The sequence below is a fragment of the Mus caroli genome, unplaced genomic scaffold (assembly GCF_978045245.1).
Source record: "Mus caroli unplaced genomic scaffold, Mus_caroli_1 scaffold_10, whole genome shotgun sequence".
NCBI lineage: Eukaryota > Metazoa > Chordata > Mammalia > Rodentia > Muridae > Mus > Mus caroli.
In genome coordinates, this window is record NW_028227265.1 from 83,910,373 (window position 1) to 84,451,129 (window position 540,757).

Here is a 540,757-nt window from a genome sequence, read left to right on the forward strand (position 1 = left end):
AACCAAGTGGAAACAAGAAGAATTATTCAAAGAATCAACCAATCGAGGAGCTGGTTCTTTGAGAAAATCAACAAGATAGATAAACCCTTAGCCAGACTCACTAAAGGGCACATGGAAAGCATTCTAATTAACAAAATCAGAAATGAAAAGGGAGACATAACGACAGATCCTGAAGAAATCCAAAACACCATCAGATCCTTCTACAAAAGGCTATACTCAACAAAACTGGAGAACCTGGATGGAATGGACAAGTTTCTAGACAGATACCAGGTACCAAAGTTAAATCAAGATCAGGTTAATGATCTAAACAGTCCAATATCCCCTAAAGAAATAGAAGCAGTCATTAATAGTCTCCCAACCAAAAAAAGCCCAGGACCAGATGGGTTTAGTGCAGAGCTCTATCAGACCCTCAAAAAAGATCTAATCCCAGTTCTTCACAAACTATTCCACAAAATAGAAACAGAAGGTACCCTACCCAATTCATTCTATGAAGCCACAATTACTCTGATACCTAAACCACAAAAAGACCCAACAAAGATAGAGAACTTCAGACCAATTTCCCTTATGAATATCGATGTAAAAATCCTCAATAAAGTTCTTGCTAACCGAATCCAAGAACACATCAAAACAATCATCCATCCTGACCAAGTAGGTTTCATCCCAGGGATGCAGGGATGGTCCAATATATGGAAATCCATCAATGTAATCCAGTATATAAACAAACTCAAAGACAAAAACCACATGATCATCTTGTTAGATGCTGAGAAAGCATTTGACAAAAATCCAACACCCATTCATGATAAAAGTCTTGGAAAGATCAGAAATTCAAGGCCCGTACCTAACCATGATAAAAGCAATCTACAGCAAACAAGTAGCCAACATCAAAGTAAATGGTGAGAAGCTGGAAGCAATCCCACTAAAATCAGGGACTAGACAAGGCTGTCCACTCTCTCCCTACCTATTCAACATTGTACTTGCAGTCCTAGCCAGAGCAATTCGACAACAAAAGGAGATCAAGGAGATACAAATTGGAAAAGAAGAAGTCAAAATATCACTTTTTGCAGACGATATGATAGTATATATAAGTGATCCTAAAAATTCCACCAGAGAACTCCTAAACCTGACAAATAGCTTCGGTGAAGTAGCTGGATATAAAATTAACTCAAATAAGTCAATGGCCTTTCTCTACACAAAGAATAAACAGGCTGAGAAAGAAATTAGGGAAACAACATCCTTCTCAATAGTCACAAATAATATAAAATACCTTGGCATGACTCTAAGGAAGTGAAATATCTGTATGAAAAGAACTTCAAGTCTCTGAAGAAAGAAATTAAAGAAGATCTCAGAAGATGGAAAAATCTCCCATGCTCATGGATTGGCAGGATCAACATTGTAAAAATGGCTATCTTGCCAAAAGCAATCTACAGATTCAATGCAATCCCCATCAAAATTCCAACTCAATTCTTCAACGAATTAGAAAGAGCAATCTGCAAATTCATCTGGAATAACAAAAAACCTAGGATAGCAAAAACTCTTCTCAAGGATAAAAACCTCTGGTGGAATCACCATGCCTGACCTAAAGCTGTACTACAGAGCAATTGTGATAAAAACTACATGGTACTGGTATAGCGACAGACAAGTAGACCAATGGAACAGAATTGAAGACCCAGAAATTAACCCACACACCTATGGTCATTTGATCTTTGACAAGGGAGCTAAAACCATCCAGTGGAAAAAAGACAGCATTTTCAACAAATGGTGCTGGCACAACTGGCGGTTATCATGTAGAAGAATGCAAATTGATCCATTTCTATCTCCTTGTACTAAGGTCAAATCTAAGTGGATTAAGGAACTCCACATAAAACCAGAGACACTGAAATTTATAGAGGAGAAAATAGGGAAAAGCCTCGAAGATATGGGGACAGGGTAAAAGTTCCTGAATAGAACAGCAATGGCTTGTGCAGTAAGATCGAGAATCGATAAATGGGACATCATAAAGTTTCAAAGCTTCTGTAAGGCAAAAGACACGGTCAACAAGATAAAAAGACCACCAACAGATTGGGAAAGGATCTTTACCTATCCTAAATCAGATAGGGGACTAATATCCAATATATATAAAGAACTCAAGAAGGTGGGCTCCAGAAAATCAAATAACCCCGTTAAAAATGGGGCTCAGAGCTGAACAAAGAATTCTCACCTGAGGAATACCGAATGGCAGAAAAAGCACCTGAAAAAAATGTTCAACATCCTTAATCATCAGGGAAATGCAAATCAAAACAACCCTGAGATTCCACCTCACACCAGTCAGAATGGCTAAGATCAAAAATTCAGGTGACAGCAGATGTTGGCGAAGATGTGGAGAAAGAGGAACACTCCTCCATTGTTGGTGGGATTGCAAGCTTGTACAACCACTCTGGAAATCAGTCTGGCGGTTCCTCAGAAAATTGGACATAGTACTACCAGAGGATCCTGCAATACCTCTCCTGGGCATATATCCAGAAGATATCCCAACCGGTAAGAAGGACACATGCTCCACTATGTTCATAGCAGCCTTATTTATAATTCCAGCCAGAAGCTGGAAAGAACCCAGATGCCTCTCAACAGAGGAATGGATACAGAAAATGTGGTACATCTACTCAATGGAGTACTACTCAGCTATTAAAAAGAATGAATTTATGAAATTCCTAGGCAAATGGATGGACCTGGAGGGCATCATCCTGAGTGAGGTAACCCACCCAATCACAACGGAACTCACACACTATGTACTCACTGATAAGTGGATATTAGCCCAGAAACTTAGGATACCCAAGATATAAGATACAATTTGCTAAACGCATGAAACTCAAGAAGAACGAAGACCAAGGTGTGGACACCTTGCCCCTCTTTAGAATTGGGAACAAAACACCCATGGAAGGAGTTACAGAGACAAAGTTTGGAGCTGTGACGAAAGGATGGACCATCTAGAGACTGCCATATCCGGATATCCATCCCATAATCAGCTTCCAAATGCTGACACCATTGCATACACTAGCAAGATTTTGCTGAAAGGACCCAGATATAGCTCTCTCTTGTGAGACTATGCCGGGGCCTAGCAAACACAGAAGTGGATACTCACAGTCAGATATTGGATTGATCACAGGGCCCCCAATGCAGGAGCTAGAGAAAGTACCCAAGAAGCTAAAGGGATCTGCAACCCTATAGGTGGAACAACATTATGAACTAACCAGTACCCCTGAGCTCTTGACTCTAGCTGCATATGTATCAAAAGATGGCCTAGTCGGCCATCACTGGAAAGAGAGGCCCATTGGACTTGCAAACTTTATATGCCCCAGTACAGGGGAACTCCAGGGCCAAAAAGTGGGAATGGGTGGGTAGGGGAGTCGGGGGGAGGGTATGGGGGACTTGTGGGATAGCATTGGAAATGTAAATGAGGAAAATACCTAATAAATATATAAAAAAATTCCAAATCAAAAAAAAAAAAAAGAAAGAAAGAAAGAAAGAAATACATGCTTTGGGCTGGAGAGATGACTCAGGAGTTAAGAACAACGACTGCTCTTCTAGAGGTAATGAGTTCAGTTCCCAGCAACCACATGGTGGCTCACAACCATCTGTAATGGGGTCCGATGACCTCTTCTGGTGTGTCTGAAGAGAGCAATGGTAGTATACTCGAAAGTATAAAATTAATTAATTAATTTTAAAAAGAACTCTTATAAAAAAGAAGTAAATGCTTAAAGTTTAAAAATAAAAACAAAAATCAAGATGAACTGCTCTAGAGCCTAAGTCGCTAGGGCAAGGAACCTGTAAGTGGTGTGGGTCGGGGTTGCTGCACAAGCTGAGAACACCCCAAAGAAGTGATAGAGGGACCCAGGAATTGACAGGCACCTCAAGGCCCTTGGTGGGTGGGTGGATCCTGTGAGCCGTGACTCATGGGACTTTGAGATCCTCCAGGGATTCAGGGCCTCCGGATGGCTGCCAGCTTGGCAAAGGCCCAGCCAGGCTGCTTTCTCCACCATCCCCCGCCTCTGCTTCAGAGATGCTGGCCCATAATGACCCCTGCTAAGGTCCCTACTGACACAGAATGTCCTTCATGCACCTGCTCCCTTTGCCCATGCAAACAAACTAAACCAAACACCCAAACCAAGTGTTAGCTGCCGGAAGATACAGGAAGGATCGAATCCTGTCATAAGGAAAGGAAGATCTCTCGATCTCTCTCTCTCTCTCTCTCTCTCTCTCTCTCTCTCTCCCCTACCCCCCCCCCGAATTGCTGGTCAAGTGTTGCTTTCATTAACTTAACCAAAGACACTGTGTGTGTGTGTGTGTGTGTGTGTGTGTGTATGTATGTATGTTTATTAAGCCATTTCTTTGGGAATGTGAAAACGTGTCCTTCTCTTAGGCAGGTTTGAACACACACAAGGGTAAAGACAGTTTTGAGACAGGGTCTCCTTTATAATGTAGTACAAATTGACTTTGAACTCATGGCTAGCCTCCTGTCTCCTTGTCTTCATTTGCCTTTCTACTGCTCTGATATAGTGCTGACGGTTTGGGAGAGCAAAGAGTTTATTTGGCTTTCACGTTCCAGGCTATCATCCAAAGCAGTCAAGGCAGGAGGAACAGCAGCAGAAGCCATGGGGACTGATTACTGGCTTGTCCGTGGTGGCTTGTTCTCCCCTGACTTGCTCAGCTACCTCCCCAGCGCAATGCACTGCCCACGTGACTTGGGCCCATCCACATCACAGCGGATCAAGAAAATGCCCTCAGGCAGACATCCCTGCAGGCCAATCTCATGGAGGCAACTTCTCCCTTGGGTTTAATCTCCAGTTACTCACTTCTTGCCCATGCCCACAACCACCACCCCCCTCAAAAAAATAGAAAGACAAGAAATGATCTACTCCTTACCTTAACCTAAGAACCTAGAGGGCAGACTGGCTTCCGGGAACATTCTATAAAATTCCCAATAAGCTGTCAGGCCCCGAGGAGATGTCAAGGAGACAGAAACTTAAAATTTGGCGGGTGTGCTCAGCTCCTTTGGAGCCTCACACCACTGCGAGTTAGGTAGGGCTCAGGCAGTCGTTCTCAAACCACACAGGAGCAGGCTGAGTATAGGGAAGGCATCCAATGGTGCCCAGAATTTGCAAGTGAAGGATGAACACAGAGAGAGGCCTGTTTTCTTCCCAGAACTGCATCTTTCACTATCCAGGCCGGCCCTTCCTCACTGTGTACCTGTCATAACAATCGCAGGAAGGGTAAGTGGTAGCAGGCAGCTTCTAGGAACTCCAGAATAAAGTTATTGTATTGTCAGGTCCCACAGCCAACACCAACCTGTGGCCTGAAGCCACGTGGACACATGCTCTCTGGCCTGCCAAACTGGACTGACGGCCAGTGAACCTATGGACAAGTCACAGGAACAAGCTACCAATGCAATTGATGCCAGCACGCAAACATTTAGTTCATGTGACAAGGACATCAGGGTCCACCTGTCCCCAGCCCTAAAGACTGCCCCACCCCACCCCAACCCCCAACCCCAAGATGTAGCATTTAAGCTTGATCCTCAAGGATGGTTAGAACTTTCTGGAAAGAAATAAGAGATGGGTGGGTAAATAGGTAAGCCCAGAAGAAATGAGGTGATTATGTTTTCACAGGTCTGAGAGAAAGGGGACAGGGGAAGCAAGCATCACAGAAATCGCTTAAGCAGCTAAGTTTATCCACTGTGAAGGCTTTGGAAATGGGGTGAGGTGCTTTATGCTTTGGGAATATTACTGTTTTCTCTTTCTCTGTGGAGTCAAGGTCAGAATACATGGTAGACCATTCATAGTATGTCATACTTTGCCCAATAAAGTGTACACTTCCCACATTAGTATTCATTTTTAGTTACCTGTGTATTATTTATGGAGGCATGTGGAGGTCAGAGGACAGCTCTTAGGAGCAAGTTCTCTTCTTCTGCCATGACTGGAGGAAGAACTGTGCCCCAAGGACTGACCTCGGGCCACAGGCTGGGCAGTAAGTGCCTCTCCTTCCTGCTAAGCCAGCTCGCCAGCTCTCTCTCTCTCACTCTCTCTCTCTCTCTCTCTCTCTCTCTCTCTCTCTCTCTCTCTCTCTGAGTGTTGATCTTTGATGCTCAAAGGTCTGAGACTCCTGAGGCCTATGTTCCAGGTAGAAGGAAAGTACAAAGTCTGCCTTGCTGAACAGGCTGTTTGCACAGATAAGAGGAACTCGGTGTCCTCTGAGGCAGGAGATAGAGGCCAGAGCAGGATTCAGAAGTTGGTGGGCGAAGGTCCTTTCTGAGCAGCTCTGAGCCCAGTCTTTAGGATGCCCCAGCCATTGGGAAGCATATAGGTGAGAGACAGAAAGTTAACATGGACCCCAACAAAACAGATTGGTTAGAAAGGAAACAGCTAAAAGACTAGTGAGGTAAGCCATCAGAGATAAGGATGGGTAAGATAAGGACTCAGGTGGTGGTCACGGGAAAGGAATGAAGAAATTACATTGCGGCTTGCAGGCTGTTCTGGGCCTGCTGAGGATAGCAGCAGGAGACCCACAATCAGCATGTTCAGGTACACCTGGGGACACAGCAAGCCAAGTCTCAGACATGGCAAGTCCCCTGGGTCCACAGCTCCTAGAGGCTGAACAATCTAGGGCGATTAGGAGGTGAGCCCAGTGCCACACGTTCATGCTTCTCAGCGACAAGACTGCAATAAGAATCATGCCTTAGTCCTTTGGACTTGCCTAAAAGAACCCACTCTTTTGCCTCACCCAACTGATGCAAGGTAGCAATGAGGTGGGATCTTTGGGAATTTTTTTCTTTTCCGTTTGCTTTTTTAGAATTGTTTTATTTATTTACATTCCAAATGCTGTCCCCCTTCCTGTCCCCCTTCCAAGAGTTCTTTACACAATCCCCCTCCCCTTTGCCACAGAATGGGTGCCCCCCCCCACCAGACATACACACACACCTAACCCTCTCCCACCTTGCATCCCCCTTCCCTGGGGCATCAAGTCTCTATAGGCACATCCTCGCCCACCGAGGCCAGTAAGGAAGTCCTCTGCTATATATGTGCCAGAGGCCGCAGACCTGCCCACGTCTGCTCCTTGGTAGGTGGCTCAGTCTCTGGAAGCTCCAGGTAGGTTGATACTGTTGGTCTTCCGATGAGGTTGCCACTCCCTTCAGCTCCTTCAATCCTTCCCCTAACTATTCCCTGACCTCAGCCCAATGCTTGACTGTACGTATCTGCATCTGTGTCAGTCAGCTGCTGGTAGAGCCTCTCAGAGGACAGCCATGCCAGGTTCCTGTCTGCAAACACAACGTGGCATCAGTAACAGTGTTAGGGTTTGGAGCCCTCCCATGGGATGGATTCCAAGCCGGGTCAGGTCACTGGATGGCCTTTCCCTCAATAATCTGAAAGTTCACTGTGAGCGAACTCAAGTTTAAAGCACAACACTAATCGAGCTAAAATCTGTTTTGTTGCAAGCTGGATTTTGTTCTACTGACCTCGTCTGAGACCTTTCACCTAGAGATTAGAGAATCATTAAGCCCAGAACCTGCATCTGGGGCCCTTTGCTCTCTACTTGACAAAACAAAACAGCAAAGCAAAACAGAAGGGAACAGGGACACAGAAGTGTGGGTTTGAAAAATAGGTTTACTTACGGTTTGGGCAAAATAAAGAGAAGAAAAAAATATGTATTAGTTTGTCACCACCCTTCCTATAGCAGTGTTACATTTATAATAAGGATGGAACAACCCCATTTAAGGCCTGGGGGCCATACAAGATGCAGAGAGAATGTGAGACAGGGAGACTAACGCTTGGAAATGCCATCCTCTGTGTACCACATAGCCTTTGCAACCATGATCTCTGCAGCTGAAGATGCCTGCACAAGAGTGGCTCCTTCAATTGTCAGTCATGAAGCCCCTCCCACTCCCTGCCGATCAGGAGATGCAAAGTCATCGCCTTCTGTTGTGTGTCCACTGCTGAGCCCACCCAGCTCCCATGAACAGATCCATAACTCAAGCTGGGAAATCAGGCCTTGTGGAATGAGCCATGATGCAAGTGTGAGGAGGCCCTGCTGCAAGGGGGATCGCTTTTTGCACAGGACTTCTGCTGCTGTTACCCTCACCCTTAGCAGGGATTTCACGGAGAAAGTTTTAGCCATTGCAGCCTACATTACACTGTCACATGCCGGTATATGTCAGCAAGGGGAAGCAGACAGACGTTAATGATACAGGCGAGATTTCAATATCGGTCAGGAGAACGGCAAGATTATGAAACACTTCAAATTCAATAAATAAACATTATTAAAAACTATAATGAAACAAGCCAACAATCTCAACTCTGTGTGTCTCTTTCTGGGAGATGTGAGCAGGTGCTTTGTTAATGTACCTGTGATCTCCAGGTAACGTTTGTCACAGTTGTTTTGAAGGAAAGAACAAATCCTCATGAGAAAAACAAGCCAGGGTGGCTCTGCAGTTTTCCTAGAACCATTGGGTGGTGTTAGCTGAACTGGGTCTAGAAACTTCTCTGTCGTCACGGTGCCAGGCACTGGTCTTCCCAGCCACCTAACTGGAACTAGACCGACACCTCCTTGAAACAGGAGAAAGATGCTTTGCCTCTGCCTTAGTTGGAACCAGGAGTGCTATGATGAAACCCCATGACCCAAAAGCAAGTTGGTGAGGAAAGAGTTTATTTGGCTCACACCTCCACATTGCTGTTCATCATCTAAGGAAGTCAGGACAGGAACTCACACAGGGCAGGAGCCTGGAGGCAGAAGTGGATACAGAAGCCATGGAGGGGGTACTGCTAACTGGCTTGCTCTCCATGGCTTGCTCAGCGTGGTGGTTTTGTTTTTTGTTTTTTGTTCTTTTGACCCAGGACCATCAGCCCAGGGATGGTGCAATGGGCTGGGCCCTCCCCCATTGATTGCTAATTAAGAAAATGACCTACAGGCTTGTCTCTAGGCAGATCTTAGGGAGGCATTTTCTCAGTTGAGGCTCTCTCCTCTCTTGTGTCAAAATGACATAAAGCTTTTCAGAACACTTCCCTCCCTTCCTTTTTTCTTTCCTGTACCCTCCTTCCTTCTTTAACTCATCCTACCCTTGGCATTCTCTCTCTCTCTCTCTCTCTCTCTCTCTCTCTCTCTCTCTCTCTCTCTCTCACACACACACACACACACACACACACACACACAGGACTGAACCCAGAGCCTCCAGCAAGTCAGACAGGATTACTACCACTAAGCTACATCCTCAGCCCTGTTTGGACTTCTTGTTTTAGAGGGAAGGGAGTCTCACGTTTCCCAGCCTTGTCTTGAACTGTTGCAGCTTCTCAAGGAGCTGAGATTACACACCCGTCCCACCAGTTCCAGCACAGTCCAGAAATCTTTTTTTTTTCTACAGCTGCTGGCCTGAGTGCACTTCTGCACAAACATGCAGGTAGGAGAAGGTTCATGGGAGGTACCAGGGCACACCTGGGCATATTTGTGGTCTCACGATTAGTCATTACTCCTACCAAACCCGGAACTGCTAATCATGATGTTAAGCATGTGAAGAGCAGCTGCTCTTATCTATGTGACTCTCTGGGACTGCACTGAACATTCTCTGCCACCGGCTCTTCTCACCTGCAGCTTGTCAGGGAGCCTTCCTTGTGTGTCCTCATTGCTATCTCCACAAGCATTTGGAAGGCGATGCACTTAGGATAGCTAAGTTGTTTCCTAGGTTGCAAATGTCACTGACTTATTTTGAAAGTCATTTTATTGGGTCTACACTTGCATTCACATTTATAGGTATGAATGGAGACATGCAAAATATTCAGAATATACATATATATATATCATACAAGCATGTGTGTATATATATATATGTGTATGTGTATATATATATACATATATATATATATACATACAGACTTGTATGATTATTCTTAAATGATACAAAAATCAAAGAAATCAAGTTGTAGACTAGCTTGGAACAGGGATCCAGAACTAGAATACCTGGACTTAAAACTTGGTTCTATTGTTTTCTGCATGGATGATCACAGAAACATCCCTCTCTAAAGCTTCCTAATACTTGATCTGCTCCATTATGCCGTTGGCAGAGCTAATGAGTGAATCAAGTTACGTTGCCTAGGAAACAGAATCAAAACCTAAGCGAACATGCAGGCTTTCCTTGCAGGATGCCCTTAGGACCAACACCTCCTTTGGGAGGAAGCAGAGAAGCCAAACGAAGTGGAGGGAGAAATGAGGCTGTAATTCAGTCTCACCAAAGACCCTGTGCCCTGAGGATCTCCTCTGTTATTTTCCGATGTGTATCAAACTAACCTGTGTGCATTGTCTCACCACAGTGGAAGCTGCACTGTGCGGTCCGACCTCAGTGTCAGAAGGAACGAATTCTCCAGCTGACAGACAGACACGGTGCTTGCACACAGCCCATAAATCGGAAGCTAGGGACCTTTTAGAGTTGTTGTGAGGCAGAGTGAAGGGGATCAGATCTTTCGGTTCTCCTGTGGATCTGCCTTTGAGTGCAGTGCGCTCTCGCTAACCCTCTCCACCCCCCACCCCAGGTCCTATTGCCCAGGCAAAGCCGTTTCCTGAAGAGTAGTTCCCAGAGAGGGACCGACACCTACGGACTGTTTGCAAACTTGTCCAGAAGCTGCGGGGATGGCAGGGGAGGGAGGAGTGGAAATAGACTAGAATGACACAGCTTCAACTCCAATGAGACAAGTCTGTGCTAAAACTTTATATATATATATATATATATATATATATATATATATAAAATGTTATATAATGTTATATATTGTCTTTACAAACCTTATTTTCTACTTGTTTGGTACTTTTGCTTTATTATTCAAGACAAGAAATTTCTAAGCTATCCCCAGCCGTCTTTGTATTTTTATTTCAAGAGGGTCTTGTTAAATTGCCCAGACTGGTCTTGAACTTGCGACCCTCTTGTCTCTGCTTCCTGAGTAGGTGGGATCATAGGCCTGCCACAGCAGATTCAAGCCCTAGCGCATGGCTTTTGTATTACCACTGGTGAGGCTTTTGGTATTTTGTGTCCTTTTGTGTCTGGCATCTAGTTATGAGAGACATCACCCGTCAAGGAATCTGTGAGCTTCATGGGTCAATCACGAGCTGAATGCAAAAAAGTATTATCTCCACACAATGTTTACACAGCATTATTCACAGAAGACAGAGTAGGCTCATAGAGAGAAAACAGATGTGGTCTATATGCCACAATCTTCAGTACTATGGCTACTTCCTTATTCCTAAATGAACAAAAAGAATATACAGTCCGAGAGTAGCTGACTCATAGACCCAGGGAAGACACTTTAGAGTTTATCTCCCCCAATTGCCTTATCTAGATGAAGCAAATAAAGAACAGAGATAAATTTGATGACTTGATGGGGCTCATGGCAGGGTCTTGAATCAAGTCCAGGCCATTGGGTTTTATATTCAGTAAACCTCTACTGGTCGGGTCACATCAAAACACATTGCAACTGGACTGCCTTCATAGTTCATGCCACTTCCAATAAGCTAATAGTGGCTGCCATTTTCTGCTTCTAGAAATTCCTTGTTCCCCAGATGAACACAAAAGTGACGAATTTAAATTAAGATTTATAGAGGCAAGCTGACTGCCACCTGTAAGAAGAAACACCGGGCTGGGTCTCAATGAGCCTTAAAGACTAGCCAGATTGCTTCCCCCTTGCCCCAACCCCTCATAGAATATGGTCTTTTGAGCTTTGGAGATTTTTTTCCCCAAAGTGAAGATGTTAAGAATCAAATCATCACAGAAGCCCCTCAGTTCTTTCCCAGTGCATCTGGAAATACCCACAGTTGAGATGAACAGGCTGGGTTGCGTTGGGGGACCAATCATGAAACAGAATCTATTTCCAGAGCCCCCTGGGTGATGGCAGGATGGGAGTAGGGCGTCTGTCCTTCTTTCTGGTGAGGGGAGGTCAGGCTCCAGAGAAGGAGCTTCATGATATAACACTAAGTTCTTATCATGGCAAAACATCCATGACCAACTTTACATTTAACATTTAAACCATCTTACATAATCTAAATGCACGACATTAGCACTTTTGCAGAGGTGCGTGTTCAGAACGTTTGTCATCTCGAACAGAACTCTGAACCCATTAAGCAATAGCTCTACAGTCCTCTCAGGTAACCTCTACTCTAGTTTCTGAGGTTTCCTACTTAGGTGACCTAAGGGCGTACATTTATAAAACATCTGTCCCTTTGGGCCTGTCTGTCTTCTCTTGGTAAGGGGGAAGAGTTCGAGCCAGGCACTAGTACTTAACGCCTTCTTCATGCTGAACAGCATCCTTTGTCGGAGTTCACCACATTTTGTATTTCCACAGGTCTGTGAAGGTACGTGGGCTGTCTCTGTGTTCTAGCTATTATAAGTAATGCCACTATAAACTCTGGTGTGGGATAACAGGTTTGTTTGTTTGCTTGTTTGTTTGTTTTGTTTGTTTGTTTGTTTTCCATTCAGCTCCTGTCTGATACATTCCAGCACAAATTCTGTGAAGGTCATCTAGTGCAGGCTCTCACAACTAAATGAAGAAGCCATACAACACCAAGCCTCTCACCCACCTAGCGGTAGTACTGATGGATGCTATTACCTAGCGGTAGTACTTATAGATGCTATTAAAGCCGTGTGCTGTGGTTTGAATCTGAGATGTGCCTCTTAGGATGACGTTTTGTATGCTCAGTCTCTACCCTGTGGCACTATTAGTTTAGTCCTTTTTTTTTTTTTTTACTTATTCTTTGAGAATTTCAAAGATATATTCGATGTGTTTGGATAGTATCCACCTACCCCCAATTCTCCCTGGACCTCTCCTGACATGGCCTCTTCTAAAATTCATGTCCTTATTATAACCCAGTGAGTCTAGTTAGTGTTGCCCATATGTGCATAGATGTGTGGCCATCTACTGGAACACAGGCAACCTACCCATGGAAGCATCTACCTTCTTTTCCCTGATGCTATCTGAACTTTATGATGGGGAAGGTTGCTATGGGTGGTCCATTTAGGACAGAGCATTCATTTCAACAAGTTATGAGTCTCTGTACTAACTGTCGCCCACAACCAGTTGTGACGATGTTTAGAGTGTTAGACCTGAGTTCCATTCTGAGGAACAGGCCTCGAAGCCAATCGGGATGTGGTTGGTTCGTCCTAAAACATTCATGCCGCTAATGCAGTAACGGGCACATCTTACCTGCCAGGCAGTGTAGCAGCATACAGAGTCCAGCTCTGAGTAAGAATATTGATGTCTTTTTCTTCCCCATTTGCCAGTGTAGTGTCATCCCACATGATGAAGAGTAGTCTGGCACCGACTGTAGGCTGAGGAGCCTTTAGGACATGGGTCCTGGCTGGCAGAAGTTAGTCACAAGTGTGAGCCTGTGAACGGTATAGCCAGCCACATTTCCATCTTGGTCTCTCTCTGCTTCCTGTCCACTGTCCTGTGAACAGCCGCCAGTGCAAACTTCCGCTGCCACGGACTATTTCCACCATTGAATCTTCCCATCTATGAGATACTAAAATACTTCTGGAACAGTGAGCCAAAATAAATCTTTCTTCCCTTAAGTTGTTTCTGTCAAGGATTTTTTTTTTTTTTTTTTTTTTTTAGTCTCAGTAATTCAAAAGTAAACAATACAGTATGGGGTCCGACGCTTGGATTCACTGTCTGGGTTGTGATAAAGTAAGTCATTCCTTTCCCCCCACCACAACAGTTAAACCTACTGTGTCATACACAGGAAAGTGCTTGACCACTTGAGCTATAGCCCCAGCCCTGTGCATCATTCTTGACAATGTAGGTTTACCCTATATCTAGCTAATGGACCACTTTGGAGGGCAAAAAAGGCCCTGTGCACACTGGAGAATCCAGGAAAGAGAAACACACAGCTTAGATCTTCAGTGGAGTGAGGTGTGTAGCCGCTCTTCCTGGAATGCCAGAAACGATGGATGTGGTTTTGCAGCCTCGTGATCCTTTGCCATCTGATGAGACAGGCTCTGCCCAAGTCTCCCACAGTTCATGTCTTCTCTTATCTCAGACTGTTTCCCTGACATCTTGAGCATTGTTTTTGGATCGTTAAACCCATCCATGAGCAGTGTCGCTTGTGCTTTACGACAGACTAAGTGACTTCTGTGTATCTTAGGACAAGGCAATCCAGACACCCATAGGTGTTGTGTTCACCTCAGCCAAGATCTCTGGACCCTAAATCCTGGGCACTATCTCTGAGTCATTGGTATCTCTTCTTGGGAAAGAAGCCAGACGCACTCTGTGACGAATCTCGCTGTAAGTATGTCTTAAATTGTTGTGTCATTGTTATCTGAACACTTTTTTTTCTAAAATTCTGCTGTGCTTAAGTAGGGCTAAAGAAAAGTGATCTGAGCCAGACTCTTGAGGTCCTGTCCCAGCGGCAGTTACAATAAAACTGTGCTGAGCTGAGTTTCAGTCTTATCTCTTTGTGGATTTTTTTTTTCCTGCCTGCAGAGAAGCCTGCAGGGAATCACCACAGACCACATGATGATTTTAAAAACAATACGATTAGAATGATCTGAAACCCAGCACCTATCAAACCAAGAGGCCCGGCTACCCATTGTTTTGTGTTAAAGGAACCTGAATTTAACACCATGAAATAAGAACTATTTTGTCAAGCACCAAGAACTCAGATTAGTTTTTAAGAGATGGCCCAGCAGTTAAGGGTGTGCTAGTCTTCCAGAGGATCAGCTGTGGCACTAGGATCAGCTGTGGCACCAGGCTCAGCTGTGGCACCAGGATCAGCTGTGGCACTAGGATCAGCTGTGGCACCAGGCTCAGCTGTGGCACTAGGATCAGCTGTAGCTCAGATCAGACAGCTTCCTGTTTTCACTCAGGTCTTATTCCTGTGCTAGGGTACCAGCTCGGTCTGCTGAATGGCGTGTGTACTGGACATTCTCATAGTGTGATAGAATGAGGAGTCATACTTCTTACTCGGCCGCTCAGTCTCAGAGACATGTATTCTAGTCATCAGACAGAACTGGTATTGATCTCCCAGGACCCACTGTCACATAACACGGTCACTCTTCTGTAGGACAAAGAGACACAAGTGTCCCTTGCAAGAGAGGGAGTGCAAGCCCCATTTCTCATTAGACGCATGACTACTTGTGAATATTGTCCCTTTCTGGGAGGCCTCTCTGGAATGTCACATTACTTTCCCAACATTGGCATCCTCCTTTACGGCTTGCTAGAATTATGTTTTAGGAATCCATCTAGAGCAGTGGTCCTCAGCCTTCCTAATGCTGTGACCCTTTAATACAGTTCCTCATGCTGTGGTGACTCACACACCCAACCCTAAAATTATTCTCATTTCTTCTCTTTTTTTTAAAGATTTATTTATTTATTTCATGTATGTGAGTAGACCGTCACTGTCTTTAGACACACCAGAAGAGGGCATCAGATCCCATTACAGATGGTTGTGAGTCACCATGTGGTTGCTGAGAATTGAACTCAGGACCTCTGGAAGAGCAGCCAGTGCTCTTAACCTCTGAGCCATCTCTCCAGCCCCTCCCTGATTCCTTATAACCATAATTTTGCTATTATGACTCCTAACGTAAACATCTGATATGCAGGACATCTGCTATGTGACCCCTGTGAAAGGGTCCTTCGCACCCCCTCCGAGGGGCCAGGATTTGCAGGTTGAGAAGCGCTGCTCTAGACTCGGCTGAGCATCATTTTGACTTAGTAGTGGCGATGAGTTTTTATTTTCTTCTGAAGGCAGACTTAACTTGGGGAACTCCAGTGATGGAGAAAGATGGACCAGTGTGTGTTCAAACATTTGGTGAGCTGCTAACATGTATAGGGAAGCGCGAGCACATATAAGTAACAGAAGTCACACCAAGGAAACAAGGCCTTCTAAACACAGCATGACTGACACACGTATGAACACACAGAGACTGAGGCAGCATGCACATGGCCTGCACCAGATGGGGTCCTAGAGTTGAGAGGAGAAGTGGACACATGGACCCACCCCTAACCCAGACGCTATCTCCAGCTGATAACCACTCACAAAAGAAAACTTAGTTTTCTCCATGGAGTCTCACTGAAAAAAACAAACCACTCTTAAGGGCAGGCCCCATGACCAGCATTAGATGGACAACACAAAGCAAACTCAATGACATCTTTGGAGGTCTCATAATGTTTTGCCAGGGCATATTTAAAATTTTTTAATATTATATATATAAAATATATATTATATGTAACACATTAGTTATACATTATATAACATATATTATATATACATTTTATATGTGTGTATATATCTCTATATCTCTATGTATGTATGTATATATATATATATATATATATATATATATATAAAACCTTACAGGTCCTTTGCATCTATCATGGCTCCTAGTCATGGCATTTGTGGCATTGTGTGTATGTGTGTGTGAACTCTAACTATACTTCTTTTTTCTTGTGTGTTTTCTTTGGCTCAGTTTCTTCTGTTTGTTTAGTTCTTATCTGATTTGTTTGGTTTTTAATTTTTCTTACTTTATTACTATTCCCTAGGTGCCAGTTTGTTTTCTAACAAGAGACAGAACTGGTGTGGATCCAGAGGAGTTTGGAGGTGGGGAGGAAATAGGAGGAGTTGAGGGAAGGGAAACAATAATGAGAATATATTGTTTGAAAAAAATCTATTTTCAATGAAAGGAAAACATACTAAGAAAGAAAAAGAACAACAGTGTGGTGGTTTGAATGGCCCCAATATAAAATGGCTCATATATGTAACTCAGGGAGTGGTACTATTTGAGAAGGATTAGGATTGGGAGGTGTGGCCTTGTTGGAGTAGGTGTGGCTTTGTTGAAGAAAATGTTACAAGGGGAGGGGGGTTGGTGGGCCTTGACATTTCAAATGTCGACACCAAGCCCAGTGTCTGTCTCTCAGCAATGGATCAGGTAGCTCCCAGCTACTGTTCCAGTGCCATGTTCTCCACCATAATGATATTAGGCTACACCCCTGAAAGGGTAAGCCAGCCCTGATTTAACACTTTCTTTTAAGGGTTGCTTTGGTCATGATGCCTCTTCATAGCAGTAAAAAAGTGACTAAGTTAAGCATTTGCTTCAGAGCGAACCTGAGAGAACCTGCAAAAAACAAATCAGACCTATAATCTTGTATGTCTGAGGATTGCTGGACGTAGAAATAGAAACTCCTGTACAAGAATGAGGTGAGTCTGTGGCTTTCTCCTGGGCTCATCTAAGTGGTAGATTTGTGCAATGAAGAACAAGGACTTTGTTGTTTTTTTTCGCTTTGATCACTCCCTGGTGTGGTCTCCTAAACAAAATTCCAGAGCACGGCCCCAGGTGTTTTCTATCTGAGGTCTGGATGCTGTCAGGGAAAGCCTCTGAGTGTCCTACAGATCTTGGCCTTCATGTTCTCACCTCCTCTCTCTTTTCCTCCTTATCCTGTATGGTTGTTAGGTTACCCAGGCAACGAGCAATCTTCTGTGCAGTGTTCTGGCCTTTCCTATGTTCCTTTCTGGGAACACAGTTTATGTTTGTGCTCTATGATCTGTCTTGATGCTATCATCAATAGCAGCATTTTTACCCTATAACTTAACAGGTTCCCCAATGGCCAAAAAGCAGAACACGCAGAATGTTTAGATACACACTTTTTATACCACCCAAAACCCTTCTCATAAATGGTTCCTACCCAATACTTAATAACAATGGCAGTGCAATATTTAATGCAAAATGAGTAACACTTATGCCTATGCTTGTCTTAAAGGATATAGGGTGGCACAACTGATATTCTGTGTATTAGACACCAAGGAGTCTCAGAAATGAAAGACATGGAACCATAAAGGTCTGTCCTTCCTTAATAGGACTGCAAGTTAGCCTGAGGGTATATTGTTGGAAGACGGTTTTGTGTGCTGTGTAAAAGTTGTCTTTGGGTTATTCAATGCTGATTTCTATATGGGCAGAGAGTTGAGAACAGGGCAGACTTTGGTGTTGTTATTTTTATGAAGCATCACCTCCCTCTGCCTCTTGTAAACATTTTTCTCTGTCATTTTCTGATTGGTAAATAAAGAAGCTGATCAGCCAATTAGCTAGGCAGAAGAGAATAAGGTGGGACTTCGGATTCTAGTGGGTGATGGAGAGAAAAGGGAAAAGAGAGGACTATAGGGAGAGGAAAGGGTGGAGAGACCATGAGGAACCGGCTATGAGCAGGTTACCAAGGAGTCTCCATGAGGACACACACAGATCAGAGAGAGGCAGAGCAAGACTCAGATTGAAGGTAAAGGACCACATGGCTGGGAAACAAGCAGCCTTAGAGGGTTAGAATAGCCCATAACCTGCCAGCTTAGGCTTGCAGCTCATTCATTAAAAAGGTGAGGTCTCTGTGTGTCTTTATCTCGGAGCTAAAACAGGCTGGAACGGGTGGGGTAACTCCCAGCAGTTATTTGAGAACAAAAGGGGCTTAGAAAACCCCCCAAAGAATTACCTTTACAGTATATCATTGAGATACCAATACTGGGCTAAGAAGTGGAGTCCTGACCTAAATGGCTGTGGCTTTAGGAAAGTTGAGAACCAATGGTTTAGAATGTATCTTGTTGCTTTTGTTAGCTGTTCAGGGACAAGCTCCCTCAGGCGGGGATACACTCATCCCACATGCAGAGACTGCCAAACTCACAGAGCCTCTCTCAAAGGATAACTTCCACCCACCAGGAGCACCAGGCACTACTCATGCCTGGACCCAGGAACAGCCCCAGGAAGAAGCAGGGTAGCCAGAAGCCAAGGCCAAGTCAAGGACCAGACATCTGGGAGATCAGATAGGACAGAGCAGAGAGAGACCTTACCTCAGTGCCAGGCAAGCATCTGAGGCAAGGAAGCCAACCCCCGAATAGCTTTTGTTAATAAGGCTCAGCCAATAAAATGTTAATTAGGGCTCTCAATCACAAGGATTTTGTAAAGGTGACAGGAAATAATCTAAATGATGTTGAAGCCTCCACAGCAAATTGTGAACTACTCAGGACTAGAACAATTCACCTGATCTGGACAGCATGTATCCTTTTGCTAAGGCGGTGGCAGAGAAAATTCACGGTGGGAGAATATAAAAATATCTTTTATTTGTCTGATGTAATTATCATCTCAGAGGCTTTCTGTCTCCATCTGCTAACCTAGGCCTAGTCCTGGAAACTTGTAGCCTCCATACAATCTTACCTAGGCCTAGAATGTTCTCAGCCTTTGAGACTGACAGCTGAATGAGCCCATCCTTTCAAGCTCTTTCTAAACTCTGGCTGGCTGGTTCCACTCAGTGGCTCTGGCTCAAACTCCTCTCCAAACTGACTGATGAAATCTCACTTCTCTCTCAGTCTCTGACTGAACTGCTTTGCTTGGCCTAATACTGCCTTAAGCATCTGTTCTAATCTTCCGGCTCATTCTCATTCTCTGGCTCTTTCTGTCTTCACTTGTGTCTACATTGTCTCTCTCTTTATCCTGTCTCTCTATAAATGTCTTGGTAAAACACTCTCTCTCTCTCTCTCTCTCTCTCTCTGCATTGCTCCCTCAAGTAGCTTCCCTTTCCTCTCATGAGAGTTGGGCATCTCCTATTCTGTCCAAATCATTCTCTGATGTGTCACTTTGCCACTCAATTAGACATCACTTTCAAACATGGGTGCTTCCTTCTACAAACTTACTTTACCTTCATTGTTTGGGACTAAGGGTGTGTACTAAGGGCATATCTGTATTCCAACCAGAAGGATTAAAGGTGTGTGCTAAGGGCCGAGCCACACCACACCTAGAAACAGGGTTTTTCAGTAAATAATACAAAACTGGGGGTTTACAGTGCGATCAAATATCCTACAACAGGAGAAAATGTTGCTAAAATGGTGCTAGAAAGCCTCCCTCAGTATAAGATGAGAAATACTTATTTTCATTGGTCCCTCTGTTACCATGGTTACGAGGTGAGACAAAAAGAGGATGCAGCCACTGTAGCCTGTGTAGTATCACAAAGTCTCACAGAGATCCATCTGCCTCTGCCTTATTCGTGCTGGAATTAAAGGCACACACTACACCCAGTCTCTCAATTGATTATCAGTGATCTTTTTTTATTGTTAATCTGGAGACTCTTACTGGCAGCTGAGGATGACTTTGAACTTGCTACTCTCTCTCCTTCACTTCCCAAATTATAGGATTACAGGTAAGCATCATGCCCGGTTGATGCAGTGATAGGCTTTGAACCAGGGTGTTTTGTACATTCTAGGCAGGCACTCTATAGCTGAGCTACAGCCTTACATCATCAGTAACTTTATTGTCAACACTTCATTACCAGTAAAGATGCTGACATCTGGGTACGCTCTTTCTAGTGTTCGTTAAAAGCAATTCCAAAACCAAGACATAAATTAAGAGTGAAAACATCCGACCCTCTTCACTTTAGAACATCACTCTGTATTCGATGGTAATGTACAACTTTGTGCCAATTTAAAAATAAATGATTTTGAAAACAAAACCGGTTTGCTTTGTCAACAGTGTCATGCGTGTAAGGATTTGCTTCCCATTGCAATGTTTTAGGGCTATGGTTGAATATCAAGGTCAAGGGGATTATTTATGTCTTGCTCAGTTTTGTTCCATTAAAGTTACTACCAACAACCTTGAGATGGTTAAGTAAACTCAAGGAAACTTTGAGTTATTGTCTCATTCCCTAGGGACCTGGGGTGCGGGGAGAGGCCAGGGACTCTGAATGTCTCTTCACAGGTCACTGCCTCCTTGACAACTATAGAACTGAGTGTGTTCAGAGGGACAGATAGAGAACACCATCTGCAATTGTGAGATCATCTCTATGATGTCTCTACAATGTGGTAGGAGAATCATGTTAAGGGGAAGGAACCGGTTCATAAGCACCTTTCCCTCTGGGACCAGCCTGAACGTTAAATGTCATGAAAATATAACGAGCCAGGGAGAAGCTGTGGTACTCGAGCTCTTCCTATGGCCTGTGGTCGTCGAGACTTCTTTCATAACTTTTGTAGGAGTACAAGAGATTCCCCGGGGTTCTTCAAAATGTCTTTCTGTGAGAGATGGGGGAGCTGAGGCTTTGATTATGCGAGCCTGGACAAGAGCTGAAGTGCCCCCAAGTGAGGGAGGAGGGCTGATGCTAGTCCCAGCCATGAACTTCTCCTCCTCTAGGCAGTGTGCAGGACTCTGAACCATGAAGAATAAATACTTCAGGAAATTGAAAGGACACCCGAGTTATGAATCTGCTCATAAATAAACAAAATGTGTTTTTGCATGGGAAAGGGGGGTAGAGGATCTTGGCATTTAACTAGATTAGTTCAAGTGACACTTCTCATTAATTATTGGCAGAGCCAGACCTTGGCCAGGCCTGTTGGATTTCCATGCCAGCACTTCAGACACAGTTACAGTCCGCCATCCTCACCTTGGGCGAGACTCTGGATTCTTTAAGCTTTGGAGTCTTCATCCAGAAGATACGTGATTATCGGGTAACACAGTGGCATCTTGATGAAGTATAAAAGCGGTTTTGTCTGCAAACACACATAAAAGAATGAAATGGAGTTAAACAGAAAGGAACAGGGAAACGAGGCCATGGTCTGAATGCTTGCATATGGATATTGAATAAAGCTGAGATTCTGTGCAATGGAAGTGTGCAGATATTATCATTAAGATGTGATTACACCACGAGGGCATATGCTTCATGAACGATGCTCCTGCACTTACGAAAGAGCACTAAAGAGCCCTTAGGATCCTTCTGTGCTGGCTAGTCTTGTATCAGCTTGACACAAGATAGAGTCATCTGAGAGAAAAGAACCTCAGTTGAGAAAATGCCGCCATAAAATTGGGCTGTAGGCAAGCCTGTGGGGGATTTTCTTAATCAGTGACTAATGTGGGAGAACCCAGTCCATTGTGTGTAGGGCCAGCCCTGGGTTAGTAGTCATGGGCTCTATAAGAAACCAGGTTGCACAAGTCACAAGGAATAAGCCAATAAGCAGCACTCCTCCATGCCTTCTGCATCAGCTCCTGCCTCCAGGCTCCTGCCCTTTTTAAACTCCTTTCAGATTTCCTTTAATGATGGACAGTGATGTAAAAACCTAAGTGTCTTAGCTATGGTTTTACTGCTCTTAACAGACACCATGACCAAGGCAACTTTATAAGGACAACATTTAATTGGGGCTGCTTACAGGTTCAGAGGTTCAGCCCATTATCATCAAGGCAGGAGCATGGCAGCATCCAGGCAGGCATGGTGCAGGAGGAGCTGAGAGTTCTACATCTTCATCTGAAGGCCAATAGTGGAAGTCAGTCTTCCAGGCAGCTAGGATGAAGGTCTTAAAGCCCACAGTGTCACGCTCTAACAGGGCCACACCTTCTAATAATGCCACTCCCTGGGCCAAGCATAAACTGTCATAATAAGCCAAATAAACCCCTTCCTCCCAAACTTGCTTTTGGTCATGGTGTTCCATCACACCTGTAGCAACGATAAGACACTTTCTACCATGAGGACATGGCTAAAAGATACCATCTACAGAACAGAAAGCAAGTTCCCACCATAGCTCCAAAGCTCCTGGATACCTGATTATGAACTTCCCAGCCTCTATAACTGTGCAAAAATAAATTTCTATTGGTTATAAGTCATCTAGTTTAGGTTTTGTTTGTTTGTTTGTTTGTTTGTTTTACAGCAGCCTAAATAGATTGAGATACTGTAATGGTTTGAATGAAAATGGCCCACAAGGCTCATTTATTTAAATCATTGATCCCCAGCTGGTGGAACTGCTTAAGAAAAATTTGGATAGGGGTGAACTTTGAGGTTTCAAAAGCCCATACCTCTCCCAGTTAGCTCTCTCTGCCCCATGATTGTTATTTTAAGATGTGAGCTCTCAGATACTGTTCCAGGGCCACACCCTCTTTTCTACTACTTCAGTCTCTCCAGGATGGCCATGGACTCCCCCTCTAAAACTACAAGCCCCAATAAACTCTTTCTTCTGTAAGTTACCTTGGTTATGGTGTCTTGACAGCAAAAGAAAAACAGCTAAGACAGGTGCATAGCAAAATTTAACTAGAAAACCAGCCATCCTTCAATCAATAGTGGTAGCATAGTGGTTAAAGTCATGACTAGAGATACTTCACTCTTTAGACTTGGAAGTCAGCATAAGTCTGTCACCACCCTGCTACTCGAATTAAAAAATGGCGAATGCTTCAAACAAAGCAGTAGATAAGTAGGCTAATGGAATGGTCAGTCTTCAAAAGATGAAATACAAACGGCCCATAAACACATGGAAAGAAATTCAACTTCACCAGCAGTCGGAGAAGCACAAATCAAGAGACTATGTTGAGATCCATCTAACCCAATCAGACAGCTGTCATTGAGAAACATAAATAACAAATGCTGGCAAGGATGTGGACAGAAGGGGATCCTCACACACTGCTGGTGGCTGTGTAAAGCTGACCCACCGTGCAAGTCTGGATGGAGATTTCCAACAATACCAAGCATGAGTCTTTCATATGAACAGGCTGGTTTCCCCAGCATCTCCTCCAAACGACTTCCAGTCAGCATGCCACAGGGCTACTCCTCGCAGCTCCACTCACAAGAGCTAAGTTACAGAACCACCTGGGTGTCCAACAACAAAGAAATGACGAAAGAAAATGTGGTGCATATGGAGTGGAATATATTTTTTTCAGCCATAAAAATGAAAGAAGTCACACTGTAAGAGAATGGACACCACTAAAGGTGACGGCATTAATCAAGAAAATCAAGCCAATCCCAGGAAGACAAACATGTTTTCTGTCATTTGTGGTCCTGAGACATACTTAAAATCATGTATGTACACATGACATGAAAATAGAAATAAGACTGTCTAAGAGCAAGAGATTCACAGGAACAGAGAGAAGGGTGTGCAGAGTATGAGGGTAGAACATGCTCAACATACAACGTATATTATGAAAATATTAAATAACTCATTTAAAAATAGTGATTTCCTTCCTATTGTATTTCCAACAACTTTGTGTATATGCATGCATAGATGTGTATATTAAAAATACTTGGTTGGTTTTTTTTTTTTAATTCTGAGAACAACAAGATAAGGAATAGAAGCTGAAGTTTCATGTATTACAAGTGAATCTTGTTCATGTGCTTAAGACAATGTCTGGCTATGTGAGTCAGTTAGCCTGACATTTATTATTCTTCCAACTCTGCCTCCTGAGTGCAGGGATTAGATGTGTGTCACTGTACCTAATCATTTCTGGTTAATTTTTACAGACCTTCCTTTCCCGAATTCCCCAGTATCCTGCATGCTGAAGGAAGAACAGTGCCCAGTGAAGAGCTCACCTTGTCTCAGGTGAACCTGTAGTCAAGTGGCCTTAGCAAGTCCATCAGAGATAATTTTCATTCATCTTCATCTCATCTTACATTATCTTATCACCTATGTTTTAGGGGATTTTCTTGCTTGTTTGGACTCACATAGGTCAAGCTGCTCTCCAACTTGCTATAGAATCAAGGCTGATCTTGAACTTCTGATCATCCTTTGTCCACCACTGAGAACTGGGATACAGGTATGTGCCACTGCGCCAGAATTACAGCATTGGATCATAGACCTCCAAATGGCTTGTTCCCTCTCCCCTACTCTCCCTCTCTCCTCTCCCACCCCCAACCCCCCATCTTTCTTTTACCATGTGTTATCCCAGAAAGGTCTTTCTTCAATATCCTGCTCAGGCTATTACTCACCTCTCCAATGCCCTTTCGATGTAATTTTGTTATGTCAGAACAGACACAGTGTAAACTTAGCCAACACAGTCTCTTGGAGCATACAAGCCAGTAGCCTGACATATTTGCAGTGTTGTGCAAGCCTTATCTCCACCTACCATTTACAGAACTTTTCATCAGTATAAACAGAGACTTTGTACTGCATCACTGCTCCAATGGTCTTCTATTTATCTTGTTGTTGGTGGTGGATCCCTGCTCTGAGAGTTTGGGGAAGGCCAAATGCATGCCATGTGACCCTGGAAGGCCGAGACTGTCATGTATGATGACTTATCAGCGCAGCCTAGAGGGAGAATACTGCATATACCACACAGGGCTATCCTCAGAACAGAGACAAATGGGAACACTATAGGAGTCCTGGCTCCCAAAATGGCTGTTCACTAACTTCCAGTGGCTGCCAGGAAACTAAAACCCATCAGGTATGCATCAGCAGGAATTGTTCTAAGCCCCATGATAGAAAGGCTGTTTGTCTGGGAGATCTTATCCATGTGAACATGTAAGGAGGATAACATGAAGTTAAGTCATTCAAGGTCCTTTATAATGTCCTCAGATATCAGAAACTACATAATGTTAAGCCTTAGATTTCAGGCTCCCTCCAAAGGCATTTCCCATGTCTTTTCTGTTTGTCTTTTGAACACTTGTCAGTGTGCTTCATTTATCCACTTATAATCTGCCCATTCACATGAAAAGACCAACAGGACAATGGCTTTCTCAGTCCTAACTATATCTACAAGTATACTGAGCACACAAGGTGACCTCAATAAATATTTGTTAAATTAATCAATAGTGTTTGTTCCACATTTTGCCATATTTGTAACTAATTTTCTTAGAAGGTATCTACTTTTCCAAATCACCATGAGTTAGGTTTCTTTGATGATGAAATATCACTTCTAAACAAATGGGTTTAATACTTTTGTGCTTTTAGTCACTTTAGTCCTTTAGGGAAGGATGCTGGTTGCTAGACATCTGACCTCATCAGAGATGAGGTCCTTGTGTGGACAATGCTGCAGAAACTCACGAATGGCTTAAAGCACAAAGAATACATGGAGTGGTCATCTATATCACACCTCCTCTGAAAGGCTCAAGGACCAATGTGGAAAAGGGGAGGGCAGAAAGATGTAAGAGTCAGAAGTTGGGGAGAACCAGAGTAAAACTGTTTCCTGGACAGGGCAGGAATACTGTACTCATGCTCACACAGCATTATCAATGGTTGTCTGTACAGAACTTGCACAGGACCAAGCCCGTCACATTGCAGAGGACTTAGAGAGGTCGGGGTCTTAGATGAGATATGGAGTCTGTCTCAACCTATGATTTACTTTGCAGGAATAACTATGAAAACCAACCATAGGCTTAGCCTACAGCCTGGATCCCAGGCCTCAGTTTCCCACCAGCAAATGTAATAGCCTTGAGGCAGCCATCTGGCTTTTGAACAGTCTCTTAAACTGTAAAACAGGGTAATAGCCCACCTAACCATGTTTTACAAGGATGATATTAAATGTAATTAAATAGTAGGCGTAAGGCTTATTAAACATTGGCGGAAGCTTAGTGCTGTCATCATTGCCCAACACAAGGCCATGGCTTGTCTATAACCCTAGAGGCCCAGTTCATATCTGCTTTACTTCACGGTCCCTAACCCACCTCCCCTATCTCACCAACCTGCTGACCCTGCACTTGGAATATTAAGTTAGAAGGCAGTGTCCAGAACTTCATCCTATCACTGAGCCTTCTAACATTAGAATCCATGAACTAACTCCCTTACCATTGATACTCTTATCCAGAACCAGGGTTTTGCTTTGGTAGTTTTTCTTCTCTTTCCTTTCCTTTCCTTTCCTTTCCTTTCCTTTCCTTTCCTTTCCTTTCCTTTCCTTTCCTTTCCTTTCCTTTCCTTTCCTTTCCTTTTCTTTTCACCTCTAAGATAGGCATAGTGACACACAACTTTTTGAAAAAAAGATTTATTTATTTATTTATTTATTTATTTATTTATTTATTTAATGTATAGGAGTACACTGTAGCTGTCTTCAGACACACCAGAAGAGGCCATCATATCCCATTACAAATGGTTGTGAGCCACCATGTGGTTGCTAGGAATTGAACTCAGCACCTCTGGAAGAGCAGTCGTTGCTCTTAACTGCTGAGCCATCTCTCCAGCCCTCTTTTTTCATTCTTATTTCTGCCTGAATTTGTAAGTTGGGTTCACTTTCTTCTCTTTATCTAGCTTCTTAAGATAGAACCTTAGATGATATACACATATTTTTTATTCTCTATTACAAGTGTTAATCCTATAAATTTTCCTCCTAGGTACTACATTAGCTGTGTCTCATACATTTTAATAAACAGTAATTTTATCACAATTTAACTCAAAATATTTAGAAATTTATTTGATCATTGTATCATTTAGGAGTGCATTTATTTCCAAACATTTAGGAATCTCTCACATGTCTCAAGCTGATTTTTTTCTATTGCCAAATGAATGTTATTTCTTTTGCCAAATGAAATTTATAAAATAGTATTTAGTCAGAATCAAATGAGACACAAAGGAAGGAAAAAAAGACACTCACAGATTTCCCAGTAAACATGTGAAGGCAACCTTCTCCAGCCATCTGCCTGAACACTTAGAAGCCTGAGACTGGGGTATTAGCATGAGCTGGAGGACACCGCACATTCTAGACAGCTAGGACTATCCAGTGACACCCTATCTTAGATGGGGAAGGACACTTCATGCTTGTCAAAGGAAAAGTCTACCAGGGTGGCATCTAAGTTCTAAACATCTATGCCCCAAATGCAAGGGCACAACATTTGTAAAAGGAATGTTACTAAAGCTTAGATCACACACATTAATAGTGGGAGACCTCAACACTCCATTCTCACCAATCAACATGTCATCCAGTCAAAAACTAAACAGAGAAATAATGAAACTAACTGATGTTATGACTCAAAAAGGACTGAACATCTACAGAACATTTCACCCAACCACAAAAGAATATTCATTATTCTCAGCACCTCACATAACCTTCTCCAAAATTGACAGTATAGTCAGTAGCAATACAAGCCTCAACAGACAAGAAAATTGAAATAATCTTACTAGACCACCATGGATTAAAAGCTAGACTTCCCCATCTCTTTTGATTAATTTGGTTGAAAGTCTTTTTATTGGATATTAGAATGGCTACTCCAGCTGGCTTCTTGGGTATGTTTGGGTGAAAAACTTCCTTCCAGACCTCTACTCTGAGGTAATATGTATCTTTGTTGCTGAGGTGTGTTTATTTTATGCAACAGAATAATGGATCTTGTTTTCACATCCATTCTGCTAGTCTGTGTCTTTTTATTGGGGAATTGAGTCCATTGATGTTGAGAGATATTAATGACCAGTGTGTGTGTGTGTGCGTGTGCATGTGTGTGTGTGTTTGGTTTGGAATTACTTATTTCCTGTGTTTTCTTGGGTGTAGTTATCCTCCTTGTGTTGGAGTTTTTCTTCTAGTATTTTGTGTAGGGCTGGGTTTCTAGATAGATGTTTAAGTTTGGTTTTGTCTTGAAATATCTGGTTTTCTCTGTCTGTGATGACTGAGAGTTTTGCTAATTCTAGTAGTCTAGGTTGGTGTCTATAGTTTTTTAGAGGCTGCAAGATATCTGTTCAGGCCCTTCTAGCTTCTAGAGTCTCTTTTGAGAAGTCAGGTGTAGTTTTGATAGGTCTGCCTTTGTATGTTATTTGGCCTTTTCCCATTGCAGCTTTTAATATTCTTTCTTTGTTCTGCACATTTAGTGGTTTGATTATTATGTGGCAGGAGGATTTTCTTTTCTGATCCAATCTCTTTGGTGTTCTGTAAGCTTCTTGTATGTTTATAGTCATCTCTTTCTTTAGGCTGGAAAAGTTTTCTTCTATGATTTTGTTGAAAATAGTTTCTGGGCCTTGGAGCTGTGTCTCTTCATCTTCTATCCCTATTATTCTTAAGTTGGGTCTTTTCATGATATCCCAAACTTCCTAGATGTTTTGTGTCAGGAATTTTTTGGTTTTAACATTTTCTTTGACTGATGAGTGGATTTCTTCTGTCGTATTTTCGATGCCTGAGATTCATCTCTTGTATTGTGTTAGTGATGCTTGCATCTGTTGTTCCTGGTATCTTCCCTAGGATTTCCATCTCCAGGCTTCCCTGTGTTTGTGTTTCTTTATTGCTTCTATTTTCACTTTCGAGTCTTGACCAGTTTTATTCATTTCCTTCACCTGGTTAGTTGTATCTCCCTGTATTTCTTTAACGGAATGATTTGCTTCCCCTTTAAAGGTATGTGCCTGGTTGATTGTATTTTACTGTATTTCTTTAAGTGAGTTATTCATTTCCTCTTTAAAGCCCCTTTCTTGTGCTTTGGTTGTGTTAGGATATCTAGGGCTTGCTGTAGTAGAACAGCTGTGCTCTGAAGGTGTCATATTCCCCTGGCTTTTCTTGATTGTGTTCCTGAGCTGGCCTTTAGCCATCTGGTTGTCCCTGGATGCCTGTTGTAGCAGATATTAGAAAGGGGCCTAACCTCGTTGATCCTAGTGTGACAGGCTTCTAGTGGATATCCTTGGGCTAGACAATGGAATTCAGGGGGCAGTGTGATTCTCTTGGAAGTTGGGTATGCCCCAGGACATGGCAAATAGGGGGATGGGGAGTGGGGTAGAAGGCAGGCAGAGAGGTGTCAGTACAATGTAGTTCCAGGGGACAGCAGGCTGCTCAGGGCAGCTGAAGTGCCCCAGAGGACTTGGGACAGAGGAAATGAGTGTAGCGAGGGCATCTAACCTGTATGCTTCCAGATCAACAGGCCCGATAAAGGGTATGTGTAGCCCTGGCTGTCCTGGAAATCATTTTGTAAACCAGGCTGGCCACAACTCAAGAGATCTGCCTGCCTCTGCCTCCACTGTGTGGGATTAAATTACACTACCCATTTACATAAACATCAGTGTTTGGTGATTAGCATCTGCTTTTTCAATTCTTTTTTGACCTTTTACATTTAAACTACATCTTTTATTTGAGACGAACTTCTTAGCAGCAGACTTGATGTGGGCAGAGCCTTGCATTTTGGTCTGTCATTTTATAGAGTGTTACAGCTGTTTGCATTTAATGTCTCTATGAGCAATGTTGATTTCTATTTATCTCTTGGTATTTGTGGGTTTTGTTTGCTTTTCATTGCTTAGTTAATTCCATGAGTTTAGTATTTTTTTTCTCTTGTATCGGCTAGTTGTTGGTTGTTTCTTAGAGTTTGCAGTGATGTGCCATGTCTTGTACAGGAAACCATCATTAGTGCTTGATATCCATTCCCCTAGTGTTGCCATATACTTTATTTCTATATATGTTATAACAATAGGTTGTTGCTTTTGTTCAGCCATTCTGTTCTTATGTAAAATTTAAAAATAGAATTAATTGCCTGCTTGGTTGTTTTTTCATTTTTTATTAGATATTTTCTTTATTTACATTTCAAATGTTATCCTCTTTCCTAATTTCGCCTCTGAAAACCCCCTATCCCTCTCCCCCTCCCCCTGCTCACCAACCCACCCACTACTTCCTGGGGCATAGAGCCTTCACAGGACCAAGGGCCCCTCCTCCTATTAGTGACCAACTAAATTGCCTGTTTGTTTATCATATCTGGAACCCTCTCCGTATATGTTATTCTTTTCTTTTGTCCCAAAGAGCATCATTTAATAGTTATTTCAATCCATGTCTTCTGCTAATAGAGTCTCAGCTTTTGCTTATCTGAAAAAATGTTTTCAAGTCATCCCTTTCTATAAGCTTTCCATGTAGCCCAGGCTGGCCTCAAACTTGAAATCCTTCTCTCTTAGCCTTCCAAGTAGCTGGGCTTACAGTCATACGATGAGATGTCAAAGCTTTTAAGTTTAGACTCTATTTTAGAGAATCTGACCTAAGTTTGAACTCAGGTAAACTAACAGGCTGGTACCTAGCATTAATTTCCAAGTTGCCCCCCCCCAACAAAACCTGAGCCTAGCTCTAGTTTCTAGGCTAATCCCCACAGGTCCAGTGTTTCCAGGTTACACTCTTAACAAGACCAATGTCTCTAAGTTATTCCCCCCCCCAAAAAAAAAACCTGTACCCCTGGGTTACAAGCCTAATGACCACCAATGCAGAGATGAGCAGAAGTTAAGTTTATTTTATTTTTTTTTAATTAGGTAATTTCCTCAATTACATTTCCAATGCTATGTAATTGAGAAGTTAAGTTTATAATATGACTCCCAGCATCAGCTAATTATGTTAAAGACCACAGTAATTTTTCTTTTCTTTTTTTCAAGACATGGTTTCTCTGTATAGCTCTGGCTGTCCTGGAACTGACTTTGTAGACCAGGCTGGCCTCGAACTCAGAAATCCGCCTGCCTCTGCCTCCTGAGTGCTGGGATTAAAGGCGTGTGCCACCACGCCCAGCGTAATTTTTCAATTAGATGCTTGCACACATACTCACTGCTTGCTGCTTATTATAAAGCCTTGCTCCAATAGACATTCGGGGCTCCACCATCACCAAAACCATCCTGCATAATGGTGGTGCATTGGGGATGTTGGGGGTTGCTCTAGCTCGAATAGAATAAAGACCCTGCTGTGAGTTGCATCAGATCTGCTCCTGTTTGTGTTTTGGGGAACACTAACATTTCTCTGTTACAATAATACCACCACTCTCAGCATGACTCATTTGTAAATATTTGGATACAAAAATTTAAATTCACAGGGCTTTTGTTCTATTCTGTTCTGTTCTGTTCTGTTTTACAACCAACGAATACCATCTTAGTTAGGGTTTTATTGCTGTGAAGAGACATCATAACTATGTAAACTCTTATAAAGAAAAACATTTAATTAGGGATGGTTTTATCTATGCCTTCATGGCAAAAAACATGGCAGTGCACAGGCAGACACGGTGCTAGAGAAGGAGCTGTGACTTCTGGAACCTCGGATAGCAGGAAGAGAGTGAGACACTAGGCGTAGCTTGAGCAGCTGAAACCTCAAAGCCTGCCTGGAATGACATGCTTCCTCCAGCAATGCCACATCTACTCTGACAAGGCCATACCTCTCATTAGTGCCAGTCTCTATGAGCCTATGGGATCATTTTCACTCAAACTACCACATGTAACCCGCAGATGCCATTCCACTGTGATTCCCTTGCATTGTTTCCAATGACATTTTTTGAGTCCTTATAAATATTCTGCATGCAATGTCCTTTCCTCTAGCTACTTTTATACTTTTATCAATATGCTTTCAGCACTTTAAAACTTGTGTGTGTGTGTGTGTGTGTGTGTGTGTGTATGTGTACTTACCCTTGTGTGCGTGTGTGAAGATAGAAGTTAATATTAGGATACCCTCCTCTAGCTCCCTGTACCTTGTTTTGAGTCAAGATCTTGTGCTGAAAGGAGAGCTTACTGTTTTGTTTAGCTTCTGGGGACACACCTGTCTCTGCTCCCATTCCATGCTTGGGTTTAGAGGCATCCACTGTTATACATGGGCCATCCTAATTCAGGTCCCCATGTTTGCAGAGCTAACACTTTTCCCCACTGAGACATTTTCCCAAACTTGCTTTTAGCATTTGATTATAACACACCCCATTCTGATTTCCTTGGATGCTTGGATGCTTGGATGCTTGGATGAGTCCAGCTCCTTGGATTTGCGGGTTGATAGTGTTATTAAATTTGGAAACATTTCAGCCACTATTTCTTAAAACATTTACTTCCCCTGCCCTCTTGGACTTTAATTAGAAATGGATTAGGTTGCTTAATCCTGGCACAAAGCCTGCTAAGTTTCTGTTAGGGCTCCATTGACACATCTTCTGCTTAACTGACCTATAAGTGCGTGCACAGGTACTCACAAATGCATTACAGTCTAATTTGCCATGAAGCTCATGTACTGAAGTTTTTATTCCAAACAGTGCATTTTTTTCATTCAAGGAAAATGAGAAAATAATCTGTTGTGACCCAAGTATGGGTGGCCACGGTGCAGAGATATAGATTCAGGTCACCCCGAATGACATATTTCTGCCATGGAAATCAGTTGATAACTGCGTTGGTGAATGCAATAATGCAGGTGGTGGTTAAGGTGAAATTGTTGAGTAAGACTGTCAAGTCAGGTGACCTTTTACATAGCTGTCATGAGAGTGTTAGGTCAGATAAAAATATCTGAAGTGATGACTTATGCTCTAAAGGTCCGAGAATGACCTTTATCCCAAGGCCTTACCCACGGCTTTATCCCAGTGCCTTACCAGACACGCAGGAGCACCTGCCTTTAGACTCCATTGGGAATGGAGTGAACTGCCTGTGGCTGCTACTTCACTTTTAATATAGTTCCTTTAGAAGTGTTTAACTTCATAGTGGTAAGAACCTCTCACTCTGGAGGAAGCATTGGCCTTAAAATATTCCTACCTGCTCAAAGACGGGACTCCACTCTACAGAGAGGGTGATGCCTGTCCATGCATACAGCCAGTGGGAGAGGCGGGAGAGATTGATCTATTATTTTATTTTTATATGTATTAATTTCTCAGGCCTTAAAGTTTTTTCCTGCTTGTCCTCAGCCAAGCTGCTGCTGAAGGGTCATCTGTATCACATGCTTTTGACAAAGTGACACATCCCAGTTTATTGGAATGCCGTCCCTCCCGTCCCTCTTGAAAATGGCTCTTTGGAACACTGGCTTGCCTGCTCTGAGCTGAAGGCACAGCAGTCACTTTCCTGTGATCCAGGTGGGGTGGGTTTGGCCTAAGGGTCCCTTTCTGGTTAACTCATGGTATTAAAGGTGACTCTGGGCCCTGGGATTCCTCAAGAAACCTCTTGGGAAGACCCAGCGTTGGAGGCTGCTCTCAGCCTGTTCTGGTGTTAGCAGAACAGAGTCCATCTGCTCAGCATTCAAAAGCTAGGATTTGAAGATCATAAATGGCAGGGTGGAAATTAGGTTTATTCAAAAGTTGGAACATTGAGGAGATGGTGAGGATCTACCATTTCCTGGCCCAGAAAAAGACTCTCTTGGGGGCATCAAGGTACATGATTGGGCTTCTATGGAGGGAGAGGAGAGTAGTGGGGTAATGTTGAGAAGGCTGGACGCTGAGCAGGGTAACAAGGTCAGGGAGGCTATACTCTGAGCAGGATGTTTATCATCTGGGGGGTGTGCCTCCTTTCTCCTGGCAGGAAAACTGCAACAGATTTTGGTCTCCTCTGGGTAGTTCCTAGGGTCTCAAGAGGAAACAGGCTACTTTGTCTCTGTGAGGTCAAATGTCACAGAGGTTAATACACACTCTGTTGGTTGACACCATGAACTCGTATATGAAAGGTGGCACGCATCCTCATGGTATCTGTAGGTTACCCACTAATCTGGGCTAATTTTTAAATGTAAAGAGAGAGTACATATTAGCTAGCCTCTTAGTTGGTTACGTGTGGCCCTGCTGTGGAAACGGAAGGAAAGGGGAAATTCACGAGAGGGGAGAATTGCCACCCACCAGTCTCTCTCAGAACTATTTAGGCTGGAAAGACTCTGTTTGGGTGGTTTCCTGTGTGTGAGCCACGCAAACCTTAGGATCATTCTAAATCCATGGCGATTCTGGTGCATTGTCTCAGCGTCAGGAGGGTGAGGAAGAAATCAACCATCTTAGAGAGCAGGAAGCCAGCCATCTCGGAAGCTTACCATCTTTATAACCTTGCCCTCCCACTTGGTTCTCTCCTTTCACCATGTGGCCAAATGTTAATCTCACCAGGTAGGGGTAAGACCACTGCCACAAATTTTGCGCCATATTTGAAGCAAGATTTATGAAATACTGGCCAGGATGATGGACATAGGCCAGGTCCATACCCGGGATTCCCAGAGAATGGCAGTGAATTACGTCAATCAGGGGCTTATAAAGGCAAATCCCACAAGAATCCTTATTGCCCACCTTCATCCAATTAGGGACAAGCATCCATCCTGACATACCTCCCACCTATACACTCCCACCGATGTGTGAGCAAGCACATGCTGTGTACTTGGGGCAACCAACTCTGTTTACAGAAGGGAAAATAGTGGCTTGCTTTCTTACAAGAACAACAGCCCCCAGCATTCCAGACTGTTTTCTGTGCTTGGGCAAATGGACTTATAGGTTAGAGGTGCTTTTTTTGGAAAATAAATAAATAAATCTCTTAAGTACAGTAATTTAAACTTAGAACAAGACCTTAGTCCTCACACAAACTCAGTCATCAGGCACCTTCCCCCAACTGAACCATCTCACAAGGCCCAGGAAAATGTAATATTTATTTATTTATGTAATTTTTTTAATTAGAGAAGAAAATGAATTCTGAGTGGGACCCATGGAATGGGTGACTTTGTAACATAAAAACTAAACCATGTAAACGCAGTGTGAGGCAATGACTTCCATGTGTCCTTTGTCAGATTACAAGTGTGATTAATCACCAAAAAGAAGTTTAGAAGTGTGGGGTGTCCAGGCACCTAGCAGGTTGTCTTGGATACACCAGAGGCAGGGCTTCCCTGTGTGTACTGCCATCCATCACTACGCACAGTAGCAGTTGTCTTCTGAGGAAGATTGGGGAATGATGGAGAATCTGCAGGATATCTGAAAGGTGCCTTAGACTAGCCCTTTATGGGATTTCACACACACAAAGTCGCTAGTACATGAAACCGGGGTTCACCATGATTATTGGGAGTGAACCTCTTCAACTACTTCACTTAGAGGGACAGTTACTACAGGCTCTCCTACCTGGAGAGGCTACTTCTTTCTTCTTGGATGGTCATGTGTTCCAGAGAAAAAAACACCACAGTGCCCAGTATCAGCCTTGATGTTTATAAAGACCGGGTCTCAGGCTGGCCCATGCTCTCTTTGTAGCCCAGGCTGTTCTTGAGTTCCAGTTCTCCTGCTTCAGTCTCCCACATCGACCACCAATGGTAGTACCTAGTCTGGTACCATCATTTTAAAGCAAGTGTAGCCCAGCCTAAAGACATTGTTGCGAGAAGCACATCTGCCTGCCCTGTGCCCTGACAAGGTGCACGCCATTGAGTGTAAACTGCTAGAGGCCTTTCTTGAAAAAATCCAGATCAGAAATCTTTAAGCCAAAGCTTTCCCCATCTTCAGGGCCTATGAGGTTTGACTCACTGTAGTGTGGGGCTTTACCTCCCCCCAGCTCCCACCCCGTGGGTGTGATACTGCTGGCTTCCTCAGCCGAGATGTTATCTGGGAACAACAGTTGCTCCAGGTTCCTAAGAAGACAGTGGGAGGGTTGGGGGAACCTAAGGAGAACAGCTCTCAAGCCAGATTTCCGCCTCAACCAGCATTGAAATTCATTCAGGAATGAACACACTTCATTACCCTAAGTTCATCATCGAAAGCCAGCCTTCTGAAAATGACATCTGTAGACTCACCTGAGGAATATACGTTCCTCTCATTAGAGTGTTTACTTTTTAATTGGCAGGGCTCCCCCCCCCGCCCCCAATTATACATAACACCTCTATCTGGACCCTCTGGTAAGACGTCCCCCACCCACCTGCTCAAATCCTTTGTTTTGAGGCGGGGGCTGTTATCAAACTAGCCATGCCTGATGATGGATGCTTCCTAGCACTGACTCTATACTTGGGAACCGCAGCTTATCTTTACAGCTAAACACACTTAAAGATGAGTTAAGGACTGTTTGTAAAGACAAGCTGAGCCTGGACGGATCGCAACAGCCAAGCGAGCTCTAACCAATCACAGACTGACGACTGATCAGACCATTTTCCCAAAGCCGCAACCGCCCAGCGGGCACCAGGCCAGCTTTTCCTACGCAAGTCCCTCTCCGGCCTCTGGGTGCTGTCTGCCCATGATGCCCTGAGGAGATGTGTGAACTCTTCTCATTCTGACAAGCCACCTGACACAAATCGCTCTTCATTGGCACCCAAACTTGTTAAGTTTAATTTGTCAGCAGGTTTTCTCTTAACGGGGTCAGAGCAGATTGTCTGTGCCTGCCACAGCTCAAAGAGCTTTTCATTGTGTCTAGAGTCTCCGTGGCTCTCAGGTCCTTGCTTGAGATCCTGGGTTTGCCTCTCATTAGTCCTTCCAATGGAATTCCGGCTTCCTAGCTTCAGGTTGCTCTCGGTTCTAAGGGCTCAAATGTGCGCCAGGGAGGACCGACTGTGTGGTCCGTTCCACAGAAGGCAATGTGGATGCAGTCTCCAGATAGGGGGTAAGGGCAGACGAAAACCTTGAACTAGGAAAACCAAGAGGTCTCCTCTGGGGTGGGATGCAGTTACCCCATCCCACATTCAAAGGAAGTTATTAGAATCTTGGTCCACTGAGCTGGAAGAAACCTCCGACTAAAGAATAATGGAGTCCTGCACCTATTCACGGGACGCCGCCTCGGCAAAGGTTTAAGAGTTTCAGTCCCTGGCAGATATTTATGCAGTGACAGAACTTTTACCATTCCAGGATCACAGTTAAGGGATTTTAAAAAGTAGTTTAAATACAAATAAAGGGAGCAGAATCCAAAGAAAAGATTACTGAGTTAGACTGGTTTAATCATCCGTATTGTATATGTGTTGAAATATCATACTGTACTCTGCAAATATGCAAACTTCTCTGTCAAGTAATAAAAACTTTAAGAGATTAAAATATTTTCCTACATTAATTTACTCATCATGTGCATGAATATGTGTGGCTGTACTTGTGAAACGGCTTTTGTGTTGAGGTCAAAGAAGAGCTTTTGGGAATTGGTTCTTCCCTTTCTACCTTGTACATACTGGAGATCAAACTGGAGTCATTAGGCTTAGCGACAAGTGCCTGTGCCTGCTGAGCCATCTCACTCTAAAACAGTCTAAAACAACAATAGTAAACATGTAAAAGAACCAAGAAGCCACAGCCCACAGCTGAGCTAGAAGAGCTGTACTTAACCTTGAGCTTGAATTTAATGCAGACACGCCACAGCTGACATTTCTATTCAGCTTCTTTTTTTTTTTTTTTTTTTTTTTTTTCATTTTAAGTGCAAGGGCCACAGGAGAGAGAAAAGCCTTCCACCTGATGCTCTGGGAAGACAGGAGCTGGAGCTGTGCTTACCCACAACTCCCAAGGTACCACACACAGCTACTGGCCCAACCTGCAGACCTGGGAGCCTCACCCAGGGCTGGGTGCCTTCCCAGAAAGAAGGAAAAGTCACGAGGTTGCGACAGATTACTTCAGTATTAAGGGCTCCATCTCATGGCTGTCTCAGGTGGGGGGGGGGGGGGAGTGACTGGTGTGCTTGTGGTTTCTATAAGTTTTTTAGTTCCTTGTTCCTTCTCTGTCAGGTGATCGATGACCTTGGGTTAATTCTGTTGTGTGTTTCCTGGATTCCTGACCACCCAGTGGAATGATGCTTTGACCTTCTGACCTTTCCGGTCTTCTGAGTGTCTCTACCCTCAGTCTGAGTACTCATGGGTGAAGCGCAGCTTCTAGGTCCTCCCCTGGGCGTGTCCCTCACCTGGTTTCTCCATCGCTTTCCTTGCCCTGCAAAGCGTCTCCGCCTGAGCTCCTCCCTACCCAAATTTGTAGCAGCCTGACTTTAAATACACAGCCCTGAGGAACCAGACTGGCAAGTGTGACACCTTATTGGGACGCATTGGCAATGGTCGGTCCGTTGAAGCAGTGGACAAGCAGGTGGCTTCCAGTTTTCAGGTTCCCGTGGCAAGGGTTTGGGGCTGGTAGCTCTACCTGCGCTCTTTCTCACATCAGCTAAGAAATGCAAAGACAAATAAGGAGACCTGAGGACTTTTTCTTCAAGCTGAGGCTGTTTTTGTCAAATGTGCCTTGATAAATTCAAATTGAAGCAGCGAAATGTCCCAAAACAAAACAAAACAACCTGAGATCACCAAGAGCTGACAAGGATAAAGAGGATCTTGCTCTGAAGCAAATGAATAGTGTGGCCACTCACAAACAACTGGGAGGTTTCATTCCTTTGTTTATTTATTTTATAATTATTTGGTATGTGAAGAGAGAGGGGGCAGGGAGAGGGATATGGAGAAGAGGTAAAGGTAAAGAGATAGAAGGAGAGAGGAGAAGAGATGGGGTGAGGGAAAGAGAGAGAGAGAAGGCAGGGTCTTTTGTGTTCTCTGATCTATATGGCAGGCTAGCTGGCCTGTGAACTTTTAAGTAATCCTCCTGTCTCTGCCTTCCATCTCTCACAACAGGAACAACCAGCTCAGAGAAGAGCGGCACCCTGCCAGGCTCATGTGGGTTGTGGGGATTTGAACTCAGGGCCTCAACATTCTCACGGTGAGCTCTCACTGAGCTGTCTCCCAAGCCAGAGAAGTTTCTATTAAGGATAAGAATTCAAGTTTCAGGATTGGAGATGGCTCAGTGGGGAAAAGGCACCTGCAGCCAAGCCTGATGACTTGAGTTCCACCCCAAGACCCACAGGGTGGAAGGAGAGAACTGGTTCCCAAAGATTTTTTTTCTTCTGCCCTTCACTTGTGCGCTGTGACACATGCACTTCACACAGACACATATCCACACGCTAAATAAATAAGTAAACCAAATACAATTTTAAGAACTTTGAAACTCCGCATTTCACAAAACTTGGCCATTCCTCTTAGGTGTTACTCAAGAGAAATGACAATTTATAGCCACATGAAGCCCACTGTGTAACTATTATATAAAAGCTAATTGTTTCTCGTTGACAAACATTGGAAACAATCCAAGTGGCCCTGTGTGCGCAAATGTGCAAACAAGCTGGAGAATGCATGCATTGGAACACACACCTCAGTGACAAAGAGGAAGAAACAACGCGGACACATAGCTGCTTCACAAAGGCTTTTTGCTAAAGAGAAAAGTAAACACCTAGCTTTACAGCGCTCCTACTACCTGGCGCCATTTATATAACAGCCTTGAAATAACAAAATCATCGAGGCAGATAATAGATTAGTGGTTGCCAAGAGTCGGGAGAAATGGAGAGGGGAAGAGTAGGGTGTAGCGAAAGTTCTGGAATTTTGGTTTCTTTAAAAAGAAAAACCAAGAAAACCAAAAACCACAGAAATTTTATAAGAATGTGGTTTTGTTTTAATCCCAAGTGTCTGGGTTGTGGGGCTGCATTGCCGCGGCCGACTGTGAATGGCCTCATTCTCAAAAATATGCAGTGGCATCATTTTGCTGGCTGCAGAGAGTTTCTGTGATTGTGTGACTTTGGAATTCTGGGAACTTTTCAAAGGATATATAAATTCAAGGGCCCTAAGAAGTGGGACTGGTGGTGGTTCGGGGGAGTTGGTTGTGGTAGTGTTCTCTCTGTCTCTCTTTCTCTCTGTCTCTCTCTTTGTCTCTCTCTCTCTCTCTCCTCTTCTCTCCCTCTCCGCCCTTTCCTACTTTCTCTCCTATCTAGTTATAGTGGGTGAAACCAGAAGCATAAAGCGTGGGAAAACCTCATGAAGCATCAAAGACCAGCTACAGTAGGGGTGGCTAAAAGAGGCTGCACTAACTAGGTCCTTGTGGTGATGAAATGGCTTTGTACTGAACCATGGACAAGGTAGTTACCTGTGATAAAATGACAAACTGGATAGTAATGGCAGTTCCCTGTTTCAAACATTGCTCAATGGCCATATGGGACCTTCAACCATTGCACCTGGTTCAAGGGTCCAGGGACACTTGGTACTGTCTTTTTTTTTTTTTTTTCAGATTTCCTCATTTTGTATGTATAAATGTTTGGCCTTCCTGCATCTATGTTTGTGTACCAAGGAAGCAAGAAGAGTTTCTTGGATCCCCTAGACTTGGAGGTATAGAGGTTTGTAAGCAGTGATGCATGTGCTGGGAACCGAACGCAGGTCCTCTGCCAGAGCAGCAAATACACTTTACATCGGAGCCATCTCTTCAGCCCTCACTTAGTGCTGTCTTACCGACAGTCTGCCGCTCTAGTTATTTGAAAGTGTGTATATACACAATATATAATTCCATGTACGTATTGCACACACACGTGTAAACAGTATACACACATATAGTCCTATGGGAAAAACTCTCCGAGATTGTCTGACTAAGAAAACGGGAGCCGAATCCAAGAACACATCAAAAGAATCATCCATCCTGACCAAGTAGGTTTCATCCCAGGGATGCAGGGATGGTTCAATATACGGAAATCCATCAACGTAATCCAGTATATAAACAAACTCAAAGACAAAAACCACATGGTCATCTCGTTAGATGCAGAAAAAGCATTAGACAAGATCCAACACCCATTCATGATAAAAGTCTTGGAAAGATCAGGAATTCAAGGCCCATACCTAAACATGATAAAAGCAATCTACAGCAAACCAGTAGCCAACATCAAAGTAAATGGTCAGAAGCTTGAAGCAATCCCTCTAAAATCAGGGACTAGACAAGGCTGTCCACTTTCTCCATACCTATTCAACATTGTACTTGAAGTCCTAGCCAGAGCAATTCGACAACAAAAGGAGATCAAAGGGATACAAATTGGAAAAGATGAAGTCAAAATATCACTTTTTGCAGATGATATGATAGTATATATAAGTGACCCTAAAAATTCCACCAGAGAACTCCTAAGCCTGATAAACAGCTTCGGTGAAGTAGCTGGATATAAAATTAACTCAAACAAATCAATGGCCTTTCTCTACACAAAGAATAAACAGGCTGAGAAAGAAATTAGGGAAACAACACCCTTCTCAATAGTCACAAATAATATAAAATATCTTGGCGTGACTCTAACTAAGGAAGTGAAAGATCTGTATAATAAAAACTTCAAGTCTCTGAAGAAAGAAATTATAGAAGATCTCAGAAGATGGAAAGATCTCCCATGCTCATGGATTGGCAGGATCAACATTGTAAAAATGTCTATCTTGCCAAAAGCAATCTACAGATTCAATGCAATCCCCATCAAAATTCCAAATCAATTCTTCAACGAATTAGAAAGTGCAATCTGCAAATTCATCTGGAATAACAAAAAACCTAGGATAGCAAAAACTCTTCTCAAGGATAAAAGAACCTCTGGTGGAATCACCATGCCGGACCTAAAGCTCTACTACAGAGCAATTGTGATAAAAACTGCATGGTACTGGTATAGTGACAGACAAATAGACCAATGGAATAGAATTGAAGACCCAGAAATGAACCCACACACCTACGGTCACTTGATCTTCGACAAGGGAGCTAAAAACATCCAGTGGAAGAAAGACAGCATTTTCAACAAATGGTGCTGGCACAACTGGTTGTTAACATGTAGAAGAATGCGAATCGATCCATTCCTATCTCCTTGTACTAAGGTCAAGTCTAAGTGGATCAAGGAACTTCACATAAAACCAGAGACACTGAAACTTATAGAGGAGAAAGTGGGGAAAAGCCTTGAAGATATGGGGACAGGGTAAAAGTTCCTGAATAGAAAAGCAGTGGCTTGTGCAGTAAGATCGAGAATCGATAAATGGGACATCATAAAGTTTCAAAGCTTCTGCAAGGCAAAAGACACCGTCAACAAGATAAAAAGACCACCAACAGATTGGGAAAGGATCTTTACCTATCCTAAATCAGATAGGGGACTAATATCCAATATATATAAAGAACTCAAGAAGGTGGGCTCCAGAAAATCAAATAACCCCGTTAAAAATGGGGCTCAGAGCTGAACAAAGAATTCTCACCTGAGGAATACCGAATGGCAGAAAAGCACCTGAAAAAAATGTTCAACATCCTTAATCATCAGGGAAATGCAAATCAAAACAACCCTGAGATTCCACCTCACACCAGTCAGAATGGCTAAGATCAAAAATTCAGGTGACAGCAGATGCTGGCGAAGATGTGGAGAAAGAGGAACACTCCTCCATTGTTGGTGGGATTGCAAGCTTTTACAACCACTCTGGAAATCAGTCTGGCGGTTCCTCAGAAAATTGGACATAGTACTACCGGAGGATCCAGCAATACCTCTCCTGGGCATATATCCAGAAGATGTCCCAACCGGTAAAAAGGACACATGCTCCACTATGTTCATAGCAGCCCTATTTATAATAGCCAGAAGCTGGAAAGAACCCAGATGTCCCTCAACAGAGGAATGGATACAGAAATTATGGTACATTTACACAATGGAGTACTACTCAGCTATTAAAAAGAATGAATTTATGAAATTCCTAGCCAAATGGATGGACCTGGAGGGCATCATCTTGAGTGAAATAACACAATCACAAAAGAACTCACACAATATGTATTCACTGATAAGTGGATATTAGCCCAAAACTTAGGATACCCAAGATATAAGATACAATTTGATAAACGCATGAAACTCAAGAAGAATGAAGACCAAAGTGTGGACACTGTGCACCTTCTTAGAATTGGGAACAAAACACCCAGGGAAGGAGTTACAGAGACAAAGTTCGTAGCTGTGATGAAAGGATGGACCATTTAGAGACTGCCGTATCCAGGGATCCATCCCATAATCAGCTTCTAAACGCTGACACCATTGCATACACTAGCAAGATTTTGCTGAAAGGACCCAAATATAGCTGTCTCTTGTGAGACGATGCCGGGGCCTAGCAAACACAGGAGTGGATGTTCACAGTCAGCTATTGGATGTATCACAGGGCTCCCAATGGAGAAGCTAGAGAAAGTACCCAAGGAGCTAAAGGGATCTGCAACCCTATTGTTGGAACAACATGATGTACTAACCAGAACCCCGGAGCTCTTGTCTCTAGCTGCATATGTATCGAAAGATGGCCTAGTCGGCCATCAATGGAAAGAGGGGCCCATTGGACTTGCAAACTTTATATGCCCCAATATAGGGGAATGCCAGGGCCAAAAGAATGGGAATGGGTGGGTAGGGAAGTGGGGGGGCGCTATGGGGGACTTTTGGGATAGCATTGGAAATGTAATTGAGGAAAATATGTAATAAAAATATTAAAAATCAAAAAAAAAAAAGAAAGAAAACGGGAGAAAAGCTTGTGGTGTTGCTGAGGTATGACTGGGTAAGACAAACCCTCTCCCAACTGAGCTCTGTCCTCAGCCATGGTGAGTAACGTGGATGGTTTATTGACCTGCTCTTCTAATTACAGCTGGGTGGTTACCAAAGATGGAATGTGGATACCACACAATTGAAATCTAAATCGAGGATGGGAAAGATAGCTTGAAATGCCAGAGATGTTTGTTTGGACGGGAGGCGGACAGCCTTGGGAATGGCTTGTGTGTTCTTAACCCTGGCTGTTTCCTGGGGAATGTGCCCAGGGGTTCTTACAGTAGCTCAGACAGCTGACTTTCAGGACTAGTGGAGTTTGGGGGTGTGGGGTGTCCCACCCCACTGCTCAGGGGCTCTTTAGAGGATTTCTTTATTCAGTCTTTCTATCCACACATTTCTAAATATTTCCTCACTCGAGTGCACTGACGACAGCATAAGACTGGATGGAGCCTGTGCTGTCGAATGCTGAGAGCAGTGACCGACTTGGAACCTACCAGGCCCCCAGTCTCATATTTCCACGTCTGAAAGTGTACACTAGGAAGCTGGAGTGTCATAAATATTGTCTTTAAGAGAAATGACCTCGTTTTGGATGTCTGTTTAATTGTTGTTTTGTTTGTGTTGTAGCTGTTTTGTCTTTTCCAGGCAGGGTTTCTCTGTGTAGCCCTGGTTGTCCTGGGATTCTCTTTGTAGACCAGGCTGTTCCCAAGAACTTTGTAGACCAGGCTGTTCCCAAGAACTAGTCTCTAGCACACATAGTGGAATCTCCTAACATCTCTTTTTTAAAAAGATTTATTTTCAACTGTTTTATGCAGGAGGCTTTTTGTGTAAGTTTTTATAATTGGTGTTTTTTGTTTGTTTGTTTTGAGGTTTGTTTTGTTTTGTTTTGTTTTGTTGAGACAGGGTTTCTCTGTAGCTGTGGCTGTCCTAGAACTCACTCTACAGACAAGGCTGGTCTCGAACCCACAGAGGTCCTTTGCCTCTATCTTCTAAGTGCTGGGATTAAAGGCAAACTCCATCACTGCCCTGTTAGTTGGTATCTTTCTTAAGATATGTCTGTCTCAGCTGGGCATGGTGGCACATACCTTTAATCCCAGCACCTAAGAGACAGAAGGTAGTTTGGTTTATATAGTGAGTTCCTGAGCAGCCAGATCTACATAGTGAGACCTGGCCTCAAAACACAGACAAACCAACCAACCAACCAACCAACCAAATAAACAAACAAACAAACAAAAACCCCACTTAATTTTAAAAAAACTGTCAGTTTCAACTACACTTTTTATTTAGTGTTTTAAAGTTACTGTTCTTTTGATGCAGTTTTTAATAGGGGTTGTGGACATTTGTTCTTGACAGTCCTTGTTACGCGGGCATGTCTTATACATTGAGGGATTTTTCAGCAATGTCCCTCTTTTCATGTGCTATGTGGGCATTGCAGCCACATCTACAGGCCCCAGTCCCTAGATATTGCAATACCTGCTGTGAGAGATCGGCTCCCCTCAGAAACCCTGCCTCCCTCCGTGGAGGAAGTCCCCAGCAGATCTCCTCTCCTTGCTGGTAGTTCATAACTCCTCTCTCTTTTGCTTTTGATTCATACATTTTATTAACCTCAGCATCAATTCTGGTTTCATCTTTTTCCATTTCAATGACATTTCCCCCTTGTCTTAGCCAGGGTTTCTATTCCTGCACAAACATCAGGACCAAGAAGCAAGTTGGGGAGGAAAGGGTTTATTCGGCTTACACTTCCATGCTGCTGTTCATCACCAAAGGAAGTCAGGACTGGAACTCAGACAGGTCAGGGAGCAGGAGCTGATACAGAGGCCATGGAGGGATGTTCTTTACTGGCTTGTCTCTCCTGGCTTGCTCAACCTGCTCTCTTATAGAACTCTCTTATACCAGCCCAGGGATGGCACCACCCACAAGGGACCTTTCCCCCTTGATCACTAATCGAGAGAAAATGCCTTACAATTGGATCTCATGGAGGCAGTTCCTCAACTGAAGGTCCTTTCTCTGTGATAACTCCAGCTGTGTCAAGTTGACACAAAACTAACCAGCACAATTGACCCCTTGTCAACTTGACACACAAACACATCACTAGTAAGCCTCAACCCTTACTTTCTTATTCATCCCCAAGATCTAAATAACTTTAAAAGTCCCACAGTCTTTACATATTCTTAAAATTTCAATCTCTTTAAAATATCCATCTCTTTTAAAAATCCAAAGTCTTTTTACAATTAAAAGTCTCTTAACTGTGGGCTCCACTAAAACAGTTTCTTCCTTCAAGAGGGAAAATATCAGGGCACAGTCACAATCAAAAGCAAAAATCAATCTCCAACCGTCCAATGTCTGGAATCCAACTCACGATCTTCTGGGCTCCTCCAAGGGCTTGGGTCACTTCTCCAGCCATGCCCTTTGTAGCACACGCAACATCCTCTAGGCTCCAGATGCCTGTACTCCACTGCTGCTGCTGCTCTTGGTGGTCATCTCATGGTACTGGCATCTCCAAAACATTGCATGACCCCTTCAGTCCTGGGCCTTCAATTGCAACTGAGGCTGCACCTTCACCAATGGCCTTCCATGGCCTCTCACAGTACCGAGCCTCAGCTGCTCTGCATGACCCCTTCATACCTTCAAAACCAGTACCACCTGGGTGACCCTTACATATTACCAAGTCCCGCTGCAGCAGGAGTACAACCTTGGCCATCTCTGGAACACAGCCTCTTTGTGCTTTCAGAAAACACTTCCCAGAAGATGTCACCTCAATGATGCTGGTCTCTTCTTAATCACCGCTAATTTCTTAGCTCCAGCTAACCAGCATCAATAGTCCCAGTAATGCAAAGTTTTTGCTTTGGTAGTTCTGGTATCTTATTAATCACAGCTGATTCTTCAGCCCCAGCTAACCAGAACTACAGAATCTTCACAATCAAAACAGCAATGGTCCTGAAAAGAGTCTTTAATTTTCCCTCTGAAATTTCACAAACCAGACCTCCATCTTCTGCAGTGTTCTCAATATTATCTCCCAAGCTCCTACACAACATCTGACAGAGCTCTTAACAATGGATGGGTCTTCAAGCCCAAAGTTTCAAAGTCCTTCCACAGTCCTCCCCAAAACATGGTCAGGTTGTCACAGGAATACCCCACTCTGCTGGTACCAATTTGTCTTAGTCAGGATTTCTATTCCTGCACAAACATCAGGACCAAGAAGCAAGTTGGGGAGGAAAGGGTTTATTCAGTTTACACTTCCATGCTGCTGTTCATCACCAAAGGAAGTCAGGACTGGAACTCAGACAGGTCAGGGAGCAGGAGCTGATACAGAGGCCATGGAGGGATGTTCTTTACTGGCTTGTCTCTCCTGGCTTGCTCAACCTGCTCTCTTATAGAACTCTCTTATACCAGCCCAGGGATGGCACCACCCACAAGGGACCTTTCCCCCTTGATCACTAATCGAGAGAAAATGCCTTACAATTGGATCTCATGGAGGCAGTTCCTCAACTGAAGGTCCTTTCTCTGTGATAACTCCAGCTGTGTCAAGTTGACACAAAACTAACCAGCACAATTGACCCCTTGTCAACTTGACACACAAACACATCACTAGTAAGCCTCAACCCTTACTTTCTTATTCATCCCCAAGATCTAAATAACTTTAAAAGTCCCACAGTCTTTACATATTCTTAAAATTTCAATCTCTTTAAAATATCCATCTCTTTTAAAAATCCAAAGTCTTTTTACAATTAAAAGTCTCTTAACTGTGGGCTCCACTAAAACAGTTTCTTCCTTCAAGAGGGAAAATATCAGGGCACAGTCACAATCAAAAGCAAAAATCAATCTCCAACCGTCCAATGTCTGGAATCCAACTCACGATCTTCTGGGCTCCTCCAAGGGCTTGGGTCACTTCTCCAGCCATGCCCTTTGTAGCACACGCAACATCCTCTAGGCTCCAGATGCCTGTACTCCACTGCTGCTGCTGCTCTTGGTGGTCATCTCATGGTACTGGCATCTCCAAAACATTGCATGACCCCTTCAGTCCTGGGCCTTCAATTGCAACTGAGGCTGCACCTTCACCAATGGCCTTCCATGGCCTCTCACAGTACCGAGCCTCAGCTGCTCTGCATGACCCCTTCATACCTTCAAAACCAGTACCACCTGGGTGACCCTTACATATTACCAAGTCCCGCTGCAGCAGGAGTACAACCTTGGCCATCTCTGGAACACAGCCTCTTTGTGCTTTCAGAAAACACTTCCCAGAAGATGTCACCTCAATGATGCTGGTCTCTTCTTAATCACCGCTAATTTCTTAGCTCCAGCTAACCAGCATCAATAGTCCCAGTAATGCAAAGTTTTTGCTTTGGTAGTTCTGGTATCTTATTAATCACAGCTGATTCTTCAGCCCCAGCTAACCAGAACTACAGAATCTTCACAATCAAAACAGCAATGGTCCTGAAAAGAGTCTTTAATTTTCCCTCTGAAATTTCACAAACCAGACCTCCATCTTCTGCAGTGTTCTCAATATTATCTCCCAAGCTCCTACACAACATCTGACAGAGCTCTTAACAATGGATGGGTCTTCAAGCCCAAAGTTTCAAAGTCCTTCCACAGTCCTCCCCAAAACATGGTCAGGTTGTCACAGGAATACCCCACTCTGCTGGTACCAATTTGTCTTAGTCAGGATTTCTATTCCTGCACAAACATCAGGACCAAGAAGCAAGTTGGGGAGGAAAGGGTTTATTCAGTTTACACTTCCATGCTGCTGTTCATCACCAAAGGAAGTCAGGACTGGAACTCAGACAGGTCAGGGAGCAGGAGCTGATACAGAGGCCATGGAGGGATGTTCTTTACTGGCTTGTCTCTCCTGGCTTGCTCAACCTGCTCTCTTATAGAACTCTCTTATACCAGCCCAGGGATGGCACCACCCACAAGGGACCTTTCCCCCTTGATCACTAATTGAGAAAATGCCTTACAGTTGGATCTCATGGAGGCAGTTCCTCAACTGAAGGTCCTTTCTCTGTGATAACTCCAGCTGTGTCAAGTTGACACAAAACTAACCAGCACACCCCTCTACGCACTCGTGGTCCTTACCCAGTGGACTTCCCTTCACCCTCTCATACTCAGTGTGTTCTCTCGCTCGCGCTATTGTCTGGCCAGCAAGAACACACACGCGCGAACAACAGGATCCTTCTGCAGCAATTCTTTATTACGCTAGCTTCAGCATGAAGAGGAAGACCCCAAGCCCCAAAAGGCGCTGCTTATATACACCTCAGTGCGGCATGTCCACACCTGATTGGCTGCTCTCTCAGCACACCCCAGGATGGGCAGTGACTTGGTGCAAACACACTCTTGCACATGCACACACTGCTTGTCTACCAATTCCGCTGTGTACCACGCAGGCACAGCGGAAACCGCTTCCCACAGTGTTCTACTCCATCTAATGCCTGGTAAAAAGTAAGACATGACTGGTTTCAAACACGTCTTCTTTCCTACATTGTTAGCCCATAGCTTTGCTATCATGCCCCATAGATTCTGATGTGTTATATTTCCAGTCTTCTTCAATTCAAACCACTTTCTGATTTATCTGGTTTCCTTGAGTCAAGGGATATTCAGAAGCATGCTATTTAGTTTTTAAGTGTTTGAAAGGTCTCAAGTAGTTTTAAGACGTTTTTCAAATTGTTCTGAGAAGCCTTTCTGTAATTGAGTTATTGTTTAGTTTTATTGTGACCAGAGCACACACTTTGTCTAAAGTCTTTTAAAGTTGACTGAGACATGAGACGTGTGTTGCAGATAGAATGTGGTCTACATTGGTAAATATTCTTTCTGTACACGTGGTTCTCTTGTGTGTACTCTATTGCTGTTGGGTTGAAGTCTTACAAATACCCTGATGTCACTGATTGATGAGCTCGTGTGTCACCACTTACTGCCTACTTTCACCTGCTGTAGTGAGAGTTATTGAAACATCCGCCTGAGACTGTGAATTATGGCAGCGGCTTAGCTACTTTTCTCTTGCTGCGAAGAGACACCAGGACCAAGTTATAAAAAGAAGCATTTAAACTTGAAGAGGAAATGTCTGGTTTCTTGGGAGACTCAGTTGCTTCATGTGGTGTTCTTCAGGAAACTGTCTTATGAGAGGATGTTTTTGCTGAAGTAGACACACGAGAGGATGTTTTGCTGAGAAAAGATACATGGTATTTGTCTGGAAGCAGCCCCACCAAAAGGGCATGTAATGTTTGGTTAGAGCAGACACTTGAGAGAGCATATGGTGTTTAGAAAGGGTGTAAATATAACCCAACAGACAGCAGGTGATGCTGTGTGTTACTAGTATGACTTGCCACTCTGCTGGCCATAGTTAGGCTTTGTTGATGCTGGTCTTCACTGATGACACTTGGTGGTATTGGTTTGCCTTGCCACTCTTTGCTGGTCATTGTTTGTTGTGACTTTGGAGAGAGAAACACACCAAAGAACTTCTGCTGGTGTTCCCTTGGCTTCTTTCTTCTTCCATGGACTCAAACTGATTAGCAGAGCCTTGTGGTTTCTTCTGGCCTGCACTGCCACTGCTGGTTTGTGAATGGTGAGTGTGAGTGGATCGAGCTGCGGCTGCTGATTCGTGTGAACTGAGCTGCTGATATCCTGACAACACAGATTGGATTTGCTCCAAAGAACTATTTCTAAACAGGTCCACATCCTCCTTTGTTCTACTAGCCTTTCTTTTCCACTACCTCTGGTGGATGGTGGGCTAGAAGGGAGGTTAAAGCATTTAAAAGCCCTTATTGAAAGTAGGTTTTGAAAAATATAAGCCTACAGGGACTTCCTTAAAGCTTCAGAAGGTTGGTCTATATTTCTCACAAGGAGTGTAATGGCAGCAGGCAGACATGGTGCTGCCGGAGCAGTAGCTGAGAGCTTACATCCTGATCAAAGTTGGATGTGTGTGGAGAGAGAGAGAGAGAGAGAGAGAGAGAGAGAGAGAGAGAGAGAGAGAGAGGAGATATTGGTCCTGGCATGGGCTTTTGAAAAGTCAAAGCCCACCCCCAGCACTAAGGCCAAACCTCCTAATCCTTCTAGGGACCAAGCATTCAAACACATGAGCCTATGAGGGCCATTCTCATTCAAGCCATTGAAAGTAGGAGTATTCCAAAGCTTTCAGAGATAACACAGAAGCAGTTAGGCATTCTCACATGGGCAGGAAGCTAGGAAAGAAAATACTTGGTTTTTGTTGTTGTTGTTTTTGTTTGTTTGTTTGTTTACTTATTTTTCTAGAAAAAGAAAACTTAGATTTTGAAAGAAAGGAAAAGCCTTGGGTTTTTTCCTTCCATGGTAACCTGTATTCCTAGACAATCCGTGAGGGATGAAAGGAACAAGGGACACACAAAGGCCTCCGAATGTGAAGCTCTGTAGCACTTGGGCAAACAAACAAAATTGAATCTAGTCATGAAGAGGCTCAGACAAACCTAAATTGGAGAGCATTATTGTATTACCAGGATGTAATAAGGTTAGGGAGTGTTTCAAATTAAAGGAGATTGCAAAGATGAGAAAACTAAATGCAATATGGATCCTGAATTGAATCTTCTGCCAGAAAAACAGATTGCTGTAAGGTTAACTATTGGACTAATGCATGAAGCTGGAACACGAACTTAAAATAAATGTGCCATGTTAAAGTTCCTAAATGTGATAACTTCCTAAATGTTAAGGGAGAAAATGTCCATGTCCTTAGAAAATACACAGAAGAATTAGGTGTTAATGCGTGTGCCGCCTACCAGTCTTCAGTATCTAAGCAATGAAGTAAATGCCCACAGGATGTCAACATGACAGAGGCAATTCCTCAGAGAGATCGGAGGGCAAACGAGAAAAATATTAAAATATGCAATGGATAGAAAGCCTACAGGAATTCCTTCTACAGCTTTTCTCAGGGTTTAAAATTGCCTCAAAATGAAAATTGAAGGGAATAGAGGGAGAGAGAAAGAGAGGGAGGGAAAGAGAGAGAGAAAAATAGTGACAGACACAGAGATACAAAGACAGAGTGAGCTTGCCTTACTAACTCATTAACATTACAACAGAACACATAATACAGGATAATAGCAATTAATTGTTTTTTTACTTTATTATTTTGAGGGAGTGGGTATTTTGCCTGCAAGTTTGTCCACCATATGTATGCACTGTCACCAGGAGCAAAAAGAGGGTGTCCAATCCCCTGAGACTGGACTTACAGACAGTTGTGAGCCACCGCATGTGGCTGCTGGGATTGAATGCTGGTCCTGTGGAAGAGTAACCAGTGCTCTTGCCTGATGATCCACTGTTCCAACCCCCATGGTAAGTTTACAAATAATCCCAAAAACGATACAACAAATTCAGCTCAGAGTTTTGGGAAGGAAGGAAGAGGATGGAGAAAGAGGAGGGTGTACAGAGGGGAACTAGAAATGGTTTCTGTCTACAGCTGAATCAAATGGGCCACATGAGATGTGCCGATTAAGTGGCTAATTGTGAGAGCATGTTCTTCATAGTACTCTGATATGTTCTTGGCTTTGAGGTCTTTGATAAGGAAAGGGAAAGAATTTTGATGGCATACAAATTTCTGTCCACCAATACGCAGAGACCAACAGCCCAAAAAAATATTAGAGACTTCAACTGACGTCAGCCAGCCTTTTCTAAAACCCCTTTCGAGAATGTCAACTGTTAACAGCTCAACGTGAAGGCTAAGTAGGTTCCAGCAAACATTGACAAAAGTGTGTGGGTTGGGTTTTTCTTTCCCTTCCTTAATGACAGAATTGGCCCAGAGCAAAGCATTATGGACCCACCCAGTTGGCTTTTCTAACCACCAGCCAGAGGAGGTGCCTCCTGATGAGTGACAGCTGGCAGTGTCCCTGGGGCAGGGCAGGTCCTGGGAACAAGGGAAAAGGTTATTACAGGTCAGGAAAGAGCAGGTGTGGAAACAGGGCCTGGTGTGAGCTTGGTCCCAGCAGGTACCAAGTATCAGAACTAAGAAAAAGATCGCTGGAGCAAAAAGAACCATGTGTTTGCCCAGGGGGAAAAAGTGACATGGATTCTCTATTCCAGTTTTGCTGCAAGGGCCTGAATCCAGGGCAGAAACACCACTGAGCTGCACCTTGCCAAAACAGGGGCTTTGCCATCCGTGTCAGCGTCTTGAGATGGGATGGCTCCAAATCCACCATCCCAGCTCAAGACCTTTGAGGATACATGAATCCAGTTACAGGACACCATTTAGAAGATACAGGGAGATGTCCCCAGTGACCCTAAATACTCTCAGTCCTGCCCATTGACAATAGTAGCCTGATGATGAGGTAAATGGTGGGACCTGGTTCTAGTCACTGTCCACTATTCTACCAGAAGAGTGGTCTGAGATGGGGTTCCCTTACCCCCTCCCCTTGAGTCTAAAACGAGCTCACTTCCTAGGCCTTCCCCTTGCAGCTTTACACTGAAAACCCATATGCCTGGGGTATCTTTCTTTAACTTGTCAACTCTCTAGGAGAGTCTCTGGTGGGAATTCCATCCCCAGACCAATCTACCTCATCTCAAAATCAAGTTCAGATCATCATCTCTTCTCCCCTTTAGCAATGTTCCTGTCTTGGATACAGATATTTCCTCAGGTACCAGGCTCAGTGCCACCTGCCTCTCGGTGCCTCTGCATCCAGCTAGTGATGGAGCCCTGCCAATATTCCCCAGGAATATTCTTCATGACTGCTCGTCCCAGATAAAGCTGCAGGCCACCACTCAGGGATGTAATGGTTACAAGGTTCACCTAACATCCTTTGTTCTTGGTCCTCATGGGCACATGGCCTGGGAGCATACTAAAATAGAAAAACCAGGGCCGGAGAGAGGGCTCAGGAGTGAAGAACACCTCTAGCTCTTGCAGAGGACCAGGGTTCAGTTCCCAGCACCAACATGGTGGCCGACAACCATCCATAACTCTAGTCACAGGAAGTCCACGGTCTTCTTCTGATCTCTATGGACACCAGGCATGCAGGTGATGCCCAACATATATGCAGGCCAAACACTCACACTTAAATAAATCCATCCGAAACAGAGAAACTTAGGTCTTGCCATCACACCACTGGGACAGAATCTCTGGAGGTGGGACTGGAGAATCTGACTCCAAATTTGAACCCTGGTACCTAAGCACATTCTAACAGGGCACCCCACCCCCACCCCCACCCCCGTGATAGTGGGTGATACCCAAATGGCACAGTGATAAAGTAGACCTTTGGAGGCACTCTCTCTCTCTCTTTTTTTTTTTTTTACTTCAGAGACAAGTTTGACCACTTCTTGGTTGTGTAATAGATAATATGTCCCCTAAAAGCTCCAGTTCCCTTGTCAGTCAAACAGGAGTCAATGAGAGGATTAAATAGACACACTCCACTGCTTAGACACTAGACACCTGCTTTCTGACTTCACAGTGGTGGAAGCAAGATGCACATCCAGTCGGAAATACACATTGATTTTAAAATCAGAGCTTCCCATGAGGTAGCAAGATGTGGTCCAATCCTCCAAGATGCTGGGCAGCGACAGCAAGCCACGTGGTTACAGAGGGACAACCAACACTACCGAGTACTGTGCTGTCCAGCTCTGATGTTCAGCAGACTCGCCCTACTCGATGCACTTCTGATAGACAGTGTTTTTCTAGCTTCTGCTGGGCTTATTGGTGTGCAAGAAGGAAGCATCCATGAGGAAAGTCCCATGAATCATCTAGACCAGTGTAGGCACAACGTAAGGTCATGGTGCTCCAACCCAGTGCATAAGCCATGAGTGGACTATTCAATTCAGAATACCATTTTCTGTACACACACACATGTGTGCAAGTGTATGCAATTAGAGCTCACTAATTTGAAAAATGGACTGGCCAGTAAGTCCCAGGGGTTCCCCTGCCCCATTTTCCCAGAGTTGTTGCTGCAGCTGGCTTTTCGCATGAATGGTGTGGCTCCATTCAAGCTCTCATGTTTGTGTAGTAAGCACTTTCTTAAAATACAGTTTTCACCCAGTCACATTCCTTACTCAAAACTGCAATACTCAATTCCAGAGAGTGGTACCGAGTCCCTTAGTCCAGTGGTTATGGGTAACATCAGTGGTAATAAGGCAAAGTGGAAGCAGACACTCATGATATGGTGAGAGAGCAGGCATCTCACTGCTGGGGGCTTCCTCCAATAACAGGAAGCTAAGGCTAACTTTGAGAAGAACACCAGACAAGCCGAAGGCAAGAATGCCTGGCACGCGTGATCCTGGATTCGATTCCCATCACTGAAAACAAAACCAATAAAAGCATCATTGATTCTTACAGTACACATCGCGATGTACCGCTATAGTACAGGAGACTGGGGCAGGAGGAATTTGAGGTGTGCTTGAGGTGATAGTGAGGGGTGAGGGAATTGGGGGAAGAAGACAAGAAGAAGGGGGAAGAAAGGGGAAAGGAGAGGAAAGATGCTCTCCCAGATATCTGACCCATACTCATCAAAATTATCTAAGTCATTAAATCAAGACTTTAATACACTGTGAAACTGTCACACTGAAAGGAACCTAATGTCACTTAATAGCAAATGTGAGGCAGGATCATGAGGCCAGTGACATGGCTCAGCAGGGAAAGGCACTTGGGCGGAGCTTGATAGCTTGGTTTAATCCCTGGGATCCAACATACAAACACAAAGATGGCGCACGCGCTAGTGCACAAACACACACACACAGTCAGTCAATAGAGTAATTAATCAGTCAGATTTAAAGTCTTAAAATGTAATGTGGGATTCCAGTTGAAATTATGAAATGGAAATGAGAAAAGCTGAACACGGTATGACTTCAGCTTATGACAGTGTATCAGTACTGGCTCATTTACTGCAACAATGTATCAATACGATCAATGTAACAACCGTATCAACCCCAGCTGTTAATGAGGATAGGCAGGTAGGGTACATGGGAACTCGACACTCCCTCTGAAATACTGGATGTATGCAAGCTCGGATGAAATCCTGAAAGAAGTGAAACGATATTCAAGGAAAACGGGTGAAATCTGGATAATTACAGCCCAGTTAATTGCCATCTGTCAGGGCTGACTCATCAGTTGCCAAGAACTGGGACTAGGTAGGGGCTATCTGTGTATTCTGTGTCACCTTTGCAATGTCTAGGGGATCTGAAGCTATTTTAAAATTCAAATGTTACTTAAGCAATGGAGAAATTATTTAGTCTCTCTATTTATCTGACCCAACCTTACCTCCTTCTGCTCTGTAGTCTTCTCCTCTGCCGTCATTGGTCTTTCAACTCTCCCCACTCAAGGCCCAGCAAGCCATGTCCTTTGAATCCCCACCATGCAGAACACTACCTCCCTCCCCACCTGTTCCCTTCCCTTCGCTCCTCTTCTCTTTCTCTTTCCTTTTCTTTCTTTCACTTCTTTATTTGGAGCAGAATCTATGCCCCTCCCTATGACCTTTGAACTATCTATGTTATCAAGGATGAGCTTGAATTTTTTTTTTCATATCTGGAGGTTAGGGATGTTGTCTCTGTGTGCATGTTTATTCACATGTGTGTGGGCACTCATGTGACTATGTGTGCATATGTGTGCACATGTGTGCACACGTGTGTGGAGGCCCAAACTTGTTGAAGGATGTCTTCTTAATCTCTCTCTATTTTAAGGTCTCCCGCTGAACCCAGACTTACTAATTCCAGCTAACTGAGCTAGCTTGATAGCCCTGGCGATCTCTTGTCTGGGCCTCAAGATGACAGGCAGCAACCATAGCTGCTTAGCTTTTTAAGTGGGTTCTGGAGGTTCAAACTCCAGCTGTCAGGCTCGCATCAAATGTGCATTAGCCACTGCATCATCCATCTCCCAAGCTTCAGATTCTCCCGCCCGCCCCCCAAGTGCTAGGTTTACAAAAGCACCACATACCCAGTTATGTGACGCTGTAGCTGAAACCAGGGGCTCCATGCACACTAAGCAAGTGCTCTATCAACTAAACTGCATCCCCAGCCTCTCTCCACCTACTTTCTAAGCTGAAGTCACCACCCATCTATTAAGATCTAGATGGACTGGCTTTTCTCCCGAGATCCCTGTTGTGAGCTCTCAGACTCCGACAACGCCCTTCTTTGAGTTCTCCCCCACAATGCCTCACTTTTGCATTTTACTCATTATTGCCATTGAGATCAGGGGGCAGTGGCCAGAGCTGAGAGCATCGTTCCTGCTGCCGAAGTTATTCCTTTTTATCTGTGTTGATTAGCTTTCTATTGCTAGGATAAAAATGTCTGAAGCAATCAACTTCCAAGGAAGAAAGGCTGAACGTGGCTTAGAGATGCAGCGGCTTCAGGCCAGCAGCAGTGGGCTTTGTGTGCCTGGGCCTGTAGGGAGGAATAAGATCATACTAGGAAGTATGATAGAGCCAGCTGGCTTACCTCAAGGCAGGAAGTGACTACAGAGAGGAAAAAGAAGAGGCAAGGACCTGCGTTCTTTCAGGGAACACCTTAGACCCCAGAATTCCTTTTTCTATGTCCTTCTTCCAAACTGCCTCATTAATCTCTCAGTGCTGCCTTTGCCCAAGGGCAAAGCCTCCAACCATGGCCTTTGCAGGACATTAACAATACACACAGCAGCATCAAGAAATTGTAAACCCCCCCAGGGTGTCATTCTTCTACCTCAGTGTCCCTAAAACGCGTCAAATATTTCCTCTAACTTTCCATATCACTTTCCTCCATTTAAGAAAAACTGAGAAAAAAAAATTTTTTTTAAAAATTAGGGAGTCTGATAAAAGGAGTACAATTTATCATTTTAACCATCTCAAGTTTATAGTTGAGAGGCATGAAGCACAGGCGCATTGTATGGCAGCCTCTGCTCTCCGTCTCCAGAGCACTTTTGTCCCCCTAAGTAAACCCTGTTGTGCAGGGGCATCCCCCTCCCCGGTCCCCCTCCAACCTCCGTTCGGCCTTCTATCTTAGTGAATGGGTTTGTCTAGGAACCTCAAGGAAGTGATGTGCCCAGCTGTCCTTTTGTGCCTGCCTCTGTTGTTTGGCACATGGTCTCCAACGTATATCCATGTTCAGGATAGAAAAGGTTTATTTTGGCTTCCCATTTCTGAATGTTTTCTTTTAAAGGCTGAAGAATATTCCTACCATGTGCCTACGTCACCAGATGTTTGTTCGTGTATTTGACAGACTTGTTAGCGTCACCACGGAATAGCTGCCAAGAAGGCCGCAAGGGCAACTCTATCAGGCCTGGTTCCCGGGTTCATCAACCTCTTCCTGCTTTGTGAGCAAAGTAAGTTTTGAGACCTTGCTCTCTCAGTGTGGCGTCAACCACATGCATGCCCCAATGCATTATTCCAAGATCAATTTTTTGACAGATATATGCAATACCAGTATCTGAGTCAGAAGAAATCCCTCTTAGCTAGGCCTTCGAAGGGATTAACGCAAAAAGGTGCCTTCAGAATCCACTTCCTGTGTGTTCTGCGGGTGATTTTTAAGCTCACTCTTGGCTCTGAGCATGAGAGAATTAAGAAACTCAAACATCTTCCTCATGACAATACAAACAGAATGGAACCGGTCCTTTTTTTTTCTCATTTGATCCCACATTGGATCAATTTCAAGATAGCTAACTGAATTCTGGCCATCACACACTTGGAACATTGTGCCCACTGTGCTAAGGATGCTTCCTCTGTCATGTGTGAACAGAGAAGGTTTTATCCTATTAGTCAGGGTCATCAGGGGTGCTTGCACGGAGGTTGAATCCAGAACACTCAGTGACTTCGTTGAACAGAGGATTATTCTCACCTTTGTAAGGGAAGTTGCTCTCTTGCATAACACTCTTCAAAAGGTGACGCAGGGCTAACTTCTTTCCTCTTGTTTGCTAAAGTTCTCTACTTCCAGTCATGTGGGAAAAGAAAACCAACCACAAAGTCCTGAATCTAAACAGCTGGAAATGACATCACTGGTAAGAATTAGGCATAAGAACCAAGATGCAAGGGGAGAGGGGAGTGCAAAGTGTGTCAGAGAGAGACAGAGAGAGAGACAGAGAGAGAGAGAGACAGAGAGAACTTGGGCCGGGTGTGGGCTTTTGAAATCACACAGCTCCCCCCCTACCTCCCACCCCCAGTGACACACTTCCTCCAATAAGGCTGCACCTACTCCATTAAGGTCACACCTCCTAATCCTTCTAATCCTTTCAAATAGTGCCACTCCCTGGTGACAAGGCATTCAAATATGTGAGCCTACGGGGGCCATTCTCACTCACACCAGCACACTGAGGAAGACGTCAAGGCTGGTGACATATAGCTAGCAGATTGACTGGTGGTTTACACACAAATGTTTCATGGTTTCTGGAAGAAGACTGGGATCTTCCCTAAATAGCAATACTGAAAAATACTCAGAAGAATCGAGCCCTTTACCCACTATTGTGAACCTTTCCTAATAACCCTGAGAAAGACATGCGTCACAGTGAGCAGCCATCCTACATCCTCAGGGGGAAAAAACGAGTTACACCTGTAACTGGGAGGTAAGTAGGTGTGACCAAGGGCGATGTGGAGAGCATGCCCTTTCCCCATTGAGGGAACTTTCTCTGATGGGGTAGAATGTTAGTTTTACCAGGACACAGTCTCCAAAAATGACCAGGTATTGCCAGCAACCCCAGAGATGGCACATCTTAGGTGAATGTCAGAGGAAGCAACAGGAAGAGGTAAAATCCAGAAACAGGGGAAGGTCACCACAAAAGGTACTTTTTGTTCCTTTGTCTGGGAAGAACATGGGGTCCTTGCATGCAGGACGGCAGCCCAAGGCCCCTTCTGTGTCTCACTGGGTCAGAGAAAAGTGAGAGATGAAAGAGACCATGGCTTAGAGCCCGTGATGATCTCTTTGTGTGAAGTTTCTGATTCTTGTCCCTCAGACAGTTATTTTGCGAGTCTAGTGTCTGCTCATCCCATTTCTGTAGTGGCCCAGTATACCTCTGAAGCAAACAAGGATTAGCCCCAAAAGTCACCTCTTAAGATGTCAAGTGCACACACTTTTGATGATTCTTGTTGTACTCTTAAAATCATTTTGCATTCAATTTTTATTTCTGCCAATAAAATAAATCACCTTCAGCTTAGTTACACAATAGGTGATTAGAGAATAGAAGGTTTTGGCAGTGTTTACCTGCCACTTATAGGGGAGCAGTGGTGAGTGTTAGCTTCAAGTATCGGTAAAGAGAAGGAAAGCTACCTCTACCTGCTGAGCCATGGGATTGCAGGTAGTCTCCACCATGTCTGTCTTATGTGGTGCCTAGGGATTCATGTCTGCTAGGCAAGAACCCAACTGAGCTACATTTCCAGCCGAAGCGTGGAGGAGTTCGTGAATATTTGTTTGCGCTTCTTCTTTAACCAAGAGGGTTTGTAGGGCTCACGCATTAGTTGTACCTGAGGGAGGGTCCCTAGTCCTCAGGGCTTTGGAAGGTGCCAGCAATCATGCTGCACAGAGGGACGCTAGAAATTATTCACATTTTGTCCTGTGCCACAGAAGTGGAAAATACATGGTTCCTTAAAGATAAACCATTTGTGCTTTAGTTGAGTGGAAACCTGAGGCCGAGAGGGACATCTGGTCAACCACATGCAGCTTTTGGGTCAAGTCACTCAGAACACTCGCTGGGTCTCATTCCATCTTTCACAGAGGCAGAAAGATGTGATGGGCAGGTGAGACTTTAAGTAATTCCTGGAGCTGGAGTGATCTGGCTGTGTCCAACTATCAGGAGATCTTCAACGACTTCCCAGCCTCCCATCAGGCCCAGTCTCCAGCTGAGCACATCTCCACATTTCTACCACAATCTGGATGCACTGCCTGGATTCCACTTCGCCTGCTTCCACATGGGCCTGGAAGCTCTCTCAGGGGTACCAGTGCTGGGAAACTTGGAGCCACCCTTTCTCCTTGCTTGATTTCATTTCCAGCCACTGTCCCTGAAAAGCTGCAAATGCTGGACCAGAAACACCACTCAGATATGGACACCTGTTGCTATGCGAAATTTCCATCCACTCATCAAACTTAACTGCTGACATCTACTAACACACTTCCACACCTCCAATCTCCATCACTCCCAACCTCCCACCTTGCTCCCCGGTCACCTTAAGACCAGTGTGTTTAAAGGTTTTACAAGATGGGACTCAAGAGTTTCCAGCTGCACAAACAAAGCTAGCAATATCACCTTCCTTTTCCCACCTGCTGGCCAGCTCCCAACGGTAGCTACACAGAGCTAAGTCAGGCTTTGATCCCGGGTACACTCATACTTCCTACCTTGCACACCGTTAACACAATTTCTCTGGGACTCTAGAACGTGTCTTTTGGGGGTGAAGGGCTCTGTTTCTGCTCATGCGTCCCTGGAAGTTTTGGTATAATTCTAAGGTGGCTGGGATGGGGGTGGGGTGAGGGAGATTCAGGAAAGAAACATCAAGCACTTGTTGGCATTTGCCAGCAGCACTCTGACTGATCCGCTGCAGTGCCTTCCCATCTTGGACTTGTTCTTCTGATGCCAATCACATTCTAAATACCCCTGAAGGCCATCTACAGAGATAATACTCCGGGGCCCGGTGATTGAGCCATAGGATAGAGAATAATGTGGGCCAGTAGTAGGTTGTCTGAATCCTGGCACTCGGTCATAAAATCGACTTTGGTTTGTTAAGATAAGAACTCACCTGAAACAGGCAGTCCAGTTTCTCAGATGGGCCTGCAAAGGACCGGTAGGCCCAGAGAGAGGCTTAGACTGCTCCTTGCTGGACCTGAGCCAGCCCAGCCTCCCTCCAGAGGCCCATTCTGCAGTTTAATCACGTTCGGGATCTATTCTGGGCCATATTCATCTCTTGGAGTCGAAATTGGATTTTGACAATGTGCCTTTCGCATGTAATCTCTTCATTCTAAATTACAGCCAGTCCCCAGCTAGAAAGTCTGGGTTAAAAGGCAATGTCTGCCAGAATGTGGGGTACCTCCTCCAGCACCCTCCCCCCACCAACACACATAGACACGCTCATACACAGGCATACACTCACACACACATATACAAACAGTCACAGCTACACACATATACACAGACACACACACTCTCTCACACACAGGTACACACACACATACACACAGAGACACACATACACACTCACACATACACACACACAGGTACATATATTCACACACACACAAAGTCACACAGGTACACACACACTCACACACACAGAGACGTACACCTTCACACAGAGACACACACATTCACACACAGGTACACAAACACACACATACACAAACACACAGGCACACAGGTACACAAACACACACATACACAAACACACAGGCACACAGGTACACAAACACACACATACACAAACACACAGGCACACAGGTACACACAAGACACATACACACACATACACACAGACACACACACACACTCTCACACACACAGGTACACACACACATACACACAGAGACACACATACACACTCACACATACACACACACAGGTACATATATTCACACACACACAAAGTCACACAGGTACACACACACTCACACACACAGAGACGTACACCTTCACACAGACACACACACTCACACACAGGTACACAAACACACACATACACAAACACACAGGCACACAGGTACACAAACACACCATTACACAAACACACAGGCACACAGGTACACACAAGACACATACACATACATACACACATATACACAAACACACACAGGTACACACACACAGGCACTCACACACCCATACACACACACTCACACCCATACACATGCACACTCACACACCCATACACGCAGGTACACACACGCACACACACACACGTTCTCTCTCTTTCTCTTACACACACACACACACACACACACACACATACACACACACACACACACACCTGGCAGAAAGGCATCGTGTTAGCTGCTGACTACTTCCAGGCACTTGGCTGGGCTGCCTCTGATTTACAAACCAAGGGGACACCTAGTGACAAAAATTGATAAGTGACCAGAGTAAATGACCTAAGATCTTTTCAGGATCTTTTAAAAAAATTTTTGCGGCTATAAGATGAAATGCCTCTTATTTTTATCCTGCTGCCATTTTTAGAGAATCAATCTTCTATTGCCATTTCTAATGCCCTGGATCTAGAAGTATTTATACTAAAAGCAAAAGGGATGACTATGGTGGCTATGCAGGCAAATGTACTGCTGCCAAGCCTAAAGACACAGGTTCAATTCTCCAGTCTGCACAAAGGAAGGCACCGACTCCTGTGAGCTGTCCTCTGTCTTGCACAAGCTTGCTGTAGCCAGAGTAACTCCCACCCCACCCTCACGCCAACAAAGAGATTCAATAGTAAGACAAGGATGGCAGTGCACACTTGTAACACTCAGGAAACTGAAGCAAGAGGATGGAGAGTCTGAGGAACATAGGGCGCCGCGGTCTCGGTCTCATAATGATCATCCAGACTCTTACGAAATGCAGGCCGTGGTGGCGCCTGCCTTTAATTTCCACACTCCAGAGGCAGAGGCAGGCAGGTCTCTGTGAGTTCAAGGCCAGCCTGGTCTACATTTATGAGTTCCAGGACAGTGGGCAGCCAGCCAGGGCTAATAGAGAGAGAGACTTCTGCCTCAAACAAACAAAGCCTCATACTTTCAAAGTTCTCTGCCGTCCCACAAATGATTCTCAGGCTTCTCGCTCATTGGCTCTGCGATTTTTGTTCGGTTATGGCTATTGGAGGGAACACTGGGTAAACTATGGAGACACAGACTTTTATGTATTTTTTATAATTTTAGGTACATAGATCACGTCTCTGTATGACATTTCAGACATCCTTACTGTTAGTTTAGTCAGTGTTCTACTACGGTGAAGAGACACCATGACCACGGCAACTCTTATAAAAGAAAGCATTTAATTAGAGCTGGCTTACAGTGCAGAGGTTTAGTCCATTGACATGATGATGGGAAGCATGGCAGCATGCAGGCAGACATGGTGCTAGAGAAGTGACAAGTTCCGCATCTGGATCCACAGGCACCAGGAAGGGAGAGATGCTGGGCTTGTAATGAATGGCCTTTTTGAAACCTCAAAGTGACACACCTCCTCCAACAAGGCCACACCTCCTAATCCTTTCAAAGAGTGCCACTCCCTGGTGACCAGTCACTCAAATCTGTGAGGCCACGAGCCATTCTCAGCCAAACCACCACGCCAAGTTCATGATTCTGTTTTTCTTCTCACCACAGCTGACCGAGTTCATTCTGACAGACTTTCTAGAACAACCTGATAGAGACCTTGGTCGTGTTGATTTCTTTTCATCTTGTTTTTGTTTTTCAAGACAGGGTTTCTTTGGGTTATTTGTGTAGCGTTGGCTACAGAGCCAGGCTAGCTCTGTAGACCAGGCTGGCCTGGCACCCACAGAGAGAGAGAGCCACCTGCCTCTGCCTCTCATGTGCTGGGATTGAAAGCATGCACCAGCACTGCCTGGCCATCTCGGTGATTCCTGATCTTACAATATTGTTCAAACATCTATACACACGTATTAATTACATTGCTTGTCCAGGGTACTGAAACTTTTTCAACTTTTAGATATTACTAGGCTGCAAATAGTAAGATATTCATCTATTGAGTCTCACAGTGTGTATGTATGCTACATTTCGTTGTTCATTTGCCAGTTATTGGGCTTCTAGCTTGTTTCTGTTTCCTAGCTATTTTGAATTCAGAATCAGAGAACATGGCTGAGCAAGGCTCAGAGGAGTGCCATGTTGAGGCTTTTGGACAGATGCCAAGGACTGGTAAAGCTGGGTCATATAGTAGATTTGTACTTAAGTTTTTTGGAAACCACCCTGCTTTCTCTAGTTGCCAGACCCACAGTGTTGCGGAGTCTCCTTTCCCCATATCCTCTCCAGCATCTGTTGTTGGCTATTTTGTTGATCTTTGCATTTCTCTAATTGTGAGGACCGATGGTCATTTTTGGAGACATTTATTAACTATTGTTATTTCTTCTCTCAAAAACACTCTGTTGAAGTCCCAAGCCCACTTTTGAAAGGGTCATTTTTATATTATTCTTCCCGTTTTTAATTCTTTACGTATTTGGACCTTCATCCATTCAGAAAGATTCTCTCCCATTCTGTTACTTTCCTCTTCACTTGAGTGACTTTTTTTTTTAACTATGCAGAAGCCTTTTAGTTTTGTGAAGTCTCACTTGTCAATCATTGACCACAATTCCCAGGAAAATGGAGTCCTATCCAGAAAGTCCTTTCCTACGCCTATATTACATAGGTATTGCCTATGTTTTCCTCTAGCGGTTTCGGTGGCATAGATGTCACATTTAGGTCTCCCATCTCTGAGGAGGTACTGAGTTGTGCAAGGTAATAAGTGTGGGTCTAATTTTATTCTCCTACATATGTATATCCAGTTGTCCCAACATCATTTGTTGAAAACGCTGTCTTTTCTCAAGTATATGGTTCTGGCATTTTTGTTGGGTATTAGGTGGCTATAATTATATGTTGTGGTGGTTTGAGCATGCCTAGTCCAGGGAGTGGCGCTCTTTGGAGGTGTGGCCTTGTTAGAGTAGGTGTGTCACTGTGGGCTTGGGCTTTAAGACCCTCATCCTAGCTGCCTGGAAGTCAGTCTTCTCCTAGCAGCCTTCAGATGAAGATGTAGAACTCTCAGCTCCTCCTGCACCATGCCTGCCTGGATGCTGCCATGTTCCTGCCTTGATGAGAATGGACTGAACCTCTGAAATTGTAAGCCAGCCCAAATTAAATGTTGGCCCTTAGAAGAGCTGCTTTGGTCATGGTGTCTGTTCACAGCAGTAAAACTCTAACTAAGACACATGTACTCATGTTTGGGTCTTTGATTTTGTTCCATTACTCTACATATATGTTTTTATGCCAGTACCATGTTGTTTTTATTACTATAACGTACCTTGAAGTCTGGAGTGGTAATCCCTTCAGCAGTGTTCTTTTTGCCCAGGATTATTTTGGCTATCTGGAGTCCTTTATGATTCCATATGAATTTTGAGATAGTTGGGTTTTTTTTTCTGAAAAGAAAGAGATGGGGATTTTGATTGTGATAGCATCAAATCTGTAAATAGTTTGGAGTAAAATACTTATTTTTACAACATTAATTCTACCAATCCACACGCATGGGATATCTCTATTTTCTAGTGTTTTTCTCTATTGCCTTCTGTAGAGATTGGAATTCTTCATTATGAAGTCTTTCATATCCTTTAGGTTATTACAAGATATTTTCTTTTCTTCGAGGCTATTGCAGATGGGAGTGTGGTCGTAAACTCTTTGTATGTTTGTTGCTGAGCTATGGAAAAGCTATACAGAGAAACCCTTTCTTGAAAAACAAACAAACAAAAATGCTGGGTGTGGTGGCACACGCCTTTAATCCCAGCACTCAGGAAGCAGGTGGATTTCTGAGTTCGAGGCCAGCCTGGTCTACAAAGTGAGTTCCAGAACATCCAGGGCTAAACAGAGAAAACCTGTCTCAAAAAAACAAAAAACAAAAATCAAAAAAGGAAAAGCTATGAATTTGTGAATATTAATTGTGCATTCTGTCCCACTGTTGAAAGTGTTGACCATTTCTGTGTTTTGGTAGAATTTGGGGGATCTCTAATGTATAGCATCATATCACTTGCATACAGGGATAGTTCCAGTTCTCCTTTTACTGTCTATATCCCTTTAATTTTTATTCTGGTCTTACTGTCCCAGCTACTGCTTCAAGCACAACATTGAAAACTAATTGGGATAATGGACTGCTCTATCTCTTTACTGATTTTAGTAAGATTGCTTCAAGTTTTTCTCCATTTAGGATGGTATTGGCTGTGGACTAGTCATGGATAGCTTTATTTTGCTGACATATGTTCTAGCGACCTCTACTCTCTCTAGAACCTTTATCATAAAGCGATATTAGATTTTGTCAAAGATTATTTCTGCATCTTTTGAGATGAGCCTGTGAATTTTTTTTTCATAGACCGTTGGTGTGGTTTATCCCACGAGTTGGTTTTTGTATGTTGAGTCAGCTTTGCATCCTGAAGATAAATCCTCCTTTTGAGTTGTTGGTCAGGATTGTCTAAAAGATTCCCCAAACATTATAGGTCACTGCTGCTGCCCTTGGTTGTCTCCTAGAAGTGAAAGGTTAAGTCTCTATTGTTGAAGACACCATATGCTTCCGACCTAGGGCCCAGAGGCCCTGAGCTAGCCCTGATCCTAAAGCCTCCTTCCTGAGTTCTAGCTTTCATGATACCAGAAGGCTCCATGCCAGCTTCCAAGAGAGCGAAGCAACCAATGTCTTACATGGCTATGATGCCTACAAAGCCGAGCAGTGGCCAGCATGGCATGTATGCCTTGGCAATCACCAAGACCTCTAACTGACCAACCCATGGGAGGGGATTGATGCCTGGTCCTGGAAACCTTGTCAGCTTCCAAGGGCTAATGAAGTCATGAATATTAGAGCACTTACAGTCTCCCCTTTTCTAAACTATCCCAGTCCCTAACTACATTCTGAATATTTATCCTTATGGACATGGAGGGATTCGATAGTTCTCACCCCTCACTAAAGCAAGTTCTCTTTGCAACAGATGGAGACCATTACAGAAAACCATGACTGATCAAAATGCAGAGAACAAGAGATCTTGTGGTACCCAGCCCCAGATGATGCAGCAACAGTACCGTCCCTGCACCTGAGACTCAAGGATCATTTGGATGAAGGGGAAGAAACATTTTTAAGAGTCAGAGGACCAGACAGTTTGTCGTAAGATGGTGTCTCCTAGGAATGTCAGAGAGACTAGAATGTCACGCCCGTGCTTAAATAAGACATGAACCGTGATGACATCGCTGGTTAGCAATCTCTGAGCCTTAACCCTAGACAGAGCCATAGTAGCTGGGAAAACTGAGAGTGGGAGAAATGTCATCCTCAGGGAAGAAACCCCAGCTGGTTACCTCATACCAAGCCGTCTTACCTGGGGTCATCTACAGAGCGGTAACATCGTATGGACTGAGCAGGTTGTATCTATGTATTTGGAAATATATACATATTTATGTAACAACAATAAAAGAGAAAGAGGTTATGAACCCCAGAGAAAACAGGATGGGTGTGTAGGAGTGATAGGAGGGAAGAGAGGGGAGTGGGAAAGTATTATAATTATAATTTCAAAAATGATTATGTGAAAAGCAACAAACCTTTTACTTTATGAGTTCTCTGTCACCCCCTACCAAATATTTTCGGCCATCTCTTTCCTTATGAGGCAGAATATTTACCAAAATAAAAGCGAGGAGAAGGAGAAGGGGAACCTCGCCCAGAATTTAGAGAATGGTCTGCTATCGCTGTCTTACATCACTTTGGGAAAGTCATTGACCCATCTGAATCTCCACGGCCTTAGACTCTAATATGGGTAAACACACAGTATACTATATGCTTCAATGCTAGACAGAGTTCCTGGAGGCTGGTAGAAGGGAGAGGGCAGAAAACTAGAATCTGTCCTTGGAAACCTTTCTGTTTGCATACTAGTCACCTGGAGTTCATGGGACTCAGCCAAAGGACATACTGTTCCCATTTTGCTAGATCTCCTATGAATTATTCATGCCTTACACGAAGGCAGAAAGCATGGATAATTGCTCATTTGACCCCTGCTCAGATAACATTAGGAAGCTGGACGTTATTCCTTGGAGAGAGAAGATAAGATTTATAAACGGAAAGTGTCTTTATAGGTTACCAAGTCCACACTCACCCATATTCCAGAACAAGAGACCAACATTCACTGGCTCTGGAGCTCATGGTTAGATTGGCAAAGTCGTAAGAGTCTACTGAGAGAAGTTATGCGGATGAGTAAAACTCTCATGACCTCATAACCCAGCACATTCAATGGTGGGCTGGTTTTCACTTGTTTACAAGTCAAAGGAGGCAACCTAAAAGTGTTACAACTGGAATAGTGTGTGTTGCTCATAAACAGACCTTCAGTAATCCTTAGAGAACAGAAGAGAGTTGGGACCTAGGTCCCCAGGGAGAGGTGGAGACACTGCTCAGCACCAGCCCTTCAACAGTTTGGACCAACTTTTTTTTTTCATTGAAAATGTTCCAATATTTTTAATTTAATATATAAAATGAGTACACCATTGAATTTTTTTTACAAGATTCTACATACTAACACCTCATTTCTCTAACTCCCTTCCTCTTCCTTCTTCCCATCGTGCTGTTAGAAAACTTGTTCTTCTCCAGTCGTTGTGGACGTTGTCTTACTTGGTATCTCTGCCAGGCTGCTACTCTGTTTTGAATTCCCTGCTACCAGAATCAACCTGCCTCATTTCCTCTTTCTTAGAGGCCCACCTTACCATCCTATCCAGGATACAACCCCACTCCTTGTTCCATTTGCTTGGATATTTTGACCTTAACACTCATCACCCACCAACATTTTAAGTTATCCATCTTCTCTCTAATACTCAGCTGGGTGAGGCCAGTGGGTTTTTGTCTGTCTCATTCACTAAAGTGGCTCTAGGCTTAGAACAGTATATGGCACATGTTTGAGTGCATACTAGTTATGAAGCACTTAAAAAGTCTTTGCCTTCAACTCCACTCTTGGCTAGGCCTCTTCAAGATCAACTCCCATGGAGAAATAGATACTGTCAACAGTCTCTAGTGCATTCACGTGAGTTAACCAGAAAGGTTCCAGGCCCACAAATTGGACCTCAATCTTATGTTGAACCCTGCCTGTGACTCTTCCCAAAGTCCCACGGTGTCACCAGGGGACACACCTCTCTGCCTCACCTGGGATCTGGCAGGCCTTTGGATGGCTCATTTGAACATACTGCTTTCTCATTATGCCAGGCTGAGAGGTGGAGTCTTGGTTCAAATCTCTGCCTCCCTCTTTCTCATTGTGATACACACCTTCATAGCCGTTCGCACACATGGAGATGGGTGGAGGAGTCCAGCCCTGTCTCAGTGACCCCAGTGCCTGAGAGATGCTCTTCTTTTCTCCAGCTTGTGAAAAGATGGGCTTCTTCTCAACCAAATCATGACCTTTCTCAAGCAGGTCTGCCATCCTCATTCTCCCCAAGGCCCACCCTCCCAGAAGAGCTGCTTATGGAGGTAATGTGAATTTTAAAGGGGAGATGCAGGGAGCGAGCCTACCATGTGAGGGATCCATCTACCAGGCTTAACTCGGAGATTTTGGAACCTGGAATCCTAGGTAAACTTGACCAGGATGAACGAAGACTGGAAGAGGCAGAGGACAGAGGTGGAGGGGAGACATAATGTGTTCTTCTCACAGGCTGCTTTGGTAGTAAACGATCCTAAAGATAATGGAGCGGAACACCATTCCTGAGTGAGCACTGAAATGAACATTTCCTGGTTTGATCATCAATATTCCTTTAATCTTTAAGTGAGACTGTTCTGTGACTTTTTAAAGATTTATTTTATTTTTATAATCCTGTGCGTGCGTGTGTGCGTGTGTGTGTGTGTGTGTGTGTGTGTGTGTGTGTGTGTGTGAACATGAGAGCAGATGCCCTCAAAAGCCAGAGACAGCAGATTTCCTCTGGAAACTGGAAGTACAGGCAGTTGAGAGGCACGTGCTTTAGGTTCTGGGAGCCAAATTCTAGAAGAGCAATTCATGCTCTGAAGCACTGAGCCATCCCTTCAGCCCTTCTGTGATTTTAAAACAGCTCCTGAAGTGCTATGAGAATTATCCAAGTGTGTGTGTTCAGAACCTTTCTCACGCTCTCCTGCACCATGGCTGTCCAGAAAGAATGGAAGTGTGCATACTATAATGTGGTTTTGGTTTATAATTATGCCTGCTACAGAGTTGCTCTTATATCATTGGGCAATGAAAAGCTCAGACGAGCACACCAATGTTAGAACCATGGAGCTGAGCCCAGAAGGACCGAGTGGAATAGGAGCCAGCATTCTGACGTTTTCCCCCTATACATGGCATTGGGGCCAGTAATGGCTTTCAAGTCAGATCAGCCCTTTTGGGAAATCTTACTACAAACAAGTAACACACTGGGAAGAACTATAGTTGATGAATATATAGACATCAAAAGTGTGTATATTGCAGGGTGTCCCGGAGTAATACCTCTGTAAGATAAATTCTCACCTAGCACAGGTGAGTGGTCCCTACAAGCCCCCAGACAAAACATTGCTCTCCTCACCAGGTCTTTTCAGGTTTTCTGTGTTCCTGGGAACAGTGACATCATGCCCATGTGGCAGGCTTACTGTCCCCCAAAGGTCTGTATGGCACTAGTCTCCAGAACTTTAGACTTTACTTTCTATGTCACATGGACTTTGTAGCTGGGATTAAGGGGTTTGCAATGGGTAGGAGGGTATTCTCAATTATTTAAGTGGGTCTAGTAGGATCACAACTAGTGATGATTGTGGTGGTGATGGTGGCAGTCGTGGTGATGGGGGTGATCATGGTGGTGGTGATGATGACAGAGATGTGCTTTGGAGAAAACGGTACAAGGGTAACTCCAAGAATATAAATGTCTAAAAACAACAACAACAACAACAACAACAAAACAACCTCCTATGAAGCCTCCGCAGAACGGCAATTCTGCAGACACCTTGGCATCACTGAAAATGATTTAAAATTCTAAATCTGTGTCATTTGAAGCTATTACTGGCTTTAAATTCACAGCAATCTTTTACAGAAACGATGGAGAATGAATATTTATATGATGAGACCATCCTTGTTGACTAGGAAAAGGCTGGGCCACCGAGATAGGTGAGTGCACTGCAGGGCATGACCGACTCCCTTGCAGTCTGATCATTCAGTACTGTTGGGAATTGCCCAGAGCTTTCTTTGGAGCACTGTCTTCCGGTACCACTTGATTTGGAAGGAGCTGGGGAAGCTAAGTCCTGTTCTCAGCGATAAGGACATCTGCTGCTCCTGCGGAGTCCATAGAAAATGTGTATACATTGTGGGAAGCAGAGAGTGCCCGTGAGGCCACACCTACCTGTATGTCTCCCAGTGACTTCTTTCTTTGGCAATAGCACAACTTAGCCAATGATGAGTCAAGTCAAGCAAGCAAGGGCTGCCTGGAAACCTGATCCACTTGTTGTTAGGAAACATTGCAAAATCTCAAGGGTGTGTTTTCTCATATATTCTGGAACCCCTTGATCAAATTTCATTAATATGGTTGACATAGGGAGTACTTGGGCAACGTAACCTGTGCCTCAGGTTGGACCACCAAGGCTACTGTGGATGCCAGACCCTGCTCTCTAACATACACTTTGGACCACCACAGAACAGAGTTGCATACAGCAATGGTATCACAGAACTTGAACTTTTGTCCAAGCATCTTAGTTAAATATTAACCAATATTCTAACTACAAATAATGAGCAGCTAAGCCAGAGACAATGTCATCAGATACCGTGTAAGAAGTCCATGAGGATGCAAGATGTACTGTTGAGATTGCAGGTTAAAATAACTTCCTGGTCCTCTGGTCCTCTAGTCTTCCTGGTGTTGAAAGTGAGGTGCTGTCACCCATTTGCTGTGTGTTAGATGACAGTGTAGTAAGACAGGCTATGTGGATTTGATCACGAAGTCACAGACCCTGCATCTTTCTTCCATTTGTCTTCACCTTAACCCATGCCTTGTTGATTTCCACAATTCACCAGTTTGTTAAGTAGTTCATCCAGTGAGTGCTCTGCTTATGTTTTATGCAAAAGAGCAAGACCCTCAGAACCTCACATGTGGACTGAAGACGCTGACATTTGATGAGCAGGTTACAAAACGGGTGATACACAAAATGACCGCTTTCAAATTATGACTCTATTACTGAATTATAACTACAGGACCATGCAAGAGATCAGAGTAGCTAACTCGATAAGCTACTCCAGTCAGTGAGCAATCTGTACAAACACATCTGGATTCTAACAAACAAACAGCCATAGCAATATGTAGGTGCGCTGGTGGTTGGCAGAAATATTCATTGTGGACAGGTGAGTGTTTTCAAGGGTCTAAGACCTCATGATGTTATTATAGAAGACAATATGAATATTGCCTAAAATTCAATGTACCATATCATAATAACAAAGTAATTGTGACTATAGAGTCAAAATAATTAAAATGTAAACAGACAGTCGTGCAGGGGGTTAGAGAAATAGTTTAAAAGGTAAGGGCACATGCCACTTTCACGGGGCTCTAGTTCATCATGCCTGGGGACTGACAACCACCGGTAACTCCAGCTCTAGGGGACCTGACACCCCCCACGCACCTCTTATGGACTCTCTGGGCTCCTCTCCTGCACATAGCTTCCCCCCACCATACACAGAAACATAATTTACAATCAAAGAAATATTTCTAAAAGGTTAAAATGCAGAATAAGAACAAAATAAGAATTAAACTAGAGATGATGGGGAAACTTGGTATTATGCAAAACTTTAGATTTTAGTATGGCTGTTAGAAATGACCAGTGGGGACTGAGAAGATAGTTCCACAAAAAGTTATCCAAACTAAAGTGGTATTCTAACAGAATTTTTTTTTTCATTTGAAATTCTAAGGTAGAGTTCCTGATGATAAATGTGACTTACTGGTTTTTAAGTATATTCATTCATAAGGGAACTATATTACTTCCATTCTGATAGCTTTTAAACAAAACTGAAGCTAAGCCGGGAGTAGTGGCACACACTTTTAATCCCAATAGTTAGAAAGGAGAGGCAGATCTCTGTGAGTGTCAGTACCGCCAGGGCTGTTATACAGAGAAACCTGGGTTTGGAAATACTAATAAATGAAATAAAATAAAATAAAACAAAATAAAGTAAAAATAAATTGAAGCTAACATAATAAATATTATGAGACAAAACTGAATCTCAGTTAATGAAAGCTTGCCAGAAGACTCTGCTTACAGCGAAAGACATCCTATTCAGTATGAGTAGCAAATTTAGCCAACTACAAAACATGATAAACTCAATGAATCAATCATTAGGCAAGTTGCCCTCCTACAAATGAAACACTGACCAAATGGTTTTCATTAAATTGCCTGAAAACCTTCCATATCCTTGTAAACACAAGAGATCTGATTATAAAGGGGTGCTGCCGGCAAAGAACAATAAACTTCGTATGAACCAGCCATGACTTCCCAACAATTGCTGTACTAACGATTCCTAGCATTTCCTTTATATGGAAAGAGCCCAAAAACGGGGTTAACAGACACAGGCCCATGACAGCTAACAGAAAAAAAGCGAAACGAGCCTGTGTTCCACATGCAGCCTTGGGCAGGCCATCTGTGTCCGTGGTTCTCAACCTGTAGATTGCGCCCCCATCGGAGGTCGAGCAACCTCTTCACAGGGGTCGCCTAAGACCATCAGAAAACACAGATATTTCCATTCATTATGGTTCATTACAGTAGCAAAATTACAGTTAGGAAGTAGCAACAAAAATAATGCTATGGTTGGGGGTCACCACGACATGAGGAACACTTCCCAGACAGGTTGATCAGTGAAAGTTACTTCAGTCAGTTCTCTTCTACCTTGTTAGTCTTTCTTTTTGAATGTACTTTAAAACTGTACTTAGAGGCCAGGAGGTAGTTCCGTGGGTAAAAAGTACTTAGGGCACAAATATGGAGGAGAGAGCTCCTCGGAACTCCTGTGTAGCTGGAGGCAGCTGCCCATGTCTGTGTTCTTAGCGCCCCCTACCGGGAGATGGGAGGCAAAGACATGCGACTCTAGGGGTTCATGAGCCTTTTGGCCTCGCCTACGAAGCAGTGAGCATGAAGACTTCAAAGGGAGGCGAGAAGCAAGAACTGACACCCAAGGTTGCCCTCTGACCACATCCATGTGTCTAAACTGCTCGTACAACGGCAGGCACACCCATGTGAGCACACAAACAAAACAATTAAGATTTTAAAATCTATGCTTTTGAACGATAGATACTAACACAATTTACTAATACAGAGAAGCAGTTTCATCTGATTACCAGGTGTGTCATCAGAGCCCCATCCCCTTTACTAATCTGCTTGTGGTCTAATCCTATAGTCACCTTATTTTCTAAGGGGAAGGGGGGAGGTACTAATCTAGTTTTATTGTTTTTCAATGAAATTCTGTGGCATCCTGGAAATGCACACAATTACTACAATGTTCTTCGAGGCTCATTGTGCAAATAAACTCATGGGTGAGAAGACCTTCTTTTCCTCGAATGTGTCAATTTGGGGGTGGGAAATTTTTCACTGACTGGCAGAGCTAAAAAGGAGAAGACTGTCATGAGCTTGGGTGGAAAGGTCTGTAGAGGGCTCTGATTTCTCGTGCAAAGCCAGGGTTGAGGATGGGGATAAATACAGAACGCAGTAGAAAGAAGACCCAGCCCATTTTCCTGGCACTGCCAGAACAGAGGTAGGAAGGATATGAAGATTTCATAGGAAACCATTTTCGTAGAAAGCTGGCAATTGAAGCCATATCTTCACAGAAAATGGTCCTTCCTTCTTTTCTTCCGTGTAACTCAATGTCACAAGAAGAAACCTGAAACCAAGACCAGAAACAAAGGAGCTAGCCCAGAGTTGGCACTGGCTGGCTAACATCCCCAAAGCAGAGGAGAAAGAGACAAGCCAGGAAATGTGGATTCCTGGTACCAGCTTTTCTCCTGCCTTGTCTCCAGAACAGGGCACAGCGCCCAGAGCTTTAGAGTCCATTTTTGAAGAACAAACCAGTTGTCAAGAGCATATAGAATTAAGAAATATTCAAGGCATGAGGAGACTTCTCTCCTACGAGGAAGATGTGTCTGAGATGTGTAGGAAGAGGTGAGAGACTGAGGGAGGGGAGGGGGATGTGGACAGCCCTGCAGGGAACCCTGAACAGGAAGCTGTGTTCACAACAGCAAAAGAGGAGAAACTACCAATGAGTGTGGGACAGCAAGAGAATCTTAGTAACCATGACATAAGGATAGTCCTGATGGGGGAGCTGGAGGGGACCCCGTAGAAAACCATCAGAGTCAACTAACCTGTACCCTTGGGGGTTCCCAGAGACTGCACCACCATCCAAAGAGCATACAAGGGCTGGACCTAGCCGCCCCCAGACGAAGCTTGTTCTTCATGCAGGTCCCAATAACTGGAGCAGGGGCTGTCCCCGACTCTGTTGCCTGCCTGTGAATTCCATTCCCCTAACTGGGCTGCCTTGTCTGGCCTCACTGGGAGAGGATGTGCCTAGAGCTGCAGTGACTTGAGGTCACAGGGTGGGTTGGTACCCAGGGGGGACCTCCCCCTTCTCAGAGGTGAAGGTTGGGGGAAGTGTGGTCTGAGGGGGACTGGGAAGAGAAGGGCACTGTGATTGGGATATAAAGTGAATGAGTGAATGAATGAATGAATCGAAAAAATAAAATAAAAATGAGTTGAAGAAGAGGAGGAAGAGGAAGGAGAGGAGAAGGAAAAGGGGGAGGAGGAAGAGGAAGAGGAGGAATTGATGTACCCAGAGCTGTTAGAAACTTGGGCTATACATGTGAAATGATGCTGACTGATAGCTTCATAAGAACTGACAGGGATACGCCATGGATACTTTGAGTTATGACTGAAGGGCAGGGGCCCTATCCACACATAAGAGCAGAACCTTGATGGGAAAGGAAGACATAACTGGAGAGACAGACAGGAGGACTGTCCTCACACATCCAGGCTGCCCAACCAGGATCTCCAGAAAGGACCTTAGGCCCATTCCGTTTTGTTTGGATACCAGTAGGGACCATCAATAAACTCTAGGGAGGAAAGGAATAGGACCTGAGGTGTGGGACACTCGGTTCTATTTGGACCCTTTTTGGACACGAAGGGAAAGAAAATGGATGTCAGAGGTTTGAGACAAGCCCGCTGCTCCATTGCACCTGAATGGAGATTGAGCAACGGGACCAAGGCAGGGAGTTCATTGATGGGAAGGGTGAAGATGTGTGTGAACTAGACAGGGGTGGTGGCAGACACCTATAATCCTAATATTTAGGAAGTAGAACCAAGGCAATTTTGACCTCAAGGCCAGAATTAGTTATATATCAAGGCTGTTTCTCAAAAAGAAACAAAACAAAAAAAAAACTGAGAAAAAAAAAACTGGAAACTGAGAAAAGGGAGTCCCTCATTTCTGCCTGCACTCCCGGTGGACATCTGCATGTAGAACCTCAATTCACTGAGACGTGAATGGAAGGATGTCAGCACTGAATTATCACCAGGTATAGGGAGGAAGGGGCTAGACCCAGCCCTAAATGGCTTGGTGTGTGTGGCTGATCTCCTTCAAGTATACCCAAGTGGAGAGATGTTTCCATCTTTTTTCACGCTGTCTGCTAGTCAAGAGAAACACAGCCAGGGAGCAGAAGCAGAATTGCTGAAGTATGAGGAAGGGTGTGACAGGTGAAAATCTGTCATGCACAAAATCTCTTAAACTGGGACCTGCAGAGATGGCTCAGCAGTTAAGAGCACTGACTGCTCTTCCAGAGGAGCTGAGTTCAATTCCCAGCAACCACATGGTGGCTCACAACCCTCGGTAATGTGGTCCAATTAAACAGAGTGACAGTGTACTCCCATACATAAAATAAATAAATCCTTTTTTTTTTACTTAAAACCTCTTAAACTGAATGCAAAAGTAAAAGAGGACCCAGATAGCTTGAGACAGAACTCTGGAGGCACACAGAAAACCAACAGAAAAAAGAAGAAAAATCCTCAACAGAGATTGACAAGAGGCGAGAGAGCTCTTCTCTAAGATGTCATGGAAACCAAGCAAGCAAGGACCTTCACGTGACAAATGCTAAAAGATGACAAGTGTCCACTGACCACAAGGATGCTTAGGACATACCTTCTCTGCTCTAGCTAATCTGGGGTTAACTGGATATCCAGACACCACAGCCTAGTCATGGGAACTTGCAAGCTTAACCATCACGCTAACTCAGAACAAGTGCTTGGAGATGTCTGTGGAGCGCCCTAGTGAAACCTGAAGACCCTACACCTCTCATTCCTCTTCTTCCTCACACCCCTTGGCCTGCCTCCTTCAATGCCTTCCTACTTCCCCCTTCTCAGTTCTCCTTCCTTGATGACGTGTGTGTCTTTCTTCCTGTGGTTTCTTCCAGCATGTAAGGGTTCTTACCCTGGGAGACAACCAAGGAGAGACTATGAGCACATTGACCCCTGGAAAATTCTCACGGGGGAGGCCATCAGGAGGAAGGATTTGTCAGGGTCCCTAAGCAACATCAGTTAGAAGCCTGAGCCAGTACCCAAGCCTCTTTGGCAATCAGTACTGTTTCTTCTATCCACTGTGCAGAAATACTCAAGAAGTTCCCCCAAAAGGGCCTGGTGCGGAAACCGATCCTGATCACCTGCAGGGCCCAGATCTCTGCACTCCTCCTGTAGGCAAAGACTCCAGGTCGGGATTTCAGTACTTCATCTTGGCTGTCGACTTGATTGGATCTAGAACCAACAAGGAGACACACGTTTGGGCTGGTGTGTGAGGCTGTTTTCCTGGAAAGGATAACTTAAGAGGAACGATTCTCCCCCACAGCAGGCTGCACTTCCACCAGGGACCCGGATGTAAGAAAGGTCGGCCCTGCCCTCACCGGCCTGCATTTGCTCTTTGCTGCGGAGTCTCGCCCCTGCTACCACTTGCTGACACCAGAGCTCACCTTCTTCATCCTTCCAATGTAGACCGGAGATGCAGGCTTTCTCCAGGAAATCTCCAGGCTTTCGGGACCATATAGGGACAGTCTACATCCTCGTGGAATGGGAGAGTCACTGAGTTCCCAGTTTCTCCATTGTTGGACCACACACTCTGAGATATGTGGGACAACGTAATAAATCCCCATGGGATGTGTATTCATCCTACTGTTTTGCTCGTCTCAGGAAGCCTAATACAGGGACCAAATGCCTAACATCAGAATCCAGGGAGAGGGTGGGGCCAGCATGACACCATGTCCAGTTATATTCAAAGAGTTGCAATGCTAAGTTCTCAGTCGGAAGGCTTTATCCTGGCCTGTACCCTCCTGAGCCACTAGAGTCAAAAGCTGCCCACTCCACCACCCTTTGCCTCTCTTATTTCAATAAACATTTATGAACATTTTCTGATGCCAGACACTAACAAAGATGACTAACTAAAGCCTCAGGCTCCAGGCACTCCCATACCAGGGGAAGGCACAGTCTGTGTGGCCTGTGGCATGGCCAGGCTTTGACAGGAGGCAAGCAGGATGAATATCCTGCTCCTGGGAATGTGATGGCTTCCCATTCACTAACACCTTCATCTAACGCTTCCAATATTACGCATCCAGCGGAGACAAGGTGTCCCGTCAAGACGAAGCCATTCTTAGACAGTGAGACCCAGGCTAGAGTCAATCTCTTGCACAGTTTATGGAATGATTTCTTTTCTTAGAAGTTTTTAGTTTCAACCACTAGAGGGCGCCAACCAACCCTCAATGGGTTCAAATCAGCCACATCTTGAAGTGGCCTCAACACTCAGAAGGCTAGGCAATCCGTGACTGTATTGATAACTTTCATCTTATCTCAAAGAGAGTCTTGCAGCTCAGGCAAACTTTAAATTGGCCGCACAGATTTTACTCTTGACTCAGGAAGAATTGAAGAAGGGTCATAAGGAGTCAGTCAGGCTAATGTAAAGAAACGACAGCAACAATGGCTGTAGTAATAGACATTAGAACCAAATGACATAAAAGACTCAAAAACAGAACCTTTTGCCAATTATCCTGTCAATTCATAACTGCAACATAACCTTTAATTAGTTACAAATCACTGTATAGTAATGGTATCAAATAAATAGAGTCACAGACCGATATACCAGAATTGCCTGAGGGCTTTGCTTTAAAGCTATAGACTCCAGTGCACCACAGTTTTCTGTTTTCTTTTGTTTTGTTTTGATACAAGGTCTCAGTCTGAATTTCAGGATGGCCTTGAACTTGAGATCCTGCTCCTTCCATACCCTAAGTGCTGTGGATACAGGTATGGGCCACCATACCCGGCAAAGGTTCTTTTTTAACCATGCGTTTGTGGAAGAATGCAGGATTAATACTTCCAGAAGTTTTATGATAGCCAAGAGTTCAGATGCCATGGCCTGATCATCAAAGCATGAGAAATATGCTTCATTTTTCTTTCCTGTATGAGCTGGGGTGTGTGTGTGTGTGTGTGTGTGTGTGTAAGCCACACACAGCACATGCTGGAGGTCAGAGGACAACTTGTAGGAGTTGTTTCTCTCATCCCATCATGCTGGTCTCTGGGATTGAACTCCATTCCTCAGCCTTGAGAGCAGGTGCTTTTCCGGCTGAGTCATCTGGCCAATCTCAGTGGTAGGTACGGAGATTTTCACACTCACAGAGAAGCACTGGAACAGTGGCTCTCAACCTATGGGTCGAGGGGGGGGGCGTGTCAAATGATCCTTTCACAGGGGTTACCTAAGGCTGTCAGAAAACATAGATACTTACATCATGATTCATAACAGTAGTAAAATTACAGCTTCAAAGCAGCAATAATTTTATAGTTGGGGGAAGTCACCACAATATAAGAACTATATTTATATTAAAGGGCCACATCATTATGAAGGTTGAGAACCACAGCACTAAGGGGACCTGGAATATTAAACACATAGGGTTGTCCCTTCAGAGGGAGGTGCATATAACCTATCTTCTGGCTAGAATTCTGCTAATGGACATGGCTAATAGCCTGGTGACCTTTGGTACACTCTGGGTAGCCAAGAGAGACCATACTGGATCCTCCCCCAGACCCTTACGAGCTTCTCAATCTATAGAACCTGCCTCTATGGGAGGTGTCACATGTCGCCAATCTTTAGCCTCATCTTTACGGAAGAGATCACTTGACCTTTACAGAGTTTTAATGTAGTCACATCTTAAGCTTTATTCTGCACATGAGCTTGAGTTTAATTATCACCAGGAAAAATTTCACCAGATTTTTCTGGGCCTGAATATGCTTAAAATAAACGACTTGGGGTCAGATTCCCCATGTTTGTACAAACACCACCAATCGAGTCTTGTTGAACCAAATGACCTTCTTGCCTCCCTTCCCCATGGGTCATCATTCTGCTGGCTGTGGTGGTCAGACACTCCCCCAAATCTCCTGGTTACTTCCTTACTGCTACAATCAAATGCCTGACAAGAAGGAATTTAAGGGAGGGAGGTTTGGTTGTGGGTTACAGTGTGAGGAGATCCAGCGCTTCATGGCAGAGAGGACATGGCAGCAGGAGTGGAGGTGACTGGTCACATTGTATCTGTGTCGCCAGACAGAGAAACAGAGATAAACAGGGATGCTTCCCTCATTTTGTCCTTTTTATTTAGTCCAGGAACTCAGCTAATAAAGTGATACCAAATATATATAGCATAGGTATTTCTACCTCATTAACTCAATCTAGAAACTCCCTCCTAGATGTGCCCAGAGGCGTGAGATTGAGGTGCCTCAAGTCAACAGTATTTACCATCATAGTACAGAGAGGGGGAAAATGCTGTGTAGCAGTAGTTAGTTAAACCACTTTGTGCTCCTGGTGGGCCTTGCTTCCAGCCACCCTCCAGAGTCCTCTGAATTTGCAGATGAAACACACACACACACACACCAGTTAATTTTAATAAGCCTTGACTAGCTCAAAGCCTGGGCAGTTCTAATCCTTCTCACTGCTAGCAAACACTCCCACCAGTACTCTCGAGTTAGCATCTTTTATTTCATCTATATTTCATCTCTGCTTCCCCAAACACAACTGGAGAAGTGGCCTGTGTGCCCACTTTCCCTGATTCTCACATGTCAGCTGGCCTTTAGGACTGGTCTTCCTTCTTCCCTTTCATGGCTTTCTCTCCTCCCTTCCCCTCTTCTAGTTCCTAACCTGTGCAAATCCAAAGGTCCTGCCTCAGTCTACCTGCCCAGCCATTGTCCGTTGACTCTTTATTGATCGATCAAAAGCCAATTAGAGATAAGGACCTTCAGCATTTAGACACGCAGATTCCCATTTTGGAGGGTTGGATTAATTCAGAGCATTAGAACCAGTCCCCAATGATGCCTTATCAATGTGTAATCATCCATGCTTCCAGGCATCCCCTGGGGAAATACTTGATCTAACTCAGACTTCGAGATGGATGAGCAGAGAGATGCTCTCTTCCAGCCTGCAGAGGAACAGCATCTACATATGTGAAGCCAACCTTGAAGAAGGAGAGGGGAGGTGTGGAGTCTTTCTGAGAGCCTTGAAGGAGAGAGCAGTTCTGCTGATATCTTGATTTTAGATTTGGTAGCACCTGTACTGTAAGAATAAATTCCCATTGTCTTAAATTCCCAAGCTGATGATCACCCATTATGAAGCCCGGAAGAGGAAAACAGTCTCTCCTGAGGACTTAGGTCACATCTCCTTCTGGAAGTCTCCCTTCATCCTTCCTGTAAGCCACATATCAGCTTATTGTCATTCCGTGTCTAAGTCACTCTCTATATTTCTTAAAGATAGCAACCTGTTCTGTCTCCACTGTGACACCAGTGTCATTCTGAGAATTTATTAAATGCATCCCCTGTGGTCCAGATACTGCGTAGCATCACACATGGCTATGTAGAGCAGTAGAGCAGTGGTTCTCAACCTGTGGGTCATGATGCCTTTGGAGTCAAAGGGCCCATTCACAGAGGTCGCATCAGATATTTACATTACAACTCAGAGCAGTAGCAAAATTACAGTTATGAAGTAGCAACAAAATGATTTCATGATTGGGAGTCACCAGGACATGAGGAACTGTAGTAAAGGGTCCCAGCATAAGAACGATTGACATGGAGTCATGGCAACATGGAGTCATGGCAACAAGCCCTGGAGGTAGGCACATCCATTGCTGCTTTATAGAGCCAGAAACCAAGGCCCAGAGGCTTGCCAAAGGCTGTTCAGTGAACAGAGAGAACGTGTATTCAAATCCCTCTGAATCGCAGGTCCAATGGGGATGTGCATAGGCCATTCAAAAAGCTAGTAGTTGGGGCTGGAGAGATGGCTCGGTGGTTAAGAGCACTGTCTGCTCTTCCAGGGGTCCTGAGTTCAATTCCCAGCAATCACATGGTGGCTCACAACCATCCTTAATGAGATCTGATGCCCTCTTCTGGTGTGTCTGAGGGCAGCTACAGTGTACTCATATAAATAAATTAATAAAAAGAAAAAAGATTAAAAAAAAAAAGCTAGTGGTCCACCAGGCTGATGGAGACAAATGAGGGAAAGATCAGGTCTTAATTAGCAGTATTGAAACAGAGTGTGTGTGTGTGTGTGTGTGTGTGTGTGTGTGTGTGTGTGTTCAAGATTTCTTGACAAGGGTAGAGAAACAGACAGTATTTGTACAGAGTTGGTAATACTGGTGCACCCACCACCTTGGCTTCATTGCTGCAACCCGCCCTTGACAGCTAAACATGAGTTTTCAGTTTAGTGTCAGTAAAGCAAATTGTGGAACTGCTCGGGATGCAAAAATGATGGGGATGAAAATGGCGTTTCTATGAAAGTCCAGGTTTCCTGCATTCCTTGCAGGCCTGGCATAGGATACAGATGGTTTCACCGTGTGTCCTCATGGTGTACTGGCTAGGTTTAAGTCAACTTGGCACAGGCTATCATCATCAGAGGGGAGGGAGTCTCAATTGAGAAAATGCCTCCATGAGACTGGGCTGTGGGCAAACTTATAGGACATTTTCTAAATTAGTGACTGATGGGGAGTGTGTATTCCACTGTGGGTAGGGCCACCTCTGGGCTGGTGGTCCTGGGTTCCATAAGAAAGCAGGCTGAGCAAGCCATGAGGAGCAAGCCAGTAAGCAGCACCCTTCCATGGCCTCTGGATCAGCTCCTGCCTCCAGGTTCCTGCCCTGCTTGAGTTCCTGTCCTGACTTCCTTTGATGATGAACTGTAATGTGGAAGTGTAAGCACACGGGTCCCTCCCTCCCACTGTTGAGGCTCTCAGAAGACATTTTCTGTCTTCCTTGGTAAGTCTAAAACAGTGGTTCTCAACCTGGGGGTCGAGGGTCACCTAAGGCCGTCAGAAAGCATGACAATCATCACAGTAGCAAAATCACAGTTATGAAGTAGCGACGGAAATAATTTTATGGTGGGGGGGGGTCAACCCAACATGGGGCAGTGTATTAATGGGTTGAAGCATTAGGAAGGTTGAAAGTCAGTAGGGTAGAATGACTACTATGTATACTGGTAAAGACTGGAAGGACTTGTGATCACCCGGATACCCACGGCCTTAGAGAAATGGTAGAACTTAGCCTACACACACATCACATTCTTTTTGTTACATTCATTTCCACTTCATTCCCAAGCTGTTTCTAAGTTGGACAGAAAGAAGAAAGAATCCATCATCCGGCATGTGGAAACAATGTAACTAGAGGAGTATATAGTAAAATAACAATGATGAATATTGTCTGTGTTTGCTGAGTATCTTTCAACTGAGGTCTTTAGATGTTAGGAAGCTAAGCGCATAACAATATTTAATTATCATTGCCTAATTTCTAAATAGCCTTGTTTCCAGTTTTGCTGTTTTTCATTTTTTTAAATGACAGTAAATTGTAAATATTTTTAAAATGACATTAGACAGTTTATATTTAAATCGCACACCATTACATTAATCATCGTTTCCATAATAAACTACCTGGCGGGGTTATCCTAATAAAGAAAAAAATGCCTTTTTTTTTTTGGCTCTAAACAATTTTATCTTTTAAAAAAAAGGAAAGAAATAAAAAAGACCCATCCCTGGAACAGGGAAGGCTCTCAGTGAACCCACCCCTGCCTACAGTTCTCCCTGGCTCCAGAGCCTTCTGTAGAGGCCTCAGTGGCTCACTGGCCCCCCTACTACTCCTGGGATAGCAGTCAGCTAGCATCCTTTCCCACCTCTTGAGTAAGCCTGCTCCCCAGAGTATTCAGGTATGCATCCTAACTTCTGCTCCAGAGAAAGGAAGAGCCAGTGGAAGCACTAGGCTCGCAGACCCTCTCTCAGGCACTCCAAGCGAGCACATGGGCAAGCCCAGATTCAGTGTGTCCAGTATCCACCAAGGAGACAGCACATGCAGTGTGCCAAGGTGCACCAGGCCCGGGGACTGCACGCCTGGGGACTGCATGGAGGAAGCAGGCCAGGCTGTCGGTCCACACTGTTTGTTTCACACCACTCACTGCAGACTGCCACACCACAGGGCCTCAGTTCAAAAACACACTTGCTAAACTCCCCGAGTCCATGCCAGAAGGAGGCAGTGAAGGAGAGGGGCATGGGGTTAGCCTGATTTTACTCACAGTTTTGGAAGTTCAAGGCCTGGTGCCTGCATCCCCTCAGACTTCGTGGGGGGGGGCTCTCAGAACTGTGACATCGTGGCAGATGACAAGGTGGGAACCTGGACTGGAGCAACAGATTGCAATTGGAGGCAGGAAGCAGCCCTGAGTGAAGATAGGCTCAGCTCTCCTAGCAAACTCCCTCCTCAGCCTCAGAATCACCAAGGGACTTCATGAGAGCTACTGCGCATGCCTCCAAGGACCAAAGGGCCTCCCACTGAGCTCCACCTCTGAAAGGTCCCACCCTCTCCTTCATCATTACCTTGAGGCACAACACTCTGATCCTACTAACTCTTGGAAACAAGCCACAAAAAAACCCTGACAAGTAAGCCTTTCAATATTCCCGGGTCACTCTAGAAGCCCAAATCCACAAACGCTCAAGTCCTCTTGCATAAAATCGCATAGTATTTGGATACCTGGTGCGTGTACTATTATTTCGGGGAGTAGGATCTTAAATACCCTTAGGTTGGCCTCAAGCTCCTAATGCAGCTGAGGTTGACCTTGAACCCCCAGTCTTCACTGGGATGCTAGGTTTGTGCACCATGCACCATTTGTGTGGGATCAAACCCAGGGCTTCCTGAATTGTAGTGGAGCACTATCAGCTGTGCTATATTCTCCTCCATCTAAGTTTTAGGGTGGTTGTTGTTTGTTTGCTGTTAAAAGTTGTTATGTAAAGTGCTGGATTTCATTATGACATTTTCATACATAGGTGTCATATTTTATTTATTCTTATTGTCCCCTCCACTCCCTACCTTCCCTCATACCCCACCCCCATCCCCATTCCCTCATCCCCCTACCACCACACAGCCCCCCCCCCCCGTCTTGCTCTTACTGACCTCTTTGCTCACCTCCTGTATACTTTAAATCATCTCTAGATTACTTATACTACCCAATGCAGTGTCGCTCTGTATACATGGATGTTAGATTGCTTCTGAAATTACCACCCAACAAAATAAGTCTCCAGAATGCTCAGTGTGGGCACATCCCATGCCCACTGTCTTTAACCCACCCCACAGTTGAATGTAGAATCCTCAGATACAGTGAGCGACAGTATACAGTATCGGTCCATGTAATTAACAATGTATTGCATCCATAGCTACAATAATCCTGTGATATGAACATTTAATATGCACTCCCCTAGTACAATGGTTCTCAGCCTTCCTCATGCCGTGACCTTTTAACCCAGTCCCTCATGTCATGGTGACGCCCAACCATAAGATTATTTTCATTGCTATTTGATAACTGTAATTTTGCTACTGTTATGGATTGCAATGCAAATATCTGTGTTTTCTACTGTTCTTCACATCCCCTGACTGTGAAAGGGGTTAGTAGTTTGGGAACTACTGCCCTAATTTTTTCAAATATACAAGGCATCAACACTAACCACAGTCGCTACAATGTATATTAACAGACCTCATGCGCCTTCCTTCTTGCTCTCTCACAGCGAGCATGTATCCTCTAACTAACTCTTTTGCTCTCTTGTGTTCTGCAGGTGTCCACGTTTCTCAGCTAGATACCTGGTACCTGGCTCCTTTGGAGTGAGGACTATGTTGAAAGGTTTCTAGTTTTAAAGCTCTCCCCCTAACCCAGGCTCACTGTCTAACCCTAACCACACTGAAAGAGCGGGCCAGAGAACACTGGGTGATGCCCTCAGTAAGAGGGGAGCCCAAAGTCCCCTCCCCCACATTCATTTACCTAATTTGGGTTAAATTTAACAGACTTCAGGAGGCGTCTAACTTTTTTCTGGAGCCAGCAATGCTTTTGAAGAGGGATGAGGAGGAGGAGAAGGAGGAGAAGGAAGAAGAGGAGTCCACTATGGAGTGGAAGCTCCTAACAGTTCCACAGTTTCCCTAAAACAAAATAGTCACCGCAGAGAACCCTGATGGCAAAAAATAAAAGATGAATGCTGTAGTTAGGCCTCCTTGAGTGCCTTGACTCTAGTCCCTTATTTCACCCCAGTGACAGCCTTGTAGCATATAATGGACACAATGTTATCTCCATTTTACAGAAGAGGAAAACTGAGGCGCACAGTCGAGGATCTTTCCCCTGCTTTGTGTCTGGCTCTCAGGGCAGGAGTGCAGTTGGTGCATCTTCACTCCTTGGCTCTCAAGTTGAGTGTAAATCACCCCGAGATCCAGGGAGCATTGATCAGCACCCTAAAAATAGAGAGTAAAAGCAATATCTAGTAAGGCGTCCATTTCCTTGGGAGTGTGGTTGAGACATGCTGCAAGGAAGAGCAAAACTGGAGGCATCCCTTCCCCAGTCCTAAGAAGAGACCTTCAGCTCTCTCGGTCCTCTCCATCCCATCTCTGCATCCTGGAAGGGCTGGGCAAACCTGCGCCCTGTGCTCCCGGTCTGCATCCATCCACTGCCGCACCACCCCAAGAAGGAACTTTTAGTTCTGGGCAAACGGTCCCTGGCTCCCATAAACGCAGGAAAATTAAACAGTTTGTGTGAGATGAAATTTGGCTTGAGGAACGTGCCTGCAGCTGCAGTTAACACCAACAGTAAGAGGATCAACTTCAAGTCCGCTGGCAGGGAAGGGGGGGGAAAAAGGGAGGAGGAGGAGTGGGGGGGGCGCGAACTCCGGGCTCCCTTTTACTCATTCAAGTTAGCTGATTTGGACGATCAGGCTTTCTGTTTAATCCCCTTGTGTGCGAGTGAATATACCGAGGCCGATGACCCCTAAGAGAGCACGCGGCTGGCAGAGCAACCTGTAAAAAGGTGCGGATCCTGCCCAATCTGGCGTGAAGTACGTCGAAAACAAAACAAAACAAAACAAACAAACAAAACAAAAACCCGTAAGCAAGACTGGGGCACCCTAGTGTGCTCCGAGCAAACCGATTCCACACCCTCCAGGCACCGGAAGGTTGGCGGCTGCTTTCCAGAAGTCCTGCGTCTCAGGGCTGGCTTTGCGCCCCGGAGCTCCCTAGGTGCTGCCAGCAAGCAGGGACCCACCCGGTCTACCTACCTACCTACCTACCTCTGGCAAGGGACTGGCACCCCCCAAAGGGATAAGCCTTGGGCCTGCTGTTGTCTAGCAGAATAGAGAGAATTTACTCCGCGGTGGGGGGCAAAGGGACTAAGGCGACACTTGAAGGGTGGTTTTCCTTGGTCCCAGATGAGAAAGATTGGGAACAGATGAGAAATTGCTGACTCTGGAATAATGTCATAAAGCAAAGGTCATTTTTATTGTTTTTATATGAAGGAAAGCTCGCCCCCTCCACCACCACCCACATGCCCAGAGGCAGCAAATGAGAGGTTGGTGGGTAGAGGTCTGGGGCTGTAGAGCAGGCTCAAGGCAAAGACGCAGCGAGCAAAGAGAGAGAGTTCCCAGGAACTGCCACCCCCTCCTTCCCTCTGGGCCTGTCCAGTAAGTTTCCTTCTGGGTTTCTGTCCGTCTCTTCCCTCCCTTCCCCCCACCCCCCATATTTCGCTTTCTAAAACCATAAAAAAGAGATCAAGTTCCCTAACTTCACGGGACCCTTTTCAGTGACAAATATTGATGCCCAAAGTGTCTGCGCTCTCCCGCCCCCAAACGTTAAGAAAAGGCGCCCGCGAGAGGGGGACATAAAAAGTTAACAATGCTGTGAAAATATGTTTGCAAAAAATAGACAATCGTTGGATTAAACGTATTCAAGTATGAAATAATGCCTTTTTGTGTCAAAACTTGGGCGATGGGCGGGTACAAAAGTTCCCTGTGGCAGCTACTTGCTCCCTTTGTAAGCTGTGCGCTTTGGCGTCTCCACTTGGGCGCATTACCCAGAGCCCTCTAAGCGCGATTGTTTCTCCCTTTCTAATGACATTTACCGGATCAAAACATGCTGTTAATTCGATCAGAAGGCTTCACCCTCCCTGACAAAGCCACAATAATTTCTCCTGAAGTTTGTTAAATTGACCAAAATTAGGCAAATGAATAGGGGTCTGTAGGCGCCCCCTCATGCAGGTGACGGCGCATAATGCTCGCCTGGGCCAGCTGCATTCTCCCTTTTCTTCTCGGCCCACTCTCCTCTGTGTTGCCCCTCAATCCTCCCACCCCCCTCACACACACACACACACACACACACACACACACACACACACACGCCTGTCTGTCCTCCACCCCACCCTTGGCATTATTAAAATTTAGCCCAATGAAACTATTCATACTTTTCAATGGACATTTTCCTATAGGATAATAGGCTACAAATTGAGCCTCTTCCCCCCGCGAAGAGAGAGCCGGAGGGGGGAGAAAAGAAAGCAGACGATTTGGTCAGAGACTGGGGCGGGAGGGAGGAGAGAGTCGCGTGCCAAAGGCCCGCGGGAGGGGCGAAGCGAGGCGGGAGCCTCGTGTGCCAGCCGCAGCCCCACACCTGCCGGGATGTCCGGACAAATAAAGCGGTGTAAACAAAAAGGGGGGAGACGGACGTGTCACCAAGTCGTGTGAGAAAAGCCTGGGAACAAACGGGGCGCCTCCGTCTCCAGAAGCTCTCCCTTGAACCCGGCGGAACAGCCTATTAAAGGCTTACTTAATTACTTTAATGACTCTGGACAGGCTTTAAAACGCACTCGGCGCTGGGACCGCGGGCTTGCTGGGATTTGTAAACAGGCGATCGTGTGAGACTCAGCGGTGGGACTAAAGGAAGCGACACTGTTTTGTGAAGGTCCTCGCCCCCCGGTGCCCGCAGCCACTGCGCCCCTGCGCTCTGCGCCGGCTAAGAGTGCAGGCGCTCGCTGGTCCGCCGGCTCCAGTTTCTCGCCTCCTCTTCCCGAGGTGCCTGTTGCCATGCAAATGTTATTCCTGGACGAATCACGTGTCCTTTGAAGAGCCACGTGGATTAACAAAGCTGATCTGCCCCCACCTCGCCCCGCTCGGCTGCTAAAAATTTTTTTTGTCAACTTCTTTAAAACTGACCTTGAATGCATACATGCTCCAAACGCAGAGCTCCTAATCCTATGGAATAATTCAGCGCGTGAGAATGCACTTGCAGTCCTAGATGGCTGCTTTATAAAGGGAGCCCCCTCGGACCTGGGAGGCTGCAGTCTACCTAGAACACTTGAAGAGGCACACGAGGTGGAACGTGGACGAGTGCCTCGCGCCACCGCCTCTGCCGAGGGCGCGCACGCACACCAGAATGTCTGACAGGCTCAAGGAACGCAAAGTGAGTTCCTTGCGCTCTGGTTGTGGAAGAGTGTGACTCGCCAACTAACCTGACATCTGGCTGGATAGATGACTAAGATGTGCCACCCAGAACTTTAAGTGTGGAGAACTCCAGAGTGGTTTGGGAAGGGAACGGAGACTGGAAGGAGAGTCCTTGATTGGAGAGAGCTCACTCTGGGAAGCTGGTGGCCACGTCCCAGAGCCCTGGCACTTAGCTTGGCCTTGGCAGGGGTGTGTAGGGAAGTTGAACGGCAAGGGAGCCAGCCAGCATGGATACAGAGCTCTGAGTCCGGGGACACAGAGCTCTCTTGGTCTAGTATGGCGGGGCAGGGGTCTCTTCGGGTTGGCGAATTAGTGAACCTTTGTGACACAGAGACTTTGCCTTGGATGACTCCTTGGGCAAAGCCATCTTAAATGTAAAACTTTCTGTTTACAGAGAACCCCGGTTTCTCATAAAGTGATAGAAAAGCGAAGGAGGGACCGAATTAACCGCTGCTTGAACGAGCTGGGCAAGACAGTCCCTATGGCCCTGGCGAAACAGGTAAGGTTTGTGGTGCTGGGTACTCCCCCTCTGTCACTCTCTGCAGAGCCCCCAAAGTCTCTGCAGACGCTGCTGGCCTAAGAGAATTCGCCCCACTCTGAGCGGTAGTAGCCTCTCTGACGCCAGCATCTTCCTGGCTGCTCCCCTACAGAAGACAGAGAGCATGTGCGTGGGTCTGCTGTGGATGGGCCGCCGCTAGGTTCCTGTTTGGTTTTTGCAGAGTTCCGGGAAACTGGAGAAGGCGGAGATCCTGGAGATGACAGTACAGTACCTCAGAGCTCTGCATTCCGCGGATTTTCCCCTGGGAAGGGAAAAAGGTGGGTATTGATTCAGGCAAAGGAAACCTGACTGGGGAGAGTGTGCCTCGCGGGAACCTGGGGTCTGAGAGTCGGGGACAGTCCGGGAGCAGGAAGCCCCCGAAGCATCCTGGCACTTGGTTCCTGAACATGCACCTGCTGGATGCTATGGACCAGCACCTAAAGATACAGGTCTATTACTCCTCACAGGCGTGGGGTGGCGGGGTCAGGCTCTTGAGGAGACAAGATTACTGCTTTTCCAATGTCTAGACTGCAGAGTAGAGACTGCCAATCTCAAATGAGAATCCAGCCCAAACCCTGTTAAGATACCCCGGCACCGTTCTAGGAAGGGGTGTGCCTTCTCCCTACCATTTATGTTGTTGTTGTTATTATTATTATTTTGCTACCCCAGCAGAGCTTTTAGCAGAATTTGCCAACTACTTCCACTACGGTTACCACGAGTGCATGAAGAACCTGGTGCACTACCTCACCACCGTGGAGCGGATGGAGACCAAAGACACCAAGTATGCGCGCATCCTAGCCTTCTTGCAATCCAAGGCCCGCCTGGGCGCCGAGCCCACCTTTCCTCCGCTCTCGCTCCCAGAGCCGGATTTCTCCTATCAGCTGCATGCAGCAGGCCCAGAGTTCCCGGGCCACAGTCCGGGTGAAGCCACAATGTTCCCGCAGGGGGCTACCCCAGGGTCATTCCCATGGCCTCCTGGAGCGGCCCGCAGCCCAGCACTGCCTTACTTATCCAGCGCGACAGTACCTCTCCCCAGCCCAGCACAGCAGCACAGCCCCTTCTTGGCTCCTATGCAGGGCCTGGACCGGCATTATCTCAATCTGATCAGCCATGGTCACCCCAACGGCCTCAACCTGCACACGCCCCAGCACCCTCCGGTGCTCTGACACCCACTCACTGCCTAGATTATTTTGCGATTCGGTGGCGGCTTGAGACGATGTATATGTTGTATGTGTGTAAATAGTGTGCTAACAAGATCTGGATGGGAAAGCGTCAGAAGCGAATTCGCCTTCTGAAGGTCCTCTCCAACCAATAAATATTTTTGTGCTAAAGATCAATAAATATTTTGTGCTAAAGAAATGGAGTTCTTTGCTATCTTTTGCTCAGCCACAAACCATCCACTCTAAGAGTCTTACAAGGAATCCTAAGGGGGCTAGGAGCCCAGGTGAGGGCATTCAGTAATTTAGCCGAGGAGAGAGGACCTTTGCGCAGTCCGAGGCAGACAGAATGGAAGCTTAAGCAAATATTAGAGGTGTCTCTTAGGGGGTAAGAGACTAGACTCCTGGGGTGCTCAAGACCTTCCTCCTTTTATCCTGGCCCTGTGCGACATGTGCAGAAATCTGGAACCCGACCTTAGGTTCTCAGAAAATGCAAATCACAAAACAACCCCGAGAATGGAGAATGGCGTGAGTCCTCTTTTACTAGCTGGGACCTGGAGGCCCTTCCTACTCTCATTGGTCTGGCAAAGCGCAAAGCTCAGGCAAGGCTAATGGATAGCTGAGGTCACAGCCTCAATATGTCTCTATTTAAAAATAAATAAATAAAATAAAGGCGCGGAGCAAGAAACATTCTAAGTTGTCTTCGAAGCATAGTTTGTTCTCTTTCTCCCGGTGACAATCACTGGACATCAGAGGGGTCCCGGACTTTCCCTTTTACGCACAATTCAACCCCTCTGCAGGGCTCTAGACGACCCTGGCAGATGCAGGAAGATATGTGACCCTCTCCCCCAGGGACTCCCCGCTGATTCTGACACTAGATCCAAAAACTGAGTCCTCTGTTGGGGTTCTCAGGTCCGCAGAGAAAGGTTCAGCCCAGCTCTAAAATGGAATGTTGCTTTTAATCTCCCTCCGTGCAGAGTGTGGTGAGAAATGTAGTGTCTAGAGAGGGCGTGGCTGGTGTTTTTCATGCATTTACAGTTTTTCAGGAGACTGCGATTTTTCAAGGGATTATGATTTTCTCTTCCAGAGGACGTGGGCAGACCACACTCCCATTTTTTGCTAAGATCCAAACAGCAAAATGGACTTCTATGCTCTGTTATTATCAACAGGTAAAATAGAGCAGCTAACCAGGTGAAATAGTGGAAATTGATTTTTTTCCACCATTAATTTTCCACCTTTTGAATGTTGGTCCTGTTAAAATTGGTGCCCTTTAGTTTCTAAACGTCATTTAACTGAAAAAGGGCAAGGTTTCTCCCTGATTAGCTGGGGAACAGTAAATTGACTTATTCCCTCTGGAAGACAGGGTTTAAGAGAGCCCTGACCTACTCTATTTACCAAGGTCAAGGAATGGGATGACCTGCAATTTGTAAACCATCAAACTTCTTTACACAAACAAACAAAGCCTTTGATTACATGGCCCATGCCTCGGAACTTGTGACCTAAAAATAACGGGGGTGGAGGGAATCTGTAGATTTTAGTAATGCTCTTGCCTTACTAAATGTTTAAAGTGATTCATCTATGACATATGAACCATTTTCTCCCTTTTGAGCTGGTAAGAGCTAGAGTGTGCACACTTGTAGGGAAGGAACAGGCCTCCCTGGGCAGCAAATGCACACAGGGCGATATATGGGATAAAAACAAATTATGCAGAAATACAAGAATGGATGGTGCCCATTATTGCAGCGCATGTCTTACACCCATTTTCAACAGTGCTGAATACGGAATATGAAGAAGGCCTTTCAAATGCCCCCCGCACCCCCTCCAGCATTAAGCCGCTCTGAGTTTCCCTTGGCAGTGAAGCATTAAAGATATAGTGTTACCCTGGAAATATAAATTATTAATATATTCAACATTTTTGTCACTTCTCAACTGTTAACCAAATTAGACAAAACTTTCTTTTGCTAAGTAGATTTTCTCTTTAGGATTAGCTTTGGGAGTGTCATAGGGCCACCGCAGTTTTTTAAAAAGAGAGAGAGTCATTTACATATAATTTTGCAAACTTCCACTGGTCCATGACAGTCTTTGTACCTCAAATGTTGGTATTCGAGATTTCTTTTTTTTTTTCTTTCCTTCTTATTTAACTGTGGAGGATAAAAGCCTGCTTTGGATTTACAATGACTTTAGGATAAAAGTCTCTCTCTCTCTCTCTCTCTCTCTCTCTCTCTCTCTCTCTCTCTCTCTCTCCTCTGTGTGTGTTGTCTTTTTTTTTTCCTGAAAATTTCATGCAAAAATCCCAATTCTTTAGGCTTCTCCAAAAGTCAACTGTGGACTATTGCATCTTTGCAATAAGCCGAAAACATCACTTCAAAGTGGAATGAATTCCCATTGCATAGTGACTTTAGGGCGCTCTATCACACTTCTTTTTCTGGTCACATACTCCCCCACCCCAGCTTCTGCACTGCAGACCCACCCCTTCCAACTCTACCCCCCTCTGTCTGAGTTTCTTAGGCCCAATCCTACTCTTTCTTTAAGTAAGTTGTATAGTAATCGTTTCCAAGAGAGGCCCAACCAAACCCAGAAATAACAGAACACAAAACCCCCGTGGGTTTGGCTGGAGGTAAGCCATTGTGACGGCTCTGAAAGGGGGACCCTCTTGTTCCTTGGGCTTCATCCTTGAGTGGGCAAGAATAAATATAATCATCCCCATGAAATCAAAGGTTTTTCTCCAGAGGCTCGAGGAACAAAGCTCGTGGCTGGTGCTTTGGGCGGTCCCGTGGCTGCGAAGGCGCCCCAGCCACCCTGCAGAAAGGGTGGTAAATACAGAGCTCACTTGTGCTTCCAAGCATTGTTGAACAAAGACGGCCCCATGTATAGTGGGGGAGCCCTTCAAGTCTGGGCTGCTGGATGCCAGGAAAGAAAGGTAAGAGAAATGTCCCCAAAGATAGGGACTTCTCTTGTTTGGGTTTTGAATGAGTGAGATGATGACATAGATAGCAAGCCAAAATAAAAGAATAAATAGTAAGTAAGCCAGTTGATAGGTGATAGAACACAGATAGAGATAGGTAGATAGATAGATAGATAGATAGATAGATAGATAGATAGATAATAGCATCATTAACTCAGGTACTCACAGCAACTAGGGAAACGGATTGAAAAACTCTTAGAAACTGGTAATGGATGTCTATACAGAGTCACACACTGAGAAGACTGTGTGTGTGGATCATCCATATACCAGGCACCTGATCAGTATTTGTGGAATGGCCGAAGGAATGAACAGCCCAGTCGAGCCAAATCTGTTAAAATTCTGAATCAAAACCTCTCAGATGTCTCCCTTAGATGTATCCATTGAGGCATCTGTGGCGTAGTCTACACGCACACTGAAGGTTATCAGAGAAGGGTAATTCATTGCTCTGGGTCGTTTTTCTTTTGCTACCTGTATTCTGACACTGGGAGACAATGTCTGCCTTGCTTGGTTAAGGTAATTAGTAGGCGTAGGTAACGGCACAGATGGCAACTCAGGGACTCAGGCTCAGAACTCCTGGGTTCCTGTCCTTTTGTGTGGAACAGCTACATGGCTGAACCGACCCAGACAGACTGGGCTCTGACTTCTGCTCCATTAGGTACTCAGAGGCTACTGTCTGGAGCCAGTGTCTCAATTTACATAGCACTATGGCTTCAGTAGGATGTACGTCTGCTGCATAGTCTGGGGCATGGAATACCCAGCATGCATCTCTCATCATGTGGCTGCAATAGCTTGAATCTGAAATGCAGTCCAGGGCTCATATTTTGTTCACACACCCAGTTCTCAGCCGGGGTTACTGTTTTTGTTGTGGGAGGCTGTGGAAACTTTCGGAGATGGGCTCAGCTGAAGGAGGTGGGCTACAGGGGGCAGGTCTTTGGGATATGGTAACCTCCCCTACTTGTTATCTTGCACTGTTTCCTGGTCTGCCCTGAGGTGAGCAGCTGCAGCCACACCCAAGGTCATGGCTTAGGCACCTCTGTCCTGCCCCACCCTCCTGTCGTCATGTGAGGAGCCCTCTGCAACAGTGAGCTGAACTTAATCTTACTTCCCCTCTGAAGTTGCTTCTGCCCTCTATTGTGGTCACAGAGACACAAAGGTAACTAACACGATTGCTATCAAGATTGAGAGGGTTAGTATATTCAAAATGCTCTAGACAGCACTAAAGATATAGTAGACATTCAATAAATGTTAGCTGTTGCCTCTGGCTTTTCTACCTGTGCCCTTGTACCCTTGAATAAAATCTCAGAGGCTTAATATTATTTATGAATGCCTAGGTTATAAGCTAGGCTGGTTTCCCAATTAATTCTTTTTTTTAAATATGTATTTGTTTTATGTATATGAAAATTACAGATGCTGCAGAAGTCTGGGGAGATCCGAAGTCACTGCAGAAGTCTTAGGAGGATTAAGAAATCCAGTGTTTATAGTGGTGGCTCCCTGCTGTAGCTGTCATCAGACACACCAGAAGAGGGCATCAGATCCCATTACAGATGCTTGTGAGTCACCATGTGGAAGATAGGAATTGAACTCAGGACCTCTGGAAGGGCTGAGCCTTCTCTCCAGACCACCCCCACCGCCCCCGCCCCCGCCCCCCCATCCGTTATTATCCCTTTGATTCTAACCTGAGTTCAGCTATGTGGCTGGTTTCCTCTCCTTGTCTTCTTGCTTTCCACTCTGCCTAGTGGTTGAAAATTCCCATCCTGATTCTCTCAACCAGAAGTCCCAACTGGAAGTCTCACCTTCTAGCCCTGCCTCAGTTTGTTGGCCATTATTAGATTTTTATTGGCAATACACAGAAGATTGTCCCTACAGCAGGCCACCTACTCCTGTCTTTTCTCTTTCTCCCTCCCAAAGAATCAGAACCCTAGGGTGACCTCAAACTAAGTAACAAAATGTTCAGACAAATAGTGAAGTAAGTCTTTACACCCCCCACCCCCGCTGTTTCTTTAACAAACCTTTTCTTTGTTTAGGGAAACTTGGGTTGGAATTTGTAAATCTACCTCTGAAACAATCTTTGGGCTATGGTTGTGCACAATTTCTAAAGGACTAAAGTTCTCCTTTAGGCAAGAATTGGTAAAAGCCGCTAGCAAATTTTGAGTGCCATTTCTCATCCCTTACAAATATTTCTTTCTGCTGGATGTGGTGGCGCACACCTTTAATGCACTCAGAGGCAGAGGCGGGTCAATTTCTGAGCTCAAGGCCAGCCTGGTTGTACTGGCTATTTTTGTGTCAACTTGACACAGCTGGAGTTATCACAGAGAAAGGAGCTTCAGTTGAGGAAATGCCTCCATGAGATCCAACTGTAAGGCATTTTCTCAATTAGTGATCAAGGGGGAAAGGCCCCTTGTGGGTGGGACCATCGCTGGGCTGGCAGTCTTGGGTTCTATAAGAGAGTAGGCTGAGCAAGCCAGAGGAGGCAAGCCAGTGAAGAACATCCCTCCATGGCTTCTGCATCAGCTCCTGCTTTCTGACCTGCTTGAGTTCCAGTCCTGACTTCCTTTGGTGATGAACAGCAGTATGGAAGTGTAAGGCGAATAAACCCTTTCCTCCCCAACTTGCTTCTTGGTCATGATGTTTGTGCAGGAATAGAAACCCTGACTAAGACACTGGTCTACAGAACAAGTTCCAGGACATCCAGGGTTCACAGAGAAACCCTATCTCAAAAATGTTTTTCTCCATGTTTCTTACATATTTTATACATAAAATTCTCAATGAAGTTGCAGATATGGTTCAATGGTTAAGAGCATTGACTGCTCTTCCAGAGGTCCTGAGTTCGGTTCCCAGCAACCATATGGTGGCTCACAACTATCTCTAATGGGATCTAATGCCCTCTTCTGGTGGGTCTAAAGGGAGCAACAGTGTACTGACATACATAAAATAAATAAATAAATCTTTTTTAAAATTCTACATGAATACAGAATATTGCGTGGCATCTAATAAAAAATACATTGTATAGTAAGTAGTCATGGTAGTTGATATGGCCATCATTTTAAGCATTTATATTTTAAAATATTTTTGATTGATGCATGGTGATTTACATATTTATGTTCATCAAGGTGACATTTTGAATACGCCTATACAGTGCATAACTGTGAAGAGCGAATGAAGTCCTGAGCAACTGTGTATTATTTGTTGGAGTACAGTCATGTCAAGGACCACAGAGTCTCAGACCCACGGAATGGCAGGGCCTTCCCCTGGTCTGTGTACAGACCCTGAGGCACCATTGACCTTCAGCTAAAACCAAGGGTTGCGGTAACTCTCAGCTACAGCTTCCTCTGCCAAGACAACTGCTCCCCCAACAGAGGCCTCCTACTGAGCCTAGCTAACTGGACTCAGCTATAAATAGCCAACCTACCTTGGAGGGTTTTAGCCAACAGTAGATAGAAAACATACTGAGTTTTCCAGGCTGCTGGTGTGAGCCCATCAGAGCACAGAGCCCACCTAATCGTGGTAGGAGCAGCCTCTGTAGGGGAGGAATCTTTAGGCAGTAAACACCCAGGAGGAAAAAGCTATGGTGGACATTTTGCTCGCATGGTCGCCATCCACACACAGATCCAGAGGAGGGCTTTGCTAGCCCCCAGAGCCTTAGCTGAGGAAGGCTTTGCCACCTTTGTGTGTTTGAGGCATTGTGGTCCTTGGCAAGGTCATGCCCATATGAAGCAATGGACATCTCCACAGGACTTCACGTACTTTGTATACCTGCTAATATTAGGTATCAATCTGCCTACATCCAAGCAAATATTCTTTACAAGGCAGGGTATAATACTGTAGCTTCTATTGTGCTTTTAATGAATATATAAGTTTGATTCAGAAGTGAATCGCTTCAAGCCCACTGTCCCCATTTGTTGAATTCCATCCCATCCCAAATCACAAAATGAACATTTTGTTTTTGGTTTCTTCTTAACACTTTTATCTAGATCCAAAATGGTTCCGAGCACAGAGGAGCAAATGAGTTTTATGTTTTGGGTCAGTGTAAACCAGAACCTGTAGTTTTCACAACTAAGATTGGAGATCAACCTCCAGGCCTGTGTGTACTGAGCAGTATAGCCTTTGGAGAGCCGTGTGTGTATGTGTGTGTGTGTGTGTGTGTGTTTGTGTGTGTGTCCATGTCCACATGCAGGTTTTCAGTCAGTGTATACATGGATGGAAACACTGAAGACAGAGGAAGCAATCATCCACCGAAAACAGTAGCTGAGTTGGGTCTAAGAGTCATAGAAGAGACCAGAAGAACCAACTAAGAGCAAAGGGCCTTATTGTCGAGATGCATCTGCATGGCACAAATGATTTTTGAAGAGACCTCGGTAGAGCTGAGAGTAAGGAGGAGCCAACACCCTCTGAGATGGTCTCCATGCCTCCCCAACCCAGCATATTGTTTGGGGCTGTCAGACATCAACAGTTCATTTATCTCACAAGAGCCCCTGAAGTGGATCTTACTGCCTGCGCTTTGCTGTGAGGGCTGACTCGGAGAGCTGATCTGAAGACAGTGAGTATTTCATGGGAGAGTTTTAATTTGAACTTGGGTCTGTTGCTTGCCAGTTCACTGCGCTTCCTTCTACATAGTATTCACACATTTTCTTAGTTGTTTTTTAATACAGAATCTTCTTTGTGTTGTGTAAAACTGTGGCTCACCATGACTTCAACACAGGACAGCTGAATCTCAGTGTACATACAATAGAAAACGCAATCTCTTGGGTTTTTTTTTTTTATTTAAATATACTATGTGAAACTAAAACTAAAAACAACAACAACAATAACAACAAACACACACACACATTTCTAAACTTGAAAACAAATGGCAGGTACCATCTACAGGAATGAGCATAACCCAGACCTAGCCACAGGTGAAAGGCCTTTAGGCAGCCACTGCAATCAAGCTGATGTTTGACATGGGAATGACTAACGAGGATTTTAGGAATGTAAATTATGCATACCTGACAATAAAGTCCAGACATAAAGAAAATTGCAGCACTGAATTGTAGGGCAAGATTGCATGGTAGGCAAGCTAATCAAGATAATAAACGCCCAAGAAGTCAACACTTGAGGGCAGGGCATGTAGATCGGTTTATCAGAGTTCTTGGGCAGAGCTCTGGATTTGGTCCCCATCACTGCATAAAACCCAGGCCTGGTGTGCACACTGCCTCCATCCCAGCACTCAGGAGACAGTGACGGTGACGGGAAGCTTAGAATTCAGGGTCATCCTGGGCTATTGAGACCATGTTTCAAAAAAGATTTCAACGCTTACCCATGGAATCTTTTATTGCTCAAGCAAGAGGAAGAACCTAAAAAAAAACCTCACAGAGCAAATAAAACAGAAGGTTGCTACTTCTATATAGCCTCATCCTAACCACATACCCTCTCCCAAATAAGTAACATAGTAATCTTTTTCCTGTGCTGAAAAATAATTTTAACATCCAAATGAATCTTTGATATATAGTTTAGTTTTTGTCTCACTCATTCAAAAGCATGTGCTGAGTTTTTGGTCACCCAATTCAGCTGTCCGGTGCCTCCTTTGTGATATTACTTTGTTACAGCCACTGTGTTCCTGCCTTCTTATTCTTATTATTTAGAGAACTTATTCAAAGTTCTCTGAAGTGTAACTTTGTATCCATTAAACACTTACATGCATTAAAACAAAACCGGTCATCATGCCTTCTATTGTTAGTGTTTATAGTGTAGGTCAATGACAACTTTATGTATATTATGAGTTAAAACAAATGAGGAAATTTGTTAAAGTAGTAGGGATGAAGAATTAGATGTGAGAAAATAGATTCAGAAGAGTTAAGGAACCGTGTAACATTCAATGTCAAACATCATATAGACACCGAAGAAGGAGATGCCCACTCTGAAGCAGTTTCTGTATACCTGATGTGTGATCTTTCTCCCACTAGATATCAAGAAGCCTGATTCCACTTTCCAGCTCTATAAACTTGACTCTCCTGGGGACTTCATTTAAGTGGATCCTTCAATACTTACTTTTTAACAACTGATGTGGTATCTTCAAACTTCCTCCAGGTGTTAATGTGTCAGAATTTACCTCCTTTTAAGGCTGAACAATATTCCGTGGTATGTATATTATACATTGTGTAATTAGTCCTTTACTGAAAGAGGAATTGATTGAACATCATTTTGGCTAATAGTGTTAATTCTGTCGTGAACATGGCTGTATGTGCAACTGCTCAGATCTCTGCTCTCAGTGATTTTGAGTGTGTGCCCAGAGTGGAGTTGCCGGATCAGATGAGTAATTCTGTGTTTAAGTTTTGACGATCCATCATTCCAGTTTCCACAGGGGCTCCACCACATTATATTCACACCAGCATCCAAGAGAATTCCATTTTCTCATCATTCTTGCCAACCGTTTCTGTGGTTTTTAAAAGATTGACTCTAATGTGTGTGGGATCATACCTCATGCGGTGGCTTGCATTTCCCTCATGCACATCAATACTCGGTGGACATTTCCGTGGATGTAGTCATCATTTGTGTATCATTGGAGCTATGGCTATTAATATTCCAAATATCAGTGCTCAGCCAGATACGTGACTTGTAAATGTTTTCTCTATTCTATCAAATGTTTTCACTCTGTTGCTTGTGCCCTTGATACACGAAAGTTTTAATTTTGATAAAATTCCTTTTGCTTATCTTTTTCTTTCATTAACTGGATTTTTGGTATCATATTCAAGAACTACTTTCATTTCTAACTAACTAACTATATATATTTGTATACATAATTACATATATATGTAATTTTAAGATGTTTGAGAAAATAAAGCAAGCACAACATAAATGATACAATGCAAATATCTATACCTATACCTACACCTACACCTATACCTATACCATCATTTTCTACCTTTTTACAGAAAAAACTTAACTGCTTCAACATTGCTGTCATTCCACTTCAGGCTCGGTGAACTTGTTTGGCTTCATTCTTTATCAGCAATTTATTTAAGCAATAGTTCAGATAAAACGCTGAGACTCCTCCGCTCGCGTCTGAGTCTATAAAGCTCCAGCAATGAAGGAATCTGCAGCTTAGACCAAGCAAACCCACAAGGGTTTCTGTAGCACCCTTTGGAACTAGGGTGCTTCTGCCAATTCGAATCGCAAGGACTTGTATAGTCAGCCGAGAAGCAGCAGGGGGCGCTCGTGAGGCTTAGCGTTGCTCTTATTAACCATTCTCCCTCCCACTTCAGAACACTGCATCAGGTATAAAGTTAAAGGCGGAAGGGAGAGTTAAAACGACTGCATCTACATTCTCTAAACATGTTTAAAAATAAGAAGTGAAAGTCTTTCGGGAAAACTAAGCTGCACATCACAGAATAAAGGATATAGAAAATGCAATCCCTGGTCACTGGTGGGACTGACGGGAGGCAGGGGCCACACTCCTGAGTTTCAGAAGTAGTGTGAGAAGTCGTGGGTGCAGTGATGAAAGAAAATTTCCTGTCTGGAAAAAGTCACAAGCGATGGTGCCCTGCTACCCCTCTTCTACTTGGAACCTCACTCAGGGACTGAGGAATCAACACCTTTCTTCAGAGGGCTAAAGACAAGGCTCTGGAGCCTGGATCACTCCGGCAGCTAACTGAGCCATTCACCTATCTACTCTGGGCATGGCAGGTCTTGTGCTCCGGTTCCGATCCACAAGAATTCAAGAACTACAGCTGAGAGTCGAAAAGCCTATCTCTTGAAGCAACTGTCACCTCTCCCCGGGAAGCTGATATTAGCTTCTGGAAAGTGGGTATGTTTGGGAAGGTCACCCAAGTGTTTTACAGATCCAATGAAATTCAGGGTCTTGTCTTTGTTTGTGGTCAGTGTTTCCTCTAGACCACAAATATCTCCACTTGATAGTTCAGGATGAACATCAAACCTGTGGCTAGATAATTGTGCTGTGTCATGGGAAGTTGGAATAGGCTAGACATATAAGCACACAGAAATACATTCACAACGTGGATTTATGCCTCTGGGTTCTTTGTCATGACCGTTTCTAGGGCATTAGCGGCATTGTTGTGAAGCAAAGTCCAGGTTTTCAATAAATGCCACCAAATGAACATATGTATCAATCATGTATGAATTTGAATTGTGGTGTTTGTTTGTTTCTCAGAATTCACGTTTAGTAGATACTTTTAAAACATTAAAAAAAAAAAAGAATTAACAGGCTGGTTTGTGTGACTAATATAAGATGGTCTGCCCAAAACACAGCTCAGGCCATTACCAATAGCGGAAGAAAGGCTAACCATCCCCAGCCCTGTAGGAAAGGCTTATCTGGGATCACACCACATCATGTGTTTAAGCATGAATAGAATACAAGAGATTTTCTTCTGGCTGCTCAACACTTCCTGGCAGGAAAGTGGCCCAGTGCTCACTTCTGCTTGGAGAAACACCCTTTGCTCTTATTGACATCAGGCTTGGTGGTACCACTGCCAGGTTTCCAGCCAGCTGTGTACACTTCACCATGTTCGCCAGTGAACTGGAAGGTCTGGACTGGTCTCAGAATCGCATCCACAGAGCGGCCAGAGGGAAGATCGTTTATCGTTATCTGTTGAAGGATACTTTTATCACCAATAACAAAGAGGCCCCTGAGAGAGATACCTTCATCAGCCTTGAAGACTCCACAGTCCTGAGCAATGGTGCACTTGGGGTCTGATATCAAGAGAATGCTCATGGGTCCCAATGCTCCTTGTTTGTTGGGTGTGTTAATCCATGGCAGAAGTGAGAATCCACAGAAGCTCCAATCACTTGGCAGTTGAGTTTCTTAAATTCTTCTGCTCATTCACTGAAAGCAATGATCTCCATTGGACACACCAAAGTAAAATCAAGAGGGTAAAAGAAGACCCCAACTTATTTCCCTTTGTGTTCACGTAGGCTGATATCTTTGAGTTGCCCATCTGGCACAACAGCTGTTGCTTTGAAGTTGGGAGCAGGATGCCCAGTGTTTGTATTTCCTGAAGACATCTTGCTATCAGCAGGGCTGAGCCACAGGCCTCACAAACAGAAACAACCGTGAGAACGCAGGAAGAGATCGTGTCCCCCTCACTCCCCCCGATTATTTTTTAAAATGATTTTATTTGTTCTCTCAAACAATGTCATGTTTTAGTCATTATAAAGAGTACATCTAGCCAGGAAGTGAAATGTTAAGGCAGGCCAGTCAGCATGCTCTTACAAATAGACTTTAAACAAAGCGAGGTTCTTCACCTCTTTATAAGGACACAGATGTTCTCCTGCGTGAGGTATCAAGTTCATCTTGCCTAAATCTTCAAATTATTTTGCTACTACCTGATCGCTTTTGATAGTCAAAATTTGAAACTTATATTAAGTTATATTAGGAATGAATAAAGAAAGCTTTGACTTATTTTCTAAGTAACCCAGTTTTAATATAAGGTGTCTCAGAAATAGTCACAAATGTTTGTTTAGGTTTTATAAAATACTAGTCTTGACTAGGAACCCAAAATGATTGTTGCAACCGATGATATTGTTCTCGAGGGATCATGGGACAACAGTAAACTCAACATGGGAGCTTTGGGCGGGGAGGAGAGAGATTATCCAACTAAGTGTCAAAACAAGGAAGGCTAGAGCCAAGTGTCACCGGCTCTCTAGGTCTCTAGGTCCTCTTTAGTAAAATAAGGAGTTTCGCAGGTGTATAGCTTGGTCTTCATGTGGATTCGGAGCAGGGGTTATCCCAAAAGCTGTTGCCTGAATGAGGGGTGGGATATGGTCTTCTAGCTGCTGCCTTGTCTAGCCTCAGTGAGAGAAGATGCACCTAGCCTCAGATTTGATGTGTCGGGGGGGGTTGGAGGGGATACTGTGGGCTCCCACCCACACAGAGGAGAATGGGAGGGGGAATAGGGGAAGGATTTTGAGAGGGGATGACTGGGAGGGGGATAGTGAGTGGGATGTAAAGTGAACAAGTAAAAAAATTAATAAATTCATTTTTTAAAAATAAGGGGTTTAAGTTCCATGACTCTAAATTTAATATCTCTGCTAGGGCAAGCGGTCACCTTAGAAACTCTGTTAGACCACATGAAACATAGAGAAAACTGTTTTAAGCATCTACAACGATACCTTTTCTATCTATCCATTACCTATTCATCTTGGAGACATGATCTCACTCCATGAGAGAAGGGCCCCAGATGTGTGGTCCTCAGCTCTGCCTTCCAAGTGTTAGGACTGTGAGCACACACCACTGTGTTTGTCCCTGTGACTTGAACTTAGAATTGAGTATATTTATTCTAGTTGGGCTAAGTCTTTTTTTTTAATTAGGTATTTTCCTCATTTACATTTCCAATGCTATCCCAAAAGTCCCCCATACCCCCCCCCACTCCCCTACCCCCCCACCACTCCTACTTTTTGGCCCTGGGGTTCCCCTGTACTGGGGCATATAAAGTTTGCAAGTCCAATGGGCCTCTCTTTCCAGTGATGGCCGACTAGGCCATCTTTTGATACATATGCAGCTAGAGTCAAGAGCTCCGGGGTACTGGTTAGTTCATAATGTTGTTCCACCTATAGGGTTGCAGATCTCTTTAGCTCCTTGGGTACTTTCTCTAGCTCCTCCATTGGGGGCCCTGTGATCCATCCAATAGCTGACTGTGAGCATCCACTTATGTGTTTGCTAGGCCCTGGCATAGCCTCACAAGAGACAGCTATATCAGGATCCTTTTAGCAAAATCTTGCTAGTGTATGCAATGGTGTCAGCATTTGGAGGCTGATTATGGGTGGATCACTTAGTTGGGCTAAATCTTAAAGAAGCTGTGGTGGTGGTGGGAGAGCTGATGGAATTTGAAATATTCCTTGGTGACAAATAAGCAAGACATTAATAAAAGTGGGTCATCAGTGTACATGCCGGATAAACAGCTCTTAACCATAAAAGTGTAATAGCTATGGATCAATAGCAGTGTCCTGATGGCATATAGAAATACTTACATGCTTAATAAAAATAGCCTCTGTCAGAGTCCTTTCATGTCGCAAGATTTTCCCTGTCCAATTATATTAGTGCAGAGGAGGACTGTGATTGGACAGGGGAAAGGGAGGAGGAGCTAAAGGGAGGAGGAGCTAAAGGGAGGAGGAGCTAAGAGTTGCAGAGACAGAGAGCATCTCGGTAGGAGGGAGAAGGAAGATGGCTGCAGACACGAACCCGGGTGGCGTTTACCAGCCACAAGTAGTTGTGGTATCGTAAGGTTAGTTACTGGCGGCAGCAGGAGCCTGGGAACACTTGCATGTGTGAACTCTTTACTATTGGCTACACCAACCACCAAGCGAGCTGCTGCCCGCAAACTAACAAGGCATAGCGGCTACCCGGCTCTTTCCTTTCTCATCACTGACCATGCCTATGGCAAGGAAGAAGCCTACGTGTGCCATGTGACCCTCCCCTGGGCAGGCAGGATTCCAGCCCGTGCTCTTCAGCTTCCTATGACTGTGACAAATAACCGAGGCAATCATCTTAGGACAAGAAAGGTTTGTCGTAACTTATGTGGAGTTTTCATCCTGGGGTTGTCGTCTCACTGTTCCGGGGCCCATGGGAAGTAGTGCATCATGCTGGAATCACAGGATAGAGTAAGGTGCTCATGGCTTAGGGACCAGGGTAAACAGAGATGGAAAGAGGAAGGGGCTAGAGTCCCATGCTCTCCACTAGGGGCATATGCCTTCAGTCACCTAATTTCTTCTCGCTAGATCTCACCTCTTAAAAGGTTCTAAACACACCCCAATAGTGCTGTCTTAGTCAGGGTTTCTATTCCTGCACAAACATCATGACCAAGAAGCAAGTTGGGGAGGAAAGGGTTTATTCAGCTTACAGTTCCACATTGCTGTTCATCACCAAGGAATTCAGGACTGGAACTCAAGCAGGTCAGGGAGCAGGAGCTGATGCAGAGGCCATGGAGGGATGTTCTTTATTGGCTTGCCTCCCCTGGCTTGCTCAGCCTGCTCTCTTATAGAACCCAAGACTACCAGCCCAGCAATGGCACCACCCACAAGGGGCCTTTCCCCCTTGATCACTAATTGAGAAAATGCCTTACAGTTGGATCTCATGGAGGCATCTCCTCAACTGAAGCTCCTTTCTCTGTGATAACTCCAGCTATGTCAAGTTGACACAAAACTAGCCAGTACAATTGACCCCTTGTCAACTTGACACACAAACACACCACTAGTAAGCCTCAACCCTTACATTCTTACTCATCCCCAAGATCTAAATAACTTTAAAAGTCCCACAGTCTTTACATATTCTTAAAATTTCAATCTTTAAAATATCCATCTCTTTTAAAATTTAAAGTGTTTTTACAATTAAAAGTCTCTTTAATTGTGGGCTCCACTAAAACAGTTTCTTCCTTCAAGAGGGAAAATATCAGGGCACAGTCACAATCAAAAGCAAAAATCAATCTCCAACTGTCCATTGTCTGGGATCCAACTCACAATCTTCTGGGCTCCTCTAAGGGCTTGGGTCACTTCTCCATCCATGCCCTTTGTAGCACATGCGCCATCCTCTAGGCTCCAGATGCCTGTACTCCACTGCTGCTGCTGCTCTTGGTGGTCATCTCATGGTACTGGCATCTCCAAAACACTGCTTGACCCCTTCAGTTCTGGGCCTTCAATTGCAACTGAGGCTGCACCTTCACCAATGGCCTTCCATGGCCGCTCACAGTGCCGAGCCTCAGCTGCTCTGCGTGACCCCTTCATGCCTTCAAAACCAGTACCACCTGGGTGACCCTTACATATTACCAAGTCCCACTGCAGCAGGAGTACAACCTTGGATATCTCTGGAACACAGCCTCTTTGTGCTTTCAGAAAACACTTCCCAGAAGATGTCACCTCAATGATGCTGGTCTCTTCTTAATCACCGCTAATTTCTTAGCTCCAGCTAACCAGCATCAATAGTCCCAGTAATGCAAAGTTTTTGCTTTAGTAGTTCTAAATCTACAGTTAATCACAGCTGATTCTTCAGCCCCAGCTAACCAGAACTACAGAATCTTCACAATCAAAACAGCAATGACCCTGAAAAGAGTCTTTAATTTTCCCTCTGAAATTTCACAAGCCAGGCCTCCATCTTCTGCACTGTTCCCAACATTATCTTCCAAGCTCCTACAAAACATCTGACAGAACTCTTAACAATGAATGGATATTCAAGCCCAACGTTCCAAAGTCCTTCCACAGTCCTCCCCAAAACATGGTCAGGTTGTCACAGGAATACCCCACTTCTGGTACCAATTTGTCTTAGTCAGCGTTTCTATTCCTGCACAAACATCATGACCAAGAAGCAAGTTGGGGAGGAAAGGGTTTATTTGGCTTACATTTTCATGCTGCTGTTCATCACCAAAGAAGTCAGGACTGGAACTCAAGCAGGTCAGGAAGCAGGAGCTGATGCAGAGGCCATGGAGGGATGTTCTTTACTGGCTTGCCTCCCCTGGCTTGCTCAGCCTGCTCTCTTATAGAACCCAAGACTACCAGCCCAGCAATGGCACCACCCACAAGGGGCCTTTCCCCCTTGATCACTAATTGAGAAAATGCCTTACAGTTGGATCTCATGGAGGCATCTCCTCAACTGAAGCTCCTTTCTCTGTGATAACTCCAGCTATGTCAAGTTGACACAAAACTAGCCAGTACAAGTGCCATCAGCTAATGACCAGGGCTCAGAGTAAAGACCATTCAAGTAAAGACTTGAAGGCCATTCAATTCCAAACTACATCACCACGGCCTCCAAATTACAGATTACAGGCTGTTTCTGTGACAAAGCTCAGGTCTTTCCTCACCCACCTTCTTCCTCCTTGGAAACTTTAGTTTCTTTAGAAAGTCAGTTATGTCAAAGGATGTTTTGCTGGAGCAGACACAGGAAGGGACCTGTGATGAAGGAGTGTAGCTATGACCCCACAGAGCATGGGAGACTAGCACTGATCATTGGTTTAGTTTGCTTCTCCTTGCTAATCTTTGCTAGCAACTTGCATGCACTGGTTCACCTTACATAGCATTGCTGAGCTCAACCTGTGGTAACAACACCATTGAGAGAAACTTGGCCAAGAACTGCTAGTGAGGTTCCTGAGACAGTTTGCTGCTTCTGCGGCCAGATGCAGGCTGGTTGTGAACTTTTCTGTTTCTTCAGAATTGAACTACAGCTGCTGGTTCGTGCCTGGTGTCTTTCTGCCTAGAGGACTGCCCTGCAGCCCCTGAGTCATATTTGATGTTTGCTATGGGTCAGAACTGCTGAGAAAGAAGATCAGGCTCGCCCCCAAAGAATTCTTGCTAAGCAGGTCCACTTCCCCCATATCCTAATATCTTCCACGACCTCTGCTGAGCGGTGGGCTATAGGAGAGGTTGAGCCCTTATTAAAAGTAGGTAGAAATCAAAAACTGGATGCGAGCCAGGGAGGAGGCTTAGCATACAGATAGCAACCTAAATAAAATCAAGTGGTTTTTTTCCCAAAAAGTAAAAAAAAAAATTGGCTGCAAAAAATGTATGCCTACAAAGGTATGTTAGTGGGCTTCTCTAGAGTAACAGAACTTATAGAATAAATCTCTCTCTCTCTCTCTCTCTCTCTCTCTCTCTCTCTCTCTCTCTCTTTCTCTCTCTCTCTGCTGCCGTCCAGCTAATTCGACAATGGCCAGCTGTGAACTGAAAGTCCACGAATCTATAGTTGCTCAGCCCACAAGCTGGACGTCCCATCTGTTTTTCTGCAGATGCTGGAATCTCAAAGAAGCAGACTCCATGCCAGTGAAGGAATGGATGTGCCAGCAAGGCGAGGGCAAGCAGGCAAAGACTGAAGCCTTCCTTTTTCCATTGTCCTCCACTGTGCCTCCCAAGGACGGGGACCATTATTACTTACTTTGAGAGCAGATGAGGTGTTCCTGCTGTTGAATTAAAAATAAGTTAATACACTAAAGGCCTTTTGAAAAGCTGTATAGAAATCTACTACTGTAGAAACTTCTTAAAATATATCCATATACAAGATGAATTTAAGTACAGTCACCAATATAATGAGGGGGACGCTGCTCCAACTAAATGCCTTTTGCCAACAAGTAAACCTCCAATGCCAGAAATTAGTTATATCATTTTCAATCATTGGCCCAAGGGACCCGAGGAACCCCCCCAGTCATCATCATTGCCAAGGTTACTAGTTACCCCCTGTGATGGTTTCTATATCCTTGGACCAGGGAGTGGCACCATCTGAAGGTGTGGCCTTGTTGGAATGGGTGTGTCACTGTGGGTGTGGGTATAAGATCCTCACCCTAGTTGCCTGGAAGTCAGTTTTCCACTAGCAGCCTTTGGATGAAGACATAGAACTCTCAGCTCCTCCTGCACCATGCCTGCCTGGTTACTGCCATGCTCCCATCTTGATGATAATGGACTGAATCTCTGAACCTGTAAGCCAGCCCCAATTAAATGTTGTTTTTTATAAGACTTGCCTTGGTCATGGTGTCTGTTCACAGCAGTAAAACCCTAACTAAGACACCTCCATTACCTGACTATAAGGCCCTGGGCTGAAGACACCACTTATGTCACTGAATGTGGACAAATGGAGCCGGTGCACAGCTGGAAGCTTCACACATACACACACACACACACACACACACCCCACTGACTAGTGTTTGTGGTGTTGAGAGGCACTTTGCATGCTACCAGGGGAGAAAGTTAATGATCAATATCACCTAGAGACAGACACATGACAGCCATCTGCCTATAAGATAGGCCAGTGCACTGGTGGCACAAAAGTTATGGCAATAACCAACCATTTTTTAAAAATTGAATTTAAGGCCCACTCCATGAGATGGAATGCATACCTGATACAACGTAAACAGCCAAGAATCTGAGGCTAAATAGGTCATAGGCCTAGGGGAAAAATCTATTACTTATGAAACTAGACATACAATGGTCATGCAGCCTTCATCAGAGTTTCTCCTTGCAGTAGATGGGAATTAACGCAAAGCCTCATAAGGAGGCAACGTGCAGAAAGTGAGAGACTTTGGTAACTATGCCCTAAATGTGATTAAACCCTTCTCCCGAAGACTCAGGGGGTCTATGTGTAGAGGAGGTGGGAAGAGTCTAAGAGCCAGAGGTGGTGAGTGATTTCAGGAAACATCTTCCTGACACGCCAGGGCTGATGCACCTATGAACTCACAGAGACTGTGACAGCATGCACAGGGCCTGCATGGGTTCAAACCAAAAAATAAAGAAAAAAAAGAAAAAAAGAAAAAAAGAAAAGAAAAAACCCTAGCACAAAGAAGAGGAAAATTGTCATCCCTAGCCAAAAAGCTCTTTGCAATTGATACCTTCTGGGAAGGTCAGTTTCCCCCGACAGAGGGTGATGCTGTATACAGCCACCCCACTCCAGAGCAGACCCCGTGCCCAAGAGGAGATGCCCAACACAAAACACATCCCATGGTTTTGTGTGTGCTTTTGTGTTTGTTTGTTTGTTTGTTTGTGGTATTTTTGTATTATTGTGGTTTTATTTGTTTGTTTTTATTTATATTTTTTTTTGTTGTCGTTTTCTGAGAGAGGAAGAGAAAAAACACAAAGTTGGGGTTGTAGGGAGGTAGGGAAAGATTTTGGAGGAGCTGTGGGAGGGGAAAGAATGTGATGAAAAGATATTATGTGAAAAAGATTTTAATAAAAAAAAAGAGTAAGTTAAGGCTCCAGGTAGATGCAGAGCGGGAAGGTGTGGTCAGGATAGATGTATGCATGTGTGAAATGGTAAAAGAACAAGTATTATTCTTTTTAATTATGTGTCTATTGTGCAGATGAGTGCAGGTGCCCACCGAGCCCAGGAGTGACCAGTTTCCCTGGAGCTGGAGTTACAGGCGGTGTGATCCATGCAACATGGGTGCTGGGGACAGAAGTCTCAGGACTTCTGTAAGAGTAGCACATGCTCCTAACAGCTGGGTTTCTCTCCAGCCTCGAAAAACTACTCTTAAAGAATAATTAAAATAAAAGTAAACTAAATCCAACCGGACATGGATAGATTGACAAATTTTCAAGTGTTCGGGGGATGGCTAAGAAGCAATTCGAGAAGTACAAATGCCCGACTCCTTCAGATTATACTTTTCCCCAAGATTCTGAAGGACAAAGACACACAGCAAATAAAGAACCCAACTAAAGATGAGCTCCTGGAAGCTACAGAGGCCCCGCGGAAACTCCTGCTGAGTTTGTGAGACTGAACAAGTGAAGCAGGAAAGATGAGAGTATCCTATATGTGTGCACATGTGTGAGCATGAGTGTGTACAGGCACATGTGTGTATGAGTGTGTACAGGTATGTGTATGTAGATGAGTATGTACAGGCATGTGTGTGTGTAGATGAGTGTGTATAGGCATGTGTGTAGAGATGAGTGAGGATAGGTATTGTATGTAGATGAGTGTGTACATGTATGTGTATATAGATGAGTCTGTACAGGCATGTGTGTAGATGAGTGTGTAAGGCATGTGTGTATAGATGAGTGTGTACAGGCATGTGTGTATAGATGAGTGTGTACAGGCATGTGTGTATAGATGAGTGTGTACAGGTATTGTATGTAGATGAGTGTGTACATGTATGTGTATATAGATGAGTGTGTACAGGCATGTGTGTAGATGAGTGTGTACAGGCATGTGTGTATAGATGAGTGTGTACAGGCATGTGTATAGATGAGTGTGTACAGGCATGTGTGTAGATGAGTGTGTACAGGCATGTGTGTATAGATGAGTGTGTACAGGCATGTGTGTATAGATGAGTGTGTATGGGTATGTGTATACAGATAAGTGTGTACAGGCATGTGTGTGTAAATGTGTGTATACATATTGTGTAGATGAGTGTGTACAGGCATGTGTGTGTATAGGTGAGTGTGTATAGTTATGTGTGTGTAGGTGTTGGGGGATGCACATGTGTGAATGTGGAGGTCAGAGGTTACCCTCAGGTGGTGTTCTTCAGGAACCACCATCTTGTTTTTGGAGATAAGGTCTCTTGGCTTGCCTAGGGCTCGCTGGTTTGTTTTTTTCAGGCCAGCCAGCAAGCCTCAGGAATTCGAGTCTTCCCAACAGTAGGATTCCAAGCTCAGGCTTCCAGCTTCTGCTCTGTATGTGGGTGATGGAAATCTAACTCAGGCCCCAGCCATCTCTCTAGTCACTATAGAATTTGCTGTTGTACACCGTTGATGGAATCTTTAGGCTAATGATGCTCATTTCCCAGGAACTGGTGTTCCTTAGTCAGCTTATATTTATTCCTAACTGTTTCCCTGACAACTCCCACTTTTTGTCCGAAGAAGTTATCACAAAGATGCCCTTAGGACACAAGAAAATTAGAGGACAGAACTTATAACAAAGTAGAAGAAAGCTTATTTACCCTTTTGTCCACAACCAAGGAGAAAATTATTCTTAGTTTCTCTCCTCCCCTCCTATACCAGTGTTAGAATCTGTGGGAAAGTTCAAGAGTCAGGAGTTACGCATATATGGATGTAGCTGGCAGGCAGGTTGTCCATCCTTTCTTAGTGAATGTCGGGTGACTTTCCTGGTACCCAGGCCAATTGAATTGTTTCCATTCTCAGTACTGAGCCCCAGGAGAATTTTAATTCTTTAGAGACCATGGTTACACTAGTTTTAGGATATGGGTGGGAAAGTATTTTAAAGTGCAATGTTGTATTCATAACCTATAATCTATTTTTTTTTAAATATGGAACGCTTCACGAATTTGCATGTCACCCTTGCTCAGGGGCCATGCTAATCTTCTCCAATTTTAGTATATGTGCTGATGAAGCGAGCACTATAATCTATTTTCTAATGATTCAGCCAGCAATAGTCTAGTCATTATCTGCCAATCTATCTATCTATCTATCTATCTATCTATCTATCTATCTATCTATCTATCTATCTATCTATCAATCTATCAATCTATCTATCTATCTATCTATCTATCAATCTATCTATCTATCTATCTATCTATCTATCTATCTATCTGTCAATCTATCTATCTATCTATCATCTAATCTATCATCTATTATGTATAATTTATCTACCACATAACTATTATTTATTAACTTTTAGTTTTGCTTTCTGTTACTGAGATAAAACACAACAATTAAAGACAGTTAGGGAGAAAGTGTTTCTTGTTGTTTTAAGCCATAGTCCTGGGTTACTGTCCATCATTGTGAGAACAATGTGTAAGCCCAGTCACATCATAACCAAGAACTTGGTGGTCAGAGCCGTGGGAAGCGCTACCAGAATTGTTGGAGGCTCAGGAGTGGGGGACGTTGGGGGTGGCTGGAGAGACAGCTCAGCAAGTAAAGGAACCTCAACTCCTAAGGGGGATCCCCAGAACCCACGTGGCGGGAGGAGACAACTGCCTCTCACAAGCTGTCTTCTGACCTCTGTCTGTGCTATGACGTACCATGCACCCACACGCAAAATAAATAAAAATTTAAAAAATATGGGATGAGGAACTGTGGGAGGGCGGACCAGGATGGGGTAACAACTGGACCTTAAAAAAAAGTAATTTAAAAAATAAAAAATAAATAAGTAAAAGGGGGGAAAATTAAAAATAACTGGTGGGGGATGCTGAAGAGCTACTTTAAATAATCATGAGTTTTGTAATAAAAGCAGAAGTGAAGACTTTAGCTCCCATTAATTCAGGCTGTTTTATTCAACCAAGGTCTTACACATTTTTGTTTTTTCCATTTACAGACCTGACATTTTGGCTAGGGATAGAGTAACCAGGGTGAGGCAGGCTGACTGTAAAAGAAGGACCCAATGTAGACCTAGGGGATCCCAGATACTGGAGAATTAGGTAGGATTCCGGCTACCTAATTAAGCAAGTTAAAGAAGAAATGAGCCTTCCTCCCCACAGAGACCAGCACCCTTTGCTGAAGAGCACAGAACAGCAGCCAACCTGTGGGTGGCCAGGTGCCAGGAGCCTGGTGCTGTTATTGGCAAGGCTGCCCAGCAGGGTTAAAGGAAAGATGGCTCAGGAGACCTGCTGCAGGCACACCCAAGCACACTGGATCAAGAGGCTACAAAAAACAGGACATCCCTTAATGAGTTATTTTTGCGCTTGGTTAAGCCAAAAGCCTCCTCAGGAGGCTGGTGACTAAAAATAACCTTACCATTGTATGGGGCAATGGCAAGGGCTCTCTCTCCGTTCCTGGGGATGCATAAAGAAAAAAGAGAAAAAGAAAAAGAAGGCCTTCCCAAATCTTCATGAGAGATGTAGATTTTAGGGTGACCCTAGGTCATACAGAACTAATCAAGTGAAATCAATAAGAAAATGACCCTGGCAGTCAGCAAGTATTTGAAGACTTTATCAAAAAGAATTAGCAATGGGCAAACTCACTGGGTGCTTCGAAGGATCAAATCTGCAAGGTGGCATTGTGTGGCTGGGATTAAATTATTTATTCATTGTTAATTTATTTATTTATGTATGTGCAAATGACTTTGCTGCTGCAGGTGCTCCGGGCACTGCTGAAAAGCCTGGGTTTTTATGTCCAGGCCTAGAATATTGGTCCATTTAACTCATTCATCCCTTAAGGCGATCAGGACTGACTTTTATCTATGGGGAGAGGAGGGAAACCATATGTGTGCAGGGAATGATGCAGGACCTGGGCAACAGTAAGGACCCACACATTTCAGATTCATGCAAGTCTCTGGGGAAAGTGCCACACAGTGTAATGTCCAGTGAATTAGCAAATGAATGCTTGTGTCAATATGAGAAAAGAAAAAAACCCTGATTACTTTAAACAGATAAAAAACCCTCCAGGGAACTCTAGAAAATGCAAGCTTTTTTTTTTTTTTTTTTTTGCCTTTTGGCTAATTTAATTTAATTTTTAAAAGAGGGTCCAGTGTATCTGAACTTCCATGAAACTTACACATACAAAGAAAAATGAGGGGGCCTAATGGATCCTTGATCTTGTACATGGGATGAAATTGTCTCAGTGGTTACTGGGTGAAACAAGATCGTTTCAGGCATTCTCTGGTGGCGTTCACTATTCAGTCATGGCCTGCCCAAACTGAAAAGCAAAGAATCTATCGTTACCTTCTAGACACTCCCAAGGAGTTAAACAGATAAAGACTCTATACGAATAATAACAAGGTTGCATGTAGGGGAAACCTAGAGGTGAAATCAAATAATGCTTTTTATTTTCTCTAGGTTTAGGCAAATAATGGTCACCCCGTGTTCTTGCTGACCCAGCACCATGGGATGCTGGGCAGGACATGACCTCTGGGAGAAGAGAACACAAGAACTCAGCATGATGGTTTCAGAGAAGAAATCGCCAGGACCATCAGCCCAGTGAAGGCTCCCTACAGGAGTAAGACCCCCTGACTCTTCAAAGAGAGGTGTGACAGCAAGGTCCCTGGAGGGACACTCGTGTGAATCGGTAAGGGTGCTTTGTAAGTGTTTGACTTAGGACACACAGCCTTTGGCAATACAGGGCTGCACAAGTGTCAAGGTGCTGCTTCTCTTGAGATACAGAGAGGCAAACTTCCCTGGGAGTCGAAGGTGGGGATGAGAAAAGGCAAAAGAACCGTCGAACTCAATAGCAGGATTTTCTTCCAAGTATTTGGTTGTTTATGATCCTAAAATAGGATATATTAGCATGGAGATGCAAAAACTAACAAATTCTAACCGAGACAACTTTTCCAGGTTTCAGTATTAATTCAGTGTTCCCTGCTTGGATAGTGGTAAGTATTATGACATTAAGCACCTATTGCTGGAAGAACAGAAAGCTAGGGACAGTGTGGGGGAGGAGCATGAATAAGGACAATGACATATGTGTATGAAAATGCTGTAACAAAATCCGCTGCTTCCCATGTTGATTAAAAACAAAATAAAATTAATAAACTCTTCAAAATAACGTATCTTCATAATCCTTCCTGGGCTTTCCTAGACAGATCTAGTCAGTCTGAGGTTGGTAACTGCCACCCCAACATCTGATCTGAAGTCTTGAGGTGTGTTTTCAACTTCTGAATTTCTGTAGTCAGTGTTTGTATCTGAAAACCCTGTTTTGTTTGAGACACACTGTCATTCAATACAGACCTAGGGCTTCCCTGGCTATGCTCTCATTTGCAGTACAGTTAGCGCTTGATGTAATGAAGTTGCCTCTTCAATTTTTACCAATAATGAATAGACAAGCCCTTCTCCCCATTATTCCAAATTAATAAGCATATTATTTTAAGAACAGAGAGAACAGAAGAATAAAATCAAGATCTATGTTATGCCCAGAAACACATTAATTTACTACTCTTGATACCTTTATCAAAAAAACTTATATATATATATATACATATATATGTATATATATGTATATATATATGTATATATATGTATATATATATGTTAATGTGTTCTCTATGACTACTTTTTAAGTGAGACTTTTAAAAAGGTTTTAAAATTATTAATTATCTATATATAATACATAATTAATATATAATTAATAGGTGCCAGGAACTGACCTCAGGTCCTCTAACAAAACAGTACATGATTTTAACTGCCGGACCATCTCTCCAGTCCTTAGGATAATCTTATTTTTAAAATCAGCACAGGGCTGGAGAGATGGCTCAGTGGTTAAGAGCTCCGACTGCTCTTCCAAAGGTCCTGAGTTCAAATCCTGGCAACCACATGGTGGCTCACAACCATCTGTAATGAGATCTGATGCCCTTTTCTGGGGTGTCTGAAGACGGCTACAGTGTACTTATGTATAATAATAAATAAATCTTTAAAAAGAAAAAAAAGCAAACCGAATCCACGGTTTAAAAAAAAAATCAACACAGTAATGCCCTTTAGAATGGACTGGTGAGATGGCTCAGCGGGTAAGAGCACTGACTGCTCTTCTGAAGGTCCTGAGTTCGAATCTCAGCAACCACATGGTGGCTCACAACCACCCGCAATGAGATCTGACGCCCTCTTCTGGTGTGTCAAAAGGTAGCTACAGTGTACTTATGTATAATAATAAATAAATCTTTGGGCTGGAGCGAGCAGAGTTGACCAGAGTGAGTGAGGCCCATCTGAGTGAGCAGGGTTGACTGGAGGGAGCAGAGGTCCTAAAAATTCAATTCCCAACAACTACATGAAGGCTCACAACCATCTGTACAGCTACAGTGTCCTCACATACATAAAATAAATAAATACATCTTTAAAAAAAAAAAGACCCTTCAGAGAATAGTTTATTCTCAGAAAGGAGTTAGCTGAGATGAAGTTACAAAGTCTCAAGTGCCAACTTGACCAATGACAAGCCATGTCACTGGTGCTGTTTGTAATGTGTTAGTATAAACTTTCAAACGATACTCACAGCCTCAGCCCTGAATGTTATCATTAAAATATTTTGCTTTTGAATGGAACATTAGAGGCCCTTCTCCATTAACCGCTCATGCAGAACACCCAACGGTGCTCTGACTTTGTGATGCCTTATCAGGTGATTCAAGGACAGCAAAGAAACTCAAAAGTTGCCCTTTGTGGATCCTGACATGACACAGAGCATCTAGGACAGGAAATCTATCAGGTTAAGTGTGCCCACTTGGTTCAAACACACACAGTGTTCACCTTCTTTATAATAACGGCAGGAAGCCACAAGAGAAATTGAAACCTTAGAGTTGTGCTAAGCAATCTCTATAGAGACATGTTTCTCATCCTGGGTCGTGACCCCTTTGGAGTTCAAACAACCCTTTCACAGAGGTCACCTAAGACCATCAGAAAACACAGATATTTACATTATGATTCATAACAGTAGCAACATTACAGTTATGAAGTAGCAAAAGCATATTTATGGTCAGGGGTGGGGGTCACCAGTATATAAGGAACTGTATTAAAGGGTCGCAGTGTTAGGAAGGCCGAAAACTGCTGCTCTAGAGTGTCTCGTTTCACATCTGTCTCTCCCAGAATACTTCATATCTGTGAGGTGGGTGTGATTATTTCCATTTCTCAATGCATCAATGTCATCAACAAGGCAAAGTGACTGGTTCCCCAGCCAGTAACAGCAAACAGCGGGATGAGGCTGCTCTTGTCTTCAAGGGAAGGGAAGAATTCCCTAGAGAGACACAAAGACAGTTTAAGCAAACCTTCCCCTCCCCCTCCCTGCCCCCAGCAAAACAAAGCATAAACTTCAAAAAACAGGTTTGGAATGAGCTGCCCACGGCAGGGGCACTCCAGTGGTTCTGTGTTGTAGATGCTACTGTCCTCTCCCCTCCCCTGCCCCCAGACAGGTCTTCATGCCTGGCAAAAGCTGTCCTATGTATTTATTATTTATTATTTATTTATTATGTATTTATTGAGATGCTGTTACTCAGATGGAGGGTGACTCAGAGTTAGAGTCCTTGCCTAGCTTATGTAAATCCTGGACTTAATCCCCAGCACCACAAAAGTTAATAATAGCTATTATAGCAGCAATAATAAATAATAATAGTAACCCGCTATTCCTCTTTCAGAGGCAAGATCCTGTCCCTTCATGGGAAGCATATGTATGTAGTAAGCCTGCTCCCTCCTGTCCCTGACAGCCCTGTAAACACCTCAGCCCAGCATCACCATCTCCCCCTCACCTTCTGCCTCTCTAGGTCAATGCGGTCCATTGGTTTCCATGGGAACGCCTTCCAGTGCTGCCAAACCAGCACCTGAAAGTAGGGGAGCATGGGGGAGCAAAGACAGAGAAGAAATTTGGTATGTGTGAAGCAAAGGATGAAGGAACCAGGAAGAAACTCGGCTATGACTCTTTCTAGCCTTGTCCCTGGGGCCTTTTTGTTGATTCTGCCGGTGTGTGTGTGTGTGTGTGTGTGTGTGTGTGTGTGATCTCACTGGTGTTCTGCACACTCAACAATATCATAACTCAACACCATCACTGTCCAATTCAGGATTGTTGTATAAGCTCCAATAGGTATTTCGTATTTTAAACATTAAACATTCTCTTCTCCCAAGCCCTATAATCTCTATTTGATCTTGTGTCTCTATGGTTTACCTCTTCTTATGCCCTCCCATGAACGGAATCAAACAGCTGTCCCTTTGTGTCTGGCTTATTCCCTTCAGTATAACGAGCCCAAGGCTCTTTCACGTAGCACCACATTTCAGAAGCCTGCAGCATTTGAAGCACAAATAATACTGCACTGGGTGGATATACCGCACCGTGCTTACCAGCTCACATGTTAATGGACACTCGGGTGGTTTCCGGCTGTTGGTGTTGTGATGAATGATGCTATGAGCATTGATCTGGGTGAGTTGATTAAAGTCTCTCCTTCCAATTCTTCTGGGTATGTACCAGGAAGGATAATCGCTAGGCATACGGCACGTCTCTGTTAAATTTTTGACAAACACCTGGGTGGTACCATCTACCTATCATCTTACATCCCCACCAACAATGCTCAAGGGCTTCGCTCTCTCTGCATCCTCACCAACATTTGTGGGCTTCCTTGCTTTCTGTTTCTTTTTATTTTCACGATGGCCACATTAACCAGTACAGCTTCCCCCTCCCTGCCAAGATAGAGTCTCCAGATGTAGCCCATGTTGCACTGGAAACTCACAGGCCGACTTTAAACTCACAGAGATCTGCCTGAGTCTGCTTCCCAGGTGCTGGGACTAAATGAATATCCATCATGTCTGACTAAGTGTTTTTATGGAAAAAAAAACCAAAAAACAAACCACTTCTATCCAGGTAGTTGACAATAACAATAACAGCGATATCTAAAGGGTGTAGCTTCATCAGGTTGACATGTGCATAATAATAATAATAATCAGGATTATTAATCTATTTCCTCAAATGCTCCTCAAGCCCCATCGTGGTTCGCCCTACCTACCATCACTAAGCTTTTCCCTAGTCAACTGTGTCCATTCTTTGACCCTCTCTGCATTTTTGGTTTTCACTATCTAACTTGTTCTTTCCCTTCCATCCACAGGGCTGGTTTCTTACAGCAGAAGACTAGAGCAAACCTGACTAGCAAGTGCCTTCATCTGCTTTTATATTCATGAAGTCGTCTGCCCCAGCAAGCTGGCTATGCATGTTAAAAAGCGTGACACTTACATGTGAGCTGTAAATGGAATCTGATTATCATGTTACTGGTTCCAAACCAGAGGATACAGCGGACTTAGAGTTAAAATTTCTGAGTTAAGAATTTAGAGGGCCAGGAAATTAAACAGAGGTGTGTAGCAATGGGATGGGGAACTGGGGGTGGCAACCAGAAAGTCCCAGATGCCAGGAACAAAAGAGCCTCCCAAGATCCCACAGGGATGACATTAGCTGAAATACCTCACAAAGGGAGGGGGAGAACCTGTTGAGACCATATTCAGAGGTTAGGGCATCCCCCCCCCCCAGTTGAGGGATGGGGCTACCCACCCACCTCCAAAATTTTAACCCAGAATTGCTCCTATCTAAAGGAAGTACAGGGACAAAGAGTGGAGTACAGACTGAAGGAAAGGCCACCCAGAGACTATCCCACCTGGGGATCCATCCCACATGCAGACGCCAAACCCAGACACTATTGCAGATGCCAAGAAATGCTTGCTGACAGAAGACTGATACAGCTGTCTCCTGAGAGGCTCTGCTAGATCCTGACCTACACAGATGCGGATGCTTACAGCCAACCATTGGACTGAGCACAGGGACCCCAATGGAGGAGTTAGGGGGAAGGACTGAAGGAGCTGAAGGGGCCTTATGTGGCATCAATGGGAGGGGAGGCCCTTGGTTCTGTGAAGGCTTGATGCCCCAGTCCAATGCTAGGACAATGAGGCAGGTGTGGATGGGTGGGTGGGGGAGCACACTCATAGAAGCAGAGGGAGGGGGAATGGGATAGGGGGTTTGCAGGGGGGAACCCGGGAAAGGGGATAACATTTGAAATGTAAATAAATAAATAAAATAAATAAATAAATTTTAAAAATAATTCTATTTTAATACTGTCATAGATAAAGGAACTGAGTGGTAGAGGATACAACTTGCTTAAAACCACGCAATTGGGGGGTTGTTGCAGAGGAGCCTCAGAGGTTAAAAGCAACACACATACACACTGGCCTTCATATATACTTACATCAAACCTCTAACTGAATATGAAAGGCACAGCTTGACAAAAACTACTAATAAAAGCTCATCGATATTTAAGGCTCTTGCTATAGGGTAGAGAGCTCACTTATCCTGTAATTACTTCTGGAAGACGCTGGACCAATGATCACATTAGAAAAATATGTGAATGGACATTAATTTCAAGAGAAATATGAATGTCTGATAATTATATGAAAGATGTTTTAAATAATTAATCATCAGGAAATTGCAAAGTAAAGCTAAATGAGATACTAGATACACTAAAATTCTAATTAAAGAGTTATACAAGTATAGTGCTTTTAAGGAAATGAAAAATCTTAAACCCCCATTCATTGATCATGGGAATACTGATGTTCACATGGTATCCCAGCAAACTTGCTTTTCAAAGTCATGCAACTTAAAAAAAAATAGTAGTGCAAAATGTAGAGAAAATTTATTTTTAAAGACCTGTAATTAGATGCAAGCATTTGTCTCTTTCTGCTCTTGACTGTGGATCTGAGTAACTGCTTCCTGACAGTGATGGACTGTAACCTGGAACTGATACACACCATACAGTAGCTGATACAGTGTATCCCAGTGGAGCCACACTCTGTCTGGAGCTGACAGCAAAGCTTGGCAGTAGTATAAGTGGTGTCCAGGTAGTATGGTACTGCTTTGAAGGCAAAGGTGCAAGATTGAGGCCAGGCACTATGTGACAGGGCTGGAGTCTAAAACTCAGAGAACGTCTAAAAGACCATTGTGTGTCATTGTGAAGACAAAGTCTTGGTGGAGACTTCAGGAGAGAAATGCCAGGATTGTGGGATATATACCAAGGAGTGCTATAGGCATAATGTGGAGCTGACTGAGGCCTAATAGACCAAGCCATGTTTGATGAGGTGGCAAAGCTGGAGCAGGTAAAGAAAGATTCCCAAGCCTTTTGGAGCCCAGTTGATTACATACAAGCTCCAGATGCTGGACGAGGAGTGGCAGAACTTGGCATTTCTCCACGGGTTTTAGGTTTACTTTGGTGCAGATGTTTTATGCTCGATTCTTCCCTGTTGAAATAAGGCTTACTCTGTGACTGCTGGAAGAGTCTAATTGCTTTTTCTTTTCCTCATTTTAAAGGAACTCCCAGTTAAAAGATTTCGGACTTTTTAAAGAAAGACCATAGAGATGTTTAAAGTTGAACTGCATTTTATGTTATAAGATAAATGAGACAATGGGAACAAATGGTAAAAAGTTATGACTTAAAGTGATGTATCTGTGTGTCACCTTGACAATGGCTGACTAATGCCATGATAGTTTTAATTATCAAGTTGACACAATGTAGAGTCACCTGGGAAGAGAGTCTCAATGAGGGATTATCTAAATCAAGTTGGCCTGTAGGGAAGTCTGGTGGGAGGAATGTCTCGGTCACGTTAACTGTGTGGGCAGACCTATCCCAGTGTGGGTGACATCGGTCCCTGAGTTTGGGTACTGAGCTTTATTAAAGTGGAGAAATCAAGCTGTCTTAGGGTTTCATCTCTTTGAAGAGACACCATGACCAAGGCAACTCTAATAAAGAAAACCATTTCATTGGGGCTGGCTTACAAGTTCAGAGGCTCAGTCCATTATCATCATGGCAGGAAGCATGGCAGTGTTCAGGCAGGCATGGTGCTGGAGGAGCCAAGGGTTCTAGACCTTGATGCAAAGGCAGTAGAAGGGGAGTGTGTAGAGCTTGAGCATAGGAGACCCTCAAGCCCACCGCTACAGTGACACACTCCCTCCAACAAGGCCACACCTACCCCAAGTCCAAACTTCCTAATAGTTCCGTTCCCCATGAGCCAAGCATTCAAACACATGAGTCTATGGGGGTCATAGCTATTCAAACCGCCACACGAGGTGTGTACAGTCATGCACGCACTCATTCTCTGTGAGCATATGACTGTGGATGTGACTAGCTTCTTCAAGTTCCTGATGTCTTGACTTCCCCTGCAATGATAGGCTGAAATCTGGAACTGTGAGCTAAAGTAAGCACTGTTCCCTTAAAGAAATAAAAGTCTGTGATTGTGTACTTTTGCAAAGAAATGAGAAATAAAACTTGGCACTAAGGTTCTTCAATCTTCCTAAAAACTGACAAGTTTATTTGGGAGCTGAACCAAGTAACCATATATAATTCTTTCATTCAAAATATTCATCATTTTAAGAACTTTTATATTGTTCTTTGGATTTTATAGATTTACTTTTGTCTATTATGTCCCTCAAGTTTTGTTAAATGTATAAGGTGGATATCTTTTTTGTGAGTTTTTGTTTAATTTTAAGTTTTAAATATTCTAGTAGTATCATGCCAGAAAGTGGTCTATGACTGTGTTCAAATGACACAGGAACAGTCTCCGAGTTTCCCTGACTAAATCTCCACGGACACTTCCTGAGCTAATTGTGTTTGTCACTTGTCCACGGCTATTGTTTCTGCTGAGGAGTGGTGACTCCAGAAGAGTGAAAACTTTGTAAATGTGAATGTTGCAAATTACAAATTAAATCCGTTACAAATTGGTAACTACTTAATAACCCATCCCTATGGTCATCATAATAGCTGAGGAACTTCTTAATGGGTTTAGCTTATCCCGTCTATAACAGTTAATGTTCATTGTCAACTTGACCGTATTTAGATTCGCCTCACAGACAAGCCCCTGGGCACACCCATAGGGATTATCTAGATTAGACTGAGACAGAAAGGCTCACCTTTACTAGAAGTGGTATCATTCCATCTAGGATCCTGAAGACAGACAGACAGACAGACAGACACACACACACACACAAAGAGAGACAGACAGACAGACAGAGACAGAGAGAGCATGAGTTGGGCATAAGTATTTATTCCCCTCTGCTTTCCAGCTGCAGATGTGACCATTTGGCCTCCTGCTCCTGATATCACGCCTTGATGGAATGATCCCCCCAAATTATAAAACACAATAAACCTTTGCTTCTTTTCTGAGTTAGGGTTTCGATTTTTGTGAAGGGACACCACAACCCCAGCAACTCTTATGAAAGAAAACATTTCATTTAGGGCTGGCTTATAGTCCAGAGATTCAGTCCGTTATCATCATGATGGCAGACATAGTGGTGGAGAGGTAGCCGAGAGTTCTGGATCTGCAGGCAGCAGAGAGAGACAAACTGAGTCCCTAGGCCTGGCTACAGCTTCTGAGACCTCAAGCCCCCCCTCCCCCAGTGATACACTTCCTCCTACAAGGCCACACCTTCTCCTAATGCCACTCCCTATGGGCCTATGGGGACCATCTTTAGTCAAACCACCACACTTCCTTAAGTCGCTTCGTGCCAGGTCCTTGGTCGCACTAACATAAGTAACTAGCACATGTTGTAATGATTCTTGTCTTTAATTTGGGGATCCTTAAATGTGACCCCATTCAGAACTATTTGCAGTTTTCTGGATCTCTTCCAGAGCCCTTTAAGGCTGATGCACAGCCTAGTGTATTCTGTGTCTTTTTTTTTTTTTTTTTTGGTCTGTTCTATACATACATGAGTAACTGTGCCAGATCTGTACCAGTCGGATTTTCCGATGTCTCATTTGATATGTACAGTTTGCTGATATTTTACTGCTGTGTGGAAATGAATGTTAAAAGTTTTGGTTTGTTTGTTTGTTTGTTTGTTTGTTGTTTGTTTGTTGGTGAGATAAATTCTCATATCTATGTTAATTTTCGGTGGTGATAAAAATACAGATAAAATGTATGCCATTGTTTCGGAGGGGTACTGTTCTACATGCAGATGTCTCACAAATGTAAGCTTAGAAAAATTCAATAAGAAAAGAAAAAAAGAAAGAAAGAAAAATTCAATAAGAAAAGTGTCTGGAGTAGTAAAATTAATTCTATATTAGAATTTTTCAGAAATCTTGCCTGCTGAAGTCCCTGGCTCCTTTCTTCTGCTAGCATGATCACTAGGCGTTATTATTGCAATCCTTGTACCAAAAAGAACTCCAGCTAACGCCAAAGCACACAGCCAGGATCCTAAAACCCTTTCCCAAGATACCCTGATTGGACCAACAGTGTTAGTTTGAGAAAAAAAGAAAGAAAGTAGAATCCCACGTTTAGATAATAAGCTAGTTATCAATAATTCTGTCCCCTGTTAAGTTCTTCCTGAGGGTTGTGTTCAAATGTGAAGGATTAAAAACACGACTCTTAATCCAGGCGTGGTGGCTCACACCTTTAATCCCAGCACTCAGGGAGGCAGAGTCAGGCGATTTCTGAGTTCAAGGCCAGTTTGGTCTACAAAGTGAGTTCCAGGACAGCTAGGGCTACACAGAGAATCCCTGTCTCGAAAAAGCAAACAAAACAAAACAAAACAATGACTCTTGGATAGTGAGTTGAAAAAACTCAACGATATTGGCCCATGAGAACAAAGAGAACAATATCACATGATCTACCAACAAATTTTTGATGCTGAGAGAGTTGATGAATGCTCACAATAGAAAAGACATAGGGGGGCTGGTGAGATGGCTCAGTGGGTAAGAGCACCCGACTGCTCTTCCCGAAGTTCAAATCCCAGCAACCACATGGTGGCTCACAGCCACCTATAATGAGATCTGATGCCCTCTTTTGGTGCATCTGAAGACAGCTACAGTGTACTTACATATAATAAATAAATAAATAAATAAATAAATAAATAAATAAATCTTTTAAAAAAGTTAAATTAAAAAAAAAAGAAAAGACATAGGGAAATTGATGGGGGGGGGTCACTCGGTAAAATGGCAACACCCTAAACAAATGCGTGGTCTCTATGTTGAGAATAATGGGACATTTTAAATGTAACCTTCAGGTGAAGAAGTTTCTACCCTTGTAACTTTCATAATTATCAAGAAATCCATGGCACTGCCACGGTGCTTTGATTCCAAACTTATATCTCATACTCATGGGCTGAAGGAATATTGTTATATATAATGCTGATAATGCTATCTTACCTTGAGTGTAATACTTGACTGGGGAAAAAAGACCAGGGAGACGTACAACGTAAAACCATCCCGTTCACATCTTCATCAAACTGTTTCCCTATTGTTGCAGATAAATTAGAGACTTGGCAAGGGGTACAGGATTGCTTCAAACCTTGGCTTGTCTATTGCTGTAATAAAGACCATGACTAAAGGCAACTTGGGCAGGGAAGTCTATTTCTTCTTACAGCTTAAGTCCTTCATTGAGGGAAGTTGGGACAGGAACTCAAGCAGAACAGGAACCTGGAGGCAGGAGCTGATGCAGAGGCCATGGAGGGGTGCTGCTTACTGGCTGGCTTTCCACAGCTTGCTCAGCCTGCTGTGGGTTGTAGTTTATGGCCAGTGCGATTGAGAAACGTGGGGGACTGGGAAGGATCTTATCACTGAAAAGGTACAAAGAAAAAGGCTGTCCCAGCTCTGTCAGAAGCTAGAATGGATTTCAGACATCGGATACAGAAAAGGTAGTGATGTATTTTTGTTTTATTTTGTTTAAAAAAAAAAAAGCATCTCTCATAATCCAAATCCGCGATGGCCTCAAGCATACTACGGAGCAGCTGATGCCGTGAACTTTGGCTCCTACCTCCAAATTCTGAGTTCCGAGATCAGAGTTTATAGCATCGTGCCTGCATTTATGTGGCGCGGAAGGTTGAACTGTGTGCTAGTCCCAGCCTTCTCCCAACTGAGCTGCGTATCCAGCCCATGCAATTAAAAAAAAAAAAAAAAAAAAAAAAACTCTAAGAAACAACAGGACACATCAGTGTGGTCAGAATCCAGAATTAGTTTATAAAAATAAAGTTACCGTGATTTTTAAATGCAACAATGAAATAAATTCTTCTTAAAAGACTAGCTCTCTAAATGATTTACCCATAAGCTTATGGGTAAATCAAAGCGAGACTTCATTTCAATAAGAGTGTGATTAATAAAATGTAGAGGCAGAAATTGAACTGCTATAGTTTTTTGTTTGTTTGTTTGTTTTAGCGCTTTTCTCCCTGCCTCTTTTTTTTTTTTTTAAAGAAGTGATTCGTATGGAATAAAATATGTTTAAGGCACGCCAATCCTTTCTTGTCGTTTTCAAAATTCAATTTACTTGGTCATTTTCTCCAGCCAAACCCCCACGATATGGGTGAGTTCACTGGGGTCTCACATCTACTTCTAAACCTTTCAGTTTTCCCCTTAGTGTTCAGAGCCCCTAGAAATAGAAGTTTGTCACCACCAATGATATCAAGGAAGCCAACCCCTAGTGGTAATTAAATATGGATATCATTTGCTACCCAAGTCCAGATTTCAAAGTTAAGGGTCTTCAGCAAATAAACAGAGAAACTCTAGACAGTTGGAAGATACAAGCATGCCCCGTGTTGCCAAAGGAAATAAGACAGACCTGACAATTGACAGGCTGGGCGTTAGACAGACACATAGATAGAATTAGTGTGCTTTTTCTCATGCAAAGGAAAAAAAATTAGATGCAAACTTTACATTTAAAAGTGCATTGTTCGCCTTTAATCTGGCCACCATCCTAGTGGTGATCTGATCTGTGTGTTAGAGAAGAGATGAATGGTCGACATTGGCAGGGATTGAGGTTGGGGGATGAATGTGGAAATGTAGAAGGGATGTTTCTTTTTTTCCCCTGCTCTGGCTTTGAGTTGACTGTTGTTTCTGTCTGTTTTTCAGAACTGATCCGCGGGGACAGGGAAGTCAGTGTGGGCGGCTCTGCGGAGCCTCCCTCTCTACAGCTGCGCTCCAGAGGATTACTGCGCGGCATCCACAACGCAACATTGCACCAGTAGCCTTTGAACAAAAGTCATGGATACTATTAATGATATGATAATCCTTAATCGACCTGCCTCCCAGTAGTGATTATACTGACATGGGAAGAATATCTAAGTCGTGGAGGCGGCCCACAACAACACTGGGCCATTGTTCACCTCCGGCTTGACCACAACTAACTTTTACCAGTATCTTCTAACGTCACCTTTTCCTCCTGGAGCATCCCCCGCCCCTGCAATTCTCCCGGGGGAGCCTAACTCATTCTCCCAACCTATCACGACTGGGGAAAAAAAAAAAAAAAAAAAAACATTGGCAAAGAAAACCCTACCCTTAAATCTTTTTTAAAAAAGATTTGGTTTTTTTTTTTTTTTTGCAAGTTCCCACACACATTTGGTGTCGTCTCAGAATCCACCCTGTCAACTGCCTCCAGGAGCCTTTTCCATCGGAGAAGGGACCACACAAAGGTTAGCTCGGTGGGTCCCAGGGAAGATGTTTTAATTGTCTCACAATAGCTTCTTCTGTCATTGTACTGGCCAACACTGCCCTCCTGCTCTCGGATAACACATTCAGAATTAGACAATTTGTCAATAAATCTCCCCCGAACTCCTTATGAAACTGAGAGAATATGGTTTTCCATTTGATATGATTCAGATGCCAACGGGGAATTTTGACTTACTTAGTGATTGGACTCCCCTAGGAGGCAAATCTACTTTGCTCAAAGATGATTCCCCTTTGCAAGTGACTCCCATAGGAAAAAACTGGTTTTATGATTTATGTAATTATGTCTGTGGAATAAACACATCCACATTAAAATTTCAAATGACTTGCTATGAATATAACACACACACACACACACACACACAGATCCACCACTCTGAGTTAATTATTCTTTTTTCCTATGACTTAGATATTTTAATAAAAATGTCATTTCCTTCTTGTCGCAGACAAACCTAAATGAAAAACAACAGATAATATAATTTTATAGGTACTCTTCTAGAGTGTTCGTCTAGAGTACAGTTAGATAATTGTCTTAGAACCTTTAATAAGTCATGCTTAACACACAATGAAACTGTTGGGTGAAATAAACATTTTTTTTCTGTATAAGAGTCTCTGAAAGGGGTAGAGATGGTGAACCAAGAAGGCATAGTAAGTCACCTTCTCTTTAGCCTTTGCAAATATTTTTAGTGTTGTTGTGGGCCACCTCCACGGAAAAAATATTTTAAAATATTATATATATGTATATATATATATATATATATATATATATATATATATATATATATATACCCCATCTTTAATGACTATGAGAAAATCACAGGTTGGCCAGCATATAACTATAAAGGACAAACAGCCACACATTGTGAACCTACACTTTTTGTAGGGTGTATTCTGTCCCAGACTTGGGGCGAATGGCTGAAAGCATGAGTTTTTCTCTCCCCCTTCATTTCCACATCCCTGATTCTCAGAGTTGTCAACAGCAGTGTGCCAATTTAAAAACAAACTGGCAGAAAAACATATGACTTGTTCCCAATATCTGAACCACTTCTCTTGCAGGGGTTAAATCTTGTTAAGGCAGTTGTACAAAAGTTCCGCTGTGGCTACTTCTCAACCCCAGTCAAGCCGAGTAGAGGTTTCTGGTTTCTGTCAAATGATTGCATAATTAATACATCATGAGATGAATTAATTAATTAAAGCCCAGGAACCTTAACTTTATGTATGTGTATATCTTCCAGTGAGAATAAACACCTGATCACCATCACACTTCAACGCTATTAGCCATAATTTTAATTACCCTTTAAAATACAATCTATAGCTGGGTGTGGTGGCACATGCCTTTAATCCCAGCACTCGGGAGGCAGAGGCAAGTGGATTTCTGAGTTCGAGGCCAGCCTGGTCTACAAAGTGAGTTCCAAGACAGCCAGGGCTATACAGAGAAACCCTGTCTTGAAAAACTAAACCAAACCAAACCAAAACAAAAAAAAACCAATGTATTATAAAATATTAGCTTTACAGCCATGTTCCCACCATGTTTTCTATCTCGCCAGGCATTAGGTATATGTTTGTAAATCCTCCACAAAGTGTAGATAACAATGCCTGCCTCTGCCACCCCAAAGATCAGTATTAGACTGTTATTGCTAAAATAAATAAAGTAAAATAAAATAAAATAACATAAAAATAAAATAAAATAAAATACAAGCACCTGTGAGTCGTGACTACTTTAGGAGTCAATGACCTTTTCACAGGGGTCACCTGAGACCATCAGAAAACAGGTATTTTACATTACTATTCATAACAGTAGCAAAATTATAGTTATGAAGTAGCAATAAAAATAATTTTACGGTGGGGCTCCACAACATGAACTGTGTTAGTGGGTCACAGCATTAGGAAGGTTGAGAACCATTGATCTAAAGCCAGAAATGACAATGAACTCTTCTTATGGTTTGAATTTGAAATGCCCCCAACTTCACCCCACAGCTTTGAGTGCTTGTTCTCAGCTGGAAGAGCTATGGATGGGATGGAGCCTTCAGGAGGCCTTGCTGTGGAAGTGGATCACTAGAAAGCAAGCCATGGCTCTCTGCTCCTCCCTGTTCCAGAGACAGCTGCATCTTCTTGTGCAGTGCCAGTCTCATCCGGTAGACAAAATGGTGAAGGTCGGTGTGAACGGATTTGGCCGTATTGGGCGCCTGGTCACCAGGACTGCCATCTGCTCTCCACATGGCAAAGTGGAGGTTGTTGCCATCATTGACCTCAACTACATGGTCTACATGTTCCAGTATGACTCCACCGATGGCAAATTCAACGGCACAGTCAAGGCTGAGAATGGGAAGCTTGTCATCAATGGGAAGCCCATCACCATCTTCCAGGAGCAAGACCCCGCTAACATCAAATGGGGTAAGGCCGGTGCTGAGTATGTTGTGGAGTCTACTGGTGTCTTCACCACCATGGAGAAGGCCGGGTCCACTTGAAGGGTGGATCCAAAAGGGTCATCATCTCCGCCCCTTCTGCCGATGCCCCCATGTTTGTGATGGGTGTGAACCACGAGAGAAATATGACAACTCACTCAAGATTGTCAGCAATGCATCCTGCACCACCAACTGCTTAGCCCCCCTGGCCAAGGTCATCCATGACAACTTTGGCATCATGGAAGGGCTCATGACCACGGTCCATGCCATCACTGCCACCCAGAAGACTGTGGATGGCCCCTCTGGAAAGCTGTGGTGTGATGGCCATGGGGCTGCCCAGAACATCATCCTTGCTTCCAAAGTGCTGCCAAAGCTGTGGGTAAGGTCACTGAATGGGAAGCTCACTGGCATGGCCTTCCGTGTTCCTACCCACAATGTGTCCGTCGTGAATCTGATGTGCCGCCTGGAGAAACCTGTCAAGTATGATGACATCAAGAAGGTGGTGAAGCAGGCACCCGAGGGCCCACTGAAGGGCATCTTGGGCTACACTGAGGACCAGGTTGTCTCCTGAGACTTCAACAGCAACTCCCACTCTTCCACCTTCGATGCCGGGGCTGGCATTGCTCTCAATGACAACCTTGTCAAGCTCATTTCCTGGTATGACAATGAATACAGCTACAGCAACAGGGTGGTGGACCTCATAGCCTACATGGCCTCCAAGGAGTAAGAAACCCTGGACCACCCACCCCAGCAAGGACACTGAGAGCAAGAGAGAGGCCCTGAGGAGTCCCTATCCCAACTTGACCCCCAACACTGAGCATCTCCCTCACAATTTCCATCCCAGACCCCCATAATAACAGGAGGGGTCTAGGGAGCCCTCCCTACTCTCTTGAATACCATCAATAAAGTTCGCTGCACACACACCCCCCCCCAAAGAAAGCAAGCCATGAGGGTTACGGTCAGGCCATCAGCCCTCGAACTCTGTGTTCGCTGGTCTCCTGTGGTGTAAGGAGGCTCCACCATAACCTTTTCCCCAACCATGGACTCAGCCGTATGTTCTCCACCACGTTGGACCAAGACCCTTGGAACTCACGAGCCAAAATAACTCTTTTCTCCCATATGCCATTTCTATGAGATACTGATAATGCAAAAGTGATTTTCACCGCAAACATGTTCTGTTCTGGGTTCAGTGGTTGGAGCTCAAAGATACACATCTATTTGATAAAAGAGAGTAACTTGAAATTCCTGTGTAATCTGGATTTACTGGCCACTAACGGGGGTTCTGCTTTGGTGGATAACTGGGTTCCCACCATTCAGAAAACACTGGGTTAAAGGGATTCAGAACTGCTTTTACCCAGTTTGTTATTCAAACTAAATCGGGGGACTGGAGGGGCACAGCTGCCAGGGAAGGCCCACCAAGGCTTACCGGTCTCCACAGTGCTCAGAAAGGACAAGGAGAGTGTCTATACAGTCTCAGAGGGAGCACCACCCTGACGGATCCTTGATTCCACGCTTCTGTGTTCCAGAGCCTCGGGGGAATAGTTTTCACGTATGTATCTCCTTGTGTTTTTATGATACTCTTACCTTACTTGCCTTTCCTACACTGCAAGTCCTGCTTCTTTTTTCATGTCATGCATATGTGTGTGCATGTATACAGATTTCATATATGAAGGGAGAAGCCCAACACTGTCTTCTCTTTAGATCTTTCCCTTCCTTGCCTCATGGTCTCCACTCTACTCCTCTCTTGTCGTGAATCTAGATTCTGCATATGAGAGGATACACACACACACACACATATACACGTATATCATCACATTTACTATCCATCTATTGATGGACATCTAGGCTGGTTCAGCTTCTTAGCTATTGTGCATTGTGCAGCAACAACCCCATATGGGCAAGGGGCTCTGTAGTATATTGATTTAAAAGTCTTAGGTTATATGCCCAGGAGTGATATTGCTGGTTCGGTTGGTAGATTTTACTTTTGTTTTCATGTATGTATTTATTTGTTCATTTGTTCATGGTTGAGGAGCCCCTATGTATACACTGATTGCCAGGATCGCACAGGTCACAGTCCCACCATCAGCAAGTGAGGCTTTCTCTTTCCACCACGCTCACCAGAATTTGTGATCATGTGTTCTCTTGATCACCATTCTGAGTGGAATGAGATGGAGCCTAGACCTAGTTTTAATTTGTGTTTCTCTGCCGGCTTGGAGGATGCTGAGTCTTTGTCCTTACAGCATCACCAGGAGACACATGCAACTTCTTCACACAAAAGGCCACAGGACACATTGAAAAAGAAGCCAAGCCTTTAGCTGCCTGGCAAGCTGCCAATTTCCTCTCAAAGAATTTGAGGACAGTCTGATATAGGTTGGGCAGGTCCTCCATCTTCCAAAGGGTCCCTCAGCTGCTCCTCAACTCCACACTTGGACATCAGGAGGGGAAGCTGCTGCCCTCACCGGGACATTCTTGTGGGGGCAATTTCTATAAAAATAAGTTAACTAAGTCATGAAATCTGAGAAACCACTCATATTGCTGCTTGGAGGTTTTAGTGTCATGAGATGTCACAAACCAAACCATGAACTTTGAAGTTTTTATATTATTATTGTTGTTGTTGTTGTTACTAAGGCAGGCATGTGCATTGCTCAGCAGTGCATGTGTGGAGTGTAGGAGAGAATTCCATAGCATCAGCTCCCTCCTCCTTTCACACGGGTTCTGGGGATTGAACTCACCTTGCTAGGCTTACATGGCAATCACTTTATGCTCTGAGCCACCTTGCTGCCCCTACCATGCAGTTTTTAGAACACAGAGAACACTTGGTTAAAATATTGATCTCAATCTGATGATTCTAAAATCTATTTATTATTTCATTTTATGGGGTGGTGACTTTTTATTTACCAGGAAAATAGTTGTTTTTATGAGAACATTATAAATGTACATGATTGACCTCTTTAGATTTCCCATACTCTTTCTAAGAATCTGAATGGCTTCCGGGAAGCTAAACTTAGAAGGAACCATGAGGATCTTCTGGCATACACTTTCATTTTGTCGGGGAGAAACCCCGGGCAAGAACACATTAGGGAAGGGATCAAGGCCCCGCAGTTAGTAAGTGAAGGTCTGAGTTGTAACTTATCATCCTGGCTGCCTGAAACATGGCTCAGGAAGGAGACGTTGCCACATCACTTGGCAAGAGAATCATTCAGTCTGGCAGAGGAAGGGGACAATTAGTAACGTCAGAGAACGGAGCCTAGAGATCGCTCGATTGCTGAACTGCACAGTGTACACAGAGCTCCTAGCACGACGTGTGTGGGGCTCACAGTAAACGCCCGGTAAAGGAAGTGCATCACTTCTGCTGCTGCTGAACTCAGGGGTGCGTGCGATGTGGACCAATGCTAGCCTGGCGAGCTTCCAAGTCAGGTGTGCCTGCCTTGTATTCTCCATACAAGACAGGAAATAACAGACTGCAGACTTGGTACATTTGGGGAGAACGCACCTACACTCTCAGTGGATTTCTTCCCAACGTGCCAGATACCTTATGCTTTTCGTTGCATCCATTAATCCCTTCCAAGTCTCTGTTTCAGCAGTTGAGATATGAAATATCTTAAAATGCTCTTCTTTGGCTTAACCTGAAAAGACGCTACTTAAAGATAAATAAATAAATAAATAAATCTGCTATTCTGAAAAATCTTTTGTCACATAAATTATTAAAACGTGAGCTATAGGATCAGGGAAGGGATGTTGTGAGTGGTTTTCAGGGGGCACATTCTCTGCAGCAAAAGCAAGAACAAAAATTTACAAAGGAAGGAGAAAATGCGGACTCAAACGTGGGCATGAGCTGGGGTGTCTCTGACATTTCCATCTTCATCAGGGGGGATCTGTCAAGTGGCAAGTGAAACTCTTCATCAGTAATCTCTCACCGAACCTGAAAGAAACAGCAGCTAGTCTCCCACCCCCCACAAGTTCACATCTGGGTCACCCATACCCACAATGCCCTAAGCATATGGCTGCCATTAACGCTTTGTTACTGCTGCTGGTCCTCACGATCAAGAGCCCCCACGTGAATATCAGAGGTTAATCGGGGTTTTGATCGTCCCAGCTTTCTCAGAGAAAGAGATCCTACCACAGAATCCCTGCATTGGTGGAGCACAGAGATAGAAATACCGGCATGTTGAATTGTGTGTGATTGTGCTCTCTAAAAAGTTATTCATTACGCTAAAACACTGGTATTGCTTAAACAAGTTCAATCTGAAAAGCCTTTCAATGGGACTGCTTGGCAGGAAAGAAAAGCAGAGGTGGGGGAAGGAGCCTTTTTTTTTTTTTTTTTTTTTTTGAAAACCAGCTTCCTAAAGCTCTGGCATCTCAAATGGCTTGAAGGGTATTCCTCATATAAATATTTTAAAAAGTGGCCGTGTTTATTCACCAGCAAGAAAGTGTTTTCATCTCTCAAGAACAATCAAAACATAATCCTCGAATCACAGGCGTGAGTAAGAGTGACCAGCAATAATAACGAACAAGGCGTTCATTCATGGTCTAGCAGGGCTGGAGAGACACAGCTGACTTTGGGGAAAGAGAACGTGTTTTCTTTGGCAAGGCAATGAAAGAACGAACTCAAAACCTTTTCATCTTCAGGATTATTTCCTTGAGAATTGTAAGGCAAATTATATATACACCATCATCAACAAGGTAAGAAATAAAAAAAAATGGCTTTTCCCAGTGGTCTGTGAAGAAATAAATTATCACATATTTGTGTCTGGGCAGTACTTGAAGAACATCTTTGGGAGTCTGGGTTGGATGTTCTCTTTTGCACTTGTGTAAGCTTAGAGTAAAAATAATACAATCAATATTTGGTGTCACACTAAAAGCTGTCTTTACCATAGTCCCTTTCCTTCTCATTTCTTAACAGTGAAGTTACCGATACTAATTAATAAATGCTTGTCATTTTGCCTGAGAAATGAAGATCAATTCTCCGGTTTTATTTAGATTTAAACATCACGATATTTAGTAAGAAACAGGGTTTTTTTTTTTAAATGAAGATATTGGCAAAATTAATGTCTTAAATGTCAAGAGATCCCAATGTTGTTCATGCTTAGATTTTAGTATTTCCATTGTCTGGACTCTCAAATGGTCTGGATAGCCTCGGGCTTCTTTATTTTACTAGATAGCCAGTAGATAGTGGGATAACAAAAATAAACACCCACTGGACGTGGTGGCACACGCCTTTAACCCCAGCACTCAGGAGGTAGAGGCAGGCAGAACTGAGAAATGGCCTATACCAGACCTCTGTCTCACCCAGTCCTATAGTTCACATGGAGAGCAGGGGGGACAAACATGCAGGCTCTAGCCCACAAAGGCTTGACCTGCAGCTATTTTAAAATACAGATTTTATTTGAAAGGCCTAGAAACTATGTGATTTTTTTTCCCTATACATCTACTTGGTTTAGCTGACAATCCCCAGTTTAACAATCCCGTCTGTCAGTCCAGCCCTAATCTAGATGTTGCTCTGGATGGATTCTGTACAATCGATTAAAGTTCACAATCACTTGACTTTGAGGTAATGGCTGACCTGATGCACTGAAGAATGGCCTTAAAACAGAGGAGAGGCTACCATGAAGAGGTCCTACAGTGGATGGAAGCTTCCACTGTTGGGAATTTTTCCCACATTTAGACACCTGGGCCAGTTCCAGCAAGAAGGGCAGCCATGCAGAGAGGTCTGTGGACTCCACAGAACAGGTAGGAGATGCCAGTGAGGAAGAAATGTGTCTTACTCAGGGTCTGTGAGTGCACCAAACATCATAACCAAGAAGCAAGTTAGGGAGGAAAGGGTTTATTCAGCTTACACTTCCACATTGCTGTTCATCACCAAAATCAGGACAGGCACTCACACAGGACAGGAACTTGGAGGCAGGAGCTGATGCAGAGGCCATGGAGGGGTGCTGCTTACTGGCTTGCTTCCCTGGTTTGCTCAGCCTGCTCTCTTCTAGAACCCAGGACTACCAGCCCAGGGATGGCACCACTCACAGTGTACTGGGCCCTCCCCCACTTGATCACTAATTGAGAAAATGCCTTACAGCTGGATCTCATGGAGGCATTTCCTCAAGGGGGGCTCCTTTCTCTGGGATAACTCCAATTTGTGTCAAGTTGACACACAGAACCAGCCAAGACAAAATGGGACATTTGGTTCCCAGCTGTAGGGATTTGGGTGGCATCACAGTTGGCCTCAGGCTTTATCAAAGAGGACTCATTTTCATAAGTACCTCCCAAGTCCCTTTACCTGGAAGGCAGATAAGAACAGCTAACATCGCTGGGAGTTTGTATGAGTTTACTCATGGGAGTTTACTGTATTCTTAGCATAGGTCTGAACATTTTCCAGGCATTAATCATATATCAAATACAGCCTCTAATCCTATCCTTACAGTATCTGTGTGCTCACTGAGAGGACTGAAGAAGATTCCAGAAAAGGAGTCTGGAGCAAAGAGTAAGGAGATGGCCACTTCCAAGAGGTCATCAACAAAGAGCCACTGTGTCACTGAATTAGACAGTAATTTGGAGGAAGCTGAGACCTGAACAGGAGTCTTAGAGCTTCTATTGTTGTGATTTTAAAATACTATGACCGAAAGCAACTTGGGGAGGAAAGGGTTTATTTCATCTTGCAGCTTAGAGCTCAGCATCCAAGAAAGCCAGGACAGGAACTCAAGGCAGGAATCTGAAGTAGGGATCTGATACAGAGACCATGAAGGAGCACGGCTCACTGGCCTGGTTCTCACGGATTGCTCAGCCTACTGCCTTATCCAATCCTGGATCGCCTGCCCAGAGATGGCACCACCCACAGTGGGTGGGGCCTTCTTCCACCAATCATTACTCAAGAAAATGCTCTATAGAGCTGCCTACAGGCCAATCTTATGGAGGCATTCTCTCATCTAAGTAAGACTCAAGCTTGTGTCAAGTTGACAAAAATGTAGCCAGCACAGTCAGGTTTGCGCTTCTCAGGTGGGATTCTGAGAGGGCACAATGAGAAGATTTTGGAAGGGAAAGTATAATAGTTAGAAGATAGAATAAGAAATCCAGATTAACATTAAGGTAGAGGGGTCTTGGACCACAGATATTCACGCTCTACACTTGTAGAAGTGTATATCACAGGTAAAGTCAAAATAAATGTGTGTGAGGCCAGATGGATTTAGAGTCTTAAAGGAACTTCAAGCATAGCTAGCCCCTGTTTGGGGTTTATTATTTACTCCGTAGGTCATAGCAAGCAGCTGAAGGTCTCAGCTATAAGAACAACCAACAGTTATGGATTGTTTACCGCACTTTAGACCATTTTATGTATGATGCATTTGGTCCTCATAAGACAAAGTATATGATAAGGTCCTTCATAGCATTTGGGAGAGGTTGACTTTGAACCCTGCCCGTTGACCCTTGTGCTATTCTTGCTGTTTGTTCTCTCTCTTTCCTGTGATACACACTTCCCAAATGAGATCTTCAGGATAAAAGTGGGTGGTGATTCCAACAGTAACATTCTTTTTCCTCAGACTTCCATCCCACCTGAGTTACGGGGAAAGGAAATATTTAGCTATGAGTAACAGCTGGAAAGTTCATGCAAAGGACTGAAGAGGGGAGACCTCAATCCTGAGCAGGTGTTTTCCCTAGTCGATTTTAGAAACTTGGCTTGCTCCCAGCAGGTTTGCCTTTGGGGCCACTGTTTTTTCAGGATGTTGAAATTCACTCGGGATGCCTTAAAGGATTAGGTAGTTTCCCCCAAGCATTAAGGGACCTGGTGGAAATCCTTCCTGACCCAGAGGCCTGCATCTCCCAAGTGTACATTTGAGTAGCCTGGGCTCTACTGCTCAGAGAGAGTAGAGCTCTCTCTCACAGGCTGCCTCTGTGAATGCCAAGCTGTGAGATCAGCTCTGAGCATGCTGGTTAGGCAGTAGGCTGGCTAAAAGAAGTGCTAGAAACTTAGTGGGTGCACTCTGGGAAGGTTATGGCAGCAGAGAGGAGGATGTAGAAGGAAATCTGGGACCTCCTGAGCACATGACTAAAAAGCAGGGAGTACACTCTGATACCTAAAATTTCCCCATGGTGTCCATCTTGTAGCCTCTTGTTAAGAATAAGTTGCCTTGCATTCTTTCTAGACAATATACCCTATCACCTGAGCTGTATCCCCGGCCCCACCTACCACCTGAGCTAAATCCCCAGTTGCTCCCATTCTTTCAATGGTTGAAATGTTTACATTGGGATCCTCAGCTCGGAGGCCAAGGTTATGACACACCTGTGCACAGATTACTTCACGCTCAAGTTTTATTTCCAATTATGGTTTGCTTGCTTATTTGCTTTATTGTTTATGATGTTTATTCTTTGCAATGCAACTTATTTCCAAAGTTGGGGTTGACTAATGTGTCAACACCACTTGGTTTTCCCTAATGTGTAACAGAAACCATATGAATCTTGTAGCTGCACAAAATTCTGCAGTATGGATGCAGCCCCTTTATCCTCTGTACACTCTAATCTTTTTTCTCTCTTACCCCCAGGATGCCTCGTGCTTCACTTTCTAGATATTTTCCATATACTTACTAAAATATAATTTAAAAAACTAAAATTATAGTCTTAAAGTATCCTATCGATTTATTTGGCTCTAAGTGAATCATAGATATGTATGCCAGTATTTATATAATTCATCCCTTTAATGATATTCTATTGTGTGAATATGCCATAATCTGTGTGACTAACCTCCTAATGAGTAATATATAGCTGGGTTGCATCCAATTTCTAGTTATGACTTACTTAGCTTCTCAAAGTGTGTCTTTTTGCTTTTCCATCAGCCTTCACATTGCCTTGATCAAAATGAACTGAGTTCCCTGCTGACCCAAAGGCTACTTTCTCTCCTATTCCTTTTGTTTGTGGAATGTTTTCTGAAGTGTTTTCCCCTCTGCCTTTTGAGTTTGTGCTTTCTTTTTGAGCCTTCTCTCTCCACTCTCTCCTCTCTGCCTCATCACAGACAAAAGTGTTTCACCACACATTGATAACAATGTATCCTCCTCGCTTCTGCAGTCCCAAGACTGAAGAGAGTAACTGTAGCCAGCACTAGGTTTCCGATAAGAAACAAGAGTCCCGCTGCTGGCAGGGAGCCTTGTCAAGGTCCCCTCAGTCTGAGCACTCCATTCCCACATGAACGATGAATGGCGATTTCACCCGCCCACCCCACATTGTTCCAGTTGTCCTTTGCCCTTTCTGTCAAATCTCGGCACCCAGGAGACAGCGGAACATGTTCTGAATTCAACCCTGGGGAGCCACGGATCAATATCGCTTGACTCTTCTTACCCGTGAGTTGTTCTCTTTCTACGTCTGACGTGAGTGATGCCTGGGCTATTCTTTGCCATGACCCCTCCTCACTTGGCCTTGCTAACCTCTCTAGGGTGGGATGGCTATCTCCAGCCGCTGGGCAGAGATCCCAGGGCAGAGGAGCAGAATGCAGACAAGTGTAAGGCTGAGACAGGGGACAGGATTCCGACTGCTTCAGTGATAGGCTCAGAGGACACGGGGAAAATGAAGCTTACCACTAGGATTTGAGATGTCAAATGCTAAGACTATTAGCTTCCTATGAATACATGCAATACTGTTAGAACGGAATTGTGGGACATATAGTTTGAAAAGAAGATTACAAGAAAACAGAATAGATTATGCTTCACTTTTGGAACATATACTTTAAATGACTTTTCTTTATATCCACAACCCAATTCATTCTCCTGCCAAACCCACATATTCTTCCCCATAAATTCATTGCCATCAGAGGCAGACAAGATTCTCTTAATTATCCTTAGTACAAATTTCTTTTGGGCCAGGCTAGATAGTGGTGACACATACCTGTAGTTCCAGTGCTCAGGAGGCAGAAGCAGGCAGATCTCTAAGCTCCAGGCCAATCTGGTCTAAAGAATGAGTTCCAGGACAACCAGGGCTACACAGAGAAACCCTGTCTTTAAAAAAAAAAAAAAAGGCATTCTTTTAAAAAAATTTATTTATTTATTTATTTATTTATTTATTTATTTATTTATTTATTATATGTAAGTACACTGTAGCTGTCTTCAGACACCCCAGAAGAGGGCATCAGAACTCATTACAGATGGTTGCTACCACGTGGTTGCTGGGATTTGAATTCAGGACCTTCGGAAGAACAGTCAGTGCTCTTAACTCTCCAGCCCCCTTAAAAGATATTCTTTCAGACCAGTGAAATGGCTCAGTGGGTGGTTGCTGCATAACTGGGAAGCCTGATTTCAACCCTCAAAACCCATAAAAGGTGAACAGACAAGATGAACTCCACAATGTTGTTTTCTCAGCCTCACACATGTAGCTTGTGTGTCCACACACAAAAATAATAAATTTTAATATTTTAAAACTTCTTGGGCCGGGCGGTGGTGGTTCACGCCTTTAATCCCAGCACTCAGGAGGCAGAGACAGGTGGATTTCTGAGTTTGAGGCCAGCCTGGTCTACAGAGTGAGTTCCAGGACAGCGAGGGCTACACAGAGAAACCCTGTCTCGAAAACAAACAAACAAACAAACAACCAAAAACAAAAAACAAAAAAACCACCAAAACTTCTTTTAGCAGAGTTATTTGGGGGAGAGAGGGACAGTGTTAGGGAAAGGAAAAATGGTTGTCACTTTAAGAGGAACTTTTGTTTATTTCTTTATTTGAGGGGTGTAATATGTCTAAGTGTGGGTGGTATATGCAGTATGGACATGTGTGTACACAGGGTCTTCTCTATCACTCTCCATTTTGTTCCCATGAGACAGGGTCTCTTACTGAACCAGGATCTAGACTGGTGGCACATTCTTACCACCCAATCCAACAATTCTAGTTCTAGATATTCATCCAAAGTAAAGGAAAGCATGTGTCTCTACAAAGACCTCTGCATGAATGCATATCAAAGCTTGGCCCAGACTACCCCAGTGCTAGAAACAGCCTCAGAGTCTAATGGTTTGGACAAGCCAGTTGTGGCACAGAGTCAAATACTGCAGGACACTGGTTGCAGACACCAGGACAAGACCTCAGGACCAGGTGACACCATGTAACACCAGTTGTCTGGTTCCCTACAGGGTCTCAGTTCTGAAAGAGGGAAAACAGAGTAGGCAGGAGAGAACTGACTTCCAGCCAATGGTGTCAGCACTTGTAATTCGTCTTCTGCACGAATTACAAGTGCTTCTTCAGGGGTTCCCTTTAACTTGGCAGTTGTCACAACTCTCTAAAAGTTGGTTCTGAAGTCAATGAAGATCTTTTATGACTGAGAGTGTATATGTAATGTGTCTACTATATACGCATACTAGAAAACTAGGGTTTTATGTGGAGGGAGTGTTTTGTTTTATTTTTTCTTTCTCTCTCTCTTCCTCCCTCCCTTCCTCCTCCTCCTCTTCCTCCTCCTCCTCCTCTTCCTCCTCCTCCTCCTCCTCCTTCTTCTTCTTCTTCTTCTTCTTCTTCTTCTTCTTCTTCTTCTTCTTCTTCTCTCTCTCTCTCTCTCTCTCTCTCTCTCTCTCTCTCTCTCTCTCTCTCTCTCTCTCCTTCTCTCTTTCTCTCTTTCTCTCTTTCCTCTTCAGTGCTGGAGGTTAAACCCCAAGGCCTTATTTGTGTTTGGCAAGTGCTCTACCACTGTGCTATATCTCCAGGACATGTTTTTGTATATAAGATTCTATGTAGCCCAGGTTGGTCTCAGACTTCTGATCCTTCTGCCTCAGCCTCCAGAATGCTAAGTTTATCGGTTTTAAATACTAAGAAGGATTCTCTTAGCTGAGTAGGGTGGTTCACACCTTCATCCCAGGAATGTACAAGTTTGAGTCCAGCCAGAGCTACATGGTGAGTTCCAGGCCACCCAGGGCTGCACAGTAATGCCTGACCTCAAAACACACAAACAAAACAACACCCCTACAACTGTCAAGTAGGCACTTTTGGAGCCTGTAGTAATGTTTTATGTTTCTATTATTAGTGTTATATAATGAGGTCAACATATAGTATTTGAAAAGATCAAGTAATGCTATTTAGTTAACATTATCTAGGCAAAGTGGGGTTATATAAAACAGGTTCTGTTTATTACTCTCTATGCATATCATTTAAGTGGTAAGACATTTTTTCTTTATTTTTTTCAAGCTAATAAAAATGAGTATATTACAAAAATTTATAAAATTTTAGTTTTAGTCCTAGCGTTTCTTTCTCTCTCACTCTTTCTTTCTTTCTTTCTTTCTTTCTTTCTTTCTTTCTTTCTTTCTTTCTTTCTTTCGTTGTTGAGAAAATGGAATGAACTAAAAAAATAGGAAGAACCCTAGGAAGATTATTTCCATGGTTTTGTGTGTGTGTGTGTGTGTATGTGTGTGTGTGTGTGTCTGTCTGTCTGTCTTCCTGTCTGGAGGTGGGCTGGGGATCCAACCCAGGGCCTCACTCATGCAAGCGCTCTACAGTGGAACTGTTATTCCTAGCCTTGACAACTATGATCTCAAGAGTCAGACTCTGCCCGTCGTCTCTCCAGCAGCAGTGACTCCTTTCCTGCCTTTCGTTTTCTTTTCTTCCCACAAACATTTGTGGAGCCTCACACTTTGCAGGCTCCTGAAGCTCAGCTGTGTTGGTTTAGGAACAGAGCAGATCCCTGTCCCCTGCCTACCAGATGTCAGCTCCCCGGCCCCCAGCTGTCAGGACCTAAACAGTCTCCAGGCATTGCCAACGCCTCCCCACCCCCGGCTAAGGAAACTGATGTCTAAACATTGAGTTTAAATACATAATTTTTTTCTAAACTTTTTCTGCCCATGTCATGTTAAAATTAACAAGCATTCCCTATACTGGATTCTCTTTGCTTTTTCACTCTGCTTCTGCTATTCAAAGGAAAGGCAGAGTTTTTTCCTCATTCAGAATCTCACTGGGCCTGGGAGAGGAAATGACCGGAACTCCCCCAAAGGGAAAACTCCCTAATGTATCCTAGGATGCATTTCCAATTAACCGTGCTTTTCTCTAGGACCATTTCTGAAAGGCACAATAAGTTCAGGATATCAGAGACTGTCTCCCAGAGGCAAAACAGAGATGGCATCTTAAGGTCACAAGAAATATAAAACATTCAACTTCATGTGTCCATTTTCTGAAGCACAGTACAGAAAGCCTGGTCTTTAAAACACAAAATGTGTTATTTTAGTATGATTTTGTGGAAAGAATAGAATAGAATAGAATAGAAAGAATAGAAAAAAATAGAAAGAATAGAAGAATAGAAAGAAAGTTTTTAAAGAGAAAAAGGAATTTTCAACTAGAAAAGATTAAATAATTTTGAATTGATTGTTTTTCAAAAATTATTTAGAGAGAGAGACAGAGGGAGGAAGGGAAAGAAGAAGAGAAAAAGAGAGGGGGGAGAGGAAAGGAGGGGGAGAGAAAGAAAGATGATAGTGGTTATCAGAGGCCTGTAGCTATTTCGCATTCAATTAGACTTTTTTTTTTTTTTTTTTTTTTTTAAGTGTTGTAACGTTAAGAACATTTCGGTGTTTTCAACGAGCCAACACTTACCGTATCTCTTCACTTAGCTAAACTTACTGAATAATTTCACAAATACATTTTAAGGTTTGTGGGCATTGCGCAGAGTTCAAGATAATTTTAGAATGCAGGAGTAAAGTTTTAAAGAGCGCTTGGCCATCACATGGGGGTGGGGATGGGCGCGCTGACTGCACAGCTCAGTCTGAACTGAGTACACACTGCCACCTAGTGGCTACGAGATTTTCATGCTCGCAAAAGGGTGTGGTTCCCACCTTTCCAATTTCATCTACAAGATGGGAGTGTGTACTTAACCTCAGAGCTGAGAGAATTAAGGAAGGGAGTATACAAGGTGTCTGTCATGTCTCCCTGTCCCCACTGTATGCCTGCCATCTTGCTCTAACCATACGTGTTACTGTATGTCGAACTGAAGCACTGCAGTTTGAATGCTAAGTTGATGATTGGTGCCTGTAAATTGAAACACCACCAGGGTCGGCACACCCAGCTTCAACCACCAGGACTGGGGATTTTCAACCTGTGCTCAGAACCAAGGTAGAAGTGGTGTTATGGTGTTAGAGACAAAACCCAAGGACCCAAGGTTGGGGTCCTTTCAGCCAAGTGTGAGACTGGCCCCAAAGCAGAGACAGACACCTGACAAGCTCTCACGACTGAAACTCTTCAGGGGTATTGGATGGCATGTACACCAAACTATGATCGGTCCCAGAACTTCCCATCACTTTAGCACAAGTGCAAATTAAAGCTTATTTCTCTGAAAGAAGCCAAAACCATAAAATGGAAAAGGGAGAGCATCTTTTAAAATTGGTGCTGGCCAGGCGTGGTGGCGCACACCTTTGATCCCAGCACTAGGGAGGCAGAGGCAGGTGGATTTCTGAGTTCGAGGCCAGCCTGGTCTACAAAGTGAGTTCCAGGACAGCCAGGGCTATACAGAGAAACCCTGTCTCAAAAAACAAAAACAAAAAACAACAAAAAAAATTGGTGCTGGTACAACTGGATGTCTACATGTAGAAGAATGCAAATAGATTCATATTTATCACCCTGCACAAAACTCAAGTCCAAGTGGATCAAAGAGCTCAATGTAGCCCACGTACACTAAATCTAATGGAACAGACAGTGGCAAACAGCCTTAAACTCAGTGGTATTGTGTCTCTGTACAAAAGATTTCCAGTGTATGTGGTACTGTAAAGAATGACTGGTTTTTTAAATTCCCCACCAAAAGAGATAGTAATCAGCATAGAAACAAAACTTAAAATGAAGCTGGGGTGGGTGCTGTGCTGGAGAGATGGCTCAGCACTTAAGAGCACTCGCTGCTCTTCCAGAGGACCTGGACTCAGTTCCCAGCAGCACCCATACCAGGCAGCTCACAACTGCCTCTAACTCCAACTCCAGGACATCCAACATGCTTCTGGCCTCCTCAGACACTATACACACATGCCAAGAAGCACACATACCCATAAGATAAAAGCAAATAAAGAACAAAAAGAGGACCGAACTGAAATAGTTGTCTTGACTGAAGGCTTACTTTAAAATGGACAGGTGAGAGAAGAGCACACTGAAATAAATTTGTGGAGTTGACTCCAACTCTGGCTACTGTAGAGGCGGGGCTAATTCTTCTCTTGTCACAAAAGCTATAAAAGCAACATCAAACATATAATTCCATGTCTCAGGGTAGAAAGTACATATAGGGTCAGGAATCTAGCCTTGGCTATTGTTCTCTTTTTCTGTCAGTTTGAAACCTCACTTTTAAAAGGTAAATGCAGTGCTTTGAATTTAGTGGCGTCTCTTAAGAGACTTTGAGGGGTGTCTTTTACTTCTATTATTGTAAGTGGTGCTTTAAAAATTGACTTATTTAAATATAATACAATGGTTTATTCATATGACTATAATCTATAATCAAATTTTTAGGATACAGTTCAGCTTCAGATACAAATACTCTGGTCAGCAAGATTATTCCTATCAAGTCTAAGAGCCTGAGTTCAGTTCCTAGAGCCCACACACTTGTAAGAGGAAACTGAGGCCCATAATTTGTCTTTGATCTCGTCACACAGGAAAGAAAAGGAGGAGAGGAGAGAGAGGGGGAGAAGGGAAGAAGGAAAGGAGGGAGAGAGAGATGGGGAAGACCTGGTATAATAAGCCAAGAGCTATTGAATTTATTATTAAATTGGGACTGAAGATATGGCTCAGCAGTTTGGAACACTTGTTGCTTCTGAAGAGAACCCAGGTTTGGTAACCAATGCTCACATGTGGTCATAGTTCCAGGAGATTTGGCATTTTCTTCTTGCCCCAAGACAACAGGCACACATAGGCTTCACATTCAGGCAAAACACACATACGAAAAAGTCTTTGGGAAGTTATTCTTAAATCAATGGAATATGACAGCTTTTGAACAGGAAACTGGCAGTGGTCACACTTATAGTTTAGAAGAATCATACATCTAGCAACAAGCCCTGTCCATGATGGAAGAGGGCAGACAAAACACAGAGGCCAACTAAGAGGTATTTTTACCTCTTAGTCTGGGCAAGACAAAGTAGTGTGGAAACAAATGGACAAGAAAGGGAAGGTAGGAATTATTTTTATACTACTCCGGTGGCTTATTGTGTGGTGTGGGGAGAGTGTGTAGAGGACAGAGACAGCTTTTAGCTTGCTGCTTTGGACCCAAACTAAGATGCAGGGGGTAGGAGACAGTGTTAAACAAAGTAACTGATGTGGCGCTTAAGGGTACATGAATGTGGAACTAAGAGAAAAGCAGTCTGAGTCAGACATACACAAAGGAGTGTCCTTGGCGAAGTTCTGATGCCAAGGCTGCCAGCATCAGAAATGCTTGAGGACATTTCTAATGGAATCTGATGCCCTCTTCTGGTGTGTCTGAAGACAACAACAGTGTACTCATACATTTTTAATTTTTTTATTAGATATTTTCTATATTTACATTTCAAATGCTATCCCAAAAGTTCCCTATACCCTCCCCCCACCCTGTTCCCCTACCCACCCATTCCAACTTTTTGGCCCTGGTATTCCCCTGTATTGGGGCATATAAAGTTTGCAATACCAAGGGGCCTCTCTTCCAAATGATGGCCAACTAGGTCATCTTCTGCTACATATGCAGCTAGAGACACAAGCTCTAGGGGGTACTGTTTAGTTCATATTGTTGTTCCACCTATAGGGTTGAAGACCCCTTCAGCTCCTTGGGTACTTTCTCTAGTTCCTCCATTGGGGGCCCTGTGTTCCATCCTATAGATGACTGTGAGCATCCACTTCTGTATTTGCCAGGCACTGACATAGCCTCACAAGAGATAGCTATATCAGGGTCCTTTCGGCATAATCTTGGTGGCATATGCAAGAGTCTGGGTTTGGTGGCTGATTATGGGATGGATCCCCGGATGGGGTAGTCTCTGGATGGTCCATCCTTTCGTCTTAGCTCCAAACTTTGTCTCTGTAACTCCTTCCATGGGTATTTTGTTCCCGTACTCATATACATTAAATAAATAAGTAAATAAATAAATATTTAAAAAAGAGAGAAGAAAAGAGTGCATCAGCTGCCACACGCAGAACTCCAGACACTAGGAAGACCACGCGCAGAACTCCAGACAGTACGAAGAATGGCCTTTAAGGTGGAAGAAGAGAACAGTAGAGTTGAGGTGCTGATGAGAGCCACAGATGGGGACTACAGGGCTCTAGCATCTTTGTCACTGACCCTGACCATTTCCAGAAGACAAAAGGCAGCCCTGAACCATGATAAGGACAGAATGAATTAGATCCCATCAAAGAGCTGTCAGGATGGCTCAGTGGCTAAGAGCACTTGCTGTTCTCACAGAGGATCAAGGATACGTTCCCAGCACTCACATAGGATGGTTAACCACAGCCAGTAACTTCAGTCCCAGAGGATTCAATGCCCTCTTCTGTGTACCTGTACATATGTGGTGCACAGATACACACTCAGGCACATACACATGAAACAATAGATAAATCTGTAAATATACATATTTAAAAGTAGGAAGACCTCCCCCTCCCCAGCTTCTGTATAGAGATTTGACTCAAGGGAGCATTCTTACTAAAGGAACACATGCGAACAGCCGTTGAAGCAAGAGCAAGAGAGAGACACGCAAGGTTACAGGTGTGCTGGTTTATTGCTTTAGACTCGTGTCTTTTCACTAAATGCTAATGGCAGTTGAGGTGGGATCTTTGGACAATGAATGGGCCATAGGGCTCTGCTTTCATGAGTGGACTAGTCTCATCACTAACACTGAGGGAACATAAAGGTTAGTCAGAAGGAAGGGAGTCACTAGAATGTAGTCCTGTATCCTGTGCATCTGGGAAGGCAGGTGTGTTCTTACACAAAAGTAACTCTATAACAGCAAAAAGTCAATAGCAACAGAGTTGCAGTCCTGCAGCACTAGCGTTGGAAATCCAACCTCTCCTAGAGCAGCTGAGGGGTGAGCAACTGAAAGGATGATCCATTATGACAAGACAGCGGTACCTGTTAGTCATAAAGGCTTAACCAGCCCTCAGAGTCCCTCACCATGAGATGTTCTGTGCTCTGACCAGATAAGCTTGGACATTTTAGCTTCTAGAACGGCAAGAAATAAATTCTTTGCCATAAATTACCAAGCCTCAACTACTCAGTTATAACAACAGTAAACACAGTAAAGAACAATTTCATTTTAAAAAGGAGAGAAAAACTTCTTAGTAATAATTTTTAATGAATTATGATATTTCATTTTTATTTCTGAATATTATTGCAAAGGGTTTTTTGTTGTTGTTGTTGTTATTCTGAAATGAGCAGGATTAATGTTTCAGGAAGATGATGCTTGCCTGGGGTTTAAAATATTTTCATAAATGTCATTTATGCCAACTTCATACAGTAGATGGCAGAAGAGATACAAAAGAAAAAAAATATAACTCCGGCATGGAAGGTGATGTTACCAACATGTGTGTGTGTATCCATGCACATGTGTGTGTCTATGAGCAATTTTACTTTGTTCTAAGTAGCCCCTCTGCATTGCAAGTGTCCTAAAGAGAGCACAATTTAACTTTAATGTAGGTCCCAGTGTAGCATGGACCGAGCAAGCTAAAGTTTACTCTCCACTATAAGGTCTCCTATCTAGGCAAAAGGTCAAGTGCTCCAGAAGGCTGAAGCTAAAAATAGGGCATGGCTCTTCAGGAGCTGCAGAAGTTATTCAGGGGGAGGTGAGTCACACCAAGACAGTGCCCTGCACCCTCCATGCACTGGGGTAACCTCCTTCACCCGGGAAAGCAGGTTGGGTCTTACAAAAATGGTTTTAATTATAAGACTAACTTCATTGACAATGTATGGCAGTTCCATTTCTATGCCACCTTCTGTCCCAAAGGCCAGCTTCCCCTGGACATCAGAGGCTGCCTGCTCTGCATTGACATTGGGCCCCCAGGGAGAGCAGCCCAGAGATGGGGCATTGTAAGAGTCCAGCCTGTCTGAAAGCCTGTCCGGGAATGTTGGTAGGACTGTGGAAACTATAAGAATGGCAGTGGCCAACCCAGAGGGGCAGGACATGAGTGTGGGAAGGATTTGTTCCTGATCCTTTCATCGTTGCCTTTCTGGAAGTTTCTCAGGAAATCCAAGTAGTTAATGCCAGTTGAACTGTTTACAAGCTTGAAGGTCTCCAGAAAACAAACAAACAAACAAAAAACACCGAAACACTCCATTTTTAATGTACAAGGCATGCATGTTTCAAGGCCAAAATGAAATATTACTCTTCAGCCTGAGGGAGGGTAAGCTGGACCATTACTGTACCAGTTTCCCACATAAATCACATTTGGGTCTTTATATTATTTTTTCTTAAGAATCTCGTTGGCTGGGATGTGAGTTTGTTGGTAGAGGGCTTACCCAGCGTGCACAAAGCCCTAGGTTGGACACTCAGCCTTATATAAACTAGATGTGGTGATACACGCCTTCTAATTTAGGCATTCCAACGCAGAGAAAGGAAGACCAGAGGTTCAAGGTCATCTTTGGCTACATAGTGAGATTGAGGCCAGCCTGGGCTACATGAGACTGGATCTCAGTTCCCCCGATCAGGAATGCCAATACCACTCAAGGATCTGCAAATACCTTGTTCCAATGTAGAAATGGTGTCAGTTAATCCCAGCACTCGGGAGGCAGAGGCAGGTGGATTTCTGAGTTCGAGGCCAGCCTGGTCTACAAAGTGAGTTCCAGGACAGCCAGGGCTATACAGAGAAACCCTGTCTCGAACCCTGTCTTGAAAAACCAACCAAACAAGCAAAGAAAGAAAGAAAGAAAGAAAGAAAGAAAGAAAGAAAGAAAGAAGGAAGGAAGGAAGGAAGGAAGGAAGGAAGGAAGGAAGGAAGGAAGGAAGGAAAGAAAGAAAGAAAGAAAGAAAGAAAGAAAGAAAGAAAGAAAGAAAGAAAGAAAGAAAGAAAGAAAGAAAGAAAGAGAAAGAAAGAAATGATGTCAGGAGGTGTTAGTGTTACAAAACAAATTCATATGTCAAGGCGTATATCAAACACATTGGCTTACATCGAAATGGGGAAATCTTTGCCTTGGTTTCAGCTGCTGTCTGCTGACATTGGTAGGGTTGGTGACAGCTACGGTCTGTCCATACATTCAAGGGTTTCACATGATAGTCATAAAGATGTTAGTGCAGACACGGAGGTGGGCTATGAATGCTTACTAAGTCTTCTTAAGACTGTTGGGTAGGGGTCCCTCAGAGCAATAGTTCTCAAGCTGTGGGTTGTAACCCCTTTGGCAAACTTCTATCTCCCAAAATATTGACATTATGTTTCATAACAGTAGCAAAATTACAGTTACGAGGTAGCACCGGAAATCATTTTATGATTAGGGGTCGCCACAACATGAGAAGCTGTATTAAAGTGTCACAACCGTTGAAAGGCTGAGAGCCACTTCTCCCAGAGGAACAGGACCAATGTGCATTTAAAATGGAAGTCTCAGGATGGGCTCACATCATATAGGCTGGGAAGTCCAACATTGGCTGTCTGTGTGCTGGAGAACCCAGTAGTGCATGCTCAGCCCACCAGCATGGTGTCTCTGCAGTCCGGATAGGAGATTTCCCGAGAGCATCTGGTCTTCAGTTTATATCATCTATCATCAGAGCCTGGAGATTCTGGGTTCTCCTGTCAACAAAGGAGCAGCTGGGAAAACCACAACAGACAAACGCAACTGCAACAGCAAGGAACAAAGTCAAGGGCAACATTGTTTCTCCTCACTTCTCTGGGCTGATCCTGGAAACATCCTCAGAGACCTGCCCAAGGGCATGCCTTTAGTTGACTCCAGACCCAATCAAATCTTAGCTAAGATTGATTATCACAGGAACTAGATGACGGATCTGCAACATTCTAACTCTCCGCAATCACTAGGTTCTAATCAATCAGCTTTCCAGACTAGTTGACATAGATTAGGCTGCGTTCACTGCAGTTCACATGGTTCTAATTGTATGCTTGTCAAACATGAACAAAAGGGAGTCCCTTTGTGTGGGCTGGTGAGTGGTCATGAGGAAAGGTCTCAAGCCCTGAAGACGCCAAGGGAGAGAAGCAAGCTTCAACGAAGTGTGTTTAAGGAAATGTGTTCCATGTCAGGAAGTAGAGACAAGAGGGATGCGTGATGCTCCTGACTATGAGATGCAGCGGCCACAGATGGAGTTCAAGAAGCAGTGTTTTGACTTCCTGTACTCATTCTATTTCCTCCCTACTCTTTACTGTTTTCATAAAGTGTTTGGAAATCCCTAGCCAGCTTTCAATAGTGATACAGGAACCAAGGAAATGCCCTTAGACCTCTCTGGGCCCAGAATGCTAGAGCAGGAGCTGCTACCTATGGGACTATGGAGGGATGGGACTATAGGAAGAGGGATCTATGGGAAGCAGGGATCTAGGGACTCAGGGCTGCAGCTCTTTCTCCTTATACAGACTCTTCCTTAGTGATAAAAATTAAGGATGCCAGTTGGGTAACTTCAGCAAAATTAGGTGTTTTCTGCAGTATCTTAAATGCAATATAGAGGCCCAGTTCAAACACTATACTGTATCCTAAGAAACAGAAGAGCTGCTGGACTATATTGACATCAATATCAATAACACCATTGTAGGGCTGCACAACTCCATAGTCTGCTTAGCTTTCCTTTGAATCAAAACAAAGTTATCTTAGAAATGCAATAGTTCAGATCAATAGATTATTTGAAATGAATTTACATTGATAACCACCATATATCTTTAGCATCTAAGAAGTACAGAGGAGATGCTGGAGTAAACATAAAGTGATTGGGGGGAGGGTGTTGGCAAGAAGTGGGAGACACTGCCTCAAGGTTACAAAATATACAAGCAAACTCCATCTAGATGCTAATTCCACCAGTAAGGTAGGTTTGAGTGTCAACACCGGGCAGGCAGTCTGAGCCACAAGCAGGGGTGACTGCCATGAGCCTCCTGCTAAGATGGCAGTCACATGCAGGGCTTAGAAAGGAGAGGTCCGGAAGGCAAAAGCCTCTTACATTACCCAGAGTCTTCAAGGGCTTGCTCCCTTCACAAACACATCTCTTGGACCCCTCAGAGTTTTGTTGGCCAAAGTCATTCAGGTACCACCCCTTTCATAGCTCAGTGTGTGTCTACAAAATGTTCACTCAAATGTGGAGAAAGTTGAAGGTGGTTTTGATTTCTGGGAATGTTTTGATCTGTTGCTTCTCCCCCTCCCCTCCCACTCCTCTTCTCCCCTCCCTCAATCTGACTTTGGTGTCTCTACACAGCACGTCTCCTGGAGGGCAGGCAATAGCTGTGCCCAGCGTTAGTGGGTTCAAGAAGGTAAGGGTGTTCTGGAACAAGCTTGGTGCAGCCTGAAGCCATGACAGGGTGCGCACACCCAAAACTGCCCCTTTCCTGCTTTATCAGCTCTTACCTTCCAGAGGCTGAGGGAGCCCCACTGGGGTTGCAGGTGAAGAAGGGGGCAATGAGATTTAAAACACAAAGCTGCACAATTCTGTCACAACCCGTTTCCCAGCCTATTCCAGGCTCCTGTCAGATGGGTCACCTACTCAGTACAATCTCCACTGCTGTCTCTACAAGTATTCTTTGGGGACTGCTCAGCTACTGGAGTTTCTGAGCACTGGGATACAGATGTTGTCACTAGCAACAGGAAAATGCCCAGCATCCATCCTGGCAGCTCCTAAAGCTCTAGAAGGGGAGCAGAATAGTGATGTCGACCTTGGATTCCCACAGCGCCCTGCCTCTTCCAGCACCCTGGGCACCTGCCAGGACCTGACCTTCCCAAGAAAGCTCCAAAAGAGCAGGGACTGCAGGGGCCACCCTGGCCTCCAGAGCACTGAGATCTCACACCCCTGCTCAGTGGCATTTATGGCCCTGTGTACCTCCCAATGTGGAAATACCAGGAGTTTTTGAACCGTAGAAATGGCCTTAGGAAGGAAAGGAAACTGTTGGGGGTGGGGCGGGATGAGGTGGGGCAGGAGACTTTAAGCAGTGGTTCTCAACCTGTGGGGAGTGACCCATCTGGCAGCCCTCTATCTCCAAAAGTATTTGCATTGATTCATAACAGTAGCAAAATTACAGTTATGAAGTAACTGTGAAAATAATTTTATGGTGTGTGTGTGGGGGCGGGGGGTCACCACAGCATGAGAAACTGTATTAAAGGGTCACAGCATTAGGAAGGTTGAGAACCACTAACTTAAAGTATCCCAACTCCCCGGGCAGTGGTGGCGCACACCTTTAATCCCAGCACTTGGGAGGCAGAGGCAGATGGATTTCTGAGTTCGAGGGGCCAGCCTGGTCTACAGAGTGAGTTTCAGGACAGCCAGGGCTATACAGAGAAACCCTGTCTCGAAAAACAAAAAACTAAAACAAACAAACAAACAAAAGTATCCCAACTCTATATTAAGCAAATAAATGGTTCCTCTCTCGCTAAATCAAAGGAAAAGCTGGGCTTGGCTACTGACCCAGCAGCTGCAGATTCTGAACTCTGTCCATCACACCCTCACTGTCTCCATTCCCTCAGAATAAACACTGTGGACTCAGCCTATCCTGGATCAGCCTGTCCTGATTCAGCTGGCTTTATCCTCTGCTGATTTCTGTACACAGCTCCACACATGTTTTTTTTAATTAGGTATTTATTTCATTTACATTTCCAATGCTATCCCAAAAGTCCCCCACACGCTCCTCCACCCACCCACTCCCACTTCTTGTCCCCGGCTTTCCCCTGAGGCATATAAAGTCTGCACGACCAATGGGCCTCTCTTTCCACTGATGGCCGACTAGGCCATCTTCTGATTCATATACAGCTAGAGACACGAGCTGGGGGTACTGGTTAGTTCATATTGTTGTTCCACCTATAGGATTGCAGATCCCTTTAGCTCCTTGGGTACTTTCTCTAGCTTCTCCATTGGGGGCCCTGTGATCCATCCAATAGCTGACTGTGAGCATCCACTTCTGTCTTTGCTAGGCCCCGGCATAGTCTCACAAGAGACAGCTATATCTGGGTCCTTTCAGCAAAATCTTGCTAGTGTATGCAATGGTGTCAGCGTTTGGAAGCTGATTATGGGAACTCAAGAAGGTGGATTCCAGAAAATCAAATAACCCCATTAAAAAATGGAGCTCAGAGCTAAACAAAGAATTCTCACCTGAGGAATACTGAATGGCTGAGAAGCACCTGAAAAAATGTTCAACATCCTTAATCATCAGAGAAATGCAAATCAAAATAACCCTGAGATTCCACCTCACACCAGTCAGAATGGCTAAGATAAAAAATTCAGGTGACAGCAAATGCTAGCGAGGATGTGGAGAAAGAGGAACACCCCTCCACTGTTGGTGGGATTGCAAGCTTGTACAACCACTCTGGAAATCAGTCTGGCAGTTCCTCAGAAAGTTGGATATAGTACTACCATAGAATCCAGCAATACCTCTCCTGGGCATATATCCAGAAGATGTTCCAACCGGTAAGAAGGACACATGCTCCACTATGTTCATAGCAGCCTTATTTTTAATAGCCAGAAGCTGTAAAGAACCCAGATGTCCCTCAACAGAGGAATGGATACAGAAAATGTGGTACATTTACACAATGGAGTACTACTCAGCTATTAAAAAGAATGAATTCATGAAATTCCTAGGCAAATGGATGGACCTGGAGGGCATCATCCTGAGTGAGGTAACCCAATCACAAAAGAATTCACACAATATGTACTCACTGATAAGTGGATATTAGCCCAGAAACTTAGAATACACAAGATATAAGATACAATTTGTGAAACACATGAAACTCAAGAAGAACGAAGACCAAAGTGTGGACACTTTGCCCCTTCTTAGAATTGGGAACAAAACACTCATGGAAGGAGTTACAGAGACAAAGTTTGGAGCTGAGACAAAAGGATGGACCATCTAGAGACTGCCATATCCGGAGACACACATGATTTTTAATCTGAGTGTATCCTGCGGTGTTCACAATCCTGAATCCAGCTTCAGCAGTGACTATCAAACAGCTTTCTAACATGACTGTCTCACTTTACATTGCTGTGATCATTGTGTGAAGGGGTCAGCTGCCTGGTCTTGCCAGCACATGGTGATTGCCCTTCAGGGTTGGCCTTTGGGGTGTTCAGCTTGTACCCTCGCTAACCTAAGGTCATGAAAGCAAGCCATCCACATTTTCTTCCAAAAGCTTTATATTTTGGGTTCTATGTTTGTCTATGTTTCATTATAAGTTAAGTTTTATATGGTGTAAAATAGAGAACAAAGTTGTTTGCTTAGATATAGGTAGCCAGAGCTCCCGGGTCTCTGGAAGGTTTCATCTCCTGTCCAGTGGATCAGTTTGACCGTTAGTCCCTTAGTTGAATCCGTTGTGTGTGTACATGTGTGGGTCTGCTTGTAATCTTACTCTTTAAGGATCTGTGGCTCCATTTTTTATGCCATGTTGTGTTGAGTACTGTAGCTGTAGAGTGATTTGCAAGCAGGGTGGGTTTGTTAGTTCTCTGACTTAATTCTGTTTTTTCAAAGGTGTTCTTTCCTTTTTTGTGGGACTGTGATAGGCAGTCTATTTTGGATGAATGGTGCTTGTTCCAGCGACCCAGTAGAGAACTCTACAAGGGATGGAAAAATGAGCCACCTTCCAAGAATCAAGTGCCTGAAACCAGAGTCCCCAACTCCATAATTCTGTGACTATCAGTCACACAGACAATGCCTTAAGCTTCTGGCATTCTGGCTAGACTCCACCCCCACAGTTACCTGACTATTGCCAGGTATGATCTTCCCCACAGTTACCTGATAACCCAGCCCACTATAAGAGGGGCTGCTTGGCCCCTCTTCACCCTCTTTAAGCCCTTGCCTTTCTTACTCTCCTCTCTAGCCCTCCTTCTCTCTCTCCCTTCCCCCCTCTCTCCACGTGGCCATGGATGGCCTCTCTCTTTCTACCTTCTCTCCTTTCTCTCTGCCTTTCTACAATAAAGCTCCAAAACCAGGTCTTAAATGAAGTCATTGAGGTTTTCCAGTAATCACGATGTTAGCTATCAGTTTTTCACAAATACCCTTAATCTAGCTGAGGAATTCCCAGTTTATTTCTAGTTTGATAAGGATGTTTTAGATTCGCATTATAAGAGATACTCGGGACTTGCCAAAGGGCTCAACAAGTAAAGGTACTTGCCACAAGCTTGACAAACCTGAGTTCAATCCCTGGGCCTCACTTGATGACAGGAGAGAACCAACCAATTCCTGAAAGTTGTCCTCCTTTGACCACCACACTTGTGATGTGACACAGCAGGTGAGTGTGAGCACACACACACATACACACTTATGTACATATACACACACATACACACATATGCACATATACACACATACATACACATGTATACACACATACACACATAGACACAAACACACATACACACATATACATGCACACACATACATATACACATATACACATACATGCACATAGATACACATATATACATGTATATGCAGACATACACATATATATACACATACATACACACACATATACACATACATACACATATATACCATATACACATACATACACATATATACACATACATACTCAATGCATATACACATATACATACACACATACAATACACATGCACATATATACAAATAAATTTAATAAAAAGTTTGTAAAAGAAATGAATACTGGACTTGTCAAAGGCATTTCCCATGACTTTTGTATTTTTTTTTCAGTCTGTTAGTATGATTAGTTAAACTGATTAACTTTCTAATGTTAAAATAAAGCTTGAATTCTGGCATTAACCCCCAATTGGCCATGAAATGTAACATTAACGTACTTTTTGCTCAGAGTGCTGTTAAGAATGCTTGCACATGTGTGGTCTTCCTCTCTCTAAGTGTCTATTTCTGGTTTCTGAAATCAGGTGTGAGGCTGGCTTCAGAGACTAAGCCGGGACACAGTCCTGGGTGACGCTCTCTGAAGTGACGCATCTGCACTAAAGGTCCCGCGCTCACATCACATTAGCTACGGAAAGCATGGCTGTGGCAAGATGAATGGTGTGGGTCAAGAGCCAAAACTGTCTTGAGCTATCTTTAGTTCCATTTAATAGCCTTGTATCTCACCTCACATTCCAGAGGCTCCTAGATAAACTTCTGAGAATGTGTCCTTAAGCGTGACACACCTCCAGCTGACACCAATTTTAAAGCTAAACATCTGCTGAAGACAGCTCTTACATTCTGTAGATGTCCCTGTCTACCGCGTTTGTTTACCTGATGACCCTTCCTATGAATGTTTGCTTTTTGTTTGTTTTGAGACAGGGTTTCTCTGTGTAGCCCTGGCTGTCCTGGAACTCACTCTATAGACCAGGCTGGCCTCAAACTCAGTGATCTGGCTGCCTCTGCCTCCTGAGTGCTGGGATTAAAGGCGTGTGCCACCACGCCCAGCTAGGTGTACACCACTACTAACGAGCTTACTAAACATTTATTGTAAAGCTATGTATGTATTCATGACTTTTTTTTTCGAGGATAAAAATTCATTTAGGAGGCCTGCAGGGATAGGACAGTGCTTGCTCAGAACAAGCATAAAGACCCGAGTCAGATCTCCAGCATCAAGTAAAGAGCCAGGCATGCTTTAAAAAAAAAAAAAAAATCCCAGTGCTAGGAAGTAGGGACAGGAGGTGATCTCTGGGGCTTGCTGGCTAGCCAGTCTAGCCTATTGGCGAACTCCAGATTCACTGAGAACCCCTCAACTTACAAGGTAGCGAACAACGGAGGAAGACACCTGATATCAATCTATGATCTCAAAATGCAACACACACACACACACACACACACACACACACACACACACACACAGAGTTCTTGCCAGGAAAGACAGACAAAGTCATCATGCATCATATAATTTCTCTGTGGTGAGATAAGTCACTCGGGCTACTCTATGCTCTTGGGCCATGGACACTCATGGTTGATTCAGAAACAGCTATTTTCTTATTTCAGAGCACAGTGTTTTACATAGCCACACCCACGTTGGGCACTTAGAGAGACTTCTATAGAACTGACGATTCCTCACTAATAAGAATGTGTGGTAGAATTCCCGAGGGATATATCTAGGGCTGGGGTTTTCTTTATGGGAATGCCTTGAGCCACAAGTTCAGTTTATTGCACACTGCCACATTGCCACATGGTCACACAGTCACACTGCCACACCACCACAGGGCCACTGGGCCACAGGGCCACACTGCAACACTGCGACAGGGCTACACTGCCACAATGGCTGCTGCTTCTCCAGCAAGCTTCAAAAGACCTCTCGAGGATTTTCCTTTCTGCCTATGTTTGATTGGCAGGAGCTGCTTTTAAACCTCTTTTTATGGTCCTTTAGCATCTGTAGAGAGTGGTGGTGTCTTCTCTCCATACTTCTTTTCTCCTCTGTTGTGATCTTTCTGACTATTAGTCAACTTGAGTGATCTCAAAGAATAGCTTTTCTTTGTCCAGATGATTTCTGTTATCTTTGGTTTTATTGCATTTTGGGCTGTTTGTTATACCGGCTGGCTAGGAACTCACTATTTAGCTTAGGCTGGCCTCAAACTCTGTGAAAGTGAAGCCTGCATTGTGTTTGAGACCCCAAGATGTTAGAAGAGTCAAAACTATGGGATGTCTTTTAAGGAGGGCAACAGACAGAGAGTAGAACCAGTCCAAAAGAGAGAAATGTGTTGCAATCAGCAAAACTGGAAAGGCAGAGCCATATAAGCCCTTCAACGTCAGAAATAGAACTATAGGATTTGGAGTTTGCCCTGCTGGGTTTCAGTCTTGCTTTGATCCAGTATTTGCACCCTCTGCTTCTACTCCTCCCCTGTGGAACTGCAATGTATACTCTGTGTCAACTGTATGTTGGAAGGATGAAATTTGCTTTTTGATATTCCGGGGGTTACAATTAAGAGATTGCCTTAAGTCTCAGAGAAGACTTTGAACTTTGATCTTTAAAACTATGTTGGGACTGGGAAATACCATGAGGGATTTTGAAATGGAACTAAATGCATTTTGCATTACTATATGGCCAAAAGCTTATGAGGACCTGGGAGGGGTTTGACAGAGAATGCCCCTCCCCCCACCCGGTAAGTTTATATATTTGAATGATGGATCCCCAGATGGTGGAACTGTTTGGAAAGGATGGGGAACTGTGGTCTGGTTGGAGGAGGTGTGGGTGTGTCACTGGGGATAGACTTTGACATTTCAAAAGCCCACACCATTCCTTGTCAGCGCTCTCCACCCCCACCCCCACCCCCACTCCTGCTTGCTACCTACCTGCAGGTGAGGACACAGGCTCTCAGCTACTGTTTCAGAGCCATGCCTGCCTGCTGCCATGTTCCCCACCAAACTCCCTAATAAATGTGTTTCTTCTACTAGTTGCCTAGGTTATGGTATCTCATCATCACAGCAATAGAAAAGTACTAAGACAGTAGAAACCAGGGCAGAGATTTTAAAATCTCTAGTGATGGATATGTTTATTTATCCTTAGAAATCTATTCATTTTTAGTTATCACACGCATACATACACACAAAATCTATTTCTCTATATACATGTAAAGAGAGATCAGATGGGATCTCATGTAACCCAGGATGGAGTCAGACTCAGTATATAATTATGTACATGAGGATAATCTAGGACTTCTGATGCTCCTGGCTTTACATCCTGGATGCTGGGTTACAAACTCCTGCTGCCATTCAGTGCCAGAGATGGAACCCGGGACTCGTGCATGGTGGACTAACTGAGCTGTTACGCAGCCCCAGCCTCATCGCCACACACCTCGAGGCTCTGTATTTCGATGCACAATGTGTGTGATTGTTATGCTCTCTTGAGTCAGCTTCTCCTTTATGGAATCATCTTCTTTATCCATGATACTGGTTTTTAAATTTCTGTTACATCTTCGTCTGCTTTCTTTTTTCTTTTTTTTTTTTTTTTCATTTTTAAGCTAGTTATACCCTTGTGCTTGAAGTGCATTGCTTATGGTACATATACTTGAGACATTCATTCTTTTAGTTACGATAATGATGGTGTGTGTGTGTGTGTGTGTGTGTGTGCTGGGGAATATGGCATACACATGGAAGTCTGAGAACAACTTTGTGGTGGGTTGTCAGAAATACAAGGCTTTACCCTCTGAGCTGTATCTCAGCCCCAGTTTATATTGTGACTTAACTCTTTGTTCATCCTTTGGAGGTTGTACTTGTCTGTCCTAATGTATGCGTAATATTTGTGCGGTATTTTTAGATCTTAGTAAAAATTGAAAAACTGAAAACAAAAATATTTTAAGAGCAGTAAGTAGCACCTCTATTGCATCTTTTGTGGCCCTCTAGTGGTCATGAATAACTAATTGTTTAATAGTTTCCTTCCTTCCTTCCTTCCTTCCTTCCTTCCTTCCTTCCTTCCTTCCTTCCTTCCTCCCTCCCTCCCTCTCTTCCTTTCTTTTATTTTTTTTCTCTCATATATTACATCCTGACTGCAGTTTTCCCTCACCCTCTCCTCCAAGTCCCTCCTGAACACCTCCAGTCTCTCACAGATCCCTAGATCTCCCCCATTTCCCTTCAGAAAGGAGCAGGCCTCCCAAGGATATCAGTCAGACATAGCAAATCAAGTTACAACAAGACTAGGCACATTCCCCCATATTAAGGCTGGATGAAGCAACTCAGTAGGAATAAAAGGGTCCCAAACGGAGGCAGAAGAGTCAGAGACAGCCTCCACTCCCACTGTTGGGAGTCCCACAAGAACACCAAGTTATACAACCATATGCGTCAATTTCTTAATATTTGATGTATAATATGATACAGCAGAGTACAAAATGACATCATGGCCCTGAGGCACCCTAGACACACGCAGCAAAGCCGTATGTATATAAAGTAAGTAATAATATTACAGTTATTGTATTTGATATCAGAAACAGTGGTTTATATAAGATAGCCATGGTAAGTAATAGCTTCAAGGACATCCCTTCCAGAACACATAGAAAGCATGAGATGGGTTCAGGTGTGGTGGCTCACGCCTATCATCTTAGCAGTTGGGAAGCAGAGGTAGGCAGATCTCTGTGAATTCAAGGCCAGCCTGGTCTACATAGTGAACTCCAGGACAGCCAGAGCTACATAGTAGCTCTCAAAACAACAACAATAACAGCAACAATTAAAAGCATGACAGAAGAAATGAAGATGTAAGACACGTGTCATTATGTCCTCTGTAACATTCTTTGAAGTGTTTCAAAATAAGGACAAAAAAATTTCAGTGGTCGTGAAGCGTGGAAGTGCCTCCAATCTCATAATTTAGAAGCAACATCAACTTAGATGTTCTTCAGGGAGGGTGTGGCGGTTTGCAGAGAACTTACCTGAAAAACAGAATGGTTGAGTCAAGAGAGAAAAAAGATAAACCAAGCCAAAGAAAAGCTGGGCCTGATCTCCCAGTTCAATAGGAACAGCCTGCCAGACATTCACTATTGCCAATAAACAAGGGGACATAGTATAATGACAAAATGTCAAGTCCACCTGAAAGATATAACAGCTCACATCTCACATGACTTCAGGTCTAAACAAAGTCTCAGAATGTATAAGGACGGGGCTGGAGCATTGGCTCAGGGTTAAGAGTAGCCACTGCTGTTGCACAGGACCTGGGTTTTGGTTCCTGGTACACACATGGTGGCTCACAACCACATATAACTCCAGTTCTAGGGATTTGATACCCTTTTCTGACTTCCAGGGGCACCAGACATGCATGGTAGACATACACATAAACAGGTACATAAAATAAAAATAAGCAATTTTTTTTTAAAGTAAGGAACATTAGACAGAGCACCACAGAGAAACTGAGTAAAGTATCTACAATGCTTCAAGGTGGACACAGGGTATGGAAAAGGGTATTTCTGCTAATTCAATTACTTCAATTATGATGAAATGCTACATGCCTACTTCAAAGCACTGTACCAAAATCATGGTGGGCTCCAATTGCTCCATTGTTACCAAGATTTTGCTTGCTTGTTCCTTGAGACAGGGTCGCATGTATCCCAGGCTGGCCTGTAGCTGAGGATGACCCTCAACTCCTGGTCTTCTTGCCTTTACCTCTGGAGTGCTGAGACTGCAGTAGTGCTCCACCATGCCCATTTCAGGCAGGTAAACTTGAGAACCACTAGGTTAGAAGATGATGTAATGTATTTTCCCATGCATTTATTCAGTGAATATGCTAAACACCTGTTAGGTTCAAGGTACTGTGTTGTTGTTACATCAAAACAGCAACTTGCAGTTGTACTTTGCACGCATAGGCTGAAGACTCATAGAGAAAGAAGCCCAGAAGTGCCCCTACTCTCCTAATAGTCTCTCTCTCTCTCTCTCTCTCTCTCTCTCTCTCTCTCTCTCTCTCTCTCTCTCTCTCTCTCTCATTTATTATCTTCTTAAATAAATGTGATGGATGGAATGAGGAACAGTGTAGAATTTTAAAATTTTTCAGTATATTGCCTTTTATAAATAAGAAGCCCTACCAACAGGAAAGAATATTGGTTCTGCGAAAGGCAACTTAATTTCAATTAGAGATCTCATTCTACCAAGTATCCACCTCGCCTTTTCTCCGCCTGCTTTCCAGTGGGTGACATCTATATCCCATAGATTTCTATAGTGCAGAGAGAGAGAGAGAGAGAGAGAGAGAGAGAAAGCCACATGGTCTGCCACTCTAGCTGTCCAGGCTGGGCTGCCAGGTCCTCATGCCTTCAGTCACCGCTCCATCAAGGTCACTTCTGACACTTCCCTCACTTCTGGGCACAAGGCTCTTCTGGGTAACTGGTGTCCTTGGATACAAAGTGTTACTCTGTTGCTTCTACAAATACACTGGGGCAGGTGAAACTTAACGGGGCCACCCAGGGCCCAGTACACCAGCAGACTACATGGCAGGTGCCCAGAATTTGCTCCTCCGAGCTCCTCCTCCTCCTGGGTGCTCTCCCTGGGCTGCATCTAACCTGGCACTACAACCAAACCAGCAAGTCCTTTCTCCCTGGTGTCTTGCTACCTCCTTTGCCCGGAGCAGACCACAGAGCTCTTCTTTGTCAGTGACCCCATCACATTCATATCCTCTCTCTCTCTCTCTCTCTCTCTCTCTCTCTCTCTCTCTCTCTCTCTCTCTCTCTCTCTCTCTCGCCTATCCATGTCTGGAAATCCTTATATAATCTTTGGATGGACAGGTGGGAGGGAAGTTTTGTTTTCCCTTTGATCTCCTATGACATATTTGTTGTCTATATATGACTTCTTTCTTGATTTAAAAAATTATCATGTGAATAATAGAGTACATTCTTTGATTTCTGGGTGTTTTATTTTTTCTGCTTCACTGATATAGTATGTCTTGAGTGTATGAACTAACAAGAGACCATACTGAAGATAGCAAGAAACTTCACAAGATTAAAGTGTTGTTTTTTTGGTTTGAAAAAAAATCTCTGATATTGTGTGTTAAACATTTGTTTATAATAACAGGAGTATAATGTGTTGCATGAAACACTAAACAGTGGAGGAACCAGTTCAAAATGTACTTGGAAAATCAATCAAGTGAGATCTAGGTGGCTTCTCTCACAGGGCTGCGGGTCAGCAAAGCCAGGAGCTGTTAGCTGGAAAGGTGCTATTGTAAGATCAACCATGCAGAAATTCTAGATATACTTGTCTTGGATAAAGCAAGGAGGGGTCGTGAGATCCATATGACAATCCCTGAGAAAAGGGACGCTGTATGCCTATCTCAAGGAAATGCAAGGTCTACCAGTATTAGGGTGAGTTGGCATCTAGGGCTGGATGGCTTCCATGCTACCTTGTCTCAAGCAACCCATGCCAGCCTGACTCAGTTTCCACAGAAGGCCTTCTGAGAGCAGTTTCTTTTGTGACTGTTCTTAGGATTCAGGGTCTTCCCTGCCTCTCCCTTGTCCCAGCTAATAATTATGAATTCTTTTAACAGGATCTTTCTTTCTCTCTTTTTTTTTCATAAACATTTTTTAAAACATTGAGAACAGAAGTTTTGGAAGCTGGAGAGATGGTTTAGCATTTAAGAGCATATAGCCAGGCAGTGGTGGTACACACTTTTAATTCCAGACTTCAGGAGGCAGAAGCAGATGGCTCTCTGAGTCCAAGGCCAGCCTCATCTAGAAAGTGAGTTCTAGGACATTCAGGACTACACAGAAAACCCTGCCTCAAAAAACAAGCAAGCAAGCAAAGAAACAAACAAGAGAAAGCAAAGAAGAGAAAAAGCACATGTACTGCTCTTCCAAGAGGATCAAAGTGTGTTTCGCAGCACCAATGTCAGGGAGCTTACATCTATTTATAACTACAACTCCAGGAGATCTGACATCATCTGGCCTCCAAGGGCCACTGCACTCAGATATGCACATACTGAAATGTGACACACACACACATACACCCCATACACAATTGAAAGCTAAAACCATAAATACTGAGGGGATCATAGAGATAACTTAGTGGTTAGGGGAGTTTGCTGCTCTTTCAGAGCATCTGGATTTGGTTCCCAGCATCCACAGTGAGTGGTTCACAACCTCCTATAATTCCAGTTCCAGGAGATCTGATATCCTGTTCTGGTCTTGAAACACACACACACACACACACACACACAGTGATAGTTTGTATATGTTTGGCCCAGGGAGTGACACTATTAGGAAGTGTAGCCTTGTTGAAGTAGGTGTGTCACTGTGGCCATGGGTTTTAATACTCTTGTCCTAGCTGTCTGGAAGTCAGTCTTTTTCTAGCAGCCTTCAGATGAAGATGTAGAACTCTCAGCTCCTCCTGCACCATACCTACCTGGATGCTGCCATGTTCCCACCTTGATGATGATGGACATAACCACAACTTCTATGTGGATTCATGTCCCAGCCCCTGGCTCAGCCTTTCAGGCAGTATGGCTGGTGCATCCCTCCTATGGCTCCCTTCCCAGGCAGTGACATTCTTCTGAATTCTGCATCATCAGTGCCCTGCAGAGCATTTGGGGACTGGAAGCAACAGTCAATAATGCTGATAGGAAGGTGAAAAGGGGGACCTGATTTGTGCCATTTTAATTCTGATGGAGAAAAGCAAAAGAGAAATGACTACAGGAGGAGGTAGAGAGTGAACAATTTCTACAGCTATAAGGGAGGGAAAAGGCAGGGGGTGGTGAGATGGCTCAGCTGTTAAAACTAGTTACTGCTCTTCCAGAGGACCTGAGTTCAATTCCCAGCACTCCATCAGGCAGCTTATACTACCTGTAGCTCTAGTGGCTGCACACATTTGGTACCCATCACCTCTTGCTGCCAAACACATAAAAACAAAAATAAAAATAAACATGAAAAAAGATGCTTACTGTAGTTTCAATGGAAGCATTTTGGTTGATACTTCTATTTTCTAAGTGCTGTATTTTCATGGGGGGTAGGTGTCTTCTAATAGGGACTTTACCTATAGACAATTATAGAAAACTCTCATTATGTTTTATGATGCATATTGTAGCTTGAAATCATGAAGCTACTCTCAGCAAGAATCATGGGAAGGTGTTTATTCGCTTGTTGTGTCTAGAGCAGTGTGGCATGTGACTGTGTCTAGTACCTACCATTGGTCTGCACTCAACAACTCACATATAGTCCTATACAGTCAAAGCATATTTTGGGTGTTGAAGAAATAGCCTAGTCAGTAAAAGTGCTTGCCTTGCAATTGTGGCCCGAGTTTGACTCCCAGATGTGTGTTTAAAAAAAAAAAAAAAAAAGAAAAAGAAAAAAAGAAAAGGCAGGTAGGCATGGAAATCCTGGACACCAAGAGACCCTTACAAAAGAGAAAAAAAAGGTAGGTGCACCCGAAGAACAAACGTCACCCAAGTTGTCCTCTGTGCACATGCACGAATGCATAAATGCACAAATGCATAAATAAATAAATAGATAAATAAATAAATAAATCTAATTTGCTTTATGCCAAATTGAGCGCGTAGGAAGTTCTGTGCAGCTGGAGAGTCACAGCGGCTCACAGGTATTGTGCTAGCACCGCTCTCTTGGCTTTTCTTTATCTGGTGGACCTTTCCTGTTCTCAGTTCCCAAAGACAGCTCAATACTTGGTTGTCTTTTCTACAGAGCTTGCTGCCGCTGCCCGACCTCCAGGACATCATGAGCATTAGAGAGCACGGCCCCTGTCATATCTGGATGCTTTGTCCTGTTCTTAGGCTGGCAGAGGGCCACGGAGCACTGGGGCAGGCTGGGAGGGAGACACGTGTTCTGCCTCGTTCCATTCTCTCTCACTGCTCTGTGTAAGTGATACCCGAGTCTTGTGATTCCAGGCTGCCCCTGCTCCTGAGGGCATCTGAGGCCTCTCTTTACTGAGAAAATCCACATGGACAAGCTTGACACGGCTGGGCTTCCGTGGAAAGCATCTTGATTCCAGCTATGCTCCTCCTACTACATGGGGTGGGGTGGGGCGGAGGGAGGAGAAACGTGCTCCTACTCAGAAAATAGCAAAAATTCTGATGAATGCACGAAGATGACATGCTTCCTGAATTTACAATTAATTAATTAATTAATTAATTAATGGGGCTTATTTATATTCAGTTTAAATATCCGTTAAATTTTTCCTAGTACTGTTTTAGTCCTAGAACAGCTTAATAGCAAAAAAGTCCAGACATATCAGCTTTTTAAAATCTCTTGTTTGTAGTCCCCCCCCCACCCCAAGGAACAAGAAGAAGGAAATAAACCATAATTATGGATATTTCATTAATTTTAAGCCATTGCATAACTTAGTGTATGGCAAACTAGAATTAGTCTCTAATGACAAATAATAGGGGAAGGAGATACCTACTTAATAATTAATGTTGGACGCTGCAGAGATGGCTCAGCAGTTAGAAGCTTGGCTGCTCTTCCAGAGGACTCAGGTTCTGTTCCTAACACCCGTGTGGCAGCTCACAACCATCTCTAACTCCAGTTCCAGGGAGGTTCTGACACCCTTTTCTGGCTTCTTTGGGAACTGCATGCATGTGGTGCACAGAGATCCACCGATATATGTAAAAATCAATATATCTTTTTTAAAAAATGATGCTGGGATATCCAAAATGGTATAGAGAACAGTAAAATTGGATCCATATATCCTTAGCATAATGCTTTTTCATTGTTTTTTAACTTACTATGAAGCTCTGACTAGCTTGGAATTTGCTATGTAGACCAGGCTGGCCTTTTAAACTTACAGAGAGACACACCTGCCTTTGCCTTCCAAATGCTGGCATTAAAGGTATGTGCCAGCAGGTATGAACATGTGTTAGGTATATTAACAATAACTGAAAGTGTTTTTTTCCAGAGTAGAAGAAAATAGACTAATATACCTATGAGGAGTCAATAATCTGTTTATAGAAAAATTATTTTAAGGCTGGAGAGATGGCTCAGCAGTGAAGAGCACTGACTGTTCTTCTGCTCTTCCAAAGGTCTCACGTTCAATTCCCTGCAACCACATGGCCACTCACAACCATCTGTAATGGAATCCAATGCCCTCTTCTGGTGTGTCTGAAGACAATGACAGTGTACTCATATACATAAAATAAATAAATCTTTAAAAAAGTTTTTTTTAAAAAAGAAACAATATTTTATACTAATATGTATAGTATAAATTTGTTTATAGCTAAATAAAATAACATGAATAGAACAACATGATAGAACAAAAATTAAATAAGAAACAATATTTAAAATTACTCAACATATTTATTGTCTCAAGTATATAATTGTTAATATAAATGCTTTTGTGCCAGTTTTCAAGGAAGACTAAAAGTTTGCACGCGCATGCACACACACACACACACACATATAAATAAATAAAAGAAAGAAAAGAAAATCTGCCAAGTTAAAATGCATTCTATAGCAAACACATAACTTCATCACAAACTCATGAAATGCCACAAACGACTAAAAGATGTTCTTTCTAGGGCAGTGTTGGAGTAGGATCTATGATAAACAAGACCACATTGTATTATTGGTGGTTCCGATTTCTCAAGATTTATTTATTTTGTTTAGTTAGGGGTATGTGTGAGAGCTGGTAGTGGTGGTAATAGTTGTAGTGATGGATCAGAGGATAACTTTCAGGAATCGATCCTCTCCCTCTACCACACTGGGCCTGAGGATCAAACTCAGATCATCAGGTTTAGCAGCTAGCACCTTTATCTGCTGATCCATCTAAGTGGCCCAAGAATAATTGTTGAATTTATTCAAGAGCTAAGAAACCTTTAAAATACTCAATATATCCATTCTATTTTGGGATCCTATTAGAAGGAAACAAAGTAAACGAAAGTTTTGCAAGAGTGTTTAAGTAGCAACATTGTTTTTTTTCATTGATAAAAATAAGCAACATCTCTATTGAACTCGGAGACATCTAGCTGGTGCCTAACTAGAGACTTCATCCCTGCATAAATCGTGTTCATGCTACTAGAAAAGTCCTCTTGCACACTACCAAAGGAGAAAGCACCAACCCTGCTCCAAAACCTTTGATCTACAATGGTGACCTGCCTGCAAGATACACTAGTTCTAGTGGCGCAAAACTTGGGGGAGTAATTAGTCAATATTTGATGTAAGGCCCACTCCATGAGATAGGACTCATACCCAATGCTACTTGGGTGATCAAGAACTGGAGACTTAATGGCCTAGGAGAAAATGACTCCTAATGACATTCTGCTGTAATCATAGACCTGGACTTTATTCAGCCATCCACCACCAGAGATGCTTCCCCCTACAGTGGATGGGAAAAAATTCAGAGGCTCAAGCCACAAAATAAGCACAGTGAGCAAACTTGGAACACTCTGCCCAAAGTGGAATGTCTCCATCAAATCCCTCCCCTTGGGCTCAGGAAATTCTTTGAAAGAGGAGGCAAAAACGTAGGAGCTAGATGGGATGGAGGGCACCAAGAAAAAAAGGAGGCTACTCTAAATTAACATGACGAACGCACATATGAACTCACTGAGAACAGAAGCAAGCACAGGGCCTGAGTGGGTCTGCACTGGGTGGGGCCCAAGAACTGAAAGGAGATGTTAGCACACACAACCATCCCTAACCCTGAAGCCTTAAACATTTGCAAATGAAAATTTAGTTTTCTCTAAGGGAGTCTCTCTGGGCAACAAGTCACTCTTAAGAGCAGGTTCAGCGGGAGATGGCCAACAGAGCAGAAACTCAATGGAATCTTTGGAAATCAATGTTAGTTTTCTCTAAGGGAGTCTCCCCAGGGAGCAAATCATTCTTAAGAGTAGGCTCAGCAGGAGATAGCCAACAGAACAGAAGAAACTCAATGGCTTCTTTGGAAGTCAATTAATGCAAGTCTGGGCTGGCTTGCCTGCCTGCTTGCCTTCCTTCCTTCCTTCCTTCCTTCCTTCCTTCCTTCCTTCCTTCCTTCCTTCCTTCCTTCCTTCCTTCCTTCCTCCCTCCCTCTCTCCCTCCCTCCCTCTCCCTCCCCTTCTCCCTTTCTCCTTCTTTCCCTCTCTCCCTCTCTCTCTCCCCTCCTCCCCTCCCCCTTCCCCTCCCCCTCCTCCCCCTCTCTTTCATTTAGATCTTACAGGTCCTTTGCATATAATTCTTCTGTCTCAACCCCAGGACAAAAGGCCGTCTGAGGGGCCTATTTAACACATCAAAGTAGACCTGGCTTCCAGGTTCTCCCAGGATCCTTCAGTCCTCATCTGTTACAGGTTCCTTCTGGTTGGCATACCCTGGCCCCTACCATGAACTTCTCCAGCCCCAGTGCTGGGGCGCCCTTCCCCCAGCTGCCCTTCCCTATATAATCCAACTACTATGGTTACCTGTCCCCTTTCCCTTCTACCCTCCTGGCCTCTTGGTTTAGCTCTCCCCTCTCATCTCTCCTCACACCACTAGCTCAGGGTCTATGCTTTCCTTTTATCCACAATAAACCACCATACCTAGGAGCAGTCAAGTCTTCCTTTTCTATTTCTTTTCATTGGATTACATCATGGTTTCTGGTTTAGTGTTTTTAATGGGATTCCTATGCATGCTGACAAGTGTGTGTCTGCTGCCTTTTCTTTGGCTCTTTTTCTTCTGTTTGTTTGTTCTGCCCTATTCCTACTTGTTTGTTTTTTTCTTATTATTGTATCTTACATTATTCCTTACATGACTGTTTTCTTTTTTAAAAAGATGTATTTATTTATTATATGTATGCGAGTACACTGTTGCTGTCTTCAGACACACCAGAAGAGGGCATTGGATCCCATTAGAGATGGTTGTGAGCCACCATGTGGTTGCTGGGAATTGAACTCTGGACCACTGGAAGAGCAGTCAGTGCTCTTAACCACGGAGCCATCTCTCCAGCCTCCACATGACTGTTCTGTAATAAGAGTCAGAAAGGGTGTGGATTTGGATGGGAGTGGGAGAGAAACTGGGAAAACCAAGGGGAGAGAAACCCATAATCAGAATATACTATATGAAAAAAAACCATATTTTCAATAAAAGAAATAAAAGTTGCAATTTTGCTTTAACCCTTAATAAATGAAAAATAAAAAATAAAAACAAATAGGTAATTAAGTAAAAACAAATAGGCACTTAAGTAGGCAACCTCCAACACAGAACTGAAAGGAAATGGCTTCATTTACTTTCCAATATTAATAGAGCCAAATGGAGTAGACACACAATTATAATTATGACTAATATAGAAATTTTATTGTCCATGGAAATTGCTGTGTGAAACTGTGATGGACACCCTGAACTTCAAGGTCCTTGGAAGTGGCTCAAGGTGCTCCTTGCGTTTCCTTTAGAGGCCACACTTCCTGGTGCACAGTGATTGCTCAGTTGGTGTCTGGTGAAGGAACACAGAGATGCCTTTTATGTTTGCCTATGCGTGTGTCTTCTTTGACCTCCAGTAACATTGTAACGGGTCCCAGTCTTGTTTCTCCCAACTGCAAATAAATACATCACCTATGTGCTCCTGGCATCCCTCCAGTGACCTCTGCTCTAGTAAGTCTTTAGGCTCTGAGCAACGCACAGGTGCAGCTCAGTCAGCACCTAACATGAAATCTGCATAGATCAGCAAACATTTAAAAAGATGAACTGCCTTGTCCGATGTCCAAACGAAGGTTAGCAAATGTGGGAAAAGAACAGAGTGAGGGGCTTGAAGTTAAAAAAAGAAAAGAAAACAACAACAACAACACCCAATAGCACTCATTCTTATGGAAGGGGCAGCAGTATGGAAAATATGCACAGTTATATTTGAACTGCCTTAAATGAGGTGAGGGAAACGAAATCTCACATCCATGTATTTAAAAAAAAAAAAAACTGCAATCACTTTCCCGGGATTAGACAGTGCCTGGGCTCCCCAACCTCAAGCTGTCTGTTATAGAGTCAGACACAGCCAAGGATTCGACCTTCCCAAAAGCCTGAGGACTCTGATCCTTAAGAAGCCGCCAGCCAACTGGAAACATCCTGCACGGAATACGGTTGAGAATCCATTAAGAGCTAAGCACTCATTCAAGCCCTTTTAGAGGTCTGCCCACAAGAGAATCCCAAGAGCTGAGAGAGACTAGGGGCTAATAAAGGAGAGTCTTTTCCTTAGGAGTCCTCGGCCTGTGTGTCGGTGTGACAGGCCGAGTTAACAGAAAAGCCACACATCCACATTCACTGCCAAAAGGAGAATCTACCTAGCGCCCCTGCATTCTGCTTTTTTTTTTCCCTGATGGCGCAGAGTGCCCGGTGCATACATATTTTCTGTTGACTGAATGGTTCAAGGATTGAATGGAGAGAAGTCGGAGACAGGAGCTTGACCGCTACTATGAGGCAATAATGGCATTAAAAAGATGTTAGTATGTATTTGGGAGGAGTATGATTTATTTGCAGAAACGCAGAGCTCTGCAGAGGCCCGAATCCAGGCAGTGAGCTCTAGTTGGAAACGCCCTGACAACGGGGAAGGGGTGGAAGCCCGAAACCTTCTTGGCCAAAAGCACAATGGTGCAGGATCGAGGTCAAAAAGAGCTTCGCTTGAAGCATCAGGGGCCCCCTCTCTGTCCCCAGGTCGTCACCAGGCTAAACCCTCGTGAGCTATAAATACAACGGTCCACATGCAGCAGAGACACGGTGTTCCCTCGGCTCGCTGGGACAGATAGCATGAATTTGCCCTTTAAACGTCCCAAGCTGCAGGCACAGCCCCCAACCCACCCCTAGCTCCCGGAAGCGTCTTCGCCCCCAATGCCCTCTGCAAAGGAGGGGGATGGAGAGGGGCTGTCCAGGGACCAGCCCAGCCAATGCGCGCTGCGCGCTCGCCGGGGTCCCTCCTCCTCTCGCGAGACGCCGAGCCGGGGATATAAGGAGGGCTGCGGTCAGGCGGGCGGTCCCTTCGCGTCTTGCAGGGACGGATTCGGGGTGGCGGTGCCTGGCCGGGCGTAGGCAAGAGCAAACGAGCGGCTCCTTGCAGGCTGTGTGCGCCCGGCTTTAAGCATGGGGGATCAGGCTTTGAGCTTTCTTAAGGACTTCCTGGCAGGTGGCATCGCCGCCGCCGTCTCCAAGACGGCGGTCGCCCCGATCGAGAGGGTCAAACTGCTGCTGCAGGTCAGGACGGCTGGGGGCGCGAGCGGGGCGCGGCAGGGCGCGGGGGGGGGGATGCGGGGCGGGGCGCGCGCCGCAGGGCGCAGGGATGCGGGCGGGGCGCGGGGATGCTGCGGCGCGGGCGCGCGCGGCGCTGCGGAAAAATCTGTGCTAGGCCGCAAGCCCGGGGCCTAGGCGAAGGGGAAGGTGCCCTCTACGCAGATACAGGTCCAGCGTCAGTGGCAGATTCCTGGTGTCGGGTGGCGCCCGCGTTGGGGTGTCTATATATGGAAACCCACCCCGAAGCTGGTCTACCTCGAGCCAGATCCTGTGCCCGGTACAGCAAGCGACATTCCATCCAAGGCCTCTTAGGCGGGCCTCACCCTTTGGCCACATCCTCTGCACCTTCTTATCTGCATCCACCATTGACAATTGAAGCATCAGATTAATCATTGACTGGGGATCGCTCTATGTCGCGTGCGCTGCGCTATAACTTGACATTGATTTCATTCATCTTTCCTATAACCTCTGCAAGATAGGAATCGTCCTTGGCCCGTATTCACAGATGGAGACACTGAGGCAGAAATCCAGATGTAATATTCAGGATAAATTCAGACCGTCTTGGCCATCTTGTCCCCATATAATTTTCTCCCCGGTCATTGAAGGGGTCTGCCATCATCATCTGATCCATTTCAAAGGCAAACGCTGTTCAATGGGGAAGAGCCGTTTGGGCATTTAAACATCAACACAAAATGCTCCAACAGATTGGCCACGGCAGTAGTAAGGCACTAATCACCTGAATTATCTGCTTGAAAATTTTCAGACACCTACTGTTAAGACAACCTTGTCTCAGGGGACATTCGAGTAAAGCAGGGACATTGTCATCTGCTCGCCATGTTAAGAGCCCTTGAGGGAGGGATCTTTATTGCCATTTCCCATAAGCCTGCAGGGAATTTCCCTCAAATGTCCTTATAATGTCGAAAAGTTGGACTGCTTTTTAGCTTAGTCAAGTAACTAACATTTATTGGTATTTTCTTGATAACTGATTTCCTGATACGTTAAAAAACAATTGGAATGTTCTCTTGTCACTTGAAAGGGAAAGATGGGCGAGGAACCCTGGGCATGGTAGTGCACATTTATAATCCCAGCATTTGGGAGGCAACGCAGGAAGATTTTTGAGTTCCAGGCTAGCCTGGGCTATATAGGATGACCCTATCCTTTCAAAACAAAAACAAGAAAAAAAATTGAGGAAATACAAATCCTTTTTTCCCCCTTTGTCTTCCCTTCTCTCTGCCTGTCCTCTGCCACCCCTTCTCCCCCCTTCCCCCCAACTAGGTCCAGCATGCCAGCAAACAGATCAGTGCAGAGAAGCAGTACAAAGGCATCATTGATTGTGTCGTGAGAATCCCCAAGGAGCAGGGCTTTCTCTCTTTCTGGAGGGGTAACCTGGCCAACGTGATCCGGTACTTCCCCACCCAAGCCCTGAACTTCGCCTTCAAAGACAAGTACAAGCAGATCTTCCTGGGAGGCGTGGATCGCCATAAGCAGTTCTGGCGCTACTTTGCTGGTAACCTGGCCTCTGGTGGGGCAGCTGGGGCCACCTCCCTCTGCTTCGTCTACCCGCTGGACTTTGCTAGAACCAGGCTGGCTGCCGACGTGGGCAAGGGATCTTCCCAGCGAGAATTCAATGGGCTGGGTGACTGTCTCACCAAGATCTTCAAGTCGGACGGCCTGAAGGGTCTCTACCAGGGTTTCAGTGTCTCTGTCCAGGGCATCATCATCTACAGAGCTGCCTACTTCGGAGTTTATGACACTGCCAAGGGTGAGAGAGGGGCTTTGGGGTGGAAGGTGTGGGGAGGTATGGAGAGAGGATTCTGTATGATCTACCCTTCCATGATGACCTTTGTGTCTGTTAGTTGCCTACCTCTGAGCTAACCTGAGTTCTAAGGAGGTAATGTGATGTGGTTTGGATAAATTAGTAGGTAAAGGAGCCTCTGTCTCCCGTACTGGTAAATACTGTGGCTTTGAGCTACTCAGGAGGCAGAGCCTCCCTCTAACCCAGCACAGCTGTTAGTCTCTCAGCTGAACTAGAAGCAAGCTCTGTGTCAATAGAGCTGTAGCTTCTGTGGATTAAGGGAAAGCGGCAGCCAACTTTGCTCGGTTGCCTGGTTGCATGTGAGGGGTCTGTGGGGGAGGAGCTGGTTCTTGTGGAAGGGCAGGGTATGCCGTTGGGTCGGTAGCCTTGTCGTCCCTTGACCGGCTTTTGAAGCACCTGATAGCCATTTGCTTCTTGGCTCTGCTCACAGGGATGCTGCCAGACCCCAAGAATGTGCACATTATCGTGAGCTGGATGATTGCCCAGAGTGTGACAGCGGTGGCGGGGCTGGTGTCCTATCCGTTTGACACTGTTCGTCGTAGGATGATGATGCAGTCTGGCCGGAAAGGGGGTAAGCATGAACTCCCCCGAGTGTGAATCTTAGGTGTTACCCCTGGAGAACATACACTCGGGAAGTGCTACGAGGCCTTGTTTTTCTAAGTTGAAGGGCAAAATGTCTCCATGAGGCCTTCAGAAACCAAGACTCTAATTTCTCCTTTAGCTTTTGCTTAAGGGGATTTTGTTCTTTCTTTTTATTAAAGGCGGATTTCTGAGTTCGAGGCCAGCCTGGTCTACAAAGTGAGTGCCAGGACAGCCAGGGCTACACAGAGAAACCCTGTCTCGAAAAACCAAAAAAAAAAAAAAAAAAAAAAAAAAAAAAAGGAATGATCAGAACGTAACAAAATGAGGTTTTTAGAGTTGGCCCTAGGTATTTAGCATTGATAGCCTGGGTGCATAAGCAAGGGCAAAGAAGTAATTAGCACTTAAAACCCCTGCTTCCGATTAGAGCTATTGGGAGTATAAATGAGATGGGATGTTTTAGCTAAATGAGAAATGGCTTGACCATCCTGCTTTGGGAGTTTTAGCTTCATAGGTAAAAGCATGAAGCGGCCATTCTTAAAGTAAAAAAACCAAAAACCAAAACCCACATACACACACACACACCAAATGTGAGGGGATTTTGTATACCCCAACAGCCATGCCTTTTATCCTCCACAATCTTGGGCAGTGAAATCTGAGACCAGGGCTCGTTCACTCATCCATAGGAAGTTTTCCAGAGAGTGTGACAGACACTCCTTCCTCAGCCCGCCTTCCAGTTTTAGCCCCACAGTCTGTAAACTGGCTGATCGCTCCAGTTTTTACATAGCTGATCTTTTTTCATAACCGAGTTCTCGAGTTAAGGGAGCTAGAAGACAGGGTAACTGTTACTCGGGAGGGAAGGAACCCTTACCACGTTTGTCTCCACAGCTGATATTATGTACACGGGGACACTTGACTGCTGGAGGAAGATTGCAAAGGATGAAGGAGCCAACGCTTTCTTCAAAGGTGCTTGGTCCAATGTACTGAGAGGCATGGGTGGTGCTTTTGTATTGGTATTGTATGATGAGATCAAAAAATATGTGTAATACCCAAGTTCACAAGTTCACAGATCCATTGTGTGGTTTAACAGACTATTCTTAAGGAAATAAAAAAGAAAAAGACAGATCTTGGATAAAACCAGACCGTAAGGAATACCTCAGAAAAAAAATGCTTCGTTGAGTATTCATTAAACCACAGAAGTATTTTGTATTTATTTTACATTTAGATTCCCACAGAAAACAGAGGCTAGCTTATCATACTTGTTCAACTGATTAACTGAAGAACTGATGCTGAAAAGTAACTCAGTGTGACTCATTAATAAAGACTACTCAATACACTTTATCTCCCTGCCCTTATTAACTACTAACAGACTGAAAAGCACCAGTGCATGTTTTCTTGCAGGAAACATTTGTCAGCGACTCCGGTGTGCATGCCTGTCCTGACCACATTATAGTTTCTCAAACATAAGCTGGTCATGTACGGTCTGACCACACTTGCTGAAGGCTCACAGGTGGTAACATGCACAGAGCTCCCATAGTTCCCTGACTTACACACAGTCTTTTGGGACTCTGAGCTTTGCTGAGCTTTCGCTGAGGAGTAAGAATGTTGCATGCTTAGGAAGTGCCAGGTTTTGTGGTGGTGTTGTTTCAATTCCTGCACAGAATCCTAATTCCTAGAAATTTCCAAGTGGACAGTATTAACTAAAGAACAGTTGGCTCAGTTTGGGCGGGAATAACAAAGTGTCACACACATACTGGCTGGGTCGTAAACCAGCATGCACATTCCTCATTGTTCTGAAACCTGAGAGTCTGTGAGGATCAGTTCTGGAGAGAGCCATCTGACTTCCAGATGGGTGGGAAGAGAGCAGGAGAGCTCTCCACAGCCCCTCTAGAAGGATACTTATTAATCACAGTGACAGGCTTCACCCTCTGATCTAATTTCTTTCCGAAGACCTGTCTCCTAATACAGCCATCTTGAGGATTAGGGGTTGGATTCCAGGGATGGAGGGTGGGGGAGTCACATCCAACAGTGAGTTTATCATGTCAGTTATCAAGTTAGTATTTAGTGCTAGGGAGGCACTGAAAGTGACCCTGCTCTGAAGCTTAAGTGGGGGAGAGGTTGAAATAGAATTGCTACATAGTTTGATACTATATACCTAGATTGGGAATAAAGACAAGTGTGTGTGAGATGGGCAGGGAGTATTCCGGAAAACATTGAAAGAAAGTAACTATCTAGGTATACAAAGTATCTGCTTGTACGTCGCTTCTGGGTCAGCTTAAGAACTAGGAGAAAAGCCTATCTGGACTTGACTCTTGATTAGTGACCAAGAGAAAAATAGGAATTTAAAGGGTGGGACATGCGGGGAAATGCCTCAGGGCTAAAAGCACTTCTTAGTTGTCGGGGGCCCACGTGGAAGCTCACAGCTGTGTGTAACCCCAGTTCCAGGGATCTCTCATGCTCTTCTCATCTCCTTCAGTCCTAGGCACACAATGGTGCACAGACACACGTGCAGGCAACACACTCAAATAAAATACAGGGTTTTATTATTTCAGGTGGAAAACAAGTGCCTCTCGACTGGGCACAACTTGGAAAGCAGGCAATTGTCTGCTTCTCTATATTTCCTGATAGAGAGGTTGGGGTTGTGATATCCAGGCCTTTCCAATTAACTCCTTCCTGTGGGTAAAACACTGGCTGCCTTGTTTTGGCCAGATCAAATCAAGGTTGTGTGTGTGTGTGTGTTTTCCATTTCCAGAGTTACTAGGCCTCTAAATTGATGGAGAAGATTGTAAGACCTGTCAATCCAGTCTCCCACGGACGAGGAGCAAATACTGCTGCCAGAGCCCTTCCAGATGCATTGCTTTCCAATCTAGAAGAGTAAATGATGCAAACACAGGCTAATAGGAAAAATACTTTGTTTTTGTATTGCATACCAGAGACTAGGGCTGCCTCTTACAATATTTCCAAACCTCAAGGTTTAGTCCCACAGGCCATGAAATGTAGTTGGGAGCTGACTGCGGTGAACTAAGGGGAGGGGTCATTAGAGGCTAACAGAGAGCCAGGTTGTTTTCTAGCCTGCCCTCCCTTGCATTCAGTGGGGAGGAGAGTGAGGAGCTGGTTGCACATCGAGCAGCGAGGGCGCGTACACACACACACACACTCTCTCTCTCTCTCTCTCTCTCTCTCTCTCTCTCTCTCTCTCTCTCTCTCTCTCTCTCGGTCTGTGCATGACCCAGTTACAGGCATTCTCCTGCCTGCTGTATGTAGTTAAACTCAGTGAGTGCCCTTTGCTTCAAGAGTCCTGCTGGGCTGCTGCTTCTCTAGCTATTCACCCAACAGGAATTCCTAGAATGAGATGAGTGACAGAAGGTTGTGCAAGCAGGCAGGAAGGGGAGGGTGGGGCAGGAAGGATTTCCCTTGGGTTCTACTACTGTATCATCATGGTACAAAGGTCTCAAACCTGAAGGTCTGAGAAAGGGGGTCACATAAAGGTGAAAACCTAGAATTCCCTGCCAGACTAAGACCCCACCTCTGGGAGTCTCTTTCTCCCTAAGCCATGACTATAGACACATCTTTTTATCCACCTTTGATTCTGCCTGCCTGCCATACCTAAAGACCAGAGTTTAACCCCTGGGACTCACAAGGTAGTAAGACACTGACTCTTCCACGTTGTCCTTGGACCTCAGTATATGTGCTCTGTGGCACATGCAGGCCATTCCCTCCCCCCACAGTAAATGGAAAAAATAATTAAACCATAGAGATGGCCCACAACCTCAAGAGTTTCCATTGTGGATTCAAAACAGGGAAGCTGGCATTGAAAACGTGGCTCAATGGTTAAGAGTACTGGCTGCTCTTTGAGGCCCCTACTCAAGTGTGAGGCAATTCATAAGCACCTGTAGCTCCAGCTACAGGGGACCCACACTGGACCCCTGCTCCCCCTGCATGCATGCAGCACATATACTCACCTACACGCAAGCACACAGAAATAGAAAAGACATGCCAGCATCAATCATCAGAAACAAAAGCAAGAGAAGACGGAAGTAATCAATGTGTCATCAAAGAGGCATATTAGTTAAAACTGATGCCAAATGCAGCAGGTCAAACATAACTGGAAGGCTTTGGCGTCTGTGCTGGCTGGTTTTTTTTTTTTTTTCTCTCGAGACAGGGTTTCTCTGTGTAGCCCTGGCTGTCCTGGAACTCACTTTGTAGACCAGGCTGGCCTCGAACTCAGAAATCCACCTGCCTCTGCCTCCTGAGTGCTGGGATTAAAGGCATGCGCCACCATGCCTGGTGTGCTGGATGGGTTTTATGTCAACTTGACCCACTAAAGTCATCAGAAAGGATGAAGCCTCAATTAAGAAAATACTACCACCTTCAGATCCTGGTTTAGTCAGTCAGCATCTCCTAGGCCAGTGGTTCTCAACCTTCCTAATGCTGCAAGCGTTTTAACACAGTTCCTCATGCTGTGGTGACCCCCTAACCATAAAGTTATTTCATCGCTACTTTCTAACTAATTTTGCTAGTTATAAATTGTAACGTGAGTATCTGATATGTGATATGATACATGATTCCGGTGGGGGTTGTGACCCACATGTTGAGAGCCACTGCTGTGGGTTTTGTTTTGTTTTTGTTTTTCCTTAGTGATTGATGGGGGAGGGCCTAGCCTATTATGGGTGGGACCATCCCTGAGCTGGTGGTCCTGGGTTCTAAAAGAAATCAGGTTGAACAAGCTACGAGGAGCAAGCGAGCATGCAGTACTAATTCTCCGCATCACGTCCTGCCTCGAGGTTCCTGTCATGTTTTGTTTCTGTCCTGACTTCCATTCATGATGAAGTATGATGTGAAAGGGCAAGGTGAATAAACCCTTTCCTCCCCAGGTTGCTTTAGTCATGGTGTTTCCTCACAGGAACAATAACCGTAAGACAGCATAGGACACAGACTTATCACAGTCTGGCAGTAAGGAGGCAAGCAAGCAAGCAGGTGTGGGTATTTTGAATGAAAAAGGTGTCCATAGACACGTGTATCTGGATGCTTGGTCCCTAGTTGTGAAACGGCAATATAAACCCCATTTGCTTCCATGTAAGGACCCCATTTGTCACTATTTTAAGGGCCAGGCCCGATTTCAAAAAAGGCCATAAGACACCAGAGTTAGAAATAGACCATAAGTCTCAGAAACTAAGTCATAAGATACCAGCTCTAAGAACAGACCCTAAAACAAGATCATAAAACTCCCTCCCCAAGAACAGCCTAGAGATAACCACAAAAATGGAGAAATATCTCAAAATGGGCCACCTACACTGGACAGACCTATTTCATTACATGGTTAAACGTTCATGATATAAAAATGCAGACCACTGACCACCTGTGACCCCCTAACACCCACCAGTAAAATTTTAGATTACCTAATCCTTCCAGAGAGTTCCCATGATTCCCTATAAAAAGGCCAGCGTGCCTTTGTCTGGGGGTCTTCAGTTTAGAGCATGGTTGACCTGCACATGCTGGTTGTGGCTACAGAATAAACATTCTTTGTTTTTACATACTATCTGAGTATGGGGTCTTCCTTTAGCAATTTTGGACCCTTACACTTGTGCATGGGCTGGGAAATGCTGGGGTCCCCCTTGACTCAATAGTAGAGTGTTTTTTGGAGAACAATCCACTCTCAGCAGGTGAGTTGGGGTGCACCTCAGTGTGCTGTGTGTGTCTTGTCTTTGTTGTGTTCTGTCTGAGTAGTCTTCCGTCTTGTTCAATGTGGGGTGATTTCTTTTATCTGCACAACCTAGAGGCCAAACAGAGGTAGTGCAAGTGGACTTGCAGGTCCCTCCTGGCTGGGGGTGGGGGGAGAGTGGGGGAGGGTTGGAGGATGCTTCCCAGTTCCTGCTCAGTTAACAGAGAGCTCCATTCTGACCCAGGTTCTGGTGGACACTAACAGGCTTTTCTTCCCAGCCGGTGGAGCCCGCCACCGCCTTTGGATTCCTTACAGTTGGCTTCAGAGAACACCAGTGTGACGACACAGGCTTTGGTGGAGACTGGCAGGATCCTCCTGATTGTCAGAGCCCATTTTTTGGAGTAGGCTGCCATCGGCTTCCTTTTGGTTTCTTTCCTGGACCCCTGTAAGCTTGTTTTCATGTTTCTGTGTTTGTGTTTTATTTGTTCATTTTTATTTCCTTGAGAGCTAACACAGAGCAGATGACCAGCTTCACCCCTCTGGGCCTATTCTAGTCACATATCAAGGACTTCATAGGCCTGGCAGGAAGTTGGGCCTAACTGTACAGTCGGGGAACTGACTGGTTGTTTTTTTACAGGAATAACACTTTCTACTTTCCTACTATCTACTTGGTATTGTGTATGGAAGTCCTGGGCACCCTGACCGGGTTCCATACATCACTGTCTGACAGCATCTGATGGAGAGACCCTCTAAGGCCTTTCCTACCACCTACCCCATTGATCTTACAGGTCAAAGAGATGGAGCCAACCAAAATATTGTAAGCCAACAGTCCTAGCTTCCTCGGCTCTGGAGGAAAACTCCTTCCTGTCCCCTTATCACCCTATTCCTGTACACACTCATTCCTTGCAAATGGCAGATGATTACGGCCCTGAGGAAGTAAGAGGGAACATAGCTAGCCCTCCCTAAACACAAGCCCACACAGCAAGGCAGACAGATTCTACCACACAGGCCACACACATCCCCCTTTCCACTAATGATCTATACATGTAGAAGATGCAAAGTCCCAAGTATTCCAAGAAACCCTCTGCCCTCACAGACATACTGGACTTTATAATGGCTATTCACAAGACCACTTAGGATGACTGCCAACAGCCCTTACAGGTGGCAGCTCGGAAACTGGTTCTGGGTGCTAATGGCCAGCTCACCACTTCACAAGCCAACACTGACATGGTGGCTTTTCCCTTGGTCTGTCCTGACCGAGATCCCAACAATCCTATTGGTGAGGAGAGGCTAAAAGTCTGTCAACAGCTTCTTAAGAAAGGTCTCTGAAAGACTACTAGGGGCCCATCAATCTGTCTAAAATAAGACAAGTTATACAATGTAAGGAGTAGAGTCATTTCTTAAGAGGTTACTAGAAGCCTACCACACCCATACACCTTAGACCTAGAGACGAGAGAAAAATCAATCGTCTGTAAACCTGACATTCCCTGAAAACTCCAATGGCTAAAAAGATTTAAAGAGAAACACATGGCTGAGCTCCCGACTAGAGCCTGTTTAACAACAGGGAGGTTCCAGAAGATAGACAGACTAGAGGACTTCTCAAGGTACTACTGACAGCACTAGAAGAGACCTGTGGCCTATCTTAACAATTAGACCTTGCCACGCAAAAATGGCCAGCTTGCCTGAGTATTGTGGTAGCCACTGCTTTCCTGGTCAAGGACACAGATAAAATCACCATGGCACAAGAACTCATTATAACCACCCATCATGCCATTGAGGAAGTTCTCAAAAAAACCCAGACCACTAGAGAGCTCATGCCGGGTTGGTACATTGTCAGTCCCTGCTCCTAAACTCATCCCATATTAAATACCACCACGCCTCCACCTTAAACCTGACTACGCTGCTCCCGAACCTGGACCTGGACATTATGAATAACTCCTCGATAGTGATGAGTCACATCCAGAACCTGAGGCCAGACCTGACAGACACCCCCCCTGGCAAGATTCGGAAATGATCTTACTTTATGGAAGAAACCAGGTATAAAGGTGAGAAGGTGGCGGTTCCTGACTCTATATAGTATGTGCCTCAGCCCTACCTCCTGGGACTTCTGCTCAAAAAGCTAAATTATTTGCCTTGACTCAGGCCCTAAAAGTGACAAAGGACGAAATTGCCTACATCTACACAGGCAGCTGATACCTCTAAATATGAAGAAGAGGGACTGCTCACAACAGAGAAAAAGACTCAAAAATAAAGACAGATTTTGGATCTATTAGAGACACTATGGCTCTCCCTCAGGATGGTCATCATCCACTGCCCAACAATAAATGCTCTAGTTAAACTCATATGGAAATGAATTTCTACGGTCCAGTTGATGACACTTAAGCAACAATATCAGCCTATAGAGACATCTCAAGGATTTGAGGTGGGCCTTTCTCAAGGGGAGAATGAAAGGGCAACATAAGCCCCGTTTGTCTCCCTTTTAATGATCAGGCTTGATTTTTAAAAAGGCCGTAAGATACCAGCTTCAGAAATAGAAACTAAGTTGTAAGACACTAGCTCTAAGAAAAGACCATAAAATCCAGAACAAGATCACAAAACCCCCTCCCAAAGAACAACCTAGAGATAACAAAATTTGGAGAAATACCTTATCTCAAAATGAGCCACCTACACTGACTGGACAGACCTATCTCATCATATGGTTAATTCATATTCATACATAAGAATGCAGACCACTGACCACCTGTGACCTCCTAACACCCACCAGTAAAATTTTAGATTATTAATTCTTCCAGAGAGTTCCCATGATTCCCTATAAAAAGACCAGCATGCCTTTGTCTGGGGTTACCACTTTAGAGAATGGTTGGGCACCCCCCCCCCCGCCAGACACACATATTGGTTATTCGAATAAACGCTCTTTGTTTTTGCATACCATCTGTCTTAGTTAGGGTTTTACTGCTGTGAACAGACACCATGACCATGGTAACTCTTATAAAGGACAACATTTAATTGGGGCTGGCTTACAGAGTCAGAGGTTCAGTCCATTATCATCAAGGAAGAAACATGCAGCATCCAGGCAGGCATGGTGCAGGAAGAGCTGAGAGTTCTACATCTTCATCTGGAGGCTGCTAGTAGAATACTGGCCTCAAGGCAGCTACGGTGAGGGACCACCACACCCACAGTGACACACCTACTTCAACAGGGCCACACCTTCTAATAGTGCCACTCCCTGGGGCAAGCATATACAAACCATCACACTATCTGAGTCTGGGTTCTTCCTTTGGTGGTTTTCGGACCCTTACAGTTGGTAGAACTGTTTCAGGAAGGAAAAGAAGATGTGGCCTTGTTGGAGGAGGTGTGTCACTCAGGGTGGTCTTGGGGGTTCAAAAACCAATGCCAGACTTGGTCCCACTCTCTCTGCCTCCAACTTGTGGATAAGATATAAACTCTTAGCATGCCAATGCCATGCCTGCCTACTGCCATGCTTTCTGTCATGATTATCATGGACTACCTCTCTGAAACTGTAAGGAAAACACCAAATTAAATTTCTCTTATAATTTGCCTTGGTCATGGTGTCTCCTCACAGCAATGGAACAGCGACTAGGACACCAGGTATTCTAGTTTCCTGTCTCTCACTGATAAAATACTTGGGACTAAAGCAACTATGGGCAGAAAGGGTTTATAGTCTTAACACTGAGGGAAGTCAAGTTAGGAACACAAGGGAAGAAATTGAAAGTAGCCTTGTTTGCTGTTACACACAGCATTACCTCTGTCTAGGGAAGTCACAGCTGTGGCTGGCCCATGCTTAGCTTTTTTTCCGTAGCCCAGGTACCCCCTGTCCTAGGAATGGTGCCACTCACAGTGGGCTGACCACTCCTACATCAACTGACAAGACAATCTTCCACAGCCATGCCCTCAGGCCAGTGTGGCCTAATTCTCCAATGGATTTAGGCTATGTCGAGTTGACAGTTAAGCCCACCCAGAACATCACAAATCTTAGGGAGTTGTGGGGAGAAGAGGTAGGGGATACTTGTCCCACACCCTGCCCCAGCACCGCAACTGGACAAGGCACTACATGGACACTTGGCACAAAGACAAACCGCACCTGACTCCTGTAGAGGAGGATGTAAGACATTGGCTCCTCATCACAGGGACGATTCCTGATATAAAGAAGTTGGAAAGAGTTGACTTAGGCTTTCTTAGGGATCAGTCCCCCATCGTGGAGATTTGGTGAAGCCAAATAATTGGAATCAGGAATGAGTATTGGAAGGTGTTGGGAAAGACAAGGCTGATAGGATACGAAACCAGGCCCTACCTGCTACCTTTCACCAGCTCCCAATGCTGCTGTCCTCTTAAGGAGTCTATCAAGGAACCAATATCCATTCAGAGCCCTTATGATCTGTCTCCAGAAACACCAGCATAGACATAAAAAAAAAATGCACTTTTCTAATCTGGATGCTTCTGGAGCCAACCAAGTTTAAGACTATTCCAAGAGAAGACAATTGAAATCTGGGGTGACAACTTACAGAATGCATTAAGTCCCCAAGTACAGGAGTAGTGAAAACAAAAACCAAGCGACTCACAGCTGAGGACACATGTCAGGCGGTACAGGCAGGCAACCCAGGGGTGCTTAATCACTTTGGGGCTTCAGGAAAGGCAATGCTGGCACCAGGCAAGACAACCGGAAGAGCATCACAGATGGAAGGGACCAATCGTGTGCAGAGTCAAACCAGCCTCAGCAGACTAGGAGAACACAGGAGGGCAGCTAGCGCACCAGACACATGGTGGGAAACCCTGCTATTATGGCCACAGTCTGTCTACCATGCCTGGACAGCTTCCTGAGCTTGGCACAAAATGGAGGACTTGCTTCTTCAGCATGCTTTCCTCCTCTGTCAGTCAGACCTTATCTGGGAGCCCAACTCCCTCACCCTCTACCTGAGGAATGCGACCTAGTCATTGGAGAAATCACAGGCTCAACTTCCTTTCTCCTGATAAAAACCTGCACAGCAAGCCCCTGGAAAACGTGCAAATGATGCATTCCCAGTACCTTAAGCCCCAGCCAATATATATTCACCCTCCAAAGTTTATAGATATATCGTCCTCGCTCCCTGCTCCTTCCCCCCCCAGAATAAAATATACATGCCCAAGCTGTTTCATCTAATATCGTCCAAGAGAGCTGTTTCACTGAATACCGTCTAAAGAGCTGGAATGCTGATTCTAGGAGAAGGCTTCCTCTCCACTAGCGCTCACAGCTGGACAGGCATCATGCTGACCAACCCGTTCTGGGCTTCTTCATCCTTTTCCATTCTTCGGTGTGTAGCGGCACTTGGAGACCCCGAGAGCAAGTGGAACATGTGGAACCACAGGTACAGGCAACATTCCCCACCTCAAGTGAGGAAAAGCTAACTCACATTCAAAGACAGACTAGTAAAGGCAGGGAGGGGCACAGGTGGGGGCGGGGCTACTCAACTGTACCCATCATTACTCTGATTTTATCATTTGATTACTAACACTGCTCAACCCTGAATACAATCAAGTGTGAAGCCTGCCTCATCACATTACTTTGTGGGAGGTGCTTCTGGGCCTCTTACCATGCACAGGCATTTATTTGTCAGCAAGTAACGGCAGAGGCTGGAGGCATAAATGACTCAGCTTGACAGAAGGCTGGGGGCCATGAGATACTTTGTGTCCAGGAAGTAGTTATGCAAAACAGCTGCTGGAGCCAGTAAGATGACTTGATGGTAGAAAGCAATCGCCTGCCACTCAGGTGGGACAACATTGAGTTTCATCTCCAGAACCCACATCAAGGTGGAGGAGAGAACGGATTCTACAAATTGTCCTCTAACTACCATACATATACCACAGGGTGCAAGAGCAAGCAAAAGTAATAGTTTAAAAAAAAAAAAGACATTAGTGTGACTCTCTGTGCTTTCTGAACAATTTCTATTTCATACAATAATGTCAATTTTTTCTTTTTTTCTCTAGGACAGATGTTTAAGTAGTAATTGAGAGTTCTGTTGGTTTAGTAAGGTGGTGATCTGTAGGGTCTCTGCCAGTAGCCTTGACTTCACCATCACTGGGTACTTAGCAAGGGTTCCAGTACCAGGCTTTGTTTCCCCAGTTAGAGAGTTGGTGGTTACTGCTAATGTATACATGCCACTGCTGCACTCTTAGGGTTACTGTGCCATGCTGGTCCTTGTCATGGATTCGTAGCTAGCTAGGACTGCTGGTTGGGCACTTCCTTTGGAAGCCTGAATGATACCTTCTGGTACTATGAAAGCCAGTCCTCAGGACGGAGGCATCCAGGTTAGCTCCAGCTCAGGAGCCTCTGGACCTGGTGTTCCATCAATGATTGAACATGTTTAACAACTGGTCTGAAGCACATTGTGTTTTCAGCAATAAATACTTACCTTTCACCTTTAGGGGAGAACTTGAAAACCATCTCTGTATCTGAAAATCAAAACTAGCTGACATACTACAAAAGCCCATTTGTGCTATGCACCCTTCAGGTGGCTTCAGCTGTTTTGTTTGAGATATGGCCCATCATCATACAGCACTGGGTAGCCTAGGACTCACAGTGTACTTGAGGATAACCTTCAACTTCTTGACCTTCCTGCCTACTGAGCTTATGGGCTGGGAAGGTCAATTACTACCTTCAGCCCAATGGCACCATCAAACCCTCTCTAAAGATAAAACAACCCAGCAAAAACAACACTCATCCAAGCTCGAAAGCAATGTCCATTGTGCTATAGCATGGTAACAATTTCACAAGATGAATCAAGTCATGTGATTCAAAGAAAGCTGACCAGGAGTGCCATTCTAAACAAACTTTCCCAAAGAAGTGTCACATTTTCAAAACTACAACTCACTGCTAACTTCATTCTAACTAATAGTTTTGTAGGGTACATAGAATTTTTTATTCTAATTCTAAATATATGAACAAAACAGAATCAAAACTTGGTTCTCTTTAAATCTTTTATTTCTTCAGTAGGCCAAGCTAGTTCTTCATGCCTAAAATATGACAAACTAGGACATTTTTTAAAAAGATGGTTTAAAAGCTTCTTGCTAATTTTTATTCATGAAAATAAGCAACTCGGCCATTAGCAGTGAGCTCATTCGCTGTGATGTGTACAGACATTTACACACTAAGACTTTGGCATTATGACGATACAGGCTTTGCGTTGCTAACCAGGGCAAAGGTGCGTCTTCAGCTTTACTGTAATCTTAATACTTTGGAGTTGCTGCATTGGATCTGCAGGTGAGAAGCAGAACCTATCACAATCACCTTTCAAAACCGCGTAGCCCGTTTTTGATACTTGGGTTGAGCACAGCTGCATGCTGTTGCTTTACAAGCAAAGCACAGCATTACTGGAATAGCTGTGAGAGTGGGTTTGGATGGAGACTGAAAGAGGAGGGGAGGGTGAGGTAGTAGCTACTCCTTAAGAAGTCATTTTAATAGTCTGAAATCTTTCACAAAAACTTACTAGGAAAGGAGGTAACATTCAATAGAGATGAAAACGGTCCTCAGATCTGTCTGCGAGTCAGCAGACCTGCCCGCTGTCTAGCTACAGATGCGGATCTTCCCAGTATGTGTGCTCAGGATCAGCCAGCCAACCATGCAACAGTGCTAACCCTACAGATTTGTGTTGGTGAGGCTGAAGAGATTAATGTACTCATGACTGCTCCACTGCAAATGCCTCCAAATCCTACCTTACAGTACCTTGACTTACATCTGTGAGTGCTAAGTTTGTAATTGCTACCCATCTCTACAGTCGCCATAGACGCACCTATAACATCACATGCTAAGTGGTCTTCAAAAGATGCTTGTCCTTTCCTTGAAGTTGAGTCCTTTATCAGGAACACTCAGATAAGCTCCTTCCAAATAGTACAAACTAAGACGTAAGTTAGCATTCAAAATCAAATTCTAGCTTTAGCTATGAAACCTGGAGAAACCAAATAAAATGTATTCCTAGGCTAATGCCACTGTGAACGTAAAAGGTTTTATATATACACATTTATTTCCGCCACAAAAATCTGCTTTCAAGTGATTAATTCACTACTGGGTAAATGCCAAAATGCTGCATTTTAAATTTAAGTTGTTACAAAAACAGTAAAAGTGCAGTGTTAAAAACTAAGACAAAATAAGCCCTTTGTTTGTACAGCTAAGAGGCATAAAAAGCATGGATGAACCTTGTTCACGAGAACAGAGACAAGCTGCTGAAGAACGTTGCAGCCCTCCAAAAGCAGCGGGAAACCGGCAGTCAGGTGTGTTCCGACCCATTGTGTGTGTGTGTGTGTCTATGTTTGTGTGTGTGTGTTTGTGCATGTGTGGTCTGTGTGTGTGCTATATGTGCTCAGCATTGTTTTGGCCTCAGCATTTTCTCCCTTCGCTGCTCTATCTGCAACACTATCTATTAAAGGAAGACCAGCAATGTATGCCCTGGTGTTCGTTTGCTAAGTGCAGTCTGCCTCTCTGCTAAGGAAGATGGAGCAGATGTGGCACACATGTCACAGTGCTGGAGCACCGACACCAGACAGATCTCTCTGTAGCTAGGGAAAACTCATATTTTAAGAAAAATGTGTCATTGAATATGAAACTTACATATATCTACTAAAGACATGCTGACAAGACCAGCAATGAAAAGGTTATGACTATGAAATATCACACACTTTGCTCTATAAAAGAACAGCCTCTAGGTTGACAGGAAACTATTCTACTTTTCATAGTCAACTGTTTCACACCTATGTGTCACTAGCAATTCCATGAGGATAAGCAGACCTTCAAATGTGAGAATGGTAAGAATGGTGCTTCTAGGATTCAGCCAAACTAAAGCAAGGGAATTCCCTAGCATCGAGGCAATAGCTTTAATCAATGTGTGATTACTTACTTTCTTGTTTCTATTTGGTTTCTCTAGAGCATTCTTCCTTACTCTAAGCCTTCTATTACTACAATAAATATACAACGACAGCACACACAGTGACTAACAGTGTCATTTCCAACACAACTCTAGGCATGCGCTTCTGGTTCTTCAAGCTGGGAGTGTTGCTCACTGATCCAACAAATACTTGCTTTTGTTTATTATGCAAGTGATCTGGATACAAACCAGTCACAACTCACAAGACATGAGGCTGTTCAAGCCTACCTCTTGCCTCAGAAACCTTCAGAGTATTTTAGCAGACTGCATAAAACAACGAGACAGAAGCTTCTGAAGTGAACCCTACTATTCACAGTGTGAGGGGTGGATGGATAGTCAGACTCTTCAGAAGTGTCCTTGGTGAATCAAGAATTGCACCAGGACAAGCTCCTCACCTCCTCATCAAATCTAAGTCAGCTTCTCCATGGAAACAAATGTCAAAGCGTTTTCATAAGGAGTCTAACACTCACATAAGCAAGTGACGACTCGAGTTACAGACAACGTAAAGCAGACAGAAGCATAGGTGCTTAGGTTTACAAGGTAAGCTCCTTGTTTAGCGCTTACAATAACTGAAAATCACATAGATTAAGAACTATATAGTGAGTGTCTTGGCTTCAACACAGATTGTCACCACTGCTGCTTTGTCAGCACAACTGAGTTTCTATATTGAAGAAATAGTCACGTGTAACAAACCCCTTCTCTATTAAACAGACATACAGCTCCTATAAATACGCCAGCCACCGCATCAAACAATGATTTTACAGCAAGGTGTCTTTTGATAACAATTTGCACTGAACAACAATAAATTATACTCATTGTTGTATAAATTGTTGAAAAAAAGTATTACAGATGTTTGCAAATAGTTATAGTAGTACAGAAAAATACATTGTTAAAATAGGACGAACAGATGAACAATGTATATCATAAAAAAAGGTTTTACAACCAAGCAGTACGAACATTCGGGGGTTTCGGTCTTAGCAAAAAGCCACTGGATGTGTCCAACACTGATCGGTCCGTCTTACAGCTGAGAGCACTGGTCGCACTGGATGTCCTGGAAGCTCCCCCTAAGCACAGCACACACAGATACAACGTGGTCAGATATCTGAATCAAGTGCACAGGTCCTCAGCTGATAAAGTTCATTGCCTAATTCTAAGTCCAGCCTGGTTTTCCTTCCTCATGGCAGATGGGTCTAGTACTCTAATGAAATGATTCTCAATAGACCTGTGCTTTAAAAATCCCCTGTGGAGCTAAAGCCACTAAAGTGAGTCAAGGAAAACGTCTGGCATAAATGCCAGAACAAGACTCTATCTTAAGTCACTATAAATACCACATTTTAAAATGAGTAAGTGAGATGGCCAGTCAATAACTAAGTCACACGTCGATGATAAATTACAGCCCTACTAGAGCGTCCAATTTTCTTTAGTGAATGGCTTACAGTTTTAAGAAAAAGAGTATAGTTTAGAATCCATCAGCTTCTGTGACTGACGTTCTGTATGTTGTGTACCCTGACATTAAATTCCTACATCTCTAGGGTAGAGAAGTGGCTAAGTCTTTAAGCATCACACAGTAAGTATTAAAAAGAATTACATATTTAGTTTGTTAATTTCTTAAGGGTTACAAGGTATTAGCAAATGTCTACAATTGGCTAGAGAGAATGTTTCAGCCACATTCAAGTATCCTAGCATGTATATTTTAAACACACATCTTGAATCTAAAAGGCACTCCACTCCTGCAATATCTGAAGAAATACTGTTATTTTCACTCTTTTTATCCTTTGGTTTTCTCTCTACGCTACCATTACATTCTGTACAGACATGCACATGAAGTACAAAATTACATGAAATGCAAACATGTGTCAGTGAGAAATGAAATGCACTCTAAACGTTAGCAGTTTAAATTTCTACCATAAGAACATATATTATGCTTTTTAGTTTTAGAAAAGATAAAGGAGACAACAACCAAGTAAAAAAATAGCTTTTGATATTCTTACTCAGTGGGCTATAATGGCCAAGAGTAGATCTCACTCGTCGGACGGACGGTGAAGGATTGAGGTAACTCATATTCCGATGGTAGTCCATCAGCTGTTCGGAGCGTTTCATGCCAACTGTTGGCTTCACAGCTTCAAGTCGTTTCAATAAAGCCTTCATACAAAATATCAAAGTTAATACTAGGTACATACCAATGATTTCTAAAAGCTCAGAAGGTTCTACAACCAGAAATGCACTATGGGAAAACAGTGTAAGAAACATTTCTTACCTGGATTGAGGAAGAACCTATGCTCACTCTAACAATATTCTAACTATCTTCCCATATACCCACAGTAAATGTAATCTTCTGCCCTCAACAAGGAAACTTCACTTTGCAACTGAGGAGACCATTACAGAAAACCATAGCCATGCAGAAAGCAGAGCTGTGGAGTCCAGTCCTAACGGACACATCTACAAAACCATTCTAGGCTCAGGGAACATTGCTGAAGATGAATTGGAAAGGTTGTAAAGCCAGGAGAGGAGAAACTTTGCTGGGAGACTTTGTCTCCCATCAGTGTCAGAGCTATACACGTCACAACATGAGCCGAACAGCAACAATAATGAACATAGCAACATGGACAGGGAAAGCCCGTGAGGCCTTGCCTTACCCTACATAAAAGTGCAGGCAACTACGGGCGGCTGAGCGTGGGCAAAGCTTCTCCTCCTGGGAAGAGCACAACTGCTTATCCAATACAAATGCTCAGCCCTGAGAACATACATACACATAACAGTGTATGACTGAGCAGGTTATATTTAGGAATATGTATGAATATACACATATATGTAACAATAATGAAACAAGTGGCCATTCATTTGAAAGAGGAGGGTTATATGGATGGGTTTAAAAGGTCAAATGTGAAGGAGAAAATGATGTGAGTATATTATAATCACAAAAAAATTTAAAACTCAATAGTACACTTTCAGAGAAACTCAAATGGTTTCTCCTAACACATGCATTAACCACACCACTATGATTAAATGACTTCTACAATTTGGGTGTAAGTGTTTCCCTTAGAGGCTTGGTCCCCAGCATTTGGTCCTCAGCATTGGTCTCTGATCTCAGAAGGGACTAAACTACTGATGGATTAAAACTGAGAGGACTATTAGAAAGCAATGGAAACCGGGAGACTGGCTCTTCACGAATAAGCAGGTTGCTATGACCACGCCTTAAAAGGATCTGTCTTGTTCCTAGCCTCTTCTGTCTCTCTGCCTCCTCACCATCATGAGATAATCAACTTCCTTCTACCGAACCCTCCTACTAATAGGTTTCTGCCTTGCCGCAAGTTCAAATGCAGCGGAGCTAGTCATAAGCTGAATCCTGGAACCAAAACAAACCTCTCAGCTCCTAAACTGTTAATCTCAGATATTGTTACAGCAGCCAAAAGGTAACTTGCATGCAGCTCAGAACAGATGTGACAGGTTAGTCTTTGAAAAGGGACGGTAAGTTGAAATATACTAAACTCGGCTTCCTCATCCGCAGGACATAAAGATGAGGTATATAATGCTAACAATCTGATGATAAACCCCTGGAACCACCACCAACTTAATAAAGTTAGGACAAATTCTCCCTGTGTGCTTTAGAGAGCAGTAGCTGCAGTCACAGCTCACATAGAATATAGAGGAAAGGTGGTCTCAAGCCCCACTCTCAATTCTACTGCCTAGTGCTTTTCTGTGCTTTTTCCTTTACATTCTTAAGATTCCAGGTAAAATTTTCTATGGAAAACAACTGTTTTAGCTGCTAAGAAGCTAGAAATCAGGTTACAAGGGAATAAAAACCTTTTAGAGGATATACAAACCAACAGAGCACAGCAGCAGTCACCAAGAGGGCATTTTCTTGAATACAATTAAGTCTAAGTATAAATATTCCTAAGTTTATTTTTAAATAGAATATATTATATATATTTTTTATAAATATAATTATATAAAGTATGTCACACTATAGACTATATTTCTAATATAATCTGTGCACACCTGGAGTGTATGTGTGTGCCATGTACTGAACAGTGCCCAGCGAGGCCAGCAGATGGTCAAGATCACTGCTGTGCTCTAGCAAGCCAGCCTCTCAGTTCCAGTCATTCTTTTTTCTTTCTTTCTTTTTTTTTAAAGGAATTATTTATTTATTTTATGTATACGAGTACATTGTAGCTGTCTTTATACATACCAGAAGAGGGCATTGGATCCTATAACATATGGTTGAGGGTCACCAAGGTCACTGGGATTTGAACTCAGGACCTCTGGAAGAGCAGTCAGTGCTCTTAACTGCTGAGCCATCTCTCCAGCCCCATTCATTCTTTCTTAACTCAAAGTTCAAAGACTTTTGATTTTCAGAAATCTTTGAGAAAGAAACCCTGAGGAAGACCAAATACCTCATGGAATTGATTCACAGATCTGCAGAGGCAGGTGGATTTCTGAGTTCGAGGCCAACCTGGTCTACAAAGTGAGTTCCAGGACAGCCAGAGCTATACAGAGAAACCCTGTCTTGAAAAAACAAAACAAAACAAAACAAAAAAGATGCATTTTTTTTTTCTGGTGCAAACTTATTTTTATCTAAAGAGTATACTGATATGCAGTAAAACTCACATTAAAAAAAAAAATCAGCCTCAAGAGTACAAAAGACAAGTTTTCTTTATGGTAGAAACCCAAGCTTGGCGACAAACAAGGTGCAAAGCAAATGAAGTAGCCAGGCCTAGGAGAGCTCCAGAGCTGCCAGCCAGGGAGACAGATAGGTCCTCTGCTTTCCCTTTAAAAGCTGGAGCAGTGGATTACGTTAATGGGCTTTAATATATTAAACCAACCTTGCATTCCTGGAATGAAGCCGACTTGATCGTGGTGAATGATGGTTTTGATATATTCTTGGATTCGGTTTGTAAGAATTTTATTGAGTATTTTTGCATCGATATTCATAAGCAAGATTGGTCTGAAGTTCTCTTTTTTTGTTTGGGTCCTTGTATGGTTTAGGTATCAGAGTAATTGCAAGTGGATATTAGCCAAAAAACAAAACAAAACAAAACAAAACAAACAAACAAACAAACAAAAAAACGAACAAAAAAACCATACAGAATACACAAGATACAGTCCTCATAATTCAAAAGGCTCAACAAGCTGAAGTGCCCAAGTGAGGACGCCTCAGTCTCACTTGGGAGAGAGAAGAAAGCAATCATAAGTGGGGAGGGAGGGAGAGGCTTGGGAGGAAAAGTGGATGGGATGGGGGGACAGTGAGGGGAGAGGGGAAGCTGATCTGGTATTGGGTGAGGGAAAAGGACCAAAGGCTTGAGGGCCAGCATAAAGAATGGAAACAGGTGACCTCAGAGGTAGGAGGTTGGGGGGACCCTCCAGAATGCACCAGAGTCCTGGGAGGTGAGAGACTCTCAGGACTCAAGGGGTGGGTCCTTAGATGAAATGCCCTACAGTAGGGAGAGGGAACTTATAGAGCCCACCTCCAGCAGGAAGGCAGGACATTAAGTGAGGGATGGGATTACCATCCCATAGTCACAACTCTGACCCATAATTGTTCCTGTCTGAAAGAATTACAGGGATGGAAATGGAGAGGAGCCTGAGGAAAAGAAGGTCCAGCGACAGGCCCAAAGTGGGATCCAGCTCAAGGGGAGGCCCCAAGGCCTGACACTGAGGCTATGGAGTGCTCACAAAAAGGGACCTAGCATGACTGCCCTGCAAAAGACCCAACAAGCAGCTGAAAGAGTTAGATGCAGATATTTGCACCCAACCAATGGACAGAAGCAGCTGACGCCTGTGGTTGAATTAGGGAAGGCTGAAAGAATTTGAGGAGAAGGGTGACCCTATAGGAGGACCAGCAGTCTTAATTAATCTGGACCCCCGAGATCTTTCAAACACTGGACCACCAAACAGACAGCATACACCAGCTGATATGAGGGCCCAACACACATACAACAGAGGACTTCCAGGTCTATGTTCATTCAGAAATGATGCACCTAACCCTCAAGAGACTAGAGGCCCCAGGGAGTTTAGAGGTCAGATGGGGTGGAGGGTGGGGGCATCCATGTGGAAGATGGGGTGTGGTGGTGAGGAGGTGTAGGGTGTGGAGCAGTCGGATGGTGAGAGTGGAGGGGTGGGGAATGGAATATGGAGTATAAAAAATGAATTACAAATAAAATTAAAAAAAAAAAAGCTGGAGCAGCAGCCACTGCCTAGTGAAGTCTTAACAGCTAGAATGAGTTCTTGTTGAGCTCAGAGTTCCGCCTGACTGTAGTGTCTATCTGCACTCTTTCTAAAGTAACATACCATCTTTCTTTGTAGACAGAGAAGCTGTACAATGTAGGTGCCAAATTTTTCTAAAATGATAATCTCCCCTACCTGTAATTGCACAAAAAATCCTAGGCATCACATTTTCAATACATTTTACTGGGCAAAGATATTATTTGTGGATTTCTCTGATTATCTGAATAACTATTCATTAAACTATATGCAACAGAAATCTCGACAATTTCAATTAATCTGATAAAATTATATGTGCATGTGTATTTTTTCCTAGTAGGGGAACAATATTGGTCATATATATACCAACAGCTCAGGTCATTGTTCCATCCCGTAATACCTTTCAAAACCACAGCATCTAGGAAGCCCTTTAAGTCATCATGTTACTACTTTCCCTTCAGAGCTCAGCTTGCGTTTTTAAATGTTCTGACAGTCCCATGATTTCAATTCCTTGTCACTGATTTCTGTTTGTATTTTTGAGATAGGCTGTCCCTCCGTCGGTCAGCTGGCCTCACACTGGCCTTGAGCATGAATCCTGAGAGCTGGAGCAGAGGGATGTCAGTCCATCTGGAGGGGAGGGAACAAACTCATTGTCTGATTCTCATTTCTGAAGGAATAGGTAAGGCAATGAATGAACTGAGTGAGCACTACAGCAACACGTGATAAAGGAAGAAATAGGTACGGTTGCCAACATTCCCAGGGAAGGAGTTACAGAGACACAGTTCAGAGCAGAGACTGAAGGAATGATCATCCAGAGACTGTCCCACCTGGGGATCCATCCCATAAACAACCACCAAACCCAGACACTAGGCATATGCCAATAAGAGCTTGCTGACAGGAGCCTGATATAGCTGTCTCCTGAGAGGCTCTGCCAGTGCCTGACTAATACGGAAGCGGATGGTAGCAGCCGTCCATTGGATGCAGACACAGGGTCCCCAATGAAGGAACTAGAGAAAGTACCCAAGGAGCTGAAGGGTTTTATAGCCCCATAGGAGGAACAATATGAACTAACCAGTACCCCCAGAGCTCCCTTGGAATAAACCACCAATCAAAGAAAACACATGGTGGGACTCATGACTCTAGCTGCATATGTAACAGAGGATGGCCTAGTTGGCCATCAATAGGAGGAGAGGTCCTTGGTCCTGTAAAGGTTCTATGACCCAGTATAGGGGAACGCCAGGGCCAGAAAGTAGGAGGAGGGGGTTGGGGAGCAGTGGGAGGGGAAACTAGGAAAGGGGATAACATCTGAAATGTAAATAAAGAAAATATCTAATAAAAAAATAGGTACGGTTGAGAAAAGGGTTCATTGTCCACACTTAATGCCACGAGTTTAAATGTCATTGAGTCATTTACAGAACTATATATCTGGGTCTTGAGATATGTACACACAGAATCTTGCCCAAAGTAATATTTTGTTTCAGTTTCATAATGTTCTAAAATATTGATAGAAATTTTCATTTTGTTACGAATTATGAAAAAAAAAAAGTCTTACATGGTACACAGAAAATAAGCCAGGCAGTGGTGGCATACACCTTTAATCTCAGCCCTTCGGAGGCAGAGGCAGGTAGATTTCTGAGTTTGAGGGCAGCCTGGTCTACAGAGTGAGTTCCAGGACAGCCAGGGCTACATAGAAAAACCCTGTCTCAAAAAAAACAAAACAAAACAAAACAAAAACAAAAAAACAAAAAAAAACCAGAAAATATTAAAAATAAGGGGTAGTTCTTTGTAATTCTGTACATAGAAACAAAGCAAAAAGGCTTACGAAAGGATGGACCATCTAGTGATTGCCATATCCAGGGATCCATCCCATAATCAGCTTCCCAACGCTGACACCATTGCATACACTAGCAAGATTTTGCTGTAAGGACCCTGATATAGCTGTCTCTTGTGAGACTATGCCGGGGCCTAGCAAACACAGAAGTGGATGCTCACAGTCAGCTATTGGATGGATCACAGGGCTCCCAATGGAGGAGCTAGAGAAAGTACCCAAGGGGCTAAAGGGAACTGCAACCCTATAGGTGGAACAACAATATGAACTAACCAGTACCCCGGAGCTTGTGTCTCTAGCTGCATATGTATCAAAAGATGGCCTAGTCAGCCATCACTGGAAAGAGAGGCCCTTTGGACTTGCAAACTTTATATGCCCCAGTACAGGGGAATGCCAGGGCCAAAAAGGGGGAGTGGGTGGGTAGGGGGATTGGGGGTGGGTGGGTATGGGGGACTTTTGGGATAGCATTGGAAATGTAAACTAGGAAAATACCTAATTAAAAAAAATGAGTGTGAATAAAAAAAAAAAAAAAAGAAAATAGACTCCTAAGAGACCCTCTGTCCTTTACAAAATCATCTCTGGAGAATATCTCAGTGTAATTGTCTCTCCTGGAAAGAGCAGATTCTTAATAAAGATGGAGGTCAGTAAAAAAAAAAAAAAAGGCTTATAAAGATACTATTTTAATATCCCAAAAGATTTTAAAAATGACATTTGGAAGCTCCTTGACAATGAGAAAAGCAGCCAAGTTGAAAAGGTTCTGTAGAAATGTAAGGTCAGAGCACAGATTTGGTTGTTGGAGGTGTGTTGCTTTCAGTGCTACCATTTCTCCTGCCGTTTGTTCTGAGACAGGGTCCCATGTAGTCCAGGCTTTCCCTGCACTTGCAGTGTAGCCTAGGGAAGCCATGAACACCTGATCCTCCTACCTCTACCTCCCAGGTGCGGGGAAGACAGGTGTGGGCCACCTCTGGGGCCCAGAACAGCCTAGATTTAAAACAATGCTAAGACTCCCCTACCGCCTTTCTCTTTGGCATCTTATAAATATCTTGTAGACTGAATCTAGAATCACTGTTATTCATCTTTGTGAAAAAAAAAAAAAAAAAAAAAAAAAGGTAACAACTATCCAAAAGTCGGGAAGCTAGAGACAAGGGCATCTCGCATTTTCCCAGCCGGAGTTCTACTGAGTCACAGTCAGCTTTCTGTCTGCCACAGAAGGATGGTAACCTCGGGAAGAGGAAAATAACACCAACTGAATTATAAGTTATTTCAAGATCTTAGTGGAAGGTTCTGGCCATCCAGCAAACTCACACTTTTCACTGAATGCTTTTAGATCTGAAACTTTTTTTTTAAAAAAAATGTTAATAGGAAATTCAGAAGCAGAAAAATCTACTTCTCTGGATTTAAAACTCTTATACACGCAAGGAGGGGAAGGGGAGAGGGAGCGAGAGACAGACAGACCTTAGTGAGAGACAGAGACACCTTAAAAAGCAAAATGAAAAAAAATTTTTTTTTACTGAAGTTGTAGACTGCTTGTGACCACTTGGGGGAGGCTTATTTCATCCCTAACATTGTTGAAAGCAAGCCCCCGCTCTTTTACCTGAGGGAAAAAACCTGACATATAATTAGAAAAGTGAAACAAGCTCACTAGATGCTAAAATGAAACAACACACCAGTATCCTTCTGAGAACTCTCTTGCTAAGTCTATTTTTGTCTCTCTGAGGAAAAAAGGAAACATATCATGTTTAAATGCTAGCAAAGAAATCCACCTACCCATCCATCTATCCATCCATCCATCCATCCATCCATCCATCCATCCATCCATCCATCCATCCATCCATCCATCCATCCACAAGAACTTTCAAGATTCAGGGCTCAAAACCCTGGTCATTATTTTGGAAACAGTCTTGAGTCAGTATGAAGCAAGCGCGCCCTCTGCTGGCAAAACTGTATTTCTCTCTACCCTTCCTCCTTTCCTTGTTGCTGGAGACTGAACACGCAACAACACTTTAGCATCTTCTCTGTACTCCCTTGATTTACTTGGATATAGTATCTAAAGAGAAGAATGCTAATATCTGCCCACTGAAACAGAGGATAGACCTTGAAATTTGGTGGGACATAGTAACAATTTGCTTTGAATTCTAGGGCTCCATTTTATAGTCTACACTTCTGCATAGTACTTTACTGTTTTAAGTTTTCTCATGCAGCTCCTGGAGTCCAGAATGCTAATGTGTGTGTGTGTGTGTGTGTGTGCGTGTGAGTGTGTGCGTGTATTTTAATAATCATGCCAAACAATGGACCTTGTTTGTTCATATACCAGCCACAGATATAACTACATGCATGTGTGTTTGTGTGTGTACAAGCATGCATTACGATCACAATCAGCCAGAAAACAGAGTAAATCACATTACAATCAGCCAGAAAACAGATTAAACCGTGCATTAGCTCACACTGTAGGAAAACTTAAAGCCAATATGGCTCTGAGTTTGGGAAGAGGTGAGATAGTACTTGCACAAAGCTTGATGACCTGAGCTTGGTCCTGGAGCCTGCATGGTGGACAGAAAGAACTGACTCTTCAAGTTATCCAATGTCTTCACATTCACGGTGAGACACAGAGAGAGAAAATGTTTAAATAAACAGAAAAATAAAGAAGGGTTTGGATATAAAATAAACATATAAAAACAAGTAACAGAAATAACCAGTTAGGAAACATGAAAACTATATATAATAGCACAAAAGTACACAAGTTCTAAGCTCATCAAAAAGAAAAGTCAAACTATCTTATCACGTGGGCTGATTACATGCTGACATGCCAGGACTTTGTGGGCGGTGGCTCTGATAGTTCAGTGACAGCATTTCCAAGGCCTGGATTTGACCTGCAGCACCAATGAATAATCAAACAAAATTAAATATAGCAATATCATATACAGTCAGTTGAATAAAGCCATGTTCTGATGTGTAGCAAGTTACACTAGAAAAAATACTTGTTTACATATGTAAGTTATAATGTATATGGAGCAAAGAAGAATAAAATATTGGCAGTTTCCCACTGCTTTTAAATCTTCACTTCTGAAGCCATGTGTGGTGGTGCATACTTTTGATTCCAGCACTCTGGGAAGCAGAGGCAGGTGGATCCCTGTGAGTTTGAGGCCAGTCTGGTCTACAGACTGAGTTCCAGGACAGCCAGGGCACAGAGAAACCTTATTTCAAAAAAAAAAAAAAACCAAAATGAAACAAACAAAAAGATCATTGCTGGAGGAATAGTGAAAGCTTTAAGAAGCTGCTGACAGCTGGGCGTGGTGGCACACGCCTTTAATCCCAGCACTTGGGAGGCAGAGGCAGGTGGATTTCTGAGTTCGAGGCCAGCCTGGTCTACAGAGTGAGTTCCAGGATCAGCCAGGGCTACACAGAGAAACCCTGTCTCGACAAAACCAAAAAAAAAAAAAAAGAAGCTGCTGACAGTCTTCACCTATGAATATTCATATGAATATAATGCATAGTCAGACACTAGTGGGCTGAGATTTTCCATCTGTTAAGTCCAGGCTCTTTAAAAAGCTAAGCACACACCTGATGCCTGCACTGGAAAGGAAGAGCAAGAGAATTAGAAGTTTAAGGCCAGCTTGGGTTATACGGTGAGACCATATCTCACTGTATAAAATATCAAATACAAATATCAAAACAAGACAACAACAACAACAAAAATGAAACACAGAATTACTAGCATATGGCCCAGCAACTCCAGTTTCGACACTAAAGGGAAATGAAGCAGAGACATGAACAGACAGTTTCACATCAGTGTCCATCCATTACAAGTGCCTAGAGTGTCTACCAGCAAAGGGTATAGTCACAATGTTACACACTTACAGGGGAATCTCAGTCAACTTTAAAAGTCTTGATACAAGAAGCTGGAGAGTCCACTTGCTAGTGAAGAGCACCTGCTGCTCTTGCAGAGACCTGGGTTTGATTCCCCAGCACCAACAAGCCGACTAACAATCATTTGTAACTCTAGTTCCACGTATCCAATGCCCTCTTCTGATTTCCATGGACACCAGGCATGCATGTGATGCAGACATGCATACATGCATCCATAAATACATACATACATACATCCACACACACAGGCAAAACACCCATAAGCATATAGAATAAATACATCTCAAATTGTTTAAGTTTTGATACATGCTACAAGATGGATAAATTTTGAAAATACATTAAAGTGAAATAAGCTAGCTACAATATTGCAGTCATCCACTCACATAAAATATCTAAAATCAACAAATTCATAAAGAAAGGACCAGAGGGAAATAGGAATGGTGATAAGTTATAGTAAAAACAAGATAGTAAAACTCAGTGAGCTGTAATCTTGAAGTAGATACGGCATGCAAATTATACTTAAAACTGTGGTTTTTTAAAAAGTAATCCAAACCAGATACCCTAACCCTGAATCTGTGCTCTGCGACCTGTCTGACCCCGAGCCGTACTGGTGTCCTACTCAGTGTCTCATTTTCTCTCATGCCACCATACCATGTGATTAAATGACCACATGAGGATTAAATGATCTAACATTTGCAAAACAGGAGTAAAATTGCCAATTAAAAGAGGCTTCATATCCAAATGGACACATGAAAACAAAAAGTAAACTAATGTTTGTGACATTAGTAATTCCACATTTTCACAAAATATGAATCAAATATGGTTAACATGATATACAGAAGGCTACTGTGCAGCTAGCTCATCACACACAAAACTCATTTCAATTACTTTATTGGTACCTACTCCTGGCTATGTGTGGGACTATCTTGGGGATAGCAATGGTGATAAACTCATAAAATCTGTTACCAGGCCATTTTATACAGATGCACACTGGTGAGGAAGCATGAGGGCAGCTTTGGAACTGCCTTAATCTCAACAGCTTTAACATTCATTTTAGCTTGACCTTATAAACTTACAGAAGTCTAATTTTAGTTTACAATTCTATTTATTTAAGAGACTACCTAGGTCTGGCTAGGTTTGGCTCAGGTGCTTATTTTGGGTAATTATTTAATCCTGTTAGGTTTTAGTTTCTTCATGTCTATGATACTTTTAAAAAATGTCTACCTCAAAGATTTGTCAAGATTCAGTAAGCTAATATGTGGAGGATATTTAGAAGAAGGCCTAGTTAAGAGTTCAATATGCAGCAATTACTACGAGCTGAATTTTACTGAAAAGAAAAAGATACACTATAATAGTTTAAATGTGAAGATTTTCAAGTCTTGTGTATGTGTGTGTGTGTGTATATATATAGATAGATAGATTCTCTAAAATATGAAAGTAACTATTTAATTCATAACTATGAATGCTACACTCATTTCAAGCTGAGTGCCAAATCTGACCTACTCTAGATTATCTTTTAAAAATAGATCATACAGAATTTCCAGTACAGTGGGTGATGCAGAGTTTCCGTGACTGAACACATCAGAGGACACACGCATCTGCTTCTTGGGTACCGTTTCCTGTAAGTGTACAGTGATCTAAGTGATCTAAGCAGAGAAGAGTGAGGTCTCCAGTGTGCTCTTTTAATGACCTCTTACTATACACTCTACCAGCTACGCACGTCTAACCACACGTGGTTAACGTCTCGACAGTTTATGCCATGCACCTGCGTTATGTGTCTGTAGTGGGAAGTTGGTCCTACAGGATTTTCTGTTAGCTGTACTTACAAGTCAGTGCGCATGCACTTGCTCTGATGACTGACGATGTGGCACTCACCATATTTTCTCTTTCGATCCTTTGTTGTTCCCTCTGTCTGTTGAGAGCACTATGATACAACTTAGGGGGATGGCCGATCGATCTTCCGGGAATTGTACTTTTGCTTCCTGGTTTTTCAGCCTGTCTTGACAGTTCTTTCAAAAGCCTCTGATTTTCCCGGTCAATCTGTCTCACCTCTTCTCTTGTGAAAGAGTAGTTCTTCCTAGGTATTATTGAAGGCTGCTCAAAGTGATGTTTCTGTGGTCCCTTTTTATCTAACTGCAGGAAAGCTACACAAGGAAGCAAACGCAACAACGGTAAGTAAACAAAGCAGCTATGATGGCCCATGCTTTCATTCTTACAGAAGAAACTAAGTTCACAGAACGCAGGAGATGGGCTAATGACTCATTTGTGTAGGGAAAGCTTGGATGCAGTTTCAAGTTTTATGTTCGCTGGGTCCTTTGAGCACAAAAGTTTATGCAAGCAGGTTTTCACAGCAGAATAATCAAGGTGTGTGATACCAGCTCTTAGATGGGTAATTTACAGAAACCCACTCCTGCCATGTCTGTTTTGTACAGCAGTTTTAACAGTGAGGGACTTTAGGAACCTCTGGGCTTGAGTGCATGATCCAATACTTTCACTGTTCAAAAGAAACAACACAAGTTCTTGGCAATGACTGATGGAAGAAATGGCAAAAAGAAATTCAGACCAGTCTACAATGATCAGAACCTAATCTGAATGCACTATACTATGAATGCCATGGTTTTTTTTTATGGCAACTTTTTATTAGATATTTCCTTTATTTACATTTCAAATGTTATTTCCTTTCCTGGTTTCCCCTCTGAAAACCCCGTATTCCCTTCCCCCTCCTCTTGCTCACCAACCCACCCACTCCCGCTTCCTGGTCCTGGCATTCTCCTATACTGGGGCATAGAACCTTCACAGAACCAAGGGCCTCTCCTCCCATTGATAACCAACAAGGCCATCCTCTGCTACATGTGCGGCTGGAGCCACGGGTCCCTCCATGTGTACCCTTTGGTTGGTGGTTTAGTGACATGGGTTTTAAAACCCATGGGTGATAAAGTACTTCAGTGAATGCCAAACATTCTATTTTGTATTAAGCATAAGCCCAATGAACACACTATATAAAAGACATTTCTCGCCAAGAAGAAAACCATTTGCACTGGATGACTACCAAATGATTTTTGTTGGGGTGGAGATGGGAACTGAACCCAGGGTCTTATCCATTCTAGGCAAGCACGGTACTACTGAGCTATGTCTTCTGCCTGGAAAGAATTTTAACATCATGCTTAAAACGTGTTAGAAAAAATTTCAGTAAGCATGACTATTACCACACACTTGTGAAAAGCTTTTAAAACCTCTGAGTTTGGTGAATATGTCTACTTCAGTATATACTAAAGTAGCACTATATTTCTCAGGTTATCAGCTGCAGTTTTGTTTTGGTATTATAATATCTTTAAGATAAAAGAAACCGCTCCTGTTTTGCATGTACATGATCCGTATCTGTCAAGGTGCATGCCCGTGTGCATGTGGAGAACAGAGACAGTGAGGAGTGGGCTTTCCCTTCCACCTGCTGACTGCAGGGACTGAACTGCAGCTGTCAGCCTTGGGCAGCAAGCACCTGCACATCGCCCAACAGTGCCCACTGCCATCCCACAGCCCTTACAACAGGGTCTTTTAAAAGTACTTCACTACAAGCTACTCCTTCTCACATGTCTAGTTTAGCATCCTATGCTCTCCCACACAGTGCCATAAAGGGAAGTGGTATTTTTAACCTTTATTTTACAATGAGTTTAGTCCAATCACTTGGACAAATTAAGAGAAGCAGTAATTTTACTTCTTATGTTTATACCAAAGACCACAAAGACTACTTAAAATTATAGGAACAAACAAAACAGATAAACAGTGGCTTCCTCTCTCGAAAAACCAAAAAAAAAAAAAAAAAAAAGGTTATGAAATCGACACTGGGCGTGGTGTCACACACCTTTAATCCCAGCACTTGGGAGGCAGAGGCAGGTGGATTTCTGAGTTCGAAGCCAGCCTGGTCTACAGAGTGAGTTCCAGGACAGTCAGTGCTGCACAGAGAGACCTTGTCTCGAAAAACCAAAAACCAAACCAAAACAAGAAGTTATAAAATTAATGGTTGATGATTAATGATAGCTGAAAACCACACTGAGTAAATAACAAAACTTGAATGACCGACCATGTTTTAAAAACCACACATACACTACATACATTAAATTACCTCCATACTAATACATGCTTGTTCTACAATTTAAAAAAGGTTCTAGGCTAATTTAGCTATATATGAAATTCTTTAGAATCTCATTCTCACTGAGATTAAACTACAGTTCCTAATGCTACTTTTTAAAAAGTAAAATAGGCAACAGTGGCATAAGAATGTCCAGCTCATCAAACAATCAAAGAGCTGCCAATAGCAGCCTGAGCTTTACGTCAGTGAAAACATCACAATGAAGCAGATGGGTAAGGTGCTTATTTCTTGACAGCACTTGACACCTAAAGAGACTCTATGCTAACTGGCGTCAAATATATAATCAAATTCTTTCACATAAAATCTAAAAATGAGTTAGCCAACTTTGTATTTATATCTATTTATTACAAATGCTGTTTTCTCCGGAATTTTCCGTAGGGATGCAACACCACACCAAGTCTTCACTCTATTTCAGCCTATGACCACAAAGAGCCACTCTGGCTTCATTTCACCCATGTCAAGGGGCTCCCCCTTCACTTTCATTGCTACTGAACAGAGACAACGTCTTAGGACTTGTATGTGAAGCCACCAGTGGAGATGTTCTGATGCTCTCTGCACCCCTACAGTGTCAGTGCTGTTTAGCAACTCTTCCAGTGGGGCAGGTGAGTGACTGCCAGCAGAGCTTGGCTTTGCTTCCTAGCATCTCACACAGCAGATAGGAATGGCGGTTCACATGTGCAGCGCCATCTGATTCTAGCACTGGGAGGTGGAGACACAAGAATCAGGAGCTCAAGGCCATTCTCTGCCACATAGTGAGTTCCAGACTACATGAACTGGTCTCAAAACAAAACATTGTCCTTATACAGTCATGAGCTCTATAGAAAAACCAGCTATAGTTACTTTTAAAGCTGATTAAAAAAAAGATTTCTTTTAAAAACTAACATTAACAACAAGTTATAAGATCTAAATTTACAAGATTTATTATTTGCCTTCTTAACAACTTGTTAGATGAGAAATTTTGTGACATCCTTGTGTGTTCTCTTTCTTTGAATTTTGGTGGGCTTCTTACAGCTGTGACCAACAAAGTACAGTCAAAACGGTATGCAACTTAAGTTTTAATTTATTTTAGATATAAAATTTTTAAAAGATTCATTTTATTTTTAAATTTTTACTTTGTATTTGGGTGTTATACCTGCATGTATGCCTGTGTACTGCCTTCATGCCTGATACCCTGGGAAGCCAGAAGAGGGTGCCAGGTTCCCTGGAACTGGAGTTACAGATGGCTGTGAGCTGCTATACAGGTGCTAGGAATCAAACCCAGGAGCCCCAAAAAGAACACACAGTGCTCTTAGCTGTTGAGTCATCTCTCCAGCCCCCAAGACTCATTTTATTCTAATTTATGTGTATGTGTGTGTCTCTGTGTGTTTGCTGCATGCATGCAGGTGCCCATAAGTTTAGTAGAGGTGTAACAGCCCTGGCAGTGGAGTTGCAGGACGTAGTAAGCTCTCTGATATGAGAGGTGTAGGCCCAGTATATGAGTTCAAGGCTAGGGGCTCTGTAAACACACACACATGTGCACACATGAATGCATGCACACACGTATAAAATTATTTTTTATTCTCTGCTGTAATTGTCTCTGAAGCTTACTGCTTCCACCTGCTAACCAAGACTTAGTCCTGGAAGCTTCTAGCCTCTGCACAATCTTACCTAGGCTTAGAAGTTTTCAGCCTCCAAGATTCTCTGCTGAATAAGCTCACCCTTTCTTAGTTCTTTCTGAGCTCTGAGTGGTTGGTCAACTCAGCCGTTCTGGCTTTTCAAACGCCTCTCCAAGCTGACAGATTCAATCTGGCTTCCCTTGGCCTCTGAGGGAATTGCTCTGCTTGGCCTCATCCTAACTCTGGCAATATGTTCTAATCTTCTGGCTCCTTCTCATTCTGTGAAGGCTTGTTCTGTCTTCAGCTGTGTCTTCTAGCTTGTTCTCTCTCTGCAGCCTGTCTCTCTAAAACTGTCCTGGGAAAACAAACTGCCGCCTCCTTCTCTTCTCTGCACTGCCCTTAGTCAGCTCCCTGTCTTCTCTCTTCTGAGAGTTGGGCATATCCTCTTCCATCAAATCTTTCTCTGACTCATCACTTTGTCTGCCATTCAGTTAGACATCACTTTCAAATGGGTGCTTCCTTCTACAAACTAAGTTTATCTTCATTGTTTGGGATTACAGGTGTAGACTAAGGGCATAGCTATAATCCAGCCAGCGAGATTAAACATGTGTGCTAAGGGCTGAGTCACATCACAATAAGAGACAGCTTTTTTTTTTTTTCTTCAGTAAATAACACAATCTAGGACCTGCACCACATACCCTTGTACCTGGAGCCCAGAGCTATGCATGCCTGATGGTAACTGGAAGCTGCCATATGATAGACCGCACACCATTAATAGGAAGCCACATACAGGAACTTTGACCCTGTCATCTAAGGTTGCTGCTTTATACTACTTGAATTTTATGATAATGTATTATCAGAGCAATAGTAACTACTACAAAATTTAACACAAGGAAATGGAATGCTACTATAACAAACCCAAAGTTAGTGGCTCTAGGTTTGAAACCTGATGGGCAACTGGAGCTGGACGAGACAGAAAAAAACCTGTTAATGGGGCTGGAAAGGCGACTCTGGTTCAGGGTAACCAATGCTTTTTCAGAAGACTAGGGTTTGGCTACCAGCACTCATATGTAGGCTCACAGCCATCTGTAGTGCTAGTTCCAGCAATCCAACACTCTTCTGGCCTCCTCTGAGATTTGTACACATGTGTTGCACATATATACACACATGCAAGCAAAAGCATTCATATACATAAAAGGAAAAAAAGGTTGTTGAAGTCTGAGAGAATGAGCTGGCTGTTTAGCAGCACTGCTATGGTGACAAGGAAAATGGCAGACTTCTTACTGGTGGATTTGGGCTAAGATATTTAAGCAGGATTTTGAAAATACAATGGCTTACATTATCTATAGTAAATCAGGAGAGTGAAATATCTAAAACTAGAAAGTGATCAGTTTTCAAACAAAATATAGAGAAAATGTAAGAGACAGGGCTTACAGGGTTCAGTGTAAGACAATGACTCCTCCCTTAACCACCCCCCTAGGTTTCATTGGTAGCACAACATAATACTTTGCATGACAGTGTATGCTTGTAATCCTAACAGTCAGGAGATAGAGACAAGAAGACCAGACAGCCAAGGCCATCCTCAGCTACAGCCTGGGTTGTATGAGACCCTATCTCAAAACAAACAAACAAACAAACAAACAAACAAAAAACAAACAAAAGCCAGGGTCTATGACTTACTTTAAATCTGGGAGGTTTATAATTATTTCTACCAACACTGGGCACAGTGGTACATGCCTACAATCCCAGGAACTGGATAGCAGAAGCCAGAGGGTTACTACAAGTTCAAAGCTAGCCTGGATCAATATAGCAAGTTTTAGTTCAGTTAAGTCTCATAGCAAGATCCTATCTGAAAGAAACCAAACAAGCACAAAAGGATGCTATGTGACTCTAGAAACTAAGTCACAAATGCCTCTGCGGTTTCGGTATTATTTTCTGGAACACTATGCTTGGAGCCCTGAGTACATGTAATAAGTCTAATTTCCCTTAGGCTACCATGTTTGAAGAAGGCAGGCCTATGTGAGGAGACAAGCCACACAGACATGAGAAGCCTCTGGTTAGCAGTCCTAACCAGAGGCCTAATCCTGTTTGTTCCAAGTCCAGGTGCCTGACAGTGTTTTTTTTAATCCTCTTTAGTAGCTTGATCTTCAACAATTTATTGTCTAGTTCTGTTTTGCATTTATTGTATGTTGTAATCAGTATTACACATTTCTAGTGTATTTGACTTATATATTAATATAAAACACCCTTCTTGTCCCTTTTAGTATTTTTCACAATTTTGATTCTGTTTTTGTACTAGTAGGGCTGATACTTCTATTTCCTCTTTTAAAGGAGACATACCTTTTTTTTTTTAATGTATGTTTGTGTTTTTAAAGGATAAAATAACTATTAAGTTATTAGTTACTAAAGTAACTATTGCTACAGAAAAAATTAGCCTAGCACTTGTGGAATAGAAACTATCAAGCTAACTAGTGTTTTCCTTTTTACTGTAGCAAAATAGACAAAATCCAAAATTTACTATCCTATTTTTAGGTGTACAATTCAGTGACATTACAATTCATTTTCCATAATGTTGTATATTGGAAATCTAAAACTCGATTATAAAAAAGCCAAGTAGGCAAACAAACACCCAGGAAATCTCTGTCCTCCTTTCACTAGACCATAGAAATAGAAATTCTGTTTCTGTGATTTTGACTGACCCGCACATAAATGGAATCACATGATAGTTGTTTTTGTGTGGATATGTACTGCCATCTACTTTGTGTGTGTGTGTGTGGTATGTGTGTGTAGACTAAAGGTCCATCTGGGGTCTCATTTAATAGGAGTTGTCCACATTAGATTTTTGAGACTGGGTCTCTCACTAAGACCTGGAGTTCATTGACTTACTCTAGGCTGGCCGGCCACAGAGCCCCACTGCTGGGATCAGTCTACCAGCCTACCACGTCTGCCTTCTCTTCAGCCTCCAGTGTTTGTCTTTTCAGGACTTAACTTTACTTATCACAGAGTCCTCCAGCCTCAGCCACACTGTAGCACAGACCAGCTCTTTCTTCCTTTTTAAGACTGAATAATATTTCTGATTTAACTTTTGAACACAACCACATGTCTTCTAAGTTAAAATCATTTACTTTATTGTTTGGCTTTTCTTCCTACAGCTTTTATAAAGTACGCCACTCATTTTCCTGAAAGAGGATGCTAACATTTTTTTCTAAAAATTCCTCCAAATTTCAGAACGCAATCACTACCATTATAATAAATTAGAGCTCCAGTTTCCTACAAGTTCTTCAGTTTTGTTTTGGATCCTTTATATTCCTAAAGGCTGAGACACCCTAATGTCTTCACGGGTTCTATCTACCAGTATTTATTATGTAAAAACCTAATAGTACAAAACAAGCAAACAAAAACCCAACAACTTCCCTGATATAGCTGTCTCTTGTAAGGCTATGCCAGTGCCTAGCAAACACAGAAGTAGATGCTCACAGTCAGCTATTGGATGGAACACAGGACCCCCAATGGAGGAGCTAGAGAAAGTATCCAAGGAACTGAAGGGGTCTGCAACCCTATAGGTGGAACAACATTATGAACTAACCAGTACCCCCAGAGCTCGTGTCTCTAGCTGCATGTGTATCAGAAGATGGCCTAGTTGATCATCATTGGGAAGAGAGGCCCCTTGGTCTTGCAAACTTTATATGCCTCAGTACAGGGGAACGCCAGGGCGAAGAAGTGGGAGTGGGTGGGGGGTGGGGAGGGTATAGGGGACTTTTGGGATAGCATTTGAAATGTAAATGAAGTAAATACCTAATAAAAAATTGGAAAAAAATCCCAACAACCTAAAGATAGTTACTCATCCCTCTGTCAATAACAATAAGCCAATCATATGTCAACATAACATTTTTATAAAATAAGTAGAACCTGTAAGCAATGTAGTTCGATGCACAGGACCTTCCATGACAGAGGTAGTGAAATGATGACCACAGATTTTCCTTGGACCCATACACACATGCTCTAGCACATTTGTGCTCATGTGCACACACATACACAAAATACATACATAAACAGAACTTAATTTTTTTAAATTAAAAATGTGTGTGGAAGAGCATAACAGCTTTGCCATTTTTAAGTGCCTCACTTAAACAGAAGACAGGTGCTTCTGCACTGTGCTGCCACTGTCTTGGGGCCCCGTGAAGACCCCACTGGACCCACTGCTTATCTGTAGCACACAGACAATGCAGAAAGCAAGCCAGGGTTACTTTTCTTAGTTACAATAGCTTTGTCTTCATAGATCTCTCTACAATCATTTAGTTTTTGCTTTAAAGAAAAATCAATTCTCAATACTACATTTATCATAAGGATGTGGCCCCTCTGTTGCCTTTAGCTTTTTACAGATGCTTGGTTACACTAGGTAACTGTGTTGGAAGGATTAACAATGTCAACCTGCCAGTAAAGAAGAGATTAACCTGTAGTGCCAGGCAGGGCATGCTGGAAGCCAATCATCTCTTTCTCATGGATAGTAGTAGGGTCTGTTAAGCACTTCCTGTAATCCCTCCATAACATCCACACATGTACCTTGATAGAAAATTTATAACCATTTTCTTCATTTATGAATGCTTCCTTAATTTTACTTTGTCCTCTTCTACTTTTCTTCTCAAAAGTAGAGATAAATTTTGAGGCTATCTGTTTCTAAAATGTCTTTACTTGGCCCTTTCAGAGTCCTTCTACAGTGATCCAACTTTATATAGACAAAGTATGGAATGTAATCCAGTCTGCTCAAGTCCTTAAATGCTTACCAAATATATCAGCCTTGTGATATAATCTGGTATCAAAATGTGTTTACTGCTCCTCTAAGTCTCTCAATGCTTAGTCAAGGATTTCTAGGCCAAGGATAAATATCTGACTCCAGTCACAGTCTTTGGACATTTTGGGCATGGAAATTTCCCCAAGTTAATATCCTTGTAGAGTTAAAAGGCTGAAATTGTACTACTCTTTCAAGTTCTCTTAAAATTACATTTCTAATACCAAGCTACATTGATATATTAGTTTTGAGTGAACACCAGAACTCTCAATCTAGACTGAACTCAAGCGGTTTATATCAACTACCACATCCTAGAAATAGTTACTATCTAGCTCATGGACATGTCAATAACACCAAAAGTCTAAAGCCTTGTGTTTCAATTCCCAGAACTGCATCTGCTTTACTGAGTCAATACCCAATTCAATACTGTTCAAATACCCATGCTACTGACTATTTTGGGAAATTTGCTCATATCTTTCTATTAAACTTTATTTCTATTTAACAAACAACAATTTTTCAAACCACTATTCTATACTGTTTGCCACATTCCTTACTATGTGGACATTTGCCTGTTGTAAACAATTTATGAAACTTTTTCATCAAAACTCATTACAGGAATTGGTGAGTTTTTCTCTTCATTTACACCTGTCAGTGAAAATGTTTCCACTAGGAGGGCGACACAATGTGCTGAACTCCCGCCCTCAGATGTTTGCTAACAGGGTCATCTTCTATGAGAAGGTTTGTAAACATGTTACACATTCCCTGTATTAAGTGGATTTGTCTTTCAGGAAAGTGGTTGCTATGGAACAACTAGAGAAGTCATAGCAGCATAGAAAAGCCCATTTGGTAGAAAATGAAAGTGATAAAGTATATTATGAGAGAAATGCAAAAAAGGTACAGGTGGGCAGGGCTGGTAACCAACCATCTCTTTCATGGACAAGGTTTAGGTACATGGTGGCAAACAGAGAAAAGATATGAGGATCCAAAAAGCTTCATGTTGTCAACTGAGCACGAATAATAATTTAATAAAATAATAACAAAACACAATGTATTAATAGTTTGAAAAGTTTTGAAGACTTCCCGTGGTGGATACTATTCATGGATTCTAACAGTAGGTATGTTAATTAGCAAAATGTCCTCTTTGTTTCTCTGCCTTTGTTACAAAGCACTATCTGGCTGTGATGGCCCATGACTTTAATTCCAGCCCTCAGAGGGCTGAGGCAGGAGGATCATAAAAGTTCAAGGCCAGCCTGGGCTATGTAGATCCTGCCTACCTCAACAACAAAAGGCCAGAAGAATGCTTTACTAACAAGTTTCTTACAGCAGGGCTTGTACAGTATAGTACAGTAAAAACTGAAGCTTAAAGCCAGGCGTGGTGGCATACGCCTTTAATCCTAGCACTTGGGAGGCAGAGGCAGGTGGATTTCTGAGTTCGAGGCCAGCCTGGTCTACAAAGTGAGTTCCAGGACAGCCAGGGCTATAAAGAGAAACCCTGTCTTGAAAAACCAAAAAATAAAAAAATAAAAGAACAAAAACAACAACAAAAAACCCAAACCTAAACCAAAAAACCCTGAAGCTTGAGTCTATGTTTCAAAGAGAAGATTTCAAGTGTAACTGAGGCAAGTGTTTAGGAATAAGGTGGGGTGGCAATTATTGTTCTGACTTAAAAATTAGAAATATATAGGTTCTTAGCATCTAGCTAAGAAATAGCTTAGTGGTAACAAGGATACCTTATGTTTTGAGCCTTATATATTTTTTTATATGTATGGTGTTTCCTTGTAATGTGTACATGCAACGTATACATGTACGTGTATAGGCAGTGATTAGCAAGGCCAGAAGGTGTTGGATCTTCTGGAACTGGAGTCACAGATGGCTATGAACTGCCAAGTGTGTGTGGAAACTAAACCCAGGTCTTCTGGCAGGAACAGTGAGTGGTTTTTGTTTGTTTGTTTGGTTGGTTTTGGTTTTTCGAGACAGGGTTTCTCTGTGTAGCCCTGGCTGTCCTGGAACTCACTCTGTAGACCAGGCTGGCCTCGAGCTCAGAAATCTGCCTGTGAGTGCTCTTAATCACCGAGCCATCCCTCCAAATCCTGAATGTTCTTTTATTATTATATGTGCTGTCACACACATCATAGTGTGCCTGAAGGAAACGGCATGTTGTTCCAGAACTATGAGCCCCTGGCAAGTAGAACTGCCATCAACACTGGACTGGGTGAAATGGTTAGCCATCAGGGTTCTAGTTACCACAAGAGAGTAGTTGACTGAATGAGATTCCAGAATGTTCTATATGCACACTTAAAGGAACTGAAGTGAACAAACACAACTGCCCAGTCTGCACCTATTTCTACAGTCCTCCACATAGATCTTGGGCCTTGTAACTCCCACCCCTAACTAACTTCAGCAGGAGTCTGCCTGGCTTCGGATGTCTCTCCCCATGGCCAATGACTGCTTCAGGAGTGAAGAGTGTAACTAAAGCAATCTGGGGACTACACCTAAGTGCAAGCTGTCTGGAGATGCTTCCTTTACACAGGTTCTTGTGCTTTGAGAGTTAGAGGAAGTGCTTTTCTGGACACTGTCATGTCTGAAGGTGAACAGTGGAATGCAGTGCAGGTATTTACTGGTGTCTGATGAGTGAAGACAGGACTGCCTCAGAAGAGTAAGTGAGTTTGAGAAGAATTGAAAACTAATCTGAAATTTCTAGTCCTAATTGATTTAATTATCTGACAATTCAAATGATACTCCAAGTGTTTTATGGTATAATGGAATATATTTGGAAAGTTATTAAAATATCAATCATCTCAAAGACACTGACAAGAAAAACCCATGCATATGCACAGCACTTAATAGTTGAGTTTAGTTAATATAAAAATTTAATATACAGAAGTTCAAAAATTACCTTTCAACAGATGATTAAGGTCCATTGTGTCATGTAAGACTTTTTGTTTGGATCTACGGTCTAGATTTGCATCTAACACTGAAGATTTTGGAGCAAAATTCTGTCCATGCTTTTCTTTCCTTTTGGCTGATTTCAGACATCTTGAATCATTCTTTAAAGCCTCCGCATCCTCATATACATCCCGGCTCACATTCTCTTGTTTTTTAACTTTTACTTTTTGATCAGGCGGTTGGTCCAACTCAAACGACTGGGCAGGGCTGACATCTGGAGTTGACAACGGAGTTACGTCTGTTACATTGTCTTCGGATTCATGATAGTCACCAGTCTTTTGTTTAGTACTGGAAGGCTGTGCACTTGATTTTCTTCCTGACTTACACCTGTGTTTTGGTGACGAGGGGGTTCCAGTAGAAACGCACTTCCCTGGTGAGTGGGACTCAGATTTATTTTGCCTGTCAGATCCCATGTCTGAGCAGTCTGAGTTTGATCTCGAAGATGAGGAAGACAAGGAGGAGGAGGAGCTGATTTTAGAATACTTCTTACTCACGGGCTTTTTTAAATTACTAGAGGACTTAGCTGACTTAGACCTCACGTACTTCTTCCCATCGTCGCTGCTTTCCTCCCCATCCGTGTAGTAATTCTCCTCACCTTTCACAATTTTAGGAATTCTATCTGGAACGGGTACGTTTAATTTATGTCCTTTTGTGGCATCACACGATTTTTTTGATCGTGAAGAAGTCAACACTGAGGAACTTCGTGTTTGTGTAGGATCGTTTTCTGTATGTTGCTCCTTTGAAGAAAAGTTGGTTTTCCTTTCATTTCCTTTCTGAGTAAGGTAGTTCTCCTTTGTTTGTATCCCAAGTCTCAAGTTCACATTTTCTGTGTTATTATCTATTTTCTCTTTAAGATGATCATTTTGTACTCCAAATTTCAAGTTTACATTTTTGGTGTCCTTATTTATTCCTTCCTTAAGGTCATCATCATTTTGCTTGTCAAAAATGGAATTACTTTCACATTTCTTTGCATCTTCAAAATCACTGTCAAAGAAAGAATGGTCTACTTCACCTTCTGAGATATCTCCAAACCGATCCATGACGCCAAAAGTGTATCTGAAAAGGGGAAAGTACAATTATCAGACCGGAGTACCTTCCAAATACTTGTCATTTTTATTTCCCCCCCCAAAAGAAATGTTGTAGTACAACAAACAAACAAACAAGCCAACACTATTAAAAAGTAAACCAAGTTTGTGAAGTCATGATGGAGTTCCAGGGATATCAAATTATACAACATCTCAGAGTTCACCAGGGCAGGCATATCGCAGAATCCAAAGGAAAGTCTCCCATCTGTACAGTACAATTAAGAGTTTCAAAGAAAAAAAAAAACCAAATGGCTAAAAGCCATTTATTGTCAGTATAATAAAATACCAAAATAAAAAAAAGGAAAGCTTTATTTTAGCTCATGATTTGATCCTCCATGGCCAGAAGGGTGTGGCTGAGCCAAGCTGGTTAACTCACAGCAGCCAAGCAGCAAAGCAAAGGTGCAAGACAGGCCGTTCAGTGGCACTCCCTCCCAGCCAGTCATATATCCCTTCTCTAATTCCCACCACTAACCCAATGACTATCACTAGGTTAAGGCCCTGACTTAACTGTCCGTGAAATCTCCTTAGACACACCCATGTATGCTTTGTTAATCTCTCCAAGGTATCGCTCAACCATATCAAAATAAGATTAATAATCACCGCTGATACTAAAACTTCACAGAGTCAGGTAAGCCATTCAATCACCGACTTTTCTAGGACAAATAATGGAATCAGCCAGTGAGCTTCGGCATTTCACTACTCGTTAGCCATCCTGTTCTGTTCTTTTACTGCACGTGGAGAGCTGTGACTGCGAGTCATTCTCGCCCATCCTTTCTCACTGAGCAGCAGAAAGCCCAAGAGGCATAACAGGCAATACAACTGTCTCCTTCACAATTGCACTCCAGGTACTTATTTGCCCAGTCAGATTGATTCTCAAGGTAACCAACTCAAGGTTTAAAAGGCCTGACACTGTACAAATTAAAAAACAAAGTACATATATAAATGAAAATTTCTGCAAGAGCTCCTAAGTCCACAATGACATTCAAAGGGAACATATGTTATGCTGAAGAACGGGTACACAAACATTTCCATAATGAATACGCAGCCAATGAGGCAAGGCTGCTTGCTTACTGTGTTACAGTAAGTTCAGCACAGTAAACTGGGCACTAGACGATTATATCCTACAGAAGCCAGGACACACTGAATACATTTTTATTTACTGTTAAGTGGTCCTACAGCCCAAGGGAAGACATGAAAATAAGTATGGATATGATTTAAGAGTAATGAAATCTTTATCAATAACAATGTAAGAGTTAGTAAGGATGTATTCACACATTTTTATCACCAAAGTAACTTTTTCCGTCTTTAAGGTCTTGAAGCATACATATTAGAATTAAATTTTGATTTTTGCTTTGTTGAGACATGATCTCACTATGTGGCCTTGGCTAGTCTGAAACTTGCTATGTAGACCAGGCTGGACTCAAATTCGTAGACTGGCCTGCCTTAGCCGCAGGAAGCTGGGATTAAAGGCATGCACTACCATGCTGAGCTAGACATGAATTCATTTATTTATAATTTGCACTGTTGAGGATTAATAAGCTCTCTACCACTAAGCTACACTTCCTGCCCTTAGACCTGTAAAATGTTGCTTGAACCTATCTTTAAATGCTGAAGGGAATCCGACTAAATATGTAACTTTATAAGAAAGTATTTAGGATGGTTTTTTTGCTAGACTTACAGGTATACTTTGTTAGGTATATTTGAAATACTTAAACATGAAATATAATTTAAAATTATGACAAGCAGACTCACAAATATCATATATAATATCCAGGAAATTTAATATTTTTATAAGGTAGGTAAAGATTAATAAAAGTATATATTAGTTAAATAGCACAAATCTAGATTCAAACAGAGGAATACCTCATTGAGCAGCAGTATGGTGTGAAATTCATACCTCCATTAAAATTCAAGATGTTAGCTTCTGGCTGTTAGCATAGATTAATGCCTTCTTTCAAATTAAAAATCTGAAGTGTCAGAGGGGGACTGGGACTATAATTTAGAGGTGGAGATCTTGATCTCTAGCAAACAAAGAGATGGAATCTCCTCAAATTGTGTAATTTTAGCTATCACAATATCTAGATAGATATCAAAGTCTACTCTTTCAAGTAATTTATAAAACTAATATTTAATTTTTAAAAGATAAAGAATCCTCTTTATTTCTTATCAAAACAATTAACAGCAAATATAGATTTTATATGTATGTATGTGCGAGCGCGTACACACACACACATATATATATATGCTATCTTTTTGAATATATCTTTCATTGGGACTCTGAAGCACTCACACTGTCCTCCAGAAAGAGGGTAAAAGACAGACTCGACCAAAAACCAAAATCTTTATTATGTAATTTACTTGAAGTTTGTAGATCTGCTATAGTTAATATATATGGATGAAAAAGATACATATATAGTTATCTGTATTGGGTTCAGAATAACATACAGATTTAAATAAGTTGAGGGGAGACAAAAGTTGACTTGCTAGAAGAGATGCCACTGCATTTTAACATTTCCCATTGCTATGACAACTACAATGTACAATATAAGTGAAAATATGCTTCATGTATGAAGAAGGATGAACTGAACCAGGCGTACCCAGGCATAAAGCTTGGCTTCACACATTCTGGTCTGTAATCCAGGGACATGTACAAGAATGTGTATATTAAGCTCTGTAACAGCAATGAGTTACAAACATCCTCTCCTAGTGTCTAAGAAGAAATGGATAAGTAAAATATTATCAAGATCCAATAAAAAGGATACATTGAGATCTATAAAGAAATAGTGTTGAATTAAAAATCAGGACTAAATGAGCAACAATAAATAACAGGAAACTATGTGGTAGTCTTCAATAGGCACACACATAAAGACAAAGCCATAGATGATGGGTAGGAAGAGCACACACTAAATATCTACGAGTCTAAATGCAGGAAGAAAAGGAGGGGACAAAACTGAGGAAAGGCTAGTTAGGGCAGGATCCCCAGAATATTAATAGCATTCTAGCCACTCACGTTCAAAAAGTCAAAATACTCACTGAACAAATGGCAGGGACCTTTATAACCCAATTAGCTCTCCCTCCTTAAATGGTTTTTGTTGTTTTGTTTTGTTTTTGTAAGATAACTTACCTTTGAAAACAATAAAGGCCTGAAATTACAGTTGGCTGTTTCCCTCCTCTATCATTTCTGGCTAATAACTTTGCAATTATGTTTTTTATGTTTCCTTAAATTTCAAAAGAACAGTTTGAAAGCACAACCTCAAGTATTATAAACCACATGTCATAGCTCAATGTAAGATAAATTCAGTAGGCCATGCTAATCTTTAAAGCACAGCAGTATAAAAAGTGAAAAGTGTATGCCACATTTGAAGTAATGTTTCATGAAACTTATTTCTATCTTTATATATATTCCGTATAGTGGTACTTGATATAAAACTTGTTTCTTACTGGGGGCGGGGGGTCTCATCAATGAGTTTGAGATGTCACTGATCTAGGGAAATTCTAAATTGTTACTAAATGGTTATATAAGAGAACTGGATGGAAATTTAAATTGAGTAGTCCTGGAGTTTCAAGTGTTAAGGGCTATATTATCTCATCTAGGATAACTACTTCCCAAATGGATAGACCCAGCACTAAATCAACCTAAAAATACATTGTACGAGCTCTAACGTAATTCTCTTGAAATTGAAGAATTTCATACTAGACAAAAAAAAAATCACTAAATTATGAGATAGATTGCAGAATCTTAACCATAACTGAAAAGTCAGTTAGGACCACTGAGATCACTGGGTCAGTAATGGTGCTTGCTACCAAGCCTGCCAGCCTGGTTTTGATTCCTGGGACCTACGGGATGGAAAAGGAGAACCAAACCCTCCAGGTCTCCCCAACCTCCACAAATACTAATGAGTGTGCCCCCAATAAGTTTATAAAGAAAAAAGCAGTCATCATAAAAGCAGAAGTTATTAATGGTTTGCTCAGAAACAGTAGTTTCTCGACTAACAGACATGTGACATCTTACTGAAGTGCGTGCTTAGGTTTATTCAGAAGTAGGTTGGGTGAGACAGAAAAGCTTAAAGAGCTCCAGTGCTCCGGCTGCGGGGAGGAGAGGGCGCTGGCGTGTTTGTAAACATGGTGCTGAGGTGGTGGATCCTTAAGGACTTGCTGGCCAGCCAGTCTTCTACTTGGTGAGTTCCAGGCCAAACAAGGCCATTTCTCAAAAGAGACGGTTAATGGCACCGGATGAAGGACACCGGAAATTGTACTGTGGTCTTCCACACTGATGCTGTCTTGTCTAATTAGTTTCTTAGGGGTCCAACAGCAGAACCAGAAGAGAATAGATTTGTCTAAAACTTTGCCTACGGGAGTCTCCTCACGAGACTGGCTAGCATTGGACCCCTTATAGCGTGTGCTTATAAGTCAACTACTAGTGAAGCCGAATTAAGAGGATCACCTGAGCTCTGGAGAAAGATGGAGAGAGGAGAGGATGGGGTGAGGTGGAGGTATAGCCACTCTTACCAGACTGGGCGCTCCAGAGGTCTTGTTCACCTTTATACATCCAGTGTCTAGAAAAAGACCTACAACAGTTGGGTTTATCCCACAAAGAGGTCTGGAGATTTAAGGCTCAGCCCAGGTTCTTACTCTGCCTCCTATGTAAACAGAATAAAACCATCATGTTTCCAGCCTATTTTGAGAACGTCCCGTCCCTCTCTCCGCTGGAGAGGTGGCCCACTGCCTAGTTATGTCAAATTTCTGGTGTTTATATTCAGAATTTCTACTGGGCAAGAGTGGCTGTACACACATAAACTTAAGTTCCAGGAAAACTTAGCGGACAATCTCCCTCATTAACGATTCTTTTGCCAAAATTTACATCAAGGTTGCTTCTAATTCAACGTACATTCGGGAATAGGCAAGAAAAATGGTAGCTTTATAGGATCGTTAAGATTATCTTACAACGCACTGGAGAAGGATAAAAACCAAAGGACGGTTCATGAGACTCTAACAACCCTCTTGGTGGATCCAGCCAGGTTGCTGTCAAAGCTACCTGGAAGTTACTCAGAGAGTGATGTTTTAGCTTATGCAGAACTAGCGGTAGAAATAACAGCGCTTTCCCAACACACCAGAAAGAATACTCGAATAACCTGTCATTAAGAACGGCATTTTGTACATTTGAGATAAGTCCTTATCTGTCGATGTGGACACAATAGGGCACCAAATTAAGCGTACAAAAATCTTGGCTCAAACTGAACACCTGGTTTTCAGGAGTCTGGGGCTTCCTCCAGGACCCCAGTCGGTTGCCTCTTCACACTCAGTGCCTCAGAGCTATGGGTTCGGGTTCAAACGCCCGGAGAGGGGCAGCCGTGGGCTCGGACCCCGACTCCACGCCTCCTCTCGCGTCCTGCGGGCCGGGCTACCGGTTTTTTTTTTTTTTTTTTTTTTTTAATAGCGGTTACCACGTCGCTCGCCCTGCGGGCTAGCGAGGCCGAGGTGGCGGCGCCTAGGGCTGAGGACAGCCTGTGTCCCCCCACCGTGGAGGTTCGGCGGTACCCACCCCGGGTGCTCGCCTCCGTCGGGCACCGAGCCGGGGAAACGGACCCCGAACGCAGGGGAGGGCCGTCTCGCCCGCTGGAGACCGACCGGATGCGGAAGCCCGAGCGCCGCTCACCTGCGAACTGTGGCCGCCACCGACTCTCGCGCCGCGCCGAGCGTTCGGGTTCTCGCTCGCTCTGCGCACGCGCAGCCACACCTCCACCATTCTCCCTCCCCCGCGGTGGAAGCTAACGGAGACCGGCGCACGCCGGAGCGCGGGCGGAAGCTCCGGGGGATGGACTCGGCGGAAGGGGAAAGGCGGGGCGAGCGCGGAGCTGAGTCTCTGCCGGCGAGGGTGAGGGCTGCGCTCCTGTTGTCGGTAGTTCCGGGAGACCCGGTCAAAGTGATCAGGCCGGCGCTGCAGGGGCGACAGCTTCTCGGCAGGACCTCGCGAGGTCTCGGAGGCTCATGGAAAGGAGGCCACCAAGGCCTCCCTGTTGTCCAGGGCATCACCTGCTCGCCTACCCACGACGCTGCGGTAGGTCTAGACGTCCGGGATGGTTTCCTACAAAGACGCTGTAATCTTGTAATTCTGTAACAAGATGACAGTAATAAAAATGGAGGACGACTGTGTGTTTTGTTCGATTTTATTTCAGCAAAACGCTGTTTACACGAACCAGTCCTGGTGGTGGATGCCGTTAGTCTCAGCACTTGGGAATAGAGGGAGAGGGATCCCTGTGTTCTACATAGTGACTTCCAGGCCAGCCAGGGCTGTATCGTGAGGCCCGTGTCAAAGGGGGTAAAAGTTCAAATTCAAGCATAGTTAATATGCACCAGGGGCAGGTAACCTATAAAGGATGGCCCTTCTGATGGTGAAGGTCCACTTTAAGCAATCTAAAAAATGATCTCTACAGACGGTTGAGTGCCTTAATTTCTTGTTGACACATCTAAGGGTCAGGAACGCACTACACTCCTGATCTCTATCCTCTTATCACCAGAGTACACGAATATGTTACTTTATCTGGCACAAGAAATTAGCTGATGCAATTATATTTACATTATCCAGGAGCTCTTTGTGTAATCAGCCACTATAAATCCCTATAAAAGGGAGAGGCAAAAGCTTCCAAGCCAGTTAGTTGTGGGAGCTGGGCTACAAAATAGTTGAGTGATGTGTGGAAGAGTCAATGAGCCCAAAGAATGCATGCATCTCTGGAAGACTGAAAAGAGGGGAGAAGTGACTTCTACTCCGAAAGAACTCAAATATGCCTGGATCTTAGATTTCTGACCTCCACAGCTCCCTAATCCAAATCGATGAGTTGTTTTATACATCTAACTTTGTAGTAATTTGTTACAGCCATAATAAGTTCTCAGCACTTAAATAAAGGTACAAAGGAAGCGAGCACAAACTTAACATTATATCCTAGGGACTACCAGTGGATTGTTTGTCAGAGCCATGACAGAATAGCTAACACAGTGAGGAAAGATGTGTTGACTCACATTTTGAGAGGGTTCAGTCCTTCATGGCACTACAGAGCAGCAGTTTGTGGAATTATAAAACTGGAGAATCTGGCCTACAGGAAGAGGCCAGGGCAAGGTATAACGCTAGAAATACCTCTAGTGACCTTCTTCTACCTAGGCCCCACCTCCTCCCTATCACCACCTGCTAATAATGCCAGCATATTATGAATCCATCAAGGGTCACTTCATTGATGAGATCAGAGCCCACATGATGTCTCTGGAAATGCCCTTACAGACACACCCAGAGGTGAGCTTCACTAAATGTCTAGGTGTTTCTAATCAAGTGTGTGTGTGTGTGTGTGTATGTGTGATCACAACCACAGCCATCAGACTCAAGAAAGAACTCTTATTTTGAACAGTATATTTTATATTTTTGGGGTCCTGATTATTAACAAAGAGAAAGTTTTTTCTTCATTTTGTTGGCTCAAAGACAGTATTTCACTTAATTTTTAACTAATGAAAAAATATTCTGTCAGGGTAGATATAAAGTGTTTGAGTAGACATTTCTCCAAAGAAGATACAAATAGCCAACAACACAAGAAAACACAGGGACTTCACTAAATATGATGATTTGAATGAAAATAACCTCTATATGCATGTGTTTGAATGCTTAGTCCTCAGTTGGTGGAAGTGTTTGGGAAGGAGTAAGGTGTGCCTTGTTGGAAGTGTGGCACTAGGGGTGAGCTTTGGCAAAGGCCTCAAAAGCCTACCCCTCTGCCTCCTGCTTTTGGATTAAGAAGGGAGTTGTCATCTGTCCCTGCTGCCATGCCATGCCTTTGCTATCATGGACTCTGACCCTCTGAAACTGGGAACCCAACTAAATGCTCTATTTTATAAGTTGCCTTGGTCACGGTGCTTTGACACAGCAATAAAAAAGTCACTTAAGACACTACCCATTAAGGAAATGCATATCAAAAATCTGTGAAGGCCTGTGAGATGATCGCGTCTGGTAAGTAAATGTGCTAGAATTAGATCCCAGAACACAAGAAAACATCCAAGGCCAGGGAGACAGCACAACTGGTACAAAGTAATTCCAAAGGCAACCTGACAACCTGAATAGGACTTCTAGATTCCACAGTGGAAGTAAAAAACTGGCTACAACCTCACAACTTTTCTATGACACACCTGTGCTCACAAAGTTACCCTAGAACCACAGCTTCACTGTGGTACATCTGTACCTGCACACCAAGCATACAAAGTCAGACAATGAGGTTCATTTTAGCCCCTCTTGGAGAGTTACCATTTTATAAATAGCTGTTGCAAAAACTAGAAATAGACAACAAGATGGACAAGACTCAAAGAAATTGGAAGCCTTTTGCACAGTTGATACATAAGACAGCAGGAGAGGAAATTATGGTATTTCCTTGAAAATAGTAAATAGAATTATATGAACTAGCAATTCCATTTCAGGATATATGCCCAAAAGAATTCAAAGCAGCGTTTTGGATATTTGTACATCTAGATTCGTAGTATTGTTATTTATAATACTCAAAATATAAAAATAACCTGAGTCTATGAACATAAAATGTTGATACAGGCACTTGCATACACAGTGGAATTTTACCCAATCACAAAAAGGAACGAAATCCTAATACATGAAAGTTTAAGAAATGATGCTAAATGAAAAAAGCTCGTCAGAAAAGACAAATACATGATTCCACGTGTAAGAGGCCTGGAATAATGTAATTCATGGACATGAGTCAGAGTGAGTGTGAAGCGGTTCTGGGGAGGAGACTGGCAAGTTGTTTGATGGCAGAGCTTCTGTCCAGTAGCCTGGTAGAGAGAGTTTTGGACATGGATAGCATGAGTTCTTTGGTGGCAGAGTATCTATGCAATTGCCTGCGAGAGGAAATTCTGGAAATGTATAATGACTGTTACACAACATGAATGTTCTTACTACTACACTGTGAAAATGGTTACTATGGTAACATTTCAGTTTTGTGTATTTTACAATAAAAGCAATTGACTTTTTTCAAAAAAAATATTTATTTACTTATTATATGTAAGTACACTGTAGCTGTCTTCATACACTCCAGAAGAGGACATCAGATTTTGTTACAGATGGTTGTGAGACACCATGTGGTTGCTGGGATTTGAACTCAGGACCTTTGGAAGAGCAATCGGCACTCTTAACCACTGAGCCATCTCACCAGCCCCCAGCAATTGACTTTTAATAACGATTCTCTTGAAGACTGAATTTTTTTTTTAAGTCTTGATTCATTATTGTCCTTCAGGCTGGTTACAACAAATCCTATAGTGTATCTTCTCTCCCCCAGTTCAGGAGAAAGGAAAAGCAGTTCAAGGTGGCAGCAGGTAAGGCACCTTGATTCCTGGTCCAGAGATGGCCTGTCTCCGTGTCGGTGTAAGAGTCATGGCAGGGGTCTTGTCTTTGTAACTTTAATTATCTTCAAACCTTATTTTTAATGATGGTTCTCAAACACTTTAACCTCCCTTTAGCCCACCACGCACCAGAGGTAGTGGAGAAGAAAGGATATAGGGGAAATGGACCTGTTTAGAAATGGTTCTTTGCAGCAAATCCTGTCTGTGTTGTCTGGAAATTGGCAGTTCAGTTCACAGGTCAGCAGTAGTGAAAGATCCTGACAGAATGTAAAAGGTCACAGAAGCCCTGAAATTGGCAAAATAGATTTCATTGTTAGCAGAACTAGCTTCACTGATTTAGAAAAATAGAGGTGCACAATGCTCTGGCTGCTCCTAGAACCCATGTGTCTGCCAATGTTTTGACCATTCCTTGAACCCTTGTGTGTGCCCATTGAAGCCCATTGCCAGGTGTTTGTGATATTGGTTGCTGGGGAAGAGTCAGAAAGTCTCCCCAGCAACCACAGCCAGGGCCAATCTGGATTTGCTGCACCTGCACCAGACTCTTTCCTTGTACCCCTCCCATGCCCATTTCTTGAGAAATCATTTTGGAATAGACATTGTTTAGATCTGGAAATCCCGTACTGCCCCCTTCTCCTTTCCCCACTGAGGGCCTATTAAAAACTGGGACCCCTTTCCCCTCGGGGTCGACTCCTCTACCCCTGCATGGGATACGAGTCGTCCCCAGAGCTCTGGCTTTCCCCGAATAAAGCTTCGTGTGGTTTGCATCAAGTTTGGTCTCTCGTGAGTTCTTGGGGGTCTGCTATTATACCCGAGGCTTGAGTGAGGGTCTCTCTTTGGAGATCTTTCATTGGAGGCTCGTCCCAGGATTGGCGTGACCACCCACGTCTCTGAAGACCCACTTGGAGGTGAGATTTCTTGTCTAAAAATATTTCTGTGAGCTGGAGAGGTTTGGTGCTGAAATTTGCAGCCACGACGTTTCATGAGAAATGGAGACCTGTGCCTCAAGATAAGGCATGGAGTGTGAACAGCAGACGTGCTGGAATCACTGGCTGCCCACTCTGGGGGACACCCCGGAGCGAGGGGAAGGACTCCAGAGTCCCTCTGGGGCGGGGAGTGAAGAGTCAGTAGTCTTCCTAGATTGGAAGACTTACGCACTTCCCGGACTTTTTTGCATTTCTGAGTTGGTTTTGTCCTTTAGAAGACGGGCATTTGTCTGTGTGTGTGTGTCTGTTTTGTGTTTTCTGTGGTTTGAACGATGGGACAGACTGTAAATGACCTGCCTAAGTTTGACTTTAGACCACTGGACTGAAGTTAGGTCAAGGGCCCATAATCTTTCAGTAGAAATTAAGAAAAGACCTTGCAGACTTTTTGCGTCTCCGAGTGGCCGGCTTTTGATGTAGGATGGCCACCGGAGGGGACTTTTGATTTGACTCTTATCTTTGAAGTTAAAGCCCTTGTTTTTCAGAGCAGACCTGGGTCCTACCCGGATCAACATTACTATCTGGCAGGACCTCGTCCAGAATCCACCGTCATTCTCCAGCGTAGGTCAGGCTTCTGAGCCCTGACTCTTCGAGAAACAAAAGCGAAACCAAAGGTTCCACCCGAAACGGAGCCTCCTCTTCAACCCACAGCATGTGTCTTGTTTCAACATGTACATCTGTCTCAGCTGACATCACTCTGCCAATCAGCCCGAGTCTATGGAAGCGGCAAGAAACTGCAGCACACTACCAGAAGTTGTTTGGTGCATTTCTCTAAGGAGACCCAACAAATGCAGCTCAACTACAGGACGTAAGGCGGACCAATTCATGTGTGCTGTTAGCCAAGACGCCTTCATCACGTGTCCTTTCACATGCTTGCTTTAGCAGAACATCCTCTCACCTGTGTCTGCTTCAGCAAAATGTTCCTTCAGGAGTTGGCCTTAGTTCTCCACCTGTGTACACTTCAGGAAAACATTCCTTCATGCCCCAGCAAAACACCTTCCAACACAACACAAGACTCTCCAAAGATCCCTTAAGTTTCCACTTCATGTCTTCTCTCCTTTCTTGAGGTAAGGTTTCATGGAGCTCAGGCTGTCTTCACACTCACTGAGGATGGCCTTGAACTCCTGATCTTCCTCTTCTAATTCTAGGATTTCAGGCTTGCCCCCACTACATCTGATTCATAGCGCCTTAAAAAATTTTAACCTTTATTTTATTTATTTATTTATTTATTTATTTATAGCCCTGGCTGTCCTGGAACTCACTCTGTAGACCAGGCTGGCCTCAAACTCAGAAAACTGCCTGCCCCTGCCTCCCAAGTGCTGGGATAAAAGGCATGCGCCACCACTGCCCAGCTTTAACCTTTATTTTTATTTTATGTGTGTGGGTATTTTGCCTGGGTGCAGTGCCCAAGGAAGCCAGAAAAATGTGTTGGATGCCTTGGAACTTGAGTTACAGGTGCCAGGTGGTATGGGAAATCTCATCCTGGACCTCTGGAAGAGCAGCCAGAACTCTTAACTGATGAGCCATCTCTATAGCTTTTTAAGAGATGCTAACATCACCCATATAGGCTGTGCCAATGCCCTTCCTGTAGTCACACCTTCCAATAGTTAATCATTGGTAATTGGGTTTCAGCATAGGTATTTGGAAGGAGACTTCAAACATCCAGACCATTGTGATCAATTTCTCTCTCTCCTCAAACAAATGTAGTGAAGTAGCACATAGAACATTCAAAAGTTTAACCCATATGCATTATTGGGATCATGAGATATCAAAGTCTTAATAATTTGCCAATTACTAATATTGGATGTTAAAGGCCAGATGAGTTTACAGTTATTTTTAGGTTTTATAACTTGAAATATTAGTGATTTAGTAAGAATTAAATTATATGGCTAGGATAGACTTCACAACTGGCAAACATAGATATCACCTATCTGTGTCCTCTGATGCCATCCTCAATAGGAGGGGACAGATGATAAGGATATTAGATGGGAACTAATATATTTTTAGTAACAAGTCACTAGACTCTACTGATCTGGATGATCTGATGATCCACCAAAAATTGATTAATGTATTTATTCAGCCAAATTGTGGTAGGTCATTGAAAGAGTAAACAGACGAGTTATACTTACAACTAAACACCCATCATGCATGGGGCAGGGGTAAGAATATTTGTATCTCTTCCAGAAGTCCTGAATTCAGTTCCCAGAACCCACATCTGGTGGTTTACAATGCCTTTATCTCCAGCTCCATGGGATCCAACGTCTCTTCTAGCCACTTTAGGGTACTTCACAACAACATAAACATTAAAGGAAAAAAATCCCCACCCCCACACACATGCACACTGCTCCTTGTTTTCTCCTGAGGGTATCAAAGGGGGGAAATACAAAAACAGCAAAAGCTATATACAAACAAACAAAGTTCAGATTTCCATCCCCAATACTGTCATGTGGAGTAGCCTAGGCTAACCTCTCGGAGGGTAGGAAGGCAGTGCCTTTTGTGCTATGTGCCAGCTGGCTCCCTGTCCACTGGAGACCCAGACAGGAAGAGCAGAACTTGCAGCTGAGCCTAGCCCATACCTGACATGTCTGACCTGTACTTCGCAGTCATAGATGACTTATGTGGAGGTAGTTCATTATGCAAAGGCGATTGACTTCATAGTCTCTGGATTTCAGTTTTAGGATAGACCTTTGACAACTATTTGTCCTGGTATACACTGATTTCACTTTCAGTAATTTAAAATCTGTTTCTTTTTAAAAGATTAATGACGTTGGATAATTTTTCTTTTTTTCCCTTTTATTTAAAATAGATTCCTTTCTCACATAATATATCCTGGTTATGGTTTTCCTTCCCTCTACTCCTCCCAGGTCTTCCCCACCTTCCCTCCCATCTGGGTCCAGTCCCTTTTGGTCTCCCAGTTGAAAAGAACAGACTTCTAAGAGACAATAATAAAATACAACAAAATCAAATATAATAAGATAAAAACTATCACATCAAAGTTGGGTAAGAGAAGGAAAAGAGCCCAACAGAAGGCACAAGAATCAAAGACCCATTCATTTGCTCATCAGGAATCCCATTAAAGTAGAAGCCATAATATATGTGTGGAGGACCTGGTGCAGACTCATGCAGGCCCTGTGCATGCTGCCTCAGTCTCTGTGAGTTCATATGAGCTTTGCTCATGTTGATTTAGAGGGCCTTGCTTTCTTGCAGTCCTCCATCCTGTCTGCTCTTACATTCTTTCTGGCTCCTCTTCTGAGGGAGTTCCCTGGGTTCTGAGAGGAAGGATTTGATAGAGACATCCCATTTAGGCTAACTGTTCCAAAATCTCTCTGACTTTGCATAAGTTTTCAATATGAACATTTTTACTTACAAATATGGAACACCACTCACTATAATTTACATATGTTCTGAAATTGCATTGAGAGGTTCACCATCCTGTAAACATTGCCAATACATTCTTAGACAAAGATGAGTGATGTCCACCTGCTTTGTCTGGCATTTTAAAATGGCCATTTCCTCCTTATCTTCATTGGGAGTTCAGTCAGAAGCCATTCACTCCCACTTACATTTCATTACTCCACTTACATGGTAAAGATTGCCTTGGGGCCTATCAGAATGCACTAACAATAAAGGTATATAAGTAAGACATTACTTTCATTTTTTAAAAGATTTTTAAAAGATTTATTATGACAGTACACTGTAGCTGTCTTCAGACACACCAAAAGAGGGCATCAGATCCCATTACAGATGGTTGTGAGCCACCATGTGAACTCAGAATCTCTGGAAGAGCAGCCAGTGCTCTTAACCGCTGAGCCATCTCTTCAGTGCCCAAGACATTATTTTTTAATTTTCTCTTTCAGCTCTTAAAGCTGATAGGACTTAGGGGTTAGAGAGGTGGCTCAGCTCTCCAGAGCATATATTGCTTTTACAGAAGACCCAGGTTTGGTGCCCAGCACCTACACTGGGTGGCTTAAGTTCCCGGAGACTTGATGCCCTCCTCTGAACTCTGGCCTCGTGGCCACATACCAAGTGCACACACCTCCACTCAGGTCCACCCACATACACATAAAAAATATATATAATAAACCTTTTCAAAGGAACTGTTAGGACCCCACAGGACTACAGGAAAGGGACATTCCGACTCAGATTTAAGGGACTCAGGTTACAATGAGGTACTGATTTTGTGCCTCATTTTCTTCAATGCCTTCTGAGGTCAGCCACGCCCTTCTATCCCTTGGTGTTGCCTCACGTCAGTGATCCTCCTGCCATACACACCAGAGCTGGCCTAGCAGTAAGAGAGTGTGTGCTCTGAGGCAGCTGTCAGACTGTGGGTGTGCACTTCTCCAGCCCTGCATTACTCTTGGAACCATACTTACTTCAGTTACAGAGTTGGCCTGCAGTAAATGTTAGGCCAGTTTCCCCTTGCTAATTATACTCACTCCGTTCATGCCAGGGCAACAAGTGTGCTTCTGTTCTCACAGAGCAACACCACTGGACATTCTAGAGCACGGCACACTGGTCTTAGACTCATGGGTTTATGAAACCCTGTTTTTGCTCCTTTGGAATGTGAGATGATAAAGCCATTGAGTTCTTCAGAAATGCTGTGGTACAGAAGTTAAGTGTTGAAACTGAAGGGAGTCTTATGTGGAGTGACATCAAATCCTAGTTCCAAGGTCTACTAGCTTTGCGATCGAGTCAAGTTCCTCTAGTGCCTCTATTTCCCCATCTGTCATCAGGCTCGACAGTATCTGTTGGGGTGGGGATGAAATGTCTAGAGCTTTTCTCTGTAATCACATTTGGTATGAGAAACTCATTATCTTCCTACGTTTTCTTAGCCCATATAAAAGAATGCAATGTTCTGTGAACACCAACTAATATTAAAAAGCGACAAGCTTGGGGCGGAAGAGATAGCTCCGTGGTGAAGAGCACTCAATGGTCTTACAGCGGAGTCAGGTTCAGTTCCCAGCATCCTCATGGTCACAGTCACACATAGCTGTTCCTACCTCCAGTTCTGGGGATCCCATGTTCTTTTCTTGCAGTGAGCACCACATGCACACAGCACACAAACAAACACAGGCAAGCAAAGTGCTCGCATAAAATAAAATTTAAAAATTTAAAAATCTTTTTAGAAACCCTTTTAGAAACATGAGAAACATACTTGTCTTTAAATAGTTATAAAAACAATTCACTTAAATACTACATTCTATTAGAATTAAATTTTAGGGATGCTTTTTAAATATATGACTTCATCTCCCACTTGAAATCCATATGCCATTGGGGAAATTTATTATGAAGACCTGGAATGAATACATGGGTGGACTGTTAATGTACACCTGTGCCTTCTCTTGAATAATAACTTTTTTTGTGTAATACTTTGTTTTAAGCAAGCAAGCAAACACTTTGCTTCATGAGTATTGTGACTTTTCTCTCTCTCTCTTTTTTTTTTTTGATGAAATGGCACAATACTTATTACAGATGGAACGACCCCTTTACAGAAAAAAACAAAATCAAAAACCCAGTGTAGCCACAATATATAATGCTGCATTGTAACACGTATGTTACTTGTCTGCTACTCAGAGGGCACTACCCATCAACATATTAGCGAACACTGCAAACCTAGGCTGCACACCTTTGATTCCAGTACTCTGAAAGCAGAGGCAAGCAGATCTCTGGGGGGGTCCAGACTAGCCTGGTCCACATAGTGAGTTTCAGGATAGCCAGGTTTACACAGAGAGACCCTGTCACAAAACAAAATAGTACAAGTTAAAGAACCTGGAATTCTTCATCACAGTGTCAATGGGGGCAGGAGGGAGGTGCTAGCTCCTTATCTGTCAAGCTTCTCTTGTTTTCTTATTTCATTTTTTTTTTTTTTGTTGGTCTTCTCTACTCTATCTCCTCTCCCAGTGTCTTCAGAAATCCTTCATTTCCATCATCTCTCTAAGACAGTCAACACCCTTTATGGGCTTTGGCAGCTCTGTTATAGTATTGAGCAGCATTTGGACATCTTTCATCTCAGCAAACGTTGTCTGTAGACTACCGGCTGCAGTCAAGAGAGGAAAAGAAAATATGTTCTCTCAAAATTCTTTCAACCAGTTTCTTTTGCGTGGGTAACAGCTTTTGTACCGAGTAGTTGTTGGCAACAAAAACACAAAATCGGAGCCAAATCGATTGTGGCAGCTATGTACATACACTCTCTGGCACTGGGGAGTCTTTCCATAAGTAAGTGGGAACCACAGGCTTCGCTTGACTCCTCCAGGTTTGTCTTAGTCCCCTACCCTTGGGCAGTGGAGTGGGGTCGGTTGGAAGAAAGTAGTAAAAGAGAGGATCAGGGACAGTACGAGGTTAATCAGAGAGCTAGAGAACAAGGCTGGCGTCTGGTATGGGGCTGTAGGCAAGGCGAGGAGCGGAGAGGCGAAAATAAGGGGGTACCTGAGCGGAGCTCAACGCAGGCTTCTGACACCTGCAGCAAAATTTTCCACGAACAGACGCGGTCCCCGGGGGGCGGGGGCGGGGCTCGGGAAGTAGCGGGGTCCACTGCGATTGGTCGCGCCCCTTTCCGGCCGCCCCCGCCCCGGGTGGGCGGGGCGACCCCGCCCCACTGTCACTCAGCCGAAGGTCCCGCCCCCGCCCCCGCGCGTCTCGAGCCCTTGGGGTTTCAGTCCCCCTCGCGGTCCCGCTACCTGGGCGCGCCCGGTCGGCGGGCAGCTGCGGGCCCGGCGCGGGGCGGCGGCACCGAGACGGGCGGGGGGCGCGGCGGTGTCTGTTGGAGCGGTTCCCGCGCAGGGCCGCCGGCGAGGGCATGAGCGCGGGCTGCCCTTGCCTCGCGAGCGGCGGCGGGAGCGGCGAGGCGGCGGGGCGCCGCGCACAGGCCACGGCCCGGGGCGGCGCCGGGGGGCAGCGGGCCGGGAGATGAGCCTGTCGCCAGCGGCCCAGGAAGCAGCATGCACCGCGATGCCACCGACAGCAGCGGCGCCCGCCGCGGCCCCACGTCCGCCGCAGACGCCTGCTGCGCTGCCCGGGGCTCCGCGGATCGGCCGCGGACGGCGGACCTCCCGGGCTGGGGCTGGCGGGGGCCCGCGGCCGTGGCCGCCCTGGCCGTGCTGGCGCTGTGCTGCCTGGTCCCGGGCTGGGGACCGGCGGCGGGCACGGGGCCGGGCGCCGTGCTGCTGCGCCTCAGCCTGTACCTGAGCTGCGCCGCGGCCGCCTTGCTGCTGGGGACACTGGTCTCGCTCGTCTGCTGGAGCCCGCGCGCCCGGACGCCGGACTTCGTCTCTTCCTGGAGCCGGCTGGCGGCGACCGTCCGCTGTCCGCTGCGGGTGAGTACCGGTCTCGGCTGCCTCGCGTGCCCGCGGCCTCGTGCGCGCGCAGACCCCGGGGGGCTCCGGCCGGGTGGCCCTCCCGCAGCCGAAGCCCGCGGAAGACTGGGCGGCGCGGGCTTGGCCACGCGCGCCGTTTTAGGAGCTCTAGTTAACTCATCCACCATCCTCTGCACGGAGAGATCCATCCAGGCGGGTCTCCGATGTTGAAGTGCAGTTGGTGAGTGCCGTGAAAAATCCGCTCACAGCACCCACAGGAGGCAGGCTTCGCATTCAGCACTGATGCTCCTGTTTGGTTCTTCGAGCTGTAGTGGCTGGGAGATAACTTTATGACTGGCTTCCAGAAGAGAAAACTTGGTTAGGTCACCCAGTCCGAGGGAGCTCACTCAATGGGCCCCGCGTACTTCATACCTGTAATGTCCTGTCTTCCATCATGTTGGTTAAGTTGTCATGATTTGAGGGGGTTGAGGGGGCGGCATGCTCACCAGGAACCACTGTCGTTTGTTAAGAGGAAAAGCTGTCCTCAGGCAGGTGTAGGACATCAGGGTTGTGGTTAAGTAGGAATATGTAGGTTATGTTGCGGAACCTAGGAAAGGACTGGATTTTCAACGTGCTTTGCCCTCCTTCCTACCGACCCTCTGTTTGCCTTATATCAAACTTTACCTCCAGTCTGTTTATAATAACCCTTTAAAAGGACCTTCATTTTACCGGAACTTGGCTGATTGATATCTTCATAAAACTAAAATTGCCCGAGATCTTGGGGGCCAGGGCAATGGCAGTGGCTCAACTTCATGAAAACGTTTGTTAGAGTGACTGCTGTCCCCGGAGTTTCTGTTTGCTTATGGCATGAACCGTTTATTACTTTGTGGAAGAGCTTCCTACGTTTCAAAATGACTTTCCAGAGCCTGTCCCTTCAGAATGGCATCCTCACTTATTAGACTCAGGAAACACAGCGGCAGTCTCAAAAGAATAGCAATGCCTGTTCCGCTTAGAAACTTTGATTTGGCTAAACATTTATTTGTAACTATCGTTTGCAACTTAGAGTTGGTGGGTAGATGTGTTCTTCCTTCTATTCTTTTCTCAGTTCTAATAAGTAAGGGTCCTAAAAGTTTACCAGTTAGGTTTTAGACCTAGAAGGCACACCACAGTTTAAATATTATACATACAAACATATACTAAGTTCAGTATAAATTTATTGAGCATCTTTTATAAACCAACTCTTACATGTTTTTGAAGTTTGGGTTGAATTAGCAAGCCACGTAAAAGTTCTAGTCAATGCAGATTATATTCCTGTGAGGAACCAGACAAGAAATAAGATAATTTTGGATGGTGTTTATAAAGCAAAAATGAAACTAAGAGCTGAGTGGCTGTGCATGAATGTAGGTGAAGGAAAGGAGTGCAAATGGTGGGCTAGGTTCACAGTTGTGATATTATCATTTACCTGTCAGGTCCCCAACCTCCTCACTGCAGGGATTGCCTCTTGGTTTCCTTCAGGGCATACACCATCACACCTCCTGGTTTGTTTCTGAGTAAAGGGAAATTTAAATTGTCGTCCAGGAAAATGATTTTGCAAATGATTTAGGGGAAAAAAAGTCCAGCAAGTGTAAACCTGATTTCAGGTTATAGAAGGGGTACATTTTAACCTGGGGAAAGGTATTACTGGCTATCCCATTTCAACTCAAATCCTGGTGACAGCTTTACCTAAAATCATCAGGAAGCTACTTTCTAAGTTGCAGATCAAAAACTGAAGGGCGGGCTGGTGAGATGGCTCAGCGGGTAAGAGCACTGACTGCTCTTCCAAAGGTCCTGAGTTCAAATCTCAGCAACCACATGGTGGCTCATAACCACCCTTAATGAGATCTGATGCCCTCTTCTGGTGCATCTGAATATAGCGATAGTGTACTTATGTATAATAATAAATAAATCTTTGGGCCGGACTGAGCAAGCGGGGCTGTCTGGAGGGAGCAGAAGTCCTAAATTCAATCCCCAACAACCACATGAAGGCTCACAACCATCTGTACAGCTACAGTGTGCTCACATACATAAAATAAATAAATAAATCTTTAAAAAAAATTGAAGGGCATGTTAGTCACAGAATATTCAGGTTTTCTTACAGGCGATGCTTACTCCAGCCCCACCGTTTGCTGTTATTTGCATTAACTCAGGTTTTTAAGTGAGTGTTGTCTTTATGAATGGAGGGCTGGGAAGCAGAGACATGTGGTGTAGTGTAAGATATCTGGGAGTTCTGTGGGAGTAGACTAGAAACTGGACCACACAGGTCATCCACCATATGTAGAACAGGAGGCTGGCTAGCAGTCAGCCAAATGGAGACAGCCGAGCAGTGAATACTACAGAAATTCAGATTCAGAATTTAAAAATGCTCTGTACTTCTGTAGTGCCCTTCCAAGGCTTTACATACAGGCTGGATAAAAATCCTTTTCTATCCCTTCTCTCCCAACTTCTCTCCCTCTTTGGTTTCCTTCGGTGGAGGAAAAAAACCCAAACCTGCACACATTGCTAACAGTAGATAAAGACTTGTTTTTTGTTTTTGTTTTTGTTTTTGGAGGCAGAGGCTTGCTATATAGGCCAGACTAGCCTTGAACTCTCTCTCTTTTTAAAGAATACTTTTAAAAAAGTGTATATATGGTGTCTGCATGTATGTGTGTATACATGTATGTGGGTACACTTGCCTAAGTCCAGGCCAAAGGTCAGCAGTTGACATTTCTATCAAGTTGATAAATATTATCATAAAACTGAAAACAGCTTAAGTCCTTTGGGGCCAGGAGAATGGCAGTTGCTCAACTTCATGAAAATGTTACTCCACTAAAGAGGCAGAAAGACTGTGAGAGCCAGAGGGGATAGGGTCACCAAAGAAACAGGGCCTTCTGGACACAAGAGGACTGACGTACCTGTGGACTCACAGAGACTGTCGAGGCACACACAGGGCCTGCACAGGTCTAAGCCAGATGGGGTCCCAGTGCCAAGATGGGAAGTGGATATGAGCTCCCACTCACAAAGGAAAATTAGTTTTCTCCAACAGTCTCACTGGGTGTGTAAAACCACATTTAAGGGCAGGCAGGCCTCATACCCACCGGAGATGATACAAAATGAACTCAATGGCATTTTTGGAATTTTCTTTTTTTGTTGTTTTTTTTTGGTTGTTGGTTGTTGTGGGTTTTTTTTTTTTTTTTTTTTTTTGTCATACAATGCTTTGTCTGGAGATTTTTTTTTTTTAAAAAATAACTTTACAGATCTTTTGTTTATATGTTATGGTTTCTGATTTTTTTTAATGGATTTTTCTCTCTGTGTGAATGTTTCTCGTGCTTTTTCTTTGGCTCTTTTTCCTGTTTGTTTTGTGTTATTCTAGTTTATTTGATCTTATCATATCTTATTATTATTTCAAATTCCCATTTATATTTTAAAGAGAAGAAAGAATGAAAGAAAGAAATGGTGTGGATTTGGGTGGGTTGGGAAGTGGGGAAGAACTGGGAGAAGCTGGGGGGAAGGGAACTGTAGTCAGAATATATTGTATAAAAACTATTTTTGATAAAAAATACAAGTTTTATTTTGTATATGTGTTACATGCATGCATATGTGTGTGCATGTCTGTGTGTGAGTACACTGGCCCACATTGAGGCCAGAGGTCAACAGTGATGCCTTTTTCTTTCTCCACATTACTATTACTATTATTGTCATCATTGTCATCATCATCATCATCGTCATTATCATGATCATCATCATCAAGACAGGGTCTCACTGACGCTGCAGCTTCCCATTGGAGCTAAGCTGGTTGGCCAGTGAGCCCTAGATAACTGCCTGTCTCTATCCTCTGAAAGCTCCATTTTTTACAGAGTGTATGCACCCAACAAAGATGGTGGGAATCTAAACTCAGGCCCTCAGGCTTGTACAGAGTTCTCACGCACAGCCTAGGCCTCTGGCCTGAACCTCTTCATCTTCCTGCTGCAGCTTCTGAGGACTGGGATTGGAGGTGTGGATTATGACACCAGGTTGAGGAGGCTTGTCATGCTTCTGGGTGCTTCCTTGTGTTCTCAGTTGTAAACACCATGTGGTTAGGATCTATAATTGACATGTTTTGTTATTATCCCCTGTACCTAACAGGAGTTGAAGGCTGCTCAAGTGTTTGCTGATGGTAATTAGGAAAGTTAGGTTTCTTTATGGTCACTTAAGTTTGTGCTTTTCCTTAACAATCTAATACCTACCTAGTGGGTAGCTTAGATATGTTCAGATTTTGGATTTTTTTTTTTTTTATCAGTAGGAACAACTACTGATTAAAAGTAGCTTTCATCCCGGAGAGAAATTCTATCTCAACAGTCCATTGGTATTTTTAGGAAATACAGAAGTCTTTCAGATCAAGGTTGATCCCAGTGTCTTGAGAATAGCTGTCTGGGTCCTATAGGGACAGTTCTTAGCACAGTTCTTTGCTGAGAGGGCTGTCCTAGTGTCTTGTTCCTAGTCTAAAGTGTAGCTTGGAATTCTGCTAGACCATTTAGCCTGTTTGGATTTGAGCATTCACTAGCTACAGGCGCTGGACCCTAGCACTCGATCCAAGGCAGGCAATGGCAGGAGAAATGAGAATGGGAATGGAGTCATTTGATATCAAAAGGCTTATTGCTCCAAGGCAGTTGAGACTGTATTCTCTTGTGGAAGAGAGGGGCACAGCTGACATTCTGGGGAAATAGATCTCATTGAATTCCTTTCTACCTTCTCTGTCTCAGACTCTGGAGTTTTTCTCTTTTTGGTAGATACAATTTACTAACTACTTAAAAAAAGGCTTATTGTAAGTTGGAAATTTTATAATAGTGTATGTTTATAGGGGACACACTATGGGCTATTATGCTACTATGATAAACAAATTAACCTCCATCAACTGAAATACTTAATGTTTTTCCATTTGATTTATACCATGTTAAAATGAGTAAGTAATTAATGGGAGTTGGAGGGCCAGCACAGCAGGGCCCACAGGAGTTGGGTGTAGTAGCATATGGGGGACAGAAGACTGTTTAAAGAAAGTACTTGTGGGAGACTGCGAAGTTCATCAGACAGAAAAGTTTAGAAAGTTTGTCAAATCAAATCAACAAGCATTTCTGCTTTCTGATCTTGTTAGTTTGTTGTTTGTTTGCTTTTTTTCTTTTTTTTTTTGGAGGTTTTTGTCTTGTTTTGGTGGTTGTTTTGTTTTTGCCTGCCGAGTTGCTGAGTGCCAGCACCAGGTATGCTCTCAGGGGTGGATCTTGGTGAGAACAAAGGGCAGTAAGCACAGATGACAGGTTTAGGTCTGAAAGTGTCCAGCTTCCTAGCGAAGAGAGGGAGCCTTGCAACAGTAGCATTGAGAGCTTGAATCACTCTCTCTAAAAGTGCGTGGCACTGTGACATTGGGGAAGGATCCAGAGATAAACAAGAATAGCCCCTGTGCAGTCCTCTCAGGCTGAGTGACATTGACTGGAGAGAAAGGCAGATGGCTAGAGACAGTAAGAACATTCACACAGCCATCCTCTGCTCTAGTTGGCTTGGATCAGGCTGCTAGGATTCCTAAATGGGTTCTTTTTACTAATACAAATGTTCTTTGAGTGAAACAAACTTAATTTAGTTACTTGGGAGGAAGAGGAAAGAAACAGGAATTAGAGAGACTATACATAGCCTCTTTGTGGCTTTCCTTTATTATTCTAATGTGATAAACAATCCTGGATAATTTGATAATAGATAATGGCATAATATATTTAACCTCTCTTTTAAGAATATTTTTTCACTTTTCAACTAAGGGAGTTTTGAGTCATGGTGACCAGTAGGAAAAAATGTCTTTTTAAAAAATGTCTATTAAATCATTGGATTGATAATTGGTTTACAGCATACCAATTAAAAACTTTTAAATCAGAATCCAGCCTAAATGTTTGTGGTATCAGGGATGCTGCATTTTAAATTCATGCGGTACATAATTTCAGGTATGCTTTTTTATAGGTCATACAGTCACATGATTCATAAAAAGGAATGGAAGGATAAACAGTGGGCATAGGGAACATAGGGAAGCTGGTTTTTTGTTTGTTTGTTTGTTTGTTTTTTATAAAGGCAGGCACCAGTGTAGTTGCTATCCATTCTAGATATATTTTAACTATAAACTAATAAAAATACTCATTCAAGAAGCTTTTGATAACTATCATTTCATGGTCTATACACAGTGATTGCACATGCAGAAAAATTATATTTTCTGGTCTCTTGTTAGGAAGGAAGACTTCTTTAAGGCTGTGAAATACAAAATAAAGTTGCATATGAATAATGATAACTTCAAAGTAGAGTGATATAAACAAGGAACATAAAAAGAAATGCCAATCAAAACTGGCAAACATATCTTAGGAAATGAGGAAGCTGTATTTGAATTCAGCAGTGCTGTCCAAAGGGAGCAATATACATTTTTATCACTTGTTAAAAGGATCCTGAAAACTGCTTCAGAGACAGAGCATTGGACCTTTTGAGATTTGAGTTGTTGGTGAATATATCAGATGAGTCACAGGAGCCAAGATTGGAAAGATAATCTTGGCCTTGTAGATGTCCTTAAGAGAGAGTAGAACTGAAGTTTAGTCTGTAGGCCCAGTAGCTTTTGACATTTTTTGAGTGTAAGAGTGATAACATCAGAGGTAGGCTATAGAAATGCCAAATAGAATGTGACTAGGCCAGAGTGATAGATAACATTGTGAAGAGGGTTAATGAAGCCACTGGCCACCAGAGAGTGGCTGAGGCCTCAAGTCCCAGTACTCCAGAGGCCTAAGCAGATGATCTGGAAGCCGAAGCCAGCCTTGGTCACACAGTGAGTTCCAGCTGGTCACACAGTGACCAACCTGAGCTATAGAATGAGTTCTGGTCCAGGAAAGAGAAAATAGTCAAGGTTTTATTTGGCTTTATTTGCAGTAGTTACATGGCAGATAGGATTGAGAAGATTTTTCAGGCGTTCTGTTCTGCCGGTCCCTTTAACCTATACTCAGTACCAAACAAACGCAAAGTCTCTCTGCCCGGGTTAGTTTTGTCGTCATTGTGACACACCTGGACAAAAGGAATTCAGGTGAAGATTTGCCTTAGCCAGACTCGCCTGTGGGCATGTCTGGGGCACTTTCTTGATGGCTAATTGATATAGGAGGGCCCAGTCTGTGGGCAGTGTCCTCCCTGGGCTGATGGGCCAGGGCTGTGTGAGAAAGGCAGTTGACCCCGACATTTGAAATGCAAATAAATAAAATATCCAATAAGAAGGAAAGAAAGGAAAGAGAGGAAGGAAAGCAGGCAGGCAGGTAGGCAATTGACTGTGAGTCTGAAAAGAGCCAGTAAACAGCATCCTTTCATGGTCTCTACTTCAGGTCCTGCCTCAGCTTCCCTACAGCCTATGAACCCAGTAAGCCCTTTCCTTCCCTCTAGTTGGTTTTGGTTAGTGTTCTATCACAGAAACAAAAGGCAAACAGAACACCTACTGTTTATACTTCAGTGTGAAGGTTGAAGTCTTGAGATGTGGTTGTCCTACGTTGAACCTTTTTTAATTCTGTGTTTATTTCCTGTCATTCCTGGTCATTCCTGTGTTTATTTCCAACTCTAGAATCTTAAGCAGCTTTTTGTCTGAGTAGTACACAGTGATGTCACCTTGGCAATTGTTGCTAGCTTAAAAATGCTGTAGGGTTCATTTCTAACCCATATCACATTGGGGTAGGCAGTGTCCTAGATTTTCTTCAAAAAAAAAAAAAAAAAAAAAAAAAACCTGTATGTTTTCAATTGTACTGAAAAGGTGACTCAGCAAGTTTCCTGCAGAGGGTACAGGCTTCAGAAAATGAATAGTCTGCTGAAGGCTCTTAGCATTCAAACGACTGTATAGAAACCTGTTTGTTTTTTGTTTGTTTGTTTTTAAACAGCAATTGGACTTTTAAAAGAAAAAAATTGCAAACTCAACTAGCTTAGTGTTGATTGGTCAGATGCAGAGGGCAAGGTTTGTCTTCTCTAGAGGCCTATATAGCCTGAGTGCCAGGTGGAGGTCTGAGTTACGCCCTGTTTGAGCTGTGCGTGCATTCCTATAGCTTATCCAAACACGGTAGAGCTTTCCAGAAAACTTCCTGCATATGAGTATATTTTGGTGGACTTCTAGGATTGCATGCTGCTTTTGGAGGTGGTCCCCAGGCTTTTGAGGTGTGCTGGAGCTTACCCCAGGGCCGGCCTGCACGTATCAGCATCTTGAGGTAGTGGCCTGTTCTTGTACATTTATTGGCCTGGAGATTCCCAGGCCCAAATAGCAGGAAGCTAGATGTAAAGAGAAATGCCTCCGAGGACTAGGAGGAAACTGAGTGGTCAGAATAAGATGTGACTTGTTTGTGTTAGACTTAGTAAGTCTTCTATCTTAGTGTTTAATACACCTTTTGGCAACCTTTGTTTCTTACATAGCTAGGTTAACTGCAGTTCTCACTGTTCTCTGTAGGGAGTAGTAACACATATCTATAGGCTTTGACTGCTCATCTGATTGGACCTGTACCCCTCCCCTGTGACACTCCCTCCCCTATGACCCTCGCCCCCTCCTCTTCACCACTACTCTCTGTACATTTCTGTGAGTGAGTCTTCAGTGTCTTCAGTTCTTGCTTGATGCAGAGCCTGGGGGAAAGGGCATTTCTTGGTACTCCACTATCTCCTTCCCTAGAGCTGCAGGTCCTGCTTGCTACTTCTTCTTTTCCTAAGCTACTTTAATGCTTGATAGAGATAGAAAGCTGTTTCTTTCACTCAAAAAGAAAGTTAACCTGGTGTATGGAAGTTGGGGAATTTTCACTTCTTTCTGCTCTTGGCTTCTCTCCATCTTGCCTGAACCAGGCTTCAGGACCAAGCTAGAATGTTGAACCCTGGCCAAAAAAAAAAAAAAAAAAGTCATCTCCCAGAAAGCGTCGTCCTCCTATGCAGAGAATCCATCTAAATGCATACCGTAGAGCTTTAGTCAACGTTTAAGAGCTTGTGGCACCGGAAATGACCGTTCTCAGTACTCTAGAAACGATAACGGAACTTCCTTTATTATCCCGCCAAAGAATGGTTGTTCCCTTCTGTCCTTGATTTTCTGTTTCACTAAACCTTTCTCTTTCCAAGATCTTTGGTAACTCAGAAAGCTGATGTGGTTTTCACCTTTCAAGTCTGTTTTGAGGTGTCACTGAAATTCTGTCAGTCTCACTGGGCCCCTCGCACTAACCATCTCTACACTGGGAACTCCCCCAGACCCATTCATTCACCTGCTTGCTTGGACATTTCTTGTTAGTAGTCAGCGTAGTTCGAGAAAGAAGTCTAAGTCAGCGTAGATCAGTGAGGCTTCTTGCCTCTGTTAGCAGTGACCAGTACTGCCATGGGTAACATCCCACAGCCTGAGCTCTCTGACATCTTGGCAGATCCCACCTGCATGTCATCCATTACCTTGTACGTACCCATTTCTTTCAAGTCCTCACCCCACCACAGCAATTGCAGCAGCCTCAGATAGTCTGTCTGCCTCTGGGTTGTCTCCTTTTTTAATTTACTCTTTAGAAACACAAGCCTATGCAGATCCCTCTGGAGTAACCTATTTAATTAAGGCCTGCCAACGGCTTCCTGTTATTGGTAGCTCTAGTCTGAACTGTTGCAGTTGCTTCCACTCTGCGCCCTAACCTCAGTCCTCAGTGTCAAGCTCCCTGTGGCGGGCAGGCTTGATGGCTGCTGCCTTTAGCACTGCTGTCTGCCCCCATTACCTGAGGGCAAGACACTACCTGAATAAAGACGGTTCCTCTGAATTTACACATCCAGTAGCACCAAGTACTTGTGCTTACCACAGTTTTCAAGTTTTCTTTTTCCAGGCAGGTGCTCACTATATATCCCTGGCTGTCCTGTAACTCCCTCTCTACATCAGGCGTGTGTTGAATTCAGAAATCCAACTGTCGCTGCCTGCTGAGTGCTGGGATCAAAGGTGTGCACCACCGCACCCAGCTCCCAGTTTTACTATTATAGCATTTAGGAGTAGTCCCACGGCCTTTATCGTTACCCTTGTACTCTGGGCAGAAAGTCCCCTGTTATCTTTAGTATTTAGGCAGTGACTTGGTAGATGAGGATAAACGCTTCTAGAATGAATCAGTACAGCACAGACATTAAGAGAACAGTTTTTTGTTTTGTTGTTTTGTTTTTGCTTTTTCAAGACAGGATTTCTCTGTGTAGCCCTGGCTATCCTGGAACTCACTTTGTAGACCAGGCTGGCCTCGAACTCAGAAATCTGCCTGCCTCTGCCTCCCAAGTGCTGGGATTAAAGGCATGTGCCACCTCTGCCCAGCAAGAGAACAGTTGTGAAGTCAGCATTTTTTTCCCGACTTTGAACCATAACTCAGCCATATACCTTACAATTCTCTGGTAAAAGTCACGTTTTGCATACTGTGACTCATTAAGGGTTAATTCTGACAGCCACTTTCAGGTTTACCACAGAGACAAACAAGGAAGGATCAGAGTTGGGATTGGTGGCTGTTTTGGGACAGGGTTTCATTCTGTAGTCTAAGTAGCCTGGAATTCCCAGGTTATCCAGGATGTCCTCAAACTCAAGGCAGAAGCTCTACCTCAGCCTCTGCCAAGGTGTGCCTGACTCTGCCTCCTCAGAGGTAGGATTAAAGGCATTCACCACCACTGTCCACCCTTCTACTGTTATACCGTCTGGGAACAGTCCCATGTCCTTTATTGTTAACCCTAGCACTCTGGCAGAGTGCTGGATTGACCGGCGGATAAGATGACTGAGTCCTATTACCGTTTCCTTGTTTTTAAACCTTAAAGTGATTTCTCATTGTAAGAAATAACACATAATCAAGGCAGGGTGCAGAGGAAGGTCCAGCACCATTTCTCTGTACTCCTCTTGCTTCCTCCCTTCTCATGAGTCAGTTCATTCCTGGCTGTTGGTCAAATGGCTGCATCAGTTTTAGGTACAGCAATCTCACAGGGTGAAAATTGGGAGAAGCAGGAAAATGATTAGAACCAGAAAATAAAATAACATAAATCAAAAGCAGCAAAACAATTCCTAGAAATGCCCCTGGCAATGCTTCCCTCACATCTTATTGGTCAGGTTTGGACCAGTTCCCATTCCCAAGAAACTGCTGGTAAGGCAGGCGTCCAGGATTTCTCACCGCCTTAGGACAGTCTGAGGAAAGAGACCGAGGCATGAAACCAATGGGCACTTCATCTCACGTGAGAGATTCTCAGGACTAGCATCTGTTCACGCACACTCAGAGTGCTTGCTGTTCTGACTTTATCTCTGTGTGGCATACATGTGTGGACCTCAAGCTCACAGGCCTTTGCTCCCATTCTTAGTGCATTAGTTCTGCTTGATGGACATGCAGTTTCCATTTTCCTTCTGTCTAGTCAGTTCTGTGTTCTTCATTTCTGCCCAGTAAACATTTTCTAAGGTCAAGAGAGGGCAACTCTAGCTTAATTCTAGGTTTCAGCTTGTGTGTTGGAATGAATGAAAAATTCTTGGTCCTATATATTTTGACATCCCTGTGGATGTGGTCAACTTGTAATTATGTATGCAGATGTGTAATCTGGGGGAGAGATGAGGGCTAAACAAGTAGAATTATTAGAGAGGGAGTTGGTGAGTTGGTAGTATTGAATAGAAGGGAGCTGGGCAGGCAAAGGATGAACAGCCTGCTGAAGGGTGAGAGGAGTAGGCAGAGACTCAGGAGAGGAAGACCCAGAGATGACATAGAGAAGACAGAATCGTCAACAGCATCACAGGGTGTGCAGACATCCAGAAAGGGGGTGACTCTGTTCTCCTCAACTTGGTGCATATTGTAGGCCTATGCCAGGAGAGTATGGGGCTTTAGGCAGAGAGGTTAAAGTAGCCTCGGAGGCAGAAATGGCATTCAGGCTGCAGAGTGGGGTGGGAGTCTAGGGATAATCTGTGCAGCACACAGTCTAGAGGTCGGCAGAGGAGGGAAGGAGAAAAGGCAGCAAGGGAAGAGAGTGGTGTCCTGGATATGGGATCTTATAGTCCTTTAAAATATTTTAGGCTTATTTACTTATTTAATGTGTATGAGTGTCTGTGTCCATGTGTCCATGTACCTGTGTGTCTGATACTCTCAGAAGTCAGAAGAGGGAATCAGATCCCCCCAGAACTGAAGTTATAGACAGTGGCGAGCTGGCGTTGTGGTCATGTGGGTGCTGTTGTCAGTTTTCTGTGTTAAAGACTTCAGAGTTCAGAGGAAGGGGCTGAAAATATCGGAGGTAGCTGAAAATCTCAGAGGTAGAGCAGTGCCAGGGGCACAAGGTCAGAGCATGTGTGGACGGAATCGGGCTTGAGACTGGTGGGCAGGGGTAAAGTGGGAGCATTATCTCAAGCCTTAAATATCTTGGTAAGTGGGAGGTGAAAATAATTATTAAAGGTGAGGAAGATGACATTTTATAGAAGTTACTTCCTTTTTTAAAAGGTTATTTTAAGGGCAGTGGTAAAGTATTTGGAAATAAATGGATGGACTAGCAGCAAGAACCTTTATTGAGCCCTCTCTGTCTAGGAAGCATCACACTGAGTACTCATTACTCCTCTCGGTCACAATTGTTATTTCATTTTATGAATCAGGACGCAGGTTTAAATGGGTTAATGACATCCCAAACCTGATGGAGCTAGATGAATGGTGGGTGGCTCTGGGTTCTTCATGGTAGATTAGACACAAGCATATCTGCTAGTCACTTAGATATCACCTACGCCAAGGGAGGCACTAAGGCCAGGAAGGATCTGAGAGCTTTGAGGCCAGCCTGAGCTGTAGCAAGTACCAGGCCAAAAATACACACAAGGGTCTATAAAACTGTATCCAAAGACCTTTCCCCAAATATATCTGGAAAATTAAATGCTTTCAAGTTGTAGATAGGAGCTTCCTGATGTCATGGTGGATCAGGGAGCAAAGAACTCACTAGGCTGGCCTGAACTCAAAGAGATCTGCTGCCTCTGCCTCCCAAATGTTGGCATTAAAGGTACATTCCTGGCCTAGTGAAGGTTTTTCAACCCTTTATCTAGTCAGAGGCAGACTTGCTCCTGTGGAAAGGCCTGTCTAAGAGGAGGACTTGGTCTTTGAATTTCAACATACACATTTATTTTAGATAGAAGGGGAAGAATCAGTTGCTAATATTTAGCATTAGGCTGGTATTACCAGGTAGAAAGGACCTAACACCCTCTGTGAGTAGATTTAGTTGAATTACGCTTTGAGTTTTGTGCATAGCACCCTTCTTAGTGTCTTATGCACTTCTATTATCAGGGCTGCTGGACGGAGAGTCCAGTTTGCTGCTTCAAGGTAGCTGTGAAACAGGCTTCATTGAATCAGATTACCAATGGGAGTTTTCTAACTAGGCACACATATTTTTTATCACAGGGTTCTATTTAAAAACCAGGCAACCAGTTAATAAAATGGTGCTGTGGTATTTTGTATCATAAGTGGAGTATAAAGTGCTGGGGGAAAGCATTCTGTGACTCACCCAGCTGCTGGCTTACATAATCCCGGGAGCAGAGACGAGGCTGGCTGCCATCTAAGTTCAGAGATGTCTCTTATGAAAGGAGATTATGTAATGTATGTCAATATGTATGAATCTTAAGATTCTCATGAAATGCTCTTAGAGATTCAGTGGACGCTTGAGTAACTTCCTTCCACAACTGAAGGGAGGGGCTGAGGAGTGAAGAGGTTTCCGGAATATGAAGACTGTTGGAGTTCTTAAGCACACCTGACGCACAATGACTTATTAGCTGCTTGATTGTGAATGTTTACCAAGTATAGATTAAATCCCATGGGCACAGCAAATGCACAGTTTACTTGCCATTGTCTGTCAATATCCACCTAAGTGCCAGGCAGACAGAGTGAGTCCTCAGTGGTTAGCTGGTGATTGAACAAATTGATGGAAGTGTGATTCACATTACGAAAACCCAAGATTGCCCAAACAACCTCAAGGAACAAAATCAGGCAGCATTTCTCTCACACATCCTTCTCAGGAATTCAGGAAGCTCATGCCAGATGTTAGTGACTTTTTCTCTAACTCCATTATTCATTCCATACCCTTTAATTTCTATTTGCTTTATATTACTATTTGCTGTTATAGTTTTTGTTTCCAAATAATGGACTTAAATTCGTCTTAATCAAGCAGAGTGTATTTTTAAGACCTTTCAGATTGGTATGTAAGGAATAAAACATGCTCCTCCCACATAAATCTAATTCTTTCAAATACATTGACAAACATTCCTAAAAATTGTCAGCTTATCTTAGAAATCTATCCATATTGAATAGCTTAAAGAGATTTCATCTTGCTGATGATACTTATTTTTTTCCTTAGATTAGTTACTGAGGAACATTTCTAGAGACATCTGCCTGTGACAGTTAATCAAAAAGCATGAAAGGAATGTGCCAGTCTGGAAGTACAAAGAGCACCTCTCCTCTGAGGGCACCCTTTAGGTTGTAGATGCACTGGACAGGACAGCCCAGTTACTCACACAGTTTGTACTTAGCTGGAAAACATCAGTACTCCTCCTCCAAGCTCCATGTGGTTGCTCTTCAGTTTCCTCTTAGCTGGTGGAAACTTCTTGAAGCAGTTCTTTAATTTTTATTACTTTATTTTGGGGTGTGTGTGTGTGTGTGTGTGTGTGTACCAGAGAGGGGAGAAGTAGAGAGAGGGAATGTGAGAATGTGAATGTGGCTTCATGTCTGCCACACTGCATTTGTGGAGGTCAGAGAACAACCTTGGGGTCTGTCCTCATCGTCACCTGTTTGAGACCAGGTCTGTGTTTTCCCACTGCATATGCCTGGCTGGCTGGTCTGCAAGCTCTGGGGGTTCTCCAGGGTGTCCCTCATCCTCTCATAGGATGCTGGGTGACAGATGTTCATCTCGGTGTCTGACTTTTATATGTAGTTCAGAGATTCTAACTCAGGCTCTCACATTTGTGTTGGAAATTCTTATTCCCACTCCAGCTCATAGGAAAATCCCTTAGACATTAAATCCGTAAAATAAAGTTAGGACACTCCTTCATTGTTGGTGGGATCACAGGCTTGTACAACCATTCTGGAAGTCAGTCTGGCAGTTCCTCAGAAAATTGGACATAGTACTACCGGAGGATCCCGCAATACCTCTCCTGGGCATATATCCAGAAGATGTTCCAACTGGTAATGAGGACACATGCTCCACTATGTTCATAGCAGCCTTATTTATAATAGCCATAAGCTGGAAAGAACCCAGATGTCCCTCAACAGAGGAATGGATACAGAAAATGTGGTACATTTACACAATGGAGTACTACTCAGCTATTAAAAGAATGAATTTATGAAATTCCTAGGTAAATGGATGGACCTGGAGGATATCATCCTGAATGAGGTAACCCGATCACAAAAGAATTCACATGATATGTACTCACTGATAAGTGGATATTAGCCCAGAAACTTAGAATACCCAAGATACAATTTGCAAAACACATGAAACTCAAGAAGAAGGAAGACCAAAGTGTGGATACTTCGTCCCTCCTGAGAATGGGGAACAAAATACCCATGGAAGGAGTTAAAGAGACAGTTTGGAGCTAAGATGAAAGGATGGACCATCCAGAGACTGCTTGCCTGGGGATCCATCCCATAATCAGCCACCAAACGCAGACACTATTGCATATGCCAGCAAGATTTTGCTGAAAGGACCCTGAAATAGCTGTCTCTTGTGAGACTATGCTAGTGCCTGGCAAATACAGAAGTGGATGCTTACAAATCCACTATATATCCATAAACACTTAGTATCTTTTAGAACATTTCTGGTTGTACTTAACAATACAAAAATGGAAATACATTTTATTAAAATAGGAAAAAAAGGTAGAAGCTGATTAAGTGTAGAGTAAGCATATAAATTATGGTATATATAAGTCATGCAAACATTATATTCCAAGGTATTTATTATGAAAGCAATGCTTTTAACTCAATATTGAATCTAAAAGCCAAATATGATCCTTTTCTTTGTTTCCATTTGGTTGATTTTGGCCCTGAGTTTTACTATGACCCCTGTTGATGAATTAGGGAAGGCTGAAAGAAGCTGAGGAGAAGGGCAATTCTGTAGGAGGACCAGCAGTCTCAGTTAATCTGGAGCCCCAAGATCTCTCAAACACTGGACCACCAAATAGGCAGCATACACCAGCTGATATGAGGCCCCCAACACATATACAGTAGAGGACTGCCAGGTCTGTGTTCATTCAGAAATGATGCACCTAGCCCTCAAGAGACTGTAGGCCCCAGGGAGTTTAGAGGTCAGGTGGGGTGGGGGGTTGGGAACATCCACTTGGAGACAGGGGTATGGGGAGGAGGTATGGGTTGTGGAACTGTCAGAGGGTTAATGGGAGGGAGGAATAAAAAAAGGAGTACAAAACAATAAATAAATAAATAAATAAATAAATAAATAAAATTTAAAAAGTCAAATATGAATAGATTGTAATTTCTTTTAAAGGTATGCAAATGAGGGTGGTTGGATGGTTCAATGGGTAACATGCTTGACATACAAGAATTGAGAAACCTGAGTTCAGGCCTCTTGCCACACCTGAGGCTGTGTTCTGTAGCTAAGGAGGGAGAGCCATGTGTAGGCCTGTAGTGAATTTTGAGACTGTGTTTGCATTCCTAGGCTATCATATTATCCAGAAGAAATATTTTTTAAATGTTCTTGATTCCAATTTACTCTTTTTAAAAATATAACCCATACCTGTCTCCACTGTTATTTTCAAATTTCTGTTATATTAAAAATATGAACTTAAAAACTGAAGTATTGAAGCAGATCTTGGGCATGAACTCCACAGCCAGTCCCACAACACCCAGAGGAAGCTCCATTCCCAGGTGCTCTAACATTCCCAGGATCATAGGATCAGAGGTGAGGAGGACACAACAGCTACCCCAACACTGGAAGTAACTGGGACCAGCGGGACCCGGGCACCCAGGAACTCTGCCTAACCAGTGGCATGGGTTCTTTCTGGTCTGGACCAGTGCACTAGCAGACCTTGGGTGCAAACTCTGTAGCTAGTCCCACAACACCCAGAAAAGGCTCCACTCTCAGGTACTCTATCACGCCCAGGTCCACAGGATCCCAGGATTCCAGGATTTCAAGAGCTTGGTCACACCAGGATCTCAGGGTCCCAGAGGCAGCTTGACTCCCAGGAGCTCTGACACACCTAGAATCTCAGGATCCCAGGATCCCAGAATCACAGGATCACAGAGATAGCTGAACTCTGAGGAGTTCTGACACAACCAGGATCACAGGAAGGACAGACTCCAGTCAGATATGGTGAGGGCAGGTAGCACTATAGATAACCAGATGGTGGGAGGCAAGCAAAAGAACATAAGCAACAAAAACCAAGGTTACCTGGGATCATCAGAACCCAATTCTCCCACCATAGCAAGCCCTAGATAGACCATCACACCAGAAAAGCAAGATTTCGATCTAAAATCACTTCTCATAATGGTGACAGAGGACTTTAAGAAGGACAAAAATAACTCCTTAAAGAACTACAGGAGAACACAGGTAAACATCTAGAAGCCCTTAAAGAGGAATCACAAAAATCCCTTAAAGAATTACAGGAAAACACAATCAAACAGGCAATGGAAATGAACAAAACCATCCAAGACCTAAAAATGGAAATAGAAACAATAAAGAAATCACAAAAGGAGAGAAGCTTGAGTTAGTAAACCTAGGAATGAGATCAGGAGTCATAGATGCAAGCATCACCAACAGAATACAAGAGATAGAAGAGAGAATCTCAGGTGCAGAAGATGCCATAGAAAGTATTGACCCAACAGTCAAAGAAAATGAAAAAAGCAAAAAGGCTCCTAACCCAAAACATCTAGGAAATCCAGAACAGAATGAGAAGATGAGACCTAAGGATAATAGGCATAGAAGAGAGGGAAGATTCCCATCTCAAAGGACCAGTAAATATCTTCAACAAAATTATAGAAGAAAAGTTCCCTAACCTAAAGAAAGAGATGCCCATGAACATACAAGAAGCCCACAGAACTTCAAATAGACTGGACCAGAAAAGAAATTCCTCCTGTCACATAATAATCAAAACATCAAATGCACAAAACAAAGAAAGAATATTAAAAGCAGTAAGGGAAAAAGGTCAAGTAACATATACAGGCAGACCTATCAGAATTACACCAGACTTCTCAACAGAGACTATGAAAGCTAGAAGATCCTGGGCAGATGCCAGAGAACACAAATGCCAACTCAGGCTAATATACCCAGCAAAACTCTCAATTACCATAGAGGGAGAAACCAAAATATTCCATGACAAAACCAAATTTACTCAATATCTTTCCATAAATCCAGCCCTACAAAGGATAATAGATGGAAAACACCAACACAAGGAGGGAAACTATACCCTAGAAGAAGCAAGAAAGTAATCTTTCAGCAAACCGAAAAGAAGATAGCCATACAAACATAATTCCACCTGTAACAACAAAAATAACAGGAAGTAACAATCACTTTTCCTTAATATCTCTTAACATCAAAAGACTCAATTCCCTTGAAAAGACATAGACTAACAGACTGAATACATAAACAGGACCCAGCATTTTGCTGCACACAGGAAACACATCTCAGTGACAAAGGCAGACACTACCTCAGAGTTAAGATTGGAAAACAATTTTGTAAGTAAATGGCCCCAAGAAACAAGCTGGAATGGCCATTCTAAAAGCGAATAAAATCAACTCTCAACCAAAAGTTATCAAAAAAAGATAAGGAAGAACACTTCATAGTGGTCAAAGGAAAAATCTATCAAGATGAACTCTCAATTCTGAACATCTATGCTGCAAATGCAAGGGCACCCACATTCATAAAAGAAACTTTACTAAAACTCAAAGTACACATTGCACCCCACACAATAATAGTGGGAGACTTCAACACCCCACTCTCAGCAATGGACAGATCATAGAAACAGGAACTAAACAGAGACACAGTGAAACTATCAGAAGTTATGAACCAAATTGACCTAACAGATATTTATAGAACATTTCAGCCTAAAGCAAAAGAATATACCTTCTTCTCAGCACCTCATGGTACCTTCTCCAAAACTGGCCATATAATTGGTCACAAAACAGGCCTCAACAGATACAAGAAGATTGAAATAATACCATGCACCCTGTCAGATCACCACAGACTAAGGCTGGTCTTAAATACCAACAAAAACAATTGAAAGCACACATACACATGGAAGCTGAACGACGCTCTACTCAATGATAACTTGGTCAAGGAAGAAATAAAGAAATTAAAGGCTTTTTAGAATGTAGTGAAAGTGAAGATACATCATATCAAAACTTACAGGACACAATGAAAGCAGTGGTAAGAGGAAAACTCATAGCTCTAAGTGCCTCCAAAAAGAAACTGAAGAGAGCTTACACTTGCAGCTGGACAGCACACCTGAAAGCTCTAGAACAAAAAGAAGCAAATACACCCAAGAGAAGTAGAAGGTAGGAAATAATCAAACCAAATAGAAACAAAAAGAACTATGCAAAGAGTCAACAAAACCAGGAGCTGGTTCTTTGGGAAAATCAACAAAATAGATAAATTCTTAGCCAAACTAACCAGAGAGCATAGAGACAGTATTCAAATTAATAGATTCAGAAATGAAAAGGGAGACAGAATTATGATGTATACCTTAAAATAACTATTCTGTTTTTTGAATACCAACAGTTGAAAATATTAAAATCATGTTTTCTAAACATCATGGAAATATTATTGATAATCTTGAGGTGGGGAGGGGCAAGGGGGGGGAGGAAGGTTCCCTAGAACCATGTAGAAAGTCAGGCGGGATGGTGCATGCCTGGAACCCCAGTGCTCAGGAGGGCAGAGAGAGGATTTTTGAGGTCTGCTAGCCAGCTAGTCTCCCTGAATATGCAAACTCCAGGTACTGCCAGAGACCTTGTTCCAAAAAGTGAGGTAAGAGCAATTGAGGATGACTCTCCATGCTGACTTCTGACCTTCATGTACACATGTGCACACACAAACAACACACATAACATATGTACATAGAAAAAGTTTCCTGATGGTGTAAGATTTACATGCCATCTAGCTGTTGCTGTAATTCATGTGTATTCTTCCTGTTAATGCTCATCCTGACCCTAGTGGTTACTTAGGTACTATTGTTATCTGCTTCACAGATAAGGAAACGGAGGTAAAGAAAAGTAACTTGCTCATAGTTATAGTTACGAAATGTTGGACACACCGACTCCAAGGAAATAGACCAAAACACCTTTGGATGAAGGGATATTGCTTAGTTCATTCTTTATATCCATAATATATTGCCAGATGTGTTCCTAGAACTTATGTAGCTGAAAATAACATTTGAAAATGTATAGCCTGTTTGAAATCTAGAGAAGTATCAGAATGGGAGACTTGTAGGTTTTATTTCAAAAATAACTTTATACTTAAGATAGACACTTGTCTATTTTAAAAGGGGGACTATGGTATGCCGTTGTTGCACCATAGTACAGTGACTGTGCATGTGACAGTCATGTGCCAGGAGATTGGGCTTTCCTTTTGTTTCTTTTCTTTTCTTTTAGATGGGTCTGTGTTGCATGGACTGGCCTCCCATCACGGTCTCATACAAGCAAGTAGCTAGGACGCTTGTGCCATTGTACTCAGTTTAGGAAAATAAAGAGGATTGTTTTCACAGCACTTATTCTTTCTTGTTGTTTGTGAGTGGATGTGTGCACGTGTAGGTATCAGGAAGGCTTCAGATTGAACTGTGGTCCTCTGCAAAAGCAACAGGTCCCATTAATCCCTGAGCCATCTCTTTAGTCCCCTCACCCCCAAGGGGGATTTTCAAAGATTCTGCCAGCGGGTCAGGTGGCATAAGTCTGTGGCCCTGCTCCTGGGAGGCTATGGAGGACAGTCTTGAGTTCCAGGCCCATCTGGACTATACACCAAGTCTTTATAAAAAGTTTCCATCACCGTGAGGTGGTAAGCAACCAGTGAGCTAGCTGACCTGATCTAGATAGCATCCAGTGTATGTGCACGTGTGAGAACAGCACACAGTACCTTAATGTGCTCTTATGTTATCAGTTAGATTTTAGAGGCAGGTGGATCTCTTTGAGTTCAAGGCCAGAGAGGGCTAGATGGTGAGATCCTGTCTCAGAAAACAAAGAAACACTAAATCTTAAGACTCCTTGAAAGGGGTACGAACGAGACTTTATAGATACCACTACTTTCTGTCAAGACAAAAGACAATTATCACTCAGCTTATGTTTTGACAGTTTTCTTTTATGCCAAGGAAAGCAAAGCTCACAAAGCCGAGCCCAGCCTTAGCTACCCTGACTTTTGTAAAGCAGCCTTGGCATGCAGGCTCCAGCAACAGGAGCAGAAACTGTAGTACCGCTCCAGGAAATGTGTGTTTTCCTCCCTGTAAAGTGTAGCCACCAAGGCAAAAATATCTTAGGAGTGATGTGTCTGTTGTCTCACGCTAGGTACCTGGCTTTCTACTTTTTTGTGGCTCTCATTTCTACAAGAAATCCTAGATAGCTCGCTTGCTTTCTCCTTCTCCTTCTCCTTCTCCTTCTCCTTCTCCTTCTCCTTCTCCTTCTCCTTCTCCTTCTCCTTCTCCTTCTCCTTCTCCTTCTCCTTCTCCTTCTCCTTCTCCTCCTCCTCCTCCTCCTCCTCCTCCTCCTCCTCCTCTTCCTCCTCCTCCTCCTCCTCTACCTCTTCCTTTTCCTTCTCTTCCTCCTCCTTCTCCTCCTCTCCCTCCTCTTCCTCCCCCCACCTTTCACTCTTCCCTTTCTTGAGACAGGCTTCTTTGGCCTCAACTTGCCATGAAGACCAGGCTGGCCTTGAACTCACAGAGATTCATCTGTCCCTGCCTCCAGAAGGCTGGGATTAAAGGTGTGTGCTACCATGCCTGGCTCCAAGCCATTTTCTTGAAAATTGGTCATTCTGTGTTGTATTATTGGTCATAGCTGGATTGTGTTGTTGCATGTGGGGCATTCTGCCAAGAGCTTTATGTGAGCCTACAGTTATGGACATGATGTAGGGTTTAACCTGCCTCACAGTTTGGTGCAGTGTAAGCCAATAGTGTTTGGGGCAGCACTGAGTTAGAGGAGGTACCTAAAATTATTGATTTCCATTTTTGTTGAGACAAAAAAAAAAATACCTCTAGCTCAACGAGTCACAATCCCTTTCACTATTTATTACTTTCCTGGCCAATGCTGTGTTTTTCTGTTTCTGGAACTCCGATACCAATTATATTTAAAACTAAGGTACAATAAGACCCTTAAAAAGAACCTAATAGAAAGTCTGGGTTGGGTTGCATTACCAGGTGACAGCAGAGCCAAGCCAGTTTAGCTGTGGAGCCATGTTTCCCAGCCCTGCTTTGCTGCACCAGCTCTGACATGGTGCTCAGTGTGTGCATTGGGAACTGTGTGCTTGAGTGTGTTCCCAATCCTTGCCAGTCTTCATCTAATGAGATGGCCTTTCATGTTTCCCAGTCTTCTCATTCCTGCCTGGAAAGATATATATGGCTTCTTCATTTCTTTGGATTTGAAAACATTATTATTATTTTTCTTTCTTTCAGATTTTTTATTAGATATTTTCTTTATTTACACTTCAAATGTTATCCCCTTTCCTAGTTTCCCCTCCGAAAATCCCCTATCATTTCCCCCGTCCCCCTGCTCCCCAACCCACCCACTCCTGCTTCCTGGCCCCTGTACTGGGGCATAGAACCTTCACAGGCCTCTCCTCCCATTGATGACTGACTAGGCCATCCTCTGCTACATATGCAGCTAGAGCCACGAGTCCCACCAGGTATTTTCTTTGACTGGTGGTTTAGTCTCAGGGAGCTCTGGGGTTACAGGTTAGTTCATATTGTTGTTCCTCCTATGGGGTTGCAGCCCCTTCATCTCTCTAGGTACTTTTTCTAGCTCCTTCACTGGGAACCCTGTGCTCCATCTAATGGATGGCTGTGAGCATCCACTACTGTATTAGTCAGGCACTGGCAGAACCTCTCAGGAGACAGCTATATTGGGCTCCTGTCAGCAAGCTCTTGTTGGCATCTGCAATAGTGTCTGGGTTTGGTGGTTGTTTATGGGATGGTCCCCAGGTAGGGCAGTTTCTGGATGGTCAATCCTTCAGTCTCTACTCCAAACTTTGTCTCTGTAACTCCTTCCATGGGTAGAATACATTATTGTTGAGGCCAAGGCAGATATGATTGTTTTGAAAGAGGCAGAGTTTTGAGAAAAGTGAGAAAATTGTGGGATCATAGAAGATGGTCAGACACTCAGACTCTGTGAGACGCAGCCCTGTGACCCTCGTGTGGCTAATGAGGCGAGTGCAGGATTGTATTTGCTTTTGTAAGATAGGCTACCATTGCAGTAGCTTCACAGGAAGTACACCCATCACCCCTGAACTTTGTGCAACCTTTCCTTCCTTTCTTTCCATTTCTCACCCTTCTTTTTCTTCACCCGCTGTCTGTCTGTCTGTCTGTCTGTTTGTGCTTGGTTTGTCTGTGGCTTAAGTAGCCCAGGCTAACTTCAAACTAGCATTGTAGCCAAGGGTTGCCATCAAATAACCCTCCTTTTGCATCCACACATTAGGATTATAGTCATGTGTCTATGTCTGGCAGTTTTTCTTTTTAACTTAAATTAAACTGGAGTACATTGGAAAACACTTAAAAATCTATGTACACAGTAAAGTGGAGAGACTTTTGTTTACTGGAATAGTGATGGTGACTGGCATGAGAGGAATGATATCATGAGTGGCTTCAAAGCCACCCAGAGAGCACTGCCCTCTTCCCAGTCTGTGTAGGCTAGAGTTCAGACAGCTCCTGGTTGTCTAGCGACTAGTGTGTTGGCATGCCCAAGTTTCTCTGCAAGGTTCTCTGGGTGCTTTCTCTTCAAAGGGTATCTCTGGCTTGGCACATAGACAGCTTGAGTGTATCATGGCTATGGACTGAAAAGTCGGTACATATTCAAGGAAGTGTTTATTTCTATGCTGTCTATTCTTGATTGTGAAGATCTGCTTACATGTATTAAAGAAAAGCTTTCAGGTTTTGGTCTGACTTTGGAAAACATTTTTCAAATGTGCAATTATATATTGAGATCTCTATTTTTTCCCTCTAGAGAAGACTGTGTGTAATTAAAACTGACCCTGGTTAGTTTGAGATAGTTTTAAATCTTAACACGAGGATAGATTTCATTGATTTTAATGAAATAAAAGACCAAAATATATCTTTAAAATAATAGTGGCCTGGTCCACCAAAGCGTTTATGAATGAATATTGTGATATATGTACTAAAATACCAAAGCAAAAGTGGACTGATCAGATTCCACATGGAGGCCATCTGAGGTATAGTATTGCTTCAATGCAAGTTTTCCTAATACAAGGACGAATAGTATGATGTTTGGCGATAGGAGTATAAATATACATATATAAAAAGATACTCTTTTGTTACATGTGTTGAGATATTCTCTTAGAGTAGTACTTATATTTTGTTCATGTTGTTTTTGTTAAACAGTAATTTTCTATTATTTTATTTTTTAAAATATTTTTTTTTATTTATTATATGTAAGTACACTGTAGCTGTCTTCAGACACACCAGAAGAGGCTGTCAGATCATGGTTGTGAGCTACCATGTGGTTGCTGGGAATTGAACTCTCAGGACCTCTGGAAGAGCAGTCAGTGTTTCTAACCTCTGAGCCATCTCTCCAGCCCATAATTTTCTATTTTAAAGTCACGCTTTGTTTTGTTTTTGTATAACTTTTGGACTTTGTGCCTTATTTTAGAGAGGCCTTTGCTGTCTCATGATTTTAAACATATGATCCCAAATTTTCTAGTTAATATATATATAGTTTAATATATATCTAGTTAATATATATATATATATATATATACATATATATATATATATATATAGTTTAAGGAAATGTTTAGCTTCCCAGTCAGTTTCAAGTTATAAATAACGTTTGACTATCACATCCCCTCACATATGAATACAAACTATCCCATTACTATTTGTTGAGTAGTGTGCTGGTTTTATGTTAGCCTCAATCAGATTGCCTGTTAAGCAAGTCTGTACACCATTTTCTTGATTAGTAATTGATGAGGGTGGTGCCACCTTGAGCAGGTCGTCCTGAGATATGCAAGACAGCAGGGTGAGGAGCAAGCCAGTAACCTGTGTTCCTCTATGGTCTCTGCATCACTTCCTGCCTCCATGCCACTGCCTTGAGCTCCTGCTTTGACTTCCTCAGTGATGGAAGTTTTAAGCTGAAATAACCTTTTGCACACAAAGCTGATTGTGGTCATGGTGTTTGTAGAAACCCTAACAGAGACAAATAGTGTTGTCTTTCCCTGATTGACTTACTTTTTGTCTATGCTTTTAATTCTTGCTTTGTTTTGTTGGTTTTTTTTTTAGACAGGGTTTCTCTGTGTAGCCCTGGGTGTCCTGGAATTCACTCTGTAGACCAGGCTGGCCTCGAACTCAGAAATTCGCCTGCCTCTGCCTCCCAAGTGCTGGGATTAAAGGCGTGCGCCACCACGCCTGGCTCCTATGCTTTTATAGCTTCCCACTATTTCCAATATTATATTTAATTCTTCTTTCCCTTAACATTTCTTAATTAACCTTGAACATTTGTCTACTTTTCCAGAGTTAGATTACACTCTCCTACTCTTTGTCTTGGTTTTATCCTTATAGGTAGCTGATTCATTCAGTAATCTCTATCATGTCTTTCCTCTCATTTCAGAGCCCTGTATATGGAAATCCACAGGAGACAGCTCAGGGCAGAAGAGTGGTCATTTCTCACAACATGGATCGCGTTCTGAGAGATGGTGAGAACAGACTGGGCTCGGGGAATTGCTGTGTGAAGCAATCACTGTCTCAGAGGGAATTTGTAATCTCTAGTTTATCTATCCTTCCTACAGCAGGAGGACTCTCATGAGTTTCTGTTTGAAGATTGGTGCATCTGTGATTAGGAAGTGGTTTAAATGTTTATAGAGTCGGAATTTCCAGATCCCGTGAAGCTAACCAGCACAGGAGAGATTTATCTACAATAGGAAGTGCAGATCTGCTCTCTATTCTCTAAAATAGGTTCAGGAAATGTTTCATTCCAGATGCTGCCTGGTGGATGTGTGTTAGGGGTTATTGGACTCGATGCACTCATGAATAGATCAGTTTAAGGAGGTTCAGCGATAGCATCACAAGAGTGGAGAACATGCACGTGAGGTTTGCATGGAAAGGGACAATTGCAAAGTACACTATATATCTAAAAATTAATGTTAATTAATATTAATGTGAAGGATGCTATGTAGTTTGAAGATCAAATTAAGGCTTTACATGAGTATTAAAATCAGATTTCTAAACATTTATTTCAATTATTATACATGAAAAAAAGTTAAGAGAATAAATAATATACAGATATGTACTTTTTGGCATAGTTCACAAAAATGTTTAAATTTGAAGATGAGTATTACAGAAATAGGGACATAGTTTGAAATTTTGAATTTTCATATTTTATAAACTATCATTTAATGTTAGTAATGTTTCTTTTAATGATGAATATAATGACTTTTCTAAAATTTGCTGGATTTAAAATTTTACATTTATTATTCAAAACCTCATGGTTTTGCTGGGCATGGCAGGGCAAGCCCTTAGGCCCTGCATTTGGGAGACAGAAGCAGGCAGATCTGCATAGACAAGGCTACATAGTAAAATCCTGTCTTTGTAAAACAAAACCTTGAGAGAGAATTTTCTTTTTACTTAATGTGTGTGCATGTGTACGTGTAAGTGCAAATGTGCATGTGCCATGCTGTGCATGTAGAGGTCGGATGATAACTTTGGGAGTTAATTATTTCCTTCTACCATGGCCCCTGGAAATTTAATTCCAGTTGTCTGACTTGCACAGCAAATGCCATTAATCACTGACCCATCTTGATGGCCCTGTGCCAATTAAAAAATGTTTATTTTTATTTTATGTACTTGTGTATGAAGGCCTTCATGTATGCATGTGTATCACATGTGTGTCTGGTGCCTATGGAGAGCAGAAGAGGACATTCGGACTGCTGGGACAGCATTTGCAGCTGTGACGGACGAGCCACCTGATGTGGGTGCTGGGAGCTGAACCTGGGCTCTTTGCAAGGGTGGCCTGTACTGTTAAGCACTGAGGCAGCTGTCCAGCTCCTGCTCCAACTGTTGGTTTTTCTTCACTGCCTTAAGATCCCCCCCTCCAGAATTCTTAGTTGCTTCATATGGGAAGATTCGTCTGACATGTATCATCATCTCTGCAGCTGCTGGAGAGGTGGCTCAGTGGTGAAGAGCACTTGCTGCTCTTGTAGAGGACTTGGGTTTGGTGTCGAGCACCTACAGGGTGGATCCCAGCCATCTGTGTAACTAGTGTCAGAGGATCTTATACTCTCTTCTGGCTCCATGGGCACCACATATGCACATGGTGCACAGACAGACTTGCAGTCAAACACCCATACATATAAAATAAAAATAAAGCTTTAAAAATGTCTAAAAAAAAAAAAAAGGTTACTTCTACAGACCGTGCTTTAACTGTCTGTCTGAAAACTGACCACTATTTCACTGTCTCAGGTGCCACATCCTACTTGCTCATCCTATTTGGACATTCAAGTTGTTTCCACTCGGGGCCATTGTAAATGCCAAAACTACGGTGCCTTCTAAATTTTGTAAGACCTAAAATGTCTTTGCAGTTTTTTGAGCATGACCCTTTTTTTCTCTTGGGTGGGCCAGTTTGAGCAGCCTTTGTGTGGGCGGGCTTAGGAGAAACTGAGGCCTACCTGACAGAAACAGGTGCCACATTGCTCTCAGCAGTGGCTTCTATGAAAGGGAAGTGCCATCAAAGCCTTTGCATAGAAATTTTGCTTAATTATTATTTGGTATTTTCAAAGCACTTTGATGGTTTGCTTTCTTTTTTAAACTTGTTGTTTTCATTAATGTATCACTTATATGTATCATGGAGATTCTATGTAGTATTTCATCTTATTGTACAGTTGGTACTAACTAAATCCAGTCCTTCCCCTTCTGGTAATATTCTCTGTGCCACACTGAGGTTGACCTTTTTTTTGTATTTTTCTCTTTGTAGCTCAGCTTCTGTTATCTGTTAGGCAGCATTGTTAAGCAGCTTCTTAAGAATCAGAAGTCCTTTGTTTTATATAAGATGCTTTTCGGGAAATTGAACATCACATCCTCTACCAAAATAAGAGCTGCTGGCGGCTCTAACAATAGATTCTGGAGTGCAGTTTACGAGTTTGGCAGCAGCTGATAACAACAATAACAAACAAGCCAAAACTTGGATTCTAAAACGGTGGCCTTGTAAGTTTATGGTGACTCTAGAACTGAGTGTTGAGAAAGCTAAGAGATTACCCCAGCATTTAGAAACATCCATAGTGAACGCAGTTTGTATCTTTGGAGTGTGCTTTATATTTCTAACCCATAGCACCAGTATATTCATCTAAACTACAGAGAATGATAACAGGCTTAGTGTTGATTAAAGTGTAGTCTGTGTGCAGAAAAGCTTAAGTGGCAGTGTGTTTGTCATGGCTGCAGTTATTTACCTGCAGTTGATGAGAACCACTTAGAAAATATGTAAGCATTTTCTCCTGAAGCTAATTTTAATTAGATAATACTGTACCATTTCATCTCTATAAATTTACTTTATTGCCTTTGGAATATATAGTTTAAAACAATGTAATCAAACAGTTCAGTGAGTTCAGATATATGTGTGGTACCAATATAAACATGGTTGTTGCGAAGGACTCTGTGTTGTAGCTCAGTGCCGATGAGGAATGCCTAAGTCTTTACATTCTGAATTACAAGAATCAAAAAGTAGGTGTTAGATGGAACAGCAAAGCTATACTTCATATGCTAGAAGTTAACCTGTTGACCACCCTGCTGGCAAGATGTCCCACTGGTGCGGAAGAGGCATGACTGCTGTTGAGGCAACCAATTGCTCTCTGAATGCTTTTCAGGAGGGAATTTATGTTCTGGAATTGGTTCACCTTTGAGTTATCTTTTAAAAGATTTTGTTGAGTGGGCTGAAGATCACGCAGTTGGTAAAATGCTTACCATGCAGACATAAGAACCTACCATTCAGATAAAAGCCAGACTCAATGGCATACATCTCTACTTCCAATGTTGGTGAAGTAGAGACATGTGGATCCCTGCCCAGTCAACCAGGCTAAATCAGTTAGCTCCAGGTTCAGTAAGGAACCCTGCCTGTCTTTAAAAGCAAAGTGGAGAACAAAGAAGGAAGACTCTTGACCTCTGTCCTCTACACACATATACAACACAAACATATTTGTACACAACTTTCTGTTCATTTTTGTGTTTGTGTGGGTCTGTATAGCTATGCAATATATATTTAGAAGCATATATATATGTATATATATATACATATATATGTGTGTATATATATATATATATATATATATATATATATATATATCCAAGTTACACATGTAGCTATGAAACTTACCTTAAGGATATTGGAAAATCTGTAAGTTCTTAACCAAATTGTACTACAATAGTATTTCAGAGTTGTATTGAATAGCCTATGCAATATAGTTGAGAAATGTAGTAATGCATTGCGTAGATGATATCTTTCATATTAAACCTTTTAGCAGATGTGGTGGTCTAAATAAGAATGGCTTCCATATACTCTCATTTTGAATGCTTAGTCTCCAGGGAGTGGCAGTATTCGGAAGGATTAGAAGGACTAGGAGGTGTGACCTTGTTGGAGGAAGTGTGTTGAGAGTGGGCTTGGAGGTTGCAGAAGCCTGTGCCAAGCCCAGGCTCTCTCTCAGCCAATGGGTTACTGAAAGGAAGCGTCCAATTAAATGTTTTCTTGTAAGATTGCCTTGGTCATGGTGTCTCTTCATAGCAGTAGAGCAGAGACTAGGACAGCACACTGAGCAGATCTTACTGTAAAGTGCATCTTTTATGATTTCGTTTAACTCTTTGCTGTAAGTTGAAATTAACTTTTAAATATTGGTGTGTGTTGTTGATAGGGGGCATAACACAGGGATGGAGGCCAGAGGACACCCTTTGGAGAGTTTCTTCTCTCTTTTCACTTTGTTGTGGCAGTCTCTTGTTTCTTACTTTGTTTGCAGGCTTAGCAGGCCTTTGAGCTTCTGACCAGTTTTTCTGTCTCTTCCTTCTCCCTTGGTTCCAAAGTGTTGGGATTATAGACATGTGTCACAGCATGTGACTGTTGACTTAGGTCCCAGGGATCAAACTCAGCCTGACAGGCTTGCATGGCAAGCACTTGTAACCACTGAACCATCTCCCTGACCCAGAAATTGGACTTTAACAAGAGGAAAGGTGCTTCTACTTTGCATATACTTAACGCTTCAGAATTATTAGTTTAAATTTCCATGGTATGAAAACTTAGTTTAATAAAAAGAGCAAGGAACCAACCAAGCAGTGCTTTTGGCAAGAGACTCTCCTCCTGCTACTATTACTTGGCTCTGCAGGCAAGGTCCTTTGGAGATCATCTAGGTTTGGTCATCCTTGTCCACTAGGTCTGCACCCTTGTTCAAGGGTTGCTAATGGGAGGAGCACCATCTGGCATGCCTGCCTGTTGGTCAGCTCTGCTGCTTTTACCGAGTTCTTTATGTTGACTTGAGCAGAACCTCTTTCCTAGGATGTCTGTGCTGTCCTCTTGTGCTTTCTAGAACAAGCTTACAAAGTGCTGCCTGGGGCTTATTTCTCCATATGAATGTGATTTGAAGAAGTCAGATGAACAGTGGACAAGGACGCTGTTTCTGATTTCTCCTGTCTGTTACTCTTACTGCTTGTCTCCTACTGCTATGCATATGGGGGACCATAATGTGCCTGAAGTTACTTTACTCCTCTAACCTCAGTTTCCTGACATGCTCAGTTGCTGTGTAAGAACCATGTTCTAGTTGTTTGTCACAAATGAATGAGACTATAGAGGTGCCTTGTTTCAGTTTTCACCTTAAAGCCTTAAATCTGGACCAGAAAATGTCTCTGCCTTGTTAATGGAAACACCCAGTTCAAGATGGGGTACTGTGGGGAATTGGGCTACAGGCTGGTATCCAGTTGAGCTGAGGTCTGAACCCCAAAGGGTGATAATTCACCTTCATGACATGGTAGGCCTTCCTTTATGCTCCTGGAACTCTGACCCCTGCCTAAGTTACTGCCCCTCACAGCCCCCACAAGAGAAGCATGGCTAGATGTCTTGTAGGCAATAGTCCAAGCTTCTGACCTTCAGGCTAAACTCCTCCCCAGTTACCTAGCAACAATAAGATAAGACAGCATACTTTAAAAGGGGCTGTTAGGCCCCCACCTAACTCTCTCACTCCTTTGTTCTCTTACTTGCCTCTCTTACTTGTCTCCCTCTTACTCCTCACTCTCACCCCCTCTCTCTTTGTCTTCTCTCCTCTCTCTTTGTCTTCTCCTCTCCTCTCCTCTCTCCTGCTTACTCCCTCTTTCTCTCTAGCCTTCTCTCTCTCTCTCTCCCTCTCCCTCTCCCTCTCCCTCTCCCTCTCCCTCTCTCTCTCCCTCTTCCTCTCTCCCTCCCTCCCTTCCTTCCTTCCTTCCTTCTCTCTTTCTCCCTGCCTTTCTATAATAAAGCTCTAAAACCATAGAGAGTTTCTGCTCCAGTCAAGATCTGCTGCACTCACTGTCACTGGTGTTGGGAACCTCTCTTCCCTTATCCCTCTCTCCCATAACTCTGGTGGCTTTAGCAAGCTGCCCCTTGCCACCCTCTGAAGAGTGGGTCAGTGGCTTAGACACCACCTGGGGATGAGTGGAAGGTAGATAGCAGCCCTCCCATGCCTGACAGACCAGAGAATAGGTAAAACTCTGGTGGGCTGTGGGTCTCCCCTCCCCTAGGGGATCCCCTGGGCCCCTCTCCTTCCCTAGGGCATCCCCTGGGCCCCCTTTTTAGTTCCCAACAGGGTACAGCGACTCTGCAGAAGCTAGGCGACTTGACAGCCATCTGATCAAATGTCTGGATGTTAACATAAAAATGACTGAGAAGCCTAAGCCTCATCTATTTGATGGCTTTTCTTCCATGCTCAACTGTTACTGTTGTGGCTGTCGATTCCACCGTCACACCAGAGCTGTGAGATACTGTTTAATGAATGGCTGAAGATTGTAGTAGCGTTTGCCCCTTTCCTTCTCTCTTTGGAAGGTAATCATTCTCGGCTAGAAGGCACAGCTGAAACCCCTGGATCACCTTGACATTTTACTTAAAGTTTGGCATATGTAAATGTCAACAACACTTTTGATGTTCTATGCATGGTTTTTGTTTGTCTGTGTGGCTGTCTTTCCCTGTGTCTTCTGACTGTTAAGACAGTGTTTCCCTATCTAGCCCTCACTGGCCTGGAACTTGCAAGTAGATCAGGCTGTCCTCCAATTCTCAGAGATCTGCCTATTCTGTCTCCCAGCCATTAGGATTAAAGGTGCGTACTGCCCTACCAGGCACTGAGTAGTGTTTAAAAAAGAAAAGCTTTGAGAAAGAAAGAGGTGATTTAAAAATACCAGTCAGCTATGTGTACTTGAGATGAGCAATGTTATGTGGCTAAATATGTCTCCCACAGCACTCAGAGGTGACGTCATCTACGCCAGATGTCAGTTTGTTGTTCAGAAGTCCTTTTCTGAGTACTCACATTAACTCTACAGACTTTCTGTTTAAATAGTGCGGTGGTGTCTGTCATGGACAGCTACTAGACCCACAATGGGACTTTGGAGCACCAAAAACTTGAAACTTGAGTAGTTCATATGTGATTGCTGTAACTATAAAATATGTACCAGATTTCAAAGAATGGTTTGAAAAAGTAATAAAATATTTAATTTTAAATGCTGACTACTTAATTTTATAAAATTACATTATATGAAATGAAATATGTTATTAATTTTACCTGTTTTTATTCAATTAGTATGGGTAGCAGAAAAATGTGAAAACACAAATACAGATTTTCATGTTTCTATTGGATGGGCCTACCCTACAAATATAGGTGTTCTTGAAATCACCTTGTGAAGGTAGCCAGCTACACAGTGCTGATTGTGTGTGATGCTGGGTTGTGGGACTATATTCTGTGATTGTGTTCTTGTGTTATTGTTCTGTATTGTTGGGTTCTTATTAGGAGACAGAATACTGAATCTATTATGTAATTGAATATAAAGAATCATGGTCCTGAAACATGGTTTAAGTACCAAAGGGTAAAGGACTCTAAAGATTATAGGTAAGGAGACAGAGTACCTTAGAGTGGAATAAACTTGACAGAAGTATCTTTTTTCACATGAGCTTTGGGGTCTTATTGGAGAAGCATGACCTTAGCCAAATCAATGATTGAGAAGATTGGCTGTACTATATGTATTTAAGTAGATAGGCATCAAGATCAAGTATTTAAAATTAGGCAGTATAAGACTTCAGACATTCATTCCGCTAGACGAGGGTCTTTTAGCTTAGAAGCTTTCCTTTCCCTTGTTCTATGTCCTACCCTCACTGTATTTTAAACAATGAACTGCCTTGATGCTTGCAACTTTGACCCAGCTTTGCTTATTCCTCATAGTGTTCGACTACAGTTACAGAGACTATATTCTCTCCTGGTACGGGAACCTCAGCAGAGATGACGGACAGCTCTACCATCTGCTCTTAGATGACTTCTGGGAAATTGTCAAGCAAATTCGCCACAGGCTGATTCACGTGGATGTGGTTAAAGTTGTCTGTAATGATATTGTAAAGGCTTTGCTCACTCACTTCTGTGACCTGAAAGCTGCTACTGCCAGGTAAGTGTCTTAGTTAGGGTTCCATTGCTGTGAAGGGACACCATGACCAAGGCAGCTCTTACATGGGACAACATTTACATGGGGGCTACCTTACAGTTTCAGGGGTTCAGTCCATTATCATCATGGTGGGAGGCATGGCATCATGCAGGCAGAAATGGTACTATAGCTGAGAGCTGTACATCTTTATCAGAAAGCAGCCAGAAGACAGTGTCACACTGGCATACAGATGAGACCTCAAAGCCCCACTTCCACAATGACATACTTTCTCCAACAAGGCCACACTCCTCCAGTAAGGCTGCATCTCTTCATAGTACTGCTCTCCGTGGGTTAAGCACACTCACACTACTACAATCAGCCAACCTTTCCCCTTCCTCACTAAAATAGTCCTCTTTTTGAGGAGATAAAATGAGGCAATACTTTAGAATGGTTTGCCTGCTTGACTTGGAATGTTGACATTTTGAAGGGAAATTGTTACAGTGTACTCAGAGAACAGATTTCTTAATAACTTTATAATAGAAAGTTGTATTATAGATTTATGTGGTTTTATAAGTAATTTATTCAGTATAGTTACAATGGTCTAGCAAGCCCTATGCCGAACTTAACTTATAATATTATGGGTACCTAAAGGTGAAATAAATACACTATTTTATAGTGTGGTATAGAATCAGTGAGCTTAGAAATTTGAGAAAAATATAGCTTATATATTCTTTTTGTGTTTCTTTTAAAAGATCAATTATATCACAATAGCCTGAAAATCACTTTTTAAAATTTCCCCTGTGTATGTATATTCGCTTTACACAGAACCTCTTCATAAAGAGTGCCATGCATTTTGAACACCCTTCCCTCTATCTCCTTACCTTGCCCTGTCACGTCTCTACTTGTTAGTCCCCTTTGCTCCCCTAAAGTTTCAGTTCTCCTTCCATGCTGTATAATCAGTCACACATTACTTCATGTGCTTATGTGAAGATCTGGAAACTACAAATGAAAGATGAGATCTTCGTCTTCCCAAGACCTAATTCACTTTAGTATGATTCTCTCCAGCTAGATCTCTCTTCCTATAATCAATATAACTTCATTCTTTATGCATTGTTTGTATATACTCCATTTTCTTAATCCATTAACCTGTTGTTCAACCTCTAGATTGGTTCTATAGCATAATTATTTTAACTTTTTAAAATAACGTTTTTTAACTCTTTGAAAGTTTCCATACATTTACAAAATGTGTATTAATCATACCCATCTACCACTACCTCCTCCCTATTTATTCCCCCAGTGCTCCCCAGGCCGTTGCTCACAGCTTCATGTCCTCCTTTTCTTTTTTGTATTGATTCCCATTAGTTCTGTCCATAAGCACTTGGGGATGTGGCCATCCACCGGGGCTCAAGCAGCCTACCAGCAGCCATGTCCCCAAAGGAGAGGGGATTTTCCTCAATCTCTGTGCAGCTCTCAGATGCTGCACCTCCAGTAGAAGTGGGGCCCAGTCAGTGCTGGGATTTCACTGGCCTTCCTTCCCTTGGCCACTATGAGTTGTGAGTGCAGTGGCTCTGTCACATCTGGAAGCATGTTGTAGCTCGTCCCCACATCCATTGGCTCTTTCCTTGTCCTCTTCCCATAACGTGTCCTGAGCCTTGGGTGGATGGAGGTGGACACAGATGACCCAGACAGAGCTGAGTGCTCAGTTAGTTATGTGCAGCATTTTGACCAGCAGTGAGTCTGCATCAGCCATCACTGCAAAGAGAAGATTCTCTGACCAAAGTTGAGAGCAGCACAAATCCGTGGGTGCAAACAAATATTTAGAAGATGGTTTAATAGCATGGCCATTTAGTGAAACAGCAGTAGGTTCCCACCAAGACCCTATAACTTCCCTAGGCTTGGGCATCTGATCAAGTTTACAGTACCAGGCACAAAAGCCTTCCTGTGGAGCAGACCTGTAGCCAGTCTAAAAGCAGTTTGTTGCGCCCATAACTGTCATATCAGGATCACACCAAGGCATGTCTTGCCTGGAAGGTCAGGCATTGTAGCATGCAGGCCCACAGCTGGATGTAACCATTGATGTCGTTCCCTCCCAGCAGCCTGCACAGCACCTGCCAGCACTCAGAGCTAGTCAGTAGCTAGTCATCAGGGAGAGCTTCCTCAGCAGGGGGAGCTTTCCTCAGCAGGGGGAGCTTCCTCAGCAGGGGGAGCTTCCTCAGCAGGGGGAGCTTCCTCAGCAGGGGGAGCTTCCTCAGCAGGGGGAGCTTCCTCAGCAGGGAGAGCTTCCTCAGCAGGGGGAGCTTCCTCAGCAGGGGGGAGCTTCCTCAGCAGGGGGAGCTTTCCTCAGCAGGGGGAGCTTCCTCAGCAGGGGGAGCTTCCTCAGCAGGGGGAGCTTCCTCAGCAGGGGGAGCTTCCTCAGCAGGGGGGAGCTTCCTCAGCAGGGGGAGCTTCCTCAGCAGGGAGAGCTTCCTCAGCAGGGGGAGCTTCCTCAGCAGGGAGAGCTTCCTCAGCAGGGGGAGCTTCCTCAGCAGGGGGAGCTTCCTCAGCAGGGGGAGCTTCCTCAGCAGGGGGAGCTTTCCTCAGCAGGGGGAGCTTCCTCAGCAGGGAGAGCTTCCTCAGCAGGGGGAGCTTTCCTCAGCAGGGAGAGCTTCCTCAGCAGGGAGAGCTTCCTCAGCAGGGGGAGCTTTCCTCAGCAGGGAGAGCTTCCTCAGCAGGAAGAGCTTCCTCAGCAGGGGGAGCTTCCTCAGCAGGGGGAGCTTCCTCAGCAGGGAGAGCTTCCTCAGCAGGGGGAGCTTCCTCAGCAGGGAGAGCTTCCTCAGCAGGGGGAGCTTCCTCAGCAGGGGGGGGCTTCCTCAGCAGGGGGAGCTTCCTCAGCAGGGGGAGCTTCCTCAGCAGGGGGGGCTTCCTCAGCAGGGGGAGCTTCCTCAGCAGGGGGGGGGCTTCCTCAGCAGGGGGAGCTTTCCTCAGCAGGGGAGCTTCCTCAGCAGGGAGAGCTTCCTCAGCAGGGAGAGCTTCCTCAGCAGGGGGAGCTTCCTCAGCAGGGGGAGCTTCCTCAGCAGGGGGGAGCTTCCTCAGCAGGGGGAGCTTCCTCAGCAGGGAGAGCTTCCTCAGCAGGGGGAGCTTCCTCAGCAGGGAGAGCTTCCTCAGCAGGGGGAGCTTCCTCAGCAGGGGGAGCTTCCTCAGCAGGGGGAGCTTCCTCAGCAGGGGGAGCTTTCCTCAGCAGGGGGAGCTTCCTCAGCAGGGAGAGCTTCCTCAGCAGGGGGAGCTTTCCTCAGCAGGGAGAGCTTCCTCAGCAGGGAGAGCTTCCTCAGCAGGGGGAGCTTTCCTCAGCAGGGAGAGCTTCCTCAGCAGGAAGAGCTTCCTCAGCAGGGGGAGCTTCCTCAGCAGGGGGAGCTTCCTCAGCAGGGAGAGCTTCCTCAGCAGGGGGAGCTTCCTCAGCAGGGAGAGCTTCCTCAGCAGGGGGAGCTTCCTCAGCAGGGGGGGGCTTCCTCAGCAGGGGGAGCTTCCTCAGCAGGGGGAGCTTCCTCAGCAGGGGGGGCTTCCTCAGCAGGGGGAGCTTCCTCAGCAGGGGGGGGGCTTCCTCAGCAGGGGGAGCTTTCCTCAGCAGGGGAGCTTCCTCAGCAGGGAGAGCTTCCTCAGCAGGGGGAGCTTCCTCAGCAGGGGGAGCTTCCTCAGCAGGGGGAGCTTCCTCAGCAGGGAGAGCTTCCTCAGCAGGAAGAGCTTCCTCAGCAGGGGGAGCTTCCTCAGCAGGAAGAGCTTCCTCAGCAGGGGGAGCTTCATTTCTCCGGTGTCCTGCTTCCAGAGTGGATGGGGGCTTCAGTGGGAGTGTCCTATCATCTGCATGTGGTGGGCAGCAGAGAACAGTGGAAGTAGCCCACCTTGTTCTAAGTGCCTCTGGAGCCCTGAGAGTAGCTCAAGGGGAGGGACCCAGAGACTGGCATTGAGATTTCATTTGATGACCTATACCTTCTGGGAGCAGCACGGTCTACTTGTGCAGGGTATTGCTATTCATGCTCCCCTTTAACAAGAATATGTTCATACACTTGGAAACCCGTGGATTTCTCTAAGGCTTCTTCATGTAGCCTAAGTGTAGTCTCCCCCCATCCTCCCCTCTCCCGGTTTGCCTCTCTCCACTCTAGCTCTTTAACTCTGAGGATAGCCTCCATGCTTTTCATATCACCAGTGCTCTAGCATTCCCTCTAGTTACTTTTCCCTTGTGTTGGCAAATCATAGGTTTCTATGAAGCTTTTTAGCATACCTTTCATGTTTGTTAAGCCACCTGCCAATACCCCATTTCCCCATTTCCCATCTGCTTCCATGTTTGAACCCTTCTGCCCACAGTATCCCCTTCTCTACTCTCATTGTACCTGTATTTTACCATCCCCCTTCCCTTAAGATACCCACCCTCAGTAGCCTACTTCTACTCTTCCTGGTTTCCACACAAGCTCCAGATTAAATATAACAAAACAAACAATTCAAAGTATGACCCACATAGGAGAGGGAACATAGAGCATTGCCTTTCTGGGGCAGAGTGACCTCACTCGATATAGTGCTTTCCCATTCTATCTATTTACCTTCACATTTATTGTTACAGCTGAGTACTATTCAGTTGGGTTCTATACTGCAGTGTCCTTATCCATTCATTCATTAGCTGATGGACAAGGTGGTTGATTCCGTTTCTCAGATGTTGTGAATTGAGCTGCAGTGCAACTTAGGAGTGCTGCAAAGAGCAGTGGTGTACAAGTATTTGTGTTACATGTTGGCTCGTGGCCATTTGGGTACAGCAAAGAGTGGCATATAGCTGGGTCCTATGGTGGACCTAATTTTAGGTTTTTTTTTTTTTTAAGATTTAATTAATTAATTTAGAGTGTGTGTGTGTGTGTGTGTGTATCTCTGTGTGTGTATCTGTGTGTGTGTGTGCATGCACACTTAAGTCTTCAGGCTTGTGTGGCAAGTACTTTTCCTTGCTGTGCCATGTCCTGGACTCTGATGTTTGTTTTCTGAGCCTCCCATCCTGACTTGTTAATGACGGAATGAGTTGGTATTCTCACCAGCACTACATCGGTGTTCCCTTCTGTGTCTGCTCTTGCTGCTCACATTTCTTGTTACCTGTTTCTCTAGTGAGTGCCGTTCTGACTGAGTTGGGATGGAATCTCAGTGTAGCTTTAATTTGTATCTATCTGATACCTACTGATGTTCTGAAAACTGTTAGAGGAACGTAATGTTAGCACTTGTGGGCTCTTAGAGAATTGGCTTCATTTTGAGAAAGATATGTGTGTGCTCATCTGGTGTGAACCTGGCTTTGGAGGATGTCAGCAAGGCTATTTCTATGCTAAGAACAAATCATTTTCCTAGGCTTGCTAGTAGTTTGTATTATGCTCTCCAGTGAGTGCAAGGATGATGAATTATGGCCCGTGTGACTTATACAGAGAGTGTGATCCTAAAGAAATGAGTAACGCTGCCTTTGGTCATGCAGTTGTTTGGAGCGGCACTGGCCTGACGTTGAGTTAAGATTACTTATGCTCAGTTTCAGGGATGTCAGCCTTGGCTTCCTCATTAGCAGTGGGCAGCTCTGCACTGAGTTTATCCCATGATGGCCCCTGTTCTGGCTGGTGACGGTGCCCTGGCAGTAGACTGGCTACTAAGAGTGGCAGCTATGCATTCTCACTCGCACAAAGCTGTCTTCTCTCCCCAGGTCTGCTGATAAGGCCAAATCCAGAGCCTTTACTTCACACCCACTGCCTTTCCACTGTTTCCTGCTGGCTGCTCCAGCGTTTTGCAAGCTGTCGCAACTGTAAAGCATAATGAGGAGTCCATTTCTGATGTGCCCCACTTTCATAAAGTGGTACTCTTATTAGCTGTGATAACTGATGGGTTTTTTTTTCCTGTAACACTTTTATTTAAATGTCATTTGAGACTAACTCAATTTTATTATCTTATTACTTAGGCACAGCCTGTCTGAAAAACATTACCATTGGACCATGTGTCTCGGAATTCTTTATCTTTAGATAGCCCTATAATCTTAAAAGCTATCAAACATCAAACTGCTGTTGTTCCTGTGGCTTACATCTAGTGATGTGCCATAGCCACCCTGCACTGGCAGGTGACAGCTTGCTTGCATAGCCCCTCCCAGTTCCAACTGAGCTCAGTGAAATCATGTTGCTGCATTGAAATTGGCCATTTACACTATGGAATGGGAAAATACTTCAGCTTAGAATTTTGTCCTGTGGAGAACTAATTGTTAAATATTTGCCAGCCTCACTTATTGAATCCATTATATTCATCAATATTTACAACATCAGATATTTAAGCCAAAAAGCTTTTCAAGTACAAGTTCACATTGTGTTCTCTTTAGAAAATCCCGCTAGTGATTTTGGAAAATGACTTGCGAGTGAAAGAGAAAAATGACATTTTGCTATTTTGTGGTAGTAAAATAATAATGAATATGGCATTGGCCTTATAGATCCCCTAAATGGTGTTTGGAACAAGTGGGAGTCTCTCACAGCACCCTGCCAGAAGAAACTACCTTCTGGCAGACAGTGTGTGTGGTTAGAAAGTGAACAGGATCCTTAGGCCTCCCTGTGGGCTCGGTAGCTTACGCCCTCCTTTAGGCCTTGGCACTGTTGTTTATTATTATGTTGTTTGCTGTGGTGCCCACCAGTGAAAGTATCCCATGGTTCTGCCCGGCTAATAGTCATCAAAGACTCGTTGGGGTTCAGGGAGGCTTGTTTCAAAGTGCTTAAGATTTAGGAGAAAAGGACACATGGGTAGAGGAATCTAGTGTTGTTATGAATATCTAATTTCAACATAAGAGTATGTTTTTCACTGAGGCTTTTGCCAGTGTTCTCAGAGCTGCTTTAGAAGATGGTGTCACCACCGTAAAACATGAGAATGACAGAGAGGACAGACAGAGTCCGTGTTAGAAGCACTTACTTTTCAGGCTGGGAGAGTTTTTCAGTTGATTTCATTGTGTATCTTTTCCTGTATCCCAGAGTGACCTCCAATTCACTGTGTAGCAGAACTTCTGATCTCCTGCGTCCACCTCCCGAGTTACAGGTGTGTGCCATCAGCTCGGTTTAGTTGTGTTGGGTAGTGACCCCCATGGCCTTGTGCATGCCAGGTAACCACCGAACCAGCTGAGCCAAGCCCCTAATTTTTGATTTCTCGTTACATTAGTTGATGATAAAAATACAGAGAAAAAAATGAAGAAAAATCTTTACCAGTAATCTCTATAGTTACATATACTTGAAAGAATGCCAGTTACTTACTACAACTGTTCATTTGGGTGGTTTGGTCTGAGAACAACTGTTATTGATGTAGCATTATAAAAAGCACACAGTCAGGCCTGCCTGCAGTGAGTGTAGGTTTGACACTCACTGTAGTGTCATACTTGTTGGACAGCTCTGGGTAACACCATTCTTGTCCTGTAAATCTAGCTGGTGGACAGATCTCTATGGGCTGCAAAATGAAGTGGGTGGCCTGGGAAGCACACCTTTGAGTTGGTGACTGTCAGGAGAATAATGAATTGCAGTAATAAGAGTATCGCATCCTTCGCCTGACGGCTAAGCGGTTGTTGGAGGCAGGTTTCCGGTCAGCCTGTCAGTCTGCTGCTGCTGTAAGCCAGTCTCGATCACACTTAAAGCCTGCTTGGCTTCCACTTCCTTTTCCCGTCGGTCTTGTGTCAGCATGGTTCAGAAAGTCTAAAAAAAAAAAGTCTAAAAAAAGATTGCTTTTATACTTTCAATTCAATCACATTTAAAAAATTTTCAAACCTCCTTGCAATCTGTGTTTTGTGTGCCTGTGGAACACAGGCTTCTTATCTGAGGGACTGTCTTTATTCACAGATTTTCTTTCTTTACTTTTGATGTGTTTCCCCTGCCCTTTTCAACCTCTGACTATAGTGAAGCATAGCACAGACTCGAGAGGGTGACAGAGAGAGAACTGCTTCCCCCATTTATCACTTCCGTGCCTTTGTTTATCTGCACCTCTACACATCTTCCGTTTCTCGTCTGTACGATGGGAGTGGTGATATCTACTTCTTGGTATGTGGGAGGGTCGGATCATACCGCACCTGTGAAATGTATCAAAGTTGCTGACTTCTCCCTATTCAAGGAGTGAGACCTAGAGGTGGTTAGTAGGAACTGCAGTGGCTGACCAACACCACCAAAGGCAGTATGCAGCAAGCCCACTACAGCTCACCAGAAGCTGGGTGGACTTGCTCACCTATAGTGGCCGTGCTTTGTGAGCCCTCTCTGCTCACAAACAGTACTGATGCCCACCTCCTGAAGGGCGTCACTCAAGTGTCCTGCTCAGAGTTTGCAGGGGAGTCTAAAGGAGTCAGGTGGGAGGTTTTTCTGTACAGTGAGCGTATTGGGCCAGCCCTCTCTGGCATTTGGCTTTCTTAGCTTTCCAGTAACTCAGCTGGTAGGAAGGAGGGGAATTCGTGACACTTTTATGGCCATGCAGGTCCCAGCTGATGCATAGGCTCAGTATTACGCAAAGCAGCTTCTCTTATAAAAGCAGGTTTTCCTGTGGCTGTCCTCCCCAGTAAGTACTGACCACGCGTGTGTTTTAAGGTGTTAAGTTACATATGCCAGGGCTTGAGATGACCAAGGAATAGCATCTCAGTGTGTACTGAATGGAAAGAGCAGCTCCAGCTCTAGTTGAAAATGAAGATAGGAAGGCGAGACTCCCAGGGTCACAGCACACCCAGGCTCTGGAGCAGTTAGTGCTTTCCTATTGAGCTGCAGCCCCAGGCCACTCCCTTTAATAAGTTATGAAGGCTGGCGTTGACTTCATTCTGTGGCCCTTGCAGGCCTTGAGCTCATGATCTGGCATCATCTTTTTGTTGGTTGGCTGTTTGTGGTTTTTTGTGTTTTTTTTTTTTTTGTTTTTTTTTTTTTTGTTTTTTTTTTTTTTTATGACAGGATCTTACAGCCTAAACTGGATCAGAACTCCTGACCCCCTTGCCTCTCCCTCTAAGTACTGCTTTTATGTAGTGCACCATCATGCTTCCCTCCAGGAACCTTTTAAAAAGCCAACATGGAGACCAGAATGTAAAATATTAATCCAGGATGCATGAAGCCTGTATTTGATTCAAAAGCAGCCTATAAATGGGGGCACACTGGTGCATCCGTAATCCCAGAACTGGGAGACGAAGGCAGGAGGATCAGGACTTGAGTGCTATCCTAATGCTGCATAACAAATTCAAGGCTAGCCTGGGCTACAGGAGACCCTGTCAAAAATAAATCAATAAAAGTAAACACCAGCAGAGGTGTGCATATATAAAGCCTTACTCATAAAATGTCTTCCTGTCATTGGCTTTGTACATTCAGATAGAATTCTTCTAGGCCATTACAGCAGGCAAAGAATGCAATTGTTCTTTTTTCGGTGTACACATTCAGTTCGTCCAGTCTCTGGAGTAAGAAGTCACAGTGTACTCCTGAGAGGCATTACTCATAAAGATACCAATATGCACTTCATGTTTCATTTCCTGTGGAGTCCTTAAAGTGTTGTCTGTACTCTAGAGTATTTGCTCAGTATTGGCCTCCTGTTACTATGGAATCTTTGCCACTTATCTCCACTAATAGATAGTAGAAAATTACCATTCTACAATGCTATAGAATAAAAAAAATGTAGACTGCTCTTTCTACTACTCAGATACTCCAAAACAGTGGTTCTGGGGTGCACTTAGTGCTGACAGGAATCTATGGCCACAGCTGGAAAAAACCTGGGATCCTCACCATGCAATTTGCCAGTGCCTTTGGGAGCGTTAAACAGTATCCCATAGAATTATCCATAGACATAATCCAGACTTACTGTCCTACAATCTCTTCATCAAAAAAGGAGCTCATGATACAGGTTTATGCTTTATTAGTTTTAAAAACGGATGCTATTAATCATTTAAGACAGACTGTTTCTCCTCTCTTTGGGGAAGGCCACTCTCTTCAGTCAAGTGCACAGCTTCATGCAGGATGTGCATGGAGTGGGAAGGGCGAAAGGGACATCTGCCTAGCCAGCCACATCACCTGAATTAGTCCCACTGATCAGTGGGTGACAGATGTCAAAGCCTATTTACTTTCACATCCAATCTTTAATCTCAGCAGTCAAGAGGAAGAGACAGATGGGTCTCTGAGTTTGAGGCCAGCCTGGTCTACATAATGAGTTCCAGGCTGGCAAATAAATTAACAAACACAATCAAACAAACAATAAATAAGATTCATCTGGAAACTTGAAGGTTGTGTAATTAAAGAAATTCTCATACCATTTTGAATTGTTGCTAGTAATTTGGAAGTTCTTATGACTACTTAAGGTAGTCATAAGCCATGGTGGCCTTTGAAAATATAATGTGACCACATATCCTTCTTTGCTTTCTGTTGTTGTGGCAAACACTGACCAAAAGAAACTTGGAGGAGTGGGTTCATTTGGTTTACATTTTCTGAACACAGTTCATTATTGAGGGAAGTCAGACCAAGAGCTCAAGAAAGACCTCCAAGCAGGAGCAGAAGCAGAGACCATGGAGGAACACATTTTAACTGGACGGCTCTCCAAGGCTTGCTCAACCTGCTGTCTTATACACCCCAGAACCACCTGATCATCGGAGGCACTGCACACAGTGAGCTGGACCTTCCCTCCTCAATTATTAATTAAGAAATTGTTCTCATTGATGAGATATGGCTTAGCAGTTAAGAACCCTTGTTGCTCTTTCAGAGGACCCAGGTTTGATTCGCAGCTCATGGAGACTCACAACCATCTATAACTTCAGTTCCAGGACATCTAACACCTTCTGCTTGACTTGTAGAGTACCAGGCATGCATGTGGTACACAGACATATATGCAAACAAAATATCCATAATCGTAAAATAAAAGTAGCTTTAAAATAGAAAAGGAAGGAAGGAAGGAAGGAAGGAAGGAAGGGGAGAGGGAGGGAGGGAGGAAGGGAAGGGAAGGGAAGGGAAGGGAAGAAAGGAAGGAAAAAGGGAAGGAAGGAAATGCTCCTAAAAATATGGCCACAGACCAGTCTGATGGAAGCAAACCTCACTTGGCTACCCTCTTCCTTGGGGACTCTAACTGTACCATGTTTAAAAAAACTAATGACGACATCATACATTCACTCCAGCACAGGCTCCCGAGATCAATCCATGTGTAAGAAAAGTATTGGTTATTGGAACTTCTGAGGAGGCAACAGTTATTTTAATCAATGTGTTGCTTATTTAGAATACTTTTTACCTAATGATATATATTTGAATTGTTTCTGAACATTTCTTTCCATCCATCCATTTATCCATCCATCTATGTATGTATGTATGTATGTATGTATGTATGTATCTCTAGCAACCTAGCTACCTATCTATTATTATTTTAATTCTTTAATCTTTTTTTTTACAGTTCAGTCTTTATCCCCGTCTCAGTCCATCCTCTGACTGTTCCTCATCTCATACCCCCCCACCCCTGTCTCCAAGAGGATGTCCCCACCCCATCTCCACCCCACCACACCTCCCCACTCCCTGGGGGCCTCCAGTCTCTCCAGGGCTAGGAGCATCTTCTCTCACTGAACCCAGACCTGGCAGTCCTCTGCTGTATATGTGTTGGGGGCCTCATATCAGATGGTGTATGCTGTCTGGTTGGTGGCTCAGTGTTAGAGCAATCTTGAGGGTCTAGGTTAGTTGAGACTGCTGGTCTTCCTATAGGGTCACCCTCCTCTTCAGCTTCTTCCAGCGTTTCCCTAGTCCAACCACAGGGTCACTGACTTCTGTCCATTGGTTGGGTGTAAACATCTGCATCTGACTCTCTCAGCTGCTTGTTGGGCCTCTCAGAGGGCAGTCATGCTAGGCTCCTGTTTGTAAGCACACCATAACATCAGTAATAGTATCAAGCCTTGGGGTCTCCCCTTGAGATGGATCCTAATTTGGGTCTGTCACTGGACCTCCTTTCCTTCAGGCTCTTCTCCATTTTTGTCCCTTCAGTTCTTTTAGACAGGAACAATTTTGGGACAGAGTTTTTGACTGTGGGATGGCAACCCCATTCCTCCACTTGATGTCCTGTCTTTCTATTCTTTCAGACATGAAGAACAGCCAAGGCCTTTTGTGTTGCATGCATGCTTGAAGGATTCACATGATGAAGTAAGATTCCTTCAAACATGTTCTCAGGTTCTGGTATTATGCCTTCTCCCTTCGAAGGATATCCAGTCTCTCAGCTTACGTACAATGCTTGCAGAAATTCTCACGACAAAAGGTAGACTTATAAAATTAATACCACTAATGTGATGAGTGTTTAAACAAATGTGCTGTATCCTGTGATTATATTTCATATAATATTTGTGCAGATCCTGTATATTGCAGACCATGTGGGTTGTAAGGGATTTTAGACATTTTACATTTTATTATCACATAAAGGCTTTGGCCATACATGGTTTGAAAAGTTTGTATCTGAATTTAAAAGCTCATATCTATATTGCTAATGCTATTAATTTTGACATAGGAAAAAGCCACTCTTCATGTATGTATGGAACACATTCACTTGGTATAGATAACTTGAGTTATCTATGTAGTAGAAATACATTAAGGAAAGAATGTCCTACATATGCACAGAAACTCTATCAGCGTTTACTTATATTTTTTCCTTAAAGTTTCATTGGTAATGCTGCTTTTATGGACTTTTAATAAACAATAAATACTATGCTATAGCATAATAAGAAACATTTAAAAGTTCTTTGTACAGCTAAATACTTAATGAGAATAAAAAAATGGAAGAGCAGCAGGGAGATGGCTGTGATAAGACATTTGTACAAGAATGTGTACTGCAGGTTGTCAAAGCCAGGTGTGTCTGTACACTTTAACCCCAGTGCTGGGGCACAAGGACAGCTTATCCTGGGGCTTGCTGGCCAGCCAGCCTAGCCAAAATAGATCTCCAGGTTCAGGGAGAGACAGGTTCCTGTCTCTAAAAAGTATCTGGGCAAAGAGTGATAGAGAACCCTGGATGTTGGCCTCTGGCCTCCACATGCACACATCTGTTCACTCTAAGGGGAGTGGTGTGGATGCAGATGTGGAAGAAAAGTGACTTAAGACAAACGTCTCTATCTAAGAATCTTAAATAAGAGAAGTATAGTGGCTAAACATCTCTTCAGATAATAATATTATATATTTTAATACCAATAATGATGATGATAATGATGATTCCTGTGTCTGTGCTCATCAGCTGTTTACTAAGCAAGGGGCACTGTAAATTTAGGAGGCTGGGTTTGCCATGGTGTTTCTGACTTAAACAGCTTCCTCCCCAACGTCTGCTTTGAACAGTTGAGTGAACGTCGACATTCATCTTTTTGTAGACTATGCTGGTCAAAACATAATGGACCTTACAAAAATGTGAGGAAAAACCACAGTGTTCCCTCGTCAGTATGAGTTCCAGAAAGCTTCCCTCCGGTATTCTTTTCACTTGTGTATTCAAATGAGCACTGATTGTGCCTACACTGACTTAGCCTGAGAAATAAGCAGCTCTGTGTGTGCATGTATGTGTACACACATGCTGGAAAATACTCACTGATGATAATTCCCCATTTGGCTCACAGTGTTCCCACATACACTTTCACTTGTGTGATATGGAATCTGTCTCTTAGGAGTTTATTTTTCAGTGGCACTCTCCTTTCCCACAGTCTTGAAGCCAGTAGTGGAATTGCTGAGTAACCCTGACTACATTAACCAAATGCTGCTCAGGCAGTTGGAGTACAGAGAGCAGATGAGTGAGCATCACAAGCGAGCCTACACGTACGCGCCTTCCTACGAGGACTTTATCAAGCTCATCAACAGCAACTCTGATGTGGACTTCCTGAAGCAGCTCAGGTACTGTGCCTGCGCCTGGAACTGCAGCACAGGGAAGATGCCAGCTGTCATCAGCTGCCTGGCTAGGCCGTGCGAGAGAGAGAGAGTGTGTGTGTGTGTGTGTGTGAGAGAGAGAGAGAGAGAGAGAGAGAGAGAGAGAGAGAGAGAGAGAAGGGGTTGGAGATTGGGAGTTAGTGAGAGTGTTCTTATCAGAATTGGAAATGAAGGCAGTTCATAAATTTTCTCATGTAGTGACAACTGCATTTGTCCAGCTTCTCCTTAATAGTGGAATTAGAATTATTTTTTTAAAAAGCATTAGGTTTTCCTAAGAATTAGATAATAATAGCTTGAAAGCTCTTCAGCTATTAGAAGGATCTGCATAGCTGCTCAGATGCCTGCCACAGGAAAGCATTTGAAGGAGAGTGTTGTTTCCTTCCTTCCTTCCTTCCTTCCTTCCTTCCTTCCTTCCTTCCTTCCTTCCTTCCTTCCTTCCTTCCTCTCTTTCTTTGTTTAAATTGCTGTAAACACTGTGCTGATTTTCAGTTCAGAAAGAGGCTGGAGTGGGAAAAGGGCTTCCTCACTTCCTCACTAATGATTTTGAGAAGCCACATTTGGAACCATCCTGGGCAGAGGTGTTTAGGGAGTGTTGATTGGTGCCCTCTCAGCATTTGCATGTGTACTGTGATCATTTGGTGTTGATTGGTATTCGCTCAGCATATGCATGTGTACTGTGATTATTTGGGAACATCTAGTTCTGGGCTCCTTTCCCTGCATCCCTTTTGTTTGAACGTTTCCAAATGGTAATGGGAAGGAAAGGAAACCCTGGTGGGGCAATTTTTATTTTATTAATAAAATTATTTTATTAATAAAAAAGTAAAATATTGACCAAAAAATTGGACCTTAGACCTATTCAGAGATGTTAGATATGCAGCTTTCCTTTGAACAAGCATTAACATTGAGATAGTCTGTGTTGCAATCTGGTCTGCATAACGTACCATCTAAGAGACATGAATTACCAACTATGTCCTGGCTAATCTTGGTCTTGGGTGCCATGAACTGGACTCAGTTGGTCCCTCAACCCGCAGGAGAATCAGGGTTCCTGTACTCAGGTAGGCAAGGAATCGGAGGGGTGACAGACATGAACACCAGAGAGAGTGTTGGATCTGAGTGTAATTTCTCAAAGCGAGCATCAGACTTATATTACAGAACAAAACAAGAAAGTTAGGTGATACATTAAGGTCATCCAAGGTACATTGAGGTTACCTGATGCAAAATGACCCTTTACACAAAACAGAGAAATGCATACATAAAAGGCATAGGAACCAGGCAGTGTTTACAACTGGGATAAAAAGCAGCCACACCTAAGGTCAGCTTATTCTTAGAAGCCAGGGGCAAGGGTTTTATGCCCTTGCCATAGTTCCAGTTCTAGTCTATTGTATAATCCAACTTCTCCCTAGGACACTGTAAATTCCTGTGTATGTGAGTATTTAAGTATTATTTAAGTATTTACTCTAGTTCCTTCTTAGACCACAACCTTCCTTCTTCCTAGGCCATTGTAAATTCCTGCACATGGGAGTGACTAGGCTGTTATTCTAAGTTTACTTTGTAGAACTAGCCCTGAGATTTCTAGCTCTTTTCCAGTAAATTTTAACGCCTGACTTTTTCACTATCTACAGTGGAGGCATTTTGTCTGAATGAATAGCATTCTTACTAAATTTAAAACCCAAGGTCGGCTCAATGATTTACTAGGATATTGGAACACTGGTGGAGGCCAATCTAACTTAACTATATGTCAGATCATTCCTTGGAGGCACTTATAATAAAACAGTATTGAAGGAAAGCACACATATCTGTTCACTGACTGACATAGGGACAAATTTGCAGCATTCGTGCTACGAGATGCCAAGACTCTAGGAGACTAAGTTTCCATGAAACTTTTTGCCTCAGAACTGCGTCCAAGGGCTGGAGAGATGGCTCAGCGGTTAAGAGCACTGACTGCTCTTCCGAAGGTCCTGAGTTCAATTCCCAGCAACCACATGGTAGCTCACAACATCTGTAACAAGACCTGGTGCCCTCTTCTGGAGTGTCTGAAGACAGCTATAGTGTACTTACATATAATAAATAAATCTTAAAAAAAAAAAAAAAAAAGAACTGCATCCAAGCTTTTGGGCCTGCCACACAGTTTCTACTGGAGTGGGTATGGCACTTGGGATAAATAATCATCTTTTTAAAAAAATATTTATTTACTTATTTACATCCCAAATGATGGCCCCTTCCCAGTTCCCCCTCTGAGTTCTTCCCCCCCCAACCATGCTCCCCTTTATCTCTGAGAGAGCAGCCCCCCACTGATATTCCCCCACCTTGGTACATCAAGTCTCTGCAGGATTAGGTATATCATCTCAGACTGAGGCCAAACAAGGCAGCCCTCTGCTACATATGTGTTGGGGGCCTCAAGCCAGCCTGTGTATGCTCTTTGGTTGGTGGCTCAGTCTCTGGGAGCTCCCAAGGGTTAGTTGACACTGTTGGTCTTCCTGTGAGGTTGCCATCTCCTTGACAGCCTGAATCCTTCCCCTAACTCATCCATAGAGGTCCCCAGCCTTGTCCAATGTTTGGCTGTAGGTATCTGCATCTGTCTCAGTCAGCTGCTGGGTAGAGCCTCTCAGAGGACTGCTATGCTAGGCTCTTGTCTGCAAGTACAACATAGCATCATTAATAATGTGAGGGATTGGTGCCTGCCCATGGGATGGGTCTCAAGTCAGGCTGGTCCCTGGTCAGCCATTCTTTTTTTTTTTTTTTTGATTTTTAATATTTTTATTACATATTTTCCTCAATTACATTTCCAATGCTATCCCAAAAGTCCCCCATAGCGCCCCCCACTTCCCTACCTACCCATTCCCATTCTTTTGGCCCTGGCATTCCCCTATATTGGGGCATATAAAGTTTGCAAGTCCAATGGGCCTCTCTTTCCATTGATGGCCGACTAGGCCATCTTTCGATACATATGCAGCTAGAGACAAGAGCTCCAGGGTTCTGGTTAGTACATCATGTTGTTCCAACAATAGGGTTGCAGATCCCTTTAGCTCCTTGGGTACTTTCTCTAGCTTCTCCATTGGGAGCCCTGTGATACATCCAATAGCTGACTGTGAACATCCACTCCTGTGTTTGCTAGGCCCCGGCATCGTCTCACAAGAGACAGCTATATTTGGGTCCTTTCAGCAATATCTTGCTAGTGTATGCAATGGTGTCAGCGTTTAGAAGCTGATTATGGGATGGATCCCTGGATACGGCAGTCTCTAAATGGTATAGTGACAGACAAATAGACCAATGGAATAGAATTGAAGACCCAGAAATGAACCCACACACCTACGGTCACTTGATCTTCGACAAGGGAGCTAAAAACATCCAGTGGAAGAAAGACAGCATTTTCAACAAATGGTGCTGGCACAACTGGTTGTTAACATGTAGAAGAATGCGAATCGATCCATTCCTATCTCCTTGTACTAAGGTCAAGTCTAAGTGGATCAAGGAACTTCACATAAAACCAGAGACACTGAAACTTATAGAGGAGAAAGTGGGGAAAAGCCTTGAAGATATGGGCACAGGGGAAAAATTCCTGAATAGAACAGTAATGGCTTGTGCTGTAAGATCGAGAATTGACAAGTGGGACCTCATGAAACTACAAAGCTTCTGCAAGGCTAAAGACACCATCAATAAGACAAAAAAACCACCAACAGATTGGGAAAGGATCTTCACCTATCCTAAATCAGACAAGGGACTAATATCCAATATATATAAAGAACTCAAGAAGGTGGATTCCAGAAAGTCAAATAACCCCATTAAAAAATGGGGCTCAGAACTGAACAAAGAATTCTCACCTGAGGAATACCGAATGGCAGAGAAGCACCTGAAAAAATGTTCAACATCCTTAATCATCAGGGAAATGCAAATCAAAACAACCCTGAGATTCCACCTCACACCAGTCAGAATGGCTAAGATCAAAAATTCAGGTGACAGCAGATGCTGGCGAGGATGTGGAGAAAGAGGAACACTTCTCCATTGTTGGTGGGATTGCAAGCTTGTACAACCACTCTGGAAATCAGTCTGGCGGTTCCTCAGAAAATTGGACATAGTACTACCGGAGGATCCAGCAATACCTCTCCTGGGCATATATCCAGAAGATGTCCCAACCGGTAAAAAGGACATATGCTCCACTATGTTCATAGCAGCCCTATTTATAATAGCCAGAAGCTGGAAAGAACCCAGATGTCCCTCAACAGAGGAATGGATACAGAAATTATGGTACATTTACACAATGGAGTACTACTCAGCTATTAAAAAGAATGAATTTATGAAATTCCTAGCCAAATGGATGGACCTGGAGGGCATCATCTTGAGTGAAGTAACACAATCACAAAAGAACTCACACAATATGTATTCACTGATAAGTGGATATTAGCCCAAAACTTAGGATACCCAAGATATAAGATACAATTTGCTAAACGCATGAAACTCAAGAAGAATGAAGACCAAAGTGTGGACACTGTGCACCTTCTTAGAATTGGGAACAAAACACCCAGGGAAGGAGTTACAGAGACAAAGTTCGTAGCTGTGATGAAAGGATGGACCATTTAGAGACTGCTGTATCCAGGGATCCATCCCATAATCAGCTTCTAAACGCTGACACCATTGCATACACTAGCAAGATTTTGCTGAAAGGACCCAAATATAGCTGTCTCTTGTGAGACGATGCCGGGGCCTAGCAAACACAGGAGTGGATGTTCACAGTCAGCTATTGGATGTATCACAGGGCTCCCAATGGAGAAGCTAGAGAAAGTACCCAAGGAGCTAAAGGGATCTGCAACCCTATTGTTGGAACAACATGATGTACCAACCAGAACCCCAGAGCTCTTGTCTCTAGCTGCATATGTATCGAAAGATGGCCTAGTCGGCCATCAATGGAAAGAGAGGCCCATTGGACTTGCAAACTTTATATGCCCCAATATAGGGGAATGCCAGGGCCAAAAGAATGGGAATGGGTGGGTAGGGAAGTGGGGGGCGCTATGGGGGACTTTTGGGATAGCATTGGAAATGTAATTGAGGAAAATATGTAATAAAAATATAAAAAATTAAAAAAAATGGGGCTCAGAACTGAACAAAGAATTCTCACCTGAGGAATACCGAATGGCAGAGAAACACCTGAAAAAATGTTCAACATCCTTAATCATCAGGGAAATGCAAATCAAAACAACCCTGAGATTCCACCTCACACCAGTCAGAATGGCTAAGATCAAAAATTCAGGTGACAGCAGATGCTGGTGAGGATGTGGAGAAAGAGGAACACTCCTCCATTGTTGGTGGGATTGCAAGCTTGTACAACCACTCTGGAAATCAGTCTGGCGGTTCCTCAGAAAATTGGACATAGTACTACCGGAGGATCCAGCAATACCTCTCCTGGGCATATATCCAGAAGATGTCCCAACCGGTAAAAAGGACACATGCTCCACTATGTTCATAGCAGCCCTATTTATAATAGCCAGAAGCTGGAAAGAACCCAGATGTCCCTCAACAGAGGAATGGATACAGAAATTATGGTACATTTACACAATGGAGTACTACTCAGCTATTAAAAAGAATGAATTTATGAAATTCCTAGCCAAATGGATGGACCTGGAGGGCATCATCTTGAGTGAAGTAACACAATCACAAAAGAACTCACACAATATGTATACACTGATAAGTGGATATTAGCCCAAAACTTAGGATACCCAAGATATAAGATACAATTTGCTAAACGCATGAAACTCAAGAAGAATGAAGACCAAAGTGTGGACACTGTGCACCTTCTTAGAATTGGGAACAAAACACCCAGGGAAGGAGTTACAGAGACAAAGTTCGTACCTGGTCAGCCATTCTTTCAGTCTCTGCTCTATCTTTGTCCCTACATTTCTTTTATACAGGAACAATTTGGGGTCAAAAGTTTTCTAGGTAGGTTGGTGTCCCCATTCCTCCACTGGGGTTCCTGTCTGGCTACTGGAGGTGGTCTCTTTAGGTTCCATATCCCTACTATTGTATATTTATTCTAAGGTTACCGTCATTGACGCCAGAGAGCCTCCCTCCTCCTAGGTCTCTGGGACTTCCTAGAGGTGCCCCCCCAGGCCCCTAGCAGCTGCATACTCCCATTCATTCTCCTGCCCCTTAGTCCTCTGTCCTGTCTCTCTGCATGCCTGCTCCTGCTCCTGCTCCTACCATTCCCTTCACCCTCTCATCTCCCAGGTATATTTTGTTCCCCTTTCTCAGTGGGATTCAAGCATCCTCACTTGGGCCTTCCTTCTTGTTTAACTTCTTTGGGTCTGTGAGGTGTATATTGTGAACTTTTTAACTAATATCCACTTATCAGTGAGTACATACCATGTATGTTCTTTAGGGTCTGGGTTACCTAACTCAGGATGATATTTTTTAGTTCTATCCATTTGCCTGCAAAATTCATAATGTTGTTGATTTTAATAGCTAAATAGTATTCTATCATGTAAATGTACCATAGTTTCTGTATCCATTCTTCAGTTGAGGGACATCTGGGTTTCTTCTACTTTCTGGCTATTATAAATAAAGCTGCTATGGACATAGTGGAGCACATATCCTTGGGTATGGTAGATCATCTTTTTGGTATATGTCCAGGAGTGGTAAAGGTGGATCTTCAGGCAGAACTATTTTCAATTTTCTGAGAAACCACCACATTGATTTCCAGAGTGGTTGTACAAGTGTGCAGTTTCACCGGTGATAGAGGAATGTTCCCCTTTCTTCACATCCTCACCAGCATGTGCTGTTGCTTGAGGGTTTGATCTTAGTCATTCTGATTGGTGTGAGGTGGAATCTCAGGGTCTTTTGGTTTGCGTTTCCCTGATGACTAAGGATGTTGAACTTTTCTCTAAGTGCTTCTTAGCAATTTGAGAATTCTCTTTTTAGCTCTGTACTCAATTTTTTGATTGGGTTATTTGGTTTTTTGGAGCTTGTTGAGTTCTTTATATAATTTTGGATATTAGCCCTCTGTCATATGTTGAGTTAGTAAAGATCTTTCCCAATCTGTAGGCTGCCATTTTGTCCTATTGATGGCATCCTTTACCTTATAGAAGTTTTTCAGCTTTATGTGGTCCCATTTATTAATTCTTGACCTTAGTGTCTGAGTCATTGGTATTCTGTTCAGGAAATTTTCTCCTGTACCAATGTGTTCACTGTTATTTCCTACTTTCTCCTCTAATAGACTGTGTCTGGTTTTACATTGAGATCTTTGATTCATTTGGACTTGAGTTTTGTGCAAGGTGATAAATATGGCTCTATTTGCATTCTTCTACATAAAGACATCCAGGTAGACCAGCACCATTTATTGAAGATGCTCTTCCTGTTCTATTGTGTGCTTTTGGCTTCTTTGTCAAAAGTCAAGTGTCCGTAGGTATGTGGGTTTATTTCTGGGTCTTTGATTCATTGATCCACTTGTCTGTTCCTATACCAATACCATGTAATTTTCATTACTATTGATCTGTAGTATGGCTTTAGGTCAGGGTTGGTGATACCTCCATAAGTTCTTTTACTCTTCAGGATTGTTTTGTCTATGCTACATTTTTTTGTTTTTCCATATGAAGTTAAGAATTGTTTTTTCAGTGCATACTGAAAGGAGCCTGATATAGCTGTCTCCTGAGAGGCCCTGCCGGAGCCTTACAAAAGCATCCAGAGATGGATGTTTGCAGCCAACCATTAGACTGAGTGCAGGGTCCCCAATAGAGGAGTTAGAGAAAGGACTGAAGGAGTTGAAGGGGTTTGCAACCCCATAGGAAGACTGTCCCAGAACTCCTAGGGACTAAGCCATCAACAAAGGCTCCAGTTGCATATGTAGTAGAGGATGGCCTTGTCATGCATCAATGGGAGGAGAGGTCTTTGGTCCTATGAAGGCTTGATAGATGTCCCAGTGTAGGGGAATCAATGATGGGGAGGTAGGAGTGTGTAGGTGGCTGGAGGAACACCCTCATAGAAGCAGGGAGAGGGAGGATGTGGTAGGGTGTTTCCAGGAAGGAGGGAAACCAGGAAAGGGGATAACATTTGGGATGTAAATAAAGAAACTATCCAATTAAAAAAAAAAAGAATTGTTCTTTCAAGATTCATGAAGACTTGGGTTGGAATTTTGATGGCGATTGCACCGAATCTGTAGATTGCTTTTGGTAAGATGAACATTTTCATTATATTAATCCTATTGTTTCATGAGCATGGGAGATCTTTCCATCTGATAACTTCCTCAGTTTCCTTCTTCATGGACTTGAGTTCCAGTCACACAGTTCTTTCACTTGCTTAGTTAGAGTTACAGCAAAGTATTTTATATTATTTGTGGCTATTCTGAGTGGTACTGTTTCCCTAACTTCTTTCTCAGCCCATTTATTGCTTGTGTAGAGAAGAGCTACTGATTTCTTTGAGTTAATTTTGTATCCAGCCACTTTGCTGAAAGTGTTTATTAACTGTAGGAGTTCTCTGGTAGAATTTTTGGGGTCACTTATGTATAGAGATGCCTGCCTTTAAAGTTACAGGAAGCTTACAGAACACCAAACAGACTACATCAAGAAAGACAACTCTTCTGTTAGATACTAATAAAACAGTAAATATGCAGGAAAAAGGAAGACTTGAAAAAGCAGCAAAGGGAAAAGGCCAAGTAACATATAAAGGCAGATATCTCAGATTTATACCCGATTTCTTATCTGTGACTCTAAAAGCTAGAAGGGCCTGGGCAGACCCTAAGAGACCATAGATGTCAGCCCAGACTACTATGGTCAGCAAAGCTTTCAATCACCGTCAATGGAGAAACCAAGATAGTCCATGAAAAAACAAATTCAAACAACACATTTCTGTTAGCCCCAGCCCTACAGAGGCTACCAGAAGGAAAACACCAACCCAATGAGGCTAAGTATTCTCAAGAAACAAGAAAGAAATAATTTCACACCATTAAAATCAACAGAAGAGACACGCGCACACACACACATACACACACACACTCACATACACACACACTCACATACACACACACACACACACACACACGCACTCTCTCTCTCTCTCTCACACACACACACACACACACACACACTCAACCAGTACCAACTTCAAAATAAAGGAAGTCAAAATGATTAGTAGTTAATATCTCTCAACATCAATACACTGAATTCCCCATTAAAAAGACACAGGCTAACAGAATGGATACATAAACAGAACCCATCATTCTACTGTCTACAAAAAACATATTTCAGCAACAAAGATAGTAATTATCTCAGTATAAAGGGCTGGAAAAGGAAATGGACCTAGAAACAAGCTGGAGTAGCCATTATGATATCCAATAAAATGTACTTACAACCAAAAGTAATCAGACAATACAGGGAAGGACAATTCATACTCATGAAAGGAAAAATCCACCAAGAGGACATCTCAATTCTGAGCATCTGTGCCCCAAATGCAGGAGCACTCCCATTTGTAAAAGAAACATAACTAAAGCGTAATTCACACATCAAACCCCACACATTAATAGTGGGAGACCTCAATACCCCACCCTTACCAATGGGCAGGTCATTGATACAGAAACTAAACAGAGACATAATAACACTAACAGAGGTTATGATTCAAATGGACCTAACAGATATCTAAAAACCTTTCACCCAAACACAAAAGAATACACGTTCTTCTCAGCACCTCATAGAACCTTCTCCAAAATTGGCCACATAACTGGTCACAATGCAAACTTCAACAGATACGAGAAGATTGAAATAACCCCATATATCTTACCAGGTTACCATGGATTAAAGCTAGACTTCAACAACAGAAACAATAGAAAGCTTGTAAACTCATGGACACTGAATCACTCCCTACTCAATGGTCACTGGTTCAGTGAAGAAAAAAAGAAATTAAAGACATTCTAGGACTCAATGAAAATGAAGGTATAACATACCCAAACTTATGGAACACCGTGAAAACAGTGCTAAGAGGAAAGTTCATAGTACTAAGTGCTGTCATAAAGAAATTGGAGAGTTTCATACTAATGAATTAAAGGTACATCTGAAGGCACTAGAAAAAGGAAAAAAAAAAGCAAACACAGGAGGAGTAGACTGCAAGAAATAATGAAACTGGGGGCTGAAATGAATCATTTAGAAACAAAGAGGACAATACAAAGAATCAGCAAAACCAAGAGCTGGTTCTTTGAGAAAAGCAATAAGCTAGACAAAGCCTTAGGGAAACTAACTGAAAGGCAAAAAGACCACACCAAAATTAACAGAATCCAAAATTAAAAGGGAGATATAACAACAGGCACCAAGGAAATTTAAGGAATCATTGGGTCTTACTTCAAAAGCCTGTATTCTACAAAATTGGAAAATCTAAATGAGATGTTTGGTTCCTAGACAGATACCAATTGCCAAAGCTAAATCACAATTAGGTAAACTATCTGAATAGACATGTAACCCCTAAGGAAATAAAAGCAATCATTAAAAGTCTGCCCCCTCCCCCCAAATATCCCTGGGCCAGATGGTTTTAGTGGAGAATTATACCAGACCTGAAAAGAGCTCATGCTAGTACTCCTCAAATTATTCTACAAAACAGAAATAGAAGGGAATACTGCCAAACCCATTCTATGAGGCCACAGTCACCATGATACCTAAACTTCAGAGATTCATCAAAGAAAGAGAATTTCGGGGGGCTGGAGAGACTGCTCTTCCAGAGGTTCAATTCAATTCAACCACATGGTGGCTCACAACCATCTTTAATGGGATCCAATGCCCTCTTCTGGTATGTCTAAAGACAGCTACAGTATACTGTCTTAATAAATAAAGATATCGAGAGAGAGAATCAGATCTTAAAGAAAAAAAGAATTTCAGACCAACTTCCTTTATGAACATTGATCCAGAAATAATAAAATACTTGCAAAAAGAATCCAAGAAGACATCGTCCACCATGAATAAATAGACTGCATTCCAGGGATGAAGGGCTTAGTTCAGCATACAAAAGAATCCATCAACGTAATCTACCATATAAACAAACTGAGAGGGAAAAAAACCCACATGATCATCTCACGAGATGCTGAAAAAGTGTTTGATAAAATCCAACAGGCCTTCACATTAAAAGTGTTGGAGAGAGCAGGGATACAAGGGGCATACCTAAACACAATAAAGGCTATATACCGCAAGCCGATAGCCAACACCAAATTAAATGGAGAGAAACTTAAAGAAATTTCAGTACAATCACGGACAAGAGAAGGATGTCCACTCTCCCCATATCTATTCAGTATAGTGCTTGAAGTCCTATCTAGAACAGTAAGACAACTAAAGTGATCAAGGGAATACAAACTGGAAAGGAGGAAGTCAAAGTGTTGCTATTGGCAGATGATATGACATTATACATAAGTGACCTCCAAGAGTCTACCACAGATGATAACCTTGGGGGCAGATCATAGTGATACACAAAGGGCTAGGGAAAGGTTCCGTGAGTGAGAATAGTCTTCACATGTGGGAATCACAGGTTGGACCTGGGTGGCCATGGCAGCTGAGCTGAAGTCTCCAGTGGCAGCATGCAGAGAGCAGAGACTGGGAATTGTTAAGCAAGCAGGACAGTCAGGTTAGCCACAATGATGAGCCTCGGGGTTAGGGAGAGACCCCACCTCAGTGTATAACATGGGGAGCAATTGAGAAAAATCCTGACATTAACCTTGGGCCTCCACTTGAAGACATGTACATGTATGCTCCCATATGTATGAACACGTATATAGACAAACATATACCTAACACACACATATTAAAGATATATGCATGAAAATGTCACAGAGAAAACTATTTTGAATGATAATAAAAAATTAATTAAAATCGTTTTGTTTTTTTTTCTTTTTCTTTTTTTTTCTTTTTTTTCAATTTTTCTTAGATATTTTCTTCATTTACATTTCAAATGCTATCCTGAAAGTCCCCTATACCCTCTCCCGACCCTGCTCCCCTACCCACCCACTCCCAGTTTGTATTTTTTTTTTTCTTGAAGACTGGTATATCCACTGTGGGGGCACGGGAATCCAGAATAGTTTCTAGTCTCTTCAGCAAGCTTGGCAAAGAATGATGGGAGAAAACACCGTTGCAGGCATTTTCCTTAATGATAGTTATTTGCATCAAGAGTTACCTTTAGAAAGTCTGGGAAAATACCCAGTATCCCAAGGCACCTTCTGGCACCATGACGTAGCGGTCTGGGCTTTGTTGCACAGAGCTGACAGGCATATCTCAGACAGGACTGATTTCAGTCAGTCCTGTCTGAGATATGCCAGGGTAGCTTCTATCTATGAAGAGTTAAGCTTATCTTAGGAACAGAGCAGTGACTGACCTCTATTCTCTGTGTCTTGTACAACTGATCTGCAAAGACCCCGGATGACTGTCAGAGCAGTGACCTCTCCCTTTGCTTCAAAATGTGCATAATGTTATACACATAATCTTCCTACTTGGTTAGTTACCATTTGATGTAAAAGTTAAGGAACCGGTCTGCTCACCGTTGCCGGCTGTTGATAAGATGCTTGTCTAGTCGCCAGTGCTGGGACTTACTGACCGGCAAACCCTGATGGAGCTGCTCTCTTTGGTCATAATTGCAACCCTTCAGCTGTCTTTCTGGTACATTAGAGCTCTCTGCTGTCTGACTTTATTAGCGTTTAGGCCACTGTATAAAAACTACTCTCATCCAGACTAAAGAACCCTGCCGCAGGCAGGGCATGCACTCTATTTAGGCTCAGCAGCTGATGAAATCGTTTAGTTTTATATATCACATATTAGGGAAATGATGCATATTTTCTAAAGGAAATAAAGTCATTTGATTCTTTTAGGCTGAATGCATTTAAAAGATGAAATAAACCCTTTGAGGATGGTATTTATAGTTTGAGGATTATTTGGTTATTTTCTGTCAGTATATGCTGCTTTCAGGGTGTTATTAGGATATTCCTATGAAGTTATCAGAGCTAGAAACGCTTCTTCCTCCCAGTGCTCTGAACTGGTAACCTCTAGTGCTGGCTGTCTCCCAGACCCGTGTGAGCTTTACTAACCCTCTGTCTGTCCTTAGAGCTGCTTCCTTTCCATGTCCTTGAGTCCTTGAGGGTCCAGGAATCTGAAGTGCTGATACTGTGGTCAGACTGGGCTGAGACTGTGAACTCTTCGTAGTTTTCTAGAAGTGATGATCAGTTCTGCGAATTATAGGAACCAAGTTTGTGAACAGCATCTCAGCCGCAGGATACGAGGAAACAAATGCATTGGTTTCCCACCGCTGCTGTCAGGGGTGAGATGCCACAGTCCAGGAACCAAACTAGAGCTCAGAATAATGCAGGTGTAGTCATTAGCGAACCTCAACAATCAGGACCATACCAGGGAAGCAACTGAATAGTCCTGTATTTTGAAGATAAACTGGAATCCAAGTATACAGTAAGGGAGAAGTGAGAGGTTCTGCCCTTAAAGAACCTTCAGCAAAGGAAAGGGCAGATTGTGCACCTGGGCAGCCCCCAGTGCTCTCTGTATTGGTAATTCTCCAGGGAATTTGTAGAATGTGCTCTAATGAAATATATTTGTTCCTCAACAGAAGAGTGCAGATACCCAGGCTTTATGCCAGGGATTTGTATAGTTGGTTTGACTCTCATCATTGGGGCAGAGCAATACCCGAAATAAGCAATTTAAAGGAGGAAAGATTTGTTTTGCTCCCATTTTAGTCAGTGGTCCTTTGGCTTTGTTGCTTCCAGCCATGCCTGATGCAGCAGAGCATCTGGCCCAGAGCGTGTGGCAGAGCAAAGCTGATTTCATGGCAGACAGCAAACAGTGAGCAGAGGGCAGGGACACGATCTGCTCTTCAGCAACATGACCCTGGTGACCTACTTCTCCAACCAAGTCCCTTCTCCTAGTGACTCACCGCTACATTAGCCCATTGGTGATGCTCCACAGCATCATCATCTGGAGTCCAAGCCACATGAGTCTTGTTGGCTGTTTCCCATTTAACCCATAACGGAGAGGAATGGGACATGAGTATTTTAGAAAGCTCCTCAGTGGCCACAACTCATATTGATAATCTCTTTTTACATAGCATATTTTCCCACATGCTGCCAAATCTGAAGTTTTGGCTAGATGTCATAGTATGTGACTCAGCGTACTCCAACTCTTTGAAAACAGTTTGGGTGTGTGACAGCTCTGTCCAGGTGCATATTTGTCTTAGTTAGGGCCATTGCTCCTGTGATGAAATACCATGACCAAAGCAACTTGGGGAGGAAAGGGTTTAATTGGATTATACTTCCACATCACAATTTGTCATGAATGGAAGTCAGGACAGGAACTCAAGCAGGGCAGGAACCTGGAGGCAGGAGCTGATGCAGAGGTCATGGGGGGGTACTGGTTACTGGCTTGCTCAGCCTGTTTTATAAAATTAATTAATTAATTTACATCCCAAATGCTGCTCCCCCTCCCAGCCCCTCCCTCACAGAGCTATCTCCCCCCTCCCCTTTCCCTTTTCCTCTGAGAGGGCCGCCCCCCCCCCCGGGTATTCCCCAACCCTGGCACATCAAGTCTCTGCCACATTAGGTGCCTCCTTTCCTACTAAAGCCAGACAAGGCAGCCATGAAGACTGAGCTGCCTGTCTGTTACGTAGGTTCCCTGGGGCCATGTTCCAGCTCATGTTCTTTGGTTGGTACCTCAGACTCTGAGAGCTCCCAAGGGTCCAGATTTGTTGTCTGTGCTGGTCTTCTTAGAGTTCCCATTCCCTTCAGGGCCTTTATTCCTTCCCCCAACTCTTCCATAGTTGTCTCCCACCTCTTGTCTAATGTTTGGTTGTGGGTATCTGCATCTGTTTCAGTCCACTGCCGGGTAGAGCCTCTCAGAGGACAGTTATGCTAGGCTCCTGTCTGCAAGCATACCAGAGTATCATTAATAGTGTCAGGGATTGGTGCTTACTCATAGGATGAGCTTTAAGTTGGGCCAGTTATTGGTTGATCCTTCCTTCCTTCTCTTTTTCATCTTTGTCTCTGCATTTTTTTTACAGAGGACAAATTCTGGTTTGAAATTTTTATGCGTGTGTTGGTGTTCCTAATCCTTCCTGGGGGTCCTGCCGCTCATCTTGTTTTTTATAGAACTCAGGATCACTCCCAGGGATGATACCACCTGAAATGAGCAAGGCCCTCCCTCATCAGCCATTAATTAAGAAAATGCCATGCAGGCTTGCCTACAGCCTGATCTTAATGGAGGCATGTTTCTCAATTGAGGCTCCCTCCTCTCTGATGACTCTGGCTTGTGTCAATTTGACAGAAAACCAGTCAGAACAATATTGTCTGGACTTGTCTTCTATTTATCATATTTATTGTGATGGAACACACTGAGAGTTACTAGTTTAACGACATGAATAAGTTATTACTAGATAGGATTAGATTCAACTTGAAATCCAAGAAACCCAACCAAATGATGATGACTTTCAAAGTATAGTGTTGCTTTCCAGCTTTATGGTACACTTGACAGATAACATTTCTGAATGTGAAGGTATACAGTGTAATTAATTAGCATGCTAAGTTATGAAATGAGTGTCACCACAATCTCACTAACATCCATCCCTTCACATTGTTACCATGTGGTTTTTTTTTTTTTTTTTTTTGTGTGTGTGTGTGTGGCAAGAACTCATAGAGTTGAGTCTGTAATACAGTGTTAATGTCACATGTTGTACCTTAGCACTCCACAACTTGCTTACCTAATATAACTGGGTTCTTGCATGATTTGACTGCACCCAGTTCTCCTGCATCCTCATTCCTAAGAGGCATTGCTTTCACCTCTGCTTTTGTGAGTATGGTGTGTGTGTGCACATGTACACACAAATGCATATGTGTTATGGAGGCCAGAGCTTAACTTGGGTGTCTTCTTCTTACCTGAGACAGGGTCTCCCATTGTCTTAATTAAGAGACACAATGACAAAGGCAAGTCTTATAAAAGAGAACATTTAATTGGGTCTGGCTTACAGTTTCAGAGGTTCAGTCTATTATCATCATGGTGGGAAGCTTGGGAGTGTCCAGGCAGACATGGTGCTGGAGAAGGAGCTGAAAGTTCTACATCTTTATCTTCAGACAGCAAGGAGGAGATTATATCTGTATGTAGCTTGAGCACTGGAGACCTCAAAGCTCACCCCCACAATGACACATTTTCTCCAACAAGACTACACCTATTCCAACAAGGCCACAACTCCTAATAATGCTACTCCCTGTGGGCCAAGCATTCAGACAGACATGGGGGCCATACCTATTCTAACTAGCACGGTTATTGGACCTGAAGCTTAGCAGTTGGCTGCACTTGTTGGTGAGCAAGACCCCAGTACCCCCAAGTCCTGCTCCCAAGCCTCTGAGCTTTGTGATAACAAGTACATACTGTCCCATCTGGCTTGTGCTGGAGAACCAAAGTTAGCCCCTTAGGCTTGCAAAACAGACATTTTACCCACAGAGCCATCTTCTAGCCCAACTTTGATTTTACTGTTTCACTTCATAAGGCAGGTCATGCAGTGTTTGTGTTTGCTGTATTTCATTTTAGCACAGTGTCTTCTAAGTTTATCTGTTGTCACCAAGGGCAGTATCTATTTCTTAAAAGTTAAATTGTCTAAGAGGCATTTGGGAATGCTATAGGGCTCCACCTGCCATGCCCCTCAGCCTCATCCCAAGCCAGTGCTTTCCCATATCAGGCGGCTGTCCAGAGTTACAGCCACCACATCCTACTTCCAGGGACAGGTGAAAGGCAAGGATGGAGGGTGGGACATGTTTGCCTAGGGTGTTTCTTAAACTTCTGGAATCTACTATACCACATTTCTGTGTATATTATTTATATTCGGCTAAAGTATCATATGTTGCATAGCCATAGACCCAAATTTTTAAATGGGGGGTGTTATTACTAAGGAATAAAGAATGGATATGGTATAAGCAATTAGCTGTTTGTGCTACCATATTATATGCTGATAATTCAGTGAGACAGAAGAGCTGTTTCTCAGATAGCATTAGAACAATACCACTTTTCAGAACTGGACATTTGCCAAACTTAAAGATATTTCAAACAAATGCTCACAAAGGGAGAAGCTTTGCTGTTTAATCTACCATCTGTCCACTGTCTACCATGCGAGTCAGCACAGTGCTGTGCTCCCTGTAATCATCGTCTTACCTGGTGGGGTAGAACCATGTATATTAGGTAATATTGTTCCCATTCCATGGTATACAGAAGTAAAGTGATCTATCCATCTCAGCCAACATCATGCTGTCAGTAAGTGGTGCTAGGGTCTGCCTGACTTTAAATTCCATATTAAAGCCTGGTGACTTGCTAGCAGGTAGATAGAAAGCATTAGTGACAAGGCTCCCCCATCCTTGGGGTCACTCAGTCTTCCCTGGAGCTGATCCTTTTAGTGGTCCCCTGACCTGCTGTTAGGACGGCAGTAGCTGCCAGAGCATCCTCAGCAGTGAAGTCAGAGAAGCTCATCACTGCCGTGTCATCACTGACTGCCAGTTCAGTAGTCTTTAGGCTTTTGGTTTTCAGGTCCAGACTTATTTCTGGGCTCTTATTTAAAGAGCAAGTGGAGATTGAAGCAGTTTGTATGGAGAACACTTTAGACTGAAATGCTTAAATTTATGGGGATGGAAGATGATCTTAGAGAAGGAAAAACTATTTATCTACTGCATACTGAGATTCAGGTGGTGTTTTTCGTCACTAATGTGCTAGGGCATAATGAATGCTTCACTTCTGAAGTCAGAGTTTATGATAGAATAGAACTGCCATTTTCTCTTTGTATGCTAGGAGAGTGTTCTGTTTTTTATTCTCTAAATTGTTTTTGGTGCTTGTGTTAGGTACTTTTGAATCATGACTAAAGAAAAAATACTTGAGAGAAACAACGTAAGGGAGAAGAGATTTCCTCTGGCTCATTGTTTGAGGGATTGTATGATGTCATCTCCATTTCTGATGTCTGGAGCTTGTGACAGAGCTGTTTACATTTTGGTGAACCAGGGAACAGGGGTACTGGCTGGTTTCAGAGCTGGAGATACAGTTCAGAGACCCACACCTAGTGACCTAATTCTGCAGTCCAGGGTCTCACTTCTAAGGCTCCAACACCTTCAAAATAGTGCCACAGTCTGGGGTCCACCAAGTACTCTGATTGTGAGTCTTTGGGATTCTTTTAGATTTTAACCACAGTTTGGCATTCATATATGAAGATAATGTATTAAATTATTTAAACTACATGCTTTTGTGAAGAACGTAAAGTATTTGAACATACTGTTTTTGAACAATGATTCTCAAAATATAGTGTGACTTTTGAGTGATACAGTAAGATTACTTGTAAAGACACATATAAGAAGAGACTCTGCATAGCTCAAGACAGACCAACAGAGCTTGTTAGAAATTAATAAGCAAACATAATGTGCCAAGCAGAAGACTAGTGTGGGTGGCAGGAAAATGAAAAAACCAGAATGGTGAATTTGTAACAATTTTTAAAAAAAGAATAAATGAGTATAAATTTAGTCTTAAGAAACCACAGGAAGATATGAGATTTCTTAGGAAAATATGCTTTGAAAACCTTTTCATTTTCTATAAAGTAGAAACATATAGTCTTCAGAAACAGTTCCTTCTGTTGGTGTCTTAAACAGTAGAGGATACCAGTGGAAGCCAAGCATGGGGGGAACTGGGGGCAGCCACTAGAAAGTCCCAGGACCCAACAGGGATAGCATTAGCTGAAATACCCAGCAAAGGGGAGGGAGAACCTGTAGAGACTGTATCCAGGGGATAGGCACCACCCCCAGTTGAGGGATGGGGCCACCTACCCATTTCAAAAATTTTAACCCAGAATTGCTTCTGTCTGAAGGAAATGCAGGGGCAAAGAGTAGAACAGAGACTGAAGGAAAGGCCATCCAGAGACTGCCCCACCTAGGGATCCATCCCATCTGCAGACACCAAACCCAGACACTATTGCTGATGCTAAGAAGCTCTTGCTGACAGAAGCCTGGTATAGCTGTCCCCTGAGAGGCTCTACCAGAGCCTGATCAATACAGATGGGGATGCTTGCAGCCAACCATCAGACTGAGCACGGGGTCCCCAATGGAGGAAGGACGTGAAGGGGGTTACAATCCCATAGGAAGAACAACAAAATCAACCAACCAGATGCCCCAGAGCTCCCAGGGACTAAACCACCAAGCGGAGAGTACACATGACGGGACCCATGGCTCCTGCTGCATGTGTAGCAGAGGATGGCCTTAACTGGCATCGGTGGGAGGGGAGGCCCTTGGTCCTGTGAAGGCTTGATGCCCCAGTGTAGGGGAATGCTAGGGAGGTGAGGTGGGAGTGGATGGGTAGTGGGGAAGCACCCACATAGAATCGCAGCGGGGGGTGGGGGGAGATGAACATGATGGGGTTTGAGGAGGGGAAACTGGGAAGGGGTATAACATTTGAAATGTAAATAAATAATCAAATTAAAAACAAATCTTCAAGACTGTGCTACTGCATGCATACTACATAAATGAGCAATGATAACAGTAGTAAGCTTCAGAAACACAGGGAGCACTCGGAGAAACCACATAGACAGCAACAGTCTGGCTTCCTTGAAGGTAGCTGAAGAAGCCATTTTCTCTGTGCACAATAAGTGAAGAAGGGGTAAGCATGTTTTATCTTTTGTAGAGTCACCTTTTGCACAGGATTGAAACCCCCTTTAGCAGAAAACTTGGCTTTCCCTCTAAATTCTAACTTAAAATCTCTTTAGCCTGTGCCCCAGACATGGTGCCCAGTCCCACTGATAGCTGCCTGTGCAGAGAGCTGCAGATCCCGCTATTCTCAGCAGTATTTGAAGACAAAGGAAGTAAAGGGCACAGCATTTCTTTGCTTATAATAATGTTGAATACTAAATATTTGATGACATCAGCTGTTGGCAAGGGTATCATAAGGCAATCCATGTCTGTGGCAGATGTATACATTCTTCTGTAGTGTCATTTTATTAATGTGAAAATGTGCATACTTTTAAATCTAATCACTATGCATAATTTATCCTAAGAGAATAATCATGAGTTTTTGGAAAGATTTTTTTCTGAAAGTCTTGGGTTTTGTTTTGTTTTGTTTTTGTCTTGTAGTTTTATTTTCAATAGAGAAGTTTGAAATAATCAAAACACTTAACAATAGAGGATTAGTATTTTAAAAATTGGTACATCTAATTGTGTATTACTAATGAGACAGAATTGGAATATTTAAATATGGCATCTTCCATGAATATTAACTTCCAGCTGAAGTATACTTGTTCAAGGGAGAAAGGGTTATTGTACATAGTACTTTTATTCATGTGTATTTATGTGTGTGTATACACATGCATGTATATGAATAGATCATAGGTCAGAACACAGTGTTGGACTCCCTTGGAGCTGCAGTTACAGGCCGTTGTAAGCTGCACGACATAGATGCTGGGAACCACATCCAGCTCTTCTGTAAGCACTGCTAATCACTGAGCCATCTCTCTACTCCTAAAAGTAGCCTTAAATTGATTTTTTAAAAAGGACCTCTGAATTCGTATGTCTTATAAAGCCTTATGAAGCCAAGAAAGCACTGAGTATGGAGAAGGTTTGCCAGATGTGGGCTGAGGGAGACAGAGAGCTCTGTGCGCTGTGCGTTTCTCATCTTCTTCAGTGAACACACGTCATTTTAGAGAAAGTAATGACTGGCTCACATTGAGAAAATGAAGTCTGTCCAGCCATTTATCAGACTCTAGAGCCATCTACCAAGATAACAGCAAGCAGAATTTCTCCCCTGCACACACTGTAGCTGCAAAATGTCATTATGATCCCCACTTCTTGAGTTTTCTTAATCACTGAGTGTTTTCCCTCTCGCTCTAAAGTTCAGACTATCAGAAACGTGATTGGAGTTGTTGTATCAGCGGGAAGGCATGCCCTGGCTTTGACTGGGATCTGGGTCAGTTCTATATACAGAAGCACCCTCAATTTATAATTGAGATGTGGAGCTTCAGCGAAGGGGTTTCTGCACATAACAGACTGTATCTGGCTTCCCGTACTGTACAGGACTGAGCTCTTTCCCAGGCTGTCCACAGTGCTCCTGGCGTGCTTTCTCTAGCCTCGTGTGGTCAGAGACCTCAGTGTATAAACCTGATCCTGTTAGACTCAGGGTTAGAGAGTCTGGGGCATCAGAACCAAATACTTTAATTAGGGAGAAGGGTGGGTACATTAAAAATCTTATCTAGCCCTAATCAGAGCACAGCCCCGGGGCTTATAATTAATTACATGCCAAGAAAAAAGGCATCCCCTTCTTCTCATAGACAGAGCCACAATATTGTCTCGGGCTCAAAATGTGCCAATCTTTAGACTTCCATGACAGGACACACAATGCCTAGACACCATTTTTATTTGTTTGTCCCTAACACTCTGAGGAAGTGGAGTCTTTAAACCAGCAGTGTAAAATAGTAAATGACCAGGTTCTGTTATCAGGCAGAAGTGAGCTAAGATTTGAGAGAAGTAAGACATGAGGGAAGGCATGAGGTATGTTACCTCTAATTCAGTAGAGCTTCCTCCTGGGACATTGGCTTCTGGGAGGACACAGAGCAAGAGCCAGGAGAAACTAGTCTAGAGAATGGCACAGAAGTTGTCCTGGCTGGGGTCTGTGTTTCTATTGTGGGCAAAGAGCAGCTGGCCTGGTGGGAGAACAGATCCTGGTCTGCTGGTAGAGGGAATGGCAGCTGGGTGTGGGTTACCTGTGAGGACATCCTGAGAGAGGAAGGGCAGGGTGAAAGTGGAGAGGGAGGGGTTCCATAGAGGTGCTCGGGTGGGTTTGGGTGAGAGAAGAGTGGACGGGTGGGCCAGTGCAGTGACCCAAGGTGAGGAGAAGTGGGGTGACAGCAGAAGGAGTGCTTTTTAAAGATGTGCAGAGGACAAATCAGAGGGGCTCGAGATGGATGCTTACTGACAGACTTGCTTTTTCAGACAGAGCAGGGTTCTCAGACAGGGTGGCACTAGTGCAGAAACAGAGACACAAGCTTAGGGATATCAGGAACAGGGCGAAGCTGAAGAGAGGAGCTGTTTAGAAAAGTTTTCACATGACTCACAGTTGTACCATTTTAATACAGCTGCCCTCCTGTCATTCCAATAGCATTGTAGCAATCAAATTCATTCACACAGTATGAAATCTGCAGTTACAAATACACATATCACCTGCATTTTAAGAATTAAGGTCTTAGCATGGTCAAAAAATAAAATAAATGGTTATCTTCCTTGTATAGAATGTAAAACCAAGTATACAAAAATGAATAAATGTATTATATATTTATTATTCTACTAATAAATAACCAAAATATTTTAAATGAAAAAAAGAATTAAGGTCTTATAGACATTTATTTGCGTGCATTTTTCAATTATAAATTCTGCTGGCTGAATGCTTTTCCTTGAGTCAGGTATATCCCCAGAGTGTCCTGAAGCAGAACCAACCATACTATGTTCATTTGTGTGTGTCTGCAGCATAGGAAAAAGAAATTTTTGTTGACAGCACTTTTGATTATTTCTGTTCTTTTTTGTATAGAACTCCCTACAATAAACACATAAACGATAGTTTAGGGATTTTGTTTTTATTTATTTATTTTTAAGCAGCTTGGGGGATCCAGTTTATTAAATCATTTCCTTACGTTTCCCTTCAGATTAGAAGCACTGTATGGGTGGACACTGAGGTTACTTCAGACATCCGGATCGTAGCATGCGGGGAGGGGTTTGTAGTCACACTCTGGAGTTGAGTGATAAGTCGGTGTGTTCCAGCAGTAAACCTAAAAGCCAGATTAAATGAAGACCATGGTTAGGGAGTGGTAGACAATTCTTAAGCTACTTCCTTAGCCATCTAGCAACTTGGAGAACAAATCACATGAGGAGCCATTTTTGTGCTTTGCTGTTATGTGCAAGTGGCAATTCCACCAGAAAGCTGTTATCTATAATGTTCCTAGGAAGACTTCAACTTGGAAAACATCCTGAATATATATAATCAGCCTAGAGATAGTTTCTATGTGTATGGAGTTCCTAAAGAGCCTTCCAGTTGGGATGACATTGGGCCATGAGACAGGTTCATGCACAGTGACTCATAATTAGTTTTTTTTTATATGTTTTGCCTGCTTCCCCCAACACCAATGTAGGAAACACCTTGAGACAGTCAGTGTGGGACTGATTTGATGGCTTAGGAATGTCACTGAAGACTTAAGCTCCACATCTCTTCTTTAGTATGTGGCTTTATGGTCCCCGAAGGATGGAAGTGCCTCATGTCCCTATGACCAATTGCATACCTGGCTTCACACAGGACTGGAATCTAGAGAGGCATAGATAAAATGTACCCGGAACTTGTCCACTGAGAACTTGCCATGGTGAACGACAGACATCAGTATTTATATTGTGTAACCAAAGAAATAGAAAAGGTGCAAATTAGTGAGGGATCTGTAAAGAGCTTTAATTTTGATGAATGTGTGTGTTTCTTTGATTTTGAAAAGCTGAAGAACATTATATGATTTTTACTCTAAAAGCCAGTCAGTGGTTTGTTGTTTGATATAAAATGGGCCTGTGAGTGTCATACATGTGCTCTGTCACTGAGCACTGTCACCAGTCTTCCTGTCTGTTTTCCATTTTGAGACAGGGTCTCACCAAACTTCCCAGACTGGCCCACTTCTCACCTTGTAGTCCAAACTAGCCTCAAATATGTGACCCTCCCAGATGCTAGGATCTGCACTGCCAGGCTTGGGCAGAGTTAGTGTTTAAAGTAAGAACTAATGCTAAATAGTGTTATTGTGGAAAAATTCTAAACAAAATTGTAAATAGAAGCTATGAAGCTTAAGACAGTTCAGTTTGGTTAAGGAAGTACCTAGTAACCACTGAGTGATTCTCAAAACTGTATTTCTAAGCTAGATGTGGTGGTGCACACCTTTAAGCCTGTCACTCAGGAGGCAGAGGCCAGTAACTCTCTGTGAGTTCAAGGTCAGCCTAGTCTACATAATAAGTTCCAGGACAGACTGGACTACATAGTGAGACCTTGTTAAACAAGAAAGAAGAAAGGAGAAACAAGAAAGAAGATGAAGAAGTAGTAGTAGAAGAAGAACAACAACAACAATAACAACAAAAAATAAAACAACTACAATGACTTTATTTCTAAACCAACAGTGCCAACAAAAAAATAATAAAAACAACAATGACTTTATTTCTAAAACCAAATTAAATATATTCAAAATAACTACAACCATAGGCTTGCACCTGTCACCTAACAAGGGAACATTCTTTATTTTCCCTGTGTGAGGTCCTCTCACTTGTACCCTGTGTTCTAAGCTAATGGCACTTGGCTCTCCCAGCATTAGAAGTGCCAGGCAGCTTCAGGAAAATATCCATGCCAGAGTTCCCCAGCAGATGTCCTACCATTAGAGTTCTGGAAGAGTCTTCTGAGAAGTAATGAAGAAACACAGCAGGACAGTGGCAGTGGGGCTGGAGGATTAGAGCCTCAGTAGGCCACCTGCACTTAAGGAAGCTTCTCCCTCTTGGGAATTCCAGCTCACACTGCAAGTGTGGCTGAAGATATATATGTTTGTGTGTGTGTGTATGTGTATATACACACATATATACATGCATACACACATACATATATATAATGTATTATATAATTAATACTATATTTTATTAATATATTATATAATATATAAAATATATGAATATCATATATCATGTATAATGAAGATATAATTATATATGATTGTATACACACACATACACACAATGGATAGAATATGCGGCTTGTCCATGTGATACAAAAGCTCCATTACAGCTACAGCCCGGATCCTAAAGATTTTAAACTTAATAACTATATGTAACTAGTATCATCTTATTAGAAAATGAAAATTTAAGAAATATAACCAATTGTCTCTAGTTACTGGGGAAGGCTGAATAGAAGAGTTTAACACAACCTTAAAAGTTGTATGTGACCTTGGACTGATTTTTTCAGTCATGGGGCAGTGGTAATGATCTCGGTCAGAATCGAGTGACTCTTCCATTAGGGCCTCAGAGATGATTAGTATGTGGTAAAGTGCCTGATCTTTTATAGGTGTTCTGGCCATTAGGATTGCTTTGGTAAATCCTGGGGCCTCATAGCCCCTGTGCTGTTTGTTTAGCAAAAACAGAGTCTAAAGGTATTGCTGAAAATAGCATTTTCTTCCTATTGAATATTTTCTCTCTCTTTTAAAATCAGGTATCAAATTGTCGTGGAAATCATCCAAGCAACTACAGTCAGCAGCTTCCCGCAGCTGAAGAGGCTCAAGGGTAAGAAACGGCTTGTTTTCTCCCAGTGTGTGTGTGTGAGAGGTCCTCAGTCTGCCCGAGTCAGTTCTTGTCAAGTGTGGAACATTGTGCTGACTTATATCTAAAAACCTTAAATCTATTAAAACGATGGTCTGATACATTGTCTCTCAACCTTCCTAATGCTGCACCCTTAAGTACAGTTCCTCATGTTGTGGTGACCCTCAAACATAAAATTATTTTTGGTACTGCTTCATATATCATTTTGCTACTGTTAATGAATATAAATATCTGATATGCTGGATGCCTGATATAGGGTCATTCAACCCTCAAAGGGATTGAGACCCACAGGTCTAATATCATTAAAGAAAGTAAAATTAATCTTATCCTGACAACTATGTGTACTTTCTTTGTATGTGTGTGTTCATGTGTGTGTGTGTATGTGTATATTCATGTTGAGGTTAGAGGACACATTTGAGCATCAGTAGGTGCTTTCTGCCTTTCAAGTCAGGGTAAGGGTAGATAGGGCTTTTACCTGTCCTGGAACTTACCAAGTATGCTGACTGGTTGGCCAGCATGGCTCCAGGACCCACCTGCCTTTGCTCTGGTAGTGATGGGATTACAAGTCCACACCACCACCCCATTGTGTGTCCAGTGATCCCAGTAGGTTAATGTTTTCTTGGTTCATGTGGTGGTCTTGTTCATCAGGTAAGTGGATTGGTAAGATTTTTCTCTTTTTATACTTGTGTTTTAGGTTTCTGAAAAGCAGATATGTGTGCTCCATCATTTTGCCTGTATGTTTATCTTCAGATGAAGTAGGTTCTCCCCGAGCTTAACCTGGGGAGGGGTGGGTTAGGAGGACGGCTTTCAGCTCCTTATAGCTTGCCTGCTGCGCCCACATTTCCCCCAGTTGTGCACTTGGAGAACATGTTCATACCTACAGCACAGAATTTGCTATACACAGGGAAACCTCATTTTCTTTTTTATTTTCAAAGATTTATTTATTAGTATAAGTTCACTGTAGCTGTCTTCAAACGCACCAGAAGAGGGTATCAGATCTCATTATGGGTGGTTGTGAGCCACCATGTGGTTGCTGGGATTTGAACTCAGTACCTTTGGAAGAGCAGTCGGTGCTCTTACCCACTGAACCATCTCACCAGCCCGGAAACCTCATTTTCATCTGGAAGAATAGACTTCTGAAAACCCCCCAGATCTGCTCAAATCCCTGCCAGGTAGCAGTGTGCTAAAAGAACAAGAAGCTTGGCTTGCAGACTTGGACTTGTTCCCTCCAGTCACTCACAGAATGTAGGAGTGCTGTGTAAAGGAAGCAGGAAAGTGCAGATGAGGAAGTGCACAGGTTCCTGACCTCAGCCCCTAAGGAAGACCACTCATCCATAGTGAAAGTTTTGCTGAGTACCCCTCGGTGATAACAGTTCAGAAGGGAAGCAAGTCTCTCACCGAGCTGGGAAGTCAAACACTAAAAAGCTGCAAATATCCGAAGAGGGGGTACGTGCTTTGGAGAGCAGTGTGTCTGTGTGGAGGATGAGTCACGTGGTAGGAGATCTAGCTAGAGCAGAGGCTGGTTTTATCTTCAGCAGTAGCACGAAAGGCCTCGGTCAACTGTGGGCATTGGCCAGGGACTTGAGAGTGCCCTCTGAACAGAGGACATGAAGCTCGGAGGTCTGTTTGAGGAAGCTGCTGTTGATGGAAAGAGACAGGCTGCAGGGAAACAGCCAGGCATGAGCTTACAAAGGGCTTTGCTGTGCTGGATGGAGAGACTTGGCCTTTACTCTGAACGAGGAGGAAGTCTTGCCTTTAAAACCTGTGATGACGGAACTTGTAAGGAGATTGGTTGTGTTCCGTATTCTCATTGTTCCGTCAGGGAAGGTGCTCCACTCCCAGACAGCTTGACAGATGTGGCTTGAGATGCAGGAAAGTGAGGGCACATAGAAAACATTCCACATTATGCCAGCTGTACCTGAATTTATAGTTTAAATAACCATTCAGTTGTATATAATGAAAATAAATGGGGGAAATATATCATGTATGAATTATGATTCAATAATACTGTGTTAGAAATAGAGTGGGTGTAGCCTGAAGCTTCGCAGTGAAGCTGTCTTAAGCAGGGCTGGCCTGTTCCATAGAGGATACTAAGGGAAGTCAGAAGTCCCAGTCCTTGTCCAGCGACTAAGCACTAAGCATGTAGGAGTGGCTAGCAGGGCCATGTCTCACGACAGCTCTTGGTTCAAGGGTTTCTCCTTTAAGTTTTGGTCTCTGTTCTGACTTCATCCACCTGCTTTGTCCAGCTTGGCTTTTAAGCAGAGGCTCTTTTTGAACCTGAAGGCTCTATGTTTCAGCTTACTCAGAACTGGCTTGATTATATTGAGGTGAGAGTTCAGCAATTGATCTCCCAAGCCGGGGGAGCTCCATGGCACACATGGGAGTTGGAGCAGGAGTCCACTGAAGGCAGGCAGAGCCCTGGAGCCTTAAAGGCTAGTGAGACCCTTCCAGCCCTTCAGTAGGGATGAGTGCCTAGATGTAAGAGTATATCAGCAGGGCCTTAGAGGAGAGTCCTGTGAATAGAAGTCATGCTTGGCTTATGAGTATGAAAATTACGTTGTGTGTGATGAGAAAGGCAGCATTATAGCAAACTTAGACTAGTGAACACTTTGGTTCTGGATTATTTTACTTGCCAAACTTTCTTGCCCCAGACTTTGTTCACTCAAGTAATGGGCACATACATGCTGTTTGGATATGCTTCCCCACTGCTTACCTTAAGCACTTGTTGGTCTTAGAACTGGAGGAGGTTGGCGAGCTCTGGCCAAGTTCCAGGAACTGTCTCCAGTATTCATACTCTTTGCCTGTCGGGTAGTATCAGACATTGTTGACTGCTTGTGCAATTCTCTTCAGAGGCCATGGCGGTGTATAAATCTGTACAGGTCTTGTGATATCACTCAAACTATTTCAAACGCTCTGTTGTTTTCTCCTTGTCTGACATAAATGTCCAATCTGCCTCCTGCCTTAGGACCCCACTGCACTCCAGCCACTGGACTTCCTTGCCCAAGCTCATCTTGTCCTATCTAAACTTATTCACACTCCTTCTTTTTCATCTGCTGCTGTCTTACTTTATCACTCTGCCTTCAAAGCTGTTGTACTTAATATCTAATCTCTTCTCTGAGCCCAGTGCGATTTCCTAGATTCTGGGTAGTTAGGAAAGCCCTTGAGATCTGTGATGCTTGAGATCAGCAGAGAATGCCTAGGGACCACTAGAAATGGGTCTTCCTTTACTCAGCAGACATGTCTGTTGTATGTTAGGTACAGCCATGCAACGGGTAAAACTGACCCTGAACTAAAGGAGGTCATAGTCTACTGATAAATGTGCAATACTTACACCTTCCCCAATGTGTGGAATCGTCAACCTGGAGTAGAGGTTAAAAAATAATGTCCCTAAAGAGTAGCACTGCATGGAGTCATAGAGGTTGAGCACTGTCAGTCCCATTGGTCATATAAGGTCATATGGGTCAGTGGCTGCACATGGACAAAGGCAGTAGTGAGATGGCCTTAGTGTTTAGTCTGTGTTAATGAACGCTGTGTGGTACTTGGCGTGCAGTGGAGAGGCAAGGCTCGATAGGTAGACAAGCTTAATCCTGTAGAGCCACAGTTTCAAATGACAGTCTGTAGCCCACATTCACTTGGAGGACTTTGTGATACTCAGGTATCCTCCTCCAGAATTCCTGGCCCTGCAGACCTGTTTGAGTCCCAGGAGGCAGCACGCTCCTGTGTCTCTCAGTTGCTGTCACTGCTGCTGCTACCTATAAGGACCCTATACCTTAGAAGCGTCGCTGTATTTAGAACAGAGGAATCTGCACATTCGGGTCTGCAGCTTAATGCCCAGCCTTAGCTTTCTATTTATGTTTAGCAATATCAGCCAAAGTACTGAAGAACTTTTTTTTTTTAGACTCCGAGGCCCAAATGTCAGTGTTCTTTCTATTAGAGATGGGACACTTGGAGAAATATGCCCAGCATTGTCAGCTGCTATTAGTAATTTTCCCTCTGCTGTTCTGAATCCTGAAATGTTTATAATTGCTTTGGAAATGTATCATGTGCACATTGGAACACTAAACAGAAGGAAGCTCTCCCGGCTTCAGTACATGAGGCTCTCAGGGGAGGAAATGGCAGCTTCAGGCATCTTAGGATGAGGCTGCACCAGGTCCGTGGGCTCTGTTGCCTCCACTGTGCAGTATGTGGCCTTGCTGTTGACCTGCTGTGGTTTCTACGTCTTCCTTAAGTATACTCTCCACTGCAGTGGAGTGACACTTGAGACTCTGACATCTTAGGTGGTAGGTTTGATAAGGTAACCCTGTTTGCTCTTTATTCAAAAAGAACATAGCTTCAAGTTGAAGAGGAAGGCAAATATTTTTTGAGTTCTTAGAAGCTTTAATTTTTAGAGTTTGTGACAATTAGATGCTGGGAAACACTGTCAGCTTTGTACTAGGAAGTCATCTTGAACCTCAGGCTAAATCCTAAGTCAATATGTTCATGTAACATATTGACTAACAAGAGGTGTTGCTAATGGTCTGGTTTCTCTCTGTGTGTATGTCTCTGTATCCCTCCCCCCCCTGTATGTGTGTGTGTGTGTATTTAGAAGTGAACATTTTATGAAATATTAGTGTTTACAAGTATATGTTTATTGAGGAACACCCACAAAACATCTGCCTTGTACTAATTTGACTAGTTTGAAGCAAGCTACATTAGCTTTATCTTCTCACAAAGAGGAAATTCCAAAATATTTTTCCTCTTTTTGAAAATGTGTGCATTAGTGCTGCTTTGTGAGTGGATGTGGATGTATGCCTATGTTGACATGTATGGGCACCGTAGACCTGGGCTCTGCCTGTGACTGTGGGTTCTAGGAAGCTCTTCACTCTACAGTACGTGTGTTTTACAATACTATTTCGTGTTACACATAGTAACTAAATGGGGCTCAAAGGAAGTCGGGATTATACTGGGGAGCAGACGGTCTCCAGGGAAGATGTGCAGAAGCCTTACTTAGACTGCATTTTGAGAGAAATCAAACATAAACCCTAACCAAATGCATTATTAATCATTTCCAGAGCGTGGTGTAACTCCTAAAGTACAGTTGCCAGACCCAGGGTTACTTCTGGGTTTTGAATTCAGTGGTAGCTTTGTCCTAGACTCCTCAAGTACTTCTTGCATTGGTGAGTGCCGTGTGTCAAGTGTGGTTGAAAGGCCAGTTTCAGTGTGGCTAACGTTCTGATGGACACTGGTGTGTTCTCTAGAGAAACAGGGATCCACACTATAGTCCTCATGCCTTCACCACTGAGCCACCCTCCCCAGTGTTGTCTGACTGTACCCTGCCTGTACAGACAGTGTCTCCAGCACTTACAGTCGTACCCGGAAGATCCCTAAAACAGATTTATGGGCAATGCCCAGGTATAGACAGATAGGACAGGGCTAAGGAGGAGGCTCAGTAGTTAAAGTACTTGCTGCACAAACAAAGGTTGGCATTTGGATCCTAAGAATCCATGTACATGCCAGGCTGGTGTGGTGGTCCCCTGTAATCCCATCCCTGGAATTGAAAACTGGGGATCCCCAGAGCAAGCTGGCTTGAAACACTGCCTCAAAGAGTAACATAGAAGAGTAACCCTGGACAATTCCTGACATCCACACACACGTGTGTGTGCAAACGTGTGCACACACACATGCACATGGAAAGAAGAAAATAATACATATTAACAAGCCCTCAGCCACATTCTGCCTGCTCTAGTTATCTTTTCCTGCATGATATTCTGACTTGAGGTTTCTATCGCTGTGGTGTGATAATACCACGACCAAAATATCTTGGGGAAGAAAGGATTTATTTTAGCTTACATTTGTGGTCCAGCATGAAGGGTAGGAACCAGGAAACAGGAACTGAAGCTGGGACCGGGGAGGAGTACTGCTCACTGGCTTACTCCTCAAGGCTTACATAGCCTGCTTCCTTATAGAACCAGAACCAATAGCCTAGGGGTGCTACCTTCCACAGGGAGCTGTGCCCTCCCACATCAATCAAGAAAATGCAACACAGACTTTTCTACAGGGCAGTTGAATGAGACCATATTCTCAATTGAGGTTTCCACTTTCAAAATGACTATAATTTGTGTCAAGTTGATATAAAACTTGAGCACACACACATATGCATCCCAAGTTGTCCAAAGTTGTCCAATGGCTCTTTCTCTTGCTTGTGAGCCTGTACTGGGGCAGGCTTTGGGAGGAATTCCTCTCCTGCTTAGTGTGGTTTCATTTCTAATTCACATTCAAGATGATGGACTCATGAGGTACCAAGTTGGTACTGAATGTGTGCCAAAGTCTCAATCAAGCCAAGATCTGTGAAAGTCCAGGCTCCCACTCCCTGGTAGATGTTTCCATGGAGTGATTATTAGACCCCAAAGGATGGATGCCTTGGGGCCGGTGGATGGCATGAACAGTGTCACAAAACTCCAGGTAAGCAGCCTTTAGTTATCTAGATTTGGAAGTCAGAGTCACTTTAACCATGATTGTGAGCCTATTCTATTCAAAGAAGAGAAAACACATGTCCTGTTTTCCATAGGGAAATTGCTAGGAATGCCATTGCAAAAGGAGTATGTGAGGTGGAAAATAATGGGGCCACGATTGGCAAATATCCAAAATTGAATTTGTAATCTGCCACAAATCCAGTCTTTCTCTAATGTTCTTGATCTAGTAACCCACCCCACTGTCTCCATTTGTGATTATAGCAAAGTCATGAAAGCCATACTTAATGCCTCCTCTATTGTTCTAAATCCCAGATAATTTGCCCTTTAGTATCTGTGTTGTCTCCTGGCTCTGAAACCCTCAGATCCTTAAGTCCTCTGTACTATTGCCATGAAGGTACTTCAGGCCACCATTCCCACCCCGCTCAGCCCTGCCCTGACCGTCTTCAGTGAGCTTTCCTTCAAGCCAGCAGTCTTTGACTGGCTGATCCTTTTTGTTGTTGTTTAATATACTTACTATGTAATCTGATAACATTAAACTCATTCATGGCATGTATTCTGGCTAATTTATTCCAGCCTGACATAGGTAGAGTGATTTTGGAAGAGGAGACCTCAGCTGATATAATACCCTGACCAGATCGGCCTGAGGGCAAAACTGTGGTGCATTTTCTTAACTGATGACTGATATGGGAGGGTCCAGCTCATTATAGGCAGTACCACCTGAGCACTGGTGGTCCTGAGTGCTACAGGAAAGCAGCCTGTTTAAGCCAGTAAACAGCACCCCTCCGTGTCCTCAGCTTCAGTTTCTGCCCTGATTGACTGTGACCTGAGAGTTGTGAGTGCCATAAACCCTTTCTGCCCCAAGTTGCTTGTGGTGTTTTACCACAGCAATAGGGAACCCTAATTGCCTACAGGCCGTGGGGGATCACTATGACAGACCGGCCTGCGGGCTCTTTTGAGGATTGTGGAAGGACTTGTACATCTTCCGGCTAGAAAAGCCACTGAGTGCCTAGAGCTTGATGGGCTGTGAGGACTTGGAGGACAGTGCTGAGAGTGGTGTGACGATGATGGAGACCTGGGTGGGGAAGGCCCACAGAGAAGAGGGGACACTGTTGGAGCTGTCTGGTATTTTGAATCAAGAACCACTTAAAGTAGAACTTTTGCTTTTCTGAGACAATATTAGTAAACTGGGGCAGAAGAATCAATTGTGATTAAGAAGAGGCCAGTTCAGAGGATGGAGGCTGCCTCTTACACTTGCTAGCAGCCAAACTTGGTAATGTGTAAAAGTTTCCTAAGTGGAACTGGTTCCAAAGGCACAAAGGGGTCATAGAGAACAGGGGTCTTTGATAGAGACCCCTTCCACATCTTGGCACTGTGTGGCTAGGCTAGAGTCCCTGAAGAGGGGGGGGGGTGGCTAGGAGAGGTCATTGGTGAAGGTGCAGTCTTAGTTGCAGTAGAAAGCCCAGAACTGAAAGGATCATGAAGGAAAGTTGAGGCTTGGCACTATGGGCAAGATCAGAGTCCCTGAAGAGAACTCTAGGAGAGGATATTAGTGAAAGGGTGGCCCAGATATAGCAGGAGACCCCAGCAGTTTGGAGCTGCCAGTATCCACAGGATGACCACCAAGACAGTAGCAGCCATGGTGTGGAGCTGGCCTGTGCCTAGATGACAAGCTGTGTATGGTGTAGATGGCAGGCGGAGAGGTGAGCTAGCTGCCTGCCTTTAGAGTTGAGAGGAGTGTGAGTGGGTCAGTCACTGAATTCATTCTCTCTCTCTCTCTCTCTCTCTCTCTCTCTCTCTCTCTCTCTCTCTCTCAAATCTGTTCTTTGAGACAGGGTTTCTCTGTGTAGCCTTGGCTATCCTTGAAGACCAGGCTGATCTCAAACTCAGAGATCCACTTCCCTGTTTCTGAGTGCTGGGATTAAAGGCATGTGTCGGCAAGCACTGGGCGCTTTATACTGTGAATTGTGGTTTTGCTTGGATGCAGTGATCCTGTGCCTCTTTTCTTCCCTCCTAGAGTAAGAAAGTATTTAATTTATTTTTGATTTTACAGGAACACAGTTGAGAGACTTTGAGCTGTTTTAAAACAGTTTTATCATTTTATAGAGAAACTGGATATTTTATAGAAACATTACAATTTTAGGGAGATTGTAGATTTTTTAGAGAATTTTGAATATTTTAAATAGATGTTGGGCTTTATACATATTTGAACTTATAAAGGCTGAAATTTTAAAGTTTTTAGTAATTTTTATATTGTGATAATAATATTATCATATTATTCATGATATCATGAATTATGAATTCATGATATCATGATAATAATATTCATGTTATTCAATGGTTTGAGGATGTTATGGCTTAACAATGACTTGGAAGTATAAGATGAAATAAAGCCTTTTGTCCTCAAACTGCTTTTTATCCAGGTATTTAATCACAGCAGAAGAAACCCTAAGACAGCAAACTTCTTATTTTTTTCTTTATTTGTCATTTTATCTATTTACATTTCAAATGTTATCCCTCTTCCCAGTTTACCCTCCACAAACCCCCTATCCCCTCCTCCCTCCCCCTGCCTCCATGAGGGTGCTCCCCTACCCACCCACCTACTCCTGCCTCAGTGGCCTAGTGTTCCCCTATCCTGGGTCATCAAGCCTCCACAGGACCAAGGGGCTCCCTTCCCAGTGATGCCAGATAAGGCAGTCCTCTGCTACTTACCCAGCTAGAGCCATAGGTTCCTCCATTTGTACTCCTTGGTTGGTGGCTTAGTCCCTGGGAGCTCTAGGGGAAGGGGGTCTGTCTTTGATTCTTTTCCTTGTTAGACTCTAAAATGTTCCATGAAGTAAAACAACTGGTCTTGAATCTCAAAAGTCAAGCCAGTGCCTGACAGATACACAATGAATACTCAACACATGCCTATAATAATACATGCCTATAATAAAGATGCATGAATATCATATACATATATTACATATTCATATGTTCACAAATCAGTTCCTGAATGTGTGTGTGTGTATGTGTGTGTGTGTATGTATGTATGTGTGTGTGTGTGTGTGTGTGTGTATATATATATATATGGAGAGAGAGAGAGAGGTTTTTACACTTGAGTAAGATTTATAAATGGTTGGATTTTGTAAACCTGTACATGTTTCTGATGAATTCTCGTCTGTTGTTTCTGTGGTGTGGAGGTGCAGGGCTTTAATCACAATATTCATGAGGCAGGTGGATATCTGTGCCAGTGTGGTCTTCAAAGCAAGTTTCAGGCCAGCCAGGGCTACATAGTGAAAACCTAACTCAAAACTAAAATTAAGTTCAAATAAACTAAAAGGCAGCACATCAGACACTGGCCTGGCTGGGACTGTTATGTTTCTCGTTTCCTGACTGACTACTATTCCTCTTATTCAAGGTAAGGAATCAGCTGCCATGAAAACTGATCTCTTGAGGGCCAGGAACATGAAAAGGTACATTAACCAGCTGACTGTGGCAAAGAAGCAGTGTGAGAAGAGAATCCGAATCCTGGGAGGTCCTGCCTATGACCAGCAAGAGGATGGAGCCTCAGATGAAGGGGAAGGGCCTCAGAGCCAAAAGGTAGACCCTGCAGCTTTTTGTTTGGACATAACAGTTATTATAAACACAGTGTGAGCACAAGCATGTTATTGAACCACTCTGGCATTTGAGACATGTCCCATTGCTACAGACTCACGCTGTTGGCTTCATGAGTGAAAAGCCATGTGACTGCATGTGCTTGAATTGTGTAAATGGCAGTTGATGCTAGGCAGGTGTGTGTGTATATGTGTGCACATGCCTGTTTTGCCTGTTTCCACCTCTTCTCTCCACTCACCCCCACTTCAAGAGAAACATTCTGTTTATAGATATAAATATTCTCCATCAACATCATCCGTTATCAACCAGGTCAAAATTACCCCCTAACTTAGCTATGAACGGTTTTCTCAATTTTTAAACAATGAAGTAACAGATTTAGTGTCTTGCCTGAAGCCATGTAGATAGGATGAGCAGAACTTAGATAGGACCCGGGTGTGCTTGACGTGTCTTAGTCAGGGTTTCTATTCCTGCACAAACATCATGACCAAGAAGCAAGTTGGGGAGGAAAGGGTTTATTCAGCTTACAATTCCACACTGCTGTTCATCACCAAAGGAAGTCAGGACTGGAACTCAGACAGGTCAGGGAGCAGGAGCTGATGCAGATGCCATGGAGGCATGTTCTTTACTGGCTTGCTTCCCCTGGCTTGCTCAGCCTGCTCTCTTATAGAACCCAAGACTGCCAGCCCAGAGATGGTCCCACCCATAAGGGGCCTTTTCCCCTTGATCACTAATTGAGAAAATACCCCACAGCTGGATCTCATGGAGGCACTTCCCCAACTGAAGCTCCTTTCTCTGAGATAACCCCAACCTGTGTCAAGTTGACACATAAAACCAGCCAGTACAACGTAGAAACCCCAGTGCTTTCTGACAAAACATGGCAGTGCCAGCTTTTATACCACAGCATCTCAGACTATCTGCGGCTGGTGAGTAAAGCCAGCAGAGCACAGGGACCCTTTCTAGCCCCATTTTAGCAGCCATTCTAAGGGCAAAGGCCCTGCTTGTCTTCTAAGACCTGGAACAAGTTCAGATGGAGGAAACTGTTGCAGTGTGTCCCAAGGGCTTGAGGTGCAGGACTTCACAGCAAATGCCAAATCCTTCTTTTGTCAGATACTGGCCACAAAGACCCTGGCAGCAGCTTCTACCTTTTCCTTCCTCTGATGTCCAGAGTCCCTAGCCATGTCTGTCTAATCAGGTTCATGCCTGTACACCCCTGCCTCCCTCTTCTAGGATGAGCTTTTGCCTCTCTCTCTTCCAGACCTAGGGAGGTTGGCATCACATCAGGCCAGAGTTCTGTGGCATCTTACACCGGTGGCACTACTGCAGCTCACAGAACCCCTGTTTGATAGTGAGATGCCCGAATGATAGTCTGTTTGCCGTTACCAGGTGTGTTGTCTGGCATTCTGTTTTATCATGCAAAGTGAAAGCTCTAGGTGAGGGTTGGAGAGGGTGCACTTAGAGGGTGGATTTTTCCCTTCTGCCCTCAGTTTTTGTTCTAATGCCTACCAAGATGTACCACAGAGGAGGACTTTATCTGTGTCCTTTCATTATTTCAGTTCATTGATTCATTGGTTCATTCATTCATTCATTCATTCAGTAGATGCTAATGGGTTGCTCACTGTGTCTTAGTTATTGCACTAGAATAAGGAATAGGATAAAGTGCATATTTTCAAAGAATCTCATTTTACTATAAAATATGAATGTAAGCAACTTATGTGTACCTAAGAGAGGAACCTGATGGCTCTCTAGTGTTATAGGTTATAGTCCAGCAAAATCATGGGAATGCGATTTCTGTGCAAGTTGCCTTATGGTGACTACAAGAAGACAGTCCAAAGCTTGCCACATTTTAAATTCATTCTTTCTAAGTGAACGGGGCATATAATCTTTGCAAGACCAAGGGCCTGTCCTCCCAATGATGGCCGATTAGGCCATCTTCTGCTACCTACGCAGCTAATACTACATAGGTAATTGGGAATACTGTAGATTCCCAGTGGTGGTTGGTTCTTCTGCATTTACGACTGGTTTGATTTGATTTTTATCTTCATCAGTGGATAGAACTGTTTTTTATAACCTAATTCCAATCTGGTCAAGAAGAACTACCACAAAATTTACTTCAAAATATTCACTTCTAAATTAGATGAGCCAGGCAGTTAAAAGAAGATTGCCTATGTGTAAAAGGCTAGGGATTTTCTGTTGCTTGTAAGACATGGACTGTAAAGGAAGAGTTGGGTTGAAAAGTAAGAGAGAAAAGGACATGCCCTGTGAACACTAGAGAAAAGAAAAGTGAGATAAAACAGATTTCAGAACAAAGACTATGACTAGAGATAAAGAACATTATGATAAAGGAATCAAGCCACAGAGAAAACATGAAATCCTAATATGTGTGTAGTCAATAAGAGAACTTCTTTGACACAGGAAGTTTTGACATATTGACATAAAGCAAAAACCATCCAGCGAGTGGGAAGGTGTTGAGTTGATGTTGTGGGTACTAATCCGCAGTTCTACGTAACTGTTACAGCAGGTCCATAGAACCTGGGCAAGACCACAGACGACCTGTGCATCGCCAACACCAACTGGGACCAATAGACATTTCTAGGAAAGTCGCTCAAAACAGCAGAGTGTGTGCTTTTCTCTCCTTCATACACTAGGCAACCACTAAGAAAAATTATATTGCTGAATGATAAAATTATTCTCCCTGAATCTAAAAGCATTAATACAGAGAATATTATCTGACCACAGTAGAATTAAAATTAGAAATGAATACTAGAAAAAGACCTAGAAAATTCCCAGATGTTTGGAAATAGAAATAACATATTTAAGGCTTCAGTCAAAAAGGAAATCATAAAGAAAATTAATAACTATTAAGTGCACCAAGAACACAGTGTGTTAGAATCTGTGGAACTGCTAAGCCAACACTTAGGACAAACACACGCAGTAGTGTCTATATGTGAAAGATCAGAAGTTAGTGGAGTAAGGGCCCAGCCACTTCAGCAGGTAAGACTTAAAAGAACTGGAGTGCAACAAAGAGAACCAATGGGACTTGTGTAGGAGTGAGTTATGGAGTGTCTTACATGCTGTGTGTGAAAGAAAGCATCTCAGAAAATACTGATGTAGACAAAGTATGGGGCACACAGAAAAGGAGAGAGAAAGCCTTAGGCAAAGGACAGTAGGAGCTGGGGACATGACAAGGACAGTAGGAGCTGGGGACATGGCCCGGTCAGTTAAAGACTTCACACACACACACACACACACACACAAATGAGAACCCAAGCTTGAATCCCTGATGCTCACACACATGAAAAGCTGGGCTCATAGTAGCATCTTCCATGATCACAGCACTAGGGGAAGGGGCCAGACGGACTGCAGAGTGCTGGTCGGCTAGTCTAGCCATGTAGCCGAGTTCCAGGGTCAGAAACAGACCCTATTTGAAAAAATGTGAGGGTGACCAAGGAAGACACCGTGACACCATCATCCATCTCTGGTCTGCACAGGCATGAACAGCTAGCTGCACACACATGTACATGTACACACACACACATATACAGGGCAGGTAGACACCTAAGAGTGGATGACAATATCTCAAAGGAAAATGCCTTGAATACAGTTTTAAATGAATGTATATATCAGTTTAAATGAAGTAGATTAGATCTTTAAAATTCACAAAATATTAAAAGTGAGCAAGAAGAAAAAATCTGAATAGCCTTAGATATGTTAAAGAAAATTAATTCAGAATTTAAAATCCTTTCCCAAAGAAAATTCTAGGCCTAGATCATTTCCTTGGTGAATTCTATGAAACCTTTAAAGAGGTGTGTGTGTGTGTGTGTGTGTGTGTGTGTGTGTGTGTGTGTACGTACACTCTACCATTGAGCACCAGTACCTAACCCATCTGATACCAGTTCTAACAGAACTCCTAACACATGGCTAATGCTTTTCTCCATACTTACTTACCTAGAAAGCGGCCTCTGGAGTTTAGTTTAGCACACCAATTATCTTTTTTTTATATACCAATATCTGTTTTCTCAAAAACTCAATATTTTCATGTCCTGCTAAGTGTTTGTTACTTGCTGTGATTCGTGACAGCTGTTGTGAATCTCCATGGAGAAGGGGCAGCCTCCTTATTCTGCAGATCCAAAGGAACTGAGGCCTAGTGATAGAAGCTTGCTGGATTGAAAGTTTTTATTGCCACGTGAAAACAAAGAAATCTTTGTCTTGTTCTGATCAAGGGCCTAGCTTCACTCCTCTGCCCTGCTCTCAACACACACATGATCCCCAATGGAAAGATTGTAGAGTTAGAAAAAATAAAGGGGGAGGAAAACACTAAAATATAGGAGGCTTACTCATCAATGCCAGTAGTGCCTCACTGTTTCCTCGGGGCAGCTTGCACATCAGTTCATTTGATCCAAGGATAAACCAAAGCGAAGAGCACTGAATGGAGTCTAGGACTCTAAACTGGATATATAAAATTGGTTCTGTGGTTCACTCTATAGTGAATATATAGAAAATAGTTCCGTGGTTCACTCTATACTGAATATATAGAAAGTGGTTCCGTGGTTCACTCTATAGTGAATATATAGAAAGTGGTTCTGTGGTTCACTCTATAGTGAATATATAGAAAGTGGTTCCGTGGTTCACTCTATAGTAAATATATAGAAAGTGGTTCTGTGGTTCACTCTATACTGAATATATAGAAAGTGGTTCCGTGGTTCACTCTATAGTGAATATATAGAAAGTGGTTCCGTGGTTCACTCTATAGTGAATATATAGAAAGTGGTTCTGTGGTTCCTTCTGATGCCAGAATGGTTGTTGATTTGTCTTCTCTAAAGTTGACATGAATTCGTTTCTTGGAGAATGTAGAGTTGGATTTATGCCTCACCGAGCTTCCCTGGTCGGCTTTATGCAAAGTAAAAACCGATGTTAGTATATCCCAGAATTACTGAACTCTCAATACAAATGGTCTGCAATATTTGTGCTGACTGGCCTCTGTTGTGGGAAACTTGTTCTGTTCCTGAAGTAGATGTAAAGTAGATGTAAATAAGAAACTTTGTTGAAGACTCTAAGTAATACAAAATTGGCATTTTTGAGATTTTTATTTTGAATATTCAGTAAGTAATTTTCTTTCATTTGTTTCCAGAAATCACTTTAAAAATATATGTCCTCCTTTCTGCCTACATTCCAGACAAAACAAGGGCCGGGGAGAGAGGAGTTGAGTGTGTACTGACTTCTGCATATGATTTAGAAATGCATGAATGGTGGTATTTTAGAATATTTGCAAATTGCCATCATGTAAATTTTTAAGAATTTCAAAAGAAAAGTTTCTAATTGTGTTTTTATTCTACCTATTAAGCATTATTTTAATTACTGATTTGGACTTAGGGTATGGGTCTTAAATGCCTTCTAAATTAACCTGTGGTGCATCTCCTAACTGACTTGTCAGTCATGAGGAGGGTCATTTGCTTCCTCTGTTACAGCGTCCCTGTTCATGGTTGCCCCTCTATATCCTAAGATAGGCCCTGACTTCTTTTTCATTGAGTTCACAAAATAACTAACAAAAGTGGTAGAACTGATTTGGCAAGACATATAGTGGAATTTTAGTATCAAACTAAGACAAAGTAAACCAAAACTTAGATAAGATTCATTAGTGACTGTGGTGCTATAAACAAAAAAAATCAGGCTATAAATCTATTTATGTTTCTCCTCAGCTATATAAAGTATTATTATATTTATAGAAAAAATATATATAGAAATATCTACATATATAGAAAGCACAATGCTAAACCAGTAGACTTTAGACTTTTAGTCATTTATACATTTCTCTTCAGTTGTTTATTATTGGTAGCTGTTGCTTTTAGCATGATAGATCACCGTATTAGGACAAGGATTGTTATCTGTGTCTTGATATCAAGTAGATGTCAAATAAATCTTTGTTGAATGACTAAATGTTATAAATATTATAATAAAATTAGTGACTTTTGAGTATATGCATTTTGAATATTCAGTAATCTGCAATTAAAATTACAAGCATAATAGATATTTCATCTTATGAGGTATATTACATTATATTGTCTATGACCTGAAAATGTACTTTTCCTGAATGTAGAAGTTAATTCATGTAAGTTAAAAGCAGACTGGTCTTTGAAATTTTATCTTTAGAAAACCTTTCTGTCTTAGGGTTCCTCTTGCTATAAAGAGACACCATGACCCTGGCAACTCTTGTAAGGCGACATTTCACTGGGGCTGGCTGACCGTTCAGAAGGTTCGTCCATCATCTTCATGGACGGATGCAGGCAGACATGGTGCTGGAGAGAGAGCTAAGATATCTTGGCAGGCAACAGGCGGAGAGCAGTACAGGGCCTGGCTTGCGCATTTGAGACCTCAGTGACAGGCAGTGGTGGTGCATGCACTTGGGAGGCAGAGGCAGTGGGATTTATGAGTTCCAGAGCAGCCATGGCTACACAGAAAAACACTGTCTCGAATAAAACCAAAAACCATACCAAAACAAAACAAGACTGACAGAGACCTCAGTGACACACTTATTCCAACAGGGCCACACCTCCTAATAGTACCACTCCCCATGAGACTATGGGGTCCATTTTCATCCACACCATCCATTCTTATATTCTTTTAATAGATTCTTCAGTTTGAAGATATTATGACCAATCCTTTCTACCGAGAGCGCTTTGGAACATACATGGAACGGATAGACAAGCGGGCTCTGGTTGGCTTTTGGGAGTCTGCCGAACACCTGAAGAATGCTAACAAGGTAGTGTACGTATGCTTTAAGGAATATTAATAATTAGCTAATGGGAGCTTGTGTGTTAGACAGTATATCACCTTCTCCATGATGCTTTAGGGTAAGTATATACTCAAGGAACATTTTTAATCATAATATTGGAACATATCTCAGCCCATTGTGGCAAATAAAATTGTACTGCATTTTTATAGAAGATGCTTTGACTGAACAGTCAAGGAGAAATATTTACAAGTGTACCAAAAGACTGGATTTCATCGTTTTAATGAACTACAAAAATATGTACCCATCCATGTTGTTCTTAAAAGACTGTTATTATCACTGTCACCTCAGCCTCGTCAACCTGCTCTGTCACCTTGTGTATTTCATCACCATGTATAATATTCATGCTTTTTATCCCTTCCACTTGTGATGTACACTTTTTACTGTCATTTTTTCTCACATAAAATATGATTGAATAAAGGACCATGAGCGTTTTTGGCTTCCAATGCCTCTTACAGCAAAGAACCCAGTAGATTATATATTGCTCTGTAAGTTCTCAGTACATGCTTCAGAATTAAAGAGAGCCTGGACATTCTTTCTATAGGTAAGGATGTCTAACTCATATATGTAACATATATATTATATTCTCAAAGAGCATTTGAATGATTCGTTAACAAGTACAAAGAGCTTTTAATTTCATTTGCATATGAATGTTGCCAGAACAGAAAACCAAGTTAAGTACCTGATATAGCACACACTGTACTAAGCAGCTAAATTCCGTCTTGTGATATTTTAAAATCCCAGGAATACTTTTCATTTCTGATTTACAAGGTCCAAGTTAGCACTCGTTACTCAACATAATGACTAGCCTTGACTCCAGGTGACTTCTGCATGCTCTCAACAGAATGTTGTAAAGAGTAATCTAAAGAATCTTTCCACGTTTCTGAATATAATTTTAGACTTTGCAGTGGAGAACATAAGAGAGCACGAAAGCGTCCTCCCGGGGGCCCGGTTGGTCTGACAGCTGGGTAAAGGCGTTTGGTCATTAAGTTGACATCTGTCTCCTTACAACTGTCCAGGAGTTTGTATAGTGTCCTAGAGTGAAGGGAGCACTGCGGAGCTTGTGAGGAGCACGTGCATGGGAAGAGAGTGTTGTACTTCTACAGTAGAGCACGGTGACCTGCCCCCAGTGGAGTTACTCTGAAGCATTAGCCTTGATGAGGAAGAACACCTGCTGTGTTTTTATTTATTTAATTTATTTTATTTTATGTGCATCGTCATTTTGCCTGCACGTATGCTGTGTAAGGATGTCACGTCTTAGAGTTACAAGACAGTTGTGAGCTGCCATGTGGGTGCTGGGAATTGAAGCCTGGTCCTCTGAAAGAGCAGCCAGTGCTCTTAACTGCTGAGCCATCTCTCCAGCCCGCCTGCTGTGTTTTTCTCTATGACTATTCTTCTTTCCAGAGTGAGAGTTTCTTCTCATGTCGGTAAGGTGACCACTTCCCATTAATACATCAGATAAAAGTCAGTAAGATGTCTCTAAGTCTCTAAGATGTCTCTGTGGAGTTGAGGGATCTGTCACATAAGAAGAATCTAATTCGTAACTTTCCTTGTTAGTATCCAAATATTGCTGGAGGAAGGCCCCAGACTCAAATAGCATGCAAAAGTAAAGAGCATTATTCTACAGAAATTATCAGCATGCAGAAGCAATGACCAGAGGGGCTTGTAGGCCCATTTTATACATGGCTAGGAGGCTTCAGAAGGCTTAGGTAACCTGTGATATGATTGGTAGGGTCAAAACAGTGACATTAGTACCATTTTGATTGGTTGCTATGTTGATTTCATTATAATTGGTGAGACCTTAAAGTGGTTTGGAAACCAGCTCCATTCTGGCCTAGTTATCTCCTCCAGCCAGGTGTCCAGGAGCTGACTCAGCTCCAGACTGAGCCTCCCTAAGTCAGATCCATCACTGACTAACTGGCCATTGTCAGTGGCTCCTTCTGAGGAGCCCAGTCTGTGTCCCAGGGAACTGAATATTTGTGTGTCCAAGAGTTTAGGACCGCTCATCCTCTAACACTTTGCAAACACTAACTGCTCAATGTAAGTATCCATTTTAAAGGAGTGGTGGCTTTTATTTCCAGGTCTGCTATTTCCCCTGGACCCGGAATGTGGATATAGAAGTCTGAAGCTGAGTTTACAGTTTCTGGGTACATCTAGACACTGTCCTGCCAGGTTTAACGTGCAGGCGATGTAGAGGGAAATCATTTCTCTCAGAGACTACTGTCTTACCTTTCTCTCCCATCACCTTCCTGTCTTTTCAGAGTGAAATTCCACAATTAGTTAGTGAAATGTATCAGAATTTCTTCGTGGAAAGCAAGGAAATCTCCGTGGAAAAGTCACTTTACAAAGAAATCCAGCAATGTCTTGTGGGAAACAGAGGCATCGAGGTGTTCAGCAAAATCCAAGCCGATGTGTACGAGGTGCTGAGGGACCGGTATTACCCCTCCTTCATTGTCAGCGACCTGTATGAGAAGCTCATGCACGAGGAGGAGGAGGAGGAGAAGCCTGACTCTCAGCTGGCCTCCGAGAAGGATGAGCTGGTGAGTTCCAGGCCCTTCACGGCCACTTCTCTGCCTTAGTTACTATGCTTGCTGTAATGACCAGATACCTGACAAAGAGTATCTGAGAAGACACGTTTGAAATAATTGAAATTTGGGGAAAATGTCTCTGTGTGTGATAGAATTTGTTTTAGTTCTATGAGCAGAGGGAGAGAGCTGCACCCAGCACAAGCAGCAACAGCAGCAGCAGACCCCAGCCAGTTACCCACACACACAGCGCACACGTGTACCTAGAAGTATAACTGACAGTAACATCCTCACTGTGTGGCATTGCTTCTCAGGGAAGACCAAATACTCACGTAAGTGAGGACAAGGTGCAGATTTTGTCATAGTGTATATATAGTTACATGTAATAAGGTTCAGATTTTGTCATAGTGTATATAGTTACATGTAACAAGGTGCAGATTTTGTCATAGTGTACATAGTTACATGTAACAAGGTGCAGATTTTGTCATAGTGTACATAGTTACATGTAATAAGGTGCAGATTTTGTCATAGTGTACATAGTTACATGTAACAAGGTGCAGATTTTGTCATAGTGTACATAGTTACATGTAACAAGGTGCAGATTTTTGTCATAGTGTACATAGTTACATGTAACAAGGTGCAGATTTTGTCATAGTGTATATAGTTACATGTAACAAGGTGCAGATTTTGTCATAGTGTACATAGTTACATGTAACAAGGTGCAGATTTTGTCATAGTGTATATAGTTACATGTAACAAGGTGCATATTTTGTCATAGTGTATATAGTTACATGTAACAAGGTGCAGATTTTGTCATAGTGTATATAGTTACATGTAACAAGGTGCAGATTTTGTCATAGTGTATATAGTTACATGTAACAAGGTGCAGATTTTGTCATAGTGTATATAGTTACATGTAATAAGGTGCAGATTTTGTCATAGTGTATATAGTTACATGTAACAAGGAAGACAGCTTAGTTTTCTGGAATTAACAATAGTTTTTTTTTTCTTGAAGCAATTTAATTTGCTCTTTGTTGCAATTAATTAAAAAAATCATAAAAACAAAAAAAAACAAAAAAACAATGTGGGGGAAAGTTAAGGAGAAAAGATGAGAAGTCCGAAGCAGGTCCCTGCCATATCCACACATAGAAACTAAGTAATCTGTTGACTGACAGCCAAGGCTTTCCCAAATTGCACTGCAAATGCTAGTTCTCTGTAAATATCTGCTGGCTTGTATGATGAGTTTTCAGGAGCAGCACTGAGCAAAGTGACAGTGAAATCGTTCTAAAAGCGCAGATTTGAACATGTTCTAATTAATTTTTTATCATGTTCCCCCCTCTGTCCCCCAACTCCTCCCAGATCCTTCCAACCTCTCCATATACAAGTTTAATTTTGTGGTCGTGGTGTCTCTCTACACTGCACCCCCCCCAAAAAAAAAACACCACAGAAAAGCAAAAGAGACACACATGCGTGCATGCAACACACACACAAGTCAAAACATGCAAAAGACCAATAACAAATATATGTGCAAAACAAAGCAAAACAAAATTAAAGTCCACAAAAATGCCATGAGTTTGTTAAATTTAGACATTTATTTTTAAAGTACTTCATATTACTGTTGGAAGACTGGGGAGGGTGTTCCCTGCTTTGTTTGGAGATGGGGAGAGAGAACATGCCAGTGGAAGGGTGGCACTTCCGATGCCTCCCTCGACCCACAGTTCCTTTGGTCAGACCCTGTGGGAATGGATCCATGCGGTGCCCCTCCTGTCTGGCTATTAGATGGTTTTCTTTTCATGCATCTCGCCAGCTATTCCATTGGTTCCACATAATTTGATTATTATTCTTGCTAGGGAAGTATAACAGCCTTCCGAAGGTTCTCCTGCAGTGCCCTTCCCTTCCCGGGAATCTGGGATCTGGGGACCAGGTTATAGAATGGGTGACTACTGATTTTTCTGTCCTTCTTAAGATATGCTGGCTTCCTGTTTCTCTTCCAGGGTTCAGGAGGTGAGGCTGGTGAGGAGGCTGTAGAAGGCACCAGTGGGGTCAGTGATCCAGCCAGCTTTGCTGTAATCAAACTCCGAGAGCTAAATGAGAAACTTGAATACAAAAGGCAAGCTCTAAGTTCTATTCAGAATGCACCAAAACCTGATAAGAAGGTAACTGTCTTGCTTTCAAGGTTGTCTCTGAAAGTGTCCTTGAGATATAGTTTCAGTTTGTGCTGAGAAGTGTCAGCTTCCTCAAGAATTGTAAGCAGGAGCAAGTTCCATTGTCAGTTTGTGCTTCTACAACTTAGAGAACATCATGGAATGATACAAACAAATGTTTTACTAAGAACCGGCAGGGTTGACAGTTTGAAGCCACGAGCTATTTCCCTTTCACTGCAATTCTGAACACCTGTGATGTTGTCTCCACGTCATCTGATTCTTGTCTTTCCTGGGGAGGGAAAGGCACTGCACTGTTTTTCTGCGGTATTCTAGAGACTAGAGAGATGGCTTGCAGTGAATAGCACTTGCTGCTCTTACAGAAGACCTGGGGTCAATTCCTAGGACCCTAGGGTAGCTCACAACCATCTACCACTCTAGTCCAGGGATTGTGACACCCTCGTCCTTTTTCTATACGGCACTAGTTACACACACAGTGCACAGATGCATATGTAGGCAACCAGCCATACATGTTATATAAAATAAATATAAAGAATTAAAAAGATAATATAAACAACTTGCGGCTGGCGAGATGACCGGTGGGTAAGAATACTTGTTGCTATTGCAGAGGCTCCAGGTTTGGTTCCCAGAACCCTCATGGCAGCTATTATCCCAGGTATAGAGGATTTGATATGCTCTCTGACTCCTGTGGGCACTGCATACATGTGGTGCACAGACATGTGTGCCGGCAAACACCCATATACATCCACATGAATATATCTGGTTCTAACAGATGTAAAGAGTGGGGCTGGAGAGGCCTTGTGGGGCCGAGCACTTGCTGTACAACTGTGAGAGCTGGAGCTTGGATCGCCAGCACCCACATAAAAGGCAGGCAGGGGAGACCTGCCTGTAGGAGCAGGGGCTGCGTTGGTGACTGTTAGGCAGATCAGGGGTGTCTTCTGGCCTGGCCGGCTGCCCAAAACGATGAACTGCAGACTCTGTGAGATACCTGTTCCCTAAATAAAGTGGAGAGTGACTGAAGAAGATGCCTGATGTTGGCCTGTGACTTGTGTGTGTGTGTGTGTGTGTGTGTACATGCACACATTCATACACCACACACATGCATGTGCGCGCGCGCGCGCACACACACACACACACACACACACACACTTACTTTTCTCTTTAAAGAGCAGCTCACAAATCGGTACTGTTTTTTTCCCTGTTTTTATGTCTCTTTGGAGTTGAACCGTGTTTTGAAAGTATAGGTGTGATCTGTTATAATGGGTTTCCTCTGTCCTGAATGTGTTGAGGAAGGTAACTGTGAGTAAACGATTGAATAAATCACATAGGATTTCCCTCTTTGTGGTACTTTAATACTTTTCTCATGAGTATTCAGTGATTTTATAGTGGGAGAATATTGTTCTGAAATAATATTGTAAGAAAACCAAGATAACATAAGAGGGAAAGAAGCTTGGAAATTGCTTTAATCGCCCTCTACTGTGCTAAATAAAGGAGACAAACCTAGGTTTTCAGTCATCATATGAAATAGATCACAGAGACAAGCCCTAGGTCTCCAGTCATCATAGGAAGTAGACCACAGAAAGGAGACAAGCCCTAGGTCTCCAGTCATCATAGGAAGTAGACCACAGAAAGGAGACAAGCCCTAGGTTTCCAGTCATCATAGGAAGTAGACCACAGAAAGGAGACAAGCCCTAGGTCTCCAGTCATCATAGGAAGTAGACCACAGAAAGGAGACAAGCCCTAGGTCTCCAGAGTCACTATAGGAATTGGGTTTATTTTTTCCTCACATGGAGCCATCCCAGTTAGTGTACATGGGATATGGAGGGCCCTTTGGCCTTCCCTGATGTCCTTGCATGATAAACAGCATCAGCTGGCACAGTGGTCTGTACGATAGTGTGGCATGTTCCCTCAGAATGGTTGTGTCTATTCTAAATTTACCTCATGTTAAATTAAAATGTGTCTCCAGGAAGCCATATGAACGATGAGTTGGAGAGATTTCAGTGAGTTCTAACGTGTGGGTCATCAGGTGGCTGAAAGACATTCTTTAGCCTTTCTTGAGAGAATTTCTAATAACCGTGGGCTAAACATTTCTGAGCTGTAATTACATGAAGGATTCTCAAGTGATTGGAGGCTTCACTGATGTTGTGGCTTAATCACCAATCTCGGATCCCAGGGCAGGAGGGAAGTTCATGTTTCCTGTTAACCAGATTGTCCCTGAGCTGTGAAGGGAGCCCTCTTTTCCTGACAGTTGTGCTCAGGGATGGGAGCGCCAGGAGGAACCTCATCTGCCTTATGTCAGTCACGTTTGAAAACATAAAATATATAAAGTATGTCTAATACTGGACATTATTTATTCATTTATTCATATTGATGCTGAAAAGACTTTGGTAATCTAGTAACTTATAGATACCCAGAAAACTCTTACATCTTAGGATGTTTTGTTTTGTTTTGTTTTGTTTTTCTGAGATAAACATGAATCAGCCTTTCCTGTGCATGTACCCACAGGTTTCTCCTCACTTGGGGCCTGGCTTTTAATGTTCCACCTTTCAAATCTCTTTACCAACAGTATCATTAACTGTTGCATGTAAAGTTAGCCCCCGTTTTACTGTATTTCTCTAGAAAAATTTTGATCTAACACAAACTGGGTCGTTATTGGGAGTGAATCATTAACCTGGAATTCTATAGACGCTAAGAGTAAATCCATGATGCTCTGCTGATCCCTGCGAAAATCCAGCAAACTGTTGAGCTGGCAAGAGGGCCCAGTCAGTAAAGTGTTTGCTGCACAAGCGTGAAGACCTAAGTTCAAATCCCCATCCCCGTGTAGAAAGCTAAGCACGACGATGCACATCTGTAACCCACAGTACTGGAGTTGCAGATAGGTGTATCCACAGAGCTCCCAGGCCAGACAGGCTGCCCAAAATGGAAGGATGAGCTCCAGGGTCAGTGAAAGCCCCTTTCTCTTTGTTGAAAAAAAGACACCTGACATCAACTTCTGACCTTCATACATATACAAAGTCAGTGTAACAGTCTGCCCCAGTTCACCAGAATCACACATGCTGCTCTAGGGGAAAAAACCATGGTCAGTTGATGGTAACATGAAGGACATTGGCATTGTCCCTTGGATATGGTGTTCCCCATAGCCTTCTGCAGCAGGAGAGGAAGCTGCTGACTGTAAACTGCAGGTTTACGCAGGTCTTACGAAAAAGAGGCGTGACATCCGAGGAGAGCGGAAACATAGCCTTTAAGATAGAATCTGTGCTGTTCATCTGTTCATCCTTTTACCTTTCGGCTGCTGTGGATACTGCTGCTGTGAGCACTGGTGTACAGATACTGCTTCAGTCCTGTCCAGTTCTTCCAGATTCATACCCAGCAGTACGTATGACTGCAGATTCATGCCCAGCAGTACGGATGACTGCAGGGCTCCTGCTGATGGTCTCTCATTTTTGGAGCAACGACCACACTGTTGCCCTGTGCTTATACCACTTTACAGCTCAGGACAGTTCCTGTCTCTACCCCTCAGCTTTCCTCTCTCTCCTCTCCTGTTTTTTTATAGGCCCTATCCCAGGAAAGGGGACCTTGGAGTTTTGACTTGCATTTCCTAATGTATTAATGCCACTGGCCATGTTTTTATGTGTCTAGTAACTGCCTTTTATATATTGTTTGAAAACATGTGTATGCAAGTCTGCTTCCCATTCTTAAAGTAGGTCGTCTAGTGTCAAATTTCAAAAGTTCTCTTTATGTCCAGACTGTTAAAGCATATAATGTATGTTGTACCATCGAGTATGTTATATGTAAGTATTCCCTCCCTTTGTAGGCTTGACCTCTTCACTGTTTTACAGAATTTTAAAAATAAAGTGCTGTTTTCTGTTCTTTTGTTGCCTGTGCCTTTGGTGTCCACAAGAAGTTGTGGCTTGGCTTAATCTAGCATTGTGCTGCCGCCCTCCTATAGCTTCTCTGGTTTTATTTTGTAGATTTTGTGCTTTTGTCTCTGGGCATTCTTATTAATCTTGGGGTCCACCACCATTCTCTTGTATAGGGGCATCCAGTTTCCTGTTGTCATTTGTTGGAAGACACTTGTCCTTTCCCATGACCACGTGGTTGAGTTTTTATTCAGGGCTGTGGACTCCACTGATTGATCTTTATGCCTTGCCTTGTGCCAATCTCACTGGCTTTAAATACTGCCGTTTTAGAAGTTTGGAAGTCAGGAAGTGTGAGTCCTCTAACTTTGTTCTTATTTTCAGGACTCTTTGGGGTGGGGTGGGGGTGGGGTTTGAGATCCCGTATGAGCTTAGGGATGAATGTTTTTGTAAGGAAATTATGATAGAGATTGCGTTACACATATGCACTGCACTGTGGGATGTTGCTGTCACTGCAACAGTATCAGGTCTTCCAGGACATGAATTTAGGCTCTCTTCACAAATATTTGTCATTTTTAATCATTTTTTATTGGTGCTTTATAGTTTTCATTATGGAACCCTTTCATTTGCTTGGCTAACACCTGAGAATGCTACTCTTTCAGGCGCTGTTTTAAGTGGCGCTGTTCCCATTTACTCCTCATTAGCACACAGGAGCCCAGCTGTTTTGTGTGTTGGTTTTGGGTGCAGCTACTCTGCTGGCTTGCATAATCTTTGAACTGTTCTCGTAACTCCCAGGTTGTTTTTCTTATGGTAGATTATTTCCAAGTTGAAGGATGAAATACTTCTGATAGAGAAAGAATGCACGGCTCTTCAGCTGCACATGGCGAGAACAGATTGGTGGTGTGAGAACCTGGGCCTGTGGAGAGCGTCCATCACCAGCGCAGAGGTATCATTGCTGTTGGTGGTCTTTAAGCCAGAGTTCTCCCTGGAGAATTAGGACTGCAGATCAGAAAGTGCACTCGTTCTTCCAGCCACCCTGTCCACTCCCTTCTTCCCTCTATTTGCACTCTGGTCTGCTCCTGTGTGAGTGGGGGTTGTCCATCTTCATGGTGTGGATCTGATCTCAGTCAGTATTTCCATATATCCATAATACAGTATTTACATGATAAGAAGTGAAGACTCTAAGCATCTTTTATTGTTCTGTTTTGTTCACATAGATCTCAGCTATAAGGTCTTTAATAATAAATATTTTTTCTCTTGTTATTCAGTTCCTTGAGAGGTTTGAAGGATACGCTCTCTCCTTTTGTGTTTTCAGTGTATGTTAACTGTATAAAACAATGGCTCTCGTTTTGGTTTTTCATACATGTGTATAATGGGCTGAGATCATTTCCACCCCAGCTAGCTCTCTCGCTCCCTGCTCTAACCCCTTTCATTTGACTACAAGTAACTTTCCTCAGGAGGAAAGACTTCATAAGCCTTTACTACATGGTTACTGCCGACAGCCTTCCTCCTCCCGAGTCAGGTGGAAAGCTGGAAGAAACCAGTCATGTCCACCATACTTCAGACAAGTAGCAAGGCTGTGTGTGAGCGTGACAGCGTGATGTTTCGTCCCGTTGTTCTTTCAGGTGGCTCAGCTATGCTCCTCTCCATGTTTCAGCGGCTTGGTGGCTAAATGAGAGAGAGCTTAAAACACTAGATACGGCAAACACAAAGCATGCTCTCCAAACACTGCTCTGTAACTCCAAGAGTGTGTCTGAGGGCAGCGAACCAAGGAAGGCTGTGCTCAACCTTGGAATGCCATTTTAAAAAATGTAATGGTTGATAATTGTCCTTGGTGATCAGCTCAGAAGGTGTTGCCTATAGGAGGAGGCCTTTTCAGTTGTACTTAGAGCTGCATCAGCATATTAAAATCTTCCAAATGCAGACTGGGGAGAAGGAGGGGCAACCCCCAGGAAGTACTTCCCTCACAAAGCACTTGGCTCCAGTAACCAGTCCTTATTTCAGCGGGTGGTAGTGATACCTTGATCACTGTGAATATTAGGGAAGTAGAAACGGATCACAGGGGAATCCTGTGTAAGATGCATGCGTTGACGTCATGCCAGATGATAGTGCCTGGCCCACTTACTAGATGTATGGGAAATTGGCTATTTTGGCTGGGCCTCCACTTCTGTCCTACATAGTAGAATAGTAATCCTGCCTCATGTGATGTATGTACTATCCATGAAACCTAGTGTCTCTTGGCTTTTCTTTTTGAGTCTTCTCTAATTTATATTAATTCAGACTTAAATTAGTATAATTACCCCCTTTGTGTGTGTGTGTGTATGTGAATTGTGTAAAGTCGTCAGTTAAAAGCCTCCGTCATAGTACCTGTTCTCTGCTTACTGTGTCACCAGGCCAGGGTGTCTGCCTTCTGAGGGGAAAACAAAGCCAAGCATTCACTCACGTGCAGGCTTACTCAGGTTATTGGCAGGGTTCAGGGTCCCTTGTTGCAAGCCTGAGGTCCCAGCTCTCTTCTCCAGCTGGTTTCCTTCTTGGACTTCTATTCTGTCTGACTTGGTTTCCTGTCTTGTGACAGAAAACCTGCTTCTTGTGGCTCTTGGGATTGAGACCGACTCAGATAGTCCCCCATATTTTAAGATCTATGATGTCAGATAGCATGATCTAATTACCACAGTAAGATCCATCATACTTAGAATCCCAGGATTCATTGAGCAGACCATGTAGGACATAGCAGAGAGGAAAACTGTGTGTGTTGACAGGGTTGCTAAAAATTCGCTGGGGTATCTGCTTGTCATGACTTAAGTTTCTGGACTCTTTTGTTTTGTTTTGTTTTGTAGGTGACAGAAGAGAATGGCGAGCAAATGCCTTGTTACTTTGTCAGGGTAAATCTACAAGAAGTTGGAGGAGTTGAAACTAAGAACTGGACCGTCCCAAGAAGGCTCAGTGAGTTTCAGAATTTACATCGGAAACTTAGTGAGGTATGAATACTCGTGAACACGGGCTCGCGAACACGGGCCGCGGAGTTTCTGAGCATGAAGAGATTTCAGAGCGCGTGCCATTCATAGAGGAAAATGGATTGCTCTTTCTGCATGCTCCTGACGCTGGTGCAGAAGCATTTCAGCCCAGCATTTGGAAATGACTCATAGACCAAGCCATCTAGTCTACTCAGGACAGATGGTTGTCTGATTTTACAGTAAATTGCTGTAGAGCCCCAAAGATGTAAGCCCAGGGGTCATCTAGAGCCAGTAGCTTTGAACCTGCCTGCTGTAACCTTTTAAAGGCTGTGTGTCAAAGCAGTGAGAGGAGAATAGTCTCTGAAATCTGTAGAGTGGAGTGGCTGAAAATACCCAGGCAGAGAGCTCAGCCAGGATCCCAGATCTACCATCCCTGCTCGGGAGAATTAAGGGAATAAGTGCTACAGAACAAGTAGAAGACTATGTGGTACACAGAAGACACTTTAGTGATTGTGTTGCTGTTAGTAGTAATGAGAATTGTATTGCTTTTATATACATATATGATATATAATGTAGATGTAGCTATTATAAATGTACATAATGGTTTGTAAACTACCATGTATTTTCTGGTGTGTATTTTAGTCATAAAGTTTTGGAGGCCACCAATCTAGGTCAGTGTATGTGTTTGATAGTTGAGGGAAACTAATTCCAGTGTTTAATTGACTTACAGGGTGTGTGCATAGTAGCCAAGTCAGGCTTAGAACCTAGTTTGTTTTTTCCCTGTTTCCTCAAGCAATTCCACCTTTCACAGAAGACAAGTTCCTCTTCCCGCAGCTGTGAAACCTCTGCAGGCATTTCAACCTGAAGTTCAGGCCATTTTTCTCTTTCTCAAAAGCCATGGTTACCTCTCAGGTTTCTCTCTTGCAAATGAAAGGTGTCTGCTTCCTTTAGCTTTGTCTGGGCTAATTTCTAATACTCTTAAGCAAGGACTTGCAGATGCTAACTTTTCAAGTACTCTTGAAAGAATGGCAGCCAAAGCATGCGTGCCGTGCTCCCGCATTTCACAGGCTGACTGTGGTCACTGTGTGAGCACGGACAACAAATCTTGCTCTCAGCATACGAGTGACTAGAGTTAAGTATAAGTATCAGCTTAGCTTCTCAATAAAGATAAACGAGGAAAGGAGTCTGACATAAAACAGACTTGCCAATAAATGTCCTTGAAACATAGAAAAGTAATCCCACCACAACATCACACAAAGGAAACCATATAAAATCCATGTGTGGCCGTTGACTGTGGTCCTCCATCTGGACTGATGGCTGGACACATCTTCCCTGTCCACTGCTACTTACTGTGAGGTTCCTGCTGCGAGTCCCTCTCCAGTGACTCTGTAAGCAGTTGAAACAGCTTTCTGGTTCATGCCTCTTCACTCCTCTGAACCACGTAAGAGCCGTAATAAGGGTGAACCAGCACACACTGTACATCTAACCCAGGTCTGATGGAGGGCTCCACCGCAAAAGGAAACTTGTTATACTTTTATTACTACTAATATATACAGTCTCAGGTCTGTCTTTGGAAAGCAGTTACTAGAGCTTCTACCTCTGTTTTCTTTTTCCTTCCTCCCTCCCTCCTTCCCTTCCTTCCTTCCTTCCTTCCTTCCTTCCTTCCTTCCTTCCTTCCTTCTTTCCCTCCTTCCTTCCTTCCTTCCTTCCTTCCTTCCTTCCTTCCTTCCTTCCTCCCTCCCTCCCTCCCTCCCTCCCTCCCTCCCTCCCTCCCTCCCTTCCTTCCTTCCTTCCTTCCTTCCTTCCTTCCTTCCTTCCTTCCTTCCTTTCCTTGAAGGAGTTAGAAACACATCTTACAGTAGAAAAGCTAGTGTTCTGGGGTTCCAGATGAGCTGTGTGCTGTGTATGTGTCCATCCAATGCACAGCACTGCCCTGCTCCTTCAGATTATTTGGTCCTGATGACAGTGGTGCCTTTTAGCTGGATGTGATGATGCATGGCAGTAATCCCAGCTTTAGGCACATGGAGACAGGAAAATCACAAGTTCAAGATCATGGTGGGGTAGCATAGAGGAATAGATCTATTTGCTTTGTTCTAACTGTAATGATAAACTTTCTTAAGATTAAAATGTAGTTTTGAAAGAGTAACATTTAATCTCTCCCCTACAGTGTGTCCCTTCTTTAAAAAAAGTCCAGTTGCCTTCTCTCAGTAAGCTGCCTTTCAAATCTATAGATCACAAGTTCCTGGGAAAGTCAAGAAATCAGTTAAACGCATTTCTACAGGTAAGGAAATGAAAAGTGTTGGATGTAAAGCTGAAATCTACTTGGAGTTAAACTGTCACTGTCCCAAGAGCTTGCTAGTTTGCTCTGTGTTCTCCTAAGGCACTCCCAGTTTATGTTGTCAACCCCACACATATGTCCCCTTCACCATACCTGCCCTAAAGTTGACAGCCCCCAGTCATCATACTCAGCAGCAGCTGGTGACTTCTTTACTTCCAAACCCTTCCTCTGCTGACACTGGATAAGAACTTATAGCTGTTGCCAATGTGTAGTATAGCCACATTAGCTCACACATAAACTTGATTTCTGACAGGGTGTGCTGGTGTGGTCAATCCCAGCACATGGGAGATGGAGGCAGGTGGGTTTCTGTGAGCACAAGTCCAGTCTGGTCTATGTAGTGAGTAAGTTCCAGACAGCCAGGGTTGCATAGTGAGACCCTGTTTCAACAAAACAAAACAGCCAAAGCCCTTGGTTTATGGTTGTGCTTTCTCCTAGGTAGATGAGCATGTACAGAACTCCAGGACTTCAGAGCTTAAGGGCCAGTGTAAGCAGTTATATAGCTGTATGAACAGTTGCTCTCTGGAGAGAGGTGACACTGCTAGGCCAGAAGGCCACTCACTATACCTGAACACAGTCATTAAGGTTCTTTTGTGCTAAGTATAATGTGCAGATTTTAAGTTGCTCAGTTACAGACGAGTCAAGTTTTCTTACTAAATCAGTAGCTCGGGATCTTTGAGTTGTATGTAAAATAAAAGTTTTCATGGCATCACACATGAAATCACTAAGCACTAAGCACCGTCTGCATACCGTCTCCCATGAGCTGAGATATTAGGGCACCATCATTTATTTACAGTTAAGACTACTGAGAGGTGATGTCACGTAGTTTATTTCTGAGAAAAGGCAGCCCTTGGCTTGCTTGCTTGCTCGCTTGCTTGCTTTGTTTAGAACTGTGGTGAAGGTGAGGCCATGCCATCGTCAGTGCTGTCTGGCTAGCCTTGTAGCTCTCAGCAGCCCAGGTAGTCCTCTGAGTAGGAGTAATGAGTCCTCCTCCTCCTTCCTCCACAGAACCTGCTTTCAGATGAAAGACTGTTCCAGAGCGAAGCACTTTATGCCTTTTTGAGCCCTTCTCCTGACTACCTCAAGGTCATTGATGTACAGGGGAAAAAGACCTCCTTCTCATTGTCTTCATTTCTGGAAAAACTTCCTCGTGACTTCTTCTCCCATCAGGAGGTGAGTAGTTCAGAGGGAGGCCCGTCAGTATAATCAAGCAGGTAGCTTTCTGAAGCTCGTTTGAAAGAAGAGATGCTTGCCAAGAGGCAAATGCATCTGTTTCCAATGATCACGTTGTTCACATTTTGGAGTCTGTTACCTGGATGAATTACAGTGCAGATACACAGGGAGGTGACAGGTAAGTCCATGGACTGTGAACAGGAAGTGCTGCAGCAGCAGTGTCCTCAGGATGGGGACAGGGTGAAGGTCATCGGGCAAGAAGTTGGGCTGGGACTTGGAACTGAGGCCTCGGGGAGGAGGATGGGATAGTGGGCAGATCACTAGACTAGACTGGCAGGTGTCTATCACGTGCTTCTGGAAGATAAGGGAAAGGTTATGGCAAGGTAGGGGCTGAAGCTTCATTCTTGGACAAGGAGCATGTAGAATCAGGAATACCTGGCAGCAGGGTGTATGGTAAAGCAGTCAGTGGAGAGACAGCAGACATATTAAGTCTCATATTCTGTACCTTAGGCTTAAAGTATGTACAGAGCACTAAAGCCCCTTGTTTGGCTGTCTAGCAAGTTAGAAGAGACGAGCCTCCAAACTCTGCTTCTTTATCAGGATTGGCTTGTTGAGTTTGCACAGAGCGACCATGAACAAGAGTGTGGTACTTAATTGCATTCTGAATCGGGAAGAGAAATGCGCACATGATCTCAGTGTGCACCCCTGTCTCTGAGGCTCCTCTAACACCCACTTCCTCCATGTCTGCTTTGACCTGGCTAGCTTTCCTCTGTTATCTTAGACACGGATTCCTGATATATAAGTGACTTGGTCAGTATGAAATTGTTCTCTAAAGTAGGTGTTGTAGTTGCTTCTCAGTGCTCACCTTCCTCAAGCCCTCTGAAGTATTTAATGTTCCTGGGCCAGTGAGAAGCTGGGGAGTTTTAGAGGACTCCTTGTGCTTCCAAGAAACTCTCTGGGGCTGATCATCAGATAACACCCAACATCTCATAATTAGTCTTGTGCCTAGTTTTACAACCTCAGCTTTCTTTTTAAATTTTTATTGAAGAATTCTCATATGCTATATTTTGGTCATATTTTTCTCCCTCCCCAACTCCTTTCAAATCCTCCCCTTTGCCTTATTCACCCAACCTCACCCTTTCCCAAACAACAAACAAGCAAGCAAGCAAACAAACAAACAACCCCCAGTTCCCTGAGCCTTGAGAGGGATTTGATGAAGACAACCCATTTAGGACTAAGTGCTCCCAACTCTCTCCCTCTCTGCACACTGTCCAGTCCCAGGACTCTGTGTTAATTGCCATGTACTGCAAGGCGGAGCTTCTCTGATGGGGAAGAGTAATGCACAAATCTGTCATCAGGAGCCATTTTATTGCTATATTTTGTTTTGTTTTTATTTAATAACAGTAGTAGGTTTCCCCCTAGGTCCATGATCTGTCTTCCCTCAGAGCTTTGGCTTCCTTAGCAGTGTCAGGTATGGATTCCATCTCATGGAGTGGGCCTTAAGTCCAACTTAGAAAATGGGTTGGTTATTCTTGTACCAGTTGTACCGCTATTGTCCTAATTAATGTGTCTTGCAGGCAGGCTGCTGCTGTTGTGGATCGCAGGGTTTGTAGCTGAGTCATTCTGATGATTATCTTTCTGTCTGGTGTCATGCAGAGGACCTCTCAACACAGTAAACTTTAGTCAGTAGTGGTGAAGCTTCAAGTCAGGTGCCAGCTCAGCCTCTCTGTGTTCAGGGACCTGAGTGTGGTCTTCAGCAACAGGACCTGACCATCGAGTTGTGGTGACTAACCAATAGCCTTGGCATAGTCTGTGATGTTCAGGGGGTGTCCACAGGGCCGCTGTGGCCAGTGACCCAACAAGATGGAACCCGTTGCTGGCTCTGGAGTTATTACGTTCAGATTTGGGTTTTTTGGAGACACTAGAACAACATTCTCCAGCTGCCTTCTCAGCTGCTTGGTTTTTGGGCAGCTCTTCATCCTGCCCTGTGAAAGCTGCCATGTCTGTATGTCAGTCTCCATAGACCACTGTCAGCCACTGAGAGTCTGGCCTCATTGCACTCAAGTGTGCCAGCCTGGTGCCTGGCATATAGGAAGGTTTGAATTGAAATATGTAGATCAGGAAGTGAGACTAGCTCAAGTGTATGGGAGATGCTTGAAGGAGAACTTTAAAAATATCTCAATTACTTTAAAATGTGCATATTTTTAAGAGCAGTGAATTAAAAAACATTTTGGTTAAAAGTCAATATGCAAAAACAAATCTCATCATCTCTGGGAAGCTGTATTACAGTCCCTGATTATTTAAAGAGTGTTCCCCAGCCCCGCCCCACCCCCAGCCCCAGCCCCGCCCCACCCCCAGCCCCAGTTAGCTTATTTCAAACTTTGAATCTGGCTGTAGAGTCAGGCTGTCCCCTGAGGTTGGACACTGATAGAATAAGGGTAGGGTGGAAGTGGGAGTTTGGGGTCTGTAGTATACCAACTGCACTTTCCTGGGTCCGTGACCTGCTGCCTACGATGCTGCCTGTCCCTCAGGAGGAGATAGAAGAGGACAGCGACCTGTCCGATTACGGGGATGATGTGGACGGGAAGAAGGATGCCTTGGCTGAACCGTGTTTCATGCTGATCGGGGAGATTTTCGAACTTCGAGGAAGTAAGTCTCTTTGATGGCAGTGGGATTTATTGATCATTGCTCTGCTTCCAGCATGTATTCGATGTATCTGTACCCATGTGTTCATGCATCCAAGACGCACTTTAAAGATGCTTCAGGTGTTACACTTCATCCTTGGTGCTGAAGGTACTGCCTTAGGACAGAGAGAACTTCTATATTCCTGGAACTTGGGTTCCTGCTGTACTCAGCATTGTGCTCCTCTGTGTGAAAACAGAGATAATGCTTTGAACTCTTTTCATGTGGCTCAGTATAGTTTCATTCTCATCACCAGAACTTACTCAAAAAATGATTTGCATAGCCTGTGATTAAAGATGCAGTTTTGATGCCAGGGTAGTGTTTTGGATATTTATCATATATTATAAACATATAAGATGTATAATATATGAAGGTTGAGTGTAGAATAATTTCAGTAACTAAAGTTATAGAGTAAATAAACTTTAGAAATGGAGGCTAGTTAAAATGCTTAAGAAATGAGTCAAATATTAAACTCTTTCAGATGACAGTTTTTTTAGCCTTGTTGTAATTTAGATTCTTCTAAAATGGTCGCTGATCTTTAACTTGATTCAGTTTCGTCAGAAAACAATAGTATTACACTCAGTCTTTCTTTCTTCAATGAAATCTTGCCCACAAATCTCTGCGTCTTCCCATTTGCCACAGAGGGGTGAACAATGAGAATGCAGCATCCTACCTGGTAGCATCTTTCCCATAACCTCCAAGAGACGAAAACACTCCATGTCTGCATCAGAGCCAGTCCCAGCCCTAGGAGGACGCTAAATGCTGGCATTTTAGCCTGCTCATCCTCCGCTGACCGTCTGCTCAGAGCATGTTTGGTTTTGTCAGTGACATTTCCGAGAGGAATAAATAGAACGCCTTGATAACGAGACAGGATGCATTTGCCATCAGCAGACGCCTCAGGCGGCTGCTGCAGCTGCCTCCATACTTTGAACAGACATGCTTTAGTAGGAGTCAAGGGGGCATTTGGGCAGCTGGGGGCTGGGAATGAGGAGACAGGGCAAGTACTAGGGTGAGGAGACCCAGTAATGGGAGGGAACTCAGCAAACGTCTGCTTCCTCTTTGTGTTTGGTGTACAGAAGGACCTAGTAAGACACAGTTTTATTTTACATCCTCAACTGTCGGGCAGTTGTGATCAGACCGGCTGGCTAAGAACTACCTCTCTCCTGACATAGAAAGGCCAAGCAATCATCATGATGAACAGCAATGTTCATTCTAGCCCAAAGGCCAGCCTAAAATAAACACATCTACACACATCCCATACAGAGGCTCCAGGCATCTCTGAAGCATGGGTCTGAATCCAGACCCTAACTTTTATTTGGGGGTGATTAGGTTTTTAACTAGGCATTGAGGCCCAGTCAGTAGTTAGGAATACCATTACATGCCTTGGTCTAGTGCTGGGTCTATGCCAGCTGTTGCTCTTGTGTAATCACCCTTGGGAGAGGGCCTCTGGGAATTTATTCCTTTTAATTTTCCCTACTCGATCCAGAAGGCCTGAACTGTTGGCTCCATTGTTACCAAGTCTGTGTTTATCACTGTGCTAGTAGCCAAACATTCAGGGGCTAGAGATGGAAATGTGGATTTTTAAAACTTTTATATTAAAATTTATGAACATAAAAATATCATTTTTTCCTTTTTTGTTTACATTAATATTCTACACCTATAAAATGTCTCTATGTTAGTAATAAAAGTTATGACAGGTGGAACCCCTCATGCACAGAAAATACCCTTAGTGACTGTCTTAATCAGGGTTCCATTGTTGTGAAGAGAACCATGATCAAAGCAGCTCCTCTAAAGGGAAACATTTAATTGGGGCTGGCGTACAGGTCAGAGGCACACTCTGTTATCATCCTGATGGGAAGCATGGTGGCACACAAGTAGACACGGTACTGGAGAAGGAGCTGAGAGTTCTATATCTTGATCTGTAGGCAGCAGGAAACTGTGTGTCACACTGCTTGAGCATAGGATACCTCAAGCCTGCTTCCACAGTGTTGTACTTCCTCTAGCAAAGCCACACCTTCTCCAACAAGCCACACCTCCTAAAAGTGCTACTCCCTATGGGCTAAGCATTCAAACACGTGGGTCTATGGGGGGGGGCATAGCTATCAAACCCCACAGGGACAGAGTAATACAGGCCCACTTTAATCTCATCCTCTTCCAGGTGAGGGGCCTGAGGTTCAGCAAGGTGATGTATGCCCAGCTGCTCTGGAAGGTGTTGCAGGAAAAGAATTCACATATTATTCAGGACTCTGGTTTTAAACTTCTCATCTCTTGCCCCCATTTAAGCACATGAGATATTACAGTACAGTGTGTTGAACAGACTAGAGCACTCCAAGGGAGCACTCAGGGCATCACTTTATTCACATTTGCTAATGTCTGTCAACATTTGAATACAGACATTTCTCCTGAGAATTCTTTGTTAGAAAATTGGAAGCAGAAATCTACAACAGGAACTGCGCTGTCTGCTGTGGTAACCAGCCATGCAATCAGCAGCCCAGGGCCTGGGAAGTAAAGTGTTATTTCAGCTCTTCTGTAGGCAGAAGAAAAAGGGGGCAGGGGGAATCCTCTTAACTCTCACCTCTTCATTTGCCTACTGAAAAATGAAACCTTGGTCAGAGTCTCCTGAGCAGGAGTATGCTCCAGAGAGTGGGGCCTGTGATCAATACGTAGATTCAGACCGAATCAAAGGACAAGATTGTATGCCTTGTTGAGCTGTGAAACTGGGACGCTTGTAATATCCTGAGATAAATGTTTTCTTCTGTCTTATATTTTAGTGTTTAAATGGGTGCGAAGAACATTAATCGCTCTTGTTCAGGTCACGTTTGGAAGAACCATCAACAAGTGAGTTGTTCCAAATTACCATTCCCCTTTGTCTGCATATTGAATTGCCTTACAGTACGGCAGCCTTATGGACAGATTTAAGTAGAAGTGTCCTTCCTTTGTCTTTTGATCCTGATACAGTGCTGAGGCCTGTGAGGAAGCACATGCATGGTGAACAGATGACAGACATTTGAGCTAGTTCCAGCATTCACTTTGAGAGTTGTAGTAGCATGTCAATTCTTCATGTGTGGAGGGCTGTGTCTAAACTGCACTGCAGTATCCATTCACATAATACATTTGCATAAGCAATCTCCTATAGGACAGTTTGGAGCCGTCCATAAAGTGTTCCACATTTGGCGTTCACTCACAAAGCTCTGGTCTTCATGAGAACTCAATGGTCAGCCACCATTTCTTACTAAGAAGCTATTGATGTTGCTCACAGCTGGGGGCGCACGCCTTCCACAGCAGTCAGAGGTAACTTCAGAGATCAGTGCGGCTCCCATCTCAGTGGCTGGAGATAAATGAAGAGACGGCAGCGTGGCTTCCTGAGCTCGCCCTGTGCTGTTCTGTAGAGCTAACCTGGCTTCTTGTCCAGTGGCCTCGCCCTGTTCATGTTATCTCTGTGCTACCACTGTCAGGTTCTTTAACTATCCAAAATAAAATAACTTCAAGAGGCTATCATTAGGGTTTTCTGCAGAATAGAGGTGTGAGTGAATGTCTAAGCATTTAAAAAGTAAACCAGTTTGTATACAGTAAAGTAAGTTTTGAGGTGAAAGTATTGGTTTTCCAAGAGAATAATTTACTGTTGAGCATTGGTGAGATGTTAATGACAGTTGTATTGTGTAAGCTTATACAGTTCTTTCAGGAAATACTATAACAAGAGCTTACTTTTTTGTTGTTGATTTATACCTATTCCTGGTGGTCACAGCAAACATTTACTTCTGTTTTATTTCTAAATTTAAGAAAAAAATAGTTCAGGTTATCTGTCAGAGGCTTGCTTATTAAATTTAGTGTCCTTGGATTGGAAGAAGAGCCCATTTAGTGTATTTTTTATCTTGGGAAAACTTGATTAGAATTGACAGGTTTTAGATAAAGAAATCCCCAGGTGCCCTCTTGCCCCTCATACTTGAGCTTGTGAATGTATTTTCCTTGTCAGTTTCAACCAGTCATGTGCTCTTCCATGTTCCTCTACTGACAGTAGCTCCTGCTTACAAAATGAGCAGCTGGGAGTGGAGAGTTATTGCCTGGAGCCTGAGGAGCCTCTTGCAGGAATCTTTGAGGTTGATCGTGCCAGTGGGCTTGCTGCGTGGCAGGGACTGTAGAACCTCTGGCACATGCTGTTTGCCATCCACGGAGGCCAGCACATCATAAAATTCCAGTCATAGTGTTTGTCAGCCTCTTGTCTTGAGGCCACCTTGGTCTCACAGACTTTATTTGCTTCAAAAGCTTTTGGCTGATCAAAGAAAAGACTTAGGCACTGATCTTTCCTAAGAGTGGCCTAATGTCCAGTCACAGATAGAAATTTCTTCATGGAGTGCAAGTAGTTAACCCAAAACAGAACTACAGAAACCAAAGCGTGCTGTTGCCAGCATAGAGAGCTTTAGTGTTCTCAGGAAAACAGACAGGAAGTTGGCCATTACTTTTAAGACATAAGTCCTTTTAAACAGATAAGTGATTTTCTTTGTCTAGATTTGAATTGCACCATATTTGGTCGTGTTTAGTTTTTCACTGTGAAACAGGTAACGTCTCAGTTTGACTCAGAGTTTAATCCTTTTTCAAAATTAACTGCCCGCTGTGTATGCAGTGATCTGGACATGCATTCAGAGGGAGATGTCCCCAAAACCCTTGCTTACTCTTAAACATCTGACTGCGACATGGGCTCCTGCAGAGCTCTCGGATTGCTGTTGGGATTGGTTAACGCTTCTGATTTATGGGGCTTCTGGGCCTGGTAACCTAGGGCGAGCGATCCTTTTCCTTTCCAGCCTGACAGCTACGTCTGGGCCCTTTGAACTGTGTTGACTTGTGTGTTGCTACGGGACTGGTTAAAGTTTGATCTGTGTAGGACTGTAGAGAAGTCTCGTCTAGGTAAAAGCTATTTCTGCACATCTGTGCCGGTCGAGTGTGCCCAGCCCAGGCTTCATGCCCGTGACCCTTTGCAGTTGACTTGTAGTGCTGGACCTTTGAAAGGCGTCCTTGCTCCCTGCCGCTCTCTCTGGGTCAGAATATTTTTTCCCCAGGACTCTCTGCTGCAGTCACTCTAGGACGGCCAGTAAAAAAAAGTATGGCTCTCCTTTAGGACTTTAGGGGCCCAAGGAAGTTTCCTTGTCATCTGTCTCAAGAAGTGGGTTCATACTTCGAATTTATAAGGGTCATGGAGAAATAATTAATGTACAGGGGGAGTTAAATCCTCAGACAAATCTCAGTCTTCTTTTCTTGTCTGTACTGATTGGAAGGCAAACATTTGGAAAAAGCAGATGCCATAGGAAATGTGAATCCCATATTCTATGTATGTATGAAATTCTCAAATAAAAAAGGAAGAAAGAAAAAGAAAATAATGTTAACGCAGCCCCAGGACCGAGTTGGTCATCCAGTTTTGCCTGACCGAACACTAACTTTCGCCACCACAGTTATGAAATAGGTTATTCATCAGACGTTCAGCTCAGGCTGTATCCTAACCCACCCATTGACAAATGCCTTCTGAGAACACAGTATACAGTTTTAAAAACTTCAGCAAGCAATACTTATCTCTTCCAAGGCAAATCCGCGACACGGTGAGCTGGATCTCCAGCGAGCAGATGCTGGTTTACTACATCAGTGCTTTCCGGGATGCCTTTTGGCCAAACGGGAAGCTGGCACCTCCGACAAGAGTCCGAAGCGTAGCACAGAGTCAGGAGACGAAGCAGAGAGCACAGCAGAAGCTGCTTGAGAACATTCCAGGTGAGGCCTCGGCTTGACACAGTCTGAGAGTGTGCACCAACACACGGGTCTGAGAGTGTGTACCGACACACGGGTCTGAGAGTGTGCACCGACACACGGGTCTGAGAGTGTGAACCGACACACGGGTCTGAGAGTGTGTACCGACACACGGGTCTGAGAGTGTGCACCGACACACGGGTCTGAGAGTGTGCACCGACACACGGGTCTGAGAGTGTGCACTGACACAGGTCTGAGAGTGTGCACCGACACACGGGTCTGAGAGTGTGCACTGACACAGGTCTGAGAGTGTGCACCGACACACGGGTCTGAGAGTGTGTACTGACACACAGTCTGAGAGTGTGTACTGACACACAGTCTGAGAGTGTGTACCGACACACGGGTCTGAGAGTGTGCACTGACACAGGTCTGAGAGTGTGCACCGACACACGGGTCTGAGAGTGTGAACCGACACACGGGTCTGAGAGTGTGCACCGACACACGGGTCTGAGAGTGTGCACCGACACACGGGTCTGAGAGTGTGCACTGACACAGGTCTGAGAGTGTGCACCGACACACGGGTCTGAGAGTGTGAACCGACACACGGGTCTGAGAGTGTGCACCGACACACGGGTCTGAGAGTGTGCACCGACACACGGGTCTGAGAGTGTGCACCGACACACGGGTCTGAGAGTGTGCACTGACACAGGTCTGAGAGTGTGCACCGACACACGGGTCTGAGAGTGTGTACTGACACACAGTCTGAGAGTGTGTACCGACACACAGTCTGAGAGTGTGCACTGACACACAGTCTGAGAGTGTGCACCGACACACAGTCTGAGAGTGTGCACCAACACACGGGTCTGAGAGTGTGCACCGACACACAGTCTGAAAGTGTGTACCAACACACGGGTGTGAGAGTGTGCACAGACACACAGTCTGAGAGTGTGCACCGACACACGGGTCTGAGAGTGTGCACTGAGAGGCTTCTCAGCATCCCCCAGGAGACTGCTTCTCACCACCTGCTCAGAGATCCAGAAAAACCGTCACAGAAACCTTTCAGAAATGGTTAGAGCTAAGATCATACTTGACGCTTTAGAGATCAGGCTAAAGTTTTCCAGGAAACTTTAGAAAGGTGCTTTTAAAACAAACAAATATTTTAATTACTAAAACAAGTAGTAAGTAGCAAATGCTAAAATTTTCTTCAAAAATGTTCTTCATTTTCTTCAAAAATGTTCTTCATTTAAAAAAAAAATCTAAAACTATTGTTGTAAACGTTCAAGAGGACTAGCCTGTTATGTCAGTCAGGCCACATGCTTTACTTTCTGTGTTGTACAGTAGCACTTGAGGACAGAAACAGTTTTTTCAGATCTCAGGATACAAAACACTTGCCAGCATGATGCCTGGCATTGTCAGCCTGACAGGAACTAGAATCACTGGAGTCAAACTGTGGCCTCTGGGCATGCCTTTGGGAGATTGTCTGGATTAGGTTAATTGGGGGAGGGAGACCCACCTTGAGTGTCAGCTGTGCCCTTCCATGGGGTGAGGTCCTCTTCTGAAGGAGAGAGTGGGCTGAGCACCGGCCTCTGCTGCTCTCAGCATCATCAGCCTATGCGGGCTCCAAGTGCTGTGGGAGCCAGAATAAATCCTTTCTCCCTACGCTGCTTAGCAAGGGTCTTTTACCCCAGGCAGCAGAAGGTAACAAATTAACAAATATACCTAGAATGTTCACAGCCCTGAGTCCAGCCCTCAGCAGTACAACAGGACATGTTTCTTTCCCCAGATACACTTCAGAGCCTCGTCGGACAGCAAAATGCCCGCCATGGTATAATAAAAATATTCAAGGCACTGCAAGAGACAAAGGCCAACAAGCACCTGCTCTATGTGAGTAAATGGCCCCCGCCCCGAGGACTCTTTATTAGATTATATATTTTTGTTTGCACATTGGGATAACGTCACCTTCTGAATTACTTTTAGCCCTGAGCCTGTTTTTTATGTATCGTCCTGTCTGTCCTCTCATTTGACTTGAGGGTATGAAGAGGGTGCGGCAGTGCTCGGCAGATAGTCGCTGTCTGGTGGCATCTGAGTTCACAGCTCTGCATGACTGCATGCTTTCTGTTATTTCAGCAAAAGAACCTGTTTTCTTTTCATTTTTCTGATTAGAATTAACATCAGCTAGGTGTGGGGGGTGTGCCCACAGTCTCCACACTCAGGAGGTGGAGAGCAGCCCATGTGGGCTACCTGACATGTTGTCTCAAAACATAAAGAAAAAAAGCAAACCCAAATAATAAGTACCAATATAAAACGTGGCAGGCGATTGGCTGTTTCTCCTAGCATGGGATAAATCAGGTTTGTGTAGTCTGGTTTCTTTCGGGAGCCACCTGTCTACTGAGGATGATCTCAGAACTCTCAGACAGACAGACATTTTGAGCACACCCTTACAGCCTCTTGTTTGCCTTTCTTTCTGGGCAGGTGCTGATGGAGCTGCTGCTGACAGAGCTCTGCCCTGAGCTGAGGACTCACCTGGATCAGTTCAAAGCTGGTCAAGTCTGAGAGCGCACAGAGCAGCCGCCAGAGAAATGTCTGTAAAAATAGACATTAAACATTTTCCTCTTTTGCACAGAGGGCCTGACAAGAACCATATGATTTTTATTTCCGAGCCTCCCTCTAGCTGTACCTGAAGTGAGCAGAGTCAGAGGGAGGACAGATGCTGTGGTAGGCAATAGAAATCAGACTTTAAAAGCTCAACATGTTGATTGAAATACAAATGTTCATATGTGATAAGAACATAGGAAATATTTTAAATATTTATGAAAACAGTTTTGTTGTTAAATGACAAACTCAGAATATTGTACAGTTAATCTCCTCACTGAGGATTCTGAACATTCCTGTGTCTCACATGTATTGAAGACCACTGTTGTGCAATGCTTGATGTAAAGTTATTGTGAAACTTTTATTGTTTTTATTTTTACCAAAGATTTCCCATAGTTTAAAGCATTTGAAGCAATAAAATATAAAAATGAATCACAGTGCTCAAAGGTATTATGGCTTGAGCTACCAAAGGATCTTGGGCCCTGTGACCTCAGATTTGCTGAGAACCTTTTCAGAGAAAGCGCTGACCCCTGAGAACTCCGGCAAGAAGGGTAACATTTGCTACCTGAGTGTTAGTACATGGAAGGCCGGTCTGCCGAGTGTTAGTACATGGAAGGCTGAGTGTTAGTACATGGAAGGCCGGTCTGCCGAGTGTTAGTACATGGAAGGCTGAGTGTTAGTACATGGAAGGCTGAGTATTAGTACATGGAAGGCCGGTCTGCCGAGTGTTAGTACATGGAAGGCCGGTCTGCTGAGGCCCTGGGAGATAGGACGTGACCTGAGCCTCGAAGCATTAGGCTCAGAGATGGGGAAGCAGAAGGGGGAATTTGCTTCCTGGAGTTGAACTTCTGTTAGATCCCTAAGTCTTTGCCCTCTGAGGTGTTAGGTGAGGTCCAGAGCCTGTCCTATCCCAGTGATAGTGGGACCATAGACTGAATATCACTGAGTCGATATTCTTGGGCTCTGTCATCTGTTAGGCAGTAATAACCATGCACCATCCTTTCTCTAGTTTCTAGAAACACCAGAAGCAAAAGGCAAAACTGCAATCTGAGTAAAGGAAAAGATGGGATGGGCCTATTGTACTAATAGCTGGCAACTGGCAAGTTCTTGGTGGGACGCCATTCTGCAAGATGGATGATGAACACAGAGTAGGTGTCATCATCGAGGCTTCTCACCATAGCTCCTTGGTCTCTTTTCAAACTAAGATGGTATTTAAGACTAAAGACACAATGGGGTTGCATATTTTATACATAAGAATTGTTTTTCAATGAGGTATTGAAAAGACCACTTAAAGTAGGTTCAGGGAAAGGAAATAATGTGAAGGGGCCAGTGTATCATTTGCATAATTCCAACCCCCCCCCCCCCCGTTTAAACTCTAGGTGTTGAATTTAAACTGCGTATAACAAATAGATAGTCTTAACTCCTCTGTCTCTGTATGACGAGGTCTAATGATCAACTGCAATGAACCCAGAAGTTTGGGCTTTTATTTTTTTTTTAAGTAGTAAGTTGGAATTCTCAGTCATCTGAGATAAACACTAGCTCCACTCCCCAGTGAGAGTGTGTCACAGAGTGCGTCACCGTGGGAGCTTGTAGGTGCCAGGCCATCAGCTCCAAGGTGAACACAGTAAGTACTGAAACTTGACATTGCACATTGGGTTCTCCTTCAGGCATGGCCTATTACCAAGCACGGCACATGTGGTAGGCGTCTGGATTCTCACGTCCCTGTTGGGCTCACGCATTTGAACAATTGGTCCCTGGCGGGGGTGCTGCTTTAGAAGTATAGAGTTCTTAGAGGACGTATGTCAGTGGCCTTGAGAGTTAACAGTTCTCACCCCACCCGCCTCTGTTTCCCTCCTCCTCTTGGTCTCAGAGTGAGCTCTCAGCTTCCTGATCTGCCACCCTGGCTTTCCCACCCCCATCATGAACTCTGACCCTCTGGACCATAAGCCGGAGCACACCAGTTCTTTGATGAGTTTCCTTGGCCATGGTGTTTTATCATAGCAACAGAAAAGTAACTAATGCACTTGTTAAGTTTCCAACAACTTTGGAAATGTGTTTCTTTTTTATTTTACTCTTTTCAGTGTTAGGAAATCAAACTCGGGGCCCCACTCAGGCCAGGCAAATGCTGTTACCCTGAGCTCCCCCTCCATCCCTGAGACTTGCTTTCTTTTTATTTACTGGCATCTTTCTTATACCAGGGATTGAATCCAGGGTCTTGTCAAGTGCCTTATACTGCTGTGCAACATAACTCTTGCTTTTTAAAAGTTTTGAGACTGGAGTCTTACCAAATTATCCAGGCTTGCTCCAAATTTATGATCTTCCTGAATCAGCTTTCTAAGTAGCTGCACTTATGATTGGGTACCACCACACCTCACTCAAGCCTGCACTTTCTTTTCTTCTCTTTTCTCTTCCCCTTCCCCTTCCCCTTCTTCCCCTTTCCCCTTCCCCTTCTTCCCCTTCCCCTTCCCCTTCTTCCCCTTTCCCCTTCCCTTTCTTCCCCTTCCCCTTCCCCTTCTTCCCCTTCCCCCTTCCCCTTCCCCTTCTTCCCTTTCCCCTTCTTCCCCTTCCCCTTCTTCCCCTTCCCCTTCTTCCCCTCCTTCCCCTTCTTCCCCTCCTTCCCCTTCTTCCCCTCCTTCCCCTTCTTCCCCTCCTTCCCCTCCTTCCCCTCCTTCCCCTCCTTCCCCTTCCCCTCCTTCCCCTTCCCCTCCTTCCCCTTCCCCTCCCTCCCCTCCTTCCCCTCCCTCCCCTCCCTCCCCTCCCTCCCCTCCCTCCCCTCCCTCCCTTTCTCCTCCCCTTCCCCTCCCCTTCCCCTCCTTCCCCTTCCCCTCCTTCCCCTTCCCCTCCTTCCCCTTCCCCTTCCCTCCCCCTTCCCCTTCCCCTTCCCCTTCCCTCCCCCTTCCCCTTCCCCTCCCCTCCCCTCCCCTCCCCTCCCCTCCCCTCCCCTCCCCTTCCCTTTTTCCTTCCTTCCTTGCTTCCTCCCTTTCCCCTTCCCTTCCCTCCCCCTCCCCCTCCCCCTCCCCCTTCCTTTTCTTTTCTTTTCTTTTCTTTTCTTTTCTTTTCTTTAGACACAGACAGGCTCATCCTCTTGCTCCCATGGCGCAATGGTGGTATATGAGTTTCTTTTCTGTTGTGATAAAGCACTGTGACCACACATGACATAAGGAAAAGGAGTTTATGTGCCTCACAGTTCCAGGATGATAGAGTGCTTCAAGGTGGAAAGGCAGGCAGAGCAGGCAGAGCAGGAAGCTGAGAGCTCTTGTCTCCGATCAAAAGCCCAAAGCAGAGGGAGCTGAAAGTAAGGTGGGTGGGTCTTTAAACTCTGAAAGCTTGGAGCAATGACAATAATACCCTTCCCAATCATCCCACCAGCTCCCAGCTGGGACTGCAGGTATGTACCAACAAGCCTGGCTCGGAGCTCACACTTCACTGGCGTCTGTAAAAGCAGGCTTCCCTTTGGGTGGAGGAACAAGGCAACTCTTTCCCTAAATGCACTGTTATCGTAAACTTTCATTGTGTTAGCATTATTCCTGTTACAGCTGGGAACGGTGGTGGGTAAGTCTAGCCTCACAGGAGGCTACAGCAAAAAGATTCAGTCAGTCAGTCAGTCAGTCAGTCAGAGATTCATTCATTCAGTGATTCATTTTATACAGTGTCTGTTTACACAGCTCTGGCTCTCTTAGAACTATGTAGACCAAGCTGTCCTGGAACTCACAGAGATCCACCTGACTCTGACTCTACCTCCAAGTTGGGATTAGAGGTGTCCATCAGCCCACCTGGCCTTAAAGGATTTATTAGAGATGGGCATAGGGGTTTACTAGGAGACCTAGAGCGAAGCCAGCGTGGAGGAAGGAGGTGAAGTTGGTGCTATAATAGTCCTGTGCTAGGCTTGAGATAGTGAGCAGGGTGTGGAACAGGATATAGAGTGTTCCGTAGCTCTTACAGAGGAGGGCCTTGTTTCCAGGGTGGCTAAGACGTAACTTATGGGGAGAATGCTGAGGTGTCCAGCTACAAAGTTCAAGTACAGTTAAGTGTGCAAGTACATAACCAACCAAGGCCGGGCTTCCCATTCTGCCACAGTTCTAGCAGAGGCCACCACACTCAAATCCCATTTTCTCACTATTCAGAGATTTTGTTTTTATTTATCCACCACTGCAGATGATATTATATGGTTCAGTGGTTCAGAGCACTGGCTGTTCTTCCAGAGGACCCAGGTTCAATTCCCAGCACTCACATGGCAGTTTACAATCATACACACCTCCAGCTCCAGGGGAATCTCTCTCTCTTTTTTTTTTAAGATTTATTATTTACTTATTTATTTATTATTTATTATATGTAAGTACACTGTAGCTGTCTTCAGACACACCAGAAGAGGGCATCAGGTCTCATTACGGGTGGTTGTGAGCCAACATGTGGTTGCTGGGATTTGAACTTCGGACCTTCGGAAGAGCAGTCGGGTGCTCTTACCTACTGAGCCATCTCACCAGCCCCTAACTCTCTCTTCTGGTCTCCACCAGCACCAGTCGTGTGCCTGTGTGTGTGTGTGTGGGGGGGGGGAGTGCACAAATATACATGGAGGCAAAACACTCATACACACAAAATAAAATTTAATTTTTCAAAGGAAAATGACATTCGATTTATAAATTAAGGTCATGCCAGCTAATATGCTGACAAAAGGGGGATTAAGATAACCTTAAAACCTATTGTTTTTAATACATTTCACAAACATGGCACTACACAATTAAAACATAACTTGTACTGTTTTCACTGTCACCTTTTTTTTAACAGATTTCATTGACAGTAAGATAGGCTGTTGCTAATTACTTGTTCTTTCTTTGTTTCTGAGACAGAGTCTCATTATACCCCTGGCTAACCTCAAACTCAAACGATAACCACCTGCCTCTGCCTCCCAAGTGCCACCTACCCTGCTAATTTAATGTTTATACAATACTTCGATGGGTGTCACAAACAAGGAAAAATGTCTGCTAATTAATTTCATAAGTATTTAGAAGTTTCTTCAAAGTGAAGGCGAGAGTATCAGAGTGAAGAGAAAATCTACAAAATAGGAAAAATTCTTCATCAACTAATAATAACTTTAATATCTATGCTATACAAATAACTACAAAAATTAAACAGTAAAACCCAGATTTATCCAACCAAGTAGATGGGCAAAAATAACTGCACTTTGCCCAGCTATATCACTCCTGGACAACACACCACACAGAGATAAGCATCCATATTTATCTCTGCACTCTTCCCAGCTAGGAAGTGCAACCAGCTTCCATTTACAGATGAGTGGAGGAAGAAAATGCAAGACCAACGCAGTAGACTGATGCATCCATAATGAAAAACAGCATGCTTTCAGGAAAATGGATGGGACTGGAAGGCATCATGTTAAATAAGACTTGAAGGGCAAACCCCTGTTTTCCCTGACATGGAACCAAGATTTGAGAATGTGTGTATGTGTAGAGCAGTGTTTGTATTTATCTCTGTGTGTTTATAGCTCATGAGAATAGAGGATCATAAGAGGAGGGGATCCCAAGGGAAGTGGGGAAGAATAGGAGAAGGCGAAATTAGCTGAAGAAAGGAAAGGGGCTGTGATGTCTTAGTTAGGCATCATGGTGGGCCTGTGGCTCAGGGGAAGGTGGGCAGTGAGGGAGGGGCTACTGGTGGTGTGAGATCCAAGGGAGGGAGAGTAGTGATGGAAGGGAGGGGCTGTCTATGGGGGTGTGGCTCAAGGGAGGGAGGGCGGTGAGAGAGAAGATGAGACCAGAGTATGGGAACACACATATGAGGATGTCATGAGGAAATCCATTTCTATGTGTTCTAACCTAAACATTGTTTATTAAGCAATCTTTTTCTAAGCTTAGATGCAATTCTTAGGTTAATACTTCTTATGAGGTTTTCCCATATTTTATCTCGTATAGAAATGTTTCTAGGATTTGCAAAAAATGTAAAAAAAATGAACTCAAACAAAAGCATATTACTATAATTCTTCATCTAGGAGTCTTAATGGTTTTGTTCATTAAATTAAGGTCTTTGAGGGTACATTTGGAGGGACATGATACTAAATAATTCCTTAAACCCCTTTTTTTAAAATTTACAAATTAGCCAATTATCTATAAGAATCTTTAAATAAGTTATAGAAACATCATACACTTTCTGCAAAAAGGATTTGAAAGTCTTATCGTTAAATTTCCTTTGGCCTTCATTTAATTTTCTGGAACATTTTAGATGACTAAATATATTTTAAATTTGAAAAATTCATAAAATTAAACAAATGCTAGAGAAAACATAAGAATTAAGCTTTCCAATTACGTTTTTAAGTTGGCAGCACATGTACTTTGGAAATGACAAAACTCAATCTGTACTAGGTAGTTACAGACACTGCATTTAATAAGGCAGAGAGGTACTTGCTCTTGGCATGTTTTCAAACCCAGTACAGCCCAGGCCACTCGACAGGCTAAGAGGTTGCTCTCGGAATACTCTTCCCAGCAATTTGATTGGTGTCTAAATTTTAGTTTGTAAAAATTACAGAATAAAAATATAAGAACAAAACTAAAATTTCTGTGAAATACCCTGGATAATGTAACAGGGATACAGATGTAGCTGCTGTAAACATACACACATTGTTTCAAATTAGAATTGATGGTCTTTGTTGAAATGCTTTGTAGTTTAAGTTCTTTGACAGAATGCATTGTGGTCTAAATTCTCTGGTGAATGAGTAAGGAGTGAAGTTCATCTGCCAATGTAGGGTTCAGACGGCAAGCCTTAAAGAGAGAAGAGAGTTAAGTAGTTGATAAATTCTCATTGCTTGGTTCTTCTGTCTTTTAAAAATAGACAAACAAACATATAATTTTAAAATTAAAACTAAAAACAAGAATTATTAAAACAAGAGAAATAGACATCAATTTGGTCTCAATTATGTAATCAGCCAAATCTATAATAATTTTATTTTAAAGTATAAATGTGTGTTATGCCTAACTAGTGATAAAGTGCCTGAGTCTAGAATGTCAAGTGTTTGGCAGAAACATCAGAGTTCTCTAGTATAGTCACCATTTTGAGTGGAAATTGTCTCTCAGAACCCAGGCCATTGGTTTTACAGGGTTTGTTTAGCTGTTTAAGAGAAAGCGTTTGTGTTTGTTTCGGAGACAGTGAGATCGAAGGCTCTTCTTTACATGAAGCTACCTTTTTCCTGCGCATACTTTATAATCACTGTAGGTCCTAGGAGAATACACAATGCTTAGAGAAGCCTAAAAGGCCGAGTCTAGGCTAACAGTGAGTGGAGAGCAGACAAGCCCTGGCCTGGGGTCTGCCATCTTACTGCCCTACCAATGGGGCAGCACTAACGTCCCCATCTCTGCCAGCACCCCCAGTTCAGGAATCTCCACGGTCAGGACCCGCAGGTTTAGCTCTCAGTGAAGCACACTCTGTATCTTTTCTCACACCTCATACAACTTCACTAGTTTGCTGCATCTTCGTGATCTCCACTTCATCAGTATCCTCCGTAGTACACAACGGCCCAACTGGGTACTGTGTTCTTCCCGCAGCGATGGTACACGCGACGGGGCTACTACCTCCCAAAAGGTGGGAAATGTTCTGCTATTGCTGTTGGTTTACTGATTTTCCAGGATATTTATACCAAATATCAGGTCATTCTACACTAGATGTTCTCCCATACTTTATCTACAAAGCATACTATGGATAATCTAGAACATGAAATTGTATTGGTTCTAGAGATTTATGGTACAGAAAATATTTAGATTTTTAGAAAAGTTACTTCATTCACACACCTTCCTTGCCACGATGGTGTGGTGGGACATACCCAGACATCAGTTCTGTGTGTTACTTTGGAAACTTGTTTAAAGCACAATAGTTGAGGGTTTCTAAACTGTGCACACTAGAATACTCTAGAGAGCTTTGGCAGACATGGTGGTTTCCTACTCCCAGGGACTATAAAGTAATTCTTCTGAAATAAGGCCTGGCACGAGCCTCTCATTCCAGGATCTCAGAGCCCACAGTGGCAGAATTGCCATGAGTTCGCGGCCAGCCTGGGCTGCACAGCAAAGAACCACATGTAGAGTTAATCAGAATGCCATTCAGATGTGTGCTCCTGAGCATCACAGACCGCAGCATGCATAGCTTCCTGCTTCAAAAGTCACTGCAGTTACTGTGGCAATACCCCTTTGCCAGCACCAGCGCCAGCCCCACCAAGAAGTCCTTGATCTCAAAGCGAGCGAATGGATTAAAATGGGAGAGGGTGGATAATACCTCACACTCAGGAAACTTTGTCATGGGTGCATTACTTTCAAACCTTCATTTAATAACAATATGAGAATGAAGATATACATTTAAAATGTTGTTGTTGGGGATTTGGTTCGGTTTGGGTTTTTTTGTATTTGTTTTATTTTTGGGTTTTTGTTGTCTTTTGTGTGTGTGTGTGTGTGTAGACAAACATTTAGGCCCTGGGGGCAATGATAGGCCTTTAGTTACTTACTGGTGGCAGCAGATTTAAGGAGAATAATTTACATCCAAATGGGACTTTTATCATCTGAGCTTAAATACGTTGACAAAAATCTCCCTGAGATGCGTGAACCTGCACAGACTCACCACTGTTATCTGCTCGGTGACTAGAAAGTGACCCCAAAGAGCTGTTGCACTCACAAGGAGAAGGCTGTGGTTTCTAGTTGGGAAAGCTTGTATTTGGTCCCCCCACTTACTTTAGAGTAGTAGTGCTTGGCAGATTCTTCGTCTTTCATGATGCCCAAGCCCAGCTGGAGACAGCGCGCGTGGTAGAAAGCCGCCATGGCCATGCCTTTGATGATAAATTCTGGGAGACAGTCCGTGACGTGGGCTATCATGGGGATGTCGTGGACTTCATCATAGTCTGCTATCCTGAAAGGATGTGAGATCGTGAGATTTAAAAGCATATCAGACATGGTTTATGTCTGCACAGAACAAGCTATGGAAATTCCGTGCGCAAAGTGATGTCCCTGCCCTTTTGGGGGTTTGCTGTGTGGTGAGGCTAATACAACCTAAGTCTCCTAAGAGCAGTGAATGACCAACCTGATCACAGCTTCCTGTGGAAATACTCAGAGGGATTGGGTTATCCATTAGGAAAATATTTCCTTATTAATATTTTAAGTATACTTATCATCTTGTGGATAAATCAAGTAGGGATTAAAAAGAATTCTATAATCCCTGTGTAGAGTCAGAGTCCCTTTGTGACTGAAGTACCTAAGGAATGTGTATTTTTAACATGGGCACAGCCATCTCTGGGACTCCAAGGCCTCAGAGCCGTGGGACAGTTAGTAAAGCTGTTCACACATTTGGGCCAGGCTGAAAAGACATTGCAGTGGTCTCCTCGGGAGTCCAAGTATGAGTGTTCATGATGACTGACTGCTGTGTGCAAAGACTAGCAGCTCCGGCTCCTCCTCCTCCCAGATATTTACAGCTGAAGACTTCTCTATATAGATACTTCCAACCGAAACAACACACAGAAGTGTTAGCAGAACCCCAGCAGGTCCCAGCTTTGTCGTGTGTGTGTGTGTGTGTGTGTGTGTGTGTGTGTGTGTGTGTGTGTGTCTGTCCTTTTTCAGTTCCTCCCTGTCTCTCACCAGGACCCCAGGATCCAAGCTTGTAGTTGTCTCTTGCCCTTTGTGGCACTTTCTCCCACCCTTCTCTACCCTTTTCCCACCCTTCCAAACTCCTAATACTGATAAGAGAAAAAAGGGAGAAGATAGAGAGGAAAGGAAGGAGAACCCTGAATAAAGTCAGGGACTGGAAAGGGGGACATTATCATTAGACTACTTTTTGCTGCTGAGAGCCATTAGGTCCTTAAGGCAAGTTTGATCTTTGTCATCAGGATATCTGATTCCTTTTCTTCTTTGTGTACAACTACTTAACAAACTTTTGACTAACCACCAACCAACAAGTCACCTCTTGGGGCCCAAGCATTTATATACCCTCTGAATAGTACCCAGAATTCCAAACGTCACACAAGCACAGAAACTATCTGCAGCTGGTAAAAACCACTCCCCTACTGGAGCAAATCATAGTCAGCTGCTGAAGAAGCCCCATACCCCACCCACACCTGGGATTAAAACAAAAGTAAGCCCCTCTCTCTCTCCTCTCTCTCTCTCTCCTCTCTCTCTCTCTCCCTCTCTCTCTCTCTCTCTCTCTCTCTCTCTCTCTCTCTCTCTCTCTCTCTCTCTCCTCCTCCTCCTCCTCCTCCTCCTCCTCCTCCTCCTCCAGTGGAAGGATCCAGCCAGCTCCCTCATGTTGCTTTCTGACCTTCACAAGCACGCTGTTACTACTTTTATACAGCATGGATAAATATTTGTAAGAGAGAGGAGAGTACTACTCAGCTATTAAAAACAATGAATTTATGAAATTCTTGGGCAAATGGATGTATCTGGAGGATATCATCCTTAGTGAGGTAACAATAATCAGCCACCAAACGCAGACACTAATGCATACGCCAGCAAGATTTTGCTGAAAGGACCCTAATATAGCTGTCTCCTGTGAAGCTTTGCTGGGGCCTAGCAAACACAGAAGTAGATGCCCACAGTCAGCTATTGGATGGATCACAGGACCCCCAATGGAGGAGCTAGAGAAAGTACCCAAGGAGCTGAAGGGGTCTGCAACCCTATAGGTGGAACAACAATATGTACTAACCAGTACCCCCCAGAGCTCGTGTCTCTAGCTGCATATGTAGCAGAAGATGGCCTAGTCGGCCATCAGTGGGAAGAGAGGCCCCTTGGTCTAGCAAACTTTATATGCTTCAGTACAGGGGAAAGCCAGAGCCAAGAAGTGGGAGTGGGTGGGTAGGGGAGCAGGGCGGGGGGAGGGTATAGGGAACTTTTGGGATAGCATTTGAAGTAAATGAAGAAAATATCCAAGAAAAAAAGAGAGAGACAGAGAGGAGCTTTATGGACTCAGCAAAGGTTCCAAAGAATTCATAAACCATTTGTTTAGGTCTTTGATCAATGCCAGCACCTCACAATCACGAAGCATTTTCCAATCACACAGTGATGGAGCTGTATGAGTGGAGAATGGAGAGAGACCGAGACTTCTTAGTAGGCATGTCTAAAGTTGTGTTTCCACTGAGAAACCCGCTTCAGCTAATAGCTCTGAAATCCTGAAGGTGAGTGGTCCAGAACTGTATGTGCCAGTGTGGTCATAACTAGTCCTACTGGCTATTTCCTTAAAATTTAACTGGTTTAAATTTCCAGTTTTCGGTGGCATCTAAGATCATCGAGCAGCTGTCATCTTGACGCTGCAGGAAGTTTTGTTGGGCAAATCAGGCATAGAACACCAAGTGGTTAATGCCAAGATAATACCAAGAACACCAAGATAAGTGCCTCTAGCTTGTCATTCACACATTGCTGTGGCTTGAAAATGTCCCCTGCAACACTATCTGTTATAAACCACCCATCTGTGTTGGTGGGATAGCAACACAAAAGGAACTCAGAGTCACCTTTTGGAAAACGAAACACACTTGGTAAAAAACTTCATCTTGTAGTAGTATTCCACGAGAGTCCCCTGGGCATAGACATTCCCTCGCTCAGCTGCTTCCCGTAAGCAGTGCAGGGCGGCATCAGTGTCTTGGCGGATTCCCTGTCCATAAAAGTACATGAGACCAAGTGCACCTTGGGACTCCAGACTTCCATTGCCACAAGCTTCCGAATGCCAGAAAAATGCCTGAGAAATCACAAGTTCATTTTATTAACAGCATGACGAAATTATGAGAGTTCTAGAAAGAAAAAAATTCTAATTATAATTGTATAGTTATTGGATATATCTCCAGGAATGAGTCCTACAGGGTTGTCCTAGACTATATGTAGATATAAGGGCATGGGAGCCATGTGCTAAGTTCCAAGGTGAGTTCCACAGGTCAGCATTGCTCCTGGCAGAGGAAGGTCCTTTGTCTTGGGTTTCAAGGTCTACAAGTTTGGCGGAGTAAAGGTGGAAAAGGTCTAACCTAGGAAGTGAGGGAAGGCCTGCACCTGCCAGGATACGAACTCAGAGAGTTGGAGCCTGTGCATGTCTTCCTGTTGCTATGACCAAGCGCCTGACAACCACACCTACGGGAAGGAAGGCTTAGTTTGGCTCCCGGCTCCCTCCCTCAGCGGTATCGAAAGCTTGGCAACAGGAACAGGAGGTAGCTGGATGCTCATGTTGCCTCCACATACAGGAAGCAAAGGGGGGGGGGGGTAGGAAGTAGAACCAGGCTCTAAAACCTCCAGCTCTGCCTCCTTCCTCCTCCTCCAGAGAGGCTCCACTCCAGAGAGGTTTCAGAGAGGCGAGATTGCACAGCTCTCCAAAACAGCAGCACCAGTCTGGACCAAATGTTCAAACACAGGAGTCTACGGGATCACTTCACACTCAAACCCCAGGAGAGTTCCGGCTGGAGTTCACAGGTGCTGGCTGCCAGGATCAAAGGCAACCTAGGCTGAGCATCGTTTGTGTTTGTATTTTCTCATTTCAATGTCCCGGATACCTGACATGTCAGTTCTCTCCTTTCTCGTGAGGGTTCTGAGAGTCAAACTCAGGTCGTCAGGCCTCATGGCAAGCCATTCCGGAGGGCCCAGCTTTCTTGTTTATGTGGTCTGAGGGTCTAGTCTGAGGAATAGAACCACCCACATTTAGAGGAGGTCCTCTGATGATGTCATCCTAATCTAGGCAATTTCTCACACATAACTGCTTTGATCCTTGGTAATTATAGAATTAATTAATTAATCCTGATTAATTATCACGTGATCATTTACCTAACACTGAATCTGACTTAAAGTAAGTCCACGTGGTTGTTGGAACATTCCTGACTGTTACCTGCCTTTAGGAATTTGCTGGACGGTGGTGGCGAATGCCTTTAATCCCAGCACTTGGGAGGCAGAGGCAGGCGGATTTCTGAGTTCAAGGCCAGCCTGGTCTACAGAGTGAGTTCCAGGACAGCCAGGGCTAAATAGAGAAACCCTGTCTCGAAAAACAACAACAACAACAAAAAAAAGGGAATTTGCCATTAACCCTTCACTGACCAGTCGGACTCGGCCCTACATGTCCTTCTCATAGGATTTTTTCCAGTCATTTTTGTGAGAAAGTATTTTGTCAGAAATACAGTGGCTTTAGCTTTTAAATCCTCGTGTGGTTTACTCACGAGCAACCTTTAGTGCTTCCTCAAATCAAAGGAAGCTTTACTTTAATCGTGCTCAAAGGAGTCTGGCCATTATTTCAGGACTAGTCCTCTTTCCTTTTTCTTTCTTTTTCTTTTCTTCTTTAAAGTTTTTGCTTTGTTTGTGTAACCTTTTCTAGCATACAACAGGGTCTCACATCCATAGTCTCCTTTGGTAAAAGCAGGAAGGCAGAGACTGTTGAGTTGGGAAAGGTTTGAGCTGAGCTTTGAGATTTTTTTTTTTTTTTTTGATGCTCAATCTAGACTGTAGATTTGATTGCGCTGAGAGACTGTGAGACAATGAAGCACACTTCTGGGTGGAGAGAAGCACTGCTGGAAGGGAGCACCCTGTCTCTGCTTCGCGCCTGCAGTGAGGTGAGCACCAAGTTGCTCTGTCAGATATTTGTCAAGACGATGGGAAGCCTGACACAAGAGCCTGAAGTGGGAGCTCCTTCACCTTGTGTAGGAGATGTTAGCCATACATACTCAAGCCTACTCGTTCCACACTGTCTTCTCCGAAGAGAGCTGGTGAAACAATATTAATCAAGATACTCTGCTAGCATTAAAGGAGGGAGGTTGAGGTGTAGTTCAGCATAGGCGAGGCTGGGTATTCTGCCAGAACCAAAATAAACACAAGGTTTTAAATGGGACCGGGCAGTTACCTTTTCCAACTCTTTTGGCTCTTTCATTGAATAAAACAATCCTAGAATACTTTGCGCCTTCACGCTAGCTTTTGGGTTTCCATTGTCAGCAGCAAGCAGCCACAGTCTGAAAGAGACAACAAGGGAGGGTTAGTGTTTGGTTGGGCATTTTAGCAGCACAAATGCTTAACTTGAAGAAAGAGTACCTCTCTGCTTCCTCATCCGATCGCTTCACCCCTTTTCCTTCAAAATAAGCTCTCCCGAGGTTGTAAGCAGCAGCAAATTTCAAGTGCATTGTCTGGGGGCATGAAGAGTCGAGGATCTTCCTCATATACTTCACTCCTTTTTCCTTCCACAAAGGAAAAGAACAAGGAAACAAAAACACGAGGGTGTGTACAAATCACAAATCTATGCTTAAGAGTATAACCAACTGCTCTGGAGTTTCAGGGATAAAGATAAGCAAGGAGGGGTTTTGTAAATGTGCTGGTCAGGCATTCCTGTGGGCTGTGGGGTATATGTCTTCCACTTTCTCTCCATCTGACCTGTGCACAGTGTGACAAACATCTCCCGTGGGTAAAGGCACATACATGTGAATAAACTCAACCATCTCAGTTTGATCCCTAGAAGCCACACAGTGCAAGAAGAGTTCTCCTCTGACATCTGTGTGTGCGTGCGTGTGTGCGTGTATGTGTGTGTGTGTGTACTATGCTGCTCTTCCAGAGGACTCTAGATTGATTCTAGTTTGATTCCCAGTGCCCAAGTTGGTGGCTCATATCCAGCTGTCACTAATCCCCACAGGCACCTGTGCATGCATGCCTGCACACAAACACACACACGCACAATTAAAATAACCATAAAAATAAAATAATAAAAACAACAAATATATAATAAAATAAAATTTAATAAATAATGAAATAATAAAATAAAAATAACAAAATAAAAGAGCACCACTAAGGCATCCCCTTAGGCCACCAAAAGGTCACCTAAGTTGACAGTCCCTCGGCTGGCCGACTTCCTTTCTCTCAGAATCTGCCCCTTCAGTTTTTCCAGTCCAGACTGTGTCTATTCCATGGCCTTACTACTCTTCAGAAATGACTTGGGTTAGCTAAACCAAGTCAACTAAATTGCTGGCTTTGGACGGGTTCCTTCCTGACCCATGCACCACAGTGTCCAGTCATTTCTGGGTCTGCAGAAATGTTTGTCTGATTTCCTCTCTTTTGATCCTTGGTCATCATTTAAGTCTCTGTTTGAATGTGACTCCTCTGTGTGGCGTTCTGTAATCAATGCAATGCCCTTTGGTTTCTCAACCAATACCTGCCATTTTAAACCCTCCCTATAGCCCCAACTTTGTTCTCTTGGCCTGACTGCTAATCATGACGGTAGGAGGACATAGCAGTCAGCCTAAGGCTAGGGCCCCTAATAGAGGTCTGTTGGGAGCCTTGAGTTTAGTTGGTAACTTCAACTGTCGAAGCTGGACCATTTGGAAGAGCACACAAGGTAAGGTGCCAAGGCGCTGTCTTCTCACATGTTCAGAATCCCACAATGATGCTTTCGGTCTCCCCTCTTCTCCTGTTGCGCTCCCATGGAAACTGTTAGTGGGTGAATTAAATCCCCACATCCTTTTCTTCACTCCCTTTGCTTTCCCTGCCTAAACTTTGTGGTCCCATGAAGCCCTCTTTAGTGAAGGTAATACATTGAATCTCCCAATATATTATTAAATATGTATAATATTAAATACATTATAACACTAAATATGTTATAATATTAAATATAATGTTAAATACATATAATGTTAAATATGTTCTGATGTTAAATATTTTATATTAAATACATTATAATATTAACTATGTGTAATGTTAAATATTTTATATTAAATATAATATTAAATGCATATAATGTTAAATGTTCTAATATTGAGATATATTATAATATTAAATATAATATTAAATACATATAATGTTTGGTATATTATATATTAAATATGTTATAATATTAAAAGCATTACAGTGCTCAAATATGGAGATGGCTTTGTTTTTACTTTTTTAGCTTCATCATTTCTATACAGTCACTACTTTATAGTTCAGAGAACCCACAACTTTTCTAGTTCTATCATTTTTCTGGCCACAGGTCATCCCCCAGCATGAGCAGGAAGGCTTTGTCTCAGAAGATAGACTCTTTCTGTAGTAAAGTTCCTTGAAAACCCACTGACATTAAGGCCTTGATAACAGTGTCCGCATGGGTCCACAAGGACAGATATTCACCCAGTCTGCTATATAGATCTGACCTGGGCATACTGCAGTGAACAAAATAGACAAACCTCCTGACCTGTGAAACTGTGTCCCAGTGAGGGATAAAGAAATTAAAGAGAAAACAAATCATTAAGTAGCCACCACAGGTATGAAGAAATGATGAGTGCTATTTCATAGTCCAACCACAGCAGGCTTCTAAGGAGAAGAAAGCTCAATAATTACCAGGACTGACAAAAAGCAAATGGAAGAATGATGATGATGCTCTGCGGGAGAAAGATGGGAACCAATCTACTTGTCTTCCAGGAGAAGACAAAGCAAACAGAACACATAGAAAGAGGCAAGAACAGGGTAGAAAGGAGTTGATAAGGTTTGGAGAAACCATGAGATAGCTCCACCAGGAAGCAATCCCTTATGGATGATAACAGAAATGAACAAGACGCAGATTAAAGTTGGTGGTTTATTATCTCTTTGGTGAGTTGAAACTGTTCCTTTTTTGATAAGTGCTTTCTGGTTAGATATGAATATTTTTAAAGATTTTAGAAAGATGTACCCACCATGACTGTAATTTCCTTAGTACTTATTTCTAAATTCCATGTTAAATGACCCTTTAACAATAATTGTACCTCTTGAGCCTTGACATGATTTAAGTGTAAACAGGGGAGCACTGGGTGAGGAAGCAGAGATAAATGAAAGCCAGTCCTTAGAAGTCATTTACATGCTAGAGAAAGGCATGGAAAGCTGCAGAGCTAATATCTCATGAGGTTGTCTGTATCAGCAGCTCCTTCACCCATAGTTCCTCTGAAATAAGGGAAAATATTTTCGGCAGCAGGTTGAGAGCTGATGATAGCAAGGAATCTTCTTGTGGTAGAGTATAGAAGTTTATAAATGACCCTCAAACACTCACACTGTGCAGCTAAGAAAACCTACGGCAAATCGACAATGTCACTTCTCAGCCAAGATGATCAAAACTCTCCTCACACACAATGCTTGCTTTCCACTTTGGCTTCTCCAATTTGAAAACTATAGACATTTGTACAATTTGTAAAGTATGTAAGAATTCTTTTATGTAAGTTTTATGTAAACTTTCTAATGTGAGAGTTGGTGGGAAAGCTTTAATCTTTTCCAGAAACCGAGAAGGCCACATTGGGAACTGTGAGAACCAGGCTCAGAGAAAGGATCAGAGTGCATGCTCTTCCTGCAGCACAGTAAAGTGAACTCAGTGGTAAACGATGTTTTCCAGGAGAGATGAAACGGTTTGAAGTGGCAATGGATGTTATCTCACCAGACCTGCTCACCATGTGAACAAAAATATAGAGGCACCGTCAACATGAGGATAACTCCTTGTTGTTCACAAGGAGGAAGAAATAATTGGAAAGATAGAGCATGCCTGTAGTAGTTGCGGATGGTCATTCAAGTTCAATATTGTTTCTGACAGTTGAATCTAGTTATGTCAAGAAGCTGCTAGTTTAGGTTTGGACCTGAATGGGGACAAAGTGGGAAGGGACCAAAAGAAATTAACTTTGTCTTTTATATATGTGTGCAGTGACATCAGTATCCGTTAGAATACTGAAAGTGGTATATTAATATGTTAAAATAGAGATTTTTAAAAATATAATTCAATTGCATCAGGTAGCCCATTGGTAGTGGAATCTTAAGTACCGTGGACAAAATGATAACTTACAGCATTTGCAGTGGTCCCCAGGCCATCATAATACATCACTCCTAGCTGATAAATTGCTTGATGGTCTTTCTCCTGGATTTCCTCAAACTGCGCTAAGGCTTCTTCATACCAGCCCTGAAAGCCACAGAGAGTATTTAATTTTATTATGTGTTTATAGTAAACCCAAACAGAAGCATACAATGGTCATTCCTGCCTAAGGTCACAGTTAACAAGTGATTCGGCCATATTGGAACTGAAGGCCCAAATGGAGAAGACAGTGGCTTAGGCCATCAGGCCATGCCATCTCAGAGAGGTTGTGGAAACAAGCCTTCAGAAGGTTTTTATTTATAGAGTAAATGAAGGCACAAGTATCAAAAGGTTAGAGAAAACCGAGTCTGTGACTCAAAGGATCCAGAGGGACTCTACGCAATCCTTTGGAATTCAGTGAATAACTGACACACTATTACTGGACCTGAAGGGAGAGCACACAGAAGGTTTTTCTCTCTACCTACAGAGCTATCCCCCCATGGTGTGGATAATAAGGCAATGGTCTCCTCGTGCTGTACAGGATATATGAGGAGCTACTTCTCATGCCCAATAATCAGGGCTTTCAATTATTGTTCCTATGCAAATAGCTTGTTAATGATACTACATATTACAAATAAAACCACAAAATTGACAGGATAAAGATGGATTTCTCAAAATGATGCCCTTAGAATAATCTTTCTGAAGAAGGTTCAGATGTCTGCTTAATCTTATATCTGTGTGCCACAACCACAACCTATGTGATTTTGCAGAATTTCTCTGACAAAACAGTGTAAGAGACTCATTTGAAAGTTTGCAGGGACCACCTTCTGCCTCTGCTTTGTGTGTGTGATGCTCAGATGGAATCCAGGGTCTTATCAACCCTTTTCAACTACTTTACTAGTACACTAACAGCCCCAACAATTAATCCTAAGAATACAATTATACCAAGAAGAAGAAGAGGAGGAAGGAGGAGGGGGGGAAGGGGAAGAAGAAGAAGAAGAAGAAGAAGAAGAAGAAGAAGAAGAAGAAGAAGAAGAAGAAGAAGAAGAAGAAGAAGAAGAAGCACTATTGTTACCTCTTCAAAATAGAGTTGGCCTCTTAGAAAATATGCCATAGCATCCCCTCTTCTTATTCTTTCTTTCAGGAACTGCAATGCTGTATCCACCAAATTAGCGTGGCAGTAATAATCTGATTCAGAAAGGCAAAAACTGTGTTAGCTATATGATGTGCAGGTTCTCTCGTGAAGCCACACGTAATGTAGAATTCATTAGATGCCGTTAATCTCAGCCTCTTTCCAACTTCTCGTTCCTAAAGCTTAGCTCAGAGAAAGAACATAACCTAAACAGAATCATGATCACAGCACCAACACACACCTGGCATAATCAAGAAGTGTTTATTGTGCTTGGGTGAGAGGGTTCGCTGGCCAGGTAGTTACTCCAATGCAGTCTCTGCCTGCACTGGGCAAAGCTGTCTGTGAGTGAGTTAAACTCTTAGCCTGAGCCATTTTAGGACTACTAATCAAATGGGCTGGCCATCTCCAGTTTAGTTTTTACAAGCTTATGTAAAAATAGCTTTCAATATCCATTTGAAATTAAGCACAGCGTTGCGCTCTCTGAGGGAAGCAACATCTGGCGTCTCTTTTTTAGAACGAGTCCTTAAGTGCTGGGGGGTGAAAATGTAATCAGGCTTGAATTGTGAAACACCTCCAGGATCAGCTTGCTGTCTGAGTACGAAGGTCACTAATTTCCAGGAAAGCCAGAAAGGAGTATAACATTAACTACCTCCTGGAAACCAGTGGCATGGGTTTTTGTTTGTTTTGTTTATTCTGAGCTCACATGGAATTTCAGTAAAAATATTTTCCAAGCAAGAATTTACTATTCAGATGTATACCAGGCTTTTCCTTCTTCCACTGGAAGAATTTCTGTTGTTTGGCAGCATACTGAGACAGAGAGAAAGGGTTTTTGGGCAACTTCTCGCTGCTCAGCTTCATCCTGTCTCCACAATGTGGGTCCTGTAAGGAAGAACACATAGGCGGTTACAATTTCTCCTCCCGGGAAAGCACCAAGGGAGACTTCACTCCCCATCATAGAAGCATCTGCCCCACATTGCCTGGCCAAGGGGCCCTGTGAGCTAGCAACAAATCCCGTCTGGCTCAGGATTCACACACGGCAGGGGGCGTCCTGTCATTTCCAACTGCTGCCACTCAGTGGCAACAGACTACACCGCTCCCAGTCGCTGCTCCTGTCAGGGAGGACTTTCCTGTTGCCCTTTAACTGAAACTGGCCAGAGTAATCCGTCTCGGATGACAGGATGCGTCTGTTTTACCTGGGAATACACTGTGTTTTAGCTCTGTTGCTCAGTTTTCTCTTCCAGTCTGTACTGGATTGCCATGTTACCAGATGGACCACTGCTGCATGGTAAATCAGAGCCTTCATATAAAATGTAGGGGCCACCTCATTTGGGTTGAAGGAGTCCAGGTTGGCCTAAGCTGAGAGTAGTGAAGACAGCAAACTCTGTTGTTGCTATGCTTTTTTTTTTTTTTTTTTTCTTTCTCTTTTGGTCTTTGACATTCTACTGGTTCAACTTACTTCCACCAATCAGGAGCCAGCTCCCAGGCCAGGTCTCTCTGATTGGTGGTCTACAGAAGTTCTTCAGAGAAGCTTTCTGTGATTGGACAGCTGCATTTACATACTTACAGGATACTATTTTAGGCAATACGCTGCTTCATTGGGTGAGAGTGGAACTCAAAAAAATAAATAAATAAAAAAAATAAAAAAAATAAAAAAAATAAAAAGACATGTTTTACTAACTAAGCAAAAAATAAAAAATAAAATCACTGAACTGTCTGTATGTGGGAGGAGTTAATTAAGAGCTAATGTCTTTATCTGTAGTTTGAAATAAAGGTTCTTAAAGTGTCCTTTCCTTGATATACAAAGTTAATGGGCCCAGCATGGTGGCTAAATGTCTTTAATTCTGGCACTCAGGAGGCTGAGGTTAGCAGATCTCTGCTAATACAAGGCAGCCTGGTCGACATAGTGAGACCCTATCCACAACCAGACAAAAAACAAAGTTGCTGGTTACTGGTTTGGAGAGGTGGTTTCAGCAGTTAAGAGCACCAGGGTTTAGTTCCCAGCCCACCACAGGGCATCTCACAACTGTCTGTAATGTAGTTCCTGGGGATTGGATGCCCTCTTCTGACTTATTCAGTCACTAGACACATGTGCCTAGTGTACATGTACACACATGTATCTCTCTAGTGATACACATACACACATGCAGTCAAACCACTCATACACATAAAAATAGAAAGAAATTAATTAAAACAAAACAAAACAACAACAACAAAACAAGTCAAAGTGTTTCCAGAGGATCTGAACTTGGTTCCCAGAAGCCACCTTGAGTGGCTCCCAACCACCTGTAGCTCCAGCTCTAGAGAGTGACCACCCACTTCTCGGCTCTGCTGGCACCCCTCACATGTGACATATATGCATGCAGACACACATACACATACTCATAAGAATTAATCTTTAAAAAGTAAAGTAATTGAATTATGTATATTGCAAAACCTAAGTTTCCACTATAGAATATAAAGTTCCCAATGAACAAAGCCACATGAGTAAGATATATAGAAGAAAGCAATCCAAATATGACAGCCTACTGTCAACCACCACTCACAAACTAGATGAAAAGACATTATTTCTCTGGAGACATTAATACAGTGTGCTGCTATCTAACAAGGTTTAGAGCAGTGGTTCTCAACCTTCCTAATGCTGCGACCCTTTAATACAGTTCCTCATGTTGTGGTGACCCCTCCAACCATAGCATTATTTCTTTGCTACTCCATACTCTAGTTTTGATAACTGCTATGAATTGTAAGTATCTGGTATGTAACCCCAAGGGCTCATGGTACATGGGTTGAGAACCACTGGATTAGAAAAACCTCGGAAAACTCAAGGAAGGGCATCAGATATGAAACAAAGCATAAACAGCATTTGCATAAACAACACAAACCTCATTTAAACTCATGTTGGTTTTTTCTGGCTACAATACTGCACATGGTTTCTGTCATTTTAGCGACTTAAAAAGAAGTATTTCGGCCAGGCATGGTGGCGCACGCCTTTAATCCCAGCACTCAGGAGGCAGAGGCAGGTGGATTTCTGAGTTCGAGGCTAGCCTGGTCTACAAAGTGAGTTCCAGGACAGCCAGGGCTATACAGAGAAGCCCTGTCTTGAAAAACCAAAAAACAAAACAAAAAACAACAACAACAAAAAAGGAAATATTTCACAGGATCTGAAAAAGAAGAAGAATAATTCACTCAGCTTCTACGAAATGTCAAGTTTTTTTTCTTTTTCTAGGTGCTATATAAGTATTGATTTCTATAATACTTGAGGAAATGGAGATCGTTATGAACACTGTTGAATACAGGCGGAGCCTGTCAGGGCAGAGAGCTGATGTACCTAATCTCAGAGGGCTGGTTAGCAAGGGCACCCTATCCACCTATGTGTTATGTTGTTTTATCTCTTAAAACAACAAGCGAAGCAAATGTCATCTTTAATGTGTTAGAAATGTGTGCCTTCTACTTTAAGAAGATGGTCATTCTGAACACACTGGCTCTGCAGTCTGTAGAAGTCCGTGCTACATCCTCTCACGTTTGTCCCCTGGAACAGGACTGACAACCCGTGCTGCCAACACATGCCTCTTGGAGGAGAAACAAAGGTAGTATGAAAGGGAGCCTGCTGCTTGCTTTGGGAATTTTCTCCGAACTCTTGGCCCCGTCCCATACTGTTCACTGCAGCTGTCTTCCTACTTTTTGACTTTAATCCATCTCTCTGAATTGTCTCATAATAGCTATCAATGTTCTCCCACCCCAAGGCCTGATCATGGTCCCTATAGTCACGAGGCTGTCTCTAGGAGAGCTGTTTTCTGAGGGGTCATTTCTGCTCTGATTTCTAGCAGGAAGGGCTGCTAGAAGAGGGTAATTCAGGTTTAGTACTTTATAAGATGAGGAAAGAGAACTTAGAAGAGATTTAAAATTTGAGGTTATGTATTTATTCTGCCAAATTTTGACATTAAGCATAAAAATCACCAGAAGCTTACCAGCAGTGTGCCTACTATGTTGTGAACCTGGAACATCCTGTTATAGAAACTGGGCATTCATTCATAGCATAATCGGAAAAGAATCCATGATTTTGAATTGTTTTATATTTATTTATTAGTGTGTGTTCATGCTTGAGTGCAGAGGGCAGAGAACAAGCTGTAGGAGGTCAGCTTTCCCCCACTTCTACCATGTAGGACCTGGGGTCAAATTTGGATGCTAAAGGCTTGGCACTAAGTATTCTTACCCCTGAGCATCTCCATAGCCAGAACCTGGGACTTTGTGAGGAAGAGTAGGTGACACACATGCAACATTCCCTTCTTGGCTCCTCTTTACCCCTTCCTATGCCTCTAAAGTCAGCTGCTCTGAATGCTAACTGACAACAGTTCACACCACCTCTTTCTATAGATTTATCCTTAGTAAGTCATGAGTCTGACAGACAAACCACTTAGATTACTGCCCTAGTAAAAGAGGCAATCCATGTGGAGCACCCCTGCACGTTCCTGTTGACTGTAAGAATGCAAAGTCCTGTTGTATTCTTCCTGGAGCCTTTCTTAGGCATGGGCTTAAAGGATAAGGTCATGTATCTACATAGTCTTGCCTGTTAGAGGCATTAAATTGCCCAAGCTTAGGATGCCTTTCATAATGCTGTCTTCTGGGTGTATCAGCACCCTAGGGACCTTCTGGGTGTATCAGCATCCTAGGGCCTTCTGAGTCACCTCCATGAAAACTGGGGAATAGGGTGGGCTACAGAACTGGCTCAAATACCAGGCTGACAAACCTGAGTGTGTCGTTTACAGTGAGCAATAAAGTCATCTGTCTCTGACCCAAGAGTCTGGTCTTCTGGCAGTATCCATGAGACAAACTAGTAACTGTCATGTATCAACTGAAAATATAATCTATTCGACACAAGTGAGAGAAAGAAAAAGCCATTCTCACTGGAAACTCAGGACAATATTGAAGCAGGCAGTGAGTATCAGTTTCTTTTCTTTCCAGAAAAGCCCATTTGTTTACTTAGAGCACTTGCTCCCATGCCCTTCTTTGGGAAGTGGCAAGTGCACACCATTCTCTGAAATGAGAAGGAAAGATAGGAGTAAAGATGACTATTACAACCCGCTAGGCTATAGTAAGTAGTCACTGAGAGCCAAATCCAGTTTTCCTTTAAGTTTTCCCCAATTTACCTTGTATTCTGTTAACAATAAAACTGATGAACATTCTAAATTCAAAATCTTGATGGTAATTGCAAATTAAGATTTGTATATTCTATCTATCCTTTCTTCTTCTTCTTCTTCTTCTTTTTTTTTTTTTTTCCAGACAGGGTTTCTCTGTGTAGCCCTGGCTGTCCTGGAACTCACTTTGTAGACCAGGCTGGCGTCTAACTCAGAAATCTGCCTGCCTCTGCCTCCCGAGTGCTGGGATTAAAGGTTTATTAAAGATTTATTATTTTTTTTTAATTTTGTGAGTACACTGTAGCTGTCTTCAGACACACCAGAAGAGGACATCGGACCCCATTACAGATGGTTGTGAGCTACCATGTGGTTGCTGGGAATTGAACTCAGAACCTCAGGGAGAATAATCAGTGTTCTTAATCACTGAGCCATCTCTCCAGCCCCTATCCTGTCTTTTATCGAAGCAGTTCCTGTTTGGAAACCTGTGTTAGCCAGTTATGGCTGCTAGGTCCTTTTATGAGTTCAGTATTGGGTGTTGGAACAGGCACACTGAGCCCAAGGTCTGTGTGCAAAAAGCATGTCCCAGGCCAAAATTAATAGACACTTGAAAGGCACTGTAGACAGGAAGAAGTAGGTGATTCCTCAGAGACAAGAGCTGTGTCCCTCAGAGGGAATGGGGCTCTTTTTATGACAATAAAGAGCGTACCTGGTTTTGCCTCCAGGGTCAGTTGAGTAGGGTTATATTTGCATACAGTTCACTATTTGGAGGTAGTCTGCTTTATACACTACAGTTCCTCCCAGACTGGCTATGTGAGGAGAGGCACCAGTGACTATGGTTTGTATGTCTAATAGTTTGTCTGAGGCAGCCCAAATCACTGAGTCAGGATCAAGCAGTCAGAGTCTGTCTGTTCTGTGGGGGAATTTTGCTTTCTATTTTTAGCCCCCTTATTTTTGCACTTTTACACCAGGGATTAATCTTGGAGCCTCACTTATCAGGCAAACACTCTACCACTGCAGTTTTATAGGCTCTTTTCTTGGTGGATTCCATTCAACACGCAATGGTAAGTAGAAATGCATATGGTGATTGTCTAGAAGCTACATAGACTGTTTGCATGGGAAAGCTCATGCTGCTGTTGTAGAAAGATGACTGACGTTTGGAGATCAGGGAGTAAAGCTCTTTAGTATGGAAAATCGTTCCTTACCCTCCCAGTGTGGCAACAGCTGAGCACAGAAACAAAACAAGAGTCTGAAGCAGCAAAGTTTATGTTGTCCTGTTGTCCCAGTGACTAGGAGGAACGCATCAAGCAGAGAAACTCAACTATCTAGAAAACAATTCTGAGAGATGCACAAGGTTGCTTGTCCCTGCCCCAGGTCCTTAGAGCCTTCTCAGGCTACAGGAAGTTCCAGCTGTCTCTTTAGTCTTCTGGGGAAGGTGTTTCTTTCCCAGAGAAGTCACAGATTTTGATTTTAGAACAAGACAGAGAGGAGATGTTTTCTATGTTTTCTAGGAGGAAAAGGTGGTCTTCTGTTTGAGACTTGGGGTTGGGTGGGGTACGCTCCTGCTCTCACTGTTCCAGTTTCAGTCTGAAATGTCCTCTCCTGAGTCACACAATCAGCTGGTGGAAGGCTTCAGGAAGTTTCAAAGGTGGAATCAATACTTCACTTTGGATCTTATCTTAGGTGTATTTTATTGCTGGCCAAACTCTCTCCACTCCTTCCCATCCCTACCTAGTCAACTTTTCCGGTAAAAATTTGAATCTCATTACATTCTCCCCCCCTTCCCCCCAAGGAAAATGCATGCATAAGATTGATCAAAGACTGTAGCCTACAATATATATATATATTTTAATGCAGATCATTACAAAAACAATTGTTTCCCGACTTTTCCCTATCAAGTGCTGTATCATTTCATCCTAGGGATTTGTAAGTAAATTTTCAGGAAGGGTAGGCAGTAATGGAGTGAAGATTTGAATCTAACTATGTGTCTCTAAACAAATGCTAGCGGCCAGTATGTAATTACTTCTATAATAATAATAATAATAATAATAACTTTCAACGTTCTAAATACTTGAGTGACTTTTTTTCCCAAGAATGCTCTACTTTTCAATTCCTTTGAGCAAGGAACAGAATTTCAGCAAGGTTTAAAAATGGCTAGATATAGGAAATTTCTGTGCATACCTGCAATGATTTTTTTTTTTTGCAAAAGTCTAAGTTTCTCAGAAAGACATACTATCAATTATACTTGAATAGAATAATTTAATGATTAAAAGGTTTATTGCTAGGCCTATAGGTTCATGCTTCTAATCCCAGCATTGAGAAAGCAAGGGTAGGTGATTTCAAGGGATCTAAATAAAGGGGGTCTGGCACAAAAAAGCAAAACCTAAGAACAAATAAACCAAAATCAGATTTATTAGATGATTTGGGAAATCATGTTAAAGGCTGGAAATCCAACTGCTTACTTTAAAACTGTCTATTACTTAAAGTGCCCAGAAAATATACTGAGTACATACTTTGAGCAGACTTCTCTTTGTGTCACCCATTGCACTGCTTTTCATTTGGTTTAGCTATTATTTGACTACTAAGATCAGCATTTATTTTCCTCCTCTTAGACACAAAGGTTAATTCAAATGGGATGCTAATATTTCAACATATTTGAGTTTTTAATAAGAGAATGTTTCAAGTTAAGTTAAACAAATTGTATTTCAACTATATGAAGATTTTATTTAAAATTTTCACAGTGTATATGTGTGTGTGTGTATGTATGTATGTCTGTGTGTGTGTGCATGCACATGGGCACTGTGTACATGTGTTTGAAGGTCAGAGGACAAGTTGCTTGAGCAGTTTCTTTCTTTCTACCATGTAGAGCTCGAGGTTTGGACTCAGGTTGTTTGGCTGGGGTAGCAAGCACCTTTATAGACTGAGCCACCTCACTGACCTTTTATGTCCTATGGATGAAAGAGCTAGGATGTATTAAAACTGCAGTAGATGTCCTCTGATATACTAATGGGACTGAGAGTTGGTTAAACAAGGAAAAAAGTAGAGATTAACCAAAAAAACCCATAAGCACACCAGCTACATATTAACTTACTACACGTACAACTATTATACTCCACTTTTTTCTTGTATGCTGAAACAATTTAAGTAGTGGTGAGCTGTGAGAGTTTATCATTGTCTCTTTCTTCTTTAAGTCATGGACTGATGTATGAATAGGTTGCTTTAAAAGAAGTATAACTTTTGAAGTGCCCATGAAAAACACTAGTGTAGAATGATGTTCCCCTATTATTTGCTTATTTGTGTGTACATGTTCATGTGGGTAGTTGCAAGTGTACATATGTGCGTGTGAGTGGTTTGAATGAGAATGGCCACATAGGCTCATATATTTGATTACTTGGTCCCCAGTTGGTTGGTCTCTCTCTCTCTTTCTCAAATAAAGATATACACTCACAGCTACTGCTCCAGAGCTATGCCTGTCTGCCTACTGCCATGCTTCCTGCTATGATAGTCATGGATTGTAACCCTCTGAAACTATAAGCCCCCAATAAACTTTTTCTTCTTTAAGTTGCCTTGGTTATGTTGTTGCTTCACAGCAATAGAAAAGTAGGACAGTGTGTATATGAAGGACAGAGGTCAGCTTTGGGTGTCTTCTTCAATTCTGTCTTATTTTTTCTTTATTCTTGAGAATTTCATCCATGTATTCAATGGAAGTGATCATATTCAACTTCTCCCTAACCTCCCTCACATGTCCCCTCCCAACATCATGTCATTGTCTTCTTCTAAATAATATACTAAATCCAATTAGTGTTATCTATGTATGTGTGGGTGTGGATCCATCCGCTGAATCACAGGAAACTTAATTAGGGGCCATACCATCAAAATAATAATAATAAAAAAAAGATTCCCTCTTCGGTATTTATAAACTGCTAATAGCTTGTCAACAAGGGGTGGGGCCTGAAGAGAACTCCCCCTCCCCAAATCTATATTGGAATAGTGGTTGGTTTGATCTAGTGCAGCTAAGTCCAGCAGATGTGAGCCCATGAGGTGATACCCAGACTCTGTTCGGAAGTCAGCACTGCACAGAACTCCTTGCCATCCTCCTGCTGATCCTCTTTTCTAACACTTCTTTGCCACCATCCCCAGAGCCTCAGCAGAGGTGGTGGTAACGAGTAGATAAAGAAGTCGTGTTATGGGTGAGCACTCTGTAAACTCCAAGAAGACTTGGGTTATTACAGGAAAACTGCAATTAAAGAAGTCTCCGAAACAGCATAAGCTATTGCCATTGCCAAAGTACATGGTAAAGCCCTCTTGCTGAAGACACCATACGCCATGTCTTCAGGGCAGAGAGACACCAATCTCAAAGCGACTGGGAAATTGCCTCCTGCTATCTAGCTTTCACAGAGCCAGAAGGTGCAGTGCAGTCTGTTGAGTGAGAAAAGACACGAGAGCTTTTACCTAGTGCTGGACTCCACATATGACAATACAAACCTAGCCAAGCAACAAGTGCCCACTACTGCAACAGGGGTACAACTGTCATGGGGTAACTGCTTTCTGATTGGACTTTAAGCTGGCTCCTCAGGAGAGAATATCATATTTGGTTCTGTAATCCTGGTCGAGAGCCCATGGATGGGGAAGTCATAGATAGGTCTTAGGGTAGAAGTCACCATTGTTATTTTTCTAGATGGCTAGGTTTTCAAACAGCTGTGTGTGTGTGTGTGTGTGTGTGTGTGTGTGTGTGTGGCAGGATCAGACTGCAAGTCTCAGGGATTCTCTTATGTTCACCACCCACAGTTTTGGAATGACAGGTGCAGGTAGCTGTCCTTGTTTTGTTATTCATGTGGGAGCTGAAGACTGAACTCAGGTTAGTATGCAAATTACATTACAATCTTATAAATGGTCAAACTATACACATATGAAAGAATTGCATTAAAATTAGATTATCAGGTTTGATTTGCACCTGTTGTACACACCTATATAACTAGAGTTAAATACAATTTTTTTTTTTCAGGCAATGAGGAGCCATGAGTGAAAAAAGTTTTAAGAAGCCCCGTTCTAGGGAACAGCCTAAGATTTTGGACCACCACAATGAGCAGTGTGCCTTATTAAAGAAATATATTGGTTAGTGAAAATTAATGGGTGAGAATTTTGTGACTTGTTGGGAAAACTGTGACTATGATAAACTTGCTGTTCTTTAAAACCAGCTTCATACTGGTTCAGATATCTTCTGTTACAACTATTGAAAAAGAATCCTCATTAAAACGGGAAGCCAAATATTTAAATAAAACTTCCTTAGGAGCTAGGATTTACAGGAAGAAGCACAACATAGACTATTTCAAGCGACACGGTCTTCTGTGTCAAGTAAATTCTACATGTTATTTGATGTATAACCAGCTGTTAATAGTTTCTTACCTCTATGTTTCACCTGTTACCACTAACTTTAACTACAGTCAGAAGTCAACAGGGTTCATTAACAGGAATTCAAACTTTGCAGTTATTACATTTTCATCAATTTTACCAGTAATGCCATGTTTGTTTTAAAATCTCACCCTAAATTATTGTTTCTTTTGGTCTGTTTCTCAGACTTTACTGACGTGAAGGCTTTGAGTAGTAGTATCCTGGGAAGAGTCCTTTTGTTCCTCAGGCTTATCTGATGCTCTAATTTGAGTTCTGGGTTTTGATGAAGCCCTTCTCATGTCCTAACGCAGGGGTTCATGCTGTCAGCAGATCACGTCACTAACATTAAATCACTTGGCTGCTTTCTTCACGGTAATCCTTTGTTCTTTCCTTTCCGAATTCCTAATAATCAGAGTGAGGCCATCCCCTTGGCAAACTCCTTGTATTTACTAGCTATGGCCGGAACCTGGACGGGTTTCGGGTCCTCAGGGGACGTGTGGCAATGGGTGGCTTATTTCACAGGAATTGCCACCCTGCTCACAAAGGCATCACTGACTGACAGATAATTCACTGCGTTTGGGAGAGCATCTCCTATGGTAAACCCTCGGTCACAGTCTCATCGACCTGCCCTCTAACGTCCCCCACCCACCGCTGCATCCCCTTCCAAAGCATCCTGCGGCGCGCGCGGCGGTGGAGGACGTGGGGTGGGAGGAAGCACCTTCGGACCAAGCTGGAGGCGGAGGACGCGGGGCCTGCGGGGGTGGGTGGGTGTGGGCTACTTCTGCTTCCCTCTCTTCCGGGCTACGTGCGTGCTCTCAGTCACAAAGCCCTGCACCGGCGACTGCGGCTTCTCCAGAGGGCTAAAAGGGCTTGACTCCACCCAGCGGTACGTGCCTAGCGCGGCTCGCATCATGGCCGCCGCCAAAGCGCAAAGGCCAGGCCTTCCACCCTCTTCACCCACCGCCTTCACTGCGCACGCGTGCTGCGGCCGCCTGGGCTTCGCTCCCAACGGGGCGGACCCAGGGGGAGGTCGGCCTGGCCAATCAGCTGGCAGGCCCCGCAGCAGGCTCCGCCCCCTCCTCTTTCGCTTGGGGTTCCAAGCTGCACGTGTCAGTGTTTGGGTACGTGAGGCCGCTGCAGGGCTGGGACACGGCGCTGGGCAGAACCAGGCCGTGGGAACGCTCCCAGGCTGGGGAGCGGCGGGGAGGAGCCGCGGCCCTGCAGGTTCCCGAGAGCTTTAAATTCTCCCGAACTGGGGCAGTCCCTTGCACTCTTACCGGCCAGTGTTGCCTCTCTGAACTCCCGGGGACACTTGTCATCTGCTTTAGGTGGGCGATGCTGTTGCTTAGTTGCAACTTGGAGGTGAGACTCTCGCCCCTTTAAGTCCTGCAGGCTAGATCTCCCAGAGGTCTGTGTGTCTTAGGAGCTCTAACAAGCGTGACAGTGACAAACTGCTGGGTTACCAAGTCAAACCTTGTCAGATCTTGTTTTCTTTTTTTTCCGTGGAGGAGTGGATTTTCAGCTCAGAGGGCTCGAGCGGGATAGGACAGTGACAAGCTGTTCTTTTACTGCAGGAGGATGACCTTAAGAGTTTGCTGGAGACAGGAGCATCAGTGAATGCACCTCCGGATCCTCAGGAGCAGTCGCCTGCTCACCTAGCTGCAGGTGGCGGCCTTGCGTGCTTTCTTCTCTGGCAGCTGCAAACAGGTGCTGACCTCAACCAACAGGTAACTAGGTAACCGATTGTTGCTATGTACAACCCTCTCCTCCACCCAGTGTCTGCACGGACATTTCCTAGTTGCCTGTTTCAGTTGGTATAAACAGGCATATAGGAGTTTCCAGAAGAAAAATACATACTGCAAGATGGTAACTTGGAACTTTTTAGTTAGTATCCACATTAATAAAACAAAAACAAGCCATGGGATTACTTTTAATAATCTAATCCCAGATGCTCTTTCAGTCTGTAATTATATCAGCAATGACTGATGTGTGTTTTATTTTGCTCTTGTACCACGGTTCCCAATTCAGTGTGTATTTTACTTTTATGGCATAGCTCAATGAAGTCGAACCACATTTCAAATGCTCACTATATAGCATGTATTTACTGTACTTTTAAAAGGACTTGCTATTGTCCAAGTCCCAGTCAACCAGGAAATAGTATGTGGGAAACATGCCCACCATCAATTCTTCCAGTAGTCTTCATTTTCAGTAGAGTGTGACGAAGTTTTTAATTGTAAACTTTTGGCTTCTATAGAACTCTATAGTGTGCTGGCATTCCCTTAATTTTTTAATGTGTGCAAATATGACGGCATGTTTTTATTAATGGAAACTTTGTATTAGCACAGCAAGAGAACTTTATGAAAAATACAATTAGTGGAATAATCCAGTTGTTACAAGGTAGTTTTCACTGGCTCCCTCAAATAGCTGGTATTACTTGTGCCCACTGGCTTCTACAGAATGTTGGGGAGACCCTAATGTGCAGTCTTGTCTTACAGGATGTTTTGGGAGAAACTCCACTCCACAAGGCAGCAAAGGTTGGAAGCCTGGACTGCCTGAGCCTCCTCGTGGCCAGTGATGTCCAGATTGGGTGAGTCTGAAATCAGCAGTCTGAGGCTTTGTGGTTTCTTGGATTTAATTAACCATACTCCTAATTATATATGATCTTAAAAATAATACTTGCCTAACTGGTAATATAATGTTATCCTTCCAGGAATTGAATAGTATCAAATAGAGTAAGTGGAAACAGATCTTCAGCATCCAGAGGTGCAAGTCTTCATGGCATTCTACTACAGTTTTGGCTTAGGAAGACTTTTCCTATAGAAGTTCTCATTGGCTATCTATTGAACCATATAGTTAAATACAGTGAATTTGAATACCAAATATTCTTGTAGTCAGATTCTTTCAATAGTGAAATATGATAATGGAATAAAAATACAATAGACTGTCCATGCTCAGTTAGTCACTGAGCATACAGTGAACAGAATTTAATTTCCTTGATCTTTCTTTGGCCCATTCCAGTGTGATGTGTATGTATGTTCTCGAGAGTGTGAGACCTCTTTTATCCTGTTCCCTGTGTTGATATGTATTCCAATTTCCTCTACTTGAGAAATAAACAATAATTTTCACTTAACTCAATTTTTGTCTAATTTCAGCGTATGCAATAAGAATGGGCAGACAGCTGAAGATCTTGCTTGGTCATGTGGCTTTCCAGAATGTGCTAGGTTTCTAACAATGATTAAATGTATGCAGACGGCAAAATCATCAGGTGAGCAACAGGAGTGTGACCCCCATGCTCCTGTGCTGAGACAGAAGCGGAGTTTCAGGACTGTGGAGAGTGGAGTGATGAAGAGAAAGTGTTGGTGAGTGCCTCACAGCTGCGGCCTGCTTTCTCCTTAGGGTTGGCTCTCCTGGCAGACTTGATCGTTGCACTTAATGTTGGCCCAGTATATTTTTGTTTTTTAAAATTTTATCATTGGTTATAGTTACTGCTTCTAGAGACCAAAAGTTTGTCCTGTATGGTGGGAATTTGGGGAAGAGACCTTCTTTTAAAAGTTTTCTAAGGTTGTGTGTTTGTGTGTACACACATTCATGTGCCTGTGTGTATGGAGGCCAGGAGAGGACCTGGGACCCCTTGGAGCTGGAAGGCCAGGCCAGGCATTTGTAGTCTGTCTGTCTTGTTGCTTGGGAGCTGGGATACAAGCTCCAGTCCTCACGATTCTGGAGCAAGCGCTCCTACCACTGGGCCATTTCTCAGGTCCCCTTAGAAATGTTTTTAGTCTCAACATGTTTGTTTGTTTGTTTGTTTTTTCTCCCCAAAACAGATGTCTTGTTGGGCAAGAGGAAGGAAAGAAGAGGCTTGAAGAAGAGCTTCACTTCAGACAGATCTACAAGCCATTGCTTTGGCTCATCACATGACGAAACTCCTGAGGAGGAAAACTTTCTTCTAAGTGAAGAGAACATTCATGAATACATGTATTTACATGACTACAATATTTTGGATGTGCATGTTTTTTACTTAACTTATTAAAAGAATATTCAAGGAATTAAAATTTCTGTGCATTCTTTACTACTTTTTAAATCACAGCTAAGATTTAAAATTATGTATGCTTTTATTAACATTAGAACAGCTCTTTTATATTCATAGTCTTGCCTCCAAGATAATTTAAAGAGCATTAGGTCGTTGAGGAAGGCATAAGTTATAGTATGCATCCTTGTTCCAAAAGTCTGGACTCTTCCATCCACACCAGCCCTAGATTTGGGAGAAAGGAGAACAAACCCTTTACAACACAAGACTCCACAATAGAAACTGTATAACATCAAGCTCTGTCAGCAGGACTTTGGCATAAGACTCAGATACTGATGTAATTAAAGGATTTTCTAAGTGAAGAGAAATCACTTGTATCTTGTGCTAGACAATCAATAGGTTGCTCCTGAATGGGAAAATGTTGCTATTATCTAAAGAAATTACATTTATTTTGTGACTGTGAAGGCCTGAGGACCACTTGCAAGAGTTGGTTCTTGTCTACCATGTAGGCTCTAGGGGTCAAAGTCAGGTCATCAGGTTTGGCAGAAAGTGTTTTTATCTGCTGAGCCATCTCACCAGCCTGTCATATGAGAACTAGCTGGCTATAAATCAATTTATATTTGTACCTCATGTAGTTGATACAATGTTAACAAATACTTCCAAATTTGCCTCAACTTCCAATCTTTAGAATTATGTTACATGTATGTAAGTGAGAAGCAGCCACATCTTCGTAATGACTAGTGTTTTTATTATTGATTAACCGATCCTAGAATTATTAAGGGCCTGTGTGCATTTGTACATGAGATGCAGATCCTGGGACTGGATTTACAGGTGGCCGCCGTGAGCCCCATGACATGCACACTGAGAACTGAGCTGGAAACTGAACTCTGTTCCTCTGCAGGAAGGGCAAGAGCTGCTGGCCGCCCACTCATCTCCCCAAGTCTGCTCTTAAAAGGAAGAAAGTATATTCTGCTCTCTTGTTTTTAAGACATCGATGAGACAACACAACTGCATGTGCTATAAAGTGTAAAGGAAATGTGTCATGTTCTATTATGAAGCTTAGTAAGTTGCAAAGCTTTTATAAACATTTAATCCTGTGGTTTCTGCTGTATTTCCTATCTTTCCTACATAGGGCTATGATTACTCAACAGACTTAGAACAACTGCTGTCAGGTCACTACCCTGGCCTTGCTTCTTTGCTAACAGCTGTCTCTGTCTCTGCTCTGCCTTGTGCCTTGAATTTAGGTGACAGGGAGAGTGAGTTACCTTTTCCAACATAACCTGCAGGTCTTCAGCACCTGTATAGTGTGGGTCTAGAATCAGGAATTTTATCTGCCCCGTGGTTTCATTCCATGCGACTCCTAGTATTGTGTGAGCCAATACCCCTCCCCCTAGGAAAAAGAAATACGTAACAGGGCATAAGTTAATTTCAACTGCTTATTCAGCTCAAATAAAGACTGTTTTCCTATTAATTGACAGCATTATAACAGATTGTCAATTATTGTAAAAGACCATGATAGCAAATATACTTAATGGATAAGATTACACATTTAATGACTGTTATATATGGAAATATATAAAAAATGCTATGCCTTTATCTATAATCATAAAAAGTTTACATTCCCTTGCTATAACCATAAAGTTTCTTTAAAGGCGTGCACCACCGTGCCCGGCGAGAATCATGTTTCTTTAAAGGCGTGCACCACCGTGCCCGGCGAGAATCATGTTTCTTTAAAGGCGTGCACCACCGTGCCCGGCGAGAATCATGTATCTTTAAAGGCGTGCACCACCGTGCCCGGCGAGAATCATGTTTCTTTAATTCAGTTAATCAAATCTTATTTTACAAAGACAACCCAAAAGAGGTAAGTAGTCTGCTGTGTCATAAAACCAGTCAAGTTAGTAGCAGGATCATGATTTACAGTGCTTAGTCAAGTGTCTGTCACCTTGAAAAAAAAAAATACTACTCTTAGCCGGGCAGTGGTGGCGCACGCCTTTAATCCCAACACTTGGGAGGCAGAGGCAGGCGGATTTCTGAGTTCAAGGCCAGCCTGGTCTACAAAGTGAGTTCCAAGACAGCCAGGGCTATACAGAGAAACCCTGTCTCAAAAACAAAACAAACAAACAAAAAAATGTGTGTGTGTGTGTATATATATATGTATATATATATACACATATATATGTATATATGTATGCATATGTATATATACATACATATGCATGTGTGTGCACATGCACACGCGTGTGTTTGTGTGTGTGTGTGTGTGTGTGTGTGTGTGTGTGTGTTTTGCCTGCATCTTTGTCTGTGCGCCATGTGATGCACTTCCTGTAGAGACCAGCAGAGGCACTGGATTCCCTGGAACTGGAACTACAGATGATTGTGAGCCACCAGGTGGGTATTGGTGAACCCAGGTCTTCTGGAAGAGCCACCAGTGTTCTTAACCATTAAGCCATCTCTCCAAAGCCAATTTTAAGATGTTTAAAATGACTTGTTTTAATGTAACATTAAAAATGCAAATACATTTTCCTTGTTCTCCACCCTGCCTAAGAACCCAACATGTCCACAGCAGCTTACCAATCATCACTGGGGTGCCCACATTCTGGAAATGGTTGGCTAGTTCCCGTCCTTGAGAAGCCATTTCTGAACCTTGGCTAAATAAAAAGAAATCATCTTCTACCACATAACTATTTCCAGCACTCAGTCAAGTAATGAGTTTGGGGAGGGGCAATACTTTCACTCTTTTTGTTGGTGGATCTTGAAAAACAAATTAAGTGGTAGGGACCTGATTCACTGTAACTTAAAGCAGCATAAACTTAAAATTGTTAAGACTTCTAACTGGGAGAAAACAATGACTTCGGCTTTCTGCTTCTGGAGTTGCATAAAGGTTCTGGATTTTTAACATGAGATTGAAACTGGTCACTTTGTCATTTTTTTAAATCTATGTTTTTTTTCTATCTTTAAATTCGGACCAACAACACCTGTCCCATATGCAGGCTAGAGGAGCTTTTAGGACTAATATATGTTTCTGTGAAAACTTCGAAGTGTTTTCGAGTGCACCGTACTTCATGGAGCATTTGGGAATTCTAAATACTTTTCACCTCTGAAAGGCAGAAGGAAAAGCACATATATTCCTCAACATTCCGAGGTAAAAATATTGGGGGTGAAATGAATTTACTATCTCTAACAACAGTGGAGCTAGCAGCACACCTCACCTTTTTAATTCTTTAATTGTTCAAACACACTTATTATTTTCTCCTTAGCATTTAGTTTTGGTTATTTGAAGCTACTGCCATCATATCAGAGTCTTGGCTTGCTATTTGTAAGATCAAACGAAAAATCCAAAGTAATTACATATCATTATAAAGTAAAAAAAAGAAATTGTAAGCTGAATTATCAGTGTAACTATTACTTTTGTGAAGGTACCAGGTAGTGTTAAACCTGGTAAGTTCTTAGCTGAGCAGCTAACATACAAATGTTTTAATGTACCAAACCATTCTTTAGTTTTCTAAACTATTCTGTGAGTGTGCACGTGTACACTTGTGCTATGGTACACATGTGGGGGTTCTAGGGATTGACGCAGGTGGTCAGGCTTGGTGAAAAAGTCTTTTGCTTCATTAGCCACAAACCTAAATGTTAAAAACAGTTGTTTACTACTTTATCTGCCATTATTCTTACTGATTCTTACAATTCCTATTGTGAGAGCAAACATATTCTAAATACTTGGACAATAAATACTGCTACTGCATTTATTAATACAAGACAGTTTAAAGTCTTGTCTCAATAAGCAGTTTAAAGTAAGCCCAAAGTAAGTTTATACTATTTATGAAAAAATGGAATATAACATTTATGGTAATAAAATCAAAAGCTTCTTTAATGGTTAATAGAAAAACAAGTTATGGCTACATAAATTGATATGTGATAGTTTAAATTTTCTCTTATGTTTTTGTTACAAGAATTGTAGAAAATGTAAACTGAATATATTTTTACATCTGTTGGCTTATTTCACATCTTAGCAAAAAAAAAAAAAAAAAGACAAAAACAAACAAACAAACAAAAAACCCTCCAAAAAACCCAAAAGAACAAAAACAAAAACAAAAACCAAAAACCAAACTCACTTAATGATCAGTGATCAACATTTGGTTTTCTCCTTATTATACCTTTAGAAGATTTAAACATTAGTAAACTACATTTTGTATCTAAAACTAATATATACCCAAAGATAATATATTTCTAAGTTTCCACATGTAGACTAAAATTAGTTCTAGAGAATATATGTTTACCACACAGTTTGTTTTAAAACAAGGAGATTTATAAAGCAAGGAGGTAATAAAGAAAAGCAATGACTGGAAATAAGAAGAAAATGTCATTTTTCTATTATTTTAATAAAAATTATAAACTATGTGTAAATGATGAATGTGGTTTACAAAGCATACTTACTTGACAAACAGTATTTTCGAAGTTACACCGATTAGTTGGTTTAGTACCATCTGTACTTCAATAGACCCAATCCATTGCCGTGATCCAACAAATGTTGCTGGCTTGTCGCCAGCATCAACTAGAGCCTTAATGTGTCAAGAAGAAAAAAGTCCATATGTAAGACAGCTACTAAAGTTGTATTTAGGACATTCTGATTACCAGTAAAATAACATTTTTTTTTCAAAATAAAAATAAATCTATGCCACAGAATAATGATTATTAATGACCTTAAAAACCAATGGAATACACAGTTGGTTAGAATTTAGAATGGCACATCTGTACCTGCTGAATTTCCCTGTGTGTGGGAATGGACCTCTCTGTGTAACCCTGATGTCTGAACCATGAGCAGATAGTCTGTAGGGACCTATAAGCACAGCCCCAACCATTGTCATCAATCCGATCTTGCATATAATGATGGTAAGCATAGGTGCCCTGGACCACACAAATCTATAAAAGAGAAGAAATGTAATAAAATATTACAGACAGTACATGCTCTGTAGAAACACCTGAATCATGTTTACTGTTTTGCAACCTACACTTTTACTTTTTACTGGTCAGTGGTTCTCAACCTGTGGGTGGCAACCCCTTAGGGGTCACCTAAGACCATTGGAAAACACAGATATTTATATTACAATTCATAACAGTAGCAAAATCACAGTTAAGTAACAACATCTATGGTTGGGGGTCACTACAGCATGTGGTGTCACAGCATTAGGAAGGCTGAGGACCACTGCTTTAGACCCTTATAGAGATACATTCACAGAACAGTGGCTTAGCACTATATTCTTTTGGCTTTCTCCTGTAGGTCCAGCATCCTTACCAGTGGACCTACACAGAAACCAACCCAGAACGATGTGCGTTCTGGATAGCAATGCCAGCTCCCACACTTTCCCTTTTATTAATTTAATTAGTTTCAAATATGCCATTGGTGATCTGATCATGAAGCCTTATGATTTTCTTGGCTGGAAATATCCTTTTTCCAATTAATTTTATAGCATGAACCCTGTTTTCACTTCAGTCTTTCTTCAAACACCAGAAGCCTTCCATGGTAGCCTGTTTAAAAATGTCATGCTCACTTCTTACCACCTCTCCTTTGTCGTGACTACCAACTCTCTCCTGCCTTCATGTATGCATGCATATACATATTTAAATTTTAAAGTCATAGTTTGAATATAACTAATTATGTTTTTCAGTGACAGCACACCAGCATGTGGGCTAGTAAGCCTAGGTCATTCAAATATAAGCATGTTATTCATGTAGCTCTAGGCCCTAGCTTCTGTGAAAGGCAGGGCACCCAGCTGATGAACACACTGCTGCTGAGTAAATGCTGCCTGAGGGAAGGAGGGAAGGATCAGAGGAAGGCATCAGCAAACAGAGGCAGGTCCTGCTGATGGGGAGCAGGAATGGCGGTTCTGAGGTTTATAAATCTGCTACTAAAGTGTGTGTTAGTAATGCTTAAAATAGGGACTTCCTCATAGTATAATGCTTAAAACGAAATTTCTATAGACAAAACAGATTTCTAAATTTTTTAATTGGTTTCTTGTGAATTTTACATTGTGCACCCTCATCTTACTCATATCTGCCCTGCATCCTTGTAAAGATCCCCCCCCCCAACACCCACAAAAGGAAAAAAGATGTCGTTGTGGAAGCTGTAGTGTGTAACAGTGAATACCCTTTTGTCCACACTTCTTTACTGGGAAATGTTCAAGCATATTATTTTTTAAAAGTCAGAGTTGTGGGGAAAGAAAGGGTACTCACAAGACAACTAGGCAGTAGGCTGACAAAGGATCACCTAGAATGTGTAATTAGACCATTGTGGTAGGAAGAAAACTAGCTGCTCCCTACAGTAGCTATGTCCTCATCTCCAACATGTGCGCATTTATCACAGAGGGACAAGAGGACTCAGCTCCGAGTGGTGTGAGCACAGCAAGGATGCTAGCAGTTGCCTGAAGCCAGGAAAGCGAGGAATGATTCCCCCCTCGGGATCCTGTGCAGGGAGGCTGGCTCTGGATGCCTTTAGTTCAACCAAGTGATGTTAGCTTTGGACTTCCATGTCCAGAACTGTGACGGACACATCCCTGTAGTCTGCAGCTGCCCACTGTGTATCATCTGTCCGTCACGGATTTCATAACACATTGCTTCAGAAAATGTCTGCCTTAGAAATTCTTTCTATCAATGATTATAAACTAGTAAGAAAAGGAAAAATTCAGGTATATGTTGGACATTAAATAATTTTCTAAAAGACTGAAGTATCACCATATATAAATAAAAAATATTTAAAGTGAATAAAACAAAATCTTTCAAATTAAAATTATAGGATATAACAAAAGTACTGCTTTATCTAAAATTTAAAACTCAACAACAGAAAATTGGAAAGATTAACAACAGATTAAGTTCCAATTTAAGAAGTTAGAGTAAACACATCAAATCCCAAAATTAATAAACCCAAAATTAATAGTAAACCCCAAAATTAATAGGACAGAAAACTGAAGTTACAAAAGAGGGGTCAATGAAGGAAATTGTTAAAGAAAGAAAAACCTCACAAAGTGATATGAGCAATTCAAAAGAAAATAACTATATGAGGAATCAAAACCTAGGTAAATATGACTCACAAAAGTGAAAACATCTCATAAACACTAACAAAACTGAATGCTATTAAGAATATTCCCAAAGGGGCTGGAGAGATGGCTCAGCAGTTAAGAGTGCACACCACTCCTGCAGAGGCCTGAGCTCAGCTCCCTGCACCCACATCAGGCAGCTCACAATTTAAGAGGGATCCAGGAGCTCTGGCTTCCACAGCCACCTTCACACATGTGGGTGAGCACGCACACATACAATTAAAATAAAATATTTTAAATAAAGAATTATCACATAAAGAAAATGCTAAGTCCAGGTTGTTTTTCAAATGATCAAAAATACAGCATTACCAATCATATAAAAACTCATTTAATAGGTTGTAGATCACAGATACATTTTTTAATTAAGAGAAAATTATAAGGAAATATCAATTATAAATAGAGAAGAAAAAGTCTTCACAAAATATCATCAAACTGAATCCAGCCGTGAATAAGACATGACAATGAACATGGTAAACTGGATTATATGATGAATGCAAATCCATTGTTACTGGGAGATCAGATTAAGTGTTTAGGGGCAAATAATATGAAGTTTATAGCTTTCTCTGAAATGATTCAGGGAAAAAAAGAAAGAGTCAAAAATGGAGGGAAAAAAAAAAGAAACAAACATTTACAATTGTTTACATACATATGCACCAGACACATGAATGGGAACATTGATAAAAGACTGCCTAACATCACCAAAACCTGGAAAACACTATACAAAGGTTTATCATACAGGAATCAAGCTAACTAAGCCAGAGTGGTAGTGGGCTGGTCGGATGCTGCCTGTATTCTAGTGCTACTTCTGGTTCCTTAGAAGTGGCAGACCATCAAGTACTCATGATGCCATAGGAACCTTCTCCCCAGTTTAACAGTCAATAAAAGGCTAGAACCTGGGGCTGGGCAGTGGAGGGGAAAGGTGGCACTGGAGGCCTGAGAGGGAGTCACTGGGAGGGAGGGAGGGAGGGAGAGGGAGAGGGAGAGGGAGAGGGAGAGGGAGAGGGAGAGGGAGAGGGAGAGGGAGAGGGAGAGGGAGAGGGAGAGGGAGAGAGAGAGAGGTGGAGAAAAAAGAAGGACACCATGGGTTAGGAGTCAGCATGGGCATGAGGCTGGCTGACTGGAGTTAAGAGCAGTCCAGATGACACACAGCATGTAACTGGGGGTTATCAATAGGAAACAGATGTTAATAGCATAGAGGCTAGATATCTGCCTAGCATCAGTGCTAATAAAGGCTTATTAAAAATATAAAGGCCGTGTATATCTTTTATCTGGGAACTGAATGATCAAAGGTGGGTTAGAAGCCCTGGATTGAGATTATTTTCTACAAGAGTGCATAGACAGAATAGGTCACTTTTTTGATACAGAAAGTTGAGTGGAAAAACAAGTTGTAGAAGACTATATATATATATATATATATATATATATATAGTCAAACATTGCTAAGGTAATGCATACCTTCTATGGACACATACACATGAAACTGCTAAAAGTGGGAGAGAGAAGAATGTGTCTCTGTGCAATGGTCCTTTAGTAGACATAGAAATCTGTCCCAGGACTCAATATAGATATACAGCCTTGGATACTTAGGTTCTTTATAAAAAATGACATAGTGTTTCTTATAACCTATGCACATCCTCCCTTGTACTTTTTTTTTTTTTTTTTTTTTTTTTTTGGTTTTCCGAGACAGGGTTTCTCTGTGTAGCCCTGGCTGTCCTGGAACTCACTCTGTAGACCAGGCTGGCCTCGAACTCAGAAATCCGCCTGCCTCTGCCTCCCGAGTGCTGGGATTAAAGGCGTGTGCCACCACTGCCAGGCTCCTCCCTTGTACTTTAAATAATTTCTAGATTACCTATAAACACAGGTAAAAATAATGAAAATACTATACAAATGGCTACTGTATTTTCTAGGAAATAATGGCAAGGCAAGAATGTATATATTCTGTGCAGATTTTTTTCTGCAAATATTTTTGAACTAAGATTGCCTGAACGCACAGATGTGTAACAAGCAGATATGGAGGCTGTGTAAGAGTCATTTACCTGGGGCTATCTTGAGGATGCAGTGAGTGGACACAGGGGCAGAGAGATGAGTAGTGTTCTGTTTTTTAACTAAATAGAAACTCCTAGTTACTCATTTGCTATGCTGTGAAACACTGTGTGTTTATCCATCAATGTGTGTATACACATGTGTGTGTATATATACAGGCCAAATCTTATAAATACTACAATGAAGAGATGCCTTCTGCATTCCGTAACATGGATAAGGGATCTGTTTTCTTGTCAAAATCAATCAGCATGCACTCAGTACTCTACCATCTCCAGGCTTTTTAAAAGGAACTATTAAGAGTTTAAAATAAATAAGAGAATGCCACGCATGCTATGGAGAAGTTCTAAAACTAGTTTGAGAGAAAAATATTTAAGTCAGGAGCTTGTAGAAGGCCACAAAGAGTTTTGTTGTGACATTATAAACTCCATTTCCTAATCTATGACTCTCTGGTGAGCAGGATTTTAACAATAGTTTCCCCGAATTTCTCCCTGTCTTCTCAAAGCAAGTGAAGTCATTTGACACCCGTAAATGCTGACTCACGAATATACACACACTGGCGGGAGTCCAGCTAATGCTATTTCCAATGGAAGCTCGTCTGTCTACAGCTCTTACAGATGGGGCTGTTGCTGCATGTGTGTACTGATGGCTAAGTCCGAAACTGGGCTCCTCAGCTCTCTCTCGCAGTTACCATAGATTTACTCATTTTGATTCTTAGGATTTCCTTGCAAAGCTCCCAGACATTCAAAAGGTACTGAAAGAACAGCAAATCACAGTTTCTTGGGAATGTAAATTGAGATGTACGTGCACAGTAAATGCAGCAGTCAGAGCAGAGGATCAAGTTGCAAAGAAGGCAAGCAGAACAGCTCACAGATGAATAGGAAAAGGCTCTACACAACTGAAACAATGCAAGATACACGAGGCAGAAGTTGACAAGGACAGAAAGAGCAACCAGGAGCCAACGCAGAGAAAGCAGCTGCATGCCAGCAAGGAGCCTGGCAGCCCTTTGGAGAGCCTAAGCCTGCTCCAGTCACTGCACTGGTCTGTTTCTACCAAGCCTTGTGTTCCTGTGCTCCCTCTCTTGGGTGACAATGAGATTCCTTTTAGTGCCCTTCATGTATCCTTAATTTAATGTCCTCACTCTGTGCCAATCCAGTTATCTAAGCTACTTATACAGACACATGCTGTATGTAGAGGACAGGAGGACAAGCATCTTAGCCTTGTCCATGCTGTGGCTTGGGAAGCCTGTAACTAGCATGATCTGCTGGCTGCAGAATGAGCAGAAAGGAACAAACCTTTAGAGGAATTAGGGAATGCTATGTTAGTAGCAGATGTGCAGTAAACACTCTCTACTCACAAACCTTTTAGATAGTTAATTGCTGCTATCGTTTTTAAGGCAGGGTATGGTCTCCCTGGTTAGCCAGAACTTGCTAAGATTAAAGCCATGTGTGCTAACACTCAACCAATTACATTTTTAAAATTGTTTTAAAAGAAGACTGACTTTGTGAGTGTGTGCGTGTGTGTGTGCATGTGTGCACGCCCGTGCGTGTGCTGCAGTTGCAGCAGCTATGAGTTGCTTGATGTGAGTATGTGGGTGCTGCAAACTGAACTCATGTCCTGTGGAAGAGCAGCAAACACTTTTAACTACGAGGCCATCTCTCACCCACTAATTACACCTGTCTTAAATGAGGTCTTTTTCTTTTCTTTTTTGCATTGTTTTTCACAGGATTTCTCCAGGAACTTGCTACATAGACCAGGTTGACCTTGAACTCAGAGATTCACATGCCTCTGCCTCATGAATGCCAGATTTAAAGGTATTCGCCACTATACCTGGCTCCTTATACAGGTCTTAAACAAAGGCTTAAAAAAGACAAGTGATAAATTATTTTTTAGGGATGGCATACAATATGAATCAATTCTCAAAATATGTCTCTTGGGGACCAATCCAAAACAATGAATGACAATGATCAATCAACTCATGAAAACTAATTAGACTCACCACACTGCCCTCTATGTTAGGTGGACTCAGATAAGTATGTGGATTTCTGATATAGCCATCTTTATATGGTTCATCTGGAAAGTGATAAGCATTAATCCTTTTGAAATAAGGTCTGTCATGAGGCAGATTGAAGAGGTCATGTAACTCCTAAATAAATCAGAATCAATAGGCAAAGAAAGCAATTTTAGACTTTTAAGTTAATATAGTCAAACTCAAGAATTATAAAACAGAAAACACATTGAGTATAAGTTTTAAAAAAATGACTTAATTCATTAAGGTCAATGGATAAATAAACTGAGACCAATTTATAATCCTGTAGTAGGAATCAGAAGAAGATAGAAATGTGAAATTACTTGCTAGAATTGGGATTTTTGTAAATCAGAAATTATAATTCAAAATGATATATTTAATATTTTATAAAACAATGTTCATAATGCTGCAGGCATCTAAGTGCAGTTATTAAATACAGTGAAGTTAGTGACTGGAAAACAACCAAGATGCCATGAACGGAAACACTGACTAATGTCTATAATGCGTTATTTTCTCAACAGCATAAAAACATACGATACTTATTCTAACATCTGGCCAATCTCCAACATACTCTCGTGGCTTCAACAGGTTAGCTTATGCAGTATCTGAAAATCAATTTATCCCCAGCTTTTGAAACAGTAGAGAGGGTTCCTGTTATGAATTCTCAGGGGCAGAGTTTAGAACATAATTTAATGAGTGCCAGGCAAGGCCACAGGTCCAAAAGTTAGATTCTGAAGACCAGCCCTTCTGTTGATAGGTCTCGTTTCTTTAAAGGCTGAACAGGTCTCTCTAAAGCTTCTCTACTGAAACGTAAATAAGCGTATTTGTGGTTGTGATACTGCAGTATATAAACAGGATTAGCATGGACTCCACCTTCCCCTGCGCTGATGTTGTCTTTCTCACAAATCAGGAGCAGCAGAGGGAAAGGGAAAGGAATGTCTTCCACCGGGCACTCCAGGCAGGTAAGCATCTTTCCATTTCTATTTTTCACTACAGAAAATGATAACATCTCATAACTATATGAGCCACACTGAGCATCTGAAATTAAGGTATTATATGCTATACTAAACTGGCATGTTTTCATTAAAAAAAAAAAAAGATTCATGAAAGAATTTTGCCCATTTCTGTACTTTTAAATTAAACCACAAAATAATTTACATTTATTGCAATTATCCTTAAGCACAAAATGAAGAAGAGACTCTTTTTCTCTAATAATACCGATCTGCGTTTACCTTTCGATAGGCTTGGAGCCGATCATCTGGGATTCCTGATGGAAATAAAACCGTTACAAGATTCTTTTTCCCTGGCAATAGAAAGTGCAGTGGCTCGGGGACCACAATAGACGTTCCTTTCATATATCTCAGGATGCATTTTTCCACATCAACCAGCTGACTGAGAATTGCATCCACTAGAAGTCTGCGCACTCTGCAGGAGAAGACATTGAAGTGAATTAAAAAGATATAGCAGCTAAAATGAGGTTTAGCTGGTGTGCCCTGAGTGGAGTCCACACTTTTACTGATGAGGCTTGTTAAGCAAAGTCTAAATTATGCAAAGTCAAAGTAACTGTAGGTGGGCAAAAGGAAGCCTTCTCGGTTTCAGCATGCTATCCCACTCCTTCCAAATAAATATTTAATTCTCCATGACTCTTAGGTTGATAACAAGAACTATGTCACAGCAAAAACAGCCTTTTCATCTTGTATATGATTCTTAAAAAATTGAGTTCTGATTACTTTACAGAAATGTCCTCATTTAAATGTGGCAATAGTACTATAAAAAATACCTACTTTCCCCATGTTTCCTCTGGAGCAACAGACACAACGGCGTCAATTGGCAAGCTCATGTTAATGTAGTGGTGCTCTTCATTTTCCCTCTCCAGGATGGGGGTTACAGCTCCCAGAGGGGTCGATATCTCCAGCATGAGGTCTATATTGACTATCTGTTGCTATACAGACAGATAGTAAGAGTCAACTTGTGGAACAGTAAACACCGAATAGAAAGGGTAGAGTTTTAAAGGCTATAGAAAGCTAGTAACTCTAGGAAATTCCTTTCTGCCTCAGCGTAACCTGAATGCATCTAGAGTAACTGTTAAGGAAAGACGGACTCAGACCGCCCATGTGTTTATTGGTATAGAGCTGTGTGTACAGCTCACTGAGTTATTATGTTACTATTCTTTCCTTCTTTGCCCAGACCTAAAGAAAAACAAAACCCAACAAAAAGCCACAAATAACATGTTCAGCAGGTGGACTTTTAAGTTTGAGGCCAGCCTGGTCAACTTACCAAGTTCCAAGCCCACCTGAGTTGTGTGTTGAGTCCCTATCTCAAAACAACAACAAAGTCAGCAAGCAAAAAGCCCCACACCAAGTGCATACTATACACTCCTGGTATAAGAACCTCTTGAAATTACAGTGTGTGTATTGAACAAACTAGCAGACTAGCAGAAGTAATCTGGCTTCTCACCCAGATTAGTTACAAACTTTGTGAAGCTCAAGTGAAACTGGACACAGAAATACAATATATGCAGGTAAACATGTATAAGCGTGTTATGTATGTGTGCCTGTATGTGTATATAAACATATATGTTTATATTCTCCAAGGAGAATGGCTGACCAAACTGGAACAGGGAAAGACACATCTGGAATAATTTATGAATGAAAGTAGGGAGCACCAAAAATTCCAAAAGCATACCAGGACCATCGTGAAGAAGCTTGTATCAACCAAATCTTGGGAAACATGGATGTCAAAATAGCTAACAGTGGGGGCTTTAGAGGCTGCTCAGTACTGCGTAAGGTTAAGGTCAACTGCTGTTGCAGAGGACTGTTCAAGAACTCACATTGGATAGCTTACTATCACCTGTACCTCCATTTCTTGGGGGATCAGATGCCTCGTGTCTCCAAGGGCACCTGGACTCACACACACAGAGCCACATACACACCAAAACAGTAAAACAAATTCTTTTAAAAACCCAAAATAATTAATGATAGCAACAGATTCGAATCTACTCCATAAGTCTCCACCCTCCATCTCGACCTAAGGAAGGAACTAGATATACAATACACAGTTCCCAAGACTAAAAAGAAAAGAGGAAAGCTTGTTTGGGTACAGAAATGCCAGACTTAGAAAAATCTCTGCCTCTCAGTCATTAGATTAATAATGTTATCAATGGGGTACTGGTCCTGTGTTTGGTGGCTTCCTCGAGCCGTGGAAAGTATACTTGGGACTCTGTTCTAACAACAGAAGGTTAGAGTTAGGAGAAGGTGGGTAAAAATATGACGAGGTGTACCTATGGGCTCACACTATCTTTCCCTGAGGTATTTGATAGTACAGAAAATACGGTACTTTTACAGTGTATAAAACTGGCAAATACCATAAGCAACTGATAAAAATGTCAACATCACCAATGCAGAACACACTGAAAGCACCTGCTTGTTTAATGATATGCTGGGACACAACATAACTTCTATAATATGCCAGCTAATGATGTACGGATCTAATCAGAAGCGAGCACAAAATGAACCTACATTGGAGAACATATTATTGTTTAAAGGGTAAACTCCTTTTAATAATTTTCAAATCATTATCTCTAAGCCATGGATATTTTGTACACTCCATGTGTGTAAAATCTAGCTTATCAGCACATCTCAGTGGCGTCTTGAATAGAATGCAAACTGAACTCATCTTCCTCAACAGGTAGGCTGATCTTTGCTGTCACCTGGATACAGCTGGGAACAGGAAGCCCAACTGGAGAACTGCCTCGATCAGACTGGCTTGAGGGTATTTTCTTCATTGCCAATTGATGTCAGAGGGCCCAGCCCACTGTGGGTAACACATCCCCGGGGCTGGTGGTTCTGGGTAGCAAGAGAACACTGGCTGAGCAAGAGCCAGAGGCAAGCCAGTAAGCAGCTGTCTTCCCTACTCCCTATTTCCACTCCTGCTCCACCTTCCCTCAGTCAAAGTCTGACATGGAGACCTGTAGACCAAATACCCTCCAACCCCAAGTGCCAATGGAGTTTTACAGAAAGCAAACGCAACACCCACCTTCCATGTCTACTCAAGGAAGGAACTAGCTACGCCGTATCTAGTTAGGTCCAATATCTCCCACTGTGCTCCTGAATGTGACTATGGTAGTGTTGACTGCCAACTTAGAATCTAACATCTCCTGGGAGATGCTCTGGGAATACTTGTTGGGGTGGACTGGATAGGTTAAATGAGACGCTGCCATTCCCCGACTGGGCCCTGTACCGTATCCACAAAGGGGACTGAGCAACTGCCTGCATTGACTGATTTCTCTCATTCTAACCAGCTGCCATTCTAACCAGCTGCATCCTGTTCCGGATGCCTTGACTTACGCCCAGGAGCTAAAAGAAACTCTCTTAGGTTAGTTTGGTCAGAGTACTTCATCGCCTCCCTGGGAAAAGCAGCCAAGACAAGGGTCAGGTCTTACCACTTTCATATTCATACCTAGTGGTTTACTTACTGCCTCCTGTACAGCCTAGAAAAACCCTGCAGTGGTAATGACAAAACTCAGCTCTGCCTTTGCAGGAGCAAAGTGAAAAAAACTGTCAAAATTACACATGGCAACAAGAAAAAAAGCTTAGACATGTAAAACAAGCATGTTACATTTCTACACCTCAATATTCTAGGAGGGCAAGAATAAGTATCAGTCACATCCCACTTAGCTCCAAACTCAAGGATTTGATTTTATCTTTTAATAGTAGTGAAAACCAGATTTGCTTACCGTGTCAGTTAACTTTTTGTCTTTCTTTTTAATGACTTTTCGCTTTGTATCCTCCTCTTGATCAAATCTAAAATGTTGATATACAGAGACATTTACGAGTACGATATGATACTTTAAAGTATTTGCAGAAACTCTTTGAACACTCACTGAATCAAGCGCACTATGTTCTTACAGGCAGAGCTGTCAGTCAGCTCCCCCGTGTTTGCATCGCTGTTCGGCCACAGGTACACGGAGCTGTTACAAACTCTGAGCACAAGAGCATCTGAGGAGAGCTTGGTAGTCAGGTCGCTCAACACCTGGCGCAGTGCGTTCTTGATAAACATTTCTAGATGAACAGTGCGAAAGTTAGAAAGACCGTGAACTTCCAACACGAAGCATTTTATACATGAGACAAAAGTAGAAGACAGTACACATGACTCTCAGACGCCCTCCCTATTTTTTAACCACAATCACGATTTTAGCCTCTCTATTTTTTGGGTTCTGAGGCCATAAATTCCATGCAATGGCTTTTAGTAAATTTCTATAAAAATTTACAAACAATACTTTTTAAAATAATTATAAAACTTTCATTGCCTCCAAAAGAAACCCTGCCCTTCTCTGAAGTCCTCATGCCCCCTTTGCTTCTCACTCCTTATCTTCCAACATCTGTGGCTCTAACACCACAGACGGCATTTTCAAAACCAACATAATTTATCCTCAGGGAAGGAGGGAGCTGCTGCCCGTCTCACCTTGGTTTCTCCATCTCCTGCTCAGACTATACTCCCCTAAGTGTCAGATTCAACCAAGTGCTCGTTGAGACTCTGACCCCAATGTTGCAGTGGCATCTCAAGCGTGCCACATGTCAGCCCCGACTTTCCTCACCCCCTCCCTGGACACTCCTTATCTCAGGCTTTGGCATCAGTCTCAGCCAAAAGCTAGAAGACGTCTTGGAATTTGCTTCATACAAGTCATGCTGAATTTTTATTTTCCTCCGAATTCCTTCTAACATTCCAATAAACTATAGCATTCTAAAGGAGTCTGATACCAGAACATGGGTAACACACAATTACAACTCTGCAATATATAGTTTCAAGAACTGCACTTACATTGTGTGATTACAATTTTCTTCAAGTCAGCCCTAAAGGTTCAAAAGGAAGGTTAAATCTTCTAATTTACACAGAGGTGCCCTGTGGGCTGCTAAGGGAGTTAGTATATAATTCTATTGAATCCTATTTAATTTGAGTTTATTTTTCTTATCTTATTAACTCATTTTTTTCTTGGCAAAATGGAGGGATACTTAATATATATCACTGTAAATTCTACGATAAAAGATGTTTTGGAAGACATACCTTTAGGTGGTGCTAGCTGAAAAGCCAGATCGAAGCCACCTCTTATTCTGAAGAGTATATCCATAGAGCATAGTTTTAGGAAACCACCTAGAACAAAGGAAACCACAATTCTCTTGAAATGCAAGACAAACTCGTCTTCAAATGAATTAGAATATACCTCGGTTAGGATACAGCATTAATTAAACTAGATTTTTCTACTTATTTTATGAGTTAATGTCTTATGTATAAACACACAACAACCCCTGTAAATTCTTTTAAAAAAAGTTTTCAAACCTTAATCCCATACTGAAGTCATCTAGGGACACATAGGAGTGTCAATGCCTCCTAATTCTGGAACAGCATAAGGCCATCCTGGGCACAAGACTAAGCCTGCCCTGCTTCCTTTCATGGCGATTGCAATATGAAAAGGAGGTTCAGAATCACTGTATTTGGCACTAGAATCTTGATGCATTTAGCAATGACATGAAATCATCAGTGGTAAAAAAACTAGTTGAAGAACATGACCAGAAGGGGATGGAGAGGTGGCACTGACGGCTCTTCCAGAGGTCCTGAGTTCAATTCCCAGAAACCACATGGTGGCTCACAACCATCTGTAGTGGGATCCGATGCCCTCTTCTGATGTGTCTGAACACAGCTACAGTATACTCAGATACATAACATAAATAAATAATTCTTTTTTTTTTCTTTTTTTTTTTTTTTTTTTTTTTGGTTTTTCGAGACAGGGTTTCTCTGTGTAGCCCTAGCTGTCCTGGAACTCACTTTTTAGACCAGACTGGCCTCGAACTCAGAAATCTATCTGCCTCTGCCTCCCGAGTACTGGGAGTAAAGGTGTGCGTCACCATGCCCGGCCCGAATACATAATTCTTAAAACAACAACAAAAGAAAACATGTCAAGAACACTGAGCTTAACACACGGAGAGACTGTGGCTAAGCCAGCGGGAGGAAAGGAACTACCGATGGTGACACGCTGGAAGAACTCATCATTGGAAACGTCCAACAGTGATTTCACATTTAGAAAATACACCAGGATTAGATACAGGGATGTGAACCTAACTGCAGCAGTGAGAACAGCACAGAGCTAGCGAGTGTGCGTGACAGAATTTACTTGGCTTAGACAATGGTCGCCACTGACAGAGATAGATAAAAAGCATCTGCAAAATGGAAGCGACTAGCAGTTCTTAGCTGGGATCCATGTTGAGTTTCAGGTAGCAAATGATACATATAACAAAAGAGCTATATCATAATGTGTTTGTATGTGTATGTGTTTGGGGGAGGTGGTATCTTGAGGAAAGTTTTCAAAGATTTTATCAAGTTCTTAAACTATGACTTGAACACTTAAGGACTACATGACCCAAGAACCCATGGGGCTTTGACTGAGAATGGCCCCCAGAGGCTCATGTTGAAATTCTTGGTCCTGAGCTGGTGGATCTGCTTGGGAAGGATAAGAGGTGTGCCATAGGGGCTGGCTTCGGGGCTTCAGACGCCTCCCACCATTCCCACTATGCTCTCTGCCTCCTGCTTGCGGATCAAGATGTGAGCTCTCATTTGCTGCTCCACAGGCTTCACCAAGCCTTGGCTCTGCTCCGTCACCATAGGCACTAACTCCGGAGCCATAAGGCCGACTAAACTCTTGGTCGTGTGCACGGTGTCTTATTACAGCAACCCAGAAGACACTGACACAGAAGAACCCTGTGGTGGTTTGTATATGCTTAGCCCAGGGAGTGGCACTATTGGAAAGTGTGGCCCTGCTGGAGTAGGTGTGTCACTATGGGTGTGGGCTTTAAGACCCTTGTCCTAGCTGCCTGAGAGCCAGTCTTCTTCTAGCAGCCTTCAGATGGATGTAGAACTCTTAGCGACTCCTGCCTGCACCATGCCTGTCTGGATGCTGCCATGTTTCCACCTTGATGATAATGGACTGAACCTCTGAACCTGTAAGCGAGCCTCAATGAAATGTTGTCCTTATAAGAGTTGCCTCGGTCATGGTGTCTGTTCACAGCAATGAACCCCTCAGACAAACTCTATTCTGGAACAAATGAGCTAGAACTGACACCCATGGCATTGAATGACTGAACACTGGGCATATGTCACCTTTGATTGTCAGAACATTTTGAAGTGGGTGCTGGTGCAGTTTTTTATTTTGTAAATTTCTTGTCACATCTCTGCAAGAGTGACAGCTTTTATGTAACCTTTTCAAAGACTACACCACATGTCCCAATTTCACTCCATTAACTTCATTCTAAGCGAACAATACAAAAGTTTAATAATGTTGTCCATTCATTCTGTTGTTTATCGTAAAAAACTAAACCCCTCAAAACTGAAAAAAATACTGTGAGAACTATCAGTGAGAAGTTTGATAAACTTAGAACGACAATACCATTTGAGTAAGAAAAATACTTATATAAACTGAAGATTGAAAAGACAAGCAAAAACCCTGTCTTGAAAAACAACAACAAAAAAAGAAAGAAAGAAAAAAGAAAAAGAAAGAAAAGACAAGCAAGAGTAAGGTTTAACTCAGGTACTTATACAATAAGATTTCTGCTTAACATAATCAGTCACGCCTATTCTCTTCTGTAAATATGGAGAAAAGATATGGTACTTCACCCAGGGTTGTTATGACAACCTTAAGCAATCATATGTGAAAGCGCCAGGGTCTCTTTAGGCTTTTAAAGCAAGATACTCTATAAAGATGTAATATTTAAGCTGAAATCCGAAGGGCAGGTAGGTAGCCATAAACGAAGCCTTAAATTTTCCAAGGGAAAGAGGTATTCTTATGTATGTATGACCCATCTAAGCACAGTGACCAATTGGTGAAGGCTTGCTTAATTGAAACAACATGTAGGAAGGCTGATGTATACGACTGTAAGCCCAATACTTGGGAGGTGGAGGCAGGAAGATCTGGATTTCAGAGTCATTTCTGACTGTATAGTCAGTTCAAGGACAGCCTGGGTTTTGTGGGGCTCTGTCCTAAAACCAAAGCAAAAGATCACTTAAACTATGACCCATGGATGATAGCCAGGACAAAGATCAAGGACGGCAAAGGAGGTGTCAGTACAGACAGCCAAAAGTAGAACCCAGACTTGATTAGACTTTGTTCTTGAGATGAGGTGTCAACGGTTTGGTGGGCACAAGGAGGGGTGAGCTGGGTTATCGGCTGGGAATTCTGAAGGAAGAGTGCGGGGAGAACAGGAAATGATGAGCCGGCTCTGTAACTGCTGAGTTTGAACCATCTATTTAAGTGGAAGCAGTTGACTAGACTTATAAATTGGGTTTGGAGAGAAAGCTCTGGGTGTTAGCTGAAGATTATCATCTACGGTACAGATGGCAGGACCTAGCTGAGCTAGGAGAAGGGGAAACTGGAGAGTTCTGTGCCACGTAAGCGAAGGGAGAAGACTATTTTAAGGAAGTTAGGCCTATCTTTTCAAAACCAAAAGTTCTTTTTCCTAACTTCTAAATACGACAAATAGTGCCTTACTGTCAAGATGCACTGACTGACCCGGAGAGTCGCATGACCCGGTGCTGCTGGCGACCGGATCAGGGAAGAGATCCAAGTGAGGATATTTTGCACCGCGACTTTTGGCCTCTCAGGAGCAGCTCCTTTTAGGGGCCTGGAGCCATTCTCCTAACGGTTGACGAAGTCCCAGGGGTAAATACGGGGAGGCCACTGACAACCAGCAGAATCACTTACCAAGCACCACTGGCGATGGCTAGAACGCCTACTTCGCGCAAGCAAGGGTCGTCCCGGAAGTGACGTCATGCCCGCCGAAGGCGGGGCTCCGACAGATGACTACCACTCCCAGAATGCTTCGCGTCAACCATCACGGAGCGTACCACAGGGAAACTATTCGCCGATGGCGGGGAAACAGAAGGCTTAGTTTCGAGAGATTTTATTGGCTGAGACTTACGTATTCTATGGCCTTTCTTCCATTTTCGCGGACGTGCTGTGCGGGCTCGAACGTTCCCAGGGCCTCCAGTAGCGTGTTGGGAAATGGACTCTCCCGTTCCCACGGCAACGCGGCCTAACACGCGCCAGCGGCAGCTTGCGGAACTGTGCGGCGCGCGCCTCTGCTGCTGCGCTCTAGGCTCGAGCCCCGGCATAAGCGCGTAGCCTCGAGCTCTTCGGGCTCTGCTGTGGAGTGATCCCCGACCGGAGCAGGGTCCATCTGATCCTGGTTGTGGGATTAGGTGTCTTTTGGAGAGGTGACTCGGCCTCGCAGACATGGGTTTTCCTTAGCTACCTGCCTACTTCAAGCTACCTTTCCCTAGAGGGAATAACTTAGACAATCAGTCCATTTATTTTCTGCAGTTTCTCCCTTTTAGCCAAGCTTTTTTTTTTTTTTTTTTTTTTTTTTTTCTGGCGTAGAAAAGAATTTATTGAGTAAATTGCAAGGATGCAGTTGACAGGGCTATAACAGAGGAACCTTCTTAGCCAAACTTTTTGAAGGGAACTTGCCATATTCTACTTGGGTAGAATCCCACGATTTTCGTGTCTACGTGATTATAAACCAAGATGTATGCCTTTTAAAGTCTGTTTTCCTACTTCTACCTGACCAGAAGGAGAGGGTTGCAAAAAAACATTGCGTAAATGTGTGAATGAATACTTTGTAAGTTTTACTTAAGAGTTTAATGTCGGGACAAAGTTGAAGGCACTGGCCGCAAGCGCTGAGGCGACAATGGTAGAAAACTAAAGGGGCTTTGTCATTCAAGTCGCTCCGGAGGTTAGGGCAGAGGTTCCCTGATTCCAGGAGTTCCATTCCAGACTGGGCAGCTTTGCCTCAAGAATGTGGTGAAGGGGATTGAAACTCAGTTCGTGGTTCCTAGCTGTGCAGCTGTCAGTTCACTGGGGAAAATAAAGGGTGCCAAACCACGGATGTAAGATGACTGTTAATGAAGCTTGGGAAGGTGTTAAAGCTGAGAATCTCCAGGAGAAGAGACCAAATCCATGACTGTCCAATTAAAGCAAGCTGTGTGTTGGGATGTGCCCGTACTAGCCTGCTGGCTGTCTCTAAGAGGAGATTAAGAGAGCAACCCTTGCGGCATCCTCATTAGGTCCTTTTTATACTGTTCACCTGACTGAGAGAGTTGGCTATTATACATTGTAAAAACAAAACCAAAGAACAATGAAAGGGAAGGAACAAGGTTACATCATGTGAATCGGGTAGCAAGTTTAGTGTTGGTTGAAAGACATTTTGCAGTTTACATCCTATCTAAGAAACAGGGATCAATCCTTAATTACAAATAGAAATCTCAACTTGGCAGCACTTAACGCAGGACAAACAGGAACGTATTCTTTAACTACAAATAGAAACCTTAGCCTGTACAGGACAAATAGGAGCTTATTCTTAACTGTCTTAACTGGAAACAAATCTTTAACCTGCAAAGTATATTGTTCCTAGTTTGGTCTCACAAAAGCTATGCACAGGCCTATCTGATGGGGCAACCAACCAACCAATCCAGAGACTTAAAATAATGGCAAATAAATAGTTTGATATTTAATAATCATTCTTTTCTTTAAAAATGATTTCCTGTAGTTTTCAGTGTAAAGTAGGATTTTGCTGCAAAAGAAGATCTAAGAACCTTTTCGAAGTTACCACCCCAAGGAGCAACCATGCCGATAGAAGGTGGGAAAACAGATATGGAGAGGATTGGCCTCTTCAGTGAGATGGAATACATCACTGTGGGCGACAAATATGTGTCACCATTTAATCGTGAGTATCTTTGGTATTTTAAAATACTTGAATAGCATATATTTCCAATACAAAGATTTTAATTACATACATATTGTCTTAGTTAGGGTTTTACTGCTGTGAACAGACACCATGACCAAGGCAATTTTTATAAGGACAACATTTAATTGGGGCTGGCTTACTGGCCCATTATCATCAAGGTGGGAGCATGTCAACATCTAGGCAGGCATGGTGCAGGGGCAGCTGAGAGTTCTACTTCTTGTTACAAAGACAAACAGGAGAAGACTGACTTCTAGGCAGCTAGGGTGAGGGTCTTAAAGCCCACACCCAGGATGACACACTTTCTCCAACAAGGCCACACCTCCTACTAGTACACTCCCTAGGCCAACCATATTCAAGCCATCACACACGCGAGCGCGCGCGCGCACACACACACACACACACACACACACACACACACACAGAAAGAGAGAGAGAGAGAGCCTCCAGAGTGCTGAGATCAAAGGTGTGTGCCAACCATGCCTGGCAGTATTTATTTTTTTAATGGTACATATTTTAGAGCATTGAGTTCTATCATATATTGTGACAACTTGCGTTAGTGCAGCAGACTTAGGAAGAACTTAGTTTCTTAAGAGTGGGAAGCTCATTTTACAGGGCTTCTTTACTTTCATTTATTAAAAAAAACTTTTAAGATTTGATTATTTATTTTTATTTTATGTGTATGAGTATATTGCCTGCATGTATATCTTTGGATCATATATATGCATTATGCCTGGGGAGGCCGGAAGAGGGTGTTGGTTCTCCTGGAACTGGAGTTACAGATGACGGTTAGCTTCCATGTGGGTGTGAGGAAACAAGAGCTCCTAACCACTTGAGCCATCTCTCTGGCCCCAGCTTTGTTTACTCTTCATGGGTAATTTTATTTCCTTCCATTGGTAACTTTCTTCTAGAGTAGTGGACGTTCAGCTGTGTAATTTTTTTTATTTGTTTATTTAATGTGTATTTGGCCACATGTATGTATGTGTGCCAAATGTGTACTTGGGGTCCTTGAAGGTCTAAAGGGGAAATCAGATTTCCTGGATGCCGAAGTTCTGGGATCTGAATTCAGGTTCTCTGACAGAATAAATGTGGTTTTCCTCTGAGCCATCTCTCTAGGGACCCGAGTGTAAAAAATCGTTTGACTCCATGAAGGGTATCCACTATCACTCATCTGAAAAACACACTGCCAACTGAACATCTGAAAGATTGCTTTATCAAGAAAAGCCGTAATAAGAAATCTAAAATTAACCCAGTGTGGTGGCCCATTAAAGTAATCCTAGTACCTGGGAGGTTGGAGGCAGGAGGATTGGGAGTTTCAGGTCAGCCTGGACTGTGGGACAACCCGTCTAAAGACCAAAGAAACATAAATATATACCTTCAAGTCTCAGCTAAGGTTTTGTGTATCAAAAAATCATCTGATATAGAAACATGCCCAAAGCAAATGATCAACTAGAAAAACAAGGTATAGAATAAAGTATGTATTGTGCTAAGCATTAACAGAGGAAAAAGTGGTATACAGTATCCATGGCCGTATCTGCACGTTCTCTGGGCCACACAGTATCATTACCCATGAAAGGAAAGTGGGTAATGGAGCACAGCAAAAACGACTCATTCGGGGGGTTACACGGCAGACTGTGAGGTGACGTGTACAACCTCTTTTTTTTTTTTTTTTTAAATGTAAGTTAACAAGAGACAGGTGGATCAGTATGATTCTAAGGCCGCTGTAGTCTACATTTGAAAATCCAGGCTGGCCAAGGATGCATAGTGAGACCTGCTTCAAACAAACAAATAAACAAAATGCAAAACAAACAGAAACCAAAAACTGGTCTACTAAAAACAAACAGAAATTTAAATGAACAAAATCGAATTCACATTTCAGTAGCTACAGGTGTACACTTACAAAAACAAAACAAAACAAAAACAAAAAACCCTCTTTGCTGTTAGGAAGTTAAGGCCTTCAAGATTCAAATTATGAAAATCTACATATTCACAAAAAAGCAACCTTTAAACAAATTTCTGGACTATTTTGTTGTGCAAATATGACAGTTGAAAGTTTAAGGTCTAGGCAGCTGTTGGGCTGTTTCATGTGTTTGTTTACAAAGTACGTGCTGGGAACATTCTGAGCTCTTCGTGAACATGGGCCCAGAAGCAGAGACAGGTAGGGTTCCTCTGTGTAGGGTGTGTAATACTTCACCCCAGTTCTGCGTGGTGCTGCGTGCCTGTAATCCTGGCTTCTTCCAGAAGCAGAGGCAGACAGGTTCAAGGCCAGTCTGATCTACAGCGTGAGTTCCCGGAGTGCTGGGGCTACACAGAGAAACGCCGTCTCCAAAACAAAATAAAACAAAAAACAAACAATAAAAAACCCAGCAACAATAACAACAAAAAACAGATGAGTTTAAAAACACAACAACAACAAAAACCAGACAAAACCTCACTTCAGCCCAAATGTTCAAATGTTTTCAAGAAAACTTCTTAGATTTTATATCACAGTTGCCCGGCGTGCAGAGTTTTTAGTGGTTTACCAGTGCAAACGTTTAATTGGCTCATCGTTTTTTGTTTTAATTCACTTTAATTAGGATTGAAGTCAAGATTATAATGCTCTTTATCTTTGAAGGACCCTTTAATGAGGCTGCAAGCAAAAATAGACAGATCCTACCGGGGGGAACCAAAGAAATGTCCAGTCTCCAGGCAGGATACTTTGATTCCCAGTTTGCAAGGATTTTTGAAGGGGAAGGCTATGTGAATTTGAATCAAGTGAGGAGACGGTATATGCTGGCAGAATCCAAAAAGAACCTAGGCAAAGCTTTCATCCCTAGTAGCGGAGAGAAAAAGCCGTAAGTACTGTGGGGAATGTCTTACCAGTCTGCTTCGACTTTCTCTAACTCAAAGTAGATGCTTTCCTGTAGGATCCAGTTTTTAACTATGAATGGCTTCTGTGGAGACAGTTATTTTGGGTGATGCAAACTGATAGGTAATTTTAAATAGATCTTTATCATATTTTTCTTTTACTCTCTGGGTCACTGGTGTCTATTGTTTCATATAATAAAAATATAACTAAGTAATAAAGTTACTCTTTTTTTCAAAAAATTTGCAAAAGTAATAATGGGGAAAATGCCTAGGAAAATGCTATTTATGCTTTGTGTATTTTTCTGCTTATAAAAATTATAAATAAGTAATCCCAGCACTTGCGAGGCAGAGGCAGGCAGATTTCTGAGTTCGAGGCCGGCCTGGTCTACAGAGTGATTTCCAGGACAGCCAGGGCTACACAGAGAAACCCTGACTCGAAAACCCAATATATATATATATATATATATATATATATATATATATATATATATGAATGTGAAGATGTGAAGTGAAGGGAAACCCTTTTTAAACAAAGAAAAGAATTTATTATGGTTAAATTATTTTTAAATACCTGGACAATTATAGTGATTTACCAGTAGTTGGATTATGCCAGCTGTCGATGTAAAAATTTCTTATTTTTTCCTTTCCATTAAGCCATAAGACGCTAGTCTATAATATAACAAAGATTTAAAATACGATTTTTCAGCCACCAAACCCAGACACTATTGCATATGCCAGCAAGATTTTCCTGATATAGCTATCTCGTATGAGGCTATGCCAGTGCCTGGCAAATACATAAATGGATGCTCTCAGTCATCTATAGGATGGAACACAGGGCCCCCAATGGAGGAGCTAGAGAAAGTACCCAAGGAGCTGAAGGGGTCTGTAACCCTATAGGTGGAACAACAATATGAACTAACCAGTACCCCCCAGAGCTCATGCCTCTAGCTGCATATGTAGCAGAAGATGGCCTAGTTGGCCATCATTGGAAAGAGAGGCCCCTAGGTCTTGCAAACTTTATATGCCCCAGTACAGGGGAACACCAGTGCCAAGATGTGGGAGTGGGTGGGTGGGGAGCAGGGCGGGGGGAGGGTATAGGGAACTTTCGGGATAGCATTTGAAGTAAATAAAGAAAATATCTAATAAAGAAAAGATATAAAAAATAAATAAAATATGATTTTTCATTCCCACTTGATAAGTTTGATTTAGTTTAGGATTTATGGTAGGTGAGGACTGACCAAAGTCTAACTTCCTGCTTAATTACTTGAACTTTGTGAAACTTCATTTCTATAGTTCAGATTTCTATCTAGCAGGTACTCTTTCATAAATATAGTATTTTCTTAATTGAGAAATTAATATAATTTGTTTTAATCATATTTGTTCTTCCCCTTCCCCTCTTCCGTTTCTCCACACCTTCACCCCAGCCTTGTGTCCCCTTTTCCTTTCTAAATAACCTGAGGAGTTCAATTTGTGCTGTTCATATACTCCTGGGTGGGGGGGCATCCCCTGGAGCATGGTGAACCCACTGGGGCCACACCCTTAAAGAAAACCAACTCTCCCTTCCCAGGAGGCATTGCCTGTCCATAGCTTCTAAGTTAGGGGGAGCCCGTCAGCCTCATCCCCTTCGGTGCCACCATGTTACTAGCTGGATCTTGCAAGGGACTTGTACAGATAGCCACAAATACTTTTGAGTTTAGGAGTAAAGTGGTCCTGTCATGTCCAGAAACGCTTTTTGCTCTGGTCCTCCCCACCTCTAACGCTTACAGTCTTATTACCCTCTATTCTGAAGTGATCCCTGAGCCCTGTGGTGAGGGGGTGCTTCCTTCCAGATGACTAGCCCTCATAGTACCAAAGGGGCTATGTAGCCTACTAAGGTCAAGAAGTCATCAACAGACTCATCCAGCTGTGAACTGTAGTAATGAGCAGTGCGGCAAGCTATGCCCATAGGTACAACAGTGACATGAATCCACAGGGGTAACCAACTGATTTCCAGTTGATTCAAGGCCCCTTCACTCCACAGGAGGAAACACATGTTTGGTACAGTAAATCTTCCAAGATTTCTGCTTTTTTCAATCCTTTAAAATAAACTTGTGGGCTGGAGAGATGGCTCAGCAGTTAAAGAGTACCGACTGCTCTTCCAGAGGTCCTGAGTTCAATTCCCAGCAGCCACATGGTGGCTCACAACCATCTGTAATGGGATCTGATGTCCTCTTCTGGTGTATCTGAAAACAACTACAGTGTACTCATATACATAAAATAAAATGAATAAATCTTAAAAAAATAAAATAAACTTGTGGTGATGTATATAACATAGAATTTGACATTTTAATATCTTCCTTTAAAAAAAAAAACCTCCAAATGGCATTGAAGAAGTGGATTAGGAAGCTATTATGGAACAATTGGTGGCCCTGTCCCATTCTTCAGTGCTCAGATAAAACCCAGGGACAAATATCAGCCACCGGGGAAGAATTTATATACCAACCCAGGAAAAAAAGGAACTGGATATGGGTAAGATATTCCTAGTACCTTTGTGTAATTTGTTATGAATTTACAACATCACCTGAGCTCTCATTCATCATTACCTACGCCTTTTTTGTTTTAGCTATGCCAATGTTACCATAGGCAAGCAGCTTTCACATTCTTCTGACTTATACGATGCAGCGAGACAGAGTTATAAGGTAAAATCATATGTCTTGAACGTTTCAACCTTTATTTGTTCAACTTTGAAAATTAACTCACAATAAAATTTTATTTTGTTCTGTCTCTTTTGATCTCTTGGGTATCTGCATGTTGATAGCAACATTCTAAGCCAGCAGTTAGTAAAACAAATACTGTCTGATAAAACATAGCCATGGTCTAGTAAACACAGGAGTCTTAAACATTTTTATGTGGGGCTGGAGAGATGACTCAGTGGTTAAGAGCACTGGCTGCTCTTCCAAAGGACCCAGCTTTGAGTCCCAGCTCCCACATAGCAGTTCACAACCACCTGTTACTCTGGTTCCAGGGGATTCAGTGCCCTCTTCTGGCCTTTGTTGACAACAGGCATGCAAGTGGTTAACAGACAAACATGTATAGCAAAACACCAATGCACATAATATTTTTAAATTGCATTTTAATAGCAGGCTTTAGAATCATATAAGTGTTAGCATTTCTGATGCAAAGGCCACACAGCAGGTCAGCGTAATCAGAAGTCTTTGAGCTTGGTAGTTTATAACCTGAATGGATTCCCATGAAAATTAAAATTTAAGAAATAGTGTCCAAAGGATACACATAATAGTTAAAAGACCACTGCTCCAGTGTGGACAAAGAAAGGCAGATGGCTAAGAACTCTCAAAGTTCTACAGGGAAACAGAGGACACAAAGCAGAAGACGCCGAGGGGAGTGAGGACCCAGAGAGCTACGGGATGTAGGCTTAGGCTCTCCCTTGCTGCGTTAAGACATGGGTAGCAGCTTGGGGAGTGAGGGCCTTATGTATAAACTTACCACTCCCAGGTCCCACACCAGCACTAAGGGACATCAGCTGAGGAATTCAGGGGTAAAAACCTGGAGGTGGGAACTGAAGCAAAACCCGATGCTGCGATGCTGCGTATTGGCTTGCTTAGCTTGTTTTTTTTAGAGCACGCAGGAGCAGCAGCAAGGGCGCTTCCAGATCTGTCACCAATTAAAATGTAGTACAGACTTGCCTACTGGCAGTCTTGTCTTTGTAATTGAAGAAAACCTGTTTTCTTTCCATGTAAGATACTTTGATCATGTTTTCTCCTCCCACAATTCCTCCACGATCAACCTTACCTTCCTACCCATCCACCTTTATGTTCTCCCTTTTTTTTGTTGTTTTTTGTTTTTTGTTTTTTGTTTGTTTGTTTTTCAGGACAGGGTTTCTCTGTGTAGCCCTGGCTGTCCTGGAACTCACTCTGTAGACCAGGCTGGCCTCGAACTCAGAAATCCGCCTGCCTCTACCTCCCGAGTGCTGGGATTAAAGGTGTGCGCCACCACGCCGGGCTTGTTCTCTCTTTTTAAAACAGTGGCTCTGAACCTGTGGTTTGAGACCTCTTTAAGGTCACATGACAGATATCCTGCATATCAGATATTTACTTTACAATTCATAAGTATAGCAAAATCACAGTTATGAAGTAGTAACAAAATAATTTTATGGTTTGGAGGGTCACCACAACATGAGGAACTATATTAAAGGGTCCCAGCATTAGGATGAGAAATCACTGCTTTAAAAGAAACATTAAAACACACACACACAAAAATCTAAGAAAACACACATACACACCTCACAAACGGACAAAAATGGAGATCAAAATAAACAAGCAAAAGACCAATAAGACAAAAAGTACCTAAGCAAAGCAAAATGAGACAAAAGACCACTGAGCTCATTTTGTGTTGGTGGGCAGTTCCAGGGCGCGGAGCCTGTCCTGGTTAACAAACCCAGTGAGACCCCACTGGAGAAAACTGGCTTTATTTTTACTAGTAGGCATCAAATGTGATAGCTTTTAGGTTATGGGTGGGAGGCCATGTCTACCTCCCCCACTCACTGCTGGAACCCCATCTGGGTTGAACCTATGCAGGACTTAATGCATACTCTCACAGTATCTCGGTTCATGTGAGCATCAGCCTTGTTGTGTCTGGAAGCCACTGTTTCCTTGGAGGCATCCATCATCTCTGGCTCTTACAGTCTTTCTTCCTCCTCTTCCTCATAGATCCCTGAGCTTTGACAGGAGGGAGGGCTTTGGTGAAACATTTCATTTAAGACTGAGTACTCCAGAGTCTCTCACTCTTTGCACACCTTCCTGCTGTGCATATCTGTTTTAATTATATACTGCAAGAAGAAACTTCTCTGATGAGGGCTGAATGAAGCACTGATCTATAAGTATAAGAATACATCATTAAGAGTCATTTAACTGTTATATTCCTTTAGCAGAATTAATACTGTTGGGTTTTCTTTAGGCGAATGACCTATCTAGATTCTTAGTCACTTTGGCTGTGTCAGGTGTGGATTACATCGCATCGAGTGCTCTCTCTTTGAATCCAATCAGAAAGTGGTTGATTCCTCTCAAAACATCTGCGCCACAATTGTATCCATATATTTTGGAGCAGATTGTTGTTATAGGTCATGGGGTATGTAGTTGGGAGATGAAGACTTAGGGATGAAGAGCTATTGATCCTCCTCCCATAGCATGCAGAGAGCCTTCCAGAATCGTGACCATTTAGCGGAGTAACACTTGTAGTTAGACACCAGCTTGACGTCTTAGTTTTTGATGACAATAGAGCCTTACCATCATGTCATGGAGAGTAACATATATAGTCTTATCAATAATAGCCTGTATTGTTTAAGGTTTTTCATGGGACTCCTTGGATCAACATCTTACAAGATTTTCATTTCTGGTACCGGAGAGTTCGGTAGCATAAGATGTCTAGTTGGGGCTTTGTTTTCCCTGTTATTTTTGGTTCTGTTTTTTAGATTCCTTTCCTATCTGTCTGAATTTTAGGAAGCATCTATAGTAGTAGGTTCCTATATGGCTTTTCAAATGGCCTTTGGCGTTAGTTGTCTCTCCCCTTCTCCCTTACCCCTCACTTCCATGCCTTTCCCTATTTAATCCTCCTGTTCTAACCCCTCCCCCATCTCTCCATAACAATATATTCTATCTCCTCTTCCTTGAGAGCTCCTCTCCTTTCTGCTGGTTCCTTACTAGGCACATAACCTCAGTGGTTATTCAGATTGTACCATACGTATAAATGGCTTAAAAGCTATCGTTCACATAGAAGAAAAACACATATTTGTCTTTTTGGGTTACCTCCCTTGGGATGATTTGTTTTTTTGTTTTTTTGTTTTTTTCTGGTTCTAGCCATTTACCTGAGAATTTCACATTGCTTAGCAGATGAATAATATTCCATTATATACATGTACCACATTCTCATTGTTGATTCATCAGTTGATAAACGTCATGGGTGTTTCCAATTTTTGGCTATTGTGAATAGAACAGCAGTGAACGTGGCTGAGCAAGTTTCCTTGGGGTAGGATAAAGCGTCATTTGGTAAATGTCCAAGAGCAGTAAAGATGGGTCTTGAGGTAGATTGAGTCCCAGCTTCCTGGGGAATGGCCACACTGTGTCCCATAACTTGCACTCCTCTTATAATGGATGAGGGCTCCTCTCGATCCACATCCTCACCAGCATGAGATGCCATTTGTTTTGTTGATCTTGGCCATTCTGACTGGTGTAAGATGGCATCTCAGACTAATTTTAATTTCTGTCTCCCTGGTGACTGAGGATGTTAAAAATTTAAGTTCTCCAGCCATTTGTCTTTTGAGAACTCTATGCTTAGTTCTTTCCCAATTTTTCAGTTGGCTTATTTGTTTTCTTGATGTTCAGGTTTTATACTATTATGTATATCTTTTAGATACTAATTCTTTAATAGATTTATAATTGGCAAAAGTCTTTTCCCATTCTGTAGACTGCTGCTTTGCCCCATGATCATGTCCATTGCTGAACAGAGAGATTTTAGCTTCATGAGGTCTTATTTATTATTAATTATTGTTCTTGGTGGCTATGCTGTCAATGTTCTGTTCAGAATGTCCTTTTCTGTGCCAAAAATTTAAGTCTATCCTGTTTTTCTCTTTTATCAGATTCAGTGCATATAGTTTTACATTGAGGTCCTTGATCCACTTGGAGTTAAATTTTGTGCAGGGTGATAAATATGATCTGTTTGTATTCTTCTACATACAGCCAACCCATTTGCCCACCATTTGTTGAAGAAGCTGTCTTTTCTTCATTGTGTACTTTTGACTTCTTTGTTAAAAATCAAATGTTTATAGGTGTGTGGAATTATGTCTGGATCTTCAATTTGATTCCATTGATCGATGTGCCTGTCTTTATGCTACTTTACTTGATAGAGGCATTTTCTCCACCAAGAGTACCTCTTTCCATATGATCCTCGCTTGTGTCAAGTTGAGATAAATCTAGCCAGCACAGCCTACTAATGTCTTCTCTTGAGTACTTTGATCTCATTTAAATTGTTCCCATTCAGTTTGTTAAATGATGAAATATCAAATCTCATGTGTGTAAGAATGTAAAACATCAATATTTTATCTTTCTAAATCGTATTTCACAATCTTTTTGCTGTTCTTCCAAGAACTAGCAATTTTAAATTTAGTTCTTACACATAGAAAGGATTGTAATATAAGACTGAAAAAATAACTTCTGTTTTGCTTGAGTATTATGTAGCTAGAAATTCTATAATATAAAAATGTTATAATGTAAGCACTAAGTATTTTTTTGTGCTTAGAACTAAAAACTGATATTTGCTAAGGGCCAACCATGTGCCAAATGCTTTCTCTACATAATCTCATTTGATCTTTAACAACATCAAGGGGAAATAGAATTCTCATTACATTCAAAGATGTGACACCAAAGGTCAGCATTTTCCTTTAATTCTTGAAAAATGCTAAAAAAGTAGGAAGGAGCCAGGATTGGACTTGGAGACCAAGCCTTTCCTTCTTGCTGTGCAGGACTGCAGTGAGGACTTGTTCAGGTGACAGACTGTTAAATCTCAAGTAACTTCTGTCCAAAGTGAAGGTTGTGCTTACTCATCAGCAAGCATGCTCCCTCCCTCCCTCCCTCCCTCCCTCCCTCCCTCCCTCCCTCCCTCCCTCCCTTCCCTTCCTCCTTCCCTCCCTCCCTCCCTCCCCTTTTTTCTTTCTCTTCCTTCTTCCCTCTCTCCCTTGTTACCTCCTTCCTTCCTTTATCCTCCTCCTCCACTTTTTAAACCATAGAAGTTAAACATAAGGGAATGTTTTCAATAGCACACCCAGTGCCGTGTGTTTTAGAATCTGCACGTGGACAGCTGATTTAAAAGGTGATTTTGGTCTTGGTCTTGAATTGTGTCTAACTTTGAAACTCTTCAATTCACAGAAAGAAAGTGAAGAGCACCATCGACTAATCAAAGGGTCACCTTTCAAGCTGCATCTTCACCCGAAGGACTATTTTGATAGTAACCCTTACTTTTTAGAGCACCATTTACCTCCACTTAGGAGAGAAGAAAAGAAGGAAGTGTCTTTCAAGCCCTTTAAGCCCTCCTCTCCTGGTAAAAAGGTAAAAACTTTTGGGATGAGAAGTAACTGAGCATTATAAAGAAACACAATCTCAAGCAGTGTGTGTGTGTGTGTGTGTGTGAGTATGGGGGCAGATTCTGTTTGTAATCCCCAGCCTTCTGTATTTGAAGCACAAGGATTTTGGGATTCAAGTCTAGCCTAGGCTATGTAGCAAGGCCAGAGGAAATGAGGAAATAGAGGATGCTGGGGGCAGGGAGAACCTGTGTTTTGCTGTCATCTCATTGAAGTGCCCATGTAGCCTTTCTTTGTGTGATGATTTACAAGATCCTATAAGGCCACAAAGCATTCTGGGGAGATGGCTATGATGACCTCCAGTTGGACCCCTAGCACCCAGGCAAAGCTCAGCCTGGCAGCATGCACGTGTAACTTTGGTAATAGGTGTAGGGCAGAGGGAGGAGGCAGGCTGATCCGGAGGGCCTTGCTGGCCAGCCAGGGCAGCCAAGATTGAGCTCCAAATTTAGAGAGCTCCCTGTCTCAAACACGTAAGGTGGCACGTGGAAGAGGAAGGCACCTAATATCAATGTCTGACCCCCACATGCCCATGCACTGACAAGCACAGCTGTACACATGAGTGCATGCATGCATACCCACCCCCGAGGAGCCACAAAGCATGACTGGAATGAGAAAGGTGTTACAGTGAAGCAATTGCTGTTTGCTTCAGATGTGCTTGAATTTCCAATGAAGTTTTGAAAGCCATCCTGTAAATTTTGAAACAATGAAAATAATTGTCTCCTGCTGCTTCTTTCAGAAGCTTCTTAGTGGTGAGCATAAAAACAAAAGTGCTTTGACTATTTATGAACATAGTTGAACCTTGACCTTTCTGTTTCTGGCAGATCCTTTTCATCTTGCTGTAGACTCTACAAGGATGCGTGTATTTTTGTCCTTTGTACCTTTGTACCTTTTCTAGTTGTTGCATCTATGAATATGTATGCATGAGCATCGTGTACATGCAGGTGGAGGGCACTAGAGGGTATGGGGTCCCTGGACATAGAGTTCCAGAGAGTTGTGAGCCACCCAGTATAGGTGCTGGGAACAGAACCTAGGTCCTCTGCAAAAGCAGCCAGTGTTCTTAACCACTGAGCCATCTCTCTAGCCCCCAAAGGTTATCTTTATAAAGTAAAAATTTTCACTTTTGAGAATATATTTCTTAATTTATATTCCAGCTGACTGGTCTATCTGCTCGTTTCTTCTGTATCACTTTTAGTTGCTTTTATACTTAAGGTTAGGGAGTCTAATCTTTTCTTGCTTCTCCACAACCTTGAGATTAAGAGTCTCATGCTCTGCCAACTGAGGGTTAAAAATACAGATTTTACTTAATGATGATACCTTAGAGCGATGTCACCTAATAGATTATGTGTTTAATTTTATAAAGTTTGGAGAACCGAGACTAAAAAGGATGATTTTAAGATTGAACATTTATTAGAGATGATGGCTATCTCAGAAATGCCTTTGCAAATTAAAACTGATGATGCCCAGGCATATGCATCCATTAGAATACAACAATATTTTTTAGACATTATGGCATAAAACCTGATTCTGGGACAGCTTCACAGAAAGTGTCCTCACTTGGTCCATCATCACAGACTACTCCAGTCCGGACTTCAGTTAAGCCCTCACCTTTCTCAGCATGCAGAGACCAGACAACAAATGCCATAGCTAATTGTCTTAAGACAATTAAGGGTGGGGGCAAAAGAAAAGTGACACCTCAAATCAACAAGAAACAATTTAAATTCTAAATAACTTAAGCCTTAATTGTGAGACTGTAAGTATCTATTCTCCACCTCCCTGGAGACCTGAGAAGGAATAAATATTATCTAAGTAGGAGGTGCAGGCAAGCAGCTTCCAAGCGTTAGAGAAAGTTGGCTGTCTGCATAGTTACCCCAACATTTCTCTGAGTTGTAGGAGCATCTGCCGTATGGCCCAGGATATCTGACAGACTTTTCTGTGAAACAGGAATCATGATATACTTGCCTATCTTTTTCTTGCACAGTTGTTCGGTTGACTTCCCTGCATCCATGTGTGTCCAGTTGAAGTGGTTGAATCAAGGGCAGTTTTGCCACATTTGAAGGAAACCCCATAAGGAGATTCTTTGACGCTCATCATCTTTGAAGCAGAAAGGGGTGCTGGCGAGAGCTGATGTTTCAAGTTTAAAAAACCATAAAATAATAACACATCTTAAAATGTCATAAGTAGGTTTCTGAAGACCATCTCTCTAGTATATTTGAATTAGACAAAATTGCTTGTTACTAGCTATTTCTTATCTGTTCAACCTAGGGAGCATATCTCTGTTAACTAGTCTAGTGTTTAACATGACCATGACTTTGATTGTCTTACTGCTAACTTGCATTTCTTAATTATGCTAAACAGTTTATAATAGCAGCCCTTAAAAGGATTGGAACTTAACGCTGCATTCTAAAGAATCACTTAGGTACAATGGCTCAAATAGGAGTTGAAATATATATACATATTATGCTGTAGCAAAATATAACCTCAAATTTGCATCAAGATACAAGGATTTATATCAATGTGAGGTTTTTGGCTTGTTAGTATTCTTTGGTTTAAAAGTAGATTCAATAATCTACCTTCCCCCATTATTCTTATATTATTCCTATATTCCCCCTTCTTTTCATCCCTTCTCCCTTTTCTCCCCTAATAGATAAGAGAGAAAGGAGGATAGAGGGGGAAAAAAGAGAGAAAAAGGAATTCCTGAATCTAACCTCCCTTATTATTTCCTCCCTGACCAAGACCATTAGCAATATGTAACCAACTCTCCTGAAACAGTAAACATGCATCACCCATAGTACACCCATGCAGAATACATCTACTCCATCTTCTGCAAATGACGCATAGATCTCTTCAAATTGTTTCCTGTTGATTTGAGGTGTCACTTTTCTTTTGCCCCCACCCCACCCCCAAATTGGCATAATAGCCAAGTCGGTCTTAAGACAATTAGCTATGGCATTTGTTGTCTGGTCTCTGCATGCTGAGAAAGGTGAGGGCTTAACTGAAGTCCGGACTGGAGCAGTCTGTGATGATGGACCAAGTGAGGACACCAGCTTTCTGTGAAGCTGTCCCAGAATCAGGTTTTATGCCATAATGTCTAAAAAATATTGTTGTATTCTAATGGATGCATATGCCTGGGCATCATCAGTTTTAATTTGCAAAGGCATTTCTGAGATAGCCATCATCTCTAATAAATGTTCAATCTTAAAATCATCCTTTTTTAGAATTTAAGGCAAACGCCTGTTGGAATTCTGAGCATGCATCAGTAGTATTGTGCGTCAACGTGTGTACATATCTCAGTTCTCCAAACTCTATAAAACCAAACACATAATCTATTGTGTGACATCGCTCTAAGGTATCATCAATAAGTAAAATCTGTATTTTTAACCCTCAGTCAGTAAAGCATGAGACTTTTAATCTCAAGGTTGTCAATTCTAGCCCTAGATACCATATGTTGAAATAATTTTATGGGGGAGGAGGGTTCCTGCCCCACTCTAGCCCATTTAGCTCTGGAATAAAAGACACAGAAACCTGGTATTTTAATTAACAAGCTGTAGGTCTAGACTGGGCAGGTTCTGAGCTATACAACTCTACATCCCAGACACAGGCCCCATGTTACTCTGTGTTTGAGTTTTGCCTGGTTTGCTTTATTCCATGTATGTGCTCAGGGCAAGCTTCTCTTGGCCACATGCTCATGGTTCATCTGCCGCATGGTTGACTTTCTTCTTCCTCTCCTCTTCATAGTCCCTCCCCGAGACTACCTTATAATCTCAAGTCTCTTCTTCCTCTCTCTCCTGCCCAGGCGTAGGTGCTAGCCTCTTATTATCTAATCCGAGATTATTGGGGAGCATTCTTTGCACCACATTGGTTAAAACAATGCCCATGCCCAGACCGCAGACTGATTTGGGGGCACAGAACTCAGCATCGAATATACAGTGCACAGGATCAACCCCAACATATCACTTTAGTGGTTCTTAGTTCAAAATGACCAATGGCCCGACCGAAGTCTTTAAAGGATTCTCAAACTTCCTTCTTGAATCTCACAATCCAGGCCTCCATCCTTTGCATTGCTCTCAAAATTCTTATCTTCCAAGCTCCCACAGAACAGCCTACTGATTTCTCATCACTCAACAGCCTTTCCAACTCTAAGTTCCAAAATACTTTCCATATTTCTTTCCCCAAAACATGGTCAGGTCTGTCACAGCAATAGCCCACTATCCTGGTACCAATTTCTGTCTTATTTAGGATTATTATTGCTATGATGACACACCATGATGAAAGCAACTTGGGAAGGAAAAGGTTTATATCAGTCTACAAATCCATTGCTGAGGGAAGTCAGGCCAGGAGATTAAAGGGCCTGGAGGCAGAAACTGGAGCAGAAGTCATGGAGGAGAGCTGCTTACTGTGATGCTCAGACCACTTTCTTATATACACTCAGACCACTAGCCCAGGGATGGTACCAGTCATTGATCAAGAGAATGTCCATCATGCTTCCCTTTGGGCCAATCTTATGAGGCATTTCCATGATTAAGATTGCTTCTTCCCAGATGACTCTACCTTGAGTTTAATTGACATAAAAACTAGCCAGCACAGTATCCCCTTTGTAGAATGACCTGTTCAAGGATGTCTTGGATATTTACGTTTCAGCTAATAGTGCACACTAGTGTTAGTTCTTTCATGAGATGCTTCCCAAGGATGCCTGAACATTCTGTGATAACAATGAAATAAAGAATTTGAAAACAGAAAGCTATGCTGGTTAATTAAAAATATACATATAATACTTTGAGAAAAAGTATATATATATATATATATATATATATATATATATATATATAAAACTACTCTCTAGTTTTAATCTACATATATTTGGCTTTAAATATTACAAGCAAAAGGACTCTTAATTAAATGGATTATAATTTCACAGAATGAATTGGTTTGCTTGCTCTTTTTTTTTTCCTTCTTCTCATTACATTACTGTGGATCAAACCCAGGTGTTTACCCTCTATAGGCAAATTCTCTGCCCTTGAGCTATATCCCTATATTCTTTCTTCCTCCTCCCCTAACTATTACCCACCAGCACTAGTTAATAGAAGCCCAGGTAGGCTTCAAAATGAGGATTTTAATCCTTGGCTCTTGGTTGAAATTACAGCCATATATCACCACATAAAATTATCTCAGTGATTATATAACATAAAGATAAACATCCTGTCAAGTCAGTTTAACATGTCCAAGTGATTTCAGGTCTATATCACATAGGTAGAACATGTTTGCATGAACTTCTTTTACTAGACACAGTTTCTGTGCTCCATCTATGACCATGCTATTTCTTTGGGTGGGGGGATTGTTAATGCCAAGTTCCCTATCCCCTTCCATAGAGAAATATAGCTTATGTTTGTCTCATTCCTTCATCAATAGGCTTACTAAATTACTGATTGATAGCCTGATAAAAGTTGCTATAAAACATCAATGGTTGGTAACAGCATTGAATATTATCTTCCACAAACATTTCCATCATTTTTTTTTATAGAAAACTACTAGCATTACAATGATTGGATCCTATATAATTAGCAGCAGAGAGACAGACCCTTTGCTGGGGTTTGAACAGAATGAATAACTTTCTTTAAATGTAAAACCAACTCCATCAGCTAGAGAAGTATATAGGAACTTCGTGACTGTGTAATTTTGTAGAGGCATTTTACAAACTGATATTGAGTTATCTTGCTTATAGGCTGGTGGAATGAAAGCAGGGGCATTTGACCCTTACCCAGCACACTCAGCTGACCCTTATGTGGTCAAAGTGGGAAAGGCGATTCCTTCGAAAGGTGAAAGGGTTTTCCACCCACCCAATGGACCAAAAAGCAGACCTGTTGAAAGTATAATGGCGCTGAATGTCAAAAGGTAGGCTTAGCTTATGTTCAGTCTGTAAACCGAGAAAGATTATTTCTACCTTTTTGATGCCCTAACCAGTACAGATGGCTGTGAGCTGCCTGTCTGGGGGCTCTGCTGGGTCCTTTGCAAAGCCAGCAGCTTCTCTAAGTCTTTGGTCTTTTCCAGTTCTATTGTACATAGTTTTAAAAAGGAAGAGCTGAGCACAGGGGCTGGAGAGAGAGCTCAGTGCTTAAAAGCATGGGCTGCTGCTCTCCTAGAGAACCTGGACTGGATTCCCAGAACCCGCCTGGTGGCTCACAACCACCTGCAACTCCTGATCCAGCAGATCTGAAGCCTTCTTCTGGCCTCTGCACGTACCACATGGTTCATACATGCAGGCAAAACAGTCATACACATAAAACCTTAAAAACAAGGCAATGTCAGCATATTATAGATTGTTACCTCTGTTATGGAAGGTATTCATTATGAGTCACTTGAGACTCCTTGGATATTATGTAGACAGTAACGTTAACTATTATTCAGCAATTATATGGAATCCTAACGACCCTTGAAAGTTCTGTCCCAGTATCCACCTGTAAAATTAAGATATATTCTAGATAATTAAAATATAAGTACATATAAAAATATGTGTATATTGTCAAATGCTGTCTAGTTCACAGTGTTTTGGTAAGAAGAGCTGGAGTCTGTGTGGCCATACCTGCTATGTGGTCCTTCTTCTTTATTTAAATGCATTCTTTGCTTCAGTCACGTGAAATCCATGGTATATCAACTGTTATTTAGTCTGCCTGCTACATTGCTAATGAGATGGTTCGTCTGCTTCCCTCCTGCTTCCTACTGGTTTTCCCTACAGTCTTGGCTGATCTCCCCAGGCAAAGCTTCTACTGCAGCTCTCTATAGAACTGGTCTGTTGCGGATTATTATTGTGTTACACCTTACATTATAGGTATTTGCTCATGCAGCTGTATGATTCTTATATTATTAGACAAGATGTTAAGCTCGTAGTTATTTCTTGTTTTTAAACATCAGCGGCATTAACTACAGAAGACTATGTTTTCCTATTGCTTTTAACCCTGTGATTATTACATGTACATTTGTTTTAAATTTCATTGGAAATATTGCAATTGATGTCTTTCCCATGAACTCATCTTTTAAAATGTAACAATATTGCAATCACCTAGCATGTAGTACATGCAGATTTTATGTTAAATGATCATTTTTACAAATGCTAGATTTCAGTAGCTATAACATCACCAAGTGGTAAATAGAAGTGAAACCATGCAGTCTAGGCAGTCTCTGGCTTACAAGGCAGGGTCAAGATGAAAGGTCCTCATTAGATGCAATATGGACCTAATTCCAAGACTGTAGTTTGTATTGATTCTTCCTGTAGGTTCAGGTGAACAGGTTTTGGAGATGTATATTGTTGGTAATTGATAATGATGACAATGTATCATATATATATATACATATATATATACACACATCTGTATATGTATATATATATTATACACATATATAATATATCCATATAATGTCTATTCTTCAAAGTACTTTACAGTTTTGTAAAGTAAAATAGATTTAGCATTAACAGAATTAAAATACTCTGAAAGAATTAAAGCTGAGCCATTTCTCTAAGCAGCTTCTCCATACAGCCAGGTGATTCAGATACTCTGCATATTAGGGTAAATTTGTTATTTAAGCCACTGCGTTTAGGAATGATGGTCTGTGTGGGCCAGTTGGCAGAGCATTGATCTGGAAATAGGAGACATGGAACCCTTATTCTTTATCCTTTTAGCTTTATCCTCTGATAAGCCACCTGTCAGTGGCTCTGTCAGCCAACTTCATCTAATAGAACAGATAATGAGACCGGAATTTTCTCCTTCATACTTACCTTCAATTAGTTGGGATATTTTGTGGGGTTGTTAAGTTTTCTGTGGTCTCTTCTATCCATCAGCAAAGCTGAGAGAGTTCTCTGGTGCACTAGTAAGATGCTTAGAGCAGAGAAGCAGCAACTGACTGTTTTTCAGAAAACCCAGATGTTTATTGTATGTTAGTAGCTTTAAGCTTATTGAAGCCTCATTTTACGTGATCATAATCACCCTGAGTCCAGTTTCAAACCCTTCTATACTAATTTGAAAGCTAATAGACTCCTGGGTACTAGCAGTAAAATGTATTTCATAATTTTTTTCTGCTTCTTAGATTTTTCTAAGTATACCTGTTTTTAATTCAAAGTTGTTTTTTTTTTTTTTTTTTTTTTTTTTTTTTTTTTTTTTTTTAGTCGATGAGACTATTTTGCTTGTTGACTGGGGTTCCAAAGAGCTCTGTAACAGATTCCTTATCTGGAGTGTGTCAGGCCTCAAGTTTACTAGCACCACAGACAATTGCTGTAGGATTTTATGTCATAAAATAACACGAACATTTAAAGAATGTGAAGGTATAGTATCTAGACTAGTAAGATTAAATGCTCATTTCTTTTCTGATTTTAAGGGCATTAAACGTGAAGAACTACAAGAATGCCTCCTCAACCACGCTGGGAAAGCAGTTAGTCTTCTAGATCCTCTTGGTGGCTCAGAGAGTACACAATGTTCTGGAACAAATGGCTCCATAGCGGGTAAAGGAAATTTAAACACGAGGCTCAACTCTGATGTCCTTCCTGATCGTAATGCTGTTTAATAAATACTGTTGGCTAATGACGTAATCTGGGGTTGCTGACCTATATTCTTAGATTTACATTTTTCATTCTTTTTTTTATTAGATATTTTCTTTATTTACATTTCAAATGCTATCTCGAAAGTTCCCTATACCCCCTCCCTGCCCTGCTCCCATACCCACCCATTCCCACTTCTTGGCCCTGGCATTCCCCTGTACTGGGGCATATAAAGTTTGCACGACCAATGGGTCTCTCTTTCCACTGATGGCCGACTAGGCCATCTTCTGCTACATATGCAGCTAGAGACACGAGCTCTGGGGGTACTGGTTAGTTCATATTATTGTTCCACCTATAGGGTTGCAGACTCCTTCAGCTCCTTGGGTACTTTCTCTAGCTTCTCCATTGGGGGCCCTGTGTTCCATCCTATAGATGACTGTGAGCATCCACTTCTGTGTTTGCTAGGCACTGGCATAGCCTCATACGAGACAGCTATATCAGGGTCCCTTCATCAAAATCTTGCTGGCATATGCAATAGTGTCTGGATTTGGTGGCTGATTATGGGATGGATCCCCAGGTGGGGTAGTCTCTGGATAGTCCTTCCTTTCATCTTAGCTCCAAACTTTGTCTCTGTAACTCCTTTCATGGGTATTTTGTTCCCTATTCTAAGGAGGAATGAAGTATCCACACGTTGGTCTTCCCTCTTCTTGATTTTCTTGTGTTTTACAAATTGTATCTTGGGTATTCTAAGTTTCTGGGCTAATATCCACTTATCAGTGAGTGCATATCTTTTGCACTCTTTTGTGATTGGGTTACCTCACTAAGGATGATATCCTCCAGATACATCCATTTGTCTAAGAATTTCATAAATTCATTGTTTTTAATAGCTGAGTAGTAGTCCATTGTGTAAATGTACCACATTTTCTGTATCCATTCCTCTGTTGAGGGACATCTGGGTTCTTTCCAGCTTCTGGCTATTATAAATAAGGCTGCTATGAACATAGTGGAGCATGTGTCCTTCTTACCGGTTGGGACATCTTCTGGGTATATGCCCAGGAGAGGTATTGTTGGATCCTCCGGTAGTACTATGTCCAGTTTTCTGAGGAACCACCAGACTGACTTCCAGAGTGGTTGTACAAGCTTGCAATCCCACCAACAATGGAGGAGTGTTCCTCTTTCTCTACATCCTCACCAGCATCTGCTGTCACCTGAATTTTTGATCATAGCCATTCTGACTGGTGTGAGGTGGAATCTCAAGGTTGTTTTGATTTGCATTTTCCTGATGATTAAGGATGTTGAACATTTTTTCAGGTGCTTCTCAAGCCATTCAGTATTCCTCAGTTGAGAATTCTTTGTTTAGCTCTGAGCCCCATTTTTAATGGGGTTATTTGAATTTCTGCAGTTCAGCTTCTTGAGCTCTTTGTATATATTGGATATTAGTCCCCTATCAGATTTAGGATTGGTAAAAATCCTTTCCCAATCTGTTGGTGGCCTTTTTGTCTTATTGACAGTGTCTTTTGCCTTATAGAAGCTTTGCAATTTTATCAGGTCCCATTTGTCAATTCTTGATCTTACAGCACAAGCCATTGCTGTTCTGTTTAGGAATTTTTCCCTTGTGCCCATATCTTTGAGGCTTTTCCCCACTTTCTCCTGTATTAATTTCAGTGTCTCTGGTTTTATGTGAAGGTCTTTGATCCTTTTAGACTTGAGCTTTGTACAAGGAGATAAGAATGGATCAATTTGCATTCTTCTACATGATAACTGCCAGTTGTGCCAGCACCATTTGTTGAAAATGCTGTCTTTTTTCCACTGAATGGTTTTAGCTCCCTTGTCAAAGATCAAGTGACCATAGGTGTGTGGATTCATTTCTGGGTCTTCAATTCTATTCCATTGATCTACCTGTCTGTCACTGTACCAGTCCTATGCAGTTTTTATCACAATTGCTCTGTAGTACAGCTTAATGTCAGGCATGGTGATTCCACCAGAGGTTCTTTTATTGTTGAGAATAGTTTTTGTTATCCTAGGTTTTTTATTATTTCAGATGAATTTGCAAATTGCCCTTTCTAACTCAGTGAAGAGTTGAGTTGGAATTTTGATGGGGATTGCATTAAATCTGTAGATTGCTTTCAGCAGGATAGCCATTTTGACTATATTAATCCTGCCATAGATCTAAATTTCTACGTAGAATGTAATCTTCAAAAAAAGAAAAAAAGTCAAATCTTGAAGTGTAATCCATGAGGAATAGAAGTTTTCTAAAGGAAGAAGACACACAGCATCATGTAGTTTCCTGCAAAACAGCTTCATTATGCATTCTTGGACACACATCACTCAAATATGACAGCGTTAGAGGCACTGGACTGCTGACTGACAATTTAAGACTATACAGTCTGGACAACTTAAGACTATACATTCCATTCTATTAGGATTCCATTCAAATAGGTAGGTATGACTTGGGTAGTTTTCTTATCTACCATCAGTGAGTGAGGACTGAGATAAACTTTTTAGCCAGCCTTTAATCTGTGTTAGAAAGCATCTAACAACATTGCTCAATACTTGTAATAAGGTTTATAGATGTTAACTGGACCATGGAGGAATTAACTAATCTGGCAGAACTCATTTGCATAGGGAAGGACTTCCGGAACAGGTCCTGGAAAAACACGCATTTTAAGACCAACAATTCATAAATGGGACCTTATCTAACAAAAACTTCCATACAACAGAGGACAACATCATTTGAACAGAGAGGCATCCCACAAAATGGGACAAGACAAAACACCCTTTATTTCCCTCAGTTCAGGTAGAGTAGGCATTACAAATGAACAATGCCCAGTGACTGTGATGCCATTTGTGGTGGATATCACTGGAGCTAATTATATTTGATGTTAATTCCGGTTTCCTGTGAGTGGTTGAGAACAAAGAATGTGTTAGCACTCAGGTGATTTCCTGTAAACCTGCTTTCCACCTTAATTTGTAAAATAAAGGAGAGCTGCTGATTGGGCAGATAAAAGGGAAGGTGGAGCAGAAGGGGAGGGGGAGGACACAGAGGAGAAAGAAGAAGAAAAGCTGAGCAGAAGCACATGGCCTGGAGAAACTGAAAGTTCTAAGGGTCTCATAGATGTGGAAGATGGTAGTGTAGCTGTTGATCTACCCAATCTAGGTGCACAGCCTGTATTCATATTAATTGACTTGAGTTTTCATTGCCAGGGCATATTTGGGATGAAGAGATTTATAGCAACAGCCATTCTTACCAGCTGAAGAAAGACTGACTACCCAACCATGTAGGGAAGACATTTTTTTTTAATTTAACTAATTTTTTTTATTATATTCAACACAATATATATTTTTATACCAATCATAAAAGTAGTGGAATATTATTAAATGAACATAAATAGATAAAAGTCTTTTTGTTTGTTTGTTTGTTTTGTTTTTAGTAGAGCTTTAAAATCTTGGCTCTTACTGTGGTACACACCCAAAATAAGAACAATTTTTAGACATTGGAGTTCATTGTAATAAGGCTGTACTTCAATGTCCCTCACATCACCAAAGGATTTTACCTCCATAGTAGATAAGCTAAGAGTTGACAGTTCTGCTGTGCCAAGGAATGAATTGTAGGCACGATTTTTGGATACAGATTTCCTGCTATGGTCAAAAGTATTTGACTTGAGTGATTGTCATCATTCTCAGCCCGCGGGGAACAGGTTACATTCATTTAAGAAATGGTGTGCGTATTAAGATGGTCTATCCATGAAGTCATTCATCAACTGTTTCAGTGAACAATGGTTCTGCTTGGAGGGTGGCACAGATATTAGGTGAAGGTAAGATCCTGGTTCATTGGCTGTGATGATTTTTGAAAAGCATTCATCGTCAGAAAAAGAGTAACTTATAAGGTCCTCTCCTTCAAAATTGATACAATAATTATAAATATCAAGCAAAACATTCAGTCTCACTCTTTGTTGTTCTCTTACAAGCCACCTCCCAAATTAATTGTCTACATTTCTTTTGGCTAATATGTAAGCTGTTCTGAAAACCATAGTATAGTGTAAAAATATCACATAAACAATCTTACTAATAGAGAGGCTGAGATAGGAGAAGCATGGTTTCAAGATCATTATATAGTACACAGTAAGACCCTGTCATGTACAAACAAGTGAAAAAGTGTGTGGATTGTGCAATATTGGACCTATTTCTCCAATTACCAAATTAGAGAGACCACTGGATAACAGCCAACAAATTTATAATTCCTCATATTTTTGAATTTCAGTTGATTAGGATATGTTGGTAATATCAATTTTCACATTAAGAGATATTAAGGAAAAGTGATTGTTACTTCCTATTATTTTTGTTGTTAGAGGTGGAATTATGTTTGTGTGAGTTTGTTGAAAGACTACTTTCTTGCTTTTTCTCTGGTGTAGTTTCACTCCTTGTGTTGGTGTTTTCCATCTATTATTCTTTGTAGAGCTGGATTTGTGGAAAGATATTGTGTAAATTTGGTTTTGTTATGGAATATCTTGTTTTTTCCCTCTATGGTAATTGAGAGTTTTGCTGGCTATAGTAACCTTGGCTGGCATTTGTGTTCTCTTAGAGTCTGTATGACATCTGCCCAGGGTCTGCTAGCTTTCATAGTCTCTGGTAAGAAGTCTGGTGTAATTCTGATAGGTCTGCCTTTTTATTTATTATTATTATTGTTTTTGTTGTTGTTGTTTTTTTTGAGACAGGGTTTCTCTGTATAGCCCTGGCTTTCCTGGACTTCATTTTGTAGACCAGGCTGGCCTCAAACTCAGAAATCCACCTGCCTCTGCCTCCCAAGTGCTGGGATTAAAGGTGTGTAACACCCCCGCCTGGCCAGGCCCATCTTTATATGTTACTTGACCTTTTTCCCTTACTGCTTTTAAAATTCTTTCTTTATTTAGTGTGTTTGTTATTTTGATTATTATGTGACAGGAAGAACTTCTTTTTTGGTCCAGTCTATTTGGAGTTCTGTAGGCTTCTTGTATGTTCACAGGCATCTCTTTCATTAGGTTAGGGAAGTCTTCTATAATTTTGTTGAAGATATTTACTGGCCCTTTAAATTGGGAATCTTCACTCTTTCCTATACATATTATCCTTAGGTTTGGTCTTCTCATTGTGTCCTGGATTTCCTGGATGTTTTGGGTTAGGAGCTTTTTGCTTTTTGCGTGTTCTTTGACTGTTATATCAACGTTTTTTATGGTATCTAAGGAAGACATATCTTGAATCACACCATATTTTGTACCTAAGTACGAATAAAGTACCAATCACTTGCCAGCATGTTTCTTAAGTTAATCTACCCTATCTACCCTGAAAGTAATGACCTCCGTGGGTACAGGAAAGGGAAGTTGGGGAAGTAAAAGGAGAACTTAGCATATTTCCTTTGTATTAGTCTCGGATCCTTGAATTCACCATCTGGCATAACAGCTGTAGCTTGGAATTTCAGGGGAGGATGCCCATTTTTAGCATTTCCTGGTATCATCTTGCCTTCAGCAGGGCAGAGGTCTCTGAGACAAAATTCACCATGGGAAGGCAGGAAGAAGAAGAGAGGGAAAGCTCTTTACTAATCACACACCTGACGGAGGATCAGTGCACCTTGTCAGGGAAGATCCTTCTTGCAGTAGGTGGACATTAACACAGAGACCCACAACTGGATGGTGTGCAGAGACAGAGACTTTGGAGTGCTCATCACTGACTGGGGTGTCTCTATCACACTCCTCCTCTAAGGATTCAGGGATCTATGTGCAGAGAAGGCAGAGGGCTTGTAAGGTCTGGAGGTGGTGGATGACTCCAAGGGAACAGTGCCCTCCAGACATGACAGGCCAGCTACACGAATGAACTTACAAGACCTGCACAAGCTCGTGGCACAAAAATCTCAACACAGTCTCACCCCAGGCAAGAACCTATTCCCCAGTGACAGCTGTTGGTTGGGGATCACCAGTTGTCTTCAATGGCCTGATGCTGGGCATATCAACCGCATTACAGGGCAGGCTGCAATTTTCAGGAGCAGTTGGCCAACACAAAATGCATTCCATGCTTTTAGTGGCTTTTTGGTTTTGCGATTTATTTATTTATTTATGAGAGAGAGAGAGAGAGAGAGAGAGAGAGAGAGAGAGAGAGAGAGAGAACACAAAATTAGGTGGGCAGGGTCTGGTGGACTTGGGGAGGTGTGGAAAAGAATATGATAAAAATATGTGCCGGGCAGGGGTGGCGCACACCTTTAATCCCAGCACTTGAGAGGCACTTGAGAGGCAGAGGCAGGCATATTTCTGAGTTCAAGGCCAGCCTGGTCTACAAAGTGAGTTCCAGGACAGCCAGGGCTACACAGAGAAACCCTGTCTCCAAAAACCAAAAAAAAAAAAAAAAAAAGAAAAGAAAAGAAAAGAAAGAAAGAAAAAAGAAAAAATATGCTGTATGAAATTCTTAAAGAATACATCTTAAAAAGAGACACACGAGGAGCAAGACACTCTAAAAGCAGCTGGACAGTTCAGCCCTAGTACAGTATAGCTTTTTAGAAATAGTACCAAGATTGCTGTTTCTAGAAATACTGCTTGATCTTTTTATATGTAAATGTCGCAGCTCACTCCAGCTATGGTATATGTGTATGTATATAAATGACTGGCTCTAGCTATGTATATTGGAACAAATTAACCTTTTGACACTTTTCTCATCTGCATTATTTACCAAAAAGAATTCTCCTGAAGACTGAATTAAAAGCATTTCCTAAGCTGGAACGTATGCTTGAACCACCTATTTCATCATTATATACTGAATAATTTGTTATAAGTTAATTTATTAATCTGACTTATTATTTATCACTGCATTTTCAATTATGGTATTTTGTTTAAAACATCAAAAAATGAACTAATAGTTAATGCTTATTATGCGTTGGGAGCCATTCTGTGTACCATTCTGTTTAAATGTGTTTGTGGTGGTTAACCATTTGGTGTTCACGTAACCAGTGATGAGATGAAGGCAGAGAGAGGTTGAATCTCACGTTCAAGGCAGTACAACCAGAAGTGGGAAGCCAGGCATTCTGGCTGCTTAGAGCTATCAAGCAATTTATATTGTGTTCCCTGGAAAATTCTTCAGTTTTCAACAGTTAAGAGGATTACTAAATGTTTTAAGTTTCAGTATCCCCTGTCAAAATCAGAGATCAGGGTAATGCAATTTATTTACTTGTAGGGAATCAAATAGAACATGCAAACTAGTTGACAGAAGAAAGGAAGAAAAAAAAAAAAAAAGAACTGAGAAGGCCTGCTTCCCTGTAGCATAGCTTATCAAGGACATTGATTAGAAATCTATAGGAGCTGGGTAGAAAACAATAATTATTTCATTTAAAGATCTTCAAAGGAAATTTGCAATCCTTCCTGATTAGCAAGAGACACACAAGTCCACATTGTCTAAAGTTTTCGATGTTCAGTGCGTCCTATATCTCTAGCTTACCAAGTCACTGTCCATCGTGAGACTCTCTGGTATGATGGCTCTGTATACACTCACCGTTCACTACAAACGCCAAGTGGCCACCACATTCCAGGCATAGTCTGTCACTGAGCTATTGCAGTAAGCATGGAAGGATACACCTGGCATTTTATAGGCCAAGAGTTTGCTATTACTAAAACCATACAAAGTCCTTGCCAGGAAATATATAAACTAATGTCCTTTTGTAGAAGAAATTCTAAATGGCAGATGTAAAGTTAAGCCCAGGAATTTACATTAAAAGGATAGTAACATGCCTGGTAGGCTTTATTCCAGGAATGGGTGTGTCAAAATTAATATAACAATGTATTAAGGAGAAAAAAATTGTTTCAAGTAATGGATAAAAGCATCTGACAGAACTCAACAAGGAATTACAGAGCCAAAATAGATGAGATAGTTTGGTCCGGTACAGCAAAGGGTAAGTCTGATTGAGCAACACCAGGTCTTTTGAGACAGGACAGGTTTCTCCCCTACAATGTAACCTTCTATGTGGCTCTCTATGTTGTGGGAATATGTGTGAAGGACAAATGCATATGTGCTTTGAGTAGCAGCGAGCTCCCCTTACTCTCTGACCCAGAGCTTCATTCTCCCTTTAGCTTTTGTGAAACCATGAAAGACCAACATGTGAGCTTAGAGTTTGATAACACCTTTTCCATAGTTCTTGACTCTCTAATGTAATTCTAATATCTATTTTAAAACCAGTTTAATCATTCATGAGACCTTTGGAACCAGAGGTAAAAGTTACTTCAGTAGTATTTTATGGAGGAAAATTACTTGGAAAAAAATGTTTTTAAAACACTGATTTCTTTTGAAATTTATTTACATATCTTGGATGGAAGCCGTTGATACAGTTTATGTGGTATTCCTGAAAAAGAAAAGAAAATGTCTTAAAAGTTGTGAATGCTAAGTACATTCCCAATAAGTATTTTCAAATACTTCTACCTCCCAAAGATGCTAGGCACACATTCAGTGTATCTATAGAACAAAATTCTTAAATGATTCTATTATATAACAAATCAGATATAGTATCTTACAAAACTAAATTGTATTCATCTTTATGTTCTCTTCTTTTAAAGATTTTTTTATTTTTTGTTATGTGTATATATGTGTGTCTCCATGGGGATTTGCACACCTATGGATGCAGGCATCCCTGAAAGAAAATGTTGGATCCTCTGAAGCTGGGTGTTGGGTACACTTTTGGGGTGAATGGGTACTGGGGACCAAACTTGGGTCCTCTGCTAGAGCAGTACATACTCCCAGCCTCTGAGCCACCTCTCTAGGCCCCTCTTCTTACTTCTATATTTTGTTTAGTGCTGATAAGCTAATTAGAGTCTTAAAGATGCCTACTTATCTATCAGAATGTACGCACCTTTCAAGTCAGACGCCATAGGCCGATTCCTAAGACCGGAAGCATCTTCATAGACATCGTAGTTGTCGAAGTAGAGTTTTTCTCTTCTTGAAATATAGGTCGATTTTGATGCGCTGTTGTTCTGACTGGAGACTTTATCACTTAAACTCAAGTAGTCTCGCTGAAGATTCCGCATCTCAAATTCCAGGGTGTCTTTCTCATTTTCTATGCTTCTCACGTAGTTTTCCAGAAGTACCTTGTCTTCGGTGAGCCGATTGATGCTATTTTCGAACTTGGTGTTTTCTTGACTGTGTTTCTTGAGTTCTTCTTTCAGAATCTGGTTATCCGCCTTAATCTCCATGACCATTTTGGACAAGATCTCACACTCCTTGCTGATTTCGGCCAAGTTGTTTTTGTAGATGCTTGTCTCCGACTTGGCACTCTTGATTTCTTTCAGGAATTTCTCCTCCGCGGCCGACTGGTAGGCTTGAATATCCACGAGCTTCCTTTCCAACATCTGTCTGGCGGAAGTGGACTCCTGCAGTGTGGCCTCCAGACTCAGCTTCTCCGCTTTAGCTGTGTCTAGACTGTGAAGAAGCGACTCCTGCTCGGCTTTAGTCACTCTCTCCTTTTCTTTCAGCTGCAGGATCTCCAGCTTGCTCTCTTTCAGGTCACTCTCCAGCGTGCTCTTGTCTTTCAGGAGCTGGTACGTCTCTTTCTCTAGCATTTCCCTTTCGTCTTGTACCAACAGCATGCTTGTTTTCATGGCTTCTATTTCTATGTTCATTCTACTGTTTTCGTTTTGGAGGACGGCCATGTCACTTTGGGACTTGTGTTCCTTGCTCTTCAGGTGATCTATCGTTTCCAGCATCTGTTGCTTTTCCAGAGAGAGCTGACTGTTTTTCTCCTCCAGCATTTTGTGTTGGCCTCCGAGGACGTTGTAAGTGCTGACGATTTTCTTAAGTTCCCTGAGGCAGTCTTTGTTCTCTTCCTCCGCTTTGCTTAACTCGGACTGAAGAGCACTCTTTTCTTCAGCCAGAGACTTCAGTTGCTTCTCGTGGGCTTCCACCTTCTGGATCAGGGATTGTGCGGTGAACACGAGGGGCTTCATTTTGGTCTTAAGGGCTAGGTTTTCGTTCTCCAGTTCGGCCATCTTTTTCTGATTCTGCAAAGATTCTTTTAGGTAATTCTGCAGGTAATGAATTTTGGCGACGCTCTGCTTGGGGACGCACTGCTCTGGGACGCACTTGCCTTTGGGTAGCTTCTCGTTTTCAAGCGTTGCGGGTCCTTGGCTGACTATGAACGCTTGGCCTTCTTGGTCTTTTATTTTGTGTTTCCCTAGGTCCAGGACCGACAGAGTGTGCCTTGGAGCTCGGGAGTGGAGCTTTAAATCCATAATGTTCTTGCAGGTGATAGGGATGTCTTTATTTTTCTCATTCTTTTTCCCACGGTATACTTCACTTCTAGATAATTTTTTACATTTCCTACAAAAGTTCACATGCAGTTTTGACACCGTGTCCCTGAGTGGGAGCAGTTTGCTCACTAAGGCCTCTAATTCGGAAATTCTCTTCGATTTCATGTCTTCACTTAAGTTACCTTCCATGTTTTCTTGCTGGATACAATTAAGTTTTGAGCTATGCATGGGAAATGGCTCATGTTTGTGGTGACTTTGAGTACTGGCGTCTGCCTGGAAAGTGTGAAGTTCATTTGTGAGTGCCAGCTCCTTGTCCTGCGACTTCTGAAGCTCCTCTTTCATGTGCTTGATCGAGTGGCAAATGTCGTCTAAGTTTGCACAGAACCCATGCTTTGGGAAAGGGGTGGAGATGGTGGATTTATCCAGAATCACGGGAGCAGCTTGGGGCACCGCTGTTTGAGGAACCTGAGGTAGAAACTGATAGAGGCTGAAACTCTTTATGGCGCTGGGCTGCTCCGAAGTGTTCATAGCTTTCTTGGGAGGTGAGTTATCAGGGGTAGTTCTCAGGCCCTGCGGAGCTAGCATGTCCTTAACCTGTATCTGGGGTGGAATATCTGTGCCCTGAGGGAGACCAGTGTCACTGTTACTACTGAAGTTCTCTCCCATCGAATGGAGAGTCTTGGGGTCCTCAAAATGATTACTTTTCTTGGTGGAAGGTATTTCTTCTTGTGTCTCGTTAGGCTAGCGGCAATAGAAAGCATGCTATAAACAGGCTGTCCTTTCCCACGTGACCAAGAGATTAAGAAAGTCTGAGGCAGATTTATGTGTACAGCCTCACTGAGTATTTCCCTACTAACCAGAGAAGTCAGGGCATGTATCCCTATCTGTTTCTCTGGGCATGTGAACTAACACCAACTCTCTTGAGATCTACTACACAGTGGTTTAGGGCTGCCTTCCTTCCTTAGAGGGTGAGATACCTCGGTGAACCTCTTCATTTCAGAGGCAGAAATGTAGTATACGTATTATGCTCTAAGAGAGTCTCTTAAGTAGATAGGCCACATGGGAAATCAAGGAAATGAGTGTTTCTGCTACTGGGCTAGTTGTTAGCCTTTGTTTCCAAGTTCCTGGATTCAAAGGGGGTGATTTTATGACCACAGGTCCTGGAAATGTAATTTTCTTGCCAGCATAAACAATATTGGCCACTCTGGTTTGGGGCTTTTCTATAGACTTCATCCTTAGTTTGTCAATCCCCTCTGGACAGGTAGGCCAACCAAACTGCTTTGAATTTGCTTGGGTATTTTCAGCATTTAGACGAAGAGAAATACCTCTCCTACCCTCTGAAAGGGATAGTCAAATTTTACAGTATAGAGATCAACATACTTCTTTTACGTTTCTCAGGACAGATATTTCCTTATTTTCATCTCTGATGCTCCATTATTCCTTTTTGGGATAGATAGATAGATAGATAGATAGATAGATAGATAGATAGATGATAGATAAATAGATAGGTAGATAGAGAGATGTGAGAACCAGTTGTAGGGCTAGTTCTTAAATACCGGAAGGGGGAATGATTTATTGAAAACATACCAAATCCTTTTCAGGATGCATGCTGAATACTAGATTTTTTTCTGAGTTAAATTGTGGGGTTTCTACTTCAACAATACTTTTGTTCAGTATTTCACTGATTTCAGACTGTACCTTTAAAAGATAAATTGACAGTGTTAGAGCTTGGATTAGGATTTGGAAGTTTGCACGTGCGCAGAAGCACATTGTTGAAAGATAGCATCACATTTCCTGAACGTAAGTTCTTTGCCACTAAGAGAATAGGTTAAACTTATTTATTGTAATTTCAGTCATTAAAGGACTTTTAAGAAAATACCGTGTTTGTGAAAAAAATCAGAAACCTCTAGTAAAATAGTAAAAAATTATGAACTACATTTGCAATTATAGAGGGGTTACTTTTTTACATTGTGGAGTAAATAAGAAATCTTTGACATCCGTCATCGGAACGGAGCACATCCTGTCACCTGCCACAAAGTTCGTCGTCTACATTCCTGCAGTTCAATACAAGGACATTGGGTCAGAGTTGATGTCAGGCTGTTAGTGACTGTGTTAGGTACACCTGCTATGCGCTTTCTATTACAATCCCTCTCATTTCTCCAGAGGTAGTGTGTGTGTAAGCCTTTGATGACACCAGTTCTCCCTTTAGCTGCAAGACTGGGCCTACGACTCAGCAATGAGTCTCTCTCTAGAGAGGGATGGTCACGAATTGCTTCTGAACCCATTTGTGGGACTCAGAGCCACAGCAAGCGACCTTAGTATCGCCAGCTTTCAGAAGGAAGTGCATTCTCTCCCTCCCCCTTGCCTTTCCTCACCCTTCCCTTCCCGTTTCTCTCCTCCTCCGGACTTGAGTTTAGAAGGATTTGGAGCACCTTCCAACCGGTTCCCAAGATGCGTAATCTGACAACCCCTCACTCTGGAAAGCAGATCACAGTGTGGCCGAGGCTCGCTCCTGAACACTAAAGCCTTGATCGTAGGAATCAACTAGGAGATGCCCTCCTTATGGACTACACCAATCATACCATGCTGACGTTCTGCAGAGTCTGCATCCGCAGAGCCTGAAATGACTCCAGCTGATGTTGCAGGACCTAGAATGACATTTAACAGCGCGTCAAATGTAACACTTTCAGGTGGCCAGGCATAGTCTTCAAAGGCTAGGATTAACAAACAAACAAACAAACAAACCCCAGTGTGGCTTGTTTCCAAAAAGGATCACATGAGCCAGCTAACTCATCCTTAGCTGGGCTGCTGATGCTCTATCTTGATTGACATTTGGGGGTGGGGTGGGGTGGGGCGGGGAGTGTGTGGAATTTCTATGCATGCGCATGAACTTTTTTTGGGGGTGGGGTGGGGGGTGAGAATATCGTGGAAGACCCAGTATCACTCAGGAAGGGTTTTGCACATAATTAAATGAAACAGACTCACTTTCAGTGCTGATTGTGGTTGGATTTGATTTTCTGGTTCTGATGCACAGCCATATTCTAAGGAGCAAAATACAGAACATGTGTCATTTAGTTCCTAAAGTCATCTTTGTTTGTATTTTTGCTTTCTGAGCCAGGTCATCTCACCAGCCTAAGAGGATTTATTTTTAACTTAAAATTTTAGCTATTGGAGATTCTAACATGCTTGTTTGCTGGAAACATATTGGAGAGAGAGAGAGAGAGAGAGAGAGAGAGAGAGATTCTGGAGAATGAGAGATGCAATGACAGAAGAATTCTGGATGAGAAGGGATCTGGATCAGTTGGGTATTGATAGAATAGGGCAATCCTTCCATTGAAACAGGAAGTAGGGAGCTTAGCAGATATAAGGATGGGAGATTTTGGTCCAGTTGTTTCCACCTTTTCCATAAGAGCATGCCATGAGAGGAACGACATAGTTACTTAGGGGAGGGAGCACTCGAAAAGATTTATTTTGGCAATAAAGCAAGCACGCCAAATAGCATCAAGCTGCTCGTTTTAGCTTCATGCTATGATTCAGAAAGGAAGAGTTTTTCTTCAGCAGAGTGATTCAGAGCAGGCAGCGAGCAGGCAGGAAATCGGACCCACCTATCTTCAAAGGTAATAAAATTTTTTTGGTTTCTCCTATGAGTCTTTGGGTGTTACTTGTTCCTAAGGAAAAGTACATTCAAAATTCAGTAATGCTTAGAGAAGTCACATGACACTATATGATCCTGGAGTGTGAAGGGGAATGGTCACAGGTCCACGGGACACAACGCGGAACCACAGTTAAGCACTCACTAAGTCGTTGCTGAATGTATCCTATTGGAGGCCATTGGAAGGAGTGAGGCCTGCGGCCCCACCCCCGAAGAATCTTATCTATTGAGAATGTAAGAAATGTTATTCACATCTATCTTACTGTGTATTAAAAAGAGAAAAGAGGCTAGGATATGTTTGGTAGAGCAAGGTGGAAGGGGGCACCTCTGCAGGCCCATGCTGAGGCATCCCTTCCCCCTGAGGGACCAGCCACATGATGGATATAGAATGGAATAGAGTTTATTTAGGGCATGGGGAGGGGAGTAGAGACAGATAGACAGATAGATACACAGACACACAGAGAGAGACAGAGAGAGGAGGAAGAGGAGGAGGAGAGAGGGAGAAGAGGAAGAAGAAGAGGAAGAGGAAGAAGAGGAAGAGAAGGAGGGGAGGAGGAGAGGGTGGAGCAGGAGAGAGAGAAGAGAAGAGACTGGCCAGGAACACATGGAGAGAGGGGGAAGGCCATCTGGAGAGAGGGAGAAGGGGCAGAGAGTAAGAGAGTGAAGAGGGGCCAAGCAGCCCCTTTTATAGTAAGCCAGGCATTATCTGGCCGTTGCTAGGTAACTGTGGGGTGGAGCCTAGAAGGAGTGCTAACACTTATGTTTTCTATTTCATATTTAAGTGCTAAAATAAAAAAAAAATTATCAACGGGATGACCTTTTTATCAGAAAGAAAAAGGGAGTTTATGTCCAAGCCCGCAGTAAATTGTGTCCTATTCAATATATGCAAAAAGTGTTAAGTGCATGCCTGTGACTGAGGCTAAGGGGGAACATGACAATTTAAAAAGCGAAAAGTTAGCCGGGCGTAGGTGGCACACGGCTTTAATCCCAGCACTGGGGAGACAGAGGCAGGTGGATTTCTGAGTTCGAGGCCAGCCTGGGCTACAGAGTGAGTTCCAGGACAGCCACGACTACACAGAGAAACCCTGTCTCAAAAAAAAAAAAAAAAAAAAAAAAAAAAAAAAAAAAGCGAAAAGTTAAAGTGATTCTCAAGTGCAAACACTAACTTTGTTGACAGGCCTAGTGACATCTGCAGTGTGGGTTAGAGTGCACTCTGCCAGGGAAGTTAGGGTATCAGCTATGGAATCAGGCTGTCTGGACATTGACTTCTGGCTTTATAACATAATGTGATGGGTAACTCTAAGTGTGTATCACCCTTCGCATTCGTTCATGAGAACAGTTCTAGTTCGAATGCAAGGGGAGGAGGATGCTCAGAACTTCCCAGTGCTTCTCAGTTTGTTCAGAATAGAACCCCAAATCCTTGCTCGGAGTTACAAAGTTACTTCTCTCCTACCCCACTCCAACCAACATGCTCGCCCCCCACCCCACCCATTCTGCCTCATCCACAGGAATTAACTGCTCAAGCAAGCCAGCTTCTCTCCCACCTCAGACCCTGCGCTGTTGCTGGTCTTGATGCCTGAAATGTTCTTTTGTAGAACTTTTTTTTGCAATTTCTTCTTTACCTCCTCTGGTCTTTGCTCAGATGGGACCTGCTAAATGGAGCCCTCTCCGGTCACCTCCTCCCTTTAAAACAGAAGAGACCTCGCCTACTTGTAACACTCCAGATACTTCTGCCTTCTCTTTCCCCATAGGAATGGCTGCTAGCTTGTAAATAATGTCTGCTCTCCTGCTGACAGATAAGCTAAATGAAAGCTTGTATATATAGTCTTGGATCCCGTCTTATTTTGTTTTCTGTTCTACTATAAAATACTCTGACAAAAGAAACCTATGTGGGAAAGGATTTAATTCAGCATTATAACTCAAGAGTACAGGCTATTCTTTCAGGGTGAATTACAATGGGACAGATAGCTGAGTTGCATACACAGTAAATAAACAGAGAGCAAAGAATGAGTTCATGTTGGTGCTCAGCTTCCTTTCTCCATTTAAGCTGTGTAGACCACAGCCAAGGAATGGTGCCACCCACAGTGGGCAGCTCTTCCCACCTCAGCCATTGAAAGCCATATGATCCCCTTCAGGCAGGCTCAGAGGTTCATTTCCCAAGGGATTCTAGGTTCTGTCAAAGTGACAACTGTCATTGATAATCCCAGATGCCCAACCCCTAGATCAGGGCCTGATACAGCAGGTTCTTCAAAATGCTTGCGGTTGAGCAAATGCATGGAGGTTCAGAAGCAGAACAGGAGGGCCAGAACCAACCAGAAAGTACCCCTCATACACGTTCTGACAAGTTAAGGTTAGTTATGTTAACTAACCGCTCTTATTTGTATAAGTCATGCTGTGGAGTATCACGGGATTCTGGGGATCCGTCATCTACTGTGTTTGAGGTAAACTCTTCTTATTTGCTGCTGTGTTCATGAGGCTAAATGGTCCATGGCTTGTCGGATTCTGTCTCCACTGAGTCTGACCTTTACAGGGATTTGAGCTGATGTTTGCCCAGTAAGAACTTTACTGGTGAAACCATCTCCTCAGCCTCTAAGTGCAAAACACATGCGCTCGCCGTATTGAGGCGACGCCAGCTCTTCTGACCTTTGTTGAGCGCAGGGGTAAATACTAGGCTCATTAAATGTCTTTAGCCGTCTGTGATGGTATTTAGTCCCGTTACCCTGCCCCACTTTGCTGATTGCTCGGGGAAGACTACAGGTCTTCATGCCTGGTAACAGAGGAATGAAGAAAGCGACGGTCTACTCATCCTCCATGTTCTCCATCTTGAATCAAGTTGACTTTTATCAGGGGAAGTATGGCCTTGAATTGGCCAACGTGTGAAAAGGAACCCGGTCCCTACTCCATCATTTCTCTCTGCCTCACCTGGGGAACTCACGATTGGGGTCCCACCCATCAATCTAAAAGCCACCTTTGCTCATAAGCCCTGGCTCCTTCTCTTGATGTCCCACTGTGCACCCATGTGAGAGGGGTGCTGTCACTTTGGGCTTCTCTCCAGAAAGTGAGATCCCAATGGCAGTGTTCTGTGGTCCTCAAGTTACTCTACACATCTGAATCTTTGTTTATCCGAACTCGTGGCTGTTTGAAGTCTTTCAAATATCCTCCCCATGCTATAGCTCATTTCCCACCAATATTTACTGCAAAAACGTAGATTTTACCTGGTTCATTGCCCCCGCTTTCCTTTACCCCCTCAGAGGAATTCAGGATCTTGGATGCTGAAAGGAGAATGGAGTCAATGTCATCTTCTTCCGCGAGGTGCTTCTCTGGAACAGACCCGAGCACAGCTTTTGGCGGAGAGCTGGAAGGTAGCCTGGGAAGGTGAGGAAGCAAGGCACGGACATTCGGGTCGCCCACGCCCTCGGTGGCCACCAGAGGGCGCGCTATGATCAGGTAGAGATGTCAACTCTGCAAATAGGGGTGAAGGCGGCATCCCGCCAGGGGACAGGCGAGTGCTTTCTCACTGAGCAGGGGATTTGAGGTCGGGAAGATAACTCACACCAGACCCATCCGGAAAACTCGGGAGGCTTTGGGATGAAGGGACTCGGGTGTGGCTCCACTATCCTCCATTTCCCAGAGCCTCCCTCTAGAGGACAGCCTCCCGGATCGTTCTTACCGGGGCTCATTTCTGTCGCTTAAGATCTCTTTACCAACTGCCTTGCCCCAAGCATTCAGCTCTGCCGCTTCTAGCCGCAGCATCCCGTTGCCTAGTAACGGAGGTCAGGAAGCCCTGCCCACCCCCACCCTTTTCCGGAGCTGATGCAGACAATGTGATTGGTTTCCATTTATCGAAGTGCACTGATTTTCCTGTGCACTTGATAAAACACTTGAAAAAGGCGGGTGCTTCCCCGGGAAGCAGAGCTTGAGTAACTGATTGGTTAGGAAGGAAGAGCTTTTAAGTAAAAGTTTTCAATAAATACATATGACTTAATTTTGCAAAATCAATTATCTCAGAATATACAGTCATTGAGAACTGAATTTTAAATCACTGTGAGTAGGAATCGACAGCCACTATGATGTAATAATTTATTACTTAATAAATTACACCTGGCTTACTTTCAGGGAAGAGGCATGATGGTTTAATGTTCATGAGCTATAATTTCTTATTTTCTGGAGCAATGGTTTTTACAAAACTTGACAGTCTTTTTTTTTTTTTGTCTCATTGGGACAGCTTTAATACATTTTAAATTTTCGGTCTAATATGTCTGTTAAACCTTTGTTCTTTTTTGATTAAGAAATAGTTTGTATAAAACATTTTGACTTATACAATAACTCCATTCATCCTAAAGAAAATAATATAGTTCATCAAATGCTGGGTATTAATGTAACAGTGAAATATTATGTGACAACTCTAATTGGTGGATGGTGATGGTGAGTATTGGCTATTCTGTAGAAATTACCTGGAGATTTTCATGAGATGACTAAGTCACAACAGTTGCCATAGACTGTAAAACAAAAATGATAAGTGTTTACAATGTCAACCTCAATTTTAATCTGTGCACTGGTCTCAGCAGAAATCTACTTTTATTTTAGGATAACTTCTCAGTTAATCTATCAGAAAAAATGACCTTTAGTAGAAAAGGTTTAATTTTTAAAGATTTATTTATTTGTTTTTTTTTGTGTGTGTGTGTGTGGTGTATGTATGTGTTTGTGTGTGCATGCAGGTATGTATGTATGTATGTGCTTGTGTGTGTGTGCATATGAGTGTGGAAGTCGGAGACTTATGCTGTATTTATTTATTGAGATCCACCTAAAGTTTTTGGAGCAGAGTATTTTGCTGAGCCTAGAGCTCACAGACAGTCTCTATTGGCTGGTCAGTGAGCCCAAGGGATCCTCAATGACCTGGGCGACAGACATGTGCACCATGTTGCCCCTGGCCTTTTACAGTGGACATCAAACTCAGGTTCTCATGCTTGTGTGGTAAGCCATCTGCAAACTGAGCTATCTCTTCTGCCTGTCCTCCTGAACTATTAAGAGCAAATTATTGACTTCATCCCATCTCTCCTGAACATTTGGGTGTGTATTTTATAAGAATACTGAAAAGAAGCACAATACAGCTGTTATATTCAAGATTAGTGCTGATGCATAGTCACCCTATAGCTTCCAGGCATCACTGACATTCTTGCAGTAATGCCCTGGGTAGCCATAGGTCCCAGACTAAAGTCTGGCATTACATCCAGTTGCCATGATCTGTTTATTTAATGCATTTTAGTCTGATCAGTTTGATTTATCTTGAACTCCTAGGGCCTTAACATTTTAGAACATTCTAGGCCAATTATTCTGTAAAATGTTTTTGTGTCTTTTGTGGGTGTTTCCTAGTGGTAGGTCAGGCCATGCACTCTTGTCAGGGGGGCATAATGGCTGTTGGTCCTCATTGTAGTCTCTTGGGTGGCACAGGATTGTGGTCTGCAGCATCAGTGTGGTGTTCATTTGGTGACTTACCAGTCTCTACTGTAGATATTTAACCTTTGTTCTTTTTTTGATTAAGAAATAGTTTGTATAAAATATTTTGACTTATACAATAACTCCATTCATCACAAGCTTTTGGTTTTCTAGTTTACCTATAATTATCTCTGTATGGATCACTGTTTCTTATGTTATTTACTAGTTAACAATAGATTTTATTCTGTTGCTAAGATTAATTATATGAATGCTCAAATTTTCCTGGCTTGGTCGGTGACAGTTTCTCTAATTCATTCTCATATCATATAGACAGAAACGTGTATTTTGTCAGGCTATGGCTTCTCTGGCCAAATATTTTGATCATCTCCACAACTGTTTTATAAAAGCCTGACTTTTAAATTGTAAAGTCCTTTCTTATGGGGATTAAAATCAACATTATCTTTTTTTTTTAAAGCCAAAAGTCATAACACTTCAAAATCCTTTTACTTCAAAACCAATTTTCATGACATTGACTTAGGAAGTCTTCAGTGGATTATAGAGGTAAATTTAGAAGAATCTGCTTTTACCTGTTAACTAACTGCTGTAGGTTCAGAGTTTGGAGCAAACTCAAGAGCATTGCACAAAACCAGCTTTCAGGTCTATTCTTAGCAACTTCATATCAGACTATAACATGTCTGGGGTTTCCAGCTTCATGAGATCTTTTTTTAAACCTGGGATTAAAGGGCTATCACTAAGCATGGATGGAATCTACAATAGTGTGAGACTTACCCACTCGCTCTGAGGACATACCAATATGACAGGTTTTTTTTTTTTTTTTTTTTTTTTTTTTAACATTTTCTTTAAACTAAGGCTTGTATGTTGTGGATAGCCCTGGGACTAATTATATTTGATGTTAAATCTGTTCTCCTGTGAGGGATTGTGAACAAGGAATGAGTCAGCACTCAGGTGATTTCCTGTAAACCTGCTTCCCACCTTAATTTGTAAAATAAAGGAGAGCTGATGATTGGGCAGATAAAAGGGAAGGTGGATCAAAAGGTGGGAGCAAGAGAAGAAGGAGAAAATGGAAGAGGGAGAGGATGCAGAGGAGGAGAAAGACGAAAAGTGGGCAGAAGCACATGGCCCGGAGAAACTGCAAGTTCTAAGGGGTCTCATAAGCTGTGGAAGATGGTAGTGTAGCAGTAGATCTGCCCAATCTAAGCGCACAAGATGTAACCATATTAACTGTGTTGTGTTTTCATTGCCAGGGCATAATTAGGTTGGAGAGATTTACCGCAACACTTGTGTTTTGATGGAGAAGAGAAGCTCATGACATTGACTTAGGAAGTCTCCGGTGATGCAAATCAAAACAACCTTGAGATTCTACCTCACACCACTCAGATCAAAAACTCAGGTGACAACAGATGCTGTCAAGGATGTGAGAAAGAGTAACACTCTTCCATTGCTGGTGGATTTTCAAGCTGCTACCACCACTCTGGACATCAGTTTAGTGGTTCCTCAGAAAATTAGACATAGTTCTACCAGAAGATCCACCAATACTACTCCTGGGCATATACCCAGAAGATGCTCCAACTTATAATAAGGACACATGATCAACTATGTTTATAGCAGCCTCATTTAAATTAGCCAGAAGCTGGAAAGAACCCAGGTGTCCCTCAACAGAGGAATAGATACAGAAAATGTGGTACATTTACACAATGGATTACTACTCAGCTATGAAAAACAATGAATTCATGAAATTCTTAGACAAATGGATGGATCTGGAGGATATCACCCTAAGTGAGGTAACCCAATCACAAAAGAACACACATGATATGCACTCACTGATAAGTGGATATTAGCCCAGATGCTCAGAAGACCCAAGATAAAATTTGCAAAACATATGAAACTCAAGAAGGAAAACCAACGTGTGGATACTTTGATCCTTCTCAGAAGGGGGAACAAAATACCCATGGAAGGAGTTACAGAGACAAAGTTCAAAGCAGACACTGAAGGAATGACCATCCAGAAACTGCCCCACCTGGGGATCCATCCCATAAACAACCACCAAACCCCCGACACTATTGCAGATGCCAACAAGAGCTTGCTGATAGGCGCCTGATATAGCTGTCTCCTGAGAGGCTCTGCCAGTGCCTGGAAAATGCAGAAAGTGGATGCTCACAGCCATCCATTAGGCAAAGCACAGGGCCCCCAATTATGGAGCTAGAGAAAGTACCCAAGGAGTTGAAGGGGTTTGTAGCCCTATAGGAGGAACAACAATATGAACTAACCAGTACCCCCAGAGTTCCCTGGGACTAAACCACCAATCAAAGAAAACACGAGGCAGGACTTGTGGCTCTAGCTGCATATGTAGCCGAGGATGGCCTAGCTCGTCATCAATCTGAGGAGAGGCTCTTGGTCCTGTGAATGTTCTATGCCCCAGTATAGGGGAATGCCAGGGCCAGGAAGCAGGAGTGGGTGGGTTGGGGAGCAGGGGGAGGGGGAAAAAAGGAAGTCTTCGGTGGATTATAGAAGTAAATTCTACAGCTTGAAAGCGTGTTGAAATCATCTCTACAGTCCCCACTAAGTTGCCAGCAGAGTTAATTCCAACCTAATTCTGTCTATTGAAAGCTGGAAAAATAAATAAAAAGAAGGCCACACAGGGGTGGCACATGCCTTTAATCCCAGCTCTCCAGAGGCAGAGGCAGGTAGAGTGGCCTCCGAGTTTGTGTTTGGTTGTTCATCAAGTAATCAAATGAAAATGATTGACAATAATCCCCCAATCTAAAAATAATTGCAATAATGTTGCCCATTTTGAAGGTGCTTGGTTTTACAGATCAACCATAGGAAGCACTCTCATGAGCTTTGAAGAGCTCTGGGAGCAGATGGGACTAGTAACGTGACTTCATGTCAGGTGTTCAGCATTTCTTGCTTGTCAGTTCTCAGTGAGTGTTTACTGATGCATCCCCTGTAGTAGTTAGAATCTTGGTTCTTTAAAAGCCCAGTTATGTTATGTGAATGCATTTTTGTTGGAATCCCAGGTGTGGGACAAGAGGCTGCTTCACGGCAGGTGATTATGATTTGCTTCATGACCTAGCAGAGGTGTGATTTTTGCCAGCTGCAGATAGTTTAATTCTGGGGACTCTGGAGAGGATATAAAGGGGAGATTTCCCAAGAGGGCCTGTGGAGGCTGCTGCTCTTCATTGCTATTGTTGTGGTTTGATGAGAAGTTGAAGATATCCTGACCATAAAGAGTAGACTTGCCCCAAGGAACCGGATGCCCCTAATCAGCAGGCGAAGGAGCTCTATGCCTCTTTCCCCTCTAACCTTCTCTCTCTCCTATCTAAAGTTGGAGGCTTGGAAGGGATTGGGGAGGAATAAGAGTTGGAGGTAAGAGCTAAACAAATATCCCAACAGTCCCCAAAGCCATCGGAGCTCTGCCTGAGCCAGGTAAGGCAGGTGACATATAGGACAGGTGACAGGAGACACTTGTTTACTTGAATTATTTCCATCCCTTTAGTCTCTCCTCAATGTTCTTTTCTTACTTAAGGTGCAGCATAAATAAAAGAACTTTTAGCCATGATGACAAAATAATAGAGTAATGGTTACAGATTCTCTTATGGATAAAATTAGATTGGCTTAAAGGGCAACACGCCAAATATTTTTTTAAAATATTATTATTATTTATGTATTTATACATGCATGATGATGTATACATGTGTCAGTGGTTAGAGTCATTCCCTGAAGCTGAAGTCACAACCAATTGTGAGCTGCCAGGTGTGGGCACTGGGACATGAACTTGGGTCCCCTGTAAGAATAATACCTGTTCTAACCATGTAGTCCTATCTCCAGTGTCGTGCGAACGTTTGTTAACTAGAGTTGTTAATAAAAAGACCCAGAGCTGTATCTTGACTACCTCGGGTGTTCTTATGCTGGGCAACAGAGAAACTTTATCTTACGCAGTGATGAGTAAGCTGTTAGTGGGTGACACTAATATGTTTTACGATCCTCTGCTTAACAGGTATAAAACTCCGTGGGAGCATGGATAGTTTCGTTTGGTATTTTTTCTACAGCTTGTAAATCTAACCAATGTCTAAGCCTGTCCTACTTTTTTTCCCTGAGAGAGCTAAGTCAGAACTGATTGTCCTTTTTTGTTTGTTTAATTTTTTGTTCATGACGTGAGTTTTGTCTCCATAGAATTCCTAGTGTGAATTTGTTACAGAAGGACAAAATAAGGAGAGCATTTCTTTTTCATTTGTTTGCTTTAAAAAAATTCTTGGGGCTGGAGGCATGCTCATATTTGAGAGTATTGGCTGCTCTTCCAGAGGACTCAGGTTGATCGCCAGGAGTCACACGGTGATTCACCATCAGTGACTCTAGTTCTAGGAAACCCAACCCCTTTTCTGGCATCCATGGGTACTTTGTATTCATGGCACATAGACATGCATGCAGGCAAATTACCCCCACACATAAAACTAATAAAGTATTTAAGAAAATGCTTTTAAAAACCCCTTTCACTTTTACCATTGATATTTTATGTCTCACCTTACACATTTAAAAATAATTTTCATAAGACATTCATTTCCCTTTCTTAATTCTTGTTGATTCTTTTATCTATTAAAAACTTTGAATCATTTGAAGAACAGTATTGATTCTAAAGAGTGAATGTGCAGCATTAGGGCATACCTCCCAAGCTTTAATCATACAACCTAAATTATCTAATTACAGCCATCTCTCTCTGAAGTTTCAGATTTGACAGATACTGTTATATTTTACTATAATAATAAGCTCCTTATTAAGCTTGGGTGTGAGCAATTCACTGTGTACTCTACTGTATTTAAAATATGTGAACTATTGATTTAAAGAAAGCCTCCATCATTTCTTTGATTGCTTGTTGAATGGCTGATTAAATGTGGCTCATTGCGTAGCCCAGGCTAGCCCCATCTTTGTGTTTCAGTCTTGCATGCTGGGATTACAGGTATATGTCCCCAAGTTCAGCTTGAAAAATACTGCCTCATGTCCAAAACCCAGTTGTACAGTAACGTCTAATGCTTTTTCATGAGCCTTTCAGTCTTAATTCATTCTATTTTCAGTGAAGTATACAATCATCCTTTGTGCCTTTTGCTCTTCTTCAACAATACTGTTTCCCCTTTCTCTGTAAGGCTCAGCAGCTCACTGGAGGGGTGTGAGTGAACAGGATAGGTTCGGAAGGGGAGTGTGTAGGCATTGAGCACATCTTTGTTGTTGTTTGAAACAGCGTCTGGTGTATCTGGTCCTAAATGTGTTCTGTAGCCAAGGATGACCTTGAACTTCTGATTCTCCTGAGTTTGACTCCCTGGTGTAGAATTACAGATGTGCACTCCAACACTTGCCGAGGGAGGCTCAACCATGGGGCTTAGTGTCTAGGAGGCATGCACTCCTCCGACAGAGCCACACCCCTAACCTCTAAGTGCTTCTTAGATACTTCCCTGTATTCTCCTTTGGTGGCCCTACCTCTAACCTCCGCTCGCAGTGCCTGGCCTTGTCAAGTCTCAAGCTTTACAAGAATCTAGAGAATAAGTCCAACTGTATCTGCGTTTTCTCAGTTGCTCTTTTTAGTTTTCATTTTCTCAGATTTTCTAAGTCCATCACCACTCATTTATTTTCCAACTTCCAAAACGGTTTTCCAGAACAAATTCTTAAAAATAACTTTTGAGGAAAAAAAAAAGTTTTTTACATAATTCACATCCTAGACCTCAATAAGAACTTACTATTTTTAATAGCTATAGTAACAAACACATTTTATTGAAGAAGTTACCATCTTAAATGCCTGGAGAAATCAAGGGCAGAGACAATTAGTTAAGGGTCTCAACCTGGACACTGTAGGAGGAAGAGACTTGCTCTATGTTAGCAAGTAGCAGCTACAGCAGGTAGACATGGCCGTGTCTACCATGGAAGGCAGACTATCTGAGGCCGTCCGTGTCATCTCAGCTCACGGCCAGGAAAGCAGGAGGGAGGCGCAAATCAAGGGCATTGCTGTGGGGCTAGCTGAGGTGACAGGAAGGGGATTCCTAGCAGGAACTATGTGGCAGACTGTCCGGGCCAGGGGCCAGAGGGAGTTCATGTCCAGATTCAGAACTCCTTGGAAGACTGAGCGAAGAGTTTCCGAGGTTACAGAGAAGTCAAGGTTAAGGCCTGACCTGAACTGTACCGAGACAAAGTTGATAGGAAATCATGGAGATCAGCAGTAGGCCCCAGCAAGCCCTGGTAGACCAGCAAAGCCCACCTTCTCCAGTAGACACCCCCACCCTGCCCATAGAGGGATCATCTTGGGATGGGAAAGAGGATGCTGCTGAGCCAGCGAAAGAAACGACCCTGATGGGTCTTGCTTGACCTTTCAGCTTCACTGAATGTTAAGTGAAATAGACATTTCAGTCAAAAGCCGTGCTAGGGAGGCCAGAGAGATGGCTCATTAGTTAAGAGCACTCGCCATTCTTGCAGGGGAACCGGAGTTCCCGGCACCCACCTACCCAGTGGCTCGTAACCTTCCACGACTCCAGTTCCAGGGAACCCATTACTTTGCTCTGACCTCTGCAGGCACCAGACGTGCATGTGGTACATAGACATCCCTGTGGGCAAAACACTCATACACATACAATAAAATAAAGAAACCTAGGAAAAAAAAAAAGAGCACAAGCCCAAGCAAGAATAAATGTGTAATGGGAAAGGTACTGAATTACCTTCAACGAGAAGAGTTCAGTGCCCCGTGGATCAGCAGAGATCTGAGGCTCATAAGGGGAAATACCTCAGTCAACAAAGCGCTTGCCTACCGAGTGTGAGGACCAGGGTTTGAGCCCCAGCACTCCTGTAAAATGGCAGAGGTGTTAACAGCTGGGCATGCAGAAAATGGCAGATCTCTGCGATTGCTGACATACACCCCCTGCCCCTGCCCCAGCCCAAACAGCAAGCCTTGAGTCCCAGGGAGAGATCTTGTCTCAAAAACCCAATGTTGATGGCTCCTTAACATAAAGGTTGATTTCTGACCTACACAAACATGGTAGGCCCTCCTACATACACACACACACACACACACATGCATGCACAGGCATCCAACCCTTACCATATACACAAAGGACTAAGCTGTAAAAACTAAACAGGACACAGATTTCTTAAAATATTTGTTGATTTAGACACTAAGAAAGGAGTGAGTCCTCTTACGGAATCTGCTGGCTACTACTTCACAATAAATTACAAAAACATTCTCCAGTGGTACAGCTGTTCGCACGTAGAATAGAGCAATCCTGGAAGTGTCTTCCTGACATGCACTTTAGGAATGACAGACACAGACACCTGCAGAGTTTGTTAAGAGTACACGGCTGTTATTTGGCATTACTTACTACAATTACCAAAAGCAACTTGGAAGGAAAAACAAGTAGACTCCCCCAAATATCCAGGTATTTACATATCAGATGGTTGGATAACAGAGGGAGCATGGTATGGAAACATTATTGCTTTAAATGTCTATTGCTGTCCCCAAAGAGAAGGAATTGCAATCCATAGATAATACTTGTCTTTTGTCAGCAGGCAGGCCTTTGCCTCCCCTCCCTGTGCCTTTCCCTCTCTACACAGCAAGATAAGTGTCTAAAAAGCCTCGGCTTTAGAGTGGGAGGTGACTGTTCACACTCCTCTTTCTTGAAGTCCTCCACACCATCAGCCGGTGTTAGCGGGTGTGCGCATGTGTGCGTTGAGTGTTCTCGTCTGCAAAGGATTTAAGCTTTGGGGTACAGAGTGACGGTGTCGTAGCCTTCTGGGGGCCTCGTGCGGGCTCTCGCGTGGGTCTCACAATACAGCTCCCCCTCCACGAAGAAGTAGCCTTTCTGCTTGAGGTTGAGGTTACAATCGGCACACACAAAGCACTCGGGGTGCCGGTACTTATCCCGGGCCTTGACGACAGCACCTCTGTGGGGAGAAGACACGGGTACAGATAGGTGAAAACATCACAGAAAGAGACGAGAGAAGAGAGAGGATGCTGCCATAAGCCGGCCTGGTTCACAGTCAGGGAACCACAGTGCGCACCGTGTATTTGTATGTGACAGCTCGACCCCACACACCATCACCTTTCTCTGTGAGGTGTGAATAATCTTTAGGAGCTCAGACAGGTAACCCACATAACCTATGTAACCCCGCCCCCTGCCCGCCTCCCCGCCCAGCTTCTTTACAAATGGGAGCCATGACTATGGAAGCCGAACCCCATAAAGGGGTCGTGGTGACTGAGCCAGGATGTGATTATTGGGGGGGGGCACTGTGAGTTGTGCGTTTTCAGAAGTGCTGTTAAGCCGCCCCCTTTTCTCTCGGTCCCCTCTCTGTTCCCTTGGTTCTAAGCAGGATCCTCTCCCCCACCTCTGTCTTAGACAACCGGACAAATCTTGTCTCTCCTTGTGGTGGGAGAAGAGGATGAAAGGGTGGGAGAAATGTCCACATGAGACACATTTAAGGAAGATAGGACTCCCTCGAAAAATATGAATTAGCAAAGGTGGCTGTTTATATATACATAGAGTTTCTTGATAATGTAGGCTGACTATATTTTAAAGATTTCCATCTTGATAATGTATAATTAAAACTGCTGGCCACAAAACGCTTTTTAATTCATAATCTAATGGTCCCTGCATTTGTTTCTCTTCTATATAGAAAAGTAAGTATCCAAAGATTATATATTAATGAAATTATTTTTTAAAATAGAAAACATGATTCATAGAAATTGTTTTCATATACATGTTTGGGCAGTTTTGCTTTAGTTTGTTTTTATCTCACATAAGCATTTCTGAAGATACAGACTGCTGACTTAAGTTCTATGACAATTTGGGGCTATGACTAAGGCACATTGGCCAGATATGCTAAAGTGTTATAAATGTTCTATTTTAAGTTAATGAATAGAAATTTAACTTTTCCAAAATTGCCTTTTCTATATAAAGTACAAGAGATGGAAAACCGCCAGCAAGACACAGAGTGAATTCCCGAGTCACTTAAAAGCGAGACATACACAATACCGCTCCCACACTTGTCACAGAGCGGCATCCTCTGGGCACTGCCAGCCCCACCGTGGACTTTCGTAACCGGAGCCCTCACGCTTCGAGTTCCAGCCGGACGGTCATCTGAAAAACAAAGTGTTTCCATTTATGGTGGGGAACAGCTGGCTCCAGTTTGTACTTGGAGACTATTTTAAGGCGAACACTTTAACATCTATTTTAAAGTGTGCACTTTAGCCCAAGGAATTCTTCAGTTGCATCTGTGCTGTGGTTTCAAAGGGAGCAGGGCCCACTGGTGTAAAAGAGACGTGGCTCTGAAATAGGTCTCTTTAAAACGAAACCACTTACAAAATGCGCTGTTGGAAACCATGGCAAGATGCTACAAGGATTGAGCATTTTCATTGGATGTCTTTCCCCCCCTACCCCCACCCTGAGACAGAGTTTCTTTGTGCAGTTCTGGCTGTCCTAGAACTCTTTTGTAGACTAGCCTGGCCTCTAATTCAGAGTTCCGCTTGCCTCTGCCTCTCCAGTGCTGGGATTAGAGGCGTGTGCCACCATACCTGACTATCTCATTTGATGTCTTTGGGGAAATAAAACATCTTAAGTTTTCCATTCCAATGACTTAAGGATGCAGCTCAGCCACTGCAAACTCAGGATCATTGTGTATCTGCAGACTGTTAGCATCCACAGACAGGAGCTGGGGACCAAATAACACCAAACGGGGAGTGTGCTTTCCTTTCTCTTCAGACCCGGGAAACCTCTTCTTCACTTTTTGTGTACTGTGTTGTCTGTCCTAGAGATCTCAGATAAACAGAGCCTTGGCTTTCATGTCCTTCTTCTGTCACCTAGCATAAGGCTTTCAAGGCTCCTCCCTACTCTAGTGTCATTCAGAGCCTCATGCCTTTTAGAGGTGGATAGCATTCTTTCCCAGGTAGGCTATCAGACTTTATTTATCCACTGGTGTCTCAATGGCTATCTGAGTGCTCCCACCCATTTGGTCCTTGTTAATAAGGGGAATACCACTGTACAAGTGTGTTTTCCTTTCTGCTTTGAGATGTCTGTCTAGGCACAGAATTGCTGGGTCACTTCTGCCCCACCTTCCTTCCAGATTAGATGCCTACCTTTTTTTAAAAAAGAATCCTCCATCAGAGATGATGGACCTTAAATACATCTCCCTTGTTTACTGGAGAACACTGGTTATTAGATTTATTTATTTATTTATTTATTTTTTACTTATTCACTTTATATCCTGCTTACTGCCCCCCTCCTGGTCAACCCCTCCCACAGTCCTTCCTACACGCCCCTCCCCTTCTCTTCTGAGTGGGTGGGAGCCCACCTGGATATTCCTCCCACCCTGGCACCTCACATCTCTGAGGGGCTATGTTCTTCCTCTTCCCCTGAGGCCAGGCAAGGCAGTCCAGCTAGTAGAATGTATCCCACATACAGGCAACAACTTTTAGGATAGCCCCCATTCTAGTGGATGGAGCTTGCGACTCTTATGGAAGAACAGGAGGAAGGATTTCAGCCCCCTAAAGGGATAAGAACTCCACAGGAAGGCCAACAGGATCAACTATCCTGGCCCCTTGGGGCTCTCAGAGTCTGAACCACCAACCAAAGAACATGCACAGGCTGGACCTAGGCCTTCTCGTTCATACGTAGCAGATGTGCAGCTTGGCCTTCATGCGGGTCCTGAACAGCTGGGTTATTTCTTAATGAACTTTGTAAGAGGCAGCGGCTCTGCTTTCCAGAGTGGTTTGTGCCATTCACATCCATACAAGCAATGCACGCAGTTTGCTATTATATCCAAGACTTTATACCAACCCATCTTAATGGGGCACTTTTGCCTTTTGTGTGACTCTTTTTTTTTTTTTTTTTTTTTTTTGGTTTTTCGAGACAGGGTTTCTCTGTATAGCCCTGGCTGTCCTGGAACTCACTTTGTAGACCAGGCTGGCCTCGAACTCAGAAATCCGCCTGCCTCTGCCTCCCAAGTGCTGGGATTAAAGGCGTGCGCCACCACCGCCCGGCTTGTGTGACTCTTAAAGGGCAGTATGTATCTTTTGCGGGAACAAAAAGCATGAACTGGAGTACGAGCCAGAGAAGAACAGAAGTGGTGTGGGTGAGAGGTCAGCTCTCCTTTGTACCACCTGTGTGACCTTCTCTAACGCCACTTTTCTTATGCCTCTTGTTCTCATTCATCAAATGGGGCAAATAAAGGTTTCTGTCTTCCTGAGTCATGGTGAGAGTTTGGTAAAACTACCTGCAAGGTGCTTCGGCAAAGAATGAGGTGCACGGTAGGTTTGACTTCATGCTTTATCTTTCTCCCCAAGGTTGCTTATACTCTAAGGAGTGGGGAGGGAAGGCCGAGAAATCTTACAGCATCTGTTGAGAACGAACTCTTTGATTAATCAACTACACTGCCCCTGACTACTATGGATAGAACTTGGGTTTGGGTGCTCTTTATTTAAATGAGTGGCTTCATTTCAGTCCTCCCCGCCCCCATCCATCCATCCAAGGGCCCATGACAGAAATGTCGGTAGACACTGATGGCGCTCACCAGGCCCGTCGTTCACCAGATCCTGCAGCACCCTGAAGGAGCCCGACTGGCGAGGAGCTGCTGGTTCATCCCGGTTGTCATGGAGCATGCGGTACACATCCGACTGAGGGGGCACTGAAGCTGTGGGTTCACTGAAACACAAATATAGCTGGTGACACATCATCAGGAGCCCCAGGAGGCAACAAGACAACAAATATCCTCCTCTGTTTGCAGCAAGGGCTGAGCAGGGCTTACTCTCAAGTAAATCTCTTGGATAAGAAATACCATTTGAATTCACCTAGGTGACTCCTGCCAGGACATGGCAATTTTCAAAGACAAGATTTATGTCTGATTGATGGCTGTATAATTATAGACATGTACAAAACTGCCCCCCCTTCTTTCCCTCCCAGAAAAAAAGATAGTGGACACAGTAGTATAGGAGGAGACTCATTTTGATTTTTCTTACTCATAGAAGTTTAAATATTCCTATTTTTGATATGAAACCAAGTTTACATAACTTGTAAGTTGATGAAATTCACCCGACAGTGTTTCTAACCACATACTGCAGTAACTCATCAATGTGTTTGTTAAACTGATTATGCAATTTTTGAAAGAGTCACATTGATAATAATGAAACTTTAAAAAATATTATTTATTATTTTTTCATAATAATAAAACTAAGTTTTATCTACTATGCTTTTAGTAAGTATATTAATAATAAATGATTAAAGATATAATTTTACTTGTCATGCACTACTTTGTTATTTTACTTTATTACCTAGAAATTTGTGCATATTTTAATCACCTGTATTATATTTCTTTGCAAAATAGCTTTGTGATTAACTCACTGTAGAAACCCTGAGGCAACCTTGAGCTACTGTACACAATATTTTAAGTATCACACTAATTTATAAAAAGTTATTTTGCAATATTAACAGAAGCAATGGGATTTTATTTCATAATAAATCTTTTAAATAGGAGGAGCTCCATGACAAAGGTACTTGGAACAGACATTAACAATGAAGAAGAAACTAGTCAAAATAAGGACTAACAGGAGTTGAATGTCTTCACTAACAACTGGAAACATCTGCTTATAAAAACTTAAAGCAATGCAAACATTTAAAACAGCGAAAACAATTCCTCTCGGCACGATCCCATTAGAAAAACAGAAAGGATCATCTCATAATAGTGTTTGGACACGCCCCCTCCTGTTTCGTCACCTACATAAGACAGCCAATGTAAGATCTTAAGCCACTTCTGAGAATACTAAATCCTGGCACTTACAAAGAACTCTGCAACTTTTAAATGGAGATTTGGTCTTTATGTGATTTGATTTTAACCAGGCTTAAATGTTCCCCCTTTAAAGCTTTTGCATAGGCTTCCTTCCACCAAGACAATGTTAAAAGACACCATTAAAGTCGACATCAGCCATATGTTTAGTCAGTATGCCCCCCCCCCCCCCCCCCAGTTCAAAAAGACTCATATTACCTCATGGAGGATGTTTCCCCTAGAGCTGTGGCAACCTGACCCTGAAGTGTTTCCATAATATTGTCATCTGAGTACAACTGCATAGGCGTGTTAAACTGAGCATGTACGATCTTCACGCCCGGAAGTTCCATTTCCAAAGGAATGTTAGGGGCCATCTTAGCAGCAACTTTCAAGTCACCCGGGCAGATTGTACTAACGGTACTGACGGAAGAAGGGGTGCTACGTCCACTGCCACAGTCAACACCGGAAGGAGTGCTGCAGCCACTGAGTTAATGACCGCGTTACGCAAAGGTGATGCAGGGAACCGGAAGAACACAGAAAAACGAGGACAGAGAAGTTAGAAGGAAGTGGGGACAGAAGAGGCCATCACATCAATCTAAAACACCGGCTAGAAGGGGTTTCGAAAAGGGACGCTGTAAAAGGTACATGCAAAAAAAACCGTGAACAAATCTAAAAGTTGCGGGCGATACTGCATTTGTTGGCTCGATTCTGTCAAGTTGAGGGTTAACACGTACCCGAGTTGTACTTTATAAAGCAGGTAGATAACACGCCTGTCCTCGTTGCCTTAAAAGTAGGCGAAATAATTTAGTTTCTGACGATATCACAGGTAAATGGTAGAGGGAGATTAGCTGGATATCCCTTTATGACTCTGAATTTTATAATTAAAGTATTAATGACTGCTATTTACCGAATAGTATCACTTTGCAGTGTTAAAACTTAGGCTAAATGTTTCAAAATAAGCATGCCTCAGTCATAAAGTCAAGCTTTGACTGCAAAGTCATTCATTACCTATGGATAAGGCTAAATAAAGATATTTTAGAGCTATTTTATCAACATTTTACTGTTACTATTTCAATATAGTATTTTTTTGTTCACTTATTTTGTTAAGAACATACTTTAAAAACTGTTCTGTAACTTAATACAGGAGCTAGAAACGGGTCAATAAATGTGTATCACCTTGCCCTTGATGACTACAGAGCAAATAGTTCACCTTCCATTACTTGGACGCTACTCAAGGCTAATGTTTGTCTCCTTTGTACACGTATGCCTCATGCAAGATTTTGGTCACACACATATATTTCCATGCATATTTTGTATTTCCCTTTAAGGAGAAGGTTTACGGACTTTAGTAATATTACAGAGGTTGGTCACCCTAGTTGAGAACTAGGGAGATTTTGTACTCTTTATGAAACTGAATTGGAGACCAGGCACAACTGACATGCATTTTGTTAATTAACTAATCAATCAATTAATTAATTAATTTGGCACTGGGAATTGAACCTAGGGCCTCGTGCATGCTAAATAGTCAGTCAATCACTGAGCTACATCCTTAGGGACAGTAAATCCACACAGAGATACATTTTAGGAGAAACTGGAATGTATTAAGAGAGTCTTCAAAAATGCACAGCCATTTAGAAGAAAGTAAAAAGAGGTACTGGTATTAAGGTAAACCTCTGTTGTAATCGATTGCCTGTTTGTTACTGTTGCAGTGAACTTGAGACAGGTACATCATATATGTGATGTGATTGCCTTAAGGTCAACAATCTCATCTATGACTGATGGGGCCCCATCTCTGCATTTACTTTAAAGGGCTACTGTTTTTAACATAGATCCCCACATAGACACCAAAACCCAACACCCAACAGGTTGCTGAGCAGTGGGCTTGTAAAGTCAATGTCGTAGCTGGTTAGTTTAGACAATATCATCAATAATTTAGTTAATTTTTTTTTTTTCGAGACAGGGTTTCTCTGTATAGCTCTGGCTGTCCTGGAACTCACTTTGTAGACCAGGCTGGCCTCGAACTCAGAAATCCACCGGCCTCTGCCTCCAAAGTGCTCAGATTAAAGGCGTGCGCCACCACCACCTGACCCAACTTCTTACACCATCCCTTTAACTCCTGCCTATTGAGAATCTGTTTAAAATCCAACCAGGACACAAGTTAGGTCATGGGCCAAAATAGCATTTGGCTTTTTTTAGGCTCGGCACTATTTCCCCAAATTGAGTTTAACTGCTAAAAGAAAGGAAGAAACGTTCTTCTCGTAGAGCAGTTTGGTCAGGATTAAATGATTTGATGGAAGCAGAATGAGGTTCATGAACTTGGAAAATGGGCCTTGGAGACAGTGGGTTAAATCTTGAGGGACTTGGGCCAAATATAATGGATCCACTTAGGAAAGATTGAGAACGTCTCTGGCTTCCTATGTCCCGTGTGGGATGCTAGATGCTGGATAAACTATTATCAATGGGAATTCAGAGATAGGCTTTATTTTGATATGTAATTAGTAATCCTTGTCTGTTATTAGGGATTGTATATAGATATGGATGTGCATGTGGTTTTAATTTGCCAAAGATTATGTCTCTATTCCTCCTTCCTTTATCATTTGAGTTTGGGGCCCTGTGTCTACTAAGTAGAGGAAATGATGTAACAGCAGCAAGAGTGGCCTTTTATAAACATCCAAGACAATATTGAAAGAGTTCCTGTGTTGGTGACTTAAATAAGACAGTTCTCAGGGACTCTAGACCTAGTGGAATATTGTCCCGAGTTCAGGAACTTATTATTCTTAGTGACCCAGAATGCAGATGCTAATGTGATCTCCTGAGGCTGTCTTGGTCATGTGGCAAAATCACCTGTAAAGGGGAAGGTGACTTCAATTACTTCAGAGCCAGGTGGGTTCTTCCACAGACAGCGAACTTCCCTGGAACTGTGTTCAGACTTTCAGCGAGGAGGGTCTATTTCTGGATGTAACTTGTTTAAAACTACCCAGAAACATTTCATTTTCACATTCAGGTTTATTTAAAAAAAATCTTGTCTATATTTTGAATTATTACTTTGAATTTAAATTGTTGCACATTTCCATATAAAAACCCTGGTGCTTCAATGGTATCAACTGTGATGACGTAATCAAACGAGCCAGAGCTAATACTAAAACACCAGGTGCACTGACACATAAACCCACTACACTTGTTTGACTTCAGATTAAACAAGCTGTTCATTCACAGTGCAGTAGTAGGTCAGGGTATAGCCCCCAAATTCTATCTTGGTGAAAAATGCCTGGGAGAGAGCAAAAAATTGTCAGGCTAGATCAAATAATGAGGGGACAGAGGAAGAAAGGCAGAATGGAGAGGCGTTTCCACTGGTCTTTAGGATCTGAACACAGGTACCTGCTATTTATTTATTTACCTATTTTTTAGAAGATTCCTGTTAACCTGCTGCATTAAGAGGTACCTGCAAATCGCCACATTCAGGTTAAGACAACACAGAAGAAAGCCTCTCTGACCTTTGAATTTTTGTGCAATGAAATGTGTCCCTGGGTCTATATTTACTCAGTATGTTTAGCTGCTTATTATTCAATAGTGAAATAGTATTTTGAACTCTTAGTGCAGTGTGTTCCGGGACTGCAGGTGGAGTGGTGTGGGGGTAGTGTTGGGGAAAAAAAAAGATGGAGAAAAGGAACAGAAACAAGGAGTCAAAGAGGATGGTGGGGAGCGGCACGGTGGAGAGGGAGAACAGCTTCTAACTCCTCTGTCTCACATTCAGGAAATACTGGGGACTCTTGGGCTCTTATTCCTCTACCCAAGTGCACATGTGATACACATTGCATATTATGGTCCAGGCTCATCTCTTGGTGTTAGGGATCCAACATGGAGCTGGTCAGACACAGACCCTACATTTGACATCACAGCATCTCCCCTCCCCCCTCCCCCATTCATGTTTCTTCTTCTGTCTGATGTTATGAAAATTGTTTGGTTTATTTGGAGACAATCTTCTGGCCCTTCCTGTAGCTTATTGCAGCGTCTCCACTTAAAAATCATATATTAAGTAATGATTTACTAGCCACGGGGGGAGTTAAGTCCCTACAGGTTCAGTCACATAATTGTGAAATGTACTAGTTAATATGCACTTAATGGTGAAGAGCATTTCAATAAGCTGGCATGTAGAAGCACTTAATCACCCCCTCCCCATAAAGCAATGGGAGGCTTAAATATACCATGCCTATGGGATGAGCTCACCTGTGGGCTCCCAGTTTGGGGTACATGGTGCAAACCATTAAGCCATGTAACTCTCCAGACAGGATCAACCTAGTCTGAAAAACAGCTTCCTGGGGATAACTAACTGAAGGTCAGAACGAAATTTCCTCAGTTGCTATTTGCTTTCAATTTCTAGACAAGATTCTAGGAAAGATTGCATAGCCACAATCGAGTCTCTGATTGACAGGTAAGAATTTAGACCCTGCTTGTTATTGTTATTGTGGTTTATACAATGTATCCCATGACTGACAGCAAAACTCAATAACTGACTTCCCTCCTTCATGATATTTCAATCTTCACCAGATAGAAAAGTCTCTTTCTTAAGGAGCCTTTGCTTCTTTGTAGGCATGCAGATGTATGAACAGTTATTCTTATAAAAGGGTTGGAGGGTTTAAAGGTCCAAAGAGAAGCAGGCATTGAGGGGGATGGCCAGAGTCTGTCAAACACATAAAGCAATCCTGGCTTCCTCTTGCTACTACCTGGAGCTGGTTTCCAGTTTTTGCCCCTGTAGACTGGGCTTTCTGGATCTGGGGCAGGTTACATCTGACTGACTCAAAGGTCTCTGTGTGGATGGAATCTCCAGGGCTTCTGGGGCACTAGTTATAAATACACATGGTGAGCCCATACAATTTCATAGCCCTGTCATCTAGTCAATATTAGCCCTCAGTAATGGATGCTATTTGGCTACAGTTTTGCTGCTCAAGTGAGCTGTTTCGTTTTGCTTTTGAAATAAGCTTCACAATTAAAAAGTCACTCCAGACACCTAGAAGTTACTTTCCCTGGTGATTAGTAAGAACTCACGAAAGCAACATGCACTTCAAATTTCACAATCTCAGAATTTATGACCTGGTTCGGCCTGGAATTATGAAAGGTTTGGGCCGAATATTGTGCTTGTGTTCAAAGTAGTTCACATCCTGTAAAAAACAAAGGGTTAAAGAAAATTCTCTCAGCGGAGGCTCAGTCTTCTGAGGGTAAAAGGGTAAAAGCGCGAGGACTGTGCAGAGGGAGTAATTTACCACCAAATATTAACACGACAAAGGAGGAGGATGAGACCAGAGATGCTTTTTCTATTTTAAAATCCACACAGCCGCTAAACATTTGGAAACTGGCTGACAGGGCTTCGGAGTAACAAGAGCCAAGTTTGACATGTTTCTCTTTAAAAACGAAAGTTTGACAGTACCTTCAAGAAAATAAAGGAGAAAAATGACAGGAGCTGGACCTTGGAAAAGAAACCGCAGCATGAAGAACGCCGGCCAGAACTGAACGTGAGTACTTACGTTTGCGGTGAGCCGGGGATGAGACCCCGTAGCTGTCCGTGGAGCGCGTCTTGGATATTGCTAGTTGAATAGAGCCCAATTGGTGAGTTATAGGAAGCGCTCACTACCTGTCTTTTGTCATCAATGTTTGCTGCTGCTACGAAAGGCTGGGCCCTTCTGTTGTGCGCGGTACCAATGGGTTTGAATTCCTGTACATGGCAGACAAAATACACAAGAGCCACAGAGAGCGCACAATAAAGCTGTTAATGAACAAAACTGTCAGCAACGCTGTTGTTAATTAAGGCATCGTTATCTGCTACAGGATTAGCAAAAAAGGTTAAGGGGAGGAATTTAGGGTCCGCCTATCCTGTCCCTGAAAGTTACACATGCTACGTTCATCTATCAAATGTTAGACGCCATAGACGGCAACTCATTTGATACCTCAAAATTCAAACAGTGTCTGGCCGTCTCCTTTTCTGGCTTCATCTGCTTCTTTTATGAGGTCCCCCAAACCATGTATTAGAAGTGAGGGTTTTTGTTTGTTTTTTTGTTTGTTTAGAATAAATTACTGGACTTAATATTCTCTCTAGCTGCAGCTACGTGTGCTTTCTTCTCTATAAATACCTTTTTGCTTTTCTGATACTTATGAATGAACCCAGGGTCCAGCCCAGGCCAGGCAAGCTTGCTGCCACCATATCTTAATGAATTTCCCTCCATTTTTAAGAAGCGAGAGGGTAAAATCAGTAGGTGAATGAGCATTTGTGAATTACTATAGTGTATCATTTAAACTGATCTAGGCAAAAATTATTTTGTCTTTTAAAAATACCTCATATGACAAAACCCAAGTTGTTAATTTAAGTATGGCTGTACTTTCAAAAAGTAAGGAGACCAGAAAGGCTTTTGAAGGCAGGAACACCACACACAGAATTCCCTTTTCTTTATTGAGATAATGTGGCACATGTACTTAAAGAATTCTTCATGGCTATCTCTTTCTTGGAAAACAAATGAATCTAAGGATGTTTGTGTGTGTGTGTGTTAAAATTAAAAATAGATTTTTTTTCTCTGTTGCCTAAGGAACAGGATCACACAGCAGAGTCTCAAGCATTGAGTTTGAAACATACCTGAAGGACCCAGCTAAGTGTAGGAACCATGTTTTTTAGTTTTGAATACATGGATAAGTTTCAAAGCTGTTAGTTTTTGTCTTAGAAGCCCCAGAGGAAACTAGCAGGGATGTTAACATGCACAGGAGACTGTTCTGTGTACAAATGTTTCTATTTGGCAGGCATAGCTAGATCGATCTTTATAATGTTCATCTCTTTTGTGAATGTGCACCCAGTGTTGTGCACAGATTTGAAATAATGCCTAGTTGTTTGAAATGTTTCCCCATATAGGCTGACTGACCTTGTTAAAAGGAGTGACACCAGTGCAAGTGGAGCACGGCTTCATTTCTCCATCTGCTCCCGATGTCATGCCAGAGACTCTGCCCTGACATGAAGAACAGGGTTTGTCTCCTCAACCTGGGACACATGTGTTAACAGTCCCCTGGTTCTCAAAAGGTTTTGCATACAATATTGCCCATGACTGTATAGGGTCATTAGACTGACTAATTAATACCTTGTTCATCTAATTTTTTTCCCTCTACAAGAATTGATCGATGCTGAGGCCTTGGCTGAATGACATTATTCTTGCTGACACTAAGTACCAAGGGTATTGAAGCCACCAAATATAGTTTTAGAAATGTCCCAGCATTGAGTCTCATACCATGTAAAAATATGTGTGCAAACATTTACACAGTTATACAGCCTGGGGTATTAGCTGACTTCCTAATAAATTTGGATAGGCTGTATTTTGCGATGACCGTTTTGACTAGCCATTGTCATGACTTGAAGAGTGTGCTGGGAATAATTGTAAGTAATGGTGGCATTTGTGGTTTTGAACCTTCGTAACTCCTTTTGATATGAAAGAAGATGGAGGCTAATTGCCCAATTCCACTTTGATGGATTATAAATATTCTGTGCTAATTATAGAGTGAATCAGTCAGGATAAGACAAACTGTTCAAGCTTTGTAGAACCTAGTTGGTTTTATAGAACAAAGTCTGAAATGACTTTAAATCTTGGTAAATAGTACTACGTTTACATAATTAATTAACACACTATGATGGCTTGATTAGGGAAAAATATCTGCCTCTAGTTTTTGTTTCATACACTTTCAGATAATGAATAAACACCAAAGGTGATTGTCCTGCAAAAGGATCGGCTCCTCTGAAGGCATTTGTGCATTCATGATTCCCAGTAGGACTTTCAAATGACAGTGCATAAGTTAACCAGCTCCAAGCCTTTTCTTTATGATTTTCAGTTTTGTGTTCTTCCTCTCTCCTTCTCCCTTCCCTCTCTTTCTCATTAGAAATGGAATTGGTTAAAAGAAAAATGACTTTATTTTCTACTCACACCATAAAAGGAAGTCTTTCTAAGACAGGCTTAAAACACTTTTTTGTTTAGGCTTTGCAAAACATTCATTTATGGGCTTCTAGAGTTATTCCACAAAGCACAATGAAGTGTATACACCAAAGTTAAACAAGAAATTTAACGATGGCGCAGAGAGGCAGCATTCTGTCCAAGTCTTACATCATTGTTGATGGCCAAACAGCATCAAAAGACAAAGCCAATTAGATGCCTGCTAGTCCACTCTAATTCCTTCTTCTTCCTCTTTTCTTGGAAAAGCACATGCAACACAATTTTTTTTTTATAGCAGTTTCTATGTTGTCCAGTTCCTGGTTTGTTCTACCCAGAGAAAGCCATCAAATAATCCTTTCTGAAAAATAGTCATTCAGATTAACTCTTGGTTTTAAAATACGGGTTTTAAATGTTAGAGGCTTGTATTCAGGAATAAGATTTTGAAGGAGCGAAATGTTAGAGCAGCCATGGCACAAGCTATGCGCTTGGTGAAAAGCCACTAAGAATGGAACAGTGGGCCATCCCTTAAACTTCTTATTTGATGATGCTGTTCATAGACAAAGTGTCCAGGCTGTTACCTTCTTTCTCTGAAGCAGTGTGCCTGACTTGGATACTTCACTTCTCTAACTTACCTGTCATTTTCTAAAGCTTTCATGGGAAAACCACAGGGGTGCAAGAAACCAAGGGCGTGAAGCGAGCAGACATTTGATCAAGTCAAAGCGAGGCAATGAATCTGCAGCACCAGGCTTGAAACATAGGAGGCTATTCGTTCATGCTCACCCTTCCAGTGGAGAAAAGGCCATTCTTAAAACCATCATTTGGGGCTCCAAGTGTTTCCGCTCCCCATAGAGGAACGTTGGGAGAAATATCAATGAAAGTTTTGCTTTGTATAGCAAATGTCTTGTTACCAAAACATTGGAGCTTGAAGTGAACTCTATGGAAACAAACTGTGGCTGCTCGTGTAATAGGAAGACACAGCTCTGTACAAAGACACAGGCATAATGCTCTTCCTACTTAGAAAGAGTCATTTTTAAAATTTGTTTCTACAGAGCATCTTTCTTGCTATGCAAAGTACATCATTCCTTTGAGTTATGTGGCTGCTGTTAAGCAGGAATAAAAGTAACAGCTTGCTTGAGAAACAAAGCTTTGAAGAAGGACTAACCACACACTTGTCTAGAGGGATGCCTTGCTTAGAAGTGCATAAGCCTGTTCCCAGACCACCAGGCTCTAGGGGAATGCACGTATTTAGTTGCTGGAAACTGATCTGAACACCTCCTCGGGTCCTTTAGGAGCCTACGACTCAAATCTGAGTCTGTAAAAGCAAAACTTCTCTATTTCACGATAGAATGGAAAGATGAAAAAAAGTCTAATCATTATGACTTTATATCAATTATTATAATTGTGTGAGAAAAGAGTCCTCAAAGTCTGAACTTACAGGGAAAAACACTACACACACACACACACACCATTATATCTATCTATCTATCTATCTTTCTATCTATCTCTATCTCTATATATTGACATACAATTACTTGCTCTTGGTCTTAGGTAATGGGACATAGTTGTTCTCTTTCAGTGAGCAGATAGTGGGTTTAAAATAAGAAAGAATATTGTATCCAGTTGCCAAAGGTCACAATACTTACTCCAACAATTTGACTTGGGTTGAGAAACAGGAACTCAAATATTCTACTGTTTGTGGACATTTTCCATTCACCCATAACCACATTTAAATGGTGGCTGGTGGCCTTCATTTCCCCAGCTGACACACCTCTGCCCTTCAGAAGCTCGCTCTGTTTACATAGTTCTCATCAAAGGGGAAAAGCAAGTCTTTTTGTAAAGCAGGGCATTACTTAAAACTTAGGGTTTGTTTGGTTTTGTTTTTGTTTTTTTCTCCAAATACAAAGGCCCCAAATGTATAACCTCTTAGAAGAAAATCTGTCTGCATGGTGTCCAGGACACTCAGATGGCAGAGCTACACTGGCATTCAGCTGTTCTGTGGACCAAATGCCTGAGCCATATGAGCCAGTCATGTCCAAATCTCGCCAAAAAGCGGCAGGCCGGGAAATCCTTTGATGATTAGGAGAGCTGAAATTGTTATCTCTGAGCCAGTAGACGCTGGCTTCTTGGAGAGGGAGCCAGTAAGAACTAGGCATGACTCAAATGAATGGAATTTTTAAAGGCTCCATCTAAATGCCTGCTGTGGTTGTTAACCTAATCGTCACCTTTTTCTTTCTTTTTTTCTTTTCTTTCTTTCTTTCTTTTTAAAAGAAATTCATTTCCTTTTCCTTACTTGTAGAATTGTATAAAAAAAATAAAAATTGGTAGTTTCTAACCCTTAAGTTCAGGATATCTGGGTTAATAACATGATTAAGAAGAGGTCAGAATATTTAAAATTAGAATTATGCCTTAAAAGTTAGTTCTTACAAGAGTGACAGCCATAAATTAATGCAAACAGATTTGCAGAAGAGATCTCTTTTCTCACTTCAGCTCAGGAATTGTCATTCCTGGAAAATTCTGGAGAGAAGGCAGCTAAACACAGACTCCCAGCGTGGCTTAAGTACACCTCAATTTAACCAGTTCTTACAGGGTATGAGCAGAGACTGGGATTAAGTCTCACCATGGGTTTGGCCCATCAATTTGAATCTGTTTAGTTATATCAGATCTTACCTCTCAAGTTGGTGAGTGAGAGTATGAAAAACAAGGAGACATTAAGGATAGGAGTGTAATTCACAAGAGGGCGCATGTAATGCAGTGTCCGATGTGTGCTGTGTGTGGACAAAAGTGGGAATTTTATCCATTGCATTCTAGAGACTCCAGGTTTGGACAGTCAACAGATGTGTGCAGAAGGGCCACAGGGGGCTGCTTTTTATGTGGGCTGCCTCTAAATGGCCAACCGATGTGGATGGGAAGTAAACAGGCTTGTGCAGTACTGCAAAGCACTGTGTTTACACAACAGTGATGCAGCTAGAACCTCAGGCTTCAGCTAACCTTCCTCTGTGTCGAACAAAGTGCTGATTAGAGGTGTCACTCACTAGTCAACGCACAGGACCCTAGCATGGGAGGTGAGCCACCATTGGTTTTCCGATTCCACCATGCTTACAGGTTGAACATCTCTAATCCAAGATCCAGAAATCCAAACTGTTCCAAAGAGAGGAGTGTTTTGAGCAATGTTGAGGTGTCACAAGCAGAACATCCCATGCTTGGCCTTGTGCACTGGGTTCCAGTGAAGTGGGTGGGCTCATAACCCTGAACCAAAGCGTCAAGATGTAAAAAGGGCAAAATGAAACTTTATGCTGTCTCTCTGATAAAGTCTTTCACTGTGTATATGCAAATGTTTCAGGTTGATGTAAAGTTTCCGGTCCTAAGCATTTTTAACAGTGGGGAGCAGATCTGTATTAGTTCTCCCACTTATTAAATCACTTGCTCATTTCCTCCAAAGAATGAAAGTCTTTTTTTTTTTTTGATATTTTCTTCATTTAAGAATGAAAGTCTTATCTGACCTAAACATGCCACTCTCCTCCCAAGATCACGCAGAACTTAACACATGGACTTAACAGTAGCCGAGCTGCTCTTCAGGACCAGTCCTCATCATTGCTGGGAAATACACAGTTTATCCTCTGGCCAGCTAATCTCACTCACTCATTATTTAGTCTGTGATCTACTGGGTGCTTGCTGTGGGCTGTACCTTGGGGAGTCTCAGTGAGAACAGACCAATGGCTCCTGTCTTTAGAATATTCTATATCCTGTTTCTTTCCCTTGAGGCCCCTTCTCATAATTTTTAGGTACAGGCTCGCCCTTCCCTTTCAGTCCAAAGCCAGGGCAAGAGTCTTATAAATCCTTCGGGCAGAGACTACATGTTATGTTTCCTTTTCTGTGTGGGCCGGGGAGGGAACTGTATTTTAACTGAAATAAAGCTTTGAAGAAGCACAGTTAGAATGTGATTGAATCTCCTTTGTAATTGTCACATCGGCAGTGAGGACAGAAAGCCTTTAGGTAAGCAGGTGTGTGTTGTTGAATGTTGGAGCTTCGGGGTTAAGGGGACAAGGCACTGAGCTTGAGACCGCCCACTCAGTGGACTACTTTCAGTATAAGCCTTTGCTTATTCGGCTATATTTAATCTTTGAGTAGCCCATGAGCTGCTTGTACTTATGCTGTGCTATGTCTATTTATGACGTGAAAACAGTGCCTTACTGGGGCAAGTAGAAAACATTACGACAAACCCGGGAGCCAACGAGTTTGACAAGGACAAGTGTGAGTTACAAATGTGCTCTCAGACACTCCTTCCCTAGGTAGATGGGAAACTGTATGCTAGGAATATGGAGCGCTTTAATAGAAGAGCTTGTTTCAAAGATGCTATTAAACACCTATCTTTGTATCCCTAAGCCTCGGCTGCTTCTAAGTAGAGGTTCCAAAGCCCCGTTCTTAATTAGCTTTTCCAGTGCTTATAATTGAGGTTTGATTCAATTTCAGTTTTGCAGGGGTTCAGACTTTCTGAAAGCAGACGTAGCCAGATAGGCATCAGATGATTAGATTCACGTGGCTCGAGAGGCAGGGTTGCCTCAGAGGAAAAGGCCGCTATCTTTTGTAAGTCAGCTGCCTGAGCAGAATATCTCTGTGATAACCAACTTCAATTCTTTGGGGGTAAGGTAAATTGAATTATAGAATATCAGAGCTGAGAACTGGAGAAGGATGTCAAAACAAGACCTATCTATACAAAAGACCTTAAAGGGCTGAAGATCACAGTAATGATTAGATTAGAGACACCTGTTCCAAATGGCACAGCTTAGTTTTTATTTTGCTTTATTTGAACAACTTAAGGTTCTTAGATTACATCATGGCCATTTATTTGGTTGAAGTCTATCAATAATAATAATAATAATAATAATAATAATAATAATAATGTGGGCTCCATGCAAATTCATCATATTGTTCCAAATGAGAATGTATAGTTTTCTGTCTCTGTCTCTGTCTCTGTCTCTGTCTCTGTCTCTCTCTCTCTCTCTGGTATGGCATGGACTCATTATGGAGCCCTGGCTGGCCTGGAACTCTCTGTCTACTCTGGACTAGCACTGACCTTTCAGCAATCCTGCCTCCATCTCCTAAGCTCTGGGACTACAGACACTAACATGTCCAGCAGAGAATGCACTTGATCTTTAAAGAGACATTTGCCTAGGGACACTCGCTCTTTTTCTCTGGATGTAAGAACACATGAATCATATAAGTTAATGTCACAGAGTAGAGACCAATCACAGCTTCACAGGGGACTTGTCCTGATTTTTGGAATTGAAACTTCTTTCCCCCCTGGCCCCCCCCCAAGCTACCCCATCCTGAACAGAAACTGTGATGTGATATCACTTCTCTTAACTTCATACCTGCGGTTCAGCTTCTAAGTTGATTTTGAAGGGATGTGCTTTTCCATCTTCAGACACCTGCGGAGACCATAAGCGAGTTTCTGCCCTGCAAATGAAAACGTTTGCAAACTCTAAATCCAAATGGCACTTCTTTTAAAATATATATATATTATTTCCCATGATATTTGTGAAAAATATTAGCAACCTTCACTAATTAAAGCTCAAAGAACTTATTTTTTTTTATCATTTTGTACATCCTCATTTAGTTACTCTTATATCATTACTCTTATATCATTAGAGGACCTGAGAACAGGATGTGGTTTCTGGAGAAAGTGTGTGTGAGGACAACAGAAGGGAGAGGTTTAGAGACATGGGGAGCACACTGGAAGGCAAGCTGTCTGAATCTCTCTTCTCTTCTCTTCTCTTCTCTTCTCTTCTCTTCTCTTCTCTTCTCTTCTCTTCTCTTCTCTTCTCTCCTACCAAGGCCAACATCGGAGCCAGGGAGAGATTGGCCACATGGCTGTGTGCCTGGCATCACAGAACTGTGGTTTGTCCTGCTCTTCTCATGCATCGGTGGCTCAGAGGCATAGGCACAGATAGAAAAGAATCTATTCTTCATGAAGCTTATGGCTGTCTGATGGAGCCAGTCCTCTGTCCCAGTGGAGATGGTTGCTGAGCAACAGGGCAATCATATGCGAATGACCACTACAACCAATTACTACTTTCTTATTTTTAGTTTCATACCAGGGCTGTCATAACAAGTTGGGCTCAAACTTTTGCTTTAGGAGGTGGTTTAGAAACCTCTGCATACTTAACGTACGCACATGTATTCTTCACACCTTGTAACAATCTTTTGATATGAACCTGTACAAGATGGCTGAGAGGATACTAACAACCAAATTTAACATGGTCATCTTCGGGCGAATCCGGAGATTCTTAATGGAGCACCACACCACAGATATATGATCAGCTTTTCATCCTTGTGTTGTCATGGCTACAATTATTTTCACTGTCAAGTCCCTGGGCTACTATATGAAGAAGCCATTCCTCTGTACCATTTTAATTTTGACATTTCAAAGATTTTTTTTAAAAAATGGTTCATTCATAAATGCTAGATTGACCAATTACAGTGATTACAAGAATGAAGTGGCAAATACATGAGAAACTCCATCAGAGTTCTGGGTCTATGACATTTCTCATGAGGCAGAGGAGACCAATTAGAGTTCTGGTTCAGGCTCTCCAGAAAAACAGATCAAGTTTTGACCCAGTTAGCTGAGGCGCACCTGTCAATCTTGAGACACAACTGGTAAGACGCTGCTTTAATCCTGTCCTGTGCATCAGCGTGAGTCATAGACTCCGTACCAAAGCCATCAATAGCCAGGATGACATCTCCAGGACACAGGTTGGCAGCTGCTGCTTTGCTTCCTGGAGTGATCTGGAAGAAACCAAGACACCACTTAAAATCCAACATCCCAGCAGTTTCCTGAGTTTTATACTTAGCAGTTGTATGTTATCCTGGCAAGGTTTTCAGTGTTACACTTGTGGCCAAATCTTAAGCCTAATTTTAAAAGAACTCTCAGTCGCTCAATTGTATCAGTGATATTTTATCATGTTAAATAATTTTCATAGTAGCCATATTTTAAGCAACATTTAATCTCTTGTTTTAAAAATATTTCATATAACTACAGCTGTGAATATTTTCTCTGTCGTAAACAAATAATTTTAAAGCTTTTTTTTGTTAGCCAGAAATTTCTATTTTGAGATACAGGTTTTGGTTTGGTTTTTGACATTTTGGCAACTTTGGTACTTGACTTGAACTTACTTAAGCAACTTGTTAAGTTTTCATTGTAGCATCATCATGAGGTGAGCAGCATGGATTAGATACTTAGACTCCCCCAAGTTCATATGTTGACCGTTTTTCAAAGTGATGACGTTTGAAAGGGCCCTTGAGAACATCAGTAGTCTAGAGCTGTCATGACTTAGACCAGAACCCTTACAAATAGTCCCCCAAAATGGCTCTGATGTTTTCCTGCCATCTCTGTAGAGACACAAGAAGTTGGACATCTGAAATCTGGAAGAGGACCCAACCATGTTAGAACCATAACTTAGATTTCTAGCTTTTAGAACTATAAGAAACCATTTTTGTTGTTGTAAAGCCACCTGGTTATAACACCTTAAACTAGGACAAGAGCATTTAAGTCCAGGACTCTGGGGAAAGGATCACCCTTGAACTGATCAAACGGAGCCTGACAATATAAACATTTATGGCATTCTAGAGAACTGAAGTCACTGGGAAGAAAACCAGAAGTTCAAGGAAAGCTGAGACCTCCAAGGAAGGAAGGGCCCGTGCCTAGGCCTGGGTGTCCCTGTGACAGCAGGGAGGAAGAAGTGGCCAACACAAAAGCTGTTAAGGAAAACTCAGGTGAAACACAATTCATTGCTAACGGCTTGGTGTAAGTTGGCATGAATGTAAAGATCCGCTGGGAACCACGACACAGAGGAAGTTTGTACTCAGTCATGTTACTTTCTCCATGAATGAAGAGCAGGTGGAATAAATAGAAAACATATAATAAGATAATAGGTTTTAATTAAATCTGATCAGTAGCTACATTAAATATAAACGGTCTAAACATGTTACTTAAAAATCGGAGATTTTTCAAAATACGGGGAAAAGGGTTCAATTTTTTTCAATCAGAATGTGTATGAAATTTTTAGAAGTGGAATATGAAAGGAATAATGCTTTAGGATATAGGAAAATATATGTTACTGTATTTTTAATGCTTAGATATAGAAAATGTAGAACATTAGTATGCTGAATATCCAGTTAAAAATGAAAGGTTACTTTTCTGGGTAAATATTTCTCCCATTTTTCTATCTGTACTCCCTAGTTAACACCTGGCCCTATTCCTTTATATTATACACGATGGCTATTCTGATTTCCTTTAAGTTCCTTAAACAGACCAGTCCTGTAGTTCCTTAAGGTTTCACATGCATAGCTACTTCTATATGAAATACTCCTCACCTGGTACTGCCTTGTTATTCTTTAGGTTTAGGGGCAAATAATGCATTTTAGAAAATCCCCTAAAGTTCTGAAGTGCCTTTTTTCTAGTCCCCTTGTTATTCATCTTTATATCTTATTTCCTTCATGGGGATTACTTTTAATTTTGTGTTTGCTTAGTTGTGTTTGTCTTCTCAACTGGACTGCAAGCTGATGTGCTGGAAGGTGCCTGACTTATGCTTATTCGACTGACAATTAACAGCTTTATCACTGTTCAAAAGCTGTATAAATTCAGGATGAACCGTACTTTGGGCACCGTAGTTTGGTCTTTTGCTTAGCAGGTGATTTGCAGTAGAACACTTTCTAATGATTTGGGGGGTAACTGCGGAGGTCAGGCCAGGGGAGAGAGAGAGAGAGAGAGAGAGAGAGAGAGAGAGAGAGAGAGAGAGAGAGAGAGAGAGAGAGAGAACTCTGAAGTTCAAGCTAGTTGAGTAGACATTTTGTGAGTATACTGTGCTTGTAAACTACAGTGTTGGGCATGTTAAATCTATCAAGATACATTATGCATTTTCAACTTACAGTAGTTTCAACTTTGGATGGGTTTATCAGGATATAACCCCATCGTAGGTCAAAGATTATCTGTATTTCTAATGTTTCACAGTGTATTACCCAGTGTTTAAATCAGTAAATAAAAAGCTGAAGAAAGAATGGAAAAGTCATTTAAATTAGGGCTTATGAAGAAAAAGTGGTACTAAAAAAGTATATGTGTGTGTGTGTGTTGTGTATATATGATCTCTCTCTCCCCCCCCCCCCCCGCCCCCTGCACATGCTCACAGGCACAATCACACACATCTTCATGTGTGGTGGTTTGAATATACTTGGCCCAGGGAGTGGCACTATTAGAAGGTGTGGCCCTGTTGGAGTAGGTGTGTCACTGTGGGTGTGAGCTTTAAGACCCTCATAATAGCTGCCTGGAAACCAGTATTCTGCTAGCAGCCTTCAGATGAAGAAGATGTAGAACTCTCAGCTCCTCCTGAACCGTGCCTGCCTGGATGCTGCCATGTTCCTGCCTTGCTGATAATGAACTGAACCTCTGAACCTGTAAGCGAGCCTCAATTAAATGTTGTCCTTATAAGAGCTGCCTTGGTCATGGTGTCTGTTCACAGCAGTAAGATCCTAACTAAAGCATCTACTTTGAGACCAGATCTCTTACTGAACTTGTAACTCCCCATTTTCCTGCTAGGCTGGCTGAGGAGAGGAAGCCCCTTGTTTCCACAACTTCACAGTGGTTGGGTTACAGTTCCAGCGAGCCCAGAATTATTACTTGGGTGCTGGGGCTCTGAGCTCAGCTCCCCGTGCTGGTGCAGCAAGTGCTCTTTCTACCGAGTCATTTTCCCAGCCCAGTTTATGTTTACTATTGCGAACTTACCATTTTTATATTTGGAAACTGGAAATTGTAAATCAGAATTACTCATGAGTCTTATTTTAAACCTCAAATTGCTCCAGGAATAAGCTCTAGTGTTCCTAATACTTTATTCCAGGGTTAATAGTCAATTTGCTGTTTTTAATTTGCTTATTCTGTTCTGCTCTGAGCCCCTGGAGAGAAAGTTCATGTAGATAAATGATATCTTCAAAAGCAGTAAGATCTCATGTATCATAGGTCTCCAGAACTATGGCTAGATTGTTCATTGCACTTGGTTGGTTTCTGTGTCATGAAGATTTCCTAGTGGGAACAGTTGCTGGAAGCTTGGTGAGGAAACTGGGCTCATTACATCTTAGCCTTTGGGAGCTGCTTCTTAGCTACTTTTATCTAGACGTTCTCTTGGATTCAGGACTGTTAGAACAAAGTTTCCATCCCCAATGGCCTTGGTAGGGGTAAAAAGAATCCTAATTGTTTAATATTCTTTCAATATAGAATATGCAGGGCAGTACTTTCTATTTTTAAGCTTCTAAGGACAGAGTGCTTCCTTTGGGTTAAAACATTAAATGAGGCTTAGTGTGTCTGTTTGTGTGGCCCCTCTCAGGTTTGATGACACAGTTGGATGGACTCCAGTCCTGATCTGGAAGTGTTTGACTCTTTTTTTTCTGTTTTAACTTTGGTTATGATGAATGGAAAATAGAGCTGTGTGCATATGTGTGTGTGTGTTTGTATTTGTGCACTGTGCTGCTGGGTGGGTTAAATGCCTATACACATTTTAAGCAGATCTTAAATGTTGAACAAGTAATAAATATTGACTTTGTATATTGAGCAGACTTCAAAGATCAAAATCAAACATTTTAGTTATTAGAAGGCACTACATTTTATTAACAGTAATTCTGAAAGTTAAGGACTCCATCTTATCTTTCTACAAAATGCTACATTTTCAAAACTGTTTTCATTTTTCTCGGTGATGCACTGTGATAGGTTGAGCAGAAAGGACTGTTCTGTGTTGACGAGAAAGAGACCTAAGTAAGCCAGAGCTTCCTGCTGAGCTGAGAGCAGCTACGGGACCATGTCACTGGGCTTTTCAGAAGCTGGTCTGGGTAGCTTTAACTCTCATCTTGACACAGAGTAGAGTCACCTGAAAGGACAGCCTCACCAGAGGGATTGCCTAGATGCCCCTGTGGGCATGTCTGTAGGGGATTGTCTTAACTGTTGATTGACATAGGAAGGCCCAGTCATCAGCAGCAGTATCATCTCTAGGCAGGTGGTCCTGAGATGAATAGGTAAACTAGGACAATCGTTTCCAGCTGACAAACAGCTTCCAACACAGTTCCTGTTGTGTGTCTTGGCTGTGAAATGAGTACACAGTGCTGTGTGACATAGGACAAAGGCCCGCCTTGGGTTCCTTTTCTCTTCCTTCATTGATAAGTATAACCTGGGATTGTAAGCTGAAACAAACAAAGCCCCTTTCCTCTACATTGCTTTTCGTCAGGGTGTTGTATCACAGCAACACAAAGGAAAACAGGACAGAAGTCAGCTAGGGAGTGTCGCTAATGATGGAGAGAACCCACTTATGACTTTGCTTTCACCATGGTCCTTACTGCTTTTAATCCTCCACAGATGAATGGACCAGGTACAAAAGGGAGAGAGAGAGAGGAGGAGACATAGAATGCTTTTAATCCTTCCTAGTTTTCTAGTTCAGGAGGCTGGTGATTAGAATGACTAGCGACTAAAATGCCTGTTGACGTGACTTTGTTTTTCTAAGTTGTACCTTTCACTGAGGTAGAAGAATCCACTATTCATGACTAATTTATACTGCTGATTTGTTTTAATGCTCTACTATTATATTATTACTTTGGATTTTACAGTGTGCCCACAGTCTTTTATTACTATGCCTTCTCCAGTTGAGAGAACAGGGAGGTGAGATGAAGCATAGGGTTTTAAAATGAATTATTTTGTATTTGTGGTCATTCATGTCTTAACTATTAAAGTTACCAGAGAGATAACTAGCCATAGCCCTGCAGTCAATCAACCCAGCACTGTGATTTTAAACTTTCCTCTTACAAGAACCATCTGGGGTCCTTGTTAGCCATAAAGATGTCCGAAATTAGACGTCAGGAATCAAGACTAAAAGTCAATAGGAAAGGACCCAAGAACTGTGTTATTTGCAGACACCTTAGATGATTTTGGCTCTTCATGTTAACCTATTTCGTTGTTCCTCATTCCCTACCAAATGATCTCTGAAAGCCTTGCCAGGCATATAAATCTCTCTAGGAGCTGGGTACTACGGAAGTTTCATTTATACAAAATGTCCTCTTGATCCTGAGCATACGTGTTTTTGAAGAGGGCAGCAAGATTCTAACGTGTAGACTGGGATGAAAACCATCATGTTACTGTCATGATAGTATTATTATTGGGGCTTTTTTTTTATCTTGCTCAATTCTTAAGACAATCTTGCAAACACATGACTGCTATTTCAGTGTGAGAAAATCGATGCTCAGAAATCGTAAGATGAGGTTATTTATTCTGTGAGAAAATCTGAAATTCCTATTGAAGCTGTTTCACAGGCTCATCCATTGCTCTGTGCAGCCTCCCTGTGGGTAATCTCTCCACTCCCGTCCCTCCTGCTATCTCTCACACCATACTTTGCTTCTGAAGTTTTGGACCATTTTGTCACGGTAGCTTATGTGCATGCATGTCCCTTCTTCCACCGATATGTGTGCTTCTCAGAGGGGAGAGGTCTATCCTCATTATAATCATTGTCCCTCAGTGCCTTTCACTTAACAGGATATTTTGTAATCAATATTATGAACATATGAACCAGTGCTTCTCTGTAGACACTGCCATTGCTAGCATAAAATTGCACAGGGTTTTATTCTATTTGCCGTTGCTTTATCCTAGGACAAGTGTGTGTCAACTATTTGTGTGTGTGTGTGTGTGTGAGAGACTCTCTCTCTCTCTCTCTCACACACACACACACACACACACACACAGAGAGAGAGAGAAGAAGCAAGCATTGAAAATGCATTGGCAAGGTCTGAGTTGGTCCTCAGGTCTAACTCAGCCACACTGACACTGAAGTTCCCCAAGTTGAAGGAAGCAAGGATAAAACGGGGTGGGTGTGGGGATGGGGAAGACTTACTGGCCTCCACAGAGATTCAGCACCCAAGTTTCCGCTGCATTCCATATTGGAGCTTTACAAATGTCAACAATTTGTGTCCTCTGTGAGAGCAAACCCACTTCCTGGTTGGTCAAGAAACTTCCAGAAGAACCCTTAGGACCTTCTTCCAGAACAAAACAAAACAAAACAAAACAAAACCACTCCCCAAACAAAAAATCAACCAACCAACCAACCAACCGAACACCACTCCAAAACGAAAGACGCTCAGGTAGAGATGTGAGCCTCAAACATTGTTCTGTGAAATACTGTGTTGGAAGTATGCATCGTCTATGAGTTTGCGTCATTATGTGTCAGGCTTGTGCCATGTGTCAGGCTATCTAACATGCCTATAGAGGAAACAGAAGGTTACCTAGGCTGGAACCAGTGTAACCTCAGACCTCAAACCTTGGCTCTGTGACTACCTCCATCAGCCAGACCCCACTTCCTAAAAGCTGCGCAGCCTCGAACAGACCCCAAGACTGAGTGTTCGGAACACAATGCAGTGGGCGGCACTTCAGACTTGAACTGTAATGTAACACTCTCTCTTAAACCAAGTGTCCCAAGCCTACATTTTTTTATCTTACACAAAATGTAGTGCAGAGGTTGTCTAGAAAATCTTGGGTCTGGTAGTTTATTTTTCTGCCTTTTGATGTGTGTGTGCATGTGTTTCTTCAAATTATACTAAACTTTATTCCACTGATTAGTGGGTTTGTGAATAACTATGGGACAGAAACTCTTTGTGGTAACTCTGTGAACGGCAGTTTCAGTAGATGGCGTGGGTAACATATGTTGCCTTAAAGCAGGAGAACACAGGAGACAGACAGTTCAGCAGCCTGGAACCCTGATTTTGGATATGTATGCTCCTCCAGTGATACTGCGTTAGCCTAGTTTCTTTGCCTGTAGATTATACACACGCACCCCACTCCTAACAGTGTATTTAACAACCTTAGAACCCTCTAGAAAACTGTGTTTTCTAGCAAACTCTTAGGAGATTTTCTATTTACTATCTTATGTCTATGTGTAATTGATTATGCATACAATTAAAACCAGCTGCATTGTGGGAACGGCATGTGCAGCCATAAGATAAGCACATATCCTAATCTATCAGTCAATATAGAGAACTACCTAAACCCTATGACCCTTGGTAACTGACTCTCTCCTCTTCAAAATCCTATATAAAAGGCCCAGCCCAGTGATCAGGGCCCTTGAGTGGTCTCACTCATAAGGCTCCTTGGCAGCTTTGACAGTGTCTCCCTCTCTGAGCTGTACTCAGAATAAAGCAATCTCGATACTCTTGCAAGTCTATGGGAGCCGTTATTTTCAGTTCTTTGGATTTGAGGCCTAAGCTTCGGCAGCCTTGGCTCAGACCCTACCCACCAGTAGCCCTCCCACAAGCTCTGGCTGCAGCTCCATTGTCTCCTAAGGAGCAGGTGCTTACGATGTGCAAGCTCCTTGACTTAGCATGAGGTTATATCCAAAGCAACTGCAACCTCTTTATGCAGCTGAAGACACCTAAAATCAACCAACATTGAATATACCACACCTGCAGAACGTCCTGTTGTAGAGCAGTGCAATACACTGTAGAGGCTCACGGTTGCTCTGACGATCGGTTTGGCACTGACCATGGCCTTTTACTACTGTCCAGCATCAAGACAGAGTAGCACACTGTCAGTGGCTAGCACAGGCAGAGACGGAAAACTCTTAAGTATGGTCTGACTTGAAGGTGTCACTTTCAAACCATTATAAAGTGGCAGTGTCATGAACCAAGGGCCCTGCACAGTCTGCATTGATACAGCACAGGACAGGCAGGGGTCTGATCTAGCTTGTATGAGGACCAAAACAAACTTAGACGGCTTGAGAAAATGGATGGAACTTCTTATAATGGAAAGTATGGCATACTTCAGTTCTTTGTGTCCTTAACAAAACAGACAGTTACCTTTTTTTGTGGGGTGAGTATTTTGAGAGCACAATCTACTTATTTATGGCAATAAAGTTATGTAAAAGGTGAGCAACTTAGTCATTTGTATTATAGCTATATTTATTTTATAACATATGTGATATACCAGGTGCTGCTATGTGTTAAACAGTTTCCGACATAAAAGGTTCCTGCCCTCGGGGAGCAAGTGATGGAGTCAGATATGCTTAAGTATCTTGGGTATAGACAAGATAATAAGAGAGGATAGGCAGAAAGCTATGTATGATTATGCAATGGATGAAGTGACCATCATTAGAGGATTAGAGGAGGGCTAGGTTTTCATGGGCAGAGTGGACCACGGGGTAGGGCTGGAGAGAAGAATTCTGGGAGAGAGTGGTGTGTATCAGAAGCACAGCCATGCCAAGGAGATCATAAACAGCCCCGAGCTGTGGCATCACTGTCCTTGTATGGAGTGAGAAGAGGAACAGGAGAGGCAGGGAAGAAAAGAAGTCAGAACAGAGAGTTAAACAGCCATGCAGAAGAGCCCACCTTCTGTTCTCTAGAAGCTAGTGATGTCACTGAAGGATGCTTAATGGGAAGAATGGACAGCCCACTGCGCCTTTCAAAGGCGGATGGTAAGAATATGCAGGGTGACTTGGAGACTGTAGGCAGGCTTCTGGGCAGGAAGTTATGATATCTTGAATAAAGGCAGCAGCCCGAAGAACAGCGCCACTGACAAATTGGATGTCACTGGGGACAGTGAGGGACGTTTTTCTCATGCGTAGACTGAAGTAATAGAATAATATTAAAATTACAAAATGGAATGACTGCCTAGCAGCAGCAGATACTTTTGACTAACACCTCTGAGTTTTCACCCAGGTGACTTCTCATGTCTCTGTAATTATTATGAACATAATATTCTTAATAAGAATCCACAAAGGCATAAAAGCCCAAGTAAGTGGGCTTGCATTGATTTAACAAGAATTCCTGATATGTATGGCTTTGGGGACAGTAGGGGTGGAACAATTCGGTGGTATCTGTTCCCTAGAAGTTAAAACCATCGAAAAGGTGTATTTTAAATAAATAACATCTGGTTTATTATTGAATCAAGTGCCCACAGTTGTGACACACATTAGCTGAGTTAAAAATCCAAGACAGAATGGCTTTTCAAATAAAAATGTCATGACATCAAATACATTTACATGGTCTTTGTAGTCTGAATGCAGATGTCAGGTTGCACTAAGATAAATCTTGCTTTAAGTGTCAATGATCCCAAGCTTCAAACATGTGACTCATTAGACAGTTATGTTACAGAGTAATAATAAGATAATTCCTTTATAAATTTTCTCCAAGGGTCTTTATGCCATAATTCATTCTTTCGGATTTAATTTAAATATGACGTATTCTTTGTTAGGATTCAAGAGCTTCTGTTACTTAATATGAGCAAGTGGGACCTTATAAACTAAGCATATTTCTTAGCGACAGTGGAAACTGTTTTCTCTGGTAAATCTATAAAAGGAATGGCTTGTCCCACACCATGGAAGCATTTACTGCTTAATTTACTTAAGAGCAGTTCTGGGGGGATGTTTTAATGTCTCATATAAAAACACATGTCAGATGTGTTTACATGTTTTTTGAAAAATGTAAAACAAAGCTTGAGATGAGCCGTTGTATGCAACCCTATGATACACGCTTTGGGATTCTTAAAAAGCTTAGGGCGCCACAAATAATATTAATGTGTGTACAGTGCCCTATTCAAAACCTGTGATTGATCAGGCTATAAAGCATGTATTCATAAAATATAGCATGAGCAGAGAAGCCTACAATAAGAAAACCATAACATTTGGAACATAAAATGATAACATTTAAAAGTTTGTGCCTTCATGTTTCGAATGGCTTGCATGAGTAACTGAAACGATTGCTTTCAAAAGTTGAGGAAGTTATCAACTAGATGCTTAACAATTACTCTAGAAATTTGCTGACAGAAAAGGAACCCTGGGTTTCATTTTTACACCCTCCTTCTTGTTGGGTTCTGCTTAAGATACCCTGGAATCAGGCAGCTTGGTGTTTTGCTACTACAGCCTTCCTTTTCAGAGTCATTAGACTGAGCGGTTGCTCTCTATCAGGTAAACTATAGCCCAGGTTTTCTCTGCAGTTTGAGTTATAGGTAATGCTTCGTCAGCCAAGTTCCAAGCTTTGGAAAAATATTTATCCAAAATGCCTGGAAACGGAGGAATACACATTAGTAATATTTTCCCTGTCTGGCTGATATGAGAGGTTTCAACTTGGCCAGTCCAAGCTGTGCCCTGAGAACAGTACCCTGCTGAAATTCCCATCCAGGCAAGAAAACTGCTCAGATGCAAGTGTAGCGCCACCAAATAACCACTAGAGTGACACCTCTTTCTTGCTCTCCATATCTGATGTGTGTGGGGGGGGGGGGGGGAGCCAAAAGCACCCCTCAGCTCTGGAGCCCTCCTCTGAGCCCAGCACTGCCAGTTGACCTCTCTGGCAAATGTGGCTGGGGACCCAGGAAAAGGGATGCAGAGTTTGTGAGCTGCCTTGATTAAATCTCAGAAAGGCTTTGCATCCTCCAGCTTGTTGCTGAAGTCCAACTGGGAGCCAGAAGCTCAGGCCCCCGCCAGTGCACCATCCTGCCTCCCTCCCTGGGTCTCTTGGTTTCTCTCTTTTAACTCCAGGGCTACTCTCGGATGCCAGGTGACCTGTAGCACAAAATCAGAATGGAAAACACCTACCCTGGTGATGACCAAAGGCTGATTGAAGTCTATGCCCCCAGAGAGTCTGAAGCCCCAGGGCGCAGGACCCGGGAGAACTACGTTCTGGGGCATGGTGCCTTCCCGCGAGTGGGTCCAGCGACGGGTGGCTCGGCAAAGCGCTAGTCTCGGAACCGGACAACCTACTTAGCTCCTGGGGCTGCGACCTAACTGGGAATGCTGTCCGGGAGTTTTATCCCTGCTGCGGAGTGACGTCACTGGCCTCCTCTCTTCCCCGCCCCCTCCCACCAAGGAGAGCTCCAACTTTGGAAGTGAGAGACAGCGCCTGGCCAGAGGCGCTCCCAGCTGGGTGCAGTCGCCCAGACCTCTCCCCGCCCAAGGAGGCTTCGGGTTACAGCTTCCATCATTCCCTTAAGTAACACCTGTCCTCCTGTTTATCGTCTACTTGCTCAGCGGTGCACTTTACTGGGAAGTTAAAAGCAATCACACCACAGCCTCTATGCTTTCAATTAAAATAAAACCCAAGCACAACCAGGCACTTAGGAATTTAGCAGTTTTGTGCGCGCGTTGATATTCTCTCTTAGTATCTAGCTTTGGTCAAGTTAAAGTCTTCATTTCTTTCGGCTGTAAAACAGGAGTAATTATTGTACTTGCCAGGAGTATTGGGGAGGATTTGGTGGCAATAAAATGAAATGTTTCTGTGCAGCGCCCCGCACAGCATTAAAAAAAAAAGTCAAGTATGTCTACAATTAATATATATGTTCCCACTCAGATTGTGTCTGTCTTTGTGATATAGAAATGACTTTATTATCTGTGAAGTTTACGCTCGAAATCATCCCCTCTCTTGCCCTGCTTACCCCTCAATATCTCACCGCGTGCTAAGTAAGTTTTAAGTTTGGGATACATTCACAACTATCCCAGCCGCAGGCGGCAGCACACGGCTTAGGCTCTGCATGTTGGACACGGCTGTTTAATACATGGAGGCAAGAGTCAGGATGCCTCTCTGTCTGGGTGCTGCAGCCAAAATGAAGGTGTCTGTGGAAGTGGGAGTAAAGGGGAACCAGAGCAGAGCACTTGCAATAGAACATTCTGTTCCGATGTACTGGGAGAAAAGAAAAAAGTGGTTTAAGACCCCATAAATGGAATGAATCAGTCTGGGAAAGTGGAAACAGCAGAAGGTCACGGAGGAGATGACTATTTGTCACCTCTGTGGTCCAGGTGTAGTAATGATTGCTTTACCTGTGTCTTTGTGCCTTTGTTATGGCTGGTGTCATTTCTTAGGCTGGCGAATAGCTTCTCTGAATTGGAAGAGCTCACATAAAATCCTATAGCTAACAAATGATAGAAGTAAAATAAACAACCCAGGTTAGCTCAACCCTAACGTCTGCTTGGACCAGGAGGGGGGGGGGGGTCTGGGTAGCATCCTGGTTTAGATGTAGTGTAGAATCAAGTGTATCTGGTGCTATGGGTTAGGATGCTCTGATTCTCAAGGATGGGGAAAGAGAAGTGTGAATTGCCTAAAACCTGAGGAGAAGGGTCTTGGACTTAATGAGCAAGCACAGGGCCATCCCGGCCCAGGAGAGCAGAGCACTTGCAATAGAGCGTTCTGTTTGGACGGTGCTTGGAGCAAAGATAACAGATTCAGGAACCTGTAAATGGAATGAAACAGCCTGGGAAAGCTCAGGGCAGGAATGTCACCAGCCCACCCAGAGCCAGGGATGTCACCACTCCACCTACTGTGCTGGGCTGTCTGGGTCTCAGGGGACAGAAAGGCCAATTTTCTAGGTCCAGGTATTTTCCAGTGTCCCACCTATGTTGAATTACCAGTAAAATAAACATAGCATGTTCTGTTGATTTTGTCTACTGTAGATAGGTGTATGATTATAGAACACGTTTCCTCTGTCAGTCACTGGCTAGGTTGTTGTACACCCCCACCCCACCCCACACCTCTGTGTGCACCCACATACACACACATGCACAGCCACACACACAGATGTTTGCACACACAAATAACTGCTGCAAAAAGAATGAGATGTTGTATAACTGTCATCACCAATTATTTAAACCTATCTCATGATTTGGCTAATAGGTCCGGTTGGCTTCTCTCTCTCTCCCTCTCTCTCTCTCCATATATATATATATATATATATATATATATATATATAATCATTGTACCAAATATTTGGTGCCATTAGATCAGAGCTTCTTCAACTTTTTCCATTAATGACTCATTTTTATTCAGGAAATTTGATATGAACCTGAATATACATACATACATACATACATACATACACACACAAACACACACACACACACACACACACACATACACACATACATATTCCATACATACATATATATTTGTGTTAATTCAGCTCCCCAAATCACACAGGAACCTTCACATCTGTGCTGAGGGTTCCTGCCCACAGTTGGCTCTGACTGGGAAGTACCATTGCCAGTGGGCAGTGGCTGGGCAGGGAGACAGAGGCAGGACTTTTAGGATTCATGGGCAAGAAACACAGGGATTCCACCATGAAAAGGGCATAGGAGACAGACCAAGCAGGGAAGGTGTAGGAGGGAGAGACAGCAGGAATGTAGGTGCAAAGGGGAAAGCAGGCCCAGAGGGCTGCCCTGTAGGGTCCAGGGCAGCAAAGATAAAATACAGATTTAGTAAGTATTCACTCAGGAATATCGGAGGGGAGTGTGTTAGCCATGTGGAGGTTCAGGAGTGGCCGAGCTACTGAGATAGTTAAGGCATAATAAAATATAAAGGTTGCATGTGTGTCTTTTCATTCCCGAATCCAAAATATTTGGGTGGGTGTAGAGGAGGCCAACAAACCTGCTGGGAGCATAAAGCAGATTTAATAATTATCAGTTCACATATATACATATAGCATATATACACACATATGTAATATAAAGTAAGTTGTAAGCCAAAAATTGTTAATAAATAAGTCATAAATCTACTTTAAGAAATCTTCAGTATGCATATATTCTTGTAGCAAAGCAAGTTTATACTAATAAGATGGGCATGCTTGTTTATTTTTACATAAATTTAAATCCTGCCTGAATATTTGGTACTGACAAATGCAGGCTATCTTTTTTTTTTGAAAAATTTATTTATTAATAAGTACACTGTAGCTGACTTCAGACTTACCAGAAGAGGAAATCAGATCTCATTACCAGTGGTTGTGGTTGCTGGGAATTGAACTTAGGACCTTCAGAAGATCAGTCAGTGCTCTTACCCACTGAGCCATCTCACCAGCCCCAGACTATCTTTCTATTTTTCAGAGTTGAACACTATAATTGTGAATGCTTAGAACGTCACTACCCATGAATATGTAGGATTGAATGATGCAAACATATTTAGGGCCATGTCAGAAAGTTTTGAAAATTCTGTGCTAATTTCAAGCCAAAGAATCATTTAATAATTTTGTATCATTTCAGTCTTTGATTAAACCACAATTTTCAAGTCAAATATCCTAAGACCTGGTTGCATGGTCTCTCGTTCATTTTCAGTCCCCCTTTTCTCCTTTGGAAAGGGAACAGCAGAGCCCTGTTTTATAGAGACAATAAGGACGATGATAGAAAAACATTACAAGCATTTGTTTTCTGTATAAACCGTTATGCTTCTCTAAAAGCAGGAAGTCCGTGTAATGTAAAAACACCATGCTCAGGCAGGCAGGCTTTACTGGGGTTGCCTGGCATGACGGCACATGTAGTGCAAAGTGCACATGCGTGTTCAGACCCCAAACTAGAACACAGCCAGGAGGCATAACATGGGCCAGTCCTTGCAGAGACACTTCAGACTCATTACTTGTTTGATTTTGAATTTGGGGGTTTCTAGTGTTGCCTTTTTTGGTGATTGGCACCTTTCATTTTATGAAACCCATATGCAGTTACAGCACACAGTTTGATAAGTTGTGCTTTGACTTGAGAGACAGCTGGCAGTTAGAAGCATTTGTCGTACAGCCGTGAGGAGTGCAGTTCATATCTAGCATCCATGTAACAAGCTGAGCATTGGCAAACGCTTTTAACCATCGCTTCAAGGTGGACACACACACATATTAAACATTTTTTAAAAGCAGTTGTGGTGTTGATACAGGCAGCATTGATCCAATAGTCATCTACTACCTAGTGGGTTCCTATAGTTTTGCAGAATAAGGAAAGAGGGGCAGCCTCCCTCTATCTGGTGTCACTGAGGTCAGCAGGAGGGTCCCCAGAGATGACTGACAAGGTCGAAGGGATAGCAGCGCACATGACTTACTCATTTTCACATGTTCATTTTATGTTTTCTTCTTTCTTAAAGGAGACTTCAGAACAGCATACTTGTATATTTTATTTATAATTTTAAGTTTTATTGAAAATATTTTTCATACACTATATTCTGATGGCTGTTTTCCTCTCTCCCAACTCCTCCTGGATCCTCCCTAACTCCCTACCACCCAAATCCAAACCCACATGTTCTTCCTTTCACTAGAAAACAAACAACTAAACAAAGAGACCAACAAACTGTAATAGGGCAAACAGAAAAAAAAGAACCAAAGAAAAAGCACAGGAAAATGCAGGTAGGCACATACACACTCTGCTCTGTCTCTGTCTCTCCTGCTCTCTCTCTCTCTCTCTCTCTCTCTCTCTCTCTCTCTCTCTCTCTCACACACACACACACACACACACACACACACATGTGCGTGCAAAACAAAAATTAGAAAACATAATATACAAGCAGAAGGACTTTAAAAAATGTCTAGACAAAGTATTATGAAACAAAAACCCTTAAAAAAATGCCACTGAATTTGTTCTGTGTTAGCCTTCTATTGCTGGGCACGGAGCCTGCCCTTAAGTGTAGTTTGTATACCCAAAGACTGTTGGAGAAAACTAGTTTTTCCTTTGTCAGTGGTTGTCAATAGGAGATAGCTACTAAAGGATGGGAGCTTGTGCCCACTTCCCCTCTCAGTGCTCTGGCCCTATCTGGCTTAGACCTGCACATCCTGCCAAAGTCTCTGAGAGTTCATATGTGCATCAGCCCTGGTCTGTCTGGAAGTCAGTTTCCTTGTGGTCTTCCATCCCCACTGGCTTTTACAGTACTTCCTCTTTTGCCTAGATTCATGAGCCATGAGGGGAGGGATTTCATGGAGACATATGGGACTGAGGGTTCCAAGGTCTCTTACTCTCTGCAGATTGTTTAGTTGTGTCTCTGTATTTGTTCCCATCTACTTCACAAGGAGGCTTCTGAGGCTGGTTAAGCAAGGCACTGATCTATGAGAAGAGGAGAATGTTGTTAGGCGCTATCCAATTGCTGTGTTCTTTAGCAGACCAGTGTTTTTGGGTTTACCCCAGATCCATGATGTATCTGGTCTCAGGTTCTCAGCCATCCAAGCAGTGTTAGGCACGAGTTCCATCTCATGAGTGAGCCTTACATCCAACCAGAGAGCTGACGGTTTCTCCCATAGCTTTTGTGCCACTATTGCCCTGCTGTAATGGAGTAATGGTGACACAATCCACTGTGCTTGGGAAAGATGTCAAGAAAGGTTTGTAAGGTTGGATGCAGGTGGGCAATGCTACTGGGTAAAGCCTTTATCATTTACCTGGCTGGCCCAACACTCACTGTAGCGTCCAGCCTGGCCTTAAATTCACAACCTATTGTCTCAGACTCTTGAGTCCTAGGATTGCCACCTGTTCCCCATGCCAGAATTCTCCTAATTTCTTGTCATTCTTTTCCCCAAGGAAATAATTGAGCCAAGAGACATGGAAAATTTAACAGAAGTTTATTTAGCAAAAAGCAAAACAAACTATTCCAGAGAAAAAGGAGTGGGGCTACTTTGAAAGGTGATACTGGCCCACCGAGTTCTGCTGTGTAGATTTTAAAGACGTTTTCTATGGTTCCTTCTTTCTTCTGATGCCATCATTAAGTGCATCCCTTTGGCTACAACAGTCACCCCATGCTAAGGTATATGCTCTGGGATTCAATATGTCCCTGTGATTTTTTTTTTCCTTCATCAAGATGCTCTTTGATGGACAGGGCTAGTCATTGTGAAAGTGCCCTGGTATCTGAATTTCTAATATGGTGGGAAGCATCTAACTGTTGCCATTGAGTCACAAAGAGCTATTTTTAACCATCAAGAGGCAAAGTTACCAGGATATAGCATCGTATCCCTGGTTACCTGACATCTGATGCCCTGATACTGTCATATTTTACTCAGTCTCAAAAGGGGCATGGGTGCTCAACAGCCTTCTCCTTCCTGCCAACATCTATCTGTCTAGCCGGCTATTTTAAAAGTAACGGTTTCTTTCAGGTGTCTTAACTGGGGCAGGATTAGGAGAGAAAACATAGTGTATACATGGGAAGGCAAGAAATGTAAGTTAGGAAGGCACAAGTAATTTGTCATAGCTAGAGGTTGGCAAATGTGAGGGGCAGAGCACAGGTTGTCATGGTCTCTAGGGGCCACACCAGAGGAGATTTTGATGGCACACTAACTTTTTTTTTTTAGTTTATTCCATGAAAGTTTTAAGAATTTTAGCCAATGGCATAATGATCAGTTTTTATACTTATATCATCATAGAAGGGAATAGGAAGCCCAGATGAGACAATACAGTTGGCCCGGGGAAGATGGAGTTCCCAGAATGGGAAACAGTGGGAGAGTATGGGAGTCCTTAAGGGGTCTCCTGACATAGCCTGAGAACAGGTTTCACATAGAGATTTGGAGAGGTTGGCTCTCAACCTGTTGTTTGAACTTCATGTGAATGGTAGAATTTTTCATCAGGAGAGAAAATTTAATAAACACAGTAAGGAATTGGGAAATGGTAGATTAAAACTCTATTTTGATGGCACTGATTTTGAAATGCTTGTGGAAGATCTGTGCCAGGTAGTTTCCCAGTTAAAACACTAAGATTTGGAACCAGATTGCTTGGGTCGCAGAATAGCTCCATTGTACTTCTTGATCCACCTCCATGTGCATTGTTTAACATCGTTTTAAAAGCCTCGATGATAACATGTAGGAAGGCAGTCTCCTCAAATCCTCACACAGATGTGGAAACTATAGAGGCTGACCTCATGCAAGTAGAGAAGAGAGTGGTGGCTGCCAGGAGATGGGAATGGAGAACGGAGATGTGATTGGGTTAAAAAAAAGAGAAAAGCCAAAACAAACCAAAACGAAACGAAGAAACAAAGGAGCAAAGAAACAGAAAGGAAAGAAGGATTAGCTGCCTATGATCCAGTGGGATGATTACTTCCATGCAAGAGTTCTGTTGCTTCCAAAGCAAACAATGACTGTCGAAGGTGATCAGTACATCAGCTACTTCTTTGTGACCATTATATGTTGAACACATGCATATATTACAGTCTCCTGTATATGCATACAACTATTATATACCAACTGAAATAATTTAAAAAATATTTCCAAATAGTAGCGCTAGTAGTTTTGATCTATTGTGTAAGACTTAGTACATATCAGATGCTTAGAACTGTGTCTCAAATCTACAAAGTGCTTATAATTATATCCTGTTTTTTTTTTTTTTTTACTAGTCATAATGACAATCAGTTGGAAACGTAAGTCTAGAGCCAAGCTTGAGGTGACTCTCTTGAAGCTATGTATAATCTGTGGCGATGGGGGTCAGATGTCTTTTTACAAAGCCGTTGCATATTGGTTGACTGTCTTCATTTCAAGGGATGGCATGTGTTTCCCCTCACTCTGAACTTGCATAGATGTGTGACTCATCTCTCACAGGTGAAAATGATACCGAGTGGCTTCTGAGGCCAGGTCACAAAACACCACGCAGCTGCTGCCTTGTTAGTCATAAAACCCTGTCCTCAAGTCCCAAGCCAGGGCGCTGCAGGAAAGCCTAGGCTGCACGGCGAGGTCACATGTTAAACCAAGTCCCAGTCACTCTACACTAGTAATGTGGACCAGTAAAGATTCCCCTCTCCAATTTGCCTCAATCCATTTGGGCTGCTGTGACCAAAACACCATTGGCAGGGAGCATAACAAAATACCAAATGCTCCTGTTTTTGCAGCCCGAGAGTCCAAGATCAAAGTGCTGGTAGATCTGGTGTCTGCTGAGGTACCAACTCCTGGCTGGCAGAGGGCTCCCTTTTGTTGTACCTTGTACCTTTAGCTCAGTTCTCTTCCACTTTTTCTAGGGACACTAGTCTCATTGTGATGCCCCTACCCACAAACCCTATCCAAACTCACTTTCCCCTCAAAGGTTCCACTTTATAGTATCCCTGGTACCACTCCATTGAGGTTAGTGTTTCCAGATACAAACATCTGGGCTTGCACACATTTTGTCCACACGTCTAGCCTATAAGTTATCCCAGACCTGAGTCCTCTTAGCTTAGGCTCAGATGTTTTGAGTAAAGAGGACTCAGTCTCACTGTTCCCTCTCCAGGGTCTTGGCCCACCGTGTGTGAGAACATAATAGCATGGGCGTTTGAAAGCTCCTAAATATTAGGGTAATTCTTTTACGCAGACAACAGTAGCAGATGCCGGATGAACATGCTCACAGAAATCAGGCATGCAAGGCGAGACCAGATGTTTACTGATTTAAATATGAGAGACAGTAGAAACAGAAGCAGTGAAAGCACAGGAAAAGAAGAGGATGTGTGTGGTGTGTTCCTCTGACAGCAGGTTTAGAGTACTAACATGGAAGGCAAGCGAGGGTGGAAAGGTCAGGGAGAGAAGCCCAGCATCATAGGATGCTGGGCAGACTTGGCAATTATGAAGTTTCTGGAGGGTTCAGAGCCATGCTAACAGACCACTGAGGACGGAGGGAGCCTGCCATGGTTGGTAGAGGAGAGGTGGATGTAAGACATCCTTGCAAGGCTTATTAATGACAGGAGAGGGAGGAGGGCCCTGGGAACATCAGCGATGGGGATGATGCTGAAAAAAAAATCCTCTCCCTCTCTCCTCTCCCCTCACGGAGTACTTGGGAGATTGAGAGGCTGAGATAGCCCATTGCCCATCTTGATGAGAAGCCTTACTAGTGTTTCAATGCCCGTAGGCTAGAGCAAAAATGCTAAATGATTGCTCAGAGGAACTCTCACTGCCTGATGCAGGGCATACTTGTCTCAGCCCAGCAGACACTGCACAGACTAGCCATGGAGTGGACTCCACCCCGCCCCACACAGTCCTCTATATGGGTCTTAGGTTAATGCCCTTCTCCCCTTCATTTTCATCTTTGCCCTCCACATGCCTTTCTTCTGGGTCGGTTGTTAAGGGAAGAATATCCATTTGTCTAAATCTGCCTTTTCCCCTCAGCCAGCTCAATTTTTATATGCATTGAAACAGATTAGATGCTTTGTAGAAATGTAAATTTCTGGGTTCTTCATTCAAGAGATTTGAATTAAATTGTAAAGTCCAAATCCATTGTGGGTGGTCTGTAGACCACACATTAAGAATCTGTAACTCAAGTCAACACATGGGATTCTAATTTCTTACATACGTACACACACACAGTCTTATACTGTCCCTTCTTTCTGGAATATTTTCTTTTGTCTATAACATCCCATTGTCTTTTTACTTATTCTGGGAAAACTCAATTGACCATCTGTTTCTAAATTAATCTTTTTCCTCATTTAACTTCTATTTTACTGTTTTTCTTGTGTGATGGCAGGGAATCAAATCGAGGTCTTTACATCTGCCAGAGAGGTATTGTACCATGATCTATACACCCAGTCTTCAGGTCTTATATGTGGTCTCCATATAACATTATTTTGACTTTAACTTTCCTTCCATTTAGCCAAGCACCTAGCAATGGGCTGTAGGCACTGGGAACTAAACACCAATCTGAAATTTGAGAGGCACATATTTATATTAGGATAACTTTTCCTGAGGGTGATTTTATTTTACATTCCCTCTCAGACATGGGGCTGCATTTTAGGGAAGAGCTATGTTTTTTAGAATCTACCATACTGACAGCTCAGAGCTGCTTGTCAGTGATTAAGTGGAAGCAGCTTTTGGATCTGGGATTTGTTGTACAAGGAAGCCAATCCATTCCTTTCAGCTCCTTCAACAATAGGCTGCTCCTGAGGAATGCCTTCCTTGAGAATGGCCACTATGCCTATTGTTCATGCTTTCACTTCCCTGAGCTTCTCTTGGCTCTGTGGCTGCATTTGCCTGGACTTGCTGGTCTGGCTGGACAAACCAACACATTCAAGGTCCTGGGCAGCCAGCCAGTGCTTCCAAGCCCTTCCCCGCATTGTGTCTGACTTCCTCTTTGGTAAAAGCCCATGTGATTTTCATGCTTTGGAAGATTTGGGCCCTTGTGAAATCTCTCCTGGGGAATTAGGCACACTGAATTCCGTGCTTTGTCTGCCCTCTGTCCTGGCAGGAGCCTCTATTGGTCCCCCATTCCCAAGTCCTCTCCTTGAGACACACGGGATGGTTCAGCTCAAGTTCATTGGGTAGTCTGCCCTGAAATGTCGCTGAGTTTTTCCACTGTTTGCTCTGAATTAACTAGTAACAGTCAAGGGAATCCTTAGAAGGCTGGGAGACATGAATTGGAGCTTTGTGGTGTGAGCAGGGGCCTATTCTGCCTGCCAGATCCTGTGGCTGAAACGGCTGCCATGTTAATGCCATCTCTCTTGTTGATGCACAGTTGTGAAGAAAGAAGAGGTGTGTGTGTGTGTGTGTGTGTGTGTGTGTGTCTGTCTGTCTGTCTGTCTGTCTGTGTGAGACACACAGCAACAGCAACAGAGACAGAGAGCCAGCGGGGTGCAGGGGCAGGAGAGGAAGAAGAAGAAGGAGGGGGGGGAAGAAGGTAAGAGAGATATGACAGAAATAGAGAAAGAGACTGAGAGAAGGAAAGGAAGGGAGAAAAAAATAGAGAGAAATTAACTTAAGCCTATTTCCCCACTTAAGGAGATTTCTAAGGGGCCATTTCTGTTTTTATCTTTACTGGTTTATCCTCAGGTTGGATTTCACTTTGAAAGAGAGTACATCATTTTCTGCCATCAGCAGTTGGAAAAATGCTTATTAGGATGGGGTAGGGGGCTTTAGGAGGGGGGACCAGGAAAGGGGATAACATTTGAAATGTAAATAAAGAAAATATCCAATAGAAAAAGAGAGAAAAATAATAATAAAGAAGAAGAAAATTATTATTATTTGTAGTAGTATTGCTGAGCATCAGTTCAGGTTCTGTTACGGTAGAGGAGATTAGGAGGACTACCAGGAAATGCTCTGCAAAGTGCTAAGCAGTTGCCATGGTCATTGTTTCTAATTCTTAAAACAGTTCTGCAAAGCTGGTTTTATAATCCTAGGGTGCAGGGACCATGGGAAAATCAGGGAATCCTGGCCAGTTGGAGGCCAACATGGTTCTGCTGCGGCCTGCCACGCCCACTTTTTTTAATTGGATATTTTCTTTATTTACATTTTAAATGTTATTCCCTTTCCCAGTCCTCCCACTCCCCAAACCCCTATCCCATCCTCCCTCCCCCTGCTTTTATGAGGGTGTTTCTCCACCCACCCACTCACTCCCACCTCCCATCCTCAGTTCCCCTACACTGGGGCATATATCGAGCCTTCATAGGACCAAGGATCTCTCCTCTCATTGATGTATGACAAGGTCATCCTCTGCTACATATGCAGCTGGAGCCATGTGTACTCCTTTTTTGATGGCTTTGTCCCTGGGAGCTCTTGGGGGACTGGTTGGTCTGTATTGTTGTAAACCCCTCCAGCTCCTTTGGTCCTTTCTCTAACTCCTCTATTGGGGACCCCATGCTCAGTCCAATGATTGGCTGCGAGCATCTGTCAAGGCTCTGGCAGGGCCTCTCAGGAGACAGCCATATCAGCCATATCTCCTTTCAACATGCTCACTTTCTTAGACTTCCTCATACTTTGTCTTGAGTGGACACATATGAACACAATCATTGACCCTAGATTCCATTAATCTTCATTAACTGTTGGTGCAAGTGTTTGAATTTGTGGAAGGCTATCCGAGTTATTCTATTGAAGTTTTATTCTCCCCATGTGTCTTAGTTAGGGTTTTATTGCTGTGAACAGACACCATGACCAAGGCAAGTCTTATAAAGAACAACATTTAATTGGGGATGGCTTACAGTTTCAGAGGTTTGATCATTATCATCATGGTAGAAACCATGGCAGCATCTAGGCAGACATTGCTTTGGATAAGCAGCTGAGAGTTGTACATCTTGATCCATAGGCAGCAGAAGGAGTCTCCATACCATGTTGGATGGAGCTTGAGCATAGGAGACCTCAAAGCCCACCCCACAGTGACACACTTCTTCCAACAAGGCCACATCTACTCCACCAAGACCTTCTAATAGTGTCATTCCCTATGAGCCAAGCATACAAACACATGAGTCTATGAGGGCCACACCTATTCAAACCACTACAGCAGGGAAGACGGGAGAGTCGTCAGCCACAGAGAAGCCTGTGCTTTCTGTGGGTAGGAGCCTGGAAATTCCTTCCAGAATGGGTTTCAGACACTTAGAAAATCTCCGATCTTTCACTGAATGGCATTTCGCTCGCTGGGGTTAATTGGCCTTCCACTGGCCATGTTCCTCATGTGCTTTTAATGACCCCAGAGAGCAACCAGAAGAACCAGGGTGCGTATTCACAACAGAAACCCATCTGAATCTACTCTTCAGTAACAGAGACCATGTGTTCTGAAACATTTCTATCTGGAGTCCGTTTATCATCCCCATAAAAACATTTCAGAGGAGAACAGAGTGGACAGCACACCCCGGGAAATCCTACAGGGAGCTCTGGCTGTAGATGGCTGCATGCCTGGCCTTGGTGAGTCACCAATCAAAGCACGCATGCTCGCATTTCATCTGTCACAGCTCTTGGCCGGCTTGCTCCCCGAGCATTTCCACCTGTGTCACCACCAACCCCACATTAGCCTCTGAACAAATCAACCATGTGTGTTCTGCACCAGATCTGCCAGTTAAGTCGAGAGGGAGAACTTAGTTTCATACTGAGCGGTGTCTGGTTCTATTTTCGAAAAAGTCCCTTAACTGAAGATGAAAAATAGGTATAATATCTCACGATTACTTTACACAGTACACATGTAAACTCCATGGGAAAGGTTGTATCCTTATCCCGGAGCACACGCCACACTTCTCATCAGATGCAGGCGCATAAGGAAGGAAGGTAGAGCTTCTGCGAGGATTTCTCCAGGCTTTTTGGTGGCACGGGCAGGAAATGAACATTTTAGGTTTATGTCGTGGTCATAGTTGGAGGGACTAACTTCTCTCTGTGTGCTCACGACTGAGCTCTAGACACACGTTAGAGATTCATGGTATGAGCTACAGTCAAAGTCAGTGAAGGCTCTGGGGTTTAGGTCTACTAAAAAAGAGCGTCCCTGGGATCCCCGGACACCAGGATTCTCTAGGTTGCTCTCCCTCTGACATTTATCTCCAGGTGTTTCTTTGATTCTTGTGCATTTGCCTCCTGAGTGCCATCCATTCTCACATTCATACCAAGGTTTGAACTCTCGCCTGGAATTTCTTCAAAATCCATGGCCTTTCCCCCTTGACAACAAAGCTTCATTCTCCAATCAAGTTCTCTTGTCCTGTCCTGACACGTCCTCTCCTCTTTGTCCTCTCCTCTCCTCCCCTCCCTTTCCCCCTCTCTTCTCTTCTCCTCCCCTCCCCTCTCCCCTATCCTTTCCATCCTCCCCTTCCCTCTCCTCTCCCCTCCTCTCCTCTCCTCCTGCGCCCTTCCCCCCCTTCCCTCTCCTTGCTGCTTCTTTCCCTCTCTTCCCTTTCATTCCCATATCATCTTCTCTCTCTCTTTTCTTCTCCCCTGTCTGCTTCCCACCCTTCCCTTCCTTTCCCTTCTTTCTTCTCCATTTTTTCTTTCTTTTAGTGGGATTTGAGGTTCATATATTGAACTGAAGCAAGCTTCTCTAGAATTCAGATCTTCCCATTCCTTCCCTCCCCTTTCCTTTCTTATGTTGTGGTGAGCAGCATTACTATAATGTGACAAGACTCAGGTCTTACTGTGGTTTTGCACTCCATACCTCCCTCACTTTGAACATGTGATAGGTTACCACATACACGTTGGTCACATGATAGGTCACCAAGCACACCTTGATCATGTGACAGGTACCAAGCACACCTCGAATAGTTGATGGGTTGGCAAGCACCAGGGATCACTTCGATAAAGACAGCACCAGCTCTGTATCCAAACCTTTCTCTTTCTTGTCAGGCATTCACAGTTTCTTCACATCCCTTTTCCTGATTTTGGCTTTAGTTTGAACATAGCTGCCACTGTAATATTTCATAAGGTGTAACTTTACACACTAGTTTAAAATTCTTCAGGGACTGGTGACACGCTTTAGCTTTCAAGACCAACAGAAAAGTGTGGGGAGCAGGTGTGGCAGCAGTCCCAAGAAGGCACCAGGGACTGCAGCTAAGTCGTATGACTTGCACCTGACTTCCTCATATAAACCACAAACATCGTGAGAGCTGCGCAGGTGTACCAGGTTACTGGCGAAGCCATTTTGGTGGAGATATGCCCCTGCTGCCCTGATTAACTGAAGTTGCATACCTGGTGAGGTGATGTGGCCTGTTGTGAGTGGATGGGAACTGATAGTATATAAGAGTGAGAGGCCCAGGGCTCGGGGTCTTTCGCCTACACAGTCAATGCTCTCCCAATAAACGTGTGCAGAAGGATCCTACTGTGGTGTCTTTCTTGCTGGTGAGTCAGGCGTCCCACAGAAAAGCCCTTAGCTAAGCCCACAAGAGCTTCAAGTTCTATCTCAAGCTTGTTATCCGTATTGGACTCCCACTATTCCCTGAGTCAACTCCAGCCATCTAAAAGCTCTGTGTTTAGCATATATGGTGCTCATGCTTATAACTTCAGCATGGGGGTGGGGTGGGGATCACCATGAGTTTGAGGTCAGCCAGGGCTCTAAAGTAAGTCCTTGAATGAGACCTTTATTCAAAACAAGACACATCTGGTGCTTAATGGGACTTAGTATTTACATTCTTGAGCCACAGTCTTCTTTGGTCTGGAATGCATTTGTTCATTCACGTATTGAGTAATTGATAAGGAATGATGAATGTTGTGGAGCATTTATTCTGCTCCAGACACTCTCTGGTGATGGAGGAAAGAGCCGTGAACATGAACACGATGGAGGTCCTGCTTTCACGAAGCCCCCATTGTAGTAGATAAAGACAACCCATGAGTATACGATGGTGCTTACATCTACAGGTTACAAAGGCAATGCCCTTGGGTGACAAGATTGTGGGTATTAAAAGGTATATGTTTATATATATATATATACACACACACATATATATGTATATGTGTATACACATGTATATGTATATATATGTGTGTGTGTACACATACATACATATATACATTACATATATAATGTATATATACACACACACATATATACACATTACACATTACACACACACACACACACACACACACACACACACAGAGTATGTATATATATACTATAGATAGAAAGGGCCTGGAAAGTCCCATTCATGTATATATAGGCCCTTTCTGTCTACAGTACTCCCTGGAAGATTCTCCCAAGCAAGTCCATTTTAACAGAGATCTTTGCTGTAAGGAGACAAGCATGGGTTCCAAGGTAATGGCAGGTATGTGAATTCTGCGTATTCAGAATGCCCTTAACATTTTACAAGGACTGTTAGAGAAAGGGAGGGAGGGAGGGAATGCCAGTGGGTAGAGATGTGTAGGCAGCCAAAGAATGTTAGGCCTTGTAAGGCATGGTGAAGGGTTTGGTTTTTTTTAATCTAAAAAGGAGAGGGATATATCTGACTGGCTTTGCAGTTTCAAAAGAGTATTATAGAATAACAAGAATCAGGATGAGGAAAAATGGAAAGGCTAGAATATTGGTGGGAAGTGGGGGCTTTAGCTGCTGTGAATAACAGCCCAGCAGTTCCTCACAGAATGAAAATCACCCCACAGAGTTGGCATATGAAAACACAATGTTCCGTGAAAGAAAAACAGACAGGCCAGACATGGTGGCATACTACACTCTGTAACCCTAGCACTCAAAGGCACTGATGTAGGAGGCTGTAAGTTCAAGGTCAGGAAAAACTATCTAACCAAGAGTACTGCTGAGAGTCCTAGCCTGGTCTGTCTACTTAGCCCACCCCTCTCAAAAAAAGAAAGCAGCAGGCAGGGAGGTAGGCAAGCAAAGCCAAAAAGAGAAAAGATGTTATGTGAATACCTAGAAGAGTCAAAGACATAGAAATGGAAACCATCAGTAGTTCCCAGGGGTTCCAGGTGGGGACGGGAAATGGAGAGGGACTACCCAATGAATGTAGGGTTTTTCTTGGAGGGTGATAAAAAGGTTCTGGAACTGGATGGCTGTAGAAAATGTGAATAAATGTGATGCCAGGGAGTTGAACACTTTTGTAAAATGAAATTAGCAGTAAGTGTTATGGTATTTGTGTTTAATGTGTTCAGGCTTTCTGAACGAAGCAGGAAAGTATCTCCCAACTCTGGAGGAAGGGGATTCTAACATGAGAGTAGGTGCGACAGGATTAATTTCTGGTGATCGCTGTTTCCCTGGTTGTACAAGGCAGCCTTCTTGGTGTGTGCTCATGTCATGTTATCTCAGTGTGTGTGCACAGGAACAGATGAGAGGGATGGAGGGAGACAGGCAAGAAAGAGGGATAAAGAAAAGGGGAGAGGAGAGGAAGGGAAGGGAGAGGAGGGGAGAATAGAGGAGGGGAAGGGGGAGGAGGGGAAGGGAGAGGAGGGGACGGGAGAGAAAGTGAGGGGAGAGGAAGGAGGGGAGAGGAAGGGAGGGGAGGGGAGGAGGGAGGAAGGGATGAATGGAAAGGGGAGAGGAGGGGTGGGAAGGGAGAGGAGGGAAAGGGAGAGGAGAAAAAAAGCCAAGTTCCTTCACATTTCTTAAGTGTATTGACTCATAGTCCCAAATTTGTGATCTTATTTAATCTCTTCTCTACCAAAGGCAGGCACACTGAGGAGTAGAGCTTCAATATACACATTTTAGAAGTGAAAAATTCCATCCATAATATTGTGACCTATATTTTACAGTAACAGTGGTAAGAACTGGCGGGTGACTGTGGGGAACATAATCATGGTGAACATCCAAAAATTACCTAAGAGACTGTGTGGGAATGGGAGAGATGATAGGGTGGAACAAGGTGGTCCTAGAGAGGAACATTTACTCAGGCTTTTCCCTTCTTGTTTTCCTCTAGAGATGTTTGCCTCCCATGGTCGTGCTAGCCTCTCATCCTACCATTACTTGGTCTTCCTAGTGCCTGGTTTATGGATAAACCCATCAGACCACATCCCTAAAGGAGTGTTGTATTAATCCGCTGTGAAGACTCTGTGCCTTCTCTTCCCTCTCTCCCCAGGACAAGCAAGGTATCAATTCCATTCTGCAGACCCACACTGTCAATGCCCAGTCTGTGGTAGACTTGGCAGATCCAATAGCAGTTGACTACCAATGAAATGTATCTTCCAGCAGCTTTATCTTGGGAGTCCTGTTTTGATTTTCATCTTCCTGAAAACTTTCACTTCCTCCATAGAACCCTCTAATCTTGGTTTAAAGTTTGATTCCCCCCCCCCCCAGAAAGTATTCTCTGACCTTTGACACACTCTAGTGTGACTATATGCTTGCCCTTTGTATATGGGATTGTGCACACCCCTCATGCTTGTTAAATACTAAAACATTAATGCAGTCACTTCTTAAATGCTCTCATGGTAGGAATAGAGCCACATACATTTTGTACCAGCAGTTAAGAGTTTCCAAAATCATCAAGCTTTTACATTCTTTTTTTATAAACAGAGTCTTATATGTAGACTGGCAAGCCTCAATTTGCAGTGATTTTCCTGCCTCTGCTTTTGGGAGCTGGGACTATAGGAGTGTACCACACTCTACCCAGCTGGCACTAAATGTTTTAAAGATATAAGATCACTCGCTATTAGTCTCTTCCTGCTTCCCATACTCCACGTGATTTCTACCAGACAAGTGGTCCAATAAACGTTCAATATACACTTCGAATATGCATGAATATGCAACATATTGTCCTTATCTTATTTCTTTTTTTTTTTTTTTTTTTTTTTTGGTTTTTCGAGACAGGGTTTCTCTGTGTAGTTCTGGCTGTCCTGGAACTCACTTTGTAGACCAGGCTGGCCTCGAACTCAGAAATCCGCCTGCCTCTGCCTCCCGAGTGCTGGGATTAAAGGCGTGCGCCACCACGCCCGGCTTCTTATCTTATTTCTTTGCCCTCCTCTACTGATGCTCTCTGAAAAGTGTATAGAGCTATTTAATTAATTTCCCTCCCCTACAACCCCCGTGGCCCCCCCACCCCTGTCCTCACCACCACTCTGCCCTCCTAATTTCAGATTCTTTGTCTTTTTTTTCCCCCATTCTATCCCACAGAACCCTCTTTATGCTGCCAGTGTGTACAGGGGAGTGGGACCATCTCTTGGAGAATGTATAGCATCCCTGAAGGAAACCTATTTTCTTTTCCTAGGACCTATCCACTATCTTAGCCTTTCAGCTAGGGCAGAGAGAGAGAGACTTCAAGAGTACCTCCCTAGCTCCCTGCTGGGCTATTGTCTGGCTTGCTCTTATGCAAGTCTTAGCTGCTGGGAATTCACGTCTGTAACAGTTCTATCATGTCCAGGAAATGATGTTTCACTGCAGACATTGAGACCATTGAGACCAGGAGGACACCTTTAAATACTAGGTTGAATCTTGACAGCGGTTGGACTTATAAACTCCAAGTTCAACTTACAGAAAGGGCCCAACTAGGTAACCAAGGTTCTTTCAAGACTTTTATAAAACCGTGACTCTGATGTTCAACTGCAGTTTGTAAACTCCTTTGAAGATTTTCTGACTTCCCACAACCACGGAGTAACAGCTTCTTGGGATTGATTACCTGAAAGACAATAATAGGTTAAATCTGTATGTGTTTTCAATCCTTGGGATAATAAAAGAAAATAGTGACAAAGTTATTTCTCTGAAAATGGGAGGTCAATATAAGTTATATATTCCTGTAGGTACAAAAATGATAATCTACCATAGGCCATTTGTTGTGAGTTTTCTAAGCTGATTTGACTGAATTTTGCTGTTTGAAAATACATTTTTCATCTAATTTTTCTATAATAAAGGGATTGCATGCCTTTCACAGTTGTCCAGGTTTATAGCTGTAGTCTAAGTGTTTTTGAAATAGGTTGCAGTCAGCTTATTAACGCTGCATTTAAAACTCATGATTTGTGTTTAGTATTTTTTTTTTTTTTGATTAGGGAACTGGCTGGTTGATTACAAATTCCCTGTAAATTAAACTGTAAAGTGATTTCAAAGCTATTTTGAGATATTCCAGACATCTTTTAAAAATACAACCATCGGCTATGCATTTCTTAAGATAGTTTACTACTTAAAACGATAAGCAAAGCAGTTTTAATGTTATGTTTGCCTGCAAGTGAAATATAAATAGTGAGTTGTAAACTTCCCAGAAAGCATGAAATTTGAATGAAGCCAAACTTAAGGAGGAGATTCACATCCATGACTGCCAGGGAAGACCAACCCTTAGGACTGCCCTCCAATTCACGAGACACATTTATATGTAATATGCTTTCTTTTCTAGAAAATAAAAAAAGCTGTATTGTTTTTCTCTTTTTAACCCTCTAATTTAAACTCACTCTACACAGTAATATAGGAATAGAGAGATCCTTGAACTAACTAATTTTTGAAGGTAGACTATGTGCTGCTTGACCTGAGAGGTTAGTAGGCAGCTTGTAGTCATTCCTATGAGTGGAGCAACTTCTAACTTAATTTTATAGAACAATTTAAAACACAAGCCACAGATACCTTATGAAACCCAGTACTATGTACGATAAATATGTATCAGTAAAAATACTTATATTCACAAACATCACTACACAAGACACACAAAAGGGAAGATATAGTATAGCCCTCCTCGGGGGCTTTAATGCTGCTTTGTCATCCAGCTGTGATGGGAAGCCAGGGCTGTGGCAACTGAGACATTCGGAATCCTTTTTGCTGCCCATCCCCTGTGGCCCTCAAATTAGAAACAATATCATGACTAAAAGTTGCCTAAGAGAGTCCTGAGACTTCCATGTTGTTAAACCCTGTGATGAAATCTAACTTGGAACTTCTTTTACTATTATTTTTCTGCGTTCCATTAAGATCTTGATGGTTCCTTTTGGGATTAATGAACATACTTTAATTTATTTAAAGAAGGCCATGGTGTGTTGTATAGTTTAAGAAGGCCACGGTGTTTTGTATAATTTTATTTAAGAAGGCCCTGATGTGTTGTATAAAAGGTGACTGTTGCTTAGCATTTCCTTTGACATGGACAGAAAAGGCTCTTGGGCCTTACAAAAAAATTGATGATTAAAGCATTGCCATTTACTTATGGTAATATTTTGGGGAGTGCAACAACAACCACAACAACCACAACAAAAACTCAACAGAAAAGTTTGAAACAGATGAATATTTATGATTTTTTACAACTCAAGTTTTATATTTAAGTTCCTCTACCAGTCAGCATGAATGAAGATGAGAGCATTTCTTGATATCTTCTATAAATGATCTTGCTTTTGAAGCAAATACTCTCGATGAAAACAAACAAACAAACAAACCAAGAAAACCCCAGATATTTTCAACATGAATGCCCCATGGTAGAAGGTTTTCTGGGTATGTGTGGAGGACTTGTGAGTCCACCAGATACTCAATGGGTATTTCAATAAAGGATGTTTACAGGAACAACTCCTTTTGGGTGCACCAGTCCTAAAGAAAGAGAATAAGAGGTTGGGTCTATACTCAAAGGTTGCAGCAAGTCCATGGGTTGTAGAAGGTAAGTGTCATTCCAAAGTAGCCATGGTAACGCATATCTGAATTGTAACGAAGCAAATGAGAACGAAATTGTGAGAAAGTGACTTCACAAAAATATGTGTGGAATCTAAGCATACATTCTGCCACTTAAAATAGTGTCAAAAACATGGTGGTTTCAAAGGACAACTTCCTTAGCCAATATTACCCTCAGAAATTGCATAGACAACTGTTGGATATTACTAGCTTAGAACATTAGTAGCTAGACATTAACAGTGACAGTGTGGTGTCCACACACGGGCATCATTGTTGTCTGTTTCCTAGCAATTGTTAGGATCAGTGCTTCAGTAGATATTAATAAGTTATTGTTGCGGTAAATCTCCAACCCAAATATGCCCCGGCAAGGAAAACACAACACAGTAAATATGAATACATGCTGTGAGCCTAGATTGGGCAGATCTACCCCTACACTACCATCTTCCCCATCTGTGAGACCCCTTAGAACTTGCAGTTTCTCCAGGCCATGTGCTTCTGCTCCACTTTTCTTCTTCTTCCTCCTCCTCTGTGTCCTCTCCCTCTTTCATTTTCTCCTTCTTCTCACCTTTTGCTCCACCTTTCCTTTATCTACCCAATCATCAGCTCTCCTTTATTTTACAAATTAAGGTGGGAAGCAGGTTTACAGGAAATCACCTGAGTGCTGTCTCATTGTTCACAACCACTCACAGGAGAACAGAATTAACATCAAATATAATTAGTCCCAGGGCTATCCACAACAAGTTATGGACAGTGGTTTTGATGTCATGACTAATGTATATGCCCAGTATTTTATAATAAACCTCATTCATCTATTGATATAGTCAAGTGTATTCACAGACATATTCATGGATGAAGTGCCTAATTTTTGATATCACCTACTAGATGTTGCCACTGGTGGTATGAACCTTGCAAATGTCCAATGTGAGATTCACCTGGGAAGTTAAGAATTAGGAGGGATTCAAGGAGCATTGGAATTCCTTTAAAATTGAGGCTGCAGAATAAGCATTGTAGTTTTCTGCTTTTAATTGTAAGTCTCATTTTTTCCCCCAAATCTCAAGTTAGAATAACCTAAAAATGGTATTTGACCAGTGTTGATGTGCTATTCAGCTTAAAAGGTAATGTTTTGAGGTTGTAGGTACTTATAAAGGATGGCTGACTAAGAAAGATGGTGGCAAGAACAACAATATCAACCAACCAGACTCCCCTCCCCCCCAGAACTCCCAGGGACTAAACCACCAACCAAAGAGTACACATGGAGGCACTAATGGGAGGGGAGGCCCTTGGTCCTGTGAAGGCTGGATGCCCCAGTATAGGGGAATTTGAGGGCGGGGAGGAAGGAGTGGGTGAGTGGGTTGGGGAGCACCCTCATAGAAGCAGGGGGAGGGAGGATGGGATGGGGGGTTGGGAGGGGAAACTGGGAAAGGGGATAACATTTGAAATGTAAATAAATAATGAAGAAGAAGAAGAAGAAGAAGAGGAAGAAGAGAAGGATGGTGACACATGGCTGAAATCTTAGCAGCTGTGAGGCTAAAGGAGGAAGCCCTTGTTTGAGGCTACCCCTATTTCCCCAATAAGACTATATCTCCAAACAGAAAAATAATGAAGAAGATATGATGTATTCCTTTTATATTCTTTCAAGCTTCCTCCTATATATCTTAACAATGCTTTAGCTCTCCTTAACTTCAAGATGCCCAGCTTATTTTATACCAAGGGCCTTTTATGAAACAAATGTTTCATTAACATTCTTTCCACAAATGTAGAACAATAAATGAAGAAAAGCTTTATTGATGCCCCTCAGGCCAGAGCCAGAGCCAGTGAGATAGAGCCTATGTTATGTTAGTGATGCTATAAATATGTTATAACTGTTGCTGGAAAATCAAACGTCATCATGTTCCATTCCATCACTTGCTCCCAGGGCCTTGCTCCATGTTGATCATTAGCATCAAACATCACCGCTGAGTTTGGCAAACAGCTGCCCCGTTCGGTTTAGGGCTAAGACCTATTCTGGCAAAGATGAAACTTTACTCGTTCCAAAAGAGATGGCTTGGATTGAAACAGTGTGGAAATCTGCCAGAGCGGCAGGGATCAGAAGGAAGGCTGGCAATGCATGGCTTGTGAGGTATACCCTCTGGGGCTACAGCGAAATCTATAGACTCTGGACATTGGCTGGTAAAGTACAGATTTTCCATCTGTGGGTCAGGACCACAGATAGGGCTGAATGTGGGGGTTGCAGATATTTGGTGATGGTAAACACTTCTTGAGTAGCCACAAATTAGTTCAAAATCAAAGGCACGGGTATGAGGAGATCCTGGTAGAGTCAACCATTGTGCCATTGATCTGACTGCAGTCTTGGTTCTGAACATACAACACACACACTTTGTACCATACATGATGTTACACCAGTAATTGCTATCTGAAACATCTAGTCCCAGATCTGAGTCTAGCACAGGCTATGAATTGACTGCTTTTATTGTGTATGCAAAGTTTCCCAACGTTTATAGGAACATAATGGTTTAATTATAGAAAACAAAGTTTTACTCTTCATAACCATCACTCCTCAGAGTGTAAGGACTGCATCTGGATATACTTGGGTCGTATTGTATTAGAATGCTTGACTTTAATAACTGCCATTTGAGTTGCTGAATTGGGTTTTATAAAAAGGTCATTAAATCATTAAGTGAAGTTTTGTTTGAGATCAGCACAGAATTTCTATCAGTTTCTGAAATGGCCACTAAAATAGTTTTATTTGATGCTACATATTTATGTGAAGCGATTTTGTCAGCATGAATATTATAAAACCCAAATAACATTCAATGCTTAGAAATGTTGAAGAGACTCTATGTCCTGTGGTATCAAATATCCAGCCAACATTTAAATTGTTATGTAAAAATAATTAAGCACATACATCTGATTAGTATGAAGAAATGCTTTATTCTTTAAAAATAGTAAAAGCATACACATATCAAATGATTATTTTTAAATAAGTGGGTTCATGATTTATTATCACTAAAGAATTTGTATGCCTACTTAAATATTTAGATACCCAGGATTTATAACAATTCCTTGGGTGAACAGGGCTCATGAGTAGAAAACACTTAGGAAATTCTGTCCTATAAGTCAAAATTCAAGCAGGAGCTGGGTGTGGTCATGCACAGCTTTAGTCCCAGCACTCTGGAGGCAGAGTCAGGGGAATGTCTGAGTTCAAGGTCAGCCTGGTCTACATGGGAAGTTCTAGGCCAGCTGGTTACATGGAAAGATGCTGTCTCAAAACCAACAAATTCCAGCCAGGATAGGCTAGGAACCCCTGAGGCCCCACTTGTATCTGAGAAGATCTTGGCAGTTGACGGCTATGGAGGAAAGTCACTCTCCTGCAGGGAAGTGGCTGATAGTGGGTTGCTCATGCTCTTGAGGATGGGTGCATGCCCATGTGCATGTGGTCTGCATTTATTGGACTCAGGAGTTATTGATGGTAAAGACACAGAATGGGAAGGAGTAGAGCAAGTTGGAGGGACGTAGTGGTGGATGGATACGACCAGTGTTCATTCTATAATGCATGAGACATTTCAAAGGTTGAAAATTACGGCTTTTACAATGGCTCCGTCCAGTGGATAAGAACACTGACTCTTCTTCCAGAGTGCCTGTGCCCCATTCCCGGCACCCACGTGGCACTACGTAACTGTCTGCAACTCTGATTTCAGGGCCTCCAACACCCTCTTCTGATCTCCTAGGGCACTAGGCACTCAAATGGTGCACAAGTATACACGCACATGAAGCACACAAAGATAAATTAAAACTAAAATACTATTTTAAAAAAATCTTTAATTTCAGAAATCGTAATCACAGCAGTCATGTAGTCATGAGGGTCCAATGTGGCATCATTGTCCCTGGAACACATTTACACGCGACAAAGGTCAGATCTGGGTCAGTTCCTCCATAGCTGTGCCTACCGATACTAGTAAGTTATAATATTGTTACTAGAAATATTTTGAATAATTTCATCTCAGACTGCCGCTGACCTGTCAAAGTGAACCCATTGGCATCTTATTTGACTGTCTAATATGTTTAAACTCCCTGCCTTTGAGAGCCAGGGTATGCTTGATAAAATAACCGAGGGCAATTCCAGGGTAAGCCAAGGTTCTGAAAGCTAAAGCAGTTCTGAAAAATCTCAATGTGAATGTCTAGAAAGGGATCCTTGAATACTTTCCATATCATAAACAAAATATTGGATCAATTTTTGGTAGAGGAGAAAGAGTTGATTTGAATCTCAAAGCCTGTAGGTAATAGCAGCAGTAAGGGCATCTTATGTAGGTTGAACAGGAAGAGGGAGGCTGTGGCAACTTAAAAGTTGGGGTGAACACTAGGAGGGGGGCAGAGTACTGAGAGGTCTATTGTGAAGTTTTCTTGTTAGGAGCATCAGAAGAAAAAGTGGGACAGGTTGGGTGGATCTCTGGGGCGGAGGGGCTTAAACGCGTGGCAAGGGTCTCTGCAGTATCCTCTCCTCACTTATGAGTAAAATGATTGGCTTTGGACTAGACATTAGAAATGAACGAGAATAATGCTTGTCTTGAGAGCAAGAGGGTGGGGGAGGGAAAAGAGACAGAGACAGAGAGACAGAGACAGAGATAGAGGAGAGAGACATGGAGGGAGATAGAGATAGAAACACATAGAAGCACAGATACAGAAACATACACGCATACACGGGGTGGGAGAGACAGAGACAGAGAGAGACAGAGATAGAGGAGAGAGACATGGAGGGAGATAGAGATAGAAACACATAGAAGCACAGATACAGAAACATACACGCATACACGGGGTGGGGGAGACAGAGACAGAGACAGAGAGACAGAGACAGAGATAGAGGAGAGAGACATGGAGGGAGATAGAGATAGAAACACATAGAAGCACAGATACAGAAACATACACGCATACACGGGGTGGGGGAGACAGAGACAGAGACAGAGACAGAGAGAGACAGAGACAGAGACAGAGAGAGAGGCACCAGACAGCCTTTTTACCACGTAATAATGTGGAAAGCAGGATAGTAAAGAAGATTAATTTGAGCAGAAGGATTCGTTTTGCCTGCAGCGCAGAGGGCAGGGTGGACTAAAACATCTCGAAGAAACTAAATGTCCCTTAACAGATGGAAATGATAAATAGGCTTTTTAAAAGCCTGTTTCAATTTCCACACAATGAGAACTGAGCGAGTACTGGAACACAGGGGTCACTGAGCAAGAGGGCAGCAAGCCGAGAGAGGCCTTGAAGACTCGCTAAGCTCAAACAAGCTCAAACGTGCTGTAGACGTGGGCGTGGTCCGGGCCAAAGGGACCCGGTGCTTACAAAGTAGACTTGGCTGGTGTGGTAAATACAGGCAAGTCCTCGGCATTGCTCCAAGCAGTGACAATTTTGCAGGAAAGGACTGTGGGTCTCAACCAAGTTACCTTCCCAGAGACTGCCTTCTTGTTTTTTGTTTTGTTTTGTTTGTTTGTTTGCTTGTTTTTTTGCTAATTTTCTGTATCAGCAGTTTTCAACCTGTGAGTCTCGCGACCCCTTTGGGGGAAGAACAACCCTTTCATACGGGTCCCATATCAGATATCCTGCATGTTTACATTACGATTCATAACTAGCAAAATTACTAGAAGTAGTAAAGAAAACAGTTTTATGGTTGGGGGCCAGAGGTCACAGCATTAGGAAGGTTGAGAACCACAGCTCTAGGCAACCATGTCCAACTTGAGGCACCGGGCTTCCACTTCCAGAATCCAAGGATGTGGGGCAGTGAGCTGTGCACAGACAGCCTGGTCCCCAGTAGAGCACAGGCCTGGAACCCCAGTGACCCTAAGGGACTGCAGGTGTTCCACCACACCTCCTTCCTGGTCCCCTGGCTCTTGTCACAGTTACAGCCTCTAGGCAATGCCCGAAACTCCTGGTATTCTGTCTGGACTCCACCCCCACAGTTACCTAGCAACAGCCAGGATGGCCCAGCCCATTATAAAAGGAACTGCTTGCCCCCTCCTCCCTCTCTTACCTCTTATTCTCTTGCTCTTATTCTTGCTCCCTTGCACTCACTTGCCTTTTCTTTCTCCACTCTCCACGTGGCCATGGCCAGCATCTACTTCCTTTCTCTCTTCCTCTCTTTGTCTTTCTATAATAAACTCCTTAAAACCATGGACTGCCTCTTCTCTTCAGGACCTGCTGTACTGGGGCAACGGAGCAGGTCTTCACCTAAGGAGCCACGCCATGTCTAACCTCCTGACAGGAGACCTCCTTGTGCTCTAGCCACTGCTCCAAAACAATCCCAGCAGCCTGGCAAGCCAAACCAAGCTAGCTGCCCAACCAAGTCAAAGACTTTTATCCCCATGATAATCTGCCAGAGCTCTCTCCTCCTTGCCCTTTTCCCTTTGGCCCCCAGGGCCAGAGTCTGCCCAAGGGTCTCCACTCTGTTCTCAACTCTTCCGCGGTACCCAACAGCGTCTGTGATGCCCAAGAGTTGGAGCCTGATTCCCAGCAGGTCTGTGGTGACCCCAGACTGTGCCTTCCCCACCCCTGGAGAGGAGTCACATGGCTTCTCACAGCCTGATGCCTGGTGGGGGGTGGGGTCGGAGGCACAGTCAGATATCCCACATCCCGCCTCACAAAGTGGCCCTACCCCCAAGGGCGCAGGATCCCACTTTTTGCCCCACACAAGGGTAGCTATGAATGCTGCCCATTGCACTTGCAGATGACTATGCAATGTCACAATGTCACCTCTGATATTTTTGATGCCACAGAATCTGAATCATTATTGGCAAATAATGCACTTACCTGTCAAGAGAAACTATTTTCATTTTTCACTTGTTATTTGTCTGATGTGGCAAGAAATTTCTCTATTGTCTAGGCACCTATTTCTATTTAGATTTAGTCTTTATGTATAACTCTTTTATCCTAGATAGTTCCTCAAGATTCTCTCTCTCTCTCTCTCTCTCTCTCTCTCTCTCTCTCTCTCTCTCTCTCTCTCTCTCTCTCTCTCCCTCTCTCTCTCCCTCTCCCTCTTCCTCTCCCCCTCTTCTTCTTGTTCTTCTTCTTGTTCTTCTTCTTGTTCTTCTTGTTCTTCTTCTTGTTGTTGTTGTTGTTCTTCTTCTTCCTTCTCCTCCTTCTTCTCTTCTTCTTCTTCCTTCTCCTCCTTCTTCTCTTCTTCTTCCTTCTCCTTCTCTCCTTCTCCTTCTTTCTTCTTCTTCTTCTTCTTCTTCTTCTTCTTCTTCTTCTTCTTCTTCTTCTTCTTCTTCTTCTCCTCTTCTTCTTCCTCCTTCTTCTCTTCTTCTTCTCCTCCTTCTCTTCTTCTTCTCCTCCTTCTCTTCTTCTTCTTCTTCTTCTTCTTCTTCTTCTTCTTCTTCTTCTTCTTCTTCTTCTTCTTCTTCTTCTTCTTCTTCTTCTTCTTCTTCATCTCTTTTTTTACAGACCAGTAGTTATCCCCTTCCTGGTCTGCCCTATGACCTTCCCTCATCCTATTCCTCCTGCCCCAGCTCCAAGAGGATGTGTCTTACCCCACTCCCACCCCACCAGACCTCCCCACTCCCTGGGGCCTCAAGTCTCTCCAGGGTTAGGAGCATCTTCTCTCACTGAATCCAGACCCGGCAGTCCTCTGATGTATATGTGTTGGGGACCTCATATCAGCTGTTGTATGCTGCCTGGTTGGTGGCTCAGTGTCTGCGAGATCTCTGGGGTCCAGATTAGTTGAGATTGCTGGTCCTCCTACAGGGTTGCCCTCCTCTTCAGCTTCTTCCAGCTTTTCCCCAATTCAACCACAGGGGTCCCTGGCTTCTGTCCATTGGTTGGTTGTGAGTATCTCCATCCAACTCTTTCAGCTGCTTGTTGGGCCTCTCAGAGAGCAGCCATGCTAGGCTTCTGTCTGTAAGCACACCACAGCATCAGTAATAGTGTCAGACCTTGGGGCTTCCTCCACTCAAGACTTTGTTATTGATAGCAAGTACAGAGCATGAGATTAGTCATAGCTTGGAATCCCTGTTACTTATCTTACTGTTTCAGAGACCTTGCATTCCTCTGCCCCGCCCCATGCTTCACTTATCACAGTTAACCATACATACTCAATAAAGTTTCTGATTAAAAACTAATTCAGATCATGTACGAAAGCATAGATCATAGTCATGGGTTCATAGAAACTCAAATGTTAATGTTTCCCCCTTCCTTTCTTGAGTTTTCATATCTGTAGTGCTCTGTGCAGGGCCCAGTGTCTACTGGAAAGTCAATAAACTTGAGTTGAACTTCAAATGTTAATGTTTACTGAGGGCTCATTGTGTTCCATGACATTGCTGAGCTCTGTACATGCCTACTACCTCCTTTAATACTGGGAGGGCTGTATTTAAACTCTCATTTTGTTGATGAGGAAACTGACCCAGAAAATGTCAGGCACTTTCTTAGGAAAGTTCCATAAATGATGCTAGGCTCCCGTTAGTGGTAACTATGAAGTTTGTGCTTTTGCCCTGACCAAGATTCTACATGCTCATCCTGCGTAGTTCATAGACAATGTGGGATCTTTTGGAAGTTTCTTGCCAGTGCTGATACAGTATGCTCAGAGAATTCTAAAAGTCAGTCGTCTTGTTCCTTGTACTTCAGAATTGTTCATATATTCTTGTGAAAACTCATTTCCCATAGCCAAATATAGCTAATTCTATCTTGTTCTTCAGGAGTGTGAACGTTCATTCAAATGTACTTGTAAATCGACCGAGTAGCATCTATCTGACATCTGTTCAACATTTACTCATTGTGAAACTTGCAGTATAAAATCCATAGCCACCCTTGACTCCCGACCCCCACCACTGCCACTAACTGCAGTTTCCTGGGCTCCTATGTTGTGACTTTTAGATACAAGTCTCATATGAACTCTGTTCTGCAGTGGACAGACTTGGAATCATAGAGGTGACTAATTTGCATGTGTTTGAACAGCCAGCTAAGCTACCTGACTTGGAGAAACTAGGGCAATGTGATGAGAAAACAAAGCAAAACAAAATCCCCTTCCCCTATCCCCCCACCCCCCAGTTCTACAAGTAGCTGCTTCTCATGATGAAAGTATAGAGCCTGTGTCGGTCACCTCCTGTGAAGGATGTGCAGAGCTGTGATCCCACCCTTCCTGACAGTGCGTTCATTATCTGTATGCTCTGAGCCCTCGAGCCCATCTTTTGTCAAAGAATGTCAAATTACACTAGGACAATTTCCTTTTCATTATTTCCGATTTAAATATTAGCACTGAATTTTGCTTAGAACCAAAGAATAGTGACTTGGCCAAAAACTACAGATACTTGAAAGTTAGACATTTTTTTTTAAAAAGAATATGGAGTGGCAAAATCAAATCATCTTTTATTTAGGTGGAAGATGTTATGCCTATAATATATTGTATTTTTAAATTAAGCAAATAAAAATCTTTCTTTTCAATTCCTTCCTTCCCTTTTCTTCCTTTTCCTTTCTTCCTTCTTTCCTTCCATCCTTCCTTCCTACCTTTCTTTCTTTCTTTCTTTCTTTCTTTCTTTCTTTCTTTCTTTCTTTCTTTCTTTCTTTCTTTCTTTCTTTCTTTCTTGGCTGACTATGTAATTTTTCAATGTGTATGGAAGCTGGACCATGAATTACTTGGCAGGAAATTGCAAGTTAAATAAATACCGTTTCAACTAAGCATCATAAACAATGTTAATTATAAGCGAAGACACTGTGCAACTCCAAGACATCCAAATATGGCTGTGTTATAGCGCGCTGATAGATGAAATCCAATTTCCTTTTTGATTTATTCAAACCTATCTCGCGGTTCCTGAGCAAAAGTCTCCAAATTGAACAAGCACGATAAGGAAGAATAATGCATACAAGGCACACATTCTTTTCCCAACTGGAAAGGACACGCATTCCTCTGCTTTATCTCCCTCAACTTGACCAACTAAGCACAGACTGTACTTGGGAATAAGTCAAGAATAAAATCATTAATTCCAAGGATACTGTGTTGAAAAGCAATCTTTTATATTTAAAATTTCACTTTGTAAAGCTAACATTGATGGTAAGCAAAGAAACAGATGTTGCTCTGCCCTGATCAAGGCCCTCCTTTCTTGATGACATTAGCATTCTGTTGCAGACAAAGGGCAGAGAGACCTCCAGGCCTCTGTAATTGGGTGATATGGGGAAGGGCTAGTTGTAAGCTTTCTAATGCTGTTTTCACACTAACTAAGCCTTTGGTGCAGGTTCTCGCTATAGATAGGCACTATGTCTTTATCTCTTCTTTTCAATCTGGAAGACAACCATACACAAGCAATGAGGGCTCTCCTGCTTCCATTCTGTATAGGGGTGTGTTGGCGATGGTGCCAGTCTAGCAGGTAGGTGCTTAGCATTCTTTTGGAAAAAGAGAGCTCCTGAGCTGAAGTCAACACTACTATGGTCTTCTGAGGCTGGACTAGGCAGGTTTCCTAGGTCCTAGCATCTCAGCCTTTCTGGGATGGCCAAAGAGAACAAATGGGGTTTCTACTCTCATGTTCACATTCAGCCAAAAATACCCTCTGAGGTCCAAGCATCTCTTGATGGACATAGTTCTTGGTGACACATCTTTTTCATTCTTGTATGGAGCCATTATCTTTGTGATACTTTTGGTATGACAATGGGGGCAATGGTGTGTCAGTGGTGGGTACACAATGTCTGCAATCTCATATACCTCTTAGGCCCTACTGTGGTGTTTCTCTCTACACTCTAGATCCCCTCCCTATCTTGCATGTTGTTCTGGGCTCTGAAGTCTCGCACATGATCATCTTATTCTGTCAAGTATGTTGGATAGCATTCATTCTCCAGCAAAAAGGTTCAGACCTTAATCTCATTTCTTCTGGGTCCCTGCTTCTTGGTATGCCCATCCTTGTAAAAGAAAACATGGGTGTACGGCAACACTCAGGAGCCTCGGTCAGTAAAATGCACATAGATGGTTGATGATGGGTGAGGTCTATGTCCTTCCCTCATGGTGTGCAAGACTGAGAATCGTGCCACATCCCAGTGAGAGAATAATGAAGGATTGGAGCTAGAGCCACATGCCAAGGACTGAATATTACACACAATGCCATTTACTTACAGGCAACTCTTTCTACTTTGAGTATTCTTTTTTTTTAAAGATTTATTCATTTATTTTATATATATAAGTACACTGTAGTTGTCTTCAGACACACCAGAAGAGGGTATCAGATCTCATTACAGATGGTTGTGAGCCACCATGTGGTTGCTGGAATTTGAACTCAGGACATCTGGAAGAGCAGTCAGTGCTCTTAACTGCTGAGCCATCTCTCCAACCCCTACTTTGAATCTTCTAATTGGAATATATTTGTTTCTCTTTTTGGGTCGAACATTTCAGTAACATCCATGAAACCTTGTTAATGTAGAGTGTCATTCTAGAGAGTTCCATTCCAAAGCGGCACGATGATAACTGAGTTCGATCTCATTCCTGACTCCAGGGTGGAGTGACCCATTCCTGGGACCTTTAAACATTGTCTCCCTAGGTGTGGGCATGTTGCCCTGAGAATCCAATTTCAGTTTGTGGATCCTAAACCCTGAACACAGCGTTCAATGTTTCTGCTGTTTGTCTCAGACAGAACCCATTTTGGTACTGAGTCTTCCCAGTTGGCCACACCTCTGCCCTGCATCAACAGGGAGTGTTTTCTAGAGCCTGCTCCTCAAAATTGAAGGAAAGATGCTGAAAATGAACTATTGCGTGGCCAGACTTTTGAACCAGACTGTTGTCAAACAGCTCTGGGATGGAAAACCTCCAGCAAACATAAAATAGTGGTCCTATCTGCACCTTTGAAAGGGATGCAAGCTTTCTAAAGCAAAAGCTTCTCCATGGGGACTGTGTTAGTTCATTAGAGAAGAGGATTTGAAGCAGGAATAGAGGCTGGTCAGTGGGGAATACCAAGCAAGAAGATTAATGATGGATATGTAATATCAAATGCTGCGTCAAACAGGCCTATCAGTGGGGACCCTGGGATTTGCAAGTAACTGTAATGGTGAAGGACTGGTAAGACCCTTTGTTTGACTCATGGAAGGGAAAGAAACCATATTTAAAATGTTCCAGAGATGTAAAGAGATTCTACAGAGAATGAACCCTCTCATAATGAAAAGAACATTGCCCAAATATGAACACTCACTTAAAACTGAACAGATATTTTACATTCGGTTTTATTGGGGTAAAGTTTATATACAGTCAAAGCAACCACTTAGAGAATGCTATTCAATTTATCCACAGGGCACAAGGAACACAAGCCCATAAAGTCACTGCTCAGATTAAGATGTAGCACACTTTCATTGTCCCAGAATATTTCCTTCTGTCCGTTTGAAGTTCCCTCTTCCTCTCTCCCGCCTCAGGCAATGGTTGATCTGCTTTCTGTCACCAGGGACTTGGTTTGTATTTTCTGGAGTTTTAACTAGATGGAATCCTGCAGTGTGGACATTTCTGTGTCTGGCTTCACTCATCGCTGGTGGTATAATGATCTGGATGGCCAGTCTTCATTGCCAGTGTGACTGGATTTGGAATCACATAGGAAACACACCTGCAGGAGAGTCTGGAAGGTGTTTCCAGAGGAGTGTAACTGAAAAGATCCACACTGGATGTGGGGAGCAGCCTTCCATGAACTCACAGAATCACGGGGCTCAGGCTGAATAAAAGGGAAGAGAAGAAAAAGCCTAAAGTGTGGGAAGCCACATGTGCCATTGCAGAGTGGCACAGGCTTCTGCTGGCCACCACGCATACATAGGCAGGAAAGTTTTTTGCCAAGATGAGGTTTTGAGAATTAACCAAAATTGACCAATCAGATGAGAGAGAAAGTAACCAATCAGATGTAGGCATGCAAATGAGGTGGTAAGCATCAACCAAGCACAACCAATCCGGGTGTGAGACACGCCTCTCCTAGGCCTATATAAAGCAGCACCAGCTCTGGGCTCGGGGTCTATTCGCCTCTACAATCAAGCTCTCCCAATAAACGTGTGCAGAAGGATCCTGTTGCAGTGTCGTTCTTGCTGGTCGAGTCGGACGCGTGCAAGACTAAAGAACTCTGGTGTTCATCTCTCTCTGCTTCCTGACTGCCAGCAGGATGTAGCTAGTAGCTACCATGCACATTTCTCTTGCCTTGGCCAGGAGCCATTCCCACCCTCTCCAACACGACAGAGTATATCTCCTAAATCAGGAGCCAATATAAGCCCTTTCTCTCTTAAGTTTCTTTTTCTTTTATGGTCAGGTACTTGGTCACAGCAATGAAACTCCTTAGAAATACAATGATTTGAAGGTTCACCTATGCGATGGATATATCTGTTGTCTACCATCCTTGCTTGTCCCACCCACAGTCTCTCTCCATCTTTGCCAAGTGGCTGTCTGTCATACAGACACACCAATACTTGTATATCCAGACCTGTTGATGAATGTTTGGTTTGTTTATAGATTTATTTTAAATTATGTGTATGTTAACATTGGTGTTTGACTTAGGGTAAACTTTTATCTTCATTTCTTTTAGGTCAGTGTCTAGGATAGACTAACAAGATTCCACACCTCACACATTCTCTTGGATGGCGACTGCCAAATAGTTTACCAGGGTTGTTTCAGCATTTAAGTTCAGCAGTGCTTGAGTTCTGGTGGCTCTGTATCTCCACCAGCATTTGGCATTTCCCATCCTGTCCCTCCCTCCCTCCCTCCCTCCCTCCGTCCCTCCCTCCCTCCCTCCTTTCTCTCTCTCTCTCTCTCTCTCTTTCTTTTTCTTGCTAATATCTTAATTTAGCAGACAAAATAGTGGGTTTCATTATAACATCTTATATAATAACACTTGACATGGTAAATATACATCTTTTTTAAGGTGTAAACTCACGTAGAATGATTTTTGTAAATGTATATTGATTATGTGTATTACAAATAATCCTGCATAATGGTTAGCTTTTGGTAGGTTTTGAATCTGTCATCTCCCCTTTCTCCTTTATGCTAAATTAAATCAGACACTAGGAGGGGAAGCCATATTCCCTAAGTTCTCTGGGGACCTTATAACTCATGGTAATAGTGGCTACCAATGACATGATTTTTAGGACTCTAATCAGAAAATAATATTTGAGTAACAACGAGGGAGGGATGAACAGGAAAGATATTAAAATTTATGTATGTGATTGGGGAACTAGATGCAATGTGATAATTCTCACAATGGTGCTAATGATGTAACCACACCACCATCTTCAAAACATAGCTGCACCTACAGATTTCCAAAGCTGGATGCAAGGTGAATTTTAAGATAACCTCTAGGAGGTTTTGCTCTAGGTTTTTACCTCCTCCATCACTCCGGCCATGTTAACAAAGCTGTTATAGGAGGCCAAGAGCTGTGAGATGCACCAGCAGATGTGAGTAGTTTTCTGTTTTGCCTCTAGGCCCCGTGGGTGCTCGTTATTGTCTCTACTATTCAATAACAATCACATAGACCAGAGGGGAAAGAAGGCATGAACAGAATGGATGTTCAGGCTCCATCTGGCCACAGTTAAGTGCTCTGGTAAAATCTTGAGTTCAGTGTAGACGGGTGTTGAAAAAAATCTGTGGGCTACAATGGAAGGTGCATATATAAGCAAGGAGGGGTGGGGAGATAGATAGATAGATAGAGACAGAGACAGAAAGACAGAGACATACAGAGAGTCAGATATAGACAGACAGACAGACAGACAGAGATAGAAAGACACACAGAGAGAGCGAGCAAGAGAGAGATTTAAGACGAAGACAAAGGAAAAACACTTTCTAAAACTCCTTTTCAAATAATCTCTTAATTTGTAGTTAAAACCAGAGCATATTAACTATTATAGTTTGTATCATAAATGTCCCCCAAAGCTCACAAACGTGGTAAAGTTTTATTCCTAGCTTGATATCCTTGCAAAGTAGTGGACTTTTTAAGAGGTGGGGCCACCTGGGGTGAACCTACTGTGGTTATTCTGCTCTATGGATATGGTATCAACCTGCTCTCTAAATCCCTCTCTACCCATCAGTTAGCGCAGCTCCCAGACCTCATCACAGAAGATTCTTCGTGCAGCGGACTGTGCAGAAACTCACAACCGGTCCCATATCTTCTGACTGTGAAAGAACTGCTGTACTCATGAACTCACATCTGGAGATGCGTCTACAGGACTTGCACAAGATCAAGCTAGTCAGCACCCCAGCACACAGGGAGGGAAGGTTCGTGAACCTCGTGCTGTTTAATGTCAGCTTGACACAAGCTATAGTCATCTGAGAGGTGGGAATGTCAATTGAGAAAATGCCTCCATAAGACCCAGATGTAGGCAAGCCTGTAGGACATCTTCTTTTTCAGGGAGGGCCCAGCCTATTGTGAGTGGTATTATGCTGGCCTGGCAGTTCTGGGTTCTATAAGAAACCAGGCCGAGCAAGCCCTGATCAGCAAGCTGGTAAGCAGCCCTTTCCCTTGGCCTCTGCATCAGCTCCTGCTTCCAGGTTCCTGCCCTGCTTGAGTTTCTGCCTTGGCTTCCTTCAATGGACTAGTTTAGGATATGTAAGCCAAATAAATCCTATAACCCCAAAGTTGTTTCATCACAGCAATAAGAACCCTAACTAAAACAGAAATTGGTACCAGGATCATGGATTATTGCTGTGATAGACATGACCATGTGTTTTTGGGGGGTGGGATGTGGAAAGACTTTGGAACTTTGGAGTGGAGGAGCCTTTGAGTTTTTGAGCTTGGTGAACTGTTATAAGAGCTCGGAAGATTAGAGGGTAAAGCTAAAACTGGTGGAGGCAATGAGTACCCTGGCTTGTGAAACTTCAGAGGGAAGCAAAGACCATCAAGAACATTTGATATTTTGAATGAAGAATCTCTGGCTCTGCTTAGCTAGGCATGGAGAATCAGCTGCTCTTAACAAGAGGCCAGGACCACGGAAGTGAAACTGTTGCTTTACTGGGGCAATTGGTATTGGTCAGCTGGAGTGGAGAAATTGGTGGTAGTTAAGAAGAGGCCAGCATCACTGAGGTGAAGTCCAGAAAGTTTTTCCTTGGGGTCAGCACATAGAACCTGTGGCCAAGCTGTGCACAGAAGCTGTGCACCTTGTGCAGGCAGCTGAACTTGGTAGTGTAAGCCACCCAGATGGTACTCGTTTTGAAGGTGCAAAGGGGTCATGGGAAGACATTTTGGAGATGCCTATATCGTGCAACGACTGCCAAGGACTGTAGCAGCAGTGGACTGGAGCTGGCCGGAGCCTAGGGGACAATCTGGGTGTGTTGCTGAGGGTATAGGTGACGCAGGCCGTTGGAAGTCACAGATCCGTAAGTAAGTCTCAGACATCAAACACTGAGTTATTTACACTGTTGGAATTTGGTTTTACCTTGATCTGATTGCAACTATGCCCTGGTTCTTTTCTCTTGGGGTAAGAAAGTCTTTCACTTACTTTTGATTTCATAGGAGCGCATAGTTAAAGAGACGTTGACCTTTTAAGTGTTTGAATTTTAAATTTAAAAGTTGGAGTGTTCTATATTGTGATCTCGATGTTAGTATGTGATCCTGGTGACGAGCAAGAAAGGAAACGTGATGGTTTAGCAGTGATGCGTTTGCACTTCAAGTTGACAAGGGCTCAGTTGTGCCGGCTAGTTTTATGTTAACTTGACACAAATCATAGTCATCTGAGGGGATCACGATTGAGGGGGAAAAGCCTGCATAAGCTCCAGCTGAAAGCAAGCCTAGAGCAGTGGTTCTAAACCTGTGGGTCGTGACCCCTTTGGAGGGTCAAATGACCCTTTCACAGGAGTCACCTAGGACTACCAGAAGACACAGACATTTATATTATAATTCATAACAGTAGCAAAACATTACAGTTTTCATGTAGCAATGAAAGTAAATTTATGGTTGGGGTTCACCACAACATGAGGAAATGTATTAACGGGTCCCAGAATTAGGAAGGTTCGGAATCACTGCTCTTAGGGAATCTTCTTAATTAGTAATTGATGTAATGGGGTGCAGTGCATTGTGGGTGCTGCCACCCTGGGCTGGTGGCCCTGTGTTCTATAAAGAACAAGGCTGAGCAAGCCAGTGAGCAGCACCCCTCCATGTCCTCTGCATCAGCTCCTGCCTCCAGGTTCCTGCTCAGTTTGAGTTCCTGTACTGCTTGCTTCCATCAATGAACTTCGGTTCAGGATATTTCAGCCGAGTAAACCCCATGCTCCCCACGTTGCTTCTGGTCAGAGTATTTCATCACAGCAATACGAACAAGTCTCTACAATGGGAAGCTATAGACGATTGCTGACTGGAGGAGAATCTGTTTGCTTTTAAGTGTGGGGCCTCTGTTGGGTGAACCATGCTCCAGTAGATGGCCTCACACTCGGGATTCTATGGGAGCAGAAATTAGACTCCATGTTAAAAGAACTAGATATTGGGGAGTTTGTGGGCAGGTGAGGGGGGTCTGGGAAAGGTAAGGGATGAATGCAATTAAAATATGTTGTGTTAAATTCTCAAAATTAATAAATTATGTCATCTTAACAAAGAAGTTGGGCCTGGGAAAAATATTCTGGTCATCATGGTATCCTCTTCAAGGAGCTAGAGGCCAACTCTTCTTCATTCTTTCCTGTCTTGGCAGTAATTGCTTTTGTTCTGTCCCATACTTCTCTGCTGTACCACCTGCCATGGGTCTAAAAGAATGGACCAATTTATTATGGGCTGGAAAACATGAAACTGTGAGCCCAAGTAGTCCTCTAATTTTTTTTTTTCAGTTGACTAGCTAATGCCGCTACATGCCTCTACATGCTACGGGCAGTTTGCAGGTTGAGTTCCAGCTTCGTAGGAGCACCCTGTGGTGCCTGGTGTCTTGTCACCCTCTGAGCATTCTGTGCTTATGCAGGATGGATGCTGGGGAAGAGGAGCCTAGTCTGGGGGCAGAAGCCTGGCTCTGCTCTTTCCAGCCTTCAGTTGCCCTGGGACTTCCTTACTTCCTTGCCTGTAACGTACACTTACCAGAGGGCAACCAGGGAGCTCATTGAGATGAGAGTCGGGACCTGACATAAGGTCTCAATTCTCTCAGATGTTTACACATTCAGTAACTTCCAGAACTGAACAGTCCTTGTCATGCCTTCAAGGGCATAACAGGGAAACAGGATGAAAAAGCCCTCCCCAATGTCCCCACTTTTCTGATTTCTGGCAGCCTCGGTGCTTGTAGTCAGGCAACCGAAAGCAGAAAGATGATGGCTCACAAAATGTTAATTATTCCCACTCAACCATGAAAGCTTAGCCCTCTTCCATTCAGCTTCCATCCTATCTGGCCTCCCAGGATAGCACCAAACTGAACCTTTGTTCTTGAAGATTCTGCACATTTTTCTCCAGCAACCCCTGTAGTAAGTTTTGTTACCAAGATCCCCGAGGTTTCCATGCCTCCCTGTCCTGTTTTCTCAACTAGTTCTCAGGCTGGCAAGAGGGAGCTGACTTAAGTGCAGAAACATTTCAACTTCCAGTAAGATTAACTAGCTGTGAGCACCCCCACACATCCTCTGCAGAGTTCAACGCTAAGGTCAAGTCTGTGCGCTTTTTATAAATGTGATGACTTTCCTGCAGTTCTCCATCTGAAATGTAACATCCATCAAAACTTTGCCTGCGGCCTGCTCTCCCTGCTTCCCTCCCCTGCTCTGGGCTCCGGCTACTCTTTGGGTAAGTGTAATTTCCACTGCTCAGAGCTTTACCTATCCTTGCAAACACACAATCGTCACAGTCTCTTGATGCCTCCCCCTGGTGTTTGACGCTCAAGACTAAAAATAGCAAGACACGAAGCCTGGCGAGTTCTCCAAGGAGATAAAGTTGAATAACATAACTGGATTATTCTTGGTTATCTTGCAGATATCCGCGTGACTAGACGTCTGCAAGTGGTGGTGAGGTCATTTCTAGTCTCCTCTTAATCTGTTCGCACATGGCTTCTGAAGACATTCTGAGAGGGTCATATTTACTTTTTTTTTTTAAACCCCTCAAGACAAAGGCAGCCAACAGTGTTGGAAGTTTACCCATCGAGTTGGCATTTTGACTTTCACAAGTAACTTCGGGTCCCCCCATCCCTTTCCTTTCCCATCTCAGGCTTTTCTCTTGGGCTGGGGGTGGGGTGGGGTGGGCAGTTGAGAAGGAGTGGAGCTGTACTCTTTCAAAGTGGTTGCTAAGAAAGACCCTTCTCTGTTTATAGGCTCCTAACACATCCTGGCAGCTGAAGTACAAATATGGTGCTGTGCTTCCCGGGAGGGGGTGGACGGAGGCCAGCAATTAGCAGCCTGGAGCACAAAGGCCCACAATGAGGTCTTTGAGTGTGTTGGCTGGCATCATGGGTCCACAGATTGCTTGCTAGAATTCAAAAAGGCGTTTGCCTCATGCCCTCAGTGACAAATTTATTTCCACAAATCAGCCGTGCTTGCATAACTTGACTGAATTATAAAGGAGCAGAAATTCCTCCCCCCCATCCCCAGCCCCCATTTTTGCATCCTAAGGAAACTTTGGCTGCACAGGAGCTAAAACTCAGTCTTGATTTGTATCCAGTTTTAAGACAAGCATCACTGATCTTGTAATCAATCTTTGGGGTTGTGATGTCACAGTCTGAGGCAGGCAACCCAGGGTAAGCATAGCCTCATTTGCCACTCTTACCCTTTTGTTTTGGAGAGTTATTCTATTTTGTATTAGAGACAATGTCTCATTTATGTACTCTGGGCTGGCCTAGAACTATGTAGGGCCAGGCTGGTCTTGAACCTGTAAAGATCTGTCTGCTTCTGCCTCTGAAGTGCTGAGACTAAAGGCTGGTGCTCCCATGGCTGTCATATTCCATTTTGTTTGCTGTAGAGCAGGCTGGTAGTGATGGTATTGCAAAGAAAAGAGGATGGTGGCACCTTTCTGTTTAACCCCAGGGTATGAGTGGATGGTGTGGTCTGAGTGTGTTTCCCAGAGTGCACATTAGAACTCAGTCCCCTACTGAAAGTGATGTGAGTGACCTGTGGTGGGAGGTCAGTGCCACCACCCTAGGGATGCATTAGTTATCCCTAGGGGACACGCTTCAGATAAAAGGACAGCCTCACACCCCGTGTCCTTCACACCCCAGTACCCTCTTCTCTCTTCTCTTTTCTTTCCTCTCTTCCCCTCTCCTACCTTCTACCAAGGGATGACACAGAGGGAATCACCTCACTGGATATTGCCCTGGATCTTGGCTTCCCAGTCTCTAGAGCCATGGAAAATAAACCTCCGATCTTTATAAGTCTTTCTTACAGAATGGACTAGGACAGTGAGCATCTGGGTTCTTCATTACATTACATTATAAATGGTTGTCTGGGGAGACTCACAGTCCGTAAATGATGCTTATTGAGAATGTGGTCCAGAGGGAATGGGATGAACGTCTTGTCTTCAATCAGACACAGTGGTGCAACACTAGAATAGCCTGGCGATGACTGGCAGAAGAGGCTGAGAAACAGGGGCTGTCAACAGGGTGCTAACACTCTGTTTTGATGAATATCAACTCATTCAATATTCATGCAGCCCCAGCATGTGGGTACTGTTCATATATTGAGTTACAACAACTAAGAAGGCAGAGTAAACTGTTTTAGGTCCAGCCATTTTGATTCAGAGCCATTATCATGTTCCCAGGTGGTCCAATGGATAAACAACCAGGACCTACAACTTTCTCTCCCCTGTTGTTGTGTTTGTTTTTGTTGGACAAGGTCTTATTGTATAGCCCAGGTTGGCCCCAAGATCAAGATCCTTTCACCTCTGGTGTGTGTGTTCATGTGTACATGTATGCATCTGTATGCACATGTGAATGTGGAGATCAGATCAGGGTGTCTTGTCTCTTTATTGCTATCTGGTGTGTGTGTGTGCGCGCGTGCACATGTGAATGTGGAGGTCAGAGAAGCGTGTCTTGTCTCTCTTTTGCTATCTGCCTCCTTGCCTTGAGGTAGTTCTCTCACTGAACAGGAAGCTAGCCATTTGATTAGGCTGACCACTGAGCTCCCGGACCCACTGTCTTCACCTCACATGCCTCTCTCTGCCTTCTGAGTTCTGGGGAAACAGAGATGCGGTAACACACCTGGGTTCTTGTTATTCACTTCTTACCAAAAAAGTATCCAAAGTAGGACTCTCCTGAGAGACTCCTGCCCTGTAAGGATATTTTCATGGACTTAGAAGAAGAGAATGCTTTGAATCACCTCTCTTCTCATTTCCTACAAGCCTTTTTAATAAATGTGCTGTGTGTCCTTGAATAACTTTGACGGAGATACATGGAACTGTGATCAGAAAAGAACACCAAAAACTTTAGTAAGTTAGAGACAGAGAGTGAGAGTAAATGAGAGAGCGAGAGAGTGAGTGAGAGAGAGAACGAGAGAGAGAGAACAAGAGAGAGCAAGACACTGGGCATTGGTTCTGTCCTCCTATGCAGGGCCTTGGGACTAAACTCACATTATCAATTTGGGTAGCAAGAACCTTTACCCACAGAACTGTCTTGCCAGCCCAATAATTCCTTTTAACATAGCCTCCAACATAAAACCTGAGCCTCAAAATTTAGACCTTTGTGCCACATCAAATTTCCCTGAGCAAGCAATCATGGATAGGCTATTGATTCTGGGTGTGAACTATGTCAGAAATTATCGATAAGTAAATGGTGGCCATCAGAACCAGCCTGTCGTGCATAAGCTCCTACAAGACAAATGTGACACATTCATGTCACTATAAGTTGAAGAAGCAGGGTAGTTGTCGTGGCCTTCAAAGTGAAGGCCACACTCATGGTAACCTGCCTTTCATCACCTACAGGTGACTTCACATATGTGGTTCTCTGTAACGCCTTTTTCTTCCCTTAGAAACTCCTGTCATATATTCCTTTTTTAACCCCCCTCCCCATACTGTTCATAAAGCAACTAGGAGAGAAGAATTCTGGGAGTAATGTAATATCCACATACAGGAAATTAAAACTGAGGCTGACTAAAGAACTTAGTTTTCATTTTTATATACTTTTGCATGTGATTATTTTTAATAAAAGTTGAGTGTCACTCACTTTCAATGATATAAAATACTCAGAGGGCCAGCAAGATGGCTCAGTGGGTAAAGCGCTTCCCAGGCGAGGCTGACAACCTGAGTTTGGTCCCTAAAACTCATGTAAAAGTGAAAAAGAAAGAGCTCCCCCACAGTGTCCTCTGACTTCCACACATGATGTGGTGTGTATGTAACTGTACTCTGTACACACAGAACAATAATAAATAAATCATTTGAAAAGCTAGCAGTGCGGTGGGCAGATGGCTCAGTTGATAAAGTGCTTCCCAAGTAAGCATAGGGACCCAAGTTCGATTCCCAGAATGTTACTGAGCATATGACTATGTGGTGAGGATCTGAGGGAAGCCTTGGGTGTTGAAAGAGAGGTGGGACTCAGAGCATATGAGACATGAACACTTAGAACTTTTAACTCAAGCCAAGTGCACTGGTTGGCTTTGTGTCAAGTTGCCACAAGTTAAAGTCATCAGAGAGGAAGGTGCCTCAGCTGAGAAAATGCATCCATGAGATCCAGCTACAAGGTATTTTTCTCAATTAGTGATCAATGAGGGAGGGCCCAGTCCACTCTGGGGGATGCCATCCTTGAGCTGGTGGTCATAGATCTGTAAGGAAGCAGAATAAGCAAGCCATGGGGAGCAAGCCAGTCAGCAGCACCCTCTGTTGCCTCTGCATCAGCTCCTGTCTTTGGGTTCCAGCCCTGCTTGAATTCCTGCCCTGGACTATGAACTGGAACTATAAGCCAAGCCAACCCTTTCTTCCCCAACTCCCTTTTTGGTCATGGTATTTTGTCACAGCAATAAAACCATGACTAAGACACCAGCAAAAAGTCCAGCGAGCACCAAAATTGTCCTCTGATGGGAGCATCGAGCAAGCAGCGAGAAACCAGGGTGGAGATAGCTCACAGAGGAGAGCATATTCGAGCTGCATTTTGAAGGATTTATTTATTCACTCTTTTTTTTTAATTAGGTATTTTCCTCATTTACATTTTCAATGCTATCCCAAAAGTCCCCCATACCCACCCCCCAACCCTCTACCCACCCACTCCCACTTTTTGGCCCTGGCGTTCCCCTGTACTGGGGCATATAAAGTTTGCAAGTCCAATGGGCCTCTCTTTCCAGTGATGGCTGACTAGGCCATCTTTTGATACATATGCAGCTAGAGTCAAGAGCTCCGGGGTACTGGTTAGTTCATAATGTTGTTCCACCTACAGGGTTGCAGATCCCTTTAGCTCCTTGGGTATTTTCTCTAGCTCCTCCATTGTTTATTCACTCTTAAGACATTATTGAACACATTCTGAATGCCAGACATCAAAATAGACTCAGTGGTAAAAACCAAAGCAAACCAATCAAACCAACCAACCAACCAACCAAATCCCAATACATGTCCAAGTCTCACTTTCAGAATAGATACAGATGCAGAGATGGCATGACAAGTTATGACATGGTAAGGCTGATGTGGTGAGGCATGGACTTGACTAGAGCAGATAGTCATAATCTTGATGATGCAGGTAGTGTGGGTCTCTGACAGGAGATACCATCACTAGCCAAGAGTTCAGTCAGGACCATTTGTACCTGAGGGGCACTGATCCCTGGACTGGAGTTGTCAACACACCTCCCTGCAGAGGCTAAAAGAGATGTCATCTCACCCTTGTATCATGGCACCAGCATTTAGCTGTCCCTTATGGGTAGCTGAACTTGAAAAGGAAGAAGAGAAACAACATGCATGTGAGTGTACTTTAAGCTTAGTGTTTACTCAAACTTCCAGTCCAAAACTGGAAAAAACTCTGAGGTAACACTGACTGCTAAAGTCGATTGCTCAAATCAAATTAAATCAAACCAAATACTGATGGCTCAACTTTTACTGCTGCCTCGATGAAAGGGAGTTCAAAGGGGGAATTCAGTGGGTCACACAGTTATGTTTACATTTGTATAAGTCTCTAAAGCAGGAAATTCATGGAGACAGAAAGTTAGATGAGTGTTTATCAGGGGCTGTGGAACAGAAGTGGGAGCGGCTGCTAATGGGTCTGGAAGTTTCCTTTGGAAGTGATAAAAGGGTTCTGGAATTAGAAAACAGCAATGATTTTCCAGATTGGTGAGCCTTGAAGACTTTAAAGCGATCTGGGCTGTGACTTGGTGACTTGTATCTCAGTGGAAACACGAGGATTAGATTGGTTAAAGAAAACAGAAGCTAAGCTTTCCTTTATGGATCTGAAGGGTGATATGCACAAAGTCTGCTATCTCTGACAATTGTTAATCAAGCCATGCTTCCTCCAGCCGTCCCAAAGCTGAGGCATGTCGGATGAAAGCCCATGACTCCATGACACTATTCCTACTCAAACAATAAGCCGGCATAGGAGTTCAATGCAGCTACCATGTATAGAAAACAAGTTCTTACACACACACAAAAAGAAGCAGCGTGCAGGGTGCTGATGTCAGTGTGAGGTTCCGTGTGCAAACCCAGTTATTTTAAATCAGCTTTTTACCTGTTGACTTCCCCCTGTGCTTTGAATAAAACAGATAAGTCTTATATTCTAGCAGAATGCTTGTTAAAAACATGCCATTGTATTTCTTGATATCATTGAATATACTAAATCATTACAAATTTTTGAATTAGGTCTTTGTGATTTTAAAAAAATATTGATTTATTTTAATTTTAAGTATATGAATGTTTTCCCTGATTGTCTGTGAGCCAAGTGCATGCCATGCCCATGGAGGTCAGAATTGGGGTGGGATTCCCCTGGAACTGGAGTTACAGATAGTTGTGAGCTGCCAATGTGGGTGCTGGGAAGTGAACTTAGGTCCTCTGGAAGAGCAGCCAGTGCTCTTTAACCCCTGAGCCATTTTTCTCCAGTCCCAGGTCTTTATATCCTTAGAAGAGAAAACTTGTGTGTGGAAATGAATTGCTATGGTTCTGTATTAAAAGCAAGATGGGGTGAATTCATTTCGTTCCCATCGTTTCTGCATTTGGCCACACTGTCACCATATTCTTCAAACCCCAGAGCTGACCAGTGGCCAGTCTTTGCTCAGCTTACCCCTCTGATGCCTGTATATGAGTCCCCAACTTGCTGCCGTGGTTTATTTTACCATCTTTTGCATCTGCACCCTTCTGTCTGTGGACTCCTTGCTGGCCATCTGGCTTCTCTCACAATCTAGAGTCACCCCATTAAAACAATCACCTGACTCACCCTTTTGAACTCTGGGTTCATCATGGCTCCCTTCTTTCTGCACCTAAGATTATTTTACTTGATAAAACTATAATTTCCATAATTTTCTCCTTTAACTCCATTCTATCTTTATAAGCCTGGGGTTTATGATTCTTAAATGTCTTTCATAAAGACTGTTTGTTTCTTTTAGGCTTTTTGATCCATCACTGATCAAAACCCTGTTGGCTGCTTATGATTCTTTCTCAAACAAGTTGGTGAAGAAATAAATCATGGCACTGGTGTTTTTGTTGTCTATCTTGCTACTCTCCTGGATGCTTTGTGTTGATTTCTGGAGTGTGCAGACACACTTATCATCTACAAGTAAAAATACACACAACGCTTTCATTTGTATCTTGAGTTCTCTCTATATTTTTGTCCCGGTTTTTCTTAATCCACGCTGTGATTTTCCAGAATCCTTCAGTTCTCAGTTGAAAGTGGCCCTCTTTCCTGCTGTCTTCTGTTTTAGCTAGATACGTGTTTCTGATGACTTTGTTTTTTAAAAAAGTAACTTTGTAATACATACAAGTTTCCATTTTTTAAAATGAGTCAAAACTTGTTTTCCTCTATCATCATCAATCATTCAGTTAAACATAGTTTTAATAGTAGAAATGGAAAGGACAACCAAAGAAATATCTAAAACTAATTTTGACGATTTTAGGAAAGAATGAGGCAAGTTATCACTTTAAGTGAGGATTCTATGTCTTTATCAAATTAACCATTGAGAGCTCTTCAAACAGTTCTCTCTTCCCAATAATACAAATATACCAGCCTATCTGCCTGGTGGTTTGGAATAGCAGAAGTAGCAAAGAATGCTGGTTATCTTCTGTCCTGAGAAGTAGGGGAGAGAGAGAGAGAGAGAGAGAGAGGAGAGAGAGAGAGAGAGAGAGAGAGAGAGAGAGAGAGAGAGAGAGAGACAGACAGACAGACAGACAGAGACAGACAGACAGACAAACAGAAGAGATTGAGATTAGGACGTTTGGTTAAGGTACTTAAGGTAGCGTTTGAGACTTCTGACACATCAAGAGAACTGAGCACATCTGGCCAAGGGCTTAGTGTTCCATGCTGCCCCAAGTCTTTATATGCTAAAGATACAGAATTGGAAAGTGCAAGGTTGACGCCTGGCAAGGTGAGGGTACAGCACAGTTCCAGGCCAGGGCTGGAGGATCTGCAGACAGGCTGTTCTCTGCAGACTGTAGGGGCTAGCAGGAGGTGGAGTCAGCGAGTCAATGGGAGGGGATAATCCTCAGAGGGAGAGCAGACCACCAGCTACAGCCCTCTCCAGTTAGGCTTTGAAGCCCAGAAACCCCCCAGGAGACAAGGGATAAAGCCCTGGAGAAAGAAGTTGAGCACATCAGGACCAAGAGCCCAGGTTTTCCCTACCACTCCCACTGGAGGATGCTAACTTGCCTCCCACCTTCTGTGGTACCATCTTGGGAAGAAGCAGAGCAGGGGAGTGTCCCTCCTATGGAAGACTAGGCATTTTTATTTTGATGAGTGATTATTTCTTTAAAAAAAATAATGAAATCTATAGGCTGCACTAATTTTTTGATTATTATATGTTCATTTTATATATTAGTATTATATATATATATTTGTTGTATATACGTATTTTATTATATATATAACATATATACAACAAACATATATACATGTTGTATTTTATTATATATATAATATATATAAATGCAACATGTATATATGTTTGTTGTATATAACTTCTGTTAACTAGAAATATGGATTTGAATTAAGAAACTACGTATTTTTAGGCTTTGGGAACTTGTATGCAACAAATATTTTTCTTTGCTAATTTTTGTTTGATATTAAAGTAAGTCCATCTTAACTATAAAAACTTAAAATAATAAATGTGTCTTTAACGACTGAAGATATAGCTATAGCAGTATCACAAAAAAACTGTGTTTTGTAAAATTTTAAGGTCTTTTCACTTACTCAGTTTTAACCTAACCTATGAAATTACTGATATTTGACTGTTTTTGACTTATGAAGTTGGATGTTTTGTTGGTAATATAGTCCTGGAAAATACATGTGCACACAATACACACACACACACACACACACACACACACACACACATATCTTCATGCTCTGTGCACATATGCACATTGTATGCATTGTAAAAACTTAAAATTTGAAGGTGTAACTCCCTCTCCATAAATATATAGGCCAATAGATATATCACATTTTAAAATTGTTTTATTAGTTGGAAACATTTTGTTTCCTGTATTTTATTGACTTCCATTTCTATAAACATGGTCTAAAGACAAATTCTTGCACATTTGCTCGGTGAAAAACAAATTTATTTATTTTTTCTGTTATTCAGATGCTTAGAGGTTTTGAGCGTCTTTAGTCTTCATCTTAAAAAAATGTTAATTCAGGCATTTGTTGCTTGTACTGGATCAGTCTAGCCTATACAGTTTGGCCTCTGGTTCTCCCTCCCTCCCTTCCCTCTTCCTTCCATCCTGCCCCTACTCCTCCCTCCCTTCCATCCTCCCGCCATTCCTCCCCTTCTCCTTCCTCCCTTCCACCCCCTCTCTCCTCCTGTCCTTCTCTTCCTCTTTTTTCCTTCCTTCCTCCTCCTCCTCCTCCTCCTCCTCCTCCTCCTCCTCCTCCTCCTCCTCCTCCTCCTCCTCCTCCTCCTTCTTCTTCTTCTTCTTCTTCTTCTTCTTCTTCTTCTTCTTCTTCTTCTTTCTCTCTCTCTCTCTCTCTCTCTCTCTCTCTCTCTCTCTCTCTCTCTCTCTCTCTCTCTCTCTCTCTCTCTCTCTCGTAGCAATGCTTGCATTGAGTTTGCCTATTCCTGACTCCACTCCATGATTGCTGGTACTGTAGACATGCCACCACCACATCCCCTTCTGGTCACTAATTTTAATGCAGAGGTTTTGTCCTTAGAGTAAGTTGTTTTTTTCTCCTTTCCTTTCTCCTTTCCTTTCTCCTTTCCTTTCCTTTCCTTTCTCCTTTCCTTTCTCCTTTCCTTTCTCCTTTCCTTTCCTTTCCTTTCTCCTTTCCTTTCTCCTTTCCTTTCTCCTTTCCTTTCTCCTTTCCTTTCTCCTTTCCTTTCTCCTTTCCTTTCTCCTTTCCTTTCTCCTTTCCTTTCCTTTCCTTTCCTTTCCTTTCCTTTCCTTTCCTTTCCTTTCCTTTCCTTTCCTTTCCTTTCCTTTCCTTTCCTTTCCTTTCCTTTCCTTTCCTTTCCTTTCCTTTCCTTTCCTTTCCTTTCCTTTCTTTCCCCTTTCCTTTTCTTTTTTCTTTTTTGGTTTTTCGAGACAGGGTTTCTCTGCATAGCCTGGCTGTCCTGAAACTCACTTTGTAGACCAGGCTGGCCTCGAACTCAGAAATCTGCCTGCCTCTGCCTCCCTAGTGCTGGGATCAAAGGCATGTGCCACCACACCCTGCCTTTATTTACATTTCAAATGTTATCCCCTTTCCTGGTTTCCCCTCCAGAAAACCCCCTATCCCCTCCCCACTCCCCCTGCTCACCAACCCACCCACTACCACTTCCTGGTCTTGGTATTCCCCTACACTGGGGCACTGAGCTTTCACAGGACCAAGGGCCTCTTCTTCCACTGATGACTGACAAGGCCATCCTCTGCTACATATGCAGCTAGAGCCATGGGTCCCTCCATGTGTATTCTTTGGTTGGTGGTTTAGTCCCTGGGAGCTCTGGGGGTACTGGTTGGCTCATCTTGTTGTTCCTCCTATGGGGCTGCAAACCCCTTCAGCTCCTTCAGTCCTTTCTCTAGCTTTTCCATTGGGGTCCCTGTGCTCAGTCCAATGGTTGGCTGAGAACATCCACCTCTGTATTTGTCAGGCACTGGCAGAGCCTCTCAGGAGACAGCTATATAAGGTTCCTGTCAGCATGCACTTCTTGGCATCCACAATAGTGTCTGGGTTTGGTGTCTGTATATAGGATGGATTCCCAGGTGGGGCAGTCTCTGGATGGCCTTTCAGTCTCAGGATGCAGAGAAAGGCAGCTCTCTGAATTCATGGCTAGTCTAGTCTACAGTGGAAATTCCAGGACTTCCAGGGCTATACAGAGAAACTGTTTTGAGAAATATACATTTCTTTTAATCAGCTGGTATTTTTTCCATTTTTTTCCTAACTAAGAGTTCACAGACAGTTTAGAAACGGAGAGAGCTTACTTTAATTTTCTTCACTTAACCTGAGGATGCCAGTGGCTCTCCTAACAACTATCTCAGTGTCACAGCTCATAGGACAGGATCCAAGGCTCCATAAGATATGTTACTGGCCTCCATTACCCCTTAGTCTCCAGCAGTCTCTTACAGACCAGATCTCTGTAGAGCAATCATCAACATAGGACACTGGCCGTAGAACAATATTCATCCTTCTTTTTAAATTTTTCTTCTTTATGTCTGAATTCTGTTTTAGTGTTCATTCTTTCTTAAGAACTGATTGGTTTACTGTAAAAAAAAATTGCAGTCTTTTTCAAAAATATCATGTTTAAGAATCTTGTGTTGGCTCCAGCTGATTAAGATGGCCAGTGAGCCAAGAGGATCTAACAGCCAATATGGGAACTTAAAAGGAAGGAATAGGGGTTGAGCCCTTTGGTGCTAAGTATGTGTTTGGCGGTTTGTGTGTTTTCTCTCATTCACATCTTAAATGAACATTGTGTGATAATATCTTTATTCTGCACATTATATAAGCCAACTGATAGTCTAGCCAGCTAACAAGAAAGCAAGTCCAGGTTTGAAAGCAACTCTTTGAATGGTCTTCAGAAGAGTCGTGTTGGTAAAGCTAGAAATTCATACTTTTCCTGTTTAAAAAAATGATCTTAAAATATAATTCTGTAAATGCTGAATTCCAAAACAATCCACAAATTATGCATCATTAGTAGTATTCGCACAGCCATGAAAAAAAGGAAACCTTGACATTTTAGTGTTTGAAACTTATGTGGTGATCCTTGTTGCTGTTTTTAAGACAAGCCTTGCGGGAAAGAACTGTGGGTCCTGAAGTAGGAAGATTATCCATGATTACATTTAGAAAATAGGTCATCTCCTCTGTGTATCATCTGGGCCGAGAAGTATGCTGTGGTTGTCAATACAGCTGTCTAGCAATTTATCTTTGACAGTGAAAGAAATACCAGAACTGTGAATTCATGAGCAGATGTCTGTTAAGCTTTCTGTCATATCATGTGACAGCTGACCAAAGGCTTAAGTGTGTGTGTGTGTGTGTGTGAGTGTATGTGTGCATGTACATATGTGTGCAAGATTGTATGTGTGTGGTGTGGCCAGGAGTCTAGATAACACTGGACCTAGAATTCATAAGCATTTTGAGAATTATCCATTAGTAAGCAGAAAAAAAGGAAAGAAAGGTAGAAATGGAGAAGAATATAATTTAGGGACTTAATTTCAAATTTGACCCAATAGTGCTGGTGCGTTCCTGAGGAATGCAGCAAAGATAACCTTGTCAGTCCCCACTCATTTTTCTGTGCTAGCAGCTAAGTTTTTGTGCTAAAGGCCTAGGAGAAAATTCCAATAATTTTAGAGGAAACTTATGCTAGCTGAAACTCTAATAGGTTTATAAAAACAAGGAGGGATTCTTGTTAAAAAAATAAAGAAATCTTCATGTCCCCAGTGTGACCTATAAGGACATAGCAGAGTCAGAATAGACTGGTGTTGATGTGTGCTTCTTCTCATAAGCTTTATTGCTTTGAATTTCATATGATGTATCAATGTTGCGTTATCAGGACGAATTCTATCTTCGGAATTATGGAAAAAAGAGAGTAATGTCTTACTGGGCCAATATTTCTATGTTCTAGCAGAGATGCAGGTGCCATTCAGCCAGGAATTGTCAAGGCAGAGAGCCAAGGATGCCAAGTTTCTGTGAAATTTTGTTCTTGGCAAACCATGTGTGTGTGTGTGTGTGTGTGTGTGTGTGTGTGTGTGTGTGAGAGAGAGAGAGAGAGAGAGAGAGAGAGAAAGTTCATCTGTTGAAAAAGCAATGGTGTTATTTCAAATCTAGGGTAACATCTTTGGATGGTGATGGTAACAAGTGTTGCTGGTTGATGGTGTATCATAGATGCCCCCCAGACAATCCCTGAGTATGCCCATCTCATCCAGGGACCAGTCTTCCCTGGCATGATTAAACACTAGCCAGCCAGCAATTAAAATACATACAATTCCTTGCATTTTCTCCAAGTCAATTTTTTTCTTAGATGAGCTAATTAACTTCTTTATCTATGACCTTGTCTACATTGGTAAAGATGATAGATATTCTATGATATCCAGGGTCATATTTGTATATAATATTTGCAATAACCTGTGATGTTTTATTTTACTTTATTTTAATGCTTCATATGTAATATGCATAGTATACATGCTCAAAGTCGCACTCATGAGTGGGCTCATTCATAGATGATCCAGTGTTCCAGTGGAACACTGTTCCTCTGTCCCTGGCAGAATGGAACTTTTATACTCCCCAGTTTGGGGCCCCTCTGAATGTTCATTTGATATTGTTTCCATAAGCAAGTGATTCAGAACACAGGATGCAACAAAAGAGATCAAATAGTCTGGTTTCAGGGGCTAAGGGGCCAGCTAGAGAACTAGAAACAACCTGCAGCATTCTGGGAAGAGCTCAAAGTACCCGTTTCCTGATGCTTCTTTGTCTCTTTAGATGCATCTTTTTAATTAATGCACATGTGTATGTATGCATGTGCCCATTTGTGCACTTGGTATGGAAGCTCAGGTGTCTTCCTCCGTCATTGTTTGCTTTGCTTCATCCATTTATTTACTCGTTTATTTATTTTTATTTATTTAGAGAATCTCTCACTGAACCTGGATCCCAGAGCTCACCACTTGGCTAAGCTGTATGAGTTCCAGGGGACCTGCCTCCCTAACTTGTAGCACAAAGCCCTGCTGCCTCGTGGATGCTAGAGATCTGAACTCAGGTGCTTCTCCTTGGGCCTACAAGTGATTTTTACCCATCGAGCCATCTCCCTAGCCCTTGGCATGCTCAGTGTGCCTCATCTCAGCGATGCAATGACAACTTGGGAATAGGCTGTGGTTCTCCCTGAGGGCATTGTCACCAAGGAAGAAGGACTGGCAAGTAAACCTTGGTGTGGTATGAATGCCCCTGCACCCAGTCAGATGCATGTTAACCCCCTCCCCCACTATGATGTTATTTGGAAATAGGGCTTTTGGATTTGAGTGGGTAATGGGGGTAGAGATATTAGGAATGGGATTGGTACCAAGGGTTCCCTTCTTCCTCCAAGAGAGGACACAGAAAGGAGACGGCCACCCTTGAGAAAGGGTGCCCACTCAGACGTCAAATCTGCTGGCACTTTGCTCTTAGACTTGGCCCTCCTCTAAGACATTTTGCAGAGATGGATGTTTACCTCGAGGCATCCTTTAGCTCCCCATTTTGTCAAGCCTCCTCACCTTCTCGTTCCTCAGTATATTCTAGCCTCACTTCTAGAACATGGGAAGATGGCTGCTTTCTGCCAGAGGATCTGGGTCTGCCAGTCATTGGTTGGAAGGTAGTAACCATGGTGATTACAGTTATCTACTCATTAATTCAGGGTTAAAATAACCTTGCCTAGTAGGATTTATAATACAAATCTCCCTTAAGCCTCTGAGTTACTTTAGGGCAGAACTTCTGACTCTCAACAGTGGAGAATTGGCTAGATGATTCTTAGTTGTGGATGCCTTTCTGTGCATTGTTGGACATTGAAAGCATCCTTGGCCTTGGGGGAAGTTATCAGCATCCTGAGTCTCTATACACACGAGATGGCAAGAACACTCCCATTTCTGACCATCACAAATGTCTCCCTACCTTGCCAAATGTCCCAGTGGAGGAACAAAGTCTTCCAAGTGAGACAAACCCCGAGAACACATAGAGAAGTGAAAATGTTTTATTTTTAACTTTTCTATGACATGCTTACTTTCAAGACAAGTTGTTATCTGCTACGGCACTATTGGTTCAGAACTTGTACCCTTTGCTTCCGGCCAGAACTGCTTGGCTCCTACACCCAACTGCTCTGTAGTTTCTACTCCTCTCAACTTAAGATCTTCCAAACAGCACTCAGTTGGAAAGATACCTAGCCCATGTAAAGGGATGGTAAATAGAATTTTCTTCTCCCTCTTCATCTTTTCTTCTCTTCCTTGACCAAGTCTTCAGATTATATTGGTTTTTTTTTGTTTTCATTTCATTATACCTGAACAGTCCTTGGCCTTGGGTATGTATTTGAATTTATTGTAGCTTCATGAATCTCAGATCAAAGTTGCCTTGACCTTCTTTCCTTTATAGGTGTTGTAAATGTCAAGTTCTTTTATCACTTGACTCTAGCGCCTCACTCAAGGATAGTTGTAGAATATAAGAATATGTTCAGTATTACCCCAGTTTATCTGCTCGCTCTCTCTCTCTCTCTCTCTCTCTCTCTCTCTCTCTCTCTCTCTCTGGAGGGATATGTTTCAAAGCATAACGCTCAAATGGGATTTGACCATTTCTATTTTCTATTTTTGGTATGATAAATACATAATGAGTATTAAATTTAAGAAATAAAAAAATGCTTTAAGGACTTATTCTTGAGCTCTCTGCAATAGAATGCAAGACTTGGCACCTGTCTAAGGGTGTTAATAGTAATGAGAGTTGATTGAAATGGCATTTATTTTTAGAAGACACAGGGATGCCTGAGTCACCCATCATATTTTAGGGGGAAGGATGAAACAAGAAACCCCAAAAGAACAGGTGAAGATTTGTGAGGCTGAGTTCTGTCTTGTGCTCCAAGTTTTATGGGTCAAGATATATGAATGTGTGTGAGCTCAGACAGAACTTTCCTGAGCCTCCCAGGGGCTGAATTTAGCAGTGAGCTAAGGCTCTGAGCCATACAGCGAGTCACCCAGTGGAGAATGGCTAGCACATCCTGGGACTGTATATTTAAAAGCTTCCCACTGAGTACACGTTGTTCCTACAAGCATGTTGGGCTTGCCTGTCTCCAAGTGGCTTGAATAGCAAACACTTTCCTGAAACTCCACTGGCTGCTGAGCTGGCTCACCAGCCATAGCCTTCAGAGCCTCAGTGAACCAGAACTCACAGACAGTTCTAGAAACCCAATTGAGTTTTCGTCAGGGAGATATATAGTGCTGTATTGGGTGCATACTCTTTCTTATCACGTGTGTGGTGATACAGCAGATAGCATGCAGTTTTGGGCGATACGTTGGACCCTAAATCCAACTTCTACAACTTGCTATACTTCACACACCACAAAGAAGCTACTCAGCCTCTCACAGCTCTATTTTCCTCATCTACAGACTGGGTTTTCTCTTAGATTTACTGTGAGGATAAAGACATGGAACCATGGGTAAGAACAGTCTGGTGTGCAGCTGCTCAACTTTCCTTTCTCTCTGGTCACCTTCCAGATCTGACCGACAGGTAGTGTCAGGGACAAATTCACAAGTTATTTGCTATAAAGGGACAGAATAAACACTTCAGGTTTAGTTCGTCAAGATAGCAAAATGGGGAACCACATAGACACTTATATTACAAAAACACATTTCTCCCAGTTTTCATCGATAAAAGGATAGGAGCTTAAAGTGCTTTGTAAATTTCTTCTAACATAATCTCTTCTATTATATCATAGAATGAAAATAAAGGAATTATTTTGGAGGGTATAACATTTCACTGAACTAAGGTTCAGAGTTAGAGCTTCCTATCATCAAATTAATCATTGCTGTCCTCTGAATAAACCATTTTTAACTTGTAGGATATCCAATACCCAATAGAAGACTGGATTTCCATAGTCACATCCCCACGGCAGGACATTTTATTTCTAAGGCCCACCTCTACAAGTGCTCTGACCCTCCTTATGAGGGAGGAGTAAATGATTGAAACATAATTGATACGGAAACAGTTTTTGAAAAAAGGGAACTGATGATTTATTGAAGGTGCAAGGACGGAAGATAGAATATTGGCTGGGTTTGTCTGTATAAAACTTCAATGCTAACTTTGTCGCAAAAATTATCGTTTTAGACTCCCCATGAACCTGTAGGGCTAGTGCTGATAATGAATGTCTCGTTAGATAATGTAAACAGTTTTTAAAGAGTTACCATCTGGAGAGAAGGCTGAAGTAATTAATTCTTTAAATCAATGTACTGTGAGAAACTGTCAGCGTATATACTCATCTGTAATCAAGTGATTCTTTAACTCATAGCCTCCTTTGAGGCCAAAATCTGGAAAAGAGTGGGAAGGAAGAGAAATCAGGCCACACAAACTGGCCACCTACAAAGAGAGAGCCAGCAGTAAATAGTTATGGAAGCAGACAGTCTGTTAAACAGATTCTCCCTGCTTTTGATCAAGTGCGAAGAGGATAGGCCTGTTTGTAGTGCTGATGGAGCTAAAACAGGACTTACCATGTAGTGCATAAACATCAGAGATCTTTCCTGTTAGCCTTCCAGTGACCTGGGTGGACAGATTCAGGTTTATAGATTAAGGGACTGACCAGTGCTCAGGTGAAAACAGGACCACCAAACGGTCTGTGAGGTGTAGTCTTCCCACAGGGGACCACATCTCAGCGCTGAGCTTGCAATAGTGGAAAGCATCCAGTGGAATACAGGAGTCCTGCGTGGCTGCGGAAGCC

The 540,757-nt window shown here is 43.0% G+C and overlaps 10 protein-coding genes, 2 long non-coding RNA genes and 4 pseudogenes across 29 annotated transcripts; 8 read left to right on the top strand and 8 right to left on the bottom strand.

Annotated features, from left to right (window-relative positions):
• Positions 1 to 89,863: 89,863 nt before the first annotated feature.
• Positions 89,864 to 91,635, top strand: Helt (helt bHLH transcription factor). Of its 2 annotated transcripts, none has more exons than XM_021170859.2 (4): positions 89,864 to 89,890; positions 90,326 to 90,430; positions 90,651 to 90,747; positions 91,139 to 91,635. In XM_021170859.2, exons 1-4 carry the CDS (start codon positions 89,864 to 89,866, stop codon positions 91,633 to 91,635), a joined length of 726 nt encoding a protein of 241 aa, XP_021026518.1. The 2 variants fall into 2 exon arrangements, with proteins under 2 accessions (XP_021026518.1, XP_021026519.1); XM_021170860.2 differs by having other exon boundaries at positions 91,142 to 91,635.
• Positions 91,636 to 102,995: 11,360 nt separating this feature from the next.
• On the bottom strand, positions 102,996 to 103,588 carry LOC110300721 (peroxiredoxin-1 pseudogene; annotated as a pseudogene).
• A 9,659-nt stretch (positions 103,589 to 113,247) lies between these two features.
• LOC115031886 (U6 spliceosomal RNA) lies at positions 113,248 to 113,344 on the bottom strand (annotated as a pseudogene).
• A 17,601-nt stretch (positions 113,345 to 130,945) lies between these two features.
• On the top strand, positions 130,946 to 131,981 carry LOC110300816 (glyceraldehyde-3-phosphate dehydrogenase pseudogene; annotated as a pseudogene).
• Positions 131,982 to 173,423: 41,442 nt separating this feature from the next.
• On the top strand, positions 173,424 to 177,465 carry Slc25a4 (solute carrier family 25 member 4). Its single transcript, XM_021170175.3, has 4 exons — positions 173,424 to 173,693; positions 175,005 to 175,491; positions 175,976 to 176,116; positions 177,013 to 177,465. Exons 1-4 carry the CDS (start codon positions 173,583 to 173,585, stop codon positions 177,168 to 177,170), a joined length of 897 nt encoding a protein of 298 aa, XP_021025834.1. The 5' UTR covers positions 173,424 to 173,582; the 3' UTR covers positions 177,171 to 177,465.
• Positions 177,466 to 188,728: 11,263 nt separating this feature from the next.
• Positions 188,729 to 234,764, bottom strand: Cfap97 (cilia and flagella associated protein 97). 6 transcript variants are annotated; one of them, XM_085843971.1, is made up of 7 exons: positions 233,941 to 233,993; positions 233,141 to 233,249; positions 222,813 to 223,268; positions 216,022 to 217,127; positions 204,470 to 204,738; positions 192,690 to 192,840; positions 188,729 to 191,762 (listed from the first exon to the last, which is right to left on the bottom strand). In XM_085843971.1, the coding sequence occupies exons 2-7, from the start codon at positions 233,209 to 233,211 to the stop codon at positions 191,635 to 191,637; spliced, it is 2,181 nt and encodes a 726-aa protein (XP_085700097.1). In that variant the 5' UTR covers positions 233,212 to 233,249; positions 233,941 to 233,993; the 3' UTR covers positions 188,729 to 191,634. The 6 variants fall into 6 exon arrangements, with proteins under 6 accessions (XP_085700097.1, XP_085700096.1, XP_021025101.1 ...); XM_085843970.1 differs by lacking the exons at positions 233,141 to 233,249; positions 233,941 to 233,993 and adding an exon at positions 221,666 to 221,796 and having other exon boundaries at positions 188,730 to 191,762; positions 222,813 to 222,943; XM_021169442.3 differs by lacking the exons at positions 222,813 to 223,268; positions 233,141 to 233,249; positions 233,941 to 233,993 and adding exons at positions 221,666 to 221,796; positions 222,399 to 222,580 and having other exon boundaries at positions 188,730 to 191,762.
• LOC147002456 (uncharacterized) lies at positions 230,486 to 232,567 on the bottom strand. Its single transcript, XR_015048654.1, has 2 exons — positions 231,951 to 232,567; positions 230,486 to 230,783 (listed from the first exon to the last, which is right to left on the bottom strand). It is a non-coding gene; the product is annotated as an uncharacterized LOC147002456 (long non-coding RNA).
• Positions 234,185 to 351,018, top strand: Snx25 (sorting nexin 25). Its single transcript, XM_021169438.3, has 19 exons — positions 234,185 to 234,827; positions 260,552 to 260,636; positions 268,368 to 268,584; positions 280,619 to 280,791; positions 282,209 to 282,395; positions 307,637 to 307,707; positions 317,593 to 317,774; positions 324,415 to 324,546; positions 326,838 to 327,116; positions 329,096 to 329,257; positions 333,935 to 334,066; positions 335,958 to 336,098; positions 338,242 to 338,355; positions 339,418 to 339,582; positions 342,114 to 342,231; positions 345,036 to 345,102; positions 347,837 to 348,018; positions 349,778 to 349,878; positions 350,467 to 351,018. The coding sequence occupies exons 1-19, from the start codon at positions 234,453 to 234,455 to the stop codon at positions 350,545 to 350,547; spliced, it is 2,964 nt and encodes a 987-aa protein (XP_021025097.2). The 5' UTR covers positions 234,185 to 234,452; the 3' UTR covers positions 350,548 to 351,018.
• A 4,155-nt stretch (positions 351,019 to 355,173) lies between these two features.
• Lrp2bp (LRP2 binding protein) lies at positions 355,174 to 381,556 on the bottom strand. Of its 4 annotated transcripts, none has more exons than XM_021169518.2 (9): positions 381,261 to 381,556; positions 370,222 to 370,342; positions 369,407 to 369,519; positions 368,326 to 368,439; positions 364,602 to 364,744; positions 364,417 to 364,522; positions 362,063 to 362,286; positions 359,304 to 359,478; positions 355,174 to 357,353 (listed from the first exon to the last, which is right to left on the bottom strand). In XM_021169518.2, exons 1-9 carry the CDS (start codon positions 381,300 to 381,302, stop codon positions 357,288 to 357,290), a joined length of 1,104 nt encoding a protein of 367 aa, XP_021025177.1. In that variant the 5' UTR covers positions 381,303 to 381,556; the 3' UTR covers positions 355,174 to 357,287. The 4 variants fall into 4 exon arrangements, with proteins under 4 accessions (XP_021025177.1, XP_029336450.1, XP_021025178.1 ...); XM_029480590.2 differs by lacking the exon at positions 381,261 to 381,556 and adding an exon at positions 380,702 to 380,816; XM_021169519.2 differs by lacking the exon at positions 381,261 to 381,556 and adding an exon at positions 370,657 to 370,861.
• On the top strand, positions 380,889 to 383,952 carry Ankrd37 (ankyrin repeat domain 37). 3 transcript variants are annotated; one of them, XM_029480593.2, is made up of 5 exons: positions 380,889 to 381,104; positions 381,558 to 381,710; positions 382,479 to 382,570; positions 383,136 to 383,342; positions 383,805 to 383,952. In XM_029480593.2, coding segments are annotated over exons 1-5 (663 nt in total). In that variant the 5' UTR covers positions 380,889 to 380,894; the 3' UTR covers positions 383,806 to 383,952. The 3 variants fall into 3 exon arrangements, with proteins under 3 accessions (XP_029336453.1, XP_085700098.1, XP_021025182.2); XM_021169523.3 differs by lacking the exons at positions 380,889 to 381,104; positions 383,805 to 383,952 and adding an exon at positions 381,111 to 381,345 and having other exon boundaries at positions 383,136 to 383,346; XM_085843972.1 differs by lacking the exons at positions 383,136 to 383,342; positions 383,805 to 383,952 and having other exon boundaries at positions 381,558 to 381,718; positions 382,479 to 382,548.
• Positions 383,953 to 384,026: 74 nt separating this feature from the next.
• On the bottom strand, positions 384,027 to 404,998 carry Ufsp2 (UFM1 specific peptidase 2). 3 transcript variants are annotated; one of them, XM_021169516.2, is made up of 12 exons: positions 404,916 to 404,998; positions 401,231 to 401,317; positions 400,050 to 400,227; positions 399,903 to 399,969; positions 396,952 to 397,109; positions 396,400 to 396,592; positions 395,138 to 395,284; positions 388,763 to 388,927; positions 388,442 to 388,566; positions 386,579 to 386,655; positions 385,273 to 385,397; positions 384,027 to 384,232 (listed from the first exon to the last, which is right to left on the bottom strand). In XM_021169516.2, the coding sequence occupies exons 2-12, from the start codon at positions 401,292 to 401,294 to the stop codon at positions 384,146 to 384,148; spliced, it is 1,386 nt and encodes a 461-aa protein (XP_021025175.1). In that variant the 5' UTR covers positions 401,295 to 401,317; positions 404,916 to 404,998; the 3' UTR covers positions 384,027 to 384,145. The 3 variants fall into 3 exon arrangements, with proteins under 3 accessions (XP_021025175.1, XP_029336449.1, XP_021025176.1); XM_029480589.2 differs by lacking the exon at positions 404,916 to 404,998 and adding an exon at positions 404,724 to 404,903; XM_021169517.3 differs by lacking the exon at positions 404,916 to 404,998 and adding an exon at positions 404,703 to 404,903.
• Positions 404,999 to 405,216: 218 nt separating this feature from the next.
• Cfap96 (cilia and flagella associated protein 96) lies at positions 405,217 to 426,494 on the top strand. 3 transcript variants are annotated; one of them, XM_021170764.3, is made up of 8 exons: positions 405,217 to 405,427; positions 406,759 to 406,935; positions 409,568 to 409,787; positions 412,171 to 412,308; positions 412,403 to 412,478; positions 417,717 to 417,896; positions 423,648 to 423,817; positions 426,293 to 426,494. In XM_021170764.3, the coding sequence occupies exons 2-8, from the start codon at positions 406,836 to 406,838 to the stop codon at positions 426,357 to 426,359; spliced, it is 951 nt and encodes a 316-aa protein (XP_021026423.1). In that variant the 5' UTR covers positions 405,217 to 405,427; positions 406,759 to 406,835; the 3' UTR covers positions 426,360 to 426,494. The 3 variants fall into 3 exon arrangements, with proteins under 3 accessions (XP_021026423.1, XP_085700099.1, XP_021026424.1); XM_021170765.3 differs by lacking the exon at positions 405,217 to 405,427 and adding an exon at positions 405,602 to 405,831; XM_085843973.1 differs by lacking the exon at positions 423,648 to 423,817.
• Positions 426,495 to 434,572: 8,078 nt separating this feature from the next.
• Positions 434,573 to 444,104, bottom strand: Ccdc110 (coiled-coil domain containing 110). The gene is made up of 7 exons (XM_021171088.2): positions 444,022 to 444,104; positions 443,567 to 443,718; positions 439,685 to 439,740; positions 439,282 to 439,347; positions 438,287 to 438,397; positions 435,307 to 437,440; positions 434,573 to 434,802 (listed from the first exon to the last, which is right to left on the bottom strand). Exons 1-7 carry the CDS (start codon positions 444,102 to 444,104, stop codon positions 434,753 to 434,755), a joined length of 2,652 nt encoding a protein of 883 aa, XP_021026747.1. The 3' UTR covers positions 434,573 to 434,752.
• On the top strand, positions 436,348 to 448,219 carry LOC147002457 (uncharacterized). Its single transcript, XR_015048655.1, has 3 exons — positions 436,348 to 436,480; positions 443,603 to 443,798; positions 447,053 to 448,219. It is a non-coding gene; the product is annotated as an uncharacterized LOC147002457 (long non-coding RNA).
• A 4,565-nt stretch (positions 448,220 to 452,784) lies between these two features.
• On the bottom strand, positions 452,785 to 484,338 carry Pdlim3 (PDZ and LIM domain 3). Of its 3 annotated transcripts, XM_021170250.3 has the most exons (8): positions 484,147 to 484,338; positions 473,181 to 473,332; positions 471,919 to 472,003; positions 463,683 to 463,750; positions 458,811 to 459,074; positions 457,344 to 457,474; positions 454,804 to 454,915; positions 452,785 to 453,722 (listed from the first exon to the last, which is right to left on the bottom strand). In XM_021170250.3, exons 1-8 carry the CDS (start codon positions 484,237 to 484,239, stop codon positions 453,533 to 453,535), a joined length of 1,095 nt encoding a protein of 364 aa, XP_021025909.1. In that variant the 5' UTR covers positions 484,240 to 484,338; the 3' UTR covers positions 452,785 to 453,532. The 3 variants fall into 3 exon arrangements, with proteins under 3 accessions (XP_021025909.1, XP_029336800.1, XP_021025910.1); XM_029480940.2 differs by lacking the exon at positions 458,811 to 459,074 and having other exon boundaries at positions 452,788 to 453,722; XM_021170251.2 differs by lacking the exons at positions 458,811 to 459,074; positions 463,683 to 463,750 and adding an exon at positions 464,114 to 464,301 and having other exon boundaries at positions 452,791 to 453,722.
• Positions 484,339 to 504,393: 20,055 nt separating this feature from the next.
• Positions 504,394 to 504,511, top strand: LOC115031850 (U6atac minor spliceosomal RNA; annotated as a pseudogene).
• Positions 504,512 to 540,757: the final 36,246 nt, after the last annotated feature.

What these genes read in the sequence shown, in the direction of transcription:
- Helt (XM_021170859.2), top strand. Translation starts at nt 89,864, where the DNA reads ATGTCTGACAGGCTCAAGGAACGCAAA. An exon ending in ACAGGCTCAAGGAACGCAAA is followed by an intron (nt 89,891 to 90,325) that starts GTGAGTTCCTTG and finishes TTCTGTTTACAG; the next exon opens with AGAACCCCGGTTTCTCATAA. An exon ending in CTATGGCCCTGGCGAAACAG is followed by an intron (nt 90,431 to 90,650) that starts GTAAGGTTTGTG and finishes TGGTTTTTGCAG; the next exon opens with AGTTCCGGGAAACTGGAGAA.
- Slc25a4 (XM_021170175.3), top strand. Translation starts at nt 173,583, where the DNA reads ATGGGGGATCAGGCTTTGAGCTTTCTTAAGGACTTCCTGGCAGGTGGC. An exon ending in GGGTCAAACTGCTGCTGCAG is followed by an intron (nt 173,694 to 175,004) that starts GTCAGGACGGCT and finishes CCCCCCAACTAG; the next exon opens with GTCCAGCATGCCAGCAAACA. An exon ending in GCAGTCTGGCCGGAAAGGGG is followed by an intron (nt 176,117 to 177,012) that starts GTAAGCATGAAC and finishes TTGTCTCCACAG; the next exon opens with CTGATATTATGTACACGGGG.
- Cfap97 (XM_085843971.1), bottom strand. Translation starts at nt 233,211, where the DNA reads ATGTGGACCAGGCTAGTCTGGACCCCCCCAGAGATCTGCTTGCCTCTG. An exon ending in CCTTAATCATCTGTTGAAAG is followed by an intron (nt 204,739 to 216,021) that starts GTAATTTTTGAA and finishes TTCCTTGTGTAG; the next exon opens with CTTTCCTGCAGTTAGATAAA. An exon ending in GGATCGAAAGAGAAAATATG is followed by an intron (nt 192,841 to 204,469) that starts GTGAGTGCCACA and finishes TTTTGTATGAAG; the next exon opens with GCTTTATTGAAACGACTTGA.
- Snx25 (XM_021169438.3), top strand. Translation starts at nt 234,453, where the DNA reads ATGCACCGCGATGCCACCGACAGCAGCGGCGCCCGCCGCGGCCCCACG. An exon ending in GCAGCTGAAGAGGCTCAAGG is followed by an intron (nt 307,708 to 317,592) that starts GTAAGAAACGGC and finishes CTCTTATTCAAG; the next exon opens with GTAAGGAATCAGCTGCCATG. An exon ending in ACTTCTTCTCCCATCAGGAG is followed by an intron (nt 339,583 to 342,113) that starts GTGAGTAGTTCA and finishes CCTGTCCCTCAG; the next exon opens with GAGGAGATAGAAGAGGACAG.
- Ankrd37 (XM_029480593.2), top strand. Translation starts at nt 380,895, where the DNA reads ATGGCCGCCGCCAAAGCGCAAAGGCCAGGCCTTCCACCCTCTTCACCC. An exon ending in GTGCTGACCTCAACCAACAG is followed by an intron (nt 381,711 to 382,478) that starts GTAACTAGGTAA and finishes CTTGTCTTACAG; the next exon opens with GATGTTTTGGGAGAAACTCC. An exon ending in GCCAGTGATGTCCAGATTGG is followed by an intron (nt 382,571 to 383,135) that starts GTGAGTCTGAAA and finishes GTCTAATTTCAG; the next exon opens with CGTATGCAATAAGAATGGGC.
- Lrp2bp (XM_021169518.2), bottom strand. Translation starts at nt 381,302, where the DNA reads ATGACAAGTGTCCCCGGGAGTTCAGAGAGGCAACACTGGCCG. An exon ending in GTGGAAGAAGGAAAAGCCTG is followed by an intron (nt 369,520 to 370,221) that starts GTATACATCTGA and finishes TTTCTGAATCAG; the next exon opens with ATTATTACTGCCACGCTAAT. An exon ending in TCGGATGAGGAAGCAGAGAG is followed by an intron (nt 364,523 to 364,601) that starts GTACTCTTTCTT and finishes TGTCTCTTTCAG; the next exon opens with ACTGTGGCTGCTTGCTGCTG.
- Ufsp2 (XM_021169516.2), bottom strand. Translation starts at nt 401,294, where the DNA reads ATGGATATACTCTTCAGAATAAGAGGTGGCTTCGATCTGGCTTTTCAG. An exon ending in GGCTCCAAGCCTATCGAAAG is followed by an intron (nt 395,285 to 396,399) that starts GTAAACGCAGAT and finishes TGATTTATTTAG; the next exon opens with GAGTTACATGACCTCTTCAA. An exon ending in TCGAAAATACTGTTTGTCAA is followed by an intron (nt 386,656 to 388,441) that starts GTAAGTATGCTT and finishes CTTTTTATTTAG; the next exon opens with CCAAGGTTCAGAAATGGCTT.
- Cfap96 (XM_021170764.3), top strand. Translation starts at nt 406,836, where the DNA reads ATGCCGATAGAAGGTGGGAAAACAGATATGGAGAGGATTGGCCTCTTC. An exon ending in ATATGTGTCACCATTTAATC is followed by an intron (nt 406,936 to 409,567) that starts GTGAGTATCTTT and finishes TTATCTTTGAAG; the next exon opens with GACCCTTTAATGAGGCTGCA. An exon ending in CAGCGAGACAGAGTTATAAG is followed by an intron (nt 412,479 to 417,716) that starts GTAAAATCATAT and finishes TTCAATTCACAG; the next exon opens with AAAGAAAGTGAAGAGCACCA.
- Ccdc110 (XM_021171088.2), bottom strand. Translation starts at nt 444,104, where the DNA reads ATGCTGCGGCTAGAAGCGGCAGAGCTGAATGCTTGGGGCAAGGCAGTT. An exon ending in AGCGACAGAAATGAGCCCCG is followed by an intron (nt 443,719 to 444,021) that starts GTAAGAACGATC and finishes TCACCTTCCCAG; the next exon opens with GCTACCTTCCAGCTCTCCGC. An exon ending in TGCATCCTGAAAAGGATTTG is followed by an intron (nt 437,441 to 438,286) that starts GTATGTTTTCAA and finishes TATTGCCGCTAG; the next exon opens with CCTAACGAGACACAAGAAGA.
- Pdlim3 (XM_021170250.3), bottom strand. Translation starts at nt 484,239, where the DNA reads ATGCCCCAGAACGTAGTTCTCCCGGGTCCTGCGCCCTGGGGCTTCAGA. An exon ending in TTGTGTCTCAAGATTGACAG is followed by an intron (nt 472,004 to 473,180) that starts GTGCGCCTCAGC and finishes TTTCATTTGCAG; the next exon opens with GGCAGAAACTCGCTTATGGT. An exon ending in TCTGGTGAACGACGGGCCTG is followed by an intron (nt 454,916 to 457,343) that starts GTGAGCGCCATC and finishes TTTGTTTTTCAG; the next exon opens with ATGACCGTCCGGCTGGAACT.